A 502,840-nucleotide genomic window follows, 5' to 3' on the forward strand; every position below is an offset into this window, starting at 1 on the left:
CACACACACACACACACACACACACACACTTATATGAGATGCATCATTCTCCTTGACATGTTTTTCGCTGAGGCAAACTTGGTAATTGGGATGTAAATGCTCATATAGGTGTATTTTTCTTAAAATAAAGTCATGAAAATCAATCTGAAGTAGAAATGAAATGAAACACATGCACTACTAGACAAATACAAGCATGCATTTACATGATGATAATGGTGATGATGATGATGAGGCCTGAAATTTTCACCAGTACATTTCTTTTCCCAAAAAAAGTTAGATGTTGCATCTCAACCACTTCCCAGCCACGATTTCCCCTGAATGCTAACCCCATTACGCTCCATTACACACAATGTGAACAGAAATACATTCTCAGACTAACTACACAGCTGTCGTCAGATGAGTCGCTGCAACAGTTACACGTGTTGCTACATGTAGAGTAGAGTAAGCGTTATGGATGTCGTCACATAAGCAGGTGTAGTGTTGTGTGGGTTCATAATGTGTTATATAAAGGTATGGGGCCTTTTTGTGTCTGTTTTATGGTGAGTTAACTGTACATCTTTCAGGGATCTTTTACATTTTTTTTAGTGCTACTGTTTTGTGTACGAGAGTTCCACGTTGGCAAAGTTTCTCCACGAGCATCCTTTGCGGCAGTATTCCAGAGGAAAACAACAAGAGTTGAGTGCTGCATGAAATGTTCTCCTAAAAATTTTAATATATATGTTTTTTTTATATTCAGGGCTTTTTCTTCACTTGGCCTTGGGTGAAAATCTTTTGTCACGTAGAATTAGCTTGTTTTTTCTTCGTAGTCTTTAAGTAAAAAGTGCCTTTATTGGATTTAGCATCAGTTCCTCACTGTCTGTGCGTTGGATAGTCCTTGCTGTCTTATGGTTGGCTTTGGTTGCATAACACGCACTTTGCTGTTTCACCAGGATCTGCTCAACAAGTGAAGTCTTCAAAGTTGCCCTGGCCTGGATGGTGAGGTAGCATGTTCCCAGGATAGGTCGAGGGTGTATGCAGATTCTCGCAAGGGGCCTGGAAGAAAATGGGAAGAGAGGCCAACTTAAAAGGTGGAAAACAACAAGCAGAAATACAGATATAGATACAACTGAGAGGTCAATGGGGAAAGAGCAGTGGCGTCTCCAGAAAAAAAATTCATAGGGGGGCCAGTGAACATTTTGAGGTGGCTCACAAAACTGGCCAGAATTTGGCCTGTAGGTGTTTATTGCATTGCTCTTCCATACTTTTGCAATAAAGCAACATTAAAGAGTTTTGAACACTTTAAGCTGTTCCTTTAAAAGTGGGTTTCAGTGATTGTTGAAGTAGAGACTTTAACAACTTCACACTGGACAGCCCCTGCTGAGCAGAAACCCGACTAAGCATTTTTGTGGGATGGGTAGGTGACCTAGGGGGAGTTCTGTGCCTGCTTTATTGCTGTTAACTCTTTACTCTGCTGATAGCTAATATAAAGGCTAGCAATTAACTTTTTTAGCTTTCTGATCGTCATTAAAAAGCACACAAAGAAGAAAATGAAGAAGTTTGCTCTTTTGTTGGCATCATGACAGATCATAGAAGTAAAGTAAGAAACTACTGTCTTTGGAGACAAAACAAGTGGGGCGGCTAACGACCTTTTAAGGGTGGCCATGCCTCCCTCCGGTACCCCCTTTGGCTGCCACTGATAAAGAGTGTGCAAATGTGGAGAAAGTATCGTAAACATGCTGTTAGAAACACAACGACTTGATGCTGGTCAGAGAAGGGAGAGGTAATAGATTTCTGAGCTGAAAAATAATGAAAAAGAAGATGGTCAGAAGCGGAGGAGGAGCAAATCATTTTCACTGAAAGTGAACTGGTTTCATTTATGCTCTGATGTAAGTAAGCTGACACACCTTCCAGAGCTTTAATTCCGGCTTGTTCCTGCTGATGCTGCCCTGCTGCTTTGATTAAATTCAAGCCACTTTCTACTCTCCTGCACCCTCCCTCTCAGTCCTTTTATCCCAATAGTTTTTTTCCTGTTCCTTTTCCTGTAGCATCTCTAAATTTGCTTTTCTCCATCTCAGTCTGTTCTCTCTCACGTTTGCTCCTCTCTACCCTGGCTGGCGGCAACTTGAGTCCAGTCAGAACAAAGAACAGACGAGTTTGCTCCTGTCAGAGCAATGCAGCCTGGCACAGTCAAAGTACTTAGCAGCATCCTACTTACATGGTGTTTCACATCATCCAGGCTCAGCACAGCCCCCCGATCGTTGTTGCTGCGGCCTTTGTGTTTCTTCTTCATGCATCTGCACAGCTTGTACTTGATCACCTGAAAATAGACAAGGAGAATCTGACTTATGCAGCTCCTGGAGAACATCCAAATTCTTTACTTTTTTGGGGTGGTGGTTTCATAACTCGAGCCCACGTATATGAATTAGGCAAGCTGAAATGTAAAAATACGTTTCTCTCTCTGTCGAGCCTACGCTTAGAAAAAGGAGCTGCTTTACCATCTGTCCAAAAAACAGACTTATATCGCTGATCAAAAACACACAAAAAACTCATTCTTGCTTGTAAGAAGCTGAGGAAGCATGTTGGACAGAAACATTCCGATTAATAGAAACCTAAAACATTCAAAATGTAAATGCTGCTTTTAATCAAATATGCGTGCTAAGCACAAATAGGCAGCAGGGTTGAGAGGGGGAATAAGGTACTTGTGGTTTGCCATAACGCACTTAACATTATAGTTGTGTTGAAAATGACTTTTTTTGCATGTAGGAATTAAAAAAAGGGGAAATTGTACCTCATATAAATAGTCAAAGAGCTCAAGAACAGTGAGGATGCTCGCACCAATGAAGAGACCCATTTGACCTCCAATATCACCTGGAACAGAAGTTTAAAAGATGTTTTTTATTCACATTAGGTCACGTCTCCTGGTAAGAGATGAAACAGAAAAAACACAAATCATTTAAAATTCTGCAGTAGAAATAATGCAGCTTTGTGTCTCCAGGGGCCCAAACAACTATTATAAACATGCAAGTGCTTGCACTACTGTCACTTTGGATACAAAGCATCTGTCACGCCGCATATCGCATATATTTTCTTCCAGAAAACAAGCAAAACTTGACAGATGTTTCCTTACCCAGAAGGCCTGCCAATTCATAGGCTTTCTTTTGTTCAATGGTTTCATAGTTGAGCGCTTCAAAGTAGATATCCAGAACCAGAATGTTATCACTGCAAACAAAGAGCAGAATGCATGTCTTAAGGCGCATATTCAAACGTCTCAGCTAGCATGTTGCACACACGCTTCTACCAGAACGTCCTCGGGCAGAAAACAACCACGGGTGACACCGCCACTTTCTGCAGATACCAGAGCAGATGCGTCAAGCTCAGCAAATAACCTGCCATGGTTAACTAATGTTCCCTCAATACCTCGTCACACAGGAACACAAAGGAAATGATGACAGCTGTTTGACTTCAATGGAGAAAAAACATCACACGGTTTAGGAGCCCAGGGCGAGCCAGTGAAATGATTTCATTTTTTTGAATTTAGTCTTTTTGGGAAGAGTCAGACATCATGGATTCGAGATTCATATCACAACTTGAATTTGTAGTTATGTTTGTATTTTTAAATACGAGTGAAGAGAAGCAATGATCTGCCAGATATAAAGACATCATTGAGGACTGCATTTAAAAGACAAAATGCAAAGTCTACATGACAACGATAAAGCAACACCAAAGGTTTAAGCTATTGCTTTCTAACTGGTTTCAGTGGTTCTTGAGCAACTTCTCATTTGACAGTTCTCCCTACACTTGTTTGAGGGAACTGAAGGAGGCTACAAAATCACAAACTGGCTTTGTTGCTACTGGACTAAGTGATAATATTTTATTTGTCCAACAGTGTGGATCTTTTTTCTTTGGGGCCTATTTAGTATCAGCTGGCTTGTGTTTAAGCTGATTGTTAGCACTAGCAACAGCAGGCTGCAGCAGGGCTGTTTACGATATTTGTAATTCTGATTTCAACCAGTAGGGGGGTGAGGGAGAAAAGCGGTAAACTTATTCAGTGTTGCTTTAATTAAAAAAAAGACGATTAAATAATAAAACAAAAATATCTTTAGAGTTTAAAACATGCATTATACTCCTCTGATTTTAAAAGCACATAATCTCAAAATTCAGAAAACTTTGTATAAAGTATTGATCACTATACGAGCAATTTCCTTTTTAGCAGAGCTGCTGGTGATAGCTCGCTCTGTTGCTAGCTTCTATTGAAAATACTCATAGAAATCTGGGTAAATAATTGTAATGCAGTGTTGAAGTTAATAAAACAGCAACATTTTTAGATTAAACCTCCCACTGTCCTAATGGGTGTGACCCCGCAAGGAAAGTTGACCATTGAGCAGGACTGATGGTTTATCCCTTGGGTCCATGTGAAAGGGGTGAGGAGTGAGTACCACCTCACCCCTGCCACATGGACCCAAGGGACAAACCATCAACCATGCTCAATGGTCAACTTTCCTTGTGGGGTCACACCCATTAGGACAGTGGGAGGGTTAAAATTGTTCTGTGGCCCAATCCCAATTACTCGCACTTCCACATTTTCACCCCTCTATGAGTGCGTAGGGTGCCCCAATTCCCAAGTGCAGAAGTTGACAACCTCTCTGCCTTTTTTGCACCCTTGATCCACATTTTGCCCAAATCCGTTTCAATGCAGGCTTCGCAAAGTGTATTACCCACAATCCATTTCTGTGTGAGAATGACAATTTGAGAATAAGATGAATAAACACCAAACAACAGAAATACAAAAGATGGAAAAAGGAAGCCATAGAGATGAGGGGACGTGGATACGGAACCATGAACAGAGACAATGTGATTTACACATTGGATCATGCATGGGACTGTGTCATCAGTGAAGGGAGTGCAGGCAGCAGAGGGCAACAACCAGGGGCACAGAAAGGATTTTCAAACTGGGGGGGGGGGGATGGGGACAAAGCTTCAATGTACCCTCCCCCAAACACATATACACACACACACACGCACGCACGTACACATACACAAACTATTACAAGAGCCTTAACTAGAGCTCAGTCAGTTTGTGGAATTTCATCCAATGGGTTACGTAAAAACTAACACTATTATATACGTGTTTGAAACCATTGTGCAGTGGAACACTGGCAGCAAAGCTCTACCTGATCAACACTATCCAAGTCAGTCATTTGTTGTTCTCCCAATCGATTACCAACCAAATCCTCATGCTTTATGCAAAACATTAAATGATTTTCAGCATACAAATCTTTACAGAAAACATAAAAGCCCTAAAAAACTGCACATAAAATATATTTAAAAAACAATATTCACTTATAGGGTTGGCCATCATTTGATTAAGATTCCAATTCCAATTCCTTGTTTCAATTCCGGTTCCTATCGATTGCCGATTCCGATTCTTTCAAGACATGACATGTTTTACATGAACCAGGTAACCACAGGTCCTACTTGATGAAATAATCTTAACTTCAACATGAATTTTAATTCTATGAACAATAACATCGCCTTTGTTTAGACAGAAACATGTTCTGGAGAAAAAAAGAAAAAGACTTGCAGCACAACCAGTGTGTTTGTTTCTGACCACAACCAAAGTCTGGACGAAGCCTCTGGGATGAGAGGCTAAATGTCTCCAACACATCCAGAAACGTCCAGCTGTTTTCAGCTAAAACTCTCAGGATGATCATATCCAGGATGACTGAGAACTACACCTCCATGCTGCAGCAGCATTCAGTCAGAACAGAAAGTGAAACTTAAATGTAGCTGCTGTCAGTGACAGATTTTAAACATTAAAACTCTCAACAGAAATGGTTCAGAAAGGAAATTAAAATGTTCACAACTTTGTGTGTGATTTATTATTATTATTATTATTATTTACTGTGGCAGAAGCTGGTGTGGTCCACCACAGAGAAAGCTGCTCTAGCATGATGACTTTAATTATTCTACAGGTTATTGTTCAGCCTTCTGATGCTCATGCTCACACACAGGAGTGTTGGTGAGCGGCTGCATCTGACTGCTGATGCTCCGTGTGTGTTTTTATTTCTGCAGTGAGACAAACTCACCTCATACCGTCCAGAGTTTGTTCTTTAAAGCTTCTATTAAATCCACCGTGTTGACATATTTTAACAAGCTTCCTCTACGCTGCAGGAGTTAAAGTTTACATCACGGAGTAAAAGTTCGGCAGACATGTTTGTTTATGCCTGGGTGGGAGGAGGGGGGACTCGGTGCTGCACACAGACAGCTGGTGTGATCAGCTCTGAAAAGCGTTGATCACAATGTAATATAGTGATATATATTAGGTATTAGAGGGATGAAACAATATGCTGTTCAGCCGGGCCCAGTTTATATATTTGGTAGTACCATGGTGCCACCTAGTGGGGAGATGGTGAAATGGAGTGTGTGGCAGAAGTGAGGGACAAAATAAAGAACGTGTGGACTGAACATGTCGGTGGTTCTCGGTGTCTTCACTGTTATGGATATATTAACAGTTTAGCATCAGTCAAAGTTATTGCACACAATTTGCATATCACGTTCATTTTTCACGGAGATCGGCCGCGGATTCCTCTTACGGTCGGCATTCTAGGAATCGAAAAAAAAACTTTGAACAATTCCGTGAAAAACTAACAGTTGGAATCGGTTCCAATCGAGCAGTGATTCCCAAACTTTCCAGCCTGACCAACAGATGTTCCTTCGTATTTTTACGTTATTTAGAAATTTTCATAATATTTGGAAAGTTTTAATTTTTTTAATAAATATATAAATCTTTTTTTTAAATTTTATATTTAACTTTTTTTATGATTATGTGGCACACTTTGACTTCCATGTATAACGCATCGGCATCTGCCTCTTTTTTACGGCTTTTTTTTTTGGCTTTATTTTTTACATTGTCGCTACGTCTATCATGTTAGCGGTGTTTTTACCATCATTTCTACATCCATCACGTCTCAAAGAAGGTTAAACAAACATCAAACCCAACGTTTGGAGCTTGTAAGCTCCACACACCTCTCGTGCAGCACCAGCTGTCTGATGCTGCAGAAGCGTCAATCTTCCCGGCTGGATGAGTGAATTTCTTCATCAGAGTCAATATTCCGCTTCATAATAAAAGTCAGTCATTACCAGACAAAGTGATCAGTCAACAAAGACCAGATCTGCCGGCAGTTATACGTTTTATCTAATATTTGTGCTCTTCATGTTGCTCGTATCTCCTCCTCTCCCCGACTGGGAGCCTCTCGGCGGGAGGCGTTTTTCAAACTCTAAAAACTCCAAAACATTGCTCAGCCTGAAGGTTACACACCTCCACTATCTTCTGATGTAAAGTATTAACTTCATGAGGGATCATATTTGTAGAAGATACTTTTTAAAGTCAGCAATGAGGATTTGGCGCTTTTAATGAGTAAGTCCCAACACTGACAACAATGTACTAAATCTATAACCAACATGCATAAACAGACAGATCGGTCCCACCTACTTACACTGTTGTTTTTTTTTTAATACGCAGAAATCGTTGCTTGCCTTTTTCACTTCATCCTGCGTCCTAGCAGCAACCACTTTTGCACCTCTGGAGTTGGTGTTTGTTTACGTCATGCTGCATTCAACGTAATTGGAAAAAGGAGCCTCAAGCGCTTAACATCCGATTTTGTTTTCTTTCTGGACTTAGTGCGGGGGACGGATCGGGGTCGATCTGAATCTGGGGGGGACAGATCCCCCCATCCCCCACCCTAACTGCGCGCCTGGTGACAACGTCTTCTGCTTCCCGCAGATAAACTGAGAGGGAAGTGTCACCACTATCGGCGTCAGCTCTGAGAAAGTTTGCAGCCACAAACGAAATTGTCAGCAAGGTAAAAAGAAACTTTTGTGTTTTAAATAAGAACCAACAATGCAATTTCCACCCTTCCCATCAAGAAAAAGAAACATTTGGAATGTTTATGGAAAATCAAATCTTCAATATTAGAACCAACTTTGTATCATTTCCTCTTTTACCCAAAATGAAAAACGTTCATTTAAAGATGATTATTGATATTTATCCATGCTCTGAATGTTTTAGGATTTAATGTGGACAGCAATGAATGTACATTTAGTCAAATAATTGTTTGTGTGAAAGATGTTAGTAAATATATATAAAAAAGTGGCAACAATGACCATCATCCCAGCAAGTGTCACAGTCTATGACACAACGCTCACTGTCCCAATATGGCAGTTATTTGCACACTGGTGTACTACACACTCGAAGCCTTACTGCACACTTTCTCCAAGTGAACTTCACAACGGACTTTAGGATGCAGTGCAAGTCAGAATGGGCTAAAGTCAGCAGTAATCCACTTTGGTCTCAGCTCTGTTAACAATAGCTGTTAGCTTTTCAGAACTATTCTCTGTTTCTCTAAACTGAGGTTGTTCAAAGAGCTCAATACAACAGCAGGACATAAATTCTTCAAAACACTTCAAAGATCTGAACGTTTTCTTTAGGTGTTTCTTTCATAACGGCTGTAATCTTCCAACACCTTTCAAAGTGGAGGGGAAATGATGCTTTAATTATAATATGAAATTTCTGATGCTAGACGTCATAAAACCATCAGCCTCTACTTGTGAAAGCTTCATGCCATAAGCCTTTTAAAGGCTGCTGGAACATGTCTATGTGCCTTGGTTGATTACCCACAATCCTCTACTCTCTGGAAGCTGAGATCGCTGCAGGTGGATGTGCAGTGATGCCACAAGACTGAACAAGATCCGTGTGCAGTACCGTGTTGTAAAACTGACAGTGTTGCATGGATTCAATCTTGGTGACTCTGATGCAAAAGTAATATGATGAAATATTTAGGATCTGTTCAAAACCACAATTAAAAAATAAATAAATAAAAATTGAGGTTTGAGTTCAGATGGCTACAAAACTGCTCTCTGCAGCAGTTCAGTCCTGAGCCAATTTTAGGCTCTTTAATGTAGGATAGACACTGAGTGACACAACAAAATATTAAAATTAGTCTAGATGATTGGGATTACCGAGAATATTTGATGTTTTCAAAAATTTCACTTGAAAAGAATTAAACCTTCTAGCTAAAACACATAAAAACGTTAATAATGATCATTTATGACTGTTACAAATGCTTTTCAACTGTAAGCCAAGTGCAAAAACTTCTTACAGATCTTAAATAATTATTTTTTAGATCTTTTCCAGTTGTTCACAGTCTGCAGCACCTTCTCCCACATTTTCACCAACAACACTTGAGCCAACACAACCCTCACTCTCTCACAACATCGTTATAAACGCCTGACGCGTCTCTACTGTTTCAAAAGGAGACAGTACAGATTACAGCTGTCAAACTATTTCTCCTCCGGTATTTTCTTAACCCACGGTTCTTATTCTGGTCCCATTTTTAGAGCAGCCATCAATTTGTGGCACTTGTTTTTTTTTACTGTGATCGTAGCAGGTGAAGGTTTTTAACCTGTTTTCTACCAAAACACTTTGTGCTGCATAAGCACTTTTCCCATTTTAGGACCAGAGTCAGGAAAATGGATTAATGACTCTATGATAATAATAAAGCAAACTTCTTAGATGATACATATTATATAAAACCCACTTATTGCATAATTTTGTGCTGCCAGGTGGATTTCTACTGTTTCTATTGAGCCTTTGCAAGTGACGTCACACCACTCATGGGAACGCCTCTTTCGCCTAGACGGACATCAAAACAAACTATTTACATCCCTTAAAATTCTGTTAAGCTGGTTTAAAAGAAGCTAATTTGTAGCCATCTTTTGCTTTTATTTTGTTGATTTCACGGTAAAGTGGTACTAGATTACACTGTGGTTGGCTGCGCTAGCAGACAAAGGGGTAAACCCAACTTGTCTTTATTTCGGATAACTCTGATTGTGACAGAAGACGGCGATGGACAGCAGTTGTCTCGTGGCCAGCCTGTATCTGTTCCGGTAAAGCAAACACTTTACTGGGTAAGATTAACTTTGATATATTTCATGAGAAAAACAGAGTGATTGTGATGGGCCTAAAATCAATCAATCAATCAAAGATACTTTATTAATCCCAGAGGGAAATTAGAGTTTCAGTACACACAATTCAGAGATCAGACATACATGTGCAAGACGCATGACAAGAATTGGTGACTGTGGTCATTCGCAACCCTGAGCTGCACTACCTTAATAGAGATAAGAGGGTAACACGAGGATTGGTTCAGGTGGAGGGAAAAAATGAGGCACTTCAGAGCTACTCTGCAGCAGGAGAGCAGCTTTGCTCAGCAAAAAAAAAAAAAAAAAAAAAAAAAAAAACTCAGACAGAGATTTGCAACAGACTTTAGACAACACAACATAAGTCTCCACTAGGAGGGTTGGTGGGTTGGGACTATCCCAGCTTCATCTCCTGCAGCCACGATGAAGCAGCACATGTCACCTCAGTGTGGAGTGGGGGTGGGAGGGGGGGCATTTAGGGTTGGAGGGTTGCAGTGATCCTGGACGCTTCAGAGGCCTTCCCGATGTCCTGCCCAGGCTGGGAAAGGAGGAAGAGCTGAGTTGCCATAGCGACGGCACATTCCACATATCTTCTGAGGGGGGAGTTTTCGTTGGAGCCTTGCAGGCTCAAGGGCGTCAGATTCCGATTAGAAATTTTTGGGGGCCAGACAGAGATAATTTCCTCTCTGTCTTACAGTCTGCTTGTCCTCACCTCTCCGAATCCCAATAGTAATGGACATTAATCTATCCCGATCTGTGCTGATTCGTCCACTCTCTCCTCGATGGCATCTATCTTTTGTGCCAAAGAATGAATCTCCCCCAAAGTCCCAAGCTTACGATTCATCTCGACAATTATTTGAGTCTGTGAATTCACAGCGCGGTGCAAACCATCTCTGAGCACCGGGATCAGGCCAATATTCCTCGACAGCTTGTTAATTTTCCGATAAGCCAGGTAGCCTCCAAGGCCAATGAGCAGGAAACCTGACACCAACACCACGAATATCCACACATCTTCAGAGTCCTCCACCGACAGCTGAGTTGAACAAATCAAGTTCCACTGTTTCCAGGAGTCCATGATGTGTCCAACTGGGTCTGTACTGGCAGAGCATCCAGGAGCCCCTTCTCCTGTTCTCATAGTTGAAAAATTTTTATCAATCGCATTGAGAGACCAGCTAACGAGATCCATTTAAATGTATTTCAGTTTCCAGTTTCCAGAAAAATGACGAAGCAGCCATGCACCCAGCACCCAGAGACAGACAATGGCCTTGAGGATAAGATATGGAGGGGAGGAGGAAAAGAAGTGTCTGCACCCGCCAAGAGCCAGAAGAGAATGTTTATATGACTTATTTAGTATTAATAATCCTATATGTCATGATGGTGGATGAGTGTTTCTGTTGACAATAGTGAATTTCTAGATATTAACAATAATGTTCAAAGCTACATGTGTGAAAACAATGTTATTATTTACCATGAGGAACTTTGTCATATTTTGTCCCCTGATCTTAGAGTAGAAGCTGGTCCCAGTGACATTTCTACTGGTTTGGATCCCGACCTTTGTTGGCTTTTAAATCAGCTCCAGTGTAAAATGAAACACTGTTTATCACATGTTATAAATGTTGCAGCGTGAATTTTGGCAATGCCAGCGATTTAATCCTATAAGCGAACACAGGAGCAGAAAGAAGGTCAGAGTCTGTTTCTGAGCTAGCAAGCTGAAACCATTTTACTGTCAAATCAACTAAATAAAAGCGATAAAAGGCTACAAACTGGCTTGTTTTGACTCCCTTCACTGGTGATTCTACGGGTGTAAACAGTCTTTTTGCCGTCCATAATGGCGAAGGGGACGGTCACATGAGTGGTGTGACGTCACGTGCAAAGGGTCAATAGGACCGGTAGAACTTCCGTGTCATCCTGGATTAGAAAACAACAATCCGAGCTAGCGAGTTAGCATCAGGAAGATTTATTCTGGTAAGCAATCAGTTAAATATTTCCCAATGTTATATCAATAAATACACACAGCGGTAAAGCTGGCAGCACGTTATTTTACTCATCTGTAGATTACTGAATTATATTGGGGCAATATGGTGGAGTTAATCAGCTGAGAACTTAACTGAAAGCCACCTAAACTGTACCGATTTTGGTTCTGAAGACGAACAGAAACCTCCCCGGTGTCCTAATCGGGCCGTGGGGTTTCTGAGTGAAACGGTCCAAAGCATGTCTGCACCTCCGGTTCTGATATCCAGCTGCAGGGAACGGAATTCGGTTGAACGTCTCCGGTAATCCAATATCCGTTCTTGTCGCCGTATCCCAGAGAGAAAAAAAAAATCTGACCGACTAGCAGAGGCTTCAGAAGCTGCATATGACTGGTGACACATTGTTCTCTGCTATAACGCTAACGCAGAAACACCGGAGTCTCAGGCGTTGTTTACTATCGCTGTTTCAGCAGAGCGCCTTGTGAAGCGTCACCAGCTGCCCAGGGCTTAGACCGGAAGTTAGTTTCTGTTTTTCCTGCGCCAGTAAAAAAAAAAAAATCAGATTTTCTTTAAATTCCAGCCATGAAAATCCAAAAACCTTTTTCATCTGAGGTTTTAATACTTCTTTACACGTGCCATTCAAAGGAATTTTGCCTCTGGCCGATATCATTAATGGTAAAGAAAAGCTGCTCTGAATGAAACCTACAACCCACCAGAGCCTTTATGTTGCTCTTTAAAGAGTTAGAAAACATAAATCACTGCAAAGTCTTCCTATTAATGTCTTTAATAAAATTCAACTCAATTCTTCAGTGTCAAATTTAACATTTTAATTCTTACTTAAAAAGAAAATTATGCTTTCTGCAGAGGCACGGGGGGAAAATAGATTTATGAAGATGTGGGTTTGGTGTAAGATCTGTATCAGTATTACAGAACGTGTATTTGCCGTGTAAGCCCCAGCATGTCAGCTCTCCATGATCTCTGTGGGGTTGTTTCTTAGCATCGTGCTCTCTGATACCACTTGGTATTTTCTTATCAAATACGCCTGATGTGTGAAGGTCCCTCTTTTTTGAAGTGTCCCTCTGATGCATTCACTGATGCTTCCTGCATGACTCGGAGCTCGCTGGATCAGAGCTGCTTTCAAACAACAGACTCCACTGTTTGTCCAACAAAGCTTCCTTCTCTGCATGTTCCTCATCAGAAAGTCAGATCCTTCAGTTTCACAGCAGCAAACATGGTGCAGCTTTAGATATGAAAACACTTCAACTAACGCTCATTTCTGGGAAACATAGCCACTTGAGATATGAACTACGCAGACACGTCTAACCGCGGGGAATTAATAAACTTTCTGAAGGGAGAAGTGCCAGTTTTCTTTTTTACAGCACCCAGGCTACATATGGTGTAATTATCTTGTCCTCAACAGCTCTGCTGGGTGTGATGAATAAAAGATTCAACCATTACGGCACCCTCTTCACATTTCCTTCAACCACTTTTGATCTTTCTCAGTATATTTGGTTAAGAAGCACTTTATACTCGAACGATTAATCAAGTTACTCCGATCTTCTCATTCCATTTCCTGATTTTGATGAAAATGTCATGCTTTAAGAAAGTCAAGTCAGGTAAGTTAATTAAAAGGATAATTAACCCCATAACATATCTGATAACACAAACAGAGAGATAATGTTTGATCCTTTTGGTGGCAAGAACGATACAAAATGTAATCATTTTAACAGACTTGTGGTTACATCTTTTATTTTCACGGCAAAAAATAGAGGATGCACAAACTTGGTTGGAGATACGTGTGTCTGTTCTTTAATGATGTTTAATCCATACATTTGCAGTGGACTCTAGTAGGAATTAATGCCTTGTAAGTCGTACTTGGGGGATGGAGGGGACTGGTGCACCATTTCCAAGAACTAGAAATGAGCCACAACACAGCTGAGCTTCAGAATGAAAGTTTTGGCGTCTTACTTCCTGATTTTTGGATATCTTGCCCCAAATTGGATAACAGCAGCATGACTCTACCACTGACTCACAACGTTGATGTTTAATCTCGATAAATAACAAAAACCCACGAAAAGTTCTGCTTAGTGCTGGGGTTGATAATGCTAATGGTTAGCTTCTACTAGCTGAGATGTTCTTCTACTAGCTGAGCCTTCCCCGTCGTGAGTCAAGATGGGTGAGTCCATGAATGTTAACTCATTCACTGCCAATGACCACTAAAGTCATCATTTGCATTCTTTTACTGTGTGGGCATCGGAATTCAATTCAATTCAATTCAAGTTTATTTATATAGCGCCAAATCACGACAAGAGTCGTCTCAAGGTACTTCACATAATAAACATTCCAATTCAGGTCAGTTCATTAAGCCAATCAGAAATAATGTTTCCTATAGAAGGAACCCAGCAAACTGCATCAAGTCACTGACTAGTGTCAGTGACTTTACAGCAATCCTCATACTAAGCAAGCATAAAGCGACAGTGGAGAGGAAAACTCCCTTTTAACAGGAAGAAACCTCCAGAGAATCCTGGCTCAGTATAAGCAGCCATCCTACACGACTCACTGGGGGACTGGCGGAACGAGCCCCCGCACCGTGAGAACAAACATCTTAGCCCTAAAGCCGATCTTCATCTGCATATGTCACACATCACGTGACCAGGAAGCAGAAAATCCATGTGTTAGGAGATCGTTTTGGGCCGCTGCTGTAAAAAAGTGATGCGCAAACCGGAAAAGCTTCTACCGATCACCATTCAACAACGGATTATGAAAGAATGGATAACGCTTGAAAGCGCAGATTTTTCCTGATGTAAGAGGTCAGTCTCCGCTTTGTTTTGGTTGTTTTGGCGTCGTCATCATCCTAGCGTGCAACGTTCTGTGACTCTTAAAATAACAGTAAAAACGGTGAGAAACGCTGGCAGCGAAGGGCTTTACCGATCAGGAAATGGTTGGCAGTGAATGAGTTAAGTGGCAGTGTGATGTAGATCTGTCAGGATTTTCTAATTCTAGAGTTTCACACTATTTTCTAACAGAAAGCTAAATCAGGAGATAGGTGTAGGAGGACCATTTTCATGGTCAAATGTGGAAACAAATTTCCCACGCTAGTGTGACAACTAATAAACTTTAACTTAATTAATAATAGCTAACCATTAGTATTAGCAACTCCACCAAACAGAAAAACGCCTCCAGACTTGTGTTATTTGTGGAGATAAAACATCGTCGCAAGTCAGTGGAAAAGTCGCGTTGCTGTTATCCAATCCGATGCGGGATGTCCAGTTATCAGGAAATAAGACTGCTGTCTGCTGCCACTCTATGCTGCAGCAGACTTGTTGGTGCTGATCCAAGCATTTCTGGGCATTTTTTACCCAGAGTTTGGCTTGTGAGGGATTCATTTGAACCAGAGACCACTGCAAATGTATTGATTAAACAAGTTTTCCACACCTTAACATTTAATTTTCTAAATATCTAGCAGCATGCACACTTTTTGCAGTTCTCTTGCACTTTCATGCTCATGTGAACTAAATTTAGCTTGGTTAGAGATGGTTTCCAGACACTCATCAGGACTTTGTGATTATTTTAATAAGAAATTTTCCACACAAAACATATTTAGAGGTGGAAAACCTTGCAAGTCATGCATAAACATTGGAACATCTCACTCATGAACACGGTTTGCAACACAAAGTATCTTTTTTCTAACCCTAGAAGTTTTAATCTAAGACAGAGTGGAGATAAACCCACCAAAAGCAACCTTTGAATAAATATAATACATAAAAGTACTACTTACGCTATGTACTGCTCCGTCTTGTTATACTTCTTTGCCAGATACTTGGCTGACGCTTTGCTGGGTATCTTGACAAAAGACAGCTCTTTACCATATCGAGTCATGTTGCACGGCGTCTCGCACACGCAGTAATCATTGTCTTTCTCGACGAGAAAGTCTGAAAAATGAAGATGACAGAGAGGATGAAAGAGAGGAAAAGAGTATAATTTATCTTCATTGCAGGATGACTAACAAAATGCCAGTTGAGTGAGAGGCGTCAAAGTGAAGGCACTATGAAGAGCGACCTCAGGGACCTTTATAAGAAATATGAAAAAAGATATAAGACTCATGCTGACAGAGTCAGAGGGACAGCGGCCGCCGGAGGCAAACGCATGAGACAGTGTCACATAAGAGCGACAGAAAACAACCGACAGACATGAAAGGCTCTCTCAGATGGAGAGACGGGGGTGTGTGAGCAAAGAAGAGCATTATTGCTACCTTCATGCTGAAGGAACACTATTATCTGTTATCAGTTTGGATCAGGAGTTTTGAACAGCGGGACAAACACACCAACAGTGTCTACACACACACAAACATCACACTGGTTTATCTCCTTACCCAAGGCAGGATCTGCACACTCCTTGTACTGCTCCGGGGTGCAGTATGGGGCATCTCCTGAGAGCAGGCAGCAGAAAGAGAAAAGGTTCAGAGTGGAATAAAAGAGAAGAAAAGCAAAAATAAACAAAGAAAAAGTTGGCAAAATCTGGATTTGAAAGATTTTCTGTGTCACAGAGTCATTTCTCCTCATAATTTTGTTCTAGTCTCATAAACGACTTCATTCATCACTGCCTGAAATTTCTGTCAACCTCTTGTCCATTTGTCTCCCTCTGACAGTTGAGCCTTCTTTTCTAATCTATCAAGACAGAGTTGGATAAAGACCTGCCATGATCGAGGAGGAAATTAATCCCTTGCTGCAATAATTCATAATCGTTTCTTTAAAAGACTCTCCAGTCACAGAGGGATTGAGAGAGGAACATCCAGGGGACGCAGGATTTTAGCTGTGTGATTCACTGTAATCAGCTGGAAACAAGGAAGCATGTAATCCACATGTCACACAGACAGATTATCAGGTTGATTGAGGACTGTGATGTTTAAGGCAGGCAGGTAAGTGGGAGTCAACCAAGTCCAAATCCAAATGTTTCCTCTGCGCCTATTCCCTTTTCAATTTACCATCCGAGATCCCACAAAGTGATTAAATGTAGAAGGTAGAAAGCAAACGCCAGCTTTAATCACTGCACAAACACAAAGTGAAAAAGGGCGAGTTTCCGATCCACTAGAGTGCAAAAGTATCGGATTTTCTGAAGTCGCTGCCAAAAGGCTGTTTGTTCCTCGAGCGGGATTGTGACCACCACTTCACGTGAATGGATTTCCAATGAGACAGCAATAACAGCCACTTCAGCACTTCACCACTACGTGAATGCTGATAAGGTGTGTCTGCATGCGAGGGGTGAGATACCGGGCATGTGGACCATCCTGCAGTTGCAGTTCTCCACCAGGTATCGGGTCTCGCAGTCGATCCTGCAGGCCGTGATGCTGTAGCTACTGAAGAAGTCTGAGTTAATCGGCGTGGACTTGCAGTCTCCCCATGGCGGCGGCAGGTACGTCAGCTGAAAGAGAGCCAGAAACCCCTTTAGCCTCAAAATAGCCCATTCTGTGCTGCTGTAATTTGACCTTGTACTTTCTGTCAGGAAGATGACAAACTTATTAGTCCATCTGTATTACATTTACATTACACGGGCCATTTACTGTATTAGACACAGAGGCTGAATCACATTCACAGTGAATGCATCTGTGCAGCGGTGGTCATTGTTGGAGCTTTTCTCCTACGCTCTCCTATTTCTAGTCTCCCGCTGTGCTTTCATCGTACTGCCCACTCCACGCAGAAGCTCAATGGTACCAGCTGTGTAGTAGAAGTGTGTTGTTGTAGGAGTTTCTATCGTCACAGTTGCACTGCAGAACAAAACCCCACAGGCATCAATGTTTTAACCAACAAGTTTACAATTTGTGTCACTTTTTGTGGAACCTCGTTGAATAAAAGATGTACTTCTAAAGTCGAACAAACCAAAGACGTGGATGGTAAAACACAGAAACACCCACGACTCCGGTTTGATTTTAATCTAGATCTTTTCATCTTTGAAGGTCTTTTGGTCTGCAGATGCTGGTGAATGCATTCCTGAGCAGGCTGCTGTGATCCTAATAGGTTTAAACAAAAAATATGGACTTCTGAAACGTTCTTGAAGACATTTTGATTTGCATCTAATGTTTAAGTTTAATAGCTCTGTTTTTCCATTTCAATAGATAAAGCTCTACTTGATTTTTAGATGCTTTGTTTAGATTTCATGTTTTCATAAAATATTTTAATTAAGTTGGTGCATTTCTGTTATTTTGTGTATGAGCTGGATTCAGCATTAGGTCTTTATTGTATAAGTGATGTGCAACAAAGCATTATAGTAAAACATTAAGTGAGTAAATGATCATGCAATATTTCTGAAAAGTTAAAATATTGTCTAAAAGTTAGAAAGCCAGTGACTAATAAATTATTTAGTTGGTCTTATTGCATCAAAAATGTGACATCTTAACACAAAATAATTTAAAGGCCAACTTTACTCATATTTTAACACAGTTGAAGTGGCGGCGAGACAACACTGACACAAACAATGGACCAACAACACATTGAGATGCAGACAGGGTTTCATACACAAAGGGAAACCTTCAGGGAGGCGGGTGACAGGTGTGTGGGGAGTAATCAGAAGGGATCAGGTGAGACCAATTAACTGAGTGGGGAAAACTGACTACAAATGAGTGAACTCCTAGAACCTGAAAACAAGACACCAGAAGAAAAACACCAACAGGGATGGGATTACTACATCAGAAAACTCTACAGGGGAACCCGATAATAAAAGTACAGCTTTTAAAAACGACTTAAAAGTATAAATATACAAAAAAGCTACTCAATTACAGTAACGTGAGTAAATGTAATTTGTTACTTTCCACCTCTGAGGTGAACAACTGAACAAAATAGAAAGGAGAACTCATAACTATGGGGCCTTTTGTACAGCCGCCCCCAAATGTATGCTCACAACAAAAGGTAACTTCTTTAATAAAGTCACTGTGATTGTCCTTTTTCTTCGTCCGGGAGGGCAGGCAATACCACCAGCCTCGCCACAGGTCGGGTGAAGGTCCTGTCTCCCACCTTGACGTCAGCAGACCTGATGTGCCCATCGGGACTGGGGTGGACCTTGGAGATGCGACCCAGGAGCCAGGAAGCGCGGGGTAGCTGAGGATCTATGATCATCACCACCGAACCTTTGGTGACGTCCGCAGGGGATGACTGCCATTTCGGGCGAAGCTGTAGGCTCGGAAGGTACAGTCGGATGAATCGAGACCAGAAGTGGTCAGCCAGCACCTGAGAGTGTTTCCATCTGCGGCGACTCAGGAGCTCTTCTTTAGGGTAAGCGACTTGAGGAAGCGCCCCATCAGGCCGCCCCATTAGAAAACAGTTGGGGGTCACTGGATCAGGATCACTGATGTCGGACGGGACATAACCTAGTGGTTTGGAGTTTAAGATGCCCTCCACCTCCACACGGACCGTACGGAGGACCTCCTCTTGTAGGGGTTGAGATCCGACTGTAGTGTAGAGCGCCGTCTTGACAGATCTAATCTCCTGCTCCCACACTCCCCCAAAATGAGGAGCCGCTGGTGGATTTAAGTGGAAGTCGATCTTCTGGGGAGCCAGGAGCTTCTGCAGGTCAGCGGTCATGGCCGTGAAAGCTACTTGGAGTTCCCTTTCTCCTCCACGGAAGTTGGTTCCCTGGTCTGAGTACAACTCAGCTGGGGTCCCTCTCCTGGCAACAAACTGACAAAGTGCCATTAGGAAGGCATCTGTGTCGATGGAGGTCAGGACATCAAGGTGAACCGCTCTGATAGTAAGGCACTTAAAATGATGCCCCACCTTTTCTCCACACGGCGCCCGATTTTGACCTCAAAGGGTCCATAACAGTCCATACCTGTCGCATAAAAGGCAGGTTTGTAAAGGCGAAGGATCGCCACTGGCAGGTGGGCCATCTTGGGAACCGCTGGTCGGGCTTTCCATCTGCAACACTCAAGACAGGTCCTCTGGAAACGCCTAACCGCTTCCCGGCCTCTCAGGATCCAATGAGTGCGCCGAATCTCCACGAAAACTCTCTCTGGCCCTGGAGGATGCAGACGACTGTCAACATCCTGAATGAGCAAGCTGGTGACCGGATGTGTCGGATCCAAAACTAAGGGGTGCGAGTTGGTAAATGCAAGATCTTCAGAGCGGCGGAGAAGTCCCCCTACATGGATAACCTCATCATCATGGTCAAACTCAGGGGACAGTGCGAGGAGACGACTACTGCGATGGACAGACTTCCCCTGCTTAAGAAGCCGATACTCCTCAGGAAAGCTCTCCCTTTGAGCTTCTCTCAAAACGTGCTTCTCCGCTTGAATATAGTCCTGAGCTGATGAAGTTCCCCCGCCTCCGGCCGCCCCATGCAACTGCGTAATAACCACCTCCAGCAGCTCTGCCCAGGTGTCATATCCACTGAAGTTTGAGGTGGTGGGGTCAAAGGTGGTAGAAACTCCACAAAAGGTCTCTTTGCGGAGCTCAGATGAGCCTGGTGGCTCAGCCAGGGTGCCGCCCGGCTCTGGAGGCCACTGCTCTGGACTTAGGAACAGGAAAGGATGCCCTTGACTCCATCTGTTGGGTCTGGCCAGTTCCAAAAGGGTATTCCCATGGGTTATATCATCCGCGGGGTTCTGGGCTGAATCCACATAGCGCCAGGTATGCGCTTGAGTTACTTCCTGGATCTCAGCCACGCGGGTGCCGATGAAGACCTTGAAGTGGCATGACTCGGACCTCAACCAGATGAGTACAGTGGTGGAGTCAGTCCACAGCACTATTCTCTCCATGTCCAGGGTGAGCTCATTTCTATGGAGACGGGAGAGGTGCGCTCCAGAGAGGGCACCACACAGTTCGAGTCTGGGTATGAAGAGAATGTGTTTAGGGGCAACACAGGAGCGGGCCATCAGGAAGACCAGATGGGAGCTGCCATCACCCGTCACTGTTCTCATATAGGCCACTGCACCATAAGCCTGTTCCGATGCATCACAGAAGATGTGAATCTCTCTCTCACTGACTGACTCCGTGATGTGCTTTGGGAGATAAGGGCGAGGAAGCAGGACTTGTGCAAGGAACGACAACTCCTCCTCCCAGGTTTCCCACTGCTGTAGCAGTTCTGGCGGAAGCTGCGGGTCATCCCACCCCCTCTGTTGATCCCAAGGGCACCTCACCAGCATCTTCACTTGGGTAGTGTACGGTAGGATGAAGCCAAGTTGGTCGTACTGGCTTGCGAGAACCTTATAACTGTTCCGCATAGTGGGGGTGCCATAACTGACTTTGCGGTGCTTGTACCCCAAAGTGTCCATGGGGAAGTGCCAGCTAAGGCCCAGAGTTGGCTCGGAGGTGTCTGATTTGTCTTGAGTGAGCCAAAGTCCTGCACTTGCGGATCTGAGGTGGCCAATGGTGCTGGGTTCATTACTGGCCCACTGGCGAAGGACAAATCCAGCAGAAGACAGGAGGGCTCTTAGCCGGTCCACTAGGTCCCAAGCTTCAGGGGTTGGTACACTCTGAAAGAGGTTATCAACATAGAAACACTGTCCCACAGAGTGACGTATTAGATCATCTCTGTCAGTATGATCCCTGACGTGGCGCTGCAGAGCGAAGGTTGCACAGCATGGACTGCAGGTTGTACCGAAGGGGAGGACCTGCCATTCATAGACAGCCACAGGTGCCTCAGGGTGCAGATCCCGCCACACAAACCGCAGAAGGGAACGGTCTTCAGGAAGGAGGCGAATCTGGTGGAACATACCCTTTATGTCACCAGTAATGGCTACGGCATGCTCACGAAAGCGAAGGAGGACATCAAGGAGCAAGGCGCTCAGGGTCGGCCCAGGTAGAAGATGGTCGTTGAGGGCTTGGCCTTGGAACTGGAACGAACAGTTGAACACAAGGTGATCTTTGCCTTTGTGACTAACAAGGTGGTGAGGGATGCACCAAGACTCATCTGCTGGAGCAACCTTAGAGGGGGCCACCTTAACCACCGAACCAGCCTGGACCAACTTCTCTATTTCCGCGCCGTAGATCTTAGCCCGCTCTGGATCTTTCTGGAGCCTTCTCTCCACACTTCTCAAACTGGGAACGACTACGTTAGGGCTAGCTTTAAGGTGTGGCATGTTCTGGTGGCAAAGGAGGGGGGTGGCATAGCGGTGGATGCCCTCAACATCCACACGAACTGTCTTCTGCTCCTGCAGGTTAACTACATAGTTATCTTCTCTTGACCGAGTAACCACTTTGCCTTCTGGTACTGGGACGACATCTACCTGCCATAACTTCTCCACATGTTTGAGTAACTCACTCATCTGAGGAGGGATGGCAGTAGGCACTGTTGTGACAGCGAAAAGGAACCGATAAGGCTGGAGGGGCCCTGTAGTGTCCACCCTAACCTGGTGCGCATAGCAGCGGGACCACCCGGTGGACCGAGATGAACAGCTTCAGTTGGAGTGATGAGCTGTGGGTGGTCACTGCCAATGAGAAGGAGGGGTTTGGCCTTCTTAAAGGCCTGGAGAGGCAGACCTCTGAGGTGTCTGTACTTCCGCTGCAAGGACTCCACAGGATAGTTGCGCTCGGCTAGGTCGATACGGGCAGCGGTGAAGGCGTTGCGGACCTTGTACCTCAGCTTAGGTTTGCCACCCGCAGAGATCTCGAATGAGACACATGAGCCATGCAGAGTTTGCACATCTTGTCTGATAGTGCGCAATGGAAGGGTCTCTCGAATGCCTTGAAGGTCAAGGATCTAGGCAGCGGTGGGCAGCAGCATAGTCCTCTCTGACCCATCATCCAAAACTGCGTGAGTGCTCAAGGTCTTGCCATTATGGTGAAGAATGACTGGGACAACCTTTAACAGAACTTGGCTCCTCTCTGTAGGACATTCGAGGTACAGGACGCCTGTAGGATTCTCACTTTTTCGTGGGGGAGCAGATGCTGGGCCTAGGGTCTGTAATGGCTTGGAATTAACGTTGTGAAGGACCTGCCAATGACAACCCTGACACAGGCTGCAGGGTTTCTTGAGGGTGCACTGGGCTGCCTGATGGGAGCGAGCGCAACACCAGCACCTCTTGTTGGTCTTTATTCAGTGTGTGAGCTGTTCTCGATTCAGCTTAACAATCTCTGGACACTGACTCAGGTGATGATCACGGTTATCACAGAAGGCGCAGTAGGGCTGCTGCGTAGCTTTGTTTGGAGTGGTACCTACTGAACTAGGCGAGGTCTCTGCACCGTGAAGAACCGCAACAGGGCGCCTACTTGGTCTGACATCACGTTTCTCCTTGGTGATCATTGGAGTGGGTGAACCGTCATAGCCCTGACACCAGGATTTGTACTTTAACCAGGTAGACAGGTCGTCCAGAGTGTATGCCTGACCAGAATGGCTGTACATGCACCGACGGAAATCAGCTCTTTGTTCTGGAGGGAGTTTACCCAGGAGTCGAGCCACATGGGTGCCACACTGGAGTTCGACCTCCCCATCCGTGCCCAAAGTCTTCAGCATGCCCACGAGCGACTGGATGTGGAGAGAGAATCGCTCGAAGGCGACTGCATCCCCTGGGCGGATGTCAGGTGAGTCCATGACAGCAGCAATACTCCGCAGGGCGAGCTGATGGGGCTGTCCAAGCTGGTCATTAAGAGCATGCATGGTGTCACTGAAGGGCGTGGCGGAATGGAGATAAGTGTCCGCTATCAACTTCGCTTCCTCTAAGTGGAGGTGATCTAACAAGACCTGGTACTTGAAGAGCTCTGAACTCTCCGAGGGCAGTAAGTTCTCTAGCGCCATCTTCAGTCGGGCAAATTCTCCTGGATCACGACGTGTGAGCTTGGGAATGCTTGGACGAGGCCCCCTGTAGTTCATATCCGGGGCCGCAGCCAAGCCAAAGGGTCTATGCATCTGGGAGGCGGAGAAAGGAGTGGATGGGGACGGAGTCGGAGCTGGCAGTGGTTGCAATGGAGGGAGGTGTCCACTTGGAGGCGGCGCTGGAGGGTAGGTGGGCCATAGCAGAGGAGACGTGAACCTCGGCTTAGATTCAGGTGGGGGAATGATCCGGCCCTCCTGTGCAGTCATAGACACCCTCTTGAGAGCCTGAAGCTCTTTCATCATCGTGTCGATGCGGTCTGTGACTGGGCTTTGACTGGGGACAGGTTCCTCCGTGAACGCAACCGGAGGAGGTGGTAGAGGCTAGTCCTCTTTCTCCTCAGTAGGGGGTGGCTGGAGATGAACAGCAGGGTTTCTGGTTGGTGGATTGAGCTGCAGACTCTCCGCACGGTCCAACAGCTGCAGCAAACTAGCATGAAGTGCCTGGAAATCAGCCAGCTCAGCTTTCATCTGGTCATGTGATTGCTGTAACAGGAACCTTTCATGTTGTATATCCTCCAACTCTGCTCTCATTGTTGTGATTTTGCTATATGAGCGGTTTTCAGAGGGGTCAGACAGCGGTTGGTGGGAAGAACGGGTGTCACCTCCTATCTCACTTTCCTCCCGGTAACCTGCACCAAGCCAGGGGAAGTCAGTCTCATAAGCTTCATGACGTAGGGGACGACGTACATTACGCCGTGGGCGCGCACCAAGAGCTGAGAAGTTCTGAATGTCATCCATCTTGTTAGGGTAGAAGCAGCTTACATCCGGCTCGAAGGACCACTAGTGTTGGGTAGATAACACGGAAGGGGAGGATTGTAAGGTGTTGATTCCGGTTTGCAGCTGCCACTCCCCGGAGTGTCGGCCAGAACACTACTCTAGGCCCGGATGGCGATTCAGGAAGAAGACACTGAAGACACTCAGGATGGTTTAAATGCTTGTATTGCCTCCACACAGTCAAAGGTAACAGGCTTGTCGGAGGAGCAGGTGTTACATACAAGTTTAGGTAGAGGTGTGTGTGTGTGTGTGTGTGTGTGTGTTGCTTTTGCTCAGTAACGCACACTTCTCACGAAATGACCACTTCTCTGCTGGTAAGCGGGAGCGAACACACATATAGATCTCACCCACGTATCCACCTGTCCAAAAACCTCATCCATCCAAAGTGGTGGGGTGACCTCTACAGGTCACTCTAAGCAACTACAGGTGAACAACTGAACAGAATAGAAAGGAGAACTCACAACTATGTACAGTAACAAAACTTTCACCATTTATAAAGGTTGTCGTTTGACACATTTACCTCTTCACTCATTGCCACTGATGAAAGGAAGCCTGATGTGCTTGTCATTTTGCTGAAGTTTGCACTCCCCAGGACTTTTTGACCCTAATGGGCATCCGTTGGTAAGGTCTTACTCCAACATAAAAATACAGCTTGCTTGCAACGATTTAGGTATCTACTGCCCCCATCACAAGGAAAAATACACACTATCACTTTCAAGATAACCAACAAACGTTTAAAGGTAAAAATAAACCGATCTAAAAGAGATAAGAAAACAATGAGGATGTGTCTTGACCACTAAATAGAATAGATGTAGGACTTTGAACTAATATGGTCAAGATAGTGAAAATAAAAAAAATAATTTCATCCAAAAGAACTAAAATTGATTCTAAACAAAAACATGGAAATATATATTTCTCTTCCAGACCAAAGGAACATTCCACTGGAGTCAAAGTGAGTTTTCTCCATAGGAAAATGGTTTCTAATTTGCATCTGATATTACAACATCAAAGATATTCATTTCCATTTAATCAGAATTTAAAAAAAGAGGCAAAATCGAAGCATCAAATAAAGCAAAATGCGATAAGAAAAAGCCCATGAGTGTTTCCGTCTCATTGGCTCAAAATGTGCATCACCGAGTGCTCACACAGCAATAAATTAAAGGCCACCATTGTGATTTAAGAACCTGCATTTTACAATTTGTACCAGCAAGGAAGAAGCTGCCACGAGTGCAGCAAACTGGATTTGGTTATTAATAACCCAAGGCTGTGTTCAGCATGCACATAAAGTATTCACACAAACACATGCATTAAAGAGCGCTTAACAAAAGGAGATAGCCTCAAGTAAAACTTTATCAGAACACTGTAATGAGTCCCCGACGTTTCCCAAAGTCAAACAGAATTTAAAAACCATAACGGCTGCACAAAACGTGATAATCAAAGGGTCCATCACCATGTCAGCTGAAATGCTTACAGTTTTCATGCCAAGAATTCTGCAATGTTAGTTTACTTGCATTTTTTTACATTTGCTGGTCTCTTAGACTCAAACATCTAGAGAGAATGTAGCAGAAGCAGAAGGATTTAGCTCTGTTGGTCAGTCTAGCCTCACCAGAACAGACCAGTTTTGTGTCATGCCAATCACAGCGCTCTATCGTTTTGATGGGTGGGATGATGCGACTAAGCAAAACAACAAAGATGGAGGTGGCTCATTTGAAACGGCTTTGGCATCAACTTTGGATTATTTAGACTAGCTGGGATTTTCTTTGAGTCAAGGGCAGATAGAGATACTTCAGTTATTTATTTAGAAAAATGATGCGTTTTCATCCAGTGTATGGTGGACTCCCCCGCTGACTGACATCTGTGTATCGGTGAGTATGTCACATTGCCTTTATGTCCAATTACATGCAGAGACTGTTTGAAAGACAACAGTAGACTCCTCCCCTCGACTGAGCTCTCTTTATTGGGTCGTGACCAGACTATATATAGGCATATAAATATTGGCTAGTGGTCTCTAGTATAAATAAATGCATTGTGAGTCAATCTGTGGGAAAAAGCTTTTGTGCTCCTGTATCAGGAAGCAGAAGTTACCTTGAGGAGAAGGGAGCAGAAAATGGCAGAATTATGAAACTTACTCTTTAATATTCGCAATGTATCAACATCTCACCTCTGGCTAACAGCAATGGTACTCTTCCACTGCCTCCATTCACTCTGTAACTGTGATGTTTTATCTCCACAATTAACACAAGCCCATTGTGAAGTTGCTAATGCTTGTGGTTAGCTTCTACTAGTTGAGAAGAGCTCTGCTCTCTCCTTGATGTTAAATCAACAACAGCCTTCTTCATCGTGAACCAAGATGGGTGAGTCCATGAATGCTAATTATGTAAATCTGTGTGGCTCTTTTAGACCTGAGTGTTTTCTCGTCTATTTTCTTTTGGCGGCTAATGCAGGAAATAGGGGTAGAAGACTATTTTCATGTTCAGCCTACACATGAAACTCAGAGTGACCAATTGTACTTAAAAAAACGTAAAATAGTTTCTGTGTGAACTTGCATGAGTACAGTTTACTTATAAAGTACTCATCACAAAAAGAAAATCAAATTAATTCTCAATATTTCTAGAGCTCTACAACTATTTGTTTAAATCATACTCTGAATCAACATTTGTTTCCGGTGTAGCATTATGAATATTCTAATTGTCTGCCCTTAACAGCTGCCCCTCTACACAGTAACAACGTGTAGGAATCGCCAAGGTCAGGTGCTGGTTTCTGAATGTTTACATTCCAGGAGAAGAGACAGAAGAAGAGAAGAAGAACGCTTTTAATTAATCAAAGTACTTTTTATAAAGCTAATCGAAACATATGTTGATCAATAATAATCAGGTGAATGATCTTTGAAATAAAGATGTCATGAGTTATGTGTTTAATGAATAAACAGGACTGCACCAGACAGACTGATCTACATTAACATGAAAACGCATGACACATTGTTCTCAGCCAATCAGAACTTTCGTCTGTCGTAGGGCAGAATCTGGGTTGTTTAATGAAGTTGTCCAATCCGGTTTACTAAGATTTATAAACAACTAGGGGATATAAAACAAGGCAACACCATTTTATTCTCAGTTCCATTTTAACCTCAGCTCTGTTCAATCTGAGTTCCTAAGGAGTTCCATCGTCTAAGAAAAGTGCAGGCTGGCCAGCTGCACTTTCCTACTTTAAGCTGAGAACTGTCAAGCTGGAGATTTCCGTCGTTTGAACAACAAGACGACGTTCCTTCAAAATAAGAGCTGAACTCGCTGACGCCTGCTGCTACTACTGGGAGTCGATCCGCAGACGGGCTTTGTCGTGCTGTGACCGCTGTTCTACCAGCTCCAGTACATCTGAAGGTCCGAGGACCTGGCATTTCCTGATCTAACACGGGAGGCTCCAGACGGTACGTAGTCACGGCAAAATGGCTGCTCATGTCATCAGCTTCTGAAGTCTCGTGATTTGTAGTCATAACAACCCGATCCGCCTACGTCAGCCTAGAGATTCTGGACACACACACACACACACACACACACACACACACACACACACACACACACACACACACACACACACACACACACACACACACACACACACACACACACCAAAACGATAACATTCTAATCCATATGCATCCATCACAGAGTTAGTCCTGGTAGATTGTAAGAATTTATAATTATAGAAATTAAAGATTCTTAAATGATCCCAACTCTCTCTTTTCTTGTCTCTCAGTCAATACAAAGTGTTTAAGTAAACTCCCTGATGATAAAAACAACCGCTTCTGATTATAATATCTAGATCTAATTACAGTGTATAAATATACGATCAATATTTCACTACACCGGGTAGCTTAACGTCGGCCAGTGTCAACATAGTCTGACATGGTAGATCTGAAGACATGTTTTAGTGTGCAATTAGCAGTTTAATGACCATGAGGAGGGAAACTAATCCTGGTAAGATGCTGGCTTCAGTTCTCTGCTCATTAACTGATAAATACAGCAAATAAACAATAAAAAGAAGTCGGTGGAGGGTAAAAAGAACAGGAGGTACTGACAGAGGAAACCTTTTTAGGTTTTTAGCTTTTTATATTAAACGGGTGCATATTGCAAATCTTTCTTTTTATGGGATCGGGGGGTGAGCGATGGTTTGGCTGGATGAAAAGTCCCTGACAGCTTTACACTACAGGACTGCTGAAGCAGAGGGTTGAATGAGGACGAGCAAACTGCATTAGATTAATGAAGAGTGAGGCTGCCAGGCAAGGGAATAAATAAACACAGAGAAAAAGGAGAATGATATTAAAGAGAAAAACTGTATTAGCAGAATTATAATGATTGCTGAAGGGAGAGAGCAAAACAACAAAAACAAAGCATACTTTCCTGCAGACATGACATTAGCAGCATGCAAAATCCTGCTGCAGCTTGCAGACTTTAGGAAGGAACAGACTGACAGCGAGGATGTGGATGGACTGAAATCATGCCCAAATCCTACTTTTCCTCCTTCTATTCATTATGAATGAATCTGTAGCATATTAGGGACCAGAAGTAACGATTTGTTTTGCTGCAAACTAGCCCTCGCACCTACAGAATTACCCACTACTAAGAGGAGCAGCCTACGTCCATTTTTATTTCACTGAACAAGACCAACACCAACTAGCTGACTGGGCTAAGTCTGTTTTTATTTACGCTTAAGCCCTGTAGGGATTACTCTTAAAAACTGCACAAGGATCTAAGGTCTCTAAGGTGCACACACACATGAAGAATCCTTTGAAGCACATTCTGGAATTGGTGGCTTAATTAATGTTTCCTCAGACAACCAAACAGCCTCATTTAACCTGCCTCATGTAAAAAAGGGGATTAGAAAAGCAACTCCTTGATGTTGCATGTTTTTTTTCTTCAGAGAGGGAAAAACAAGTTCATTTGCAGGCAAATATATTTTTACCGTCTGCATGAAAAAAATGCAGCTTTGATGCTAGAAAACAGAACATAATGCCAGCTGACCTTGTGGGCTGCCTTTTTCTACTCCCTGGTGTTTGAAAAAGGCCTTGAGCTTCATCTCCTAGGTAGCTCAGTCAAAGAGTCTGGCAGATGACATCTTTGTTTTTGCACATCTCATAACTCTTACACAAACGGAAGAATGCTTAGAATGTGCTGAAATACTGCACAGCTGAAGCAAACAAACCAGTTTTTGAGAGTGAATGAGTCAGTTTTAAGGTCTCCATAGTAGATTTCAGTGTATTTATGCAACAGGAGGGATTTGAGGGAACAGCATTTGACAAAAGAGGTTGAAATGCGCTTTGAGAACAAATATATTGTTCCTTTGTTTCACAGCAGAAGGAAAAACTAAATGTTCAGGATGAGTTCGGTCTCTGAAGACGCTGAAAGACACCTTTTCCTGCCGCCACGCATGTCTTCAACCTGCTTTCAGCACATTCAATGTTGAGGAAGAATGTAAAGAAATCTGTTTAAGGTCACTTTCAGGTTCTATCACTTCTCTGCTCTATCCTTCCTGTGAAGGAAGTCACGGTGACTTACGGCTCCAAAACCCGTTTCTATCATTAAAATCTTCTTTACCAGGTGGGAGGTGTTTAATGACTTCTTGAGATCACTTGTTCTGTACCGTCACATAAGCTGCTTTCAGACATGCACTGCTTTCCATTAATTGGAGAGCAACAGAACGTGTCACAGTAACTGAATTACCCCCAGACCCCCTTCCCGGTAATTCAGACATGCCACATTAACGGGCAGACAGCCTCATAGAAGAGGGTTAATTTGGCCTCTCATGAGCTGTTCAGAGAAATCCAACAGATCTTGGTATTAAAGAAAAAACAGGGCTGTCTAAACGTTTCTCCTTCTGGGTTTTACATAAAAGAATAATCTGCAGCACCTGCTTCTGTTTTAGTCAAACAAATGGGAGCAAACAGAAGGATTAAGTTGAAGATAAAGCTTCTGCTTTCTGTCTTTGCAACATTTCCATCTGGTTACCCACATTTTGTAGTTTGAACACAACATTCAGTGAATTTCTTTGCTTGTTTTTGAGTCGTAGCCAAGGGACAAACTCCGCCTGCCAAAAGCGATGCTAACGCAGAAACGACAAAACATGCAGTTCCCCCCTCCACCACTAGGTGCTGGATCCAGAAAGCAACATCCATTAGCTTTTGGTTAGCTACAGATTGATGGGTCTCAATCATCTGCCCCAACTCTCAAAGCCCCACTCTCAGCTCCACCCCTTTGCCCATTTTTAAATATCTGGGAGTGATGAAATGTGTGACACGGCTAAGATGGCGGTGGTGGGAACCGCCCACTGGGCATCAGTTCAGCTCTTCAGAAATCTACAGGTGATGTCACAGAGGCTCCAGTAATCTTATACACAGTCTTTGGTTTTAACAGCAAAAATACAATAGAAAACAATAATTTTTAACTTGTAAACTAACTGAGTTTACAAATTCTTATCCGAAGCCTGCGCAGTGGCGCAGTGGTTAGAGCTGTTGCCTTGCAGCAAGAAAGTCCTGGGTTCGCTTCCCGGCCTGGGATTTTCCTGCATGGAGCTTGCATGTTCTCCCTGTGCATGCGTGGGTTTTCTCCGGGTACTCCGGCTTCCTCTCACAGTCCAAAAACAGGACTGTTAGGTTAACTGGTCTGTCTAAATTGTCCTTAGGTGAGAGTGTGTGTGTGTGTGTGATTGTTTGTCCTGTGTGTCTCCGTGTTGCCCTGTGATGGACTGGCTCTCTGTCCAGGGTGTACCCCACCTAATTACCCGTTGACCGCTGGAGATGGGCACCAGCCCTCCCCGCAACCCTACATGGACAAGCGGGTTCAGAAAATGGATGGATGGACAAGTTCTTATCCAATAAACAGCAGAGATTATGAATAAAACAACCTCAGGTGAGATAGAGCTAGTTTTTCTTTTAGATTTTGGTTATTAAAGTTGATGTATAATGCTAAACTCACCTTTTTATCCTTTAATGCTGCCATTTGAATCTCTACTGTCATTATAAACTCTCCAAACGTTGAATTAAATAAATAAATAAATAATTACCCTAATCTGTTTTCAGACTGTGTTTGGTTTCAGGAATTATGTTTCTAAAACAGGACGTTTCAAAAAGAAATTGCCATAGAACCCGGCCCCAGGAAAAGAGTGGTGTCTCCCCTCCAAGCCCTTCCTAGATATCCGAGCTTCTCAGCTTAAAGCAGCCAACTGGGGGGGGTGGGGGTGGGGGGGACTGAGGTTGCTTTGTGTGAGCTTTGTGTGAGAGGGATTTAGTGTAAGGAACTTCATAATGAGGTTTTATATAGACCCAGGTGTCTCAGACTCCGGTCCTCGAGGTTCACTATTAAGCATGCTTTACTTGTTTCCCTGCTTCAATACACCTGGTTTTATTTGCAGGTGATTAACAGGCTGAACAGGTAATTCAGCCATTGAATCAAGTGTGTTGGAACAGGGAAACAACAGGTAGAGGACCTTGAGGACCGAAGCCAGAGACCCCAGGTCTAGACAATAAAACTATAACAACCTTATTTTAACTGCCATGTGTATCATGTCATTGTTTGTTTTAGATTTGTTAGAAGTTTCTGTGAATTTTTCTGAGTTTTTTGCCTTAATGGTCATATGCAGAACCATTTGTATTCGCTGTTTCGAGGGGGACATTTGTACTGATGCACGCCATGCTTAGAGAAACAATTAAGAAGGGTAAGCTCTGTTTTGTTTGCAAGACAAGAAGTTTCTTTCAACTTGTAAGATCCTCACAAGAAGATTCAGTCCCTGTCAGTTGTATGCAGTCAGCGAGGTATGTTTATAAGCTGTATTTTACTTCCTCTGTATTATTTTATATCGTCATCTCTGATCTGAGAGTTTATTTCCTTTTATGCTTATGTACACTGTTTAGTTCGACGGTGGAGTTTGATTAAAGTGCTGTGAAGAATTAAACCCATCAGTAACTGAAGAACTAAGGTTTCGTGTATTTCTGGAGGGAGTGACACTTATTATAATGAGAAAGTCTTACTATGGATCCTTTGAAGTAAATAGACTCAGGCACATGCTTATAAATGTTATTATATCAAATGTTTGAAAAGATGATGGATGACTGGTCTTTTCTAGTCTTTCCTCTCCCAAATCCTTCTGGAAATGAGATCTTCACAGGTGTACAGAGGAACAGGTGTTATCCACTCAGCCATATGTTGTCCCTTTCTCTGTAGGCCGCATTGGTCCTGGAGGAAATCAGCCCAAATGCAGGGCTGCTGCTGTACTCAAAAGTGATAATGGTAGTTGTTTGTGGTGAATGTGGAAGCATTTTTGAGTGAAACGTGGGAACAAAAATGTGTGCAGCACTCTCCGGGGATTCAGAGTTACAAAGTTTGACAACCGTTGTGGACAAAACAATATCCTTTCGTATCCATTTGGGCCAGAGGGGCTGCAGCTCCTGCAAAAAGTTACAGCATGAATCTGCCCCAGCAGGGGGTTTATGATTCATTTAAGAATTAAGGCCTGTGTCTGTAAGGCCTGACTCGAGCTGAGCTGAACCGGAGCGAGAGTTCGGGATGTAGCGTGTTTTTAAACCCAAGCGCGGAGTGACTGACGCCGGGCAGACTGACACGCAGTTTGATCTAGGAGTCAACCGTTTAATGAATGGAGAGCACGGCGGCTCCAAAAGGTAACAAGCTGGCTTACTTTAAGTTGGCAGGGTGAGTAGCACGGGCTGATCTGGTCAGAACGGGCTGAGTGATCGGGTTGGATCTGGTCGGAACTCGGAGCACAGTTCGGTTAGAACGATGACTGAGTGGTTTGGCATTGAGCTGTACTTCCTTATGTAGATGTGGTGGGTGATGTGGGCCGGAAGACTGGCGCTGGGAATGCTGGGTAGTGGAGTTCGGTTGGCCTGAGTGGGTGTGTGTCGAGGGTTGTGAAGGGGGCAGTGTGACAGGACCCCCCACCTGAGGGACAGCCATAGAAGTCCCAGGGCGGTGGGCTCAGAAGTCCGAGATGAGCGAGGGGTCCATGATTGCACTCGTTGGCTCCCAGGAGCATTCCTCCGGGCCGTAATCCACCCAGTCCACTAGGTACTGCCAACCCCTGCCACGGCGACGGGTGTCCAGCAGGCGCCGCACAGTGAAAAGCCCATCTTCACCAATCCCTCGAGGTGGAGGCTCGGGATCCGGAGGAGGAGCGAGGAGAGAGGTCCATACTGGTCTTAGCTGGGACACGTGGAAGACGGCATGGACCTTGAGAGGCTTGGGCAGGCGGATACGATATGCCACTGGGTTAATGACCCTCTCCACAGGGTAGGGTCCCAAAAATTGTGGGGCGAGCTTCCGGGAGCCAGAGGGCAGGCGCATGCTCCGCGTAGACACCCATACCTTGTCGCCAGGTTGAAGCGTTGGCCCAGTCCGGTGGCGGCGTTTATGCTGGCGAGAGTATTCGGTGTTTGCTCGCTTGATGGCCGCCCGAGCACGGACCCAGGTGAGGCGGCAATGCCGGATCAGGGTCTGGGCAGCGGGGACCTCCGTCTCTGGTTGCTGGTGGTGTAAAAGAGGGGGCTGGTATCCGTAACCAACTCAAATGGGGAGAGACCAGTGGCCGAGGAGACGTTGAGATTGTAGGACATCTCTGCCCACAAGAGGTATTTGGGCCAAGTGGTTGGTTGGGAGGAGACAAAGCAGCGGAGGTACCGACCAAGTTGCTGATTTGCGCGCTCAGTCTGCCCATTAGTTTGGGGGTGGTAGCCAGAGGAGAGACTACTACTGGCACCAACCAGCCGACAGAAAGCCCTCCAGAATCTTGACATGAACTGGAGTCCCCGATCCGAGACAATGTCCTGGGGAAACCCATGGAGGCGCACGGCCTGCTCCAGGAGGATCTCGGCCGTCTGCTTGGCTGTGGGCAGGCCAGGAAGAGCCGCTAGGTGGACCGCTTTCGTGAATCTGTCCACGATGGTTAGGATGGTCTCGAGCTGGTTGACAGGAGGTACCCTGTGACAAAGTCTAGGCCGATGTGGGACCATGGTCGGTGTGGAATTGGGAGAGGGTGTAGATCTCCAGTCGGGGGCTGGTTTGGGGTCTTGGAGCGGGCGCAAGTGGGACAGGCGGCCACATATTCTTGGACATCTTTGGCCATAGAGGGCCACCATAGCGCACGTCGTAGGAACTGGAGGGTTCGGGTTTCACCTTGGTGACCAGCAAAGCGGGAGGCATGCCCCCAGGCCAGGGCTTCAGAGCGGCAGGTGGAAGGCACATAAAGCCGGTCGGAGGGCGCGTTGGCACGTGCGGGACTGGCTGGCAAGGCAGCCCGGATGGCATCCTCCACTGGCCAGTGGAGAGCTGTGATGAACTTCTGGGCTGGTAGAATGGGTGGCGGTTCCCTGATGGGTGCAGATTGGGTGTAACGGTGGGAAAGGGTGTCAGCCTTCAGATTCTTTGAACTAGGATGGTAGGCCAGGTGGAAGTGGAATGATTCAAAGAACAGTGCCCAGCAGGCTTGACGGGGATTGAGTTGTCGAGCGTTCTGGATGTGGATGAGGTTCTGGTGGTCCGTTCAAATGGTAAATGGGTTCGGCGTACCCAACAACCACTGCCGCCATTCCTCCAAGGCCCATTCAATGGCCAGGAGCTCCCTGTCGCCTACCCCATAATTACTTTGGGTTGGAGAGAATTTACGGGAAAAGTAGGCACAGGGATGAAGCTTAGAGTCGGGACCACGTTGGGACAGGACCACCCCTGCCCCCACCTCAGAAGCGTCCACCTCCACTACGAAAGGTTTTGTTGGATCCGGATGTACGAGGATGGGAGCAGTGGTGAAGCGGTGGACCAGGGTGTGGAAAGCCTGTGTGGCCTCAGGAGTTAGACGGAATGGGCGGGTCTGGTTGGACGATCTGGTTAGGGCAGTGAAAGGAGCTGCGATGGAGCTGAAACCGCGTATAAAGCGGCAATTGAAATTCGAGAATCCCAGGAAGCTCTGAAGCTGTTTCAGGGAAGTGGGTATCGGCCACTGGGCCACAGCCTGGACTTTCTGGGGGTCCATTGAGAAACCATGAGATGAGATGACAAACCCCAGAAAGGAGATGGTCTCCTGGTGAAAGGCACACTTCTCTAACTTACATTAGAGCCGGTTCTCCAACAACCGGGAAAGGACTGCTTGGACGTGTGTGACGTGCTCCTCCAGGGTTTGGGAATAAATCAATATATCATCGAGATAAACGAAAACCCATCTGCCCAACATGTCCCTCAGGACATCCGTGATCAGGCGTTGGAAAACTGCGGGGCTGTTGCATAGGCCAAAAGGCAACACTAAGTATTCCCAGTGGCCTGTCGGGGTGATAAAGGTGGTCTTCCACTCATCACCTTGCTTTATCCTGACTAGGACTGGGATACTAAGTCCAGGGTGGTGGTCATCAAGGGCAAGGGGTGACGATCTCGGACCGTGATCCTATTTAAACCCTGATAATCAATGCAGGGTTGAAGACCCCCTTCCTTCTTCTTGACGAAGAAAAACCCTGCGGCTCCTGGCGAGGTGGAAGGGCGGATGAACCCATGTTGAAGAGCGTCAGCGATATAGGCATCCATGGCCTGAGTCTCTGCTGGGGACAGGGAGTACAAGCGGCCCCATGGTGGAACAGAACCGGGCAGGAGTTTTATCTCCAGGTCATAAGGGCGATGAGGAGGCAAGATGGTGGTAGGACTCTTCGAAAAAACCTGAGCCAGGTCATGGTAACAGGAGGGGAACTGTGAACTATCGACGTCCACAGGAACCGGGTGGCCAGGCTCTGAGTCGAGTTGAGGAGGTTGATGAGAATGGCAGGCAGCACCCCAGGTAAGCACCCAACCAGACAACCAGGAGACCTGGGGATTATGGCGCAGGAACCAGGAGTGACACAGGATCGGGGGTGGTGGGGGGGGGGGGGGGGGGGCAATGAGGAACCGGAGAGTCTTGGAGTGGGGGAGTATGTCCATGCAGAGATTAACCGTCTCTTGGCGGATTGGATATGGTCTGAGGGGGGTTCCATCCACGGAGGTGACAGGAATGGTCCGGCGGAGGGAGGACAGGGGAATGTGAAGTCGAGAGGCTAGATCTTGATCCATGAAGCAGTGGGCTGCTCCGGAGTCCAGGAGCGCCTCCAGCTCGACGGGTCCCTGGGGAAGATGAAGAGTGACTGGGAGCAGGGTGCGGGTTGAGGGGGCTCCGGTTACTCCAAGTAGGACCCCTCTGCTGCTGCCTACTTGGATTCTGTGTTTCCCGGCCGGAGGAGACAGGTGATACGCCGATGGCCAGGAGCACCACAATAGGCGCACGGCCCCTCCCTATAGCGTCTCTCTCTCTCTCTTCTGGGTTCAGGTGTCCCAGCTGCATGGGTTCATCAGGGGACAAGCTGACTGGGCGAGGACGGGCTGGTGCTGAGGTTGTTGTTACAGGCGGTTCAGCGGATTGATGGGTAAAAAGACACAGGTCCATCTGAAGAGCGAGGTCGGCCACCTCGTCCAGGGTCTCTGGGGTCTCCCTCCCTATCACCCCGTCTCGGATACGAGGGGAGAGCCCTTCAAGGTAGACTGCTTTCAGAGCATCATCCCCCATTGCAGTTTGGCAGCCGTAGTTCGGAATCAGGATGTGTACTGGGCTACAGTCTGACTCCCCTGTCGGAGCTGAAGGAGTTGGGCCTCCGTCGATATCTCGTCGCTGGGGGGAACGAAAGTCCTCCTCAGTTCGGCCATAAAAACGTCATAGTTATTGCAGGCCTCTGATTTCTTGTTGTACAGGGCTGCAGCCCACTCCTGAGCTCGGCCGATGAGGAGGGAGGTGAGTAGAGCCATGCGGGAGCGGGCTGTAGCATAGCGGTGGGGCTGACACTCGAAAGTCATGGCAGTGTTGCTAACATTCCCTCAGGGGAGCCGTGCGTCCCGTCCCACTTCTCCGGGAGGCTGAGAATCGGTAGCTCCCATTCTCTGGAGGTCTGCTGCTGCTGGTGCACAGCGGAAAGCTGGAGAACTACTGTGGCTATGGAATCCATCTTGTCAGCTAGGCATCCCACAGTAACTCCCATCTGGACCACCTGCGATCACAGGGACTCAAACTCTGCTGGGTCAATACTCGACTCAGTCATCCTGTAAGGCCTGACTCGAGCTGAGCTGAACCAGAGCGAGAGTTCGGGATGTAGCGTGTTTTTAAACCCAAGCGCGGAGTGACTGACGCCAGGCAGACTGACACGCGGTTTGATCTAGGAATCAACCGTATTATGACTGGAGAGCACGGCGGCTCCAAAAGGTAACAAGCTGACTTACTTTGAGTCGGCAGGGTGAGTAGCACAGGCTGATCTGGTCAGAACGGGCTGAGTGATAGGGTTGGATCTGGTCGGAACTCAGAGCACAGTTCGGTTAGAATGAAGACCGAGTGGTTTGGCGTTGAGCTGTACTTCCTTATGTAGATGTGGCGGGTGACGTGGGCCGGAAGACTGGCGCTGGGAATGCTGGGTAGTGGAGTTCGGTTGGCCTGAGTGAGTGTGTGGTCCTCCCCCGGAGGATGTCGAGGGTTGTGAAGGGGGCAGCGTGACAGTGTCACCCCTGTGCTTTAGTTTTAACCCTTAAAATGCTGCCGTATGTTTAAATAAGCCATTATCTCAACATATGCATGAAAGTCAGAAGTTAAAACACACCCATGCATATACACACACTTCTACTATAATCGGAAACAACATCAAAGGCAGAGACATTGTTGATGATGTGTGCAGGGATAGAGCTTCTCGTCAAGCTGTGTAACCACAGACTTCACAAAACTACTTCTTTGATGCTCCCAAAAAATAAGTAATCTTATAAATACTCTCAGGGGGAATTTAATTTTACACATCTAAACTGTGTACCAGTTCTGAGGAGTGTTACATTATTTGTGGGCAAAGTTGCGTAAAGTGTTGCAGAGAAAATGATGCATGCCTCTGGGTATGGGGACGTTAGCTATTTTGAGGCAACATCAGTTGGGATCAGCGTTTGAGGGCTGGAGTCAAACAAGTGTACAAGGCTGCAGTAGTTCTCTAATCCTCCCTGCTCAAGGCTAAAGCAAATTAGAGTTTCTGAAGCCTTCCAATGTTGTTTTTTTCTTACATAAATTAAGAAAATATTTTTCAATCAAGTTGAAGATTAGATAGAATCCACAGAGGTATAAAATATGAAACTTGTATACCAACAACTGAATAAATACATTTTCAGTTTAAATAAGGTGAATCCTTCCATGAATGGGTTTCTCAGATTTGCCTTTTTTAATCCACGACTTTTGATTTGATCAGAAATGTGACTCTTATAAAAAAGCATAAATTTTTTTTCTTATAACTCACTAGTTTTGTATTTTTTGTCTTCTGTAATAAACCTTTTTTGCAATTTGCTGTTATAATTCAAATGTTCTTGTGCTATATGTTGATATATCTGATGCAGATCCATTAAAATAGGCCACTACCTGAAATTTCAGTAGATTATGATGTAACTGTTGTTCTGCAGTTGTGAGGTAAGTGATGGCATCTCTCAGCTGCTTAAATACACCTGACCGGCTGATGATCGGATGATCTGCAGCTTGGCCACCTCCAGACACTCCCACCTGCAGAAGGAAACTAAAAAAAAACACAGAGAATGGCAGGGGAGAACCCAGACCGTGACAGTACCCCATCCTAAGGGACGCCACCCAGCGTCCAAGCAGAGGAGGAGGAGGCACAAGAGGAGGCAGCCCGGGCCGCCTCGAAATCCCTAATGAGGGAGGGATCCTCGATCCAGGACCCCGGGACCCATTGCCGGTGCTCAGGCCCATAACCCTCCCATTCAACCAAGTGCTGGCGGCCCCGGCCACAATGCCGAACATCCAGGAGGCATCGAACCCGGTAGCCAAGACCCCCATCAGCGAGCTGGACAGGAGGCGGAGGATCAGGTGGAGGGCAGAGGCGACTGGAAGAGACAGGTTTCAGCAGGGACACATGGAACACGGGATGTACCTTTATGTGAGGTGGCAGATCCAGGCGGACAGAGGAAGGGTTAATGACAAAGGAAATGGTGTACGGGCGGATGAATCTGGGGGAGAGCTTTTTACAGTGATCCTTGAACCTGATGTCCCTGGTTGACAACCAGACGCGCTGTCCAGGTTCATAGTCCGGTGCAGGCCGCCAATGCCGATCGGCAAGGAGCCAGTTGCGGTCTGCAGTCCTCTGGAGAGCACGTTGTGTGGACGACCACAGGCAGGGTTGAAAACCAATGGAAGACTCGAACGGGGACAACCCGTTAGCAGAGGATACATGGGCTTTGTGGGCATATTCGAACCAGGATAACTGGGAACTTCAATTGGAGGGGTTAGATAAGCATAGGCAGCGGAGCATAGCTTCCAACTCCTGATTCATCCTGTTACACTGTCCGTTTGATTGAGGGTGGAATCCGGAGCTAAGGGCGACCTTGGCCCCGAGGCAGGTGGCGAAATCCAAACTCCTCCCTCCAAACTCGGGAGATGAACTGGGGGCCTCGGTCGGAGAGTATCTCTGCGGGGATGCCATGCAATCTGAAAACGTGCTTTATCAGCAAGGTTGCTGACTCGGCGGCAGAGGGGAGGACCTTTAAAGGTATGAGGTGATAGGCCTTGGAGAACTTGTCTACTACAGTCACGAATACAGAAAACCCACGAGAGGGGGGAAGACCGGTAACAAAATCCATTGCTATATGGGACCACGGTCTGGACGGGACAGGTGATGGATTTAATAAGCCATGGGGTGGTTGATTACTACATTTATTTCTGGCACATGTCTGGCAAGCAACTATGTATTCCTTCACCTCTTTGAACTTGTTGGGCCACCAAAACGACCGTCGGATGAGTGCCACAGTTCGGCTAACTCCGGGGTGAACAGAAAATGTTGCCGTATGGGCCCAATGGGTGACCTTGTTCCTGACAGAGGAGGGAACGAACAGAGTGTTGTGAGGTACCTTGTCTGGGCTGGGAGCAGTCTTCAGGGCCTTGAGTACTTGGTCCCGAATTTCCCAGGTGATGGCTCCAAGGACACAGTCTGAAGGAATGATTGTATCTGGTTCCGGATCTGGGTTACAGAGTACTGTCGGGACAGGGCATCGGGTCTTGCATTCTTGGTGCCAGGTCTGTAAGAGATAATGAAATGAAACCAGGAGGAAAACAGAGACCACCTGGACTGTCGCAGATTTAATCTCTTGGCTTCCTTTAGACAGGCAAGGTTTTTGTGATCTGTCCATATCACAATGGGGTGCTCAGCTCCCTCCAACCAGTGTCTCCACTCCTCCTAGGTGAGTGTTATTGCCAGAAGTTCCTGATCCCCGACGTTGTTGTTTCTCTTGGCTGGAGAGAGGTGTCGCGAGAAGGCACAGGGATGGAGACGGTGGTCTGTGGGAGAGATTTGAGACAGAACAGCCCCTACTCCTGTGTCGGAGGCATCACGTTAGGATGGGTGAGCACAGGAGCTTTAACAAATCTCTCTTTTAACGCAGAAAAAGCCCTGGTGGCTTCAGGGTTCCAGGAAAAGGGTACCTTGACAGAGGTCAACTGAGTTAGGGGCGTGGCAATTTGACTGTACCCTTTGATAAAGCGTCTGTAAAAATCTGCAAATCCGAGAAACCTTTGCAACTGTTTGCGTGTCGTGGGTGTGGGCCAGTCCTGGACTGCTTGTACCTTTTCAGGATCGGGTCCCAGTCTACCACTCTCAATAACAAACCCCAAGAACTTGACGGACGGAACGTGGAACTCACACTTCTCCGCCTTGACGTAGAGACGATTCTCCAGCAGGCATTGGAGGATGGCAAGGACGTGTCCTGAATGTTCCTCGGGGGTCCTCGAAAAAATCAAAATATCATCCAGATAAATGGTGACAAACTTATTCAGATAATCACTCAAAATGAAGTTTACCAGGGAATGTAAAGCCGCTGGGGCATTTGTGAGACCAAAAGGCATTACCAAATACTCTAAATGTCCAACAGGGATCTTGAAAGCCATCTTCCATTCGTCTCCTACCCTTATCCGTGCCAGGTGGTAAGCGTTCCGAAGATGCAGTTTTGTGAAAATGGTTGCATCCTGTATGGGTTCGAATGTAGATGATAATAAGGGTAACGGGTACTTATTTCGTACTGCTATCTGGTTTAGCCCTCGGTAGTCAATGCATGGCTGGAGAGAACCTTCCTTCTTGGACACAAAGAAAAAACCCACCCCAGGGGAGATGTAGAGGGTCGGATAATGCCAGAAACCAGGGACTCCGAGATGTATTTCTCCATGCATTCACGTTTGGGCTTGGAGATGCTGTAAAGACGACTAGAGGGAAGAGATGCTGCAGGAAGCAGGTCAATAGCACAATCATATGGTCTGTGTGGAGGTAAGGAGGATGCCTTGTCTTTGGAAAATACCTGTTGAAGGTTGTGGTATGCGATGGGAACTCCAGTGAGGTTAGGAGGTGATATTTCCGGGGATCGAAGCTCGGAACTGAGACGGGCTGAGCCTAGGCAGGTGGTGTGACATTTATTGCTCCACATCTCGACCTTGTTGGACAACCAGTTGATGTGGGGGTTGTGGTTCTTGAGCCAAGGATGTCCCAGGATGACCGGAGACTGAGGAGATGGGAACACAAAAAATGTTAACTCTTCCTGATGGTTACCTGAAATCAGGAGTCGAACAGGAGCAGTCTTGTGGGTGATGGGGGTTAGTGAACTGCCATCCAAAGACGAAACCCTATGGGCTCGGAGCTACTGATGGGCCTTGGGGTTTAACTGGCTGGGACAATCAGAAACAAAATGGCCAGATAATCCACAATATAAACAAAGACCAGCTCTCAGTCTTTTATTTCTCTCCTCTTGGCTTAGTTTTGTCTGGCCGATCTGCATGGGTTCGCTTGGGAGTGAAGCTGGGGCTGACTAAGGTAAACTGGACTGGTGGTGGTTATGAAAAGGAGCAAATGAGTTATTACCTTTGTGTCGAGCCTGGAGTCTCCTCTCAATCCTGTTACATCACGTTATCAGTCCCTCTAGATCTGGGGATTCCTGACAAAAAGCCAGCTGATCCTGGAGTTGTACATTGAAGGCCCGTGAGAAGGCTCCCTTAAGGGAGGCATTAGAGAGCTGAAGTGGCTGCTAAGGTCTGGAACTCTATGGCGAAATCAGCCACCGACTGTTTACCCTGGCGTAAACTCCAGATCTGTCTTGCGAGCTCTGAAGCGGACTCGGAACTATCAAATGTCAAGTTAAACTCAGACAGGAAATCACTTAATGAGCTCGTGAGGAAGCTAGAGGTACGGCTCTTTGCCTCCTCCCACCTGAGTGCCTTGCCGCGCAGTAGCCCAACAATATAGGAGATCTTGGCTGCGTCGGTTGCGAAGGATTCAGGAGACCGTTGAAAAGCCAAATGGCACTGGAGGAGAAAGCCCCTACAAACATTTCGGTTGCTGTTGAACGTCTCAGGTGGAGGTGACGTGGCGACCCGGAAGTTGGGCGGACCGGATGGTGCAGGAGAAACAGGTCCGGGCGGACTCAGGGTTGGAGAAACAGTGGGTTCTGGAGAGGTTAGTCTGTCGTTGAGTTGTTTTACCAAAATGCCCAGCTGAAACAAGGTTTGGTTAGTTGATCCGAGAGGGATTGGAGTGTGGCACTGTGCTGAGACAAGGTTGCAGCGATGACGGGAGGAACTGATTCGGTACTGAGGTTAGAAGATTGGCTGGATGATTCTGTCATGTTGTGAGGTAAGTGACTAACCCACGACATACAGAATCAGTTCTCAGACAAGGGCGAAAGTTTTAAACAATTATTTATTAAGGGAGAAACTAAAAGAGCAACAAAATTTGCTGAGTTCTTCCGACAGAGATCTGGTGCGGGAATGGTCTTGGTGGCGTAATGGCTCGAGTGAGGGACGGTGGTCCGGTCTGGGTTGGAGGGACTTACAGGGAGTAGGAATCCAGGGTTGGAGGGACTTACAGGGAGTAGGAATCCAGGGTTGGAGGTTGAGGGAGCTGAGTCGTGCGGTAGTACGGATCCAGGTTGGTCTTGGTGGGGCAGCAGGAGGTGGATGGTCAGGGACGGGCTGAGAGATGAGCAGTGTGTAGAGATAATCCAAAGTTCAGTCGGTCAGAGATGGGAGTAGAGGGTTTTCCAGGTAGAGTAATCATCCAGCGAAGTGATGGCATCTCTCAGCTGCTTAAATACACCTGACCGGCTGATGAGCGAATGATCTGCAGCTTGGCCACCTCCAGACACACCCACCTGCTGAAGGAAACTAAAAAAAAAACACTCAGAGAATGGCAGGGGAGAACCCAGACCGTGATACTGGAACAGTAAAATGTTTTTTTTTTACATATTATCCCTTCAGAACAAACTCCCCAGCAGGATTTTTACTTATTTATAATCTTTTTAATATTTTTTATTTTCTCGCTGTTGTTGTTTCCAATCATCTCAGGCTTTGTCAATCAGTCAGTATTGTGCAACCTCAAATGTGAAACATTTCGGTGAATAGTCACTTTAGTAACATTACTGTTAATTTGATGTTCTTTAACAGTTTCATGCATCTCTATTTGATAGGGGGACACCATCCGGGGTCATGGTGCATTGTGGGTAATGCTTTCAAACATTTAAGGAGACTTTTTTTTCTGACCCAAAAGAATTTGAAAAATGCATACATTTTTACACATGTTTAGCAAAAGTTTTGCAATCGATGCAATTTATCATCTGCACTGATAAATAAAAAAACAGGATGATAAACAACTGCTAAATTACAAGTTTTTAGTGAATAGAAATGTGTTTTGATGAAGTAAACAATTCATCCATCCATCTATTGTCTGAACCCACTTGTCCATTTAGGGTCGCGGGGGGCTAGTGCCTATCTCCAGCGGTCAATGGGCAATCAGGCGGGGTACATCCTGGACAGAGTGCCAGTCCATCGCAGGGCAACTCAGAGACACACAGGACAAACAATCACACACACACACGCTCACACCTAAGGACAATTTAGACAGACCAATCAACCTAACAGTCATGTTTTTGGACTGTGGGAGGAAGCCAGTGTACCCGGAGAGAACCCACGCATGCACAGGGAGAACATGCAAACTCCATGCAGAAAGATTCCAGGCCGGGAAGCGAACCCAGGACCTTCTTGCTGCAAGACAACAGCTCTAACCATTGCGCCACTGCGCAGCCCGAATTAAACAATTATTTTTTACAATGTAATGAAAAAGCTTGCTTAAATGACTTCTTTCATTAGAAAAATGCACAACACTTCTAACATTTTATTTTATCTCTTCCAAGACATACCCGTTGTTCCTGACAGGAAACGAAGGTCTGAAACCCCGGTGCCACTCCGAATCCCAGCTGGTCAATGAAAGGCGGCTCATCCTGGGTGTGGATCTGAACTTTAATCCCTGCTTCGAATGATGTTTCATCTGTGGAGAGTAAAAGGTTAGCATGGTTACAACCAAGGGATGATGATTTGTATGCACACGTTGGCCTACACCGTCTAATCAGAAGCAGTCATTACAAACTTGACAGAGCCGGAGCTTTGCAGAGTGTGTTTGAGTCGGGGAGTGTAAAACAAACTGGGAACCAAGAGCGACAAAGTCTTATTTTACGCTCTGATCGCCTATCCATCAAAAATCCATACGCTAGACTCTCCATGAATGACAAACTCATTGGTGGTGTTTGGGGAGTTAATAACGCCTTTAATCAGGAGTGAAAAGATAAAGCTGATGGGCTTTCAAAATAGATTATTGAACGGGAATACTTCCCCCACAGAAGCTGTTTTCACGGTAAGGGAAATGATAGCAAATGTATAAATAAATAAACATAAAATGACGAGGGAAAAAGGAAAATTAATACAGCTGAGAGCTTCCTTCCATACACGACTTTGATGTATGGATATTAAATCAAGCAGAGGGGCCTCTCAAATTCTTCGTAGAGAGGAAAACCTCAATCACACACAGATTCAGACATATACGAACATATTTCTATCACAAGTGCGGTGACCTAAAACTGCCTTTTGTGGTGATGGCAGGTTGGAGTCTAGAAAATTTGCTCCTCTGAAATGAGCTAGGATGTCTGTTTTCTGCCCACTCGCCTCCCCTCTCTCTAGCTGTCACTTGCTATGATCGTCTAAGAATACGGCTTTCTCACTGTTTTCTCACTGATCTCAGAGATGTGGCTGGAATTTTACTAGAAAGCCTCAACAAAGTGAGACAGATTTGAACTGTAATGCGTTGCTCTGGAGAGATGGGGTATCAAACCGTTTTGTGCTGCTGCCAAAACAAATGCTCCAGACTTAGAGCTGCACATATACAGTAAATATAACAGGAAGTGACTCAACCTTCCACTTAGAAAAGTACATGTAATCCTTAAAGGGATATGTCACCCTTAAGTAAAAGTTTGTCTATTGCCGTATTCCCCAGAGTTAGGTAAGTGAGACTGCTGTGTTGTATCCATGCGCCATGCAGCGGCGGCTTACAGTGGTGCTTTGTTTTAACGTAGTCCCAAGTCTAAATCGGCTCCTGAAAATTCTTCATGTCATTTCTTACTTTACATTTGCAGTTAACATGATTATTGAGCTCACCAGTAACAATTGGTATCATCATTGAGTAATTTTAATCATTTTGCACACAAAATGCTAATTCCTGCTCTTTACTTCCTGTCTTTACTTCCTGTCTCCCCATTCTGTTCAGTCCTGTGTCCATGTTAATTGCTCCCACCTGCCTCTCGTCTCCCAATCACCCAAGGTCCCAGCTCCTCCTATATTTAAAACCTGTTAGTCCCGTTTGTCTGGTTGGCTCATTGTTTCATTGTCCTGCGTGCTCTCCTCATTAAAGACACTTACTCGTTCCAGTTTGTCTGCCTCCCTGCTTCCCTCACCCGCATGTGGATCCTTGTATCTGCCTCACTCACCGCCACGTTGTGACACATTGCTTATGCTAAGCTAAAGTAGACAGACTGCTACAAGATCAGGAGAATTACTGTGCTGGTTACAAAATGCTTTTTTCTCATACAAAAATAGACAAAATTTCACTTAGGGGTAGAACAGCCATTTAAATCAAGGCCATCTGTTGTGTTTAGAAAATCTGAATATCGACAAAAAGATAAAAGAATTCCAGATATGTAAATATTACACAGGGAATTTCTCATCAGCAAAACCAATAAAACCACAGATAGTTAACAATAAATGTACAACCTTGAGGCTTAAAAATCCAATAAAACGTCCCAGCAAACCAAACACACATTTTTTTGCTCCTGTTTCTGTTGTGTTTTCCATTAGTTCATCTCCAAAACATCTAACAGGAGCTGTCCTTCTTATGGAATCATTCTTTCTGCAGCTAAAACAATCCCACACAAAAAATAAGGAAATTTGTGTTTGGTTGATTTCTTTGTTGCAACAACACCTCTTGCCCATAAACCTTTTGGCTTCGGAAAGACTAATTAACCTCCTTTACTGCAAGGTATTACTTGTAGGCATTGTGCATTTGAGTTACTTGAAGTGCATCAACTTATAAGGATGTGGACAGATCATGTTAGACACGAGTCTCTGCTGACTATCATGTTTGCATGTTTGATTATTAGTTAAAAAAGAGGAAAAGCTTCAAGTGGAATGAAGATTAGTCACAGCACGATAGAATACATGTGTGTACATGAGAGGGGCACAAGAGGAGTGGTGTTGATATGGGGAGTAGAAGTAGAAAGTAGAGGGGACTTGAAGTCCTTAGGGACTATGGTCCAAAGCAAAAGAGGCTGGAATGGGTGGAGAAAAATGTCAGCTGTGGTGTGTGATTAAATTAACTTAGCAAGAATGAAGGGAAAAGTGTTGAAGACAGTAGTGAGACCAGCCGTGGAGTCTGGTTTAGAGACGGTGTCCATGAAGAAAAGACAAAAAGCAGAACTAGCGGCTGCAGAGCTTAAAATGTTGAGGTTCTCTTTGGGAGTGACAAGGGTAGGATCAGGAATAAGTCCATCAGAAGGACAACACATTTTAGATGTTTTGGAGGTGAAGTCAGAGAGGACAGACTGAGACGGTTTGAACATGTCCAGAGGACATACAATGATTGCACAGGTAGAAGGATGCTGAGTTTTGGAGCTACCAGAAAGGAAGTGGAATGGTAAAACAAAATGGAGATCTTTGAGCAAACAGTAGAAGAGGACATGCAGTTAGCTGGTGTGAGGGTAGAGGATGTGGATAATAGGTCTAAATGACGACAGATGATTCGCTGTGGAGATAGCAAATCATCTGTCGTCTGTCTGCCACAAGAGATTGGGTCCACTTCCTCTTGCTGCCCATCAGCCTGGTCACATGTAACAGCGTGGTGGTGGTGGTCACTCTAGGAACGTACAGCATGACAAGCAACCAAGAAAATTGGTAAAACAAAGAAATAATCAACAAAACATTAATGTTTGTACTTTTTGTGCTAAGAACAGTTGGCAAATAATGGGAAAAAAATCAATTTAGACACATTTTATGCATTTTACATCTAAATGATTGTAAATAATAAATGACCCGCACTTGTATAACACCTTTCTGGGACAGAGGACTCCAAAGCACTTTACACTAAAGTGAATCATTCACTGATTCACACACACACATTCACACGCTCGTGATGGGCTACACTGTAGCCACAGCTGCCCTGGGGCTCACGGACAGAGGCATGGCTGCTGTAACCAAACACTCCAAGTGTCTTGCCCAACGACACGTCTTACATGAGCGGAGCCTAGGTTCAAACCAGCAACCCACCGGTTTCAGGGCAAACACGCAAGTCACTGTTGCCCCCATAAGGTTAAAAATATAAAACAATCTTAGAGGTCAAATTTACTTTACAAGCAAAAATAACATCAAATATTTTTTTGTAACTGTTGGCACCTGAACATTTAGAACTAAATTAATCTTTTGTTTTCTTTTCATTGAGTTACAAGAACATACCTGAGGCAATGTTCAGTTGCACAATTGCAGAATATTCCATGTCTGAAAAGGAAGACTATCACTGCCTCTGGAATCCACACATGTTCAGATTTCTAAATATGCTTTTAAAAAAACGACATAACTTAAAAAATACTTGAGTCTTGAAGCTGCTGAATATTTGGCATTTTAGGGGGATCTCTTGTATTTGCATTTTGTAATTCTTCTCTAAGACTGCTGAATGACATGTTAGTTTCCTTCAGGCGGTTCTTCACTTGAAAGTGAGATTTTCTTCACCATCAAAAAGTATTCAGTGATTTCCCACATCAGTTATTTTCTCTAGATGTTCATGTCTCTTTATGTTGCTTAGCTAACTGGTATTTTATTTGTTTTATTTCGCCATTCTCATCTTGCTGCAGGTGAATTTGTTTGGCTTGTTCAGCGTAAGGATGACCCGTTTCACCTGCATTGAGATGTTTTATGACCTCATGTTGTTGGTTCACAGCAGAAATTAGCTTCAAACCTTCTCTTCACAGGAGATCTGTCCTCTCTGATAGTCCGTCTCTTTTTATTTGGCTTGGGTTCGCAGGTTTTCCGATTCCCTCAGAGTGATCCAGCTAGTATTTTCTCCATAAAGTCCCAAAGGTGCTCAGTAAGATTTAGGTCAGGGCTCTGGAAGATTATTCTAAGACTTTGATATTCTCTGGAGTTGGATATATTTTTTAAACAAGCAACTCACCCTGTTGAGCAATTCCCTTCTATAACTTAAATCATTTTTGGGGGTAGCTTTATGTTCATCTGTGAGCATCATTCATCACAATACCATTAATGCAGGTTTGTCTCCAGTTTTTGTGGGAGGAAACCTCTGCTTCATCCTTATTCTGGACCAAATATAGGGAAAAACAGAGCATTATGCTAATATATGGGAAAAGATTCAGAAGGAAAAAAAAACCCTCCAAAATGCAACAAAGCAATCTTTCTTGCCTATTGTCTCCTTCAGGAGCTGGAGAGGTCAGAAAACACTGGAGATGGCAACACTCCAGGGTCAGCAGTGACCAGAAATGCAGCAAACAAACAAACAAACAAACAAACAAACAAACAAACAAACAGCTCTTCAGAAAAAAACAGAAAATACCAGAAAAAGCTGCAGCTTGTGTGGTGTTGAACCGGTATCTCCATTTGTTAGAAACAAAATGAATATTTTGCTACTAAAATAATAAAAACCCACTTCTTATAACTAAATATAGCATGAAATAAACAAAGTACAGCAATTTCTTGAGGTTATTTGCAGCAGTTCCAAACTCTTTTCCTAGAGCATTTTTCCATCTGCGCCTGATGACGAGTACTCCAGCCGTCTCCTTGTCGAATGCGGTTTGCCCAATGTGCCGACTGGCTCCCGGTGTACTGAACCTTTGCAAGTAAAGCCTGTCTTTTGACCTTGATTCTGCCTCAGACTTGTGCAGCAGACTCTTGTTGGCAGCTTCTGCTCTGATCGTTCCAGCGCTCGGCTACATTTAGCATTCGGGGGAGTTTGTGTTTGCAAATGTGGATGCACACCAAGATAAAGGAAATGAGGTTCATGATTCATCAACGTGGAACATTACAGACATACTGCACATGCTAAACAGAACATGATTTCTTGGTGAAAGGAGAAATTCAAGGTGATTAAAGTGGCTCATTATTTAGGTTGAAGCATCAAGCCAGATTAGAGGTAATAAATGTTTATTGAACTAAATCACCGGCCAACAGATAATATAAAAATGCAAGAAATCACATCCAATTTTATATCAAAATCAATCTAATTAAAGCTCTCATTCACTAATTTTTTTCTATTAATTAGCAGTAGTTTCTAGTAAAAATGAATGCCTTGTGAGTCATTCTCTGTGGAAAAAAGCTCTGGCGTTTCTGTTTCAGGAAGTACAAGTTGGCTAGAGGAGAGGTGAGCAAAAAAAACGGCAGAATTTAGAGTCTTACTTGTTAACATTCAGGATATTCGGCCTTCTTGCCTCTGATTGGCTAACAGAAACCCAACTCTTCCACTGCCTCCGTTTGCTTTGCAACCTTGATGTTTTATCCCCACATGCCTCAACAGGAGCAGTGCTGGAAATCTTTAACTGCAGTTGCTTTACTGAGCTGCTTAATGAGTGTAAGGGGTTGCCATAATCTGGTAGTGCAGACTGAAGAGCGTGTGTGTGTGTGTGTGTTGGTTTGTCAACAGTTGTTTTCACTTAGTCGAATCCTGCCGTTGCAACCTCAAGCTGCTGCCTGGCACCGCCCATAAGCCTGAAGGAGTTCGGCCATGTTGTGGAGTTGCTAATGCTAACAGTTAGCGTCTACTAGCCAAAACGCATTCTGCTCTCTCCTGGAAGCAAAAATCAATGCAGCCTTCTGCGTTCGTGAGCCAAGATGGGTAAATTAATTTACAGCGTGACATAAATGTGAGAGGCTTTTTCTGACCTGAATGTTTTCCCGTCTATTTTCTATCAGCGGCTAAAGCAGGAAAAAGGAGTAGAAGACCATTTTCACGTTCAGCATGACCGATCGCATATCAAAAATTATAATTAACAAACGGCAAATATATCAAATGTTTCATCATTTATAAAATCTAAGTAGCTATAAAACAAAATAAATACTAATGGTGTTTATAATGAGCATATCTGCAACATCTTAACCTTTCCCTACTCATTGTGTTAACACCCTTAGTTGATTAATAACCTTGAATAAGAGGTGTTTAATATTAACATAATTAAATCACAGGAGCATTGAGTAGTTGTGGCTTGTACTGAAATAGTGTGGCTTTCTGAACTGTGTCCTTTGTTCGATAATGACCCCAAGTGCAGTCTTTTTGTGACATTAATTTCTCTCAGCCTATAAAATATTGATACGAACACACCACCACATCTTCCGCTGCATTAAAATCAAAGATTCAGGGCCGCCTGAAGTAGCTTTGGGAGACTCTGCAGATGAGGGGTTTGACCCTGAATGGAAAAGCCTTTAGTCGCCATCGATCCAGTTTCTGCACAACTGTTCTGCGACTCTTATTTTTTTATTCATGGAGCGTTAAAGCTTAACTGACAAGTAATACAGTTACATCAAACCAAACCTTATTTGATCAGTCTCCATGGAGATTAATCAGCAACATCATAGGGATGCAGTGTTAATGACACAGTCTATCTGATTTATTCACAATTTCTGAATGAAAACTGCGTTCTTGCAACATGCTGTAATCTCTGCAAATGAAAAAAAAACTCGTTTAGACATGTCTGGTCTACGGCGTGCACCCGTTCACTGCAGTAAATGGATTTAAGGCTTCACAATTACATCAAAAGAGTTCCCAGTGGGTGCCGTCTGGTCTGATCAAGTTTCTGTCTCGAGGATTGAAGGGGAATTCAAGGGATGGCTTTCATTTCTTTAAAACAGCTGGCTGCTTTGGTGATTTGTTTATCAAAATCCAAACAACCCTTTTAAACTCAAGTCATCTCTGAAGGGAAAACAGAAAAAAAAATCTTGAGATGAAAAATGTATTGTGTGAGCTCACCAGTTTCTCCCCACACGGGCAGGTATTCATCCTGCTGGATATCTAACATCAGCTCCAGCCCGTTGCCCATCCCACCCTTCGTCGTCACCTTCAGGGGCTGTCCGTCCAAGCCTGAATTAAAGGTGTAGCACTTCCCGTAGCGTGTAAATATCTGAAACACACACACAAAAAAAAGCAGTCTTAGTGACAACTTGTCAGAATTGTTCAGCAGAGATCCCAGTTTCTGTCCCTGGAATAAAATGTGTTTTCAGGTGAGTGAGTTTAAATAAAAAGCGACTGCTGCAACCTGCTCAGGATCTGCTGCCAATCACTAACCCCTGAGATGTTAGGGCGGGAATTCTGTTCACTAAGCGGGCCCTTGGTTCTGCCCCGTGTGGTTTACAGTAAACATGGTGTTACTGTTGGTTAGCAGAGGACAACCTCCATCTGACAAATTACACACAAGACAGGAATCACGGCTGGGAATAAAACCATGCATAAGCCAATTACTTTCTCATTCTGTGACAAAATGAAGAAAAAAAACATGACAACATTTTTAACTATTTTGAAACAGAAAAAATGTCACTAAACCTCCCTGGCTTCTGTGAAGGTGTGGAACACTCATGCAATTAGGACATTTGCCATGGTCTCTAGTAAGAAAGAATGCCTTGCGAGTTGTTCTCAGGGGGAAAAAGCACAGAAGCACTTGAACCATCATGGAGACTTCAGTTGGAGGAGAGTGGCAGAACACGACAGGATTTGGAGTCCTGTTTCCTGATATTCGAACATTTCACCTCTGATTTGCTCTTCCACTGCCCCTAAACGCTTTGCAATGTGGATGTTTATTCTCCACAAATAACACAAGTCTGGAGGAGCTTCTGCTGTGTGGTGGAGGTGCTAATGCCAACAGTTAGTTTCTACTAGTTTAGATGTTCTCTGTTATTTCCTGGATGAAAAACAACAGCCTTCTCACTGAAATAATCATGTTTTTTCAGTGTTCCAGACCTTTAAATGTTCTATTTTTCTGCTATCCTCTTCAAAATGTAACAAACACACTATGATGTTGACGTTTAATTTAAATCAACCAATACAAGGTTTACAATCAAACAAAACAAACATTAATTAGCAAATCAATCAATCAATCAAACTTTATTTCAGACAAGGGATATGTCCATAACAAGAATAAAAAAATAAAAAAATAAAAGTCACATTAACTACCAATTACCATGCTTGAATTCATGTTTCCAGGGAGATTGTCCTACTAGCATATAATCTCGATTTCTAGAAAAGGAGGGCAGTTATGAAAATATGCCAGATGGCCAAATGTATGTCCAACACATCCTAATAGAGGAAAATATGTTGATAAAATAAAAGATGCTATTGCTGAGGTTAGAAAACATTCACAGTGGAAAAAAAATGAATACACAAATTTTCTGAGTAAGAAATTGGCATGTAGTTTGAAATTCACCCCAGACAAGTAGAAATAACACGGAAGCCCAGAAATAGAGGCCCTGTCTTTGTTTTTCCAGGATTTGCGTTCATGTTTATGTATGTCTTCATTCATTAGAATAAAGATCTAGATTTTAGATTTTTCTTTCTTTATGTTTTACATACAGAAAGCCTACATACAGAAATCCACTATAACAGACCATATGAATAAAAACTGACTTTTTTCATCTGAATATCGACTTTTCCAGTTAAATTTAAAGCATCTTGAGAAATAATTTCTACTCATTTTTAACAAAACAGCACATTTCTAAATGCAACATGGAGTCTAATGAACATGTTGCAGTCAGATCTAATAATTCGAGCTGCATAATACACGTCTGCATCCTTTAGGTAAAGACTAATGGAAGCTTAATCAAATCATAAACATCACAAAATGAAAAAGCAAGGCAGAGATCAACAATACCCCCCCCCCCCCCTTTGCCATCGAGTCACGTGATTTGGCGCTCTGTATTAAAGCATCCTAGCTCCCAATTAACTTAGTATTAACCTTCAACATGTTGACATTCTTGTTCAGATGGTAACAGGAAGTAGGGGCAGTTTGCCAAGAGTATGCAACAAAAGCAAGAATGTAATAAATGAGGAAAGCCCTTCTTTACATCTCCCGTTTCTCTATTAATCTCAAATCCATAACTTATTAAAAAAATGTTCAGCTTTAAATACACTAAATCACAGCTAACAAACCAAACACTTTTTCTGTTAGGAAATGCCGAAGCCATCCTACTTCAGGATGCATTGTGAGGAGGACCTCGGTGAAGAACAAGAGGGCGGTTATTACGTGGTTGACTTATGATGAGTCAGACATTAGCGCTACATGACTCAAATGCCACAACACCAGATGCACAGAGAAGGAAGAAAAATAAAATCACAGCTATGTTTCATAAAAATAAATGTAACAATAATATGAATGCTTTTCAGTGAAGAGTGTAGAACAGAGCAGATGAAGCACATGGAATGGCTGTACAGGAGCTTTAAGACAAATTGGAGAAAAGCAACAAAATCCCACCTGAGGATCCAACGCAGCACAACATGTGACCTTTTCAAGTGTAAAAGTGGCAAAACAGAGTCAAATACAGAGTCTGCAATGCTGGCTTGTGTGCAGAATATAAACATCAATAAAATGCCCCTGAAATCCATCTTCTCTCTCGAAGCGAGCTCTTTCGTAATCAGATCATTTTGTCATTTCTCCTTGGAATATAAAGGCAGAACATGTAGTCTAATATCACTACATGCATTTGTTCCACAAATAAAAGATAAAATCTGCAGAAAACAAAATCTTTCCTTTAATATCTTTACAGGCAGAGCACTCTTTCCAAAACACTACACATTTGGTAGGGTGACATCTTTGCAGGAATAAGCAGTGTTGAGGTGTAACTGAATGCATTTTCTGCTATTATGTATTTAGAATATTAACAAGGAACTGTATTCCTTTGCTGTTCTTAAACACGGTATTTAGAATACATTTACTTTCGTATTACCATTGAAATACCTGTGTATTCTCCACTGATTATGGTGACTGTGATTGGACCGCTACGGATGTCAGTCAGCAGGGCAAACCGCCATTGCATCGTCAATTGACACTTAGATAAATAAAGTAACAAAAATAATTAAATTGTTTTATTTATTTTTTCCCAGTCAGTTTGTAATGTTTAGCATTAACACGCCCTCAGTTTTCCTGTGGGAGTAGCTACCAACACATATTATGACATTTAATAAACTTAAATGCTGTTTGTTAGGAGAACTATTTAGAATACAGTACCAGGATTAAGCAAACAGAATAAGTTACAAAATAAATTTTAAAGTTCAGTATTCTGTAACTAAATACATTTACAAAGTATTCTCCCCAACACTGGTAATTTGTCATTAAAATCACAAAAAAACTGAATTTTCTTTCATCTGCAGATACACTTGAGCAAAGCCAGAGGCCCTTGTAAGAAGAAAAGCATTTTGCAGATAAGCATCAACAAAACAAGATTGTTGCAACTGATGGCACATATGTGTGTACAGGAGTCTGAATCAGTGTGTTTGTGCAGAAAGTGGACTGTATCTGTCTGTATGTGTGTGTAGTGTAGTGTGCGTGTATGTGTTTGTAATGTGGTGATTGACTACAGGTGGCCTGGAGTCAGAGTTGCTGTGGTAACCAGGAGATTGTGCTGTCTGCAACAGTGGGTGCAGGTGTTGACCTTGTGGAGTCAGGATCCTCAGTTTGTTGTCTGAGGTTTTCTCTTCTTTTAAAGCTTGTATTCACGTTTACATACACTTGCAGTGGCCTCTGGTACAAACCAATGCCTTGTGAGTTGATTTATGTGGAAAAAAAGCTCTGGTGCTCTTGTTTCAGCAAGTAGACATTAGACAGAGGAGTGTGGGGGTTTGGAGTGTTAATATTGTCTCCTGATATTTGGACATCTCACCTCTGATTGGCTACACAACAGTGTGACTCGACCACTGACTCCATTTGCTCTGCAATGTTGACGTTTTATCTCTGCAACTAACACGAGCCAGAAATAGTTCTGCCAAACTGTATGCTAAAGTTGTGCTTCTGCTAGTCGAGACGCACTCTGCTCTCTCCTGGATGTTAAAGGGCCTGTATCATACTATTTTACACTTTCCAGATCAATGCTAGACACAATATATGATAAAATATTACAATTGGCACCATTTTGATGTAATATTTTATGTAATTTTTGTGAGTCAATGACTGCAAAATAAGATGCTTGGAAATGATCAAACCCCGCCTCCCCATGTGAATTCCACAATAATACACAGCTGTAGACCTGCAGAATGCAGACACATGCCGACACGTTCCACTCTGCACTTAGCACTGATGATTACGCAGAAAACATGAACATTTAGAGATCCATGTAAAAAAATAGAGAAAGAACATTTATTAAATAGTTAAAGTGGTCAGAAAGGTTTGGAAGTTGTTGTTGCTAAAATTATTGTTTATATAAATTAGCTAGAAATTAGAAGCACATATTTGTTGAACCTAAACAATTCTTTTAAAAGCGATAAATACTGCAATGCTTTCAGTTTCTGTAAAAGATAACTCCAGGCCTTTCCTCTGCATTTAAAAAAAAACTGTGGTATCATGTAAAACTATTTAAAACAGGAAATACATATTTTAAATGTAGCTCAACTGAAATAGGAAGAAAATAAATTCAGGGAAAGACTTAGCTCTTTCTTGTTCTTGCATGTGTAAAAAAAAAAAAGAAATCTTTCCCTTGGATAAATAATTCACAGACAGACAGCCTGAGTCTGTTGAGATGGCTCTCGGCTACTCTTCACATGACAATGTGACAAGGATGAACAAGCTGTTCCCTGAAAGTTGCCAAGGAGTCACTTTCCGTCTTCTCGACTGATTTTAAGATCAGTGCCGCGCGTAAACAAACAATAAAGTAAGACGCATGAATAGAGGTATTTGAATTGTACTCAGATTGAAAGAAAAAAAATTGTTGGTATTCTCAAAGTGTCGCAGCGTACCGTCTGTCAATTACTTATTCTGTGATTTTCTTGTGCAAGAAGCTAGTCTTGAACAACATATAAAAGATGCCGAAACAGCCTAAATTCCACCTCAAAGTCTGATTGCTGATCAAAAAAGAAATATCTTTTCTTTTCAAGCGATTCAATATGGCAGAGAATTCCAAGAGCTGCTCACGACTGTTAAAACATTCGATGACATCAATTTCCATGGCAACCAATCAAACTCATCCACTCACAAGGACCAGTGCTATGAAAGCTACCAAATGGAGTCTAATGTGAGTTAAAAAAAATTATCTAGGCACATTATGTCATTTATCAGTTCCAAAAGGACTCTGCAGAGAGCAGATGTAGTTTAAATGTGCAAACAGAGAGATCTGTACATGTATGCTTTTATAACCAGGGGGAACATAAAGTGACAAACAATAATCCCTTCAGATTTAAACGTGAAATGTTTAGAAGCTATTTTGTGAATTAATTTTGACCACCAACAAGCTGAACCAAAATTACCATCTCACTAAACAACAACGATCATTATTATTGCTCAAAATAGCTTAATAGGCACCATGAGGACAAATAAACAATACAAACACTATAAACACTGTAATTACACTATAGATATTGAACGGTAAATGGACTGTATTTGATATAGCACCTTTGAGAGTCCTGGAACCAAGGTGCTGTACAACACAATAAGCCATTCACCCATTCACACACACATTCACACCCTGGTGTTGATGAGCTACATTGTAGCTACAGCTGCCCTGGGGCACACTGACAGAGGCAAGTCTGATGTACATAGGCGCCACCGGTCCCTCTGACCAACACCAGCAGACAATGGGGGTTAAGTGTCTTGTCCAAGGACACAACAGCGACAGATTGAGCGCGGCTTGAACCTGCAACCTTCTGATTACGGGGCGAGCACTAAACTCCTGTGCCACCGGCGCCTCAGAGTGAGAAACTGCAGAATTAATTGCACAAATTAACTTATTTTCAAGAAAACAAATAAGGTTGTAAAAGAAAACTCAACACCACTTCAATCTGAACGTTTTATTCTGACCTTGACGAAGGTCAAAATGTGCCGACTTAATAATAAAGTTGTTCTCTAACAACCACAAGTACTGCTGAGAAAGCTATGAATGAGTACGACAGTCCCGAGTAAGATTTAGTTGTTGTTTGAAAATGTTTCAACTAGAGAAACTAGGGCAGGACGATATGGAAAAAAAGCAAATCAATAAAAGAAATTCATATTGATATGCAGTTAAACTGTGCCGTTTTGCTCAAGGTTATGCTGTGTTAAACTGTCCATGTCTACTCCCTTATGGTTTATTCCAAACCAACAATTTAGCAAGTAATTCAGGTGTTTCATTCAGCAGGTTTACATGAATTTTTCATGAGAGCACCAAACCAAGATTTAATGTATAACCTGATTCAACAGAACACCTGCAAAAAGTTAATAAAGCTGAATTGTGAATCGGGAGTTCAGGGACTTTTTAATGACAAAAAACAAAAGCAACGAAGAATTGTTGCTGAAAAGTGCTGTAATTTAAATACCAATTCATGTTAAACACCAGCTGCTGTTAGCATAGTATTGATGTTGTAAATGGTGCAGGAAGTAACATGAAAATGTCATTAACTAAGACAAACAGGCCACATTTGTTTAACTGCATAAAACTAAACTGTTTTGGTGTGCTGCCATCGCTCACATCAGCATCTTTCCAGACACAGCAGGCATCTGTTCCCAGCAAAACCTCCTAAAACAACAACTGCACCTGACAAAAGGCAGAAAAAAAAACCTCACGAATGGAGAAGATCAAAACACAAGGGAAAGCAAAATGAACAATGTGCATGCATAAACACAGCCATGACTCCAAATGAATGCTAATGCATCTGTATTTGCTGGATGAGTAAAGACACTTTTGTCACAACCAGTTCACAGCTTGCAAACAGCTTCTTTAATATATTCGTACAGTTTTGCATGTAAAAAAGCAACACATTAACACCACCAGCATCAGCAACTCTCTTCAATTTTGTTAATTTGGCAAAAAAAAGAGCAAAAAATCTGCATGTTCGTATAAAAGAAGTTGTTGCCAGTGGCGGGAAGAATTAGGATGGATTTTTGTCTCTGCATGTTATTGATGAATGCACAGAAAGCTCTTATGGAATTCTCTTCCTCTTTCAGTGAGGCTGGCACCATCCCTCCTCCGGTTCAAGTCGCTACTTAAGGCTCACTTTTACGACCAGGCATTTTTAAATCCCTGACTTTTATTATTTTACTATGTGTCTTTTTATTGACCGTGATTATCTGCTTTGTTGTGTATTTTATTGTTGACCGTGTATTGTTTTATATTGTGTTTTTACTTTTTATTCTGTACAGCACTTTGGTCGGCTGCCATGCCATTTTTAAATGTGCTTTATAAATAAAGTTGGTGTAGTATGGTATGGTATGTAGCCCTCCCAGTAAGCTTAAAATATACTGAGGGGAGAGTTATCAGTCAATGTGGAGCAGGAGGCTGATGGGATGTTCTTAGATTGACTTCTTGCCCAAATCCGATGTCTGCAACCTGCAAAAAGTGAGAGCCGCCTGGCGAGGTTCAGGCATGTGTGTGGTTAAAGAAAGGGGAGGGTAAAAAAGGACAGAGCAATAAAATAGAGGAAAGCGCGTGTTGATGAAGCCGGTGAACCATAACTGAGCTGCAGAGAGACACCAACATAAGGTGTGTGTGTTGCTACTGGGGGTCTTGTGCAAATAAGTCAATAGATCCTGAAACTTATTGTAAGTGGACAGGCTCGCCATCGTCCACACCTCACCTCCTAAGTGTGACTGATTCCAGCGGCCTGACTCATGCAGACAGCTTGTCTTGCCTGCCTGGAAGCCGTAGAGGGAATCATCGATTATCTATGCAGGACCACACATCCCCAACACCACAGACGTTGGCATCGTGTTTATCTCTGAAATAGGTTGCTGTGGCATGGTCACTCCTTGAAATTCTCAGCACAACACAAACCAAACTGCTTTGACAAGGAGATATGTCCTGGGATCCCTTCAGGTTGTAGATGTGGTTCTTTTAAATTCAGAAGGGAATAAAGAACACAAAAACATGATTCATCTTTGTGGTCGGATGACACACAGACTGCCTGAAGCACAACATGGTCATTTAGTCACGTTTGCTGTAAATGACAGAGAAACTGGATTTCCAAACATCAAGTTTCAAACACACACAGAATAAGGGGGAGATTTCTCCTCGTTTGGATTGTTCCAGCAATAATGAAGTGCAATCAATGAGGCCACATTCTAACTAATTGCACTCGATCATGCTTTCACTGAATGTTGCAAAGGCATCGCTAAATGAATCAAAAGTCTTCATTAAAGGCAGATTGGTCTCTTGTGAGCAGGGAACTGTACAGAGATTGATCCTGGAATGATGGACGACTGAGAAGGGACCATTTAGAATACAGAAGGTCGCTGGACTCTGCAATCAGCACCAATGAAACATCACTTTTCCTACAACAGGTGATCAAATTATAAAGCATCTTTTGGCAACCTGACAAATAAAGGATAAAATGTCACCTTTGACTGTAACAGTAATTTAAAGAAAAGTAATTTTATTTTAATGAGCGCAGTATAATCACAGCATGATGGGACACAGCATCACAATAAGAGATTTTAAACTATGTGAGGTGCAGAACGCGCCTGTGCGTCGCCGAGGGTGATAAAATGATCTCCAAAACGGAATGAGCCTGCTCGTGAGTTATGCTGCTGAGCTCCATCTCAACACTGCATCAGCCTGTTGGGAAACAACGCGCAACAGAATTTCAAAAAGAACTTTGGGAACACTCACGGTGCTGAAATTACGCGGCCCGCACAGCTCCCCCTGATACCGACAGTACAGCAGCATCTCTTCCAGCTGATGTCCCAGCCGGTCCAGCAGCTGCCTCATGGATGGTTGCGACTCCCGAGGAGGAGGGAGAAAGTGTTTGAAGTCCAAAATCCGAGACAGCGACGTCCAGGGTGGCTCAGTCCCTGCGCTCTCGGTGGCGCCGCCGTCACCACGCAGAGTGTTGAGCGCGTCTCTCGCAGCTGGGGAGACCTGCCAGTCCATCCCGAACAGTTCCAGCCACCTCCCCGCGCTGAATATGTCCGTCTTCTTCATGCGCCGTGGCAGCAGCAGGTTCTGGTTACAGATGGTTACAGTGGGGAAAACGAGGCGCTTGGCGTATACCATGTGCGCCTTGGTGTACACGGGCGAGGAGAGCAGGTAGCGCACTCTGTTAGAGGACCAGGTGAACAGCAGAGCCAGCGCCGCCAGGAACGCCAGCATCCACGCGACTCTCCGGGGGTAGGAACCGCTGAGGAAGATGTGCCTCAGGCCGTGCAATGTGGTGTGTTTCAAGAAGAGCTTCCCGGCTTCAGCGAGGGATCCAGGGTACGGCTTGGATCCGGAGGACTGGCACATTTTGGGGGAACGCTGGTGCGCGCTTCCAACATCGGTGCCGCTGTGGTTCAGAGTGAATAATTCCAAAAGTCGTCTTTGCGCTCGGGAGGCTGCTGCTTCTCAGAGACTTTGAAGCGCGCACAGCTCCTATCTGGTCCTCTCCAGCACCGAGAAGCAGCTCCAGGCGCTGATGGGGGAGTATTTTGTGAGCCGCGCAGCGCTCCCTCAGCGTGTCCGGGAGGGGGAAGTGAAGTTAGTCACAATGATTTAGTGCGCTAATGTGCAGCAACAGGAGTCAGGGGGATCGTTTCATCTAAATTATAAGCAGTTGCGCTGTGAAAATGTGAATATTTTCCAAAAAGGTAACGGATTTTAGTGAAATCACACACTTGTATTTCCGCACACGTCCTTTCTTGTCCTGAATTCCCATTTTCCTATTTTTTTCCTCTCCACCTGTTCCTTCTGTCCTTCTCTCCACAGACAGACATGCACTTCTTCTCTGGAATATCATTAGAGCTGTTTGGTGAACAAAAGCTCTTGGCTCAGGAGATGCGGATCATTTATCTTTCTTTTCAACCCCATCACACACAGAAATACCTGTGGGTGACACACACACACACACACACACACACACACACACACACACACACACACACACACACACACACACACACACACACGCTAACAAGCCCCCTCAAGAATTAAAACGTACACAAATGCTGTAAATTCTAATTTATTTTAATTTCCCTGCCACATGTTGCAGATCTGAATCCAACAAACTGACAGATTTTCTCTGATGCATTTTTCCACGCTCACATGCACACCAAGAATGACTTTCAAGAACTGACTGATGAGTTTCAGTCAAATGTGTAATGTCAGAAGGAAAACCAGAAAGGTCAAGCTGCTGGGAAGTTAATGTAAGTCATGTTAGTTACCTATGAAGCATCACCCGGAATTCCAACAAACCAAACTCACATTTATTTATTAGACCCTGTAGAGAGTGGGGCCTGTGAAAACCACTGGGGTGGCATACCAAACTGGTCACACTCTGGTGGAGTAGCTGTGCATTATTGCTCATTCATTATTTTTTTTCATTAAAAAATAATAGAGAAATGTTACTTTTATTTCAAATATCTAAGAAAAAAGACACAATTTCACACAGTTATTTCAGTTAACATTTCAAATTTTATTGTTTTAAAATTTTAAAGCTTAATGGAGGATACCCTCCCTATTGTGCTCCACACACTACTAGAACATCTGGAGCATAAAAACACACGTGCAGAGCTTCTCTTTGTGGACTACAGTTGGGTTTTGAACAATGTTCGTTCGTACAGTTTGCATTTCACACTAAGCCTCAGCAGTACCCCATTAAACATTATCGTGGACTTCCTAACAAATTGCACACAGCATGTTGGAGTGGATTTTTACAGCTCCTCCTTTGTTGTCATCAACACTGGGGCTCCCTAGGGTTGTGTGTTGAGTCCCCTTCTCTGTTCATGACTGTTCCACCTTTTTCCCCTCTAACCTCATTGTCATGTTTGCCAACGACACAACAGTGCTCTAAACTATCACCAATGCAAACGAGATATTATAGTAATGAGGTGCAACATCTGGCATCACTCTGTGACAACAATAACTTGGTATTAAACATTGAGAAGACAAAGGACATTGTGAACTGCAGGAGGAGTCTGAACACACACAGACATCTATTTACTGACCTGGAGGAGGTGGAGGGGGTGAGCAGTTTGAAATGTTTGCTGCTCCTAACATAATTGTTGCTTTTAGGTGTTATGGCCACCGCCTATGTGGTTGGATTACCCCTGCAGTCTCCTGATTCAGCACCACGGACAGCTCTCCCTCATGCTCTTTTCATATCAGCACCTGGGACAGCGCCACAGCAGAGGAGCTCCTCCCATCGCAGCTGCTTTGAGTGAGCTGATGACGAGTCTCACTTTTAAAAGCAAGCCTGCTGACTTGTGGTTGGGGGAGGCGATAAGATAAACAGCCAGGACACCAAGCTGTACTGTAGATCCTCTTCTTCTCTTAGCTTGCTAACTTTGCTCAGTGGTTTAGCGGTAGAAGAATGTGCCCTGAGAATGGGAGACTATGGGTTCAAATCCATGGTTAGGTCATACCAAAGACATCAAAATGACACACAATGCATCCCTGCTTAAAACTCATTATGGGTTAGATTGCAGGGTTAAACCTCCAAATAGTTCCCGAGTGCAACCGTGTCTGCAGCTCACCGCTCTCCCAGTATGTGTGTGACAACTAATGGGGCTTTAATCTTTGTGGTATGTTCTTGGTAACTAGTGTGTGTTGTGTGCTTTAGAGAAGCTTGTGAATTCAAGTCTTTCTTTTCACAAACCAATTTTCCAGAGGGGACCGTGGCCACCACTTTGGAGCACCACTGCCCGTGGAGTCCTGATTTGGCTCCAATGCGAGAATCCAGCTCCAGGTTTTCTGACAGAGACATTAGTGAGACAAAGCAGCAGCAAAAGCAATCATTTTTATTTATTTTTGGGTCAAGTGGTGGTTCATGCTTGGTTGGTCGTTATCAGTTTCATGAATAAGGAGCTCCCATGAGTTACGTTTTAGCTTATGACTCTGCCTGCTGCTCACTGCATGACTAAGTTAAAGAGCTTAGAGGGAAAACTGTATGAATGAAAGAAAAGAGAGATAGTGTGAAAAAGGAACACTTAGCAAATCGATATTTCATGTCCTGTCACTCCATATTCTAAAGGATAGATCCACTCTCCTCAAACACGGTTAATTGACAGAGATCCATGAAGGTACTGACTGAAAAGTCAGACAAGACAGACAAAGAAAGAAATAGAAGTAAAGCTAAAGCCAAAATGTTTGTTCAGTTAAAGACATATTCAAAAGGTGGACCCCCCCACACTCCCCAAAAATAAAAATATTCCTCACTAGTTCAACCAGGCCAACATCTCCATCTAAAAATTGCAAACTGACAACAGAAATATCACATTTTCACATAGTTTTCAACTATTTGACAGCGTTGATGGACAGATGGAGCTGACACCCTTAACATTGTGTCAGCTTGAAGTGATGCTATTTTCTGATACAGACATGTCACATTTGCCACGTGCATTTTTTTGCCCTAAAATAAAAAAAAGAATAAGTAATATTTACATATATGTACATGTTTGGTAATACTCATTTCAAATAATATTGCATTTTCAGCAAACATACAATAAAAAAGAGTCAAAAAACAACTATTTGTAACATACTTCATCTCAGTTTGACACAAGACGTTGTTTATTATCTAGTGATACTAAATTTAAAAAATGTGATTTTAGAATGGGTTATCTGATCAAGTTCAAACATTTTCTACGAGCCACGCCTGAGTAGTGAAGTCACGGGAATTGTCACTAATTGTTTAATTAATTTTCTTGATGCCTACTTCTTACTCTTACTCGACTAAGTCTTAAAGCAATAATCTGTACTTAATCCACTACATATTCTACAAAAATGTAAAGTACTTTTATTTAGGTGTAGTCTGCCCCCACCACATCCCACCCCTGGTCTGATGGAGACTGGCTGCATACTCCCTCATCTGGGCCGGACCACAGTTCCAAAGGTAACAGTATATTTATCCGCATTTTGCCCCTCCTCCCCGGCTGCACGCATATTCAGTTTAATACTTTAACTTGTTTTACTTTTAAGTACATTTGAAAATGAATGCTTTAATACTCCAGTCAAATCTTTTTTAAGGGTATGTTTTACCCTTTTATTTGTAAGAAAAAAATGGTGGTAAAATAAGCAAAATGATCAAGTACATTTTGAAATTACATTTAACTAAATGAAAAACCCAAGAAGCTTATAATAACCTTACATTAGAGTATTTTTGGTTTATAAAAACGAAGCACAGTAAACAAAGAGTGGAACAAATAAAAGCTGAAATGATGCTGATCTGGCCCCGAGGCACAAACCTTGCTATTATTATCTCATCCAGCAGGAATAATGACTGCAAACATAATAGTTGCATAAGGCAAAACTAGATTATACCTAACATTTATGTTCATGAGAAAACCGACGTAAAAGTGGTTAATTAAATCAGCCAATCAGGAGAGTTTCTGGGTCTGTCTGTTAATGGTTCTGCTTTTCCGTGCTGCTATTCATTAAGCTGCCGCGGCTCTCCTAACTACGCCTTAAGGGATAATGAAGTCTTCCATCGAGGTTATTGTTCATATTTGAATGAGTGGATGCGTCACGGAGACCGGTTCCTCATCCACCGACCTTCCCTGGCGTTTCAGTCAGACAACGCCATCACATGCATGTGTTACCAGTAACACCTGGAAATTAAGATGTATTTGACTCAACGAGGCCATGTACAGATGGCGTTATAGCTGTAAAAAGAAAAAAAAACATGGCCTTGTAAAGGTTAAGTCGTTTTGTTTGGCTCGTAACAGGCATCTGTGATGGGTGACGGATCAGAATTCACCGGAGATGGATCCTGACGCCTGTGGCATTACCCCCCCCCCCCCCCCCCCAACCACCTCATCTAGAGGAAGACATATCGGAGGAGAGGCTCTGAAGAACAAGCTAATCTGTCTGGGTGAAGGGATAATGATGTACTCAGCTGACAGACAAACACAGTCCCACAACAAGTGTAGCAACAAGAATAACAAATGAATGCAGCTCTGAAAACCACAGTTAAAGAGTTTCACTAATGAACCTATTATAATAGCAAGCACAGATATTTGTTAGGGGACCTTGGGCACATATCTTTGCTCTATTATTAGCAAAGCAGCTGTGACAATAATGAATATCGTGTTCTATTGTTTGGTGTCTAGAAAGGAAAAGAGTTTTGTTTCTTTACAGCAATTAGATAACAAGAACAGAAATAAAAGTAAGGTTCATTTATATAGAAGAAAATGCAGAATTTCATTGGAAAAATTATTAAAAGATGACTTTCCATTGGGAGATTAAGAGAATGGCTTGTCTTTGCAATTCTTCAAAGGACTTTTAGTTCCTTTATCATAAGGTTGATGAATTATGAAAAAAAATGATTCAGTTAAACTGTAATCTGGGAAAACAGTTACTGGGTCATGTCAGTGATTTAACAAACCTTAATACAAACTGTTGCAACAGTCAATTTGTCTGTCAGCAGCACTACAATCAAACACAAGACTGTGCAATTTCATGATTGTTTCCTGTCCAGAAATGTCAGTTTCCACTGCAAAAATAACGTGGTGAGTTTCCATCACATCTCATAAAACATCCCAGAATGTTAGCTGCTTGATCGCGAGGGGCTAATGTGAATGATCTACACATCAGTGTTTTTAGGGCAGATTTCTGCCCTGACAGTTAATCTAAATGAGCAAACCTCAGCTTCAATCAGCCAGGCCAACGGTGTGATGGATGTTGAAGAGCCAAGTAACGATAAACGAAGAGAGACAGACAAAAGGACATTTCTTGGAGTTTTATCTGATCTGTCACTTCAGCAAATCAAAGAGGATTACATTTGGTTAGTACTCAGCTCATACTGGTACTTTGATACACTGACTCCTAATGCAAAGACCCTATTTAGTTTGGTGATAAATGTATCCTAATTTGTATCACATTAAAGGTGTGGAACACTGAAAAATAATTTCTTATTTCTGATTATAATGAGTCACTGAGCTTTTCATGCAGGCTGAACATGGATATAGTCTATCTCCTGCTTTAGTTTCTGATAGAAAATAGATTTGAAAATCCTGACAGATCTACGTCACACTGTCACTTAATATCCATGGACTCACCCATCTTGACTCACGACGGGGAATACTGTTGTTGGTTTAACGTCCAGGAAACAGCAGAGAACATCTCAACTAGCAGAAGCTAAATATTAGCATAAGCAATGTTGCAGAGGAAACTGAGTCAGTGGTAGGGTCACATTGCTGTTATTCAGTCAGAGGGGAGATGTCCAAATATCAGGAAATAACACTCCAACTTCTGTTTTCTGAAGCTCAGCTGTTATGTGGTTCGCTGCTAGTTTCTGGAAATGGTGCGCCAGTGTTTTTCTTCCCCAGAGTACGACTTACAAGGCATTCATTCCTACTAGAGACCACTGCAAATGTATTGATTAAATGAACACACCTTTAACAACAGGCCAATGATATAGCTGATGTGGGCAACACCAGGTAAATGTTCTTTGCAAGTGTATAGATGGGGGTTTAGTGCATAAAAATGTAGGCCTATGCATGAAAAAAAAATCTTTTTGCATCTGTTTTAAAATCTACACAATACAAAAGACACAATCTCCTTTAAATAATTCATTGAGACATTTTTTTTAATGCTGAAATGGTCTGAGAATGAGGGAACAGTGGCAGCATAAAGTAATAAATCACAGCCTAACTGAGTGCCCTATCAAAATAAACAGTTGAACACAGAGAACTATTAATCATGTCCCAACTCTGTGCGGCTAATTTCTTAAGATAAACTGCCTGTTAAACGAGAATGAGCAACGTGTTTGTGGAAAACCTATGAACGAGTTTACTCATGGATTTTATCAGATAAAGAACTCTAAGGTCCACTGTGGAACTTTTCGTATGATCAGATGGTAGAAAATGTTTTTCTACTATAGAATGACTTTTACAGATGATGCATTTCCTCTTCACAGTAGTGTTTCAAATACAACCTTTTAAGTGCTTTCTACTTTTACACAGCTGCAGATTACTTGCTTAACAAGGAAGGATAAAGCAGACGGTGTGCAGTTTACAGACAGAAAATCCGGCACATTATACTTTTAAATGTTTTCGAATGGTAATATCAAACAGTGCACAAATGCACGCACACTCCCATGCACTTTAAGTGTGAACTTACCAAATACCAACACAAGGACTGCAGGCATCCAGATTTATTTTGTTTCCAGAAACCGCAAATATTTTAGAATTGCTTACATGTAATTTCCTTATGCATAACATGCCTTATTGAAGTACTTCCCTTTGATTAAAAAAAAAACTTCGTCTTCGTCTTCGTCTTCCTCCGCTTATCCGGGTCCGGGTCGCGGGGGCAGCATCCCAATTAGGGAGCTCCAGGCCGTCCTCTCCCCGGCCTTGTCCACCAGCTCCTCAGGCAGGACCCAAAGGCGTTCCCGGACCAGATTGGAGATGTAACCTCTCCAACGTGTCCTGGGTCGACCCGGGGGTCTTCTGCCGGCAGGACATGCCCGAAACACCTCCCCGGGGAGGCGTCCAGGAGGCATCCTGACCAGATGCCCAAACCACCTCAACTGGCTCCTTTCGATCCGGAGGAGCAGCGGTTCTACTCCGAGTCCCTCCCGAATGTCCGAGCTCCTCACCCTATCTCTAAGGCTGAGCCCGGCCACCCTACGGAGGAAACTCATTTCGGCCGCTTGTATCCGCGATCTCGTTCTTTCGGTCATTACCCAAAGCTCATGACCATTGGTGAGGATTGGGACGTAGATCGACCGGTAAATCGAGAGCCTGGCTTTCTGGCTCAGCTCCCTCTTCCCCACGACAGATCGGCTCAGCGTCCGCATCACTGCAGACGCTGAACCAATCCGCCTGTCGATCTCCCGATCCCTCCTACCCTCACTCGTGAACAAGACCCCGAGATACTTAAACTCCTCCACTTGAGGTAGGACCTCTCCCCCGACCCGGAGGTGGCAAGCCACCCTTTTCCGGTCGAGAACCATGGTCTCAGATTTGGAGGTGCTGATGTGGAAAAAAAAACTTACTGTAGATTTCTCATATGACTTTCATATTTATTGGCAATTAACTCCAGCATAACTATCAAGATTTAAACAACTCTAATTATTCTTCATCTTTTAAAGGTGCAGATCACTTGCTTAATAGTAGGAATGAAAGCCTTGCAGGTAAAACTCTGGGCACAATAAAGCCCACAAACACCTGGCTCAGCAGGGCCAAGGCTGTGATGTCACAGCTTCAAACAGGAGGATTTGGACTCTTATTTACTGATATTTATACATCTAGCCTCGGATTGGATAAAAGCAACACGGCTCTACCACTAACCGGAAATGGATGCTTCATCTCCATGAATTACAAGTCTGGAGAAGCTTCAGCTGTGTGTTCGAGTTGGTTAAGCTTCTGTTGAAAAGAGACATTTGCTGCTGATTCTGGACGCTAAACCAACAACAGCCCTCCCAGTTGTAAGTCATAATGGGTGAGTCCAATTCACAGTGTGATGTAGATCTGTCAGGCTTTTCAAATCCTAGAGTTTCACCATCTATTTTCAATCAGACGCTAATGCAGGAGATACAGGTGCTGGCCAGTAAATTAGAATATCATCAAAAGGTTGAAAATATTTCAGTAATTCCATTCAAAACGTGAAACTTGTACATTATATTCATGCAATGCACACAGACCAATGTATTTCCAATGTTCATTACATTTAAATTTGATATTCATAAGTGACAACTAATGAAAACTCCAAATTTGGTATCTCAAAAAATTAGAATATTCTGAAAAGGCTGAATATAGAAGACACCTGCTGCCACTCTAATCAGCTGATTTACTCAAAACACCTGCAAAGGCCTTTAAAAGGTCCCTCAGTCTTGTTTTGAAGGCACCACAATCATGGGGAAGACTTCTGACTTAACAGCTGTCCAAAAGACAATCAGTGACACCTTGCACAAGGAGGGCAAGACACAAAAGGTGATTGCTAAAGAAGCTGGCTGTTCGCAGAGCTCTGTGTCCAAGCACATTAACAGACAGGCGAAGGGACGGAAAAAATGTGGTAGAAAAAAGTGTACAAGCTCTAGGGATAACCGCACCCTGCAGAGAATTGTGACGACAAACCCATTCAAAAATGTGGGGGAGATCCACAAAGAGTGGACTGCAGCTGGAGTCAGCGCTTCAAGAACCACCACGAGGAGACTCATGAAAGACATGGGATTCAGGTGTCGCATTCCGTGTGTCAAGCCACTCCTGAACAAGAAACAGCGCAAGAAGCGTCTCGCCTGGGCCAAGGACAAAAAGGACTGGACTGATGCTGAGTGGTCCAAAGTTATGTTTTCTGATGAAAGCAAGTTCTGCATTTCCTTTGGAAATCAAGGACCCAGAGTCTGGAGGAAGAGCGGAGAAGCACAGAATCCACGTTGCATGAGGTCCAGTGTAAAGTTTCCACCGTCAGTGATGGTGTGGGGTGCCATGTCATCTGCCGGTGTTGGCCCACTCTGTTTCCTGAGGTCCAGGGTCAATGCAGCCGTCTACCAAGAAGTTTTAAAGCACTTCATGCTTCCTGCTGCTGACCAACTTTATGGGGATGCAGACTTCACCTTTCAACAGGACTTGGCACCTGCACACAGTGCCAAAACCACCAGCACCTGGTTCAAGGACCATGGTATCCCTGTCCTTGATTGGCCAGCAAACTCGCCTGACCTTAACCCCATAGAAAATCTATGGGGTATTGTGAAGCGGAGGATGCAATACGCTAGACCCAACAATGCAGAGGAGCTGAAGACGACTATCAGAGCAACCTGGGCTCTCATAACACCTGAGCAGTGCCACAGACTGATCGAGTCCATGCCACGCCGCATTACTGCAGTTATTGAGGCAAAAGGAGCCCCGACTAAGTATTGAGTGCTATACATGCACATTCTTTTCATGTTCATTCTTTTCAGTTGGCCAACATTAGAGAAACAAACATTTTTTCATTGGCCTTTAGAATATTCTAATTTTCTGAGATACCAGATTTGATGTTTTCATTGGTTGTCACCTATAAATATCAAAATTAAACGTAATAAACATCGGAAATACATTGGTCTGTGTGCATTGCATGAATATAATGTACAAGTTTCACGTTTTGAATGGAATTACTGAAATATTTTCAACCTTTTGATGATATTCTAATTTACTGGCCAGCACCTGTAGATGTAGGAGACTATTTTCATGTTCAGCCTGCATTAAAAACTCAGTGACTGATTATAATCAGAAATAATCATTAAAAAATGATTGTCAGTGAACTACACCTTTAAACATTTTCATTGGCTTTTAACATGCATCAAACCCTCTTAACCGGGCTAAGAAAACCCATCTACTTCAGGGTACAATTGTAAAATTTAAAGGTGCAGTGTCTAACAATAAAGACATTTTTCTATAGTGAAATAAAAATAGAAATAAATGAATGAAAAAAATTACTGTGTGCAACATAAACATCAACAATATTTCTGAATTCCAGAAAAAAACTACCTAGCCACATATTTTCCTGAATATTCATCTGGCTTTACCACAGTAGTCTGACGGTTACTGCATCTCCGGACCCAGACGATTTCCAGCCATGTTCCTGAGGATTTCTCATTTATCTAAAAATGGAGGGAGGGGATGAATATGAATAGAAACACAATGTGTGGGTAATGAGGGGTAAATAAAGCCCTGGAAACGCACAGAATGAGCTGATGGCAAGCATGATGTTTGTTTGTAAGGACACTTGGGTGTAGAGGCATTCAGCCCTTAATCAAACTGTCACTCTTGGTTCAGATGAGATGAAGGACGCCAGCTTGAACCTTGATGTGCACATCTCTAAGCTGTATGCAGAATGATGTCACCATCTTTCCTCTTAACATGCCTCCTAGCATCTATTCCCTGTGTGCACTTTGCTTTGCCATCACTCTATCATCCCCTCTCTGTTTCCTTTATGTTTTCATTATCACACCGTTCTCTCTCACACACCTTCATTCTTTTCTCCACACGTCTCCCATCCTGTCCTGTGATCTCTGTGTTTTCTTTGCATCTCTTGACTGCAGCTGTCTGTTCTTTCCCCCACAGGGGTTGTGTGGCGCCAAGACGCCCCATGAGGCAGCAGGCAAAAATTTAAAAAAGGAGAGTGGAGGCTGTGGAAAGAAAGCATAAGCATGCAGCACCAGTCAGGGTCCAGCGGCTGCAGGAGGGGGCTGACTCTAGAGCAGATAGTGATATAGTGAGACAATTTGGAGGATAATTGTGGACATAATCTGCCGTAAGGGACGTATGTGACAAAGGTCACGTCTACAATAGCGTCAAAGCTGCTAAGCTTTAAAAATTATTGGGATACTGTGTCAGTGCCAGTCTGCTGTAAAAACAACGTGGAAGATGGTAATTAGGAGAAACAGCTCCTGTAGTGAAGCCAAATCGTGGATTTGGTGTCATGCTGTCAATGAGCCTGGAATATTTATGGAAATGTTTGTAGCCGATTCATCACTAAAGTCTGTCATAGTAAATTGTGCTCCAACTTTTACTACTACTACTACTATATTATTATTGTTATTATGATGATTATTATTATTATTATTATAGTAATATAAGTGGAGAGCACTATTGAAGGTTAACATATCTTTGAAAATGTGTGTACAAATAAAACATTATTAAACATAATTTACAATATTATGAAAAGTACATGTACATATCAATAACATTGAACTGAAATTATCAATTCATTTCTAAACACTTGAGAGAGACGGGATGCTTTATCATTTTATTAAAGGGTGCTAAAGGAGTGGTCGACTTGTTTAATAAACACATTTTCAGTGGTCTTTAGTAGGAATGAATGCCTTGTAAGTCATTCTTGGGGAGGAGTACACCGGTGCACTGTTTCTCAGACCTATAAGTTTTCCACATCACAGCTGAGTTCAGACTGCAGGTTTAGGAGTCTTATTTCCTGATATTTGGACATCTATCCTTGGATTGGATAACAGCAACGTGACTCTACCACTGACTTGCAACATGGATGTTTTATCTCCATAAATATCAAGTCTGGAGGAGCTTCTGCTGTGTGGTGGTGTTGCTAATGAAAACGGTTAGCTTAACTAGCCAAAATGTATGCTGTTGATTCCCGGACATTAAAACAACAGCCTTCCCTGATGTGAGTCAAGATCAGTGAATGCGTGAAAACAATTCACAGTGTGACAAAGATCTGTGAGGAGTTTCTAATCCTAGAGTTTCACCGTCTATTTTCTATCAGAAGCTAATGCCAGAGATAGGTGTAGGAGACTATTTACATGTTCAGCTTGCATGAAAACCTCAGAATGATCCATAATAAAAAACTGAAAAAAAAAGTAAATAATACTTTTTCAGTCAACCACTCTTTTAATACTAAGCATTCTAACAATGTCTTTCTTATTTAGGTAGAATATTTAATATCACCCGTATATAAAGTAATGTTTAACTAAAAAAAACACCAATCAAAGGTAGTTTGATGAACATTTCACAATAAATGAAGCTAAAAAAAGTTGATTGTAGCTTACCGGAAACCCAAGCTCTGTTTGCGCCACATGTCTGCACTCTGGACAAAAAACACACTGATGTCATCCCACGAGCGTGACGGGACCACCGTGTTTGGTGTTGAACTGTGATGCATCATGCACAAACCAGCGGAAGGATTCAGGAGTCATACTGTATAAGGACCATGGTTGAATTGAGCAGATTTATGTTCACAGCCCAGGGGACAATAAGAGTGTCCCTGCCTGCACCAGGAAACACAGGATGACACAACTAATTCATCTTGGCAGGATCGTGACAGCCGGGCTGGGGAGACTTTGGGAGAGGGGAAACGGTTCTGATGAATGACTTTCAGAGTATGGCTGCTAGCTACAGCAAAGTCTCCCCATCCCAAAAGGCCTGATGGCTCCACTTTGCTGCTCAGAGAGAAATGAATGAAAGGCTCTTGGTAAAATAAATGGTCCCTTTTCCAGTCTGACATTTATTAATGATTTCTTCTTGTAAAACTAAATCTATCTTCTTGTTTTATTAGGTATGGAGGGGAATGTTTTACGCCGGCGCTCAGATTTTTTTCTTCAGCTCCCATGAGTTCACCTGTTAATGACGTTTTAAAGAATATCTTATTTCCCCTACCGTTTCAAGATTTCATGTAATTGTTAAAAATACTGCCTCATCAGACCGATTTAAAGACAATAAAGCTGCTCAAAGAAAATAACAATAGTGTGACAATTACGCTTAAAATCAAACGATTGATTTTCATCGCACACGGTCTCTCTCAGCAGCAAGACCTTTATGTAATGGAGCTAATATCTCTCCCAACAGCAGCTTTATGACTGTAGCTGGGCACTGACTGGTATTCAGATTAAGTGCAGGGTAATGGAAGACATAAACAGAACTTGTTTTATTTCTCTCTTGTAAGTCATGGGAGATAATGAAATCAAGTGTGGTGGCCTTTCAGATACACAACAGTAATAGCCATTTGTCCAGATCTGCCGTGACCTCAAACGGCTAAATCAGCAAGCTTACGAGATACTGAACAGATGCTTTCAGAGCAGGGTGACTGTTTCACCTGCAACGTAAAGTATGCTTGTTTTTATTTTGATACAAAAGCAGATTGGGATTCACATTTTTCTAGGATAAAATGATTATTAAACCAGTTTATTATCTTTTTCACCTATTTTAGAAAAGGCTTTATGAAACCAACTCTGGGGACTTTATGCAAATCTTAAATTAACGTAGGCTGGCAAGCCATCCTATATGTTAATAAATAGTCTGGCGACAACTCACTAACAGCTTAGGTATAGACTTAGAAAAACATACGGCAGCTGTTTACCTTAAAGGCGTAGAACACTAATAAAACATTTAAAAAATTCAGCCACTCTGAGGTTTTCATGCAAGCTGAACATGAAAATAGTCTCCTACACCTATCTCCTGCATCAGCTTCTGATAGAAAATAGACTGTGAAACTCTAGGATTTGAAAATCCTCACAGATCTATGTCACACTGTCACTTAACATTCATGGGCTCACCCATTTTGACTCACGACAAGGAAGGCTGTTGTTGTATTAGCATCCAGAAAACAGCAGAGAATATCTCGACTAGTAGAAGCTAACTGTTAGCAGCTTCACCACAGCATAACTCCTCCAAGCCCATGCTATTTGTGTGGATTAAACATCAATGTTGGAAGTCAGTGGTAGAGTCACATTGATGCTTTCCAATCTGAGGCAAGATGTCCAAATATCAGGAAAGTTTGACTGATAAATGGCCAGAAAAACTACCGGTAGGCACCTCATGCTAGAAAACAATCCGAGCACGCTGAAAGGTAGAATATTAAACTGCCAGTGCAGCGCTAGGACCAATCACAGCAATAATGTCACATGTTCATAGCAATGGAAGTCAGTCGGTGGGGCAGTCCACCGCACACCATGGAAGAAGTGGTGGCTTTCAAGCAGATCACAGAATACCTCTCACAAAACTGTCTACTTGACCCTTACCAATCTGGGTTCAAAAAGGGCCACTCCACTGAAACTGCTCTGTTAGCAGTGACGGAATCCTTAAAAGAAGCTAGAGCGACTGCCAAATCGTCAGTGCTTATCCTGCTCGAATTATCGGGTGCATTTGACACTGTCAACCATGGTTTCCTTTTGTCCACACTCTCTAGCATGGGCATCACAGAGAAAGCACATGCCTGGTTTGAATTGTACCTCACAGGACAATCATTCAGTGTATCTTGGCTTGGACAATCCTCTACCGTGCACCATCTTGCTACAGGAGTCCCCCTGGGCTCTGTACTAGGACCTCTTCTCTTTGCCATATACACCACCTCACTGGGTGAGATCATTCGATCACATGGCTTCTCCTACCACTGCTATGCAGACGACACCCAGCTCTGTCTGTCATTTCCACCGGACAACCACACTGTCTCTGCACAAATGTTAAACTGTCTCTCTGACATATCAAAATGGATGAAATCCCACCATCTCCAACTCAACCTCTCTAAAACTGAACTACTTGTCATCCCAGCAAAACCATCCATACAGCACAATATCTCAATCAAAAATGACTTCCTATCTCTGGCTCCTTCAAAGGCAATTCGAAATCTGGGTGTTGTGATTGATGAACACCTGGCCTTTAAAGATCATGTTGCCTCTGTTGCTCATTCATGCTGCTTTACGCTGTATAACATACAAAAGATCAGACCATACCTAACACAACATGCCACCCAGCTCCTGGTGCAATCTACTGTCATCTCCCGCCTCGATTACTGCAATGCCCTTCTAACTGGTCTTCCAGGCTGTACTATGAGGCCTCTTCAAATGGTCCAGAACGCAACGGCGCATCTGGTCTTCAATCAGCCAAAAAGAGCACACGTCACCCCTCTGTTCTTTGAGCTCCACTGGCTACCGCTAGCTGCACACATCAAATTCAAATAGCTAACACTAGCATACAAAGTCCGAGATGGTACGGCTCCCATCTACCTGAATCCTCTTGCAAAGGCTTACGTCTCGGCCCGGCCGCTCCGGTCATCACAGGATCGTCGGCTAGCAGTGCCTACACCACGCTCAGGACAATCCAGACTCTTCTCATGCATCGTTCCACAAATGTAGAATGACCTATCAAGCACTACCAGAACAGGGGCTTCCTTTTCAATTTTCAAGAAACTCCTGAAGACCCTGCTCTTCAGAGAGCATCTTCTAAACTAGCATCCTCCCTGCACCCGCCCCCCCTCTCTACTGTCCACTCCTTGTTCCCTCCTCTCCATGATTGATGTCAAGTTGTTGTTGTTATTGTTGTTGTTAGCCTCAAGGGCAACATGCCGATTATCACTTGCAAGTCGCTTTGGACAAAAGCGTCTGCTAAATACATAAACATAAACATAAGTAGAAGAAACCCAAGTCTACTTTACGCAAAAGCCATTTTAATCGAAGGCATTTTGAGCCAGCACCATCTTTGTTGTTATGCTCTGTCGCAGCTCTGCCGACAATGTAAAAACTAACAGCTCTGTGGTAACAGTCCAAGGCCTGCCCAGCATCTCTCTAAAACATAGATCACTGTGACTGGCATGGCATAAACTTAGCCAAACCAATAGTATGCTTTGTCTATTTCTATGTTAAGAGTCGTGCTGAAATTTAAAGCTGTGGTTGACTTAAAAAAACTATTTTTAAATATTATTTATGATTATAATTGGCCACTCTGAGATTCTCATGCAGGCTGAACATGAAAATAGTCTCCTACACCTATCTCCTGCACTTGCATGTGATAGAAAATAGATGGTGAAATGCTAGGATTTGCTAATACTCACACTGTGATGTCACACTGTGAATTTGCATTCATGGCATTGCACATCTTGGCTCATGCCCACCCACAGAAAGGCCTTTATACATTTTTTTTGCAGCGAGAAGACAAAGCAGAGACTGTTTTGGTGATAGTGACTTTCCATCATGGCTGAACGTGTTCTGTTAGCCAATCAGAAATGAGGTGTGTGCATATCATTAAAAATAATGAGTAATCCTGAAGTTTTTAGCCCATGTCTGTGTCTCAGACATATTTATAACATCATAGTTTTTTTCTAATGACTCATAAGATGTTAATGTACAAAAAAGAACACTACGTATGAACTGAATAAACAAGTCAACCACACCTTTAAAATTGCTACTTGTACTATTCACGAGAACAGCTTACAAAGACCAAGCTTACAAGTTTCTGTTTATAGAAGAGTTGGAAAAGCAGAAATAAAATCATTCCTGAAATGTTTTTCATGAAAATAAATACTTTTTGCAACAAACACACTTTAAAACCTTGTTAAAGTGCTGGCCAGGGGTAAATATGTTTGTGTGTGTTACATTTCATCTCAAGGAGATGTCAGACATGCACTGAATGGAGGACTGGAGGAGATGTGTTGATCTTTCTTCAGCTGTCTGAAGAACTGAAATGCTGACTCAAATAAACAAAGAGAAAGTTCAAACAGACAGCACTAAGCTAAATGCTGGATTGAACCATAATGGGATCTTTCACTCAGATTTATTTATTTTTTTATATGCAGTATTAATTCTCTGAAAAAACATTTACTGAAAGCAACGTGATGGGTGATCCCTTCACTGAGAGTGCCTATATATGTATAAAAGGAGTCAGCACACACATTAATTACTGCAGTGATTTATTTACTTTCTACTTCTTAATAACTTCTGCTCTGAACCTGGCGGAGCAATTATACCCCAATACAAACCTGTGAATGAATAAGGAGGTGTGGGGGTTTAATAGACGGGGCATGTCTTCCTGCCGGTGTCGGTAATTCTCTCTCCGTGTGCTTCTTAAGCTGCTGTTATTGGTGTTAAGATTTGCAACAGCTGTGGGTATTAGGTTGTGGGTCTGAATAATGCAATCAGCCCTGCTCTTGTGCTGCCCAAAGGTGAACGCTCTAGAGCTGCAGACAACTGCTCCTCAGATAAAGCAGTGATACACTGATTTCTCAGTCTGAACAGGATCTACTAACATCGGCTCAGGATGGTTTGTTTGGAGATTTGATTGTTACAGTTTAGAGCAGGTGCCTGCTGCTGTTCAAGGTGTTACAAAGGAACTGAGAAGGTGTGTGTGTGCTTGCATGAAAAGAGAGAAAGAATGATTTCATCGGGACATAATCTAAAAGCTACATTTTCCAGAAGTGCGCGGCCTGATTTGAACTTTGATCAAACCTTTATTCAGTATAAAAACTGCTAGTTTTCACTACAGCATATCTATATATAGCGAAACATGTCTTGTTTGTACTATAGGTGTCACAGGAAATGTTGGGGGGGGGGGGGGGGGGGGGGGGGGGGGGACTGGGAAATTGCAAAGGCCCAGTCCTCTCAGCCGTTGTGGCTCCAGATAAAATCTGCCCTTTCGGGACTTTTCTAAGACCATTTCAGCAGTGAGTGGCATCTCTGACCAGTGTCAAAAGACATCTATGGACATTAATAACATAAAAAAAATAATTATTCCTAATATATGCTGTAATTTAACCCATTCAGGGAACAGGGAGAGCAGCCGTGATGTAAAAAGAAGCATTAAACGACCAACATGGTTTTAACAGTGCTCTGTGAGACCACAAAACAACATAAATTGCAGCATTGTGGATGATTTCTGCTGCGTTTTTTAGTGTTGGAAATTTAGAAACAGCGATTTTAAAGTGGCATCAACTCTGCTTATTCTTATTTTTCTTCTATTCTGCTTCACCAGCAACTCTTTCATTTTTACAAATGCCAGTTAGCTACATCTGCTGATGTAATCTCTCACTGAGTTATAAATATCTAATATATCTAAAATATTCCCACACAGGAGATTTCAACCACCCCCGAGGTGGAAAGGGAGCCATCCCAGGTTGCCCCAGGTTCTGCTTCTGTTGTGTGCATGCGTTCAGTTTCACTTTTGTCTTTGTCTGTGCGGTGGCGCTATAGTTTTTTGTTTTTTATAGGTGGCGTTAGAGACATTTTACAGTGGGCCAACAAGGATTAATAGTCAAACCGGTTAATCCCTGCAACCCTAGTGGAAACACGCCACAGCCACCGTTTGTTCGTCCCACTGGGTGGAGTTCAGCACTGCGGACAGCGGCTGTGTCTGCTACACTTTGCTCCTTTCTGTTCAGCACCACGGTCAGTGGTACACTAAGTATGAGCTTCCACCCTTCTTCCTTGGTGTGGCTGGGGCAGCTTGTCCGAGTTGCCCTTTTGACACCCTGCCAGTTGCCGAGTGCTCAGATCAATGTCGTTTTCTCCAGATATCTCCATGTCGAAATATTAGTGATCTTAGAAAACTTGATTGTCAGTGCTTTAGAAAACTTGTGAAGTTTGTTTTAAATTTGTTTGATTGTAGTGTTCCCTTTGTGTATTTTACATTAGTGCAATTCTTGTTGATAAGTGCTACCGTGCAGAACACCACTTGCTTTAGGTTAATTTAACCATTTAGTTTAACTAAAGGGATACTATGCAATGTTTTAATATTTTACATAATTTTCTTGAGCCAGTTAGTGTAAAAAAATGACCCTTTACTGCCAAGCGTGCCTTTAAGATTTCCAGTGTTTTCTCTTTTCAGTGTTATTTCAGCTAGTTATTTGAAGGCCATCTAGCCTAAAAGTATTTTGTGTTAAATATCTATTTTATATTAATATTTGTAATTAAAAACACATTTTCTGGGGAGATCTTAAAGAGTATTTTAAGGATGTACAAATAGGGTCAATCATCCCCCACAGCCCCCCTGTGAATCTGTCCCTGGTTCCAGTACACATTTTACTCTGCTGCTTCTGTGTTTGTATTTAGCTTGATTATGCATAAGTGAGGTGATTTTTAGTTTATTTCAAGAACAACTTTGGCACTAAAAACACATTATGGCAGCACCAGTAAACAGTATATTGCTTTCCATTTGCAAAAGAAGACAATATCTGCTGAAGAAGGCGTGCACACAGCAGATGCAGTCATCTAAGAAAACATGAAGAAAGTGAAGAAGAAACCCAGTTCAGCAACACAAGTACTCTGGTCTTAAGGTGTTTTCTGCTTGCACACACAAACTACACACAGAAACAATTTAAATATCTATTTGCCTGTGCACTGGCAACAGGATTAGAATGGATGACACTCAGCAGTAGAAAATTATTTTTTTCTCAAAATTGATTAGCAAATCTGCCTCCAGCTCCACAAACACATCAGCCCACACAGATACATGTTGACTCGGAGAGGGCAGTTCAAAGAGAAAACTGGAGAAAAACATTCAGAGTCCAGTGCCCTTAAGAGAACACAACCTTTTCTCCTCACAGAGCCTCTGACATTCCTTCTGTCATCTGGAGCAAAACCATTTTTGGCAGTTGTGGTATTAAGAACAGGAATCAGTCCTTTTGGAGGCCATCAGGGCCCTCTCATCAGCCTAATTAGCTCCTCCTAAGTGGCTAATAGCCCTCTATGGGGCAATTGTCATATGTCTTTTTTCATTCATAATTGCTCCAACACTGCTGCGGTTTCTCTCATTTTAACATCGTTAGGAGTCATTCATCTTCGTCTGTGAGTGAAATGAAAGTTATATCCTATCATTTATGTCACTTTATTGAATAATTAGCAATTTGATACAAAGTGATGGCTTATAATAAATAGAAGTAGCGATGTATCAGTCTAATTTATAAGGCTCCAGCTTGAATACCATCAGAGTGTGCTGGTACCTTTAGTCGGCTGCATCCCCAGAAGCAGGGAGAGGAGTTTAATTGAAATGGTTGCATCTGAAAATGCATGATTAAGAGACATCCCAGTGACAGAGCACCACAGTGTCTCTTCTACTCATGGACTTTGTGGGTTCAGATGAGAAAAAGAGACCTGAGAATAAAAGAGGGGTACATCTCTGCCAAGGCTGTCGACACTGATCAGATCTCGGCTCGTGTTTGATTTGTAATATTTATTTTCTTAATCCCCAAAACACACAAAAGGAGCTTAAATCCAAGAGGAAAACTGTTCCTTTCAGAAATGAAAATGACTGTGTTTGTGCTGGCAGTGCTCCAGCTGCTACGTGGAGCTTTAAACGAAGAGTGGTCACTGGAGACAAGCAGCTCTGATGCTGTACGGCCGTGGGAATCAATGAGTTTTTTAAAGAGGAGATTAAGCCCATTTCTGAGGGATTACTTGTAAACAACAAGGATAAAAAGAACAGCATGCAGCCTCTCGGTGCCAGAAACTCCACGAGAGGGAGTTTAACTTCAGAAACTATTGAGTAACACTGCCCCCTTGTGATCACTCTTTGATATTGTGGCTGTTCCGAGGAGATGAAACAGCAGTCGACTCACTTTGATGCATTAGATGCAATGAGGTGTGCAGAAAAAAAAAATAAAATAAAAAGATTTAAAACTAGAATAATTTTTGAAGCTCTCTGCACAAACATGCTCAACTCTCACACTCTCAACTCCTCTCGTACGAACAGGAAATAATGATTTTGAGGAACAGAAAATCACAGCAGTCTGAATTTGAGTGACAGTATGAATAATTAATATTGCCACGCTGTCACCTCTGACAGGGGTGGAAGCTTATCGGCAGAGCATGCTTTTAATGACCTCTTTCAGACAGGACCCATTCTTGTGTTGCTCATATCTTTAACCCAAAATGGGAAACCCACTGTTTCTGTTAATTTTCCTCTTGCTTGATAAAACACAGCAGGGAAGAAGAAACAATCTCACTCAAGTATGTGCAAACCGCAGACTTTGATTAGGTGGAGCACATAAGTCTGCAGATGCATGAAGCTTTCACCAGCATGCATTGAGTATTGCACTACCACAACAGCAAAAACGTAAAAGAAGTACATTTAAGTCCTACATTGGAAGGCAAATAAACACCCAGGTTATTTATGTAGGATGGAGCGACGGTGCACACACACACATCTGAAACACACACTGATATCTTTATTGATTCAACTTTCGCTTTTTCTTTTACTAACTTCTAATTCACCCTAGCGTGAGCTTGGGGATAATTATGTTACACTGCTGGAGCTCCACTGGTTGCTTAAAATCACTGCTGAACCATAACCATAAGACTGACAGTTCAGAGCCAGATGGTGAGCCCAGTGCTTGCATTGCATTTTTACATTTTGGAAATGATCCCCCTCGTTTTTCCTCTGCCTATCTGTCAGTCTGGTAGAGACTGCACACAGACTGAAGTTCTTGAGGAGACAAGAGAAGGGTGTAATCAGAGCTGCTGGGTGATCCCATTGACAATGCTGAGTTTGGGAGAAAGTCAAGCTGCATCTAATGGGCATGGAGCTGAAACTGGAAGCGGGGATTTGGATCGCTGCTCCAAGGGAGGGCTCACATTCTGCTCCAGGTCAGAAATGCTGCAATCTGAACCGACTCTATCCAAGCTTCTCTTATTGACCCAGCTCTCAGCTACAGATTATTGCAGCATGTGCATGTATGCAAAGACACTTTAGTTTCAAATATACAAAAGGGTGAGGGGGGGAGAGATTGTGGAGCGACCAAAAAAAAAAAATAAAAAAAATAAAAATAAGCCTCAGGGACTGATAGAGACGGAAAGTAATCAATCTGTTCACCTCTTCTTCTTTAAACATCAGCAGAGGGGTTCGGCCGAGTTGCGGTGCCTCCTTGGGAGGTATAATAAACAGGCAGTAGCAGGAGTACACGACCCACTGGTGTTGCCAATTGCCACATTATGCAAAATAAATGCACTCTATTGATTTGTTGTCCAGGAGGAAAATAAAACAGGAATACATTAATAGATGCAAAGTGCCTCGACCTGCTTTTAGCCAAGGACATAGTGAATGTGTAGTATGCTAATCTCTGTTCATGCACGAGTCACTTACAAATGTTAAACATCTTTTTTATACAGTTTCTCCCAGACTGCATCATCTGTGTTTGTTCATGCTGAGTTCCGGAAATAACGTTTGACAGATCGAAACGGGGCAAATTTATGTTTTCAATCAATATTAGGCTTAGAGTATGACTTGCTTGTTTACTTCCATATCTGACTTATGCAGCACTCACAGTAATCAGAGAGTGCAATTAAAAATGTCCACCATCATTTAACTCATTCAATAAAAAAATGCATGCAAGCCAGTTGATAAAGGTTTGGTTTCAAAAAGTCAGTGCAACACTTTTCTGTCAACTACAAGATGAACCTAAAGACAAGATCAGGCACAATTCTGCATCATAAACGGAGTCCTGTTTAATCAACAGTCACAGACGCTGCTCAGATCTGCTGTAAAAAATGGTCTTAATGTGATGACTGATAAGATGGTGATGATGGCTCATTAGACCGGACAACTGAAAATCCTTTGGCTGAAGATGAAAACATTTAAAGGGAACATTGCATGACTCCTTTCATTTTAAGTTAAGTTTCTTAACTTAATAGTTCTATGATAGATGAAAACCATGTTCATAAAGTTTTTGCACTAAATCCTTCTTACATAAAGCAATTTCAGCTGTTTTATTCTTGGCAGTGACAGTACCTTCAAGAATGAGCCATTTCAGGGCTCTGTCACTTTAAGAAAAGCAGCTAGAGCTGGCAACGCCCACCCATCCGTCACTCAGGCTGCTCTAAGCTGAGAAGCTCTGAGGAGGGGCTCCTCCATTCCTCCATCAGCAACTCTCTCTTGCATGTGAGAAGTGGTTCTTTGCTAACTTCCCCATGTTGGTGACATCACAAATAGGGAAGCTCGTCTTAGGCACATAATTCATTTCACAATTGACATTCATTCAACCAGCCACTGACAGAAAACAGATGGTCAGCTTTTTTCATGTTTAAAGTGCTAGTGAGGGTGTAGAGACAGCACAAAAGGACGCAAAAGGTGAGTTTTGCATTAAGCAAAAATACTGTAAAAGGTGTGTATTATAGGCCTTTTTATAGAAATACAAATATAAAAGTATTTGCATTAAAAAAATTGCATTTGTGTGGCTTGCGAGGGCTTTTAGCTTGATGGTTTTGGTTCATGTATTGAAACATTTAGACATCCCTGATCTAAAGAAGAGAAAACTACCACAACAAGCTTTGTGCTTGTAAAACAAAAGAAGAAGAGTAACAAATAAACAAGCAAAAGACCAGTAAATAAATCAACAAATCTCTCTTGATCAGGGTGCAGGCTTTCTTGTTTACATTCATTGCAAATATCCAGGTAAAAAACCTAAGAAGTGCTTATTTTTATTAAATCAGAACAAATTAGTATCCATGACCAACTTAAATCTACCATTAATTTGGAACACAAGGGTTACAGCATGTGCTTTGAATGTGATGGGACTTGTTGGGACTATTCGATTTACAGATTTTAAGAAAGGCCCCAAATGTGGTATAAATACAACTAGAGACACACAGTAGTTACACAGCACAAGGACACCCCCCCCCCAACAACAACAACAACAACAACAAAAAGGAACTCACCAAATAAAAACAGCCAGATATATTCTCAAAGCATCACTTTTAACCAGAAATGCATTTAAATGCTTCCAAGGCAGCATAAAATAAATAATTTCAAGACACACACACACAAACACACACACACACACAAACACACACACACACACACACACACACGCACGCACGCACGCACGCACGCACGCACACACACACACACACCCACACACGCACACACACACACCACTCAGAGGAGCTGAAGTAACGATCAATGATTATATCTGTAGGAGGCTGTAATGTAGAAGTGTTCAGGCTAAACTGACAATAGCTATAATTAATCCTATTAGACCTGACAGGGAAATGATTGCCTGTCATTTCTGTTGGTCGGACCACTAATCGCTGCTCGCATTTCTATCAGAAAACAGTAAACAAAACTCAAACACTGTGGAAAACATTTAACATGCTGTACACATCTTCTGAGTGTGTTAAACAAAAATATCAGACACTTTGTTTACCTTTTATCATAGAATCAGATTCAGATAAATTAAAAACCTTCACAATGTAAAATATAAAATATACAAATAACATTCTCTAATAATTTTTTAATTTAGACTCTTTTATATGTTGGACCATCCTGAGTGATCAAAGTCAAACTCAAGGTGAGAAAATCTGATGATGAGAATGAGCCTTAAACTGCACCACAGCCATAAAGCCTGCTTTTAAGAGAAATCATGTCAGAGGTCCCATCCCATAATAATAAAGTGTCCCACTCCAGTGAAGTCACTGAACTCTTTTACTCATTTTTTATCAAGATGACAGCTGGCTCTGACTCACTGAAGGGACACTGACCTTAAACGCCTCTCTTTTTTCCATTCGTCACCCAGTGGGAACCTTTTAAAGCTTTGGTTGAATAAAAGTCAAGTTAAAGAATTTCCCTTTTTTTGACAGCAAAACGTGCCAAATATTAATAAAGTTTTAAGGGAATAACAGCTCTGCATGATTATTTATTTGGTTGAAGCAGACTCATTTCACTACAGAAACTCAGACTTCTATTATAAGAACTTTTGTGAGACACATCCTCATGTATTAAGATTAAAAGTAAGGAAAAGTAAGATTACATCTTTACCTTCTATTCATCCACCTTCACCTGCTCATCTTTATCAGGTAAAGCCAGTTTTTTGCTTTCAAGTGTGAGAAAACAGTTAACAGCCTTTTAGTTTAAACAGCAAGTCACCCTCAAATCAACTTTTTTTGCTAATAAACTATATAAACTAGTGTCTAATTGTGCTGTAGACAAGTGTAGTCAATAGTTTGGCAATTTAGTGCATTTTAGTTAACCCTCTCAGCCTCAAAATAAGTTTTGATAAAAGGACGAACAACTAAGTCCATCAGGGGTACTTCTGAGTTAAAAAATGTTCATGAAATACGTATGTGGAGAAACCAGGTAGGTAGGTTTTAACGTTGCCAATCTGCAACGCCTGCCTCCAGAGGGTTAAAATTTAAATGTTCTGCCTAAAACAGTCAGTGTTGTTGCACCATCTTCAGGTAAAAACTCTGCGCTGCATGTGAATTAGGGCTGCACAATATATCGCGAATATATCCTTATCGAGATGCCAGCATGCACAATGTGCATATCACAAAGAACAGATAAATATCGCAATGAATGGTCAGCTCAAATGTTTGCTACACATAATGCATTCTGTCAATGAAACGGAAGCATGATGTTTTTTAACAAATCAAACCGAGCTCTTCGCCCATTTGGCCAATTAGGTGGGTTCTCATAGGTTAGATGTCCGCCCCAGAGGCGGACGACACTTCATTCTGATGGTTAGGAAACACCTAAGTTAGCTTAGTTCTGCTCTTTTTGCTGATTCTGCTTTTCCCGGGATCCACTGATTGCCTTTTCTTGTTCATTTTCTTTTTCCCTTTCCTCACATCTTTTGCTTTTCTCATTTTTATGATTTTTTGTAAATTTTTCTCTGTTTTTGATTATTTTTGTTCCTGAGTTAAAGGGACTATATGGAAGTTTGACAGTCAAAACATGTATAGAAATAATACATTTCTTCTTAATACATTCTCCTGCAATGCCCTGGTCCTGTAGAATGAGCCCTGGCATTTTTACTGAGATTGCCAGTTTTTCTGTAAAATCAAAAAGAGAGATGCTCCGGTCGAGCAGGCTGCTTCATGCGTGTTCATGCTCAGGCATCGCTCGTAGCATTTGCTATCTGTAGCTTTAGCAGCAGAGAGAGAGGCAGTGTCAACTCAGCAACTTTGTCACTGTTCCTAACGCCTAGTGATGAACCTAGCTGCATTTCTGAGGACCCTTAGCTACTTTCTTCTAGATATTTCCTGCAAATTAGCAACAAAATAGCCATTTTTGCTCCAAACCGTTCTTTGGATTGACGTTGTTTCAGCTGTCACCAAGGATATAAATGTTACAGATACAAAGAACAGTGCTTTAGCTCACTTAGTAAGATGTCTGACTCTCCTGTAGGAGACCTGGGTTCGCTTCCGGGTGTGAACATAGTTTGTTATTTGGAGTTTCTTTTTTACATTAATGATAATTTTTTTACAGTAATAAGATGCCCAAACTTTTATTTGAGACTCGCCGAAAGGCATTGAATTCACGGATAAAAAAGATGTGGGTTCAACTTTCATTTTGGAACAATTTTTCAAGCAAGGTAAGTGAATGATCTGAGCATGCAGGAGGACTGACCCATCATAAACCTTTGTCTGCTGTGCTGAAGAGACAGGTACAGAACAAAATTATTTAATTAATTAGCTGCATGTTATCCAGTCCTCTGTCCTCCGGGCCACACACACACACACACACACACACAGACACACACACACACACACACACACACACACACACACACACACACACACACACACACACACACACACACACACACACACACACACACACACACACAGACACACACAGACACTGCACGTTCGGCCGGCCAACGAGAAGGTGCAGCTGCGGAGACAGAGGCACATTATTTTTATTAATTTGCTGTGTTCTTCTGTCCTCCGGGCCACACACACACACAAACACACACAAACACACACACACACACACACACACACACACACACACACACACACACACACACACACACACACGGGACTGTCTCAGCTGTTATTTTCGGTAAGGAGTGAGCACATACAGCATGCGCGCCTCGTGCACGAGCCTACTTTTGAAGCTGCCATTACGCTTTTGGCCTGAGGGGGCAATCGCGAGCATAAAAATTCAAAAGTCCGAAAAGTCCCTTTAAGTTTTTATTTATCGCAAGTAATATCATCATCGCACTATTAATCACTGTTATCGCATATTGCGGGTTTTTCTAATATCGTGCAGCCCTAATGTGAATTTAAATCTACCATCACTATTGGCTAAGAGGTACACTGTGATGTTAGCTGGTACATTATGATGTCACACTGTTGTTGTGATCCTGTGTGTGTGTGGATTTGTAAGCGGCTCCAGTAAATCTGGGAGAGTTTTACCTGTGCATATTATTTACAAATAATATGCACCTAACAGTTATTTCAGTTGATGCTTAAAATTTTTAGACTGTCCACAAAAACGGTTAGGATTTATAATTTTCTTTATGGTGTGTGTACAAAATTATTTTTAGCTTTAAAATTATTCCTAGATTAAAGGAGAAGAATTTGTTTCATTAAAGGCGGTAATAGGGTGGCCAAAAAATTTCTAGGGGTGGCCATGGTCTCCCCCCGACCACCCCGTGTGGGCACCACTGTCTATGAATCCAATGACTCCTAAGATTTAGTGATTTCATTAAAAAACTGTGAACAAATCTTGTTTATTTTACATTCCAAGAAGCATTTTCTTCACCCAATAAAATAAATTTATATAAAAGGTAAGTATCAAAAATACTAATTTTTCTAAATTTATTAATATAAAACTTAAAAAAAAAAATGATTAAAAGTGAACTATTTCAAGAAAATGCATCATATTGTTGGTGAATTCTTTGAAACAGCAAGTGGGTGTGTGCACATTCACACCAATGCAACAGCAACCCAAGCACAAACATTAGCAGTCTGCCCATATCTGTCCACGAAAGGTCAGAGAGATCGACAGACCAACAGCTGGATATTGCCACGCTTCTTGGCAATTCAGTATTTCACTCAGGTGCTGCCGTTTGGGTGCAGTCAGAGAAACGCAAAGGGCAGCAGTCACATAAAAACACAAAAACAAAAATCAAGTAGGAAGGTCTTTGAGCAAGCAGCAGCTTTGAGCCTCCTGAGCAACATGATTACCAGTTAAATTCAATAGCAGCCCCTTTCAGTTATGCTGTTTATGCTAGCTCTTTTACATTTATAATAAAATTTGTTTTATGCTGAAACATCAACTTAAAGAAAAACATTTTTATTTACAGGTTTGGATTGTCGGCTTCCTTCTACATTAGTAGTGGATGACGGTTACAGTTTTGGGTGTGAGTTTAACTCCATGACCTAATAACCATCAGTCAAAATGATCTAGTCCCTCAAATGCAAAATAATTACCTTACACTGATAAATCACAAATTAAATAAATGCATCATTTTCTGTGGGGTTTTAGGTGTCATTTACCTCTCTGAAGTCATTAGGCCCACACTCCTTGCCAGCGTAGTTGCACTCCAGCAGCATGTCTTCCATGCGATGCCGGGTTCGGCTGAAGAACTCATCCAGGCTAAAGCGTGAGCCCAGCGGACGATCCGGCTCTGGCGCCACCTGAAACCCGGGTGCCATGCCTTCCTCGAAGCCCAACAGGGCGCTCGTAAAAATCAGGTCGCTGTAGCTCATCTGAGACTTCCGGATAAAGTTGTAATTGCATATGGTGATGGCAGGAAAGATCTTCATGTTGGCAACCCTCTCATCCAGCATGGTGATGTGGTCATACTGGAAATAGTAATTAACCCTGTCGTACACCTGGTACAGGAAAGCGAACAGTGCGAGGTTGAAGACCACCGCCCACAAACCTTGGCGAACTCCAAACTTCTTGTCCTCTACAAACACATGGTTGGCTCCATGGAGCGAGCAACCACCAAAGAAAGTGGCCAGGTCATCCACATCACTCCCGATGTCCTCCTCCTCGCTGTCATTGTCCACCTGACTGGATTTGTCCAGGCAGTCCTGTGAGCCCCCTTCACCGTAGTCCTTCTGCATACGCTTGTAATAGTCATCAAAGCCATCTTTACAGTATCCTCTGCAGGGTTCATCATCCGTCGAGAAGGAGATGGTGCACATGATCCGGAGAGGCATGGTGGTGAGTAGTAAAATGGGCGAGATGAGAAAGAAACAAGGCTGAGTCCTGAAAAAGTCAAAAAAGGACTAAAGATCTTCTACTAATGGTTGAAGTCAGATACAGAACACAAAAACACGAATGTATAGAGCCAATCAAACCCAATTGCCCCTAAACAAAGCCAAAAGGTCCTCTAAAAACAAGAAGCTTGGACTGAAAGGCCGACTTTGCACCAATCACATGCACAGTGATGCCCTGCCTTGGTTTGTCCTTGTGAGATGCGGTTAGATCCATCCCTTCAAGTTATTTTGAAATGAGCAAGAAAGAAACCAAAGGAGGGGGGAGAATGAGGAAGAAAGTGAGGCCATGAGGGTGCGGGACACAGGATCCTCCCACAGGACCCGGCTAAAGATCAGAGTTTCACTATTTACAAAAACAAAGGGCTTGACACAGAGCACCGGAGCTGGAATTTAGAGCTGCGAAAGCACTAAACAAAATGCTGATTTTACAGTTCAGACCGTCCTCCTCTTTCCTTAAATGAAACGATCTCAGCACGACTGTGTAATCAAATTCTTTTGGTTTTACCGATCCCACCACTGGAACGTCTGAGTAGATAAAGTAAAACAGCGGTGTCACTGTGAGGTCTTCTCTTTTAACGAGCTTTAGGAAAGTTGAGGAAAAGAGAGTGCTGAGGTCATGTGTGATGGCTAATCAAGACATAAGCTATTAGGGAGCAGACACCACGTTGAAAGGTCGAGAAATTTAATCAGGACTTCCATCCGCTCTGCGTTATTAGAATGTAATAGCTCGTTTGACCAACAAATATGACTGGAATTACATAACCCTGACAGAGCTGAGAGCAATTCTGTGGAAAGCAGATTAAGTGAAAGCAAATACGTACAAGCAGTGGAGAAGAAAACATCTTAAACAAACCCTCTCATGATTGAATGTGGAGATAAATGCAGATTCCCAGAGGTGATGCTAGCTGGGATGTGAAAAGGTAATACATGAGTCTGATCCATCTGTATTGATCTGAGCTCCATTAAACAGGCTGAGATTATTTTCAGAAATACGGTGGGGCCAGAAAATGAAACGTTAGACGCTTCAGGGATGACAGGAGTCTTTACAATGAAAACCTGATGATAGCATAGGAGACCTTCAAGGAGCCGCATTAGATGTGTAAAACCAATACAAAACACGTTATCTGGACTGATGCTTTTTGTTAATCTGTTAAACTGTAGCTTGCCTTGAAGCAAAAGAGGTGAATATGTGAGAGGATGAGAAAGGCAGCAGACTTGGTCAATATGTGTTTAGCTGCAGCTGTGAAGACCGAACAAACACGCTTGGCCTTAATCAAACTTGATCTTGGTTCTCGCTCTACACCCGGGTGGCCAGCGGTTCTTGAATATGTATTAGTGATCAGCAGATAGCCTTCGGCTTCCATCCCGACCTAACAAGAAGGTCACGGAGCTCCCTGGGCTGCAGCCCCAAGCCCTCGGAGAGGCGCAGCTGCATGAATATTCACACACATTATTACAAGTTGCACAACTGTGACAATTACGAAACTCCTGGGGAGGAGATTTAATTGTGCACGGCAGATCAGTGACCCACCTAACCCTGGTTTAATTATTCTGTCACCTGTGTGTTAAAAAAAATGAAAAAGCATATGTCCTGTTACATTCAACTCAGTCATGTTCCGATGGATGCACACTTTAATCCACAAGGGGGCGACAGCAGCACATCTAATCCTGTAGCTTTTCCTCTGGGTGGAACACATGATCAGTGGAAATTGTAAATATTAAAAAAAAAAGGTGGAAAAAATGGTTAAAAAATGGGGTGACACAACTTAACTTGATGGATTTGTTAAAGAGGAGAACTGATAAAGCGAAGAAAAAGTTAAACAATTATAAATAAAAGCAATGAGACTGTAAATTATTAGTTTAAGCAGAAGCAAAATGACCAAATCTTTCAGATTTAAGCTTGAAAAAAGTAAAAAGTAGTATAAAAAGATGCAATATTTGATTACTTATAATTCAAAAGAAGGAATAAAACCCTCCCACGCTCTTTTGTTTCATCAGGTTTGAGCGTGTTTACAGAAAAAATAAAATATTCACACAGAAAAAGGAGGGAAATAACTAGTTTTAGACCCTTTCTTAGTATCGGGTCAAAAGGTGGCAGTGCTGCGTTACGGCGTGAGTGTCATGGGTCACAGCCACGGCTCGCACCCCTGGGGCTGAGATTTCAACAAGGCCGCGCGTTTTGCCATGGTCAGAGAAAAGCGCAGGGCAGATGAGACAGAAGGGTTTAACGCTCCCTTTCAAGTCCCTCTCACCAGCTCCGCTCACAGCCAGGATCGACCTGGCGTTGCCATGGATACATCCTGGCCGTCAGCAAGAGAGGATGCACAAAGCCCATTACTCAGAGCGTGCATACAGTCACACACACACACACACACACACACACACACACACACACACACACACACACACACACACTAAGAAAACACAGGAAACTACACACACATGTAGATGAGACTGGACGCATGCTGCTTTCTGATAATTTATGCTTCTCTTACAAACCTGACTTGAGTTTGGATTTAAAAACAACTGTCGTAAAAACACAAACTGTGCATATCAGAACAACGAGCTCTCTCTCTCTCACACACACACACACACACACACACACACACACACACACACACACACACACACACACACACACACACACACACTAAGAAAACACAGGAAACTACACACACATGTAGATGAGACTGGACGCATGCTGCTTTCTGATAATTTATGCTTCTCTTACAAACCTGACTTGAGTTTGGATTTAAAAACAACTGTCGTAAAAACACAAACTGTGCATATCAGAACAACGAGCTCTCTCACACACACACACACACACACACACACACACACACACACACACACACACACACACACACACACACACACACACACACACACACACACACACACACACACACACACACACACACACAGGCGATGATATTAATTGCTCTGAGGCGACGTTCAGTCACTAGTCTTGCATTCATGTTCTCGGGTCAGTGTGGGATCCGGTGGATTCTGCCTGCGCCGGAGAAACAAAGCGTGAGTAAACAAGAACTGATCCCATCTGTTCCCAGAAGATGCTGAGGCAGAACGAGGCAGAGGCCAGCAGAAATGAAACTGTTCTTCAAACACAATATTCTGTTTCCACTGTTTGACAGAAGCCATGGCTGCCTGAGTGTGGAACGCAGAAGCTCCCCCGCTGAGAATAAACAGCGTGGCAGTAACAATGCCCCCAGATCTCTTTTTTAAGTGAGCTGTTGTTGCCTAACAACACATTTCTCATTTAAACCATTGCAGAGGTGACGAACAACTGCATGACCTGCACCACAATAAAGATGATGTAACTGGATGGAGTTTGTCTCGTAACAAAGAGCAACTAAGTGAAGTCATGTTTGGATAAATCCCAGGAGACCAGCTCTTTATTGTCAAAAAAGAAAAGTTTCTATATCTCAGAAACCATCGGATTGACAAAAATCGACTTTGGATAAAACAAAATACCAAGAGGAAGCTGGTTAGTGGGCAGCAGGCGGTCTTGAAGATTTATTTCATTGTGATGCAGACCGACGCCAAAGACGATCTCAAATATTTGTTTATATGCAGGCTGAGCTGCAGGAGGCGAGAAGGATGCTGAATCTCAAGTGGTGCTGATATTTATGACATGCTTGAAATTCACACTATGTGGTAGCAGGTATATGATGGTAACCTGCAGCTGACAAGCTGGAGAAAATGAAAGAAACAAGCTTGAACACAAAGAAATAAAGCACAGTGGTTAAGGTCAGCGTAATTAGTGCTGCATGAAATCTGGGAATAGATGCCAGAAAGGATTCCAGCAGAGGCAGACAGCTGGAATCAGCGGAGACTTAACACGGCTGGTTTTTAAATCAATAAAATCTTTAGAAACATTTGTTTGTCCAAACCGGAGTCAAGAGCAGGAGAAGCTCCGGTTTTCGCTGGCATTGATGGACACGCAAACAGAGTCGGGTCACAGACCAATAATAGCGGGTCTGTGGCTGAGTGTCTTTTCTGCTGCATTACACAGAAACATGGGCTCCTCTCTGAATGTGATTATCACTCAGACTCACCCATTCCCTCCACACCCAGGGCCCACATTCGTCCCACTTCCATATTTCACACCACAATCACAATCTGCCTTTACATGTTCTGTCTGAGGTTGATTTGCTCCGACCTGAACTCTCAGCTTCCTCCTGCCTTCTCTTCTTTGAGCATTACAAAGAAGAATGGAACACGAGTCGAGACGGAAGCAGTTATGAAGGAGAATTGTTAAAATATGCAACTAGTGGCATTTTCACAAAGCTAATTCATCAGGAGGAAGCCAACGTCTCCATCCCAGAAATCCAAACAGCATCAGTGGTTATTGAGCCTGTATGCAAGACCTTCAGCAGCAGCAGCAGTTTATACTTGGCTTTAAACATATCAATAAACTCTACATGCTCCCATTTAATCCGTTTATCCTGACGCCTTCAACAGGAAACGTGACTCGTCCGTTTGATGGGTTTGATAATCATCTGATGTGCAGATTTATAACACAAACTTGCCTTACTTTGAAAGTCAAGGATCTTTTCTTTCAGTCAGACACTATCTGTTATTTTCTCTGTCTGACACCAATGCAATCAAGTGTCAGGAATTATGTGACAGCCGTGACCTTTGCACTATTCTTCTTTGTCTGTTTTCAGCTGATGCTGTGTCATTGCCAAAATCCACCAAAAGTTAGTTTATAGGTTTAGTAAGATGTTCCATCGCTGAACAAATATCATCACAGACTTTCATTAAAATCTTAAGGTTGAGTCTTTTTTTTTCTCCAAAGTTAAAATATTAAACACTCCAAAGCACAGAATATATACTTTTTCCTGCTTTTGCATCTTTTATTCTCATTCATTTGTACCCCATAGATTTCCACTGTTATATGATAATTAGAATGATTGAATAACACCAAAACATCAAGGGTTTGGATCCAAAAAGATCTGAAATGAATCATTTTTATTTACATTTTTGCTGTGCCACCCATTATAAACATGTTTATTTGTTCACATGGGATAACGCAAACGTGCAGAAAAGGGGTGACAAGGGCAGAGTTATGTGCCCACCCTGTAATCAGAGAGTTAAAGGTTTAGGTTGCAGGTTCGCTTCCCGCTCAGTCTGTCACAGTTGTCATGTCCTTGGGCAAGACAAGTTCTTGGTGGTCGGAGGTGGTGCTAATTGGGAAGCAGACTTGCTTCAGTCAGAGCGTCCCAGAGCAGCTGTGGCTACATTCTAGTTCATTGCCACCAGTGTGAATGGGTGAATGACTTTAATTGTATGGTGATCGCAGGGTTTGGGTTATGATCGCAGGACTATAGAAGGTGCGATATAGGCCATCTAACAAATCTACAGATGAGCCTGGACAGTAGATGTACAGGCGTTAAATGGAAGCTTGTTGTAGTTATATTATGGCTCGTCTGTATAAATCTGCTGTAGTCTCTACAATGAATGCATACTTAGTGAGTCATTGGGGAAATAAATGTGGAAATAAATGCTGTGGTGTTGTAGTTTTAGGAAGTTAGCCGGAGGAATTGGGAGCAGAAAACGGCAGCATTTGGGGTCTTACTCATTAATAGTCATGATTTGGACATCTCACCCCTGATTGGCTAACAGCAACGTATCTCTTCCACCGCCTCCGCCCTCTCTGCAATGTTTAATTTCCTCAAATAACACAACCCTGCGGGAATTCTGCCATGTAGTGGAGTTGCTAATGCTAATGGTTAGCATTAGTGATGGGATTTATGGCTCTTTCATGGGAGCCGTTCATTAGTCGGTCGTTTACCTCAAAGAGCTGTTCAAAAGACTGGCTCCTTTGAATGAAGTGAAGCCAATAGAGCGGGGGTGGGGATCAAGCGCAACGTCTTCCTACGGTGACGTGAGGGCGCACGAGGTTGGTTAGCGTTCCTCCCAAGATATATGTATATAAACATGTGTTTCTATGGTTCCTCCTACGTCTGTCACAGCGGTGGGTGGGGTTTGAGCGGGTGAGTTTGACCGACTTCCGGGGAGGTTTGTTAAAATGAACGGCTCTCTACAGGGACAAGACTGATTCGTTCGTGAACGTCACATCACTAGTTAGAATCCACTAGCATAGATTAGGGCTGGGCGATATAGCGTCAAATCTACATTGCGATATAATCTGAAGCACGTGCGTTAACAATTTTTATTGCAATATATTTTCCCCTCTGTTTATATATGTCAAAATGACATGCTTTTAAAAATCTTCATATGGCAAATATATTGCAGAAAATAAAGATGTCCAAAAAGTGTAGAATGCTCCTTCTCCTCCGCCCTCTCCATGCTTGCAGTCACTGCCATTCTGTTGTCCCAATGATGGCGTGGGTGTACGCACATTTTAGTGATGTCATGTGTTACCACAATATCGCGATAGAGCCAAAAACTTTCATTACATCAATTTTCATTATAGAGCCAAAACTTTCATTTGTAATTTCTCGGCTTGACTACTGCAGCTCTCTCTACGCAGGGTTGTGTCAGTCAACACTGCGTCGCCTACAGGTTGTGCAGAACAGCGCTGCCAGGTTCCTGACTGGGACCAGGAAACGGGACCACATCAGTCCAGTTCTGGCCTCCCTGCACTGGCTTCCGATTTCCTATCGCTCACAATTCAAAATACTCATCTTTGTTTATCATTTCTTCCAGGGTGGTGCTCCCCCCTATCTGGCCACACTCCTGAACAGACATTCCCCATCACGCGCTCTGCGCTCCTCTGACCAAGGCCTGCTCGCTGTCCCTCGGTCTAGGTGTCGTACCCGCGGGGACCGGGCTTTCTCAGTCCTAGCACCGTTACTCTGGAACCAGTTGCCACCCTCAGTTAGGCTGTCCCCTTCTCTGCCAGTCTTTAAGAATCACCTAAAAACACACCTCCTCCGCTTGGCGTTTCCAGAACATGTTTGATTATGGCCCTCTATTATGTTGAATCCATTCCACAGTTTTCATTGGTACACTCAATCCATCCACTCAATCCAATTGTGTTTCACACATTTGTATTTTACCGGAATGTTTCATCTATCTTGTTATTTCCATTTTGTATTTTGTAATTTGTATTTTGTAATTTGAATTTCTTTTATTGTTGATTTATTCAGTATAATTACTTACAACTGTACCATGTTCAGCGCTTTGGGCTTCCTGACAGGGTTGCGGAAGGCGCTTTATAAATAAAGCTTTGATTGATTGATTGATTGATTGATTGATTGATTGATTACCCAATTTTATATCGTTTCTACCTTATATCGTTTACATTGCCCACCCCTTGCCTAGAAGTGCTTTGCTCTCTCATGGATGTTAAACCAACAACGGCCTTCCCTGTGAGCCACGATGGGTGAGTCCATGAATGCTAAAATTACAGTGTGACGTAGATCTGTAGCTTTTTCTGAGAGTTTCCCTGTTTAATTTCCTTTGGTTGATAATGCAGCTGATTGGCATATATGTGTCTTTTCTTATGCTTTTAAAAACTATTTTTAAGGTCATTGGACAGCTTGTAGAGAAATAACTTCATTTCTAACCCATTAAAAGTTGAAAATAAATAATTTAAAGAAATAGATTCCAGTTCATATACACGTGCATTCATAAGTAGCTTTAAAATAGAAATGAATAAAAAATGTATTCAGCAAAACTCCTATGATAAACTTGTTCTCCTCTTAAAAACACTTCAAATCCCATCTTTTGTGTCATTCCTCAGAGACTGTTTTACTTTTTTTTAATATGTCAGTCAACAGATTTTCAGTACTGTCTGGGACCAAGAGCGCAACGGTGAAACATTCAGCATCTGTTCTGAATCCTAATTAGCTAATATTAACACATATCTGTCAATCAGAGGCTGATGATGTTGTCTTCTTCTCCACACGATGAAGCGTCCTTGGCTTGGTGACACATGATTATCGTAATGTGTGATCAAAATGAATTTGGCTTTGCACGTCAGAAAAAAAAGAGTACATTTGGAGAACATGTGTGTTCTTACAAGGTTTCAGAGCTGAAGGGAATCTGAGATTCCTAAAAACAACTATCTAAGGGTTCAAATATTTTTGTGATTTCTGCTTGTGCTCTGTTCTTTCACAGAGAAAACTTTGTGTGACTTTTTCTGTTTTAGAAATCCAGAAAAGTGATTATCTGACCCTGTTCCCCTCTGCTTTTAAAAATCTTCATATGGCAAATACATTGCAGAAAATAAAGATGTCCAAAAAGTGTAGAATGCTCCTCCTCCTCCGCCCTCTCCATAAATAAATTTATTGTAAGCAATATATATATATATATATATATATATATATATATATATATATATATATATATGTTCTTTTTAAAAACTATTTTAAAAAGCAACATATATGTTGCCCAATGCAATTTAACTTGAGAGGCAATCAGCATTAGCCAATAGCGTTAGACATCTGCTCGCAAACACATGCCAATCACAAAGTGGTGCACGTGTTTGTGGAAGTACCTAAACTTATGCAGAGTTAGCAATTTCTTATAGACAAGTAAGTCTTCGACAAAAAAAATCCTGCAGGCTTGTGGTATTTGTGGAGATAAAACAACACTACAAAGCAAACTGCGTCATTGGAATCGTGTTGGTGATGCCTAAATATCATGAAATAAGACTCCAAATCCTGACGTCTTCTGTCACTTTCTCTTTCGGCTGACTTCTACTTCCTCAAACAGAAGCATATGAGCTTTTTCCCCAGAGAATGACTAACAGCTCATTTCTCCCTAGAGAACAGTGCAAATGTATTAATAATATTAATAAACTTGATCTTAAAAATGATAATTAATTAACAGTTTATCTCAACACCAAAGCATGTACAGTAATGTTGACATTCTCCTGTCAGAGCTGCATGTAAAGAGTGAAATGAGCCATTTTTACTTCCTCCAATCAAACATCTCTATCTACATGTGTGACAGCTTTTCCATGTCTGCTGCAAAATAACCGAAAACCATTTAGACCAAAAAAAACAAACAAACACTTACTCATGTTTCACTGCTGCTCTTTACTGGATGACAGACTGTCAGCTGAGGCCAGATTCACATGTCTCCTCACAGCTAATCACACAGGAACATACGAGTGGAGGTACCTGCTGTGTTCGAATTCACGTATAGAGAGAGAGAGAGAGAGAGAGAGAGAGAGAGAGAGAGAGAGAGAGAGAGAGAGAGAGAGAGAGAGAGAGAGAGAGAGAGAGAGAGAGAGAGAGAGAGAGAGAGAGAGAGAGAGAGAGAGAGAGAGAGAGAGAGAGAGAGAGAGAGAGAGAGAGAGAGAGAGAGAGAGAGAGAGAGAGAGAGAGAGAGAGAGTGTGTGTGTGTTGGGGGTGGGGTGGGTGGGGTGGGGAGAGGTGGAAAGGCCTAGAGGGAGCCCATTCACTGGGAGAGGCCGAGGTTGGGAGCTAGACATCTGAGTCTGAATCTATTTGTCATGTCAGATAATTTGACAAGAGCTCCAAGGGGTTGCTCATAACTAGATTATTTAGAGTTCCCCGATTTATTTACAATAGTAAGTGAGCCAACACTCACAGGAAGCTGACAAGCTCACCAAGATCTGGAACAAGACGGGGATCTGCTCATTTGTTAACTGGATTTTAATGAATCATTAATAATATAATATAATCTTAAATAAATAAAATATGTCAGGGACACAAATGATTTACCTAACTGGGAAGCATAAAATGGAGTTTCTCACCTTAAACCCCCCCCCCCCAGATAAAATCATGCAGATTATTTCTCCCATCCATCCATCCATCCATCCATCCATCCATCCATCCGTCCGTCCGTCCGTCCGTCCGTCCGTCCGTCCGTCCGTCCATCCGTCCATCTGTCCATCCATCCATCCATCCATCCATCCATCCATCCATCCATCCATCCATCCATCCATCCATCCATCCATCCATCCATCCATCCATGTGATCACAAATTAGTCTTCTACACTATTGCATGTCTAAAAGTCGCATTCCCTGCAAAACGTGAATCAATTTCCATCCCTCAGTGGAGGTGGAAGGTTTAAGTCACACTTTAGTCAGCAAAATCTCTGTCGTAATGAAGCTGTCCATGTGGCAGTTTGCTTTTTCAAATGTCATCACCAGGCAATACTTAAACCAAAAACAGCAATGTGAAACAGAAATGTGTTGACAAAATGACAAGGTGGCGTTCCTTTTTATTTAATTTTTTTCTCACTTTAATATTTTGTGTGAACATACTAGACATTGCCCTGCGATGGTCTGGCACTCTGTCCAGGGTGTACCCCGCCTGATTGTCCATTGACCGCTGGAGATAGGCACCAGCTCCCCCCGCGACCCTACGTGGACAAGCGGGTTCAGAAAATGGATGGATGGATACTAGAAATAATGAAATCTGAGGCCAGGGACAAAATAAACAGCAGAAGGATGACACAGGGAGATGGAAGTGCTCCGATATTACATATAAAACATGATCGAGTCATTACAATAGCGCTTTCCCACAGTGGAGCAGTGGAAATATTCCCAACCAGTTTTTTACAACTGGAAATAAAAACATATTAATATACATGACTTTCGTTTCAGGGTTTCCTTTCCTCTACGGTCCTGATAAATGTTGTTTCTCAGCTGAAAAAAACAAATGTGGGTTTCTTTCTTTGCTATTGCTGTTCATGTCACGTTTATCCAGTCATGTTACAACTCACCAGCATGTAAATATGTGTGTGCAAGGATGAATGACTGGTTGTGTTGTAAAGCGCCTTGGGGGGTTGCAGAAACTGAGAAGGCACTACATCAAATGCAGGCCATTTACCATATAAACACACACACACACACACACACACACACACACACACACACACACACACACACACTCGCACTCAGACACACACACGCACGCACGCACGCACACACACACACACACACACACACACACACACACACACACATTGTAAATAGTGTTGCAAAAGTGAAAATTGAGTGTTGAGCATGCATTTCCTCATTATTTAAGAATCTAGAGGTTATTAAATATGCAAAGAAGTTGCATCTCATAAATTAAAGATTTATGACACACACCGCCTAAATGAACGTGGATAAGAAAAGGAAGAATACATAATCTGGCCACATATACGAAGCTCTGTGTATTTATTGTTTACTTGTCTCCATAAAATTATAACATATTCTGCTAAATACTGAATTAATCTGATGAGGCTGATCATTTCACATTTGCAAACGACTGGGCTGAATGATCTGACCAAATGAAAGAATTTCTGAGTTGTTTTCATCCCCTTCAGCAGCCTCACTACCAGGTTCTCAAAGCAGAAGGAAAGCACTTGAAAAAAATCTATTGAGCCTCAAGGACTTGAGATAAAATGTCTAAATCTTAAAAATGAAAGATAAAGAAACCTTTGGCAGCATCAAAAGAGCCTTCATTTGTCTAGCATACCTCTCGCTCCCAGACTTGAAGAAGGTGAAGGTTAGTGTCTGAGAGTGGATCTGCAGGTCTCTTGTCTTTAAAGGACCATTATGAGACGAGAAAGGTTTCAGGTCCAAGCATCTAAGAAAAAGATCTGAAGATTTGGTGATCTACTGACCTACAAATCTAGACAGACAGTAGATGAAGCTAAATGATTTTGCTCTTCACGTTGGTCTAGCCACGGTCCATTGGAACCTCCGCAGCCCTGGCCAGTCTGGGCCAATCACAGCGCTCTGTCAGTTTGGTGGGTGAGATGTTACTGGATGTCTCTACAACTGAACAAAACTAAGATGATGATGGATTGTTTGAAACAGTTTTGGTTCCTCTCAATAAATAACATTAACATTCTCACAAACCACATATTTATCTTAAGTCAAAACAAATGTTAGGGCCAATAAATACGTTTATTTTAGCAAATTTCAAATGGCCTATGTTTGCAAAGTGCAAAGGCCATTTGCTGCTACACTTGTTTGTCCCCCAGTTGGAGAATGCTCAGACTCAAAGGGTTAAGCCTGATTTACTTCTCCATCTGCGTCGGAGTGGGGACACACAACGCCATTACGCATAAGCTCAAGGGCTCTCCAACGGCCTCACAGAGGGTGACGGAGACATGCCCAAAATTTTAAATACTCATTAAATGTGACGGAAACCTCAAGCTTGTGATTGGTCAGGACGCCACTTCCTGTCAATTAGTCACAAGCACCACTGTTAAAAGGTAAAAAGATTGAACAGATTGAAGAACGCATCACAGAAAAAGTTCATAAATATGAAGGTTTATTCACCCGTAACTGAAGGAGTACAGAATCAGACCTGCCAACCTTGTCAAAATTTTTGAGTACCACTTGTGCGGCGTTTTTTCGCGGACTGTTGCAACTCCATTGCTTTTCACACTGTAATCTCCCCATATACTGGATGGAAAATTTTACACACACACACACACACACACACACACACACACAGACGCACGCACGCACGCACGCACACACACACACACACACACACACACACACACACACACACAGACACACACACACACACACACACACACACACACACACACACACACACACACACATACACACAGAGTTTACCTTATCAGAACAGCAGCGAGTGGTGAAACGGAGAGAGGAGCAGCGGGCAGGATGAAGCAGGGAGGAGGGGGGCGGGGGTGTTACGCTATAGGCTAGGCAGGATAGACTTTCTACGATGATTGGCTTAAACTTCTTCACCACGCCACTGAGTCGTGTTGTCAGACATGAGTACCACACGTCCATATTTGCCACAGAACTCAACTCACGTGTCCGCAGCTTTGTGCGTAGTTTAGAGGGGTGAGTCGTACCCGCGTAAATACATGCCAAATTGCGTACTGGCTACGCAAAATGCGTACAGTTTGGCAGGTCTGCAGAATACTCCTAAATATTGACTAACTAAAATGAAATTAGTTGTCATTTTGCACCAACAATGTTTAAGCTTATGTATGTTTGATAGGAGAAATGTAATGCTGGCAACCAAAAATAAATGAGTTTTTTATGAAAGGGGGACGAAGCATATATTGGTATCTGTATATTTCTTCATCAGAAATTAAGAGTTAGACAATATCGCTAAATCAGACATTGCTAAAAAAGGTCAATATCGGCTATACCTAAATTTGAGGTAAACATGTTGGATGCATAAGCCTTATGTTTTTTAAAAGAATGAAGATGCAAAGCAATGCACAGCTACAGGCTAAACTCTTCCAGAGTTATCACTGACACTTAATTTGGTGAGCCACCCCAAAATTTTCCCTGGCTCCAAAATGTTCTGGGGGTGCCCCTGCCTGTAGCTTGTTCTGATAATGGGAAGAGAGTGTTTAGGGACGGCTGCCACACCAAAATGAGGATTTTCCCATAATGTTTTGAAAATAGAAGCAATCTTTGATTCTTAATTTTTACCTCTTTTGCCCTATGATGACTTGTGGTTGGCCAAAAGATTAGAGAGCCATCAACTAGTAAAGATTAGGATCAGGAGAAGTTCTGACAAGCGCTCACTGTACAAGATTTCGCATTTCACATCCCAAATAAGGGTCTGGCAGCTGATTAGAGAAGGCAAAATCAATACAGCTTTTTCGTTCCCATGCTCGGATTGAGCACGAGGCACTAAAAGAGGGTCAATGATTTAGCGCATTTCCCACTGAAAGAAATTAATAAACATGAGGCTGCAGGCTTGTGCTGTGGCGTGTTTCGTGTTTGCATCAGAAAGGTGAAGATGATGAGGAAAGTTAATTCAGCTCACTTGAGAAATTGAAGGTCACGTCTATTTGGTTAGGGTGCAGTAATCTTTTTCTTCATCTCATTCCAGGCCTTTCCTGGGCAATATTTGTAAATATCTTCATTAACTTGGGTGATGTCAGAGGAAAAAAAAATCCAACATTAGACTTTACTAAACCCAGTTTCTCAGTTTCACATTTCTGCTTCTAACTTTTTGAGAAAAACAGATAAAAAAATAAATATTTAGGGATTTAAGGGAAGGGAAAATAAATACATATACATATGAATTAGAAACAGCAGAACATGCATGGTGGAACAGGAAGCTGTTATTAAACAATGTCCCGGGGAGGTGCAGTGACAGCATTAAGTAGTTTGGTATTATAGCACCATGCCCTATTTACACACCAGATGGTATTCACATCAGAGGCTGAGGAATTCCAACTTAGGGAAGGGAAGTATCTCCTGCTATCTGCCTGATAAGGATAGCAGTACCAGCAACTCTGATATTTTATACTTCTGCCTCTTTAGTAAGCTCCTTACGCTGTGTTCTCTTCCACTTAATAATGGGTCTAAGAGCCTGAAACTGGTCACATGTTACTGATGTTGCTTATTTAAGGATTACATAGTTTTTCATTTACTCAACCAAACTCTGCATGAATTTAAACAAGTGTCTGCTTGGGTTTATCTATATAAGGAAACAGAATGACTGCAGTCATCCAAATCCAACCTTAAAGGTACGATGCCTTCGTCTGCTTTGATAAATATGTGAGGCTGCTACCTGACTGGGTGAAATAAAATCATGGAGGAGGAAAGGAACATGCTGCATAGGGAGTCTCGCTTCATTAGAACTTAATGCTGAGAAAGCAGGTTGTAATGGAGAAGCTGGACGAGGCCACATGAAATATAAAATCGACCAAATAAATCCATCCATCCATCCACTTACCCACCCAACTATTCATCCATCCATCCATCCATCCACCCATGCATCCATCCACTTACCCACCCAACTATTCATCCATCCATCCATCCATCCATCCATCCACCCATGCATCCATCCACTTACCCTCCAAACTATTCATCCATCCATTCATCCATCCACCCATGCATCCATCCACTTACCCACCCAACTATTCATCCATCCATCCATCCATCCAATCATCCATCCATCCATCCATCCATCCATCCACGTACCCACCCAACTATTCATTCATCCATCCATCCATCCATCCATCCATCCATCCATTCATCCATCCATCCATCCATCCATCCATCCACCCACCCACCCATGCATCCATCCACCCAACTATTCATCCATTGATCCATCCGTCCGTCTGTCCATCCATCCATCCATCCATCCATCCATCCACCCAACTATTCATCTATCCATCCCCACATTAACAGCTTATTTAGATCTTCTTCTCCCCAGCTATCTCCTCCAGTTCATCCAGAGGACATCTAAGGCAAATCCATCAAATAGAAGGCAACCATAAAAAAATCCTCAGCCCATGATCAAGTCATGTCATTTAAGGAGGAGTATGATGTCATCTCCCTATTCATGAACGGGAACAGACTCGTTGGTAAACCAACAATTTCACCTTTGAACTACAACTCCCCCATCACTAGCTGCATCACTACAGATGTTGCTCCAATCCAACCATCAGTCTCTCGCTTGACTTTACCCTCATTCATAAGCATGCCCCACAGAGACTTGCCCTCCTCCACCTGGGGCAGCGGCTCACTCCCAACCTGCTGCTGGCTAGACATAATTTTCCCGGTTGAGAACCACCATCCTCAAATATGGAGGAGCTGGATCTCATCCCAGCTGCTTCACACTCGGCTGAAAACTGTTCCACGGCCTGTTGGAGGTCTCGGCTCGATGAGTCCAAAAGAACCACATAATCCACAAAAAGTACTGATGCAATCTGACGTGATGCAACCTCCCACAAAAACAAAAGACCCCCCCCCACACACACACACACACACACCACCACCACCACCCCCACCTCACTCTCTGGTGACACCTATATTAATGTCGATGGGTGACACCCAGAAATTCTCTTTCTTTGATGCTTTATTAGACGATTCAGTTTGTTGCATACTTTGAAACATCTACCAGATATTTAGGCAAGTTGTAGTTCTGTTCTGCTAAAGGTGTTCACTATATAAGCCAAGCGAGCATGAAGACTCAGGTTCCCTCCCACACTTCTCCCTGAGCTGCTGATTGCTACTAGGACATTCTGATGACTACATGCATATATCAGCTTAAATACAAATACAACACAATAAAAGCAAATCGTTGGTCCTTTTTCTAAGATAATGTATTGCAGTTCCCTTTTTCAGAGCTGTTGTCTTTTCTGATAACAGAAACCAGAATCTGTGTTAAAACAGAATTGTTTTGATTTAAAATCCAGAACGAGAGCACACAGGCAGAATGAGACACAAACAGATAAGAGCTGACAGTAGGCTGAAAGAAAACACTTTATCAATATGTAACAAAAAGATTTCTAAAAATAAAGACATATATTATGTATTTCTGCATTTTCTGTCATACTGCGAAGCTCTAATGATCATATAATCTAATCTGTTTAATATAAAGTCAAGGCTGAGCATGAAAAATAAACAGCTGGACATATTTGCACATTAATCTTAACCCTTCACAACATTTCGGGAGCAAAGTTGTACCGACCGAGTATGCTGTTCAAAACAATGATGCATAGCAATGTCATAAAAGAAACCATCATGGAAAACTTGATTTTAGTTTTAAGCCCTGTTTTTAAAGCTGGAAGTCGTGCTCTTTAACCGAAACAAGCAGGGGCGAAAAAGGATGAGAAATCCCTGCTTTTTTCTTTTATTGTTGGAGCAGCTCTTGACTTATTTTCTTATACTTTTTCAGAATTTTGTTGTCAGTTTATATCAGATATGGTCTCACATCCAGGAAAGACACAGTCACCTGAAAAAGCAAACAGGAGCTAAAATAAAAAAGCACTTTTCTGCATCGAGTGTAAATGTTTTGCATCAGCTATCCCACCTTTTATGTTTATTCCAAGAATACAACTTTTTGCATTTAATGCTCAGTGCTAAATCACTAAAGACCACAAATGACTGCAAATGAAAGCAAATTCTTAATTTGTATTATGGCTACTAATCAGCAAACAACTCTAAAAGCACAACTTCTTCCGCTCGACCTAAGAGTGGTGGCGTGAGAGGAAGTAAAAGCCGGTGATTAAACACAAACAGAGTAATTGATATTCCTCACAGGACCCCGAGGCTCTGCCAAAAGAGAGATGGGGTAAGATGGAGAAGAGGAGAAAAGCGGAAATGTATTACTCAATGTCAGTAATGACCATAAACATATAAATCACGGGGAACTCAGGCTGTTACTGGGAAAATGAATCAGGCACTGCTATGGGGGTGGGGGGGTGGGGGGGGCATGAGGGATGCAGGCAGGGATGTGAGGAAATGAGGGGAAACACACACAGGCCTAAATAACACTGCACTGCCGGATGCTGCTGTTAAACCACAGCTCACTCATAGTAACTAATATTTTCCATGTTTCTTTCATGTAACACCCTAAAGTCATTATTCCCTTCAGTAGAAACCCACTTTCCATTAAACTGCATAGAAACCGTGCCATTGCAATACAGAGCAATCAGTGTGCCGGACACTGCACCGCCCAAAGACGTCAGTGGACCAATCAATTGATCAACAAGGACTCAATCATCATTACCTGGCTGAGAAAACAATCAATGTCCACTATGATCAGAGTGACTTTCCTAACAGGGGAAAACATTCTGTTGTTATTAATGTAAATAAAAATTAGGGTTGTTCAGTAGCTGCGTTTTTACTGATATCTGATACAGTCCCCTTTATTTCCGATGTGGATATAAACTGATACTAAGATAAAAGATAAACAAAATTATTTTAGGTAACTATTACATACGTGTCTTATACTATTCATATGCACACTTTAAATAACTGTGCTAAATATGACAACTACTTCAATTTAATTTTGGCCAAACAAACAAAAATTTCTCAAAAATGGCACCTTGGATCTGTCAGAGTTTGACATTTTGAGTGAGAGGAGAAGTAGCTAAAACGTTTGATGTAGAATACATTTATAGTATGTAAAAGTTGTGTCATCAAAAGAGTAAAAACTAATGATTTCTGACATTACATATTTCTCACCTGCTCCCATGTAAATACAACAAGTCTAATAACAAACGGATGCACAAAATGAGCTTCACAAACAACTATAGTACAATAAATACACTAGTAATGTTGCCCAAACAACAGCCTTACCCACTGTCAGCCAAGATGGCCGAATCCATGAATGTTAACTGACAGTGTGACAGATCTGTTAGGCCTTTCTGAACCAAGTGTTTTCTAATTTCTATCAGAAGCTAGTGCAGGAATAGGTGTAGACGACTATCTTCACAATCAGCATGCATGTTAAACTCAGAGTAACCAATCATTTTCCAAAATAATAAAGACTGGTTCGTCAATTAACCAACTTTTTATAAAATCCAGGTTCAGTCTCTTTATTATCTTCCATAGGTTCAGAAGATTATCCCGGACAAGCCCCCATTTATGCTATGACTCAGCTGTTTAGCCCGCAATATAAAGTGGAGACTGAACACTGATTCTGGAGTATTTTTTGATTTAAAAAAAGCCTCTAAACTTTTATTATTAAAAATAGGCAGGAGCTCTTGAGGTGATCTCTATAATCTGTTCTAAGGCTGCACCAAGCAAGCTTTTATGCTGCACCCAAAGGTGCTAGACAAAAAGAGAGGCAGAGGGGCACATGCAGAGATTTGCCAACCAGCCAATCATCCAGTTGCACTGGCACAGCAATGGGGCAGGGGGCCGTAACATCCAAAATTGGCTAATGATTTCGTAAAACCCCTATAGAAATGAAAACTGCTCGTTTTTCTACAAATTGTTATTCCAAATGTTTATTTCAAGGTAAGAACTAAACATGATTGTGACCTTGATCTTGCAAAATTTCATTGATGACTGAAAAAGTCAATATTGTTGTCTTTTCACTATCTGACAATTAACACATAATTCTCTCTTTTTCTTACATTTTTCTTCTCTTTAACTAAATTTTGTACACACCACTCACATGGGAATAATGCTATGCCAACACAATCCCAAGAGATTCCCATTGGTAGAAGCAGAATGTTGCCTATCCTGGTTCTGGTTGTGCTGAAGGCTACTGCCTCTCCTCTCCACTGTGGCCCAGTGTTTGCTGGATTCCAGCACCAACTGAAGAAAGAATCGGACTCCTGATGGGTCTACAAGCAGCAAATATGTAGCTTAGCAAAACAACACAGAGATCTCTGGTAACGCAGAAAAAGAGAAAAGCCCCAGAGGGACAAGCTGCCACGGACTAAAAATAATAGCAAGACAGAAAAAATATGCTTCCGGCTTGAAGGTCTTTTTTTATGTTGACAGTTTAGATGACAAGTGTCCGACAGCAAGCTTCTGCAGCAGTTATCCGTGAGAGTTTCCAAATGCATGAAGCAAAACCGTGTTCATCTTAACAAGACAGCCGTGTCAAAGTGCTCACCACACATGCTCTACATTGCAATAAGTGCTGCAAATTAGCTGCATACATAGCATCAGACCTGATGCTTCAGGATAACACCATAGTGTGTGTGTGTATATTATATATATACATTGCTATTATTATTTTGTTTGTTTTAAAAAGATTCTTAAGAGGCTCGTTTTTTTCAATGATATTTCAAGCAATCTGCCTAAACTGCAACAACTACTTACCCAGTTTTATGTTTTCTACAAAGCTGTAGAGTTAAGTTTTACTTTATTTTAGTTTAAAATGAAACAAACTCAGAATTAACTCCTGCTCTCCACTTGTTTAACTGTAATTATACATTTACGTATTAGCATGAAGCTAAGTAAATCAATACAAATGTAAGAAATTGCATTTTATTAAAAAACCTGATGAAATGTCCCCTAGCAAATTAGGCTAATGGTCAACATCCCAGCACTTTTCAAAAACAAAGATGCTGACAGCTTCTTTTTTTTTTTTTTTTTTTACCGTGTCCTGTCTGGCTGTGAAGCAAGCAGAATTGATGTCTGAATGCTGGTGACAAGCCTTACAGATTTATTCTCAGGTGGAGCATCAAAGCGTTTGCTTTTAATGTCACGCCTGATACTTAAAACTTTATTGTTATTGTTGTTGAATGCTTTGTAATTCCGACCAGACACGGAGACAGAGGTGAAAGAGAAAGGAAGAGAAAAGGTGGAGAGAGAGGAGGGGGGGGGGGGGGGTCCACAAAAATAAACAATGAACAAGAGTCTGCTTCTAGACCTGCAGAAAAAGACAAAAAAAAGGACACAAAAAAGGGACACAACAACAATACAACAAGATCTACCTATCACTGCGTCAACTTGATGAAAAAAAAAAAACAAAAAAAAAAAACAATATATATATATATATAATCAACATTGCTTAACTGAAGAATCACGATAATAAATCACAGTGCATTAAGTGCCCCCCATAGTCTTAAGACATGTGTTGAACGTGCCCAAGCCCATACTTTTGAGAGCACCATGTGAGCACCTGTGTGTGTACACGCGCTTGTTTATTTAAGGTTTCTCTATAGGAGTGTCCAACAGAGAGTGTGAGGGACCACAGATCCGCCCCCCCCAAAGATGCGCAGGAGACGGGGGGGGCTCCAAGTCCCAGAGATCCAGGCGTTGCCCCAGAATGCAGGAACCCCAAGGAGACTGCAACCAGAAAGGCCCCGCCCCCCTCGAGAGGCACAGAGGATCGCCCCGGGGGGCCACAACCAGCAGCCGGCAGAGTCCCTGGAGATATCAGCGGCAAGCCCACAGGCCCGCCCGCAGCCTCCCACCCCCTAGCCGGCCGAGCCCGGGACCCAGCGACCCGGGACCCAGGGGTGACCACCCCCGCCGGGGACCCAGCAGAGCCCAGGGACCCAGACCCCACCAGGCAGCCACCGGGATCTATCAGGCAGATGCCAAAATCTTAAACCCCCAGACCCGGTTGCCACGAACACTCAGGCAGACCATGGCACAAGCCCCCACACCAGGTGTGGCAGGGGGAGGGGGGACAAAGATCTATATCATCAAGAGAAGTTCCAGGAGAGGGGAGGACCCAAAGGCCCCACCTGACATATACAGTCATACACAAACACAGTCACACACTCCCTCCCTCATGCTCACACATGCACATACAACCCAAGACTTACAAAAATGCACGCTGGACACTCACTCATGCTCCCCATACACACCCTATTAACTCTGGTCCCGGTACTGCTGCACATGGGGTACAACCATCACCGGTAACCAGAGTTTGACCCTTTCTGCTGGGGTGCTGATGAGCAGGCTCCCCCGCCCAACGCTGAGCACAACAACCCACCACCCCAGACCCCAACCAGACGGCCAGATCTCCCTCCTAGCCTCCAGCCCCAGGAAGCCTAGCAACAACAGAGGTGGCTAAGACCCCTAGTCTCCCTCCACCTGCTCCAATATAGTGTTGTGTGATCATGAGGTGTATTCCATGGCTGTGGTGAGTCACCACAGCTGACAGCTTCAACAGTGTGTGTGAAAGGTTGAACAGGCAAGTATTTCAAACATGTATTAAAACGTGGAATTTTGGTTCTTTATACTACAATTTTTTTAATACTTTCACAGGAAACTTTTTCAAATAATCACAATTTTTATTTGGGAAGCAATGTTGCATCTAAAATTAGCCACAAGTCTGTGGTGAAAATTTCTTTGTAGACCTAGAAACCCATTTGAAAAGCAACATAACTGGATACAACATGTACATATGTACCAATAAAAACATAAACAACATGCCACATTTATGGACAGGATTTCTAGGCACAGCCAAGTTGTTGAGATGATCCGTTTGGTGATCTAAGGATCAGGTCTCTGCTTTTTGGAGATGATGTCCTGAATGAACTCAGCATGCACTTTCAGTGGGCAAATGTTAATGCCCCGTTGTTCAACTGAACATCTTAGAAACTCTTTTATTCCTGCTGCAGTGTGGTTTTATAATGACCACTATCTGGGTGACAGTGGCACAGGAGTTAAGTGCTCGCCCCGGAAGGTTGCAGGTTCGAGGTCCACTCAGTCTGTCACTGTCATTGTGTACTTCGGCAAGACACTTAACCCACCTTGCCCACTGGTAGTGGTAAGAGGGACCAGTGGTGCCTGTGTATGACAGCCTCGCCTCTTTCAGTGAGCACCAGGGCAGCTGTGGCTACAATGTAGCTCATCACCACCAAGGTGTGAATGTGTGTGTGAATGGCTAATTGTGTTGTAAAGCGCCTTGGGGGGTTCCAGGACTCTAGAAGGTGCTATATCAAATACAAATACGGGCCATGTGTGATCTTATATTCAAAGTTGATGTTGTTCTTGTAATGTTGTAGATCTATGGTTGTGGTCTATAGCAGAGTCAAGTGAATGTGAATTTTTTGTCTGTATGTGTGTGATTGTTTTTTACATGCCCATGGCAACTCAATTTCCCCCTTGGGGATTAATAAAGGTAAATTAATCAATCAATGCTTCATCAGAACGTGATCTCCGGCTTTAACAGGAGCAGGTCGCAGCCGAGTGTGAAGCAGCTAGGATGAGAATCAGAGAGAATTGGTGCCGCGTCTGCAGTGATGCAGGCGTTGTACCGGTCTGTTGTGGTGAAGAGAGAGCTCTCGATTTACCGGCCAATCTACGTTCCAACCCTCATCTATGGTCACAAGCTTTGGGTAGTGACCGAAAGAATGAAATCAAGGATACAAGCAGCCAAAATTAGTTTTCTCCGCCAGGTGGCTGGGCGTTCCCTTAAGCCTGATTTATGCTTCTCCGTCTGCGTCAGTGCGGAGACACGCAACGCCATTATCTGTCCTTGCGTAGGGATCCAGCAGGCACGCAAGTACGTATGGAGTCGAGCCCACTTTTTTAAACATCCGTCGAACGAGACAAATTACGCAAGCTTGTGATTGGTCAGGACGCCGCTGTTGTTTACAGCGCCGCCATTGCAAAGAGAGCCGAGGATAACTAGCGGCAGACACGGAGGAGCTTGAAGAATACCTCACGAAAAAACTCTAAAAATATGAACGTTTAATTCTCCCGTGACTGGAGGAGTGAAAAGATGCGCAGTAAGCATTTTATTTGTGGACGGAAATGACGGGAAACGTGGGTTTAGAGGTGGGGAGCGCATGAAGAGGTGGGAGAATGAGAGACAAATATGTCAGTGTTAAAAGTCTCTTATATACACAAAAAACACAATATAAACACACTATCTTGGACCGATACATGACATGATACCACAGAACAGCGCTACGCCCTCTGTTGTCCTGTCGGGCAATTGCTTTGCAACACTCTCCAGGAGACGGAGAAGTATGAGAGCAAAACGCTTCCGTCAATCCGTGCGTGTCTGTCCCTTGCGGAGCTGAAGGAGAAGCATAAACCAGGCTTTTGAGATAGGGTGAGAAGCTCGGTCATCCAGGAGGGAACGGAGTAGATCAGCTGCTTCTCCACGTTAAGAGGAGCCAGTTGAAGTGGCTCAGGCATCTGGATGCCTGCTGGATGGCTCCCTGGTGAGGTTTTATGGGCATGTCCAACTAGGCAGAAACCTAAAAGAAGATCCAGGACACCCTGGAGGGAGGACTATGTCTCTCGGCTGGCTAGGGAACACCCTGGGATTCCCCCAGAGAAGCTTGACCAAGTGGCTGGGGAGAGGGAATTCTGGGCCCCTCTGCTTAGGCTAATGCCCCCGCCATGGACGCAATTTTTTTGGGGGGGTGGGGGGTTGGGGGGACGTGCCCCCCCCCCCCCCCCCCCCACACACACACACACACTTTTTCCAAAGTCAAGTTTTGACCCCTGCACTTTTTACCATCCAAAAACAATATTACACTATGTTAAACTGACACTGGTTGAGCTCTAGGACCAAGCAGAAAACAACTGTTTGTGTTGAAGCCTGTTTCCCATTAGAGCATACTGTAAAGATACAAAAATTACATCCATGGCCCCCGAGACTTGTCTCTGGATAAGCGGAAGAAAATGGATTGATGGGATTGGACGCATTATTGTTTTTGTCTATTTGACTCCAAATTCATAACATTTAGACAGTTTTCATTGCAACATACGCTTCCACGAAGACACATTCCTCCTACAGACCCTTTTCCTGCCAGAATTCACTCATCTACAGCTGCTGCCAGCAGGACAAATGCATTACCTACTGGAAACCTTTGGCTCAGTCTGAGACACAAAATCCGACAGACCTTCCACTTGATTTCTTGCTCAATCTTTGATTAGAATATTTCCTCACATTTCCCAAACTTTTTTCAGTTTTTCTGTAAATGTAAAAGTGAACAAGTGAAAAAGACAAAACTTTTTAATGAATGTTGTTACAGATCATTTCTCACAACAGTTTCCTATGTACAGTTTAGATTCAGACTTTATGTTCATGCTCTGTTGTTGTCTCAGACGTGCGCCTAATTTGATTGGACTGGCTTTTTCGAACACATTTCTCTTACTAAACCTCAGCCAGAGGCCACAATCATTATCGAAGCACAAAAACAAAGAAAAAAGAAAAGTCTGGCACAAATATTGGAAAAGCCACATCAGTTTGTTGTTTGTTTGTCCAGCAAGGGAGTGCCGACTTTCAATAAGGACTTCTGGTACATCAGACCAGTATTTTAGTTTTGCCTCAGAGGAGCAAAGCTGATTTTTCAGATTCTATAAGCAAAAATCTGCTTTCTGTTCCACAGGGAAAAGGGCAGGTTTAAATAAAAACATGGCTCAGATTGTTAAATCTGTATCAGTCCTTTTTAAATGCTGGAGCTGAAATTCAATGTGGCCTTAATTCATTGGACTTGACAGCAAATCGGACTTGAGCTTTAATTTTCCCACCAAGCCTGTAAGAAAATTTCAGCAGGATGGCACATTCAATTCAAATTCAAAGATACTTTATTAATCCCAGAGGGAAATTAGAGTTTCAGTACACGCAATTCTGAGATCAGACATACATACATAGGCATAGACACAAGACAAGAATTGGTGACTGTGGTCATTCGCAACCCGAGTCGCGCTACCTTAATAGAGATCCGAGGGTTTACATGAGGATTGGGTCAGGTGGAGGAAAAAAAGGCACTTCAGAGTTACCCTCCACAGGGAGGGCAGCTTTGCTATGCAAAAAACACCTCAGACAGAAATGCAACAGACTTCAGACATTACACAACATAAGTGTCCACTAGGTGGGGTGGTAGGGTTGGGACTCTCCTCACATCAGTGCATGCAGCCGCGATAAGCGGCGCTCTTCACCTCCGTTTGGACAGGGGAAGGAGATATTTGGGTTAGAAGGCACAGTGACTCCTGGAAACGATTCAACGGCCTTCACCGGTCGCAGTCCCGCCCAGGCTGGGATAGGGAGACAGAGTTGCCATGGTGACGGCAGCATTCCACATTTATTTGAGGGGGGATATTCACTTCAGCCTCACAGGCTCAAGGGCACCAGATTCAGATAAGAATTGTTTTGGGGCCAGACAGAGATAATTTCCTCTCTGTCATAAAGTTTCGTTGGTCCTCAACCCCTCTAAATCCAATAATGGCGTAGATTATTTCCTTCAGGGATTAACATGGGTTTTTCTTTCTTCTGAGGAAAGCACTTCAGAGGAAATCTGTTCTTTAGTTAGCTCCGCTATCTCATTTTAACTTTTATTCAGTTGTTTTGTTCTTTCCATTTCCTAACACACCTTCTCCCTCTACCTGTCCTCCCTCACACACTAATCTAAAACACACCCCAGGGATGCAGCAGCTCTCCTATGTGATAGAGAACCGGCCATTCACAGGTGTTTTTTTTTCTGCAGAAATTGTGTTTAGATCAGGTTTTCCCTCCATCTCTTGCAGTGGCTGTTTTTAATAGAAACCCCCTGTGGCCTAACTTCCTCATGTGCTGTCATGTGGAGTTGTGCATCAGAGCTGCAGCTGCATCAATATGTCTCCATTTAGACCTCTCTGAGCCTATAAGCTCTGCAGCTAACCCATCACAGTGTCTTACCTTCCTAAACACAGTTACTCATGCACCTGAATGTTCCTGTGCTTGCAAACAAATCAGCAAACAAATGCTCACTCACAAAAGTAAAGAAACATTCCATCGCTAAAGTAATTTAGGCATTCCATCGACCTCCAAAGTTTGAAATAAGAACTTTTCATTCTAAGCATAACTGAACCGAAATTTACAGCAAAGAAAACCACACAAATCTGCAAATTCCTATGGTTGCAGGTTCGAGGCCTCACTGCTCCGCTCCGAGACTGTGACAAGAGCGGAAATGTTGAAGAAAGACTGACTGAAATGTACTTTTCCAAAAACAAGCATGTGTGTGGTGTTCCTGAGAGCAAGATAAGGTAAATCCATTTAGAAACTGCAAGAAACATGTGAGAATGAGAAAAATGTTGTTCATTTTCCAACTAAAACTGGAATAAGAAGCAGGAGGCTGCACTGAGAGAACTGGTGACAAGCTTGTTGTTTATAAGGAAACTGAATCATCCATGGATTCTGTGAGCAAACACAACATTTTCCTATGGCTCAAAAACCCAAAAAGGGAGTAACTGGAGGGTTGTAGGTTCAAGACCCATCTGTTGTAGTCGTTGTGTCCTTGGGCAAGACACTTAACCCACCTTGCCTGCTGGTGGTATTCGGCAGCCTTGCCGCCGTCAGTTGCTGTGTGCTCTTTTGGTGAACATGACATTCAGTGTATAGATTACAATAAAATATTAAATTATCACAAAATTGTGACACAGAAAAGTTCCTCAAAAGACAAAAGTGGAACAACCCTTATTGTCTTTACCCCTGGAAACATCTGTCCTATGATCTAACTGTACCCACTAAACAAAAGTGGTTGCAGAAATTTAAAGACACCTAGAGTAACATGGGTGTCCTAGGACAAACGGAGAACAGGTAACACAGGGGAAACATTCACACTCAGAAATATCCATTGGATATTTGAACCAGCAACCTTAATAACTCAAGAACAGCCCAAAACAACCCACCAATGTGCAGCCTAAAGTGAAACCCTTCTATGTTTGCAGGCACTTTATTAAAGTAATGAAATGTGCAGTGTGTCATCAGTGTTCAGAGACATTTACGTAACAGTAATCATCATTTATATTCCTCACTGGATACATTTTCTAGAACTGCGCTTTTGGGAACAAAGCAAACAAACAAACAAACAAACAAACATATAATGAAACACACAACACAACTGGTGACTCGCCCACTGATTACTTTCTTGCACAAATAAAAATTAATTTTGAGTCACGTTAAATGTCTTTGAGCCAATGAGCAGGTTCATTAATGAGCATGGTTGTAAACAATGAGATATTTTCAATAAAAATAACTTTTCAGAGTAACACAATGCCTGGCAGTTGCTTAAGTGTCTATCCTGTTGCACATTGGCCTTGTTTTGCAGTTAAGTTGTTAAAAATCTGCTTCCAAGTGAAGCTCTGGAGCACCTCTGGAAGCAAATGCTGTTGTACCTTAGTTGTGCTGTAATGATGGCAGCTACGTTAGCTGGGGACAGATCCTCCAGATTGCTTTAGAAAGGTATGGAAATGAGCCTCCGTGCTACATAACTCACTCTTTCTTTGATGTGCGATACCACAAACAGGTCTGCTAGTGTTTTATTATAGCTGGCACACAGGAACGGTGCTGATGGGAGGGAGTGATGAAGGAATAGCTCTGACTAAGTCGTTTTCTGTTGGCTGCTGAGCACACTGTGGCCTGTTTGATGTGCATTATGCATTTCAAATTTCTTTTATGAATTTTTAGAATAAATATTTGTGACAGACTTCATAAATCCTGTAATATGGGAGGGCAGCCTGCGGGTGTTAATACTAAGTTTTAGGGATGAAATACGTTTATCAATCACTGAAAACTTGGTAAAAGTGCTGTTTTTGCAGCAGAAACCTTTGGAACAAAAGAAAAAAAAGCTCCATCTTTCATTTTTATAAACAACGACTTTTATTTCACCCCTGGATACCTGCTATTGTCAGAGCGTACATTCAAGGCTGCGTAACTCTGAAGAGACGGATTTACTCCAGAGAGGTCAATTAAGCAGAAAGGAGTGACAGCCTTTTTGCACCCTCCACTTCTCCTGAGAAGCTTCATGTTGCAAGACCTTGTTGACCAATAGCTCAGCCACCTATGACTGCCTCGACATGCTGCAGTGTAATAAATATTTTGAGGAAAATAGAAAGGGGTAATAAGTGCTGCTCCATCGTATGCCCTTGGAATCAAAACCTTCTTCGTAGAAAGAAGTGGGGTGTGGAATTAGGTCATAAAACATGGGCCTTAATTCTAATTAGGGCTAACCTATGAGCAGAAAACATCTTTTTGTTGGCTTTTTAAGTTTGATTTCATTTCATTTGCAGTGGTCTCTAGCAGGAATGAAGATCCTGTAAATTGTTTTTAGGGGGAACAAATTTATCGGTGCACCATTTCCTGGAATAAAAATGTGCTCGCATCACAGCTGGGCTTCAGACGGCAGGCTTTAGAGTCTTATTTCCTGACATTTGGACATCTCACCCCCAAATTGGATAATAGCAGCTTGGCTCTACCACTGACTTGCAACGTTGAAGTTTAATCTCCAGAAATGACTCAGGCCTGGAGGCCTTTTTGCTGTGTGGTGAAGTTGCCTTTACTAGCTGAGACGTCTGCAGCTTATTTTGGGATGTTGAACCAACAACAGCATTCCCCGTCATGAGTCAAGATGGGTGAGTCCATGAATGTTAAGTGACAATGTCACATAGATCTGTCAGGCTTTTGAAATCCTAGAGTTTCACCATGTATTTTCTATCAGAAGCTAATGCAGCAGATAGGTGTAGGAGACTATTTTTATGTTCAGCATGCATGAAAAACTCAGAGCGATCAATTCTAATGAGAAATAATTATAAAGAATGGGTTTTCAGTGAACCACACCTTTAAAACGTACCTTAGAACATAACCTAATTCTTGTGTGTGTACAACAACCTCAGGAGCCTTCCGATGAGCTGGAGGAAGACTCAAATCCTTTTCCTTTTATAAGCTCCTTTAAGCCCTAAACCTATGTGTGAAAAGGGTTTAGAGGCCTGTCAAGCTTGTAGACTGAAAGCCACTGCACCAAATTAGCTCTCCAAATAGGGACAATTCATTACCCTGGTCACTGTGTCTTTTAACAACAGATTTTCAACATGGTCAAGCACGCAGTGCTACAAAAAAATATTAGGATTTAAGCAAAAAGTGTTGGTTGAAAAGTCAGATTTTCAGGGATAAATGTATAAGTAACTTGTATAAACATAAACAAAACCGACCTTATAAAAACTCCAAACATCTAGCAGAACAGCAAAACCGCTTATAACACACCTACAGCTATGCAGTTTTAACATTCATCTGCAAAAGCAGGAACCTCTTTTCTGTATTTGGCAGCAGAGATCAGTTTCTCTAATTAAAAATGCTACATTTAAAAAAACAACTTTCTTTTTTCCAGCTGAAACCTGTTAGACACGTTCCATTTCTCTCTCTCTCCCTGTCCTGGGTTCCCCGTGTGTTTTTTGTACAACTCATTAGGTTGTGTGTGCGTGCATTAACATTTATAAATGCTGTTCCTGTGGAACACGAGAAGCATCTGAGGAGCGGGAGCTGCTGTGACACCAGATAAAAATGAAGCAGAGTATGATGGAAGAAGGAGTGGCGATGGAGCTCAGTTCTGCGGGTGGCTCGTGTTGCACGGGGATACGGGGAAGGCACCAAACACTCAGCTGAAGGCTGACACCAACTCTGTCACATAGTACTTTATAGGAAGGTGATGCACACACTAGATTTATCTCTGTAAACTGCTGTGGTTTTCTCATTTTTCCCTGATCTGAGATTTGTCACATTAATCAAGTTGTTGGCCCATTTCAGATTTTGTAGCTAATACCAGACAATACGAAAGCAAATGTTAATTAGAATGCTTGAGCATACTGTTGGATGATTTGAAATTTAGCAATGGAATAGATTTATAGGAAGAAGATATCACCTAGTTACATCAGTATGAGCGAATGGTGTTCCTCATGAGCCAAACCTTGGACCACTCGTGTTTAGTCCAAACACAGAAAGGCTCAGCTACATAGAAGATAAGATAATTAGCCTGTGTCTAGATATTATTATTATTATTATTATTATTATTATTATTATTATTATTAGGTCATTCTAGGGTTTCCCAATTTCAGGAATTATGCATGAATTTTTAGAAGTCTGTAAATGTGATTACCCTTACCCTTTTCTGTGACATATTCTGGGCAGTAAATCAATTTTATTTTGCTAAGCCATACCCCCAGCCCTTAGAACCACATGCAATTTGAATCGAGCGCTGCTCAGCATTAGCCAGTAGCGTTAGACATCCGCTTACATATAGATGTAAATCACAGAGAATGCACAAATGTTTGAGGACGTACATAGACTAATGCATAGTTGGTGACATTTATTTTGGACAAGTAAGTCTTTGAAAAAAGAAGAAAAAAAATTTAGTTATATATATATATATATATATATATATATATATATATATATATATATATATATATATATATATATATATATATATATATACACACACCGTAAATCCTCTAATACAGGCCGGTATTCAATTAAAGGCCGAGTCTCCAATTTTGGCCGGTGCCGGAGTCAGCGGAGGTAAATAATGCCCGGTCTCTTATTGTGGCCGAATGGAATGTGGTAACAAGCAAGTACGAGCGTCCCAGCGGCAGGGTTATAGTCCCCAAATCAACCAGCAGGAGGCAGTAGAGGTTCACGGAGACCTTTATTAGGCTTATTCTTCAACGCTTTGTAACGCCACAGACACGATCCTCTCTCACGCTCCTACCACACAGAGTCACGGTGTCAGTTAACCATGCTAATTCAACCCACTCCACAGAACACACATCACCTTCCCTGTGGCTTACATAACACTCACACAACATGCAAATCAGCACATAGGAACTAGCAGAACGATAGGAAACACATATAACACAATACCCAGAATGCACCTGGCTTACAACCCCAGCCAGGTCATTACACTATCAAGTTCAAAGAGAACGTGCTGATTATGCTGCAGAACACTCTGGAGAGCAGCAGTAGGGGGTGTATGAACTACAGTAATCCCTCGTTTATCGCGGTAGATGCGTTACAGACCTGGCCGCGATAGGTGAAAATCCGCGAAGTAGGGACTCCCAGCATGCCCCTCGCGGGGATTCCCTCCACGTCGCACCTACGTCACAAACCGCGGCTATAAACGGAAGTCACCTTTCCAGCTCACCACTCAGTCATCGTTTCTTCAGATTCATGATCAGAGTTTCCAACCTAGCGATCAATCCAACGAACTATCAGCTCATAGTAAGTTATCTTACTTACTTCTGGAAAGCCCAGCATTTCCGTGTCACTTCGTTGACGCTCGAATGCTCGGGGGTTTCCCAGATCAGCCGGCGTTTCACCGACGCTATCACTTCCGCGTCTGTGAAACCACGCTCCCTATTGAATTATCGTATGATCACATTCTCTTTTTGGGGGTAAAACTCAAGAAAATTTGAGGGGGGGGCAACGCGTTGTGCCAGACCGTAGGTACTGACACGCGATCGTTCATGTCGGTTCATTTCCTTTAATGTTTTCTGTCTTTTATTTGCGCCTGATGTGTATCGCTGCTGTGGAGCGGGGCGCATCAACTTGTCCTCCAACGCACAGATCACTGATGCGGCCGGCAAGCAGGGAGCGCTCCGCTGTTTTCGCGGTCGTAGATCTGCCTCCTGAGCACGGCCACAGTAACAATCAGGTGTCGCCACCTCAAAAACTAATTTAACACGCGATCGTTCATGTCAGTTCATTTCCTTTAATGTTTTCTGTCTTTTATTTGCGCCTGATGTGTTTCGCTGCATGCTGTGGAGCGGGGCGCTGCGCGCATCACCTTGTCCTCCGACGCACTGATCACTGATACGGCCGCCAAACAGCAAGCGCTCTGCTGTTTTTGCGGTCGGTAGATCTTTTAGAACTGCAGTTCAAAGGTAACTCATGAGGTGAATATATATGAACCCAGGTAGCAGTTTTTCTTTAGGATTGAGAGGAGATGCAGGAAGATAATAAACAGACAGGACAGAAAAATAGTCAAATAAAAACAAGTTAGTTTTTGTACCTGCTTTTGCAACAAACAGACACCATTGAAGGTCATCAGAAGTGAGGAACAGAAAATGAAATAATTATTTTAATGTTTAGAGCAGCAGGAACTCCGAGAGGCTGCAGGCGCATCAGTGAGTTTGCAGCCGCTGCGCAGGGGGAGGGGGGAGATGGCTGAAGCAGGAACTACCGTTGTTAAAAGAAATGTGTTTAACTTTGAAAATATGAGGCGCACTTCTAATTGTCAAAAACTCCAGCGAACCATTAGTTCATTTTGCTCAAATAGAAATAGAAGCCTGCCTCTAATACTGGCCCTCCTTCCAATAAAGGCCTGGAGCTTGATGAGCTTGAGTCAAATACAGGGCCGGGCCTGTATTAGAGGATTTACGGTATATATATATATATATATATATATATATATATATATATATATATATATATATATATAGATAGATAGATAGATAGATAGATAGATAGATAGATAGATAGCATACCATTAGAATAATAATTGTAAAATAGTGTGCTTTACTTCTGATGGCTGGCTTGGAAATAAAAAAAGGTAATCTAACAGTATAGCAGAGGATCTTTTTCTTCCGGGAATATCGTCTGGACCATCGGTCTGCCTAACTGTCAGTCATTCTGGTGAAGCTTTCACACAAGTCCATCATTGTACTTGCTCGTTCCTGGGTAAGTTTTCACTTCTGGTAATGTGTACAGCGATACCCTTCATTCCTCGCTGTTCTCGCCAAGTTCTTTTAAAAATGGCTGAGAGTCGCAAGAGAAAAAGTGTCTTCGAAAACTACGATAAGAAGAGAAGGGCTGCCGAAGTGAGAAATAAGACCAGAGTGTTTTTAGGAGACCCTTTTCAATGATAGCGTTTTTTGAAAGCAAAGGTTGGGCTCCCCACAGACGCCTCTGTTGCCGATTTGCTGCTCAACAGTTAAGCTAAAGTTCGGCTTGCTATTTGGAGAAATTAATTTCAGATTACTGCTAGAAGAAGTGTTGCAAGGACTTGCAACAAGGCCTCCTTGTAAACAGAGCGCAAATTTTTCAAAATGTGGAGAGCGTGGCTCTTTCCTGAAATTCAATAACATTCTTTTCCATACTTTTAAAGAGAAAACTTTTTTGCTAATAATATTAATAATAATAATATTTTATAATAATTATATGACATACATTTTTAGAAGTTATTGTCCTTCAGAATTGACAGAGACAATAATGTGAACTTTAAAATCTGCTTCATGCAAAAAATGGTAAGGATTTTCTTTATGCTGAACCTAAAGCTGAGCTTTGTGTTTTTATGTGACATGAAGGGAAAGGAAGGGAGGATGAAAGGAGAATCTACACCTGCCAAGGTGTGTGTGTGTGTGTTTGTGTGAGTGATATCTGTCTGGATTAAGTCCAGTGTGTCTCTGCAATTTGTAAAGCGGTGCAGAGGAAAGCAAAGAAATGAGCAGCTGCAGCATCCAGTCACGCGGCAGCACACCAGCTCCAGTTTGGTTGGTGACTGAGCTCTGTCTCCCAGTCAGCCATGATTGAAGGCTACCCTGGTAGCTCAGCTGCTAAAGGTCATTGTACTCATCAGCTGCCCACTGCCTCAGAGTCTGACGGAGTGCAGTCTAAAGATCAAATGTCGGGCCAGCTGTTTCAGCCTCCACGAGCCTCATGGTTCCCATAGTGGTAAAAATACTACGTGGAAAGGCTTTTCCCTGTTTTTCTTGCTTGCAAGGTTTTAAAGTGTTGATGCATCATGTGAATGACTGAAGTAGTTAGTAAAAGCAATCAGTGCAGCTGACAGAAATGTATTGTGGAAAAAAAGGTTTTCTCTGCTGGTAGAAAAACGATTATTCTACAAAGATCCCACTAACAGCTCCGGTGCTGCTTCTACACTCATTTGTAAGTACAATAGGTTTAATTTAAACTGTCCAATAGGGGACACTTTAGTGGACAGAAAACCAAAGTGTCTCCAAAATTGTTTATTCCTTAATCTAAATGAAAAGGGTGTGAGTGTGTAGAGGAAAGAGAGAGAGAGAGACAGGAGAAGGCAAAGAAAAGCAAATGCCAACAGGTCAGTGGTGGAAAGCCTCAGGCTGAGAGCCACAGACGCAAAGCTCATTAAAAACAGACAGACTTCTCAGAGCAAGGGGACAAAATGGAGCGAGACAAACCCAATGGCAGTGGTCTTTTCTGTGAGGCAGAGGGATAGAAGAGGAAACACACAAAACAACAACAATGAAGGGATGCGTTGCAGAGATGTGACGGCGGAAGGAAACAGTAGGATGGATGTAATTCCCTTGCTCTTGACAATGCCAAAAAATTGACAAGAGAGACGAGCAAGGAAAGAAAATCTTGAAGAAAAACTAAGCAGCATGCCCCCTGAAGATATGAATCAAAGTGATTCATGGAGTTTTTCTGTCTACAGTCACTCAGTTGTCAAGTGCAACAACAGAAAAAAACTATGCCAACATTCAAATTCTAGTGCTCCTCCTGTCTTTATATCAAAGAATGATGAAATTATTCCTTTAATCTGCAGGAAAACGAAAATGGCTTTCAACCACTCATAATTCCTTCAGATAGCAAATACCCAACATGGGTTACTGATACTCCTGGTTCTTTTCATTGTTGCATTTGTTTTGATTTGATTCTTAGAACTGTGTGAGGACATCTTTACACCACCATGGCTGCAACACGAGATGCAGCCTGACAGATATGCAGGTGCGTTTGTCAGACCTGCATATAGGCTGAAGGTTAAGATGCTGATTTGAGTGGGCAGATAAATCCTTGCCCTTTGGTCTGCTGCATCTTTATTGATCGCAACACACTTTGAGTCACAATTGTTTAAATAAACTTCCTTAGCTCGGCTGGAAGTTACGGTGAAGTCTGAAGATAACACAAACTCACAAAAATTGCACATCCATGTCCCAGGGGGCTCCTTGTGTAACATCAGCGTGTTGAAACAAAGTGCCTGAATATAGAAGATGGGGTGAATTTCCAGACACATCATCACTAATTGCATGTTTCATTTATTATTCTGTTGTGGTGCTTAAATGCTGCTACAAACAGTTCAGACAATGATTTTTATGGACGTGGGGATGTGTTTTAATAACAGAGATTCTCTAGATGAGATGGATATGAGATGTTTCTGGTAAACGTGAAATTAGAAGAAATAGAAAATTTGGACAAAGAGTAAATAAGACGTTTGTTTCTTGTATTCTTTGCTTTTATGATTTTCTACACCGGCCCCCCAGGCCCAGGTTTGAACCCCTCCTCTAGAGAATCTGGGAAAATTTTAAATCCCAAAAGACAAACAATTTGAACTTAATTTTTTTTCACTTGTAGAGGATAGCATACAGATATAGTAAACATAGATATACATTTGTATCTAAACATAGATATAAACCCGGTAGACTGACTTTATTCAAGTGATGTAATGTGCCGGGGTGAGTGCTCCTCTCATTTTTGTTCCATCTTTGAGCTGCTGTGTTTCAGGAGAGGGAGGCTCCAACTGTAGCTCATTAACAATCAGCGGATCCAGCTATAAGAGGAGGAGGAGAACACATCTCGACGCCGGATGATTAACTACAACTCGGTAGTTCCAGCCCTTTGTGTCTCCAGGTCAACTCTAGTGATTTTTGGATTTTAGAACCCTTGTGGATATACTTGTGCTTACCTGTTCCCAGGATTTTTGGATCGTTTGTGGACCTTACCTTGACTCCTCAGGATCTCCTTGGACTTCTGAAGCTTCTGGAGCTCCTCTGGTTTTCTTGTGGCTCTTCTGATTGACTACTTGGACATTTCCACGATCCCGCTGGATTACTCACCTGTGCCCCATAAATCTCCTGGACACAGCATTCACCATTCTCCTCTCCTCCCTGCCGGCCCACTCTCCTGCTCTCCTAGCGCCCCCTCTCCTGGACACCCCCTCTTGGATTCACCCCGGCACTCCACCTACCCTCCCCAATTCCTCAGCCCCCATCTTCCCGTAAGTCTTTACTCTGCACCTTCCTAGTTTAGACTTACCTCCCTGGACTCACCTGTTCCTCTGCTGTCACCCCCCTCAGATGCTGCGGCTCCGTTGCAATCCCCACTGGACCTTATCCAGTGCGCCCTCAGTTCCCGAATTTGTTTTAAATAAAATTCTCACATTTTTCTAATTGACTCCTGAGTGTCATGGGAAACCCTTAGGTGAAGGGTGAGACAAAGAACGGTTCAGAGGATATTTCATGGATGTAAATTGAAAGAGTCGGAGGGTTACCGGGGACCCACCCTGGAGCCAGGCCTGGGGTTGGGGCCACTGAGCGAGCGCCTTGTGGCCAGGCTTTCGCCCATGGGGCCCAGCCCGAACCGGATACATGGGCTCATCCAACTGTGGACCCACCACCCGCAGGAGGAACATGAAGGGTCTGGTGCAGTGTGGATCAGGTGGCAGACCAAGGCGGGAGCCTTGGTTGTCTGATCCCCAGACAAGGAAACAGGTTTTTAGGACATGGAACGTCACCTCGCTGGCGGGGGAGGGAGCAGTAGCTTGTGGCAGAGGTTGAGCGGTACCGACTAGATATAGTTGGACTCACCTCGACACATAGCATTGGCTCTGGAACCCAAGTCCTTGAGAGGGGTTGGGCACCCTTTGCTGGAGTTGCTCCGGGTGAGAGGCGGAGGGCTGGGTTTGGCTTTTTGTTAGCCCCAAGACTCTCTGCCTGTGTGTTGGGGTTTACCCCGGGGAACGAAAGGGTGGCTTCCCTGCGCCTTCGGGTCGGGGAACGGGTCCTATCTGTTGTTTGTGCTTATAGGCCAAATATCAGTTCAGAGTACCCACCCTTTTTGGAGTCCCTGGGACGAGTGCTAGATAGTGCTCCATCAGGGGACTCCATTGTCCTGCTTGGGGACTTCAATGCTCACGTGGGTAATGACAGCTTGACCTGGAGGGGTGTGATTGGGAGGAATGGCCTGCCTGATCTGAACTCGAGTGGTGTTTTGTTATTGGACTTCTGTGCAAGCCGCTATTTGGCCATAACGAACACCATGTTCAAACATAAGGATGCCCATCGGTACACTTGGTACCAGGGCAGCCTAGGTCATAGGTCGATGATAGACTTTGTAGTTGTATCATCTGACCTGCGGCCGTATGTTTTGGACAACCGAGTGAAGAGAGGAGCGGAGCTGTCAACTGATCACCACCTGGTGGTGAGTTGGATCAGATGGCAGGGGAAGATGCTGCGTAGACCTGGCACACCCAAATGCATAGTGAGGGTCTGCTGGGAACGCCTGGCAGAAGAACCTGTCAAAATGGTCTTCAACTCCCACCTCCGGCAGAACTTTGACCACATACCAAGAGCAGTAGGGGACATTGACTCCGAGTGGGCCTTGTTCCACTCTGTGATTGTTGAGGCAGCTGTTGCTAGCTGTGGTCGCAAGGTTGCCGGTGCCAGTCGTGGTGGGAACCCCCATACCCGCTGGTGGACACCAGAGGTTCGGGGAGCCGTCAGGCTGAAGAAGGAGGCCTACAGGGCGTGGCTGGTCTGTGGGTCTCCGGAGGCAGCAGACAGGTACCGGATAGCAAAGCGGGGTGCAGCAGTGGCAGTTGCCAAGGCAAAATCTCGGGCGTGGGAGGAGTTTGGTGAGACCATGGAGAAAGACTATCGATCGGCTCCAAAGAGGTTCTGGCAAACTATCCGGCGCCTCAGGAGAGGAAGAGAGCAACTCGCTCACACTGTTTACAGTGGGGATGGGGAGCTGCTGACGTCAACTGGGGCAATAGTCAGACGGTGGAAGGAATACTTTGAGGAGCTCCTCAATCCCACCTACACACATTCCAAAGAGGAACCAGAGTCGGGAGACCTGGGGATGGACTGTCCAATCTCGGGGGCAGAAGTTGCTGAGGTAGTCAAACAACTACACAGCGGCGGAGCCCTGGTGGCGGATGAGATTCGTCCTGGGTATCTCAAGGCAAGATCGTGTGTTTATATTGTGTTTTTTGTGTATATAAGAGACTTTTAACACGGACATATTTGTCTCTCATTCTCCCACCGCTTCATGCGCTCCCCACCTCTAAACCCACGTTTCCTGTCATTTCCGTCCACAAATAAAACGCTTACTGCACATCTTTTCACTCCTCCAGTCACGGGAGAATTAAACGTTCATGTTTTTAGAGTTTTTTCGCGAGGTATTCTTCAAGCTTCTCCGTGTCCGCCGCTAGTTATCCTCGGCTCTCTTTGCAATGGCGGCGCTGTAAACAACAGCGGCGTCCTGACCAATCACAAGCTTGCGTAATCCGTTTCGTTCGACGGATGTTTAAAAAAGTGGGCTCGACTCCGTACATACTTGCGTGCCTGCCGGAGCCCAACGCAAGGACGGATAATGGCGTTGCGTGTCTCCGCACTGACGCAGACGGAGAAGCATAAATCAGGCTTTAGAGATAGGGTGAGGAGCTCGGACATTCGGGAGGGGCTCAGAGTAGAACCGCTGCTCCTCTGGATCGAAATGAGTCAGTTGAGGTGGTTTGGGCATCTGGTCAGGATGCCTCCTGGACGCCTCCCTGGGGAGGTGTTTCGGGCACGTCCTGCCGGCAGGAGGCCCCCGGGTCGACCCAGGACACGTTGGAGAGGTTACATCTCCAATCTGGTCCGGGAATGCCTTGGGGTCCTGCCGGAGGAGCTGGTGGAGGTGGCCGGGGAGAGGACGGTCTGGAGCTCCCTAGTTGGGATGCTGCCCCCGCGACCCGGACCCGGATAAGCGGAGGAAGACGACGATGACGACTCGTGAGTGGTGAATTCTGCATGTCTTGGGTTAAACTCGTCCCCAAAACCATGTCAAGTGATACAGGATGAATAAATCTCAGTGTTTCAAAAAGTGTTTTACATTTTTGTATGGACATTTTCACTTTTTTTTATGTTTGCTGATGCTGTGACAAATCCATCCATCAATCAATCCATCCCTCCCTCCACCCATCCACCAATAATCCATCAATGCATCCATCTGCACATCCACCCAGGCATCTATCGATCAATTCATCCTTCCCTCCACACATCCATCAATAATCCATCCATCAATCCATCTATCTGCACATCCATCCTGGCATCCCTCTATTCATCCACACATCCATCCATGCATGCATCCATCCATTCATGCATTCATCCATGCACATGCATTTATCCATCCATTCATACACCCATTCACCCATCCATCTGCACATCCATCCAAGCATCTATTTAGGCATCCTTTCATCCATCCATCCATCTGCACATCCTTCCAAGCATCTATCTAGCCATCCATCTATCCATGCATCCATCCATCTGCACAACCAATCACGTATCCATTCACACATCCTTCCATGCACACATCCATCCATCCATTTATCAATCCATCATTTATCCACCCATCCCACCATGCACGCATCTGCATGCATGCATGCATCCATCCATCCATCCATCCATCCATCCATCCATTTATTCAGGCATCCATCCATCCATGCATCCATCCATCCAGAATGGTTTAATTGAATGTTGTTGTTTTTTTTTGTGGTTGGAGGCTAGGTTTCAACATTCCATTTAACTTATTACCTTAATAAAAACAATGCTGCACATCTCTAATATTATTGACAAAACTACTCCTGTATACATGGCTGCTGTGAAAGCTGATCCGTCACAATTATGTTCACAACATTCTTTGTGATTATATTTTATACTTTACATTAGGAATGATTGAGCACACAGAGATCAGTACAACGTATAAATCTAACATTAAATACGTCAATAAATCAAACCAATCCATTAGGAAAATGACAGTAATCAAAGTGCACCTGGCAAAGAACAACATGCAAATATCTATAAATAAATCTGTCAGCTGATGATAAAACAGAGGGAAACCTGTGGTCTATATTATGGAAAACACCTTCAGACGCAGTTGGTAATGTTATTCCTGTCCCAGAAAATTTACATTATATTTGACAAGAAGAGACAGTCACAAGACTCCTGTGTGCTGGTGTGCTGAGGGTCACAGTGAACATGACATCCTTCAACACAAACACCAACATCAGGATTTCAGAGAAGGAGAAATGAAGAATGAAATGGACTTAAGATGTTACGCCCGACAGAGAGATGACACTAATTCAAAAATTTCCACAGCGATAAAAAAAGCCATGCAAGCTTAAAACATCACATGTATCCTCAACATATCTTCATTACTGCTCACCGCTTTTCTCACCGAGTAATTACCCAGTGGAAGCATATTGATGTTGCTTACTTTAATTCACTGTTTCAAAAGAGCTAATACACCATCTGAATAATGGAGGTCTTAGTTAGTTGCATATGTGATGGAAATGATTTAACACCATTACAATAATAATAATACCTTTACATATTGCTCATATAAGCACATTAATTTCACATACAACATATGTGACACATATTATTTTATTCCATCATTAATCTAGGCATCATTTGAACTTGTGTTTAGAGCATTTGCTGCAAATTGACAGTAAACAGACATCTGTTGCAAAAATGCATCACGTTCCAAGATATGTCTAAAAATGATGTTTGCTGATAAATTGACTAGTCATGGTAATAATGCTCTGTTTTCATGCAAGCAGCATCTGCCACTGCTCTCCCTGGCAAATCAAAACAGAGGATGCAGACTGGCCTCTCTCTCTTTTTCCCTCCTTATTTTCCAAAGGCAAAAGGGGCTTAGATGAAGGACGAGGTGGAGAAGATGTTATTTTATTCCTGAAACAGCAACCTGGCACTTCATAAGTATGTGGATCTTTTTCCAGATTAACTGGTTCAGCAAATCTGCAATGTTCTTAATAATCAGGCAGTTTGAGCTTCCATGCCAGGCAGACACAATATAAATGGGGATTGTGTGTGCTGCAGCAAAAGTAGAACGATTAACACCAAAATGAGCAAGATTATTTAATCACAGATTAATCTAATTAGATGGCTCTTTTTTAAAACAATTTTGAGCACAGCTGGAAAAGGGGAGGAGCAGAGCAGATGCAGAGTTTTAACAACAGTTCGACAGCAATCAATGTCACAGAACAGCAGCAAAAACTCTGAGACCTGAAATGGTAAATTAACATAATATAACATTAAACATCAGCAGCATACAAGTAAGTGTATAACTCGACACCTATAAGGCTCCATTTGTTTCTCCTGCTGTGAACAATAAAATGATCACAAAAATGTAGAAACTTTTATTTTACTGTCAAACTCCAGCCTTTAGATATGTCTGTTGCATAAAACTTTTTTTTTTCTGTCGTTGAGAACTAAAAAGCTAAATAGATGAAGGGAAATTATTGAAAAAGACATTCACTATTAGATCTACTAATGACACGTTGGCATCCTCACAGACGTTGTGATTGGAGGACAAACTCTTTAATGACTTTCTTAGAACTTTGTTACACGTTTCTGATTCAGATCAACAGAGAATTATAGAAAATGTCTAGACGCCATTGAGCTAGAAGGGCTATAATAGTCCATTTGCTAAGGGAAAGTCCTTCATTATATGATAAATTGACCAAATTAGTGCCACTCCTATATGTCCTGTTATGGAAAAACGCCACATTTGCCAATCTGCAAAGAGAAGTTAATTTCACATTTGTGATTTTTAATTCATCTATGCAGAGAACATAAATGCAAAAATAAAATTAAAGCTGCAAGCAGCGTCGTTCGGCCCTCGCAGCTCCGCGCCGCTCCGGCCTGGCCGGCAGCCCGGGGCACCAGGGCACGTCCGCAGAACACAAACGTCGACCACCCCAACACCAGAAACTGCTAACGGCCACCTTGTCCGCAACTCACCCTGACTCAGCATCCCCTTTGAGCCCACCATTATATTTTATGTCTCACCACTAGGGAATCCTCTATCTTTACCACACTGGTGGTGTGATGACAGTGACCAACTTTAATGCTATTCTGACCATGTTTTTTAAAGTTATCGAAGGATAACGTTATCTAGGTGGCGCTGTGACCAACTACAGAAAAGTCCCATTGAGGTCAGCTTTGGTGACATTATATAACATTCACCAACCGTTTGTGCCTCATTGGCTAAAGGGCATGATTGTTCATTGCCATATTCAGTTTCGGGCAAATCGGAGGCCGTTTGTGGAAGTTACAGTCAAATGTAAGGTCATGGCGTCACGCCAGCATTCACCATGGCATCAAAGCCCCTCCCTTTCTGGAAAGCTATCAGATCTGAATGGTCTTTAAAACATCATGAAGACACTGTATGACCTGAGTGTCATTTTCATTAAATTAGAGGGGACAAATATGGGCATTTCACCATAAAACAATAGACTTCCTGTTGTCAGGGGGCGGGGCTTAGGTGATGTCAGCTGTCCACATTGTCGTTGTCTTGAGATGTGGTCAGTGATCACACAGACAAAGTTTGAATTAGATCTGATCATGCACATGGGAGTTATTAAGTCAAGTAATGTCATGGCGAAAGGTCAAAGTTTGAGGCTTAGCCACGACCACACCTTTATACTTATTTAAAATCCGACGGTTGAATTTTTTCCCCTTTGACTTAAAAGTACATAGCATAAGTTTGAAGGTGATCGGTGTAAAGGGCAACGGGCCATCAATGTCCAAACAACGTGTGCGAAAACCACTAAATCGAGTACTTGGACCAAAATGGCCGACCTCCTGTGCGAAATTGCGCTTGGCTCCAAGAGACTTTTTTGTAGGGCCAGAGACCCTACATGAGTGTACCAATTTTCGTAATCCTCAGTCAAACCTTGTCTTGGGGCTGACAGTTTTAATGGTCCTAGGGGGCGCTATTTCAGAATATAGGCCACGCCCACAAATCTCAGATGCCCATTTCTATTGGGGGTCAGACTAGGATCACTCACCAGACATTTTGTGGCGATGTCACGATAATTGAAGAAATGAGAGGCAAACGTATTGCCATGGCGTGATGGCGAATTTCGCCATGCTCCCAAAGCCCCGCCTTTTTTCAAAACCTGCCAGTACTGTAGACCAAGTGACCTCAACTTGTCAGCTGCTATTTACCAGAGATTCCAGGTGATTGGGTAAAAGGAGTCCAATAGGGAGCTGTGAAAAAAAGAGTGGCGTGGCGAAAGGTCAAAGTTTGAGGCTTAGCCACGCCCACACCTTTATACTTATTTAAAATCCGACGGTTGAAATTTTTCCTCTATGTCTTAAGAGTATATAGCAGAAGCTCGAAGGCGATTGGTGAAAAGGGCGACGGAGCATCACTCTCCAAACAACGTGTGTGAAAACCACTAAATCGCGCACTTGGACCAAAATGGCTGACTTCCTGTGCGACTTTGCACTTGGCTCCAAGAGACTTTTTTGTAGGTCCTGAGACACCACATTAGTGTACCAAATTTCGTAATCCTCAGTCAAAGCATGGCTTGGGGCTGACAGTTTTAATGGTCCTAGGGGGCGCTAATACAGAAAATAGGCCACGCCCACAAACTTAAGCTGACCTTTTCTATTGGGGGTCAGACTAGGATCACTCACAACAATGGTCGAGGTGATATCACGATAAATGAAGAAATGAGAGGCAAACGTATTTCCATGGCGTGATGGCGAATTTCGCCATGCTCCCAAAGCCCCGCCTTTTTGCAAAACCTTCCAGTACTGGAGACCAAGTGACCTCAACTTGCCTGCTGCTATTTACCAGAGATTCTTGGTGATTGGGTAAAAGGAGTCCAATAAGGAGCTGTGAAAAAAAGAGTGGCGTGGCAAAAGGTCAAAGTTTGAGGCTTAGCCACGCCCACACCTTTATACTTATTTAAAATCCGACGGTTGAATTTTTTCCTCTATGTCTTAAGACTATATAGCAGAAGTTTGAAAGTGATTGGTGAAAAGGGCGACGGAGTATCACTCTCCAAACAACGTGTGTGAAAACCACTAAATCGCGCACTTGGACCAAAATGGCCGACTTCCTGTGCGACTTTGCACTTGGCTTCAAGAGACTTTTTTGTAGGTCCTGAGACACCACATTAGTGTACCAAATTTCGTAATCCTCAGTCAAAGCATGGCTTGGGGCTGACAGTTTTAATGGTCCTAGGGGGCGCTATTTCAGAAAATAGGCCACGCCCACCAGATGTTCACATCAGATCTTTTGGGGGGCCGGACTAGGATCACTCACAAGAAGTTTCGTGACGATATCTTTGGAAATGACGAAATGGGAGGCAAACGTAAGGCCAAGGCGGTACGCCTGAATTCGCCGCGCCGCCACAGCCCCGCCCTCTGCCGAAAACTCCCATAAAGTGACGCCAAGCAACCCCCACTTGTCTTGAGTTACCAGCTACAAATTTGTGGTGATTAAGTGAAATGGGGCAATTTGGGACCTTTCACAGTAAAACTTGATCTTTTTGGTCCTGAGGGGGCGGGGCTTGTGTGATGTCATCATCCGACCTTTCAATTTACTTTGTGGGTGGATGACGAATGACCACAGAAAGTTTGGTAACTCTATTCCATTCAGTTATGAAGTTATAGCAATTTAAATATTTTTGGCGAGTAGTCAAACTTCGAGGCCTGGCTCCGCCCCTTCAACATATACGAAAACTCAGAATCCTTATCTCATTTTGTTCGCCCATCCCTTCTGAGCAATTTTACACAATTTTTGAGACGATCGTGCGAAAAATGATCGAGCAATCCAATCAGAAACGGACCCTAAAAACGGCAAAAACGGCAAAAAATCGCCATTTCAACCCAAAATGGCCGACTTCCTGTTTGATATTGACCATGGTTGCAAGAGACTTTTCTGTGCGGACTGTTGAGTACTACAAGTGTACCAAATTTCATAACTGTACGATAAACTAAGCTTTATGGAGAGGGTTTTTTTTCACTTTGTAGGGGGCGCTGTTCAGCCATTTTCTTTGCGATTTTTTTGGGACCTTTAAAATATCAAATTTTTCACCAGGCCTGACAAGTGTGCAAAATATTGTGAGTTTTGGGGTATGTTAAGGTCCCCAAAAAGCTGTTCAAAGGGGGCACGGAATAACAAAAAATAATAATAATTAAAGCTGCAAGCAGCGTCGTTCGGCCCTCGCAGCTCCGCGCCGCTCCGGCCTGGCCGACAGCCCGGGGCACCAGGGCACGTCTGGCAGAACAGAAACGTCAACCGCCCCGACACTAGAAACCGCAAATGGCCTCCTAGTCCGCACCTCACCCTTACTCAGCATCCCCTCTGAGCTCACCATTAAATTGAATTGTAAGGGTGCGGCGTTACGCCAGAATTCGCCATGGCATCAAAGCCCTTCCCTTTCTGGAAAGCTATCAGATCTGAATGGTCAATACAGCATCATGAAGACAGTGCATGACCTTGGTGTCTTGTTGACTAAATTAGAGGGGACAAATATGGGCATTTCAGCATAAAAAAATAGACTTCCTGTGGTCAGGGGGCGGGGCTTAGGTGATGTCAGCTGTCCACATTGTCATTTTTTACAGATATGGTCAATGATCACACAGACAAAGTTTGAAAAAGATCTGATCTTGCACATGGGAGTTATTAAGTCAAGTAAAGTAATGGCGAAAGGTCAAAGTTTGAGACTTAGCCACGCCCACACCTTTCAACTTTTGAAAAATGCGACGGTTGAATTTTTTCCCCTACGTCTTAAGAGTATATAGTAGAAGTTTGAAAGTGATTGGTGAAAAGGGCGACGGAGCATCACTCTCCAAACAACGTGTGCGAAAACCACTAAATCGCGTACTTGGACCAAAATGGCTGACTTCCTGTGCGACTTTACGCTTGGCTCCAAGAGACTTTTTTGTAGGTCCTGAGACCCCACATTAGTGTACCAAATTTCGTAATCTTCAGTCAAAGCATGGCTTGGGGCTATTAGTTTAAATGGTCCTAGGGGGCGCTATTTAAGAAAATAGGCCACGCCCACAAATTTCAGCTATGTTTGTCTCTTGGGGGTCAAACAAGGATCACTTACAAGAAGTTTCGTAGCGCTATCACAATAACTGAAGAAATGAGAGGCAAACGTATTTCCATGGCGTGATGGTGATTTTCGCCATGCTGCCAAAGCCCCGCCTTTACTCGAAACCTGCCAGTACTGGATACCAAGTGACCTCAAGTTGTCTACTGCTATTTGCCAGAGATTATTGGTGATTGGGTAAAAGGAGTCCAATAGGAAGCTGTGAAAAAAAGAGTGGCGTGGCGAAAGGTCAAAGTTTGAGGCTTAGCCACGCCCACACCTTTCAACTTTTGAAAAATCCGACGGTTGAATTTTTTCCCCGATGACTTAAGAGCATATGGCAGAAGTTTGAAGGAGATTGGTGAAAAGGACGACGGAGCATCACTCTCCAAACAACGTGTGCGAAAACCACTAAATTGCGTACTTGGACCAAAATGGCCGACTTCCTGTGCGACTTTGCGCTTGGCTCCAAGAGACTTTTTTGTAGGTCCTGAGACAACACATTAGGTTACCAAATTTCGTAATCCTCAGTCAAAGCATGGCTTGGGGCTGTTAGTTTTAATAGTCCTAGGGGGCGCTATTTCAGAAAATAGGCCCCGCCCACAAACTGCATCTCTCAATTTCTATTGGGGGTCAGACTAGGATCACTCACCAGAAGTTTCGTAGCGATGTCACGATAACTGAAGAAATGAGAGGCAAACGTATTTCCATGGCGTGATGGCGAATTTCGCCATGCTCTCAAAGCCCCACCTTTTTTCAAAACCTAACAGGACTGGATACCAAGTGACCTCAAGTTGTCTACTCGTATTTGCCAGAGATTCCTGGTAATTGGGTAAAAGGAGTCCAATAGGGAGCTGTGAAAAAAAGAGTGGCGTGGCGACAGGTCAAAGTTTGAGGCTTAGCCACGCCCACACCTTTCAACTTTTGAAAAATCCGACGGTTGAATTTTTTCCCCTATGTCTTAACAGTATAAAGCAGAAGTTTGAAGGAGATCGGTGAAAAGGGCGACGGAGCATCACTCTCCAAACAACGTGTGCGAAAACCACTAAATCGCGTACTTGGACCAAAATGGCCGACTTCCTGTGCGACTTTGCACTTGGCTCCAAGAGACTTTTTTGTAGGTCCTGAGACACCACATTAGTGTACCAAATTTCGTAATCCTCAGTCAAAGCATGGCTTGGGGCTGACAGTTTTAATGGTCCTAGGGGGCGCTATTTCAGAAAATTGGCCACGCCCACCGGATGTTCACGTCAGATTTTTTGGGGGGCCAGACTAGGATCACTCACAAGAAGTTTCGTGACGACATCTTTAGAAATAAAGAAATGGGAGGCAAACGTAAGGCCACGGCAGTACGCCTTACTTCGCCGCGCCGCCACAGCCCCGCCCTCTGCCGAAAACTCCCATAAAGTGACGCCAAGCAACCCCCACTTGCCTTGAGTTACCAGCTCCAAATTTGTGGTGATTAAGTGAAATGGGGCAATTTGGGACCTTTCACAGTAAAACTTGACCTTTTTGGTCCTGAGGGGGCGGGGCTTGTGTGATGTCATCAACCGACCATTCAATTTACTTTGTGGGTCAATGACAAATTACCACAGAAAGTTTGGTAACTCTATTCCGTTCAATTATGAAGTTATAGCAATTTAAATTTTTTTGGCGAGTAGTCAAACTTTGAGGCCTGGCTCCGCCCCTTCAACATATACGAAAACTCAGAATCCTTATCTCATTTTGTTCGCCCATCCCTTCTGAGCAATTTTACACAATTTTTGAGACGATCGTGCGAAAAATGATCGAGCAATCCAATCAGAGACGGACCCTAAAAACGGCAAAAAAGGCAAAAAATCGCCATTTCAACCCAAAATGGCCGACTTCCTGTTTGATATTGACCATGGTTGCAAGAGACTTTTCTGTGCGGACTGTTGAGTACTACAAGTATACCAAATTTCATAACTGTACGATAAACTAAGCTTTATGGAGAGGGGTTTTTTTCACTTTGTAGGGGGCGCTGTTCAGCCATTTTCTTTGCGATTTTTTTGGGACCTTTAAAATATCAAATTTTTCACCAGGCCTGACAAGTGTGCAAAATATTGTGAGTTTTGGGGTATGTTAAGGTCCCCAAAAAGCTGTTCAAAGGGGGCACGGAATAACAAAAAATAATTAAAGCTGCAAGCAGCGTCGTTCGGCCCTCGCAGCTCCGCGCCGCTCCGGCCTGGCCGGCAGCCCGGGGCACCAGGGCACGTCCGCAGAACACAAACGTCGACCACCCCAACACCAGAAACTGCTAACGGCCACCTTGTCCGCAACTCACCCTGACTCAGCATCCCCTTTGAGCCCACCATTATATTTTATGTCTCACCACTAGGGAATCCTCTATCTTTACCACACTGGTGGTGTGATGACAGTGACCAACTTTAATGCTATTCTGACCATGTTTTTTAAAGTTATCGAAGGATAACGTTATCTAGGTGGCGCTGTGACCAACTACAGAAAAGTCCCATTGAGGTCAGCTTTGGTGACATTATATAACATTCACCAACCGTTTGTGCCTCATTGGCTAAAGGGCATGATTGTTCATTGCCATATTCAGTTTCGGGCAAATCGGAGGCCGTTTGTGGAAGTTACAGTCAAATGTAAGGTCATGGCGTCACGCCAGCATTCACCATGGCATCAAAGCCCCTCCCTTTCTGGAAAGCTATCAGATCTGAATGGTCTTTAAAACATCATGAAGACACTGTATGACCTGAGTGTCATTTTCATTAAATTAGAGGGGACAAATATGGGCATTTCACCATAAAACAATAGACTTCCTGTTGTCAGGGGGCGGGGCTTAGGTGATGTCAGCTGTCCACATTGTCGTTGTCTTGAGATGTGGTCAGTGATCACACAGACAAAGTTTGAATTAGATCTGATCATGCACATGGGAGTTATTAAGTCAAGTAATGTCATGGCGAAAGGTCAAAGTTTGAGGCTTAGCCACGCCCACACCTTTATACTTATTTAAAATCCGACGGTTGAATTTTTTCCCCTTTGACTTAAAAGTACATAGCATAAGTTTGAAGGTGATCGGTGTAAAGGGCAACGGGCCATCAATGTCCAAACAACGTGTGCGAAAACCACTAAATCGAGTACTTGGACCAAAATGGCCGACCTCCTGTGCGAAATTGCGCTTGGCTCCAAGAGACTTTTTTGTAGGGCCAGAGACCCTACATGAGTGTACCAATTTTCGTAATCCTCAGTCAAACCTTGTCTTGGGGCTGACAGTTTTAATGGTCCTAGGGGGCGCTATTTCAGAATATAGGCCACGCCCACAAATCTCAGATGCCCATTTCTATTGGGGGTCAGACTAGGATCACTCACCAGACATTTTGTGGCGATGTCACGATAATTGAAGAAATGAGAGGCAAACGTATTGCCATGGCGTGATGGCGAATTTCGCCATGCTCCCAAAGCCCCGCCTTTTTTCAAAACCTGCCAGTACTGTAGACCAAGTGACCTCAACTTGTCAGCTGCTATTTACCAGAGATTCCAGGTGATTGGGTAAAAGGAGTCCAATAGGGAGCTGTGAAAAAAAGAGTGGCGTGGCGAAAGGTCAAAGTTTGAGGCTTAGCCACGCCCACACCTTTATACTTATTTAAAATCCGACGGTTGAATTTTTTCCTCTATGTCTTAAGAGTATATAGCAGAAGCTCGAAGGCGATTGGTGAAAAGGGCGACGGAGCATCACTCTCCAAACAACGTGTGTGAAAACCACTAAATCGCGCACTTGGACCAAAATGGCCGACTTCCTGTGCGACTTTGCACTTGGCTCCAAGAGACTTTTTTGTAGGTCCTGAGACACCACATTAGTGTACCAAATTTCGTAATCCTCAGTCAAAGCATGGCTTGGGGCTGACAGTTTTAATGGTCCTAGGGGGCGCTAATACAGAAAATAGGCCACGCCCACAAACTTAAGCTGACCTTTTCTATTGGGGGTCAGACTAGGATCACTCACAACAATGGTCGAGGTGATATCACGATAAATGAAGAAATGAGAGGCAAACGTATTTCCATGGCGTGATGGCGAATTTCGCCATGCTCCCAAAGCCCCGCCTTTTTGCAAAACCTTCCAGTACTGGAGACCAAGTGACCTCAACTTGCCTGCTGCTATTTACCAGAGATTCCTGGTGATTGGGTAAAAGGAGTCCAATAAGGAGCTGTGAAAAAAAGAGTGGCGTAGCGAAAGGTCAAAGTTTGAGGCTTAGCCACGCCCACACCTTTATACTTATTTAAAATCCGACGGTTGAATTTTTTCCTCTATGTCTTAAGACTATATAGCAGAAGTTTGAAAGTGATTGGTGAAAAGGGCGACGGAGTATCACTCTCCAAACAACGTGTGTGAAAACCACTAAATCGCGCACTTGGACCAAAATGGCCGACTTCCTGTGCGACTTTGCACTTGGCTTCAAGAGACTTTTTTGTAGGTCCTGAGACACCACATTAGTGTACCAAATTTCGTAATCCTCAGTCAAAGCATGGCTTGGGGCTGACAGTTTTAATGGTCCTAGGGGGCGCTATTTCAGAAAATAGGCCACGCCCACCAGATGTTCACATCAGATCTTTTGGGGGGCCGGACTAGGATCACTCACAAGAAGTTTCGTGACGATATCTTTGGAAATGACGAAATGGGAGGCAAACGTAAGGCCAAGGCGGTACGCCTGAATTCGCCGCGCCGCCACAGCCCCGCCCTCTGCCGAAAACTCCCATAAAGTGACGCCAAGCAACCCCCACTTGTCTTGAGTTACCAGCTACAAATTTGTGGTGATTAAGTGAAATGGGGCAATTTGGGACCTTTCACAGTAAAACTTGATCTTTTTGGTCCTGAGGGGGCGGGGCTTGTGTGATGTCATCATCCGACCTTTCAGTTTACTTTGTGGGTGGATGACGAATGACCACAGAAAGTTTGGTAACTCTATTCCATTCAGTTATGAAGTTATAGCAATTTAAATATTTTTGGCGAGTAGTCAAACTTCGAGGCCTGGCTCCGCCCCTTCAACATATACGAAAACTCAGAATCCTTATCTCATTTTGTTCGCCCATCCCTTCTGAGCAATTTTACACAATTTTTGAGACGATCGTGCGAAAAATGATCGAGCAATCCAATCAGAAACGGACCCTAAAAACGGCAAAAACGGCAAAAAATCGCCATTTCAACCCAAAATGGCCGACTTCCTGTTTGATATTGACCATGGTTGCAAGAGACTTTTCTGTGCGGACTGTTGGTTACTACAAGTGTACCAAATTTCATAACTGTACGATAAACTAAGCTTTATGGAGAGGGTTTTTTTTCACTTTGTAGGGGGCGCTGTTCAGCCATTTTCTTTGCGATTTTTTTGGGACCTTTAAAATATCAAATTTTTCACCAGGCCTGACAAGTGTGCAAAATATTGTGAGTTTTGGGGTATGTTAAGGTCCCCAAAAAGCTGTTCAAAGGGGGCACGGAATAACAAAAAATAATAATAATCAGAGCAAAAACAAGAGGCCTTCGCAGCGCTTTCGCTGCTCGGGCCTAATAATAATCAGAGCAAAAACAAGAGGCCTTCGCAGCGCTTTCGCTGCTCGGGCCTAATCAGAGCAAAAACAAGAGGCCTTCGCAGCGCTTTCGCTGCTCGGGCCTAATAAAAATAAAAAACATTATGTCATCACACATTTTCATATTTTGACGCCTTGGGTGTGAGAATGTGTTGTACTTTCAGATAACACATTAGTTCCAAAGGAGGTGAGATATTGATTGTGATCTAAAAAAATATCACAAATCTATTTGAGTAAGCCCTTTAAATGTGTTCCTCCTCCTCCTCCTCAATCAACCAATCATAGAGAATATAGAAACTATTAGTTTGAAGGGTATTTTTTTTCTTTTACACTAGAAAATGTATTTTTACAATATCCCTTTGTTTTGATAAGGCTGCCGGGTGTCAGCAATGCTCATCCTTTCCACCAATAGATGATTTCATATCAGGGACAACATTGGTCTTCATACTTTTTTCGAGTGGCTGCCCTCCAAACGCCGAATTCGATGCCCATGCTGTAAAACACAGAGGATAAGTTCCTTCATTCCCAGAGCTGTGCTTCTTCTTAACTCTTAGTGCAGATGGGGAGTGTGTGCATTACTTGTACTGTGCGTGCATGTAGTTACATGTATGCATGTGTATTTGTATGTGCGTATGTGCGAGGTAGTGTGTGTGTGTGTGTGTGTGTGTGTGTGTGTGTGTGTGTGTGTGTGTGTGTGTGTGTGTGTGTGTGTGTGTGTGTGTGTGTGTGAGCAAAAAGGTTTACTCATTGTTGGTCATTCACATGTAAGGGTATGACGTGAATGCGTATAGGTTTTATGGGTTTTATGAATATGTAAATTGATTGAGTTTTTAGAACTTGGAGATTTTAGTGTCTGCTGCTACACAGTGCCGTTTCAAATTGCCCTTCGGGGACTAATAAAGTTGTCTTGAGTCTTGAGTCTCAGAATAAAGAAAAATACACACTTTTGCTGATTTGCACACCTTGGATTTAGCTGCAGAGGGACAGTTGATCAGTAACTTAACAGCACTTTAAACATGTTAAGAATTGCGAGGATAAACTTTTTATCCTCACAACTTTTAAAGCTCACTTAATAAAATCAAACAAAAATCAGTGTTGATCCACAGTCGCTGCTGACTCACGTCTCAAAACTAGACATATAAAGACGTTAAAGAAAACTAATGAGTCATTCCATCCTGTCTAAATAGTCAATTAGAGTTAGTTGTGTCAATATCTGTAGCAGTGATGAATGTGCGTGATCGGTTACCTTATCAGGCAGCAAAAAGGCTGAAGGTCAATTGGAAATCTTTGGTTTAACAAAACATTTGCTTAGTTTGTTTAGTTCCATCTCAGGAACTAAGAGAGAGCTTTAATCCTTCTTTCCATTCCTCTTTAAAAGTCTCCATGATTTTAACACAGAACTTAGACGGAAAACTGAAATGAATGCAAAGGGCTTGTATTATAATAAATCTCCAAACCATTAAGCAAAATGAATGCTGCCACAGTGAGCCAGGAGCCCTTTACGTTTAAACAATTAAAACAATATGAGTGAAAATTATCCCATAAATGAAAGATGACCAGTTTTCTTCAGTAAATTGCTTTACCAAAGTCATTCAGTTTATCATAAGGAAAGATGTTGCAGCAAATCAATCAGTGCTGCTCACTGGCTTTTAAATTAAAACTGGTTTTATTCTGGATTTTATTCAGGCATGGCACCAAGGAATGTGCATTCACTTTTGTTAAAAGTCAACAAGAAGATAATTTTACATTAATCAGAAAGTGACACAAAAAAGCATAACTCAGCTATAGGAGGTGCAAAAAAACTGCTTTTAATCTAGCTGAGAGGCTTTGTGAGATGAATTATGGCCTAATCAGTATCGACTGAACTGTAAAACTCCTGTAATGGGTAGTGATAAACTACAGTTTGCGTTGTTTTTTTTAATACTCTGTCAAACAAAGATTTCAAACAAAAAAAACTTTTTAAACTGCTTATGAATGATGGTATTTTCGAAGTAAAACCATTTAGCTCATCATTTGAATCTAAATTATTTAGTTTCCTGAGTAAACGTTTTGGTTTTGACATCACAAGCCTTATTTGTCCAGAAGCTTTGGTTGCTAAGCTCACACCTCTGAAATCAAGTGTTTTACAGGTAGCAGATCTGTATTGAATGTATGTTAAAACATGTTCAGCTTTAGCGTGGTGAAGTCCACCTATTTCCTCTTCGAGCCAATAACATTTAGAGAAGCCTTCAGACGGTTCAACTCTGATAAATTCAGCTGCATTTAATCCAGTAATCACCCCTCCCAGTAAATGTGGTCCTCAGTTTCTCTGTATCGTGCTCACATTCTAATGTTACAAGCGTTCTGTAGCTTTTTTAGAATTGATTTTATGTTCATCTCCCAGCCATAGATGTACCCAGTCCTTTTTGAGCATTGTGGAAGTACCACACTAAGATCGGCAGCCAGGAAGTCGCTTTTATGACAGTCCCCGACCTCTCCCTGCAAAGGAGCATCCAAAATCCCTTTTAAACTAACCATCCTCTTTACTAGAACAACTTACAACAAACAAACTCAGTAATTTACACTATATACAAGGAGTGCCCAACCTGGTCCAGGAGGGCCGGCGTCCAGCATGTTTTGGTTTTAACTCTGTTTCAACACACCTGATTTCAATCAGCAGGTGATTAACAGGCTTCTGCAGAGCCTGATGAGCTGCTGCACAGGTGATTCAGCCACTGAATCAAGTGTGTTGGAGCAGAGGAACCACTAAAACGTGCTGGATACCTGCCCTCCAAGACCAGGACTGGGCACCCCTGCTATATACACAATAACCATCACCAGACCAGGCAGGTATTTATATTTAGCTACACAGTGGCACTACTTACAATCCTAAAAAAAACATATTACACCCTCTAAACATGGAAAACAAACCAAACAAGGGAAAATCATCCCGGACGAACCCCCAATATGATACCCTTTGAGTTTGGGAGGACTAACAGCTGCTGACTAAAACATATATACAATCAGTGTAAGTAGAAGGTCTGTTGTAGGATCTTTGAAAAGAAAAGCTGCTCTTTGAAAACAAACAGAGGATAAAGTCAATGTGTAAACAGTATTTCACTGCTAATTATAAATGATACTCTCATAAGACTATACTACAAAAGAAAGTTGGACTAATTAACAACAAACTAAACAAACAGCTGTCCAAGCAATAAGCCACTACAGCCACGCTATAGAAACGTCCCCAAACCCAAGTCTAAAACTACTATAAAGAACTAAAACCTGCACTACTATAAAGAACTAAAACCTGCCATGGGAATATTTCCACCAAAGTTATCATTAGCTTAAAGAAAGAGCAACATACACCAAGGGAGAGAATAGCTAGACTAAAAACTCTGAGTCTATCTGCCTCTCTGTTCTCCCCCATTCTTCTGATGATGATGCTTAAATCGTTGCAGCTGTTGATGAGATGATTTGGAACAGTTGCTATGACTCCTCCGTATGCCTTTCTCCATGGTGTTGAATAAGGGAAGCACTGGCAGAAGCTGTCCATGGAGCGGAACAACCATTAGTAGGTAGGATAGAAGGGTTTTAGGCATTTTTCACCCAGGGTGTAATGTCCAGAAATGGTCATTTTTCACCTACAGACTGACCTACATGCCATTGGTCAGCTGTAGACATGAATCTGCCTCTGTGCGTCTGTTAATCTTCCAAGTTGCAGGAAAAGATTCGACACTGCGTGTTTACACTCAGATTGTCAAGACTTCAACATCATGTTCCCTTCTCAAGATCCTTCTGTGCCAAACCTGTCTGCTTATCTAGGCCGGACTGGACTGTTATAAGAGTGACTGTTTTCGGCTCATATGAGTTAATCATTCGTGAAATGGAATAATAATAATGTCTTGACTAATCTGTGCTTAAACCAATAAGGTTGATTAACCTGTGCTTGAATTACTGAAGTTTGAAATGAATGTATTACAATGAAAGATTTATATATATGATCATCAGTAATGTTTGATATGGCAAGGCAATCATCACCTACACTTAGACACAAGGTTCATTAGAAATAAATTAAACTTAAGTTAAACGTCATGACACAGAGATATTTCCTTACCCCAACTCAGAGCATCCTGTATCTGAAAGAAGGCGTGATGTTCTGAGGTTTTCTTGTTAACACCCCTTAACATGGCACGTTCCGATTGGACAAGAAATCCTAATATGAGAATATTAAAACGGAGCTCACTTGACGGTGAGGCAGTTCTAGAGAAAGCTAAGGAACGGCCGTCCGGAGCGAACCCTCTTCAACCCAGAGCACTTTAGACAAGCTGTCAAAAAACCCTGCTACACGCTGAAGCTGGCACAGCAAACGGTTCCTGCAGAACAAAGCTGATACTGTTCCGACTCCCTAGTCCTTCTAGATGCAAACGATTTCATCTATCTGTTGAGACTCGGAAACGTCTCTGGACTGGAGAGTCGGTGCTGCGGTTATTCTACAAACCTCGGTGCCCCGAGGTCATCCGACCTTCCTGACCTCTGGATCGGCAAAGAGGGTCTTCCAAAAGGGTGAGGTAGACACAACCTGAATCGCGTCTGATGTGGGTTTGATAAGAATCAATTTCCTAGTTAATGCAAACCAAATCATCCTTTTTACACCCAGAACTCATTTCTTCTAGATACGAAGGTTCTGATAACCTCACATTCACACATAGTCACCATACACCACAATCCCATCCTCCTAGATCCATCCATCACAGTAGTCTTAGATAACTTGTCATGTTTTTAACAGTTTGGAAAATAAATTCTTACTTTTTATAAACGTGACTCTCTTCTTGAATTAATAAGAAGTGTCATACAATCCATGAATAAACAAAGAATTCTAAATCTTCTGGTTAAACATTCAAAGGCCAATCAGACTGGATTTCCATATTTATATGGAAATTCACATCACATTGGTCAAAGTGTAGGGTAGTATATTAAGCTTTAAAAGCACCCAAATACATACAATAATTACTACGTTACGAGGGTCATAACCCATATGGGCAAACTGTGTAGTTCCCAACAGGTTTTGTCTGCACTTTCCATGGTGGTCCCACATGGATTTGCGCACATAGATTTTAATAAGCCCGTGTATGAGTCAAACCATCTGGGTCCCTCTGAAATCCCATGTAGTCAGTTAAAATCTATGAGGGCAAACCCCTGTGGGACCATCTTGGAAACCACAGACCAACCCTGATGGTATCCATACTGTTGGCCCAAATATATCCATACGCGGCCCATCTATGCATGCTGGCTGGTGTTGTGGGGTTCGTGTATTAGTCTGCTGATGGGTGTTTTAAATATTAAACCAATACAAACCTAGACAGACTCAAAACAGCCTCTTTGAATGAGAAAAATAACTGTTTACTTTTATGTATGGTTTCTTTTCAAATTGCTGAATTGTTTCACAGAATGTAACTACTGACAACTACAACTATTAACACTTTCACATAACAGCCAATTGACATAAAACAATTGGGCATATTTCCTTTTGTGGTTGAACTCAGGCAAGTATTGTAACTTATAAGCACCATAAAGAGCCTAAAGGCTGTAACCAAACCCAAATGGTGATGGTGCTACTCAGATTCAAGAAATCACTAAAGCTGTCACAGTTCGTCCTATGGGGGTATGAATGTCCCGGCCCAATTTCACAGCAGTCCATTCCATTGGTATTCAATCAAGAGCTCAAATGCGCTTCATGGGGAAAAGAAAAGCTGGGCCGATCATCAAGGTAATTAAGATTCATCAGCTGGGACTTGCAAAATCTGCACCGAACTTCACTGCAATCCATAGCAGCTCAGACATTTCAGCCTGGTCTGGCCAACATTCCACTGGGAAAACTCGCAGACACCCCTCCTTGAATGAAATTTGGGAAAGCCCCTGGTTATAGAACCTGTCTATCACAGGTGTGTCTTTGACATTGGGAAATGTTACGTGTGTCTATACAACGTTGGCCGGAGAGGTAACCATGGCAACTGAGTTTCTTGTTTGAAGATGGGAGCAATCAATACATAGAGGGGAAACAACCCCACTGTTTTTCCTTTAATCTGAGCTGACAGATGACAAATCTGAGTGTGGTAAACCTTTTGATGTATGTCAAGCTGCTCTGAGTCCAGGGTGTGTGACTGATATTGTTTTGGTTCAAAGCTGAAATGTTTGGGTCTTTTAATCATACCAACACTACTAGTACTACTCACTCCAAAAGTCAACAACAAATGCTGATGGTATTTGGTCAAATCTTCTTTGTATTGAAAAATATTTCAAGTGTTTCAGAAATTACTTTCAGACAATACAACAAATAGGGATCAGTGATGTATTACTCTTATCTGAAATGTACATTTACCACTTTACTATAGTCTTGGATGAAGTTTGTTTACAGTGCAAGTCCATAAAGACATAATTTTATCAAAGAAACCAGCCAAAACAAAAAAGTTAGTCAAGATATGGATGGTTTTTGCAGATCCTTGGTAAGGTCTCTTCAGGTGCATTTTAGAAAAGTAATGAGCTCCCCAATGAACGGCATGGCATAAAAGCTCAAAAAAAGCTTTGAGCATGCAGAAAACATCTGTAGTGAGATGGCGGTGGTTCATTATTATTATGGTAATGCTGTACCAGGGTCCTGAGTGGAACGTGGTGGCAGAGTTACCATAAATGCACATGGAGGCAACTGGACAGAGTTGTGCCAGAACAGGGCGCAAATGCACTGGTTGATGTGCGGCATGAATGTGCTGCTGACAGAGTCTGATGAGGGCACAGGAAAACAACTCATGCAAAAAGCTTCCTGATTTTTCCAACAAAGAGCACAATGGCATCATGACCAATTTCATATTTTCTAATCATGTCCCAATAAGTCACGCAAGTCACTGAGGGAGTTACTTCTCAAGACGTTTTAAAGTAGTTGAAGAAAAGAACCATTTGTTTAAAGAGATGCAGCTGGTGAACTGAGTGAATAGTTACAATTCGGAGAATTATTTGAGCAACTTTGCTGTTATACAACTACAAATTTCACAAATTGGCAGCCTAGACGTCTAGACAAACCGTAGTGGTTGCAAAAATATTTTGTTCTGCAGGTCGGTCCAGCCACACTCAATTGTAGCCTCAGCAGGTCTACCATTGGCTCAGCTAAGTGTAAGCCCAGACAATCAGCGTGTTCTAAGTTTGTAGAGAGACATGAGGCACCATTACAGCAGTTTTTTTTTTCAAATGACGGCAGCTGTGACATAGAAAAACTACAAAGATGGTGACGGCTCAGGAATGGGGCTTGTTTGAAACGGCTTTGGACGATTTAGACTTAGAGGTACTTCGTCTTTAACAGTGTGGGGCAAACTGCCTCATTGACTGGTTCTCATAGCGATGACAATGTCACGCGGCTCTGGCTGGTCCTAGTGCTGTTCAAATTGCATGCAAAAACTGTTTGAAAGACAAACATAGATTCCCCTCCTACAACTGAGCTCTGTCTATGAGTCATGGCTATCTTATATATTTACATATATAGGCTAACCAGTCTCAGTAATTGTGCAAAGCAATTGTATATCAATGTTGAAAGCAACATTTGAGCAAATTTCAGAACTCGCTATTGTCTTGTAGATTATCTGGATTTATGCAGGTTTTAAACACAATACAGAGTGAAGACGACACAAGCCAGGCCATCCCTCAGAGCCACCCACTCAGACCCTGCCAGTTTAGTGACTGAAGCCACTGTAATCTACTGCTGAGTCCCCGTGTCCAGCAGTATTAATGTAGTATCAGTGATCTATGAGCAGCCGGAGCAGGCAGGTCAGTGAACAGCACGTCAGAATGCGGCCATAACAGCAAGGCTATATGACAGATTGGCTGTCTGTCAGCATCAACTACTGATAAAAATATCACACAGACCTAAGCACGGATGGGGTAGAGTGACACCTTGACAACTGGACTGCCTGGATGCAATACAAATACATAATAGATCATATACTGAAGTGAAAAAAGCCTCGTCAGAATTGGTAGATGAACAAAGCTTCTTGGACAAAAATATAACAAAATTTTTCTGGAAAAATACACATTACTGATGTTCTCAAATTGTGCTATTAGCCACAAAAGCAATAACCTACCTCAGGCTTTTGAGTGTTGTCTGTAAATAATGGCCTATAATTTGTCCTTTGATGTAAAATGTCATGTCTGATCCTCTGAGAGAGCTGCTTTGACCTCTGATGGCTCATCTCTCTAATCTAACTTGTATACTGCAGATGAAAGGAGATAAAAAAAAGAAGCACTGCCGCTTCTGATCACTTCATGCTAAAAGTTACAAATTCATGCCATGAATAACTTAACCAGACCCACACTGCATCCTTCTGCAGATTATTTTAACTGTTATAAATAATGCATAAGGCTGGTTGGATACCATTGATACAAAATATATTCATGCATGAATTTCAATAGAGAAGACAAGATCGTGAGGCTATGGTGAACAAGGGAAATATAAATGACTGAATATGTTGAAATTTTCATCAGATTATATATTTATCTTACAATAAGTTCTGTGAAATACAGTCGTCCTGTCCCTCCAAGAATCTTTGCATCCCTTTTTTTCCTGGTAAAGAATGCAGCGGTGGGTAGAGCTTGTTTAATGACATGCGCAGCTCAGAAGTTCACCAAAGCTATCAATGGTAAATACACGAGTACTCATACACAGGATGATTACATTTTTTAGATACCTGGTCTGAAATACTATATGTCTGTTGTCTGAATTTCTCAGACCATTTCTCTTTGACCTATACATCTACAAACACCAGCTACGTCATAAAAAACATCCTGTGTGTGATCTCAAGACTAAAGCTTTTGATCATTAAATGTTAACTTGTATTTTTTTTTAAAGTGGCCACGGTGGTCTGGCTTTTATAGATGAATCATAAATGTTATACTATTATCGAGGCAACACAGGAGCTGTTATTGTTTCTTTCTGGCTGGCCTTTACAAACAAATACGATCATCTGTCCTCATCGACAACTTCCTTTTATAAGGTCAACCAAAGCTCAGCTTCAAGCGCCACCTCACACGAATACATTCTGAATACAAATGAGAGCCGCTCAGCTGAGCAACATAATGTAACGTTTTATATCTGAACATCACGAGGACTGGAACTCATGACGACTTAATAAAACACTTTTAAAGGAACTGTCTACTGTTAAAGCTTCAATAGAAAATATGGAAAACAAATTAGCTCAAACCTATTTTTTTCATGCATCTTAACATTCTAACATTGTAAAGCTATACATAGTAGCGGAGATTAAAAAAAAAGAAAAAAAATTAATAAAGTGGTTCTCTCACATTTGTCTAAAAGTCTCTGCCAATTACACGTTATGAACCGAAAGAAACTATTGGACCATCTGGTAGTTGTTCTGCACTTCCCTGGGTCCTCCATTCACTACACACTCACGTATTATGCAACAGAACACCACCTGTGTGAGAGGTTCAATAATACCAGAGATGGAGAAACAGCAGCTTTAACTTTAGGAGAAGCAAAAAAAAGTTCCAAAAAGAAATATGCAGTTTGAAGTCACAGACAACAAAAGGCATTTGGATTTAGAAAACAGCGACTGGTGTTTAGCGCGCTCTTGCTTCCTCCGGCATCTCACCTACTTTGGCGTCGCAAGTGTGTAGTTCCGGCAGAAGTGTCTCAGGGAAAGTACCCGGGGGGAGGGCTAAGAGTTCTGTGACCGTGTTTGCATTCAAAACCTAGCTTGTTCTGTAGATTCGCTAAAGCAACTTTATCTTAAAATAATAATGATAGTTTCTACTCAACCTGCCGGGTGGGGTGGGGGGTGGGGGTGGGGGTGGGGGGTGGGGTTATTGTGCTAGGAAAAGTGCATGAAAAATTAATGATAATTTTTTTCTTTTTTATTAGGAAGATTTATGGACAAATGTATTCCTAAGTCATTGCTACTGCGCCCACCTGGGTCACCTGAGTGGAAGAAACACCAAGTCATCAAGATGTTCAACAAATTACAGCAGCAGGATTCTAAATGAATGGAGCAAGGACACACACTGTGTGTGAGACCCAGACAAAAAGAGAAGGTATGTTCTGCCCTCTGGGCAACTCTTGATTATTAAATTCTGGAGTCCTTCTCTGACTTTCTCCTTGCCTTCTGTCTTTTGCATGTTTGAAATTCTACTGAACTGTTAGAATAGTTTGGCCAGTTTGTCAGGCCCACTTCCATCAACACCGCTCCTGTTAGTCAGACTGTTTTCATATTTTATTGGAAAAATTTACAAGTTGGGGCTTGCAATGTAGTTTTGAGACAAATGAAAATGTTCTGCTAAACAGATCTTGCTGCCTCTACTTTCCAGCCACCAGATGCTTCTTGTATTAAAGCAGAGATGTACGTACGTATGCAATATCATACAATAAAGGAGAGGAAACTTAAGTGTTAGTAAGAGAAAGAATTCACATAATTTATTTTAAAAAATTACAAGATTGTATTCAAAATAGAAATTATTTCAAAACATGTTTTACAAACTATTGACTCAAACCTAATGTACAGTTTTATCTTTAAGCATCAGCTGCATTAAAATGTCTTGGATTTAATGTTTTTGCTGTAGTCATTTTCTTTTTAAGACAACCAATTTTTTAGGGTTCAGAAAAAATAAACTTCAGGGTAACACCTCCCCCCTTAACTCAGTTCAGCTTAAACATAATGGGATTGTACCCAATGGTTTTAAAGTTTAAAGTGTTCTCCATCCACACTAATTTATTCAACTTATGATAGGGTATTAAAATAAAAATTAATTTTAGTGTTCACACTGCTTTCAGGAGCAGTTGGTGTGGAGGAATGTGTAACCATAGTGTTTCCAGGAGTTCTGGGGAATTTTTGGGAAGGAGGAAGGTGATCGGAAGATGGATCGGTCCTTTCGGCAGCTGTGTCTCCATACAAAATTGGACCTTTGAGGACTTTGTTTCTGCAATAACGTCACTGATCAGCGCCAAGAGGAATCCACGGACATCAGTAATATTAAAAGTTTTATTCTGTCACAGTACCCCGTAGTTTAACCCATTCAGGGGTACGGCTAAGTCGCTGTGTGATGTAAAACAAGGCGCTCCAAGAGCAGAAGAAGCACCTTTTTCTACGGCGCTCCGTAGGAAACCACAACCCGAATTATGGGGTTGTGGGGGGTTATTTCTTTGTGTTGGGAGTTTATAAACAGGGATTTTGAAGCTTCATCAACGCTGCTTATTTTCTTTTCCTTTCGCTCAGCTTCAACAGAAACTCTCCCTCTACCCAATTTTCCAAATGCCAGTTGTTTGGCGATGACTGCTGATGTAATTTACTTATGAGTTACAACCAATGTGTATCAGTTAACCACAAGTCCCGGTCAACGACTCGACTTTCCAAGTGCACACCCAAGTTCAGATACGTCGCTGGTTCCTGAAATGGCCTGGAAAATGGTTGTTTTGGGTCAGCCCGGTGAAACTGAGACATGCGCACGCACTACGGTCCAGTAAAATCACTCAAATGTAACAGACCTTTACAGTAGGACTAACCTTATAAATGACTGATTCATAGTTAAAAGTGCAGGTGTTAAGCTGGAAAGATAAACCAGTAATTAGAAATTGTAGTTAATTAAATCTGATGATCTGTTTATTACCATGTAGTGAACTTGCTTTAGTCTATGAATGGAGTTTAACTGTCTTTTAAACACTAAATGCCTATAAAGTGTCTGTTAACAGATCAATAAGCTATATAAATGTATTCTTTGTCCAAAGGACTGCTCTGCATATGTTGCCACATAAAAATGAATGTGTGGTGTTTGAAAGTGATTTTATGCATGAAACAAATGGATAAGTCTACAGACAAAACAAAGTACTTTGTTCAGTGGTAATTAGGGGACTTTTGTAGACTTTGATTTGGCCTTATCTAAAAGAAAATGCTATTATCTTTCTCGTTTGTTTCTGTTTTCCTCTGTTGTTCATCTTTCTTTCCTCTGTGTAGGTTTACCTGTTCATTTATCTGCCTTCTTTCCCTCCCAGCAACATCAGAGCGGAGCCAGAGGCTGTACATCCGAAACCATCTGTCACCAACAGGCTGGCTGCACTGAGGGCTTTTAGTTTAGCTTGTGTCTCTTTGTGTGTCCGTGTGTAAGGCTGCCTCTGCTTTCAGTTACAAAAACCAAAGATAACTTGTTAGTATTTGTGTTCGTAAATGCACTTCCCTGATAGCGCAGAAACGGGAATCTGCTGCTACACAGAGATGAACTGTACAACACAAAGTACGAGAGAAGCTATGTGTGTGTGTGTGTGTGTTTTCATGTTTTATTCATGTTGCAGAACATAAATCTGTTATAACTGCCAACGTGGGGTTCAACGGTTTAGGTGTAAGGTTAGTTAAGTGGTGGACAAGGCTCTAGGAAATGGATGTTAGTAAATAGTGTCCAGGTGGAAATATGAGCATGCATGCATGTGTGTGTGTGTGTCTGTAGAAGACACATAGATTGTTAATGTGGAGGGAGACTGATGTGAAAACAAATGGAACATCTTTGTCTGTTCACTGCATAAACAGTGCTGAAAGAGCAGCTAATTATGGCTCTGCTCTGTGTTTGTGTGTCTGTGTGTGTGTGTGTGTGTGTGTGTGTGTGTGTGTGTAGTGAGTTTATAAAAAAATATATATATATTCATTTGCCCATGCTTGATATGAATGTTTCTGAATTCACCTCACAGACATCAGAATCATATTTTCTCACCATTTGTTTGTCACTTTGGAAGCGTTATGGTAACCAGTGCAACAAAAAACAAATAATCAATGTTAAACTGAACCTTCTCCCTTAAGCTTTATTCATAAAGCAAAGTTAAAACAATTTCATTTGACCTAAACGCACCAAATTATAGAGCTTTATCTTCAACCCCCCGATTTAGTGAACTATGAATACAGATTTAATTCTGTCTACTGACTAAGAAGTGAATTTAATCAATAAGCATGTAATATTCTGTAAAATATTCAGTTTTGCAGCAACTCCATTTTGCTCCAACAGCAAAACAAGGCCTACAAAACAAATCTAAGTGACTAATGTCTAATAGAGGAACTCAATAAGCAATGATTGTGACACAAAACCATAGCTTTTTAGATCCAACAGTACTTAGTGTGAAGAAACAAAATAAGGCTTTTACAAAGGTAACTGCCTGCAGGAACATTACCATGACAACAAATCTCAGGTCAGCGGTGATCTTGCCTGTTCACGAGGCAAAGTAACATTAAAATAGATGCTACATCAGTTCCAGAGTTCATTTCTGGATTCACCAACACACACACACACACACACACACACACACACACACACACACACACACACACACACACACACGCACGCACGCACGCGCGCACACACACACACACACACACACACACACATGCATTTAAGACTCATGTATCTTCAGGAGGCTCGTACAGCAGATCATCAGGTTACTGTCTCTGAGCAACCTGGTTTCCTCGGTAGATGGTTTGATAAAGTCTGACTTGTCAAAAAGGTCCTCTTTGATAGCTGGTTGTAGCGCCTGGCTGCAAAGAAGAAGTCAGGGAGAGCGAGGAAGAAAATACAGATCCACTAAGCTGGGCTGATATGTGAACAAGTGCAAAAATGTGATTTCCTGTGATAAGAGACTACATGTGGCTCCATTTGCCAGATAAAGCTGTGTGTGTTTTCCTGCTTTCCTTCCACGACTCTCTCTTTTTTCCCAGGGAATCTGATCATTTTCTTATATAAACAAAATAAAAAGTTTTATGGAAGAGTCGCCTCTAAAGATTGGGAAATCAATGCATAAATTACGAGGAAATCTAGATTAATGAACAGACTGAAGAAAAAGGGAATGTTTATCGGGTTCCAGCTAAATAGCCCACATGAATCTCGCTAAACTGAATCCATCTTGGAAATAAATGTGACTGATGTGGCTCAGTGAAGTGGTAACCATCCAGCAGCACCATCCTCTCCTCCCCAGATCGCTCACACTCGCTACTCCAAACGTGTCTCTTTCTCCTTCATTCAAAGTCGCTGCCAAGACTGTTTCATAGCAAATGTTGTTTAGCCAACATCCTCGATCAAAACACCTGATCCACACAGCTGCCACACACTCAAGGATTTTCATATACAAGAGGAGCCAAATGTCCTGCGGCCGTTTAGGATAAATCATGGTGGCGCTTCACTTAAAATAAGTGCAGAAATGTGAAGGTGAATGAGGGAATGAGTGGTGTAACAACACTAGAGATGATAAAACACTTGGCTTGCAATGATGTGCATTGTTGCAGAATTTGGGACTCTAATTTAGTGTTTTGGTCACTATTTTTGGTGTATTTAACAACGTGAACACAAAAAAACCACACTTGCTAAGGATTGAACACCTTAACTTTTTTCATTCCATGCAAGTTTTTTTTTTTTAAACAAGCAGGCTGATGAGCTCATGTGGAAGCAGCTGACAGTTTTGCTGAGTCCAGACTTTTTGTTTACCCAACACGGGCTTTGAGAGGGCTTGTTAGGGTTTGGAAGGAGCGTTCTCCCTCTTGATGAAAGAAATTTCCCTTGTGAAACTGCTGGTGTGTTGGAAATGTGACATTTATACGTATAAACACCTTGAATGCTAAACAACACTTTGATAGACACAGACATATCACTGTGACCCTAAAACATCAGGATGAAAGACTGTTTTAGAAAGAAGAATGTGCTCATGAGCATCTTTTTTTTCCTGAGGAAAATTTAAGCTTTCCAGTAAAGTAGCTGATTTAGAAGGTTTTGAAGCATGCCAACATTGAGTGATTGTTTGGAGAAATAACTGAACTATTCACTAGCTTTTTAAAGATTTTATAGACAAATATCCTCTCGTGACAAGCCATACTACACATGTGAACAGATAGTTTGGACATGACCCACAGGGAGAACTCACTCTTTGGGGGGAATCTACCATTGTCTTTGACACCATCTCAGCACGCTATGGGACAACAAACAATGTGAGATGTACTCAACGCAACATATGTAAGTCAACTGGGCAGCCCGCCATAAACTGTCAAGAAGCCTTAATACAACATTTTTTTTTAGTAAAGGACTTAAGCAGGGGTAGACAAGCCATCTGGCATACCGGGAATCACTACCCCTAACTGCACCGAAGGCCAGGTAAACGAACAAATGCAGGGGCTGAATTTTCGTCCCAGTCCACCCCTGGACTTAAGTACCTCTATCTGTTCTTGACTCAAAGAAAAGTCCAAGTCTAATTAATCTAACGTTGATGCCAAGGTCCTTTCAAATGAGTAATCACCATCTTAGTTGTTTCCACTGTAGTCGCGATTGGTCAGCCAAACTGGAAGAGCTCTGTGTGTGGCTTAACACCTTACTGCTTAGGCCAATGGTTGGCCAGCTGAGGCCCTAATGGAGTATAGCTAGACTGACAAGCAAAAAATCACTTTGCTTTAGCAATTGTCAGTATAGATTTCTAGCTACAAATATCCTGAAACATTGTAGCCTAGAATCGTAGCAGTTGCAAAAACATTTTGCTCCATTGGAGCTTCAGCAGGCCTACCTTTTCACTTCCGCTTCCGGTCGGTAACAAGATGGCGCCTGTGCTTGGCTTAGCCGCAGTCACCGGCCACTTTTTCAAACTTTTCTCCACTAACCTCCTCTTCTCCACCTTGCTCCTGTCTGTGATCCTCTTCAGTAGTGTCCCTGCTACCATCTCCTATGATCGCCAGACTCTTTTGTCCTTCCGTTCATTCACGATCGCCCAAGATGCACCGAGGACGTACCTCCCTGTTTGTTTATCTGAGTGGCGCACTGGCCTTCAGCCAAACGACGATTCCAACCAGGGCGCCTCCAGCGATGTTTATCCGGTCCCAGGAAAATGTTGGAGGAAAAGAGGTAAACGAGCAGGAATCCAGGTGAGAGTAAGACTTCTCTTAAACCACGGTTTATCTAGTAAACATTGGCGTGATCTTCTAGCTTCTTGTCCTTTGTTTGGCGACATGAGAGCCACTTCTGCATTCCCGCCAAGCTGCGTTGCGGCGCCGTTTCTCCATCCAAGTTTTTTAAGGTCGGTTTATCCTCATTCCTCAGTGGTTTCTCCTCCTGTTCCCTCCATAAGTGGTTTTTATAAACACCGTGGATCTAACCCTGCTAATTCACGTCCACTAACTCTAGCTGTTTCTGTATTTTCTGATTCCTCCTCCTCATTCAGCATGGCTCTATTAAATATCCGCTCTGTTAACAATAAGTCCTTCCTGCTCATTGATTTAATTCTCTCTAAAAACCTGAATTTTCTGTTTCTGACTGAAGTTTAGCAGCAAACATCTGATTTTTCTGGTCTGATTGAACTTTGCCCGAGTGGTTCTTCTTTTCTTAGCCAGCCCCGGGGTTCTGGTCATGGTGGAGGCCTAGCTGTTGTTTTCAGAGACCATCTTCCATGTAGCTCTACAACCTCTGGTCACTTTGCTTCCTTTGAACTGCAGCTGACTAAAGTCGGGCGTAAGGACCCGTCCTACTGTGCTGTGGTCTATCGTCCACCTGGTCCAAAGAGTTCTTTCCTTCAGGAGTTTAGTGACTTTCTATCCTCCACTGTGAAGCTGTGCAGACTGGTGATTGTTGGTGACTTTAAGATTCACGGTGATGAACCCTCTGATCACTTTGCCATGAATTTCTCCAGCCTTATGGACTCCTTCAGCTTTACCCAGCATGTTTCTGGCCCCACACACACCAGGGGGGCACACTCTAGACCTTGTTTTACCCTGAGTCTAAATGCTGACAGTGTTTGTCCTGAGGACGTTTATATTTCAGATCACCATTGCATTTTCTTTAACTTGTCAGTTTCTGCATCCCCACCTCCTGCTCGCCGTATGGTTAGTTCTCGTTTTCTTAATGAGAGCACAGCTAGCAATTTTTCTGCTGCTTTTGACACACCCTGTTCTTCTGCTAACGACCCAGATTCCTTAACTTCTCAGTTACTGCCTCTCCATTCTGGACAACATGTGTCCTGTCAGAACCAGATCAGTTCCTGCAGTGAACCCTACTCCCTGGGTAACTGACAGCCTTCGCAGCCTAAAGTGCCAATGCAGAAAAATTGAGTGCTTGTGGATGAAAACCCATCTCCACGTCCATCTGCTGCACCTAAAGGATCTTCTGACATCCTTTAAGTCTGCAGTCAGAGACGCTAGGGTTTCCTATTTCTCCAACCTGGTGTCCCAAAGCAAAGGGAACCCCAAGGTGCTGTTTAACACCATCAGCAGCATCGTCTCTCCTGCCTCTCCTACAGATCCTCAGTGGTTGTAGTCCTGTAGTCCAAACATCAATACGTTTTGGAGAAAATATGTTTGAATTTCCAAAGGAAATGTAAAATATAAGCAAATGATAAACAGTGACCCTCAAAAGCTCTCGATGTTGATGAAATGAGGCAAAATTAAATATAAGAACTTTATTGAAAGACACCAAACAATATTTTGAATCAAAGAATGTATTTAGATAACAACTAAGGAAATATACAGAATGAACTCCACATTAATACTAACAGATATGGCTTCACACATAAGAACTGTTCTATTTTTTGTCAGTCCGATGTTGGTTTTATGCAGTTTCACATTCTTTACAAAACAAAGATAATATGGTGTTTTATTAACAAATTACAATTGTAGCCCTGGCTATATAAAAAGGTCAGTTATTTAAATAGTTAATTTGTATTCATGGTTAATTGCAAATGTTTAATGTGTTCAAGAATGTTTACAAATGCCTGTAAGGTATGTGATGTGTGTCAGTTAATGCACAGTTTTTGTATTTTGAGGTTTATGTCATTATTTGCGATATGGTATTGATATGTACTACAATTCCAGTGAACCCTGAAGTAGTCTCAGATAGAGGGGCGGGAGTAAGGGGGGAGCCGTGTGCACTGGGCAAGAAGCAAGAGAGAGACGAGAGCTGAACAGTGTGGAGTGAACGCAGAGTTCATAGAAGGGCGACAGAAGTATTTTCGTGTTGACGGATGTTAACTGGAGTGGAAAACTGTTGTACCCTACTGTGAGTGGAGTTGTGTGATACTGTGAGGAGGAGACGGACGTCTTGCTGGCATGTCGGAGAGGTCCCCTTTGCTGGTGTGCTGAAGTTATGTGTTCACGTGGGAGCATGCGGAGACGACGACTGAGTGCTGCTGCCGCGGCCTGCTGGTAGCCTTGACTCAGTTTTCCCCGGCTGTCCCCTTAAACTGCCAGGAGGTGTGAGTACTGTGTGCACGTTTTTTTTTTTTTTTACTGCTTGGTAACAAGTGAAGCGACCATATTGTTTTAGGTCCCAACGCACCCGAGCCACGACCCAGGCCTGCAACGAGGGGTTGGCTAAGACTGTAGTATTTGAGGTGTGTGTGTGTTGGTGAGAGTGCGTGTGGGCCCATAATATTATTCGATTACTTTGTTTATATTGAAGTAGATACCATACTATTGTTCAACAAACTTAATTGATTTTTCTTTTTTTTTTTTTTTTGCCGTGTTAATTGTTCACTAAAGTGGAGTTAACTTTTAATTGACCTGATTGTGTGTGATTTCTTTTTCCTATATAGTGTGGTTTTATTGCATATTTTATACCATAAGCATCATAAAGGGAGTATCAATAGGAAAGTAACAACAGGAACCCAGGGCCCCTCTCAATAGAAGTGGGACGGGTGTTACACAATTATAAAGAAAACATTTAGGTGTTAACAAACAAGAATTTATTAACAAAACTGTTGATGTCTTTCCAAAACATATGTGTGAAAGCCGAGTAGATTTGCAGTAATGTGACATCATCAGCGGGCGCAGGACCCCGAGCCAATCCTGCACCCGAGCAGATCCTGTACCGACACTGGTTAGTTCGAAACTGGCTTTAAACATCAAAAACAATAAAAGAGATGTATAAAATGTGAACCCAATGCTTCAAAAAGCAAGTCACATTTTCGTCTGACAAAAAAATCATAATAGTTATGCTGGCAATCTGGTCCAGACATTTGGAGAATATCACCTGGGGCTGAATATCTCAAAAACTAAAGAAATGTGCTGTGGGGCAATCAGTGAGGCAGACACATCCCTGTTCAAACCCCTCAGCATACAGGGTCAGCCTGTGGAGCAGGTTCAGTCATTCAGGTATCTGGGAACAGAAATTGATGACCACCTGTCTTTTGCAAATCACAGCAACGGTGTCTACAAGAAAGCGCTGCAAAGACTCCACCTGCTAAGGAAGCTAAGAGCACTCAATGTGAACAAGGACATCCTTGTATACAAATCACTGATTGAATCCATTCTAACTTTCAATATTACAGCTTGGTATAACTTTCTTACAGTTAAAAACAAAACACAACTCTCTCGCATTGTTAAATTAGGCAGCAAAATTACAGGTTCACCTCAGATCCCACTTTCTGTTCTTCACGAGCGAGCAGTGCAAGGAAGGCTACCCTGATCAGTGCAGACTCAACCCATCCATTGAACCCACATTTTCAGTTACTTCCATCAGGAAGGAGGTACAGAGTTCCATTCGCCAAGAAAGGTGTCTATAAGAAATCATTTGTTCCCACTGCAATTACAATTTTGAATTCTTAAAGTTTTAGTTTTTTTATGATGATAACATTCTAATACCTTTTAATTGTCTTTTATATATTTTTGTGAATGCGATATGGATTGTATTGTAAGGTGAGCCATTTCAAAGGCAAATTTCTGCCTCAATTCGAGGTGGACAATAAAGTTTGTCTGTCTGTCTGTCTGTCTGTCCGTCCGTCCGTCCGTCCGTCCGTCCATCTATCTATCTATCTATCTATCTATCTATCTATCTATCTATCTATCTATCTATCTATCTATCTATCTATCTATCTATCTATCTATCTATCTATCTATCTATCTATCTATCTATCTATCTATCTATCATCTATCTATCTATCTATCTATCTATCTATCTATCTATCTATCTATCTATCTATCTATCTATCTCTTGTTGACATTTAAGATCTTGGTCAACAAAACAAAGCTGTGGACAAACTGCTGCAGATATTGACGTCTACAATAATTTTTTCCCCCCATTTTTCTCTGGTTATTTTGATTTGAACTCAAAGGCTCAAAATCTCTTGCACCATTGCAACAAATTATCATGAAACAGGACAACAACAAACAATAATGTGTCAATAATTAAATGGATACAAACAAACAATATTATACCCAGACACAATTTTTGGCATCTTTAAGGGTAATTAAAATTTACTGGTTGGGGAAGAAACACACACACACACACACACACACACACACACACACACACACACACACACACACACACACACACACACACACACACACACACACACAAATGATTGATAAAAAAAGATTGTCTAAAAGTGGCCAACAGTGAGTTGCGACCTGAATTCTAGAGGATCTTTGCAGAGAGCTGCTTTTGGAAAACAAATACCAATTCAGATATGAAAGAATAAAAAAAATCTAACTATGAATAAATTAAAACAAATACAAGCTACACAACAAATGCAGCTAATGAGGAGTGAAGTATTACATCCCACCCTATGTGATATCATTACATTTATGTTTTTTATCACTTGATGCAAAACTGGCCAATTTTAAAATTATCTCAGGAAATTCAACTGTACATGCTGAAATTAAAGGTGTTTCATTAATTCTCACTAAAACTATATTGTGCTCATACAGCTGTTTCCTTGTTTAGAATAATAACTTTGTCAGTAGCAGGAGGGATATGCCACTGACAAACTTTGTAAGTATCACATAGTGATAAGTGGGAACTGTTCAGCATTATGGGCTGTTGTAAGCAGAATGTACTTTTTCAAGCTGGGTATTTTTTTAACGAAATTGCAAGTGTTAAGAAAAGTAGTCTTTGTCTTCAATAAAACAATTTAGTCTAAAGATGGACTTGTGTAGTTGGTAATGTCAGCCAACACAAAAAAATTCTAGATAGAATGTACTTATTTACTTTACAGTCCAAATTGAAGCACATATTTATACTTAAAAGTTTATATTTTCAACCAAGGAGGCTGTTTGTACATTTAAAAAGGTCACAAATCCTGTTAGGAGACAAAAACAGCATCTCTCTTGGACCTGACACACTCTAAATACCATGAAAACAAGTAGATATGTGTAATTCGTACCCCACCTCTTGCAATATATGCTCTAGTTTGTGAGACCTTTAGGAAATTGAAACTAAATGCTGTAGCGAGGGCATGAAATTAAAGCAGAACAACACAAACGTTTATGCTAATTACGGGCAATTATTAGCAGACATGTCTCCATCTCTGCAGGGAAAAGAGATGTTATACACAACATTGTCGAGACAGGATCAACAAAAAAGTGACCCTGCCTGTGGGAAGAGGAGTGGGTGCCTGGATGTACAATACAATTATTGTAAAGTCTTCTGACATTTATCTCAATGCCTTAAAGTCTGAGTTCAGGGTGAGAAAAATAATTAAAACACTCGGTAAGGACCATTCAGAGAAATATCTGCAGAGGCTAAATGAATCCTGATCTAAGCAGGGCGAGGTCTCCGATCTTTATACTGGCCAGCAGGAACGCCAAAATGTCCTTAATAAAAAAATAAAACATGATTGCAGTTATCAAGTATAGAGCTCTGGTGTCATGGTCTGCGTCCCCCTCATGTGTTTTCCAGCCCCCCTCTAGGTTCCTCTTATGTGTCTCCTTGTGTTCCTCATGTGCCTCCTTGTGTTCCCCAGCCCTACTCCAGTTTCTCCCCTTGGGTTTCTGTGCTCCGTTAGGTCTCCAACCCCTCCAGATGTCCCTCTTGGACCCCCCTCATGTGTACCTAAGCTTCCTGTGCCCCTTCTTGTCTCCAGCTCCCACCAGGTTTTCCAGGTTCACTTATTCTTTAGTTTTCTTTGTATACATACATTATCTAGCTAATTTTTCCCTGTAGTTTCATAGGCTCAGGTTTTCTTCTAGGTTCCTTCCTTGGTCTTTCCACACCGGTTTATTGGTTCTCCCTTCCTCATTATCATTAGTTATTAGTCTTGTTCTTCCAGTCTTTAGGTTTGGTTATTATTCAAAGGTCATGTTTTATTTCCCCTCCTCAGCTTAGTTTCCTCTCCCTGATTAGTAAATTGATTTCACCAGGTTTCTCTCTCCCCACGCACCTGCAGCTCATCTCCCAATCATCCTGCCCCTGTCCCAGATCCACAGCAGCAGCCGAGGAACTGACACAGGGCGCCCAGGGCAGGGAGGGCAGAGCCCCCCCCCCCCCCACCACCACCACCACCACCACCACCCAGGCACACCTGGAAAGCACCCAGGCTGCCACAGCTGACCACCGCCACCGGGACAGAGGGCTCCCACAGAGGAAGCACTGGAAAAAGGTTAAATTAAGGTTAAAATATAAAATCCAAAGAGCTAAAATAAAATTTGTAATATGAAAAGTTATACAGATATTAAAATAATGTTGATCATAAATCAAGGTAAAAAACTGTTTAAAAAGCACGTATAAAGAAGGAATATATTAAATAAATAAAATAAATAGATAAAATAAATAAATAAACTAAGTAATTAAATAATTTAAAAAGTGATGGTATTCAGTTAAAAGCTAAGCTAAAAAGATGAGTCTTGAGCCTGTTTCTAAAAACCTGAATGTTCTTAGCAGCCCTGAGGTCCCCTGGCAGCTCGTTCCCGAGGCGAGGACCGTAGTACTGGAAAGACGCCTTGCCATGAATGTGTCCTAACTTTAGGGATGACAAGGAGACGGCTGCCAGAGGAGCGCAGAGACCGCGTGGGTTCACACGGTAAAAGCAGTTCTGAAAGATAAGAAGGCCCAAGACACTTAAGACACTTAAAAACCGTTAAAAATATTTTGAAATCAATCCTGAAACATACAGGGAGCCAATGCAGTGATTCTAAAACTGGAGTGATGTGCTCCCGCCTCCCGGTGTTCGTCAGGACATGTGCTGCTGAGTTTTGTAATACTCGTAAACCTGAAATCCTCTTTTTAGGAAGACCATGAAGCAGGGCATTGCAGTAGTCTATTCTACTGGTGATAAAAGCATGCATCAGCGTCTCCGTATTGGCCCGAGAGATGGCGATGTTCTTCAGATGATAAAAACCTATTTTGGTGATATTTTTAATATGATGGATAAAAGTCAGCTCAGAGTCAAAGATGACACCCGGGTTCTTCACTTGTGAAGATGGATTAAGAGACATTGATTGCAATTTTGGTAAAAGCTTCTCTCTCTGGGCCTCTGGACCGATAACAAAAACTTCGGTTTTGTCCTGGTTGAGCTGGAGAAAGTTTTCTGCCATCCAGGATTTGATGTCAAAAATGCAATTAAAAAGTGTGTGCATTGGCCGTGTATCATCAGGAGACACAGAGATGTTCAGCTGTGTATCATCAGCGTAACTGTGGAAATTTTAGGTCTCTAGGTTTCTGGCTTTATGCCCTTCTAGGATTTTTAGCTTGTGCCCTTGTGCCCTTCTAGGATTTATTTTTTGGCTTTGTGCCCTTCCAGGATTTTAGGCTTCTAGTCCTTCTAGGTTTTATTTAGTATTCGTCATTTTTAATAAAGAATGTTTCCTTTACATCCTCTCCTGCTTCGTGTCGTTCTGGGTATCTGCGCATTGGGTCCAACTCCTCCAACCCACAGCGCAACATCTAGTTGGTTCAGTTCAAACATAATGATCCATTTAATGGCTTCACAAATGCTTGAGTCTTAGGAAAAAGACATTAGCTGGTATTTATGTTCAATGGTAGAAAAAGCTGATTTTACAAAAATGCATCTGAATGACCAACAATCTGTATTAAACAGGAATGGCCATATTATGAGATCCCTCAATAGGTAAAATACTGGTACCAGTAGAGATGAATGAACTCCATAAATAAGGCTCTTAAACCATAATGCCACAGGATCCTTATATCTGAGCAAGTCTGTGTAGAGTTGGGGGTGAACTGTGATCTGTCAAAATGACAGTCTTCAGATCTTTTATTTGCCGTTTTAAAAATCTGGTAAAATATGGAAAATATCCAGTTAACGTGAATCCTGCATGTCACAATTTTAATAAAATCTGTTAATTGACTTATTTCATGATAAAATACAATCATTAGTAAACAGCAAGAGCTAATTTAGTAACAGTGGCACTTTTTTTTTTTATAAATGAAGACACAAACTCATCTGATAAAGCAAACTGAAACTCTGTGGTCTTCTTGAAGTCCTCCGAGAGAGAATACTCTAATTATTTATACAGATCTGTCTCATGAGCGCTGTGTTCCGAGCTTCACTTGAGTGACATTCAAAGACCCTGCAACCTAGGGGGCACTTATCAGGTTTATTTCAAATTTTTTCTCCTGCCAGTTATTGCTCTAATGAGAAAGAGAATTGGAAACAGCCAAAGTAGAAAACTCCAGGTCCAACTCTTGAAATTGTTAATCGGTGCATGACTCCTCATTACGAGCAGTCAACCCTGTCTTTTCTATGGTTATTGCTTTTACTCATACCCGTAATGTATCCTCAAGGCGCAGTTTGTTTCATCTCCTCTCCGGTATATTTGGATGTAACTTTACCCCCTGCAAGAAAGACATTGATATGTCTGCTTTTCCAAAGCTAAGTGGCTGAACAAAATGTGCTAAATGAAAAATAGAATGATCCCAATTCAGCAATAATATGCAACGTGAGAAGCACCACAACGTAAACAAGAGTTAAAACTTGATGGCATGTATCAGATGTAACGTCCTTTCACGGTCGTCTTGTCTGAAGGTATAAAATCCCGTGAAGAAACAGAAGTTGTGTGACAGATGAGACGTAAACATTCAGCCAGCTTGGAAGGCTCTGATAGGCTCAAACTGTATTAATCTGGAGGGGCTGCTGCCACTTTGGTGGCTGAGCAGAACAAAGTGAGAAGGCTTAAGGCTGATTCATGCTTCTCCGTCTGCATCAGAGCGGAGACACGCAACACCATTATCCTTCCTTGCGTAGGGCCCCGGCAAGCACGCAAGTACATACGGAGTCGATCCCACTTTTTTAAACATCCGTCAAACGAGATGGAGAATGCAAGCTTATGATTGGTCAGGGCACCGCTGTCGTCTACACCGCCGACATTGCACCCTCAAAAACACAAACAGAGCCGAGGATAACTAGCGGCAGACACGGAGAAGCTTGAAGAATACCTCACGAAAAAAACACTAAAATAAAAACTTTAATTCCCCCGTGACTGGATGAGTGAAAAGATACGCAGCAAGTGTTTTTTTTTTTGTGGATGGAAATGACAGGAGATGTGGGTTTAGAGGTTGCGAGTGCATGAAGAGGTGGAGGAGAATGAGAGACAAATTTGTCCCTGTTAAAAAGTCTCTTTTATACAAAAACAATATAAACAGACTATCTTGGACCGGATACATGACAGGATACCAAAGAACAGCGCTACGCCCTCTGTTGTCCTGCCGGGGATTTGCTTTGCAACACTCCTCAGGAAACGGAGAAGTATGAGAGCAAAACGCTTCATCAATCCGTGCATGTCTGTCCCTTGAGGAGCTGATGGAGAAGCATGAATCAGCCTTTAATCTAATCAAACAGTAAACTCCCCTGGGAGTGCCTGCTCCAGTTTCTCTCCTCGGACCACCGGCCGGCTTCTCCTCCTCCGCCGTCGCTTCGCCGCAGACGGCGCCACCGAACTTCAGCCTCGGCGATCCTCTCCACCCTCTCGAAGCGAGATGAGAGGTTGGACCGGGAGACGCTGCCAGATCGCTCCTGCTACGTGGGCACCAGACTGGCTGTGTGCTTCCCTGGGGTTGACCCACTGCGTGGGGAAGATGTCGGGCTCCACCGCAACCCCATGTCCCAGGACAGAGCCGCGAGCTCGCCGCTGCCCCGGCTCGGCGCACCAGCTTGGGCCTGCCCCCAGTCAGACCAGCAGTCCCGTCTCCGGTCCAGTCAGCGTCTCCATCATCAGCAGGCAGAGGAACCATGCCTACAGCCCAGCTGACAGAGCTCGCCGGTCTCCAGGAGTTCCAGCTGGACACCCTATCCTCCGTGAATCACCAGGAGAAGGTGTCGGTCCAGTCAGCAGCTCCCTCGTCTCCAGGCCAAAGGATCGAGCCCGCAGTCCCCCCAGCAGAGCTTGCCGGTCTCCGAGCTGAGCTGGCCCAACTCCATCAGAGCCTCATTCTCCAGGAGCTCCAGCTGGACACTCTATCCTCCCTGCTCTCCCAGTTTCCGGCGCCACCAGTTCAGTCCGCTCCAGTCCCAGCAGTGACCCTAGAGGCTCTTCCCCCGGGCCGGCCAGTCCAGAAGTCGGCATCCCCTCCTGCAGCGGCTCCGCCTCCACTCCAGACGTCGACGGTTCCGGTCCAGAAGCCGACGGTCCAGAAGCCAATGCCCCCGGACAAGAAGTCAACGCCCCGGACCAGAAGTCGATGGTCCAGAAGCCGACGGTCCAGAAGTCGACGGTCCAGAAGCCGGCGGTCCAGAAGCCGACGGTCCAGAAGCAGACGCTCCCGGACCAGAAGTCGACACCCCCAGACCAGAAGTCGACGCCCCCAGACCAGAAGTCGATGGTCCAGAAGTCGACGGACCAGAAATCGACGCCCCCGGACCAGAAGTCGACGCCCCCGGACCAGAAGTCGATGCCTCCGGACCAGAAGTCGATGGAGATCAATGCCCCCAGTCCTGAAGTTGACGCCCCTTCCAGTCCTGTGGTCGACGCCCTTTCCAGTCCTGAGTCGACGCTCTCTCCAGTCCAGAGGTCGACGCTCTCCCCAGTCCAGAGGCCGACACTCTCCCCAGTCCAGAGGTTGACGCTCTCTCCAGTCCAGAGGTCGGCACTCTCTCCAGTCCAGAGGTCGACACTCTCTCCAGTCCAGAGGTCGACGCTCTCTCCAGTCCAGAGGTCGATGCTCTCTCCAGTCCAGAGGTCGACACTCTTTCCAGTCCAGTGGTCGACGCTCTCTTCGGTCCAGAGGTCGACACTCTTTCCAGTCCAGAGGTCGACGCTCCTTTGTATCCAGAGGTCGACGCTCCTTCGTGTCCAGAGTTCGACGCTCCTTCGTGTCCAGAGGTCGACGTTCCTTCGTGTCCAGAGGTCGACGCTACTTCGTGTCCAGAGGTCGATGCTCCTTTGTGTCCAGAGGTCGACGCTCCCTCGTGTCCAGAGGTCGACGCTCCCTCGTGTCCAGAGGTCGACGCTCCCTCGTGTCCATAGGTCGACGCTCCTTCGCGTCCAGAGGTCGACTTCCCCTTCAGTCCAGAGGTTGACGTCCCCTCCAGTTCAGAGGTCGATGTTCCCTCCAGTCCAGAGGTCGACGTTCCCTCCAGTCCGAGGTCGACACCATCTCCAGTCCCATGGTCGACGCCGTCTCCAGTTCATTGGTCGACGCCGTCTCCAGTCCAGTGATCGACGCCGTCTCCAGTCCAGTGGTCGACACCGCCTCCAGTCCAGTGGCCGACGCCGTCTCCTGTCCCGTGGTCAATGTCGTCTCCAGTCCAGTGGTCGACGCCGTCTCCAGTCCCGTGGTCGACGCCGTCTCCAGTCCCGTGGTCGACGCCGTCTCCAGTCCCGTGATCGACGCCGTCTCCAGGCCCATGGTCGTCGCCATCTCCAGTCCAGTGCTCGACGCCGTCTCCAGTCCCGTGGTCGACGCCGCCGTCTCCAGTCCAGTGGTCGATGCCGCCGTCTCCAGCCCTGAGGTCGTCGCCGCCTCCTCCAGTCCAGAAGTCAAGGACGTGTCCTCCAGCGTCTCTGCCTCCGGTCACCGCCAGTCCTGCCCTCACCAGGCGCGGGCCCCCAAGAGCCCGTCGTCACCTCCTCCTCTGCCCCAGGCACAGGCCCCAAAGAGCCCATCGTCGCCTCCTCCTCTGCCCCAGGTACAGGCCCCCAAGAGCCCGTCGTCGCCTCCTCCTCTGCCACAGACGCAGGCCCCCAAAAGCCCGTAGTCGCCGCCTCATCTGCCACAGACGCAGGCCCCCAAGAGCCCGTCGTCGCCACCTCCTCTGCCCCAGGCGCAGGCCCCCAGGAGCCCGTTGTCGCCTCCTCTGCCCCAGGCGCAGGCCCCGGACTCTACTGGTCCCTGCCTCCCCTCCTCCCGCCCTGCTCTGTGTTCCTGTGGGCGTCCGGAATCCGCCCTTTGTGTGTGTGGGGGTGGGGTGGGGGTGGGGGTGGGGGGGCTGTCACGCCCTGTCCTGTCTCCCCATTGTCTTCAGTCCTGTCCCCATGTTAATTGCTCCCACCTGCCTCTCGTTTCCCAATCACCCAAGCTCCCAGCCCTCTTGTATTTAAACCCCTTCAGTTCTGTGTCTCTTGTTGGATCATTGTTTCTATGTTAGCGTGTTCTCCATTAAAACCTTTTATCGTTCCTGTGTGCCTGCTTACCTGACCCACATTTGGATCCTTGCATCCGCTTCATTCACCGCCACGCGCTGACACATCACTGCCCATCTGTTTAATTGTTTGTTGAACTTCCGATAATTAACATTGAGCACCGACCTTGGGGTTTCATGAACAATCTGGTGAAAACTGGGGGAATCTTACCTCAGGGGCACAACTCTCAATTAAAGCCCCACATTTGTATTCAGCACAACGATTTCTCTCATTGTAATGGAAGAAAGAAATTGAGTGAGGGGAAAAAAAATACCCAAACAAACACAAATGTATGTGCCAAGAAACTCTGTGAAGCACAGCCAGAAGAGATCTTGTTCCTAAAAAAATCTGTCTTCTTCCTTTGAGTGTCTTCCGCTAAAATAATGAGGGTCCCAGTGAAGACTTGCCTACAAAACACGGCATCCTGGGAAATCCACCCACCCAAGGGGGACCTGCAGGTCAATTCACTTGCAGAGCACAGCCACCCTGAGGGGATCCAGCAGAGGTGAGCCAGGCACACAGAGATGCATGTCTTTAAACAACTGCCTGCAGGGGGACATGGTATCAAAAACAAGCCAAGCTGAGATGGAAGTGGAACAGGCACCCAACAGATGGGCAGGGGAAACTCACGCTGCATAATATTTCAAGTGAGCATCTGTGCAAACACACACAAATACAGTACCTGCACATCCAGAGAGCTAATAATATGATAAAAATCTAACCACACAGATCCCAAAGTTTAAAGTTCTACCTCACACTGAAACGTACCAAGTTTCACACGCAGGCTGAATGTGAAAATAGTCTATTTCCAAACAGATGGAAAAACACTCGGGTCGGACAAACTCACACAGATTTCCCTCACACTGTAAATTTGCATTCATGGACTCACATTGGTTTGCAACCATAACCAGCTGTGTTAATTTAACCAGTGGCGGTTTTACCATTAGGCATAGGTCGGCAGCTGCCTGGGGCCCCCTTGTGTTGGGGGGCCCCCAAGCCCTGACTGTCGGCATCCCTCTATTAATGCCACAATATTCTTATTACCAACCTGTCGCCGACAACGGGATTGGACATGCGCAATTCTCCTTACCATAATTCCTGAACCGTTCAAGATATCTGTAAAATTCCAAAAGTACCGAAAAGATGAAAAATGGGGCTTTTCGTGTATATACAAGCCACCGGGATTCCCTGTCTTGAGCGCAACGAATCACAACACAGATTCAGAGATGTGCTGAGTTTGCCATCCAAAATGCTCCGTTATATAACTTTTGAATGGCTGATCAGATTTTAAAAATTCCAACAGTTCCTAAAAGTATATAGAAGCAGCTTTCCAACGATTTATGGACATCCTGCTGTACAGCCTGATTGAAACGGAGCACAGCGTCGCGGTGAAAGCGGATAATGGAAGGGGGAAGCTAATTAGCATAAAAAGCCAGCATGAAATTATGGAAATGCCTCAAAGACAATCAACACAATCTATTAAGTGTCCCAGAAGGCTTATATCTGAAGACAGTGACCACGAAGAAGGACAGATCTCCAGTGAACCAGGGTATGAATGTTTGTACAGTCTGTTTTATTTATTTATTTATTTATTTATTTATTTATTTATTTATTTTGAACAACCCTCAGCTATTCGCTAATTGTAAGATTCAGCTTCATTCCAGCATTATTTATATTTTTACAATAAGTGATTATTTTTGCTAAAACAAAAGTTTTTGGTATAGCAGTGCACGGTGTGCAAGAGAAGCATCCCATGGCAGTGTGAGGTGCGCTCTGCCTGCAGCTGGAGAGAAACTGCTTCAAGGCCTACCACATCAAATAAAAACGTCTGAAAGTTTACAAAAATAAATTATCTTAAAACTGCTAAAAAAGATACCAAGGTTCACACTTTTTTAAGAATAGATGCATTACACTCCTCCTTGAACCGTCACCTTATCGTGGTGGAGGAGTTTGAGTGCCCTAATGATCCTAGGAGCTATGTTGTCTGGGGCACTTAGTGCCCCTGGTAGGGTCTCCCATGACAAATTGGTCTTAGGTGAAGGGTGAGACAAAGAACGGTTCGAAGGATCTTTCATGGCGGTTAAAACGAAGAGTCGGAGTACCCGGCCCGGAGGGTTACCGGGGTCCCACCCTGGAGCCAGGCCTGGGGTTGGGGCCCGGGCTTTCGCCCATGGGGCCCGGCCGGGCCCAGCCCGAACCGGATACATGGGCTCGTCCAACTGTGGACCCACCACCCGCAGGAGGAACATGAAGGGTCCGGTGCAATGTGAATCGGGTGGCAGACCAAGGCGGGAGCCTTGGCGGTCCAATCCCCGGACAAGAAAACTAGTTTTTGGGACATGTAACGTCACCTCGCTGGCGGGGAAGGAGCCGGAGCTTGTGGCAGAGGTTGAGCGGTACCGGCTAGATATAGTCGGACTCACCTCGACACATAGCATTGGCTCTGGAACCCGAGACCTGGAGAGGGGTTGGACACTCTACTTTGCTGGAGTTGCTCCGGGTGAGAGGCGGAGGGCTGGGGTTGGCTTTTTGTTAGCCCCGAGACTCTCTGCCTGTGTGTTGGGGTTTACCCCGGGGGACAAGAGGGTAGCTTCCTTGCGCCTTCGGGTCGGGGAACGGGTCCTGACTGTTGTTTGTGCTTATGGGCCAAATATCAGTTCAGAGTACCCACCCTTTTTGGAGTCCCTGGGACGAGTGCTAGATAGTGCTCCATCAGGGGACTCCATTGTCCTGCTGGGGGACTTCAATGCTCACGTGGGCAATGACAGCTTGACCTGGAGGGGTGTGATTGGGAGGAACGGCCCACCTGATCAGAACTCGAGCGGTGTTTTGTTATTGGACTTCTGTGCAAGCCGCAGTTTGGCCATAACGAACACCATGTTCGAACATAAGGATGCCCACCGGTACACTTGGTACCAGGGCAGCCTAGGTCACAGGTCGATGATAGATTTTGTAGTCGTATCATCTGACCTGCGGCCGTATGTTTTGGACACCCGAGTGAAGAGAGGGGCGGAGCTGTCAACTGATCACCACCTGGTGGTGAGTTGGATCAGATGGCAAGGGAACATGCCGCGTAGACCTGGCAGACCCAAACGCATAGTGAGGGTCTGCTGGGAACGCCTGGCAGAAGAACCTGTTTTCAACTCCCACCTCCGGCAGAGCTTTGACCACGTCCCGAGAGCAGTGGGGGACATTGAGTCCGAGTGGGCCTTGTTCCACTCTGCGATTGTCGAGGCGGCTGTTGCTAGCTGTGGTCGTAAGGTGGCCGGTGCCAGTCGTGGTGGCAACCCCCGTACCCGCTGGTGGACACCAGAGGTTCGGGGAGCCGTCAGGCTGAAGAAGGAGGCCTACAGGGCGTGGCTGGTCTGTGGGTCTCCGGAGGCAGCAGACAGGTACCGGATAGCCAAGCGGGGTGCAGCAGTGGCAGTTGCCGAGGCAAAATCTCGGGCGTGGGAGGAGTTTGGTGAGGCCATGGAGAAAGACTATCGATCGGCTCCAAAGAGGTTCTGGCAAACTGTCCGGCGCCTCAGGAGAGGAAGGCAGCAACTCGCTCACACTGTTTACAGTGGGGATGGGGAGCTGCTGACGTCAACTGAGGCTATAGTCGGACGGTGGAAGGAATACTTTGAGGAGCTCCTCAATCCCACCAATGCGCATTCCGAGGAGGAACCAGAGCTGGGAGGCCTGGGGATGGACTGTCCGATCTCGGGGGCAGAAGTTGCTGAGGTAGTCAAACAACTACACAGCGGCGGAGCCCTGGGGGTGGATGAGATTCGTCCTGGGTATCTCAAGGCTATGGATGTTGTAGGGCTGTCATGGTTGACACGTCTCTACAACATTGCGTGGTCATCGGGGGCAGTTCCTAGGGAGTGGCAGACCGGGGTGGTGGTCCCCATCTTTAAGAAGGGTGACCTGAGGGTGTGTTCCAACTATAGGGGGATCACACTCCTCAGCCTCCCTGGAAAGGTCTACTCCAAGGTACTGGAGAGGAGGGTCCGATCGATAGTTGAATCTCAGATAGAGGAGGAGCAATGTGGTTTTCGTCCTGGCCGTGGAACTGTGGACCAGCTCTATACCCTTGCAAGGGTGATGGAGGGGGCATGGGAGTTTGCCCAACCAATCCACATGTGCTTTGTGGATTTGGAGAAGGCTTATGACCGTGTCCCCAGGGGCACCCTGTGGGGGACGCTCCAGGAGTATGGGGTGGGTGGCTTTTTGTTAAGGGCCATTCAGTCCCTTTACCAGAGGAGCGTGAGTTTGGTCCGCATAGCCGGTAGTAAGTCGGACCTGTTCCCAGTGAGGGTTGGACTCCGCCAGGGCTGCCCTTTGTCACCGGTTCTGTTCATCACTTTTATGGACAGAATTTCTAGACGCAGCCGTGGTGTGGAGTGTGTCGAGTTTGGTGGCAGGAGAATCTCGTCTCTGCTTTTTGCGGATGATGTGGTCCTCCTAGCTTCATCCAGCTCTGACCTTCAGCTCTTGCTGGGTAGGTTCGCGGCCGAATGTGAAGCGGCTGGGATGAGGATCAGCACCTCCAAATCTGAGACCATGGTTCTCGACCGGAAAAGGGTGGCTTGCCACCTCCGGGTCGGGGGAGAGGTCCTACCTCAAGTGGAGGAGTTTAAGTATCTCGGGGTCTTGTTCACGAGTGAGGGTAGGAGGGATCGGAAGATCGACAGGCGGATTGGTTCGGCGTCTGCAGTGATGCGGACGCTGAGCCGATCTGTCGTGGGGAAGAGGGAGCTGAGCCAGAAAGCCAGGCTCTCGATTTACCGGTCGATCTACGTCCCAATCCTCACCTATGGTCATGAGCTTTGGGTAATGACCGAAAGAACGAGATCGCGGATACAAGCGGCCGAAATGAGTTTCCTCCGTAGGGTGGCCGGGCTCAGCCTTAGAGATAGGGTGAGGAGCTCGGACATTCGGGAGGGACTCGGAGTAGAACCGCTGCTCCTCCGGATCGAAAGGAGCCAGTTGAGGTGGTTTGGGCATCTGGTCAGGATGCCTCCTGGACGCCTCCCCGGGGAGGTGTTTCGGGCATGTCCTGCCGGCAGAAGGCCCCCGGGTCGACCCAGGACACGTTGGAGAGGTTACATCTCCAATCTGGTCCGGGAACGCCTTGGGGTCCTGCCGGAGGAGCTGGTGGACAAGGCCGGGGAGAGGACGGCCTGGAGCTCCCTAGTTGGGATGCTGCCCCCGCGACCCGGACCCGGATAAGCGGAGGAAGACGAGACGAGACGAGAGACGATGCATTACAGTACAAAGTTTAAATTGTTCATTCCGAATTGTTTGCCCAAGTCATTTTGAAGTTCCTGTTCAGTAATAAATGTAAAAAATTCAATCCATTTTTTGCTTTTTTCACTTTGAAGCTGATTTAAAGGCTTTATTAGAAATACATTCTAAATACAAACCATACACTGAAAGCAGAGGTTGTTCTGAAAAAAGGAGTTACACACACTTTGCACTTTTTATTGCAATTTTATAGCCATAAGAAAAAATACAAGGTGGCCCTGTTATAATTATGGTCATAAGAGGGTTATTAAGATGGCGATGCACAAACAGGAAGTGATTGGTAGTCATTCCACTCCAATCCAGTTGGTGGTGGTAATGCACCAAATTGTTGTTTGCCAAGTGCCATAAGGCCACAAATAAGAAGAATAAGAGAGTCGGGAGCATTCGTAACAAACTCAAAGCGATAGTCAAAACATTAAGCATGAAATGGAGTTATCCTAGTGGCTCCAATAAGAGAAAGAAGCAGCTTGCTTTAAAAAAGCTTTCTGAAAGTGACGTCGTTTTTCAATGTAAACATCAAAGGAAGCGGAAAAGGAAAGACAATGGAAAATGTTTAAAGGGAGGAAAACATGGACCAGAATGGAAAATACAAAAAAAATAACAAAGGCAAAAGCACAGGAGCACTGACAGGGAAAAAAACAGAGCAAATATTGAAAGCACTCAAAGGGAGGGAAATACAGGGAAAAAGAGGAGGACTAATTAAAAAGGGAAAACAACTCATTTTGGAAGAGGAGAGAGTTTCTCAAATCCAGTTAAAAAGTTAGATTGTCAAAAATTTTGTGTAAAGGGTCCCATGTCTGTGTTCGCCTTTGGCCCCCAAATTGCTAAATCCGCCACTGCATTTAACTACCAGGAGAGAGCAGAGCACATGTCGGCCAGTAGAAGCTAACCGTTAGCATTAACAACAGGTTTGGTTTTGTCTTATTTAGGGAAATAAAACTTCAATGTCATTTTCTTTTACCCAAGAACATTGGTGGTGCCAGGGGGGCACTAAAGTTACCCCTGGATTAGTCATTGAACCCCCATAGCACCCCCAAGTAAATAGATTTATTTTTAACAATTAAATTTTAATTTAACGTGTGGATGTGATAATATTTAACATACAAAAGCCTTCAGTAAATTATCATATAGATAGTAAAAACTTAAACCAAAACAGGAAATTGATGTTAACCTTTGACCTCATTTTCCACCTGCGAACGAGTGAAAGGTAGAGCTAGTGGTAAAATGGATTGGTTTTTGTTGCCCAAATTACCACGGGTTCAGTCAGAAACAAATTAATCTTTGGAAGTGATCTCAGACCCACAAAATCTATGGACCTGGATGAAGAGAGTCAACCCTCAACCGCTGCAGCAGTCGAGGGTTTTGCCGCTGGAAATGCCAACACTAACATTAGCTAACCTTGCAACACTATAGATGGTTTTCTGCGTGGCTGTATGTGTTTATGATTTCATGGAGAAGTCAGTGATTGTTCATATGTTTATGATGTATATTAATGATTGTTTCAGGTGTTGTTGAGGTTTTGTGCACGCATGTGTATCTGCTAGTGCTGAAGGTGTTTTAGAGAACAATAGGTATGCATGACCATTTCCTTCATAGCACCCTCAAAAAAAAAGACTAGCTCTTTAATAGCACCTGCAGAAAAAAATTTCTGGAGTTGCCACTGCCCAAGAAAGCAAACAAAGGCAATGAGTCAAGTTGCTGTTATCCAATCAAAGGTGACATGTTTGCATATCATGAATATAAATGACTTGCATCCCTGCCCCCCCCCCCCCCCCCCAATTCTTTGGCTTCCTGAAACAAGACCCCCAGAGCGTTTTTCCCCACAGAGAAAGACTCACTAGAGATTCATTCATACTAGAAACCACAGCTGATTTATTGAAATAACAAGTTTAGACTCACTTTAAATCTTTCCTTATATAGCATTATGAAATGCCTGCTCCAATTTTATTGGTCTAGAGCAGTACGCCCTCCGTACGTAGGAGGGCGCTGTTGCTATAAAAGGGGAGCTCTTCCGGTAAGGAAGTAGGTTCGGGAAACAGCTGGTCCCATTATTCCGCTGCGTTTTGGTGTTGCCAGCCCGTGTCCTCAGGCTGCGTTTATGGTGCGATCGGCTCTGCGTCAACTGTGCTTGGGCATTTGTGTCAGTGTTGGGTGTGACATCATCGCTTGCCTATTGAATCCTCGTTGCTTCTGGGCAGAGAGTTCCCTTCTGCTCAGGCGTTACTAGCAGGAGGACCGATTGCTCCGTGGTCCGGCCGGAGGCACCTCTGTTTTGTTTCGTTTCCTTTTCTACATTTTAAATCAGCTGGTTGAAGGAAGTTTCCCTGGATCGTGGCTGGAGTCCAGGAGGAAGAACAGCTGATTAATATTGTACAGATTTTATACAGTTTTTAATCTTTTCTTTGTGCAGGCTGAGGCAGGAGGTGTGGGGTGTGGCCTCGGAGGGGGTGGCCCCGTGTGCGAGTGTGGTGGTGCTGGGTTTTCTCATGTTGGTATGAATGCTCACTGCCAGGGGTGAATCCTTTATACTTTCTTTATTATTTTTGTTGTGTTGGGGCTTCTCTGCCCCACGTTACCTGCCTCCATCACTAGCCTCAGTCCTGCTTGTTAACACACTTTTGTTTGGTTTAAATTTATAGTTCAACTGTATTTAGTTAACCCCCATTTTGGATTTGATGAATTAATTTAAATGAGTTAAATTAATTTTCTTTTTCTCAATACATTTCATTGGTTCAGTTTCTTTTGGGGCATTAATTTTAGTATTTTGTATGGTAGTTTACATTGCCAGTTCTTAAAATGTATTTTAAACAGTTATTTTCAATAAAATAAAATAAATGAATTGTAACTTCTGAAACCACGTCTGCCGTCTCAATTAAGTGGAACAAATTTACATGCTTTAATTCCTTGGGTGAAATTCCCAAGGTGACGTTGTTAACAAAATTGCACTCACGCAGGTACAATTGCCATACTTGGCGTCAACAGGTCATAGACCACTCCCGTATTGCCACACTTATACTTTCCTTAAAACCAGTCAAAGAAAGCAGATTCAACCATTTTGTCAAAACCATAAAGCTAATCTGTTTTCCCATTTTTTTATTGTTACAGTCTTCTCCAGCTCCTGTCTCATTCTTTCAATGCCTTTTACAAAATCATTCATAATATGTTGAGTTAAAGCGCACATGCTCAGTTTATTGTAAACATATGGCAATTACGTAGATTTGATTCATGCTTTTAAATGTAAAAAACCCTTTGGAGATGTTGTTGACGATGTTCACTAACTCTGCAAATATCAGTGAAACATCAGCTCCACATTCCCACAGTTCTGTGTCACAGAACACTCATTAAGTATGACCTCCTACTGTAAACATACTTACGAACCAGGCAAAGAGCTAAATGTGTTCACATTAATTACAACCAACATCAATTCAAAATATCTGCAAATTTAATCTTGATGCCACTGTGAGCATTATTGATAACTGTAATCATGAAGTCACTTATAAAACCAGTGAACAAAAGTAATCGCCCCCTCTTGCTGACCTCCCCTCTCTCAGTATTTACAGCATCATCATGTATGACGGCACTTTTTCTGCTGAAATGTCAGTTAGTACCTGGCTGATGTGAAGTTTTGTGATATTCAAAATGACACAAGACGTAGTAGGTCCTTAATCAATTTTAGCAGAAAAGCAATCTCTTCAAGGTGACCTCCTTTGCTTTGCACTGAGTGACAGTAATGAGCATTTTAAAGCCAGACCTGAGACAGGTAACCCTCTTTCTTCTCGTGAGCCGTTTATCCATCACCAGCGCCTTCATCTTGATACAACCAAAAAGCAAGGGGGGATTAACATAGAAACAAACCAAACTTATGCATTAAGCTCCAAAATGCCACACAAAGGATCTTGGTTAGCTTTTAGCAGTTTCCATTTTTCCTTTCATCAACAGTTGACAAGAGAAACATCATAGCTCATACGCTTGAATGAGCCTGAGTTTGTGCATCGTGTGAACACACACACGGAGTGAATCTGCTGTCATGAAGAATAATTGTCATTAGTTAACCAAGAAATAACCTAATCACAATGAGCTGCCTTCAAGCCTGTTTTGATAAATACCACAGCTGTGCTAAACCGCCGAAGTGACACCAATGAAATAATCATTGGAGGCTCTTTCCCAGATAGCAGACAAACATGACCTGGTATCTTTGGGATCCATTTGTCTTTCCTCCCTCTCTCTTGCTCACTGCTGAATCTTTATCGAATAAATGTTAAGATGACCTAGGCACAGATGACACATTGGAGTCTACGGCACAAGCCCTTAATTGAAGCCTATTTATCACTTAGGATAGCTGAATTGCCAAAGAGGAGAATGAGAAGGAGAGTAGGTGGAGAGATGGAGGCCAAAGAAAGACTGAAGCAGGAGTAGACTGTGTAACAGGTTTAATTCCTCTGATAGCAAGTGTGAAGTTCATTAATCCATTAAGTTAATGAGGACACATTACAGTTATTATTGGAGATGCATTCATGACTTAAACAATTGAAATATCTTAAATCTGGAAGTGGTTGGGATATATATATATATATATATATATATATATATATATATATATATATATATTACTTTTAGATTAATTTTTTTAAATAGATGAAATCACATGACCAAAAGATGTAACGGCTGAGAAGGACCGAGTTGTGTTAACGGAGAGATACAGTTGTACAGTAAACATGTTCTACATTTACACTGACTGTTTCTACCTGGGGGAGGGGGGTGATATGTGTCTGCATGTGAGCACATACGTATTCTACCAGGGTTCGCTTCGCCACATCGACCTGGGGTGTAATTAATCAGGCAGGTCAGGTAGGACATCAGTCACTGCTGTCTTTGACATGGTCATGAAAGAGCCACAAACACACACAGAAGCACACACACACGCGTGCGTGCACACACATGCATGCACGCACACACGCACACACACACACACACACACACACACACACACACACACACACACACACACACACACACACACATTAGTCTATCTTTCTATCATAGTGAGGACCCTCCATTGACTTCCATTCATGTTTATGATTCCACTATCTAAAGATGATCTATTCCTAACCCTAACCTTAACTAAAACTTTATTCACACCATACATCTAACTGGTATAGTAAGCTTCTGGTAAGCTTCTACAAAAAAGTGAGGACCACAAAAATGTCCTCACTTATAAAAAATGTCCTCCCTCCGTCGGTTAAAGCCTCATGATGGTCCTCAGTAGGTAGTAAGTCCAAGAACACACACACACACACCGTATCTTAACTCATTCACTGCCAATGACGACTAAAGTCGTCATTTGCATTTTTTTTACTGTTTGAGCATTGGAACGAGCCCCCGCACTGAGAGAACTAACATCTCTGCCCTGAGGCCGATCTTCATCTGCATACGTCACAGATCACATGATCAGGAAGCAACACATCCATGTGTTTGGAGATTGTTTTGGGCCGTTCCTGTAAAAAAAGTGAGGCGCGAACCGGAAAAGCGTCTGCCGATCACAATTCGACAACGCATCATGAAAGAATGGATAATGCTCGAAACACGCGGCTTCTTCCTGATGTAAGAGGTGAGTCTCCGCTTTGTTTTGGTTGTTTTGGCGTCGACACCATGCTAGCGCGCAACGTTCTGTGACTCTTTAAAAAACAGTAAAAACGGTGAGAAACGCTGGCAGCGAAGGCCGTTAGTGATCAGGAAACGGCTGGCAGTGAATGAGTTAAGCCGGGCGTACACTGCAACTTTTTCACTTTTGTGGGCCGATTTTCCACTCACGCGAGAATCCACGAGATCAGGGTGAGTTTTGCGCCGAGCATCGTGTAGTGTACAGGGGGTTATGAGAGGCGATTAACACCACGTGACCAGCTACCGATCAGCAATCGTGAGCTCGCACAGACTTCTGGCGTGTTTAATATTTTGCTCGTCCCTCGTGAGGGTATCGCACTGCTGAAGCGGCGCTGCGAGCAGCTGCGACCCAAAAAGTATCAGAACCGCTCACGGCGCATGCGCAATCCTGCATCAACACCGCTCGCCCGCTATTTCCCTAATAACACATGTTGTTCGTTTTTATTTCTACACGTTTTTTACTCACAAAGATTGTCAAGAAAGCGTGTTTGTCGTGTTCATGTCAAATTAAACTGATCACAAAACACAGATTTAGTTTCTTTATTTCGTTTTCCTCATCCAACCCCTATAAATCCCTGTGTGTCCTCCTGCAGCACTCCCGAAGGACAAAAACTGCTATTTTTAGCACATTTTTAGGGCCGACAGATCGCATCCGAGAACTGGGTCGTACAGTGTGAGCACATGACTCGTGAGATCTGCTCTGCGAGGAAGTCGTACAGTTTGAGCTGAAGCTGAGTGCTACGAGTGAAAAAGTCGCACAGTGTACGCCCGGCTTTAGACATATTCACCAGTACCTCCCAGTAGGTTTCTAAAAACAGAACAACAGAAGGACTGTTAGCCTCTGGGACAACCAGCAGAGTCAGGGAGGGGCTGCTTGTCTAACAAGCATTAGTTGTACTGGTGAGAATTGAAGGACTCTCTGGCTTAAAACGCACATTTCAGTCTTAGTTGATGTTGAGAAAACGCATTTTTCTTTGTACAGTGATCATTAGAGATCGACCAATGTGAGTTTTCTACTGCCAATACCAATGCCAATATGTAGAGGTCATGGTGGGCCGATATGTGCTGCCAACGTCAACAACAGCAGTGGATGCACAACATTTATCAACCTGAGTCAGTTTTTTAACGCTGAATTTAACCAACTCTTGAATCTCAATTTTGAGCACTGCTCATTATAATCATCAAAATTTTAAACAAAGTTAAACAAATCAAAATTCTGACCAAGTACTAAATGTATAATATCTAGATAAAAGAAATGTCAGTTGCAAATAATGTTTAGGAGCATTTATGAAGCAGATTTTTTTCCAGGAATATAAATATACTTTAAAATGCAGCTGTACGGGGCTGTTTGTGGATGTGCTCGGCTTTAAAGGAAGACTAGGCAGCTTTCACTTGCTTTTAGCACCCTCTAGTGTCTGTTTGTAGAACCAAAACAGAAACCCATTTCTTGCTGTACGGTCGTTTTTTAACACCTTAATCTAGGAGCTGAATGTCTCTCCAGCCTTCATTAGTGTCTACAGGAGTTATTCATCACTAAATGAAACACATCAGCTGTGTTCAAGCTCTAAGTGATCTACAGGTATAGTGATTTGGCGCTATATAAATAAACTTGAATTGACTTGAATTAAATAATGCAGAAAACATGCTGGAACTAGACTGCAGTGCCAGGTGTGTCAGCTCCATTGTTTCTAATTCCTCCAAAACAGGTGGCAGCCCACCACTCTGAAGTTGCAAATGGGGTATTCTAGCCACAAGGGATGATAGGGGATGAGTGGCCTTTCATTATCCTGTAAAGGGTCATTTTAGCACATACTGGCTCATGAAAATGTTGCAAAGTATCCCTTTAAATTGGCTCCACAAAAGAGGTACACCGGCCGATGACGACATTTAAAAATGGTAAATACCAGCCCCATATTTTTATCTAGTGATTAGTCTAGTGATTGTACATGACCAACATGTATCCTATGATCAGTATTCAAAATCATCTCTAACTTTTTTTCTCAATAGTCAAACTGTAATAAAAACCATAAACAATATCTCTTTGTTTCTCTATAAAAGTAAGTTGGGGAGAAGGTATCATGAAACAGTGGAGGTGTCTTTGAATTTCCAACACTGACAATGCAACAATCTCTGTTTGTCCCGTTTTGATTCAGTGACATTCATTCCTTCAACCACATGATCGAATTATCTGACACCTGGATCTGGTCAACCCACAGGTGACGATGACCCAAATAGGTGAATGTGACACACACGGGAATCCAACTGTCTATAGCCCCTCTCTTATCTCATCTCTCATCTCACTGATATGCTTTGATTAAGCTTCAGTGTTGTGTGAAAACACTGAAGTGGAATGGGGGCTTCAAGTTGATTTACAGCTGATGGGCCTCTGAGCTGATAACGGATGCACTCCCAGGGCTGAATTTAAGTATAAGGCCTGTGGGGGTTGGAGTGGAGGCAGAGGGTGGGCAATGAATGCTGGACAGCACTTCAACCAGCAGTGTGGCTGTCTTTATTTAATTCCACGTTGACAGTTTGGAGTGTGTATGCACACACTCACATCATGTAGAGCTATCTAGCATGTGTGAGTTAATAGAAGGAAACAGAGCTGATAAAACAACCCTGACACATGAAAAAAGGCTCAATGACTTGTGGCTTGAAACTCTGTCATGAGGTCAGCAGTGGAAAAGTGTTTCAGATAAGAGGTGAAAAAAGATCTACAGTTTAATTTATTTGTAATTATTTATAGATACAAGCAGATTGCAAATGGATCAATAGGGTACTTCTATTATATTGCAGTTTTAGGATTACATCTATTTGCATAAGTTTAAATCATCCTAACTAATTAGTTAACAAAAACAGCTCTGCATCTTTTGCATGGTCCTAGAGGTTGCATGGCCAGCCAACATGTGTTCAGGGGAGCTGGAGAAGAAGTTGGTTTCCTTTGAGGAGTCCTGTGGGGGGAACCAAGGCTCATATCAGGGGGTACAAGACCCCTTGAAATGGCCAGCTAGGTTCCTGTGTAATTGGTGTTGAAACTTGATTTGCATTGCTAGTTGTTAGTCTGGCTCATTTCCGGTGAGAGGTGGACTTGGCCAAGGCTGCCCTTTGTCACCAATTCTGCTTATAACTTTTATGGGCAGGATTTTAGGCGGTGTTGATTTGATCTCTTTTGGTGGCCTAATGATATAGTCTTTGCTTTTTGCAGCTGATGTGGTCTTGTTGGTTTCCTTAGACTGTGATCTCCAACATTAGAGCAGCACTAAGTCTGAGACCATGGTCTTGAGCCAGAAAATAATAGAATGCCTTCTCCAGGTCAGCAACAAGGTCCCGCTCCAAGAGTTGTCCACAGTGATGTGGGTGTTGTACCAATTTGTCATAGTGAAGAGTGAGCTGAGACAGAAGATAAAGCTCTTGATTTACTGGTCGATCTACGTTCCAGCCCTCACTTATGGTCACGAAAGAATGACATTGCAGATACAAGCAGCCGAAGTGAGTTTTCTCCACAGGGTGTCTGGGCTATCCCTTGGAGAGGGTGAGGGGCTCGGTCCTTTGGGAGGGGCTCGGAGTAGACCCTCTGCTCCTCCACATTGAGAGGAGCCAGTTGAGGTAAGCATTTAGTTAGAATGCCTCCTGGATGCCTCCTTGGTGAGGTTTTCCGGGCACATCCAACCGGGAGTAGACCAAACGGAAGACCCAGGACACGCTGGAGAGATTATGCCTCTCGGCTGGCCAGGGAACACTTTGGAATTTCCTAGGAGGAGTTGGCTCAAGTGGCTGGAGAGAAGGGAAGTCTTAGCCCCTCTGCTTAGGCTGCTGCCCCCATGACCTGCCCCCAGATAAATGGAGATGGATGGATGGAAGGAGTTTGAAAACTAATCTCACTTTCAAAAATAACATATAGCCTTTGTGTAGGAAGAATGGATCTTATTTATTTGTTTTTCAGATCACAATTCTTCTTCTGGTGCCGTTCCTGGTGGTATGTGCTTTAAAAACAGAAATTCATTTTCATATTGTTTAACACTGAATCCCAATGTGTTGAACTGATCTCATATTGAATTGCACTGTATAATAATTAAGTACTTAATCATATCTAGTCACTTTTTGGCAATCATTATGTTTAGGGAATCGGATCATTGGCATTGCATCGAGACTTGTACCGCTGCAGACCCTGCATTGCACAACCATAGTAAGGAGACTTTAGGAAGAAAAATACAATGAAACTGATGTAATTTATTAACCAACCCACTAAAGGCAGCTTTGTATGACATCTGGAATGTTATTACAGTTTACAATTACAAATTTCCTAAAAAAAGTAAAATTAAATTAAAGGCCCAACAGTCACTTTTCCCTGCCATTCTAGAAGGATTAACTCTCATTGAAAAGCTTTACAAATGAACAAGGATGTAATAAAAGAAGTGCCAAATTTATGTTTTCTCCCTTTCTGTCAATATATTTGAATCCAAGCCTCCTAAACTCAACATGACAACTTTAAAGTATGTTAAAGTCCAAAAAGTCAAATTCTATTAGCTCAAGCAGTAAAATAGAGTAGAGAAGAAGATAGAGTTCATTCAGCAGCAAAAGAAGCTGGTGAACTAAAAACAATCCATCAGAAGTGTTATAAACAAAAGCAAAGACCTTTACAATCACTAAACATTTTAATGTTTAACATTGGAGAAAAAAGATCTCAACTGAGGCAATATTTACTGATTTCCTAAACAGTGTTTGTAAGTCTTGATTTGAACTTTGCAGTAAAGGGCAACCGAGATTACAAAAAATTATTATTTTAAATTAACCTTCAAATGCAACATTTCCTATTTGTATCCTCCAAAAGCATTTAGAAAACACAGTGAAGAGGATTCTATAATGAAGCTGAAGCTTCATGGAGTCAAGATGTAAAGAACAAAATTAGAGAGGACAGAGTCAAGTGCCTACATCCATCCATCCAACCAATTTCATCCGCTTACCCGGAGTCAGACCGCGGGGGCAGTAGCCTAACCCCAAAATTCCACTATCTCCGCTCCGCCCCCGTCCTCCACTGCCGCTCGCTTCCAAACTCAAATTATACTGTACCCGCTCTACAACGGCTCTGCTCCAGTGTGGAGACCTGAGGTGCGCAAACAGGCATGTGCGGGATTTTCGAGATCTTGCGATACAGTACGAGCAATAAACGCGGAAGTTAGATCCAAACACCCGTTGTGTGGGAGAAGCATCGAAATGAACTGTTTAATCTTCCTATCATTTGTGTTGAGAGATCAGCAGTGTTTGGATCAACAAAGTGTGACTACCGTAAATCCTCTAATACAGGCCCGGGCCTGTATTTGACTTAAGCTCATCAAGCTCCAGGCCTTTATTAGAAGGAGGGCCAGTATTAGAGGCAGGCCTCTATTTCTATTTGAGCAAAATGAACTAATGGTTCGCTGGAGTTTTTGACAGTTAAAATTGCGCCCACATTTTCAAAGTTAAACACATTACTTTTAACAACGGTAGTTCCTGCTTCAGCCCTCTCCCCCCTCCCCCTGCGCAGCGGCTGCAAACTCACTGAAGCGCCTGCAGCCTCTCGGAGTTCCTGCTGCTCTAAACATTAAAATAATTATTTCATTTTCTGTTCCTCACTTCTGATGACCTTCAATGGTGTCTGTTTGTTGCAACAGCAGGTACAAAAACTAACTTGTTTTTATTTGACTATTTTTCTGTCCTGCCTGTTTATTATCTTCCTGCATCTCCTCTCAATTCTAAAGAAAAACTGCTACCTGGGTTCATATATTTTCACCTCATGAGTTACCTTTGAACTGCAGTTCTAAAAGATCTACCGACCGCTAAAACAGCGGAGCGCTTGCTGTTTGGCGGCTGTATCAGTGATCAGTGCGTCGGAGGACAAGGTGATGCGCGCAGCGCCCCGCTCCACAGCATGCAGCGAAACACATCAGGCGCAAATAAAAGACAGAAAACATTAAAGGAAATGAACTGACATGAACGATCGCGTGTTAAATTAGTTTTTGAGGTGGCGACACCTGATTGTTACTGTGGCCGTGCTCAGGAGGCAGATCTACCGACCGCGAAAACAGCTGAGCGCTCCCTGCTGTGATCTGTGCGTCGGAGGACAAGGTGAAGCGCCCCGCTCCACAGCAGCGATACACATCAGGCGCAACTAAAAGACAGAAAACATTAAAGGAAATGAACCGACATGAACGATCGCGTGTCAGTACCTACGGTCCGGCACAGCGCGTTGCTGATCACAGAGAATGTGATCATACAATAATTCAATAGGGAGCGTGGTTTCACAGACGCGGAAGTGATAGCGTCGGTGCTCTAGGAAACCCCCGAGCGTTCGAGCGTCAACGAAGTGACACGGAAATGCCGGGCTTTCCAGAAGTAAGTAAGATAACTTACCATGAGCTGATAGTTCGTTGGATTGATCGGTAGGTTGGAAACTCTGATCGTGAATCTGAAGAAACGATGACTGAGTGGTGAGCTGGAAAGGCGACTTCCGTTTATAGCCGCGGTTTGTGACATGGGTGCGACGTGAAGGGAATCCCCGCGAGGGGCATGCTGGGAGTCCCTACTTCGCGGATTTTCACCTATCGCAGCCAGGTCTGGAACGCATCTACCGCGATAAACGAGGGATTACTGTAGTTCATACACCCCCTACTGCTGCTCCCCCAGAGTGTTCTGCAGCATAATCAGCACGTTCTCTTTGAACTTGATAGTGTAATGACCTGGCTGGGGTTGTAAGCCAGGTGCATTCTGGGTATTGTGTTATATGTGTTTCCTATCGTTCTGCTAGTTCCTATGTGCTGATTTGCGTGTTGTGTGAGTGTTATGTAAGCCACAGGGAAGGTGATGTGTGTTCTGTGGAGTGGGTTGAATTAGCATGGTTAACTGACACCGTGACTCTGTGTGGTAGGAGCGTGATAGAGGATCGTGTCTGTAGCGTTACAAAGCATTGAAGAAAAAGCCTAAAAAAGGTCTGCGTGAACTTCTACTGCCTCTTGCTGGTTGATTTGGGGACTACAACCCTGCCGCTGGGACGCTCGTACTTGCTTGTTACCACATTCCATCCGGCCACAATAAGAGACCGGCCATTATTGGCCTCCGCTGACTCCGACACCGGCCAGAATTGGAGACCCGGCCTTGGATTTACGGTACTTTGATAGTGATAACTGTATTTATGGCTTATTTTTGTGCATTTAAAGTTCAACCGCCATTGGTAGATGTTAAAAGTTGTTAAACCTGTGCATATGAAACAAAAAAAACGCTTTTTGTTATCGATTTATTGTGAAATAACGGAAGTTGTGCTTGCTCCCTTTCCTGTTGGGCGGTTGTGATTTCTGTCCATTGACTGCGGAGGTGCTCCGGCGTCCGGCAAAAATAGAATCTATCCTATTTTTGCCAGATGGCTGAATGGCAGGCGGCGCACTGCGCCGCACGGCCGCAGTAGTGGAACAGCTCTGATTGACTACAACAGGACCGTTTTTGCTGCGGAGTTCGTGCCGGAGCTGAGCGCAAGAGAGGTAAGGCGAGAGGCCCAGTCTTCCCTCTCCCTAGCCACTTGGGCCAGCTCCTCTGGGGGAATCTCAAGGCGTTCCCTAGCCAGGTGAGAGACATAGTCCCTCCACAGTGTCCCGGGTCTACCTTTAGGTTGGACGTGCCCAGAAAACCTCACCAGGGTGGCATCCAGGAGGCATCCTGACAAGATGCTCAAGCCATCTCAACTGGGTCCTCTCAACGTGGAGGAGCAGCGGGTCTACTCCGAGCCCCTCCCGAATGACTGAGCTTCTCACCCTATCTCTAAGGGAGAGTCCAGCCACTCTTCGGAGAAAACTCATTTCGGCCGCTTGCATCCGCAATCTCATTCTTTTGGTCACTACCCAAAGCTCATGACCATAGGTGAGGGTAGGAACGTAGATCAACCAGTAAATCGAGAGCTTCGCCTTCTGACTCAGCTCTCTCTTCACCACGACAGACCGGTACAATGCCCGCATCACTGCAGATGCACCCTCCAGGATCCCCCTAAGGGTATAGAGCTGGTCCAGTGCTCCACTGTCAGGAAGAAAACCACATTGCTCCTCCTGAATCTGAGGTTCAACAATCCGATGGACCCTCCTCTCCAGAACCCCTGAATAGACCTCACCAGGAAGGCTCAGGAGTGTGATCCCCCAGTAGTTGGAACACACCCTGCGGTCCCCCTTTTTAAATAAGGGGACCACCACCCTGGTCTGCCAGTCCAGTGGGACTGCTCCTGATGCCCACGCGATATTGCAGAGCCGGGTCAGCCAACACAGCCTCACAACATCCACAGCCTTAAGGAACTTCGGGCGGGTCTCATCCACCCCTGGAGCCTTGCCACAGAGGAGCTTTTTAACCACCTCAGTGACCTCAGCAACAGAGATTTGAGAGGCCAACCCAAAGTCCCTAGACTCTGCTTCCTCACTGGAAGACGAGTCAGTTGGATTGAGGAGGTCTTCGAAATATTCTGCCCAGCGATCCACAACGTCCTGAGTAGAGGTCAGCAGCACACCATCCCCACTGTAGATAGTGATGGTAGCACACTGCCCAGAATCTCCTTGAAGCCGTACGGAAGTCTTGCTCCATGGTCTCACTGAACTCCTCCCATGCCCGGGTTTTTGCCTTGGCGACCACCCGAGCCGCATTCTGCTTGGACTGCCGGTACCCGTCAGCTGCCTCTGCAGTCCCACAGGCAAAAAGACCTGATAGGACTCTTTCTTCAGCTTGACAGCATCCCTAACCAACGGTGTCAACCAGCGGGTTCGGGGGTTGCCACCACGACAGGCACCGATGATCCTGCGACCACAGCTCCGGTCGGCTGCCTCAACAATGGAGGCACGGAACAGGGTCCATTCAGACTCAATGTCCCCTGCCTCCCCCGGAACATTTTGGAAATTCTTTCGGAGGTGGGAATTGAAGCTTCTTCTGACAGGAGACTTTGCCAGACGTTCCCAGCAGACCTTTGCGATACGTTTGGGCCTGCCTGGTCTGGACGGCATCCTCCCGCACCGTCTGAGCCAACTCAGCACCAGGTAGTGGTCAGTTGACAGCTCCGCCCCTCTCTTCATCCGAGTGTCCAAGATGAAACAACAACAAAGTTGATCATCAAGCTGCAGCCTAAGGTATCCTGGTGCCAAGAGCACATATGGGCACCTTTATGTCTGAACATGGTGTTCATTATGGACAATCCATGACTGGCACAGAAGTCCAATACCAAAACACCACTCAAGTTCAGATCGGGGGGGCGTTCCTCCCAACCACACCTCTCCAGGTCTCACTGTCGTTGCCCATGTGAGCGTTAAAGTCTCCCAGCAGAACGAGGGAGTCACCAGAAGGAGCATTTTCCAGCATTCCCTCCAAGGTCACCAAAAAGGGTGGGTAGACTAAACTGTAGTTTGGTGCATAAGCACAGACCACAGTCAGAACCCATCCCCTCACATGTAGGTGGGGCGAGGCTACCCTCTCATTCACTGGGGTAAACCCCAACGTACAGACACCAAGATGGGGGGCAACTAGTATGCCCACCCCTGCTCGGCGCCTCTCAGTGGGAGCAACTCCAGAGTGGTAGAAAGTCCAACCCCTCTCAAGGAAACTGGTTCCAGAGCCAGAGCCATGCGTTGAGGCAGACTCTTCTTCCAGCTCTCGGAGAGTACAGACTCTTTTGTCTCCTCTTTCTCCCTTCTTATCCCAAGGCTCTTTGTCCTGTCTGTGCACGGCGCTTTCTGCATTTTTTCTAGAAACTGGAAATTATAAAAATGGATGTGGTCAGATGGTCTCTCAATGCGATTGACAAATTTTTTTCAACGATGAGAACGGGAGAAGGGGCTCCCGAATGCCCCTCTGGGACAGAGCCAGCTGGGTATATCATGGACTCCTGGAAACAGTGGAACCTGATATGCCTCCCTCCACTGTCTGTAGAGGATTCTGAAGATGTTTGGATATTTGTCATTTTGGTGTCGGGATTCCTGCTGTTTGGTCTGAGCGGTTACCTGGCTTACCAGAAAATTAATGAGCTTTCGAGGAATATTGGCTCAATCCCGGAGCTTAGGGATGGGATGCATCGTGCTGTGAACACACAAACTCATAATTGTCGAGATGAGTTGAAAGCTTGGAACTTTGGCTGAGATTCAGGCTCTGGCACAAAAGGTGGATACCATCAAGGAGCGAGTGGACGAATCAGCATGGATTGGGATTGATTAATTATGCCATTATTGGATCTAGAGGGGTTGTAGAACAACAGAACATTAAGGCAGAGAGGAAAGTATCTCTGTCTGACCCCAGAACAATTTTTATCTGAATCTGGTGCCCTTGAAGCCTGTGAGGCTGAAGTGATAACTCCCCCCTCAGAAGAAATATGGAATGTTGTCATTGCTATGGTAACTCTTCTCCCTATCCCAGCCTGGGTGGGACTGTGACCGGTGAAGGCTGTGGAACTGTATCTAGGAGTCACTGTGCTCTCTAACCCATTATCTCCCTCCCCTGTCCAAACAGAGGTGACGAGTGCTGCCCCATGCGGCTGCACGCACTGAAGTAAGGAGAGTCCCAGCCCTACCTCCCCACCTAGTGAACACTTTTGTTGTGCAATGTCTGAAGTCTGTGTGCATGTCTGTCTGAGGTGTTTTTTTGCATAGCAAAGCTGCCCTCTCTGTGGGGGGTAACTCTGAAGTGCCTTTTATTCCCTCCCCCTGACTCTATCCTCATATAAACCCTCTTGATTTATTACGGTAGCGTGACTCGGGTTGCGACTGATCACAGTCACCAATTGTTGTCATGTGTCTATGTATGTATGTTTGATCCCAGAATTGTATGTACTGAAACTCTAATTTCCCTCTGGGACCAATAAACTATTTTTGAATTGAATTTGAACTGAATTGAATTGAAGAAAGTTTACAAAAATATTGTGTAATAAAAAAACATCAAATTTACAGCAAGGCCTTAAAACTACCCGTAAAAACCATGAGAAGTTTTTGGTAAACTGTTGTTTTTTCTCATCTGTGAGTGACAACAAGAAAAGGTAAAGACACAAAACAATTGCAGTGTGTTTTGCCACTGGACTAAATGTGTGTGTGTGTGTGTGTGTGTGTGTGTGTGTGTGTGTGTGTGTGTGTGTGTGTGTGTGTGTGTGTGTGTGTGTGTGTGTGTATATACGTGTGTGAAAGATATGAAAGGAGGTAGAAATCATCAGACACACTGAGGGAGAAGAAGCACACAACAGCCCAGAGCCGGCCCAGCACCTAGACATATGGCTGTGGTGGAGCTAATGCTCAGCAGCAGGCCACAGCAAGGTGTTACAGAGTGGCTGAAGGCATAAAAGCAAACCAGCTCCAAGTGAAAGGTGCCACTGGGATTTAGGTGTTGTTTATGAGGTTGTTTTACAACATTAGTGGTGGGATAAAACATTAAGCAACATGAGGGCATTCACAGAAATCAAAACTCAACAGTTCTTAGTCTGAATGTTTTTGTAAAATTAAAGACCTTTTTGCTTTATTTGCAAAGTTCATCATGGCAACTTTTCTCAATGAGACAAGGAGATTCACCATCCACTGGGAAAACTGCTAATCTTCTGCAGAAGAGGGAGGCAACATGGAAATGTACATCAAAGTGTTGATGGGACTTTAGAATGAGTCGGCTCAGATATTTCAAGTTCATCTGTAATTTCCATGTTGACTAACATGAGTTTGAAGTGATAAAGCCTGGCGGCGTGGCTTGTAGTTTCAACGTGAGCTGTAAAAATCAATTTGTCACAAAGTGAACTAAGATTTAATCTATGAAGTGTCGATTTTGAATTTAAATGGAAAAAAATAGGTTCAGATTTCTCTTGTACAGTTTATAAAATCATAAAAAGGCCTCAAAGTAAAGTAATAAATTAAAGCGGCCCTACACTTCACTTATTTCAATGCATTTGTTGTGTTCTCTAGAATGAATGAATGCCTTGTGGGTCGTTTCCTGTGGGTACAAAAAGCTCTGGCGCTTCTGTTTCAGGAAATAAAGTCTAATTGGAGAAGTGTGTGTGTGTGTGTGTGTGTGTGTGTGTCGGGGGGGGGGGGGAGAGAAAGCGGCAGGATTTGGAGTTTTACCTATTAATATTCGAGTAATCACCTCTCATCTGATTGGCAAACAGCAACACAACTTTACCACTAACTCCGATTGCTTTGCAACGTTGATGCGTTTATCTCCACAAATAACACAATCCTGAACGAGTTCTGCCATTTTGTGGAGTTGCTAATGCTAACGCTTAGCTTTTACCAGCCGAGATATGCTCTGCTCTCTCCTGGCAGCTAAATCAACAACAGCCTTCCCCATTCGTGAGCCAGGATGAGTCCATGAATGCTAATTTCACAGTGTGATGTAGATCTGTGCGGCTTTTTCTTCTTGGAAATTGGTTGCGGGAGGTGAACTGTAATTGTCAATTGTTTTATACTTGGGGAGGGGGGCTGGGATGGGAATATGGGATCTATGGGGCCATTTGAATCTGTGAAGCAGTTTGAGTAGCATTTTTTGTATGAAAAGTGCTATATAAATAAAGTTGATTTGATTTGATTTTTGATTTCTTCTGACCTGGGTGTTTCCCTGTCTGTTTCCTTTTGGCGGCTAAGGCAGGAAATATGGGTAGATGACTATTTTCACATTTTGCATGCACGTGAAAATCATTGCAATGATGGTATCGCCAAAAAGAACAAGTAACACATGGTTTCTTAGTCAGCTTCCACTCCAACAAAACAAGCATGTTTTGTTCAATAAAATAAAGGTTTGCAATAAATTATTAGAAGTTGGCTTCAGTATGATTTGTGATATGTGTAAATCATTCCCATTCATTTTTCCTTCCACTTACTGATGGCTGTGATTGTGTTGTTCATGTAGCCATAAAGCACTTCTACCTTTAAATCCTTTGACTGTGTCGTCTTCTGAGGCATTCGGTAACATAAATCCAACCTCTAATAGAAGTGTGCTCAACTCGAAGAGCTGGAAACATGTTGGTAAGAGTGCAGGGCCTTTAACGCCCAGATTTGCTGGTCTTCTTAGTGAGTTAATAAAGACCTTCCTTGGAGGTTTTCTCAAGCAGAGCCACTGCACTTTGACATATTACTCCTCCACTAACAGAGTTTGGGCATAAGATTGGTGTTTCACAATAAGCCAGTGGTGGATTGTCGACAGACTTACTGCAGGGGAACAGGGAACCATTTCTTATATTACACAGGTGCAACTGGGTGTTTTCTTTCTCATGGTGATATCTAAGTGAGGTTTGTAATTAGACATGGCAGTTAGAGATTCACATTATTTCATTGTGCAGTTTGTAAAATTGGGGTTTGGCCTGAGACTGAGCATCCTCTGCACAAGGAAAGGAAGGGGTCTGTCTGAGTAGTTTGTTTGATAGAGGAGATTAATTTATGAAAACACAGTTATTAGCTGATAGTAATGAATAAATATGATAGAACTGGGTAATCTGTTTGGATGCATTTTGTTTGGCGTCTGTTCTCATGCCCAGCTCATTCTAAGGAAAGGCCCTCTGGAATACATTAACGTCTCATAGAGATGATGCGAGACTCTCACCACCAAGGATAAACAAACATCAGACCACAGACCAACATCAGACACGTCCAAACAAGACACACAACATCAATACTAACACGCAAACACAAACTCTGTCTCTGCAGCCGTAGACAGACACGATGTCCTTCACGTAGGACCTCAGCAGGTGGAGTGCCACACACACACACACACACACACACACACACACACACACACACGCACACACGCACGCACGCACGCACGCACACACACACACACACACACACACACACACACACACACACACACACACACCACTCCTCACGTCTGCCAAGTAAACCCTCTGCAGCATCCTGTCGGGTCCCAGCCCATCTGATATCCATTGTGTCTGTCTTTCAACTTTCTTCTCGTTTTTTTCAATCCATCTGTATTAGGGATGCAAGCAATTAATCGATTATCAATTAATTGTCGATAAGAAATTACTCGATTAAAATAAATTAATTGCAATTAATTGCGTTTTAAACATGTAACTCCCCGCCAGTCCGCATGGGGGCGCGCTTGACACCAGACGTACTTGACGCACATGCGTGATAACGAGAGAGGAAGGCTCCGACGACGACAACAACAGAGGAGAAAGAGTACGCAGAGGATGAGGAGGACAAAACGGAGTGCAGTATGGAGCCACTTCACGCTGGTCAATGACAACGATGCCAAATGCACAATATGTGGAAGTATTCTGAAGTACAACAAATCTACAACTTCGTTGAACTACCACCTAAGTACGTCACATTCAGCCGTGCTACAAACTGCGAGTGGCACTCAGCCTACAATCGCCATGGCATTGGGAAGAAGGGTATGTGACTCCACAAAAGCAGAGGGCATTACCCAGCGAATATGTAACATGGTTACTACAGACATGCTGCTGATAAATGTCGTTGAAGGACAGGGATTTCAAGAACTGATAAAATACGTTGAGCCAGGGTACAATATCCCTTCTAGAACAACTATAACCACTCGCTTGGAAGCAAGTTACGCGAAGAAGAAGACCGAATTGAGAACGCAACTTGCAACTGCGAATGTGGCCCTCACGACAGACTGTTGGACTTCCTTGACTACGGAAAGCTACATCACAGTGACATGCCACTACATTGAACCGGACTGGCGGGTAAAGTCAGCAGTCCTACTCACAGAGAGTATAACGGTGAGGCATACGGCAGACAATTTAGCCGACAAGCTAAACCAGGCTGTGGAAACATGGGGACTCACGGGGTGTGTAGTTGCATGTGTGCACGACAATGCACGGAATATCGTCTCAGCAAACAGTCCCACACGAGTCAACTGGCACTCAGTTCCATGTTTCGCCCACACGCTGCAGTTGGCCATTAACGACGGATTCACCACCTACATTAACCGAGTCATTATAGCTGCTAGCAGACTCGTGCAACACTTCAATCATAGTAGCCTAGCAAACATAGCGCTCAAAGCTAAACAACAACAAATGCAGCTGCCGTCTCATAAACTCATCCAATCCTGCAAAACCAGGTGGAATTCAGTCAGTGAAATGTTTAACAGACTAACGGAGCAGAGGTGGGCCGTGTCTGCTGTACTGTCTGACCGCACAGTAACCAAACTCTCAGATGCGAGGACGCTGGAATTGAGAGATGAATACTGGCAGTTGATGGAGGATGTGGCGCCAGTGCTGGAAACGCTCAAGTGTGCAACGACCGTCATGTCTGCTGAGACTGAGGTGTCCGTATCAGACACGTATCCCATCACCTTCAGCCTGATCAACGTGCATCTCAAGACAGACGAGGAAGACACCAGCAAAGTGGGGGAATTCAAATCCAGAGTGTGCACTTCACTGAGTGAAAGGATGAAGGTAAGTTAAAAGTTAAATTTAATGATTGCAGATATTTTTTAACTGTATGCATTGCATACAAAGCACATTGTTTGACAATGGTAGTTTTTAACTCCAATCTGATCTAATAATTAAGATCAGGCAATAAATAAACACCTAATCAATTTAAAAAAATTAAAAACAAACATTTAGGCAAGGCATATAGCACACTTACAGCACAATAACAGCAGTTATTCAAGGTGCTTTAAATTATTAAATTTGCAAAAAAAAAAACAATTTGACAGCAATATAAAAACGGCAGACAAGGCAAAGAAAAAAGTACGATATTAGCTTGTTGCAGCAAGTTGAAAAGAAACTAAATGATGAATGATGTGCTATGACATAATTCAAAAGCAATTCTAAAAAGTTGAGTTTTGATTTAAGGCAGCTCAGTATTTCAGCAGCTTTACAATATTCAGGGAGTGAAGAGGCACTTTAGATATAATTATTTGTTTTCTTCACAGATTGCTTCTGATGACCTGATGTCAACACCACCAATGATAGCAACCATGCTGGATCCTAGGCACAAGCACCTGGGATTTCTGACCCCACCAAGGAGGGATATTTGGACATTTTGACTGTGACTGGCTAACAGCAACGTGACTCAACCGCTGACTCCATTTGCTTTGCAAAGCCACAAGCCTGGAGGAGTGTGGTGGAGTTGCTAATGCAAACATTTTTTTAAAATACTAAGAATTGGCTTATTCTAGCTGAGACATTCTCAGCTGTTTCTTGGATGCTAAACCAACAGCCTTCCCTCAACGTGACTCAAGATGGGTGAGCCCATGAATGTTAAGTGACGTAGATCAGTCAGGCTGTTTTCTATCAGAAGCTAATGCAGGAGATATGATTATGAGACTATTTTCATGTACAGCCTGCATTAAACACCCATTATAATCAAAATAAATAAAAATATGTTTTTCCGCTCCTTTAAACAACAGACAAGCAGCATTAAATCATCTTGACAAAACAGCTCTATATCAGAACCATAGTCGTCGTCGTCGTCTTCCTCCGCTTATCCGTGTACGGGTCACGGGGGCAGCATCCCAACTAGGGAGCTCCAGACTGTCCTCCCCCCGGCCTTCTCCACCAGCTCCTCCGGCAGGACCCTAACCCCCAAATTCCACTACCTCCGCTCCGCTCTGGTCCGCCCCCGCCTTCCGCAGCCGCTCGCTTACGAAATCAATTTTTACTGCTACCCGCTCTACAATGGCTCCGCTCCGGTGCGGAGACCTGAGGTGGGCAAACAAGCATGCGCGGGATTTTAGAGATCTTGCGATACAGTCCGAGCAATAAACGCGGAAGTTAGATCCAAACACCCGTTGTGTGGGAGAAGCATCGGCATGAACTGTTTAATCTGCCCATCATTTGTGTTGAGAGATCAGCAGTGTTTGGATCAACAAAGGGCGACTACTTTGATAGTAGAAACTGTATTTATGGCTTACTTTTGTGCATTTAAACTTCAGCCGCTATTGATAGTTGTTAAAAGTTGTTAAACCTGTGCATATGAAACAAAAAACGCCTTTTGTTTATCGATTTATTGTGAAAAACGGAAGTTGTGCTTGCTCCTTTTCCTGTTGGGCAGTTGTGATTTCTGTCCATTTACTGCGGAGGTGCTCCGGCGTCCGGCGAAAATAAGATCGATTCTATTTTTGCCGGACGCCGGAACAGAGGGCGGCGCACGGCGCCGCACTGCCGGAGCACGGCTGCAGTAGTGGAATTGCTCTGATTGACTACAATGGGACCGATTTTGCTCCGGCGTTCGTGTCGGAGCGGAGCGGAGGTAGTGGAATTTCGGGGTAAGGCGTTCCCGGACCAGATTGGAGATGTAACCCCTCCAACGTGTCCTGGGTTGACCCGGGGGCCTCCTGCTGGCAGGACATGCCCGAAACACCTCCCCATGGAGGTGTCCAGGAGGCGTCTTGACCAGATGCCCAAACCACCTCAACTGACTCCTTTCGATCTGAAGGAGCAGCGGTTCTACTCCGAGTCCCTCCCGAATGTCTGAGCTCCTCACCCTATCTCTAAGGCTGAGCTCGGCCACCCTACAGAGGAAACTCATTTCGGCCACTTGTATCCGCAATCTTGTGATTTCGGTCATTACCCAAAGCTCATGACCATAGGTGAGGATTGAGACGTAGATCGACCGGTAAATCGAGAGCCTAGCTTTTTGGCTCAGCTCCCTCTTCACCACGACAGATCGGCTCAGCGTCCGCATCACTGCAGACGCCGAACCAATCCGTCTGTCGATCTCCCGATCCCTCCTACCCTCACTCGTGAACAAGACCCCGAGATACTTAAACTCCTCCACTTGAGGTAGGACCTCTCCCCCGACCCGGAGTTGGCAAGCCACCCTTTTCCGGTCGAGAACCATGGTCTCAGATTTGGAGGTGCTGATCCTCATCCCAGCCGCTTCACACTCGGCCATGAACCTACCCAGCAAGAGCTGAAGGTCAGAGCTGGATAAAGCTAGGAGGACCACATCATCCGCAAAAAGCAGAGACGAGATTCTCCTGCCACCAAACTCGACACACTCGACACCACGGCTGCGCCTAGAAATTTTGTCCATAAAGGTAATGAACAGAACCTGTGACAAAGAGCAGCCCTGGCGGAGTCCAACCCTCACTGGGAACAGGTCCGACTTACTACCGGCTATGCGGATCAAACTCACGCTCCTCTGGTAAAGGGACTGAATGGCCCTCAACAGAAAGCCACCCACCCCATACTCCTGGAGCGTCCCCCACAGGGTGCCCCTGGGGACACGGTCATAAGCCTTCTCCAAATCCACAAAACACATGTGGATTGGTTGGGCAAACTCCCATGCCCCCTCCATCATCCTTGCAATGGTATAGAGCTGGTCCACAGTTCAATGGCCAGGACGAAAACCACATTGCTCCTCCTCAATCTGAGATTCAACTATCGATCGGACCCTCCTCTCCAGTACCTTGTAGTAGACCTTTCCAGGGAGGCTGAGGAGTGTGATCCCCCTATAGTTGGAACACACCCTCAGGCCACCCTTCTTAAAGATGAGGACCACCACCCCGGTCTGCCACTCCACAGGAACTGCCCCCGATGACCACACAATGTTGCAGAGACATGTCAACCACAACAGCCCTATAACATCATAGCCTTGAGATACTCAGGACGAATATCATCCGCACCCGGTGCTCCGCCGCTGTGTAGTTGTTTGACTACCTCAGCAATTTCTGCCCCCGAGATTGGACAGTCCATCCCCAGGTCTCCCGGCTCTGGTTCCTCCTCGGAATGCGCATAGGTGGGATTGAGGAGGTCCTCAAAGTATTCCTTCCACCATCCGACTATAGCCCCAGTTGACGTCAGCAGCTCCCCATCCTCACTGTAAACAGTGTGAGCGAGTTGCTGCCATCCTCTCCTGAGGCGCCGGACAGTTTGCCAGAACCTCTTTGGAGTCGATCGATAGTCTTTCTCCATGGCCTCGCCAAACTCCTCCCACGCCCGAGATTTTGCCTCGGCAACTGCCACTGCTGCTCCCCACTTGGCTATCCGGTACCTGTCTACTGCCTCCGGAGACCCACAGACCAGCCACGCCCTGTAGGCCACCTTCTTCAGCCTGACGGCTCCCCGAACCTCTAGTGTCCACCAGCGGGTACGGCGGTTGCCACCACAACTGGCACCGGCCACCTTGCGACCACAGCTAGCAACAGCCGCCTCAACAATCGCAGAGTGGAACAAGGCCCACTCTGAGTCAATGTCCCCCACTGCTCTCGGGATGGTTAAAGCTCTGCCGGAGGTGGGAGTTGAAGACCGTCTTGACAGGTTCTTCTGCCAGGCGTTCCCAGCAGACCCTCACTATGCGTTTGGGTCTGCCAGTTGTACGCGGCATCTTCCCCTGCCATCTGATCCAACTCACTCAGAACCACTCTGCTATTATTAGCTGTAGTTTCAGATGAGGGTTTTAGATCATCCGACCACCTCTGGTGCAGGTGGAGATCTACAGAGCTTAAAATCAAGGAGCAAGGGGAGCGAAATGTTCGTGTGATCGATAAATCGCGACGCTGCTCCTGCACTGCAGAGCAAGAGCAGTGCACAGGTTGTTTGTTGTTTGGACATTTGGGTCGTAGGTTTTATCTGATTCAAGACAGAAATGTCAACTTGTTGTGGCTTGTTTCCAGTCAGCTCAGTGGAGTGTGAAAAATAAAAGGTCTGGACTCAGGCAAATATGTTCCTAGGGCTGTAGCGAAGCCTCGACGAAGTCGACGGCTCGATTCAAAAAATTTGTCGACGTCAGATCCGGAAGTCGACGCACTGCGCCCACTTGTTGCATCCCCAGGAGTTTGTAAATAGAGGAGGAATCTGCCTGTTTTTCCTCTAGTTCGCCCTCTTCTCCACCTTCACTAACATCTCCGCCAAATACCGAAGACCCGGAACAACGTCCGTCCACTACTAGATTATTTTCCTGTTTTGCCCCTTCGTCTCCCGGCAACGGACAACAACTTCCGGGGTCAGATGTGCGCTGCTCCGTCTCTGTCGCAGATGTAGAAAATCACCGGGAGCGCTTCTCCCTTCATTAAGGAGCTTCTTTCAGACATGAGGAGAGCTGTTTTGGTGGTAGCAGTCTCTCCTCCGTGCCGGTCTGTTTGCTGCTGGGTGTTTTTGGTTTATTTAAACTTGGTAACTTGAACTTAACGTTGGTAAAGCTACTGTTAGCATCTTCGCTAACAGCTTCTTGCGTTGGGATAAGCTGTTACGTTTTGGTTTAGAGTTCATCTTTTTTGTGGTGTAGATCTCCCTTTTATTACATTTAGAGTGTTGTGGGTTTTCGGTTTAGTTAAAAATGTAAGACCACTCGCCTCACGCACATAAGTGACCAAAACAAAGCAGCATGGAGACACTCCATCTTCTACCACCTCTCAGGCAGCAGCCTGCACTCCCAGGTTCTACACGTCACCAGAAAACCAACACATTAAACGCAGTGTTATACAAAATGGAAGGCCTGTAGTGTTTATTCTCTTACAGTAAGAATTTATCAATTTTTTTGAGGAATTTATTTGAGATTTTCTGGTTTTTGTTAATTGTGCAATAGAAAAATAATCATTAGATTAATTTTCTAAATAGTCATTAGAATAGTCGACTATTCGATAAAATAATCGTCAGAATAATCGTTTTAAAAATAATCGTTTACCCCCAGCCCTAGATGTTCCTGTAGCTTAGAAATCACTGATAGTCTGGTGTTGGGTTTCAAACAGCTAAAATAACACATTATGCAAAATTCACCTTTTGTATCCTTTTCATACCTGTCAAGTCTCCAGTTTTAGCCAGACAACACCCGTATTACCCATTTTTTTCCACCCTCTTTCAATATTAGTATTTCCTAGAAAATCCCTGAGGAGATAAACTCTTAACACTGTCTCTGTAAACACTCTAGCATGAAAATAATCCCTCCACATGTTTTCTGTCAGTTTTTGTTTCTGATAGCAGTTCCTGTTTGAAATTAAAACAGAACCACATTTTATGATCAAGAGAGACTTGCCACTAGAGGAGCAGCAACTCTACTCAGAGCCCCTCCCAGATATCAGAACTTCTCAGCTAATAGCAGCCTGAGTGGGTGATGTGTGGGCGTGGCTAGCACCAACTTGTTTTCTTAAAAAGAACAGAGTTCTGAAACATTCTGGAAAGTACTGAAAATGTCAAGAATAAATATGGTGAAATCACTTAATGGATTTAGAGCAAAGAACTTCATTAACATGTTTGTTATTGACCATAGAACAATGACTTGAGAAAAAATAAACTAAGTTAATGAGGTTTACTTTTCACTAAACTCTATTTTTTTGTCCCTATTTCCCCACTCAACCGCCTTGTGCACTTTTACTCCATAACTTCCTTGACACTGTGTTTTATCACCATCTCTTCCCCATGCATCTAATCCACCACTCCTTTCTCTCTCTCTTTCTCCATCTAATGTCTTTCAATCCAGTTTTTCTACAACAGTGAATGAGAGATAGGGGTCAGCTTGTTGATGCTCATGTCAGTCAAGTCTTATCAGCTCACTGCAGCTCTGGAAAGACAAATAGTTTTGCTCTCCCTCCTTGAAACCATTTTTGATAGCTACACATATAAGAGGTGAAAGATCAGCTCAAATCAGCATTGGTTAACACCATCTCAGTCAGAACATTAGTTTCTACCGATCATCTTTCCAGAGTCCTAACTTTTTACACAAGTGCAACTTCTGAAAGATCTCATAGAAGCAGAAATTCCAGTGGTTCACAGCCGTTTTCTTTAAAGCAAAGCTCAAAATGTTGTCTTGAAATATTCTTTGGTCAAAAGGGTTCAATGCTCTGTTCCGAAAGATTTGGATATAATCTGTGCCAGGGATTTATTTTCTCTAATTATGCTGCCACCAGCAGTCGGCCGCTAAAAGCCCTCCGGTAAAAGATTTCAAGAATCTTATGTGAGTCACTTTCTACCAGCTGTTTGTGCGTTTACACCTGTACATGGATTTATCCTGTTGAAGAGCTTCATACTGTGTTGTTCAACTTCCTCAGTGCGGAGCTGTTTTCAAAGAGGCATCTTTTTAGAGTAAATGCATATGTTTTGAACCTTTTCACAGCAAGAAACAAGTTCTACACAAAGACGGGGCTGCTGTTAAAGCACTCACACAAGAATTATTGTACTTGTGTGGGTGTAATCCCTGTGAATGTGTTCTGTGTAGTGACAGCTGGTCCACCCATATATGCATTTTAGAGCAAACTGCTCTGCTTCAAAGTATAAACGGCATCCTTGTCAGCTGAAAATTATTGGATCAGGACAGATTCTCCGTTGGATTTAGGTTAAATTCAGATATCTGTCACCACAGCACTTCTCTACTGTCTTCTCATTACGTTGGCACTTTAGTTCACACGAGTAATATGTCAAACCAACCAATGGGCTTTTTCAGAATCAAAGCCATTAACTCTAAAACAGGGGAACACATTAGGAAACCTGGTCCGTCTCTGAGATACAACAATTAGTGGCAAATTACAAACTGGATTCCCCAATAAGTTCCCAAAATATCAAAATGAAGGGCCTTGTTCTCTTGTCACTTGACTTCTTTTTTAAACATAAACCTGGCTGTTAAGTTTCTAAGACATGTGAAACAAATTTTGATGGAGTGGATAAAATTGGACTATATGACATATAATAGAAAGTGGAATAAAGCACTCTGCACATCATCCACTCATGGGTTGGTGCTCTACAGCTGACGGACAGCCAGAATCAAAAACAGGAGGGCTGGAGCACTCAGGTGAATCCATAGATTTTTATTGGGTGTAAAAAAGGAAATAAACTAACGTTAATGACACCGTGTGTTTTTGTCTCAGCATTTATTAGAGATACCTCTGACAAAGACACACAAGGTGTCGAAACGTTAGTTTCTTTCCTTTTTTGCACCTAAAAAAAAACCTTTGACCTCACCTGTGTATTCCAGCCCTCCTGCCTTTAAAATACAGTTTGTGACTAAACTGCACTTAAGAATTTGCACTAGAGCTTTTCATTTTGGACTCGGTTATATTTTAAACTGCTTTTAGAGTGATTCCAACTGAAAATGTACATAATTTCCTCAAACATTGTGGCTCCAACTAGTTGGACGATGAAAACGGTTTTCATCATCTACAGTAAAGCCTCGACTCTCCTCTCCAGACAGCTGACACCCGTTCACACCTTAACACCCGAGACCAAAACAACTCACATGCAACAACAACCTAAAAGACGAACAATGGGTGAGTCAGTGATTCATGCAATATGGTAAATATCCTAAATGTGACTAAAAGTCCAAAATCTTCCATCTAAACTCTAAACTGGAGATGCTGTTTTGATAAGAGTTGTTCAATGTCTGTTGACTTGTGTAGGATCACCAGTCAGCATGGGCCAAACCACACAAGCACTCAACACAATTAATTTGGTTTCTGTACCAATACCAATGTTTACCTGAGATAAAAAAGTGGCATTTCAGTGTTGCTGTGGATGGAGATGGTTCTTAAATGCAGCTGTTAATAAATAAAACAATACTTGGTCAAGCACACTATGTTAATATCAAAAACACTGAACAGGGCTGAGGACCAATCCCTTATAATCTCCTTTGACTCACCTCTCAAAAATGTCACCAGGAATACTTTTGACATTTTGGTGAGACTGACGATCTGCATTTTCCAGTCACAGAGGTCAAGTATATTTTTAAATTATTCAAAATCTCTCCACCCAGCTAGATATTGAACTGTGTCACAATCTTTTAACAGCGAACAAAACCTCCTCTGCATGTGGCTGATGGTCCCAGAGTCCCAGTGACCTGGAGAGTCAAGCAGGATCAAATGATCCCACTGCTGCGGTGCAGCTGTTATGACAGTGATGTGATTGTGATATTTTCAAGCCTAAACCCTTTTATCCCATTTTACCCCTAGCCAGCTATTTTTCATCAAAAGACTCCCTTGTTCTTTGTATCTCCTTAAAAAATCACTCTTTTGATCCCCAACTTTCCTCACTGTTGCCTTTACGAAATCCCTTCAGAGATCCCAAACAAACTGTATTGGAATTTTTCAGTCATCAGAGAGGTGACGAATGGGTCCAATTTTCCTAGTTGAAGCCACCTGGTCAGCTGATTTGTTGCTCGGTCTGGTAATGGTGCATCATGACCTTTAGACCCAGGGATCATGGGAAGAAGGAATATGAGAAAAGACAAGAGGAATATATTTGACAAAGACAGAATCAGACATTTTCTCTATACATTGTAAACTATAAAATTTTGTTCCTACCAAAAATACTATGACTCATCCAAACATAAAGACAAAAACCCTGTTTTCCATGCCAAACCTCACTCAAGACTCATTTCCAATAGCATCCCTGCTGACTACATCACAGCATTAACACTTTATTTTCCACGGCTTTGAAAGCATCCCCTCAAAAAGCAGATTTTCATCAATTATGAAAAGGACTAGAATCCAGTGAACCAGCGACAAATGAGGCAAGACTTATTCTGAACTGGAAACAGATAAGCTCAATTTTAAAGAGAGATAGTGAAAGAGCCAAGTGGAGAGAGAGGAGAAGAGAATGAGGAATTGGCCACCTGTAGATCACTATTACTGCTACTGTACTAACAGAGAGGAGACTTATTAGCTTGTCAGTGTGACTGATTGAACAGCCTTCTTAGGAGCTCATACCCATCATGAACCAAAGAGAAAAAAAATCTGCTCTGGCTACAGCTAAAAAGTTTAGTTTGTTTTCCGGTCTGACGGAGGGTGTGGTGAACGTATTTTCCTTTCCTTTCCTTTCCTGTTAGGATCATATTCTGTGAACTCCTGGCTCTGGATCACAGTGCTAGGAATAAGCACTTCAATGGGAAAAATGAAAAAGCACACCACAACATCTGGATGCTATTAATGACACAAAGAAAAATTGTTATTCACAGGAAAGCTAAACAGGAACACTTTGTTTACGCAAGGTTGGAAGAGCAATTTTTCATGAACAGAAAAACGCCCGAGGAGAAGCAGAGACGTGCACGTAGGGAGGAAGAAAGGGAAGGAAGAGGATGTATGGGAAGGAGAAAAGCAGCAAAAAGGAAAACATGATGGGATTTATTCATGACTTAAACAGAGACAAAGCAACTGGAATATTTAAGGTTTCAAATAACCAATACATTATGAATAGGGTTCTTGGAAAAACAGGTCCTAGTTTGGAGAAGCGCCAGACAAAAGGTTTTTGTGCACTTCCTGCAAACACAAAATATGTTGAATTTGTGTGTCTTTACTTTGGTGCCAACTAAAAACCAGAAAGTATCTTTCTTCCAGTTTAGCATGAGGCTCAAATGATTTAGCAAACTGTAAATTGATCATGTATTTCTCTTGAACTTAATCAAGTTAAGGCAGGAGAGAGTAAAACAAACAGGTAATCCGGAAAACCGTGTCCCAAGGGTCGTGTCGTAAAAGATATAACAGAATAAGCATTTTAATCTATCTATGGAATCAGTGCCACTTTCTTTTATTTTCCCTGCCCACTGATGTCTCTTGTCTTTGTTACTTTTTGTCTTTAGGCCTGGGGAAATGACTCAAAAGTCCATTGATCTTTGGCAGAGCAAACTCTGTCTTTCAAAGTGTGAATAGTTTTAAAGATTAAGAGCAATAACAACAAGTCAATAATCCACTAACGTGTGCCAGATTGTGTCTGAGTAACTAAAGACAAGACTACTGGGCTTTTGGTTGGTTCTTGAAGAAATTCCACCACTCATCCAAGATACTCTCTCAGTTTATGAGATGATTAGAGGTGAGTTGCTATAAGTGCTTTTAGACAACAAAGGCCTCCTTTGGATAAAACATGAAACAACATATGATTCTAATTTAACTATTCTACTCTTTTCTTCATAACAAACTTGAGAGCTTCTTAGTCTTGAGATATAATGTTGAGTATATGTACACACACACACACACACACACACACACACACACACACACACTAGGGGTTGTATGAACTAGTCGACTAGTCGACTTCACGGCTCTGTAGTGACTTTTTATGCCTGTCATCGACTAGTCGCTGTCACGTGATAATGACTGACAAGATGCAGTCCTCGGAAAAGACAGCAGGTGATGAGCACCTGCGTCGGGAGGCGGAGGCGACGCGCTGTGCCAGAGCGTCAGTACTGACACCGGCGGTAAAACAGACATTTAACCAAACTGTGACCTTTTCCCTCTTGCAATTTAACTTTCCCGTCACCCCCATCCTAATTTTAACCAGATTGCGCATGCAAAGCTCTGATCGTTGACGCGCTCCAGACATCTGCATCCTGAGCACCACCAAATCAGGTGTCACCACCTCAAAAACAAATTAAACACGCGATCGTTCATGTCGGCTCATTTCCTTTAATGTTTTCTGTCTGTTATTTGTGCCTGATGCGTTTCGCTGCTGCGGAGCGAGGCGCATCACCTGTTCTGTTCTCCGGTGACGCACCCCCAAAATTTCACTATCTCTGCTCCGCTCTGGCACGAACTCCGCAGCAAAAACGGTCCCGTTGCAGTCAGCCGGCGAGCAGCGGCACTCCGCTGTTTTTGCGGTCGGTAGATCTTTTAGAACTGCAGTTCAAAGGTAACTCATAAGGTGAATATATATGAAGTCAGGTAGCAGTTTTTCTTTAGGATTGAGAGGAGATGCAGGAAGATAATAAACAGACAGGACAGAAAAATAGTCAAATAAAAACAAGTTAGTTTTTGTACCTGGTGGTTGCAACAAACAGACACCATTGAAGGTAATCAGAAGTGAGGAACAGAAAATGAAATAATTATTTTAATGTTTAGAGCAGCAGGAACTCTGAGAGGCTGCAGGCGCATCAGTGAGTTTGCGGCTGCTGCGCAGGGGGAGGGGAAGAGGGCTGAAGTAGGATGCAGAAACTACCATTGTTAAAAGAAATGTGTTAACTTAGAAAATGTGGGTGCAATTTTTATTGTCAAAAACTCCAGCGAACCTACCGACCCCCCCCCCCCCCCATGCCCCTTCAGGTGTATGATGTCATCAACGACTAGTCGAAGTCGACTCGGTTTTCATTACTTCACTGTTGACTTTAAAAAAAATTAAGTCATGCAACCCCTAACACACACACACACACACACACACACACACACACACACACACACACACGCACACACACACACACACACACACACACACACACACACACACACACACACACACATATATATATATATATAAATAAATATATGTATATATTTATAGTTAGTTCTGACCGAGTGATTTGATTGGTCAAGAGACTTTCCAAGAGTGCTGATATTGGACTATAACAACACTGGGACTGTTTACAAACAGTATCACTCCGCTGTGCGCAGGTGTTCTCAGTTAATCATTAACGTTACTTCCGTTAACTCTTGGATTTTGACCGACTTCGCACAGCAAAGATGAACATATTTCCTCAGATAACATTCGATCTACAATATGAATGGTCATCAGACTGACACTGAAGGGAAAGAAAGCGGACCGAATACATCAGCGCAAACCAGGTGTGCTGACATGTCAACAGCAGATCTCGACGAATTATAGAGGAACAAAAAGGAAGTCAACACTGTGAGGCAGACAGCCTGGGCTCTGAACTGCGTTCAGACTTGGCTCAATCTCAAAAATATCCAAGTGAACTTTCAGCAAGTTAAGAAGACTGAACACCGTGTTAAGGGAGTTTTATGGATCCATCCGGACAGCTAAAGGGGAGCTCTACAGCATCAGCAGCTACCTCGGACTTCGGGCGGGATTGGAGCCGCCAGTGAGCCGCTCATGGAATTTAATGCAGGTCCCAGAGTTTATACCAGCTAGCAATGTTTTCAAAAGAGTCACACGGATACATTCAGATAATCGTAATATCAGTGCCTATATTCAGCAATAACGCACAACCTCGAGTGTGATATTGCTTGAATATATTGGTAACTATCGATTATCAGCCATCACAGCGATATTAATATCAGATATTGTTATTGGCCGAAAATGTAATATCGGTGCATCCCTATATTAACACAATAAATTTAAAGGTGTATAGCGATTAAATGATTGTTTGTACTAAAGATGCATCACTTTGATGTTTTACTAGTTGGATTTGACCCTGACTTCAAATGCAACATTAGTTTTTTTTTTTTCACATTTTAAGCCTGAAACATCCTATAGTGACATTCCAGCTTTTATAGTTTGACTTTTGAAGACGGGACAATTTTCCTAAAGGGTACGTTTTTCAGACAGCTTGCAGCAAGATGTTGGAAGTAAAATAAAGAAATAGCCCAAAGCTTATGATTATAAAAACACTAGTAATAAGAATGCAAGTCAAAGAAATGGGTCATTTATTTATGTCAGAAAATACTTTATCAGGATCAAAGCTTTAAATAAAAGATACTTTAATGGGATAATTGTTTTGTCAGCAGAGTTAATTTGACTTGCAGAATCAATGCAGAGGTGCACTGAACCAATTACTAAAGCACCCAGAGGAAGAACAACGTGCTAAAATTGCTTTATGTGGGTTTTCTTTTCATTTGTCACCCGTCTGCATGGCCATCTGGCCATTTGAAGTTCAGCTGGATATCCTTCCTAGTTCCAGCACTCTGTACCTCCTCCTTCTTTGCATCCCGCTTTCAAGTTTTAATAAGATAACTTTCTCCAATTTCCCCCACTTGCCACATTTATTTATTATATTTTCCTCTTCTGCTTAATCTCTGCCATTGGGACATGAGTTCAGTCTGTCAGGTGAGACTTAGTGGAGTGAGGGAGGGAGGGGATAGACTCAGTGATCCCTGTCTGGTGCCATCTTCTGTGCTTTAATGAAGACCAATCTGTGAACACACTGTGGTCTCATACCCTGAGGAGATCATTGCTGGTCTACGGCGCAGCAGAACCCATAATGAGCGAAAAACTTTACTCAAGGAAGGTTTCCTGATGACTTTGACTGATCTTGTAAAGGACAGATGATCAGATTTGAATTTTTCTAAAATCAGACACAATGATTGGTGAAGATTGTAACTTTCCTTTAAAGATAATTTGCTTGTTTTAGCTGTTTGAGGTCATTTCATGTTTGATCCCTGTTTATAAGTCATAAAAATCCTTAATTATCAGCAGTTTTCTGTATAGATTTTTATGAAAAGACCATCACTGGAAGCTCCACAGCCCTGACCAGTCTGGTGGCTGGCCAATCATAGCACTCTGTCGGTTTGGTGGGTGGGACTTTACAGTGACTGAGCAAAACTAAGATGGCAATGAATCTGGACTATTAGAGTATGGAGTTAGGCTTTTCTTTGAGTCAAGAGCAGGTAGAGGTACTCAAAAAGGCAATGTGTAGTTTTTATCATTAATCTTTGGAAACATCCATCAAAATGTTGAAAATGAACTAAATGATGCCCAGTTGTGGAAAAATATTGGTGGCTTTGTTACATATAACCAAAACACTTGAGTCTAAAATACATGGGAGCGGGTCTAAGTCTCTGGGCGACGCCATATAAGATGCAATGTTTCCTTCTACGGGAGCCAGTGAGGACAAAACACATTTACTGATTTGAAACAAATAATTACAATCTTTCACCATTAATAAATGTTGTTTTACACATTTACCTCTACACTCATTTCCAGTGATGAAAGGGAGTCTGATGTTCTTGTCATTTTGCTGGAGATTGTGCTCTCAGGGATTTTTGACCCTAATGGCCATCTGTAGGTAAAATCTGCTTGCTTGCAATGATTTAGGTGTGTAATGCCTCTATCGCCATGGAAAATACATATCATCCTTTATTCAGAAAAAGGATGTATTTGCGTGTTCTTCGACAGTGTATGGTGGACTTCCCCATTGACTAACATGGATCTGTAGTCGTGAGTACGTCACAGTGTTTGTTGTCCAATAGCATGCAGAGACACAGAAAGACAACCATAGATCCCACCTCACGACGGAGAGCTGTCAACAGGTCTGTATATTTAAATGGCTACCATTTGATGCACTTTGTTGCATGGCAATGTTTTTTCTGTGTTAATTTTCTGATTCATTTGTTCCTGTTCTTTTTTATACACATTAGAAGAGCTTGTTTTTAACTTCTTGCTGTATCTGTGACACTCTGACGAAGGCGACAGCAGTAACAAACGTTTTCAGCAAGTAGGTAAGAACAAGCGTTTTTACTTTGTTGTAAACAAAAAGACTATGTTGTTCACGGTAATAACAATAAAGAAAATTGACGTCTGTCAGTAAAATACATCCGGACCTGAAATGAGATGGATTAATAAATATGGTGCTGGTAATTTGTTGAAGTCATTAACAAAAGATGGGTGTGCTCAGGAAAAAAAAGATGTGTAATTATTCATTAAATCCTGACATGTTAATTAAAGCTCATCTTTTGAGCAAATCCTGCAGAGTGTAATTAAAAGAAACATTTAATTTGCTACACGTATATAAAATAACATTAATTTGTCCTTGTGTTCACATTGGTCACAGTAGCAATTAGGGCTGAACGATCTATTGTTTTTGGACCGTGTTGCTGCCCCAAGAGAAATAAGGAGAAGAGCTTCGATGGGTGCAACTTTTTATTTGCGTCAGGCTGTAGATGCACACATCTCATTCCCAGAATCGCACCGAGCACCTGGTGCCAGTCATTCTGCAAACACTGTGAAAACTGAAAATACATAATTAACAAATTAAAGACATTCGCTGACAAACATCAGGAGCAGCGAACAGAAACAAAGAACAAATACCTTGCTCCTCTTGCCATGGGGGTCCAATCAAAGTAATGTCACGCAGACGCTTGGCATGGCAAGACCATAGACTAAATGTACAAAGCATTTGTTAGGGCGACACGTTCTTATTTAATACATTTTAATCAGAATACCCTCACTTACGTGGAAGTTTGGTCTTCTGCAACACCCCAAGCCAGGTGAAATGCCAATGCCATGTCCTCATCCGGGTTAACGCCCACTTATGTACCATTGAGTGAGTGGCGTTGACAATCCACCTGTTTGCAGCCATTTACAGACCGAAATTGCGATTTCAAACAGCACAATCACGTGACCGTCAAAGCTCCAGTTTCAGCGGTTTTGACTGATCCAGGATCAGTTGTGTAACTTTTTTTTTTACATCCGGGGTTTTCCCCCTTGTTATGGCGGCAGCAAACACCAGCATGGGGGAGGGGGGTGGGGTGTACCGTCCAGAGCCGAGCCCAACTCCACAGCTGACAGAGCTGCCAGTTCAGGTTATTTTGCTGTTTTATGCTCCCACACACAGCGCTGCTAGAGCCGATGCTAGAGCCGGGACAGAGAGAGAACGTAGTTGAGTAAGGGCTTGGTTTATGCTTCATCAGTGCGAGTGCAAAGCCGCGCACTTTAGTTGACTTGAAAGCTCAACTTCTCTTTTAAAAATGGTTTGAATGTTTCTGATGGCACACGTTAGTTCAAACAAGCTAAGGTGTCAGAATGCGTGCATCTCTCACGGAACTGGCGTTTTAGTGAGGAAAAACTACCAGACAGCTTCGAATAATGTACAGCCAGCCTGCCTGCCTTGGTAATGCAGGGAAAACTGTGTGCATTTTTTGTTATTTAATACATTTAAAAGCTATTTCTACCTACAGATTTCCTCCATGCATTTTTGGAGTAGAACATGTTTTTATAAAGCTCCTCTAGATAAAAATCAAAAGCACAAGTTGCTTCACAAACTTTAAAAAAATAAAAATAAAAGATAATAATGGGAGAAAGTATTAATAGCTTTAACTGTTTTTATTGTATGATTAAATAGTAAATGTTAATGTGAATGATTGGTTGTACTGATTAGAATCTAAACCATCTTTTCACTTAATCCACAGGATGGCTTGGCAGGCTAATGTTGGACCTTTGTTTGCAGAAAATCGTGAATTGAACCGAAATCGCAATTTCTGCTAGAAAAATTGCAATTCAATCTTTTCCTAAACTCGTTCAGCCCTAGTTGCAATGGGTAAGTAACCTGGGAGGTGAACTTTGAGAAGGTTTTCACTAAATAGTTTGTTTTGATCTAACTTAATACAGAGAATAGATCTTTGGTATTTTACTTATGTTATGATTACATATAGTAGTTTTATAGTAGTTTTTATTATTTGAGAATGAGATGAAAAAAAGACCAATAAAATGGTAATGAGTCAGAAGGCCAACCTTTTGGCTCATTACCTCATTCTAACAATGTTCCTTCATTACAACTATTCATTGTCTTCATGACATCAAGCTTTCTTTTTACACATTTGTCAAATGAGTAATTTTTACTTCAGGTGATAATTTCTATTACCTTACACAAAGGCTCTCCTCTAAAGCCTGAACATGCAACTGTTGGTGACACGAATTAGCAAAATAAATTGAGCACATTTTCAGCTTGAACTGAATCAAATTGCACCTAGTTGGACAGATGCTCTTGTTTAGAGCTGTCCAGCAAACGTTAACACAAATGTTGCTGTTTGAAATGTCTTTGGTTAAATGTTCATTGGGAATAAAAACAGGAATTTAATTTGCTTGTACAACTCTGTGAGAGAAGGTGAAGTAACAGAAAGCAAGGTGAGGTTAAAATAAATAAAAACAAGGTCAGTATGGAGAAAGAAACCGCTTGTTGAAAATGCAGAGATGACCACAACTACGATGAACACAGATGCATCAGTTTGACTTGTTTAGTTTTCTAAAAGAACGAGATGAAAAAAATCTCTCTTGCACTCAGTTAAAGGAAGCCGTTTGACATTTTGTTTTAAATGATCTACTCCAGAAGCCATTTAGGCACCAAATTGGTCCATTAAAAAAGAAACATAGGTAACACTTTACAATAAGGGTTCCTTTATGAACATTACTTAGTGCATTACTAAGCGTTAATAAACTATAAAATAAAGTATTAACAACAGCTTAATATTAATGTTAATATTAAGTAATGCAGTACTAAGCAGACATCCCCCCTGGCCCTTTGTCCTAATTTTAAGGGCACCTGATAGGTAATAAATGTAATTTAATGCTTAATGATGCACTAAGTAATGTTAATAAAAAGACCCATTGTATTAATGTTTATTAATGCACGAAGTAATGTTAATAAAGAGATCCTTATAGTACTAAAGTTTAATATTACTTAACAATGCACTAATTAGTGCATTAATGTTTATTAATGCTTTATAATACACTAAATAACATAAATAAAGGGACCCTTATTATGACTGTTATCAAAATAAAATCACTAAAATTGCAGTTTAGAAAAACAAAACTTTTTTTTATAAAATTCTACTCAGAGGAGCATGCTTTATAAGTGAAAACGACACACAAGGACATTCAATTTTCTATGAAAATAACATTTAGATTTTCATCAAAGAACCATTGATAAAAAGCACAATCACAACAAGCATGTCCTTCCATCTAGTAGACAGTGAAATGGTCCTCAAAAGCAACAGACAACTTTTCTTAGAAGCTCAGGGGACCAATTACTAAATAACATGCACACAAATTTAATGGAACCAAAACTTTTATCATTTAAGATCCGGATAGAAGAGGAATTGATAAATGTTCTTCCCATCTACTTTAATGGATGTTAATGGACACTTGTAAACAGTGATATTTCCTTCCATCTCCTTCTTCTGCTTTGAGGCAGAAGCCAGAGAGAATTAAATAACTTCATAAAGATAAAAAGATTAAATATACAACACAAAAGAACAACAAACAGATTTTATTAATTTAACTGCAATTCATAAATTGTTACATAGTTTTTTGACTCAAAAAAAGGGAACTCTGCTGCAAGTCATTTACATATAACAAAAAATATTTTAGTTCACTATCTTACTACAAGTAATTTTGTGGATCAGTTTGACTTAAAGTTGGTTTTGTGCTCTGCAGCAATTGTTCTCTTAAAGCTCTTATGGTGCAACTACGCAACAAGCTATGTTTGAAACATAAACACGGTCATGCAACACTCACCCCTCCCATCGCATATCTTTACTGAGACATTTGTCGTGCGTTCCAGTTGTCTCGAAATTTCCGAGCAGGAAATGACGCAACGGGCTCGTTTTGCATTCCAGCTTCTAACTCAGAAAAAATGGATGCCACCAGTGTTGTTGAGTACTAAACCAAAAAATTATATAACCAAGTATTCTCCACTTCTTAATAATAGTGACACATTCAACAGTTGCCACATATAACCAGAAAATCATTATAAATCAAATGTAAAAATAAATGCCAGGAAAAGTAAAAACCATAAACTCTGGTCAATTTTTGGTGGCAATGTTAAGTTTTTCAACAACATAACTATTGATACCAACAACTTACCGGTGCTGTTAAATAGCAAAAATAAACATAAAAATAAATGAGAAAAATATAAAAGTGGTAACTGTTTCTTGGTAGCACTGGGTACAGCCGTCTTTAAATTGGCTAACTTATCTTGGGAAAAAGACTTCTGACGACAACTGGAACGCACCATTCTGCCGAACCGGAAACCCACAATGCTGGAGAAAACGAGATAGTGCTAATCACCAGTCGCAGTTTTCTAGGTCTAACATCTTTTGTTGTCTTTGACTTCAATTGTTGTTTTTCTTTTTGGGATGCTGGTAGTTTGTCCTAAAGTTGATGTGGTAGCAGCCGGCTGTTTCTCCTTTGATATTACTGAGTGGAAATCCTCTCACTCCAGTGGTGTTCTGTTGCTAAACATGCAAGTGCGTAATGAGTGGAGGTCTCAGGGAAGTCCGGCAGTTTGACGAGAACCACTTTTTTTTTTATATTTCTGCAATATTATGCTATACTTTGTTAGATTGTTGTTAAGAAGCATGCAGAAATGTTTTTTTTTTGCAAATTTTTGTTTTCCAAATTTGCTATAGCAGCTTTAAAGAACACATTCACTGAGAAACCGTTTTTTATGTTTTTTTTTATCTGATTGGCCACTCCAAGTTTCACAAGCAGACTGAATGTGAAAACAGTCTTCTTGTGTTTGCAGAACAAACAGAGGCAGTGGAAGAATTGTGTTGCTGTTAGCCAAGCAGAGATGGGATGTCGAAATAACATGAATAATAACGAGTAAGATTCTGCCTTTTCAAAAATGAACGAATGAAAGCTTCAAATAACTGATCTACTGATGGGGTTTAGTTTCACTCATGGGGTTAGGGTTTAAAATTGGTATTGACATAAACCTCCTAAATGATTATCTAAAGTCTATTAAACAATTATTTTCACATATTATCTAAATCAAACAATAATCTGTGTAGCATATTAGTAGCATGAGACGACTCTCCAAAATCTCTTTGAACAACTTTGTGATCTTTATTCAGTGAGTGTGGGAAGGGCGCGTTTTCTCATGCTGACCTCTCAAGAGTTTGCTGACACAACCCTCAGAGGGTGAATACCAAATGTTCTCGCTGCAGGCAACGCTCTAAAGGTTCATGTCCTCCAAAGCCCATTTTCAACCTCCTCTACCCCCTGACTCCTTCCTCTGCTGCTCTCATTCGTCGTTAAAAAAGACAGTCAGGTGTGAACCCCTATATGTGACCTGCTTGTAAAAGAGGATCCTAACTGACGACTTGGCTGCTTTACTTAGTAGGTTTTAAGAAGCAGTCAATGAGTCTAAAGCCCGAAGCAGCAACATGAAGCCAGCGAGTCTCCTCGTGCTGATCCCTGCCTTGTGATGTTGGGTTTGTGGTGCGCAGAAGGAGGAAGTGACAGTGGGTGAGAGCCGATGAGGGGGGACATACACAGCATCCCTGCAGGGCTCAGGCTGCAGCTTTATCTTTGCCTTGGGTACAGCAATTCATCTGAGAGGATGTACTCCGGCAGCCGAATCAAATAAAAAACTAGATATTGGCTTTGGTTCTACAGATATGGCCGGGCCCGAGTACAAGCTCTCCTGTCTGAAAAGGTCAGCGGTGCAAATAGCGTAGATGGGGCAGCTCAGAGGACCACGAAAGGCCATGTCTGCATGGCAGTTTACCAGCGTTGCATGACATATTTGTTCGAGTGTTTCTTAGAAAGGTTGAGTGGGCATGAGTGTGTCTCATCTATTCCCAGCAGCGTGAAATTGCACCCTCTTTGTTTCAAAACATTACCGTCCTTTTGCTGTTATTATGGGAGGACTCAACTGAAGGTGTGACAAACAGAACAAAAGGTATGCTGCAGAACATCCACTTAGACTTGAGATGCTTTTAGATTTGTGTGCAGGGGGAAAGAAATCACAAAAGCAAAATAACACAGGATCAGATACACTTTGTTGTGTTTTTTCCCCAAATGTGTCCAAATCTGCTTAATGAGCCAAAACTTTCTCCTCACAGAGGTTGGGATATTTGATCAGTTGAATTCACATTTAAGGCCACATCGAATAACAACCCAACATTAATAGACACATTTGAGCAGAGAGTCTTTGCATCCTGAGAAGCACTCGTGCTTTGAAATACCAACACACACGATTGGCAAGGTGGTCTCTAGACACTACTGGTGTTTTATTTAGGGCATGAAACATTTTCTTAAATAGCTCAAACATACCAGGTGTGTTGACAACACTTCTGGTTCATATTAAAGATTATTAAAGATACCATGACGAACCCAGTATAAGCCCAGAGATAATAAAACAAGGCAGGTGAGAAGGGAGCGAAAGCCAAACAAGAGGTGAAAAGGAAATTTCTGAAAATGCGAAGATGACCCAGGACCCTGAAAGCATCTCCTTTGCATCTCAATCATGCACCTAGTTGAATATCAAAGCAGACTGTTTGATGGACATCCAGGACGAAACAGGAGAAGTGCAGGGATCTCTGCTGAAATAATGAGCCAGGAAAGAAGGAGAATAATTGCAGATACGACTCTTTTTAAAGATCAAGAGAGAGGAAGATTAGGAACCTCCCAGCAGTAACACTGGATCCATGCAAATGGGAACATTAGCAGTGCCAAACAATCTGTGAGCTGTGAAAAACAACTGCAAATGTAACTAAAACACTGCTTATTCTGCTCTGGAGGTATTTTAACAACGTTTTATGCTGTCAAACAAATGCAGTCTTTGTTCTCATAACCTTGAAACGCAGCAACAGCTTCACAGAATGCTACTGGGCAGCACTGCTGGATTAATTAAGCTCAGTGACTCGCTCTGAGGCATCTCCCTGGTAGCCGATCAGTTAATCGAGTGTGCTCGCTTGCTGTTACAGCCACAGATTTTCAAACCTGACTGTGGAGCTCAACAGTGACCACAAAGTTATTAAGCTCAACTCTTGTCTACCACCACTGCATTACTTCTGTTGGAGAATAAAAATGCACGCCAAGACCAACAGTCACCTCCCTGGGGAGCCTTTCGGCCAGGCTCATCTGAAGTTAAATACCAGCGGCTGGCTGTTGGAACGTGGATGCTGAGGTGAAAATCCACTTACATCAGTAATAACGGTGGTAAATTAGTGGTCTTATGAGAGAGAGATGTCATTTCAGTTCACTTTTTCTGCATTCAGTCATCCTTGCATAACCTCATTTTCCCTTTCATACAGTAAAAACCAGCCTCTTCATTTGTCGTCCTCAGATAAAAAAAAAACAGGGATGAATAAAAACGAGATTATCGGGCCAGTAAATATTCTCATGAATGGGATTTGATTTTACTCAACCCTCCTAAATTCTTCTCTGTTAATTAACATCAAATTCTTCCCCTTTTCCTTCCCATTACTATCTCACAGTCTCAGCCCCGTCCGGCCCGTGTGACACAAAAGGACATCATAAAAACGTCTTGAGTGTTCGCACCAGTGCGCTTGAAGATCAAATCAGGCCGTTCCATAAAGAAAAGGCACCAGGCTGTCTCTCTCATAGCGCGACAGCCCGATGCAATTATCAGTAGTGGTGATAATAGAACTCACAGGGAGGTGTAATGGCTTTTAGATTTGCTCCTTATCATGGTCATCATCGTCCCAGCCAGGGCTCCAGGCAGGCAGACTGCATTAGCGTATGTACATACACAATACACATTCCCTACTGGGAGAATATTGGTTCTTTCTCTTTTGGCATTTGTTATCTCATCCCAGGTGGCTTTTTAAAATTTTATTTTACTTTATTTTATTTTTTTTACAGCTGAGTTGCCACAAGCACACAAGAGTAGCTGCAGCCAAATGTGTCACACACAGCACACAAATCAACAAATTATCCCTCTTCACGTCGCTCTAATCCATACACTGTAGCAGCAGCGATATAATCATCCAGTTTGGATGCATTCGTCTGTGTGTTTGGTTGATAAACGCTGAAAACATGGAAAATAAATTGTTCTGTAGGCAGAAAAACACAGCAAACAGATCTGACCTTGGAGCAAAGTGGAGCATTAACACATTCTTACAATGGAGTAATTGTTTGGCTGTTTTTGCTTCGTTGGTGATATAATGTATTAGCTGTAATGGAAAAAAATAACAGGAGAGAAGCCATCTGTCAGGGTGGAAATCCTAATTCCTTATTTCTGAAGGATTATAGTTTGTGTTTGAGCTTTAATAGCAATTTGTTTAAATATGAAAGAAATGTTGGACATATTTATAGATACCACAAACAAAACATTTTATTTATTTAGTCAATGCTATATATATATATATATATATATATATATATATATATATATATATATATATATATATATATATATATTAATATATATATATATATATATATATATATATATATATATATATATATATATATATATATATAAATTACCTTTAATATTTTTTTCTTTTGTAATACACAAAAGGCGTTGCAACAAATGCAGGAAAATGTGTAACAAACATAATTACATGAATAATCTGCTATTAAAAGCCATGATGGACAACAAGCACAAAGAGAAAAATGAGCACAAAAAGGAAGAAAGTGGATAAACATGAAAAAATTAACTAGAATCAGTCGTAGGTATTATATGAGACAGAGTATCTGAAGTAGATTAAACTTTAGAAAGAGTGGTGGGAGTATGAAAACTGAAAATATTTAAATAAAGAAGTAAAGGGGGAAAAGTAGCAAATACAAGAGATGAAAAAAGGGATTAATGGTTCAGATTAGACAAAAAATTCAAGATGAGAAAAAGAGGACCAAAAAGGTGATTCACTGCTGGTGTTGAAATAACAATATAAGGCGAGAAGAAGAGTAAAAATGGTGCACAGGAAAACCAGCACAGACAATGTTTAAAATATGCTGAGCCCTTGTTTATTTGTTGGGAAGAAACTGTTTTTACTGTTGTGATTTTGAGTTTGACTGATTTTACACCACAAGCCCTACAGACTGCAGCACCATGTTTACATCCGTGCTCTGACTCACATGTCTAATGCATGTAATGGTCTACAGTCAGTAAAATTACCTGAAAGCCTGTTGTGCAGACACGCGGAGGAGCACTCACCGCATGTTTGTGCTAACGCGCTGCACCGACACCAAGGCTAATTAAGGTATATTCAGCATGAAAGAATGACGTGAGTTCGCCCTAGGCTCTTATTGATGGTGGGTTGTGTTTGAGAAAGCACTTTCTAAATTCAAATGAACTTTTGTTGGTTTTATCGTTTTTAGATTATTTCAAAAATTTTAAAGGTGCAGTTTGTAAGAATGACATCATGTGGTCAAATGTGGTTACTGCAGTCCATTTTAAAGCTAAAATATCACTTTCTCACTGTCGTTCCATGAGTTCCATGGCTGTATCCAGCTACAGATCAGCGCCAGAAGATCACAGATGACTGTCAGATATACTTGGCAATGAATGGACAGAACACTGATTTATTACTCAAGGACTGTCTCTCTGATGTGAACGGGTGGTTGGCAGCCAATTTCCTTAAACTTAATGAGTCAAAGACTGAGGCCATTCTTTTTGACACCAAAAACCTGTTTCACACATCTGTTGTTCTGATTCTTCCAAGTTTGGACCTCAAGAAGTGTGCTACCAGCCTTGGGGTGAAATTGGATGCAGTGTTTACAGTGGTCCTGCACATCAATGCGGTTGTGAGGTCTTGCTTCTTTCAACTTTGTTGTTTAGCTTGCCTAAAGCCGATTTTGAAAAGATCTCACTTGGAGTCTGTGATACATGCATTTATCACCTCTCACCTCGACTATGCAAACTCACTATTAGTCGGGACTCTATCTTTGGCCCTAGCTCTAGTCTGCTTCACCCAATATTAGAGTAGCTATGGCTTCTTAGGACTACAAGAAATAACCTTTGGGTTGCTCCTGTTTACTGGCTTCATTTTTTTAACATTCCTTCAAACATGAGTGAGACATTAGACTGTTCTTACATATTGTGCCTTTTAAAAAGCGGGGAAAAATGCAGTAAGAAATGTTTTTTCAGGGTCCTATTGAAGGACTTCCATTTTATATCTGAATACATTTAGAAAACAAAATTTAACACTTTTTTAGCTGTCACAACACAGTTAAAATAATCAATATGAATTTGTTTTAAAAAGTCCTGTTTTAGAGTGCTGAAGGCCAAACTTTTCAGAGTAATATGCTTCATTTAAATTTCATATGAAAACACCCAAGGACTTCTGAACAAGAAGCAAAAGAAATTAGATCCAAGACCAGATGACACATACTAGTTCAAAGATGAAAAAGTTGTAGATATATTAACGTTTTCCACTACTTGTCTCATTCTAGTCACTATCAACAAAAGGTTTCACACAAGCAGAGGGAAACAAGTCAAATGACATTTTCAATTGTATTTATTTAAATGTGACACATTTAATTCTGTTTATTAAAGGGGATGTACTATGGATTAATTTCTTTACTTATAATAGTTCTATGGTCGGTACAAAACATGTTAATGAAGTTATTTGCACATAATCCCTCTCACATAATGCTGTTTCAGCAGTTTTATTCAGTGCCTTCCAAAATGAGCCATTTCAGGATTCTGTTGCTTTAAGAAAATAAGCTGGCCCTGCCAACCCATGCCACTGCAAGCTGAGAAGCTGCAATGATTTGAAGGATTTGGTGGATTCGTAGTAGAGCCACTACTTCTCCAGCAGCAGCTCTCTATTGCACGTGAAAAGTGGTTCCATTCTGACTTCCCCATTTGTGACATCACAAACAGGGACTTGCAATGGATTTGAAGGATTTGGTGGATTCGTAGTAGAGCCACTGCTTCTCCAGCAGCAGCTCTCTATTGCACGTAAAAAGTGGTTCCATTCTGACTTCCCCATTTGTGACATCACAAACAGGGACTTTTTGAAATAGCTTGTTTTAGGCACATAATTCCTAAAATCAAACAATGACAAAAAACTGATGGATAGTATTTAAGTGTATACAGAGGCAGCAGAGACCCGCATGGCAGCAGAAAAAGAACCAAAGAGTTTTACATAATATGCTGCTTTTTATGCAAGAACAAAAGCTGACACACCAAAAAGAATCAGCTAAGAAAATGAGCAAAATTATCAAGAGGTATTAATGGATGTACGCATTTAAGAAAACTGGGTTACTGAAAGAGAATTTGCCCCAAGTTTCTTATGTGTGCAGTTGTAAACTACCAAGGTGAAAACTGATGTATCTGTTTAAATGATAGAGGAACTTACAGCCTCTCTCAGAAAAACACACACACTCCACAAATATGTCAAGAGGGGAGTCAAGAATCCCACTTTGCTCCCTAGAATCATCAGTACAGAAAACGGAACTAAAAGCATGATTTCTGTACCAAACTCACATATGAGAGGCTATAGGGGAGCTTTACAAGTGTAATCATGTAGGACGAAACCATATCACATTTATAAATGCCCCAAGAAGCTCTGCTAAATTGTGAAAAACAAAGCATGATCTAATTCCTTTTGAGCACCTTTTAGAAGTGACGCTCTCAACCCTACAGTCTGACTTTACTGTAGGTCTAAAAGAGCTGAAGCTGCACGGTCAGTAAATATCCAACCGGTGGAAAGCTCCAAGTCGTATCTCAGCTACAGAGGCTGGATTCTAATTACAGGAATATGGAGTAAATCTGGTCCCGGGTGGCTGCTGTTGCAAGGCTCTTGGCTCAAGAACCTAAAGAACAGGAAACTGTGGAAGGAGGTTAGCAATACATCTCTGCACAGATACAAAGGTTTGCTTTAAAGCTTCACCCGAGCTGCTATTGTTATTTTAGCAGTAAAAAGGGGACATGTTTGTGTTTTAAGTAAGAGTTTCCCAACCCAAGTCCTCAAGGCACACTGCCCTGCATGCTTTCCATGTTGACCTTTTAAACACCAGTGTTTCCCTGCTGCCACGTGCTAACTTAAATGAATGAGTGACTAACAGGCATCTGCAGCACTTGATTGCCTCCTGAGGATGCAATGTAAATCAGGTGTGCTGAAGCAGAGACATGAAAAACCTGCGGGTCATTGTGCCCTGACGACCAACATTGGGAAACACTGTTTTAGGTTAACCAAATCACTTTTACAGTGTTAAAGATGTGTCACCTCTGTCTCGGTTTGGTCCCATTTCTCATGTGCTCTTGTAATAATAACTGACCATTCCTATAATAGATAAACAAAACTACAGAAATCAAAAAGGTTCAACAACAATGGACCATACAAACCACCCTTCAAAGCACTCTTTTTCTATTCACTCCCCATCTGCCAGAGTTCATTAAAACACAGCATCAGTTTCCTTCAAGTTAATTAGTCAAATTCTAACTGCTCCATTTATTTTTAACAACCTTGTTTTTCTTCAACCAGATGAGCTGTTTAACGACCTATTATGGTTCCTTTGCTCAGAGTAAGGAAGTCATATTCCCCCCAAGTATGTTGAGTGAAGTATTGATGTGCATGCCTGGTGTGAGTGTGCTGGATCACATTTACACCACCAAGCACTAAATAGCAACAGCACACACCAATTTATAAATGGTGTACAATACTGTCCAACACCAAGCATCCACATTTAGCATGAACAGAACATTTTTAATCTTTCCCCTCATTTATTTATATTTTAAGATTCATTAACATTCATTCCATTTGTTTTGGCCACAATTAAACCTTATTTTCTTTTAACCTTCCTAAATGCTAAATACATAAACATAAACATAAACATCACTAAATCAAACAAATCAGCTGTGTTCATGCAGGAAACATACTGGAAGTAGACTGCAGAGCCAGGCATGTCAACAACATTTTTTGTTGAGATCAACAAGGACTGGGCCGGCACTCTGATGTTGAAAATGTGGTATTCTGGCTACAGAGGGTGGTGATGGTTTGAGTGACATTTCATTAACCTTGTAAAGGGTCTTTTTAGCACATACTGGCTCAAGAAAATAATTTAACAATATGAAAATATTGCTAAGTATCTCTTTAAAATATTCTTTATGGCCCATTTCAAAACCATCATATCACCAAATCCCTGGAAGAATTTAGGCATAACAACTATTTTTAGGGATCTGAAAATGGAGCATTTCATCCACGTTTGAATGTGGTTTTAAACTTTTATGAACACAGAAGCTTAAGAACAAGAAATCGAGACTTGACTCTTGTAAATGTTTCATGAGTGACTATTCTCCAGAGGATTGAGTGTAACTAGACCTGTCAATGTTAACACTTGTCAGGGATTATACATTTATAGCTATTATTTGATAGCTAATGACAGCGAAGCTAATATGAAGTCTGGAGAAGCATTTTTTTAATACTGAGTGTTAAATAAGAAGCTTAAAGCTGAATGAGGAGACATTGATTGAGGTAGTTTTTGGATTTCTCCACTCTGCTGCTCAGAGCCACAGAGGTGATTATGCACTGACAAAATCTTGATCTAAAGCGCCACAAGAGTATTTATTTTTCTGAAGCTCGAGTGTCTATTCAAATACGTAAATCAGTGTAGACCTGGAATAAAGACACCAGAGTAAATTTATTTTGCAGCCGAAACCATTTTTCCTTTCAGTCTTATTGAAATGAATTTTCATAATGATTGAAAAGGTAATTTCTTTGATTGCATCACTTCAAAAGCTATCATAGGTTTAAGATAAAGCGAGAATCATCTTGAAGTCCTTCTTGGGGCAAAAACACATGCTTTGAAATGGTGTGAGAGTGATGACATCCTTCCATCAATGATGACACTCTTATTACAAATGATAAAATATTTTCATCATCACATTCTTTAGCTTGTCTTTTCCCTGCATCGCACATCTTCCTGTGAACTTACAGGCTTAGCAGCATTTTAGCTCCTCAGAAGACCTCAGATTCATCATATTGCTCAAGGATACTTACACCACAGACTTTGAGGAAGTAAAAAACTTGTTTTAAATTACGAATCCAATGTTTAAAGGCACAGTGTTTAATGTTTTTACACCAATAATTGAACTGAATGGATTCATAAATTTAAAAAATCGCTTTAATTGTTTAACATAGTTTGCCCTTTTTACAGCTAAAGTTGGAAGGAAAAGTCCAGATGGCCATTTTAAGGTTTAGGTCTGTAAGGGTTAACACCAGTTCCCCTGGTGAACCGTAACTCACTGAGTGTTGCATCACTGATTTACAGGCATATGAATAAGGTAACAACAACAAAAAAAACTTTTTAATACCATATCAATATCAAACTGAAACCTATTGAATTGGATCAGTTCATGATAATTATAACCCTTGAGAATCTGAATCAAATTGATTCTTGAAATTTGAATCAATAATAGGGCTGTAGCGAAGCCTCGATGACGTCGACGGCTCGATTCTAAAAATTCGTTGACGTCAGATCCGGTAGTCGACGCACCGCGCCCACTTGTTGCATTCCCAGGAGTTTGTAAATAGAGGTGGAATCTGTCTGTTTTTCCTCTAGTTCGCCCTCTTCTCTACCTTCACTAACATCTCCACCAAATACCAAAGACCCGGAACAATGTCCATCCGCTACTAGATTCCTTTCCTGTTTTGGCCGCCTTCGTCTCCCGTCAATGGACAACAACTTCCAGGGTCAGATGCGCTGCTTCGTCTCTATCGCGGAAGTAGAAAATCAGCGGGAGCGTTTCTCCCTTCATTAAGGAGCTTCTTTCAGACATTAGGAGAGCTGTTTGGTGGTAGCAGTCTCTCCTCCGTGCTGGTCTGTTTGATGCTGGGTATTTTTGGTTTATTTAAACTTGGTAACTTGAACTTAACGTTGGTAAAGCTACTGTTAGCATTTTTGCTAACAGCTACTTGCATTTGGATAAGCTGTTACGTTTTGGTTTAGAGTTCATCTTTTTGTGGTGCAGATCTCCCTTTTGTTACATTTAGAGTGTTGTGGGATTTCAGTTTAGTTTAAAATATCACCTTGAGTTTGGTTTAACCACCCGGTTTAGAGTTTGGACCTTTGGAGATCCTTCACGCCAGCCTTCCTCCATTAGCTGGTGGCTAAGCGGTGGCCAGCGTTGTCTGCTCAATTTCCAATGCTGCTCCCTGAGATCCATGTAACACCAGACTCCACGGCTCACACCAGCCTTCCTCTGTGTGTGAATCACCAATTGCTATGCTCCTCAAGCGGCTGACAGAACTTGCATGCATCCTTCTGGACTGATAGGTTAATATAACAATTGCAATTACATAAACATAATATGCTTTATTTGGGTTAGGCTAGAGGGACTGACAAACTATTATACTCTCAAGCTCATGCTATTTATAAAGAATGTACCTGATTGCTGGAGTGAAAGCAGGAAGTTGTTGCCTTTTTGATGCATGTAGGCTACTGTAGATGCAATACCTACTCTGAACTGCATGGCGCTAAAGGGTCAAATGTTTTTACACACTAGGGCTTTAAATGTCCCTGATTCAGTTGAAACTGTTTCACTCAACTCTTAACTTTTATTGTATTGCCTGAATTTATCATTTTGCTAAAACTAAACAGCCAACAAAAGGTGGTTTGATTTATTTCCCAAAGCTCAGTTTGTGAACTGATGAAGCCATTTCTGTGAGATAATGACAGTCATTATAAAAATGAGCTGGTGAACTAATGGATGCTTATGAATGCAACATGTATTAAGTACATGTTATGTGTATAATTATTTTACTGACATACTGGACTCAAACTGATTATGCTGGGTAACATATTTTCTTTTTTCCCTTTTGGTCTTAATAAGATGGCTCTATTCTACTTTTGTCATATGCAATATTGGTGTAATATTGATTCAAGAAAACAAAGAAAATCAGAATAATTTAAGGAAACGAGGAGCAGGTTGATGAGAAAATGAACTGCAAGTTGTGCTCACCATTGTTTTTCTCTGCCTCATGGCTCACTGCCCCATTACCCAAATCATTCATTAAAACTCGTTTAACTCCCCCTTCCAAAAAATGGAGGGGTACTTTGGCACTAATGGGAAAGCAGATCGACTTGGACCAAAATGTAGGCAATAATTGTAATTCTGGTCCAGATTGTGGTGGTACATATTAATGGCTGTTTACTGCTCTCTTTTCATCCCTGCAAGGATGCTTCCAGGTGGGGCGGCGTGAGCCAGTGCCACTCCGTCAGCAAGCGCATAAGCAAAAACGATCATAAAAGTTTGAAAGAATCTCAACATGGACGGGAACGTTCTCACGCTGTCATTTTGATAGTGGATGATTTCATGTTATTTAGCAGACTGCACGGTTATTTCAGGATTTGTGGCAGTAACACAGATTGGACACAGTGCCGTGCACACATCTAGGTGGTGAGAACAGCACCTGCTCTTCTCTTTGACACAGAAACCCCTGCTTTCAGTTTGCAGTCAGTTGAGCATAATCTCCAGGATGAAGTCATGCACAGCTGTGTTAAATGAAAGCTTTTTATTTCCTTAGCACATGAAGTGAAGCTCTCTTGCCTGACTAAACCAGGCTTTGAACCAGAAAAGGGTGGTCTACAAACTTCTGAAGGAAAAAGACACTGCAAAACCCAGACAAGACATAAGCAGAACCATTAAAAAACAAGCAGAATTGAGAGGGAAAAAAAAGGTCCTCATTCTCTCAACACAGTCAAACACTTTTTCATAGTTTTCTTGACAAAGTGATTATTCTAGCTGTGACTCTGTGGTGCACCAGGAAGAACAGAGGTTTTCGTTTCCATGTGGTGAAGATGGAGTGTTGATGATGATGGGACAAGATGCTTACTACTTATCCAGGAAGTGTTACAAAATATTTTTGACAGAATTATCTTACTCCACACATGCCCAGTTTAAATGACAGCCATGGATTAAAGCTGGGGTCCATAGCATGACATCATAAATGACAGGAGGATGAGGTGTTACAATCTGAACGGCTATAGCTCCCGCCCCTAATCCCAGTGTTCCCCACAGTGTTCATGCAGAAAAACATCTGAAATTTTATGATGTCAGCACACCCCTGCTAACGCTACAATAGACTAAAACAATACTCCGATGTAGCGTAAGTTTGAATGCTACGCTAATCACTTAGCTCCAATACACAAAAAGACAAATCCCTTTTCATTCCCCTCCTCTTCTACACTTAGCTTGAAGTTTACTGACTGAAATTAAATCAATGCAGGGTTGGTGTGCTAAGCTGACTGAGATGTTACGCTGCAGTGCATGATGGGAACTGAGGCTTATTCTCGTTAATTGACAGCTCCCTCTTGTGAATACGTAATTTTATTGGTCAACGTATGATTTTTTTTGGCTGTAGAGGCCAGGGGTGGGACTTAGGGGAAATATAAATGATGAAAGATTACCTACTTCATATCATACAACAGGGTCAGATAGTCAAGTTTAGGCATTTTTAAAGTTAGTTTATAATTTTTAATCTATGTACACCAGCTTTAATAAGTGTTAATTGTTGGTGCCGCCTAAAGATTCATCATGCATCTGAGGCCCTTCGGATCAATATGACATAAATTTAAAGAGATGGGTAATTTGCAAAAAAATTATTTTTAAATCCAACGCCACAGGCATACTTATAACACATTTTGACAATCAAATAGAGAACTGTAGCTGCAGGAAACATTACGGGGTCCACTAAAAACATAGTTTTAAACGCTTTTGCTTTCACGATACAGAAGACGAGAATTGGATGGCAAAACGATGATCAAATAACAGTGCGATAAATAGAGAAGAGTGCAGAAAGTAAAAGAAAAAGCAGAAACTGTAAAAGATCACTCAAATACCATTTGTCAGAGTTCTTGCACAAGAACTCAACAATAGTCATTGTGAGTTGGATAAAAGACGTCATTTCTGAAACGTGCTGCAACACAAGCTATATTCATTATTATTAAAGCTTATATATAAAATCCCTTTTGTAAACTAGGAATTGGGAAATTGGGAATTTCAGCTACTAAGTATTGTGACATTATCAAGCAAAGCTATACTCAATTCAAATAAAAAACCAAGACAGAGATTTGTTTGGTTACTAACAACTACATCTGGAAGAGACGACCAGTGACTTTAGGTAAAAAAGGAAGAAAAAAAGAAACAATATTATTTTTGTTATTCCATAATAAGACAAAAAAAATCTGAACATACATCGACTGTGCTTCATGAAACTATGACAGAATGTGTGAATGATTAAAGTTACCAGTACCCCTGTATAAAACCCATAGGACACCACAGGGTCTGCAATAATTGTGTTCTCTGAAAATCCTTGAGGTTGTCAAATGTGGGTTCCATGAACAAGCAGGGAACAGAAACATAATTTAAATATGTTCAAGAAACATCTGTAATGTCTGAGCCTCAATAGTAAGGTCTATTCGGGGTTCTGGAGAGGAGGGTCCGTCAGATTGTCAAACCTCAGATTCAGGAGGAGCAATGTGGTTTTCCTCCTGGCCGTGGAACACTGGGCCAGATCTATACCCTTAGGGGGATCCAGGAGGGTGCATGGGAGTTCGCCCAACCAATCTACATGTGTTTTATGGATTTGGAGAAGGCGTTGGACTGCGTTCTTTGGAGGGCCCTGTGGGAGGTTCTCCGGGAGTATGGGGTACCAGGCCCTTTTATACAAGCTGTTAGGTCCCTATATGGCCAGTGTCAGAGCTTGGTCTGCATTGCCGGCAGTAAGTCGGGCTCGTTCCCAATACGATTTGGACTCTGGCAAGGCTGGCCTTTACCAACAATTCTGTTCACAACCTTTATGGACAGGATTTCTAGGCACAGCTAAGGTGTTGAGGGGATCCATTTTGGTGGTCTGAAGATAGGATCTCTGCTTTTTGTAGATTATGTGGTCGTGTTGGCTTTATCAGAATGTGACCTCCGGCCTTCATTGGAGTGGTCTGCAACCGAGTGGCTGGGATGAGAATCATCTCCTCTTAATCCAAGACCATGGTCCTAAGTCAGAAAAGGATAGAACGCCTTCTCTGGGTCAGGGATGAGGACCTGCCCCAAGTGGAGGAGAAAGTATTTTGAGGTCTTGTTCACAAGTGAGGGAAAGATGGAGCATGAGATGACACGGGCGTTGTACCGATCTGTTGTGATGAAGAAAGAACTGAGCTGGAAGACGAAGCTCTCGATTTCCATTCAATCTGCGTTCCTACCCTCACCTATGGCAGGGTATATACAGCAATCCTTAAGTAAAATTTACTACTTTTTAAAACTTTTTTTACTACCTTCAGAATATTTTTAAAACCATCACAACACTAAATTGCAAGTGTTAATCAGCGACCTATTTACACATATTTTAACATATATAACATACAAAAAGAATAGACTTAGAGACTCACTGATGTTGACAACATATTGCACATATTTATTTTACTTAGAAAATAAGCCAGGCACTTCTGTTCAGCGGTTCAGACAGTTGACTACGAGGCCTGAAATGATGCAGAACGACCACTGAATATGACGTCATCATTATGTGACCGGATATGCTAAAGTAGGGCTGCTCGATTAAGGTAAAAACAATAATCACGATTATTGTGACTGAAATTGAGATGTCGATTATTTAAGATGATTTTTCAATTAATGTAGATATTTTATTTTATTTTTTTATTCAGTCATAAAATTGCTCAGGGCTAGAGCTGTGGCGACGCATCGATGACGTCGACGGCTCGATTCTAAAAATTCGTCGACGTCAGATCCGGTAGTCAACGCACCGCGCCCACTTGTTGCATCCCCAGGAGTTTGTAAATGGAGGAGGAATCTGCCTGTTTTTCCTCTAGTTCGCCCTCTTCTCCGCCTTCACTAACATCTCCGCCAAATACCGAAGACCCGGAACAATGTCCGTCCACTTCTAGATTATTTTCCTGTTTTGCCCGCCTTCGTCTCCTGGCAACGGACAACAACTTCCGGGGTCAGATGTGCTACTTTGTCTCTACCGCAGATCTTGAACATCACCGGGAGCGTTTCTCCCTTCATTAAGGAGCTTCTTTCAGACATTAGGAGAGCTGTTTTGGTGGTAGCAGTCTCTCCTCCATGCTGGTCTGTTTGCTGCTGGGTATTTTTGGTTTATTTAAACTTGGTAACTTGAATTTAACGTTGGTAAAGCTACTGTTAGCATTTTCGCTAACAGCTTCTTGCGTTTGGATAAGCGGTTACGTTTTGGTTTAGAGTTCATCTTTTTTGTGGTGCAGATCTCCCTTTTATTACATTTAGAGTGTTGTGGGTTTTCGGTTTAGTTTAAAATATCACCTCGAGTTTGGTTTAGAGTTTGGACCTTTGGAGATCCTTATTTTGGTCCAGAACCCTGTAATCGTTGCCCAGTGGGACATCCCAGGTTATTTGTACTTTTGTTTTAATTTCCATCAGGCAGAATTAGTTTTATTATTCCCAACCTGTGGATGGAAATATTTATGTTTTTTTGTAGTTGTAAATAAACCTGATCATCATTTTAACTTTTAAATCCCGTTATTGTCCCTTCCTTTTTGCACACAAGCCAAACTCCCCAGGAAGGATCGTAACACCACTCGCCTCACGCTCATAAGTGACCAAATCAAAGCAGCATGGAGACACTCCGTCTCCAACCACCTCTCAGGCAGCAGCCTGCACTCCCAAGTTCTACAGTCACCAGAACATAACCAACCACAACACAATAAAAGCAGTGTTATACAAAATGGAAGGCCTGTAGTGTTTATTCTCTTACAGTAACAATTTATCCATTTTTTGGAAGAATTTATTTGAGATTTTTTGGTTTTTATTAATTGTGCAATAGAAAAATAATCGCTAGATTAATCATCTAAATAGTCATTAGAATAGTTGACTATTCGATAAAATAATCGTCAGAATAATCGTTTTAAAAATACTTGTTTACCCCCAGCCCTACTCAGGGCACAATCAGGGCAAAAATAAACAAGAAACAAGATGATCACTAAAATAACTCCTGATTCCCAGTATAAAAAGACCAATATACTTATAGCTCATAGTTTATAACCCAAGGGCTATAGACCTTGGTTTAACTCATTTAAGTCTAACCAGTACAGACCCAAATACCAATATCTTCCAAATACTGACAACAAGAATTATACAGTAGCATTTATAACAAATAAATGCAAATAAATTGATGTTCACAAAATGTTGCATAACATTTATTTAGTCGTGTCAAGGTGCTGTAGGAGCATGCACTAGCACCGTGTCCTCAGAGAGATTAGTTATCAGCGTGAGGAACTTATTTTTACCTTATTCATAAACTATGTATTTACAAGTCCATCAGTTAATGTAATAATTGTCTCAACCACAGCTGCACCCCCCACCCCCCAACCCGGTCTCACAGCAATCAGGGGCAAGCTGCACGTGTGTTTAGCACGCAGCACGCGCACATTTAGCCGTTTTTAGCGGCTCAGCAGCCCGCAGGTACGGTGTGTGTGTCACTCACTCTGGTTAATCCAACAGAGAGCCGGCTCTGAGAGCTGTTTCTGTAGCGACCGACACATCACTACATCATTCCCTTTCCTAATGTCCTGAAGAACGGTTGGGAGCGCAGATGGAGTGTTTAGCTAACCTGCAGGAAATGTCGACGACAGTTATCCAGAAAGTAGCTAAGGGTTACCAGAGATGTTTCTGAGGTGTTCGCTAGGTACTTTTAAGATTTAAAAAGTCAAGAAGGGGGTCTGAAAAGCTGTTGGAAATAGCGTCAAAGTCGCTAAGTTGGCAACACTGTGGGAGGAGCGCTTCATTTGCAACTCAGGGCAGCGCAAGCGGGAGGAGCAAATAATCGGCTTGTTTTGTTTTTATAATCGTTCAAAACATTTCGGAATATATTTCTATGTTGATGTTCATAATACGACACCTGATAGTCTGAAAAAAATAATACCTAATTTGGAAAAAATAATACCTCTGAGATCAAATTTAACGCTTTTAATGGCCTTAAATTTGACTATTTTTATTTATCACTTTTTAATACTTTTTAAAACCCCGCGGACACCCTGCTATGGTCACTAGCTTTGGTTAGTGACCTCAAGAATGAGATTGTAGTTTACAAGCGGCCGAAATGAGTTTTCTCCGCAGGGTGTCTGGGCTCTCACTTAGAGATAGGGTGATAAGCTCGGTCATCCTGGAGGGGCTCGGAGTAGACCTGCTGCGCCTCCACATTGAGAGGATCCAGTTGAGAAGGCTCGGGTATCTGATTAGGATGCTTCCTGGATGCCTCCCTGGTGAGGTTTTCCAAGCACGTCCAATCTGGAGGAAACTTAAAGGAAGACCCAGGATGCGCTGGAGTGACTATGTCTCTCACCTGGCCAGGGAACGCCTTGGGGTTCCCCCGGAAGAGGTGGCCCAAGTGGCTGGGGACAGGGAAGTCTGGGCTTCTCGACTTAGGTTGTTGCCTCTGTGACCCAACTCTGAAAAAGCGGAAGAGAATGGACGGACGGACGGACGGACGGACGGACGGACGGACGGACGGACGGACGGACGGACGGACAGACAGACAGACAGACAGACAGACAGACAGACAGACAGACAGACAGACAGACAGACAGATAGATAGATAGATAGATAGACAGATAGATAGATAGATAGATAGACAGATAGATAGATAGATAGATAGATAGATAGATAGATAGATAGATAGATAGATAGATAGATAGATAGATAGATAGATAGATAGATAGATAGATAGATAGATAGATAGATGGGAATGTCTTTAAATTAAATATTTTGTGCTCAAGAGCAGAACAATTGGAAAAAGATGGAGAACAAGAACATTGTACAAAAATGTTGTTCTTCAAATATAATATCTGGATGTTTTTACAAATCACAATAGTTTTCAGACATTTGACACAAACATTAAATGGTGATAGAATGTATTGGGAATCAGCAAGAAAATGAATCATCACTGATAATCACAAAATACAAAACAAATTAGACTTCTTTCAGAACTTGAAGAGCAACCAATACATCTTTAGCACTTTAATCAGTTGATGAAGGAGATAAACAATCTCAGCCCCCCCCCCCCCCCCCAAATAAATAATAAAATCACACATCAAATAGAATAAAACAGATCATCTCACTATCCACTCCTTTTATATTTTTATTTTTTTATTTCTTAAACATGTAATCAACTTCGATCTACAGAACAGGGTTAGAAAATAAATAAATAATAGTAATACATATTGCCCACAGTCCATGATCAGACAATCTCTTTCATGGAATTCTGAAAAAAATCATAAATAAGTCCTGAAAGGGGAAAACTCTGGATAGCAGCTTTAAAGTAACACTAAACAATTTTTAACACTTTAGGCTATTTCTTCAAAAGTCGATTTGAGTGACTGTGGGAGTATAAACTTTACCATCTTCACCCAGAAAAGCACTCTGCAATCCTCTGTTGACCAGAAACCAAACTTAACAGTTTTGTGGAACGGGTAGGTGCTCTAGAGGAGTTATTTACCTGCTTTACGGCTGTTAGCTGTTATGTTAGCAGTTAGCTTTTTCAGTTTGCCGATCGTCCACAAAACAACAAGAAGAAAAATAAGTTTGCTTTTCTATTTGTGTCATGACAGAGCCTGGAAGTAAGAGAGTAATGTCTTTGGAGGCAAAGTAAAGAGCTAAAACAAGAGTGGACATTGGCACGGCCTACCTTAGTCTGAGGGTGCTATGGAACTCTACAAAATCACGGATTGATGGTGACCTGGCTTTGTTGTTACGGTACTTGGGAGTAATAACATTTGTGTCCAACATTGTGGATTTTTTTTAACTTTGTGGTTCATTTTAGTATTAGTTGGCTCATGTTGGTGTTAGCCGGTCATTAGAGCTAGCTAAAGCGGGCTGCAGTAGGGTTGTTTACGACAGTTGTAACTCCACTTACAACCATTAGGGTGGAGGACCAGGAAACTGTTCAGTGTACTTTAATACCTTGTAATTTGCTGTTTCAATCTTTAAGTATTTTAACAATTTTTTTACTGATTCAGTTTTAATCTACTTTTGTCCTTTTTTTCCCATCTCTATTCCCTTTTTCACACTTTGACATGAAGTACACTATTTAGTTCTTTCATGTCTCATTCAAGAGTGAGGTATTGTTGACTTTCAAATGTTATTAGATGTAATGGATTTCTGATGACAAATGAATACTTTGCAGTTTCATTCATTAACGTGTAGGTGAACAAGTTCAAATCTAAAGTCAAAACCAACCACCTGCAAGAAATATCACTTCATAATACAAACCTACAGTTAACAGCTTCAGTGATCAGAGAAATGTAAAAGTTCAGCAAATGAAGATTTTTGCCCTTTTTGTATAAAAAATGAATCTGGTTACACTTAAAACCGTACAGCTCTACTTTCTCCTTCCATAAACAATAATCTCAGTAGTTATTATATCCAGCTGTTTGCTCTTTGAGTAAGTAGAAGCATAAACTTAGTGACAGAGTAATTTAACGGTGGCAGTATGTTATCTCAGTTTATTTCAGCTGTCAACTCCCAGCTACTGATTTGTAACCCAGCCCCAGTAAAAAAATAATAATAAAAAGGGGGTGGGGGGTGGGGGTATCAATGTAGCTGTCAGTCTGCGTTTAGGACAAATATATTTTCTCATATTGAAATAACTGCTGCAGTAGCTCCAGTAACAGCACTACATAAACACATCTTTCTGTAAATGCCACATTTATTTACTTACATATATGTATGCATGTGCAGCTCACTAATACACACACAATCAAAAGTAAAAGGCAGCAGCTGTATCAGATTAGTAAATTACAAACTGGCAACTTTTTCCTTGACTCCTGTTTAGCCTCAAAAGAGATTTAAAAAAGAGCAAGAACTTTGCTTTTGGGGAGATTTAACCAAGTTGCTTGTCAGCAGAAGCAGAATCTCTTAAAGTTGGATATTAAATCTGGAAATGGCCTGATGACTGCATGACCTGTTTGTATGCACACAGGCACAGATAACCACCCACACACGGTTTTTAATACTGAAAAGTTATATAAATTAGATGGACTGCATGAATATGCTGGCGGCACCTTTCTGCGGTCTGCACACAGTCAACTAGGCTGATGTAAAATGTGAACTCAGCAATCCTTAAAGTGATTTCTGGTGCTTTCAAATTTTCTCACCAACTTCCACCGTTGGTTAAATAAATCAATCACAAGAGAGCAGAGGGATAAAGAGTATAAGCTGGGGAAAACTGACTTGAAAAGATAATGACTGACAATTGTTTTCATCAAAGAACATAAGAAAATTAAAAGGCAGGGTGAAGTGCTGGAGCTGCAGAAGGTTAAAATGACTTATAGATTTGGATCAGGAACATGATATGGTGCATCAGAAAAAAATTCAAAAGTCACATCCAAGCAGCATACAGCATTGAGGATGAGTGATTGGAATTCTGTGTGCAGAGGCCGAACAACTGAAATCTCCTGGAAAGCATCAGGGTTTGTTTGTGTATCACTCCTTCAGCCCGCGTCCCGCCTCCTCAACCGGTTAGAGACTGAAGCCTGTCTTCACTGAGGACACACTTGACTTCAAAAGTGTCCCACATCATGGAAACATTTTTCCATCTCTACCCTGCAACTACTCGTTCATCATGAGCAGTGGCTCTAAACTCGTACAGTCCAATGCTCAAATAATAGGTTTTCTCATTTTCCTGAAAAAGCTCAATTTTTAAGTAACAGCAAAAATACTAAACTGATTGTAGAAATGTGTTTTATTTTTCCACACGGACCTGTTTGGTGGTGGAGCATCACATACTTAGGACTCTACCTGAAACTGAAACTTATAGAACACGTTTGCATGCATTTGTTTATTTTACAAACTTTGTTTTAAAATGTCTGAGGACTTGTTCTCATTTACAAACATGACCTGGATGGGATGACTCAGAGATACTGCCATGAATAAATAAAACAACCCCCAAAAAACACAATTACATCTGAGCATAATAAAAAAAGTGATCACAGAGCATGTAAGAACAAATAAAAACCCAATAAATAGGATAAAATGCAGATATTAGAACATTCTGAATCAGTAAATGGAGGATATTTGGAATGATACATGCATACAGGAATATAGACACATCTATGTAAGAAGAAATGACTATGAAAGTGTGTAAACAAGAGTTATCTATGTGGTCAGCAAGAGTAGCAACTCTTACCTAATCAGGTTTAAATGTTTTAATAGATGTTTAAAGGTGCATGAAGTAAGGATGTGAATCTTACTGTAACTCACGATTCAATTAGATTCCGATTCGATTCAGAATCGATTCTCTTAGTAACAAAGTGTCAACTTGAGTGTAGACTAGAATGTGTGTGTGTGTGTGTGTGTGTGTGTGTGTGTGTGTGTGTGTGTGTGTGTGTGTGTGTGTGTGTGTGTGTGTGTGTGTGTGTGTGTGTGTGTGTGTGTGTGTGTGTGTGGTCTGAAGAAGCAATGTGTCAGTATATGTGAAACGTCTTAAACTAATAGACAGATTTTATAACTTCCACAGGATAATAATGAAGGTAACTGTCATATTTTAGCAGATTGAAAAGTAGGAACAGACAGAAAAAAGCTGTGCAGCTAGCACCAGCTCCAGCGATGAGGCATTCAGTGACGGAGGTTTTTGGATTAATGTAAGAGAACAACTTTATTAATGGTTTCATAATTTAGCTTATTTTTAATCTCCACAATATATTTATAGGTATACTATGATAGAATGGTGTTAAGAGTCATAGAAAAAATGTTTTAAGCAAACATTTTTATTTTGCCATTGCAGCTTTAAATAAACTCAACATTTCATTTAGAGTGTAGAAGAAATGTGTAGGTTGATGCAGAAATTTGCTTCATCAATAAGGAAAGAACTTTTCCTGCCAATTGGTTATTTTTAGAAATGCAAAACATTGTAATCTTGTATCTTACTGAAACATGTCTTTGATCTTACTCTTTCCCAGATAAATGAGATCCCCATCTCATCAAAGCCTAATTTTCACAAGCTGGAATCTGTGACGCTTTAAACCAAAATTCTGAAAACATAGCAGTAAACAATGGCTGAGCCTTAGCTTCCAGGTTCTGGTGGGAGCACCGATGATAACAAAGACACATTGAGGTTGTGGGAGCTTGGAGTGACAGGTCTCTGTTCCCATTAGGAAAAAGAAAATCTAAAACATATTTTATTAATTCAGTCAAAACCTCTGTTTGACTGACTGATTCTCTGACTAACTGGGGCAGCTACAACATGTGATTGCTGTTGCTGCAATCACATCAAAAGGACATCATCAGAACACTTCTGAGAGCCAAGCCCCCACAATGGAGCTCTAAAATTGAGTCAACCATGGAAGTACCAAACATTGCAGTTCCACCCTCATCCGCTGGGGGCTGGTGTCAGAAGCGAGCAAATCCTCATTGACTCCCATGTTAAATATACCAATTTCACAGCAGAAATAAACATGTTTACAGCCTGGTATCAAAACATGTTTTTGGTTTAAATTATCTAGTTTACACTCATGACAACTCTGAGGGGGGTGAATTTTTTTCTCACTCTTCTGTTTAAGTGTATTAAAAGCCTAAAATTCTGTATAATTAATGAGCATCCTACACACGTGACCATAGAGCTAGCACCGGGGAAAGGCCTCAGTAGAGCCTCAGTCTGGCTTGGAAACTGCTCCGGGATTTTGAGTCTCCGTGTTTGTGTATTCTTTTTTGGATATTTTTAGTGCAATTGTTTGACAAAATGACTTGCTGTGGCATTAATTGCACCAATAGAGCCTCCAAGGAGTCTCCACTTCATTTTTATTTAGGTAAGTAAAATTATATTTATGTATTTTAGGTCACTGCTGAGCTGAGCTTAGATTTTAACATGTAGTGTTTAACCATGAAATTTAAATGTAATAGGGTAAAACCCAGTGCATTTAACATAATGCTGCACTTTAGAAAATGGGTTGAAATATAACATGTTGGTGGAGCTGGGCTCCGAATATCGGCTTGTGGAGCTCTCGGGAGACCGATGTTTTCCACCAGTTTCTCCCCTGGCTTCGCAGCTTCTGTTTGCTGTGCGGAATGCTGGTTGTTTCTCCCTGCAGCTCGGCGCATCTCTGTCTGATCGCGGCTCCTGACTGCTGCGCGGGCTGTCGGCTTGTGGAGCTCTGGGATGGAAACCTACCCGGTTCTCCCCAGCGGCAGCTCTGTGCATCTCAGACCGCAGCGGCGCTTGTCTGCTGTGCGGCTGCCGGCTTTTGGAGCTCTCGGAGACCTCTGTGTTCCACCCGGTTTTACCCAGCGGTCAGCCCGGCGTATCTCTGACTCAGAAGCTCTGGTGTTGTGCACAGTTAACTCCGGCTGTAGCTAGGTTGCTACCTCCGTTAGCGTAGTTCCCACCTCCGCGTTAGCTTTAGGGTAGCCAGGGTTAGCTTCAGGTTAGCTTGTAGCTAGTTCGACCGGGTGTCGTCAGTTGATCCCAGCCTTACAGCCCCACCCTCAGCTCCTCCTCTCTTCCCCTTTATGGAATTGTCTGGGCTTGACGGAACCTGTGACACCGTCAAAATGGCGGTGGTGGCCACCTCCCATTTGGCCTTGAAAAAGTGATATTGGAGCCTATGGAAACCCATTGTCCATATATTAATGTCGATGCTGAGAGCAGCAATCACAGATAGAAACATTTGGTTCTGTGACGTAGATCTGTCAGACTTTTTAAATCCTCGAGTCGCACCGTTTATTTTCTATCAGAAGCTAATGCAGGACATAGGTGTAGGAGACTATTTTCATGTTCAGCCTGCATTTAAAACTCAGAAAGGCCGATTATAATCAGAAATAATCATAAAAATGATTTTTTTTAGAGTTCCACACCTTTAAAATAATTGTGCCATAATATGATCGGTGCTTTTAAATTAGATAATATGCCTGATATTACTTTCAACCCTGCTGTCAAATGAATCTGTAATAATTATCAGGATAAGCTCAAATATGTTTAAGGCATAAAATGGCTTTATGCACACACCTGTCAACATGTTTGAGGTAATAATGAAATAATATTATTCGATATTAATGGTGAAGTAAAGGCTTTGCTTTTCTCTTCCATGAAAAGATCCCTACAGCCAATAAGTTGTAGTCTGTCTTTGAAACGCCACTGGACTGAAAAATAAGTCAAATAAAAGCTGACAGGGTATTTTTAAATCAAGAAATGAAGCAAGAATACACGGAGAGAGAAAAATAAAGGAGTCAATGGCTGGAAAGATAAAAAACACAACATCCCGACGGACAGAGTGCTGTTCCATCTGCTTTTTTTCACACTATCTTTCCCCTGACACGAAAGCACCAGATAACAGCTGTGTCCTGTCATCTGTGGGATGAAGAAACATCTCTTTGACCCGTCTGTCATTCATCCTCCCGGGTCTAATATTCAATAATACATTTAGGACAAGAGCTAAAGCAGAAAATCACAGTGAACAGCATGTGCTCTTACAAGCAGTCATCAATCAGCAGAGGTAATTATCAGAGGCAGTTTGAAATGCCAAAATCATTAATCACATTTCCCCTGAATGACTTCAAATGTGGTAGTCAGGAATAAAAATTTGCCAAATGTTACAATGAGCCCAGATAGACTGTAACAGGTTTCCCACAACGCATTACAAGAAGAACCAGAGAAGGAAAGAACAAAGTCCGACTCACTAATATGACTGGTTAGTAATTAGCTGACTAATAAAGCAGCATGCCACCTGTTAGCAACGTCTGAATAGTCATTCAATCTGTCTGCAGGATCTCCCTACATGCTCCTGTTTGTGCAGTGACGTGGAGTTTAGCTAGGGCTGTGAGAATCTCAGTGTGGAGAGTTCAAAGCCACCTGCATCACATTCAGCCGATGCACCTCGTTCATTTGTCTCCCTGCGGGTTGGTTCACACCTGCTATTGACGTGCACTCTGGTCACACCAATCATGAGTGCAGTTAGAAAAGCTCTGATGAAAAACAGGGAAGCATTATTGGATGTTTGATTTTGATTGATACTGAGTCCACTAGTAGCTTTTGCTGAACTTTATAAATTTGATAATTAGAAATAAGTGTGATAATGAGGTTATTAGAGGTGACATTTCATGTCAGACAGTGTCTCTTGGGAGACTGGACTAGGAGTGCACTGATGTGAAAGCTTTGGGCTTTGGGCCGATACCCATGTTATGGTCAACAACCAATATTTGCCGATACTATATGTATGTATGTTTTATAGACCCCAAATTTATAGCTTGTAGACCCCTGGGGTTCCAGGGGCCGCAGTTTTGGGACCACTGGTCTAAACTAGCTTGTCATACTTGTGTGAAGAAACTTTTATGTTTATGTTTATGTTGATTCATTTAGCAGACGCTTTTATCCAAAGCGACTTACAGTTTATAACCTATAGGGCATGTTGTGATCTGTGGGGGAAACCGGAGTACCCGGAGGAAACCCACGCATGCATGGGGAGAACACACAACTCCACGCAGAAAGGCCGCAGCCGAGTTTCGAACCTGCAACCTTCGTGCTGCGAGGCAACAGTGCTAACCACTGCGCCACCATGCAACCCTTTTAAAATACTTATTTTGTTCTTTTGTGTCAATCCCACCCCTGAAGAATTTACCATGAGCAGTTTTGGTACAAATGCGACTCACTTACTGGGATCTGATCACCCAAACCAAAGTACATTCTGTTTCAGCAGGAGGCACTTAAATGTTTCCAGGGATGGCACACCAAATGTTTTCTGTTTTTTTAATGCATTGCAATCATTTTGTCTTCTTCTCGATGGAAAATGGGGTACTTAGGGCTCAAAATCTCATTTATCAAAGTGCTTTTGCCAAAACAGGAACCAGCCCAGTCAGTAATAATTACCCAACAGTACAGAAGCATACAAAGAGCAATACAAACTTTTATGGCAGTCGTAAACAATGAAAATTAGAGACATGAAACAATAACATTTCATTGCAACAGTCATTGTTAATCAATACAAAGCAATAATTATCTATAAAACTGTAGCCTGATGTGCCAGTCACAAAGCCAAATGAAGCATTCAATCTCCGCTCTTTCCTTTAGCTATTGACCCAAAAGGTATGTGCCACCTTTAAAATATGCATTAGTGAAAATGATCAATGTGTTTATTTAGCTGGGAGGTGAGATCTGACCATGAGAGGTCACTTGAGACACATTTTAATGTGTGTCTATAAATCCCAACCTCTCTCCTTCTGCTCTTCACTCGACAATTCAGATCCAAACCAAACTGAAGCTTTCAGGTAAACTTTAATCAGTCTCACCCTTTCAGCCCCTCTTACCTACTCCACCCAACTCATTAGTAAAAGTCAATTTTGTTCAGAAGGAAAAAATCACGAGAAATAAATTGATTCTTCAACCCCTTTCTGCTCTGAATTTTGCTTTCATCCATGTTTTTTTTCCACTTTCACCCTCTGTTCCGTCACCCTCCTCACCCCACACCTCGGTAGCTTATCTTGTTTAAGAAAGTCTTTTTTTTAATGTAATTAAAACTTTGACCGTGAGGTCAGATGAAAGGTGCATCGCTGCACATTAATTCAGGTGATGTGATCAGCTTCCTCAATGACCCTTTGACAGGAAAGTGTCACCTGTTATCCTTCACTGTTGGAAATCCCAACGCAGGCAATGGAGGTAGGTTATTTTCAGTTCACCACATAATGAGATTTGGTGGGTTGTGATCCCCATCGAGTCGCTTTTCAGCTGATAGATTAATTTTCAGAAAATTATGGTTTAAACTCAAAGTCTAGTTGGATTTATTCCAAAAGAATCCACATTTCAATTAGAAATTTAGAGAATACTTTGAAGAAATGACACTGAATTAAAAGTTACGCTTGTCTGACCAGATTGTAAAAGAGCTACATTTGGTTGTCCCAATGAGCCTGGTGTGAGTTTTGGACAAAGCATTTAAAATATATTTCGAGTGAATAATTACAACATTTTTTATATTGAAATTGATTTCTGTCTCCCGATGAGAATAAAAGGCAAAAGTGTGTCAGGTTGAGCAAGCAGCCTCGTTAGACAAAAAGAAAGATTTTTTTTTCATTAGAAATTCATTTATTACTCAGCAAAAACCTAATTGATCCGTGTCTTTGAATTCTACAGTAATAGCAAATTGATTGATTTATCCTCAAGAGGAAATATGGTGGAAATTGCTCAGCCAAAAACGAACGGCAGAATCATCAGCTTTGAACTGATGAATGAGACTGGAATAAATATAACTAAGAGGGAGTTGGATAGAGGTGATCTGCGTCAAAAACAGTTTATAAGGAAGGAGACATTAAAGAATGTGTTTGGTGCTAGAAATTTGTAACAAAATTACAAAAGTTCTCCCAAACACCACAGTAATCAGGGGTCTCATTTATCAAACCTTGCGTAGAATCCTTACTAAAACCGTACTTAAGCTCAGCAAAAAAAATGTACTTACGCCAAGTAGATTTGTGATCTATCAAACATGGAGTAGGCACAGCTAGCGATGGGTACAGAATTCGGTACTTTTTAAGGTACCGACCGAATTCCATAGTACCGACTGAGCACTGATTCACATCATTTGAAACGGTGCCTCGTTTCGGTACCTGTCCTTCATAACGAGAACTTGCCTAGACAGCTGCGCATGCGCAAGAGCGTTATGTCGTTGGTCGCTGCGAGCGAGTTGTAAACAGAGCAGCATGGTAGAAAGAACGCACGCTAAAGCTTGGGTCCACTTCACTAAATGTAATGGGTAACTGGGTGATGATGAAACCAGCGACAACGATCTAAGTGAGACATCCTCATCTTAATCTGCTCTGGTAGGTAAATAAAATGTTTAAGATAACGTTAGCTTGATATGTTAGCTTTCGTTCCGCTAAAGATGCGTTCGCTTTCTCCTCGGAACTCCAAATTTCCAGCTCGAAGAACATGAACACGCTCTAAAGATTGGCTTCACTTTACTAAATGCGACGGGTGATTGGGTGAAGATGAAACCAGCAACAACGATCTAAGTGTGAGGCATCATCATTTTAATCTGCTCCAACAGCTAAATAAACTGTTTAAGATAACGTTAGCTTGATAAATTAGCTTCCATTGCCACCATTGTTATCAGCTAATGGGGCGTTCGCCTTCTCCTCAGAAATTCTAACTTCCCAGTAGGAAAAATCAAAAGAAAAAGGATGGCAAAAGGAATGAAGATACACAGTAAATTTAGTTCACAGTAAAGATGTTTGCTTCAGTTTAATTATCCGCTTATAAAACTACAAGGACAATGTTAAAATACAAACAGTTGTATGTTATTAATTGTGATATTTATCAAATATGGTTATATATTGAGAAAATATATATATTTAATTATAAAGAGAATTAAAATATTAAACAGTCAAAAGTATCTAAAATTGGTACCGTTAAGTACCGGTATCGATTCCTAGGTACCTAGAATTAGTACCGAATCGATTCAAATGTCAAAGGTAACCATCCCTACGCACAGCTGCACGCAATCTCTGCTTCATGAATCAGAAACTATCTAGAAAGGTTCTCAGCTGCTTTTTAGTCACTTCCCGCCCTCACCATGCCCACTTACTGCCATAAATAGTCAATGCAAAGTGCCTTGTGGATCTCATGCATATACATAAGCCGGCTTGTTGCAGCGCTCCACCAATGACGATGGCGACCGTAGATCAAGGCAGATCAAGGAAGCGCAATTTCACAGAAGCAGAAATCAGGTGCTTGTGGGTGAGGTGGAGAAATGAAAGGAAGTGCTTTTGCAAAACAAATAAGAGAAAATCCACGGAGTGGCACAGCGTTGCTGAAGCCGTCAATGTTTGTGAATTCTTCAGAGAGATCTGTGGCAGATATTAAAAAAATGGTCCAATCGGGATTCGATCCCGACTCCCAGGTGAAAGTCACGTGTGCTAACCAATCACCCAAACGGAGATCTCCCTTGTCCAAGTAGCCAGGGCGCATGATCTATCGAGTCACAGTGACAGGACACACACACTGTCACAGACGTATGACATTCTGTCTCAGTCTGTCCCCCTGCTGATATTCTGCATTCCATATTCTGCGCTTCAGGCTGTGTGTGTGTGTGTGTGTGTGTGTGCGCATGCACGTGTGTATGTATGTGGGGGGTCTTGTTCTGTGTGAAAACGAAGCAGTACAAGTGATAATGCTGCAGGATTTCATTATTTTATCCTTCTCAGCAGCAGCACTGCAGGTGATCTCCATGTCCAACATGTGTGTAAGCCAGGTCCTTAGTCAGCTTAAAGTTCCGCACATTTTTCCGCTAAGTTTTCTTTCATAAATCCCAAAGTTTGCATGGAAAGTTGCTTACGCAGTTTTCCGACCCCGTTTTGTGCGTAAGCAAGCTTGAAAAATGAAGCCCCAGGTGTGTAATGGCAAGAACATGGTGATATGATAGATATCACAATACAGGAGAGATGATACGATATAAAATTGCACCTGCAGTGTCTTTGAAAATAAGCCGGTGCTAAACTGATTCTTAAGGGTTCACAGAGGGAACAGAGGTCCAAGGTAAAAAGCCACAAATCTAACTTGACATAAAGCATATCTCTCCATTTTTTATCGTGATACTAAAAGCCAGATTATATTTTCAATTTTAAGGCTGACTTTAATTGCAAAATTCAGGTCAGATTCTTCAAAGACACAACAGTGTTTTTGCAAGATCTCGCTGTTCTGTCAGAATGAAGCGAAAAAACTGTTGCCACCTAGCAGTTGGATTTGAAGTGCAAACAAAAGAAATACACTAAATGGGAATGATAATGTAAATTCTCAGACAAGAATCAATCCATTACTTTTAAACATTGATTCAGTATGACAACACAAAATATCTCAATAGTTCAGAGTATGGATACTTTCTTACATCCATAGTAATAAGAACTTATCAAGCTTAAAGCAAGAAGCTTTTAAACAAAATATACAGATTGGTCAGACAGCAAAAATCCTATAAAATGAATTAATAAATGCCAGCTTTAATCAATCCGATTGGGACAATACATTTTAATGAACAAGACATTACAATACATGCATCCAATCTATATGAAAAATATTCATTTAGGCTTTGTTATTAACATTTGCTTCAGCATTCAAATGTCACTTTTTATTAATGCTGTTGTTTTTTAAAATAAGACTTTAAAATTCTTGCTTATATTTTAGGCTGTTCATGAAACGAGATCCAAGCACTGGAGAAGGGTTTCTCTATCGATTACGTCTCATTAGCGGCACTTTGCTGCACCACCACGGGTGGACACTAAGGGTCAATGAAGAGTTGAAATGGAGCCAGAAGCTCAACAGAAAGATCATGACAAGTATTCATTAGCTTGAGTTGCATTAAAAAAAGTTAGAATGGAAAAGATATGTATAAAAATTCAGCTGAACATTTCAATGCAAAACGTCAAATTATGCTGAGTTAAGTGTTCAAGGTAGTCTTTAAGTGGATGTGCTGAAATAAAACACATTTTAGTAGAAAATGGGTTTCAGAATCAAACATGGCTTCCAGTTGACTGGTTTATGTAAAGTTTAAAGGTGGATGAAAAATCAAACAGGATATTAAACTGGATATTAACTTGATGTAATAATCATTAGAGCTTTGAATATGATGAATTTTTATATGATTTGTAGAGAAGCTGACATTTGAAGGAACACACAAGCCGAGCACATAGACTTGTTGAGCTGCCAGGCAGCATCGTGTCTGGGGAAACCAGTGGGCAGCTGGAGAGAGAAGATACAGGGAAGCTCTTCAGTCTTTGGGAGGTTAAATGAACACAAAGCTGTGTCTACTGATAGTACTTCTATAGCTGCTGCTACTGTTGTGGGAGCTGTTATTCTGAGCCTTTGTGCCTCTCTGCAGCTCTTGACCATTATGTTCACTTTCATCCCAAGGTCTTTGTTGTTACCTGGGCTTCAGTCTCTGCTTATCTGGCTCCTCTTCTTCTCTTCCCTTCTTGTTCCTATTTTCCTCCATTCCCTCTTGCTCCATCTATCTTTCTCCTGCACTCCGTGCTAAAGCCCTAAGCATTGGTTGTGAGCCTCACAAAGTAGCGCCTGTTAGTCCTGCAGATTCAAGTCTGTGGCAGGAGTCTGCAGCTTGTTGACATATAATCTCCCGAAGCTTCCCAGGGAATGCAGTGAGTGTTTTCTGTAAACATTTATGTTTCTTTAAAATTAGTTCTCTACACTCCTGATTTCATTGTGCATATAAGAAAAATATAGTCAGAATTAGGGATGTAAGAAAATATTGATATGGCAATATATCATGATATTTTTCCAGCGATATTATATCCATAATCAAAAGCTGTATATTGAAAATATCGATATCGCAATATACCATGATATTTTTTCCTGCAACATTATATCGATATTCAAAAGCTGTGTATCTAATTTTTGGAAGAATTTACATGCAAACTTTTGTGTATTTTCTTTTCTTTTGGTGCAATTCAAACACCTACCGCTAGTTGGCAGCAGTGTGTAATGGTTTTGTTTCCACCATTGAAATGTAAATCCCTCTGTTATGGTTAAGATACCTCATGTTAAACATGTTAGAGGGACTATAAGGAAGTTTGACAGCCAAAACATGTATAGAAATAATACATTTCTTCTTCATACATTCTCCTGCAATGCCCTGGTCCTGTAGAATGAGTCCTGGCATTGTTACTGTGATTGCCTGTTTTTCTGTAAAATCACAGAAAAAGAGAGATGCTCGGGGCGAGCAGGCTGCTTCATGCGCGTTCACGCTCAGGCATAGCCCGTAGCATTTGCTATCCGTAGCTTTAGCAGCAGAGAGAGAGGCAGTGGCAACTAAAACCTAGTGACAAACCTAGCTACATTTCTGAGGACCCTTAAGCAGGGCGTACACTGTGCGACTTTTTCACTTTTTTGAGCCGATTTTCCACTCGTGCGAGAATCCACAAGATCGGGGCGAGTTTTCCACCGAGCGTCGTGTAGTGCACAGGGGGATACGAGAGGCGATTAACACCACGTGACCAGCTACCGATCAGCAATCGTGAGCTCGCACAAACTTCTGGCGTGTTTGAAATTTTGCTCGTCCCTCGTGAGGGAATCGCACTGTTGAAGTGGCACTGCGAGCAGCTGCGACCCAAAAAGTATCAGAACCGCTCACGGCGCATGCGCAATCATGCATCAACACCGCTCGCCCGCTATTTCCCTAATAACACACGTTCTTCGTTTTTATTTCTACACGTTTTTTTTACTCACAAAGATTGTCAAGAAAGCGTGTTTGTCGTGTTCATGTCAAACTAAACTGATCACAAATCACAGATTTACTTTCTTTATTTTGTTTTCCTAATCCAACCCCCATAAATCTCTGTGTGTCCTCCTGCAGCACTCCCGAAGGACAACAGGCAAAACAAGACAAAAAAGCTGACGTGTTGTGTAAAAACTGCTATTTTTTAGCATATTTTTAGGTCCGACGTGTTGCTACCAGACATACAGTGTGAGCAGTCAGGTCGCATCCGAGAACTGGGTTGTACAGTCTGAGCACATGACTCGTGAGATCTGCCCTGCGAGGAAGTCGTACAGTTTGAGCTGAAGCTGAGTGCTACGAGTGAAAAAGTCGCACAGTGTCCGCCCAGCTTTAGCTACTTTCTGTAGAACTTTCTTCTAGATATTTCCTGCAAATTAGCAACAAAATAGCCATTTTCGCTCCAAACCGTTCTTTGGATTGACGTTGTTTCAGCAGTCATCAAGGATATAAATGTTACAGATACACTGAATGTTACTGGTGTGTAGCTCACCTAGTAAGCTGTCTGACTCTCATGCAGAAAACCTGGGTTTGATTCCGGGTGTAAACATAATTTATTTGGAGTTTCTTTTATATATTAATGGTATATTTTTTACAGTAAAAAGATGCCCAAATTTTTATTTGAGACTCGCCGAAAGGCATTGAATTCACGGATAAAAAAGATGTGGGTTCAACCTTCATTTTGGAATAATTTTTCAAGCAAGGGAAGGGAATGATCTGAGCATGCAGGAGGACTGACCCATCATAAACCTTTGTCGGCTGTGCTGAAGAGACAGGTACAGAACCAAATTATTTAATTATTAGCTGTGTGTTCTCCTGTCCTCTATCCTCCGGGCCACACACACACAATGCACGTTCGGCCGGCCGACGAGAAAGTGCAGCTGCAGAGACAGAGGCACATTATTTTTATTAATTTGCTGTGTTCTTCTGTCGTCCGGGCCACACACACACACACGAGACTGTCTCAGCTGTTATTTTCGTTAAGCAGTGTGCACGTACAGCATGCGCACCTTGTGCACAAACCTACTATTGATGCTGCCGTTACGCTTTTGGCCTGAGGGGGCAATCGCGAGCATAAAAATTCAAAAGTCCAAAAAGTCTCTTTAAGTATCAGATTGGACTGTTTATTGAATTTTCCCACAAACGATTCAGTCTAAAAAATCTCTAATATGGTCTGGCTTTATGTATCACAATATATCGTGATATATTGTATCGTCTACGATCGTATACGTATCGTATCACCATAATTTCATCAATACACATCCCTAGTCAGCATTACAAGTAGTATTGTCTTTAGATTTAGGTGTTACAGTAACTATTTTCAGCTCCATTTTCGTTAATAATTAAATACGTAAACAAAACATTTCTAAATGTAAAGATGCACTTTTTTTAGACTAATACACTAATACAGACTAATACGGATAAACAATTTGTGCAATAAGATTAGGCTTAAAACATTTTTGTTTGATCGGGCCAATGGTTAAATTCTGATGTTGGCCCAGATCTGGACAAGTAGAGGATTAGAGAGAGGTGGAGTGTACAGTGGAGAATACAGTTGGTAAAGACGGCTTCTTGCCCTGCCTCCCACACACCTCCATCTAAAAGGCTAGATTATCCAGAGTTATCTCTGTAGTTATGCTGCTATAGGCTTAGACTGCTGGAGGACATGCTGACCACTTTCCACACTCTACTACTTTCTTCTACAATTTCTCTCTTAACTGCATTATTTCCTGCTATTTCAGCTGTTAACTTTTTTTTGTTTTTCTCCCCAGAAGAACTTACAATTGTGTTCTGCTGAGCTGTGGTGGCCTCGTGGAGGGGGGCATCGGCTAGCACACTGCTGCTAACCACTTAAACAGTCTCCCTCTCCTGATAATAACATTTTGCTTTCTTTGACATTGAATGTGCTACTACTAGTTTACCCATTGGATTAATTATAGATTCACTAAGATAAAGACAATAAAGTTGATCTCTTACTAAACAGAATATTTACTAAGAAATCACAATGTAGCCATAGCAACACTATTTGGTATATATGTTGTGTATGTGTATGTGTGTCTGTGTGTGTGGGTGGGTCTTGGTGTGTGTGTGTGTGTCTGCTCTGTCTTCTTGATCCTCAGTGAGTCATGGCGGATGGCTGCTTACCCCGGCTTTCCACAGGAGCCGTCAGCAGCACGTTACTGCAGCAGCACGTCATAGCTGCTGATAGGAACCGCTGTGGTCAACAGAACCTTTTCCACTGGAGCCGTCAGCAGCCGTCAGCAGCGCGAGTCGGCCGCGTCTCAGGAGCAGCATGTCGCGGCCTTTACGCGCCGGTTCTATTTTCTACGCGCGACGCCTCTGAAACGGGTCAAGTTTGACATTTTTGGGGAAGGAAAGACAGGAAATCGGACGCGGAAATGGAGAGAAGCTACAGAGATTTTCAGAATAAAGAATGTACTGCCTTCCGGTTGCTTTACTTTAAAAAAGGTTACTAACTGTGCGTCCCCGTGAGAAGTTATCACATAGCTAGCGGTCTCCTTTGTTTTTCAGGTCCGTATTGGCGATTATAAAACGGACAGAACATAAAACACAAACCATGTCGTAGTTTTCTCCTGTTTGTTGTTGTGTTTACTGACGAAGTCACTCGTGTGACTTCGTGCTCGGTCGGTGACAGCTGCTCCCCTGCTGCTTCACGTCTCGTGGGAAGGGCCAAGCAGCAGCTTACGCGAGCAAGACGTGCTGCTGACGGCTCCTGTGGAAACCCGGGGTTATACTCATCCTGGATCCTCTGGAGGTTTCTTCCTGTTAAAAGGGAGTTTTCCTCTCCACTGTTGCTGCATGCTAAGTGGGATTACTATTTCCTGATTGGAATATCTATTGACTATTCTTATGTGTGGGGGATGCTTCAGTGCCTGAGAACTAACTCTGTCTTCCTCTGCTGAGTCCTCAGGGCCTCTAAGATTGTCCAATGTCACGTAGTCTTCTGCCATGACCCCGTGACTTTGGAAAGGGGTGGAGCTGTAACGTCCAAAGGGTCAATTTTCACCTATGTATTGATCAACATAATAACCTTTCATCTACAGCATAAATCCACTTTCTATTTGGCCTTCCAGAACCAGAAGGTTCTGTTCAGCGCATGTTGACATTCCATGAAGATAAAACATTCAAACAAACATTCTCTCCAAGGTTCTACACTCTCTGTGAAAGCCAGACATCAACATTCTTCACTCTGATTAAAAAGGGAGCTTTTACAACTAATAAGTTAAATGATCATATGTGACGAATGAAGTTAAAGTCCCATTAGTTGTCACACACACTGATGTGTGTGCGAAATTTGTTCTCCGCATTTGACCCATCCCCTGGGGGAGCGGTGAGCTGCAGACACAGCCGCGCTCGGGAACCATTTGGTGGTTTAACCCCCCAATCCAACCCTTAATGCGAAGTGTCAAGCAGGGAGGCATTGGGTCCCATTTTTTCAAAGTCTTTGGTATGACCCGACCAGGAATCGAACCCTGATCTCCCAGTCTCAGGGCGGACACTCTACCACTAGGCCACTGAGCTGGTTAATAAGATGTTTAAATGAAATGTTTGAATAATATGTGCTTAAATCAATGAAATTGAAATGAATGTTGCTGTTACAATGATCCATTTACATCACAAAACAGTATGTGTGTGATTTAACAAGTTAATCATTATCTACACTCATACGCATCTTCATAAGATACAAATTAAGGTTAAGGTTCACCTCACATAACATTTAAAGATTCTTTATTCACAGAATTAAGAATCTTGTATCTGAAGGAAGGCGTGGCTTTCTGAGGGATGTTGGTAAATACCCAGAGACATGGCACATTCTGATTTGCCAGAATGGCCAGAAATCATAACAAAGTAGTTTATTAAAACAGGATTAACTTCCCGATTAATTCAGGTTCCACCTGAACCCCGATTTGGCCAAATCGGGAAAGAAGCCTCTTTTGAAACAATCTCCTTTTACCTTAAGTCTAAACCTGTCTGCAACGCTGCAAGTGATACAGACACAACAGCTATTTTCAGAGCTACTTCACACCAAGCCCCCAAAATGCGGTTCAAAAATTGACGCCAACCCGGAAGTACCAGACATTGCAGTTCCACCCTCATCCGCTGGGGGCTGATGTCAGAAGCGAGCAAATCCTCATTGACTCCCATGTTAAAAATACCAATTTCACAGCAGAAATAAACATGTTTACAGCCTGGTACCAAAACATGTTTTTGGTTTAAATTATCTAGTTTACACTCATGACAACTCTGAGGGGGGTGAATTTTTTTCTCACTCTTCTGTTTAAGTGTATTAAAAGCCTAAAATTCTGTATAATTAATGAGCATCCTACACACGTGACCACAAAGCTAGCTCCGAGGAAAGGACTCAGTAGAGCCTCGGTCTGGCTTGGAAACTGCTCCGGGATTTTGAGTCTCTGTGTGTGTGTATTCTTTTTTGGATATTTTTAGTGCAACTGTTGGACAAAATGACTTGCTGTGGCATTAATTGCACTAATAGAGCATCCAAGGAGTCTCCACTTCATTTTTTTCGGTAAGTAAAATTATATTTATGTATTTTAGGTCACTGCCGAGCTGAGCTTAGATTTTAACATGTAGTGTTTAACCATGAAATTTAAATGTAATAGGGTAAAACCCAGTGCATTTAACATAATGCTGCACTTTAGAAAATGGGTTGAAATATAACATGTTGGTGGAGCTGGGTTCCGACTATCAGCTTGTGGAGCTCTCGGGAGACCGATGTTTTCCACCCGTTCTCCCCTCCCCGCAGCTCGGCGCATCTCTGTCTGATCGCGGCTTCTGTCTGCTGGGCGGGCTGCTGGCTTGTGGAGCTCTAGGATGGAACCTTTCCACCCGGTTCTCCCCAGCGGCAGCTCTGCGCATCTCAGATCGCAGCAGCGCTTGTCTGCTGTGCGGCTGCCGGCTTGTGGAGCTCTCGGAGACCTCTGTGTTCCACCCGGTTTTACCCAGCGGTCAGCCCGGCGTATCTCTGACTCAGAAGCTCTGGTGTTGTGCACAGTTAACTCCGGTTGTAGCTAGGTTGCTACCTCCATTAGCTTAGCTCCCACCTCCGCATTAGCTTTGGGTTAGCTTCAGGTTAGCTTGTAGCTAGTTTGACCGGGTGTCGTCAGTTGATCCCAGCCTTACAGCCCCACCCTCAGCTCCACCTCTCTTCCCTTTTGTGGGATTGTCTGGGCTTGACGGAACCTGTGACACGCTCAAAATGGCGGTGGTGGCCACCTCCCATTTGGCCTCAAAAACGTGTTATTGGAGTCTATGGAAACCCATTGTCCAATATGTATATGTCGATGCTTCACAACTAATCAGTAGAGCTGAGGAAAATAATCATAATTGATGCATCGGGATGCAGACATAAACTATTCTGCATCGTAGTACGCCATAATCGATTATAGTGGAATGTAGTTTTTTTTTTTTTTTTTTTTTAAGGCGGCACCAGCGCAGCACCCAAATCTGTCAGAGTGAGTGTCCTCTGGGCTCCCATGTTAAAAATACCAATTTCACAGCAGAAATAAACATGTTTACAGCCTGGTACCAAAACATGTTTTTGGTTTAAATTATCTAGTTTACACTCATGACAACTCTGAGGGGGGTGAATTTGGGCCGTCAATTATGTTAATTGAGTGGGTTGTCACGCGGCGCGCTCCACTCACTCACACAGCAACTGAGAGAGGGGGAGAGAGAGAGAGAGAGAGAGAGAGAGAGAGAGAGAGAGAGAGAGAGAGAGAGAGAGAGAGAGAGAGAGAGAGAGGATCGGAGGACGCTCCTCCAAACTGATGCTCCAAACACGCATTATTATTTTCATAATTTAATTATTATTTCTCCTGGAAGCGCTCAGTCAGACCGAGTGTTGTGATGCCGGGAGATCCGGTCTTGGGTAGAGGGCGGGGTCAATGACAGCGGCAGCAGCAGCAGATTTTTTTTTTTTTTTTTGTTATTTCATTTTACAAATAATCTGCATCAAAACATAAATGTCTGTCTCTTTTATTTAGGGACACGGAGAAGTTAAAAGGAGAGAGAAATAGAAGATAGAAGTTCTTGTTCCATTTTATTCTTTTGTTTCATGATGATAAACTGATGTTAAATTCAGCTTAAAGAGAAGCTGGGAGGAAGCTTTGGTTCATTTTAGGTTACAGGAGGTCTTGTTTCCTATCTACTCCTCCAGAGACAGCATGGACATGATGGTTACAAGGTGAGGGTCCCACAGGACAGGTTAGTGGAAAAGTTTGTAGTTAGCTGGTTAGTGAAAGAGATCCATCAGCTGGGTAATTTAATCCTAATCCAGCCCACAGCCTTCTGCTGGTGTTATAATCAGCAAGAATAAAACACACATCTTAAATATTATTGGAGTGTAGAATTTGTTTTATGTTTTATTATTTTCTGCATCAAACAGAACTTGATTCATTCTCCAACATTTCAGAAATGAACCACTGTGTTCAAATAAAATAACAAACTAAGTCAAACATTTCATTTGGTGTTATTTCTGACACCCTTCAACTGCGGCACAAATATCTGACTCTAAAGCTGCTCAGAGACATTAAACACTCATATATGAACCAGTTATGTATTTTATTATTACATTATGTGTCCTGTAGGTTTTCAGTATTTCAGATTTTGTAAGTTTTTGCAAAGCGTGTTTTTTTCAGCCTGAGGCGTGGTGTTGAACGAGGAAACAGAATGTTTTACTTTGTTAAATCTTCTTAAATGTTTAAAATGTTTTGTCCTAACCTGTTGTGAATGGAGAGCTTTCGAGGGATGACAGGTTGTGTCAATTACGTTTTTGATAAAAAAATAAAAAATAAAAAATAAAAAGCAATTATCTGACATCTATTTATCGATGAAAAACAAATCAATATGAAATAATGGTGACGCATCGGGATATCGAATCGAATTGAATCGTTGACCCAATAATCGTAATCGAATCGGGAGACAAGCGAAGATTCCCACCTCTACTAATCTGCAGATCCCGGGTTGCATCTCATGGCCGGGGAAGCCAAACTCAGAGGAAGCTACTAATCTCTGACTATTGTGGATTAGACATCCGGTGACCTCACCACTCTGACCGCAACCCTCCAGACCACCAGGAGCAACTCATACAAGGGTATCATAAGCCTGCATACTGGTTCTGATGAGGTTTTTATCAGTAACTAACTCTGTAATTTAAAACAAACAACATATTCTTTTACACCCAGATTTCACAATTTCTCTCAGATACAAAGAACGGTTGCTACAACATCTAGCTTCCATCACAACACCTCACACCCACCACATCACATCTCATTATTGATATCTTGTCATGTATAAACTGTTAGTTTAGGAAAAAGAATGGAATTGATTTTATAAACTATATACTGACTGTCTGATTTAATACGAAGTGTGTTTATGGTCCCTAAAGAAGCAAAGAACCCTAGAATCTTCTGATTAAACATTCAAAGATCTATCAGGTTGATATTTCATTTTTTGTATGGAAGATCACTTCTTATTGGTCATAATAAATATGTATTAAATGCTACACTTGCTTAGTACGAGGATTGCTGTAAAGACTCTGATACTAGTCAGTGACTCGATGCAACCTGCTGGGTTCCTTATATAGGAAACTTTTCACTGATTGGCTTCATGAACTGACCTGTATTGGAATGTTTACTGTATGAAGTGTTGTGAGATGACTCTTGTCGTGATTTGGCGCTATATAAATAAATTTGAATAGAATTGACATTTTATATTTCTTGATAACAGATAATGATAAATGCCTACTTTTAAAGAGGTCCTTCACTCTTATTTCTAATACATTTGTAGTGGTCCGAGGAGCTTTGTCAATGCTTGACAATTGACAAAGCTCCTCGGATGAGAAGCGAAACGTCTTCAAGAAACCAAAGAAATCCAGTTGCCTTCATTTGAACCCTTTTGGATTCCTCGAGAATGGCATTTGTGATTTGACACCAACAGCTCCAACCCAGCAAGGTACTGGCCTTAAATGATCTGTTATGTGAGCATGACATTTTATCAATGGGACGATTTGTAATTCTTTGTCTCACTTGAGTCAGCGTTGGGTCAGTGTTAGTATTGCTATGATTTTCTTTTGAGCACTGCTTAGATTTTGTGATGTAACCCGACAGGCTGTTGGCATATGCAGTGGTGACCGTCTGTTTCTGGCCAGCCAGGCTCGCTACTGAAGCTGAAAGCAGATAAGTGTTAATCACAGTTTTGCTGCTACTCTGCTCAAGGCTTTAGAGATTGAAGCTAGGGGTAACAGACATTGCTTTCTTTTTTTTTCTTTCTTATATTCATATTTTCTATTGGGCTGAAGATTTTTTTCCACACCATTAGTGCTCTCTGCTGAGCTGGTCTACTAATATGGTGCAGCTTTGTGATGCACCAGCTGCCATAAACACCACTTTCTACACTAAATGTGAACACATCAGCAAATTAGAGGATCCAAATGATGTTAGTAGTGTGGATTTATAGGATATGAGGATGGTGAATGGAGGATGGAGGAGTGGGTAGTTAGATCAAGAGAAGTTCCACCTTTGAGATTCTATGAAGGACACATACGATCACGACAGAGAGCTGCTGATAGCATCGTCAAGAAATATGAACCTGCAGGTTTCCGAACTCACAGCAGCCAGTTTGCTGGCAGAAATTACATTTTTTTTATTTCATTTTACAAATAATCTGCATCAAAACATAAATGTAAATGTCAGAGATTTCCAGTCTATCATTTATTTTCTGTGGCAGCTACTACTTTTGATAAACCTCTATCAAACCAACATAATGAATAAAATTCATATTAAAACAAATTAGGATGATTTTCAAAACATTTCCAGCCTGTCTTTAAACCAAGAATAGTCCACATGGAAGGTAACTGCAATAAAAAGATGAAAGTATACAAGGAAAAGAATAAAGTTTTCTTGTCAACTTGATAAACATCTTGCCAAATTTAAAACAAGATGCATTGTTTCTTAATGTGATTGTCTTATCTTTTCTAAAACACTTTCCTGACAGCACGTAACACACTCTGTTGTCATCAAAAGTAAACAGAAATCAAACATTTCACTAAAACTGGAATTATAGAAAGTTTTAGATTTAACATCCTCTACTTTTTCTATTCTTACTTTAAACAAAAAGTTGAGCGTGAAATGAATGATAAATGACCAACAATTGTATAGCGCCTATCAGTCAGAGGACTCCAAAGCACTTTGCACTTAGTAGTGTATCATTCATCCATTCACACACTGGTGATGATGAGTTACGACGTAGCCACAGCTGCCCTGGGGCGCACTGACAGAGGCGAGGCTGCCGAGCACAGGCACCACATGTCCCTCCGACCACCACCAGCAGGCAAGGTGGGTTAAGTGTCTTGCCCAACGACACAACAGCAGAATTTTTTGCCAGAAGTGATCATACAACTCTCTGAAAAAGGAATATTAAAATGCAACAACAAAGGAAGCATATGAATAAGAATCTGTGAGGTGGATTTCGAAAGGTGTCGCGTTTAATGTACAAACATGCAAATAAATGCCAGCCAACTCAGCTCCTCTGTAGTGCTTACTTTATAGAGTATGGCTAAGTTAAATGTGTCCCAGCGTGCAGGCATACGTCATTCTCATCCATAAAGATTTAATAAGTCAATTTTATTGCTTAAATGCAGCAATGAAAAAACAAAAATCCTGATGTAACTGTAAAGAACCTTAATCACACAGCAAGAACTCAAAGAAAAGTTTCCATAATGGCAGTTTTTGTTCTACCCAACTTTTTAAAATCACAATCAAGAATTTACCAACATGCTAATAAGCCTTCTATGAATTCTGCAAAAAGACAATGAGCTTTCACACGAAGGCCAGCAAGAGTTCTTCTCTGCGAGCGTTCCTTGTCACATCATACACAACGTGGCTGTTTTGTGTTAAACCTTGAGGGTGCATGGATGAATCCCCCACTGATTTAACTGTGAATGTAGATGATGTATGCAGATCTTTAATTTTACAACAAATTGTATTTACTCTGTGGTGATTGTTCCACAGAGGTCAAACCATGTTAAATTTGTGTTGCAAACATGTTTGTGTAACTGTTGTTATTGCGTCCGCCGGCCCTGCAGAGGAAACGGAAGTATTGACACGCATGACTCACCACTTTGAACTGCTCTGCGCTACATTCACTGCCTCGGTAAGAGCAGGCCAGCAGCATGTCCTTGATGTCGTGGCCTGTCCGGTCGTAGAATTCTCGCATGTTGAAGGGTCGAGGCTTGTACGTGTCAAAGTCAGTCTTCTCCTTCAGGATCTGAAGGACGTTTTCTTCCACCAAATGTGGATCCCGTATCTCATACCTAGACAGATATGTACAAAGCAGAAATTGTGAGTTAAAATAAACAAATAACCTCTAGGTTCTTTGTTTTGGTTAAAACTGCAACTTTGTGTTTTTATAATTATACCTGTCTCCTCCCCCTTCCGATCGGCTCATGGGTCCCCGGATCACAGAAAAAATGAATATAAGTGAACGGGGCTATAAAACCTATTTTCTGATCTGTTTTACTTCATGCCCTGAATCGCACATATGTTGTACTTTAATATAGATAAGAAATAATTGTGTTTTTCAACTATGTTACTTAATTTGAGATGTATTAGCTAGTAAAAATGTGAATCAAAATGACTGCAAAACAGAATTCAAAAATATGATGTCACTGCAGCCTCTCTTTTCCCCCAGCGTAGCTGCTACTTACCACATGGCAAGATTTATTCTCCTCATTTAACACTACTTTTTTCATCCTGAAAGAAGGATTTGAAGCCCGCTAAACTCACAGCCAGTTTTCCTCTCTTCACTGTAGCGTGATGAATTGTCTATTTCTGACCTAAAAGGCCCTGCTCTGTTTTGCTCTGCTCAAAGCAAAACCAGAAGTTTCAGACACATTTCCCTTTTCTGATCCAATCAGAACCTTCCAGATCTGATGCGAGGCGTGGTTTTGTTGGTGTTTGGTAAATCTCCTCTTGTTGTCCTTTTTTGATTCGACCGTAAATCAAAAAAATCCAAATGATAAAACTTTGCCCACGTCATCTTAACTTCAGTTCAAAGCGTTCCAGAGAAGCTATCGGAGTGGCCAATCCGTAACTTTCCTCTTCAGCTGAAAGAACCTAACGACAAGCTGGATTTAATCTGTTGCATGTTCCACCTGCTGCAACGGTTCCTTTCAGAATAAAAGCTGAACCATCACAACCTCTTTTTGGGTCTCACTAGATGCCAATAAACTGTCGTGACCTGGGAGTATCTCAAGACTGGTCTGGTCGGCAACAGCTGCCTTGCTACCGGCTTTGGTTTCAGAGAAGGTCAAGGTGGACCTCGACATTCCTGATCTAATGGGGACTTCTGCAAAGGGTACGTAGACCGGCAGAATGGCGTCTCAATGTGTGTTATAATCTCCAACCTAAAGCTTAGAGCGAAAACACCATTTCACTCCCATCAGAACTAGTCGTTTCTCCAGATTTGCTGGTTCTGAACAACATTCCACACTACACCATCCATCTTGCCTCATTCCCACCCAGATCCATTCATCACACAGAGTGTTTAGTGTTTAAAGTTAGTCTAGTTTTAAATTGTTTAGTAATAAATCTTCTTAACTTTAAAACTTGACTCTCTTTCTTTTGTCTCTGAGTTAATACGAAGTGGTTACATAATCCCTGCAATAAAAAGTTTCAATCTTCTGGTTTAAATTATCCAAAGATCCATAAGATTGATTTCATATTTCCTATGGAATCTCACATTTTATGGTTCATTAAATAATATGTAAATTTAATCGTTACATCACCGTATCTGGTTCGATGACATCAATTTGGTGAGACAAGCATTTGTAGTTCATTATACATCTTTTCACACAAAATCTAAATTAACGTAGGCCACCTGACAAAACAAGCTCTTTCTTGGCATCAGAATGTGTCTTTAGAAATCACAGACGTCATATGTGAAACTCATGGCGCATATCAAACTGGAAATGAAAAATAACTTTCATCGGCTCATACACTCCCATTAATGTTGGGGGGCAGTTGAGAACCTGTGGTCCAGACCTCAGGCTCCCTATTTGGGATGTAAGAAAATATTGATACACTGAAATATTGTGATATTTCATGATATGATACTGAATCAGTATTTTAAGGCAGTGTGGGAATTTTCATAAAGAATTTATATGCAAACATTTTTCGTATTTCTTTTGTGTGTTGTAATTCAAACTCCGACTGCTAGGTGGCAGCAGCTTTTACCGCCTTCATTTTGACAAAATAAGATCTTGCATTTAGGAGCCTAAGTCACGCCCATCTACTTCCAGACCATGGGTTCGATTCTGGGCATAAGGCAAAGTGGATTAGCAAATAGCTTTTATAGCCCCATTGACTTGCATTCATTTTTTTGTTCTTCCGGGGACCCATGAGCCAACCTGAAAGGAAGGAGACGTATGCCAATTAAACACTAGCATTGTCTCCCCTCCACTCCATTTCTCTCCGCCCAGCCTGGACGTGTTCATTCCACACTGCCTTAGGAATGAGGACGTGATTGAGTACATGGGTGGACTTTAGTCTGTGATGTCATGATTTTGCATCTTGCTCTGCTCTGACAGTACTGTGTGTGTGTGTGTGTGTGTGTGTGTGTGTGTGTGTGTGTGTGTGTGTGTGTGTGTGTGTGTGTGTGTGTGTGTGTGCCTCCTCACAGAAGTGAGAGACAGAAAACGGCTTCAGTCAGAGCCTCATTAAAGTCACTCCACTAATTGAATCGTGCATGCGGGAAGCCCCCGTGGGCTGATTCTATCTGCCAGTCTGAGGTTCCCCCTAATGCTATGCTTGATTTTGAGCTGGCAAATCTGTCAGCAGTGGGTGTGTTGGACCAGTTCGGCTCAAGGCAGACCGCCTCAGGAAGAGGGCTGAAAAGACGCCCGGTTGCACGTGGGAAAATCCAAGGCCACCTAAATAAGAACACTCCCAACCTGTTCCAGGCGGAGTGGAGCAGATGCATAAGCACCTTTAGGCTCCCTATAACTGTGGATGCGTCTCAGAAATGTCTTTCTTGAGGTTTCCAGTTAAATTTGGTCTTAAATTTGCAAATATTGTCTGGCTTCAAGTATCGCAATATATTCTATCACCTCCCCTGTATTGTGATTAATATCGTTTTGCCAGATTCTTGCCAATACACATCCCTTATGTTTTGTTTTACTTCCAAGAAACTTTTCAACTATTTTGAAGCTTTTCTTTGTAAAAGTTATGTATAATTTTTATCTAACTTGGTCATTAAGTGGTTTCTTCATTAGTTTAAAGAGCAAATCACCCCCTACCAGAGTATTACTTTGCTCACACTTCCTGTTTGAAAAATTTAACAAGTGCTGTTGTCCGGCAGACCGAGAGGGCGGAGCTACTAACAAATACACACACACAGGCTCACAACGACATTGTGACATCATATGGTACCAGCTAACTTTCCAAGGTAACTCTTAGCCAATAGCGACGGCAGATCTAAATTCAAATGCAGTGCTGAGTTTTTACCTGACAACAGCACAACACTGACAGTTTTAGGCAGAAAATTAAAATTTTAACTAAAATGTACTAAAGTACTAAACTATTGACTACACGTGTCTGCAGCACGATTAGACACGTATTTATATATTTTATCCAAAAAAAAGTTGATTTGGGGTGACTTGCTCTTTAAGAAAGTAAAAGTTCTGCTGTTACCTTCAAGTGATGCTTTGTTTTTGGAAATAAGTCAAAACGCAGTCAAAGTACTATTCAATGCAAGTGAAACAGGCAAATGTCTCACATTGCACAAATGAAACTAATCCATTAGTTGAATAGCAGGAACAAAAGAAGGGAACAATCTGCAGGAAATAAATGCACCTGTGACATTTTGGCAACATAAAAGGGCCTAAAATCTGTGGAAAACAACAGCAGCTGCTAAATATTTCCTATAGTAGCAGTGACTGGCCTTTTATTATCATCCAAGTTTTTAAAAATAAGATTATGGAAGCAGTAAAGTTTCACTGGTATACGGAATCATTTAAAGTCCTCCTCGAATAGGTTGTAGAACAATTGTAGGATTCCAATGCATTTTTACAAAAATGCTAATAAGTGGGGTTTCATAAAAACACCTCATAATCCATATTAATACTTAATCCAAAGTGGGAAATCTTTCAAAGCCTAAGAACTACATAAATACACCCATCCATCTAGGATTTGAATTACAGGGATAGGGGGAGCCCAGCTCCCCTGGAAGCCCTCACCTTGAAATTGATCCAGTCAAGTTAGATATCTTAAAACAGAATTTTAACTAGTTCATTTTTACCTGATCGAGTTCATGTAGGCACATATAAAAAGTTTCTCTTGTTCTCATTTCCCCCCACAAAAACATAAATATAACTTACATTAAAGGTGCAATTTGTAAGAATTATACCTTAAAATAATCGCAAAACAATCTAATACATCAGTCATGCTGGAAGGAAAGTTATACTCAAACAGATTTCATTCTGAGCCAGTTAGAGTGTTGTCAGCTTTTCTTCTTTGAAAAAAAAAAAAAGAATGCAGGATGTAGTTACTATTTACTGTCTGTGTTTGCAAGGTTGCCATGTCTCGAATGAGACACTAACACTGCAGCGTAGGCGTTTGTAATTCAACACCAGCAGGCAAAAAGCTCCAGAGTTGTTTAAAGAACCAAAGCCAGGAAACAGAAGTGACCCTGGAGTTATATTTTGTACTCCTAAGAAGCCATGGCATTTTTACCAGGTGAAGAAGGCTAAAGGCTAACGTGGAGCTAATAATGCCTTGAATTAGGAGCAAATAGCCGACTCAGAAATTATCTCATAATTTTAAAATTACCAGCAACTCTATTTTACAGTGAAATGTATGTGTGAAGTGAACAATGAATCAGTCATGCCTTTTACTTCCTTTAATGAGTCGTTCAAAACCATAGGTGTGTCCGAATCCACAGGAAGGATGCTTATGAGTACGGGTCCTTGCCGGTCTAGCAAGGCCGGGTACTTGAAGACCGCTAAAACCGGAACCCAGCGGCTCTGAATTCGGACAGTCTAGCCTTCACCTCTACGGTGGCCCGTAGGTCCCGTCACAGCCGTGGCGGCAGCTACACTCAAAGGAAAAATGCTAAAGCTAGCGAAAATTGAGCAGGAATATTAAGGAGCTACAGCAGCTTCACTTCCATCAGCAGCGTTTGTTCACAAATGTTTTCAGGTACAGTAATTTTGTTTATTCTAGAAGCTTTCAGGACTTACATGTTAACTTTAGATGGTTTCATGTATGTTTTAAGCTACAGAATGAACTTGTTAAACATACACAACACATTTCTACAGAGTATTAACATGTAGGTAATTAATATAAACCAAATGCATTATAAATGTTGAATGCAGTAGGATGTTTTCTAATGTAAATTGGACCTTAGAACTTATTTTGCATCAAATGGGGTAAAACATTTTAAAAAACAGGCTTTTCAATAAAATAGCATTGAACTGTTTTCAGTGTGCATTTGTTTATTCAACTTAAGCCTAATATAGATTAGATCTGTCTTAAAAATGTAAATTCTCTGTAGTTTTTATTTAACTATTTATTCCCTGCTGCTTTTCTTTAAACTGAACAGAACCAGTGTACTGCAGGTTATATGTTTTGTTTTACATTTTTCTATTTAAAAAACTCTTATTTAATCTATTACAGGTCAGCATGCTCTGTGCTGCACATCTGCCTCTGTGCTGGTGAAGTAGTGGGTCTGGAGGATGAGCCTGAGGAAGATGTGTGTGGAGGAGGTCAGTGGTGCTCTGTCCTGAAGGAGGTACCAGCAGACTACTACTATTGTTAACAGGCAAGTCATTCACAGAAATGTAACAGCCATCGTCTGAGCCAGCCCAGCAGTCCCTGTAGATGGACAATGGCGTGTATGGCGCAGTATGGGGGGCAAAATTAAGACTACTGCCCAGCAGGTGGACAGTGAGAGGAAGCATCCCAAAGCTCTCTCTGCAGACCGTCCTGTATGATGTTCCCCTGGCCAGAAATGTCCAGCCACGGTCTGCTCCAGCCCTCCATCCACGTCTGGATCCTCCTGCAGCAGATCCAGCTGCACTGTTAAAGACTTCCTGCTCACTCAGTTTAAAAAAATGATCCAGGAAGAGTCACTCAGGTTAATCCTGCTTTAACCGTACAAAACTGGTCCATACTGGTTTTGATCTGTAAATAAGTAACATATTATAAATAATCTTGTCTCCTTACCATATTTTCATTTTCTGTTCATGTAACATGTTCAAAAACATCTAATAAAATTGGTGATAAAATCAATGACCAGAAAGAGTTATTAGTATTTGTTTTAATAAACGTGTTCAAATATCAAACAGCTAAATAACATTAACATGATGCCAGTAGAAGGCCTCTCTCCCAGGATGACCAACAGGTAAAGCCTCTCCTGACCCTGGACACCTGCAGTCCTAAACAGAGAAAATCAGAGACCACAGGTGACAAAAAGGCAATAAACACATTTTTACATCTATCCACATGAGAAGATAAAACTTTTATTCTTCACACAAACACGTTTTACTTCATTAAAACGGGTCAGCTGTGTAAATCCCTGAAGGTAAAACTACTTTTCTAAGAAGAACTTCTGTGGTTGTGTGTGTAAACAGCTTCACTCTTCACCTCTAAGCTTAATAAAAACGCTTCATTGCTCCGTTGTCCTTAAAACAAATGACAAGTTTAATTCGCTACACACACACACACTGGAATAACTGGGACCCACGATACAAACTCGTTCTGGCTGATTTCTGCCTAAAATATAATTTAAAAAACAAATATACAAACGAAAAATGTCTATAAACTGAACCGCTTTAAGCTTTTTAGGTTTCTACGGCTCGTTTTTAACAAACTTACGTTTAAAACTTCGTAGCTCTCCCCATTTTGTCTTCCTGCTGAAAATCCACAGCCGGCGCGCAAAGCATACTGGGATAGCCTTGTTCCGTGAGGATACAACAGACCCGTCCTCGAAATGTGGGCGGAGCGAGAACGCATTTAAGGATGCGAGAATGAGTATTCTTGGAATTCGGACAGTACTCGTCACTGCGCTGTGACGTCATCGCACTCTTACAAGCATCCTTCCCGTGGATTCGGACACACCCTATGACAGCAAGCTAACAGCAAGACGGCAAACCATACTTACTAGTATAGAAAGTGCTCCCTACCGTAAAACACCCAGGAGTGCTAACGCCAGATATGACACTGTTTTAGATAAATATCAACTTACTGTGTAGGACTTTCTTTGCTCATCATCTCTTCTGGTCCTCATCCGTAACTGGCAACAGCCTTCAAACTAAACTTTATAATTTAGCTATATTTTTGCTAAAAATTGACCGCAATAACAACAGATGACCACAGGATGTCATACAAATTGCACCTTGACTATATTTTTCTAAACTCAAATTGAGAGCCATTTCTGACCCCTCTCAGCTTTCAAACTACCATCAAACTCCAGCATCTGCTCAGTATTCATTTACAGATTCGAATTAACCTCAATTAACTAGACTGGCCTGTTGATGACCTTTCTGGAGCAACAGTCCACCAAGGCACAACCATCCAAATTATAGAGCTAAAATTAAACACGCCTAAAGAAAAAGAGATGTAAGTGTACTGAAAAAGGTTGCATATATTTGTCTATTTAAGTCTGGAGAAACTAGTGTTCATCTTCTTACATTTAGTTAGATTTTTCAGTCGGATATGTTTGTTTACACTTGCAAACAACAATGGCTCTATCCTCTAGCAGAGAATCTAAAAATAGAATCAAAGACAAAGGCTTCTGCTCTGACAGTAAATCTGTTAACACATTTGTTGACAGATTAGTTCTCTTTTTCTAACCATGTTTTAGTGGTTTTCGCTTCTAAAAGGTTAATCTCAGTGGTCTCTGCTCAAAAACTGTTTTTGCTTTTAAACAATAAAAATAATAAAAACTGATGTGTGAATAAAAAAAGAAATTTCATCTGCCAAAGTATTTTCAATTTGTGTCTCAAACAAATTACAAGGAGGTCAGTATATTTGTGGCTGTGAAGTTATTGCTAGCTGAGAAAGCCACCATGTGGGATGGAATTGTAGTGAATTGTGGAATGACGGCGTGTTTTTTTAAACACTGAATGGAGTTAATATTCCTGGATAAGAACTCTTGGACTATATGAAATGCTTACTCACACCCAACAATGTCAAACAGCTGGTATAACATCCAGAGTTCACATTTTAAGGAAACTGACAACAGCAGGTGATATGGTTGTGAAGATTAATAGTGATTAATAATGAATTATAAATTGCTTTAATCAGAGACCTCTGTCTCAGCAGTGGTCGCGGAGGACGCATTGCACCCTGTCACGGCGGTGGTCCCGGAGGACGCATCGCACCCTGTCTCGGCGGTGGTCCCGGAGGACGCATCGCACCCTGTCTCGGCGGTGGTCCCGGGGGACGCATCGCACCCTGTCTCGGCGGTGGTCCCGGGGGACACATCGCACCCTGTCTCGGCGGTGGTCCCGTAGGACACACCGCATCCGGTCCAGCCCTTCCAAGAGGCTCCGGTCCGGCCCTTCCAAGAGGCTCCGGTCCGGCCCTTCCAAGAGGCTCCTGTCCAGCCCTTCAAAGAGGCTCTGGTCCAGCCCTTCCACGAGGCTCCGGTCCAGCCCTTCCACGAGGCTCCAATCCAGCCCTTCCACGAGGCTCCGGTCCAGCTCGTCCACGCACAGGCTCCGGTCCAGCCGTCCACGCACAGGCTCCGGTCCAGCCCGTCCACGAGGCTCCGGTCCAAGGGTCGACGCCTCCAGTCCAAGGGTCAACGTCTCCTGTCTCGAAGTCGACTCCTCCTGTCTCGACGTCGACGCCTCCTGTCTCAAAGTCGATGCCTCCTGTCTCCAGCTCTGAAGAAGACGTTCCCGTCTCGAGCTCTGAAGAAGACATTCCCGTCTCGAGCTTTGAAGAAGATGTTCCCGTCTCGAGCTCTGAAGAAGACGTTCCCGTCTCGAGCTCTAAAGAAGACGTTCCCGTCTCCAGCTCTGAAGAAGACGTTCCCGTCTCCGGCTCTGAAGTAGACGTTCCCGTCTCCGGCTCTGAAGTAGACATACCCGTCTTTGGCTCTGAAGTAGACGTCACCCCGTTTCCAGTCCCCTCAGGTGTTCCAGTCCCCTCAAGTGTTCCAGTCCCCTCAAGTGTTCCAGCCCCCTCAAGTGTTCCAGCCCCCTCAAGTGTTCCAGCCCCCTCAAGTGTTCCTGTCTCAAGAGTCACAAGTGTTCCTGTCTCAAGTCTCCCAGTCACAAGTGTTCCTGTCTCAAGCCTCCCAGTCACAAGTGTTCCTGTCTCAAGTCTCCCAGTCACAAGTGTTCCTGTCTCAAGCCCCCAAGTCTCAAGTGTTCCAGTCCCCCAAGTCTCAAGTGTTCCAGTCCCCCAAGTCTCAAGTGTTCCAGTCTCAAGTCTCCCCACAAGTGTTCCAGTTACCCAAGCCTCAAGTCTCCCCACAAGTGTTTAAAAAACACAAATGTCCTCTATTAGTCACAGAAATGTCCTGTGTTTGATACAGCGCCATCAGTGGTATACAACCCCCCAAGGCACTTTACAACACAGTCATCCACCCAAGCACACATTCAGTCACACAGTGGTGGTAATGAGCTACATCGTAGCCACAGCTGCCCTGGGGCGCACCACCAGCGGGCAAGGAGGGTTAAGTGTCTTGCCCAAGGACGCAATGGCTGCAACAGATGGGGCTCGAGCCTGCAACTCTAGAGACAGTGCTGCAACAAAGGCAGAGAAGAGCTGCTACAGGAGCCCAGCTGTTCAAAAATGATGTCAGAGTACATAAAATGTATTTAATGAAGCCTTGATGCTTGAATCATATGGAAAAATCTTGCCACAGTAGGGATCATAACTGAACCGTATGCAGATGTATTGTTGGGCATAAGCACCATCTTTGTGTGTTGCCCTCATTCATTCAGCTTTACTTGGATTGACTTTTTCAAACACGACAAAATGATTCATGTGAGTTTAGCCTTCAGATGGGGCCAAACTGTGCAACATTCAGAAGGTAAGACAAAATGAGCGCATGCTTGCAAAGCAGAATAAGGCAAAATATTGTAAAAAAATAATCATATTTTTTGTTGATTACATAATTGGTGCTGGGGTGAAGATTGAAATCCAGTTATTTCCAAAGTCCCAGGACACATAAACAGAAACACATTGCACACGACCATTCTACAGTACTAAAGATGCAATGAACAAGATTAAGGTTCTTCAAAACAACTTAAGACCATAATGTGAGATGTTCACCTGCTGTTGTCCAAATATATGATGTTACCCAAGAAGCAAAACCAGAACACCAAAAAGCAATCAACATACCACAATCTTCCATCATTTGGTGCGGAGAGATTAATGTGTTTTTGGCAAGTAACTTCTGAGGAAAAACGTGCTTCCAAAAGCTCACAAAATCAAGTGCTCTGCAGGATTATTTTCAGCCTTGACATGTTGGTTTTCACTGAGGATGCTGATTAGCAGTTCACACACCACTTCAGATTAATTATGCCAACCGAGCAAACAGGCTGAGTTCATTTAAACTGAATCAAAGTGCCAAGATGTGAATTTTCAAAAACACATTCTGTGTTTATGAAATATTATGGTCACTATTCAGATATTAAACAATAATAGACCGAGTACACAAGACAGTTTATTAACAAGTGCATTCTACTGATGAACGGGGAGGAAGAAAGGGGAAAAGAGGACATTTAGTGATTTAGGGAAAAGTTTATAAATGTCTCAATGCAAATAAAATATGTGCAAAGTTTTAAACAACCATGAAATAAATTTATGTCTTCATAAAATTGATGAAAGTCGTTTCCATCTCACCTCATAAATTAAGGACAATTTAATTAAAGAACTTCAATTTTTTTATCTTCAAGATCTGGCCTTTGGAGATGATGTATTTGCATGATGAAGGCAATAGATTTCAGCATAAACTGTGTCATTAGCTCGTTGCCTCTGCAGACTTCAAATCAAACAAACATACAGAATGTAAAATATGTTTATTTTGAAGGATTTGGTCCAATGAACAGACACGATACAATGTTTGGCAGGCGTTAAAGCAGCATGAGAGTTATTTAATTGGCTATTTTGGCCAGAGATGTTCACACTGCTCATCGAATCCCATGCAACACTCAACAAGTTTTAAATTTTTCATTTAAAAATGTAGATTTCCAACATGAGCAATCAAAAAAAATTACCATTTAAATTTTCCTCCAAAGAAACTGATTTCAAACATGAGCATACATAGTAAAAAATATCACCATTAAAGGTGCAATTTGTAAGAAAGAAGTAAGAATCACATCCTGCATTTAAATTTGGTTACTGCGGTCCATTTTCTAAACAAAAATTTACTTTCTTTGGTCAGAAAATTCTAGATGACAAGCGAAGGCTAATAATACACAGAAAGTTGATAAGTAGATACGTTGTCATATCGGGTGTTAGCACTGTTGGGTGTTTTACGGTAGGGAGCACTTACTACAATTAATACGGTAGTATGCCTCTGATTGTTTGCTGTCTTGCTGTTACCTTGCTGCTATAGTTCTGAACGACTCATTAAAGTAATAAAATACCATCATAGACTGATTATTTACTTCACACCAGGGTCCAAGTTAACCGGATATTTTACGTATTTGACCAGGTTCTGTCAAAATGATGGACAAAAAAATGTCTAGCACAGCTTCAGCTTCACACATATATTTTACTGTGATATCAAGATGTTGACAATTTAAAACGTGGCTCGAGATATTTTTAGAGCCGACTTTTTGCTTCTAATTCATCATTAGCTCAACTTTAATTTCTAGCCTGCTTCATCTGACTGCAGTAAAACAAGAAGATGTTGTGTCTTTTTATGGGTACAAGAAATCATTCTGAGTCGCTCCTGTTTACAGGTCTCGGGTCTTCAAACAACTTTGAAGTGTTATGCCTGGTGGTGTCAAATTACAAATGCTGGCCTGCAACATTAGCTTGGCACAGACACTGCAACCCTGCAGGCTCATTGATTGTAAACAGTAAATATGTCCCTCTTTAGTTTTTGTGAAAGAAGAAAACCTGACAAGCTCCCAGCCGGCTGAGAATGAAATGTGTTTTAACATGATTTTGTGATCATTTCGTTGTAAAATTCTTACACATTGCTCCTTTAATCTATTGTTTTTAGTAGGTTAGTTTACAAATCTTATTTGTAATAATAAATTAAATCAGACGCTTTCATCAGGAGACACCAATTACTCAGTTCAACATAAATGATGCAGTTTATAATCAAATATATTATGTCCTAAAACAGAACCATCTACTCATTGAAAACGTTGCATCCTGACATAAAATTGCAGCTGTAAACTAATTTGAAACTCTCCCGCTCGCATTAGGACTACATCACTTCCCTGTCACGCCTTAATAAGAAGCTACAGCTTGTTGTGGTATATTCTGGAAATAATTGAATTGTATCCCGAGCTTCTGTCTTATAAGCACCACAAAGCTGCCAGGAGAGCACTTAAGAAGCCTTGCTCACATCCCCGAGTCAGGAGGATTTAGCTGAAGCGCACACAATCACAATAATATGGGTAGATTTTTAATATTGCCCTGCCAGTACTCCCTAAAGCAATCACTGCAAACTCTCTGTGTATGGGTGGGGGAGACTAAATTGGATTATGGGCCACAAGCACTTTAATTTTCTTGTGGGGACTAAAAGGAATGAAGCAGCATCTGCAACACTTCAGCACCTCATGAGAAAGTCGGGGTACACATAACAGCCACTGTTTTTCTAAGTCAACTGACAGTGAGACTAGTCACAAAAACGCACACTCGATTTTGTTAACAGCTCTGGCTGTGAGGCACAACCAGTGAACACATCCTGAGATCACTGCTAATTTGATTTGCACACTAACAATGATTGTGCCGTTTTTTATTTTTTATTTTGTGGTGTCCTTGAACATAAAACTCGCAGTAAATCTTGGCTGCTGAGTTTTGATAATGACATATTACTGAATCTGTGTCCGGCTGCGACCTGGTTATGTTGCCACTTTGGACAAGGTCATAGAAATGCAAATGAGGTTTTCTATGGAGAAAAACATGCCCAAACAAGCCTCTATGATGTTAATGGGCAATTACACAAACCAGAGATGCAAAACACAGCAAAACATGCTACCAATTTCTGCGATTATCGTATTTGATATCATTACTAACATTTGCTTCTGGTATCTGTCATTTTCTCTTGTCCCCATGTAGAAGAGAATCAGAATAAAGCCAAATGAACTCACATTAAAAATAAGCTTTTAAAGCAACTTTTTTCCATACGATCTGTCTTTCAAGTATTTTAACAGCAGCCACTCTCAGGTAAGGACCTATAATCTTGCTGAAACAGATAATGCAGAAAAGCCATCAAGCATTACATCTCATAGCATTTTACTCTTGGGTTTGCAAGCTCAGGAAACATGTTGGACCTGGGGACTAACGTAAGCAGAAGACTTGCCTGCGTGACTTTCCTGAGCTGATCTAGCACTTCATAGCAGGGCACCCCACATTACCAACACCACCTCCAAAATGACCTTTCTTTTGTTAATTATCCTATAATTGCCTTTGTGACATAATCAAAATAAAACTGAGCAATTTACTCGTAATGTTCTGCACTACCAAGTGTGACTTCAACCTGCAAATATTCAATGGAAAACTGATTGATTTTCCACCTCTACTGCTAAATTCAGGCGAGTTAAGGCAATACATCTAGGGGCTAAGCAATAAAGTTTATGGGGTTTAAGGTGGCCTGGAAAGGGAGAAAATTGCCTGATGTGTCCAACAGAGACACTGATGAGTACATACTCAAACCCGCATGACACTTGACCTGCTGTTTTTCATCCAGCAGCCCTGCAATTCTGAGATGTTAACCGTGGAAACGTTTCACTAGAACTGATTTTCATCTAAGACTTGGACACAAATGGTAAATGTCTTGTATTTGTATAGGGCCTTCTATGGTTTTACAGCCCCCCAAGGTGCTTCACAACACAACCGGTCATTCACCCACCCACACACACATTCACTTACTGGTCGTGATGAGCTGCAATTAGCCACAGCTGCACTAGGGGGCACTTGTGGAAGTGAGGCTGCCTAGCACAGGTGTCACCTATCCTCCTGAGCACCACCAGCAGGCAATGAGGGTTAAGTGTCTTGCCCAAGGACACAATGACAGCCAAAGACTGAGTGAGACTCAACCCCACAACTAGGGATGAGCGACTACACCACTATCTGTATCTGTATCTGTTCAACCATCTAAATTATCTGTATCTGTACTCGGAGTGCGCGAGGGGATCGGAGTAGATCTGCTGCTCCCCTGCATCGAGAGAAGCCAGTTGATCTGGCTCAGAAATCTGGTAAGGATGCCTCCTGGACACCTCCCTGGTGAGGTTTTCTGGGCACGTCCAACAGGAAGAGATTAAAGAGAAGACCCAGGACATGATGAAGGGACTATGTTTCTTGGCAGGCCAGGGAACGCCTTAAGATTCCTCCAGAGGAGCTGGTCCAAGTGGCTAGGGAAAAGGAAGCCTGGGCCTCTCTGCTTAGGCTGCTGCCCCCGAGACCTGACCCTGGATAAGAGCTTTAAAATGGATGGATGAATATAATTCTCTTTAATTACTATTATGGGTTAAGTGGAGCACTTTCACATTAGAGCTGTTTGATCAACTTTAAAGGATCACCTGAATTAGTTTCCTTGTTTTGTCCTATTTGGACAAATGATAAATGACCTGCACGAGTTTAGTGGCTTTCTGAGTCAGAGAACTCCAAAGAACATTACACTACAGAGAATCATTCATCCATCGCTAGTAGTTATGAGCTACATTGTAGCCACAGCTGCCCTGGGGCACACTGGCAGCCAGGATCGATCCTGGACAACCTGCTCTACCTCCTGAGCTTCTGCTGCCCCATCACAAACAAGTAAAGATGGTCTCCAAACTCTGCTCTGGACTAAAAGTGAACTATTGAGAAAAAAGCTGGCTCTCAGGTCATTTGCAAGCAAACCATGGAGCAAATCAAAAGAAATAGGTGTGCACAAAAACATTAGAAAATGTTAATGGTCAGACATGGAGTAATGAGAAGCTGCAGTCCTTTGATTGATTTATAAACTTTTTACACATGGCCAGAGAACTAGATATCGCTTGTGGTTATTATTTTGTCATTTGTGTTGTTCTGTTTTTAATAACTAGATATGAGAACAACCTCATCCCCCATCTGAAGTGTGCACCGCTCAGCTCATGTTAGGAATCTCCATAACATTCACCTTTTTCTTCCTTTACACCCTTTTCCATGACGTTAGAATTTCCCAGTCTTTTCATATATGCCCTGCTTTTGATCAGATGACAAATCAATCCGGTGAACGGTAATACTAAGCAATATCATCGGGTGAACCAAGCTGAAAAGGTCCACAGGAGCACCAATAACGGTCACATCAAATAAAATACCTTGAGGGTAATGGCAAATTTTCATGCACAGCTTGGATAATGCAGAGTTGTGAGGGCTTACTTTAGCTCCAACTGCTCCAAAGAATGAAGCCTCATATTTTCAGTGTGTTGGTCATTCACTGGAATGTTTCCCTCTCCATCTCTCTGAGCCATTTTACCTTATCTGTGACAGGTGGAAACTTTTCTCTTTTAGCTCTCACCACTCCTGCATCAACAGAGCTGAAATCGCTTTCAGATTCATGGTCTCCAATTCAGACGTCATTGCCGTCAATTCTTCTTGTTGATCAGTGCATCAGAAACAGACGTCAGCGTGGTTCCTTAACTGGAACTGTTGTAGAGCTACCAGATGACAAGAGCTTAAAATGTAGGCATCGGATCAAATTTATCATATCACTTAAACTGCAAACAGCACAAGAAACCTTTTGCAAAAGGTTTTAGCCTGCCAAGCTATCATATATTTGACAATATATATAATCCGGCCAGGACTCGTAGACAAGAGCTCAGTTGTAGGGCAGAATGAACGGTTGTCTTTCAAACCTCCTACATATGCTGTTGAGCAACAAACAACGTGACATACTACAGATGTCTGTCAGTGGGGCGGTCTGCCATGTGTTGTTGTAGTGGATGCAAATACATCCTTTTTCTAAATAAAATACTTTAGTACCTGTATTTTCTCTTGAATCAAAGAAAACCCAAAGTCTAAATAGTTCAGAGTTGGTGCCAAATGTAGCGTCATGAAGGGCGTCTAATTTGTGACCAAGGTCACATTTTCCCTGCTGGGTCAAGCTGGGTCAGACTGTGACTTTTAGTTCCACAGATTAACCCAGGAGCCCTGATGTCTGAAGAATATCATCCTTTATCTGCTGCTGTTCCGTCCCAGAAGAAGGACACTTCAAGTTTCACAATAATAATTGAAATAAGAATTTTAATAAACTGTTTGACTTTATTACTGTTATTACAATCATCATAAATAATCACTTGGTTCAGTATAAATGTATTTTTAATTACTGAAATGAATTATTATGCTTTGGGTATAATTATGATTATGGTTGATAATCGGTTATGGTGTTCAGTATCCAGCAGGTCAACTTCCACCTTATCCATCCAACACAGAGTCTATCCAAATTAAAGGTAATCTGCCATCACATGTCTTCCTCTCATGACCAAAGCTTTCTTGCTCTGAGAGGGCGGGTTCTGAGGAGTTTGTTAAAACTAACTTTCCAGATGCAAAACACCAGTTCGTGAATTAACCACCATCACTGAGGATATGGGAACGGCCGCCCCTAACCTCCACCTGCTGTTCTGTCACGCCGATAAGAATGGCTACGAGTAAACGCAACTGTAACCAGCTGACGCAAAAACTCCTTCAGAGTTATTGACTTTGAGACGCAAATAGTTCCACCAGTCGAGTGACCCAAGGAGACATCCAGGACCGATTTGGTCGCACTAGAGGTCCATCTACCAACCTCGTACCTGGAGGAAACCATCTCCACCTGACACTTCGGATCCAAAAGAGGGTCTTCTATACTGGGTGAGGTAGACATTCTGACAGATTGTGTTTGATGCTGTTCTCTCTAAGTAAACGACTCAGTTAGCCGCAAAACCATCATTTCCCACCCAGAACGCGCTTCTCTCTCTGAAAGAAACCTTCTAAGAACATCCACGCATCCAAAACTCTCATTTCATTTTAGCTTTCCATCCAGACACAGGTAAAGCTTTTAAACAAGTTTTAATATCAAAGCTGGTAAATTGTCATCCATGAATTGTCAATTTTAATTGTGATTTAAATTGTCGTTTCAAATCATCAAGTTTAAAATTGTTAGTAATAAATTCTTCATTTTTAAACTTTGCCTCATTCTTTGAAATGAAACACAGAAAGGTATAAATATTTCTGGTTATTGAAAAAGCAAAGATTCCTAACTTCTGATTCAAAAATAAACTTTTGCTATTAAATTAAATTATCTTAAATTAAACATTAATCTTTGGATTAAAAATAGACCAAGCAGGTCGGTGTATGAACTTCTATCATATATAAGTATCTTAGATATTTTTACATGATATAAGCTCATATGCTAATGTGCTTGATCATTCTCAGAATTAACAACTGATAGCAAACAGTGTTGATTCTAGTATGTCCAAACAAGCTGTCACCATCTTTGGTTTTTTTGCTCAGTTGCAGTAACACCCCACCCACCAAACCGATACAGTGCTGTGATTGGCCCAACAAACTGATAGAGCAGTGTGACTGGCAAAACACAACACTGTTTGGGCCTGCTAAGGCTCTAACCCAGAGTTTCTAGATTTGTTGTCAGAACAAAATCATTTTGCTTCCGTTACTGTTTGTCTAGATTTCAATGCTAGGTTATATGAGCTAACAGTAGCTGTTTTTAAAAGACACACTGTACCGGCAAATCAGCGTAATACTTCTGCCAAAGTGTGTCTAATGAAAGCACTGTGGCAACATGGCGATGCGGGAATTTTGCAACCTTCATTCTGCCAGGCTTGGGAGGAATATTGCCGCAACGTCGGGCATGTGAATGCATATTACCCCCTGGCGCAACAGAGGGAGGTGTCATGATCACTTGGAGAGTTACTGCCGAGCTCTAGCCGAGCAACTATATTGATAGACAGGCACATTTCTAAGAAAAATGTACAAACATGCCTTTAAGTATTCTTAAAATTTTATGATTAATTACAATACTTACATCAATACAATAACAGTAAGCCAGCTACAGTTACTTTAGACACAACAGCTTTTCAATTAATTAAAAAAAATTGTAAGTCGCTTTGGGTAAAAGCGTCTGCTAAGCACATAAACATAAACATAATTTAAAAAAATAACAATTTAGCATAAAAATCATTATTTGGGTTAGTCATCTCATTCACATTTAGAATTAGGCTAAATTATAACAAAAAAATCCACACTTCTTAATATACTGTGGAAGGCCACAGTGGGGTCCAAACTTGCTGTCAGGGTGGCACTGGCCTACCCTGGAACCCCCTGGACACACCCGTTTTCAGCAGAAATTAGTGGAAGTTCCAGGCAATTTCATAACCTTGTCAAAATAATCCTGTACTGAGAAATTGGTTAACAGAAATTTATGGAATACAAAAACAAACAAAAAAGTGTAACGTTTTATGTTAATGGAAAATGTGTTGTTTTATATCCCGTTTCTATATAAGCTGTGTTTTCTGCTTCACTGCGGTTTTCTCTTTAGTTCTGTATTCTGCAGCGTTTGAATATTATTTGTCTTATGTTTTCTGAGTTTGGGTTTTCTAGGGTTGTACCTTCCCGAATGCTGCTGTGTTTACTTAAAGTCAGTTTTCCAATGTGTTGCTTTTGTTCTTGTTGCATTTTGCACATCAATCCCACCATTCTTGTTGCTCTTTCTATTTCTCAGAGGAAACAGAAGCACCTGCCAACAAAGTAGAGCTTGGCATCTTTTATATGTCTCAAGCTTCACTTCTCTCCAAGAAGGCTAAAAAGTCCCCTAAAAGCCACAAGAACAGAGGGGACAAGAAACAATGGGAGAGATGAGTGTGTTAATCAGTGGGACAACTCTGTAGCTTAACAAACAGCACTAATTACACAGGGATAAAGACGTTCATCACACAGCTTACCAGGCACAAGCTAATTGCTTCTGCATGTAGTCCCCTCCCTCCACCTAAAGTCAGCTCATCAAAGTCACTCAGAGCAGCTACTTTTATTTTTCTATTTCTGCTTTCTTTTGCCCTTTAAATACAACAGACATGCATATTTTTAGAGAATCTGCAAGAACCTGCAGAAAAGGAATGCTATGTTGATGGCTGATCATTAGAATGGTTCAAATTATGGGGAGGTATGGGGAGCCCGGCTCCCCTGAAAGGGTGAAGGGCCCCCCCAAAAGCCCTAAAGAGACACACCCAGGGGAAGCCCGATTGGACGACCCCCCCCCCCCCCCCCCCCCCCCCCATGGAACCTTACCAGAGGTGATTGGATGAAGAACTCCACCACACCACACTCATGTAAATTCTATGGGTGAGCTAAGGGGAGCCCGGCTCCCTCAAAAGGGGGTTGCCCCCCCAACATTCCTGCTCTAACAAAACTTTAACAGGGGAGATCGGACAAACAATCCCCACCCCGTGGGAAGCCAGTGTGTCATTTGAGCCCTGAGACTGGACACCGCAAACAAAAATAAATCCATGTTAGATGTATGCCAGTTAAAATCCATACCATACTAGGCCTGAAAAAGGGGAATATAGCACTTTCCTGTTCAGATGTGTGTATAGAGGTCAATGGCAAACAACTTTCAGGGAGAAAACGGGGAATTGGATACATGTCAGTCAATGATGTACAGCATGCATAAATGCGCCTTGGACTGCAGAGCTGTGTAGATCGATATGCTAAAAATAAAGTGATACGTTCAAGATGTGCAGTAGATGTTTTCCTCTTTTATAGGTGCAATAGTCCTCTTTGGTCTGCATGTGCATTTATGGGAGTTTTAAAGCTGGAGCTTCATCTGCGCTCTGTGAACATGCTCAGAATGAGAATGGTGGCACAGAAAGAGAAAAGGGAAGATATTCAAACTCAAAAGTTTCAGCGTGAGGCAGTGAGATTGTCAGGGCTGCCAAAAGACTAAATGATCAAAGCACAGCAGAGAGCAACAAGTGTACAGGGATGGGATGGCAGTCGTGAATCGCTCACATCTCTCCACACTGTGTCGGCTGGGAATTTTAAAACCTACTGTAGCCAACTACTTAATCTAATATTGAGATGCATGAATTGCGTGAACAGATAAAACAGACAAGAACACCATTTCCTCGCTTTTCATCTCATGTTTATCAATAAAAATTGTAACTTTTTTCTATTAAGCACAGCTGTTGAAGACTTTATTACATTTGAGCCCCCCCCACCCCCCACCCCACCCCCACCCACCCACACCCACAAACACACACACATTAGGTCAAGCCAACATATGTCATGTTCAGAATGCACGTTGTCCACTAAGGTGGACATGTAATCAATTATTTATAACTTAAATGTTGAGGGGAAAAATCTGATTATATTTGTTTCATTCATACCTAAAGATGAACGGAAAAAATAGTTTAAAAAATCATGGGTGAAGACTTCCTAATTCATGCATGAAAGGGTTAAATCAAAGTATTCCGCACAGTTTAATGTGCAGCACTACTTTCACATTCAGAACTTGCAATGCCCCAACATTATTAAGTGTGATGCTCTAATTAACTCCCCCTCTCCTTTCAGTGACCACCTTTGATGTTTGACCCTCCATCTTCCTCTGTTACGTCACACAGAGGGCTGCGCTGTTCAGACATTTGAAAGCCTTAAAAGGTTTTTGAATGCTTTGTCCGTGTTGTTTTGCACATCTCCCTGTGGCCTAATGGTGACAATCAAGAGAGGCAGCTGTTAACACTACTTTGCACTCAGACGCAATTCAGACACCAGGTAAGCTCAGCTTGTTTCCCACATGACAACAGGACTCCGCTCCAGAATAACATGTTGTATAAGTGTAAAAAAGCAAAAGGGTGGGAACTTCTTAACTTTAGGTGGAGTTATTGTTTTTTTTTTTTTTTTTTTTTTGGGGGGGGGGGGGGTTGCAAGTTTTACCTTTTTGCAAGTTTTTGAAGATAATAAGATTTCATTGACATGTTTTAGCCTTGTTTAATGTGCAGATTGTGCAAGAGCACAGTTAAATCTGCTTAATTTCTTGCAAAACTTAAAAACCAGCTCAAATAGCCAGGGTGATTGGGAGTCTAAATCAGTGGTTCCCAAACGTTTCAGCTTCAGACCCTAAAAAATAGTAATGGTCAAGACATGTGACCCCAGATATATGATTGAGAATATAAGCATGGTTAAAAAGCTAAATAATTTAGGGCATAAGGAAAAATTGCTTCAGCTCATATTCATATATTACATATCATATATATATATATATATATATATATATATATATATATATATATATATATATATATATATAATACAAATGAAACTCGAAAAATTTAAACATGGTGAAAATGAAAGTTCATTTATTTTTATCAAATCAGCTTAAAAGGTGAATCTAATATATGAGATTGTCTCATTACACACACATCTATATATGACAAGCCTTTTTTATAATTGTGATGATTATGGCTATTTGAAAACCCCAAAATCTCAGACAATTATAATATTGTGAAAAGGTTCAACACTCTAATCCACTAATTAATCCAAAAAACCTGCAAAGGGTTCCTGAGCCTTTAGATGGTCTCACAGTCTAAAATGGATTACTGAAATTAACGTTTGTGCCACAATCGCATATTTAGAGTTTCTCTTCTATATTTGTGAGAATTTAGTTGAGAGTTTGTAATGATTATGCTTTAAATATTGATTCAGAAATTGCTTTTCAATTTTAGTTGTGTCTGGAAACCTCAAGACCTTCTGTGTAGATCTTGGTGACCCGCAGTGGGGCCCTGACAACCACTGGTCTAAATGCTGAATGTTGGTTGACAGAAACATGCTGTTAAAGTGGGAGTTGTTAGAGCATTAACATAAACACCAACAGGTGTCCCGGGTACACACCTGCCGTTGAGCAAAGCAAGCAGCTCCCCTGCGTGGTACAGGTCGTTGCGCGTCACCCGGCTGAAGCGGAAGGAGTTGAGGTTGCAGATGGTGATGGCGGGGAACACGATCATCGGAGCCGCCACCTCATCCAGCTTGGTGACGTGGGGGTACTCGAAGTAGAACTGGACCCGGTCCACGCACACCATCATCAGCACACCCACCGAGGCCAGGAAAAACACAATCCACAAGCTGCGCTTCACATACTTCCGCTCGTAGGTGAACATGTGCGAGATGCCGTGGAGCGTGGACCTGGTGGCGAAAACTTCAATGGGAGCCGGACGCTTGTAGTCCATGTCCTCCGAGTCCGCCTTCATGTCCATTATTACGAGTTTAGATGAAAGAGCAGAACAAACAGAACAGCTTTTATATAGATGCTTTATTTATGGGGGAGGTTAGCGGCTGCCAAGTTCACGCCCTTCGACGCATGTATTCCTCATGCAGTCCGTGTTGGATGTTGCGACACTGACACCCGGCCAAAAAAAGCTGAGGAATCAGAACATCATTTCCTAATAGTCCAGATGCTGCAGGGAGCACGGGTTATCTGATGCCTCAGTTTGGTTCACCGTGGAGCGCGCATGGACGGATGCCTCCAACACACTTCTGCAACACAGCCGAGTTGGTATCTGGTGGCACGCTCCACATCCAAACCGAACCCTTACGCAGGGTTTGGAAAATAACAACTCTTGGTCCAAACCTCAGCGGTGAAAACAGGAGAATTAGGAAGGAGACATGGCTCTCCCAGCGCTTCCTGTGAAAACCCAACACGTGCAGAATACCAAGCAGCCGCTGATCCCTGGCCTGTTAGCGTTTGAAAGGCGACGGTCGGCTCGTGCTCCCGGGTTTTCCTCCCGCAGCCCGGATCCACAGCTGCATCACAGGGGAGATGAGTCCGTCTGAGAGCTGCCGTGGTGCGCCTCTGCTCGGCTGCCTCTCACTCATTCCCTCCCCCGAACTGCCTTCACAACAATGCGGAGAGAAGAAGCACCCCGATTATATTTAGATTCCGCATTTACGTTCTTGTGAGGAGAAGAAAGTCTGCACAGGTTTCCTGGATGAAGGAAAAGGCTCCAGTCCGAAAGAGTCGGCGTTTAAAGGAAAACCACATCAGCTGCGGTGGCGGCGGCTTGCCTGGATCAACTACAGCTCGTCCCAAACAAGAGAGGAAGGATAGGACAGCATGTTTTACACTGGACCTACAGAACTATGACTAAAAATCGTGTCACTGCCTCCAGGTGACTCAGATGAGCTTCCGGGCAGCCCTGCTGTCAGCCTGCTCACATTAGAAAAAAAAATCTGCTTTATTAAGCTTTGTGCATGTTTACGTTGCTATTTTTTGCATGAAGGGCAAATTTAATTTCCAAAATAGTTTTAGTCAGTAAGCAACATTACACAAGTTATTACTTCAGATCTGGCATTGAAAAGGACAAACAACAAATCAGAAACACAAAAATAGATTTTTACATAATTAGAAATGCAATGCATGTTTACGTTTTCCCAGATAATGGCTAAATGCTGTCAAATAAAGTTTCCTATAAGAAAACCAGCGATTGCATCGAGTCACTAACTTGTTGTGTTGGTGTCTTTACAGCAACCCTCACATAAGGAAGCATGTAGCAACAGTGGAAAGAAAAACTCCCTTTTAAACAGCTGAAGTTGGATAGGATCCAAATTCTACAAGTAGCAGGCAGGTTGTAGGAAGTAAAGGCATACAAAACTAGAGTAAAATCAAATTTATAAAAGTAATCTTAAACAGGTAACGTGAAATCAAACAGATCTTGCGGATCTGGTGAAAAGAAAACAGAAATTAGGCCCATAAAAAGTTAACGACGGGTCTAGAACAGATGTGCAAAAAGTGACAAAAAAACATGCTTACCAAAATAAAACGGATAGTAAAGATAATTAACAGCCTAACAAAGTGATGTAGAAAATAACAGCACCACTTAAACATGTGAGCCACATACCAAAAACGGAACCCTCAATACAAAACCAACAGACTGCAAAACACATATAACCTCTTTACTTCATTTAGTTTAATTTTATAAAGGTTTTGTGTCATGGTTGTTTTGCTCTTTCACACCTGTTTTAGTTTTTTTCATGCAACTTCACTTGTTTGATGGAAACTAACGCTGAATAAACAAGACAAATGTTTTACCTTTGGTGTGAAGGCACTCTTAAAACTGTTGTTTCTTTTATATTTCAAAAATTTGTATGACTTTTAGTAAAAATAAAGTGTTTATGATATACATTTTTTATGGCAGAAGCTTGGACTTGAAAGAGCAGTGCATGTGCATGTATGTTAAAAACGAACTTCATTTAAAAACATGTTTGAATGATTATTTCTGATGATAATCAGTCACTAAGTTTTTCATGCAGGCATGAAAAAAAGTCTCCTACACCTAGCTCCTGCTTTACCTTCTGCTAGAAAATAGATGGGGAAACTCTAGGATTTGAAAAGCCTGACAGATCTACATCACACTGTCACTTCATGTTCACAGTCTCACTCTTCTTGTCTAACAAAGGGGAAGGCTGTTGTTGGTTTAAGCCTGGTTTATGCATCTCCGTCAGCTCCGCAAGGGACAGACACGCACGGATTGACGGAAGCGTTTTGCTCTTATACTTCTCCGTCTCCTGGAGAGTGTTGCAAAGCAATTGCCCGGCAGGACCACAGAGGGCGTAGCGCTTTTCTGTGGTATCCTGTCATGTATCGGTCCAAGATCGTGTGTTTATATTGTGTTTTTTTTTTTGTATATAAGAGACTTTTAACACGGACATATTTGTCTCTCATTCTCCCACCGCTTCATGCGCTCCCCACCTCTAAACCCACGTTTCCTGTCATTTCCGTCCACAAATAAAACGCTTGCTGCGCATCTTTTCACTCCTCCAGTCACAGGAGAATGAAACGTTCATATTTTTAGAGTTTTTTCGCGAGGTATTCTTCAAGCTTCTCCGTGTCTGCCGCTTGTTATCCTCGACTCTCTTTGCAATGGCGGTGCTGTAAACAACAGCGGCGTCCTGACTGATCACAAGCTTGCGTAATCCGTCTCGTTCGACGGATGTTTAAAAAAGTGGGCTCGACTCCATACGTACTTGCGTGCCTGCCGGAGCCCTACGCAACAACGGATAATGGTGTTGCGTGTCTCCGCACTGACGCAGACGGAGAAGCATAAATCAGGCTTTAGCATCCAGAAAACAGAGGAGAACATTTCAGCTAGTAGAAGCTAACCATTAGTAACTCACAGCATGGTAAAACTCCTTCAGGCTTGTGTTATTTGAGGAGACAAAACATCTACGTTGCAAAGTTAACAGCGTCAATGGTAGAGTGACATTGCTATAAGCCAATCAGAGGTGAGATGTCCAAATATCAGGAAGTAAGACTCTAAAAACCTGGTGTCTAGCTCAGCTCTAAGCTGGCTCATTTCTACTGCCAACAGGTGCATCAGAGCTTTTTTTCCCCCCGTAGAGAATGACTTACAAGGCAGTCCTTCCAGAGACCACTGCAAATGATTTAAAATATGAGTAAAGTTGACCTTTACCAAGGGCTGCATTCCACTTCTGCAGCAGTGCAAGCTGATTGTTTTGTAAAATTAACGATGAGTAGAACTTCTAAAAAAAATACAGTTCTGGTTAAGTCACTCTCATGCTTTCTTTATTCTTAAGACTGTGCAATGGGCTTATCGTAGGCTATATGTGAATATGCTTATAGCTCTTCAAAGCTAATGCAGAAAACTGAATAGTAAAATTTTGGTGACTTCAATTGTTTTTAGACAGTTTTTTAAACAAATTTTCACAGGTATTACATTATTTTCTTTGAAATATAAAACTGTAATTATTGGGTAATTCCTGTGACCCCCGGACATTATTGTAGCATCTCTGAAAAGAAGAACAAAAAGTTATTTTTAAACTTGTCACAGAGTTGTACTAATGCCACAGCCAGAAAGTATCACCTATTAACCAGTCGTTTGTGAGCTAATTATAGCCATACAGTGTGCAGCTACTGTACCAAACACATACAGCTTAACTCATTTTTGCATGCATGCCCTCACACGCACACATGCAGACAAGCTTTTACGGATCTGTTTTCTGCTCTGACCAATTCTTTGCAGCTGAATGGAACATTGAAATATGTCAGAGGCAGCTACCGAGCCAAAAGCAGGCAATAAGGCAGATGTGTCGCGAGGCAGCCAGTGCCAAATCTGTCATAGAAACCATATTGCCAAGAGCAAAGGAGAGCTCACCCATGAAATTGTTCATAACACGTCCATAATTGCTATTTGCCAGAGTATTGACTGTGAAAATGTGGCAGTATCGATTAAGACTCTATCCCTGTATTAATCACCAGTCCTGGTGCTTTATTTATGAGTCCTGGTTAGATGAGGTTAACTTCCACACATGTGGGTTTGATGTCACAGTAAATATCTCATTTGTAGGTGGGATATCTGGATAACAGCTGTTGTGTATTTACCCCAGATTAGCTATTATAAGGGACATGTGACAATACCAGTAGCATTTTTTTTTTACAAAGTTTTGCACTCACTTGTTTGGAAACCACAAGGAGAAACATAGAGAGTTTTAAAAAAGGCATTTTGCTTTTACTTACTGAATAGGTCTTTACTTTATCTGGTGCACTAGATGAAATCCCATAAAGTGGGCATTAAAATTTAAATACAAGTAGAAATTGTAATGCGCAGGCTTGCTAAACCTGTTAGAATCAGCAGAAATCTTGAACCTCAGGTTTGTCTTCTAGAAATGCAAAAGCTGCAAAGATTTGACTGAAATTGTAGAACTATTTTTACATAATTAAAGCCATAATGAAGTGAATTTACATGTTTGCATTTATGCTCAGAGATTACCTGTCCTAAAAAAAGGGAAGAAAAACATTTACATCTGGCTAACATCACTTGATATGACTGCTAAATAATGCACACAGTTTCAATCCCTGTCAGCATAAATTAATTTAAAAATACACACAGGGGTTTAGAATGGAGCACCTGGATTTAGTTTTAACTTCGTCCTCAATGAAAACAAGAAGTTTATCTCCATAAGCGTTTGTGAGATCGTCAATAATTAATCTGTTTACTCAATCCCCTTTCTTGACATGTATCTGCTCCTTTTTTTCAGCTCTGCCCATGAAAGCGGGCCTTTCCTTCGGCCAGCACTGTGCAGTTTGCCAACCATCTGAGAGTGTAGTTGGCAGGAGATGAGATTGCACTCTGGGGTCCCATTGACAAGTCTTCTTAAGTTATCATTGGGCAGCAGGACACAAAAGGGAGCAGGAGGTGCTTAACCCTGATGATTGGAGTCTCTTTCACATCCAGACCCAGAACCTGCTTCTTGCCTTGGAACTGGTCCAGGAGATGACATCATCAGAAGTGGACAGACAAGGTCTCTGTAGACAGATGGCCATTAGATCCGATAATGAGTTTCTGCAGGTGCACGCTCAGACAAATGCCTACTACCTTAGTGTGCAATGATCATCACCATTCAAAGACACTTTTATGCACAACAGGGGAGTCAGTCATTAGATTTTTTCTATTGTGATTCTTTAAGATGCAGCTGTCTTTGATGCCTTCTTTCTCAAAGGATGCAATGTGCCGTTTTCTTGGAGTAGATCTTCTAGATGTACTGGAATCATTACAATACCAGATGTTTTGTAAGCAAACCATTTCAGAACTCATTTTTACTCAAAAATAATAAAGCAGTGATTATTTGGATAGAAAACAACTCTTCTTTCTTTGATTCTCAAGTTTCACACACACACACACCTGTCAAACTCTGACGTCTATTTAGAGCTTTTCTTTAGCAGCCAAACCATTATATCTTGAGCCACTTTGATAACAACCTACAGGCTATTTATTTATCGACACACGGGTGCTGTCATCTCATCACTTGTTTATTGGCACCTTTTAGTTTTCTTGATTGCATCTGAACAGGGTTTATTCATCTGTGCCACCAGTTCGATATAGCGTCAAGTCTCTGCTGTAAGATTGATTCTCTGCCCCCAGAAAGAAAAGGTTTTGGAATTACCTTCGACAAACTTAGCACGCTGACAGCCACCCCACCCCCACCCCACCTGCTCAATCCCAGATGAGTATTGGAAGATGTTTGGAAAGATGGTAATATAGCGACCGATGTTGTGACATCAAATCAAGTCACAAAGCAAATCCAGTGAAATGTTGTGCCGTTAGAATATTCTGACTCCCGGGCAGATTCATTTTCAGAACCAATGTGAGGAAATCAAACATTTTCATTTTATGTTTTAGAATGTGAGATGAAAAAATATATATATATCACTGCTTTATATGGAAGATCATTACCATCAGTGTGGGGTAAAAAAACATGTAGAAACAGTATCTTGTAACAGCGTTGGTTTGACGTATTCTAAAGCTTGCTTTAAACTGTCTTGTAGACAACATATAAAAATAGTTTTCCTGATACAGTTTCTCAAAACGTGTTCAATATTTCATAATAATGACACCATGGTGAAACACCGGCATTTCGCGGGGATGTTTGGATCTCGTCTAGAAAAAACAGCGAGATATGACAGAGTCAAAGATCTTCTTTGTGCTTTTTTTGAAGAAGCAGTAACTTATAATTTATTCCTCCACACTTTGGTCAGATCATCTTCCACTTTGAAAACAATGGAGAAGACAGCCCTTATTTAGATTTCTTGTCCACCCAACTTAATGGTAGCTTTAGTTGAGGTGCCACTTTCAAAATAAAAATTGACTTCCTGCTCTTGCCTTTTCGCATTTAAAAACTTTCAAACATTGTAACGATAATAAAATTAAATGCATAGAAAATATGTCCCAATATTACTTTAGACATGTCCTTTTTTGTTGGAAATCTGTGGTTGCTTTGGTGTTATGTGCCGGTTATACAGTACTTAAGCAACCTCTCAGTATGAAGAGCTGTCAGTATGCTTCCTTGGCAACAAGGTGTGTGTGGTAGAGCCAACAGAGAACAGAGATGGTGAGTGTAGGTGCACTGTTGTTTGGCAGTGTTTCCACTTTATTGTGGTGGTGCTATAGCACCTAAAAGTTAAGCAACAACTGGAATAACTAGCTACTTCTTTCTGAGTAGAACGCCACGACATGTAATCGCCATTTTGTTATTCACACAAGATACGTAATGACGAGAATATTTCTTGCTGAAACAAGATTTATATCATTTTACAAAGAAAATCATACTTGTAAGGAAGATAATTAGTGCCACTGAAAAGAGGGAAACAAAAGAAAACTTAAAGAATTCAGACTTTTTTCAAAATTCTGACTTTTGAGAAAAAAAGTGAATTCTGAAATAAAAATTAGAAATTTTTCTTCAGCGTCCCTAATCCTCTTCTGTATTCTTGTGATTATGAGATATTTTTTGCCTTGGCCATACGCTTCCATAGCTTCATGAATTTTTATGACCAGAACAACTGGTGCTGACTCGTCACGTTGTTGAGTTATTTTTCAACGTCTGCAGCTGAATCCTCATTATAAGACTGCACAATAACTTCACCTTGTACACATTTCCTCCATTGTGCAGATTTTTTTATTTTTAAATGATACTTAAGAATAAGCTAATCCTAATGACTTTGTTTCATTAACAGTTAATTAAATATTCACATCCTGGCCTCACTCAAACGCCCTACAGCACTTTGCTCTGCTGTTTTTAAGAGAAGAGCTAAAGTAAATTGTATCGTGTCCTGCAATAATGAGATATGTGCTTTCACAAAGGGCACCTAGTCTGAATTTTGACTTAAAAGGAACATATTCATCCTGAAGTGATGATAAAAACAATTTTAATCAGCAATTACTTTCAGTTGCTGACAACAAAGAGTTCCCGTCTAGAAACAATTGAAATGTTCAAATTCTGAAAGGAACACGTTCACGAATACTGTTGTTTTTGTTAAAGTCAGACCTTAATTAAAATAAAAGAGCAAATAATTGATATAGACATTTAAAGATTTTCTTCTCCATGAATTAAAAAGCAGCTTGGTGACCTCATGAGGAAGAAAAAAGTAAATTTTTATCGTTGTGTGACAAAATTAAATACAAAACCAAGAGCTGAGTGAAGCTCGTCACTTTATTTTTTCACCAGCTTTAAGAGAGAATCCGTGTTTATTTTTAGTAAAACAAAATGAAATTGTGCGTGCACCTCCAAGGAAAGCAACAGATGAAAAGCAATTGGATTCTGCTCCCTGGAATGTGCAATTTCAGCGGATGTGCACCATTATGAGACCGTAGCATGGCAACATGTTAAATTAAACCTCATCCCGTAATACTCGCTTAATGGCAACAACAAGTTGTGCATCGTGTGATAGACGGATGCGTTTGTCTTCCTGCTGATGATCATGTTAAACATTTACCTTTGATTATGCAGGCATTTCATGACACGAGCACTTCATTTCCTTTTACTGTTCCAAATTACGGAGGTCCAAGTTAATTCTCTCCTCTCTAATATCCACTCATAATGCAATCTGTGGTCATGCATGAAAGTAATATTGCACAGACCAGTGAAGCTCTGAGATTGCATTCTCTCCCTCTTAGTGCTTCCCGTTGTCAGTGATAAAGAGAGATTGACAGAATACATGATAGATTCAGAAATCAGACATTTGTTCAGTATCAGAGTCGTGTTTATTGACTCAAACATCAAAAAGGCCCAATCTTTACCTTTTGCTATCTTTGAAGGTTTTCGTGTTGTGAAATAAAATGCGGTGGTATCGTGAGTGAGCTCAGTAATTTATGCACCGACACATTAGTCTGCAAATGAACAAGTTGGTGTTATCACAACACACTCAGGCAAACTGACTGACACTTTAAATTCTGCTAAGGATTATGAAGTTATTTTCTCTTCCTTCTCTTGCTGAAGACTCATATTGACAGCCAGTGAAAGGTACATAGTAAACATGTAACTCATTAAAAAAAGACATCACAAAGCAGTTCCTCACTGACTCAGAAATTGCTTTAAATCATTTCATTTTCCAGTTCCTAAACAGTTGATAATTTTATTTAATTAGCCTTTTTGTTTATTTAATTTCATTTTTGTTTTGGTATCTCTAATTAGGTTTTTATTTCAGTTTTATAATCCATCACTAGTTAGGATAATGCATTGAAGTTTGCAGTGTGGCAAGATGCGGAAACATGATTGATTCGTTTTTAATCATCAGTCCTTTTTCCTCAAGCACTCGAAGGAGATTTGGAGCAGAGACTCCTTTTCTGCTCCACTTGACCCAATCACTGCTGCAAACTCAGGGCTGGAAACCTGGAAACCAGGAAACACAGCAAACGCTGAAACCAAGGAAGAGAGACCCGGCGAGAGCTGTGGGTGAGAGCAGCAGCAGGATGAGGACAGAGATGGATGAGTGATGCTCTGCAGGATCAATCAGGCACACATCACCGCAGCAGATCATTTTTCCTCAGCCGCAAATTAGTGCCACCCCATCCTGCCCTGCTCACTTTAACCACATCACCCTGCCACTTTCGTGGCACCTTCTTTAGCCAAATAAATAGAGACCAGCAGGAGAATGGAGAAAAATGAGCTGGTTTAGACACTGGAGTAACAGAGATATGCAGATGTATTGATTGTTTTCATCTCAGGATAATTGCAATTAAAGTTTGCAAGCAGCCCAGTGGATCAGTTTCACTTCTGTCACCCTGCAGGAAGCATCGCAGCACTGATGGATACTTACACAGATCGCTGGCCTGTAGGAAAAAGTGAGACAAATAAAAAATCATTTTCCTGTCAACAAAAACACCACAGGAATAAATTAATCAAAGCAGAATAGTTAGTTGTCGTTAAGGAGGGTGTGAAAATAACACAAATACAATAAGATCCGCATGGCAGGCATCTCCAGTTAATCTTTTATAAAGATGTGACCTTACATGGAATGTGATGTGTTGTCTAATATGACATTTGTTTAATAGAAAATAAAAATACAGGAAATCATAGAGGGCATTAACCCTCTCAGGCTCAAAATAAGTTTTGATAAAAGGACGAACAACTAAGTCCTTCAGGGGTACTTCTGAGTTTAAAAATGTTCATGAAATACGTATGTGGAGTAACCAGGTAGGTAGGTTTTAACGTTGCAAATCTGCAACGCCTGCCTCCAGAGAGTAAAAAAATAAGACATTTTATTCCTCATGCAACACAGAGAGAGAAAGAGAGAGAAAGAGAGAGAGAAAGAGAAAGAGAGGCTTGATGGATGGATGTGTGTATCGATAGATGGATAGATGATGGATGGATGGATGGATGGATGGATGGATGGATGATGCATGGATGGATGGATGGATGGATGGATGGATGGATGGATGGATGGATGGATGGGTGGGTGGGTGGGTGGGTGGATGGGTTGGTTGATGGATGGGTGGATGGCTGAATGGATGGATGGGTTGGTGGATGGATGGATGAATGAAAGGATTGATGAATGGATGGTTTGTGGCACTAAACACCAGTGTGACACAGTTAGTGAATGATCAGGAATGATCAGAAAGACATAAATAAACAAATGAAACAAAAAAATTTAAATGGCAAACAAATAAATGAGACATGACTTCACATTTTCACCAGGTCAGCTGATTTTATATAATGTTAGGATATGCAGAGAGAGCCTGATGATAAAAGCACTTAACAGTCAAAGTAAATGTTCATGCAGACATATGCATTTATTTAAATGTTTAGTTTTAACTCAAACAACAGTTTTTCAAACATTGTTGGCATAATCAACTCTTACTCTACGATAACTCCGCAACTTTCTATCACCGGCCAGATCAATGCATCCCATTCATTTCTTTGGAAGCACAATTTCCTAACTGCGTGAGTAAGACATCTTCATGGGAACCAAATCGACTGTTCATTAATGAGAGGAAGCTATATCTAGAACCAACATCTTTAATTAACACATCCCCAGCACTTCCTGTCTTTGATCTCGCTGTTTGATTTATGCCTCTGCCAGAAAAAGGTTGGCGGATGGGTCCACGAGAAGTTCGGAGGGGATGAAGATGCTCTATGAGAAAATGATGAAAGCGAGGTACCCCTTGTTGTTGGAAGTCTCGCAGCATCAGGACCTTTTCCCTTTGTGTCAAGGGGCCAGCTCAATTACCAGACTGCATGGCTATCTCTTTAATAGCCCGATAAGGCAATAATCCACAATCCATACCATTTTAATGACTTTCTGTCTAATTAGGAGCTGCTTTACAAAAGATGGACACATCAGAGGCCTCCCCATTGTCCCCAAACCTCATTGTTGGAAATATCAGTTTGACCAGCAAGGGCTTAAGTACTGTTTAAAAGTATATTATAATGTTTAAAATAATAAGGTAATAAGATTTATTATTCAATGTCATGGAGGTCAGTATAAGAAACTTTTGTTTGTTTTATCTCTTCACCTGGGAATGTAGACGTACGTTTAAATGTTTTTATTTCATCCTTTAAAAAATCCATTTATTGTTTACATACATGAAGACTGGATGTAGAAATCTTACAGCAGACAAGTTAATCATCAGCATCATGTGAAAAATTATAAAATGGTGTGTGTGTGTGTGTGTGTGTGTGTGTGTGTGTGTGTGTGTGTGTGTGTGTGTGTGTGTGTGTGTGTGTGTGTGTGTGTGTGTGTGTGTGTGTGTGTGTGTGTGTGTGTGTGTTAGTGTGTGTGTGTGTGTGTGTGTGTATTTAATGGTCAGGTGTTTGTTAGTCTTTAGTCCCCTCTAGTGTTGGGCTGTGAAACTGATTGACTACTCAAATACACAGACTACAATGAAGAAAAATCTAAAATATCCATTAATCTGTTTTGTAAAGAGCACAAAATTAGTTTTATAATTAATTTAATTGCAGAGATCTAACATAAAAATACTGTTACTGTACCCCTAACTAAACATTTATGTTTAAAATTTCCACTCAAGAGGTCAATTGACAAATGTATTCATACTAGTTGTTTAATAAACAAATAGAAAAGCAAAATAAAATAAAAATCATAATTTTTCCTCCCCCCAAAATATTTTTGGAGCATATTTTTTTACAATATTTATTTGTGTAAAATAGAATAGTTCTGCACTGTAAAATCTAATTAGTAAACTTTACTAGAAAAAAGCATGAAAACTAGTTGCACTTAAGTAAGTATTTAGTCAAGCAAATTTTATTTGCACATTTTACAGTTTTTTTTCTTAGTAACTTGCATTTAAATACATTTAACTGTTACTATGCATCAGTTTACACATAATGACCTATTCCTGTGTATGTGTTATTTGAGGGTACTTTTCCAGACCCACAGCTGTAGGTTTTCCCATCCTCACACGACTGGTGGTTTAACCAGAATCACAGATAAGGTTATGACACATTTTACCAGGAACTTAAAATCTGTTACATCAGGTCTTTCATTTTAGGGAATTTTCTAATGATTTTAGACTGTATGGATTAATGCTGGAGGTCACGACTGTTCATAACATTTAACAGGATGATTATCGTAATAATTTACATGACTTTTACACTTTTGCTCGAATAATCTTTACAGCAAAGAAACATGTTGATTTCCCTGAAGCAGCCGTCCCGATCTGTGAGCATTAAAAGCCAGAATAAACTCATAAATGCCCTTCTTCACCCTTTGAGCTGCCATGACTCACGTTTTTTTTTTACTTCTAACACTTTGAGTGAGACATTCTTCATTCTTGACCTGTGCCAGAGGCGTGCTTCTGCTGACTGTGATAACAGTGTGTGAGACGAACCGCAGGTGCATTCTTAGATTTTGTCAGAATAAAAAAAAAAACTGCCACAAATTTCCACACCTGTTCAAGGTCAAGTTGGGGTATAAAAGACAGATGGACGAGTTCCTTCCTTGCAGAAACGGTTTGACGAAACGCAAACATGCTCAGGTTTCTGGTCTTGACAAGTCTCGCAGCTTTGGGTAAGAAAACGACTGCACACAAGCATCTATTACTGATCTGTGTTTACTTGTGTGTCACGTTTAGCTGACTTCCTGCCAGCCACCAGTGGTAATGCGTGCCTGTTACTGTGTTTTTTGAACCAGTGCTGGCTGATCTGCAGCCTGAGCCCAGGTTCCTAAAGGACAACATGGAGAGGGTTGTTGGAGGTGAGATTGCTAATCCCAACTCCTGGCCCTGGCAGGTACGAAACAGTAAACGTGAAGAAAACAAAAACAAATGAGACATGACCCTAACAGATTGACACATAAAACTCACTCCATTCTCTCCCCAGATCTCTCTCCAGTACAAATCTGGCAGCAATTTTTACCACACCTGTGGAGGAAGTCTGGTCCGTAGAGGTTGGGTCATGACAGCTGCTCACTGTGTGGATGGGTAACTTACTTATTAACTACAAAAAATCTTCTGCTCCTTTTTGATCATAGTTTTTCTTTTATTATTATTTCTGTGACTCAAAAGCCCGTTACAGTAATAATGTAATTTACTTCACTGGCTCATTTATATCTGCGACGAGTTTTGAATGTGTTCATTTAAAAATTAATTTAAAGTAATGAGTTCAGTCTAAGAAAACCTCTTAGTTGCACCCAGATAAAATCAGCTTCCTAATGACCTAAACTGTTCCTCGACTCTAGTAACTTTTAAATCAAAATGTTCACCTATTCATCAGATTTTGAATGAATTCTTCTTAAGCTGCACCTTCTGCACTGTACCTGCTCACCCTTTAAATTAGTATTTTTTCTGATTTAAGTCAATAACATTTTTTTGTATTTTATTTGTGCTGTCACGTTGTTTTTGTGTTTGTGCTATTCTCACTAATAGAAAGCACATTGAAGTGCCTCTGTGTATGAAATGTGCTATACAAATAAGGCTGCCTTTCTTAATTTGTACTTTATTCTTTGTCTAAAGCTACACCAATTAACTCACAACACTGTAACTGTCTTTGATTTCCTCTTAAACTACAGGAGCTCCAGGACATATCGTGTTATTCTTGGTGAACATGACCTCAATGTCAACAGTGGCAGGGAGCAGATCATTGCTGTCAGCCAGATTTACATTCACCCCCAGTGGGACTCCAACAGACTGTCTAATGGGTGAGGACATCCTCTTGGAGTCTTTTCTAAGTGTTGTGCTGATGTTTGTGTTTTAGAAAGGTTAACAGTGTTAGTTTGTCTAAACCTAAATCAAAGATGTTCTCTTTAGATGTTTAGCATTCATGACATTTACATTTATATTATAATCTCAGGTATGACATTGCCCTCCTGAGACTTTCATCTGATGCCTCCCTGAACTCCTACGTTCAACTGGCCTCTCTGCCTCCTTCCGGTCAGATTCTGCCTCACAATAACTTCTGTTACATCACCGGATGGGGACGCACCTCCAGTAAGACTTAGGGATGTCTAACCTGATTACAACTCTTTTCTTCAAAGCTAAATGCTTCGATTTCATGTCTCTTTGACCAGCTGGTGGCAGCCTGTCTGCTCAGCTCAAACAGGCCTACCTTCCTGTGGTGGACCACAAGACCTGCACCAGCAGCGGCTGGTGGGGCAGTACCGTGAAAACCACCATGGTGTGTGCTGGTGGCGCTGCCGAGGCCGGATGCAACGTGAGTCGTTTTAGAAGTCCATACTGTCCAGAAAGTTTTATTCTGCTCCAAAAATAGGACAACTTTTCTAATCTGTGCAGCAAACTTGAGTCTTGATTTGATTTCCTTTAGGGTGACTCTGGAGGCCCTCTGAACTGCCAGGTCAATGGTCAGTATTACGTGCACGGTATTGCCAGCTTTGTGTCTGGATTGGGATGCAACGCTCCCCAGAAGCCTACCGTCTTCACCCGTGTGTCTGCTTACATCGACTGGATGAATTCAGTTAGTGCATCTCGTTCATTATAACACTAAATAGATTACTTTGCATGTATTTTAAAAGTTTGCGGCTCTTTGAAGCCTAATCATTGTTTACTCATTCTTATTTTCAGATCCTGTAAAAGGTGTTGCAGCACACACCGGATGACAGGCAGATTTGATCATGTTTAAATCGACTAAACCCACTCACCCGTCTAGTCTCTTCAACAATAAACTTCATTTAACTTTGTGCAGAGTCCTATTTTTCTTCTAATCAAATCTTATTTTATTTTGTATCAAACCACCCTCCCCCAAAATGAAAAGTTCATAAATAGGATTTATTGATTTATTCCATGAAAATCAGGAAAAAACAAGTGTGTCCAAAGAAGAATGAAAGCTTAACACTCGTTTCTAGATGGACATTCTCAGAACAAAATGATTTTAGTTGGTGAAATCAGTGAGAGCATGTTGTCTCAAATAATGGTTAAATGTTGATAAAGTCTAAAACAGGCTAGAGGTGTACTTTTGAGTCCTGTCAAGCAAGCTGAGGACACCAATTTTTTTGTCAGCCTAGAGGGTTTTACTTTTTCTGCACCTCTTTCATGTGGAGTTCTGCAGAGCTCAGTTCTTGGTCCTTTGCTTTTCTCTCTTTAACTGTCTCCACTGGGCTTAAGCTTCAAAAAGCATAACTATGCTTTCCATCTGTATGCTGATGACATTCAGGTTTATGTCCCACTGAAGCGTGAGCATTCTTGTTCACTAAAATCTCTTCTACAATGCCCTGAAGAGATTAGAGTCTGGATGTCTGATACATTTCTTTATTTTGTTAGCACTTTGGTCAATTTTGCTGTTTTAAAGTGTGTCATAAATAAAGTTGGCTTGGCTTTTTCTGCTATTCATAACTCTCACAACAAACAAAAAGAAACATCAAGGCTTTTTTGCTGCAGAGAGATTATGACTCACAATAAAAAAACACAATAAATGAAAGGGTTAATCATGTTCAATGTGTTAAAATGTGTTTTTATAAGTGTGATTTGTTTGTTTCTTGGTGTTTGTTGAAATGGAGCCCAGCTTCAGAGGAAGCAGCTCTGTAGAGAGAACAGTGGGAGGTGAAAAAGTGCCTTATCACTCCTCGTGGCCTTGGCAGGTACAGTACTGCACAGTGGAGCAGAGACATAAGAGGTGCAAGATCTTATTTTAGTCCAAATGTGAAGGTGGCGAGAAAATCAACAAAACTGGAGAATATGGAAGCTTAATGTGTTTCAAAATGCATTTGATTGATTTGCACAATCTCAGTCTGACTTGATTTTTAAACTTATGCAGCTAAGAGCGAAGGATTTTAGGATATTTGAACATTTTTCACAGTCTCTTAGATATCACGGGCATCAGCAGCTAACATCTCAGAAGTAAAGGTTGAATGTGGAAATAGCTGCAGTGGTCAGAAATAATTCTAACAAGCTGTTAGCTTCCAATAATCACTTTATATTTAAATAACTTTATTACATGAAGTTTGTTTTTTCCCCTAAAAAATCCTAAGAAAAATTTAAAAGTCTCTGCCGCATGTTAAATGTAAAAAATAAAAAATAAACAATCAATCCCACTCCAGGTCTTTTCTCTGAGATTATTATGATGACTCCTTTCACCATTTCTGTGGAGAAATGCTAACAGACAAGATTTGGGTTTAGTACTACGACTAAGGTACTTTTCATTGGTAGATGCATTTCCTTTAGACTCCTTTGTGCAGCTAAAAGCTGTAGCTAAAAGCAGCTTCACTTTGGTTGGTTCTGACTCAGGGTTCTACCTGCTGACTGGTTCCTAAGGATCTCAGAGCCCTGCTGGGCGTAGATACCTGAAGGAGATCCAACATGTATTCTGGCCCCATGCCATTGAGTGCTTTATAAACTAGTAGAAGCACTTTGAAATCGATTCTGTAGTTTAATGGTAACCAGTGTAGGGATCTAAGAACAGGAGTGATGTGCTTGGTTCTCGTGGTTCTTGTTAAGACTCTAGCAGCAGCATGCTGTATAAGCTGCTATATCTTCACAGCTTTTTTGGGAAGACCAGTCAAAAGACCAATGCAATAGTCCAGGCTGCTAGAGATGAACGCATGAATGAGTTTCTCTAGGTCCTGAATAGACAAGAGACTTCTGAGTGTAGCTAATGGATGAAGATGATAAAAGCTGATCTTGTTAAAACCTTAATGTGACCAGTGAAGCTCAGGTCTGAATCAATTATGACACCAAGATTTCTAACCCGAGTCTTCGTTTTTATTCAACTGGCGCCAAGTTGAGCAATAGCTTCCACCTATCCTTCTTTTAATGGTCAATTTCACTGAAATTTTTTTAATGATGATTATTTCTGATTATATTCAGTCACTCTGAGTTTTTCATGCAGACTGAACATAAAAATAGTCTCCTACACCTATCTCCTACATTAACTTCTGATAGAAAACAGACGGTGAAACTCTAGGATCTGAAAAGCCTGACAGATCTACGTCACACTGTCACTTAACATTCGCCCATCTTGACTCGACGGGGAAGGCTGTTGTCGGTTTAGCGTCCAGGAAACAGATGGACGAACGGACTAATGGGCTCGACACACGGGAGGCGACAAATGACCGCGATCAGCGAAATTTGTCACCGTCACTTTTATTACCTGACACACGGGAGGCGACCCACGGCAGCGGCCAGCGGCAAAGCCGTCTACGCGTTCTGTTCCATGGCGAAATTGAAACTTTCGTTGTTTGGCTTGGCTGTGTCAGGTTGGAGGGAATTAAGGTTATTTAAGCGGTTCAGAGCTAAAAAAGTGGTAGATATGATGTTTCACAAGGTGCTGCTAGAGTTATGTGAAATCTTACTTCTGATTTTACTATATAAAACATAATAACAATCAACTTCTCCTCCATGTTCGCTCGGAGGTGAGCATCCTACCCGCTCATTGGTCAGTGAATGAAACCTCCGTTGATTGGTCCTCGTCCGAGCGACAGTGATGAAAAGTTCAACCAACTTTCTGGGATCGCATCGCTGGGTCGCCAGTGCACGACACGTGCACGGGCGCAAAATTTCACACGCACGTTTTTCGTGTTTCGCTTGGTAGGAGGGAGACCCGAGATTATCGCTTTGTCTCATTGAAAATGAATGGAGGAGAGGCGATGTCGCCTCCCAGGTGTGTCAAGCCCATAAGTGTTTGTTCCTCTGTTCATCTGTCAGATGTGGCATATTTTAGAAATGTAGGCCTATAAAACACTTTGTGTGTGTGTGTGTTTCTCATGAAAGCACAAAGCCCACCATTTTTTCTGTGAAAGGCTTTGTCAACCTGCTCCAGAGGAATCATGGTTGTTTTCTCTTGTAAGGCAGTAAAAAATTAGAAGCTATCATTCTTTTTCATCTTTTCGCTCATCTATTAAAACATTACAAATAAAAATGTGATGGCCCTCTGAATAAAACTTGGTGCATTCATGGGATGGACAGCTCTGGGTCTGGGGTGGGATGCAGTCTATGGTCTTCGGCCGCGTTTCAGCCGACATCACATGGATCACTAGTCAACATGAACACTGTCAGTGGTGAAAATCTGATCGAAATAAAGATTCAAAAAACTGATTAATGCTACATTTTCTGTTTTTTTCTTTTCTTTTTTAGTTCATCAGCAGTTCTCAAAAAGGAGAACCATTTGCATCAGATGCAGCTCTGCTTGTTTTCCTGCAACTCGTTTTCAGTCAAATCAACTAAACTGGCTTAGCGTAAAAATTACTGCTTGTTTTTATGAATTTTCTAACATGATGCCGTTTTTGGTAAAGCAGTCAACTCTTCATAGGATCTTCCAAATCATGACAGAGCCAGAAAATAGGGTGTGATGCAGTTGCATCAATTTAAGTTTAGAATGTTATGCAAATGCTCCAAAATCTCCTGTTTCATCAGCATATCAATGCTGTCGCCAGTCAGCAAGCTAGACTGTGACAGATTTAGGACACTACACATAAAATAAAGGAGGGGGTGATACAGTGAAGCAGACTTTGGTTTCTGACACGTCAGCTCTGAACGCTGGTATTCAGGCAGCCTTTGTTTTCTTTGTCTTTGCTGTTACTCCTGCTGTTTCTGAAATAAAAATGTTGTTCTCCTTAGCTTCAGAGTGAAATTAAAAGATCTGTCTAACCTTTTCTGTTGCCTGTTCATAGGTTAATGCAACACCAGAGGCAAAAGGCTGCATTAAGAGCTCTGGCGTTAATAGAGGGCAGAATGGAACTGTGGGAACTGGCCATGTGTTTCCATTTAGATAAGGCAAGAATGGAAAAAAGCACTCAAAGAACCTCGTGATGGGCGATATTCAATAAACGTTGCATGTCTAAAATGCTCCTGCAGAGTCTTCATTAACCCTTCTACTTTCATTTTTCATGGTTTTACTTCAGTAAATGACGAAATGTCACCAAATGTTACAGAATTTTTCTTTCTTCATTTTTCAAACAATCCGGCCTTACAAATGAAATAATCTCTAATATAAATGTTTAAAGTAGAGACTGTGGGAGCATTATATTGATCACATTTTGTAAGGCTTGCTTTTATATATTAGCTTTATTTACTTTCATTATAATTCATAAAATTGCTGTAAGGATAAAATAGTTTTAAGGGGAAAAAAATCCTCTGATCATGTTATGCAGATAACGTCACATCAAAATCGTGGTATTAAAAAGTACAGGTGAAACCTGAAAAAGTTGTATATCATGCAATATTTATTTCAGTTATTTAACTAATAAGGCCTTTATTTGTTATAATTGGGATATTATGGCTTAAAGCTTATGAAATCCCCAAATTCAAAATCTCAGAAAACTAGAAAATTGTGAAAAGGTTCAAAATTCTAGACTCAAAATGTCACATTATAATCAGCAAATTAATCTAGAACACCTACAAAGGGTTTTGAGCCTGTAGATGCTCTCTCAGTCTAGGTTTATTTACTGAAATGAATGAACTTTTGCACCACATCCCAATTTATTCTTCCAGTTTCATCTGTAATTGGTTAATTAATGCAAGTTACAGCAGTCTGCAAAGAGCTAAGCATGGACACCACAATTTTTTCTCAGGAATCATAGAGTAAGTGAAATTCAGACATATGCATTCAAATGAAAATGACTATTAAAAGAAATGGATGTGAAGATTTCATTCTTCTCCTGATGCATGAAGAGCTCCTACGACCTTAAACCAAATTCTGCTTAAGTATCTTTTGCTGCCCTGAACCTACACTCTGAGGATTTCAGCTCTCCAGAAGCTCATGAATACTTATCAGAGGCTTAAAGTTGAATATTTTTAGGTTGTTCTTCAAAGCGTTGAAATGTGATCTTAATCTATAATAATCAACAACGTTTCACCTGCAACATGAAAGGCAAGATCAGCACAGTCAAATCTCCTCGCCGGACCTGTTATCTCTGCACTCACCTCTGGGGCTGACAGGTGTGTGTTCATGACGTGGAACTTTAATGTGCATGCTTTTAAAAGCCCATTGATGTTGGTTAAGCACCAAGTTTTGATCCATTACTAATATTTAGACTTATTTTCTGCAGATGCACATTTCATTAACCAGCTAAACGTTAATGGTAGCAGGATTTTGTGCTTAGAATGTTTTTTTTCTCCAACAAATCAAACACTTCCTCTCTTCCTGTTTACTTTTCATACAAAGACTACTTTCATTTACATTGACTTTGCAAACTAAAAATCACTCAAATGTGGGTTTTAACAGGAAGATTGTACTTGTCAGAGCAACACTGATGTGCTTCATTGTTTGCAACTCGGTGAAAGTAGTTACATTTGGCCTTTTGCAAGACAGACTAGGAAAGGCAGTTTTATTTGAATATCACATTTTATACACAATTCAATGTGTTTTCCATTAGCAACAATAGCACGAACATTAAAGGGATACTTTGCAACTTTGTCATATTTCTAAATTATTTTCTTGAGCCAGTATGTGCTGAAATGACCCTAAACAGGATTAATGAACGTCAGTCAGACCCCATCGCCCTCTGTGGCCAAATTACCGCACTTGCAACTTCAGAGTGTTGGACTGCTCCCCTAATGGAACTGACATGCTGGAGCAGGAGTCTTCTTCCAGCACATTTCCTGCATGTTTTAGATAATGAACACAGCTCATTTGTTTATTTAGTGACGAACTGCAAAAAAAAAAAAAAAAGGTAAAGGGTGAGCAGTTACAGTGCATAAGGTGCAGTACAAGAAACCATCAATCAAAGGCTGATTAATAGGTGAACGTTTGATTAAATTTTTACTAGAGATGGTGCTCATTTGATGTCATAAGCAGTAATCTTTACGTCCTGGAACATTCCCCTGAGTGGGTTATGGACCTTTTATGGGGGGGGGGGGCATTTTTTTGAAAGGTACTGGAAATGATTACAGTCAGCTATTCCCTGAAATCAGCCCAGCTAGTGATAACTGTGAGATGAACACAGGTGGACTTGTGTTCCTGCTGGACACGACACACACACACCGCTATCAGCCGAAGCCCACCTGAGGGTATAAAAGGGTCGATTACAGGGATCTCAGAAGCAGAAAGTTTCAGGTGACCTCAGACATGCTCAGGTTTCTTCTTTTGACCTCTCTCGCAGCCCTGGGTAAGAACTGCATCGCTCTTATTGATTCTCCAGACACAACCCAAATGCTCCTACTATAGCATAAAGTTTTGACTTGTTTGTTTTTCCCAGTGCTGGCTGAGTTTCAGCCTGAGCCCAGGTTTCTGGAGGATGAGGAGAGAGTTGTGGGAGGAGAGGTGGCCAGACCAAACTCCTGGCCCTGGCAGGTATTTACAAACATGCAGATCCAGTAAAGCTCTTCTACATCAGGTGGTTTTGAAATTCTTTATTCCAGAGAGATTTTAAAGATTTATGCTCCTTTATTAGATTTCCCTTCAGTACCAATCTGGCTCCAGCTTCTACCACACCTGTGGAGGAACCCTGGTCAGACAAGGATGGGTGATGACTGCTGCTCACTGTGTGGACAGGTAGGAGTTTAGGTCATCACAGAAAATCTGCAATGCTCCAAATAATATGAAGATTTGTGTTTGACTGAAGTTAAATGGATGTATTTTAAAATCAAATAATTCATGTAGCTTCAATTGATGTTGAACATTCGTTTGTGGTTCAATTTGGAAACAACGCCTTTGTTTTCTGTTTGGCCACAGAACCATGACTTGGCGTGTTGTTCTTGGAGACCACAACATCAACTCCCATGAGGGCAGGGAGCAGTACATGAGCGTGAGCCGTGTGTACGTCCACCCCAACTGGAACCCCAACAACGTCGCTGCTGGGTTAGTTACAACATCACAAACACAATTTTAAAGTGTTTTGATGTTTCGGAGCATGCTAAGGTCATTTTGAAGTCAGAGTTTTATGGATCTGTTTTTTCCTGAGTAGTTTTACCATAAAAAAGTCATTTTTCCAGATTAACTTGTGGAAAAGAGCAGCTTTGCAGATTTGTTTTTGCTAAGTTTCACGTGCAGACTGAACGTGAAAACAGTCTTCCAACCTTTTTTCCTGCTTTAGCCGCAGAAAGAAAACATCCAGGGAAACGCTCGGCTCCAGGAGAGAGCTGAGCACATCTCAGCTAGTAGAAATTAACTGTTTGCAATAGCAACTTAACAACAAGGTGGAACACAGTCAGGATAGTGTTATTTGTGGAGATAAAACATCAACGTTGCAAGAAGAGTGAATGGAGGAAGTGGAAGAGTTGCGTTGTTACCAGCCAATCAGAGACGAGTTGTTTGTTGATTCCAGATTCTCTGCTTAATGAAATGGGAGCACAATAGAATTTTTTCCGCAGGAAAAAAAAAGAAAAACTCACAAGTCATTAGTTAATTTTATAAATCACTGCTAATTTATTTTGTGTATGACTTCTGTAATTATTTCTTGGCTTCTTAGCCTAAATGTGAATTTAAGAGCATTTAAGGACATCTCATATCACGTCTTTATTGAAATTCTTTGCTTTCTTTTCGTCTCAGGTACGATATTGCTCTGCTGCGTCTGTCTAACAATGCTGTCCTCAACAACTACGTCCAGCTCGGCAGCCTGCCTCCCACCAACCAGGTTCTGCCCCACAACCACAACTGCTACATCACCGGATGGGGACGCACCCAGAGTGAGTTGGGGATCATTCACAAGGTTAATAATGATCAGAAACACAAACGCTCTGAGTTCATAAATGACACATTTGTTGTTCTCATTTCTGCAGCTGGTGGTAACTTGTCTGCTCAACTGAAACAAGCCTACCTGCCTGTTGTTGACTACAACACCTGTGCCAGCTCCGGATGGTGGGGCAGCACTGTAAAGAACACCATGGTCTGCGCTGGTGGTGGAAGTGAGTCCGGCTGCCAGGTGAGCCACTTTTTTGATTTCATAAGAAAACCGGGAACTTTTGGGGTGAAGCAGCAGTTAGAACCAGATCCACCTCCACAATGATGGATCCGCTTCCTGCTGAGCTCTGGTCTGACCCCTTCATCTCAAGAAAGATTTTTTTCAGGGACTAACACAGAAAAACTTTCAGCATCAGCAGAGCCATAAGTCAGCTGCAATGATCCAAGCTGGAGCTTAAGCTGCACAAAGTGTCAAATTGTTGCAGACTCATGCTCTGCACTAAGCAGCTCTGAGCTGACTGAGATCAAAGGTAGATAAAAGAGAAAGAAGAATGAGACAGGTGCTTTGGAAGGTTCTTAGATTAAAGTCAGGGATTATAATTCAATCACCTATGTGTACGTATTTGAATGTACGCAGGGTGACTCTGGTGGCCCTCTCAACTGCAACGTCAATGGTCAGTGGGTCGTTCATGGTGTGACCAGCTTTGTGTCTTCCTCTGGCTGCAACGCCTACAGGAAGCCCACCGTCTTCACCCGTGTGTCTGCTTACATCAGCTGGATGAACAACGTCAGTAGAACAGATATGCCACATTTGAAAAAAAGACCTGCTTTCAACATTTTCACTCACCAATTACAACTTTCTATTTCAGATCATGGGTTGAGAAGAGAAATGGTCTCCATGGAAATAAAAGAAGACTCTGAATTCAGTTCTCCGTCCATCAGAATAAAGTGTTATTTACACAAAATTGATCTTTTGTCTTTATTTTTGGCAACATTTTGTGCTGGATGCAACAAGCAGTGGTGATTTGAATGTTTAAATTCTAGCTAGAGCTTGGAAACTGCTCAACTAAAGTGACACACTCAATGTAGGAAGGAAGCTCACTTTATGCAAGAGGATATCTGAGTGAGTTTTGCTGCAGGTTGATTGCATTAATCACAAATTACAATTCTGTTATGAATCACGAATTTCTGTATATTCAAATGCAAAATGTGATCACAATTGCTTTTCATGACAAATTCTCCAAAACTGCTGAAAGAAAACCAAATGGAGAAAACACAAAAATTACACAAAAAGGGGAAAAAATGCATGATTGTTTTTTCATTAGATATTGCAGGTTGTGGCTTTAGAAATACGGCACACGTACACAAATATGCATAGAGGTGTTAGACGAGTTTTATATTGTCTACACACCTCTCCTCTGATCTGATAATTAAATCTGAAAAGAAATCAGAAACATAATACAACTGGTCAGGAACGTAGGCAGGGGAAATCAAGCCCATATACATTACATGAGAGTGGGTTAAAACCACAGTGGCCATTATAATGAATCACATCCTACTGTGAATACCTGTCATGTTGTCTTGTTGTTAACACAGAAATTATGTAAATATAAGCTCAGTGGTGCAACTAATTTACATTTCGATTGGGCAAACTCGACTAAGAGCATGCCCATTTTCTTTTTACTCATTTGCTTTCCACAACTTCTCCATGCTGAGTCACTGAGAGCTGAAGCCCATCTGCTGACAGCATGCTAGTCCACTGCAAGTAAATAAAAGCCTATTATGCATGCTCATGTTCATTTTTAATATCCAAATATCACCTCCAAATTAATGAAGGGGGCAAATATGACTTTATTTCTTGAGTGATAATAGTTCTATGGTCTTTTCCAAACATGCTTTGATGTCAACAGTTTTATTCTTGACGTTTTCAGTGCCTTCCAGAATGAGCCGTTTCAGGACTCTTTAAGAAAACAAGCTGGAGCTGGCCACGCCCACCCATCCCCACTCAAGCTAAGCTGAAAATCTCCAATATCAGAGAGGTGCTCGGAGTAGAGCTCTCTCTTGCACATGAGATGTGGTTTATATCTCATTTGCTTGTTTGTAACATCACAAATGGGGACTTATTCAAACAGCTTGTTTTAGGCAAAAAGTTTGTGAAACCAAACAGTAACAAGAAATGGATGAATGTTCTTTTTCATGTTTGGAGTGGAGTATAGACCCACATGGCAGCCAGATAGTATGCAAAAGGTGAGATTTGCATATAATGTTCCCTTTAAAGGTTGAAGAAACCCGTTCAATCAATACATTTGCAGTAGTGTCTGGTAGGAATGAATGCACTGCATGCCACACCCAGGACTAAAAAGGCCCACAAGCGCTTGGATCAGCACAGGCAAATCTGCTGCAGCCAAGAAAAGCACAACACAGCAGGATTTGGAGTCTTATTTCCTTTTTTATTTTTTTTATTTTTTTTACTGTGTCCTGTCTGGCTGTGAAGCAAACAGAATTGATGTCTGAATGCTGGTAACAAGCCTTACAGATTTACTCTCAGGTGGAGCATCAAAGCGTTTGCTTTTAATGTCACGCCTGATACTTAAAACTTTATTGTTATTGTTGTTGAATGCTTTGTAATTCCGACCAGACACGGAGTCAGAGGTGAAAGAGAAAGGAAAAGGTGGGGAGAGAGGAGGAGGAGGAGGAGGGGGGGGGGGGGGGTTTCCACAAAAATAAACAATGAACAAGAGTCTGCTTCTAGACCTGCAGAAAAAGACAAAAAACAAAAGGACAAAAAAGGGACACAACAACAATACAACAAGATCTAGCTATCACTGCGTCAACTTGATGAAAAAAAAAAAATATATATATATATATAATCAACATTGCTTAACTGAAGAAACACGATAATAAATCACAGTGCATTAGGTGCCCACCATAGTCTTAAGACCTGTGTTTAACATGCCCAAGCCCATACTTTTGAGAGCACCATGTGAGCACCTGTGTGTGTACACGCGCTTGTTTATTTAAGGTTTCTCTATAGGAGCGTCCAACAGAGAGTGTGAGGGACCACAGCCCGCCCCCCAAAGATGCGCAGGAGACGGTGCGAGCTCCAAGTCCCAGAGATCCAGGCGCTGCCCCAGAACACAGGAACCCCAAGGAGACTGCAACCAGGAAGGCCCCCGCCCCCCTCGAGAGGCACAGAGGATCGCCCCGGGGGGCCACAACCAGCAGCCGGCAGAGTCCCGGGAGACATCAGCGGCAAGCCCACAGGCCCGCCCGCAGCCTCCCACCCCCTAGCCGGGCGAGCCCGGGACCCAGCGACCCGGGACCCAGGGGCGACCACCCCCGCCGGGGACCCAGCAGAGCCCAGGGACCCAGACCCCACCAGGCAGCCACCGGGATCTATCAGGCAGATGCCAAAATCTTAAACCCCCAGACCCGGTTGCCACGAACACTCAGGCAGACCATGGCACAAGCCCCCACACCAGGTGTGGCAGGGGGAGGGGGGACAAAGATCTATATCATCAAGAGAAGTTCCAGGAGAGGGGAGGAGTCAAAGGCCCCACCTGACATATACAGTCATACACAAACACAGTCACACACTCCCTCCCTCATGCTCACACATGCACATACAACCCAAGACTTACAAAAATGCACGCCGGACACCCACTCATGCTCCCCATACAGTCTTATTTCCTGATATTTGGACATCTTGCCTTGGATTGGATGACAGCAACACCACTGAGTTGCAACACTGATGTTGTCCCTCCACAAATAGGTGTAGGAGACTGCTTCAGCCTCCATGAAAATTTCCCCGTGACAGAATATAATCAGAAATATTAATTAAATTGTTTTTTCAGAATTCCACACCTTTAAGGGCAAATCAAAGAAAACCATGAGGACAGAATATCAGTAAAACCTTCTCAGAAACGAACTGTTGAACCACCATGCTAATCCATGACATGAATGAATATTTAGCTTTCACAAAAGTAATTAGAATATTTCCACGATGACACATTTTGTCACATCATACAAATCTGCCTTAAACCAGGAGTGAAGCAGCTGACATTCTGTCTGTCTCCTGGGCCTTAAGGTCAACAAGACCAAAGATGCAGCCCATGCAAACAAGTCCTGGGCGATAGAGGGACATTAGTATGAGTGGGACCAGTGGTTAAATGTCACATGAATGTGTGATAGAACAGCTGTGTAACGGCCAGTCGCTCATATTGAATCAACTCAATGAAGCCGCTGGATTTATAAATAGGGTGATTGCTAAATTGCTAACAAATGCAATGTGGCTAAATTCTCCAGAATGCTTGACTATACACAATCTGAGTCAAATTGTAATTTAATTGATTATTCAGCTTTTTTGTTGCAAAAAAAGCAGCTCAGATAACAAGGATAACTTGTGAAGTGTTTTGTGATTATCTAATCATCTCTGCACCACCATTTGAGATATCCACTCAAGAACACAAAACTAATTAAGGATTAATATAGAGTTAATTAGAACAGTCTTAATGAATAACAGCATTTTATCACCAGCTTCTCAGCTAGTGAAATTAAATCAAAAGGTCACATCTGAAAAATCTCAGGAGGAAGTCGTGACCAGTGCTTTACTAAGAAGCAGATCACTTGTTGAACCAATTATAGCTGAGTGACAATCTTATGATGAAACATGTTTACCTCGCAGGCTATAAGCACAAAATAATATTCTTTAACAGAATCTCACAGACAGCAGCTGTTGGTGTGATTTTATAAAAAACAAGTTTTGTGTTTGACACAGAAGTCTTCACAGGGGACATTCTGCCTCGCTAAATCTCTTTACAGACTTCTATTCGGATCATTAAATCATCACCAGCTTTAAAGCATGAAAATAAAACATGTTAGCTTTTCAACTGTTACACTTGTTGTGATCTTTCTTTCTTAGAATGAAACCAGAGGTCCCAATTATGTCATCAGAATTTCATTTTATTCTTTGGAAACAGCAACATCTTATTTACAAAACACACATTTGAATTGTTTGAACCCTCAGGAAAGAACATTATTATTTACATTTATACACATAGGATAGGATTTTTACGTGCATTATTTTGTCACATGGCTGAGCGTGTTAGTGCATTAATTATAACAATTCACAACATGCCCTATAGGTTATAAATTATAAGTCACTTTGGATAAAAGCGTCTGCTAAATAAATAAACATAAACAATTCGGGAGGGGCTCAGAGTAGATCTGCTGTTCCTCCACGTGGAGAGGAGCTAGTTGAGTTGGCTCGAGGATCTGGTGAGGTTTTCCAAGCTGGGAGGAGACTGAAAGGAAGACCCAGGACACGATGGAGGGACTAGGACTCTCAACTGGCCAGGGAACACCTTGGGATTGCCCTGGAAGAGCTGGCCCAAGTTGCTGGGGAGAGGGAAGTCTGGACCTCTCTGCTTAGGCTGCTGCCCCCACGACCCAACTCCGGATATGCGGCTGAAAATGGGTGGATGTATAAATGCCATCAAAACAATGGAGTAATAAAAAAATCTGTTATTTTGGTCCAAAGTGACATGAAATTAACTAACTACCACAATAGTGAATTTCAACATGAGTGTTCGACAATCTCAAGCAATCCTGTTTTAGATAAGATTTCTAACATTTCTTTGCTGTTTTTTCTTATCCAAAAACTGTTGGTAAGAACATAAATAGCTTCATTAATTTGAGAAAAAGACACCATCCTGTCATTTACCCAGAAGCCACTTCATCATTCATCGTGGCTTCGTGTTCTGGCCTCAGCTCAAATCACCCACAAACATAAATCAGATTAATGACAACCAATCTATTTAGCTCAGGATGTGGCCTTGTTGCAAAACTATAATTACTGCAGGAAAAAAGTAACTCCTCTTCAGAAAGCAGATTTCATGGGTAACCTGGTGACTTCTGTAAACACACAGTGACTGCCAAAGAATCAGTCAGTTTGCTATGATAACTTATAGAAAATGAAGCGAGCACCAGTCTGTCACTCATTAACCTAAAGGTTTAGGAAACGTACAAGTTTATCAGGTCCTTGCGGGTCTTCTCAGCATTAGGTCAGTCTTTTAATAAGCTCCCAAATGCTCCACAGAGATGTTTGTTTGATGGGTCCACAGCGCCACCTGATGGAATCATGAAAAACTGAAACCCACCAGACAGCTGGTGCCTGGTATTTATCCAAGTCTCAGCCATCATTAGCTGCATGGGCCAGGTCAGCAGAGAGAGAACATGCCAACGGTAATTAACCTCACATTCAACCAAAGCAATGCCAGAAAGGAGAGTTAGAGCTGTAATGGCCTCTCCAGCCACACATTCATATTTTCAAAGACATATTATTCAAAAAGGCTCTTGCCTGATAGCATCTAAAGCTGTTCAGTAATGAGCACCTCCCCCACAGCTTCGTTATTTCATTCTGTGTTTCAATTATGTTGCTGATGAAATCAACCAAAATCTAATTAAAGGTGGCAGAAAAGATAATAAATAAAACCAACATGAAAATGTTTATGTGTAACATAAAATATATGGTAAATGGCCTGTATTTGTATAGCGCCCTCTTAGGGCTCTGCATCCCCCCAAGGCGCTTCACAACGCAGTCAATCATTCACCCATTCACACACACAAGGTGGGTTTAGGGTCTTGCTCAAGGACACAACAGCAGCATTCACTGGCGGAAGCCGGTATGAAACCTGCAACCTTCCGATTACTGGACAACCTACTCTACCTCCTGAGCTACTGCTGTCTGATATATAGTGAAATATTTCTTAACAACTCCGGACACCGAACTAAACTTTTACAAAGGAAAACTGTGACACATATTTCTGGAATCATGAACATTTCTTCTCTTTTTCTTAGAATAAATGAAATAATTTTTGTAATCTAGATTTTTTATTGAAAAAAGTAAAATGTGATGGAAAAAGAAGATGTAGAGATGTATCTTTACTAGCTACAGTAGGATTGTAACAGAGCACATATCTGATGCCAGGTCAAGCTGCACTTTCTACTGACGCTGCTCCTGTGTGATCTGATAAACTCTGAACGTTGTATAAATACACGCTCTCATGCTTTGAAGGTAAACCTAAATACTCATGTCACAGTCCTGAGAAACATTTATTTATATAAAATTTTATAAAATAAAAAAACTTCAAGTTGAGACTACATGTTGTCCTTATTTAAAGATCGTTGAAGAAAATGGCAGCAGTGGTGGGATTTTTGCACTGAAGCTGACACAAAACTTGATGGCCACAGCAGGAAGAAGTTTCCTCTCCAAAAGAAAGGGTGGGGAGGGCACAAGCTAACGTTGGGTAGAACCATCGGAGCCAGACTAAAGGTTAAAGTCTGTCGACATGGTATACGTGCATCAAGTTCATCATCCATAAATCCATCTGCCGAGTTAACAGACTAAACACCTATTAAATATACAAATCTAACTCATTAATAGTGAACATTCTAACAATGTTCCTGGTGTATTTATGCAGCCAGATGCTTTTTCCAACATGCTTTTCTCATATAGTGCAACAGAATAACTTTGTGGTTTTAAATGCAATTTGAACAGAACATTGCTTTGCATGCATTGCTATATTTTATGTATGCATGCAAGTCCTGGCATGTTGCAGTTTGAAGCCTCGGTTTAAAGAATCACACCATGCCCTCGAATGTATCCAGCTTCTGGGCGTGCTCAGTTTCACCGGGCTGCTTTTTCCGCTGTTTCCAGTCTTGTTGATAATCCCGAAGCACCTTGACCACGTCCTCGTGTCCAAACTGAATGGCATCATCAACCGGAAGGTTTCCCCACCTGCATTTGATCACGAGAAAAACAAAACATCTGATTATGAAGAAAGAGTTGTAAAGTCCAGCTGCTTCAGATTCACATCATGGTAAACAATGTAAAAACTTTATAGAGTGGTGAAAGGAACAGAAAGTAAATGGATCATGTAGAAATTCACAAATCAGAAATAAAACAAAGAGTTCAGAGATTTCGTCAGATGTCAGCGTCACCTGTCTTGTACGAATGGATTCGCTTTGCAGGTTTCAGTGAGGAACTTTACTACATCAGTGTGACCTGAGGATAAACAAACAGAACAAAGTAAAGTTTTATATCAAGGACAGTTTACACAACCTTTCACTCAGAACACGGTTATCGCTTCACTACCAAAAAAAGAGACACTCAGCTAATTCATAAAACCTGATAACAAGAGGATAAATAAATGAAATATATATTTATAATTTAATCCCAAGAGATCACAGCTTTGTTTTTAACCCTTTGATGCATGAATTATGAAATCTTCAACCATGATTTTTGTAACATTTTTTTTCATTTGTCTTTAGGTGTGAATTAAACAAATTTCAACAAATATCATTTGTAAAATTTTATAATTTACAAATAATTTATTACATGTCCACCTCAGTGGACAGCATGCATTTTGAACATGAAATATGTTGGCTTGACTTACTGAAGTCCAAATGGTGGGGCTCAAATGCAATAAAGTCTTCAACAGCTGTACTTAATAGCAAAAACAAATAAATAACAATTTTGAGTACCTGTCCACTGTAGTGACCATTATGCATCAGAGGGTTAATCCATCACTGGATTGGTCTCTGTGGGAGTTTATGAACAAGTTCCGTTCTTGTTTGTATAAAATGCACCAATAAAAGCCAGCAGTTAATCCTTGGGAGCGAGTAATGACCAAAGTGCAAAAGAAATATTTTTCCAACTCCGAGGTGTGGAAAATTCTCTTAACAGATATCTAACGTGGGGAAAAATGGATTTCAGACAAAAAAATATCATTTGTGTCAGAAAACAATTAAATGTCTGAATACTGAAGTCTTTTTGGTGAGTGAAATAGATGGTTAAGCGTTACCATGGCAACAGCAGCACAACACAAATGAAAATGTCTGCGGACGAAATCTCTCTCGCATAATGCATTTTGCTGAAATGTGTTCAAGCGGACTATGTGTGTTATTTGGCAACATTTTCATAATTGTTGCAGTTTTGGTGCTTTTCTTTGAGGGTTTTGAGTTGTGGTGTCAGTAGATGCTGTTTTTAGATGGATGACTTTGGGAGATTAGTTTAGTTAAAAGAATACCAGACAGCTGACAGCCAGGTTTCCAAAAATAGCAGCTGACACAAGAGATGCAGTGAAGGAAAGAAAACTAGAAACAGATGGAGCTGACCCTCAGCTGCAGCAATGTGTAGTGCCGTTCTCGAGTCGTAGTCTTTCAGATCCATGTCCACAGAGGAAAGAGCAGACCTGCAGCAACATTTATTGCACTCAACATTTATGTTTAGCCATCGAAACATGAAAGAACACATGCAAAAAAATCATTTTGTTATCGCACTTTATTCATGGTTTTACTGAGAAATCAGAGAAAAACAATCAGAGCTTTGGATACCTTCTCAGAGCAGAGACGTCTCCACTGTAGGCAGCGAACATCAAGTTAAAAACAGATTGATTCTGCAAATATATTAAAGAGGAACAAATGCAGAGAGACAAGATACCAATAGGAAAAACAGAAGACAAGGAGCTCACCCTGTCATCTCTGTCCTGTCTGCGAGGGTCCTGCTTCTTCACAAAGTGCCTCAGGTTGTCGTAGTTGTGAAAATTAAACTGTGAGACGAGCTCCTAAAGATGAAGAAAAATAAAATGTCACGGGGTAAATTTTTGTGTAAACAAGCCTCTATCTTGTGAATCAGAGATCGACCGATGTGGGGTTTTCTATTGCCGATACAGATGCTGATATGTAGAGTTCACGGTCAGTAAATGGCCGATATGTGCTGCTGATCTTTTGGGCCCATTTCCATGCCTAATCTGCATGCTAAAATGTCACTAAAAACGACAGTGAATGCACAAACCCAGTTATTGAACACTGAATTTAACCAGCTGTTGCCTCTTAATTTTGTGCACTGACAGGTATTAAAATCAAATCAATAAACAAATTATTAAATATAAAAAATATAAATCTAAATAAAAGAAATGTAAGTATTGAAAGCATTTATCAGGCAGATTATTCAGGAACACATATATAAGTTTAAATCTAATTCGACAATGGCATCGTGCTGCTCACAGATGTGCCTGACTTTAAATAGGCTTTACTAAAGTGGTATATTGGCCAATGCAATATAAAAAAACTGGTACATTTCAGCCTGATATAGTGGTTGACTAACATTTTGCTTTATCCCTACTGGAAATGCATGCAAATTATCTGTAAAATGCTTGACCGTTGTTATTTTTGACTTTGATTATCAAGACCGGATCAGTTCAATCTTCAAAGTGGACGAGACACCATATTTCTTCTAGATAATAATGTAACAAAATTTTACGTTAAAGAAATGTCAAAACATTTAGAAATGTTCTTTTTTTTTTAGCTCTAAAAAAATCGGACAGATGAAGTTTTAGGCACAGATCAAGACAAGCCCCACAAACTTTGGTCACACGTCTTGCTCTTGCCTGACAGAAGTGTATTCCCCGGACACTATTCCCAACCCGGTCCAAAGGGGGAGACCAACACATCACTCCCATGACGTTGGGAATCACCAGTAGGATTGCACCAGAAACCCCAGATTTTGCAGGCAGCCCCACCTGAAAAAGGACAGGAACCTGAATGCACCACTATTTTTTTGCACCAACATTGCTCCCACTGTGTCTGGGTGATTGTGTCACTCACATGGAAAGCCATCTGACCAGAGAAGTCATACATGCCGCATGAATGCATTAGGCTCAAGGTGTTTCTCACAGCCTCAGCACTCAGGACTCGCTCGCCTGTGATTGGACAGATTCCTCCATTGGCTAGCGTGGCGGCCATGATACTTCCTGACTCACAGGTCACCTCAATGGAGCAAAGCTTAAAGAAGAAAAAAAAGAGTTACCTTGTTACTGAATCAATCTTTGTTTTGTCAATTACAAGACAAGATGATGAAATGCCTCTTTTATACCTGGAAGTAGAAGTCCAGGGCATCAATCATTTCAGCTCCTGATGGAAAACACTAAAGAATAAAATATAATAATGAGTAAATTATCCATCCCTGCGATGGACTGGCCCTCTGTCCAGGGTGTACCCTACCTAGATGCCCATTGACCACTGGAGATAGGCACCAGAACTCCTGAATAGACCTTACCAGGGAGGCTCAGGGGTGTGATCCCCAACACACTCTGCAGTCCCCCTTTGGGGGACCACCACCCCAGTCTGCCAGTCCAGTGGGACTGCCCCAAATGTCCATGTGATATTGCAGAACCACATCACACAGCACAGCCCTACTTCATCCAAAGCCTTAAAGAACTCTGGGGTGGACCTCATCTACTGCTGGAGCCTTGCCATCGAGGAGCTTTTTGACAACCTCGGTGACCTCAGCCCTAGAGATTGTAGAGTCCAACCCAAAGTCCCTGGACTCTGCTTCCTCACTGGAAGACATGCCAATGGGACTGAGGAGGTCTTTAAAGTAGTCCGCCCCCCAATCCACGACATCCCGAGTCAAGGTCAGCAGCACACTGTCCCCACTATAAACAGTGTTGGTAGCGCACTGCTTGACTGCAGAAACTTGGACATGAAGGTGTCAGCGTTGCCTTATAGCTGCTGCAACCAAAAACAACAATGATCTTTTTAACTGTGCAAAAAGAAAAGTGCTTTAACAGACCTTCTTCTCTTTCATGTAGTATCCTATGGCAAAATTTCTGTCCCCAGTTTCTTTTTCTGACTGAAACCTGAGACGGAGATGGAGATGAGGTCAATACTTTATTTTCAATAATGCATTGAGTCTGTGGAAATGTAGTTTGCCACTTTCAGTTTATAATCTGAAAAAATACATACAGTTTTCCAAGACGACATACTCACGTGGCATTGCTGAAACCTACGTATTCCTGGCCAGCCATCTTTTTTAAAAATTCCATAAACTGAAAAACAAATGATGGAGATAAACATGGTGCATTTTAAAATTATTGATTATGACTGAAGTTTGAATTGTATTACTCACATTGTCAAACTTCTCTGCTTTATTGGAATGAGGCTGAAAAATAGAAACATTTATTTGCTTGTGGCAAAGTAAATGTTGTAAATAAAAAAAGCATGGATATACAGTATTAGTGGTTTCATAATATAGTGTCCTGTTACCAGAGGAAGGACAAGCTGTGATGTCTTGAGCTTAGATAATAATTCACAGACCTAAACTAAATTGAGGAAATTTATATCTGTTGGTTTCTGTTTCCTTTCTCAAAGCTATGAAAAAGAACCACATTTAGTCAACACATCAAATGTAAAAACAAAATAAATGCATCACTAAAATAACAAATGTTCAATAAATCAGGTGTGTTAAACACAAAAAAGGCTAAATGTTGTTCTTCAAGACCAAAACTGCTAAATTATTGCAATAATTACTAACATATACTCCAAAGTACAAATATCACTTGTGACTTTTCCTAAAAAGAGAGAGTGGTTTATTATTTGTGCTGACTCCCCTTTAGTCAAATCTATCTGTTTACCTTGATAAGAGAGCTGATCAGTATGGCGCCAGCGTTCACCATGGGGTTGTGTGGCTTATCTGGGAAAGAGAAGTTAGACAAACACAAACTGAGTCAGAAATAGTTTTGGGGAAAATCTTTGGGAACCCAAAGCAATGATGTGAAAAACACCAAATTTAGTGACAATGAATAACATTAAAAATACAAATAAATAAAAATGTAATTAAAGTGGCAGTGTGTAGTTTCCTGAGAGCAGTACATACATACATATCCAGGTAGTTTTACACCATAACGTCATGACTGTCCCTAGTTTAAAAAAAACACGACAGTGGAAAACATACCACCTCAGACTTTGGTGGTCCTTCAGATAATTCCATCGAGAGAATGCAATGCTGACGCTAGTTTTGTGGCGCTGTAGTTTCCGGATCTTCTCGGGGTCCTGCGCCTGCCGATGATGTAATCATAGTACGGCAATACCAATCCGCCAAAATATGTTGCATCTCTTTATTGACGTCATCGACAGGCACAGGACCCTGAGCCAGCCAGGAGGAAACATGACGTCTAACATAGCACCCCCCAAAGACGTCAGACCCACGCTTTATGTACTTAATTCCAAATTTTTATGGTTATATGGCTCAAAGCTGCCAACATATTTCAATGACTGGACATCATTTTATTCATTTTCAACAACATTTCTATGGATATTTCCAGAGATTAGGGGTAAAAATACACATTGTCACTTTAAGTAATATAAAAAATACAATTAAGCACTGTTAATACTTGAACATTAAAATGAAGGCTGGTGAGTCCTGAGAGGCAGTGGCGCCCCTAAAGGGGTGGCCAAGGCCCCCCTGGGAAAAATGCTGGCCCCCTCAGAAAAGACTTCCCCCACTTGAAAAAAATCTTATTTAAATTCACTCAATCCTTAAATTCATCTTATTTAATAAATGTTAAATGAAATAAACAAACTAATAAATCAATAAAACAATTTTATATGTGTTGCTGCTCTTCACCATTTTCAAAAATAAGTATATCAATAGTTTTTTGTGGATGTTTTTGTTAAGACGACAACAGGCAAATTAAACAGTTGCTAAATGTTTAAAACAATAAATGTTGAAATTAAAATAATCCAGATAACTGAAATGTTATTTTTCTGAGGTTTTTTTTTTCATTTCTCAACTTTGAGGTAAATGTGATGGATGAAAAGGATTTTCAATGAATAAAATGAAGTAGCAATGCAATGCAAAATACTCCCAGAGTTACCACAGGGAACAAGTTGATGTGCCACCCTAAAACTTTCACTGCCCCCCCCCCCCCCCCCGCACTTACAGAGAGACTTTAAATCACCTTCAGCCAGGTTGTATTGATGACTTTACAATTTGTGTCTCTCATTCAGCAGTCCAGCTGACAGTGTGATTAATGGAGGATTTTAAACTGAGACTAGGTGGTGATGGAGCCTTACACACCTTCTTCATCAAGTGAGAGCATGTTGAACTTGAGTCCACTGGGCTCCATGCCGACAAAATTGTGAACGTCTTCGGTTCCACTCTCGTGGACAGAGATGGCATACTGCAGTGGCTTCACGCATGATTGCAGGCAGAATGGCTGCTTTGTGTCACCAACGGAGTGCCTGAAGATGAGGTGAAATTATTTCAACACATGCCATTGAAATAAACATTGGAATTTTGACCAAAAATGTCAAGCAAACATAAATCCTACCTTTGGCCATCCACTGTACATAAAGACACGCCCCACAGTTCTGGGCTAAATTTGGCCAGCTGAGGTATGTAGTCTGCAACCTGAAACCATATTTCACATGAAAAAGCCAAATTATACATTATTTTGTATTTGGAAATGATTTAACAGAAATATTGGGAGTTATTCTTCCCATGAGATAAGATAAAACTCAAAATTTAGTCTAGCCTCTGCCATACAGACATGGACAAAACTGAGACAGCTGGAGCAGTTTACTCTTGAGGAGTGGGCCAAAATACTTGCTGAGAGGTGGAGAAGTCTCATTGACAGTTACAGGAATTGTTTGATTGCAGTGATTGCCTTAAAAGGTTGTGCAAAAAATAATAATAAAGTTAGGGGTACCATCATTTTGCCGAGGCCTATGAGGTTATTTTTTTAAACAGCTCACTGGTTAAATTTCAGAGTTTTTATTTAGTATTACTTTTAATAATAATAATAATAATAATAATAATAATAATAATAATAATAATAATAATATTAATAATAACGCATTGAACATAAATGGCGCTTTTCAATACACCTAAAGACGCTTTCACACACTCTCACATTCACACACTGCTAGTGATGGTAAGCTACTTGTAGCCACAGCCGCCCTGGGGAGGTCTGACAGAGGTGAGGCTGCTATTTGGTGCCGTTGGCCCCTCTGGCCACCACTAACACAGGCAAGTTTGGTGAAGTGTCATGCCCAAGAACACAACAGCAGGTTACCCCTGGTGGGAGCTGGAATCGAACCCATGACCCTCCGATCATGAGGCAACCCGCTCTACCACCTGAGCTACTGCTGCCCCGAGATTCAAGATTCAAGTTGTGAGACTCAAGTTATTTCTGTGACCATTGTGGGTTTTTCTTTCATTGACCAAAGGGTACCAGCGATTTTATCCATGCCTGTGTGTATTCGTTCATGGTATTTATAAGGTTTCAGCATATATTTAGACAAAAGCATATCTGTAAATAACACAAGTGGACATGAATACATATTGAATATGTTACAAAATCCTTTTTAAAAATCTAAATGATCAAAAACAGTTAACTCAAAAACAAATGACTACCTTTCCATCTCTTTGTTTTTGCACAGTTTTGTAGATTTCGTCTATTTTTTGGGCAAAAGAATCAAACTCAGGGATGATAAATTTCTTTCTGAAGGCCTGGATCAGTAGAACAACATTACCACCGAAGCACCTGAAAGGTAAACAGTAGCACATAGTTACTCATAAAGTTTATAGACAACAAATAAATAAAGTAAAAATATATAAAATGAGAAAAGACAGTGGTCCTAGATCTATTTATACTGGCTAATTTATTGACAGAAAAAAACAATAATTAATTCATCTTTAACGAATTGCTTGTTTATTTCTGTGTTAAGTTTTATAATATCTGTTCTTTTGTTTGTTCTCTGTCCAAAAAAGTTATAAAAAATAGACAAAATCATTTGGCGGTTTGATGAAATTAGATCTAATCCCACCATAAACCACAGAATCAAAATAACACCAGATAACAATCGGAAAGAAAAACTCAAGTAAACATTTCTAAAACATCATCAGATTGTATTACAAAAATAAAAAAATAAACTCATGTGCCCTTTCCTTATAGATCTTACTTTTATAAAAAAAACAGCAGAGGCAATTATGTTTCATGTCTCATGCAATAGTCCTGTATTAACATAGATTGTTGATAGAAGGTCAGGCTAAAAATAGCTAAGCTATGTCCGTCACCACTAATAAGCCTGATGCTTAATGGAAACAAAACTCAGACGTTCGGCGCTGTGCCGAGAGTTCAAGCCGAGTGTCATCGTAGATGCAGACTCCTACTTTATTTAGATGGCTTCCACATCAGAGTCTGGCACGCATTTAGTATTTAAAGGTTGACCATTTCACCTTAAATATCCCACCTTTCAAACGGCATTGACCCTTTAGAGAAACATCCTAAAATATACTTAAAAAAAGAGTTGTGTTATCGCTCCTTCCGCAGAGCAGCAGCCCTGGTGGTTAGCTGGAAAGCCTGGCATTTAACCAAAATTCAATCTAAAAGTAGAAAATCATCCTATTACCAAAAGATCCTGCAGCGTTTGGTTTGTGCTGATCAAGCAGGGAGCAGGCTTAACCAGCAATGTAAAGCCCATTTCTAACTATTATCACATAAATGGAGGCAGCAGGCGCTCAGGTGGGATGCAGTGGCGTGTTCAGACCTGTTAAAATGGGGTGGTCCATTTGGGGCACTCGTTTATGCATGGTTGGCACCAGTGGTTATGCTTTTTTCTTTTTTTCTTGTTTTTTATTTGTGTGTGTGTGTGTGGGGGGGGGGGGGGTCACTTCTCACAGGGTCATTGTTTACTTTTTTATTCATTCTTTGCCTTCTACTGAATTTGTGAGTTTCACCACTTTTCCCCTTCTTTTTTAAAGTAGCAATGTGTAGTTTTTACCATTAATCTCTAGAAATATCCATTGAAATGGTGAAAATAAACCAATTGATGCCCACTTGTTGAAAAATATAGACAACTTCGTAACACAACCATATATTACCTGGAGTGGAATGCCCACTCCAGTCGCTTTATTTCAGTCATCTGACCCTGTGCCTCAGAATTCAGATTAAATATTTTTTTGATCATAATAGTAAAGGAACTATAACAGAAGAAGTTTTTCAATGTGTGTAGGGAGGGGAGGACGCACTATTTGACTGGCCAATCACAGAGCGTGAAGACAGTCAGTTACCCAATGAGGATTTTCCTTCAGCACGATTACAGATATTTACGAGTTTTACTCGTTTCATGCTCGTATTCGTCAAAAATGCTTTATGCTCATCCCTACTGTTTAGCAACATTCTTCTTGGTGCATTGCTGCCACCTACTGATTTGGGGTTTATAACCCCAAGCCTTTTGTGGATAATGTACAGTAAATTTAAATGGGAATCAGTGGAGTGGCCAATCAAATTTAAAGGGTGGCATGTGTTACCCCAGGCTCCTCCCTTGACATGCCCCAGGTGGTATTGTGGGTTGTTCATCTGACCCCTGACTTCTCCTTTTCTCGTGAGTTTTAGGAAAAACTGTCAAGTGCTTCATCAGAAATATAGAAAAGTGCTCAAAAAGCATCTAACACAATTGCGATTGTATAATCTTAAAAGTTTTGTACATAACCATTATTTACAATAGTTGATAAGCAAAACGAGACGTTTTCTGGCAAGATATGGAAGCACATCAGTGAATTTGTGTGTAAAATGTGTTTAATAATTGTGTCTTTATTCATGCTCTTGGCCTTGACATGTCAAAAAGCCAATCAAGCTGCACCGATTGTGTAGATTGTTGATGTTTGACAGAACTCTGATGGTGTCTCACCTGTGAAAAAGGTCTCTGTCCATCATGACTTCAGCAACAGACTCCTTCACAGCCTGTCGCAGCTTCTCCGTGCTCTCCTTCAGACGGGGGTCAGATGGCTGCAGGCCTGTTTTTTTAAGGGCCTGCAAATATTAAATTAGGGTCAGCCAAACTAAAATAGTTTAGGGGATTTTTCTAGACAACAGAGTTGCTGAAGAAGAGCTCTGCTTACAGCAGTAAAGTATGAGATTGGCACTTGTTCTTTTCCATCAGTGATGGTGTAGAAAAGCATGTCTTCCACTCCAGATCTGGGGCATAGGTTTCTGTTGATGGCAAGGTTATTTTTGTTATTTGTTAGAGGTCTTTACTGTTACAATCCAACGAGCCATTTTATAGTATAGCATTTAAAAAGATCATTTCTGAAATATCTGGAATCTGAGAAGAAAAAAAAAGTAGGAACTCTGAAACTAAAATAACTTTTTAACTTGTTATGGGATTAATGTCACATATCTTTGTTTCCCTCTTTAGAAAAAAAATTTGACGAGATATTTTTGGTCATGTTTGAAAAACAAAACAAAACGTAATTTTGTTTCTATTGTACATTTAGGAAAAAAATGAAACTAAACTTTTGCAATAACAATATTAATTTGCATTTATATGGGATGTTTACACTGCTGGAAATAAATGTAAAAAACGCAAATAGATCTAAAATTGTTACAGCTACTTTTAGTGTTATACTGTGTAATTATTACATGAAAATTTTGAAAAACTGCTTAAATCTAGACTGGCAAGTCATCCTATATATGTGAATATTAGAGATGTGTATTGTTTATGTTTATGTTTATGTTTATGTTTATGTATTTAGCAGACGCTTTTGTCCAAAGCGACTTACAAGTGATAATCGGCATGTTGCCCTTGAGGCTAACAACAACAATAACAACAACAACTTGACACTAATCATGGAGAGGAGGGAACAAAGGAGTGGACGGTAGAGAGGGGGGACGAGTGCAGGGAGGGTGCTAGTTTAGAAGATGCTCTTTGAAGAGCAGGGTCTTCAGGAGTTTTTTGAAAATTGAAAAGGAAGCCGCTGTTCTGGTAGTGCTTGGTAGGTCATTCCACATTTGTGGAACTATGCATGAGAAGAGTCTGGATTGTCCTGAGCGCGGTGTAGACAATGCTAGCCGACGATCCTGTGATGACCGGAGCAGCCGGGCAGAGATGTAAGCATTTGCAAGAGGATTCAGGTAGATGGGAGCCATACCATCTCGGACATTGTATGCTATTGTTAGCAACGGTAACCAGTGGAGCTCAATGTGGGGTGATGTGTGCTATTTTTGGCTGATTGAAGAACAGATGCGCCGCTGCGTTCTGGACCATTTGAAGAGGTCTCACAGTACAGGCTGGAAGACCAGTTAGAAGGGCATTGCAGTAATCGAGGCGGGAGATGACAGTAGATTGCACCAGGAGCTGGGTGGCATGTTGTGTTAGGTATGGTCTGATCTTTCGTATGTTATTCAGCGCATAGCGGCATGAACGAGCAACAGAGGTAACATGATCTTTAAAGGTCAGGTGTTCATCAATCACAACACCCAGATTTCGAACTGCCTTTGAAGGAGCCAGAGTTTGGAAGCCATTTTGTATTGAGATATTGTGCTGCATGGATGGTTTTGCTGGGATGACAAGTTATTCAGTTTTAGAGAGGTTGAGTTGGAGATGGCGGGATTTCATCCATTTTGATATGTCAGAGAGACAGTTTGATATTCGTGCAGAGACAGTGTGGTCGTCCGGTGGAAATGACAGATAGAGCTGGGTGTCGTCTGCATAGCAGTGGTAGGAGAAGCCATGTGATCGAATGATCTCACCCAGTGAGGTGGTGTATATGACAAAGAGAAGAGGTCCTAGTGCAGAGCCCTGGGGGACTCCTGTGGCAAGATGGTGCACGGTAGAGGATTGTTCAAGCCAAGATACACTGAATGATCATCCTGTGAGGTACAATTCAAACCAGGCGTGTGCTTTCTCTGTGATGCCCATGGTAGAGATTAGTGTATGTATTGTATTGATGAAATACTGGCGATACGATACATATCACGACACAGGGGAGACGATTTATTGCAATTCATTCAGCCAGACCATAGTAGCGATTTTTTTAGACTGAATGTATTTGTAAAAAAAAATCAATAAACAGTCCAAACTGATTCATAACATGTTAATGATGAGGTGTCTGAACCATAATATAGGGATTTACATTACAATGCTGGAAGCAAAACCCATTGAACACTGTTGCCAACTAGCAGTCTGCGTTTGAATTGCACCAAAGGAAAAAAAATACACAAAAGTTTGCACGTAAAATGTTCCCAAAATTCAATAAATGGCTTTTGAATGTTGATATAATATTGTAGAAAAAATACCACAGTATATTGCCATATAGACATTCAGTTACATTCCTAGTGAATATAATGTGATTTAAAATTATTTTGCTTTGGTAAATGACAGCCTAGATTCTAGGCTAGCTTAAACCTACATTTTTGTTATATTTACAAATCATTTGTTTTACATTATTTTTAGTTAAATCTATCAAGAGCAACTGGAAGGTCCAAAGTGCTACTTGTTTAAGAGCCCTGGTTTAAACACACGCGCACACGCACACACATTAAAAAGGACAACATTAAGATGAATGACATATATTTTTTGAGGTCTAAAAATATCTGTATTTGTATGATTAGTTAATATTTTAGAATGATTTTCATATTTTTTTCTCATACATTTTCTTATAACATGTTCTGTCTCTGTCGCTCGCTTATTTTATTCCATTTACAAAAGTAAATAAACACCCACCATGCAAGTATTTATCACAGACGCACTTACGTTTTTGGATAAGAGCGATCCTTGTGTGAAAACGTCCGTCGCTGCGACACCTTTGTATTTAAACATGTTGAATTAATTACAAAAATCTTCCAGATGGCGCTTTGATTTTTGGCAAAAACACGAACAAAGTTTGAGAAACGCCTAGTTACAAGTCCATGCATGACGGCAGAACCGGATAGCGACAGTAACAAAGTATCAAAGAATAACAATACTAATTTTAGCAGACCTACACAACAGGTTCAGGTACTCAGTGAAAGTTGGAGATAGAACCTGACGCGGCACGAGCGGCGGCGGCGCGCGCGCGCGCTGAAGTCCAGTTCAGTTTGCTGCCTTCAGGTGTCGTCTGAATTGTTACAACTTTCGCTCTAGTTGCAATGCCCACGTAAAAGTATATTTTTAATTGTGCAATTTTAATCAAAAAGCCTTAATAATATGCGTAAACAATAGATAAATAAATACAACAGCTGTGATTCATTGATTCATATTTTTTATGAGGAGTAAAACAATGTTTCTGACTGACAGATGCAGCAGCTGGAATTTCAAACAATCTCTTACAGATTAGTTATCTGGACAGTATCCACAAATTATATTAGTTTAAACTTTGAATGAACTTTTAGAAAACATAAAATTTTCATTTCAAAGAGGAGTCATTAAAATCATATCAAACACAAACAAAATAATATACGCATCATGGTTTAGGATCCAAATGCAGTGAGGTGGAGCGACAGGTTTCAAAAATGAAAGTTCCTAATTAAAGGAGACACCATGAGGAAACAACAACGAGTGAAGGACTGAGCTGCATTTATAAAGACAGGGAGGTAATGAGGCAACAGGAAATGTGTGATGATGACAGAGGGGTCTACAGGTGTGATTCATTGGCTAAGGAATGTAAGGAAATACAGAAACACTGGTGCTAGTGTACAGCAGGCCTCGCCTCTGTCAGTGTGCCCCAAGGCAGCTGTGGCTACATTGTAGCTCATCATCACCAGGTTGTGAATGTGTGTGTGTGAATATGTGGATGGCTGATTGTGTTGTGAAGCACCTTGGGGGGGTTGTAGAACCCCAAGAAGATGCTGTGGGATAATCAATTCTGAGCCTGGAGGGCTGGTATCCAGCACATTTTAATTACTTTGTTTCAACACACCTGATTTCAATCAGCAGGTGATTAGCATGTTTCTGCAGAGCCTGAGGAGCTGCTGCACAGGTGATTCAACCACTGAAAGTGTGTTGGAGCAGAGAAACCACAAAACATGTTGGATACTGGCCTTCCATGACTTGAATATCCTTATGCTATATAAATACAGTCCGTTTACCATGTGGGACACACAGCTCCAATTGAAATGTAGCTTTATGTAATATGGCAAGGTTATTTGTTTTTTTATTTACAAGGTTTGAACACTTTTATTGTTTAGCAGCTTAATATAAATGAATATGGATTGTAAGACCGATGATGACATGATGTTTACAAGGTTTATTTTGGTTTTGAAACCAAACTATAGTCACAGTGTGAGTTTCTCTAAATAATCCAAACATTACAGATTTCAATAACATCATTTAATTACAGTATTTCATAAAACTTTGATTGAAAACCTTCCTGTTTTACAGGCAACAGAAATACTTTAATATTAGTTTAACCGATTTCATAAATTAAGTTTTCTTTTTTTTTTTATTTTAATGGGGAAAATAATACTGTGCACCTACAAATATATAGTGCATGTTTCTGTAGCGGAAATCCACATTTTTTTATTCTCAATTCACCTTATCGGGATCCACACGGAGAAGAACAATAACATTTTCACACAAAGGTTTCTTTCACACTTAGCAGAAAAAAGGGGGAATTTGAAACTGGCCTACAATCATATAAATTCCAAGATACCATTTTCGAATGTCTGGCTAACTCCTACATTTTCTCCCAGGAACGTGAATTTTACCAAGTGACTTGTTTTTCCCTCCTTAAGCTATCGAGAAGCCGGACATTATCAGGACTTGGTCTTTCTTACCTCAACCTGCCAAGAACTCTCTCCCCAAGGCCTGGTGCTCGTAAAAACTTCTCAGGGGTCATTCTGGAAGGTTCCAGGATTTAGTCTTTATCAAAACCATGGTATTTTTCTGTTTATCCACAATCAAAAGGTGTTTTAGTTTGCTTCACCATTAAAATTCAAGGTGATCCAAGTAAATGTTTAAACTTTTATCAGTTACAAACCTAAACTGCTTGTGTTGTGTTTTTTCTTTCATGTTAAACTTCTGCCATTGTTTCACCAGTTCAAAATCATGCTAAAGTGATACAGTCAAGCTTAAGACCTGAAGTTAGTAATTTTCTGTTTAAAGTAATACTTTTTGAGGCCCTATTTGGAATAACTTAGTTAAAATTGTGAGCATGAATCTCTCATGGTTGAAGACTGGGTTATTTGAAAGAGCCACAGTGCCATCAAGTGGTTAATGAGTGAAATACATGTAGGTGTGACCAAGAAAGTTTATAAAACCAGAGTTCAGACCTCGTGGTGGGGGAGAAAAAGAGAAAAGGGTGCCTTAAGTACAAGTCCCTGCGGGCTGTTTCCATCTGGCCTAGCAGAACCCGGCGCTTTACAGTTGTGAAGTAATTAGCTCTCAAAAGTTACGGTAAAACTTAGAAGCAACTCAGTTAGTTTTGTTTTGACTTCCTACGTGAAACCGGAAGTCTGCGTGTTCGGTCGAGTTCTCACATTAAGAGTTAAACCCAATTTCGAACAGTTTCTCTGATTCGATCTCATTTGGATAATTCAAACTTGCGGTCTGAATTCCATGTTTGGGTGCAGCTGGAGGAACCTAAGGGTCAAGCCACAATCGAGGAGAGCCACACATTCCCTTGCTTGACCGACCAGGGACCGAAGCCAGCACCATTTAATCCAAAAAAGGCCCCGGCACGAGCCAGGACCCCAGGCTGTGGCAGTCGCTGGCTACCCTTCCAGCGAAGGAAAAAGGTCTGTGAAGCATCTCATCTGGCTGGCTTTTGTGCTAAGCCCGATTAGTGAATTCAGATTAGTCCATTTCTTTTAAGGCGTGTTTTATTTCGATCCCAAATTCACGTTTAGCCCTCAAGATCCCCTTTCTTCTTCTGCCATAACGAGCCACACGAACACACTCAAACACACACACACACACACACACACACACACACACACACGCACGCACGCACACACACACGCACACACACACGTTGTTCTCCTTTCAGAAATTGTTCCTAATAGTTACTATAATCCTATGTGTCACCAAATTTCCACTTTATTACAAATCAGTTATTCCATATCACTGCCATAAAGCTTTGGGTTAACAATTGTTTTAATTCCATGCATGAAACAATAAGCTGTGTTTGGTCCTTTTGTCCATGCCTTAACTGATGTTTGTAATAAACTCACACAACCCAAATAATGCCTGATCATTGTCTACCAATTCTCGGGAATAATCGGCACATTCTGTCAAGAATTCATCCTTTAGATTAATTTGTGGTGTTAACTCTGAGACTGATTACATTGTGAAGATATAGATATTAAATCCAATGGTACAGTTCCGAAAACTGGCGGTGCCACGATTAATTAATATAAGATTAAAAACAAGCTAAATCTACGCCACATTTGAAATATAGATATAAATCTATATTTATCGCTACATTTCTTTCATTCAAATGTACACTGCAGACATTAAAGCATTGGTAGTTTGCGTGTGTACAAAAAAAAGCAATGTCAAATCTTTGCATGGCCACTGAAGATAAGTTTTATTAAGATCAGGCTCTGTAATGCATTAAAGTGACACAAAATGACAAAAGAAGGTTTAACACATTGAATAGGTTTCTTCAAAGCCATTTCATGTTAAACGCTCTTGGAAGGACGTGGCAGCACCAGCTTCAGCGCAAAATCAACCATACATGAAGGTAAGTAGGAGATGGGGATCCAGAGCAGCTTGGCATCCCAGCCAGCGCTGTACCGAGCCCGTGGGTGGGCAGCTGTCAGAGCATGCTCCATGCAGCTGGTCACTTTGGTGAGGTCTGAGTCACAGATAACGGTCATGATCAAACGCTGGAGCTTAATGACTGAAAGAAAAGTCACATATTGTTAGTGCACGCTGAGTCATTTCTTCTCTTTACAGCCAATAAAATTCAGGTGTAGAATAAAATTCCAGATACACAGTCAGACGTTACATATAATTAGAAAAGAAAGCGAGATAACATTGAAGTCTATTATCCTTACATTTATCCAGGTACTTCTCTCCATAGCTGGCTTTTACTTCAGGGCTGAGCTGGTTCCACAGACGATGCAGCTCACTCTCGAGGGAATCAAGATTGGTCACGGCGGTCTTGAAAAATCCCGGCTCAATGATGCATACTTTGATACCAAAATAGTGTATATCTCTCCTGAAAATGAAAAAAAAAAGGTGCAGTAGTTAAGAGTAGTAGTTATACTTGTTCCTTTTCAGATCTGGCTGCTGAGCTTCATACATAAATATATTATTTCTGTGTTTGTTCCTAACATGCATCGTGCATGCCACTGACTTTGGTAGTTTTAGCCAACAAAGCCTTTACTTCACCTTCTGGCTGTATGAAGAGGTGTTAAAAGTTTTCGAGATGCTTTCCTAAAGTATACTCTTGTTCTAGGACTCAATTCAAAAGTAATCAGGCCATTCACATGTTGTCATAGGCAGATCAGAAGGTCAGATCAATCAGATTTATTGCCATGTAGGTGAAAGGTTCGTCTACTAGAAATTTGTTTCAGTGGCAAGGTGCAAACATACATTCAAGTCAATGTCAGGTCAGGCAGTAGGATACATCAAATAATCAGAAAAGAAACATAGCCACGAAACAATCATAAGTGTAGGAATGTGGGTGACTGGGGCATTTCTGTGTGTTTCTCAGCATCAGTGATGCTGAAAAAACTAAAACCCCAGTTATTTATGTCCACGAGCAAATGCTAAAAATGGAGAATTAGCAAATCTCTACTTTGGTCGGTTTTTGAAAGAAAACATTTTGTGCCGTACATCTTCACTGTGTATGGATGACAGGCCAAACTGCAGAAAAATATTGTTTTGAGCGCTGCATGTTGTAACGTCCAGCAATGGTCAGTTTTTAGGTACAGTTTGACCATTCAACATTTGGTCAAAATGGAGACACGAGACTACATGTGTTCCCTCTAAATCGGCCTGCCTTCATCCCATCAGCTGGAGCCCAGAGCCTCTCTGCAGCTCTGAACACATGATAATGTATTGTCAACAATGATGTTCTCTCCTCAAGGTCCAAGTTTCCCTTATCGTCCTACAGTATTTTTCATGCCTTTGAATAAGGAACATTTGGATTAGCTGCTAAATCAAAGAATGATTTCTTAAATTAAATATGAACTTTTTAAACTTATAAGTTAAATAATCATTAAATAAACATTTGTTTATTTCTACTTATGATAATTATAATGAAATGCTTTCATTAATCTGTGCTTGAGTGACTGAAGTTTGAAATGAATGTTATGTTATGATTACATTTAAAGGTTTATATATGTTTCAGCATGTTGATATGACAAGGTCATCACCGTTTGCACTCACACAAGGACAAAGTAAAGTTAACACAAGTTAACACAAGGACAAAGTAAAGTTAACACAAGTTAACACAAGGACAAAGTAAAGTTAACACAAGTTAACACAAGGACAAAGTAAAGTTAACACAAGTTAACAAAAGGACAAAGTAAAGTTAAGTAAAACATGTGAGCTAAATAAAATTTACTCCACCGTCAACAGCAATAATAGGATGAGTTGCCCTTTTTGGGGCAGTTTTTGTATTTAGCCATGTTTTATTGTGTCTCACCTGAGGCAATCAGAGAAACACTCCACTGCAAACTTGGAGATGCAATATCCACCACCATTAGCCCCTACCCTCCCCAGCACTGAGGCCACATTTACAATCCGTCCACGGGCCTTTTTGATGAGAGGCAGGAAGGTCGTTGTCATGCCGATCACGCCATCCATGTTCACTTTCAGCGTGCTATGATAATCCTCCACTCTCATCCACTCTGAAGGGCCCATGGGTAGTGAACGTCCAGCATTGTTCACTATACCCCAAAGTCCTGTAAGGAGAATAACAAAGAGAGTTTTGAGTGCTAGATATAATTAACTGATGTCCTATGTAATTAATCGCCATTTCTCACCTTTATCACCGACCTCCTTCTTGGTCCACTCCATGGCTTTCTGGATGCTATCCAGACTGGTCACGTTCAGCGGGACGGTTTTCAAACGAGGACTTGTCGCTCTTTTCAGATCATCGGCTCCCTTTTCTGTGAGGCAGCCGGCCAGAACGTGAAAACCTCTGCGGTCCAGATTCTTACACAGAAGGTTTCCAAACCCCGTGTCACAGCCAGTTACAAAAACGTACTTATCAGAAAAGTCCTCGATCTCCAGGCTGTCTCTGTACAGCCACACAAGAATCCACAACACTGCAAAGGTGGCAGCGATGTAATACCAGGCATTTTCCCTGCAAAAGACCTGATTGTTAGATACAGTATACAGCTAAAGCTCCTACGTTCCAAATGAAGCTTAAACTAGTGCTCAGCTGAGATATTTCTTACCCTAAAAGATCATAAATAAACTGTGTGTCCATCTTGGTTTCAGGTGTGTGTTTTTGGTTGTCTGGTTGCTGAAAAAACATTCTGTCAAACATAAAAATGAAAGTAATGTTAGAAATTTTACCAGATTCCTGTTCCTATTCACCCGTATTCATTTGCACATTCTTGACAGCTACTGAACACAATAACTTGATTCACAATATCTCGAGTTAAAGAGATTCTTGCAGTAAAGAACTGCTTTGGCTTCTGTGGGCACATGAGAAATCTTTGGATAATACGCTTAAGAAAAGAAAGAAAGGCATTTGTAAAGGAGCGAGACCCAAGGGGATTACGCTATTTTAGGGTACAATTTTAATACCCATGGTAGAGCTGCTTAGCTCATTGCTGCAAACTAATTAGTTTGGCTTGTAGTAAGTCAAACAGCATCGGAAACCTGTCATGTGGTGCTTGATTGGCTAGAATTGTTACTTAAAGTAACACAAAACAGTTTTTAACACTTTAAGCTATTCCTTTAAAAGTGGTTTTAGTGACTGTGTAAACTTTACCATCTTCACCCCGAACAGCACTCTGCAGCCCTCTGCAGACCAGAAACCACATTTAACAGTTTTGTGGAGCGGGTAATTGCTCTATGGGGGTGCACTTTACCTGCTTTATGGCTGTTAGTAGTTTTGCTAGCAGTAGCATTTTCAGTTAGCCGATTGGCTATAAAAACCACAAGAAGAAGTAAAAGTTGTAGTTTGCTTTTTTGTTAGCATCATAGCAGAGTCTGGATGTAACAGTAAGAGAGTAATGTCTTTGGAGGCGAAGCAAAGAGCTAAAACCAGAGTGGACATCGTCGCAGCCTACAGTTGTTTGAGGGAACGAAAGGAGGCTAGGAAATCACAGACTGATGGTGACCTGGCTTTGTTGCTACTGGACTATAATATTTTAGTAAATTTAAGTAGATCTTTTACTTTGTGTTTTATTTTAATATTAGTTAGTTTATGTTAGTGTTAGCTTGTTGCAGGCTACAGCAGGGTTGTCTACGACAGTTGTGATTATACTTTCAACCAGTAGAACGGTGGGGCAGAAAACTGCTTAGGGTTACTTTAAAGTCAAACACTGGGAATTGAAGCAGAAATCACAAATTTTTAACTAAACAATATATATATATATATATATACCGGTATATATATATATATATATATATATATATATATATATATATATATATATATATATATATATATATACCGGTATATATATATATATATATATATATATATATATATATATATATATATAATTTTCTTGAAATTTCATATCCTCAGAAATTACATAAAAAGTGAAAGCAACAATCACAAAATTACTTGTTTTTACTGGTTTACAGATGGAAGAATAAAAAGCCTATAATAGTTTGACATTTTCAGTTATGCATATTAATTTAGGTTTTCTTACTGCAGTGGATGAAAAAAGTGGCATCAGCTTGAACATAACAGAAGATAGTGGCCATCTTCTCAAAACCTACATTTTTTTCCAGAAATATTAATCTGATATTATAGCTACATTTCAGATCTTTAGGCAACCACTGTACACCAAAAACATAAAACTATTGCAAAATATCTTTTTATATATTCACAAATACATTTAGGGCATCAAGGATAAAATATCAACTCCACTTATTGAAAAAAAGCTTTCAAACAGCAAAAAATAAATAAAAATAGAAGTTTGGACTTATTTAAACATAATATTTAATTTAAACTGTTTTACAGGATAGCAACAAAGATTAGTATATTTAGTGTAACTGAGTTAATTCATGTTCAATCTTGTTTTCAATAGAATTTTTTTATGTTGCTGGAAATTTATAAAATAACGCAATGCTTTCATAAAAATTTAACCCAAGTAAAATTTAGATGAATTGTTTTTTGGGTGGATTTAGAGGGCTCTTGGTTTTCTTTCTTGTAACTTTTCATATTTGTGCCATTTAGCGACATTGGACTTAAAATCATAAACAAACACAGCCATCAAAAAAAAAAAAAAAAAAAAAAAAAAAACAAGATGACATTACCTTCTTCCTCTTGGTGAAAAGAAGCAGACCTTCACGCTGTTGGCGTTCCTCCCTCGGTAGTTACTGTTCAGATTTGGCCCACAGTGGCTGGTCAAAGAGAAACTTTATCCCTGTAGTTTATCCCTCAGGACAGGTCTGCTATTAGTAATCCTCAATCCACAACCATTTCATTAGTGTGTGTGTGTGTGTGTGTGTGTGTGTGTGTGTGTGTGTGTGTGTGTGGACGAAAGGGGGACAAGTCCCCAAAAGAACATTGTTTTGCAAGTCTTGGGTTTCAGAGAACGTTTGTACCAAGTTCAAACTCACAGCAATCTGAAATTATACAACTTCTGGTTGGTTGCAAAAGGTAAACACAAGTTTAAATAACTATTTTAGAGTCTGTGTTTCTTACTTTATACAGAAACATATCATTGGAAAAACCATTTAAAGCTCATTATAATAATCATTTTACTAACCTTACATAAAAGGTTGTTTTTCTGAGCCAGTCTGCATTTAAATCAGCAGAAAACTAGTCTTTATACATTGGATTGATATCATGCATTTATATTTTTTATGAACCCTCCCAAAATGTAGAAAATAATAATTATTCTAAATGCTTTACAGCTACAGTTACAGGAAGGCAGCGTATTAACTTAATCTTGGTAAATGTTGTAAAATTTGTGCATACGTCCAATTTAAAATGATTCCTTTTGTTGTAGCTTAGGAGGTTAATTAGTTACCCAACATGTCTGTAACTATGTGAATGAACTCTGCAGATTTTATTGTCAAGTAACTTTTCTTCACGTCACACATTCCAGGGGTTGTCTAATCTTTCCAACAAGGCAAACATTTATCCAGCCATTGTATTCACATGGTTATGTAAGGACGTTTGCTGCAAAACTTTGTCCAGAAATAGTGGAACACTTTTACTTTCGTAACAAGTCCAATTAAGTGTTTGTCAAATATAAATGTGCTCAATTCTCAAACCAATCAATGTTATGTTGTATTATTGCTAACATAAATCATTGATGGTTTATTTATTAACAGTAAACATATGCCTGACCTTAATGTGACTAGATTTCTTTATAAACTATCGTTTCTAAGTTAATAGAATATTGTAAAGAAAAAAAATTAAAAGTTCCATTTTTATTAAAATCATCCAAAACTACATGGCAGCAACAAAAACAGCCAACTTCTGCAAAAACGTGTTTAGATATGTTAGCTACGGTGCAAAAAGAAAATCCAGAGGTACCTCAGACAGTGAGTGGTAGTAATTTGTCTGTGACGCCTTAGAGTTTTCATAAGTTAACCTTATTTTCTCCACTTATTAAAGGTATATTCAGCATTTACCCAAAAATAAATAACTATTACAGAGAAACATCCTGACAAAACCTGCTGAAAGTATTCTTGTTTTTCCTCAGACATCATCGTGTGCTCATCCTCCTGATGACGAACCAAACACCTGGTCAGTGAAACGTGTTTAAACTACAACAAACTACTGTGAGAAACCCACTTTGGTCCTCTCAGAGCAGCAGGCAGAGTTTTAATAAGCTCCACCAGTCTGGACTCTTGTTTTATTCCAGTATAGTTGTCCCAAACATATGGAGAGGTTTACGAAGCAGCAGACTGAAGCTGGCCCTTGTGTACATACTCCAGAGCTGTGGCAATCGTTCTCATGTCCATTTCAATACTGCGAGCCCAGTTCTCAACATCCCCAATTTCCTGTTTGAAAGAGAATGCACAGGACAAAGTTAGTACCTGGCACCTTGTTCAACTGATAATTTAAAGAAACAACAGATGTTTTTTAAAATGTTAAGCTAGAGCTTTAACATATGATTGTTGGGTTATGTACCCAAATACAAGTGGCTGAGGGCCACATAAAACAAATTCCTATTTTTAAGTGGTGGTGGGAAGGTGGGATGCTGTTTGAAAAAGTTCTGAGAGATGACTGAACCAGTGATATGGCAGGTATGTAGTGGTCCTTCTGCAACATTATAACAGAGTGAAGGGTCCGGTCCGGGGACCAGGAAGAGGAGGCTCGCGGGCCACCTATTGAGTTCCACTAAGTTAGAAACTTGACCAGTTTCATATTTGACACCCATCTGCAGCACTCTACTGACCAAAAACTGCACTAGATTATTTTTTTTGGAGTGGGTAGGTGTTCTAGGGCTTGCTCTTTATCTGCTTCACGACTGTTAGCTGTAATGCTAGTGGTTAGCATTTTCAGTTTGCCAAGCATCAACAACATGCACAAGAGTTAGAAAAAGAAGTTTGCTTTTTCTGTTGGCATCATGGCGGAGCCTTGAAGTAAAAGTAAAAGAGTAATATCTTTGGAGGTGAAGCAAAGAGCTAAAAACAGAGTGAACCTGCATTAGTTTTAAGAAGCTAAAGGAGGCTACAAAATCACTGAGAGATGGTGACCTGGCTTTGTTGCTGCTGGACTTGAAAGTAATAATTTTTTTCTCCAAAAATCTTTTTACTTCGGGGTTTAATTTCATCAGCTGGCTCATGTTAGTGTTAGCTCGATGTTAGTGCCGCTAGCAGGGTTGTTTATGACAGTTGTAATTCCACTATGAACCAGAAGGGCAGAAGAGCAGGAAACTGCTCAGTGTTACTTTAACATTCACATGTAAAAAGATAATTTGCAGCTACTTTCAAGGGAAATGTGAGCTGACCCCACTTCCATAAAACAGATCTGCTCTTTGCCAACTCACTAAATCAAAAGTACTGTGAGCCCTGATAAACAGGCATTATATTTCACCTCACGAGGGAAAACCAAAAAACACAGTAAGCTACTTTCTTCTTTAAAACAGCACTTCAGATTATATACCCCACCTTTAAAGCCTGATTGAAACCCTCCACCATGCTGATCCACTGAGCAGTTTGCTTGGAGAACTGGCTCGCCTGTACCTGCAGTGTCTTCACTTCATGGTCCAGTTTGCGTTGGTTTACGTATGCCTGAGCGACACTTAGATAAAGCAGAACACAAGTATGGGCTTGAATGCATTTTCAATTAATTAAGTATTGCATTAGTTATTGTAGAGCATGGGTGTCCTCAAGGGCCCCAATCAAGCATGTTTTAGTTGTTTCCCTGTGCCAAACACTCTTGATTCAATGGTTGAATCAACTGTTCAGACTGTGAATTAGATGCCGGTTTAAATCAGGTGTGTTGAAGCAGGGAAACATGTAAAACATGCTGGGTGGTGGCCCTCGAGGACTGAAGTTTGGGACCCTGTTTCACAAAGGGGTAAATTTCCTTTGGTAGATAAGTGACTTCAAAGAAATACCTAACTACTGAAATTCTGACCATGTCATGAAAAGATTTTACTTCTAACCTTTTACCTAAATCTAGAGAACCGCAATGGTCTTTCCATCCCTCTCTTGCTATTAAAGCTGATTGCCTCATCTTTCACAACAATCGCAATATTACCTGTGTTTTATATTTTGTTATCCTGCTAGGAATAAACTGCAACAAGCAATGTATGCAAAATATTACCCAAAGCTTGTTTCAGTTTAATTAGAGAAGATGTCCATACAAGAGTACAGTTAACACAGTGTCCTACAAACACTTAAAATATCCAGGCATGAATTCTACCATCTGATCAAATTAAACCCTTTTCAAAAGGGCATGCAAGTTGCATGTAATAACATTTTCTAAAATCATGTTTTAATACTAAATTAGTGCAATATTTTAGCAAACATTGCAAATTATAGACCAGTAAGCTTTTTCACTTTAATTTGTTTATAATTCTGAATAAAACAACACATGGCTATATTTATTTTCACAATATTTTCCTACTATTTTTGCTTTATAAACACAACCCAAACAAAACAATATACTGTGGCAAGCCTAACTATTTTAGTATAATAATTTGAACTTAAAATAAAGATACTTATGTAAAAAGCAACATAACCCTTAAAATACTCATATAAAACTTAAAAAGCAGAGTGACTATTACGTCACACGTTTATGGCTGTTTCATTTGCCAGAGAGAAATGTTTTTATGTCATACCCAACGTTGAGATGGTCTACTAGAGCTTCGGTCAGACAGGTGGCTGCTGCTATTGCTTCACGTCTGCGTTTCTCTAAGCAAGAAGAAACAAGAAAAGCGTAAGCACCTTAATTAGGGGTTTGTTTTTAGCATTAGCAGCATTAGCGTTAGCTAACGGTGAGGTCCTGTTTACTCACCCTGCAGCTCCTTCCGCTCGTTTTGCTTCGCCTGGTGTTCCTTTAGCAACCGAGACAGCATATTTTTTCCTTTGTCGGGGTAAATGATATCAACGTAGTTATCTGATAAACCTTTTATTAATCTGACAAAGGTATCAGCTGACCAGCAAGGGAGTCACGAGACCAAGCGCGAGGAAGTCAAATGTGGCTGTGACTTCAAAGTGCGCCATCTATCGTCACAGTTTTCATGGCTCATTGTTTTCTAACAACTAAATCAATGTTTGGAAAGCTATTGAATTCTAAAATATTGTGCAGAAACTTAAGTATTTGAATTTTTATTGTTTTATTTGTAAAAAAAATCATAAAAATTAACAAAGTACCGTTAGAGTCGTCTAAACAACAATGTTCGAATAACCAAACTAACACACACAACGTTGCAGTAGTATTGTAAAAATCTGTTTTTTTATAAGTATTGCATGAGGATGCATTGCAGAGACAACCAGAAAGAGGAAACGAGCAATAATAAGGAATTATGTGTGCTCTCAATAACATTTCTGCATCACTGAACTATCAAAACGGATGTTTTTGACAAAGAGGGGCATATTTGCCAAATAAAATATTAACAAAAATAATACTTGTATTTGGTCTTTCCATTCCGATCAAACTGCCAAACTAACTGTATCTTACTTACTTCTTTCAATTCATATAAAATATTTTCAAATCAATATTTTGTTTTGTGGTAAACTTTATTGTGAAAATCGTGAACCGGAAGCGCTGCTTCTCTTTAAGCTAGCGGAATTAGTGTGGCCAAATCTGCTTCCTAATTGTCAACATTCTGGATTTAGACGCTTGGTCCTTTATTTCCCCTGCTTGCCAGGTATCGACATTGTATTTTATTTTGAATACTAACTTCTTATTAAACAATTGTATTGATTCAAATAGTCGTCTGAGTTCTGTTAGCATTACTTACACGAGTTAATGGATACTTAACTCAGCCCCGTTGCTCGTTCTGAACCTACCTCGACGGACAAAGTTGCACCAAGCTAAGTATCTTGTCTGTTGATAAGAAGGTGTATTATTATAGTTTTGAATCTTATTTAAACTATTCTTAAATGATTTTCTTAGGCTTACAAAAGGCTAGTGCTTGTCTAAACGCTCACTGGCTAACAAGCTATAAACATGACTGATAAGGCTAAAACAGCCACACTTAACGCAAATAGCCTCATTAATTTTATGATGGTAAATTGGCTTAGTTTATTAGTCGGCGGGACGAAAGTTCTAAACCACAATGTACACGCTGGTGTACCCGGTACGTGTTACGAATGCACCGAAATGTTAAAAGTTTCGCTGCTCACTGTAAATGGATACACCTTGAGATGGCGGGTGAGGTATTAACACATATTGAGAAGGTCTTCAAAAAGTCTTGAAAAGGTATTCAATTTAACTTTAAGATTCCTGCATATGCCCTGTAATAGGTTTCATTGTTTTGAAGAATATACTTTCAGTGTAGATGGGTTGAATGAAACCCTTTTAGCTCAATTGATAATGAGATTTTCAGTTATGGAGAGTACTCATGTTCTAGGAATAGCAGAGATTAGCCCACAGGTATTGTGGAGCTATCATAATGCTCATTTTCCTCAAGATGGAAGTGCCACATATCCATGTGGGTGGAGTACTTGATTCTGCAGATGTGAAATAAGTATTTATGCAAACACAATATTTAAAATTCCCTGAAATTTGAATATTGTTTCCATTTTTTATGATGAATCTGCCTCATGTGCACATTTTTTATGATGAATCTGCCTCATGTGCACATTTTTTCTTAAAACATCCTCCTCAACATCTTTTGGGCCATTGCACCATATCATATCTTCTTGTATTAGACTTACAACCCGTTTCATCAAGTTAACAGCATTGTTTTTTTCCTTATTTACAGGTTGTTTCTTGGTAGCTAAACTACAATCCAGTGTTATGGCTGAACCATGAAAGCCCAATTGCAAGTCACTGGTGAGTTTTCATCAATGCAGCGTGTAAAACACATTTTCTATGACAATGTTGTAACTTTTCTTTTTGCATCAGATAGTTCGATTTCAGCAATTGAAGTCGATCAATCCATGTATGACTTGACCCATCGTGGTCATTGTCTTTGGTTGAAAAATGCATTGTCTCATAAGTGATTGGGAAAAGTACACCGCTCATACACTGATTTAAAATCTCAGTCATCCACATAGGACCTTTTAAAAAACAATAAACTTGTGATTAAGAATTAAAAAAAGAAATAATGGAACAAAACAATCAGAGATCCCAAAATAATAATAATCATGAAAAAAATTAAGCTCACAATTTAAATTAGATTAGAAATGGATTATCTGTCAGAATTAGATTTAAATATGCAATACGTAAGAATTCCACAGTAAAATAATCACTAAACAGTCCAACGTCTATGGAAGGTTACAGTGAAACAGATTTTATTCTCAGTCGGCTGAGTGGAGGTCTTAGATGGGCATTGTTTACAATCTTTCCTGCCTCCATTCTTCCTTGTTCCAGAGCCAGTCATATTTGGCCACTTTCACATCTGAGTGAGATTTTGTTCACACAGCCTTCTCAGGAACGCAGATCTCCCAGAGCATGTGAGCGGGGCAAAAGACGAGCAAAGTCTGTGGTGTTCTCTTTAAATTAGGAAACAGAAGCGGCCGTCAACAGACTCCATGAAGCAGACAGGTTCGTACTGTCTCAATGAGCAGTGGTGCTGCAAGCCAGAAAGCAGGTTCGAAAAAGTGGTCGGCCGAGCACAGAAAACGTACCGATAACCTAGGTGTGAACACAATTAACCTTCCAGGGCTGGGCTGGGCCGACCCAGCTGTGAATGCGCTATTTGAACCCACAAGGTTGCCAAGTCTGCGCCCGCAAATACGTCGTCCACATATGCCATTAGACACTGACGGCCATAGAGTAGAGGTGCATATCCTTTTTAAATTGTTCTTTCATGTGCTTGAAATCCTTTAATGATTGTAGATTGTGTTTTTAAGTAGGGCTGCTCGATTTTGGCAAAAAAATAATAATCACATTTATTTTGATTGAAATTGAGATCTTGATTATTTGACACAATCTTTAGTTAGTGTTGATAACACAAAGTTGTTTAACACTAACAGTGGCTTTTAAGCAGCTTTAAGATTTCAGACCAATCTTAATATTAAATGTGTTGTTGTTCATGCTGTTTATGTCCTTTTTCAAGTGCTGTCAGCTAAGCTGAAGGAAAACAAAAAGATCTGGTTTGGTCCCAGTCCATACGTGGAGGTAGCGGTGGATGGCCAGTCAAAGAGAACTGAGAAGTGCAACAACACACACAGTCCCAAATGGAAGCAGGCCCTCACAGTGTGAGCTCAGCTGTTGTTCATCTAGTTGCTGTAATTTGTTTACATCTTTCCCTGAGCTTCTGAGGTCCTCACCATCTCACCTGTCATTATTCCTCTGCAGAATTGTGACTCCCGTCAGCAAGCTGGTTTTCCGTGTTTGGAGCTATCAGACTTTAAAAGCTGACATCCTTTTGGGGATGGCTACTTTGGACATTAGTAAGACTCTCAGAGCCAATGATCTGAAATGTGAGTTTACACAAACGTGTCTTTAGTTGTGCTTATTCTTTTCCCACGTCTAACCTTATTTTCCACCCTGTTATTTTCAGGATGTGTTTGTGTCTAACGGTAGATTTTTACCTACACATGAGCACAGAGCTGATATTTGAGTGTGTTATAGATCATCCCCACTGATTATTATATATTTTATCAGGTTGAATGCTTTTATAATCTCAGCATCAGTTTTAATATACGATATTTATATGTTTTGTTTTGTCCCCTCCATAGTGTGTGAGGTGGTGCAGACGCTGCAGCTGAGCTCTGACAGAGACCCTCAGGATGTTGTTGGTGACCTGTCTGTCTGTCTGGACGGCATGCAGATAGACCCAGAAGCCTTTGATTTGGCAGAGAGAGAACAGAGTAAGAAAACACAAGTTAATTTATCAGTTTTTTATTTTTTATGTCTTCTGTTAGATTTGTTTTTAACACGTTATCAGGTTAGCATCCCACCAATTGTGCTGCAGTACGTTACTAGTGTTGTCGTTACACCTTTTATCCACTAGAGGGCACAAGATGTATGCATGTAGCTGTAAAATATTCATCATTCACATTTTATATCACAGGTTAAATTTCCTGTTAGTGAAATCTTGTATTCACTTAAAAACAATTTTTGTTGAAATCTCTGGTGTTCATTTAATGTTTTTAAATAACAAAAAACACGTCCATTCTGACAGAAATTGCACATTTAACCTCATAAGTGATGCAGTTTTTTTCTCTTTTGTTCCTAGCCTCTGTTCTAAATGGAAACACAAAACAAAATGGCAGCAGCAACAGGTCTCATGAATTTTTAATTTTGTATTTAAACCCAAAATTTAAATGGAATAAGAAAGCCTTCTAACTTTTTTACATCCTGGATTATTTTGAGAGTGGAAAAAAATAATTTTTGTTCTTTTAGATCAAGTAGGGACACGTCTCCATCCAGTGACTCAGACGAGTGGGTCATTGTTCCCAGTGGTCTTGCTGTCCCTAGTACAGACTCTAACTCCCCATCTCCAGGGGGCTCTAATGCTTCACGTCTTCCCAGACCTTTACCTTCCACGCCATGTAAACCCGCATCCTCACCCAGTAAGAAACACGAGATAATGGATGTACCTTTGCATGTGCAGACGTTTGCCACACACTCAGCTCTGCAGATTCGCTCAGTTTGAACTCTTCTGTATTATTGTCTTTTCTGCTGCCAGCCTCCTCCAGCAGTTCTTCTCCTAGCGAGCTAAGTGAAGCTCCAGCATCAGATGGTTCCTCTCAAGCTTCAGCAAGCGGATGCTCTGACCCGCCGGATGAATCAGGAACTCGAGCTGCAGTAGCAGTTTCCTCACAACAACCAAGTGGTCCCAAACCAGGCAGCGCCATCACTGCTGCTCCAGCTGCAACAACGCCCAGAGTCACTCCTGTTAACAACGGCCCCCTGCCACCAGGGTAAAGAACACGTCACCAATTTTCTAACTTATACTTTACTGAATCATGAATCTACATTTATACTTCACCTGTTTACTTTTCTGTGTGTAGTGTCTTATGGGCTGTGAATGAGTCAATAAACACAGAGGCAGTGAGGCAGACGCTGCATTGTACCACTTTAGCCAGCAGCGATGGCTGATTCAAATGTAGTACAGACTTTTAACCTGAAGATGGCGCCACATTAACAGTTTTAGCCAGAATGTTTTTATTTTAAAGCTGTTATGGCAAATCTGCAAACCAACAAACAGGGTCATAGCGCAATCACCCCTCCTCTCAGGTATCTTCTGCTGGAACATGAAACCTGTAATGTTGATGGAAACAAGATGGCGCTAAACACCAGTCGCAGTTTTCTAGGTACAGACATCTTTTGTTGTCCGTGACTTCAAATGATGTATTTGTTTCTGGGACTCTGGTAGTTTGTCCTAAAGGTGAAGTTGTAGCAGCCGGCTGTTTCTCCTTCTCTGATGTTATTTAGCACAGAACCTCTCACACCAGTGGTGTTCTGTACGCGACAGCGTAACGAATGGAGGACCCAGGGAAGTGCAGCGGTACGGCCGGACCGACAACCAGATGGTCCAACAATTGCTTTTGGTCTGAATCGTGTTATTGGCGGAGGTTTTTCAGACAAATGCAAGAGAATCACATTATTATTTATTTTTAATCTCCACAACATGTTTATTATGTTAGAATGTTGTTAAGGTGCAAGAAAAATGTTTTAAACTAATTTGTTTTACAAATATGCCTTTGTAGCTTTAAATAAGATGCACTAAAATGCCAAAGTAATGATCACACATATCTACAGCACTATTAATCACACGTTTATAAAGTTAATCAGCAAAACACAAAGTTGGTTTTGGGGTGACTTGTTCTTTAATCTTTCAGTTTTGCTGCTAAATGATGCAGAAAATAGTTTTTCTTAATTCACTACAACCATTTTGTTATGATTTACATTGTTTATGCAGATGGGAGCAAAGAGTGGACCAGAGTGGACGGGTGTATTATGTGGACCACATAGAGAAGAGGACAACATGGGACCGGCCTGAGCCGCTACCATCAGGGTACCAAAAAGCAAAATCCGCATTTACAAATTCATACATGTAAACATTCACAGCCACATTTCATTTACTTTAAGCACTCGTATGTTTTTATACACATTATCTTTTTGTTCTGGAGGTGGGAGCGGAGGGTGGACCCGATGGGTCGAGTGTATTATGTTGACCACATAACACGAACTACGACGTGGCAGCGGCCCACGCAGGAGTCGGTGCGGAACTATGAGGAATGGCAGCACCAGCGCAGCCAGCTCCAGGGAGCGATGCAGCAGTTTAACCAGAGGTTCATTTATGGGGTAAGAGACGCTACCTCATCTATTTCACCTGAGGGGTTTACCTGTGACTTATTGCACGGATCATAGTGCTGAGCTCACTTTTTTGTGTTGACTTTTAGTCCTGGTTTACATTGATAGTATTTCTTTAGTTATTTATTTTTGATTTAAATGACCCTTTAGTTATTTTACGCTCCTAATTGTGTGTTAAAACAAAACTTTGACCAGTAGAAGTTTCAAAATGTGCTGTTTGGAAGTGGAACTGTGTAAGAAACTGTATTTTAAACTAGGCTTCTATTTATCCTCATGAGACCCCGATTTGTATTTGATGTTATTTAAAACGATATTCCACCCAAAATAAAAATTTTGTCTGTTGACATGTGTCCCAGTGTTAGAAAAGTGGGGAAAAAACAATTTGTAACCAGCCCAGTCATTCTCCTGACCTGACTGTACTCCTTTAGCTTTAGCTTAGCATTAAACTCAGTAAGTGAATGGGTCCAACTAGCATTATGAGTAAAAACATCCTTAAAACCACTTAGTAGTGATCCCAATTCTGCATGGCAACCTAAATAATCAGACTGACTTCAAGTGAAAATAATTAGTAACGTAAAGGAATCACAGGCGCTATTTTAGACTTGGGACTACTTTATGAAAAGCACAGTTGTAAGCCTCCGCTGGCAGCCCCAAAGACACCTCCTTCTGTAAACACAGATGCCCATGTTTTTAGTAGGGATGCACGATCAGGTTTTTTGCTGCCGATCACCGATACCGATCACGTGGATTGGCCAGAAATTTTCTACAACATTATAATGAGTGGTACAAACTACATAATCTGGGAATAAAGGAAATGTAACCTAATCTAAAATGGTCTTATTTAGGGTTGTCATGGTGTGAAAATTTAACCTCACGGTTATTGTGACCAAAATTACCACGTTTTTCGGTGTTATCGCAGTATTTTTTTTAAACGTGCGACATTTTCACACAATAATTTACACAATTAAATAAACCCTGTATGTCAGGAAATATTGGCCTTAGTTTGTATCTAAATTTAGCCTAAAATGTGTTATTTTGTAATTATGTTGTTTATTTGTTTACATTTTTCCCTTTAGTCTTCAAAATACCAATATTTGCCCATAACTTTTTATTTTTTGTCTGTTTGATGTCATCATTTTAAAAATATTAGATCAGATGATACTCAGTACTCAAGTAGCCTTCTAATCAGATACTTTTTTACCCTTACTTGAGTAATAAACCCTATATCAGGAAAATATTGTCCTCGGTTTGTGTCCTTCCAGTGAGCTTTGCAGATTTGGGAAAATGTCACCAGGCAGTCATCATTGTTAAATTCATAATTATTCTCAGAGAGAGACCAACTCTTATCTGCCCCTGGGAGCCCCGTAATGCATAGCGTCATTTCAACATGGGGGTGTCTGCGACACGGTTTGTATGCAGGTAGCGGCACTGCGGCTGCTTTATATAGCGACTCGTTGCATTCTCCCTCAACCCAAATCCTCGGATCACGCATTTTAGCTAAAACGCTAACGTTAGCTTGCCTTGCGTTGACTGTAGAGTTGTGGGCGATGGTCACACAGATGTGTCATGAGATCTGAAGCGCTGCTGCCTTTCACAGACACTTTTTCTGCACATGCTGCAAACAGGATAGCCGTCTTCTATCAACTATCCCTCGGCATTCTTTTAAATATCCAAAATATGCCCGTACTTCCCATTTTGTCTTCTTTGAGGGATAAAAAATGTCCTCCTGCGCGCTGCCGTCTCCTCCTTTGGCCATTATTTCAGCTTTGGTTGTAAACAACAAAGTGCGCATGTGCCGCCGGCAACTTCAGCAGATGATACGGTGGCTGGTAAGGGTCACCGCGCCTACACCGCAGTCACGGTAAACCCACCGAGATAATATATATATTTTTAAAACAAGACGGTTATTATTATTGTCAACTTTTTTTTTTTACCGGGGTTTACCGCTACACCGGTTACCGTGACAACCCTACCTGATCAGTCTGCTTTGATCTATTTTGAAAACTCCGATCAAAACCGATAGGGGCGCTATCGGCCGATTGGGATGAAATGCCGATCCATCAGTGCATCCCTAGTTGTTAGTGAACCAGCGTAAAACGCACACACAGGTCATCAAGCAGATTTAGGATCACAACTGAGTGGTTTTAAGGATGTTTTTACTCACAGTGCTAGGTGGACCCATTCACTTACTGTGTTTAATGCTAAGCTAAAGCTAAAGGAGTACAGTCGGGTCAGGAGAATGACTGGGCTGGTTAAAAATGGCCTTTTCCAACTTATGTAACTCTGATGGGGCGACGGTGGCACAGGAGTTAAGTGCTCGCCTCGCAATCGGAAGGTTGCAGGTTCGAGACCCGCTCAGTCTGTCGCTGTCGTTGTGTCCTTGGGCAAGACACTTAACCCACATTGCCTGCTGGTGGTGGTCGGAGGGACCGGTGGCGCCAGTGCTCGGCAGCCTCACCTCTGTCAGTGCGCCCCAGGGCAGCTGTGGCTACATTGTAGCTCATCCCCACCAGTGTGTGAATGTGTGTGTGAATGGGTGAATGACTGATTGTGTTGTAAAGCGCCTTGGGGGGTTCCAGGACTCTAGAAGGCGCTATATCAAATACAGGCCATTTAAAAAATCTGTTGAGACTACTTTTCAATTTTGTGCGGAATATCCCTTTAAAAGACAAAATATTTCTATTTATTATAGATTAGTCAACTCTCATAAACGTGAATAAAATATTACTTAAATAAAACAATTAGACACGTTGACAAATGTTTAAAAAACAGAAATCAAAAGAAACGATTTTAAACTTAAAAGTCAATATCAAGTGTCTCTAAATAATGAAAAAGTTCTAATTTGAAGGGAATAAAATATTATTGTGCAAAATTACAAAGTCCACATATGTGGGCACAGGGTCTTAGGAGGTTAAATTAGCAGACATAAATATATTTGGATGGATTTTTTTAAAGTCATATAGTGAGGAAAAAGTAAATGGTGTCTAAATGGAACTGGGTTATAAATAATATGATAAATTAGAATATTCTGGTTTATGTGTTACCTTGTGTCTCGTCTCCTCTCCTGTTCAGCTCCAGGACCAGTTTGCAGCCACGGCAACTAAAGAGTTTGACCCACTGGGACCTCTACCACACGGTTGGGGTAAAGCAAACTCTTAAGACAACTGTTGTTTCCAAAAGATACAATGAGAATATGAGATGTTAAGGTGAATGGCTGCAGATTGGTAAATCTGTTGTGTTCTGCTGCAGAGAAGAGAACAGACATCAATGGAAGAGTTTATTTTGTTCATCATCCGACTCGGACGACACAGTGGGAGGACCCGAGGACACAAGGGTGAGTGGAGCGACCGCCTCTGTGTCACGGGTCTGCAGCATCAGCTGATGCACCCGTATATTTATTAACGGTTAAATGGAATTAAATAAAAACGTATAAAAAAAGTGCAATAAGTGATAGTATGGATTAATTTTCCTAAATAAGGAGGCAGTTGGTACACAATAAAGAGACTGTTTTTTCCCTTGACGTTTAAAATGAAATATATTGTGAAAGTCATAAAATATTTTCAGGAGTTAACAAATTCAACTACCTGCTGTGATTCTGTAGTGTTTCAAGGATAATCCTGAGTTTAGTTCTCATTTATTCCTAAATCGGATTAATTACGTGTCTCCCATGTTTGTTTCGTTTGCATTGCCCAGGCTGCTGAATGATAAGCCCCTGCCTGACGGCTGGGAGATGCGGTTCACTGTGGATGGGATTCCTTATTTTGTCGACCACAACAGGAGAACGACGACCTACATCGACCCCCGCACTGGGAAATCCTCACTGTAAGATGTTGACATGTCTAAGTTAAACGCAGCCTTTAGAGAAAGAGACCTGGCTGCAGCCTTTAGCCTTTGTCCAGGAGTTGTGTTTTGGGCATATTTATATTACAAGAAGCATTTAACTGAGCAAACCATGTTTTTTTCCCCCCATTTTTAATTTTCCTTCCAGTGAGAACGGCCCACAGATCACCTACGTCAGGGACTTTAAAGCCAAAGTGCAATACTTCAGGTTCTGGTGTCACGTATGTACTTTTTAAATCTCTCAATCTCAAAAACGTTTCTGATTCAAATGGATACTATGAAACTTTTTCATATTTTTAAACCATTTTCTTGAGCCAGTATGTGTTTAAATGACCCTTAACAGGGTTAATGAAATGTCACTCAGACCCCCACCGCCCTCTGTGGCCAGAATATCACACATGCAATGTCAGAGTGCCGGTTTAGTCCCTGTTGAACTTAGTAAAGTGGAGTTGACATACCTGGCGCTGCAGTCTGCTTCCAGCACGTTTCCTGCATGTTTTAGATCATGAGCACAGCTGATTTGTTTAATTTAGTAAAGAATCACTCCTTTAGACATTAATGGAGGCTGGGGAGACATTTCAGCTGTTGGATTAAGGTGTTAAAAAGATGAACGTATAGCGAGAAGATAAGTTTCACTTTTGCTTTCACAAACGGACACTAGGGGGTGCTAAAAGCAAGCCAAAACTGCACAGTGTCCCTTTAAATCTCATTATTTTGTGCTAATTTAACCTCGTGCATTATAATATTTAAGAAAGGATATGTGAAATATTTTCCACCAAGTATTTGTATATTTTTTGTAGCAATTGTCGATGCCTCAGCACATCAAGATTACGGTCTCAAGAAAAACGTTGTTCGAGGATTCGTTTCAGCAGGTAAACTTTTTCTTAGTTTTTTTTTCTTTAACACCGACATTTTCTATTTTTACGTAGCAAATGTAATTCTTTGTTTGCCTTCAAAGATCATGAGTTTCCACCCCCAAGATCTACGGCGGCGGTTGTGGATTATATTTCCTGGAGAGGAGGGTCTGGATTACGGAGGTGTAGCCAGGTAATCGTCTTCTATGACTCGTAAGGCGTGGGAAAGTTTCACTTCCAGATGCTCTTTTTTTTTTGACTACACCCAAATCTTATTGAATTTATAACAGCACACATATTCCATCACCTGACTCAGACGCGTGCGACGACTCACCTGTTTAACCCTCCGTCCTTATCTTCTCAGAGAGTGGTTTTTCCTGCTTTCACACGAAGTGCTGAATCCCATGTACTGTTTGTTTGAGTATGCTGGAAAAGACAACTACTGCCTCCAGATCAACCCAGCCTCTTACATCAACCCCGATCACCTCAAGTACTTCAAGTTCATCGGCCGCTTCATTGCTATGGTACCCCCTTTTATTTGCAAACGCTCGAATAATTTAAATTTGACACGCTGGTTTGGTGTGACGGGATGATCGCGCTCATCTAACATGTTCAGGGTTTTTTAAAGTTTGTTTGTTTCACCAGACTTTTTTTGAAACCAATCCTGTTGAATTACTTTAGTATTTTTACTGTTTTATCTCATTTCTTTCTTTCACACACCTGGATTTTTTCTCTCTAGGCCTTGTTTCACGGAAAATTCATCGACACGGGTTTCTCGCTGCCTTTCTACAAACGCATCCTGAACAAACTGCTGGCTCTTAAAGATTTGGAGTCCATAGATCCAGAGTTTTATAATTCTCTCATTTGGATCAAGTAGGTGGCTCATGAGAGCATGTAACGGGAGGTAAACTTGGGCAACAACAGTTTGAAGATGCATTTGATTTGGTGCGAGTTTGTTTATTTTAAATAGTCCTGGGTTTTCTTGAAAAATAGAATGTAAACAAAAAAGAACTAAACATTAATTATCTCAGTTTGTGGGTTTTGAAGCACGTTGATGCTAACGGTTATTTATTTGTTGGCTTGTAGGGATAATAATATAGAAGAGTGTGGCCTGGAGATGTTTTTCTCTGTTGACAAGGAGATCCTGGGTGAGGTCACCACCCATGAGCTGAAACCAGATGGAGGAAACATCCAAGTAACCGAGGAAAATAAAGAGGAATACATCAGGTACAGCTGGATCACGTCTGCTGCATCTTACCTCTATAATGTAACATTTATGGAACTGGACTGTCCTTATGTCCAGGCTGGTGGCAGAGTGGAGGCTGTCTAGAGGTGTGGAGGAGCAGACACAAGCCTTCTTTGAGGGTTTCAACGAAGTTCTTCCACAGCAGTACCTTCAGTACTTTGATGCTAAAGAACTAGAGGTAAATCTCATGTCTGCATCTTTTCAAATGTAGATGGTCAGGCTACTTTAGATATCAATAACCTGATTATGTTTCATGTTTCTTCTTTTTAGGTGATGCTTTGTGGGATGCAGGAGATCGACCTTGGCGACTGGCAGAGAAACACGATCTATAGACATTACACTCGGGGTAGCAAGCAGATTCTTTGGTTTTGGCAGGTTTGTACTGATAACATCGATACTTTATTTCTACTGGTTGGATTTTAATGACAGAGCATTGTCAGTAGATCATCTACAGCTGATTAACCTTTGGAGACTACCCAGATCTAGAAGACCTTCTCAGTTAGTTGATGTCAGCAAAAAAAAATGGGAACATCTTTTTTCAGGTTTACAAATATTAAGATAAAATATACTGTGTGTAGCTGAGGGTCAACTCCAACCACTGTTGCGGCAGTTTCTGAAAAAGAGTAACTAGTTACAATCTGAGAACAAGTTCTTGTAGGAATTTATTCAGCACTCTTTTAGGAAAGCTACCACTTTCACTCTGATTTCTTACCACCTGGTCCTTTGCTCTGACTTAAGTGGAGTGTTCAAAAATACTATGACAGCCAAAAACTGCGTTTTAGGGTATTTAATAGATGTTAGGCTCTGATATGAAAAGTTCTAATTCTGTCAAGCAAAGAATACAAAAGCTCTGTAGTTGCTGCTGGCGTTCCCAGCAGACACCTGTTGCCCCCTCCTTTTGTAGTCTTTCGGTCCCTGGAGGCGGTTCCAACTAGACCCAGCTGAATTCACCCTAAACATTTATCTAAAGCCCTTTTTACAAGACACACCATGCCGGCAAATTGGTGTAATATTACCGCAATGGTATGTATAAACGCTCGACGCAGGCATGGCGTTGCGCAAATTTTGCGGCATTCGTTCCACCTCGCTTGGTAGTAATATTGCGGTAATGGTCTGTTGTATGCGCCCTGACGCAACAGGGGCAGATGCCATTATGATGTAGGGAGTTATTGCTGAGCTCCGGCTGGCAAATTTATTGAAAATGAAAGTAAACACAGGCAATAAGGTTTGCTTTTTTAACAAAATCAGCTGAGATGGCAAACTGGAGCGCTGCAGCGCTCCATGAGCCTCTCTGTTAGAGCTGAAGCTCAGATCACCAGAGACTGCACAGGGACTGATGGGGACAGACACCTTTAGGGGCTGCTTGTTAAAAAAAAACGATTACAGCTTCAATCGCAATAAAAAGCAAGTTATGTCGAAGATAAACGGAAGTCTGCAGCAGCGCAGAGACCGCCCCCATAGCCCCTTTATGCCGCCATCACCTAATCTTTTATAAAAGTGCCATGATTGCGCCACATTACCACCACGGTCTGATCTTATAAACGACCTTTATTCTACCCAGGGAGGCGCGGTAAATCCCATTTTGCAAACGCTATTCCATTCCATTTATTTGATAAAGTACATTTAAAAACAGCATGTGAGCTGACCAAAGTGCTGTACAGGGGTAAAAACATATAAGGTTAAAAGAATAATATAAAAGAATAAAACAGCTAGAGCATAGCACAAAGAACCAAACAAGAGAAGTCAATAAAATCGGTAAAAGAACAGTGTAGCTAAACCATCGATAAAATAGCTAGGCAGTAAAAGCAAGGAAATAAAAGTAAGTCTTTAAGTGAGACTTAAAAACCCGGGAGATCATTCCAGAGTTTCGGATCGCAGACAGAAAAAGCTCGTTCACCACGGGTTTTGCAGCGTAGACGGGGAATCTGTAGTAGGTGTAGGTCACCTGAACGGAGAGTCCTGCCTGGCACATAAGGAGTGAGTAACTCGGATAAGTAAGGTGGTGCTAAGCCATTCAGCACCTTAAAAGCAAACAATAAAATTTTAAAACGTATACGGTAGTGTACAGGAAGCCAGTGAAGTCTTGCTAAAATTGGAGTGATGTGCTGCCGACAGCCAGTATTGGTCAGAAATCTTGCTGTCGCATTTTGTATCAGCTGAAGGTGAGATAATGCGGCTTTTGAAATGCCAAACAGAATTGCATTGGAGTAATCCAACCTTGAGGTGATGAACGCTATTGTCCTGTAAAAACCGCTAGTGTGAAACAACTCCAAATAGGTCACACAAGGAGCTGTAACAGATGTGCCTACATTCATCAAAACCACAGCTAAATGTGTGCATTCTTAGTGGATTGTGAGCATGCATGCAAAGAGATAATGAGGCTGCAACTGGTGTTTAATAAACTTCTTTCCAGATCCAGCTTATTTATCCCAGGGTCTTGAGTCAGAAAGGGTGTTGGGTAATTTTATCAATCCAAGATTACCTTAGGGAAAGTTTAAAGCACAGGGGGTTATAGTAATCAATCAATCAACACCAATACCAATCATAAACAATCAATTTAGACTTTGCAAAGTGGAGAGGAAAAATACACACCAAACAAGGGTCTCAGTTCACTCTCATCAGACCTTCCGAAAGCATTTATTAAGCACACACAAAGATTAACGCACACACATTTTGACATTCCTTAAGCCCCCTTCAGACAGGCCATGAAAAACGGAAATGTTCAGGACTCTGTCCGTAAGACCTTTGTGTCTGAATACAAACATCCGGATAACGTTTTCTGTAATTAAAGAGGACGATGCCCCCTAGTAACAGGTCCGGACTTGTTACGGACAAGGTGGCTGCTTCAGACTGGTGAGGTCGAGTTCTGGACAGGGAGGAGGGGGAGACCGGGGGACGATGTGCGCTCGTAGATAGCTCGCTCCTGTAGCATGTGGCGAACCAAACCCCCGGACATCTGGAACTTTTCCCTGCTGTGTGAAGGCAGCCGAAAGGACAAGTTCCGGTACAAGTGTTGTGACTGAAAACACAGTTCTGGTTTAAAACCGGACTGAATTGTCCACACATATTCCAGAATGTCAATCTGAAAAGGGCTTTAGACTCTCAGGCGGGAAAGCTGTAAAGGGAGTCTAAACTTTCTCCAGGTTAGGGCTGCACGATATTAGGAAAACCTACGATATTTGATAACAGTGCTTAATATTGCGATGAAGCTACGTTTAATAAGGTACCAGATGTTAACAGTCAAGACGTTAATATTAGTTCAGTAATAATAATATCAGTTTTATCCAACAAAAGGGTAGAATACCAGCTCCAGGTTGAAAAGCCTGACAGATCTACGTCACACCTTCACTTAACATTCATGGGCTCACCCATCTTGACTTGTGACAGGAAAGGCTTAGCGTCCAGGAAGCAACAGAGAATGTCTCGACAAGTAGAAGCTAACCATTAGCATTAGCATCTCCACCACACAGTAGAACTCCTTCAGGCTTGTGTTATTTGTGGAGATAAAACATCAGTATTGCAAGTCAGTGGTAGAGTCACATCGCGATTATCCGTAAACAGATCTCAGTCGTGGGGCGGAGTCTATGGTTGTCCTTCAAACTGTCTCTGCATGCTGCTGGACAACAAACAAAGTGATGTACTCACCTCTAAGGATTTCCGTCAACGGGGCAGTCTGCCATACTCCATTGAAGAAGATCCAAATATATCCTTTTTGCAAATTAACAAGTACCTCTATTTGCTCTTGACTCCTAGAAAAGCCAAAGTCCAAATAGTCCAAAGTTGATGCCAAAGCCAACGCCATCATTACTTTTTAACTCAGTTGCCGATAGACCACTGTGATTGGGCCTGCGTTTCAGTCTGCTTAGGCTTCTATGGAGTGAGGTTTGACCAACATGCAGAGCAAAATAATTTTTCTTCTGCTACGGTACATCTAGATGCCTAGGCTAGTGAGTTGCTGCGCTTTTGCAACATCAACTGAAATATCTACATACGAGGATCTTGGTTTAAAACTTAATTTGGCCCCAGATTCATTTTTACATTAAACTACATCATGTCCACATTTCATTAATTGTTGTTCTTATCAATAATCTGTTTACAGTTTGTGAAGGAGATGGACAATGAGAAGAGAATGAGACTTCTGCAGTTTGTCACAGGAACCTGTCGTCTTCCTGTGGGCGGCTTTGCTGATCTGATGGGTATGAGAGTAGAATGACGCTTTCACACCTGCATACATTGTTTTATGATTCATTCATTCACTTCTTCTTTGTTTCTGATGTATATACAGGAAGCAACGGCCCTCAGAAGTTTTGCATCGAGAAAGTAGGCAAAGAAAACTGGCTTCCACGAAGCCACACCTGGTAAGAGTTTTTTTTAATAGTTTTGTATAACAAAATATCCTTCAGCTGCAGGTATGACACGATATTAAATCCTGTCTGACATATAAATGAATTCCAAGCCTTTTCAGTCATCTCCTTAAGATTAGATATAAAAGATATCTGTGAAACGTCATCATGTCTTTTGTCTTTAGCTTTAATCGCCTGGACCTCCCTCCATATAAGAGCTACGAGCAGCTGAAGGAGAAGCTCATGTTTGCCATAGAAGAGACGGAAGGATTTGGACAGGAGTGATGCAGCCGCCGTGTCCGTTTTAGACAGAAAGCACTTTCCAGTTTAGAGATGATTAGAATTTAGTTTTCTCGTCTCTCGTCTCGTCTTCCTCCGCTTATCCGGGTCCGGGTCGCGGGGGCAGCATCCCAACTAGGGAGCTCCAGGCCGTCCTCTCCCCGGCCTTGTCCACCAGCTCCTCCGGCAGGACCCCAAGGCGTTCCCGGACCAGATTGGAGATGTAACTTCTCCAACGTGTCCTGGGTCGACCCGGGGGCCTTCTGCCGGCAGGACATGCCCGAAACACCTCCCCAGGGAGGCGTCCAGGAGGCATCCTGACCAGATGCCCAAACCACCTCAACTGGCTCCTTTCGATCCGGAGGAGCAGCGGTTCTACTCCGAGTCCCTCCCGAATGTCCGAGCTCCTCACCCTATCTCTAAGGCTGAGCCCGGCCACCCTACGGAGGAAACTCATTTCGGCCGCTTGTATCCGCGATCTCGTTCTTTCGGTCATTACCCAAAGCTCATGACCATAGGTGAGGATTGGGACGTAGATCGACCGGTAAATCGAGAGCCTGGCTTTCTGGCTCAGCTCCCTCTTCCCCACGACAGATCGGCTCAGCGTCCGCATCACTGCAGATGCCGAACCAATCCGCCTGTCGATCTCCCGATCCCTCCTACCCTCACTCGTGAACAAGACCCCGAGATACTTAAACTCCTCCACTTGAGGTAGGACCTCTCCCCCGACCTGGAGGTGGCAAGCCACCCTTTTCCGGTCGAGAACCATGGTCTCAGATTTGGAGGTGCTGATCCTCATCCCAGCCGCTTCACATTCGGCCGCGAACCTACCCAGCAAGAGCTGAAGGTCAGAGCTGGATGAAGCTAGGAGGACCACATCATCCGCAAAAAGCAGAGACGAGATTCTCCTCCCACCAAACTCGACACACTCCACACCACGGCTGCGTCTAGAAATTCTGTCCATAAAAGTGATGAACAGAACCGGTGACAAAGGGCAGCCCTGGCGGAGTCCAACCCTCACTGGGAACAGGTCCGACTTACTACCGGCTATGCGGACCAAACTCACGCTCCTCTGGTAAAGGGACTGAATGGCCCTTAACAGAAAGCCACCCACCCCATACTCCTGGAGCGTCCCCCACAGGGTGCCCCTGGGGACACGGTCATAAGCCTTCTCCAAATCCACAAAGCACATGTGGATTGGTTGGGCAAACTCCCATGCCCCCTCCATCACCCTTGCAAGGGTATAGAGCTGGTCCACAGTTCCACGGCCAGGACGAAAACCACATTGCTCCTCCTCTATCTGAGATTCAACTATCGATCGGACCCTCCTCTCCAGTACCTTGGAGTAGACCTTTCCAGGGAGGCTGAGGAGTGTGATCCCCCTATAGTTGGAACACACCCTCAGGTCACCCTTCTTAAAGATGGGGACCACCACCCCGGTCTGCCACTCCCTAGGAACTGCCCCCGATGACCACGCAATGTTGTAGAGACGTGTCAACCATGACAGCCCTACAACATCCATAGCCTTGAGATACCCAGGACGAACCTCATCCGCCCCCGGGGCTCCGCCGCTGTGTAGTTGTTTGACTACCTCAGCAACTTCTGCCCCCGAGATCGGACAGTCCATCCCCAGGCCTCCCAGCTCTGGTTCCTCCTCGGAATGCGCATTGGTGGGATTGAGGAGCTCCTCAAAGTATTCCTTCCACCGTCCGACTATAGCCTCAGTTGACGTCAGCAGCTCCCCATCCCCACTGTAAACAGTGTGAGCGAGTTGCTGCCTTCCTCTCCTGAGGCGCCGGACAGTTTGCCAGAACCTCTTTGGAGCCGATCGATAGTCTTTCTCCATGGCCTCACCAAACTCCTCCCACGCCCGAGATTTTGCCTCGGCAACTGCCACTGCTGCACCCCGCTTGGCTATCCGGTACCTGTCTGCTGCCTCCGGAGACCCACAGACCAGCCACGCCCTGTAGGCCTCCTTCTTCAGCCTGACGGCTCCCCGAACCTCTGGTGTCCACCAGCGGGTACGGGGGTTGCCACCACGACTGGCACCGGCCACCTTACGGCCACAGCTAGCAACAGCCGCCTCGACAATCGCAGAGTGGAACAAGGCCCACTCGGACTCAATGTCCCCCACTGCTCTCGGGACGTGGTCAAAGCTCTGCCGGAGGTGGGAGTTGAAGACCGTCTTGACAGGTTCTTCTGCCAGGCGTTCCCAGCAGACCCTCACTATGCGTTTGGGTCTGCCAGGTCTACGCGGCATGTTCCCTTGCCATCTGATCCAACTCACCACCAGGTGGTGATCAGTTGACAGCTCCGCCCCTCTCTTCACTCGGGTGTCCAAAACATACGGTCGCAGGTCAGATGATACGACTACAAAATCTATCATCGACCTGTGACCTAGGCTGCCCTGGTACCAAGTGTACCGGTGGGCATCCTTATGTTCGAACATGGTGTTCGTTATGGCCAAACTGCGGCTTGCACAGAAGTCCAATAACAAAACACCGCTCGAGTTCTGATCAGGTGGGCCGTTCCTCCCAATCACACCCCTCCAGGTCAAGCTGTCATTGCCCACGTGAGCATTGAAGTCCCCCAGCAGGACAATGGAGTCCCCTGATGGAGTACTATCTAGCACTCGTCCCAGGGACTCCAAAAAGGGTGGGTACTCTGAACTGATATTTGGCCCATAAGCACAAACAACAGTCAGGACCCGTTCCCCGACCCGAAGGCGCAAGGAAGCTACCCTCTTGTCCCCCGGGGTAAACCCCAACACACAGGCAGAGAGTCTCGGGGCTAACAAAAAGCCAACCCCAGCCCTCCGCCTCTCACCCGGAGCAACTCCAGCAAAGTAGAGTGTCCAACCCCTCTCCAGGTCTCGGGTTCCAGAGCCAATGCAATGTGTCGAGGTGAGTCCGACTATATCAAGCCGGTACCGCTCAACCTCTGCCACAAGCTCCGGCTCCTTCCCCGCCAGCGAGGTGACGTTCCATGTCCCAAAAACTAGTTTCCTTGTCCGGGGATTGGACCGCCAAGGCTCCCGCCTTGGTCTGCCACCCGATCCACACTGCACCGGACCCTTCATGTTCCTCCTGCGGGTGGTGGGTCCACAGTTGGACGAGCCCATGTATCCGGTTCGGGCTGGGCCCGGCCGGGCCCCATGGGCGAAAGCCCGGCCACCAGGCGCTCGCTCACGGGCCCCAACCCCAGGCCTGGCTCCAGGGTGGGACCCCGGTAACCCTCCGGGCCGGGTACTCCGACTCTTCGTTTTCACCGCCATGAAAGATCCTTCGAACCGTTCTTTGTCTCACCCTTCACCTAAGACCAATTTGTCATGGGAGACCCTACCAGGGGCACTAAGTGCCCCAGACAACATAGCTCCTAGGATCATTAGGGCACTCAAACTCCTCCACCACGATAAGGTGACGGTTCAAGGAGAATTTAGTTTTAAATAATATATTTTTTAAAAAGTATTCATTACTTCACACCAGACCTGTGATTAATCCACCCCAGCCTCCTTTCACCTGAAGGATTTGTTCCTGACTAATCCACCTGATTTCACTTTACTGCGCTCCGCCCATCCAGACGGTGAAGACGCCTTTCTCGCCGTCATGTCTGCACTTGCAGCTTGTTTTCTGAACGTGCAACATTTCTGAAAAGCCAGCTTTTCTGTGCAGCACTGATATGAGCGAGGATGACAGAAATGTCGTTTTCTGACTTAAAATGTAAAAATCAACATTAACAGTAACACAAAACCTCTTTTCTGATTTTTGGGGTCTTTCTTCTTTTTTTTTTTTTTTTTTTTTTTTGATATTTGATATTTTTCTAATGACTGACTACTGTAGCACATACGCAGATTTTCTTTTAAGTTGACTCTTAACTTCTTTTTTTTTGCAATAATATTTAGTCTTCTTCTGTCAGGATAGGTTTTTATTGAGTTGAGACGGTAAACTAGTTTGCACTGAGCACTGAGGCTGTTGTGGTTGTTGTTGAGGGGATATTTTTATGTGCAATCGTTTTTTAAACACTTATGCCAACGATGGAATCAAACATGGCTTTGTTTGATTAGTTCATCATAACTAGACTTAGTGTTTGGTATTCATTGCAGCTTGATGTGAAAGCGAGAAATTTGCCATTATTTGAATCGTATTGGATGAGATTGCATATCAGCGTATTAGACCATCATCTTCCTGTCAGTCCCAGACAGATTGTGAATGTTTAGATCAAAAGCTGTTACTGGTGACGTGGGACCTTGTGCTGTAAAAGGTCACGGCCTCGTCCCACTGAATGGTAGTCAGTTCTGTGCCGGTTGTAAAGAGACGTGTCATAAGAGCTCAATAGTTGATTAGTCTGCAGCTTGCACACGTCTCTAAATCCACAATTAGTCTTTAAACTTTCATCTAATGCTGTTTATGTAAATACATCTAAATATAAAATACTATGAGCTCTGAAAACACTTTGATTACCCAGATATAGATCCACTCTGATGAACCCTAGTTTTATAGGGTGTGAGCAGATTTTCTGGATTTTCTGTTGTCTTACAGCCCCTTTGGTGTAATCATGGAGGCTGATCGACATGTAGAAACATGCAAGTGAGTATTTTAGTATTACAAATTTCATTGTAACCCAAATTCGATTGTGCATTTGCTGTTTTTTTTAGCTATAATTCTTTGATAAGTGAAATGTAGTGGGTGAATTTTATTTATTAAGATCTTGAGTTTCTTGTATCAGTGACCTGGATTCTTTGGCGATAAATAAAATTAAAATGTGGAATGTGTGTTTTCATTTCAGTTTAAACTTTATTACCTTTAAGTCAGTTCTTTTAAACAAAATGTTCTAAATGAGCATGACGAAAAGACATTTGTGTTCTTGCCTGGTAAAAGAGAAAAATTCATCTTTAATTATCCATAATTTTCTTACATTTTGTGTCCAGTAACCCATATTTGCTTTTACTTTTTCTGGTCTTAAGCCCTTTAGACTTACTTAATTAAATTTATTTTGTGGCTTTGGCAATGTTTTCTGCAGCATAATCTGAAAAATATCAACACTTGACAGAAATTTAAGAAAAAGTCAAGAAATTCTCAAAGATGGATGTCATGAATGTAATTTTATCTGCTATGAAATATTTTGTCAAAATATTTTAGCTCCTCCACTTGTCTAGTTTGCTCATTTTAAAGCTTAATAGGGACTTGACAAAGAAGCAAAGTCCAAAGAGGTGACAAGTGTGCATATATTTATTTAAAGTTACAATTATAAGATTTTGAGTCAAGTACAAGCTAAATACATATAAAAACTTAAATGATTGGAGGTTTAAATTAAAGCTGCAAGCAGCGTTGTTCGGCCCTCGCCGCTCCGGCCTGGCCAGTCCAGGGCATATCCGGTGGAACAGAAACGTCGACCACCCCAACACCAAAAACCACGAACAGTCTCCTCGTCCGCACCTCACCCTGATTCAGCATCCCCTCTGAGCACACCATTAAACTCCACGTCTCACTTCTACGGCATACTCTTATCTTTACCACACAGGTGGAGTGATGACACAGACCAACTTGAATGCTAATCTGACCACGTTTTTTGAAGTCATTGAAGGTTAAATTTATCTAGGGGGCGCTGTGACCAACCACAGAAAAATCCCATTGAGGTCAGCTTTGGTTGACGAAGATGGTTTACTGTTATTTTGGCATCAATCAGACGTTGTGTGAGTTATCTAGAGCAAGTGAGCTGAAAGGTGCGAAGCTACAGGGATTTGAACCAACAACCACATCAATGTGTTTGGTGCAGTCCTGTGATGTCACAAGCCAAGTATAATGCCATTCTGACCTTGTCTTTAGAAGTTAATAAAGTTTGAACCCATCTAGGGGCGCTGTGACTTTACAACTAAATCCCATTGAGGTCATCAGAGATGGTTTTCTGTTAATTTGGCATCAATCAAACATTGCATTGGTCATCTAGAGACAAAATTGAATGCCATGAATGTTAAAGGTTGAGAGATATAAGCAATTGACTCAGAATTTATTTAATTTACTTCCCACCAGACATTTCCCAGTCAAGAGCAGAGGGTCCTGTGATATTCTTCTGGTGTTTTTTTCCCACACACAAACATATTTTAACCTGATATTTGTGGCTTTGCAAAATAAATTGAATGCAAAAATTTCTGAAATGCTGTGTGTGGTTGTATTTTGTCTATGTACAGTAAAAACTGATGTACATTTGCATTAACGTTTTTCAACATGGTGTAGGTGGCAAACTGTATCTACCATACAAAACTGGGAATAGTATGCAAGTATGTTGGACTGTACGTGGCCCCTCTTTAAATATTGTGGCCCCTTGATGGCCCCACCCTCAGAAAAATCCTAGATCCGCCACTGCCTGGAATGCGTGATACGGTGCATAACGCGAATACGGAGCGTTTTCATTGTGACACCATCTGCATGTCCTGCATTAATTTGTGTCCTCCGCCCTGCTGTCCGTCATGGCGGGTCCTGGTCCTGACCTGATGAGAACTATTCTGTATACAGTCAATACTATTTTACAGCAGGAAAAATATAAAGCAGCTTTGGCAGTTGTGAAGGGGTTCAGGAACGGAGTCGTGTGAGTGAAAAATAAGTTAGCTACGTTTGCTTAGCTTGTGCTCTTTTAGCCGATCAGTCAGAACCATTGAACTTGACCTTTGGTTCTAGTTATGCATGACGCTGGGATGCCATAACGTTAGTGATTATTACCATTTAAAGTAGCAGAATGGTATTTTGCATGCAACATTTGACCATTAATGTAATAAGAAAGTTTAGTCTCAAAAACAATTCAAGCTCTGAACACTAAACAGCTAAAACTCCCCTTTATAACAATATGTGTCGTCTTTTGCCTTTACGTCATTAGTTTCCTTCTCTGGGCAGAGGTTTAGCCTTTTGTGTTGGTACTTTTGTTTGTTTTTGAAACCTTAACCAGTCAGGGTCTGCTAATAAGCCAACTGTTTATTGTTTTAATGGTTTGTATGTGATTGAATAAATAAATAATGTCTTTTCTTTGAAGATATGGGGCCAAAATCAGAGCACCACATGCCTTGGTTATGACATTTTTATTTAGAAGTGGAAGGTAAGACATTTTGCACCCACCCCAATAAATAAATAACGCAGTATAACAAATCAAGGCTTTGTTTGTTTTTTTGTTGATAGTCTGAAAGACAAACTCAGAGCCATTCTGAAAGCCACATACACCCACTCAAGGAACCTGGCGTGCTTTGTGTTCATATACAAAGGTCTCCAAGCCTTACAGCAGAAGATCCAAGGGAAGAGCTTACAGTCGCACACGTTCCTGGCTGCCTGTGTTGGAGGATGGTTAGTGTTTGGAGACAACAACAACATTAATAGCCAGGTACGAAAAACAACAAATTATAGCCCCATTATTTGATTCTTTTTGACACACATTAATAAAGTTTAGTTTTTGCCCTTTTTGATAACACAAGACGAACATACCAAAGATAAACACATCATAGCCCTCCATTGTCTGCTTCACTGTCTGAAGAGGTTAAACAGTCCATGAACGAGGAAGTCAGTCCTACGTGATGTTCCTTCAACAGCTAAACTTTCTGGCACTTCTCTTATTTACCTGAAAAATGTTTTACCTCATCACTTGTTCTTTACTCAACACCAGACCTCTTGTGGTATGTACGAATGGATTTATTTATTTTTTTTTTTGCTGTTTTCCTGGGATCACTCCTGTACTTATATTTGAACAAGTATAAAAATCCTTTAGACATTATTGTCTTGACCAGATTGGTGATACATTACTGATTATTGCTGCTTTCATCCAAAAATTCTATCAATGACTTTGCTTTGAAGGGGACATATTGCAAAATCACCTTTTGTATTATGTTAGACCGACTTATCGGGCCAATATTTGACATTTTTATATATCTGTATCAGCTGATAAACCTCCTTACTAAATTCAATTTAGTTGGGCACATAGGCAGCCCGGTACTGCCTATTCACATTAATGAATGCTCTAAAAATGATTTGCCAAAACAAATTGTATTTACCAGTTTAGAATATTTAATAATTGGTCAGTTTACTGATTTATTGATTAGCTTTACTGTAGTTAGATGTCTGCTTTTAACACCGAGCAGTGCACAAAATTAACATTTAACTGTTGGTTAAATTCAGTGTTCAGAAGATTCAGCTTCTGAGATTTTGTGCATCCTCTGACATTACCTGTTACATTTGAGCATAAAGTTAGGGTGGGAAATGTCTGAATTTTTGTCATGAAAATTGGCCCAAAAAATCAGCAGCACAAACCGGCCATCGGCTGACCGTGACCTTTACAAATCGGAATCAGTATCAGCAATAGAAAAATCAATATTGATCAACCTCTAGCTCCAAAAAACAAAACAAAACAAAAAGTAGCAATTTTCTGTCAGTGTTTGGTCTTAGGAATGATTTGCCGTAAAGAAGTCGTTTGATTTAGAAATCAAAATAGAACCCCTCTCATGTGCAAGAGAGAGTTACTGCTAGAGTAGCAGCAGCTCTACTTTGAGTCTCTCCCGGATATCAGAGCTTCTCAGCTAATAGCAGCATGAGTGGGGGATTGGTGGACGTGGTCAGCTCCAGCAAGTTTAACTAAAGTGAATGAGCCCTGAAACTGCTCAATCTGGAAGGAAATTCTGAAATTGCAAACACCTTTAACGTTTTATAATCTTGTGTTTTATTTGCTTATTTGTTAATAATGATTGATATTGTTATTTTTTTCTAATACTATTTCGTTTTTTGTTCAGCATATTTCTTGCAGTTCCTTTAAAAACCACGCCTCTTGTTTGTGACAAAAAAGCGCACTCCCATCATTTTTTTGCTAGACTGTTTGACATTTTCCTTGGTTTACCAGGATTTTTCTACTTTAGAGCAGAGGGAACATCTTCCACATGTAGGTGGATTCATTTGTTTTCTGATCAACATTTGATGAACTTTCTTTCATTTTCCCACTTAGATCAACATGTACCTGCTGTCCCGGATCCTGTTTGCTTTGTCGCGGCTGGCTGTAGAAAAAGGACTCATCCCTGCACCCAAACAGGACCCTTTCCCGCTCTTTGCCACTCTGGTTTGGGGAATTGTCTTGTGGCTGTTTGAGTATTATCCTCACACTCTTCAGCCTTCTCTCCAGTCCTCCATGAATTACCTCTACCATGACAGCAATGTGTGGCACGACATCTCAGACTTTCTGGTTTATAATAAGCCAAGGACTGCCTCACCAAAATGAAGACTTAGTATTTGGTTTTCTTTATTGATTTTCTCTTTATGATGGAATTGGTGCACTACTACAATGTTTTATAATGACTTTTGTTGCACTTTAGCTTTTAATCACCCTTTTGTACATTTTTATTGGTGTAACTTTCTGCTTTTTGTTAAAATTGGGAAATTTTCATTAGAGAACATTAACATGAATTTGGTCAGCCACTGCTTTGAACCATTATAGTAGAAATAATCATTAGAAAAAAGGATTAAATAAAAAAATGCAAGATTTATATAGTATGCATTAAAAAAATGGTTTTCACACCAAAAAATAAATAAATAAAAGTATCAGGCACAAGATTCAAGTTACTGATAAAAATCATTCCATAAAAAAAATTATATCTAAGTTTTGTCTTGAAAACGATGAATGAAACCCTGACGTTCTCATTTTCTGGTGATATTTTTAGACTATAACTAATGACTAACCTTTACTCTAATCGTGTGATTCTTTGGGCTACAACAAATCTTTTTTTATGAGTTAATCCTCTTAAAGACAAGGAACTCCACAGGTGAAAGAAGCAAAGGGTGTGCATATCATGGGTTTAGTTAATTTATTTGGAGTGCCTGAAGGTGTGTCATAATTGCTTATAACAAATAAAGTTCTGGTTCAGAAAAGCCTGCTTCTGGTTTGTCTTGAAAAGCCTGAGTCTTTTTTATGCAACTGTACCAACCACTGGTGTGAAACGGTAACCTGGCTAGCCACCCTATCCACGACCCATAGATCTCAGTCGTGGGGTGGAATCTACGGTTGACTTTTAAACTGTTTCCACATGCTATTGGACAATGAACATCGTGAAGTACTCCCCGCTAAGTCATCGGGGCATACAGAAGACGCAAATACATCCTTTTTCTAAATAAAGGCCTTAAGTAACTATCTGCTTTCAACTCCCAAGAAAAGTCAAAGTCTAAATAGGCCAAAGATGCTAAAGCTATTTAAAACTAGCCGTCGCCATTTTAGATTTTCTGCTCCGTCGCATCATCCCACCTACCAAACTGGTACACTTGACTAGATCTACATCCATCCATTGTACACTTATCCGGGGTTGAGCCGGGTCAAAGGGGCAGCCAGACCGACATGGAGAGCAAAATCGTTTTCTGCTGCTGTTTGTCTAAATTTCTAGGCTTGTGAAATGGATTTTTCTGGACCAATTGAATTCAAGTTTATTTATATAGCGCCAAATCACGACAAGAGTCGTCTCAAGGCACTTCACATAATAAACATTCCAATTCAGGTCAGTTCATTGAGCCAATCAGAAATAATGTTTCCTATATAAGGAACCCAGCAAATTGCATCAAGTCACTGACTAGTGTCAGTGACTATACAGCAATCCTCATACTAAGCAAGCATATAGTGACAGTGGAGAGGAAAACTCCCTTTTAACAGGAAGAAACCTCCAGAGGATCCTGGCTCGGTATAAGCAGCCATCCACCGCGACTCACTGGAGATCGAGAAGACAGAGCAGGCAGACAAACACACACACACACACACACACACACACACACACACACAAAGACAAAGTAATGTGTCTATAGTTATATTGTGATGTCCTAGTAAATATTCTATTTGGTGAGAGATAAACTTTATTGTATTTGTCCTAGTGGATCTATAATTAAACGAATAAACTAGCAGTAGCACATCCGTCAAGGAAAGCAAAAAGTTATTATCAGGAGAGGGAGAATGTTTTAGTGGTTAGCAGCAGTGTGGTAGACAATGACACCCTCCACGAGGCCGCCACGGCTCAGCAGAACATTGTTGTAGCTTATCCTGGGGAGAAAAACACTTAGAGATAAAATAAAGTTAACAGCTGAAATTGCAGGAAATAATACAGTTAAAGAGCAGATTGTAGAAGAAAGCAGTAGAGTGTGAAAAGTGGTCAGTGTATCCTCCAGCAGTCTAAGCCTGTAGCAGCATAACTACAGAGATAACTGGATAATCTATCCTATTTAGATGGAGGCATGCTGGAGGCAGGGCAAGGGAGAGCCGTCTTTGCCGACTGTACACTCCACCTCCCTCTACTCCCCCACTTGTCCTGATTTAGGCTAACATCAGATTTTAACCATAGGCCCTATCAACTAAAAATGTTTTAAGCCTATTCTTAAAAGTGGACAAGGTGTCTGCCTCACGGACTAAGGCTGGGAGCTGGTTCCACAAGAGAGGAGCCTGATAACTAAAATATCTGCCTCCCATCCTAATTTTAGATATTCTGGGAACCACCAGTAGACCTGCAGTCTGAGAGCGAAGTGCTCGGTTAGGTACGTATGGAACAATCAGATCACTGATGTATGATGGAGCTTGATTATTAAGAGCTTTATATGTGAGAAGAAGGATCTTAAAATCTATTCTCAATTTAACAGGTAGCCAATGTAGGGAAGCTAAGACAGGAGAGATATGATCTCTCTTTTTAATTCTCATCAGAACTCTAGCTGCAGCATTTTGGACAAGCTGAAGACTTTTAGCTACATTCTATGGACTTCCTGAGAGTAATGAATTACAGTAATCCAGTCTTGATGTAATAAATGCATGAACTAGTTTTTCAGCATCACTCCTGGAAAGGATGCTTCTAATCTTAGCAATATTCCGAAGGTGGAAAAAGGAAATCCTACAAACCTGTTTAACCTGGGATTTGAATGACATGTCCTGATCAAAGATAACACCAAGGTTCCTTACTTTGTTCTCGGAGATTAATGTAATGCCTTTCAGGTCAGGTGATTGACTAAGCAATTTCCTTTTCTGGATTTCTGGTCCAAAGATGAGAACTTCCGTCTTGTCTTGATTTAAAAGCAAGAAGTTAAGAGTCATCCAATTTTTTTTTCCTCAAGACAAGCCTGTAATCTACCTAACTGATTAGGTTCATCAGGGTAAATGGATAAATATAACTGAGTATTGTCAGTGTAATAGTGGAAATGTATCCCATGCTGTCTAATGATTTTACCAATTGGGAGCATATATATATTAAAAAGAATTGGTCCAAGCACTGAACCCTGTGGTACTCCACAAGTAACCCTGGAGTATGAAGACGATTTGTCATGTACATTTACAAAATGAAATCTGTCAGACAGGTAGGATTTAAACCAGCCTAACGCTGTTCCTTTGATCCCTACAACATGTTCTAGTCTTTCTAAAAGAACATCGTGATCAACTGTGTCAAAGGCAGCACTGAGATCTAACAAGACTAGAACAGACACAAGATTCTTATCTGAGGCCATGAGAATATCATTTGTAACTCTCACTAACACAGTTTCAGTGCTGTGATACTCTCTAAAACCAGACTGAAATTCCTCAAACAGAGCATTAGTGTTTAAATGCTCACATACTTGGATGGCCACTATTTTCTCCAGGACTTTGGATAAAAATGGAAGGTTAGATATTGGTCTATAATTCATTGGGTCATCTGGAGCCATTTACTAAGGATAGATTGATTATATCTAGAATGGGGGCAGTAACCAAAGGAAAGGCTTCTTTAAATAATTTGGTTGGGATTGGATCCAAAATGCAAGTTGAAGGTTTAGATGAAGCTAATATTTTTGATAACTCTGAAAGCTCAACTGAATCAAAACGGTTCAAGCACAGATGAGGTTCTAGAGTCACCTCTGATGCTGCCTCACTTACTGAGGAAGAAGAAATCGCATTAGGGAGGATGTTAAAAATTTTGTTTCTAATAGAATTAATTTTACTTGTAAAAAATCCCATGAACTCATTGCTGCTGAGGGCTAAGGGAATAGATGGCTCAGAGCTATGATTCTGTGTAAGTTTAGCAACTGTACTGAAAATAAATTTAGGATTATGCTTATTCTCCTCAATTAATGCTGAGAAATAAGTAGTTCTAGTTTGTCGAAGCTTATTTTTATAAAGCACAAGACTATTTTTCCAGGATAGGTAGGCCTCCTCTTGGTGCGTAGAGCGCCATGTTCTCTCCAATTTTCTAGAGTTTTGTTTTAAGGCTCGTAAATGAGAATTAAACCAGGGAGCCAACTTCCTGTCCCTAATTACCTTCTTTTTTAAAGAGGCAACATCATCTAATGCCCCACGTAAAGAGGAATTAACATGATGAACTAAGGCATCAATTTGTGAGGGGCTAGAACTGAAAATATTGCCCTCTGCTACGTTCCGCTGAGATGCTGAGGACAGTAAAGATGGAACAGTTGATTTAAAAGATGCAACAGTGTTGTCAGATAGAGACCGACTATAGTGAAATTTACTTTGATGTCTCGAGAACTCAGTTATAAAAAACTCAAAGGTTATCAGAAAGTGGTCCGAGAGGACTGGATTATGTGGAAACATCGTTATTTCTTCACACTCTGCCATAAGTCAGCACAAGGTCTAATGTATGATGGCAGGAGTGGGTGGAGCTATGTATTCTTTGAGTAAAACCAATTGAGTCTAAGATATTACTAAAGGCTACATTGAGGCTATCATTTTCAATGTCCACATGAATATTAAAATCCCCCACTATAATGACCTTATCAGTATTTAGCACCAAATCAGATAAAAAATCAGAGATCTGATCCAAAAACTCAGAGTAAGGGCCTGGTGGACGATATAAAACTACAAACAAGAGTGGTTTTACAGTTTTGCAATCTGGATTAGGAAAACTAAGAATAAGATGTTCGAACAAACTGTAGCTATTAATTGGTAAGGGACTGATTAATAAGTCAGAATGAATAATGGTTGCTACTCCTCCTCCTCGCCCTGTACTTCAAGCAATATGATGATTTAAATAATTTGAATGTAGAAAATAATTGTAGTAATAACAGTGAGTGGATGTATGCAGACAAATGTTATTTTTATCTGGAGAATAAATCTAATGTGTTTTAAATTTGCTGTATTTAAATATAGTCTGGTTTTATCATTTTTACTTTTTGGTATTTTTTTAAATATTAGGGCACAAGTTATTTAATTGGGATTAAATAACTAAGTGGTTATCGGCCCACTGTGGTTAGCTAAAGCTTAACTGTTGGCTAAAAATGGTTAGTGGCGAACTAATAAGTGTAGTGACTGATTGGAAAATGTCTTAATCCTCTACGGGAGAAATTCATCCTTTGTTTGAAATAAACTAAAACAATTTCACAATAACTGAAAAACATCCTATGCTTACTAGATTAAAGTAAAACATTCAGATTTAAATGATCTAACCTGACATCTGTGTTTGAATTCAGTAATCACCAGACAGCTGACGTCAGGACAGCAGATAAATAATGAATCATTAAAAGTAATTACAGTTTAGTCTATAAAGAACCAGTGTTGCATGGACATAAAATATATTAACTGTTGAGTTGTCTCCCTGGAAACCGCAACGATGCACATCATAGAGATGGAGCACATACGTCATCATTTCTGGCATGGAACATGTGTTGGTTTTTATTCAGAAATTAATGCAATTTAAGAGTTAAACCAATTCACATAGTGTCTACTGTACAAGCCTGTGGGGGCAGTGCTGTGATCTGGGATTGCTGCATTTGGTTAAGTCTAAGTTCAGCAACAGGATGTGCTCCAAGAATGAGGTCAGCTGACTACCTGAATATACTGAATGACCAGGTTATTCCATCTTTCCTGATGGCACGGGCATATTCCAAGATGACAATGCCAGGATTCATCAGGCTCAGATAGTGAAAGAGTGGTTCTGGGAGCACGGATTGGCCGCCCCTGAGTCCAGACTTTAATGCCATTGAGAATCTTTGGGATGTGCTGGAGGAGGCTTTGTGCAGCGGTCAGACTCTACCATCATCAGTGCAAGATCTTGGTGAAACATTAATGCAACACTGGATGGAAATAAACCTTGTGACACTGCAGAAGCTTACTGAACCAACGCCACAGCGAATTTGTGCCATAGACAATGTATAGTTTTTACCATTAATCTCTGGAAACATCCATCAAAATTTTGTTGAAAAAGAATTAAATGATGCCCAGTTGTTGAAAAATATTGGCGGCTTTGTAACATATAACCATAAAAATCAGATCTAAAATACATGAAGTGGGTCCAAGACTTTGGGCAATGCCATCTTAGATGCCATGCTTCCTTTCTCCCGTGAGGACAAGACACACTAACTGATGTGTAACAAATGGTCACAAAACTTTCATTATTCATAAATATTGTTGTTTTACACATTTACCTCTTCGCTCATTGCCAGTGATGAAAGCGAGTCTGATGTGTTTGTTATTTTGTTGGAGGTTGGCCTGCCAGGGATTTTTGACCCTAAGGGCCATCCATTGGTAAGGTCTCACTCGAACACAAAAATACTGCTTGCTTGCTTGCAATGATTTAGGTAAGAACTGCCCCCCTATGGCCAGGGTAAATACATATCATCACTTTAAAGGTGATCCAACAAAATATTGGCATATGTGACTTTTAATTTTTGGTCGCGCCCTGAATTTTCCAATAAGCTAAATCGCAAAATTTCAGTAATTTGTTTGATAACGAGTTAAGAGATCTTTTCAGTGATCATCATTTATAGCTCTTAAGGCTCGTTTTGTAAAATAAACAAAGGGTTTGTGTCAAAACACTGCCACAGTGAATGTGTGCCGTAATCAAAGCTAAAGGTGGTCCAGTGTATTTGTGTGTGCTTTAAGATTGGCTTTGCAATTCTTGTATGCCCTCATAAGGTGATACAGGGACACCAGTCATCAAAAGAACTTGTCATGACTCCAAGAAAACACTCAGTCACCAAAAATGCATCCCTCCCACTTCAGATAGATGTCACACCAGCAGCAGAAGGGAGCAGCTGTTGCACTTATCTAGTAAATATGTGGAAGTGCGTCAGTCTGTGCAAACACCAGCCCAACACAAACTCCCACGTTTCCATCGGGTGAAATCATGAAGAAGATTTCATTAATCCATGTGTGGGAGTTTCAAAATGTGTTGAAAAAGAAATGAAAACAATTTTTTTCCTAAAGTATTTTTGCACACAATGACCTTGACATGATTTGCAGTGTTGTGCAAAAGTCTTAAACAACTTTGAAATTTCAGTCAATTCTGATGCTGAACATGACGACAGCAGGCAAATGTGGGGTTCAGTTATCCGAAAAAATTCAGCAAAGTCCAGAAAACAAACTCAAGAGATGCATCATCCTTTTATGCCGGATGTAACAAATCAAGTTGTTTTCTTCTTCAACAAGCTCTGGAATGATTAAGAAACAACAAAAAACAAACAAACATTTTAACTCATTTTATTTATCTACAATAAAATGGATAGCTGGATACTAAAAATCTTGGAAGTTCAACACTTTCACTCATCATCTTGACTTCTTTTCATTCAGTAGGGTTGAGGGGTCCGGAGGTCATCATGCATGAAGCGAGGCCACCTCTGGACAGGCCACCAGACCACCACAGAGACACACAGAGACAAGAAAACAGTCACACACTCACTCAATGACACCTAGCGGAAATATAGAGGCCCCAGTTAGCCCAACAGGAATGTTTCTGATCTGTCAAAGAAAACCTGTATATGCATGAACAGAGCATGTTACGTTCACTCAGAAAGGCGGTTGCCAGGATTTGAACCTATGACCTTTGTAGCGTGAGGTATCAATGCTACTAAGTGCACCACCCTGCAGCCCAAAGTTCATCAGCTCAGTGGCCTAGCGGTATGAGTGTCCATCCTGGGACTGGGAAATTGGAGTTCAAATCCTGGTTGGGTCATATCAAAGACAGGAACCCAATGCCTCCCTGCTTGATGCTCAGCTTCAAAGGGGTTGGATTGGGGGGATTAAACCACCCAATAGTTCCCCAGTGTGGCCCCACAGGGATTGGTCAAATGTGGAGGACCAATTTCATCACACACCAATGTGTGTGAAATAACTGGTGGGACTTAATCTTGAATCCCATTTTCAGTTTGCTTCACCTGATATTTGGAGTTTCTCGTGACTTTTAAAGGGTGCAACAAATAACTTCTGGGTCACTCCGCTTTACTGGTTTCAGTTTTGTAAACCATTGTGGGGCTTTTGGCCTGCCAGTATCGAAAAACTGATCGGCAACCTCACAAAATCATTGAGTGTAAACAGTATCTATAATATAAATAATAATAAAGCATAACTGAACAAATTTACAGCAGTTTAAGTGAAACAGTTGTATGTTATTGACTCAGCCTATGTAGATTAAATATAGAGGCACCATAATAGGTAAGATTAGTGTAACAAAATTCTGTAAAGATGCTTTTCAGCTGTTTTAAGGGTCCTTCAATGGGAAAAGATTTTAAAAATTCTATAAAGTAAAAGAAAAGCATAAATTGGGGAACAATTTAGCATCTGATTAGCTTAACTAGTATGCCGTTTATCTGCTGCCTCTAGATAAGAATACTTAATAATTTGTTTCTTTATGCAGTAATTAAATATACATTTATTTGGTGGAAATAACTAAATGTAAAGAAAACATTTAGGGGGAAAAACAGCTGAAATCCTGTTTGCTGATCACTCCATGTAGCTACAGTAGCAACAGTTCACACACAAAGAAACTGGCAACACAACTCAATGTTCTTTTATTGAAGAGGGTCTGATTGCTCATCACATTTGTACACTTTGTGCATGACGCTGTACAAATGTCGCAGGACCGGCAAAGAGGGCTGTGCCATGTTCTTGCATGTGTTTGGTTGCTCATAACTCCAGGGCCTTGGAAACAATTGAGGATAGCAAACCTGTTCACCACCTGTAGGAACACCTGCGGAGGGAGGGGCTGAGGAGGTATATAAAGGAGGATGTGGACTGCAGGAGCACATCACGTTGTTTTGAGATTGTTTTGAGACGCACTGACACACATGGAAGGTGAGGTTTGTTTCAGGGATGCTCGTTCTTTGATGCTTGATGTGCTGTTTCTAAAATCTCCTTTTTTCCTCCTTGCAGATTTGCATATTCAATACGTTAACCTGGAACAAGCTGAAAACCATGAGAGACACAGAACAGACGGCTTCAGCAGCACTGAGGCCCTGGTGGTCCGGAGAGGAGACCCGTTCAGGATCAGCGTCCAGCTCAAGGGCCGACCCTTCAACCCCAGGATGGATTCTCTGAGGATCAAAGTCACGCTTGGTAATCCACTTTTTAATTTGCAGATTTTTTTTTTTTTGGATCAGTGATGATTTACAGCAAGATTTTCTGTGCATCAATACAAACCAACGATTGCTTTCTTCCTCAGGCCGGCTGTATGTAACAATGCCAGTCACCTTCTCCAGGAAGGCTCCTTCCTCTGGCTGGAATGCCTTTATGGACCCTAACGACCTGGACCTCCAGAACCCCTCCATCTTCATCTGCCCTCCTGCCTTCGCCTCAGTGGGCTGCTACAAATTCCAGCTGTGTGTGTTCACACAGCAGGGCCAGAGGAGGTGTGCAGTGGGAGATTTCATCCTGCTCTGTAACCCCTGGTGTTCTGGTGAGTGTGAGCCTGTGGGTCACCGCAAACATCTGATGTTGAAGCTAGTCAATCAGTCAACGCCTGGAGGTTTAGTTGAGGTGTGTCACATTATGACTCAGAATCTAAAACGTTAATGGTTCACTCTCACCTTACACCTTGTCTGATTGTTTTCTCACCTTTTTATAATCAGAATACAGTTTTATTTGGAGCCTCAGATGCATTTTTACATATTTTGAATAATATTTCCTCTACAGATTACAATTAAATAATGACTTGTGAATAAGATTAAGTGTAGAAAGGACACTTTTCTAACATTTTTAAAGAAAAAAACTAGTTTGAGCTGTATTTGCTGATTTATGCAGCATTTTTTCTTTCAGACTTAGTTTCTCAGTCTCACACAGACACACTGATGAACACGAGTTAGCTAATGTCTGCGTTGCCATCTCGCCTGAGGGAACTTTGTCACGTCAACCTGCAGAAACAGCTGCTCCAATTAACCCTGTGTATTTTTCAACTTACATCGGATTATTCAAATTTACACATGAATAAAAGTCAGAATAAATGTTTCCTGTCTTTCAGAGGATGCAGTTTACATTCCATTTGAGGACCAGAGGGAAGAATACATCCTGAGGGATTCTGGATTGCTGTTCATGGGAACCCCGGCGAACCTCGTGTCGAGACCGTGGTCCTTCGATCAGGTATAAAAAACACTTTTTCTGAACTTATTTACCAGATAAAAGTCACATTTTCTTCATTTAAATAATTCTGCGTGTGTTTGTTTTCCCTTTCCTTGTAAAGTATGAGCCTGTTGTTTTGGAGGCATGTCTGGATCTGCTTCAAGTCAGCCCACAGCACCAGAAGAGCAACAGAATGGATTACCTGAACCGGAGCAATCCCGTTTACATCAGCCGGGTCGTCTCAGCCATGGTGAGTCTAGAAACACTCCCATAAACCTATTTTGTGGGAATGAATCCCTCTCCACACACCGTCTTCCCTCCCTCAGTGTCGTTAGGATCAGAACGTTTTATCCAAACAAGGTGCGGCTTGAATTTAGATTCTGGATTCTGTCAATCATAAAGATAATCACACGCACACACACCCCTTGGCAGGTTCTCAACACAAGTAAAACATCACACTACAGAACTCTGCAATTATAGCTGTCAATCAGGGTATATTTAACCTGCCAGGGTGAATCAAACGAAACTAAATGTTCCACTCTAACTTGATTTGTCATCGGAAAGTGTCGGTTTGGTTGACAAGTTTTTTTTTTCTTCTCTAGATCAACAGCGAAGATGATCATGGAGTATTGAAAGGGAACTGGTCCAACGACTTCAAAGAAGGGGTTGATCCCTCCAAGTGGACAGGAAGTGGGGACATCCTGAGAAAGTGGGTGCAGTCTGGGAACAGCCCAGTCAAGTATGGACAGTGCTGGGTGTTTGCAGCGGTCATGTGCACAGGTAATTAGTGATAATGAAACTTTTTCTTTATATTTTTACTTCTCACAAGTAACACTTCAGCAATCATCATCCAGTCCTGGCTTCCAGGACACCACGTTCAGATATGTGCACATCACGTAACTGATGACACCTCTGTTTTTATTACTGTACGTCTTTCAGTCATGAGAGTCCTTGGCATTCCTTGTCGCGTCGTCACAAACTTTAACTCCACTCACGACACCAACGCCAACCTGGTTATTGAAGAGTACTACACAGAAACAGGGCAGAAGCTGAACTACAGCAAAGACAGCATTTGGTCAGTACTGAACTAAATCTTGACAATAATAATGTTAATTAGTATTTTTTAAACTAAAACGATCACTTTGGACCTTCTCAACAGGAACTTTCATGTCTGGGTTGAGTGCTGGATGACTCGCAAGGATCTGGGATCAGATATGGATGGCTGGCAGGTTCTTGACCCGACCCCCCAACAGAGGAGTAATGGTGTGTTTGAGAAACATTTCAGATACTTTGTGTTTGATGAATTTAAATTTGAACTTTTTCAAATTACCCCTTTCCTTCTACTCCTTCCAGGAGTGTTCTGCTGTGGCCCGGCTCCAGTCAAAGCAGTCAAGAGTCAGTGCATCGACCGCAAGTACGACATTCCTTTTGTCTACGCCGAGGTGAACGCTGATGTTCACACCATCATCATGGACCAGGGTCAGGTGGTCGGCTTCAGCAAAGACACCGAGAGAGTCGGGTCCCTGATCTGCACCAAAGCTATTGGCTTCCCAAGACTGCACAACATCACAGGAGACTATAAATACATCAAAAGTACGAAACATAAGCTGCATCTACACATTTCCATCTTGACCGTTTTAACAAAGTATCCTAACATGCATTTTATTTAAATTGCAGGTGATTCATCTACAATTTCATCAAGGAGCTCCACCATCTCAAACAGCTCCACACTAAGCAGAGGTAAATGGTGATTTTAATTTAGGTGTTCAAGCTCAGAATCCCTTGATGAAACATGTCTCATTAAAACTACTTCTCTTTATGTTTAGCCTCATCCGCAGGGGTGGAAGTCTTCCTGTTCCTGGATAAATCTCCAGTCGTTGGAGAGCCGATTCGCTTCATGGTGAAAATTAAAAACCGGCAGAAGGTGACCAAGAGGTTGAAAGTGCACCTGAATGCTCAGGCCAAAGAGTACAACCGCAGCCCCTCTGACACCTTCTGGGAAAACCACGGCATTATGCAGCTAGCACCCATGGAAGGTATGGGTTCCTCAGCATCCCCGTGATTCTTCCAACGTGTTACATTTATATTTGAAGTAACACTCGATAGGTTTCATGTTTCTCCCTCCTACTGGTGAAAGTGGATTTACAACTGTCGTAAACGACTCCGAAGCAGCCTGCTGTAGCTAGCGCTAACAAGGAGCTAACGCGAACATGAGCCAACTGATCCCAAGTCATGAATTCAAAAGATCCACTCTGTTGGACGGATAAAATATTATTACTAATAAACAGTAGCAACAAAGCCAGGTCACCATCACTCTGTAATCTCATAGCCTTCAGCTCCCTCAGACAAGTGTAGGCCGTGCCGATGTTAACTCTGGTTTTATCTCTTCGCTTTACCTCCAAAGACATTATTCTCTTACTTTTACTTCCAGGTTCCTCCAGGATGCTAACAAAGAATGCATACTTCTTCTTGTGCTTTTTATTGATGTTTGGTGAACTGAAACAGCTAATTCCTATCCTTTACCGACACAGTAAACTGCTAATGTTATAAGCAGGTGGAAAGCTCCCACTAGTGAACCTACCTGAACCACAAAACTCTTAAGTGCAGTTTTTGGTCAGCAGAGCGCTGCAGTCATGTCCAATGGAAAGTTGCTCAAATTTCTGGCTTAAGAACCACTTAAACTAGTTTAAAAGCTATAGTTTAAACTAAAAATGCTTAATTTTTTTTAATCTAATAGATATATTCAATTTCTTCCTTTTAGTCAAAGTGCTGCAGCAGCAGATCCTTCCATCCCAGTATGAGAAGGTGGTGGGAGACAATCTAATCAACCTGGCGGTTGTCCTGGAGGACATGGCAACTCATGAGCACTTCCTCAGCTCAGAGGAGTTCAACATCACTGGACCAAGGATCATCATCCAGGTAGTCACGTCACTTCCTTTAAACTGGATCAAGTTGCAGGAAATTGTGGGAATATTCTGGGTTTGCTTATGTTTTTATTTGACTTCAGGTTGTAGGCGAAGACTCAGTTGTGGTGAACAAAGCTCAAACTGCTGTTGTGACTTTCATCAACCCGTTCTCTCACCCAGTCAGTGGATTGCTGACGGTAGCTGGGGCTGGATTAATACATGGAGAGACTCAGTTCAGGTAGGAGTTTGAATTTTATCAACACAGCTAACATATCTAATAGGAGTGTCCCTGAACGCCTCATTACAAAACAGCATGTCTGTAATGGAGGAATGGTGCTGCATGAAACCGGTCATGGTACTTTTTTACTGAGAGTGATTCAAATGCGAAGATTTAAAGCTTTCTGAAGCATTTGACTGATGTTCTGAATGTTTTTTTTTTTTACAGGATGGGCTCGCTACATCCAGGTGGAAAAGTCTCACAGCGCATCACATTCACCCCCAGCAGGGTCGGAGCGAGGATGCTGCATGCCAGTCTGTCGCTCTCCAACGTCAGCTTCACAATCCGAGGCTTTAGGATGATCTACGCCAACAGTGTTTAGCTCCAACCTATCAATATATTTATTTATTTGCATATTTATTTTTTCCATTTATTTGTCTGCTAATTGTAAATAACATTCATAACGAAATATCTGCACTAATATTTAAAAATTTAAAAGTCTTAAGATTTTCTGAGATTTGTCTTTTTTTAAATGTATTTATTTAAAAATAAAACAAAAGATGTGACGCACCTGTGTTAATTTATTTATTTTTCTTACACTCATAAACTATTGCAGCGGGATGTCCACAGTTGTGTTTATCTGTTAGTTATCAATAAACAGAGCTAAATAGCAGCTAAATGGAATCAATCAGCATTGTTAACACCAAGGAGCTGTAGGCTGCACAAGTAAACAAAAGGACCGTAAAGTTACAGGGTCGGGTCGCGGGGGCAGCAGCCTAAGGCCTAAGACGAGGTTCAGACTTCCCTCTCCCCAGCCACTTGGGTCAGCTCCTCTGGGGGAATCCCAAGGCGTTCCCTGTCCAGGTGAGAGACATAGTCCCTCCAGTGTGTCCTGGGTCTTCCTTTAGGTCTCCTCCCAGTTGGATGTGTCCAGAAAACCTCACCAGGGAGACGTCCAGGAGGCATCCTGACCAGATGCCCGAGCCACCTCAACTGGCTCCTCTTGATGTGGAGGAGCAGCGGGTTTACTCAGAGCCCCTCCCGAATGACCAAGCTTCTCACCCAATCTCTAAGGGACAGTCCAGCCACTCTTCAGAGAAAACTCATTTCGGCCGCTTGTATCCGTGATCTCGTTCTTTCGGTCACTATCCAAAGCTCATGACCATAGGTGAGGGTAGGAACGTAGATTGACCGGTAAATCGAGAGCTTCACCTTCTGACTCAGCTCTCTCTTCACCACGACAGACCGGTACAACGCCCGCATCACTGCAGATGCAGCACCAATCCGCCTATCAATCTCACGCTCTAGTTTTCCCTCACTCGTGAACAAGACCCCGAGAAACTTAAACTCCTCCACTTGGGGCAGGACCTCATCCCTGACCCGGGGAAGGCATTCTACCCTTTTCCAAATCAAAGCATGTTTTATTTAAAGTTTTTTTTACTGTAAAACTTGCAGACCCATCCTAAAAATGCAATGTGCATTTATTGTTTCAGTTAAAATGTTGCCCTGAAGAGGGAGTACTTTTCTGAAAATTAAACACGCCATCTCGGTTAAAACCTCTTCATATTAACAAATTGAACTCCAGGATCTTTTCTTCCCTCAATCCCTGTCATTTATGATGAAACCAGACTCAAAACGTCCCCAAAATGCATTTAATTTATTTTTATTCATTAACCATCTGTCAAAACTCGAGGACAACAAAAGCATTATATACAAATCATAGCTAAGCTGACAGGCGGTGCAGTCGGCACATGCACAAACACCAGTTCACCTATATTACAAACAAGTTAATGGAAAATTAAACAGGGACAGAAAAATAATCAATGTACAACCCAGAAATAAAAAGTGAAGATTCAAGCATGGATCTAAAATCTGCAAGGCTACGTTATATGAAACATTTTCTTTGGTCTTTACAGATGATTTGTTGTTATTTTCATGCTAAACAGTCCCTCCAGCTCATTGCCGTGAGAAACTGAACCTTTAATAAATTGCTTTCACCATCATGACAGAGTATAGACCATTTTAATAGCCTCTAACTGTAAGATGTTATGGGACATTGTTCTAGGGGACTAAAAGGTCTCGTATTTACACATCTTCTTTCTAATTTTAATGTAAAACAACAAAACAAACCGTACTAGCCCTTTGAAGAGTTTAAACATCTAAAAAACAAACTGAGCAGAGCTGGACAAGCTGTAGAAAATAAACCAGAGATGCTCGCTGAGCTCATTAAACAGGAAATCAGGATTTTCTGGTTTTGCATTCAGTGCAACAGTTAGAAAAAAAAGCTGAGCTGAGTAGAAATTGGTTGTTTCTTTATACGTAGACTTAATACTTGCAGTACTAACCGTAGTTCCCTGGGTTTAGTTATGAGTTGGTCCCTTATTTTACTTTGGATGTGAGCACGTCTGGCTTCATGCTTGTATGTCCTCTTGGGAGCGTCTCACAGTTCCATTATCCTGGTGTCCAACTGTCTGCTTGGATGCTCACTAAAAGCATCTAAGTTGAGTTTTTAGTGCAGATCTAAACAGCTATCGCCCTCTAGAGGTAGTCCAGCTCCAGTGCATGGGTCAAAGCCTCCAGATCAGCCCGACAGGACACCCTCCAGAATGGCATGTTCTTCTAGTTAAACACAGCGTAAAAGAAAGTATCATTAATGCAAACCTGAGGCAAGTGTGTTTGTGCACTTTCTGTGGCAGAGTGGAAGTGGAATATGCAGCGGTTTTGCAGAGAACATCTGGAAAACGTTAGCTTGAACCGTAAATTTTAAAGAAGAAGACGAAGAAGACGAAGACGAAGACGTAAATTTTAAAATAATAAAAATACATGGATAGCTGCCAAATCAGGACAACATTATATCATTCAATAAAGACACAGAAACAGAAGCTGCAGAAATGGGGGTTAATTATTGTTATTTGTGGCCCTTTTTCAGCAGTTAATCACGTAAAATAAAGTTATACCAACCTTCTTGGCTACGGTCTCCTCTTCGGCTCCGTCTCCGATCACCACGTAGACTGCTCTACGGCCAAACCTCTGAGAAACACGCTCAAAACAGCTCTCCTTTCCTTTGAAGGCAAAAGGAAATGTGGATATTTAGCTAATACGCAAAAATATGGGAATCAGAACAACGGATTTGTAAACTGAAACAATGAAAATGAGAATAGGGAAGCTCGGTGGATCGAACTAAAACTTTTTCCTCACCGATTTTGGTGGCGCTGTAAATGTTCTCTATTGGGAAAGCTGAGCCGAGTCCATACAGTAAGACCTTTGAGAGGGCCGGGATGAGCTGGGTGGTGGTCACCAACACGTTCACGCAGTTTGGCCTGGGTCAGCAAAAATGACACGTTAGAAGAAACAGATTTAATTGAAGAGGCGTAATTTGAGAAAAACATAAATAGCAAGCAGCTGAGATGTAAAGTTATTGAGTTTGTTGTAAAGTGAAGTGACCTGGAGTTAATGAGAGCCAGAGCTTTGAGGGCTTGAGTCAGCCACAGGTCAGTCAGGATCTCCATCTCTCTCCTCAGCTGTAACCATTCTTCTCTCTTGGGACTCACTAGCAAGCCTGAAATTAGAAGTGGTTTAAAGTTTTCAAGTTTTTATACAAGTATAACTCTTAAGAATAAAATTTAATTATAAAGGAAAAACGTGTAAAAGATAAACAAAGTTGGTAAACCTTTATTGTTAACTGATTTTTTTTGTTCAGCAGAAACTGCAAATAAAGTAGTCAGTTACAGCAGATTTCTGTCCCAGCCCTTCAAACAGAAAATGAACTTTTAGACCAGTTTTAAGTAATATATATTTTTTTATTTTAGGCTAGAGCTTTAACACAGATCAAAGTGATTGTTGAGTTAGAAACTTGGCCAGTTTCATATGTGACACCACTCTACACCACTCTGCTGACCTAAAACCACACTAGGTAGTTTTGATGAATGGGTAGGTGTCCTACGGGCTGCACTAGTTTGAGGGAGCTAAAGGACGCTACGAAATCACAGACCGATGGTGACCTGGATTTGTTGTTACTGAACTTTTAAGTAATAGTTTTTTGTCCAACAGTGTGGTACTTTTTACTTTGTGGTTTATTTTAGTATTAGTTGGCTCATGTTAGTTATATCGTTGTTAGCACTAGCTACAGCAGGCTGCAGCAGGGTTGTTTACGACAGTTGTAATTCCACTTTCATCCAGCAGGGCAGAGGAGCAGAAAACTGCTCAGTGTTACTTTAAAAGGAACTCCAGCTATGAGGACGTGTATGCCCTAATAAGCCATAAGTTTTCTTTTGTACCAAACTATGTTGTTAGAAACACAAAATATTGCTGTTTATTCATAAATCTATAATATTTAGTACATTGTTTGACATACGTAGGATGCCATGTTTTCTGCACGCAATGCACTCTGGGGGGATGACGTGTATTGGTTGCTCTTGGAAGAATAGCTATTGACGCTAGTGTTTGTTTACGCGCTCACCGTATTAATAATTAAGTCAAATGCCATATTGTGCTGCTTTTGGATGCAATTTACAGTCAAAGGGCAACAAAGGGAGTGATGTGAGTTTGCACAGCTTTCCCACTGGCAAGTAGAGGAGAAAGTAGTGGGAAGATGCCTGTGGATGGACACAACTTCCCAAAGATCTGCAGCTGTGTTCCCAACATTTCTCTCCTGATGCGTTTGAGGCTTATAGTTGACCACATCTACTTAAAGAGCTCAGTGAAGCGGCTGGGTACAAGAGAAGGTGGAAACTAAATGCTTTACCGACCATTTTCCCACACAAGGAGCCTAAACGCCCTCGGAGAGACAAGAGACGCTGGACGCTCTCCTGGACCGACAACCCTCTCCTGCAGCTGCCGCTTCTGTCACATTCAGTGAACCATCGGACACGCCACTCGTCACGGATGAAGCTGAACATTCACCTCTCCCGTCAGTAAAACAAGCAGTAAGTGTAGCAATACAGTGTTCTCCAAATATATATCAGCAAAAATGATTCAAGTCATTTCTCTGAATATCCTAATCATCTGTGAAGCACAAGGCAGCTCTGGATGCTAAAATTCTCCAAAATCATTCATAATTGAATACGTTTGATCCCACGATAGCTTTAGTTTTGTAACCTGGGTTCCTTTTAAGGTGTTTAAGGTGAGATTCTAAACTGTTCTGAGTACTTTCAAAACACCAAATTCAGATTTCACATCTCAAGAACAGTTTTTATTCTTCTTTCATCTCTTTTTGTTAAAGCCACTTGTGTAAATTAGAATGTTTCGAACTGAAAAACCCAACATAATAAGATGTCTAGATAGATCCAGATTGTAGGACATTTTTGTTAGTTTGTAATTTTACTTTGTTTAGTGTCTCTAAAGAGAAAATACAATTTGAAATTATGCAAAGGTGCTTTCACATTGGTAACATGATATCAGCTGCAAACCACAGTTAAGATGATTATTATGGGGCACGGCTTCTGGAAAAAGTACAGCACCTAAAAAAAGCAGTTGACTATTAATTTTCTGGAGGTTGACACAATGTTGATTTTAAACATACAGTGATGATAGCAATTTGTCATGCGTTAACTTTTCAAATCTTAATTGGAGACAGCTGCTTTTGACACTGTCTGCGGTTCCTGACTCAACATTGGTGTTAGTTCTACTCTTGGCTTGCTTGTGCAGCTACACTCACTGATTATAGAGCAATTTGTTGTTCCTGATTTGTATTATCGCTGCCAAGAAACTACATTTTTCCATTTATTACATTTTTCACAAAAAAGTTATCGCAAAGTCCAGAAAATCTGAGTTGAAATTATTCTCCCTGGAACTTACCACCAACATTATTTTTGTATGTATTGTAGATCTCCTTGACTCTGCGGTATCGGAAAGCCAGTTTCCTCATCCAGTCTACCCCTCCATGGACTCCGGATCCCAGGCACAAAGAACCTGCTCCTGCTGGGCTCTGGAAGCCGTCTGACCCAAAGTTGTAGGTGCTGCAGGATTGAAATATGCAAGAAACACACGGGCTTTAGTTTCTAAAAGATGAAGCTGTTATTTACATTTTCTGCCTTAAATTAGGTATACTATGACTTTTTTCTAAGTTATAATGTTTAATACCAAATATGTGTCTGGTGTTTTTTGCACTAAATTCCTCTCATATCTTAGCAGATTTATTCTTCAGTTTCAGTACCTTCCAGAATTAGCCGTTTCTGCACTGACTACAACCACCCACCCTCATCTCAAGCTGCTATTAGCTGAGAAGCTCTGATATCTGGGAGGGGCTTAGAGAATAGCCAATGCTCCTCCAGTAGCAGCCCTGTTACATGTGAGAGGTGGTGTTCTGCTTCTTTCTCCGTTTATGATGTCACAAACAGGGACTTTTGATAACTGCATGTTTAGGCACATACTTTCTAAAATTAAACTGACATAAAATGGTAGTAGAGACCCACATGGCAGAGCAAAAGTATGCAAAAGGTGAGTTTTGCACAGTATGTCCCCTTTAATATATATATATATATATATATATATATATATATATATATATATATGAGGTGACGGTGGAACAGGAGTTAAGTGCTCGGCCCGTAATCAGAAGGTTGAGGTTCGAGCCCCGCTCAGTTTGTTTCTGTCAATGTGTCCTTGGGCAACACACTTAACCCCCTTTGCCTGCTGGCATTGGTTGGAGGGACTAATGATACCAGTGCTTGGCAGCCTTGCGTCTGTCGGTGCACCCCAGGGCAGCTGTGGCTACATCGTAGCTCATCCCCACCAGCGTGTGAATGTGTGAATGACTGAATGTGATTGTGAAGAAACTTAGGGGTTGGGGTTCCAGGACTCTAGAAGCCGCCATTTATCATATATGGATAATGAGGGATTGGTAAAACACAAGTGGTGAAGTTTCACTCCTTCTCAGATCCCTGAATCTCTCAAACAAGTTTGTGAGAGAAAAAACCTAAACTGAAGGGAATGGAAAGATTGGAGGGAATGAGAAAAGATATTTTTGATGGGAAATAAAGACGCTGGATAATCCTCTGACATACTAGACGCTGGTGGAAGTAGAGAAAATATAAGTCGTGCACAAGCTTGCATGCTCGATCACATTCGGATGCACGCAAATGCGCTCGCTCTCTCATTTAATCTCTTAGCAGATTTCCTCCCCGTGCACTAAAACTCAGAGGGCAAGTCTGGTTCACGGGCCACAAAAGGAACTGTCAGAGTCATTCAGAGGAAGACTTATATAGTAACAGTAGAGGCTTTACCTCAGGTCCTGTCCATTGTCATCTGATGCCACGTCATCAATGTGGACCTGGTCACATTCCTGACAAATGAGAAAGAAAGCAGATACATCAAGAGATCTGTCCATGAAGCCCTTTGGGGGGGGGGGGGGGATACCAGGGGAAGATACCACAACCGAGGGTTAAAAAAAGGTAAAAATGAAAGAGAAGGAGGGACACAAAACATCAAGGCACCAACAATAACCGAAGGTCTAGTGTAAACATTACAGAACTAAATATACTCTTTATACTCTTCCAATATTTACTCAGAAAAATCTTTTTTTAAACAATAACCTGTTGTCTTTAAAAGTCACAGATGGGGCAGACGGGGGTTATTTTTCTCTTCAACAACCAGAAAAGCAAGAAATAAAACCGCACTGCTGATGCAGCATGTAGTTGTAGCTGAAACACCTCCAGCAACATCAAGATAAGTTAGAAAATAACCAAACTTTAGAACTGATGAATACAAAATTAAATTGTCAAAAATAATAAACTGAGAAGAAGAACAGCACAGAAAATTAAAGAATAACCAAGCCTCTAAACCATGTGTGTCAGACACAAGGCCGCGGAGCATCTTTATGTGGCCCGCGAGATACATATAAAAAATATATTAAAACTGACCCGCTGGCCGATTTTACTGCAAAGACTACAACTCCCATGATGCTTTGCGGCATTAGCACGGAGCCAAAGCACCCTCCTTTGTGTTTTTTCCAGCATCTGCTGCCGGTGTCTGCAGCTCTGCTGTCTCGGACAAACTAAACACTCCTCTCACTCAGCGCCGAGTTTACTCAGCTATTTGCCGACGTTGAAGCCCAGAAATGGAGATTCTAGCCGCTCAGTAATGTGTTCACGACTGAAAGAGAAAGTTTTCCAACTAACTTCCAGACAGAGCTGATATAACTCTAGCGAGCAGCGACACGCTCAAATCAGCATGACTCTGTGGTTGCTGTTATTTTTCCTCCCCGACACACAACAACGTGGTCAAGCTGCTCAGACGCTCTCCATGTTCAGCGGCACAAACCTATGTGAGCACCTGTTGTCATCTAATGTTGTCATTATTATGAAGATGAACAAAACAACAGGAGTCTCCTCCTCAGCTCATCAACCCCATGATGCAGGTATCTGGCTGGAACAGGTGAGCATCACAGTAAACCAGTGGAGCAAACTGAGCTTTAAATATTTAGGTTTTATGCTCTTTTTCTGCTCCAAAACATGAAAGTTAATAGGAGAGATATTGCATTTTCATTTAAGATAAAATTATATTTTTATTTTGTTGTTGGCTGGTGAGAAAATATTTAACCTACAGTAAACAGGAACTGGAAAGGCTGCAGATAGATGAATAGGGAAAGCTAGATGTCACAGCAGCAATGCCACTTATTACAGGAGAAAAGAGAATAAAAAAGAAAAATGAATAAAGAAAACATAAATCCTGACTAGATTGAAAATGCTGATTATACCACAAGTAATGAATACCACTGATGCATTTTATTTATAATTGACTTGCTCGTGTGTAACTGGTTATTCCACATTCAGTGTTAATGCAAAAATAAGTTTGTTTCCAAATTAAAATGTTCAAAATTGCATATATGTTGATAAAGAAAATGTGCAAATTTGCCGTCACTTTTTCAAAAAATATTAAGTTTGGCCCGCAACTTCGTCCCAGATTTTCATTACGGCCCAGTGTGAATTTGAGTTCGACACCCCTGCCCTATACCTTTATCTTTAATGTGAAAAAAAGCTCAAACATTAACATTCAAATAAAGCAACACACACACACACACACACACACACACACACACACACACACACACACACACACACACACACACACACACACACACACACACACACACACACACACACACACACACACACACTTTTTTAAGTGACGCACGAAGAACTGGGACAGATGGGCTCACCGATCACATTTCAGTCACCCAGACAGAGACGCTACCTCATCTCCTAACATTACTGCAGAACCAGGTTCCCACCGGCTCATCACCACATCCAACTCAGGTGGGATTGGCTCCATCAGAGTTACAACCGCTGACCAATAAATGCACATGATCGCTTTTGTTACCAGACAGACAATCAAACTGAGAAATGCAGTAAATAAAAATCAATGCAACTCCACTGAATTATTTTGGTAAAAGTCCTCATATCCGTCCAAATTCAACAAAAAGCTTTATTAGTAATGCAAAACATTGTCACATTTTGTTATCACAGGTGTGGCATCTGTGTTATTTTTTTTTTACAGACTTACAGAGAAGATAACTGAGGCTGAAGATCTGACAGCAGGAGTTGTCAGTGAGTGGCAATAACAAAAGATGACATTAACATAGTTTGCAAATACAGTGGTGTGAAAAACTATTTGCCCCCTTCCTGATTTCTTATTCTTTTGCATGTTTGTCACACAAAATGTTTCTGATCATCAAACACATTTAACCATTAGTCAAAGATAACACAAGTAAACACAAATTGCAGTTTCGAAATGATGCTTTTTATTATTTAGGGAGAGAACAAAATCCAAACCTACATTGCCCTGTGTGAAAAATTAATTGCCCCCTGAACCTAATAACTGGTTGGGCCTCCCTTAGCAGCAATAACTGCAATCAAGCATTTGTGATAACTTGCTATGAGTGTTTTGCAGCGCTCTGGAGGAATTTTGGCCCACTCATCTTTGCAGAATTGTTGTAATTCAGCTTTATTTGAGGGTTTTCTAGCATGAACCGACTTTTTAAGGTCATGCCATAGCATCTCAATAGGATTCAGGTCAGGACTTTGACTAGGCCACTCCAAAGTCTTCATTTTGTTCTTCAGCCATTCAGAGGTGGATTTGCTGGTGTGTTTTGGGTCATTGTCCTGCTGCAGCACCCAAGATCGCTTCAGCTTTAGTTGACGAACAGATGGCCGGACATTCTCCTTCAGGATGTTTTGGTAGACAGTAGAATTCATGGTTCCATTTATCACAGCAAGCCTTCCAGTTCCTGAAGCAGCAAAACAACCCCAGACCATCACACTACCACCACCATATTTTACTGTTGGTATGATGTTCTTTGTCTGAAATGCTGTGTTGCTTCTACGCCAGATGTAACGGGACATTTGCCTTCCAAAAAGTTCAACTTTTGTCTCATCAGTCCACAAGGTATTTTCCCAAAAGTCTTGGCAATCATTGAGATGTTTCTTAGCAAAACTGAGACGAGCCCTAATGTTCTTTTTGCTTAACAGTGGTTTGCGTCTTGGAAATCTGCCATGCAGGCCATTTTTGCCCAGTCTCTTTTTTTATGGTGGAGTTGTGAACACTGACCTTAATTGAGGCAAGTGAGGCCTGCAGTTCTTTAGAAGTTGTCCTGGGGTCTTTTGTGACCTCTCGGATGAGTTGTCTCTGCACTCTTGGGGTAATTTTGGTCGGCCACCCACTCCTGGGAAGGTTCACCACAGTTTCATGTTGTCTAATGAGCTTTGAAAGCAAAGCGTCTGGACTTCTTTGAGTTGCTTGAAGACGTTTCACCTCTCATCCGAGAGGCTTCTTCAGTTCTAAGGTCAAATGGTGGAGAGTCCCAGATTTAAACCCAGTGGGAGTTTCCCCCAGAAGAGGGAACAAAAGACCCCCTGATGATCTTCTACATAAACACATGAGCCAAGGTGTGAGGGTGGGTGTTGGTCCTATTCAGCCAGAGTTTCGGGTGAGCTCATTGTGAAGCCTGGCCCCACCCTATCATGTGAATTCCTGAGGTCATGTGGCCCAGGATATGCGTGGGCGTTGAGGCATCTGGGAAGAGATCTCAAAACTGGATTATAGATGGCAGACAGTTGGTGTCGTAAACCACCGCCTTTGTTCAAAGATGGTTGCTCACAGTGGACATAAATGGCTTCCTTTACTCCTCTTTCAAACCATCTGTCCTCTCTGTCCAAAATGTGAACGTTGGCATCCTCGAAAGAGTGACCTTTGTCCTTTAGATGCAAATGAACTGCTGAGTCCTGTCCCATGGAGGTGGCTCTTCAATGTTGTGCCATGCGCTTGTGAAGTGGCTGTTTGGTTTCTCTGATGTAGAGGTCTGGGCATTCCTCGCTGCACTGTACAGCATACACCACATTGTTCAGTTTGTGTTTAGGAGTTTTGTCTTTCGGGTGAACCAGTTTCTGTCTGAGTGTGTTGCTGGGTCTGAAGTACAATGGTATGTTGTGTTTGGAGAAAACCCTCCTGAGTTTCTCTGATACACCGGCTACATGGGGGATGACAAGGTTGTTGCGTCTGTCTTTCTTATCCTCCCTCGCTGGTGTCTGGTCTTCTTTTCTGTGCAGCTTTGCTGACTTTATAAACGCCCAATTAGGATAGCCACATGTTTTAAGTGATTCCTTTATATGTGTGTTCCTTCTTTTTCCCTTCCGGCTTAGAGGGAACATGTTCTGCCTGGTGGTGTAAGGTCTTGATTACTCCAAGTTTTTGTTCCAGAGGGTGATGTGAGTCGAAGAGGAGGTACTGGTCCGTGTGTGTGGGCTTCCGGTACACTTCAATGTTGAGGTTGCCATTTTCTTCAAAGTGCACAGTGCAGTTTCTGTTCCATGTTGTTGCCACTTGTGGATAATGGCTCTCACTGTGGTTCGCTGGAGTCCCTTTAGAAATGGCTTTATAACCTTTACCAGACTGCTATATCTCAGTTACTTTTGTTCTCATTTGTTCTTGAATTTCTTTGGATCTTGGCATGATGTCTAGCTTTTGGTCTACTTCTCTGTGTCAGGCAGCTCATATTTAAGTGATTTCTTGATTGAAATAGGTGTGGCAGTAATCGGGCTTGGGGGTGGCTACAGAAATTGAACTCAGGTGTGAAACACCACAGTTGTGTTATTTTTTAACAAGGGGGGGCAATTACTTTTTCACACAGGGCAATGTAAGTTTGGATTTTGTTCTCTCCCTAAATAATAAAAAGAATCATTTCAAAACTGCATTTTGTGTTTACTTGTGTTATCTTTGACTAATGGTTAAATGTGTTTGATGATCAGAAACATTTTGTGTGACAAACATGCAAAAGAACAAGAAATCAGGAAGGGGGCAAATAGTTTTTCACACCACTGTAGCTTTGTTGGCTCCTTTCCCTCTTCTTGGCTGCTCCTCCTCCTGTTGGGACTAATTTTTCCTATTGGATGCTCGGACACACACCTATAATTACAGCACAAAGGGTCCTTGTTCTCCTTCGTAGTGTTCCACTTTAATCTTTCTTCTTTTGTCAGAACAAGACGGAGGAATGCGGGATGAAAAACACACTGAGTTCAGTCACCATCAGGTACTAAAACTGCTTTTTTTCCTTTGAGTCATCACTTTTAGAGGTTGCATCAACGCCGGTATTAGATTAGGTGCACTTATAGTAAGCACATTAGATCTAACTGTGGAGCACTTATTCTTGCAAAAAATCCTTTTAATATTATTGCTGCTCTGTCACTCCAGGCAGTGGCGCCCCCAGAAATGTTCATAGGGGGCCCAGTATAGGTTTTTGGGTGGCTCATTAAATTAGACCCCCTGATAAATGGGAGATGTTGGCCTGTAGCTGCACATTTCATTGCTCCTTCATTCTTTTTCATTAAAAAGCTAAAGGCCAAACTGTCCTGTATGTACCCTGAAGGCAACCTGCCTGCATATGATGTAATCTGATAGAGAGATCCCTCAGCCACATGCTTTGGTCGGAGGACTGTCTTTGACACTATTTCGAGCTCTTAACCTCAGATTTAAACTAAATTCTGTTGTAGCTCTTTTTGAGTCATTGAAAATCAACTAAATCTTAATGCTAGCAAAATATTTATTTTTTTATTATTTGCCCTGGTTCTGCTCCGCCGTGCTATTTCACTCTAATGGAAAGACACCTCTCCTCACTCACACAGTGGCTGCAGGATGTCATGTCTTGTCTAAAGCTAGAAAAGTAAAAATGTTCACAAACAACCAACTGGCACATTTGAAGATACATCAGGTCCATTCTTAGCAAGCATTTCCAGTAGTGGTGCACCGATATGAAATTTTTGGGCCGATACCGATATCCGATATTAAGATCATTGTCATGGCCGATAACTGATATTTGCCGATTCCCATAAACTGGCAATAAGGCTTCTAAAATCGGCAGATTTTGTATAGAATGAAAATGATTAAAGATGAATTTACGTTATTATGTACACAAAACTCACACATTTATGGTTCTGAGATGATTTCATTCACTGTTCACATAACTAAACAATTACCACCCCCCCCCCCACCCCCACCCCGAAACAGGCAAACAAATGGAGACAAGACGGAAAAAATATTGGTTGTTGATATCGGCCCGGTTTAATTTGTCAAACCGATACCAATAAATTAAAAAATGACTAACATACCGATGCCAATATTTTGTCCATCCCTAATTTCCAGCTTTGTGAAAAAATGCTAGACCTGGGTCTTGGTTTTGCATGAAGGTGCCATCCTTGTAGTGAAGGGGTGGGTAGAATATCTTTTTGTTTGTTTATAAGTTACATTTTTTTTTGTTGATTCTGTCCAAACGTTTTCTTAATGTACAAAACATTTTTGAGTTAAAACAAACAATAGGCCCGATCATCCAAAGGAACACAAGCATAAGAAATAACATTTCAAGTTTTTGTTATTGTTTCATTGTTTTTTAAAACTGTTTAAACATTTTTTATTTCAACAAAAATATCCCGAAAGACCATTGAGGATTTATACTTTTTTGATGGTGAGCCTCAGTGACATAAATATTTATTAAAATTGTTTTTTATGAAAGAAATCATTTATCAAAATTTTATTCGTCATTGGCTTTAACATGTATGTCTCCATTAAAGAAGATGAATATATGGTTTGTGTGAACATAAATGTGACCTATTAAGGGGGTGGTCTTCCCTGGAGGGAGGGGCCAGTGGGGTGGCCAATAACTTTCCAGGGGTGGCCATGCCCCCCAGGCCACCCATTGGGCCCCTGACTCCATGAGGGGAAACTGTTTCAAAGCTGCTCTAGAAAGAAATCACAGTGGATAGATGAGGGGATTTCTACCAATACAAGTAAAAAACAAACAAACCAAAATGTCAAACATCTGGATAAGCTGTGTCAGAGGAGGCTTCCTGGTTACGCCAACTCAGAGCTGCAATTTTTTCCAGCTTACTGGAAAAAGCCTCACAGTTATTGAAAAGTAGATATTTACTATTCCCAGCTTAATGACTGCTATAAGAAATAAACAGATAACAAACCAGCCAGCATGTTTAAGAACTCACCTCCAGGTCGTTGAAGAAGAGTCTCGAGTCGGCCAGATTGAAGATCATTTCTTCCATCCACAAACCCAGAGACACTGCCTTTGAAGAGTCCTGGTGAACAGCAAAAATGGGGGACATTTAATACTATTGATATTTCATCCGTCTATGAAGCAACGCTCAAATCAAAGTGGCACTCTGAAAACAACAATTAGTCTCCTGGTGGATTAGTGTGTCGTGTGTGTTTGTGAACCTCTGATTTTCACCTTTTGGTCAGTTTCTTTAGTATTTTACTGAACGATGTTTCTTACCACAGACATTTTTGACCCCAGACAAGTTCAGCTAAGACGCTGATTATTGAAACCACTGACAAAACAGGGCAGCGGGTTGAATCAAAAGTAAAAAATATGAGTTCAGACTTAATACGTTTGGTATTCACAATAATAATAATAATCAGTTAAACCGAAGTCTTGAACATCATTCCTCCTGTCTGCATGTCATTGCAGCTGTCTGCTTTTTTATTTATTTTTTGTAACAGCTTCCTGCTCATCAGCCTGACTGACATAACTAGGTTTCAGTAGGAGGTTAAGTGTGAATGTGTTGCTGTCAGTCAAACTCGCTGCCACATTTTTTATCTTTATTATCGATTTTCTGGCTGCGTTCAGTCTGGCGAGAGTTCCCGTCTCTCCTCGGCTGAAACCTTTCCAGGTTCCACTCAGTTAATTTGAATTGATTTGATTTACAACTGAGTGTCAGATTAAAGTCTGCAGAAACGTTTGGAACAGTATTAGCGGTTCGGTCGTTGGAGAGTTTAAACGACTGCAGTTCTGCTCAATTCCAACACGTCTTTTGGAATCGTGTTGTTATTTTTGTTTCACCCATTTAATGGACCAACTGACAAATAAACTAAAACAGCTAGAGGCGTCCATCTAGCTTTGAACTCAGTTACAAATGCATGCATTGAAGAGTCTATATTGAAGTCATTGAAAATCAACTAAATCTTAATGCTAGCAAAATATTTATTTTTTTATTATTTGCCCTGGTTCTGCTCCGCCGTGCTATTTCACTCTAATGGAAAGACACCTCTCCTCACTCACACAGTGGCTGCAGGATGTCATGTCTTGTCTAAAGCTAGAAAAGTAAAAATGTTCACAAACAACCAACTGGCACATTTGAAGATACATCAGGTCCATTCTTAGCAAGACATTAAAAACCTGCTGTTGTTTTAACTGGCTGCACTCCAGCAGATCTGCAGCAAGAGGAAGTCGCCCTCAGTTGATACCTCAAGAGCAGGTACGGCGTTAGCCAGATTCAGCATCTTGAGTATTACCACCTTGATTACTTTATTTACTTTTCACCCTGCAAACAGGCTGGTTTTCTATTACAAACAGCTCCAGTTAATGCCAAAAATGACATTTTAAAATGAAACCTTTGAATCATAACGTAGGCTGCCAGGCTGCAAAACAGCACGGGCATGTTGTCGTTTGAGATGACAAAAGTAGGTGTGCGTGCAGGTATGTGTGGTGCATTGTTTTAAAGCAGCACTGGCAGCAAGACAGTCAAAGGAGAGAAGTGTCAGCCAAGGGTGAACGTCTTATTAATGCATCTGAAATGACAAGCAGGGGCTTTTTCTTGGCTCACAGCGAGAAAAAAAGGGCTTGATGACTCAAGAAGGGCAATTAAAACACATCCCTTTTCTAAAATAGGAGGTAATTGGAGACAAAGGGCAAAGGTTCAATAGGATCAATGAAGGGTGATGGGAAATATGTATAAAGGATGTCGTCTTTCTCTTCAGGCGAGAGCTGATACCACACACAGAGGCAAACAAAGCCCTTTTTTATTTTAACATGAAATATCACACCTCACCTTTACTCTTCTGATTTACTTTATATGAAATGCAGCTGGAGGAAGAAAATTCACATAGTGGACCTGCTGCCGAGCTGCATGACAAATGAGAAAAGTGATGAGATGATATTGGAGGAGTGGGTCTAATCCTCGTGTTCACCGTGTTATACAGTTTTTACCTTGTAGATCCAAGAATTCGTTAATATTAAAAGTTGTTGGTGGAGTGAATGAACCCTAACCCCTAACCCTAACTAGGACCTAGCCCCAACTAGCCAATCACTTCCCCTACTTACGAAAGCGCGTGCATCCCACAACCACAAAGAAACCCTTGCCATTTCTTGTTCTGGAGCGACTCAAAGCTGGGATGATGGACCCTTGCCCTGACAGCATGACTCTGGTCCTAGACCCTGGCCCTAACCCTGAGGCCCACACGCCCAGCTCCATGCCTATATTCTGCCCTCCCCCCTTCCCAGGTTTTCAAGATTGGACCTGATCTTGCTTGAGTGCGCCTACCTTTGGTTTCCATGCAAACTCTGCTGAGTCATCGAAGGGCAGGAGGATTCCATTGAGTTACAATTTCACAGGCCTAACCCTAAAATGGGCCTGTATTTAAAAGGCTTATGTTTATGAAGTGCCTTATAGGGTTCTACAACCCCCCAAGGTGCTTTACAACAAACACACACACATGGATGGTGATGAGCTTCATTGTAGCCAACAGAACAGAAGCAATGTTGCCAAACACTGGTGCCACAGGTCCCTCCAACTGCCACCAGCAAAATAAATCGGTTGCCATTATTAAATGCGGGGAAACAAAAAACAAAAGTTGCTAGCTTGTGAGCCCTCTTATTGCACTGGACTGTAAATCTGTTATTCTGTTGTCATTCGTTTAATTCCTAAGCTGCATGTCTAAGTTTTGATGTCAGCGTCTGTCCAGCTGAGTGGTGGGAAGCATTTTTGGCACATGAGTCACTTTTCAACAAACCCACAAGGCCCAACTCTCATCTTCTGTATTTTTTTTTTCTCCGTGGCAGACAAAAAAGAGAAATGGAAGGGAAAAGAAAAAAGAAACAACAGCAAGCAAAACTTTCCAGGGGCCGAGCCGACCAGCGAAGCTGCTCCCAAACTCCCATCGGCCTTGTGTCAACCCACGGAGGGATCGTGAGAATTCAAAACACGGCGCCTTGGCCAGAGCACAAGAAGTGCACCACTGTCTGCTGCTTGTCAGCTGCCTGTCTCGTATGTAATGTTCCTGCGGGCTGTCAGTCACGCTGCAGGTTGCCGGGGCAGCCAAACAACCAGGGTGCTTTATGAAAAGAAACACGAGCATAGGAGGCAAAACATGGCCAGCGTGTGAAAATGTTCGAAGATGTGACCCAAAGGTCATGGACTTTAACTTTTATTCAAGCAGATAGATGACTGCAAAGACAAAAGACTTATTTAACTGTAGGACCCGTGTTTACTGCAAGGTTTTGCATGCGCAAGCTGCTTTGATGAAAACACCATTTATGCTAAACAACAAGGTCAAACATCATTTAATCATACCTTTCCAAATCGTGAGGAGAAAGTCCCCGTGAGGAGCGAATGGAAAATAATGATGGTTTCATCCAGATCCCAGATAAACACGCGCTGTGGAGACATAACAGACGTGTGATGTTAACCATATGACAGTTTATGTGTATGAGGAGGGAAGAAGATAAATACCGTAGAGAAATGCTGATAATTTTTCAGCGTTGTGTGAGAGAGCGTGTTTACCTCAATATCAGAGTCCAGCGGAGGAGCTGGGTCAAGAATCTTTTTCCTTCCTCTCAACTTGCCATCGGATCCCCTTCGTGCTGGGATCACCTCCTCTTTACCTGGTGTTGGTGGGCTCGGAGGCGGGTGGTAATCCCCTAACAACAAACACGCAGATCTCTGTGAGAAAGTTTTACTCGAAACTCTCATACATGTTTTTTTGCCACAGGAAAAAATAAATAAACTGATTTAAATCAATAAACCTTATGATGAAGAACAAAAACCAATCAGCTTTAGACTAGAAAAATGGCTAAAGGAATACCCGTTTGTGCCTCTGGGCTGTGACTGGGCATCATGATGGGGTGCTCGGGGTGCTGATACGTTAACGGAGCTGTGATTGTTGCAGGACTGATGTTGCTGCTGGTTAGGTAGGGGCTGTTGTAGTGATGCGAGTTATAATATGGGGAGTACTGACTCTGGCTGTAGCTGGAATATGCAGAAAACTCCTGAAAAGACCGACAACAATGTCAGGAATCATATCTTTGGTTTTAAAGTGGAACATATGTCTAAAATTCCCCATGAAGGTTGTTGTTATAAATTTGAGGTTATGCTACTCACTTGTTGGGTGGAGTTGAACGGGGTTGAACTCGAGATTGCGTGTGTCCCTTGAAAAATTCCAGGAGAAATCCCACCGCCTAGGAAAGAACACAAAAAGGAAATGGGTCAAAAAGGTTTTCAAACTTGCAAGTTGAAAGGGATAAAAGTCACAAACCGGCTGCGTTTTTGACTATCTCATCTGCATCTGATCCGCCCTGTGAAGCCACGTGGAGGAGGAAGCAGTGAAACTCTGCTTATTTCCTCGGTTGACAGCTCAGAGCTGCAGGAGCTTAGAGTGGGATTTATGACCGACATGACAATACAGGTGGGAAAGTCTGCTGCTCCTGCAGCTCCTGCTGTGGGAATCTTCTAACACGATCAAGCTAAGGCAGGAATGTCTTCCTCCAAGCCACCCCCTCACCTGAAACCTACTGTCAGCTCTATTTGTTTATCTGATTAAGGAAATTTCCCTGTAAGCCTGTCATCTCCATCCACCACAGCATTGTCACTTTATTTGTGTTGTTTCTGTTTAGCCATTACTTTTGTCTTGCAGAAAAAAGGTTAAAAGGTCAAATCTCAATTTTGGGAGTGTGCATGTTCCTCCAAAGTTTCCTTTTGCGGTCCAAAAGCATGCACATTGGGTTATTTGATGGTTTTAAGAGTGGTGGCATGAAGAGTTGAATCAGGGTTTACTTTGCGATGGACCCAGGCTTTTACATGCCTGCTGGGATAGAAGCTGGCCTCTCGGTGACCCTGAAGCAGGTACAGAGAATTAGAAAGTGTTTTTTTACCAGTTAGGTAGAAGTTCTTAGAAAAAGTTATTTGCATGAATGTTGGAAACAAGCCAAAGAGGAACAAATACGTTTGTAACGGTAATAAAAATAGTGCATTGTGTGCAGCTTCTAATTCCAGGTAAAAACAAAAAAATCCCAGAAGGGTTGAGTTTCATTAACAGAAATGTTAAAGCTTCCAGACGGACGGTTCGTTAATGACGTCGTCCAATAAATCTCCTCTATGAGGCTTAATTTTCTCTCAGCTCACATGCAACCAAGTTTAACGTCGTGGTTTTCTGCAACAGCAGGGGGTGAAAGCACAATTAAATAATTAATTTAAGGATGTTTTTGTCTAAAAAAAGAAAGAGACTAAAACATCACGCAGTGTTTCTTACTGGAACAAATAGGAAACACTAAGAAACACAGATGCGTTCCTCTGAATCTGGAGTGAAAAACTTTAAACATGTCTGAAGTGATCACATCAGAGATTTGTGACCAGAAGTGGTCAAAGTTCACAGTTCTGAACCCAGATGAATCTTCCTCCAGAACATGGTGCGTTCCTCGCTGCAAACAGAGATGTCCCACTGACAGATCCTGACATTTTCATACAAGTTTCCTTGATCAACTAGCTGACATCCAGCAACAATTACAGGACTGTCATAAACTCTCTTAAAGCAGCTTTGGTTTCAGCACATCCTGTCAAATGCAATGAGAGCTGCTTTTACATACTGATTTAATTTGGCCACGTGCAAAAGAACACAAAATCTCTTTAGCCTATGCTTTAGCCACTTTGGGATTTTGCTACACATTCAATGCAACAAGATAAGCAAACAGTAGTCGAATAACTGGTCTGCTTTATGATAGTTGGCTTTCCTTTTGTTTACTGGCTTAAAAACGTCTCGGAACTAAGATTTTAGAAACTCTTTTTGCAGGTTTCTATTAAATCTATTGATCTTTTCACCTCTGGTTTCCTATTTCCTCTCATTTTTTATTCTTCATGCCACAACAGATGACAAAAAACCTCTCCAGAAAAAAACAACGACCTTCAGAATGACCAAAAAACACCATTTGGTTTAAGTTCTGCACACAGTGCACAGTGAGGTTTTTGAAGACTTTTGTGGTGTGCGCGTGTGTTTCTGCGTGTCTCCCCTCATATGTGTTCATGCATATTGTGTGCACTGCAGTGTAATAGATGACATAGAAACATCCTTAAATCCTTCAAATATTTGAACGTTGTGGCTATTTATTACCCTTTGAAGTTTGCATTCAGCGATTTATGCAGAAGCGTGTTCAAACAAATTAATTTTGTTTGGGAACACTGTCTCTCAGACTCTAATTACTCTGTTAAAACCTCTTTGTAGGTCCGACAGCGGCGCTCCAACAAAGCGCGGTCTCGTGGAGCTTTGCAGTTTGTCAAAGGGTTCCATCAAAAGCCAGTTTACATGAATATTTACATTCCTTTGTAATGTCTCACATCTGAATATTCTCTTAAAGTGGAAAACAAAAATTGTCCTCAAGAGAATGAAAAAAGAAACACAGATTAGGAATCAGAGTGCATCTGGGAAAGGGCTAAATGTGACGTACACAGTAAATGTCACAACGCTTTTAAGGGGTTTTGCCCAGAATACTTCCATCAAACAGCTGTTTATAAAGCCAGAAATGTTATCAAAGTCCAAATTTAAATGGAGAATAGAAGAACTGGGTTTAAAGCTGTCATTCACTCATTTCGATACATTTGCTGTGGTCTATGAATGAATGAATGCCTTGTGAGTGGTTTTTTGAGGCAAAAAGCTCTGGCGCTCCTGCTTCAGGAAGTAGAAATTAGCTGGAGGGGAGCAGAAAACATCAGGATTTTGAGTCATACTCATTAATATTCTTAATAATCAGACATCTAATCTCTGATTGGCTAACAGCAACGCAACTCTACCACTGACTCAGCTTGATGTTTTATCTCCACAAATAACACAAGCCTGAAGGAGTTCTGCTGTGTGGTGGAGTTGTTAATGCTAACAGTTAGCTTCTACTAGCCAAGACATGTTCTGCTCTCTACTGGAAGCTACATCAACAACAGTCTTTTTTGTCACAAGCTAAGATGGGTGATTTCATGAATGTAAATGTTACAGTGTGACGTGGTTCTGTCTTTTTCTAATCCGAGGGTTTCCTCATCTCTTTTCTATCGGTGGCTAATGGAGGAAGTATGGGTAGAAGACTATTTTCACAATCAGCCTGCATGTGAAACAGAGGCCAATCATATTTAAAAAACAACAAGTAAAAAAGTTTCTCAGTGAACCTGCTCTTTAAAGAGCAAGTCACCCCCTACCAGAGTCTTACTACACTCCCACTTGCTGTTTGAAAAATGCAACAAACGCTGGTGCCTGGCAGACCGAAAGGGCGGAGCTGCTAACAAATACACACACACACACACACACACACACACACACACACACACACACACACACACACACACACACACACACACACACACACACACACACACACACACACACACACACACACACACACACACACACACACACACACACACACACAGGTTCACAACGACATTGTGACATCATAATGTACCAGCTAATATCATAGTATACATCTTAGCCAGTAACAATGGCCGATTTAAATTCAAATGCGTTGCAGAGTTTTTACCTGAAGACGGTACAACACTGACAGCTTTAAGCAGAATATTTTAATTTGAACCAAGATGCACTAAAGTGCCAAATTATTGACTACGCGTGTCTACAGCACAATTAGACACTCAGTTACATAGTTTATCAGCTAAAATAAGTTGATATGGGGGTGACTTGCTCTTTAATCTCTGAAATAAGCAGGTGAACAAAGTTGTTTCATGCATTGGAGCGCTTAAATGGCATCACTTGACCACAAGCACATCTGTAATAAAAGCTCAGAATGTCATTTTAGTTTAACCAATTGTATTAATAGATAATCAATAAACAGATTGTTTGGTTCACAGTTGCAGAAATCTGAAATAAAAATCAAATTTTTTTTGTGTGTAATACTGAAGAAGAAAGTTTATTTATCCAATCTTCCATTAGGACATAGATGAATATAAAATGAACATTTACACCAAGGACAACGTTTTGTTTCTAAAAACCTGAATTTAAAAACACAATAAGTGCCCACACTCTCTCTGTTTGTAAGCTGAGTCTCTCCTGTGTTTCACACACACACACAGTGGAAGTGGACCAAGCCGCGCCTGCAACATCAAACCTGCTCACCCCTCCGTAAAACGCTCCTTAACCTCTCCCCTGTCACACACAAGGTCAATTTCACGCCGGTTTCAAAGCCATAAAGTCTTACTGAGCGAGTCATGCTTTGGGCGTCGGACGACTGAGGAATGCGTTCAGCACCGTCACTCGCACTCAATCACAGAAACACACCAACATATGGAAAGCTGCCCCCCCCCCCCCCCCCTAAAAGAATTACAAATTTTCACCTATGCATCCATTTATCAGAAAACCTCTCTTCTAAATTCTTGTTGCAACCTAAATAGTCTAATTTCATTCCTTTCCCCTGCTTTATTCTCTCCCTCTATGTCCACGTTTCCTATTTTTTTCTTCTTCTGAGAAACAGAAACAAGCGACTGCATGCTGCGTTGTTGGTCTGAGTGGAGAAAGGGCCTGACCCTGAGAAAAAAGGGGAGGAGGGGGTGAAGAGATTTTTGACGCCAGGAGCCCAGACCGCAGCTAATGGAGAACAGGTGTGGCGACAAGTAGAGGAGATACGAGGGGGACAGCAGCGGGCACGGATGCTCCTGCAGCTAAAGATGCTTCACAGCAGCTCTGTCTGTTGTTTGTTCCTAAACAGAGTCCATACAGTGTTTTTGTTTCTTTTTTCCGACTAACCGTGTGGGTGAGGGTAGCTGTAGAGGCTTTGACTTGGAGGTGTGCTGCTGAAGTTGGAGTATCCCAGTAGTCCCGTCTGTCCCGGAGAGTGACTCAGGCCATCTTCTGTCTTAATGTCTGGGAGAAAAACAGCAGAATATTCTTTTGGCCTTCAACATAACCAGTTTTCAGAGCGCCTTCCTCTTTTTATTTACCCAATTAAACTAGTAAAACAAAAGCTACAGTTTGTGTTTGGGGAACTCCAGTTGGCCCCTGGTTTTATGTATCACTAATCTGTAAAAACATATTCTTCATTATATTTTACACGACATGTCACAGATCGTGTTACCCGACACGCTCCTCTTTGTTCCCACTTTTGCTGTTAAAAAAATAGAAGCTACACCAAATAACAAAAGTAATCGAATTGTACTTGCAAGTCACTTTGCAAACATGTTATGCTTTTCAGCGGTTTATTTTGCTGATGTGTCACTAGTGTTTGTACTTACTATAAGACGGCACGCTGTAGCCCTGTGTGTGGTGAGTGTAGTGCGTGTATGGTCCTGCAGGCTGGAGGGCCGGGCTGTACTGAGTCTGTCCATAAGTAGCCATGACACCGATCTTAGAGAAGAAGGACGAAAAATGAGGAAACTTCTTTGTGACTTCTTCTCTTTAGCTGCTGGAACGCGGCATCTGTTTTGCAAACGTTGGAATTTAAAATGAGAAAGAACAGGAACATCGGATGTTTGCTTCCTCAAATATTAAAGAAATACAATATCTAACTACTGACATGCACATTTTCTCTCGATTAGAACAAGCTAACTCGCTAATTTGTCTTTATAATTAAGAAAAAAAATGTGTTTGTGTTGTATGATTAAAAACAATAAAAGTGTTGCAAAAACTTTCTAAAAATGCCAGATGAGTTTGAAACGGTCCTGTAAGACAGAAAAAGTTGAAAAAAAGATAATTTTTTAGAATCATTACTAATTTGTGTGTGTGTGTGTGTGTGTGTGTCTCTGTGTGTGTGTGTGTGTGTGTGTGTGTGTGTGTGTGTGTGTGTGTGTCTCTGTGTGTGTGTGTGTGTGTGTGTGTGTGTGTGTGTGTGTGTGTGTGTGTGTGTGTGTGTGTGTGTGTGTGTGTGTGTGTGTGTGTGTGTGTGTGTGTGTGTGTGTGTGTGTAAGAGAAAGAGAGTGTGTGGGACTTCAATTTTAGCCTCGTTATTTCATTTTACTGATATTTTTCTACCTCTTACGTGAGCTGTCTTTAGTGAGCATAAAGTAAATTTCATTGTACACCTGTGCAATGACAATAAACTATCTTGAATCTTAAAAATAAGTCTAAGCCATGAAAATACGTCAGCACTTGTTTTAAGAAGGGTCATTATGCAAAGAGTTTGCAGAACTTGAAAATTAGTTGCTTGCTGTTAATTTCTAAATTGTCAATTTGTTCTCTCACCTGCTCCTTCTGAGAGAGCCTTCTTTATCCTGTCACACTTCTGCCAGTCAGGTTCCTCTAAAACCCTCAAGTCTCCTGCAGAAAAAATAAAAACCAGAGCGCAGACATGAAGTACACATTTGGTGATTGATTGTAGTCTTATCAAACTCTTTGAAAATAACAAATGAATTGAAATTAAAAAGATAAATTATGTTTCCAAAGAAATCTTTATTGACTCACACACGTCTGCCACTTCTACGGTGTCTGTACACAGAGGGAGTATATCAGGTAAAAACAGGCTGAACGCACCTCAGAGGGAAATGTCAACCTCAGAGTGACAGCGCTGTGTGGGCTGTTCACAAGTCTCCATGTTTTGGTTGACATAACGAGATGAATGAAAAGGGCAAGATGAGACAGGAGAGCCTGCATTCGTTTTTTATTTATTTCCATGTACAAATTTTCTTATATGTCTATTGATTGTTTGACACATTAGAAGCTGTTGGAAGGTGTAACCACACCTGTAGCCTCAGTGGAAGTAATGACCCATCCAAGGTGGAGGTGTGCTGCTGAAGTTGGAGTATCCCAGTAGTATACACTCCTCTATGCTTTTGGGCAGAATTCTTTAACAATGACTTGAAAATTTTTGCTGCAAATTGTCCAATCACATCAGAAATGTAATGAAGTATAATAAATAAAGCATAATTTGTTAATGTATTTTCCAGCTTGTTTTTAATTTTCTCTATTTTATCTTTATTATATCCATCTATTTTCCTTGCATCTCTATTTGTTCCCGTCTCTCTCTCTCTCTCTCTGGATTTGCCTCAGGGCCAAACTTCCTGACCTCCGACCTCACTGATGACATGACAACAGAGACAGATGACACTCATGAAATATTGAGCTGAAACGGTTTTACTGACACATTGGTAACAAGCTGAGAAACATGAAAATTTACAAAGAGGAATCATCAAATCACAATTTGTATGTTCAAGATCTAAAGGATTGCTTTAGTCAGAATTTCGATAATTTTTAAATCTGAATTCTAAAGACATGTTGGTTTTAACTTTGTTATTTTGTCTCAGGAAATAGTTTTAGCTTTGTTTTAAGGGCTGACAATCATGATTTAATCTTCATTTCAGACAGGATCAGAAGGTCAGGAACATGACTCTAAAGCTAGAATAATGTAAAGGGATGTTTTTTACTTTTACTCCATGACTTTCATTGTCATTCAGAATCACACACAACGCGTGACAGCCAAGGCACTTCCTGGTTGAGGGCGAGGCCTGGGAGGAGGGTGTCCAAGGCCATGGGAACTACAGGACACCGGAGGGAGGACGAGCGGAGCACAGCAGAGATGTGGTGAGCCAAGGTCTGAAACTGAAGCTAAAACAAACCCAGCAGGGCCACGGGGGGCCACGAGGCCATAAAGCCAGTCCCAGCAGCTTCACCTGGCTTCCAGGGTTCTGCTAGACTGCTGCTTCTTTCACGGATATCAAATTCAGGCCTTTGTGCTGCATATTGTCCTTAAAGTTAAGATGCAATTTGACACAGTTAAAGGGAATAATGACTAACCCACAGGGTGATGAAAACCTGACGGACAGAAAACACTTAATTAAGAGGCCTGCGCACTCATAAAGACACTGACCCCTGACAGCTGAAGACAGACGACTATAAGACAAATTTGTTGCTAGCCATTCATTTATAGGGAAGAATCGAGTTATTCTCTAGTTAATCCGGGCTGCCCAATAACCAGGTGGACTGATGGTGACCATGATGATTCAATTAACTGTAAAGTAAAATAAAACCAAAGACAAGTTTGTGATTGAGACATTCGTTTCTAAGTCCTTGGTGCTGTTTCAAGTCACTTCTATCTACTTCCTCCTTCTAGGGAGTGAAACTACAAGGAAAGAAAGCAACATTTTTTGGCAGCATTTAAATTTGTAGCATTAAAATCCACCAGAGAGCGATCAGTTTATCAGTTATTTTGGTTTGTGTGTGTGTGTGTGCGTGCGTGCGTGCGTGCGTGCGTGTGTGTGTGTGTGTGTGTGTGTGTGTGTGTGCTTTGTCCTCTCAAACCTCAGTCAGTCATGGCGGATGGCTGGTCCTAACTGAGCCAGGTTCTGCTGAGGTTTCTTCTTGTTAAAGGAGGGTTTTCCTCTCCATTGTCTCTGTGTGACTTTACAGCAACCCCCATACTAAGTGTGTTTACATGCCCATCAGAAAACCAAACTGTTGCCCTATGCATGTAAACGCGTGAGTCTTGCTGAAGGCGAACTGGTTCTTATCATGCTGAAGAACCCAATTGGGGTAGAAAACCGACTGCATCTTCTTGTAAACGGTTCAGTCAAGCTCATGCTGGTGACTTCCAGAAGTGACGAGACTGCAGAAGTGGTTTTCTGATATCATCGCCACAAAGTAACACGTGTAACACCATCAAACAGTACGTACCAAATAAACTGTGCTGCAGCGTTGTTGTTGTCCATTCCTTCAGCCATTGTGCATATGATAAATGGTCTGGATTTGTATAGAGCCTTCTTAGACATTCACCCATTCACAACCTGGTGGGGATTACCTATGATGTAGCCACAGGCCTGCTGAGTACAGGCGCCACCGGTACCCCCGACCACTGGGATTGAACCTGCAACCTTCCGATTACTGATCAGCCAGCTCTAGCTCCTGAGCGACTGCTGTCCCTATCCTGTTTACTCTTTATGTTGCTATAAGCTAACTGGAAGAACACTGATGCAAAAGGGTGCATGTCGCTTCCTATTGTACCAAAATGCACAAACTTCATTTGATACTTTAGTTTCTTAACCTACACGTAAACTAGGATAAAGACTCCCAGTTTATTACTTTAGATTGACCCAAATCAACTTAAGCCGGGCGGACACTGAGTGACTTTTTCACTTTTTTGAGCCGATTTTCCACTCGTGCAAGAATCCACAAGATCGGGGCGAGTTTTGCGCCGAGCGTCGTGTAGTGTACAGGGGGTTACGAGAGGCGATTAACACCACGTGACCAGCGACCGATCAGCAATCATGAGCTCGCACGGACTTCTGGAGTGTTTATTATTTTGCTCGTTCCTCGTGAGGGTTGAAGCGGCGCAGCAAGCGGCTGCGACCCAAAAAGTACCAGAACCGCTCACGGCGCATGCACAATCGTGCCTCAACACCGCCCGCCTGCTATTTCCATAATAACACACGTTGTTCGTTTTTATTTCTACATGTTTTTTTTACACACAGTGACAAAGATTGTCAAGAAAGCGTGCTTGTCGTGTTCGTGGCAAATTAAACTGATCACAAAACACAGATTTACTTTCTTTATTTCATTTTCCTCATCCAACCCCCATAAATCCCTGTGTGTCCTCCTGCAGCACTCCCGAAGGACAACAGGCAAAACAAGACAAAAAAGCTGACGTGTTGTGTAAAAACTGCTATTTTTAGCATATTTTTTTAGGTCCGACGTCGTGTTGCTACCAGACGTACAGTGTGAGCAGTCAGGTCGCATCCGAGAACTGGGTCGTACAGTGAGCACATGACTCGTGAGATCTGCCCTGCAGTTGTACAGTTTGAGCTGAAGCTGAGTGCTACGAGTGAAAAAGTCGCACAGTGTCCGCCCAGCTTAAGATGCACATGCAAATGCACTGACTGACACAACAAGTCAGTGACTCAACACAATCTGCTGGGTTTTGTTAGCTAGGAAACTTTTAACTAATGTGAATAATGACCGGAACTCGGTGCACTGATAAGAAGTTCATTTGGATTATTTATTTTGTAAAGTGACGACTCCTGTTGTGAACTGGTGCTACATAAATAAACTGAACTGAAATGTGTCTCACAGAAGTTGTGTGTGATTCCAAAAACTGATGTTTATTGGAGGCCAGCAGCTAGCCCAACACGTCAAGCTAGTCTTCTGCATGTTTAACATGGATCAGTAATCATCTTGTCCGATGCCTTTCTGAACGTGCACACGTGTGTTTGCAGCGTCAGCACGTGAGCTGTTTCTCAGTCCGCTGCGGTGGCAGCCGGATGGTCTGACCTTTCACTGAAACAGCATGGCTCTAAATCAGCAGCCTGAAAAAGGTGCCTCACTGCTCTGTTATCACGCCATATGGGACCCCACCTGGAGCCCTCGACTTGGACAGTCTCCCTAAGCGCCTGGGGGAATTTAGGGTGGAGGGGTTCTCAGTTGCTGATAAAAGACGTGGAACAAGGGGCCACTATCTGGGTCTGTGTGACACTGTCATGGTTTTCTGGATAGGAAAATGGTGCCATCTGCCAACTACAATCCTCTTTATTCATCTTTGATGAACAGACCAGCGAGGCATGCTGGAGGAATCACCAAAAGTAAAATAAGTGGCTATTTGTGATTAAGTTCTGTTTGATCACAAACACTATGCTTTGTAAAATTAATATATACAGATTTATTACCGCAAAAAAAATCTGAATGAAACGTTTTCCAGATAGTTTCCTTCAAATATTGAGGTTTTATTTACATAAACCATGTCCTCCAACTAAAACAGATGCTGCATTCCAGTAACTAGTTTACATTTTAATTGGCAGTAATATATAACATGATAAGTGATTTATCAATTAATAATTTTAAGTGAGTTTAGATGTGATGTAGTATATTTAGTGTAGAGTTCATTTGAGTACGTCACCATGTTTTTGTCCTAAAGCTGTTTTCTATAGATGCAGAATGTGGGACAAATACTGCAGGTTTATTTTGATTATCTGCTATTATTTGTCTTATTGTTGGAATTTATATAACAAATAGAAAAATAGATAAATCACATAAATGTCAGATTAGGGCAAACCAATAAGGCATTTTATTACAATTATATATAATGTTAGATTAATATTTTCACATGCATTAATCTTTCACATCCAGAAATAGGGGGTTTCCTTTTACTTTTGCATGTTTCCTTAATTTAGGATGAGAAGAGGTAATAATATTGTAAAACTAACAGTACCGATACAAAGATAAAATTAAAGTAAGGTAATACATTTTTGTTCAAACGTATCCATGATGTTAAGATTTTTTATTAATGTAGTTTTTATTGGTGTTTATTTAAATGAAATTAAAAATGTCCATTAAAAAGGGTTTATAGCTGTTGATTATTTGAATAAAATAATATTAATGATGACGACAAAATGAATGATAAAGAGTGTGTTTTCGTGGCCTTATTTCCCTTTTCTGTCCAGCTTGTTTTTGTAGTTAGAATTACATAAAAAATGAATGCATAATCACCAAGAAATGTACACTGAAAAAAAAGAAAACCCGACACACCTACTTTTTTTTCTATTTGCTAAAATAATAAAACAAAAGAATAGAGGTGTTACTATGCTTCATTCACCTGCTGACTAAATGACCCGCATCAGTAGATAAACAATCCAGGTTTGTACAACCACAGCCATTATACAACATTTACAATCGCAGCCAAATCACTGGGCAAATCGAACAACCAGGTTAAGAAACACACACACACACACACACACACACACACACACACACACACACACACACACACACACACACACACACACACACACACACACACACACACACAACGGAGTCTAATAAACCCGAGGCAGCGGTGAACCTGTTGTAGTCTCCGTCTGTAACTTTACCTCCAGACTTGATGGGCTTTGCTTTACACTCGAGTAACTCCCGCAACAAGCCAGCCGCTCCTCGCCTCAGTAATCAAAACCACCTCATACGTTAGTGTGGATTTTTACCTTCCTGTTTCTAAAGGTCACAGTTTTTGATCAGTTCCTTCCAAAAAATAAAAAAAATAAATAAAAAACAACACTCCATCATTTTCTCTACTTTCTAATTCTTTATTTCGTCTCTTCCACATGTGAGTTTGCTCCCCAAGTCCAAGGACTTTGTGATCCTTTAATTCTACCAACTAGAGGGACCACCTACCCCAAGGCCCAGACCCCGTCTCTCCTCGAATCAGTGCCCCAGGACGGTGGGTCAGGGAGAGGGACAGCTGGCAGACCTCCCAGCAGTCTGGAGGGGCGGGTGTGTAGTTGAAGGACTTGGTTGACCCCAGTCAGATGGTGGTCTAGCTCCCAGGTAAAAAAAAAAAAAAAAAACATCTGGTCCAGAAATGGAAAGGGTGGTCGCACAGACCCTCGCACTTTCAGAAGCAACACACGCTTGACTGCATGAGCTCTCCTGCCTTCTCTAATGAACTCACGCACGCACGCACGCACGCACGCACGCACGCACGCACGCACGCACGCACGCACGCACGCACGCACGCACGCACACACACACACACACACACACACACACACACACACACACACACACACACACACACACACACACACACACACACACACACACACACACACACACACACACTGCTTTATTAGTCATTAGGATGAAAAGGTTTGCCCTCAATCAGTCTCTTCTGCACGTGATGGCAACAGGCCGTTCTAGTTGCTAACAGCTGGCCAGACAGAGCCAACTAGTAGGTGAGGCTCGCAGACAGAGAAGTGTCTGGTTCATTTTACTGATAAATCTTGTAAAAGCTTGAGTGAAAAGCAAAAAAATAATAATAATTGATACTGCATGCAACGATAGGAATAATGTTGAAAACACAGCTTAGATACTGGAAAAGTAAAGCTAATTTCTGATTTTCTTCTTTCAAACATGTTTTAGCTAAAAAGAAAAATGAAAGAAGACATGGCCAGTGATTTCTTTTTTTGCAATGTGTGTGGTTGTATCCTTCTCAAGATGAGATAAGGAGAGACAGAGTGAGACAGCTGCTGTCTGCTGACAGGACAGGGTTTATTACACACTCACAGACCTACATACACCACCACTGGGCCTCCCCAAGAGCTCCCCGGGGACTTCGGGAAATTGAAAAAAGAGGGCGGAATGGAGGGGAGAGGCTTCTTTGAGTGGAGTCTGATAACTTTAGAGGGTGTCAAATTGTTTGAAAGCCAACCAGCGAATCCAACAAACTCTGAAGCCAATAACAAGAAAGTGTGGTTGCACATACCTGCGATGTCCGACAGCACAAAGAATGTATCAAATGTAGGCAGACTAATAACTCAATATTGTACAGGGTTGAGCATGAACTTCGTATTTGAAAAATGTTTTGCTTCACAAGATGCTTCTGCAATTTTAAAATGTTTGCATACTTTGACTTTTCCGTTTGTGCGGACTGCCACACATCCCAAATTATCGTCAGGACCCAATTATTGAAATTTAGAAAAAAGTGGTGAATTTGTAATTATTTTGCTATACAACTGGAAAAAATGAAAAAGTAAAAAAAAAAAAAGTACACAGTGGCTTGCACGTTTAATTGTGTGACGTCATTCCCGTCTCTGTCTGAATTAACCATGCAGCATATGATTGCGCAATTTCTCTGCTTGTCAAAGACCAGCCAAACTGGTCAGTTGGTGTAATTGTCTCCCCAAGTCACTTATTATTCACTGTGTGCAAAGTGTTGGAATACAGTCAAATAAATATGTCTGGTGAGGCAGGCAAACAAGGCAGATCACAATGACCGCACCTGAATTTAGACAAATTTGCTTAGCACACAATGTTGGCCAAAACAAAGAGAAAGCTGTTAACTCAGACTTCCATATCTGGGGATCATATAATCAACCGAGACGATGTACAAAACGCCTCTGCTCCATGATGGAATCCTGTCACTCAAGCGCAGCAAATTAAACATTTTTCAAGTTGTTCTGTTTAGCCCGAAAGTTCTCAACGTCAAGTAAGGGCAACCATTTGACTCCCAGCCAGAAAGAGTTTGGAGGATGACAAAAGGACGAGCAAAAGCTTGGAGGCATCAAGAACCAGGGCAGCTGTGGGGGAATAGAATAAAACTGGTGGAGATAAAGTCAGGAAGAACAGAACTTCCTAGGAAAATATTTATCATTCCAGGAACATTTGGCCACGGAGTGGTTTAGAATTAATTTGTGTTTTCTTAAGAGGGGGTGCCTTGCGCTACAGGATGGGGAATTCTCCACAACCCCGGACTTTCTGGGCTGCTGCTTATTCACAATTTATTAGAGCTGGTAATAAGAACCATGAAGGCTGAGGGGGAGATTGGCTCAGAGGGTCTTGGGTCAGCCTTAGAGAGGGGATCCAAGAACGGGGCCTATGTGTTATTAGGAGACGAACCACAGCGTTAAATCAAACACACCTTCGGTATGTGCTCCGCTGCCTGCCTGCCTCCACCAGAGCCCTGGATGTTATTTGTGAGGTTTAAAACACGGGAGACTTAGTGGGATTTACAACCCAATGGATATCTGAATATGATATCTGAAATAAGAACCTCCATTTGGCTGGCCAGAGGCCTTGGAAACTCATAATTGACACGGTTAAAAAGAGCACGAATAGAATTTAACTTACCATATTTTCCTATTCATTTGTGCTTTTGTCCAATTAATGGCATAAAATGTAAAAAACCACATGCTTCAAGCTAATTTATTGTCATCTTTACTCATAAACAAAAATGACAGGACCTCATTAATTATTTGTTTTCCAAATGTCCAGCCGAGAGAAATGACTGAATGTGGATTAAATGGTTCTAAAAAGGACAGAGAGTGACTTTCTACTCTGAAGGCATGAAGGGGTCCTTGGAAAAAAAATGAATACCAGCTTTGAAAAAAATGCTTAGTGTGGCTCCCCCATAATTTTCTTTAATGACGGTCTCTGCGTGCAGCTGGGGGTGTCAGTGATTTGGCTGTAATCTTCTGTAGTTAGGCCTGAGCAGAAAGTGCTGCACTGATTCAAGTAACACCAAGAAAAACAAAGGGGCTCCATTAGAATAGGCAGCCCTTGACACTGTCTCCATTCACGTCTTTATATAACTCAGTTCCTGACAAATGATCTCTTTACTGATGCCAATGTGTGAACTTTTTCCTTCTACAAACAACTCTTTATTAAACTGAATAAATTAACTTTTAAATAAATGTAGAATTTATTTTCATTTGAAAAATCATCTTGAATTATTATTATTATTATCATCATCATCAATATTATTATTAGCCTAACTGCAATAAAAAAAAACTTTATATACACACACACACACACACACACACACACACACACACACACACACACACACACACACACACACATTTCATTTAAATACTATTTTAAAAACTAAATGTGTCCAGGTATCTTTTTATTCAAATATTAAATGAAAATCAAAATATTTTTAAAATATTGCCTTTCAAAGAAAGGATTACCGTAAACATACATGCATTTTAAAAGCTGGTGCTTTTTTACGCGTCTAAGTCAAATAAGTAGTCACAATTATTTCAATAAATATGAAAATAAGTGGCCTTGTTAAAGCTAAAGATGAGTATTATTAGGATCTTGATAGGAGTGTTGACTTAAGTCATCAAACAGAAATAAATGTAAAGACTGACAGAATAAAGTTTGTTTCTTTTAAAGGAAATGAAATAAAATAAACCAAACAGTCCAAGATAATTAAAGACACTTTCCACTCACCATTATCTACAATTATTCGAACGCAGGAAGAATCCGGTTATCACTCAGATCTCCGCCTCCGCAGATTTTACCGACGGTCTCGAAGAAAATCAGCGCCGAGCTGAGAGCTCCTGCACCGGCGCGGGGGTCAAACGAGCGCCGCTGTGGGTGGCGGAGGCTTCGGGTGAGACTCTCACCTGCCTCACCTCTGCTCCCCGGCTGCTTTAGGAGGAGTGTTTGCTTTACCGGCGGCGGGGAAGTGATGTTAAGTAAATGAGCGAAGATTTCTGGTTCCTCCTCCTCCTCCTGCTGCTGTTTGTCGAAGAGGCGCGCGCGCTGCGCAGCACGCGGCCGTGTGTGCGCGCGCGTGCTCTCCTTTTCCTTTTATCCCTACCGCTATGGTCAGAAAGCCTGAGCAGCAGAGGTGCCTCTCTTCTCTATCTCCCGATCAAATCTTTGTTTGGTGAAGAGCTCTTCTCCCCGGTGTTTACACAGCGATCCTCTGACTGTTTACCAAGACTTTCTGCTGCAGTGTGCACCCAAACATGAAGCTTGTTCAGATTGTGGTAAAATACCTCCAGGCTATTGACTGGTTTATCAAGAGTTTATCTTTGCAACTTTGCAACTCCCTCCTCTGGCTTCATTCCTAGGAGACTTACTGTAACCTGGTGACATTTTACAATTTAAATTTGAGATATTTCCCTGTTCGTGTCCTTTGAAAATTAATACTGTAGATTAAACAAAGAAGGGTGGTTGATGAAACATAAAAATACCACACCATAAATAAATAGTTCTGTTTTAGATCGAATTTAAATAAACTACCTATTGGTTAATGATAAACGGAATCTATTAATATTGCATCTTCTAGAGTCCCTGAACCCCCAAGACACTTTTCAACACAAGCCTAAAATGTTTCTAAGTCTTTTGGCGGAATAAATACCAGCTGCATGAGGTAAAGTAAACCTTTTATATACGTAAATATGTTTAAAGTGGAGGAAATGTTTCTTTTGCCATTATTTCTGAAATTACCAGAGGTGTCAAGTATTCACATTCATCTTTCTTAAATTTGTTCTGTGTTGGTTATCCAGTTCCATTATTTGGTTCTTTTCTGCACACAGTGATAAAGATTTATATAAGATTTAAAGGCCTATCACAAGCTTTGGGTAGTGACTGAAACAACGATAATGCGGCGGATACAAGCGGCCAAAATGAGTTTTCTCCGCAGGGTGGCTGGGCTCTCCCTTAGAGATAGGGTGAGAAGCCCGATCATCCGGGAGGGGCTCGGATTAGATCCGCTGCTCCTCCACATCGAGAGGAGCCAGTTGAGGTGGCTCGGGCGTCTAGTTAGGATGCCTCCTGGACGCCTCCCTGGTGAGGTTTTCCAGGCAGGTCCAACCGCAAGAAGACGTCGTCGTCTTCCTCCGCTTATCCGGGTCCGGGTCGCGGGGGCAGCATCCCAACTAGGGAGCTCCAGGCCGTCCTCTCCCCGGCCTTGTCCACCAGCTCCTCCGGCAGGACCCCAAGGCGTTCCCGGACCAGATTGGAGATGTAACCTCTCCAACGTGTCCTGGGTCGACCCGGGGGCCTTCTGCCGGCAGGACATGCCCGAAACACCTCCCCGGGGAGGCGTCCAGGAGGCATCCTGACCAGATGCCCAAACCACCTCAACTGGCTCCTTTCGATCCGGAGGAGCAGCGGTTCTACTCCGAGTCCCTCCCGAATGTCCGAGCTCCTCACCCTATCTCTAAGGCTGAGCCCGGCCACCCTACGGAGGAAACTCATTTCGGCCGCTTGTATCCGCGATCTCGTTCTTTCGGTCATTACCCAAAGCTCATGACCATAGGTGAGGATTGGGACGTAGATCGACCGGTAAATCGAGAGCCTGGCTTTCTGGCTCAGCTCCCTGTTCCCCACGACAGATCGGCTCAGCGTCTGCATCACTGCAGACGCCGAACCAATCCGCCTGTCGATCTCCCGATCCCTCCTACCCTCACTCGTGAACAAGACCCCGAGATACTTAAACTCCTCCACTTGAGGTAGGACCTCTCCCCCGACCCGGAGGTGGCAAGCCACCCTTTTCCGGTCGAGAACCATGGTCTCAGATTTGGAGGTGCTGATCCTCATCCCAGCCGCTTCACATTCGGCCGCGAACCTACCCAGCAAGAGCTGAAGGTCAGAGCTGGATGAAGCTAGGAGGACCACATCATCCGCAAAAAGCAGAGACGAGATTCTCCTGCCACCAAACTCGACACACTCCACACCACGGCTGCGTCTAGAAATTCTGTCCATAAAAGTGATGAACAGAACCGGTGACAAAGGGCAGCCCTGGCGGAGTCCAACCCTCACTGGGAACAGGTCCGACTTACTACCGGCTATGCGGACCAAACTCACGCTCCTCTGGTAAAGGGACTGAATGGCCCTTAACAGAAAACCACCCACCCCATACTCCTGGAGCGTCCCCCACAGGGTGCCCCTGGGGACACGGTCATAAGCCTTCTCCAAATCCACAAAGCACATGTGGATTGGTTGGGCAAACTCCCATGCCCCCTCCATCACCCTTGCAAGGGTATAGAGCTGGTCCACAGTTCCACGGCCAGGACGAAAACCACATTGCTCCTCCTCTATCTGAGATTCAACTATCGATCGGACCCTCCTCTCCAGTACCTTGGAGTAGACCTTTCCAGGGAGGCTGAGGAGTGTGATCCCCCTATAGTTGGAACACACCCTCAGGTCACCCTTCTTAAAGATGGGGACCACCACCCCGGTCTGCCACTCCCTAGGAACTGCCCCCGATGACCACGCAATGTTGTAGAGACGTGTCAACCATGACAGCCCTACAACATCCATAGCTTTGAGATACCCAGGACGAACCTCATCCGCCCCCGGGGCTCCGCCGCTGTGTAGTTGTTTGACTACCTCAGCAACTTCTGCCCCCGAGATCGGACAGTCCATCCCCAGGCCTCCCAGCTCTGGTTCCTCCTCGGAATGCGCATTGGTGGGATTGAGGAGCTCCTCAAAGTATTCCTTCCACCGTCCGACTATAGCCTCAGTTGACGTCAGCAGCTCCCCATCCCCACTGTAAACAGTGTGAGCGAGTTGCTGCCTTCCTCTCCTGAGTCACCGGACAGTTTGCCAGAACCTCTTTGGAGCCGATCGATAGTCTTTCTCCATGGCCTCACCAAACTCCTCCCACGCCCGAGATTTTGCCTCGGCAACTGCCACTGCTGCACCCCGCTTGGCTATCCGGTACCTGTCTGCTGCCTGCGGAGACCCACAGACCAGCCACGCCCTGTAGGCCTCCTTCTTCAGCCTGACGGCTCCCCGAACCTCTGGTGTCCACCAGCGGGTACGGGGGTTGCCACCACGACTGGCACCGGCCACCTTACGACCACAGCTAGCAACAGCCGCCTCGACAATCGCAGAGTGGAACAAGGCCCACTCAGACTCAATGTCCCCCACTGCTCTCGGGACGTGGTCAAAGCTCTGCCGGAGGTGGGAGTTGAAGACCGTCTTGACAGGTTCTTCTGCCAGGCGTTCCCAGCAGACCCTCACTATGCGTTTGGGTCTGCCAGGTCTACGCGGCATGTTCCCTTGCCATCTGATCCAACTCACCACCAGGTGGTGATCAGTTGACAGCTCCGCCCCTCTCTTCACTCGGGTGTCCAAAACATATGGCCGCAGGCCAGATGATACGACTACAAAATCTATCATCGACCTGTGACCTAGGCTGCCCTGGTACCAAGTGTACCGGTGGGCATCCTTATGTTCGAACATGGTGTTCGTTGTGGCCAAACTGCGGCTTGCACAGAAGTCCAATAACAAAACACCGCTCGAGTTCAGATTAGGTGGGCCGTTCCTCCCAATCACACCCCTCCAGGTCAAGCTGTCATTGCCCACGTGAGCATTGAAGTCCCCCAGCAGGACAATGGAGTCCCCTGATGGAGCACTATCTAGCACTCGTCCCAGGGACTCCAAAAAGGGTGGGTACTCTGAACTGCTATTTGGCCCATAAGCACAAACAACAGTCAGGACCCGTTCCCCGACCCGAAGGCGCAAGGAAGCTACCCTCTTGTCCCCCGGGGTAAACCCCAACACACAGGCAGAGAGTCTCGGGGCTAACAAAAAGCCAAACCCAGCCCTCCGCCTCTCACCCGGAGCAACTCCAGCAAAGTAGAGTGTCAAACCCCTCTCCAGGTCTCGGGTTCCAGAGCCAATGCAATGTGTCGAGGTGAGTCCGACTATATTTAGCCGGTACCACTCAACCTCTGCCACAAGCTCTGGCTCCTTCCCCGCCAGCGAGGTGACGTTCCATGTCCCAAAAACTAGTTTTCTTGTCCGGGGATTGGACCGCCAAGGCTCCCGCCTTGGTCTTCCACCCGATTCGCATTGCACCGGACCCTTCATGTTCCTCCTGCGGGTGATGGGTCCACAGTTGGACGAGCCCATGTATCCGGTTCGGGCTGGGCCCGGCCAGGCCCCATGGGCGAAAGCCCGGCCACCAGGCGCTCGCTCACGGGCCCCAACCCCAGGCCTGGCTCCAGGGTGGGACCCCGGTAACCCTCCGGGCCGGGTACTCCGACTCTTCGTTTTAACCGCCATGAAAGATCCTTCGATGCCTGGAGTCTTCACCTCCGGCCAGCAACGCTAACCCTGCAAGAAGACCTAAATGAAAACCCAGGACACGCTGAGGGATCATGTCTCTCAGCTGGCCAGGGAACGCCTTAGAATTCCCCTGGAGGAGCTGGCCCAAGTGGCCGGGAAGAGGGAAGTCTGGGCTCAGACTGCAGCCCTTGTGACCCGACCCCTGATAAGCTGCCGAAAATGGATGGATTAAAGATTTATATAAATCTTTATTACTCTTTGTGCAGAAAAGAACCAAATAATGTATTCGCAGTCATTACTTAGATTGAAGCATAGATACTGGGTTTCAAAAGACTTTTGTAGAAGTTGAAGTCAAGAATTTTTACTCAAGTAAACATGTGAAAGTACTGGTTTCAAAACTATATAAATTATAAATGTAACATAAATGGTTGATAGGTCTATCAAAGAGGCAGTAGCATCAGACACATAATTGGCTTTACATCAAAGATAAACAGATAGATACGATGAATGACTGTTCTCATATGTACAAGCAGTCAAAACAGACTTAAAACAATGTTTAAGGACTCAGAAGCAGGTGCATTGATCAGAAACTACTGCTGCATTGAATTATTGAAGGTAGATGATGGAAGGTTGTGAGCTTTAGTGATTTTTGCAGCTCATTCTAGTCTTTGGAAGCAGCAAACAAACAAAAGGAGGTGCGAGCTTTGGGAATACCATACCGTGGTGGAGAAAGTCAGTGGACAGTTTGATGATACAATCATTAACACTAGATTTACCGGGCCCACGCATATTTGCGCAAAATCAGGCTCCAGGCCCCCCTGGCTTGCTCAAATGTCCTTCTTTTGTTTTGCTGATGAGCCACTAAACTGGGGGGCGTTTACAATTGCAAGCCAGGTAAAACCAGTTTTTCCACTTTTTTGCTGCCACCACTATGCTTCACTGTAGGGATGGTATTGGCCTGGTGATGAGCAGTGCCTTATTTTCTCCAAACATAAAGCCTTGCATTCACTCCAAATAGTTCATTTTTTGTCTCATCAGACCAGAGGATTTAGTTTCTCCTGGTCTGAGAGCCCATAAGGTACCTTTTAGCAAACTCCTGACAGGCTTTCATGTGCCTTTTACATAAGAGTGGCTTCCGCCTGGGCTCTCTACCATACAGGCCTGATTGGTAGGTTGCTACCAGGTTGCTACAGAGATGGATGTCCTTCTGGAAGGTTTTCCTCTCTCCACAGAGCAATTCTGGAGCTCTGACAAAGTGACCATCGGGGTCTTGGTCACCTTCCTGACCAAGACCCTTCTCCCCCGTTCACTCAGCTTTGAACGCCGGACAGGTCTCGTTGGTTCTGCAAGGGCAACATGATTTGCACTTGTAAACCAGGGTAAACCTGGGGGAAGGATTTTTGTATCACTGAATGTGTATAAAAGCAGAGGTCTCGATGAGGGAAAGTCATTTCTTCTTGGCATTTCTCAGAATGCACAGCACGAAGACTTCTGGATCACAGCCACACAGGAGGAACCTCAACGTGCAAAAGGCTCTGGCCGTGCTTCAAGAAATGGACGAAGCAGACTCTCATGGAGGAGAGGTTTCAGTTTTTCTCCAGGTCACTGATACCTCATCTGATGAATCAGAGCAAATGCAAATGTGGCAATGTGTAATGGTACATTTCAGTTGATGGGCCATCAGCGCAACAAAAGATAAGCTCAGCAGAAGCAGGCTTGCAGGAGGAATGCATTTACCAGTAAATCCAGTGTTAAGAGTGCAATATTCACAAAATTTTGATAAGGTTTTTTTCTAGATTGTACATTTCAAAGGTGATTGCAATTAATAAATCACTTTTGCACCAAATGTGACACATTCAAATAAAGGCATAGCAGCAATGTCATTTAAATGTGCAGCAATAGGTTACTGGATCCTGTTCATGTTTCAAATAATACAACTCTGCATTGTAATGTTCACTAATGCAAGTGTATCCCTAACTGAAATTAATGCAGGCTATAATGCTTGCATTTTAATTTTAACCCACTCATTTAACACTCTTTAAACGGAAGCATACAGCTGCCACCTATCTAAAAAATAATAAGTTTGAGAGATATAATTTTATAACAATATAACTTTATTGTTCCAACAAAAATAACTTTTATGTTTGTACAATATATTATCATGTTCTTACAATTTACTATAATGTTTTTACAATAAAATTTTCACGCGCATACAATATACAGATTTATCCCGTTCGTGCAACATAATATCACGTTCTTGCAATATCAATAATATATTGTACGAGTGTGAAAATTATCTTGTTAGTACAATAAAATTAAGATGTCATTATGTGACATTGCACTAAATTTATTTCCGTGTGGGTGTCAGCTCTACGCTTCCGTACTTTTAAGCAGTAGAAAAAACTCATTAGAAATGTGCATTTCTTTGATAAATGAGTGGTTGTTGATGGTATACTTGACCATAAGTGCAGCGCACCAGTCTAAAGACCAAAGGTGACAGATCATTTGCTGCTGTGGCCGCCAGACTCTGTAACTCTCTCGCCCTGAGCCTGAGATCAGTGGACTCCTTTAAAAAGCTGCTGAAAACTCACTTGTTCAAGCTGGCTTTGGTGTGACCTTCATCACCCTCTCCTTGTTCTGCTCTCCCTACCTATTCCACCTTCCTCAGCATCCATTGATTCCCCTCGTTCCTATTTACTCTTTCTCTTTCTTTACATTTTTAAATCACAATTGTCTATTTTTTGCTCATTTTAAATATGTTTTTAACAGTTTTCTAAATTCTTTTGTATGTTTTACATTTTTTGTTTTTGTGAAGCACCTTGTGATTTTTATCTTGAGAGGCGCTATAGAAAAGATCATTTCTTCTTCTTCTTGTCGTGAGCTGGGGTGAGTACTCTCTCTCTCTCTCAACGATCTCTAAGTGTCTTCACAGCAGAGGGAGCGGCAGCTGCACGCCATCGGCTTATTAGCGGGTCGGGGAAGCGGCAGCTGCAACACATCAGCTGATTCGACGGGACTGCTTCAAAAGGAGATGGTGAACACAGCTCGAAGCCGGATGACTACTACGACTTGGTAGTACTAGTCTTCGTTTCTCGCTCTCATGATTTTCTCGTGTTTAAGTCTCAGTGTGTTTTTGCTCACGTGTGTTTTTGGATCATGTGTAACCCGTGTGTTTTTGAACTCACCAACCTCAGGCTCTTCACTCACCTGGAACTGCTCACCTGACCTCCATAGGACTTCTGGACTATGTTTTCCAGCCACGTTCACCAGTCTCCTCCCGGACCGTCCCGCTCTCACCATCCTCCTCCCGACCGACCCGCTCTCACCCTCCGAACCTGCGCTCCCTCTCCAGCTCAGGAGATCATTCCACCAGGATCGTCCCCGGCTCACTTCCTCCCTCCTAAAACCTCTGACCAAGTCATCTCTTGTAAGTCCCTTCTCAATATTCCTCCCCGAACTGTTAGCTCTTGGATTCACCTCTGGTTTGCTCTCCCTCAGACCCGGTTCCCGTTTCCACCGTCCAGATCCACTGACGTTTTCAGCGCGCCCTCAGTTTCATCCTTTAAAATAAATTCTGTTTTACTTATCTGCCTTGTGTGTGTAGTGGTGATTCTGCATGTCTTGGGTTAGACTAATTCCCAGAACCATGACAGAATCATCCGGCCAGACCACTAACCCCACAGGTCCCACTCTCGCCGATCTCACCCACAGACTCTCTCAGCAGGAACACACTCTCCCTTTAATCATGGAACAACTCTTTGCAGCTAACCTCCGTTTTCAGCAACTAGAGACCCTGGTTTGGCAGTTACATGATGGTTTATCTCAGCATCAACCACCCCCCGCAGCGGTACCTTTGTCCTCACTCCCAGCTGCAGCTGTTTCACCCGGACCAGAAGCCGCTAGTCCTGTGGAAGTTTTCCACTTCCGTCCTGCAGCCTCTCCGCCAACAATCACTTTTAGTGGGGATTTTGATGACTGCCACAGTTTCCTGCTTCAATGCTGACTGGCTTTCGAGAGATTGCCTGGAGTCTTCACCTCCGGCCAGCAACGCTAACCCTGCTAGCTCCCGGTGTTCTCTCCCTTGCACGTTATTTTTTAACTCAGAGCAGATTCGACTCGAGGCTCTCGTGGACTCGGGCTGTGAGCAGTCCATGCTGGATCCTAGACTGGTGGATAGGTGGAAGATACCCACCACTCGGCTACCCTCGCCGCTCTCGGTGTCCTCACTCGACGGACAGAGCCTCTCCACAATCACTCATCGCACCATTCCCCTCCGCATTAAAGTTTCAGGTAACCACACTGAATCCCTGGCATTTTTATGTTTTCCCCTCTCCCCAGTCCTCAGTGGTTCTCGGACACTCCTGGCTGGTTCTCCACAATCCGCAGATTGATTGGCGACGTAACAAGATCGATGGTTGGAGCAAAGAATGTTTTGAACGCTGCCTCCGCTTGGCCTCGCCTGCACCCTCCGGTCCCTCGACTTCTCAGGCGGAGAAGATCGACCTCTCAGCTGTCCCCTCGGTCTACCACTAAAGTCAGTAAAGACCAAGCCTCGTCCTTGCCTCCACACAGTCATTTTGATTGTTGTATCGATTTGTTATCAGGAGCTCCCCTCCCGTCCAGTCGGTTGTACCATCTCTCCAAGCCGGAGCAGGACAGTATGGAGAAGTACATCCAGGAGTCCCTGGCCGCTGGTACCATTCGCCCGTCCTCTTCACCCCTGAGAGCTGGGGGTTTTTTCGTCCCAAAGGAGGGGATGCGCCGACCCTGCATTGACTACAGGGGACTAAACCAGACCACGGTAAAAAACAAATATCCCTTGCCACTACTCACCTCCACCTTTGAGCCCATCCAGGGTTTCCACCATCCAGATCCACTGACGTTTTCAGCGCACCCTCGGTTTCATCCTTTAAAATAAATTCTGTTTTACTTATCTGCCTTGTGTGTGTAGTGGTGATTCTGCATGTCTTGGGTTAGACTAATTCCCAGAACCATTAAACTTCTTATTTATAAGCCACCAAGATAAAAATCTCAAAGTTAAAGTGTGTGTTGTCCACCTGAGCAGAAACATGCATCTCCTTGAAAAGCACACAAAAATCAAGCTCCATATTTGTTTTCATGCCTAATTTAATAGAAAGACACTTAAAAATAATCAAAAAAAGTCATGCAAGAAGGTGTTAAATATAAGAAATAGAAAGTGTCCCCTAGTTCCTGGTTACATTAGTGGAAAATGTAACAAGTCATTGGGGATTATGAAAACAGGTTGTCTCAGCAGCACCTGCAGTACAGGGAAGCGATATTTTACAGTCTGAGAGTAACCGACATTTCCTGGAAAGATCCCCTTAAATTGAGAAAACATGGTGCAGGTGTTTCATCCTCAGAATGTGTGAGTATGTGCGTGATCAATATGTGAGCCTTTGTCTTTGAGTGTTTTCTGTAACTTGAGGAAGACTGGGCTGGAACTGAGAGCCGTGACTCAGGAAGAAACAGGTTCCTCTGAGCAGGGACAACAGGATGCGCTCGCTGACTTCGTCCCCTAAGTGGCAGACATGGATATGTGAGGCCACCTGAGGTGAGGGATTCATGCTACTTTACATCCGAGCTGACGTTCACATCCTGGACCTTTTCAGAAACAAAGAAAGAACCTAAGAAATGCAAAGAAGCAAGTTTTTCTGGGTTTCCTGGATTTTTATTTTGGATTATGATTACAAATTGACCCAAAAAATGTGAGAACCAGCTTTTGGTTTTACACAATTTTTCTTCCTAAACAAATTATATAAAGCACAGAAACATCATTAGTTCACTTTTAAAAATACAATTAAAAGAAAATCTAAATTGTGGTTTTAAAAGAGGGACCCGGTTTATTTAGATTCAGGGCAAAAATCCCAATTTTTGTCTGTTATTTTCCTCTTTCTTACATCATCCTCATTTACCAAGAACTACTTCTTTTTTTGCTTATTTTACTTACAGTCCTTTCATTAATCCTTTAAAGTATGAGCCTTAACCTGCTGCATCTGGTACATAGACTTTAGAAGGAAAGACATTTACAGCCTACACGCTATATATTGCAGTTTTTTCTTCAATAGCATTCTTGGGCAATTGAAGATGGAGAAGCTCATAGATTTACCTTAAATTATGTTTTTTTTCTAATAAATTGAGTGTGTGTCTGTGTATGTGTGTTTTTTTTTAAAGAAAATAGGCCACTGCCGTTATTAGGTCTAACTGCAGCCTTTGATACGATTGACCATGACATTTTGCTTGATTGGTTGGAGTGGTGGGTAGGGATCACAGGGTCAGTATTTGAATGGTTTTTGTCGTACTTCCATGGTAGGAAGTTTTGTGTGAAAATGGGGGAAGTTCTTTCCTCCTGGGAGGCTCTGCGTTGGGGGGTTCTGCAGGGCTGAACTCTTGGTCCACTCTTATTTGCCATTTATTTGCTTCTGCTAGGGTCCATCTTCCATGGTCATGGTGTTGAGTTTCATCTTTATGCTGATGACTGCCAGATCCACTCACCAATATGTCCTGGGAATGGTGCCTCTGTTACGACTCTGGTTAACTGTGTTAATTAATTCAAGTCCTCGTTAGCTGCTAACTATCTGCACGTTAATGATGAGCATAAAACGGAGCCCATCGTCTATCACCTGAGTTCTAGGTCTGACCTTGGTGCTATATCTGACCTGGAAATTCTCTCACCATGTCAGGAACCAGTTGTCACTAGCCTTGGGGTTAGGATTGACTCTGGATTAAAACTTGACGCCCATATCAGCCTGGTAGTGTGCTCCTGCTTTTTTCATTTGTGTCGCCTAGCTAAAATTAAGCTGTTGCTGTCAAGGACCCACTTGGAACGAGTACTCCAAACCTTTCTGATATCAAGTCTGGATTACTGTAACTCTCTGTACGCTGGGTTGGGTCTGACTGCTCTTCGACATCTGCAACTGGTTCAGAACAGTGCGGCCAGGTTTCTGACGGGGTCCAGGAAATGGGACCATATTAGTCCTGTGATGAAAGTGTGATGTAGATTTGACATTTCTGCATTCCTGTGGCAGCCTGCCCCCAATTTTATTTGTACCTTAAACACTTCCACCAATGACAATCCACACAAACACACACTTAGTGCCTTAGGAGTGAGCACACTCAGCGGCATTTGGCAAGGGGATTTTTCAGCCTCATCCCGAGAGCCGGTGCCCACTTCCAATTTTAAACTGCACTTAGACACAGAGGGCTGTGGGGGCGAGTGGGGTTGTGTGGTTGCATCAGCTGGCATGGGCCAGTCGATGCCTGCACTGCCTGCTCACCACAGCCATGGAATACACCTCATCAACATGCACTAACACTGTATTGGAGCATGCGGAGGAAGACTAAGGGTCTTAGCACACCTCTGTTGTCGCTTGGCTTCCCGGGGTTGGAGGCTAGGAGGGGGAAATGGCCATCATGTTGGGGTCTGGGGTGGTGGGATGCTTTGCTCAGCGTAGCGGCGGGGGTGCCTGCTCATCATCACGACCAGCAGAAAGGCGTGAATTCTGGGAACCGTTGATTGTTGTACCGAATGTGCAGCAGTACCGGGACCAGAGGGAATAGGATAGGATGTGTATGGGGAGCGTGAGTGGGTGTCTGGCATTCATTTTTGTAAGTCTTAGGTTGTATGTGCATGTGTGAGCATGAGGGAGGGAGTATGTGACTGTGTTTGTGTATGGCTGTATATGTCAGGTGGGGCCTTGGACTCCTCCCCTCTCCTCAGACTTCTTGTGCTACTACACATCTTCGCCTACCCTCCCCCTGCCAAATTTTGTGTGGAGTGTGGAGCCTTGGTCTGCCTGAGTGTTCGCGGCTCCCGGGTCAGGGGGTTTAAGATTTTTGGAGTCTGCTCGATCGATCCCGGTGGCTGCCTGGTGGGATCTGAGTCCCTGGGCTCTGTTGGGTCCCTGGAGGGGCTGGTCGCCCCTGGGTCCCGGGTCACTGGGTTCCGGGCTCGGCCGGCTTGGGGGTGGGAGGCTGCGGCCGGGCCTGTGGGCTTGCAGCTGATATCTCCCGGGACTCTGCCGGCTGCTGGTTGTGGCCCCCCGGGGCAATCCTCTGCGCCTCTTGAGAGGGGGCTGGGGCTTTTCTGGTTGCAGTCTCCCTGGGGTCCCTGCTCTCTGGGACAGCTCCTGGATATCTGGGAATTGGAGCTCCCTCTGTCTCCTACACATTTTGGGGGGCAGATCTGTGGCTCCTCACACTTTCTATTGGACGCTCTTATAGAGAAACCTTACATAAACAAGCGCGTGTACACACATTCAGGTGCTCACATGGTGCTCTCATAAGTATGGACTTGGGCACGTTCAACACATGTCTCAAGGCTGTGGTTGGCACAAATGCACTGTGATTTATTATGTGATCGTTCAGTAAAACAATGTTGATTTTATATTTCCCCATCAGGTTGACACAGTGATAGCTTGCTCTAGTTGTATTGTTGTGTCCCCCCCCTTTTTTTGGTTTGTTTTTCTCTTTCTGCAGGTCTAGAAGCAGACTCTTGTTCATCATTTATTGTATATTTTTTGTGGAGCCACCCCCCCCCCCCCACCACCCCCCCACCCCCCCCGTCTCTTCCTTTCTCTTTCACCTCTGTCTCCGTGTCTGGCCAAAATTATAAAGAATTCAAAAAACAATAATAATAAAGTTTTAAGTATCAGGCGTGACATTAAAGCAGAAGCTTTGATGCTCCACCTGAGAGTAAATCTGTAAGGCTTGTTACCAGCATTCAGACATCAATTCTGTTTGCTTCACAGCCAGACAGAACACGGGAAAATAAATAAATAAATAAATGAATAAAAAAAGGACAGTGTGACGTAGATCTGTCAGGATTTTTCACATCCTACAGTTTCCTGCTTTAGCTTCTATCAGTTGTTATTTAGCTTCAATCAGAAGCTAAAGCAGGAGATAGGTGTAGGAGACTGTTTTCATGTTCAGCCTGCATGAAAACTCAAAGTGACCGATTATAATCAGAAATAATCCTAAAGAAATTGGTTTTCAATGTTCCACACCTTTAATTACAACACAACAGCTGACCTGCTGGTTACCATGATAAACAACAAAACACTTTAATTTGTACCTTTCATCAATGACGAAAAAATATTCACGACCAGGATTTTTACTAATATGCCATATTTTTTGGTACAGCTACAAACAAACAAAATCAAAACAATAGTAGGAGTCGAGACATGATGAGCAAACTTTGTTTTAGGTAGTGGAGCAGACATGTTTTTTTGTCAACAGAAGAATGTGTGATGGAGAGATGAAGGCTTCCATTGTCTCTGTCTTCCTGCACTGACCTTAGCTGTGTGTCTGACAATTTGCTGACACAAAGTTACTGTCTTTGTGTGTTGTTATTATTCCTAAACAAACTGTCTGACTTAGCAAAACTGTGCCAGCAGAAACTGTTAAATGATAAAAATAATCTGTTTGACCTGTAATCCTGATGCGTGTGAAGCCTTGGAATTTGGTTTCAGCATTCAGCACATATTAAGATTTTTGTAAAAACAAGTAAAACAAAAATATAATAAAGAGGTTCTGTAAAAGTAAAGTATGGATTATGCTACAATTCTAATGGTTTATACCATAGAAAAAGACCATATCAACACTAAAAGGAGCCTTTTACCCTGCGGGATTACATCCAACTCAACATTCATGAAATTATTCCTGCTAACATTTGACTTACAAATGAAGGAGTTACTCATTCTATACAACCCTTTCCCTACATTATGTGATCTTTATAAGACAACTGTCTAGTTCTGTCATTTATTCCTCGTTGAGATACTAATGTCTGCTTTTTTCACAGGGAAATATTTGTCGTTAAAAGCAAAGCAAAAGAACCTCAAAAACAAATGGTTTGTTAAGATGTTCTTTAACTGTACTTTTCTGTTACCAATAAAAGCTGCAGCGCTGTTTAACAAGATTATGCTTCCACACTAGGGCGGTAAAAGCAAAGTTTGACAAGTTTGTCCACAACCCCAACAGCTCTTCAGTTTTCCTTCCTTCTGGTAACCATGAATGCCACTACATATGACTCACATCACTGTTGTATTCCTCAAAGCATCCAGTGGCCCCTGATGTCCTGTGTGCAAGCATCTGGATTCCTTCTGTTTTCCATTAATTCATTTAACTTTTTCCTTTGGAGACCAAACTGTACTTTGAGAATGAATCCTTGGGTTTCTCGCTAACGTGCTTTCTGGTTGAGGTTTATTCTCTAATCAGCCCAGTAGGTTAAAGACCTTTTTGTGCTCGTTTTTCTGGTGTGTCTGATATTATGAACGCATCCATTTTAGTCGGCTCTATCAAAAGCCTTATGTTTCTGGAGAGGACAGTAAACTAACTTTACCCACTCCTTGAAAAGCTTCTGTTATTCTAACAATGTTTTCAGCACCTTTACAGAAAATACTGTCATTTATAAGCAAGGGAAAGACATTTCTGAAAGAGTAATTGTTCCATAGCTGAGTGTGCAGATACCATTTATTACAGAAGCTGAAGCTATAATTACCAAAATATGATCTGTCCTTTTTTATCAGTTAGGATGACATTATTTGTGTGCATTCTGTCCTCTGCACTTAGTTCTTTAAATTATTGTAGTCGTTTATGTTTAAGAATGAATTTGTAGCACACATCATTGTGTACTTTAAAATCTGGTTTTTTTTTTGGCCTTCTTTAAAGACCGGGTTCATATGATCAGCCACTCTGAGTTTCACATGCAGGCTGAAGGTGAAAATAGTCATCTACCGCCAAAGGAAACGAGGAAAATCTCAGATTAGAAAAACCCACACAGATGTATGTAACACTGTAATATTTGGATCTATGGACTCACCCAAGGCTGTGTTGTTTTAGAGTCCAAAAGAAAGCAGAGAAAGTCTCAGCCAATACTGTAGAAGCTAACCATTAGCACTAGCAACTCTAGAACACAGCAGAACTCCTCCAGACTTGTGTTATTGTGGAGGTGAAACATCAACATAACAAGTCAGTGGTAGAGTCGTGTTGCTGTTATTTAATCTGGGTCAGGATGGATAAACAAGACTCCAAAACCTGCCATCTGAAGCTCAGCTCTGATGTGTGCAATTTTTAGGTCCAAGAAATGACCCCCCCCGCCACCCCACCCACCCAGAGTACGACTTACCCGGTGGCCGCGGAACATCACTGCTTCAAATAGAATCCATTATAGCCCATGGACTGTTTCAAACCAGCGGCAATGTGGCAATTTCCAGGCGTGTCCTAGAGCGGCACGCCAAGATAGGATCGAGTTCTATTTTTGCCGCCAGCCGCTTCTGGGATGCATCAATTTCAGCAGCTTACATAGGGCTAGACAGGAAATAGCATGCTGTTTCAGTGTAAAATCCCTGGTAATTTTCAAAATAAAAGTACTGCAGTGATGCAGTTTCACATATATGAAGCTTACGTGTGACTTAATGGTTTATTTACTCACAGCATCGTTCCAGAAGTGCAGCGGTGTGTTCTTTATGACTTTATGTCCTGGCAGTGGAGAGGAACATCATATATGAAATCAAACAGTGATATCAAACATGGTTTCCTTCTTTTTGGTTTAATGGCGGATTGCATAAACAAACCGTGACCTAAGGTCTCAAGGGATGGCGTGATCTTGCGAGTCTAGTGAATAGCACAGCGAGGAAGTTGTACCGCGACCGAGACTCTCCCAGTGTGAAAAGGACCGCTTTGGAGTTCACAAGTAAACCTGTCCGCTGCCGTTTCCTGCCGCTTCCTGCCGCTGATGCTTCCAGTGTGAAACCGGGTTTACAAGGCACTCATTCCTTCAAGAGACCACTGCAAGTACAAGTCAACTACACCTTTAAAGCCCGGTTCACACCGTGTCCTTTTCGGCTATCTTTTGTTGTGAACAGAGTCCTGATGAAAAATGGTGAATGTGAGGGTGATTTGCAGGTCAGTGGCCGTACAGTGTGACCAGCCCACAACAACTTATTGAACACTCTCATCACCAATTCCGGCCACCAAAAATCTTCAGGCAGTGTCAGAAAAACCTACAACTCCTGTCTGCAACCGACCAATGAAAAAACACCCAGGGGGGTGACAAGAAAAACTTGTGAGGAAAGTTAAAATCAAGAGTAGCACTATCAGTGTTTGTGTAGAGCTGTCTAATGACAGAAGAGTTAACGTTAGTGTTTTTTTCTTTTTCATCGTTGCCAACTTTGGTATCTGTTGGCTTCTCGATGACATATTCTGTTGATGTCGGCGTGCCCTTCTAGAGCGAGACGTTGTGGAGTTTCACCCAGTGAAATTTTGGGCCATGCATCATGGCACCTCTCTTTAGCTTGCACAGTGTGACATGAAGCATTCCTTTTCGATAGCTAAATGCACAGTGTGTACCAGGTTTAAGAGACCTTTGGGTTTCACTGCAACATATAAAATGAATCTATCATGGGAGAAATATTTATGGAAATAGAATAAAGAAAACAGAAAAATGGGACGAATTCTGCATTGATACCCTCCCTAGCCAGTGCTCACTTGCCCTTGCACCCTCCCCACACACCCAGCACTTTCTCTCGAGTACCCCCCCCCCCCCATGACTCAGGAATGTGGGAATGATTGCCTTAATTTTATACAGCACACAGCTTCCTTTGGTTCAATTTTCACCAACACCATAAAAATGAAGCAGTTTTAAGGTCAGCAAGAACCCATCTGGTTTTGCCATTGTCGGGGCTTTAATGACCAGGTAATAAAAGTTCAATTTGACAGAAATTACAACAGATGTTTCGGGCAGCAGACTTCACTCATAGTCGGTTCCACAGCGGGAAGAAACCTCAGCCCCCAGAAGCTGCCCACTCGTCTGATATGCTGTGTAAAAGGTTCATATCTGTATGGGAAACAGCAAAGTATGTAAAGGCCTTGTGGTGTATTCACTCTGTTGGTATAAAATATTAATCTGACCTTTCTGCATTTGCATTTCACTTATAGATGGAGATGATGCAGAAATTTGACTTCAAATCACTTGAATCTCAGATGAACGTCAGTCTGGAGCATTTAAACATATTTAGTTTTAAATGTTTTTTTTCTCTTCTTTTTGAACATATTAAATTTCACAGAAAGGATGAGAAGTCTGTTTCACAGCTCAACATAGCACGTCACCATTGCAGTTCCTGTCATTCAATCTGGAGGTCTTCAGCATGCTTTGTGTTTATTTAACCTGTAGGTATAAATCTCTCCATTTTGCCAGCCTCCAGGTTCACTGCTGAAGCGTGGGAAAGTCAGGTCGTATGTAGCCTTTCTCAACAAATTCAGTAGTACGAGGCACAAACACCAGAGGAATGTCTCGATGGAAATTTCAAATTGAACATCCTCAGGGCAGGTATTCGATCGACTCTTCTGTATGTTTTTCCCATGAGTACAAGTATAATTGCTGCTGTGTCATCTTGTGAGAAAACTGCTTACAGTTTTGCTTTATGCATCACGGGGTGAAAAAGTCAAATCTGGATCAACGAGGTGTCACGTTCATCAGCAACAGCCGTCAATAGCAGGAAATCCTTTAATGCAAAATGTGCAACCTCCATTAAACCTACAAGTTCTTTTGAGTTTTTCAGCTTTTCCTGAAACACTGTTCATGCTGAAACAACAGCTCAAGCGACTGACACTTGTTCTCTCTCCTCCTGATTTATAAATCCCCCGTGAACACAAATAAAGCGAAAACCTCAAGCGACCGCTCGTATGATGGGTGATCTCCGGAGAGAATTCCACTGCTCTTTTTGCTTTTCTAAAACCTCCATTCACAACTGGAGCAGACACACAAAACACACTTTTGAGTCTTGCATTTCCTGCAGACAAGCTCTGAGGTGGGATACGTTCAGAGTCACAAGTTCCCACAGAGAAAACATCAGACCTGAGAACCAGGCTTCAGCAGCATTGGGAAAGTTTTGCACCTAAGTCTAACTGTGTGAATCTCTTTGTCTGAGAAAAACAAGTCATGCCGAGAGTATTGTGTTACTGTTTGGATCATGTGAGGGTACAGGAACAGTTTGAAATATTTCCATCTGAAAAACAAAGCCTATTGTTTAACTGATGATTTTTTCCCCTACTGACTTAGGTGTTTTGGGTGTTGACAGATATCTGACATATTAGTGAGGGATGATACAGCTCCTCTGAAGGCATTAACTCTGGGTAATGGTTTTTGTGAGAACCACTGAAAATCCTTGTGTCAATTACACTATAAATACACTTTATAAATACTATGATCATGATAATTCTTTGGCTTTTATTATGTTTAAAGACCAGAAGTTTTCTGCCACAGCAAATAAAACAAACATGTTTGTAAATGTTCATTTTCAAGACCCGTTATTACGGTTCTTAGAAGGAAGACAGCTTTTTCTGAGAAGAATCATGTCTTTAGTTTGAGTTTTCATTTTAGTTGTGCTCTGCAGGTGAAATGTTTTCAGACAATTTCTCCATCCATCTATCAGCAGCAGCCCAAGCAGAGGCCCAGACTTCCGTCTCCCCAGCCACTTGGACCAGCTCCTCCAGGGGAATCCCATGGCGTTCCCTGGCAAGCTAAGGAACATAGTCCCTCCAGTGTGTCCTGGGTCTTCCTTTAGGTTTTCTCATGGTTGGACATGCCCGGTAAACCTCACCACGGAGGCGTCCAGGAGGAATCCTAACCAGATGCCCAAGCCACCTCAGTTGGCTCCTCTCGGTGTGGAGGTGCAGCGGATCTATTTCTAGTCCCTCCCGGATGATCAAGCTTCACACCCTAGAGACCTGTGGAGAAAACTCATTTCGGACACTTTTTTCTGTGATCTCGTTCTTTCGGTCACTACCCAAAGCTCATGGTCACAGGTGAGTGAGAGCGTAGGTCGACCTGTAATTTGAGAGCTTTGCCTTCTGGCTCAGCTCTTTTCACCAAGACAAACCGGTACAATGCCCACATCACCGCAGATGCAGCACCAATCTGTCTGTTGCTCTTGTGCTCCATCTTTCCCTCACTTGTCAACAAGACCTTGAGATATTTAAACTCTTCCACTCGAGGCAAGACCTTGTTCCTGACCTAGAGAAGGCATTCTACCCTTTTCTGACTCAAGGCCATGGTCTTGGATTTAGAGGAGCTGATTTTCATCCCAGCTGCTTCACACTTGGCTGTGAACCGCTCCAGCAAAATAGCTGGAGATCAAGGTCTGATGAAGACAACAGAACCACATCATCTGCAAAAAACAGAGACTTGATCCTTATGCCACCAAAACGGATCCCCTCAGCACGTTGGCTGCATCTGAAAATCTTGTCCATAAAAGTTACTTCATTTTATTTTAAATTCTTATTCCTTTTTTCCCACTCTATACAAAAATTTCCACACGCTCAAAAAGAAGCCACCTTTGGAAGTGTTTCACTGATGCAATAAAGGAGAAAAACAGAAAATTCCAGTTTACAGAAAGGACTATTGTGTAGTAAATGAATAAATCAAGGGCTACATGGTGGTGCAGTTTTTAGCACTGTTGCCTCGCAGCACGAAGGTTGCAGGTTCGAAACTCGGCTGTGGCCTTTCTGCGTGGAGTTGCGTGTTCTCCCCATGCATGCGTGGGTTCCTCCGGGTACTCCGGTTTCCCCCACAAATCACAACATGCCCTATAGGTTATAAATTGTAAAGCGCTTTGGATAAAAGTGTCATACTGACACATTTTTCACAAAGGCTTTAAATCCTGACTGACGTGTGCCATATTCTGCATCTCTTTTCAAATTCTAGATACCAGAAATTTGAATGAGCCGGTCAAGCATGAGTCAGCATCAGAGAGAGCTTAAAACAATAGGAAATGCGCAGAGCATGCTTGCTGTTCTCCCTGCATCAACTTATATGTTCTTAGAGATTGAAACACCAAAAGGGGCTCCAAATGATTAAATCAGAAACATCTCTCAAGCTTTACGTGTTTCTAGATGGTGCTCATATTTATAACTTGTTTCAGTACAAATTAAAACATATTCCAAAAACCTGCAATAAATAAACAACAAAGAATTTTTTTAATGAAATCTGTACAGCTTAATTAAAGCTGCTTCATAAATGAAGACAACAAGTCTGCACCACTTTTGCTTTGAAATGTTCAGTGGTGCTCACAATTGCACTCTGACTGGAACAGGGTCCCATTAACACGCCCAAGCCTGTCTCTCGCTGTTGAAGGTGCAGGCCAGAACCAAAGCTCTGTGAGACAGGATGTGTGAAGTCACGGATCTGGATAAAACAATATGTCTCCTAGAGCAAACAGGAAACTAACTGACCTCTGATGAGATTCAGAAGTGATTCTTGGAGATAAAGGAGAAAGTGAACAGCCTGGATTAGGTGCAATCCCACAGAAAGAGTCATCCTTTTCAAGTACCCATAGCCTTATTCCTCCATAAAGTAGCAGAGTCTGCTGCTGATTTTTCAGAAAATTATTCCACAATTGAGTCTTTGTTAGACTCTGAATGGAGACGTGTTTTGTTTGAGCTTGATCCACATAGGAGTTTGATGGAGTGACTGACAACACTACTGAGAGAAACAAGACCAGTGGTAAACCTCAAATATGATGCTCATTGTTTGGAATCAAGATTATTAAGTTCTCATTTTCCAGTGGATTAGGCAACAAAAATGTTCTCTTCTTTGTAGCTCTGCTGATCAGTTTGGCATTTTAGGGTTATCAAAGTAGAACATGGTTTAAATATTTTACCATTAAGGACAAAACCAAACAAAACAGGTACTCAGGTGTCAGTTTTGCAAGTTGAGTCCCATTTTTGTTCTAAGCTCACCATAATTGAAATTCAGCCTTCAGTTTGTTTTGGACAGATTACAACATTGGCTAATACACAATATGATCCTTCTTAAAGGGATACTTAGCAACTTTTCATATTTTTAAATTATTTTCTTGAGCCAGTATGTGCTAAAAAAAGACCTTTTACAACGTTAATGAAAGGCCAGCCAGCCCTTATCGCCCTCTGTGGCCAGAATATTGCACTTGCAACTTCAGACAGGTGGGCCGCTGCTGTCTGCTTCCAGCACATTTCCTGCATCTCCTTTGTTTTTTGTTGTTGCTTAATACACAGCGTAGCAACATTTTTACCTTTAATTGCTGACAGCTTCTGAGTCACACCATCGCCATCTTCAGAGCCTTGCCGGCAAAAACACAGGAAGGAAAAAAAATCAATGATGTCGTGCCTTGGTCTGTCTGAGTCCTCGCTGGAAGTATTTTGGCATCTGTTGGGTCACTTCCAGTGGCTGCCTGGTGTGGTCAACTTTCAATCAATCAATCAACTTTTATTTATACAGCACTTTATCCTACAATACATGCAACTCAAAGTGCTTAACAAATTAAAAAGGCTCCGCACACCCACATTCCCTCCCATCCCCAGAATTTTAAAAACAGTTTGACAATAAAAACCCCTTCACAACACTCATCCTCCGGCACACACACACACACACACACACACACACACACACACACACACACACACACACACACACACACACACACACACACACACACACACACACACACACACACACTGTACATGCCCCTTTCCTCATGGTAAAAAACATCATTGACTGAGATCAGATGAGCCAGACGAGCTAAGATAAGGATAAGGAAACACCATCAGGGGAGCCATCCGCCCCGGCAGCAGCAAATCCACAGCAGCAGCCGAGGCACTGACTTAGGGCAGGGAGGGCAAAGACCACCACCTCCACCCAGGCACACCTGGAAAGCACGCAGGCCACCACAGCCGACCACCGCCGCCGGGGCAGAGGACTCCCACAGAGGAAGCACTGGAAAAAGGTTAAGTTAAGGTTAAAATATAAAATCCAAAGAGCTAAAATGAGAATTGTAATATAAAAAGTTATATAGATATTAAAATAATGTTGATCATAAATCATGGTAAAAAAACTGTTTAAAAAGCACGTATAAAGAAAGAATACATTAAATGAATAAAAAAATTGATAAATAAATGACCTAAGTAATTAAATAATTTAAAATGTGATAGTATTCAGTTAAAAGCTAAGCTAAAAAGATGAGTCTTGAGCCTGTTTCTAAAAACATGAACGTTCTCAGCAGCCCTGAGGTCTCCTGGCAGCTCGTTCCAAATGCGAGGACCGTAGTACTGGAAAGACGCCTTGCCGTGAATATGTGTCCTGACTTTAGGGATGACAAGGAGACGGCTGCCAGAGGAGCGCAGAGACCGCGTGGGTTCATACGGTAAAAGCAGTTCTGAAAGATAAGAAGGCCCAAGACCATTAAGACACTTAAAAACCGTTAAAAGTATTTTTGAAATCGATCCTGAAACATACGGGGAGCCAATGCAGTGATTCTAAAACAGGAGTAATGTGCGTTCCTGGTCTTCAGGTTCTGTCGGGTCCCCGCCGGGGTTGGGCACCCTTGGGTTCCGGGCCGCTGAGTTCAGACTGCTCTGGGGTGGGCGGCTGCATGTGGGCCTAGGGGCTTGCCTTTGTTATCTTCCAGGGCTCTGGCCAGTCCCAGGGCTTGTTGCGCCCTCGGGGAAATCCTCTGTTCCTCTCGGGAGGGGGCTTGGGGCTTCTCTGGCATCTGTCTCCCTGGGGTCTCCATGCTCCGGGGAGACCCATGGATCTCTGAGGCTTGGAACTCCTCCATCTTCCGCACGTCCTTGGGAGCAGATCTGTGGCCATCCACACTCATTATTTGACACTCCTATAGTAAGACCTTACGTACACAAGCACATGTACACACACACATGGGCTCACATGGTGCTCTCACAAGTATAGACTTGGGCATTTTCAACACATGACCTAAGGCTGTGGTTGGCACTTAATGCACTATGAATTTGACCATGTGCTTTTCAGTAAAAATTGTTACTGTTATATATCCTCATGATGTGGGTGCAGAGATATTTTGGTTTTGTTGTATTTTTGTGTAACCCCCTTTCTTTCCCTCTTTCTGCAGGTCTAGAAGCACATTCTTGTTCATCATTTTGGTTTGTTTTTGGTGAACCCCCCCCTTCCTTTTCTCTCCCTCTTTCTCTTTCACTTCTGTCCGTTGGAATTTAAAACCACTGAAAATACTTCTAATAAAGTTTTGGTATCAGGCGTGGCGTTATAGCAGAAGCTATGATGCTCCTCCTGTGAGAGAAAAACTGGATGGCTTGTCTTCAGCATTCAGACATCAATTCTGATAGCTTCACAGCCAGACAGAGCATGGTAAAATAAAATAAAAAATAAAGAGGGGGGGGCAATACACTTTCAAATACCTCTGAGACAGAGTGTGTCATTGATGAAATCCGTTGAAGACTCCATGATGTCAAGAGGGCTGATTAAATACCTTCATCGTCATCAACAGAAAAAGGATTCTAGTTGTTTTGCCTGCTTGGTGAATTTCACTTTTTTCTAATTTTCATGTTTTGTTTTGGTAACCGCTACTAAGTCAATAAAAGATGTGAAGATGGAGCATGACGGAAAGAGATGACTTCTTTATCTTAGATCATCTTACACACCGCATTGGTAATGCAATCAAATTTGATCTGCTTGCAAAAGCTTGTGTTAAAACGGTGCAAACTTACTCTGCTGTTGTGCCAACCGTAAAGACAGAATCAACTGGTAAATACTTCCTTGTTCCACCAGCAGCAAGTCAGTAAACTCATTGGAGTTTCACCAACTTCACACTTATTTCTGATTTCAACAGAAAACACAGCAGACTAATGTAATGTGCACATTTGTGACCTAAGAGGTAACGCTGCTTCCCATGATGTGCTGGATATCCATTGGCTCCAGGAAGTGAGCTCTCATGACCTGTATATGCATGTCTGTGATATTGCTGCATTCTTTTAAAGATAAGTAAAACTTGTATTCACTGTCGGCAAAAGGACGAAGTTTCTGTGTTTAAACAATAACATGATCAGAGAGAACGAGTACTGTTAAAGTACTGCCAACTTTTAAGGTGTGGGAAACAGTTTTTAATTCTTATTTCTGATCATAATCGGTCACTCTGAGTTTTTCATGCAGGCTTAACATGAAAATAGTCTCCTACACCTATCTCCTGCCTTAGCTTCTGGGAGTAAATAGACGCTGAAACTCTAGGATTTGAAAAGCCTGATAGATCTATGTCACACTGTCACTGAACATCCATGGGCTCACCCATCTTTACTCACAATGGGGAAGGCTGCGGTTGGTTTAGCGTCCAGGAAACCGCAGACGTTTCCACTAACAGAAGCTAACTGTTAGCATTAGCAACTCCACCACACAGTAGAACTCCTTTAGGCTTGTGCTAATTGTGGAGACAAAACATCAACGTTGCAGAGTGAAGAAAATCAGTTAGAGTCATGTTGCTGTTATCCAATCCGAGGCAAGATGTCCAAATATCAGGAAATAAAACTCCAAATCCTCTTGTTAGCTACTTTCTTCTCCAGCTGAATTCTGTGTGCTGACACGTGCACTTCTGGGCTTTTTCTCCCAAGGGTATGACTCGCAAGACATTCATTCCTACCAGAGACCACTGCTAATGTAATGATTAAGTGAGTCATTGTTCAACACCTTTACGTTTTAAGGCCCTAGTTTGACTTATTGAGTTTTTAAGAGTTTATAGTAGAAGAAATCTTTTTTCATATTTTATTAGCAAAGCTGCTTACTTAAATTTATTTTTAATCAAAGTCTTAAAGGCAGAAATTACATGATTAACAGTAATCCAACAAATTGTAGAGAGAGTAAGTTGCAAATTCATTTAATTTCAAACGTTGTTGCAAGATGAAACAAGACTAAACATTGTTCTATCGTTTAATTTATTTGTCATCTCCAGCCAAATAAATTTTAATTACATAAGAAATAAGGAAATGGCTGGCAGTTGCTGCATGGGGATTTTCTGCACACAGTTTTGCATCAAGTGGGTTCATCCCTGTTACTCCAGCTTTCTTCCATACATGTTTGTCAGTGGTCGTCCGTGTCATTAGTTTCTATGCCGTCCTGTAATGGATCAGTGAAACTGTCGGGGGTCGTCCAATGACAGGCTCCGGCTCCCTGATTAGGAACAAGCAGATGAAGGGAATAAAGGAGAAGGACTAAAGGAGAAGAAGCTGTTTAGAGTGATCCAAGCTGTGCACACACCATATCTATGAAGTACATCAAATCTAAAGTTTTCCAGAAATGAAACAAACTTCATTCTAAAACAACAGATGACATTTGTCCTCATGGGAGAAACTATCAATGGTTCAATTTGTTGTATTTACCCTCGCACTGGAATGCATTTAATGTTCGGAAAAAACTAGACTCTATAGGTGTTTAGATTTTAGTCTCAGGGTTGCTTCTTTCGTTTACGGAACGTCACCTTTTCACCTTTTCTGCATGAAGAAATCAAGCTCATAAAACATAGAAGTTACGAGGGAGAAAACCACCATGAGAAGACGAGACACTAGTTGGACTCCCAGCATTACCTGCCCCAGGTGACGGGGGCTGAAACTCCCTCAGGGTTGTTTTGTCTTTTTCTCTCATTGTAAAAAAAGAGGTGGAAGGGAGGGGTGAGGGAAGGAGGCCACAGTTGACCTTTCAGATTATCAGTTCACTGCCTTGGGTGAATGAGTGGGAGAGAAGGAAGGAGTAAAGGAGAAGAGAGGTGGGGACAGGTTGGGGTGAAGGTAAAGAAGCTGCGTGTTCATTTCCTTTCTGCTCTGCTTCAGGCAGTGGATTTTCACCAAAGCCTCACCTAGTTGCACATTGTCTTGTCAGTGCAAAGTGTGTGAAAACTCCACCCACAACAGGCTGAAGGCACAGGGAGAGAAAGCACAGTGAACGCTGAGACGCTCCACACAAAGTCCTGAATGGCCAACAGAGAATGAGTTACAACCTCATGAAAACTAATGATCAATGCATCACTTTACATCAGAGCGTGCCAGCATGACATCACGCACGTAGAAAGATGGATCTATGGTTAGATGACCAGTTTATTATAGTATTGTGTTGTTTACAAGACCAAACAACACAACAAAAAAGTCTTCAACGGCAGAAAAGACAAAAACAGTTCAAACAATAAATAAAATACCTTTATAAAATATACTTCTCCTTACATGAATACATTTTTATGAGTTACTTTTTGAAAAACTAAAATAAACTTTTGTACTCAATATTTTTGCATTTCCACATCAACAAGTTGCTACAAGAAGAGGTGAGATGCTCAGCTTGAGAGCTTATACACTCTAAAAATGAAATGTTGAATTTACTTTTTAAAGCTGCTACAGTGAATCACAGAACAAGCTATTTAAATGAAATGAATTGAATAGATTATTTATAAAGTCTCTTCTCACCCACCCAGTCAAGGAGGCCCAAGGTGCTGTGCATTGTGCAGATACATAAAAACACTGTAAAAGCAGAGCTGAGGACCTAGAACTGCAAAAACATTATCACCCCTAGACTCACTCCAAGAAGGACGAGACCCCAACAGATGACGTGCTCAGTGAATGTCTCAGACAATGGCGAATAGAGGAGGAGACCCTGGAAATATCATTGTGGGAGGACAACCCCCTACATGGGATGTACCACAGACAGATAACTAAAGTAGGTGATATCAAGAAATCCAACCAACAGCTAGAAAGAAATGGTCTGAAGGACAGCACAGAGGCACTCATGATGGCTGCACATGAACAGGCCCTGAACACCAGAGCAACAGAGGCCAATATCTACCAAACCAGACAAGACCCAAGGTGTAGGCTATGCAAATAGACCCCTGAGACAATTCACCACATAACTGCAGGGTGTAAGATGCTGGCAGGGAAAGCAAACATGGAACGCCACAACCAAGTGGTTGGCATCGTGTACAGGAACGTCTGTGCAGAGTATGGACTGGAAGTCCCAAGGTCAAATGGGTAACACCCCCTTAGGTGGTTGAGATCAAGAGAGCCAAGCTCCTGTGGGACTTCCACATCCAGACTGACAAAAAGATGACGGTGAACCAACCAGACATTGTGGTGGTGTACAAACTACAGAGGACATTGTGGTTGATGTGGCAATACCAAGTGATGCAACATCAGGAAAAAGGAACAGGAGAAACCAGAGAAGTACCAGGGTCTCAAAGAAGAACTTGAGAAAGCCTGGAGTGAAGACATCGGTGGTGGTCATGGTCATCGGGACAGTAACCGCCAAACTGGAGGAGTGGCTAAAGCAGATCCCAGGAAAAACATCAGACATCTCAGTTCCTGCAGTTCTAGGAAACTGGTTAGTGACCAAGATCCAGTTTCATGAAGTAACGTTTTACAGCTACTTTAATGTGGAATTAAAAACTAAATTAAACATTGATAAGAAGAGTATAACAAATAGCAGACAAATAAAATACAGTCAAATAAAAATGATTAATTTTCGTTTTAGAATAATAACAATTGTTACCATTGAAACCAAGTACTTTGTGCATGTTCAAAATGGAGCACGGAGAAGCCTAAACCTATTCCATTTGTTTTCCCAACAATTTTCTCTACTTAACAGCAAAGTCCTTTTTATTCACAGCTTGTGACACCATGAGCAAAATCAAAATCAGACAAAATCAAATTTTCATTACCTCTCTTTCACATCTCAGCCATCAATAACCAAACTTAACCATGGTTAACTGGTTTCACTAGTGAACGAGACCAAATTCTTGCTTTGCAAAATTTGGTCTAGGGACGCTCGTTTGGAACCTCTCCGGCTCCTTGCAACATTCTGGTGGGCCAATCACAGAATAAATTATATATTTATTTAGTCTGGCTTGCCTCACTAGGGTTCACTAGCTGCTCAAATGCAAAGAGTCATATATTTTGTTATGTTAAAATTACTCGTTATATTAAAGCAACTAGGTTTAATGAAGCCAGTTGACATAACTTTTTTGAGTAAATTCAATATTTAATTTTTAGAGTGTAAATGTTCAGTTGAGAAAATAGCATCTGCATTAAGATTTGTTCACCCAATGCTGAAACAAACAAACAGAAACAAAAAATGCATGAATAAATAACAAAAGGCAGCTAAAAATCAAAAGTGCACACCCTAATAAAAACAACAGCAGAGAAGTATTTAAACTTTACATTGCGGCACATAATGCACACAGATGTGATCTGCTGACTGTCTGATGAGTGGCTTCAATTAAACAATTTAACTCCTTAATCATTTAGTCTAATAAACAATTCCAGCAGCAAAAACCTGAATATGTTGCTGTGCTTTCTTTGTTCTGGTAAAACAAATGTATTGTGTATGTATCTAAATATGGGAATGTGACAAATGTATGGTTTAAAACTAAACGTTGGCTCAGGGCAGTTTGTCATCATGTCATTTCAAAGCTTCAGTCCCTTGCATCATTTTGTCATTTTGGGAAAAGAAAAACACATGAAAGCTAAACCCACATTTGCTACAGCGATGTCCCAAGATTAGCAAGGAAGCTGGTTAGTGACCAGGATCCAGTTTCATAAATTAACGTTTTACAGCAGTTCTTATTGTTGACAAGACCTAGATGTGTTGAATAAAGAGCATTTACACAAGTGTGTAAAGAGTGGCAAACATCTGGATTATTATAGAAAATTACAGTTGCTAACTCTTGATTTGTTCCACTTTTCTTGTGTATAGGCTCTGCTGCTTGTCAAATAAATTAATAAAAGAAAGCATTAGAAAGCGGTTCTTACTGGATCCATCTAAGTCCTGGGTTCTGTGATGTGCTTCCACTGAGCGGTGAGGCCGATGTGTTTATGGTCATGTCTGCGAGCAGCCGACAGGCACTGGAACACCACATACAACCAGCCATAATTAGAACAAGATTGTTTGACTTACTGCATTACCCTGTTATTACTCAAACTGAAGGACGCAAAGCTCAGCTTTAATAAGTCTGTGTGAAACTGAGCAAAATTTCAAGCAATCAGAATCAGATGAGCGTTTGCGTTCAAGGCTGCAAAAGCTTTGGTGCTGCCGCTGATGGATGAATGACACAGATCCAGTTTTCTCAAACAATAGGTGACAAAGTTTAAAGCTCTCTATGTTAACAAAGTGAAAGATCTCATGTGTTCAATCCCAGATTGAGTACACAAATTATTAATGATCCCAAGGGTCTGTCACCAATATTCCAATGGTTTATCAATAATTCACATAAGTGATCTAGAAAGGGCCCGGTGGTGGTCGATTTAATTATGTTGGCTGTTAAAAGCCACCATTCTTTCTGTTACAGTAATCACCTTATTGATGAACCTCCAGGGTGCAAAGTGAGCCAGCTGTCCTGAGACACACCATGGATTCTGACCGTCACTCTTCACAGGCTTTACCCAGTCTAAATGAACCACCATTAAAATGTGGAGATGGAAAAGGAAAGTAAAGAAAGCAAAAATGCATTGAAGAATAATCCATTTCCTAATCCAGAGGCCATTAAAGTTCCTTCTGACTAAACTCACTAAACATTATACTGGTACACCTGGAAGCACTGATTTGGTGAAGTGTGCCATGTATCATTATCAACAGGTAGATTATACACTTTTTTCACATTTAAAAAATCCTCTCCATTAACATTGAGATTAGATTCTAATTATTATTATTATTATTATTTTTGTTTTACTTAATTCCGCAAATTAAGACTAGTAATGATAACCAAACACCCCCTTTTGGAAGAAATGGGGGTTGAAGTTACAGAGATTTTGACAGATTTTAACACATTAGTGAGAAATGTGAGTACAGTGAATGAGCTGAAAATAAACCTGATTTGCTGAATCAAGTGTTAAATATTTTTGGAGAACATGTGCTTCTTTTGCAGTGGAGGGCTTTGATGCCGGGACTTTTAGGATCTATGAAAAGTGATGGCTGTAGGGGTGTGTGCTTGCAGGTGTGAATGGTGCTGCACTGTTCTGTGGAGCTGAATAAATTTCAAGATGCATTTTGTGGTCTGATGTTATCAATATCAGTATATATAATAACAGTGCATGTTGATTATTTTATGCTGGATTTTTATAATTTTTTTCAAAAAATGAACAAAATATCAATTGAGACACATTAAGCAGCTACCTGTTAAACTTCATAAAAGGGACACGTTTTAGCCTAGAAATCTAGACAAACCCTTTGCTCTGCAGGTCGGTCTCGCCACGCTCCGTCGTGGCTTCAGCAGGTTTACCATTGGCTCAGCTAAGTGAAGGCCAGTCACAGCGCTCTATGTTGGATCAGTCAACTTGGTAGCCTCCTGGTTTTAGCTCTTTGCTTCACCTCCAGAGACATTTCTCTCATACTTTTAGTTCCTTGCTCCAAAATGTTGCCAACCAGAGAGCAAACTTCTTTTTTCTTTTTCTTATGCTTTTTAATGATGATCAGCAAACTAAAAATGCTAACCGCTCGTGTTACCGCTAACAGTCGTTAAGCAGGTAAAGAGCATCTCCTAGGATGCCTACCTGCTCGGCTTTTGGTCAGTGGGACTGCAGAGTGGTGTCAAATATGAAACAAGTCAAGTTTGTAATTCAACAATCACTGATTGGGTTTTAAAAAACTACCTGGTGTTACTTAAAGACTTGGGTTTTTCTTTGTTGGTGTAAGGCGGATTTCCTCGTTGACGGATTTCGATCACTATCAATACATCACATTGTTTGTTGATCTGATTGGTCTTAGCGCTGTCCAATTCTACACAGAGATAGCTTGAAAGGCAGCTGAAGATCCTGCTCCATGATTGAACCCTATCCATGCATCGTGGCCAGACTATATAGGGAGCCTAAGTCTCCTCCCTTTCCGGTCAGCCCACGGGTCCCAGGAAGAACAAAAAAATGAATGCCAGTCAACGGGGCTAAATCAACTGTTTTCTAATCTGCTTTGCCTTAGTCTCCGGATCGCACATATATTGTACTGCTATTTCAATGAAAACTAATTATGGGTGTCTCGACCATGCCTGTCACATACTTTGAGATTTATCCACTTGTAAAAGTTGGTAATTAGCATGACTACATATTAGACATTGCTCCTCCTCTATCTGAGATTCAACTATCGATCGGACCCTCCTCTCCAGTACCTTGGAGTAGACCTTTCCAGGGAGGCTGAGGAGTGTGATACCCCTATAGTTGGAACACACCCTCAGGTCACACTTCTTAAAGATGGGGACCACCACCCCGGTCTGCCACTCCCTAGGAACTGCCCCCGATGACCACGCAATGTTGTAGAGACGTGTCAACCATGACAGCCCTACAACATCCATAGCCTTGAGATACCCAGGACGAACCTCATCCGCCCCCGGGGCTCCGCCGCTGTGTAGTTGTTTGACTACCTCAGCAACTTCTGCCCCCGAGATCGGACAGTCCATCCCCAGGCCTCCCAGCTCTGGTTCCTCCTCGGAATGCGCATTGGTGGGATTGAGGAGCTCCTCAAAGTATTCCTTCCACCGTCCGACTATAGCCTCAGTTGACGTCAGCAGTTCCCCATCCCCACTGTAAACAGTGTGAGCGAGTTGCTGCCTTCCTCTCCTGAGGCGCCGGACAGTTTGCCAGAACCTCTTTGGAGCCGATCGATAGTCTTTCTCCATGGCCTCACCAAACTCCTCCCACGCCCGAGATTTTGCCTCGGCAACTGCCACTGCTGCACCCCGCTTGGCTATCCGGTACCTGTCTGCTGCCTCCGGAGACCCACAGACCAGCCACGCCCTGTAGGCCTCCTTCTTCAGCCTGACGGCTCCCCGAACCTCTGGTGTCCACCAGCGGGTACGGGGGTTGCCACCACGACTGGCACCGGCCACCTTACGACCACAGCTAGCAACAGCCGCCTCGACAATCGCAGAGTGGAACAAGGCCCACTCGGACTCAATGTCCCCCACTGCTCTCGGGACGTGTTCAAAGCTCTGCCGGAGGTGGGAGTTGAAGACCGTCTTGACAGGTTCTTCTGCCAGGCGTTCCCAGCAGACCCTCACTATGCGTTTGGGTCTGCCAGGTCTATGCGGCATGTTCCCTTGCCATCTGATCCAACTCACCACCAGGTGGTGATCAGTTGACAGCTCCGCCCCTCTCTTCACTCGGGTGTCCAAAACATACGGCCGCAGGTCAGATGATACGACTACAAAATCTATCATCGACCTGTGACCTAGGCTGCCCTGGTACCAAGTGTACCGGTGGGCATCCTTATGTTCGAACATGGAGTTCGTTATGGCCAAACTGTGGCTTGCACAGAAGTCCAATAACAAAACACCACTCGAGTTCAGATTAGGTGGGCCGTTCCTCCCAATCACACCCCTCCAGGTCAAGCTGTCATTGCCCACGTGAGCATTGAAGTCCCCCAGCAGCACAATGAAGTCCCCTGATGGAGCACTATCTAGCACTCGTCCCAGGGACTCCAAAAAGGGTGGGTACTCTGAACTGATATTTGGCCCATAAGCACAAACAACAGTCAGGACCCGTTCCCCGACCCGAAGGCGCAAGGAAGCTACCCTCTTGTCCCCCGGGGTAAACCCCAACGCACAGGCAGAGAGTCTCGGGGCTAACAAAAAGCCAACCCCAGCCCTCCGCCTCTCACCCGGAGCAACTCCAGCAAAGTAGAGTGTCCAACCCCTCTCCAGGTCTCGGACGCAGCCGTGGTGTGGAGTGTGTCGAGTTTGGTGGCAGGAGAATCTCGTCTCTGGTTTTTGCGGATGATGTGGTCCTCCTAGCTTCATCCAGCTCTGACCTTCAGCTCTTGCTGGGTAGGTTCACGGCCGAATGTGAAGCGGCTGGGATGAGGATCAGCACCTCCAAATCTGAGACCATGGTTCTCGACCGGAAAAGGGTGGCTTGCCACCTCCGGGTCGGGGGAGAGGTCCTACCTCAAGTGGAGGAGTTTAAGTATCTCGGGGTCTTGTTCACGAGTGAGGGTAGGAGGGATCGGGAGATCGACAGGCGGATTGGTTCGGCGTCTGCAGTGATGCGGACGCTGAGCCGATCTGTCGTGGGGAAGAGGGAGCTGAGCCAGAAAGCCAGGCTCTCGATTTACCGGTCGATCTACGTCCCAATCCTCACCTATGGTCATGAGCTTTGGGTAATGACCGAAAGAACGAGATCATGGATACAAGCGGCCGAAATGAGTTTCCTCCGTAGGGTGGCCGGGCTCAGCCTTAGAGATAGGGTGAGGAGCTCGGACATTCGGGAGGGACTCGGAGTAGAACCGCTGCTCCTCCGGATCGAAAGGAGCCAGTTGAGGTGGTTTGGGCATCTGGTCAGGATGCCTCCTGGACGCCTCCCCGGGGAGGTGTTTCGGGCATGTCCTGCCGGCAGAAGGCCCCCGGGTCGACCCAGGACACGTTGGAGAGGTTACATCTCCAATCTGGTCCGGGAACGCCTTGGGGTCCTGCCGGAGGAGCTGGTGGACAAGGCCGGGGAGAGGACGGCCTGGAGCTCCCTAGTTGGGATGCTGCCCCCGCGACCCGGACCCGGATAAGCGGAGGAAGACGACAACGACGACATATTAGACATTAGCACATCGCATAAATGACATTACCACAGAATTTTCTCTCCCCTAGCATAGCTGCTACTTACCACATGGCCAGATTTATGGTGGTTTTGTCATCCTGAAGAAAGGATTTTAAGTCCGCTAAACTTACAGCCTTTTTCCCTCTGTTTGTTCTCCGTGTCAGGTTTGATGACGTCACTTCCGTGATGCACATTTGTAGTCCTGGACTTATTTTCACACAAAACCCAAAATAATGTTTCTCCCTGTTTGAAAATAAGGAAGTTCTTGGTTTCAAAATGCATCTTTAAAATTCACAGACATCATATGTGAAATCCATGGCACATAACAAGCAGAATTGGAAAATAGCATTTTTAGCCCCACTGGCTGGCATTCATTTTTTTTCGTTCTTCTGGAGACCCATGGTACGGAAGTAGATGGGCGTGACTTAGGCTCCCTATATTCACTTATATGGGGATGGCTCGCCAGGCTAGACTAATTTTGTTTTGTGCTTTTAATGAAACTAATTTGGCACTACTTCCTCTGAAATTCTTTTCCAATTAAATGTATTATGACTTGTTCTTGAGTAGGTTAAAATATTTAAGACACAAGGATCAGGGCTGCACATGTTCAGTCATAACAAGTAGTCAGAGGTGGTAAAAATATAAACTGAAGTATGCATACTAAAGGAAACACAAAACCAGTCTGTTCACTGCTTTGGAGCATTTGGAGCTAAATTGCATTTTCTATGTGATAGGTCATAGTAGCTGTTGCACGTTCTTTTATGGTCGTCCACGTTTTTCTGGTGAAAATATATTGAGGTTATGTTCCAAAACACCCGACCAAATCTTTGAGCCAAGCTGTCATCTTTTGATTAACAAATTGCCCATATGTTAAGCCTCACTGAGGAACAGCTCTCAGCTCGGTGAGCTTTGCACTTTCTATCAAGAGTGAATCTCTAAACAGCTGCTGCTTCGCTTTCTCTCTGTGATGTAGCAAAGAAACCCGAGATGTGCTATTGATCAGACTTCCAGGTTGTTAGGTAGCAGCTTGATGTCTCCATATTCACTTTATGACCCTGTCCTAGAAGAAAGAGGGGGTGTGATGAATGATCGATAAAACTATACCACATAAATCTTCCCAGTAGGTTTTCATCATTTTGACAAAGCTCGAGTGTTTAAATGTCAAACTTTCACACCAAGACCTCGTTTAATTATCTTGCTGATGTAACTTTTATGTTTTGTGCTTAATTGCATTTAATTTGCAAACTGAAACTGCTGAGGTTTGCTTCACTGCGACACTGCGATGTGGCCCGTTTGAGAAAAACCAGGCAAGTGTGATTTCTTGTTTTATACGTATTTAATAAATTTCTGGCTTGCTTTACTCAACATAATTTTGCTGCTCTGTACTGGCGCTGAAAGCAGGTTCAACTCGGCCTAATCCTGGCTCAATAATGGAATTGAAAGCGGGTGAAGTGAGACTGGTTTGGAGTACGGGGGGATGTTGAAGAACAATATCTGAACACCGTTTTGCAAAAACAGCTCTGAAGCTAAGAAAACATGGGAGCTGAGGAGAAACAGCTGTGTGCACCAAGGCCTGGCATCATCATGATAACAGCACAGGCAGTTAATAAATATAATAATAATAATCCCGCTGAGTTATGACTGAAAGGCCTCTGATGAGACAACATGATCATGGGCTTGCCCTTGATGCCACGCCCACCACAGATGAAGAAAAAAAGCCATGTTTGTCAGAGACTGTGAGTTGTAGCTGGCTGTAGTCTGTGGTGTGAACACCAGCGTAACCACAGAGGGTGAAAACTGGCAGAACAACATCATCTTTAACTCACGGTACCATGCAAGTTTAGACTTTATCATGTTATTGTTGGAGCAGAGCCACGGGCTGGACTGATTCTGGACCAAACACATCGGTATTTATGAGCGGGGATAATTGTATGTGCATGAGTGTGTGAGTGTGTGTGTGTGTGTGTTCCGAGCCAGGGAAACCCCAAACCACCCAGTTTGTCATCTTGTCCTATTCCTCACTCATTTCTGCCTTTCCTGTCATCTGTCTCTTTCTCCCCTTTCGCTCTTTCTGCCATCTGGCCTCAGTCAAAAGATCGCCTCGCTGGTGCGGCACATCAGAGTAAATAGGACTCGCTTTATTCCACCGAATCTCACTCCAAAAAGTGCCCTGACAGCTTCAACAATAAAGAGCTGGAGGGAAGCAATAAAAAAGCTGTTCCCTTCGTAAAAATGAAACCAGGAGTTGATCTTCATGCGGAAAATAATAACTTTGAATTGCATTTAGAGAATATTCAACTACGGGTGCAACTGCAAGTGTCATGCAAATGTCAACAAGTGCTTTAGTGAAACAAAGATGGTTTTGTTTTTTGAACCCAATAGTTGCATAGAAACAAGTGTTGGTTCCATATTTGGATGTTTACAAGTCACCAAGGAAACAAAGTAAATCCTGCACGTTGGTTTGGCAAAAAATAAAAAACTTTTTCCCTTAATTATTTTCTAACCATAACCATGTCATGCTTGGATTTAACCATGAATGATTAATGCGTTTAGCATCATGGATTTCTTCTAGAATAACCCCTCAAAATTCCTCCTCCCACCCTGTAGGAGGTGCTAGTTTTTAATGATGAATCTTAAAATGTAAGACATATGCACCAAAATGGGTTAAAAATCCTAAATTACAAACAAATACTGCTTTCAAATGAGAGAAAATGATTGGATCATTGAAAGGATTTCCCCCATAAATCTCACTTACTGTGTTTCTCCTTTTTGTTTCGCCTCAGCTGCTAAGTTTAGCTTCACATTCACAGGTTCATGGGAGCATGAATGGTCATCATCACAAGTAAGTCTGATATAATCAAACAGCAGCCAAACCTTTGGTGGAGGCAAAAGAGCGATCTGTAAAAGAAAATGAGAACAGTGAGGAAGACGTGGGGGCAATATTTGACCAGGAAGATAAAACTACTATGGTCACTCATGCCATCTATACATTCTACATTTTTATACACACTCTACAGAAAAAAAAAACTATCTGATGAAGACAAAATAATTGTCACACATTATTATTATTATTATTATTATTTTAAGTCACAATATGATACAGATGTTTAAGAGTAAGCAAATACCGATAATCTTCAGCAAGTGGAGAGTGAAGACAGTTTTAGGTGAAACTGGTCACAGTTGGGCGACCGGCACTGAACAGAAGATTTCATCAAAACAAATGTGTGTCTGCTCCAGCGTTGCAATGCAAATGTGGAACTTGTGGAACACAGTTTTCCTCTAGTTGAACTTTAACCTTGGTGAGAAATCATTCGGCACTTTCCACAGCGACAAATCATCACAGCATGGTGCAAGCCACAAAAAAGCACTGGGTTACACAGATCAGGAGTCCCTGATTGCAGACTGGGGGCGGAGCCAAATCTTTGACTACGTTTGACTTCACCAAACAGCTTGAACAGCAGAGTACATTATTTATTTTGTCTTACTAGCACCCCTTTCAACTGCAGTTGTACAACATGGAAGCTTCTTTTTAGACTAACTTTGGGTTTTGTGCTCAAACCAAGCATGCGTCCACTTTCGGCAAGAACAAAGAATAAATAAATACGATGCGGGCAAGGTCGAATAACAAGGGCCCAGGTGGGATTCAATCCCCAGACTCCCGGGTGAGAGTCACACGCTCTAACCAGATCAGCCAAAGGGACATCTCTGTGGCCAAGTAGCCAGGGTGCACGATCAATTAATAATTGATAACTAACACATGTAAAGGTACCACTTTCCAATAATGCTCCCTTAATTGTTAAATAGTGCCCTTTAAGTATTGATTAACTATTAGATCAACTATTAACAAGTGCTTAGCTATATTGTGTAATGCATTGCTAAGCAGACACCACTGGCCCTTTGTACCAACCCTAAGAACACTAAAATATTTAACAATAATGGTAACATTAATAAAGGGACTCTTTGTTTTTTAATGCTTAATAATGCACTAAGTAATGTTACTAAAGGAACCTTTATTATGAAGTGTTACCCATGTAATTTATGATTAGATATTTTAGGTGATTTTTGCTAACTTTGATTTCTAAAATGCATTTTGACCAAACATCTTCAGCTTTATCAAGTTTACTTTGTTACAAAAATATAAAAATCTATTCAGTGATATGATGCTAAAAAATACATAAATTAAGGGAGAAAATGTTTTGTCTTCCAAACGTAAGAGTTCTTTAATAAAACGGCATCTGAGGATCACACAGTCTCTCTGGGATGAACTTGTGGCGTGCGCTGACATGAACGTTTGCATTTACCAGGCCTTTTCGGGCTAAAACATTACTTCAGGGCTCTTAGCTGTTCCTTAGATCTTATCTCAGTCTAGCCTGGGGTGTGCTTGTTAGGATGTCCACTCCTGTAGCCTCACACCTCTTTTAGGTGTGCTACTCACGATCAACCAGAAAAGGGGCCATCAAATGGTTTTCCTCTTGACTATTTTTGAACACAAGCTATTTGGATTGCTCACATTTGCTAATGTTAAGTCAGTCAAGTATGTTTGAAGTGTAAGTTTCTAATGCAATTATAAATTTTTTGAGTCTTGTTTCTGTGAAGCAAATATTAACACAGTCTAAAGTGTTGTGTATTGTTGCTCATCTCAGGTTTCATTTCCTTGATTTTGTTTTATTGAGCCGTAAAACATTCAACCATAAAACTGAAAGAGGGTGGTGTCTTTAAAACACGAATGTGGGTCACCTGTCGCTGATCCCACTCAGGTCCAGGATCTACACCCACGTTTATACTGTTGATGATGATGTGATTGGATGTAGTGTGACTCTTTTACTGGAAATCCCCCTAACGGACTCTTTTCAAAGCACCAGACGCTGGTGTGCATCTGCATAGCTGCACGGTTTGTGTATATCATCACTGACATGCAAATCCACTTCATGCAAAAAAAAAAAAAAAAAAAGCATAGATACCTACTTCTGCATGCAATGCTTGCTACTTCCTTCTTCCCTGAGGAGCTTTTGATTGACAGCGCCTGCCCAAACTAGGGATTATGGTGGAAAACGGTGCATGGGGGAGAGGGTGGATCCAAAAGAGGGGTGACAAGGTTTAAGGCCAGGGTGAGAGAGAGAAGGGAAGAGGGCAGAGGATTAGGCCCGCCGAGCTTCATTAACCTGAATGTTTACACAAGCTGATCTCTTGCAATGAGACCCCCTTCCTTCCCACAAGTGTCCCCTTCAAAAAAAAAGGTACCCCCTTCCTCCATCTCCTTAATTGTACCAAAACAGCAAAGTTTAAAGTGGGAAAATGTTAGAAAATACATCCTTTTTGATAAGAGCAAATGCTCTGGCGTTGCTGTAGTAAATCAAACGGTTATCATTAGTTTGATTTTAGTAAAACTGCAGAAACCCTCGTTTCAAACTAATTCAACATACGATTATAAGTTTATTTAAACATTTTAATTAATCCTTTGATGCATAATGGTCACTACAGTGGACAGGTACTCAAAATTGTTATTTATTTGTTTTTGCTATTAAGCACAGCTGTTGAAGACTTGATTGCATTTGCGCCCCTCCATTTGGACTTTGGTAAGCCAAGCCAACATATTTCATGTTCAGAATGCATGCTGTCCACTGAGGTGGACATGTAATAAATTATTTGTAAATTATAAAATTTTGCTAAAAATATTTGTTGAAATTTGTTTCATTCACACCTAAAGACGAATGAAGAAAACTGTTAGAAAAATCATGGTTGAAGATTTCATAATTCATGCATCAAAGCGTTAAATGAAAGAAACGTTCAAACCACAAAAAGGTCCGATAATGGTTTTCTCCTCTGACCTCTTCACCTGCTGCTTTTAAACAATTTAAATGCTTTAAATTCCTTTTTTTCTTGTCTTGGAATTTTAATGCAATTCCTGTTTAGTTTGGTTAGACTTACCTAAACTATTTCCATCAAATTCATAATGGTCAATTTTACAGATCAAACCAGGAGAAAGAAGCTTGTCACAGCTCAAAAAAGTGTTGATCTTGTTGGACACATTCCCAAAAATTGGTCCTCCCCTCCACAACTGATCATAGTGGCAGGTAATAATTAATGAAAAGAGTTGTTCAATTTTGGGTTGCCATAAACTATTCACCATTTTTTGGGGGCAATTAGTGGACTAATTGTGTCGTGTATAAAGTACAACTTGCTGCATCAGGACGCAGCTGCTCTGAGCTGAATCGCTCGATCATCTCTTTGAAACCTTGATCGGCAACCATGGACAGGGGTCTTCAAACATTGCCTCTATCAGAACGTTAGCTTGCTGAGGTGGGCATATTGTTTGCTTTGTAACAAACGCAACGTGCTTCCCTTTAAGGTGTCCATGCATCATCGTTGTGCTCCCATGAAAGGAGAGTTCCACTTTGGAGATTTTTCAACGTACATGCTTCTCTTTGTAAAATGCTCCCAAGCTTTTGAGCTATGTTGCCGGCTCGTCATGATATCTTGGCACAATGGCTCACCCGGATGGCCACTAAGGTGCATGCGACTCAAGCAGAAAGGCAGAAAGCAGCAGAAGTTGATGCAGCGGGCAAGATATATATACATACATATATATATATATATATATATATGTATGTATATATATATATATATATATATATATATATATATATATATATATATATATATATATATATATATATATATGCATATATATATATATATATATATATATATATATATATATATATATATATATATATATATATATATATATATATATATATATCAATGCTTCATAAAAGAGATCCATTATTTAATTTATTGTGGACAATTTTGTTTGTCAACGTCGTCATAACTAATTGATTAATCGTGCCTGCACCAGTTAAATTTGTCATTTGTCCACAAAACTGGGTGGTTAACATGTCCATCACCATGACAAACTTTTTGTAGGTGAAGAAAAGATAACAAAATACAAAAATAATCTTGGTTTTTGATTGTTTAATGTAATTTACTCCCTAACGGCTACTGCTCTCTGTACTCTGGTTCCATTAGAGAAGAATCAATCTCAAGTAATTTTATAAGGTATTACAGCATAAAACTACAAAAAAAAAAGTAAGAGCCACTAAATGAGTGCCAATCATCAGGCAGACTTCAAACACACCAACTAGTGCTTTTGTTGCTTCTCTCCAAGGACCCATTGAGCTGTCTAGAGCCGTGCTGGAGCTCTAAAGACAACACGGGGGCCTGTTTGCTTCTCAGATTAAAGAGGCTGACTGAGATAGCCACCTGAAAGCAGAGTCAGGAGGACAAGCTCCAGAGGTTTCCCCCCAAAAGAGCAGTCAGCAGAACTGCCTGGATTGTTTAGCATCTCCTGTGAAAGGTTGTTTTCTCTCTCAACTGAGGTGGAAAAGTAAATTAATGCTCACTCTGCGTCTGGCTCTGGTCCCTGACAAACAGAACGGTGTGCTGACAGCCATAAGATTGCCTCTTTTAAAAAAGCTGTAACTAAAGGGACACGGCTCGAGCTTGAGTAAACAGAAAAAAGTCCAGAACTTTTACTGACAAGCAAGTCGTGGCATGTATTTTAAATTTGCTATGACATCAAACGGGCTGGCAGATCTACTGGATGTTATTCTGCAAACGGCACTTTTTTTGGACGACATCTGCCATGTGGGTCTAATTTTTCACTCTGAATGATTGTGGGTGCTGTGGAGGTTCACTGTGGGTCCACGCCTGTTTGACAAGATGCTGATTCCACACACACACACACACACACACACACACACACACACACACACACACACACACACACACACACACACACACACACACACACACACACAAACAAAAAAAGAGGGAGAAGCTTGAGACAGAGAGAAAGAGACAGAAAGGCAACAAGAGAGCCAAATCAAGACTGCTGCGGACCAGCCGTCCACACAGCCTCTGACAGGAAGGAGAGTGTGGGGGGAAGAGGGGCGGATGAGATATTAGAGTTTGGAGGAAAAGAGAGAAAGGTTTTTCAGGAGACATCTGGCTTTGATTATGAGGGCCAGCATGGACAAGCCAGTCTCTACTGCTTGTTTTGACTGGACTTTTCAGGGGAAGTCAATGCTTTGAGCCATGGGGACAATGAATTAGTGAGGATTAGACAATTTTTAAATAAATTAGATCAATTTCCTACAATACACTGCTAAAATATTTAAAAGATCCATTGCTCTACCTGGCTCAAAAATTACTTATTGTTCTGAACAAATGATTGAGGTAAAACCTCTAAAAAAAATGTGAAAAACTGGAATTCAGCCTTATCTGTCACTTACTTTCAGACATATTGAGTGTGAGAGAAACCTCATGGCGCAGCGTCCTGCACCGCTGAATATGAATAAACCATCAAGTGCAGAGATCCAAGCCAAGTAAAACTCAGCACACAGGCATCACAGCAGAACAAGAATGAAATTTTTCACTTGCAAGTTTGGCCAAACTTTTCTGTTCCTTCCTGCATTTCCAGAAACTCGCGCTCACAAAGTCAATTGCCCATCAACAAAACAGAACGCTTAGAAAAAAAACCTCATGATTTCCCCTCCCTGCCCTGTTTTTGGTTCAACTTTGACTGACATGCGTTCTTGCAGAGGATGATACTTTAGATTGGACTGAATGAAAATGGAGGCCAGCAAGGCTGGTTGGAAACTGGAGCTGTTGGTATTCGATGAGGCTGTGATGATGATTGGATGTGATGTTTGCTTCTAATGCAAGAGCAGATGTATAAATGTTAGTGGGGTCTGGACCTTGGTTTCTGCCACTGTTGGGTTAAGAAAAATGCAACATGTCTTTGAGGGACAGCGAAATAATTTAAAAAATCACAACTTCCTAAAGGACAATTTAAATATGTGTCGTCTGTTTGGTTAATGCATTCAGTTCATCATCTAAAAGTCTTGTGATTATCTATCTATCTATCTATCTATCTATCTATCTATCTATCTATCTATCTATCTATCTATCTATCATCTATCTATCTATCTATCTATCTATCTATATATATATATATATATATATATATATATATATATATATATATATACATATATAGCAGGCGGGGTACAACCTGAACAGATTGCTCGTCCATCGCATCCACTAACACATTTATATATATCAAAGTTATTCATTTGCACATTTATGACTCTGATTTGTCAAGTTGACTTTAAGGTCTTGAACCTTTGACCATTACTCTTTGCCAGCCACAGCAACACAATGCGATCAGTGAAACATTATCCTGAAAACGGGAAGCTAGCTGGGAAGTGGAGACCAGGAGTAACGGGAGGATGTTCTCTCTGCTTACCAAACAGAAACCCAAGAACGTCTTTTCCAATGGTGAGGAAAAAGGTGTTAAAGGAAGTATCTATATTCTGACACTTGTATCACATCTTTAGGATCCTTTGTTGGCCTGAACATGTATTTAAATTATTGCACAACGAAGAAGGAGAACTATGTTAGAACGCAATTCTGACATTTCTTGGCGCTAGAAGGATATCTCAAACAACTCATGGAGGAAGCACAAAACAGAACTGTTTTTATTTTTTCCCCAGTGAAACCACTAATTATAATATGTTGCCAAGTGAGCACACTAGTGGGAAAAGAAAGCAGAAGAAAATTACATCAGTGTGTTTTATTATTATGTCTAGAAACTGGGAGGTCTGACAATCTAAATGTTCCGTAGTTGTCATTAATAAAATTTAAAAGGCAATAACACACAAATTTAGTTATTATTAGCTCACATGTGTTGTTAATGGAATAAAATGTGTTCAGTCCACCAAAACCACTGATTTGTGTTTGGCCTGGTAGGTGTTTAAGCTGCAATGGCAAATTTGGAGAACAATAACATTTTTTGTGCCTCTTAAAGTGACAATGTGTAATTTTTATTATTAACCTCTGGAAATATCCATGAAATGTTGTTGAAAATGAATTAAATGATGCCCAGTTGTTGAAAAATATTAGCTAATTCGTAACATATAACCATGAAAATCAGGTCCAAAATACATGGGAGCGGGTCTAAGTCTCTGGGTGACGCCATATTATATGCCATGTTTCCTTCTACGGGAGCCCATGAGGACAAAGTACATTTACTGATTTGTAACAAACGGTTACAAAATGTTCACCATTCATAAACATTGTTGTTTTACACATTTACCTCTTCACTCGTTGCCAGTGATGAAAGGAGGTGTGATGCACTTGTCATTTTGCTGAAGTTTGCACTCCCCAAGGCTTTTAGACGCTAATAGACATCCGCTGGTAAGGTCTTACTCCAACTCAAAAACACTGCTTGCTTGCAGTGATTTAGGTATCTACAGTGAATGTCCCGGGCCAGAGGGGTGCCAACATCACAATGTGCGCAGCAATATCCACTGATGGACTGCTGTTACACAGACCAGTAATTGGTTCATACAACACTGGACGGCTCCTTGCGTTCCTGCTTGATCTCTATGGAAGGGTTGTGCTAGGTGAGGAAAGGGATATGGACAGACGGAATCAGCTAACATATATAATTGTATGGGACAATGTGGCATTTCACCACTCCCATGCAGTCACAGAGTGGTTTGTGGTCCATCCCAGAATGAAGTCACTTTTCCTCCCACCTTACACTCCATTCCTCAACCCCATATAGGAATTCTTTGCCTCATGGTGGTGGAAGGTGTACGGCCATCATCCACATGATCAAATGTCCCTGGCTGGACGCCTGGACATATCAGCAATAGATTGCCAGGGATGGATCAGGCATGCCAGAAGATTCTTTCCTAGGTGTATTGCCCTAGATGTCATAAGATGTGATGTGGATGAGAACCTGTGGCCAAATGGAGAAGACCGAGTAGATTAGCATATTGAATCTGTATCAGTGGATGTTGTGTTTACAAAGTCTTGTGTTTTGGAAGTACTTGGTGCAAAAACAAATACCATTAAAAATAAATGAACAACATGAAATATTGACTAATTCTGCATCATGTCGATTAATTCCAGTAACATCTATTGGAAGTATGAACAGAGATGTGTTCTTGTTTTACACAAGAAAATATAATGCTACATGTTGTTAGTGTTTTTTTTCAGGTCTTTGTTTTGTGGGTGACAACGTGTGTTTGTCGGCTGTCAACCTTTGCTAGTGTTCTGGAGGAATGTGTTTATTTGAGACCTGAATGAAGTGTTTTGGTGGTTGCAATGCATTTTGAATGTGAAACAAACTGTTTTGCCAAGCTGAAACTCAGGAGAACTGTGAAGTGTCTAGCAAAAGTGACATTAGTATTGAGAAATGGGTCCTAACATCTGTAAAAAAACAAAAAAAAAAACTGTAACGCTACAATTATTGGTGGGGACATGTCCCCAGCATCCCCAGTTAAAAGGACTCCTGTGCCCACTGCCTGTATGAATGGCTCATGATGACCCATCCAAACTCTCGTTCTCAGAGGAGCAGCCGAACAGGCAGCTAGCTGAACTCCCTGGTGCCATGAAGGGAATGTCCCGTTCTGTTTGCAAATCCCGTTTAAGGAGTTGTTTCATGTGTTCTGTTTAGAATCTGGTTGTCTTTTTGTTGGGTTAGGTGACAGAGTTATTGTCTGGGAAGCTACATCTCAACTCTGTCAGTTGCACGAGAATGTGTGTGTGTGTGTGTGTGTGTGTGTGTGTGTGTGTGTGTGTGTGTGTGTGTGTGTGTGTGTGTGTGTGTGTGTGTGTGTGTGTGTGTGAGTTAGATTTGTATTCTGTAGGTTTATTCAGTGAAGCGGTTTCCCCAGATTGTTGGTGGTGCTGAGATCTTGTGATTTTAAATCTAGAAAGCTAAAAACCACCACATGCATGCACGAAGCATGTGGGGGGAGGTTTGGTTTAAATCGGAGTTGGTTCTGGACATTTTGGCTAAAGCATCGGAGCTGTCTGCTTGTGTAAACTCGTGTTGTACCATTTTCTCCAATCATCACGATTGTGACTTTAGGGCGGGGCTTTAAAAAAGGGCTCGTACATTTGGTTTATTTTTTTAAATGCAGCTTGTTTAAATGACTTTCTTCAAAAAGGAACGATGCAACTTTAAGCAGAATTTCACAATCGCAGTCCCTCTGACAGCCATTCTCCACATTTTGCATTCTCTCTGCTCTACTTATTTGAATCAGTGGTTGACTAACAAGCACCTACGGTACCTGAGGACACACTGAACAGGAAACTATTGACTCAACTGTGTTGGAGCATGAAAACAACTGAGGCGTGCAGTACTATGGCCCTGCAGGGTCAGGACATGACACCACGGCCCTCAAGGACTTCGTATCAGCTGCATGTGTAACATTTAGTTGGTTTTAGTATTTATTTGTCATTTTGAGGCATCATATATTCAGAAAGGCAGAAAATAAACACTAGAGTGCAAAAACAGGCTACTGCAGGGGAGACCTGTGGCTGTCTGTCATTAACTCAACAACCCATAAATCACACAGAAGCACCATCATAAGAGGGGTATTGGCCATTAGCCATGCAGGTGAACCTTTAAATCAGCTTTAATTGGGCTGCTGAGTTGGAAGATGTGGGAAATGGAGTCTGTGAACTTTATTGCACTTTTTAAAAGGACTTTATGTTGAAGACAGAGTCGGAATAAAGTGTGAATAGTTACTGTAGTACAGATAATTAACCTGTGAGGAAACTGCTTCATCTTAAGAACAATTTCTAGTTTCGCTTGTCAAGCCAACCTAAATTAGCACATCATTTTTGTCATTTTCTCTATTTTCTTTATCGAAATGTAAATTAAATTCAAGCTCTATCTGCCCATCTGCACACTGATGGTAATGAGGTAGATTTTTCATGTCATATGAGTGGATTCTAATTTAACTTTTGACTTTTTAAATCTCAAGTCATATTCTGAGAACTGATTTATCAAAACCAACACCCGCTCAGAACAGGAGCCCTAGGTCCTTGCCATTTGCTATAAATATTTCTCTCAACTCAACACTGGAACTTTATTGACAGCTTTTAAAAATATTTACTGCCCTACTTCCCTTCCCTGTGGGCACTGAGTCTGTAATCTTCTGACCCGTTCATTAGATCATTTGTCAAATCCCTGAGCTTATCTCCTCCCTTTTCTTTCATTTTTTTTTCTTCCTTTTTGCCATTATGTGGCGCTTTCACTTTCTGGAAGGAGTTTGTTCATTCCTGTGAGAGACGGAGTGCAATAGACCTTGGAAACCACCTCCCTCCATGTCTTTCCTTCCCTTTTTGAAAACAGAATTTACAGCTGATTAGCCTCCTCTGTAAAGACGGGCCCCAATTCACAGAAGGAACACTGCATTTATGCAAGGCCAGACGCAAAGACCCTTATAAAAAACATGTGTTCTTCTAAAGACCCCTCAGAGAGAATAAAAAGTCTGCAGATGGCTCCCTTTCAGCACATCATTAAAGAAACTGCTGTTGCTCTAGCAAACACACATTACATTTGGACTGAAGGAGCATCAACTCATGGAGATCTAGGATTTCAGAAATATTGTACCATTTTGGAAATAGTTTGCCATTTTGCTCCACTTGGCTCAGTGATCATCAAACCTAGAAAAAAAAAAAAAAGATAAAATCTACCGATACCTCTCCAAGCACATTTTAAACATAGACTGGAATCAGACTGCAAATAAAAACGCCCTGTAGAGACATTTTACCATTCAAAACTAATAATATGAAGTTAATCATTTATAAGGTGTGGAACACTGAGAAAACATGAGCCCTGGGATGCAATATTTCATGAGAAACTAAATATTAATAAATGAATTAAATTGAAAGTTTACTAAAGCTTATTGAGAAAGTTGCTGAGGTCGGTCAACACGGGGCATTTGTTTTTTCAGTGAAATTTTAACTGTCAGCTTCAAAATTGGTTAACAACAATCTTTGACCAAAGGAACACTAAGACACAAGATGAATGGCTTTGCAATGTGTTTTTGCCTAAAGCCAATGTTTTTAGTCTTATGGAGGTTCTGTTGACAACATAATCATTGTAGTGTAGAAAGGCCCATTTCTCCATTGATATTACTGAGTGGAGAACCTGTCACATCACACAATGGTTGCTGGAATGTTATTGGTGAAGGTTTTTAGACAAATACGAGAGAACCATTCCATAATATATTTATACTAGGGCTGGGACTTGATTAAAAATATTAATCTAATTAATTACAGGCTTTGTAATTAATTAATCTCGATTAATCGCATTTTAATCGTTCAGGAAAATGCACTCTCAAAGTAAAACTTTTAATTAAAATTATGAGACAGAGAATCAAACATTAGACATGGTTATTACTGTAAAATAAAGCTTTTAATAAAAAAATGCATTTTAGTTATTCACATGTCACTGTGTGATATGAAACAAAACCCAAATCAACTAAAATTTATAATTACAAATAGAAAACACCTGCAAATGGTTCCTGAGCCTTTAAATAGTCTCTCTGTCTAGTTGAATGACTGAAATAAATTTGACTTTGCACCAGATTCTAATTTTCCCAGTTTCACTTGTTTGTATAATTGGGAGATTTTATTAGCATTTCTGCTCATAATGTAGTAAAAACACATAAATAATAATCCTTCAAAATGACAGTAGAACAGGCACAGATATGATCTAGTACTTAAATGTACTAACTTTTAACACCAGAGCAGGCATGGCATATTCTGAGAATGATCAGGAACACTAACTAGTTCCAGTTGGATGACTGGAGGATGATGGGAAGATAAAAGATCATGGCGAGGAAATAATGATCTGACGAACAGGTGAGCGGACCTTCCTTACATGGGAAGTTCTGCTGTCACGTTAATAAGGGGATGCTGCCGAACCGCAGATTCACGCCTGCAGCAGCGAATCTGGTGTGATCTCCAGCCTGAACACAACTTCCTCGTTCCTCGCTGCCCCTGATAGTAATGCATGTGATGTTTAGACAGAGACTCGTCTCAGAAACATATAACTCCCCGACAGAATTGTTTAGAAAATCATCAGAAAAGTTTCAGAGTATTTCTGTTTTAACTTAAACTTCTGTTTTCAACTTTAAGACACGTTGTTTGTGATTGTTTAGAGTAGTGAGAACACGGAGCGTTCTCCCAGCGGCAGCCAGGTGCCTCTCGTTTATCTGCCTACTTTCATAAACTACTGTTAGGGCACAGAATTATTGTCTGGTGCTTTCAGCGCTGCACAGATGTTATGTAAATGTTAAAAATATAGCTTACCACAACTTTTGTAAAGTTTCCGGTGCCACCGGGCGGGCAGCCGCAGCAGAGATGATCTCTGAAAAATGTCCGCGACACGGACTCCGTTGTTGTCTGGAAGTTTTTATTTTCCAAGTTAAGAAAAGAGGCGGTTGTGTTTCCTAAATCCTGCATCAGTCCAAGCAAGGCAACTTCTTTCTGTTTTTATTTCGTTTTAATAACCATTAGCCACTGTGCATTGTTGTGTGCGTCAGTGATATTCAGTCTACGAGGAAAACGTGCAATGACAAAGGTTCCGCCGTGCTTGAAATGCAAGCTGCGATTAAATGCGTTAATTTTTTTTAACGCGTTATTTTTTTCTAATTAATTAATCGTAATTAACGCGTTAAAGTCCCGGCCCTAATTTATACCTATACTATATTAAAATGTTAAGAGTTATTTTGTTTTTGCAGCTTTAACTGCTTTTTCTAGTTGTCTATGATTACTTCATTCACCCTTGTATGATCAGCAAACTTGGAGATTTGTGCTGAATTTGACTGAGCTGTCAAATGTCAGCAGAAAATCTCTTAATGGACTGAGTACACATCCTTGAGGAGCCTCCAAGTTGGACGCCCAAAATCCAGTTACAGAGATGAAAGCAGAAACGATTTTTCTACAAGCTACAGTTGGATGATTTTTCAAAGGATGAGTAAAACCCAACAACTAGAATGTTTTTCCAGGTACGTTAAAACCACATGCAAAGTAGATTATGTCATACATGAATCAGCTGACACAAACAGAAAACTATATTCACCTGATAGATCAGCATGAGCAATTTAGACAAAGGTGTGTCATCATCTGACAACAACTCTTTTCTACACAGCTGATTAACTCCGATTGAATTATACCACCAAGAATGTTTTGCTCCTAGACTTTCCTCATAATTGGGGTACATTTTGCTACATGCTTTCTTTTGTACCAAGCTAAAGATTTCAGAGGTTATTTGCAGCTAGACATAAACACCGGGCATTTCGTTTTGAATTGCAAATATCTTCTAATCGAATAAACAATATCATTTTTTTAAATGTCAAAACTGCATTTTCCCCATGCATGTGGTGCTGTGCACTTTACAGAAATGAAAAATAAAACAGATGTTAAAGTATCTCCTCTTTTCAACCACTAAGTTAAGCTAAGCTGACCCATAACTTTACTGTATGTAGGGGTTTGATCACTTTGCCATGAATTTCTCCAGCCTTATGGACTCCTTCAGCTTTACCCAGTATGTTTTTGGCCCCACACCCACCAGGGGGCACACTCTAGACCTTGTTTTTACCCTGAGTCTAAATGCTGATAGTGTTTGTCCTGAGAACGTTTACATTTCAGATCACCATTGCATTTTCTTTAACTTGTCAGTTTCTGCTTCCCCACCTCCTGCTCGCCATATGGTTAGTTCTCGTTTTCTTAATGAGAGCACAGCTAGCAATTTTTCTGCTGCTTTTGATCCACCCTGTTCTTCTGATAACGACCCATATTCCTTAACTTCTCAGTTTAACGAGCACTGCCTCTCCATTCTGGACAATATCTGTCCTGTCAGAACCAGATCAGTTCCTGCAGTGAACCCTACTCCCTGGTTTACTGACAGCCTTCGCAGCTTAAAGCGCCAATGCAGAAAAATTGAGCGCTTGTGGAAGAAAACCCATCTCCACGCCCATCTGCTGCACCTAAAGGATCTTCTGACATCCTTTACGTCTGCAGTCAGAGACACTAGGGTTTCCTATTTTTCCAACCTGGTGTCCCAGAGCAAAGGGAACCCCAAGGTGCTGTTTAACACCATCAGCAGTATCGTCTCTCCTGCCTCTCCTACAGCCTCCATCCACTCTGTTGCAGACTGTGAGAACTTTCTGTCTTTCTTTGTGGACAAAGTCAATAAGGTCAGATCGAGCATCTCTCCTTCAGCCTTATCGCTGCCTCTCCCGACTCCAACCAGGCCCATCATTCTAGATAGCTTTGCTCCTGTTTCTTTGCCTGAGTTAACCAAACTAGTTAACTCTATGAAGATCTCTGCATGCCCCCTCGACATCTTACCCTCATCTTTGTTTAATAGTGCTTTTCTGTCCATCTGTCCCAGCGTGGTCTCCATTATTAATGCTTCTCTGGTTTCTGGTCAGGTCCCTGGTTACTTTAAGAACGCTGTAATCCACCCGCTTCTTAAAAAACCGAGTCTTGACCCCTCTCTCCATAGCAGCTTCAGACCCATCTCTAAACTTCCGTTCATCTCCAAGATCTTGGAAAAGGTTGTGGCTAAACAACTCACAGCTGCTCTTGATGAACATAACAACTATGATAGCTTCCAGTCAGGTTTTCGTAGAGCTCATTCTACTGAAACAGCTCTTCTTAGGGTCTCTAATGACCTTCTGACTCACAGTGATGCAGGGGACTGTTCTGTTCTGGTCCTGCTGGACCTGATTGCAGCCTTTGACACTGTTGACCATCACCTGCTTCTGGAGAGGCTGAGAAACTGGGTAGGCCTATCAGGATCTGCTCTGGAGTGGTTCTCCTCTTATCTTGTTATCCTTTTATCTGGTTCATCCAACTACTGGGGCAGCAGTGGCTCAGGTGGTAGAGCGGGTTGCCTCATGATCGGAGGGTCATGGGTTTGATTCCAGCTCCCGCCAGGAGTATCCTGCTGTTGTGTCCTTGGGCAAGACACTTCACCCAACTTGCCTGTGTTAGTGGTGGTCAGAGGGGCCGACGGCGCCAAATGGCAGCCTCGCCTCTGTCAGACCTCCCCAGGGAGGATGTGGCTACAAGTAGCTTACCATCACTAGCAGTGTGTGCATGTGAGAGTGTGTGAAAGCGTCTTTGGGTGTCTAGAAAAGCGCTATTTATGTTCAATGCATTATTATTATTATTATCTTTCTGAGCGCTCCTTTTCTGTGGCCGTCTCCAAGTTTAGGTCCTCCACCACCTCTCTTACCCATGGTGTCCCACAAGGTTATGAGTTGGGGTCTCTGCTCTTCCTCCTCTCTCTGCTTCCTCTTCAGCACATCCTGAGCTCCTTCAAAGGAATCTCCTACCATCTTTATGCAGATGACATCCAACTGTGCATCTCCTTTAAGCCCCATGAGAAGTCTAAGCTGCAGCTGTTACACACCTGCTTAGACTCTATCAAAACCTGGATGGCTGGGAGCTTTCTACAGCTGAATGAAGATAAGACTGAGATCCTCATCTGTGCCCCAGACAAGCTGGTTCCCAAAGTCAGAGACTCTCTTGGTCAGCTTGCTTCTCACACCAGACCTTCCGTCAGGAATCTTGGTGTGACCTTTGACCCAGCTCTCACTCTGGATTCTCATGTCAGTTCTCTTGTTCGCTCTTCCTCCTTCCAACTCAGGAACATTGCCAAGCTGAGTCCCATTCTGTCCCGCTCTGAACTTGAGACAGTTCTCCACACCTTCATCTCCTCACGCTTAGACTACTGTAACTCTCTTTTCACGTGTCTTAGCAAAACCTCCCTGAACCTTCTACAGGTGGTTCTGAATGCCTGTGCTCGGCTTCTGACCAAGTCCTCTAAACACACCCACATCACCCCGCTTCTCCTCCAGCTTCATTGGCTGCCAGTCAACTTCAGGGTTCATTTCAAAATCCTGGTTCTGGTCTATAGGGCCTTACATGGACAAGCACCATCTTACATTGGTGATCTTCTTAGTCCCTACACCCCTAGCAGGTCCCTGAGGTCCAGTGATCAAAGCCTACTGGTTGAGCAGCGCACCAGGCTAAAGACCAAAGGTGACAGATCATTTGCTGCTGTGGACCCCAGACTCTGAAACTCTCTCCTCTGAGCCTGAGATCAGTGGACTCAGTGGACTCCTTTAAAAAGCAGCTGAAAACTCTCTTATTCAAAGTGGCTTTTGTATGACCTTCATCGCCACTCTCTCTTTATTCTGCTCTCCCCACCTATTCCCCCTTCCTCAGGATCCACTAATTTCCCTCTGTCCTATTCACTCTCTCTCTTTCTTAACATTTTTTATCACAATTGTCTATTTCTGCTCATTTTAAATATATTTTTAACCATTTTCTAAATTCTTTTTTATATTTTTACATTTTTTGTTTTTGTGAAGCGCCTCGTGATTTTTATCTTGAGTTGAGCTATAGAAATAATATTTTCTTCTTCTTCTTCTTCTTCTTCTTCTTCTTCTTCTTCTTCTTCTTCTTCTTCAATTCTCAAAAATAAGAAATGTTCATTAAAACAAACAATCTTATTTATTAATTGTGAAAAAAAATCTAAATAACCACACTGGTTTTGCTCTTGTTTATTTCTTTTGAAGATTTCAACAATGGGTTGATCCTAGCACAGTGGTATTTATCCACACTTGACTGTAATGTGAGTGCATGAGGGAGAGGAAGTTAATGAGAGCAGAAATGTTTGGAAGTGTGAGTAAAAAAATGTTTTAAAGAGGTGAGAGTGATTTGTTTTATTGCTAAAGACGTGAATGAAGAGGCAGCAGCTGGCACGGACATTCAGACCCCAAACCGTTGCCTGCCAGGCCTCGGCTGCTACGTGTGCTCCTTCACCACATACCCACAGAGTACACAAGGCGGCCGCAGGTATGTCCTCAGCACTCCAGGCCACACAAGTCACAGCCAGGGGGCTGTCAGAACCTTTCGGGTGCCCCATCAAACTAATGGATTGTGACTGCATGGTCCCACAGCACAAGCAATTGTTCCATTCACAAACCTGCCATTGATGTGTGCAGACTTTCTTTACCTACTCAGCTACTGAAGAGGGACTCCCGTCGTATGATTGTGTGTTTTTACAGGCTGTGAACGCGAGGACCTCAGCCAAGTGTGCTGGTAGCGAGTTTGTGTCTGTCGGCGTTGAGTGTATCTTACCACAGTGGAAAAGATAATCACAAAACCAGTTGGATGATGGTAAAATCCACCCAGGTGGATGGGCGCTGGTGAGCGAGCTTCGGTTTGGCTGCTCCTCACAAAGGTTCTAGAGCACCGTCAAGTCTGTGGTGAACAAAATGTTGAGCTGTGCACTTTTGGGTAGCTGGTGGATCAAATGTGCCACACAGCAGGCAGGCTGGTGCAACAAGAAAAAAATGTTAGTCAATCTTGTGCTGGAAAAGACATGGGAACATTCAAACGGCATTACTTCTTTATGCTCATGAAACTGGGCAAAAATCAACTGCTTACTCATCTATGACATTTTAAAGGTGTGGAACAATGAAAACCCATTTTTTAATTGCTATTTCTGATTACAATCAGTCACTGAGATTTTCATCAGTTTAAACATGAAAATAGTCTCCCACACCTATCTCATGCATTAGCTTCAGATAGAAAATAGAATTTGAAAAGTCTGACATATCTACTGTCACTTAACATTCATGGACTCACCCATCTTGACTTGCGACAGAGAATGCTGTTGGTGTTTTAGTGTCCAGGAAACAGCAGAGAACATTTAGCAGCGGCTAGCTAGCAGACGCTAACATTACCAACTTCACACAGCAGTAGCTCCTCCAAGCTTGTGCTATTTGTGGAGATAAAACTTCGACGTTGCAAGTCAGCGGCAGAGTCATCTTGCTGTTTTCCAATCTGAGGATAGATGTCTAAATATCAGGAAGTAAGACTCGTCTGAAGCTCAGCTGTGATGTGGCTCACTGCTAGTTCCTGGAAATGATGCACTGGTATATTTGAGTACAGATTACAAGGAGACCACTGCAAATGCATTGATTAAATGGGTGTTCCACACCTTTAAATCCTAGAATTGGAAAAACTAATTGTCATTTTCACTCTGATTGTTTGAGGATAACAAACCAAAGATTTAGCTTTGTTTCTCCAGCGACGCCAGGCCACATGGGGCAAATTTCCAAATGATGAATTAAAAAAAGGGGGTAACATAAGGTGAAAACTTCAGTGAGTTATTATGAGTAATTTGACACAAACCAAGAGAAGAGAAAAAAATTAGTTGTGGGCACCGTTTTCAACTGACATAATTTCAACGATGTGAGTTTCAACATAAACAGAAAAGGAATGAGAGAATAATTGTGGTGTGTGTGTATGTGTGTGTGTGTGTGTGTGTGTGTGTGTGTGTGTGTGTGTGTGTGTGTGTGTGTGTGTGTGTGTGTGTGTGTGTGTGTGTGTGTGTGTGTGTGTGTGTGTGTGTGTGTGTGTGTGCGTATGTGTTACTCTCTGACAGCCTAGAGTTGTTACATTTCTTATTCTTATACTTTTGTGCGGTGTGAGATATAAAGTCAGAGTTGAGAAAACATAGCAGAAACTTCTTCAGGCTCTTGGAGTTACTCTCTGACAGCCTAGAGTTCTTACATTTCTTATTCTTATACTTTTGTGCGGTGTGAGATATAAAGTCAGAGTTGAGAAAACATAGCAGAAACTTCTTCAGGCTCTTGGAGAGTACAGACACTTTTTTCCTCCCCTCCTCCCTATCTTATCTCAAGGCTCTTTGTCTGTCTTTGGGTGTACGCCTCTTCTGCATTTTTTCTGGAAACTGGAAATTATTAAAAATGGACCTGGCCAGTTGGTCTCTCAACGCAATTGACTAAATTTTTTCAAAGATGAGAACGGGAGAAGGGGCTCCCGGATGCCCCTCTGGGACAGAGCCAGCTGGGCATATCATGGACTCCTGGAAACAGTGGAACCTGATCTGCCTCTCTCAACTGTCTGTAGAAGATTCTGAAGACGTGTGGATATTCGTGGTGTTGGTGTCAGGTTTCCTGCTGTTTGGCCTGAGCGGTTACCTGACTTACCGGAAAATTAATGAGCTTTCGAGGACAATTGGCTCAATCATGGAGCTCAGGGTTGGATTACACCGCGCTGTGAATGCCCAAACTCTTATAATTGTCGAGATGAGTCGTAAGCTTGGAACTCTGGCTGAGATTCAGGCTCTGGCACAGAAGGTGGATTTGATCAAGGAGAAAGTGGACTGGACAGCACGGTTGGGAATAGATAAATTCACGCCATTATTGGATTCAGAGGGGTTGGAGATCAACAGAACTTTAAGACAGAGAGAAAATTATCTCTGTCTGGCCCCAAAACAATTTCTTATCTGAATCTGGTGCCCTTGAGCCTGTGAGGCTGAAGTGATTACTCCCCCTCAGAAGAAATGTGGAATGCTGCCGTCGCCTTGGCAACTCTGTCTCCCTATCCCAGCCTGGGCGGGACTGTGACCAGTGAAGGAGGCCGTTGAATCGTTTCCAGGAGTCACTGTGCTCTGTAACCCAATTACCTCCCTCCCCTGTCCAAATGGAGGTGAAGAGCGCTGCTTATCGCGGCTGCATGCACTGATGTGTGGAGAGTCCCCAACCCTACCTCCCCACCTAGTGGACACTTATGCTGTGTAATGTCTGAAGTCTGTTGCATTTCTGTCTGAGGTGTTTGTTGCATAGCAAAGCTGCCCTCCCTGTGGAGGGTGACTCTGAAGTGCCTTTTTTTCCCCTCCACCTGACCCAGTCCTCATATAAACCCACTGATTACTATTAAGGTAGCGCGACTCAGGGTTGCGAATGACCACAGTCACCTATTCTTGTCATGTGTCTATGTCTATGTATATATGTCTGATCTCTGAATTGTTTGTACTGAAACTCTAATTTCCCTCTGGGATTAATAAAGTATCTTGATTTTTTGTATCTTGATTAATTGAATTGAGAAAAAAACGGAGCACATGACTTACAGTGAAGTATGAGATCATTTCTTCAACTTAAATCTAATTTAAACGAAATAAAAAGTTTGTCAACTGATTCTTTCCCTAAGTCTGAGTGAGTCGTTCTCTCCTCTCTGAAATTTACCCTGCAGAGAGATTTCAGAGATGAAGGCATTTCATTTTGTTCATCCACAGAGCTTTAGCTTGCTCGGCTGCAGGGCTAAAAGGGCTGAAAGGCCTAGCTCTATTAACTACCACCAATGTAAACAGAGCAATTCCTCCCCAATTAGAAACGCTAAATGCATTAGACTCGGTGCGATACCAGGGCTTTTCCATGCAATTAATGCTGCCTGAGTCTCCTGCTAGCTGCTTTAAGCGTCTGGGATGGCTAAGATGTATATGGTTTCAGTTCAAGGCCTGTCACTGGATGTTTGATTGGGCAGGTTGGACTCATCATGAAAGTATAAACATGAGGTTGGACGGTAGTTGGGGTTTTCTTCAGGTCAGCCATGGAAAAATCAACCCATTAAACTGACCTCTAACACAGCTCAGTGGGTAGCACCTGGGTCTGACAGGGAGGAGGAATTGGGGATATTTGAATTTATACATTCAGCAATAAATTGTCCTTTATTGTCCAACAGTTATTGTGTGCCTTTGGTGGGTTGGTTTGCATTATCAGCCCTGGGTGCTGTACTTCCTCAAAGATAGTTTGCTAACAGAGCTTCCACTCCACTGCCTCTAATGAAAATCCATACTAAACATTTAGCTCTGTGTGAGAAAGGGGGGAAATTCAATAAGACACATAACACAATTTATAAATTACAGGAAGAACCAATCGAACTAACTGCCAAAACGGGGAGACGTTTCTGCATTCATGTTTGTTAATTTTGCTGCATTTCGGGGAGCTAACACAGAATGCCTGAGCGAGTTGTGCAGAAAGAGATTGAAACCTGTTTTCTCCGTCAAAATGAAGTCCAGCTTTGTTTTTTACTCACTCTTTTCTTACACACAGATTATCAGTCATGCCGCCAGAGATGTCTCCACTTAGGTATTCCCCAAACTAATGGTCGCTCTTGGACAGCACCATCGATAGTAAACTAATCTGTAGCCTGCGAGGCACAGGAAACAGATCTCATTAGCAGTCATTGAACTATCTTCCAAGGAAACTTTCATCTTTAGACCACTCGGACAAAAGGGCTGAAAGCCAGACTAATGTCACTTACTAGTTTTGACTTTAATGGCTGACTGAAAACATCTAATAGATGGATGAGCTGTAAAAGAGTGAAGTAATTCATGTGTTTTTTTTTCTTCTTCTCTTTGTGTGTTTACTGAGGTGCAGGATACTGAAGAGTATGTGACTGCAAGCAAGCAAAAAAATTTGTCATTGCTTTAATTCCTTCACATTATAGATAAAGTCCCACTTCTGAAACAAGTACCTCATTCTGCTGTTCTTATTATGTATATATATATATATATATATATATATATATATATATATATATATATATATATATATATATATACACACAGTACAGGCCAAATGTTTGGACATATATATATATATATATATATATATATATATATATATATATATATATATAATACTTATTGCAAGTGCCAAAAATAACTAGTTTTTGGAGCAACGCTGCCCTCTAACGGTCTAAGGAGGACACTGCTCCTAGTTTTAAAAATTCAAGTTTCTGTTCTGCCGCTAGATGGCGACCTCAGAATAGCTTGCACCTGGGGAGCTCAGCTTTTCCCTTGTTTGTTTACTTTCTTCCGGTCACCAGTTAGTTACGTACTTGGCAACTAATCGCTTCAGTTACACTTAAAATCTGTTTTCAAGATGGGATGTGATGGCGGAACGATTCCCAAAAGGCATGAGTTGGTTAAAGGCCCCAAAAAAGTCGAGAAGGTGCGTATTATCTGTTTTCCCTGAGCGGTTAAAGACGACAGCTGCCACATATTTGCTAAAGCTAACATGCTAAGGTAGCTATTATATGCTTGTAACTTACTAAAAAAGTTGCTAGCTTTTTATTTTTACTACTCTTACAAACGTGTAGGTTTTTCCACTTTACTTTAATAAGAGAGTATTTAATTGTCAGAAATAGATGAAGCTACGTTAGCTTTCAAATTTCAGCCGTCTAACCCTTCCAATATGTGCAGGCTAAGTATGAGGCAACTGATTCACCATTTGGCTAAGACATACCTTCCGATTTGTCCAGGTTGATAAGAATGCTGAACTAGCTGCCAAGTGGAAGCACTGTGGCTTGAGCCAGGAGAAACTCCGGCGCCCAATCGTTGCCTGTGAGCTGGGCAGGTAAAGAGGTTTTGTGTATTTATTTTTTTTTACTTTTTAATTATTGTGTTTATCCCCTTTTGCTAAATTCTGGGCAGAGATTATGCACATTTGTCAGAGGCTGTTCTTATTCTTAACCTATTTCTAAGTCACCCAGGACGAGCTACATTTAATGTGCAGTGTTTGATGGTTCATCATGTCAGAATGTGTTATATGTGCCTTAGTGAACTATTGATTACTCCACCTTTTCATGTCATGCTTTAGGCTTTACAACAAAGATGCTATTATTGAGTACCTCCTGGATAAATCTGCTGAGAGACCCAACGCCGAGGCTGTAACACACATCCGCGGTATCAAGGTATTGTATTTATATTGCTTTGATATGAAATTGGATGTGTGTACTTGTAGTACATGTATATTTCTGTGAATTTTCCTTTTTCTCCATGACAGGAAGTGCATTAATCAGTGTGTTTGCAGGACATTAAAGAGCTCAACTTGACTGATAACCCTGAATGGGAGGGAGAGAGGAGAAACGCAAAAGGAGACAGATATGAGGACATCCACTGTGGCATGTTCATTTGTCCTGTTGTTGGTTTGGAAATGAATGGAAAGCACAGGTAAACAACTTCAATAAATAGTCCTAAATCGTATTACACATATTAAACTGTACTGTTGTATTAACTGGCCCTAAACCAGGTTTTCTTAGAAATACATTCTGACTTGTCCACATTGCCTGCTGAAAGGACGCTGTGTGACTGTAGCAGTGGAGTTAAGTGCCTGTGGCCTCATTTATCAAGCTTGCTTATGCACTAAATGGGGTTGGAAAACTGCGTAAGCAACTTTCCACGCAAACTTTGGCATTTATGAAAGAAAACTTAGCGGAAAAATGTGCACAACTTTAAGCTGACTAAGGACCTCGCTTACACACATGTTGGACATGGAGAGCATCTGCAGTGCTGCTGTTGAGAAGGTTACATTTATGAAATCCTGCAGCATTGTCACTTGTACTGCTTCGTTTTCACACAGAACTAGACCCCCCCCCCCCCACACACACACACACACACACACAGCCTGAAGCGCAGAATACGGAATGCAGAATATCAGCAGGGGGACAGATTGAGACAGAATGTCATGCGTCTGTGACAGGGTGTGTGTCCTGTCACTGTGACTCGATTGATCATGCTCCCTGGCTACTTATACAGGGGAGATCTCCATATGGGTGACTGGTTAGCACACGACTTTCACCCGGGAGTCTGGGGATCGAATCCTGATTGGACCTTTTTTTTTTATATCCGCCACAGATCTCTCTGAAGAATTCACAACATTGACAGCTTCAGCAACGCTGTGCCACTCAGTGGATTTTCTCTTATTTGTTTTGCAAAAGCACTTCCTTTCATTTCTCCACCTCACCCACCGGCACCTGAATTTCTGCTTCTGTGAAATTGTGCTTCCTTGCTTTGCCTTGATCTATGGTTGCCATGTCTTTGGCGGAGCGCTGCAACAGCCTGCTTATGTATATGCATGAGATCCACAAGGCACTTTTGCATTGACTATTTATGGCAGTAAGTGGGCGTGGTGAGGGCCGGATGTGACTAAAATGCAGCTGAGAAACATTCTCGTTAGTCACCGATTTATGAAGCGGAGATTGCGTGCGTCTGTGCGTACTCCATGTTTGATAGATCACAAACCTACTTGGCATAAGTAAAAAATTTTTGCTGAGCTTAAGTACGGTTTTAGTAAGGATTCTATGCAATGTTTGATAAATGAGACCCCTGCACTGTAACAGGAGGGTTGCAAGTTTGAGCCCTGTCTCTCTGCACTCTGTTGCAGTCGTTGTGTTTTTGGGCAAGACACTTAACCCTCCTTGCCTGCTGATGGTGGTCGGAGGGACCGGTGGCATCAGTGTTCACCAGCCTCGCCCCTTGTCAGTGCGCCCCAGAGCATCTGTGGCTACAATGTAGCTCATCACTACCAGCTGGATGTAAATGTTTGTCTGCATGGGTGAATGATTGTGTTATAAAGTGTCTGTTATAAAGTAACTCAGTATTATAAAAGTTAATAATTACAACAAAAATATTTTGTTACATTTTTCATAAAAATATGCAAGTAAAATGAGATCCCCTCTTAATGAAACTTACTTATTTATCTATAAATTACTGCAATACTAAAACACGAATGACTAAATAGACTGGAACATAATAAAATGTCCGATTGTTTATTATAAAACTGAAAAAGTGAAATAAAACGTCACTTAACAGGAGGAAATACAAACAAGAAACATTACGCTGATCTAAACTATTCAAACATCACGGTATGATATTTAACAAACCCCCAATCAAATCAAATTTGTAATTGCAATTAGAAAAACCTGTAAAGCAGGGCTATTCAAGTCCGGGCCTCGAGGGCCAGTCTCCAGCTTAGTGATTTCTCTGGTCTAACACACTAGATTGAGTGGTTGAGTCACTTGTGCAGCAGCTCATCAGGCTCCGCAGAAGCCTGTTAATCACCTGCTGATTGAAATCAGATGTGTTGAAGCAGGGTTAAACTAAAACATGTCGGATACCGGCCCTCGAGGCCCGGAATTGAATAGCCCTGTTGTAAAGGATTCCTGAGCCTTTAAATGGTCTCTCGGTCTAAGTTGAATTATTGAAGTAAATGTAATTTTGCATCGTATTTTAATTTTTCCACTTTCACATAATTGTGTGTTTTCATTAGCATTTCTTTAGCTCATAATCTATTAATGGTATATCTGCAAATAAAAATCCTCAAAAATGACCAGAAAAGGCACAAATCTGATGAAGAACTTAAATTTACTAACTAAACACAGAAAAGCTGAAGCTGCGTGGTAAAGTAAATTCTAGTAACACCCGATGGCCTACGACGTCTTAGACTGATACAATTAGCGTTACAGCAGGATTAAGGAAATGATCAGGAACAGGTTTCAGTTAGATTTTCAAGGAAGATAGAAGATCGTGATGAGGAAATAATTAACTGATGTGTGAGCAGTGAACTGGTGAGCGGACCTTCGGGAAATCCCGCTGTCACGCCAAGAAGGGTACAGCTGCAGATTCACGCCTGCAGCAGCGAATCTGCTGGTCTCTGGGTCTGCAGCCGTAGACCATTCTTCACGTCTTCCTCGTTCATCACTGGCTGTGATGCGCTTGGATGTGAACATCTGCCCCTTTAGCTAACACACTGCGCTGCTGAATTATAGTAACACACATTTCCTTATCAGTAACAGAAACGGCGTTATGACAAAATAAGACGGTAGTTAATTAGATTACTCGTCATTAAAAAACTGATTTTGGTTTAAAGGCCGTTATTCCCATCGCTGTTTATTATTAATTACATATTTGAAGTAATGTTTTGAGGTTTGGGGAAACATACATATGTACCAGTTTGGCTTCTGAAGTTTAGGTTTATTTCATTGGCCTGATAAATAAATGTCATCATTTCTTTTTGCAGGTTCTGTTACTTGCAGACCTGTGGCTGTGTGTTTTCAGAGAGGGCCCTGAAGGAGGTCAAGACGGAAATCTGCCATAAAGTAAGCTATCATATTCTCAGTTTTTCTTCATGTTGTCGGCCAAAAACTAATAGTTTTAGTAGTTTTAACATACAGTTTTTATCTTTTTGTTATTATGGCATGTCCCAAGTGCTGTTTATAAGAAAACAAATGGCTAACAGGGGGCACAGGTTTTCATGTACTTCCACGATGATTACTTAACCTACCTGAATAACCACTTGTATGAGTAATTCAAATAGTAGTTCTTCTCTTTAATCATTTTCAGACCAGTTGCATACGCATGAGAATGTCTTGGAAGGAAAACCTATTTTAGGTTCTGACCTCTTCGTTTTTGTGGTTTTTAGGGTGATCGGTTTCCCATGTACAAACTATCCTTAGCATTTGGGCAACAGTCTTCCATCTTGTCTTTGATTGAGTGGGATTGTGGGATCATTGCTGCATTCTTTCTTTATAGCTTCTCAGAAAAAACAACAACAAAACATTTCACTGGAATTCTCTTGTTGGAAATAATTTGAGTTTTTATTGAGTTATCACATAGGATTCAGCATCTCTACCCGCTTCCATTTTGGATTTCTAACCATTAAGTATTAAAAGAAATAGACGAGGTAAAAATAACTGTGGTATTTTTTAACAATAACAAATTACAAGTGGTTTTAAATAGATCCTTATGGGAACACCACTTGTACAGGAGGAAAATGTACTGAGCATGCTTTAGCTGGAATCTGTTTCTTGTTTTGGTCCATTTTGTTTTTGCAGCGTATATTTGCTTTTCTAACTATTTGTATTGTAAAACAGCCATGGGCATTGCACTAACAGGACAATAAAAAAGTAAATGCTCAACTCTTTAGATGTTTAATTATCTACATAACATAAACAATATAAATAACAGTACTTCAGTTTCATAAATAGATAAACATGTCTTGATTTATCATTTGGCTTTTGTGTAATTTTATTGTTTTAACCGTTTTTAACTTAGACCTGTTATTTGTCTGTTTTTATTTTTGTGGTGTTGTGTCCGGCGCCTTGGGCTCCCGCAGTAGAAGGCGCTATATAAAGAAAATTTGATTGTTTAAAAGGGAAAGTGCAGTCATCCAGCTGTTCTCAGCTCTATTTTCTCTTAATCATGTTTTGTAAAAATATAACCAGTAAGCAAGAGCAAACAGCCTTCCACAGATAGTTTAGGACACGAGCAGTGATTTCATGCTCCAGCAGTGCTGTTATAGGAGAGGATGTTTCTTGAGGTTACTTGTTTGGCCAGCAGCCACGATGCCTCTATAGGAACAGTTGCCTGTTTCAGCACTTTGTTCCTGTGCCACTGTTCCAGACAGTCCAGTGCTTCCGGATAGCTATTACTCTCAAACTTGTTGGCAAACATGTCGTTTCTGTTGATGATCCATGGGAGGTCTTTCAGTCCGAAGATACAGATGTTTCGTACATAATGGCCTGGAAAATGACAAAAACAAGTGAGGACATGGACTTTAATATTAAAGACCAGGTTCAGTCATTTTATCAATACATTTGCAGTGGTCTCTAGTATGAATGAATGCCTTGTGAGTCGATCTCTGGAGAAAAAAGCTCTGGTGCTTCTGTTTCAAGAACTAGAAGTGAGTCGGAACAGAAGGGAGCAGAGCACGTCAGGTTTTGGAGTTTTATTTCCTGGTGTTCAGACATCTCTCCCTTGATTGGCTATCGGCAATGCAACTCCACCACTGACTCTGTTTGTTTTGCAACTACACAAATAACACAAGCCTGAAGGAGTTCTGCAGTGTTGTGAACTTGCTAATGCTAATGGTTAGCTTCTACTATCCAAGACACACTCTGCTGTCTCCTGGAAGCTAAGTCAACAACAGCCTCCCTGTCATGAGCCAAGATGGGTGAGTCCATGAATGCAAATTTTCAGTGTGACGTAGAATCAACTGGCATTTTTAATCCAAGTGCTTCCCTGTCTTTTTTTTTTGATGAGCAGCTAATTCAGGAAATAGGGGTATAAGACTATTTTTGCGTTTAGCCTGCATGTTTAAGTCAAAGTAACCGATCATATTACAATAAGTAAAACATTTATTTTCCCTGAACTTGGCCTTTAATCTGGAGTTTGTTCTTTATGTTTTACACTTTTTTGTTTTTCAGTCGGTTTGCGTACACATTCAATAAGACACCAACTGTACAAGCATGTATCAACAAAACCTGTTAGTAAAGCTATTTCAGTTTGTCTGTTATTGGTTTAAAAATCCTGACATCGTACCAGACCACATGCAACCATTCCAAACATGTTTTCACAAATCACCCAACATCCTGCCTTGGTGCAGCGCACCAAAGACGAGTCATAACAGAAGAATTATGCAGTACAAGTTAGAGTTAAAGTTGCAGCACACTGTGACGATGCTTTGAACATTTCTGTTTTTGCTTTGATGAAAATAAACCTGCAAACGTGCCATCTGCTATGAGATGTAGATGTACTCACTTTGGTTTCTTGATTCACGAAGTAACTACTCGGGTGTCCTAGTTGGAGCTGTGACTTCAAATATTTGTGATGCTTTATAGAAATATTTACATACCTAGATTTAAAACCCTGCAGCTGTGGCATGTTTATTGCCTTATAGTTTTCATATCAGTTTAATTAAGCTTTCTTAAAAAAGTCAAAGTAACATTCATGCAGCTCAGTGGTGCCATTGAAGACTCTTTGGGCTAAAGAGAACAGCTCAAGCCAAAAAGTATTGAGCAGAATGTTTCAGTCATACACATCTAAATCTTGTTCATATGATTAAATATAACATTGTGATTGAGTGTCTGAACACTGTTAAAACACATTTTCTACCTCTGCAACCATCGTGTTTTGTTCCTTCTTGGTCCCCCCACTTGATTGCGCGGATAGCTCCTTCCCAACCTCCGTCAGCATGGCTCCCTGGGGCTTCTTCGTGTAATCAGACAAAATTGTGATTAATACAAGGTATTACAAAAATCCTGAAGTTTGCTTTTTCTGTTTAGACTTGAGTTGTTTTCAAGGTCAGACCTTTACGTCATGATTGTGTTGGGTCTGTTTTCCATTAATCAAACCATCGGTCCATCCCTGTTTCCCTCTGATGGTAAATGGCTAATTAAAGCCATTTCTAAGACCAGTGTTTCCCTTACATAGGCGTAGCCGTGGTGGCCCGCCACGGCTGAAATCCCAGCGCCACGCTTACAAGATCCAAAATTTTATTTTATTTTTTTTTTTGCGCTGTTTCCCGAAGAAGCAGCGGGAACTACTCTGTTGTTGCTTGTGATCACAGCCGGCAGGCAGCAAGGAGGAGGAGGCAGGGCAGGGCGGTTACAGCTAGGGATGAGCGTGCGGATAAAGCATTTTTGACGAATACGATCATGAAACGAATAAAACTCGTAAATATCTGTAATCGTGCTGAAGGAAAATCCTCATTGGGTAACTGACTGTCTTCACACTCTGTGATTGGCCAGTCACGTAGAGCGCCCGCCCCTCCCTACACACAACAAACTGCAGCCGGGAGTTCAGTCCGGCCCATGCATCCATGCAAGCACTTTCTTGGTTTAATATTTAAATTGACTTTTGTCGTAACGTACGTGGTGCATTTGACAAGACAGAGCTGAAAACAGCTCGTGCATGCGTCGGTCACTGCCTCCGCTGCGGTCTGTTTAAAAAAAATTTTTTTTTTAACTTTCTCTCTCTCTCTCACTCACTCACTCACTCACTCACTCACTCACACACACACACACACACACACACACACACACACACACACACACACACACACACACACACCTTAATCAACATTGTTTTGTTTAACTGTGTGTGGGAAAAATGCCAACAACCTTAGGAAAAAATCTGTTTAATCAAATTAAAATAAAAAGTTGTGTCTGGTTCTAGTATTTCATATTTCCTAGTTCCTACTGCATGAGATCAGATGCATTAATTCATGCACTTAAATATTAATGTTCTGATTTTATTGAAAACCTTGTTCTGTAATAGTTTCTTTACTATTGTGACCAAAAATATTTAATCTCAATTCTGAGGCTGTTCTGTAAATAGTTTTCAAATAAACAATACACATAGCAACTTCTGATCATTCCATATCAATTTCAGATTTAAAATAATGAATTGATGTAAACCACACCCACTAATTTCCCAATAATAATAAATAAGAGGTGCATTCATCTGTGTATGTCCTTTGATCGGCATTAGTGATATTTTCAGCACCAGAACAATGAAGCAAAGAAACAGATTCCCGAGTTTGTTAGTAATTTTATTTATTAGGTGCATCTGATCTGTTCTATTTTTCTCTGAAATGAGATCCAATCAGTGCTTCTATGGGTTGTCTCCACTCTGCACTAGAAACATTTACTTTATTATAATGTTCACTGTAATGCATCTTGATGTTCTTAACAAATAAATTAAATCAAAGATATTGATCAATAATGCCAAATATGTAAATTTGTGTTTCAGTCATTTTTATACTGGCTTAAAAATACTTCATTAAGTCCACTAAGCAGGGGGTGTAGAACGTTTTTAATATGATCTTGGGCCAAAATAAAGGGGGCAGAAAGTCAAATAAAGGGGGCAGAAGGAGATGTTTTTCCAGACGCCAAGAAAAATTAAATGCCAAATCCCCCTGCAAAGTGTGTCACTGAGAGTTTAAAACAGAAATTATTCTTGTGCAAATATTGGTAGATTCACCTTTAATACTAGTTATTAAAATGCAGCAGTTGCTGGATTAGTGCAGTTCAGAGTGGAGTGCATCAAATAAAACAATATTAACATAAAGGTGAGACATGTTATAATTTCAACCCCCCGGACCACCACCAGCTGGAAAAATTCCTAGGGGAAACACTGTAAGACATTATCTGAACTGTGCTTTTTCTAGATCTAATTATCTAAATGCATAAAGGTCCCAGTTTATCAGCCAGGCAATCTGTGGTACTTGGCTCCTTTTCACTGTTTTGCTCCACAATACATGCTGTGTAGATTAGCAAATTTTAGGTCAATTTGAGCTATCTTGCTTAGTTATTTTTTTAAACTATCAATTATTAGTTGAACTTAGTCATCTTATTTAGTTTAGACAGCCAGATCAGGGGTTTTGTTTTTCCAGATAAATGCTAATAAATACAAGGAGAGTGCAAAATTATCTTACAAGGAAAGTGCATTCACATGACCGCAATCAAAATCACTCTGCCTTGCAACACTTTAATTCGTGCACTTGTGGTTTAGCCACTTTAGTTTGGAACAATCCTTTTATATGGGCAGCAGTAATGTACCCTCTGTTAATTGCCTCCTATATATTTATGAAAAAAAAACATGCTGATACATTTTTTGTGGCATTCAATAGACTTTTTACTCAAAAACGCTAATATAAATGGTGCACTTTAAAGCTCACACTAAATCTTCTATTCTGTTTGATTTGTTTAACTTTGCTGCTTGTTTCTTTTCCTCTAACTTGAGTATTTCCTTATTGTTTTGCAGGTTTGTATTTCTACGTGTGGTTTTGTGTTGATTTTTAAAAAGACTTTACCTTTTATGTGGTTGAGTGTCACCCAGTAATGTTCGTCTGGACTGAAAGTGTCTTTGGACCACTCCAAAAGGTCTTGGGCCTTTGGGCTGTCCAGAACAAAGTCCACAAAAGCCCTTGTGAGGGCATAGTAAGCCGTTCCAAAATAAATTTGTAGATTGTGAGGGGGAGGAGCTTTCTTCTGCCCTAGCATTCTCTGAGCGATGTTTAAAACCACGTTCTCGTGGTAGTGGCTTTGTGTCCTGTACCTCATGGACTCTGGCTGTTTCACCCCAGGCGTCATGTTTTTGTCCCTCCACTCTTTGCTCTGCATGTATTGCACCAACTCCAGGTTGCTCATAACGGGGAAATCCTGCCCACACAGATTCACCACTTTCCTCCAGTTTATTTTAGACTTTACGAGGTCCTTCATGCAGTTCAGATCAGCTTGCAGGCGAGAAAACCCAGCATAGGTCACCGTCTCACTGCGGCTGGAGAGGAACACGTTATGAAAACACTCGACGAGCCTCCGTATGGCCACCTTGTACTCCTGTGGAGCTTTTGCATCTATGTGAATGCAGTAGACATTTTGTGGCATGTAAATGCCTCGCAGCATGCGAACAAAAAGTTCTAGGTCCTTGTGAACAGTCACTATGAAAGCTAAAGGGTAAGTCTCTTCATCTTGACTTAGAGGTCTTGTGATGAAGTGCAAGTCTCTTATCATTTCTGAACACTGGAGATGACTGTTGAGGATGTATCTTCCAACCTGAAGAGAGAAAAACCTTTTGTTAAATGTTTTGATTTTTATAACATTGTTAACAGATCCCAATTTTTATATATTTTTGTCCTTTCATTTTAAACCTCACTTATCTAAAACCCAGTTACACACATGTCGTGTGCTGGTATTGAACATTTTATGATTTCAAGCAAATTGATTAAACATGGCACTGATTGTTGGACTAAGAAGTTTTCATTAAGCCACAAACAATTCCTTTAATTAAAGCAGCAATCTGGAGCGTCCCCCCTTTCAGGAATTCGGTACGAGTTTTTTAGAAATCCATAAAAGTGATGGTCTTGCCCTGCACTATGTAATGTAGGCAATTCAGCAATTTATGGTAACGCGTAACAATAAGGGTCTCTTTATTAACATTACTTAGTTAAAGTCTCATTACTCATCAAACACTGGTGAAATTCATCTCTGCATTTGATTCATCCCCACGGGGAGTGGTGAGCTGCAGCTGTGGCTACGCTCAGGAACTGTTTGGCGGTTTAGTGATTAAGCATTAATAAACTATTAAATAAAGCATAATAACTGCTAAATATTAATGTTGATTTTAAGTAATGTATTAGTATGCAGACCCCCCCCCCCCCCCCCTTTTCCCCACACACACCCCGGCCCTTTGTCCTAACCTTAAGAACACTTAATAGTTAACAATTTAGGGAATGTTAATAAAGGGATTCTTTATTTGTTAATGCTTAATAATGTACTAATTAACATTGATAAAGGGGCCTCTGCATTAGCCAATAGCGTTAGACATCCGCCTACGTACAAATGTCAATCACAGAGCAGAAATATGTGAACTGAATACATACCTGGTGATTGCTCTGGCACCACTCTACTCTCTCAGGCAGAAAAGGGCGACATTCAGAGGCAAACTGTCTGCAGCTTGTAGGGTGTAGAGTCTTTTCCTCTGCTGGCATTTTAGTCCTCAAATAAATGACCGAACACATAATAATACTAATGCCCAGGCAGAACAGGAAAATACATTTTGTACTTTCAAGCTGGCACATAATAATCCCACTTCTTTGTAGTACGATGGCACCGCCACGGCTTAAGGTCCTGCAATAAAGATATCCAGTTTAGTTTTTTTTGCAGAAGTTTCACAAACCCACAAGGAATACCAAATGGGGTTAAACAAGTAGGTTATATCAGTTTTTACTTGCCTGCACTACAAGTGAAATCTATGAATAACTTCTCTGACATGTGACTCGATAATTGATTCTGGTTGCTCGTTATGTTAAAGCTGTGTTGTTGCTGTGGACTGGATTGTTTTGGGGGGAAGTACAATCAGTTTCCCTTTGGGATTAATAAAGTATGTTTGAATTGAATTGCATTTTAAAAACTCCTAAAAATACACAATGAAGAACGTTACTTTAGCAGACCTGCTCTACTTTATCGTCATGCACTAGAAAACCCACAGCTAAGCCGAAATAGATGACGGCAATGAAACGTGTCAGCACTGGGTACAAGAAGGAAATGGAAACAAATAGAGGTTTTTGTTGGTTACAACCACAGAGCCATCTTCCTTTACAGCAAAACTCTTATTGGTTTAATCCCTGACTACCAAATTCTTGAAAGAAAACAGCAACTTAAGAGGACTTAGTTACTCATAAACTTCTGTTATTCAGTTATTTGTGCAAGCTGACTAAATTGTGGACATTCTAAGCAATCTTAATGTTCAGATGAGTTGGTTTGTTAAAAGTTACTGTTGAACAATAATAAAAACAAGTTTGAAATTATGACACGTCTCACCTTTATGTTAATATTGTTTTATTTGATGCACTCCACTTTGAACTGCACTGATCCAGCAACTGCTGCATTTTAATAACTAGTATTAAAGGTGAGTACACCAATATTTGCACAAGAATAATTTCTGTTTTAAACTCTCAGTGACACACTTTGCAGGGGGATTTGACATTTAATTTTTATTGGCGTCTGGAAAAATATCTCCTTTGGCCCACTTTATTTGACTTTCTGCCCCCTTTATTTTGGCCCAAGATCATATTAAAAACATTCTACACCCCTGCTTAGTAGACTTAATGAAGTATTTTTAAGCCAGTATAAAAATGACTGAAACACAAATTTACATATTTGGCATTATTGACCAATATCTTTGATTTAATTTATTTGTTAAGAACATCAAGATGCATTACAGTGAACATTATAATAAAGTAAATGTTTCTAGTGCAGAGAGGAGACAACCCATAGAAGCACTGATTTGATCTCATTTCAGAGAAAAATAGAACAGATCAGATGCACCTAATAAATAAAATTACTAACAAACTCAGGAATCTGTTTCTTTGCTTCATTGTTCTGGTGCTGAAAATATCACTAATGCAGATCAAAGGAGATACACAGATGAATGCACCTCTTATTTATTATATGGAAATTAGTGGGTGTGGTTTACATCAGTGCATGAATTAATACATCTGATCTCATGCAGTAGGAACTAGGAAATATGAAATACTAGAACCAGACACAACTTTTAATTTTAATTTTAATTTGATTAAACGTTTTTGGCATGTGTCCCACACACAGTTAAACAGAACAACGTTAAGGTGTGTGTGTGTGTGTGTGTGTGTGTGTGTGTGTGTGTGTGTGTGTGTGTGTGTGTGTGTGTGTGTGTGTGTGTGTGTGTGTGCGTGCGTGCGTGCGTGCGTGCGTGCGTGCGTGCGTGTGAGTGAGAGAGTGAGAGTGGTAAAAAACCGGAGCGGAGGCAGTGACCGACTCAGTACGAGCTGTTTTCAGCTCTGTCTTGTCAAATGCACCACGTACGTTACAAAAAAAGTAACTTTAAATATTAAACCAAAAAAGAGGCGAGCTGAAGAAAACTAAGGGAGTACTGAAGGAACGTGAGAGACAGTGAGGCAAGCACAGAGAGATCCGTTACTGTCTATGTGTGTGTGCGTGTGGGCTGAGCTGAGCCTCCTCTTTCGCTCGTTGGCCTCTTCGATACGGTCTTCCCAAGGTACTGCTGCAGAGTTTTCTGTGTAGGGAGTGGCGGGCGTTCTATGTGACTGGCCAATCACAGAGCGTGAAGGCAGTCAGTTACCCAATGAGGATTTTTCTTCAGCACGATTACAGAAATTTACGACTTTTACTCGTTTCATGATCATATTCGTCAAAAATACTTTATCCGTAGTACCGGATACTTGTCTGAAACAAGTATCCGGCTCATCCCTAGCTGTAACCACCCTGCCCTGCCTTTCCCCCCTTGCTGTCTGCCGGCTGTGATCACAAGCAACAACAGAGTAGTTCCCGCTGCTTCTTCGGGAAACAGCGCAAAAAATAATACGTTTTTTTAAATCTATAAAACGGGATCTTGTAGGCGTGGCGCTGGGATTTCAGCCGTGGCGGGCCGCCACGGCTACGTCTATTTAAAGGAAAACACTGATCTTTGCTGGCTCCTCTCAATGAGGAGGAGCAGCGGCTGTACTCCGTGTCCCTCCCAAATGTCCAAACTCCTCACCCTGTCTCTATGGCTGATCCCGGCCACCTTCCAGAGGAAACTTATATAGGCTGCTTGTGGCTACGATCTTGTTCTTTCTGACAATATTACACCTTTGAATTATTTGAATTTATTTGAAAGGAGATGGTAGAAGCATAAGTTTATAACATTTTTAAACCCGCTTACAAACCATGTTGCAAACCTTGATGCAAACTTCCAGTGTTTTGTTTGTTAGTCTCATAAGCTGTATTTATAATACAGATTTGTCTCCAACTGAGCAAAATTTAAATTATTGATATACTACTTTTTCAAAACACCTCAAAAAGTATAGGGAATTCTTACTTCTAGCACCTTTTAACTTCTGCGGTTGTTTTTTTTAGATTAAATTGCTGTATAATTGGGATGATGATTTAATCCACTAAAGTTTGACTCTATTAGTTACCTCAGTCAGTGACTAAATTATGCAACACTTTCATCTGATCAGCCCTGTGCCTGAAAAAGGACATGAACTAATCCTTTTCTTTGTGGAATCATTGAGATTTTGGTCCTTTCTCAGAAGACTCCCAGCCACATGTCACCTAAACATTGTCATTTGAGTTTCATGCAACACCAAAGAAGCAGATGCCCAGGGGAGCTGAATGCTATGGAAATGTGTACCTTTACAGCCTTCCCATCAGATTCTTTTCCCCAATGATCCAATCGTAGAACAAACACAACTGTCTACCACACTAAGAAATGCCTGTTTTTCCAGTTTTTTAGAGGATACTTTAGAATTTTTTGTCAAAATTACATCCTCAATTCAGTCTAAAATGGTCATGTGTCCAAATCCAATATCTAAACCAACAAACGTTCTAATACACGGCTAGGTATTTTAAGAGATGATGTTAAAGGCAAGGTTAATAGCTTACCTTTCAAGCACTTGAGTCTGCAGTTTATGAATCAGTAAAATAATCCAGACTTTTAAAAAGCTAAACGTCTCTGAGCTGTGTTGCTAAAATCTATCAGAAGCCATGTTCGTTAACTGGATCAGCAGCAACAGTGAGAGAACCGCAGCTGGTGCAAATGTGTCTGAGCTGGTTGTGCTGCAAGGTTTGCTCTGTGGTTTCCTAGCAGGGACGACTTCTCTGCGCTTTAGTTTCCATCAGTCATACATATCTCCTTATGAGTGTGTCTCTCTGTGTGTGTGTGTGTGTGTGTGTGTGTGTGTGTGTGTGTGTGTGTGTGTGTGTGTGCGCGCGCGCGCGCGTTAATCTCTAGTTAGACTCAAAGCTGATTAAGTCACTCCCTCTCCACATCCCCATGAGACCAGGTCCATCCCTGCCTGGTTACCAGCGGTTACACCCAGTCATACAGATACATGCTTACACATCATACAGACACCCCTCAAGCTCTTTTATCCTAACTTCTTTCCTCTCACCATACAGTTGCCCACTTCCTTGTATGATACATCTTTCTTTCTTTTTTTCGTGTCTTTTTAGTTGTTTTTACTTCACAACACTTTACTATAAGTTACTTATGCCTTTTTTTTCTCCAAACTTTATTGTTTTCCGGGTCTTTTTTCACATCAGAGGTGTACATGCTGACTTTTCCCACAGATAAGCACTTTTATCTCCATCCATCCAGCTCTATACCCTTGCAAGGGTGATGGAGGGGGCATGGGAGTTTGCCCAACCAATCCACATGTGTTTTGTGGATTTGGAGAAGGCTTATGACCGTGTCCCCAGGGGCACCCTGTGGGGGACGCTCCAGGAGTATGGGGTGGGTGGCTTTCTGTTAAGGGCCATTCAGTCCCTTTACCAGAGGAGCGTGAGTTTGGTCCGCATAGCCGGTAGTAAGTCGGACCTGTTCCCAGTGAGGGTTGGACTCCGCCAGGGCTGCCCTTTGTCACCGGTTCTGTTCATCACTTTTATGGACAGAATTTCTAGACGCAGCCGTGGTGTGGAGTGTGTCGAGTTTGGTGGCAGGAGAATCTCGTCTCTGCTTTTTGCGGATGATGTGGTCCTCCTAGCTTCATCCAGCTCTGACCTTCAGCTCTTGCTGGGTAGGTTCGCGGCCGAATGTGAAGCGGCTGGGATGAGGATCAGCACCTCCAAATCTGAGACCATGGTTCTCGACCGGAAAAGGGTGGCTTGCCACCTCCGGGTCGGGGGAGAGGTCCTACCTCAAGTGGAGGAGTTTAAGTATCTCGGGGTCTTGTTCACGAGTGAGGGTAGGAGGGATCGGGAGATCGACAGGCGGATTGGTTCGGCGTCTGCAGTGATGCGGACGCTGAGCCGATCTGTCGTGGGGAAGAGGGAGCTGAGCCAGAAAGCCAGGCTCTCGATTTACCGGTCGATCTACGTCCCAATCCTCACCTATGGTCATGAGCTTTGGGTAATGACCGAAAGAACGAGATCGCGGATACAAGCGGCCGAAATGAGTTTCCTCCGTAGGGTGGCCGGGCTCAGCCTTAGAGATAGGGTGAGGAGCTCGGACATTCGGGAGGGACTCGGAGTAGAACCGCTGCTCCTCCGGATCGAAAGGAGCCAGTTGAGGTGGTTTGGGCATCTGGTCAGGATGCCTCCTGGACGCCTCCCCGGGGAGGTGTTTCGGGCATGTCCTGCCGGCAGAAGGCCCCCGGGTCGACCCAGGACACGTTGGAGAGGTTACATCTCCAATCTGGTCCGGGAACGCCTTGGGGTCCTGCCGGAGGAGCTGGTGGACAAGGCCGGGGAGAGGACGGCCTGGAGCTCCCTAGTTGGGATGCTGCCCCCGCGACCCGGACCCGGATAAGCGGAGGAAGACGAGACGAGACGATCTCCATCTTCCTGTTGAACCTCTGGTGAAGTGTCATGCTCACCATTAGCCTGTGTTGTTTTCTGGTAACGGCACCGGCAATTACTGACTCCAGAGCTGGAGTGACAGAGTTTGTTTGCTGCTTGGTCAGCTTCTGAGATTATCCCTCTTGTGTTGAAAAGAGCACATGGCTGGAGTTCACACCCACTGGGAGTTAGGACCACACAATGGATCTCTTGCTGGTTGCTCTGGTTTAATATTTGTGTTTGTGCATGGGTGTTATTTAACTTTTTTATGCTACTTGTGTTATTCTTGCAGTTCACAAAGATAAGGCAGCTTTTACAATTTTTCTGCTGTTTGTCATACCCGAAGCTTTTAGCTAAATTGTTGCACTAAAAAAAGGCTATTGTTACAGATCATTGCTTAAATTTGATTAAAATATCATGTCTTACTCCTAAAGGGAAATAAAAGTGTTTCATTTTATTGTTAACCAAAGAAAATTCAGCCTTGCAGATAAGGAGGCAGTGAGATCATGCATTTCATTCTAAAGACACATAGACATAGAAAATGTGCTCAGGAAGTTATTGTTTTAAGCAGGAATGGCCTTTTGGTCCATTTCTTTCTCCAGCAGAGCTGAAGAACCCTGGCATTTCTGTGCAGTGGATGTTCAGTTGTGTCCATTGTGTTTAATTTGATTCTATTTGATGTGTGCATAGCTAATCAAATTTCCCCACTTTCACTCCAGAGCCTCTCCAAAGTATCCGGGAAATATGAAAATAGTGTCATATATTTCCCATTTGCCTATTCAATCTACCTAATCTCTACCACAGGTCTCTCATAAACAATATTCAGTCAGGACAAACAAAGCGTCACTTTGCAAGCCAAAGTAGAACTACTGCTGCCTGTCTGTTGAGCTCCTGAAAGAGATAGCAGACAGAAAAGCATCCAAATCATGTCATGAAATCTCAAGGAAATATTTTTGTCTCTTATTTTGTGAAATTGAAAGAAAAATCAACAGCGTTGCAGGTAGTAGTCAGTGTTGTTTTCATCAGCGATGACTATGACTAAATTATTTCGTTGACACCCTTTTTTCTCAGAACGAAAACAAGATGCTGTCAAGCTAAAATTAGCTTTTTGGTAACTAAAACATGACGAGACATGCGAGAGTTTCGTTGATGAAACAAGACGAAAATTATGCTCGAATTTGCAAATTTCTGCCTGTCTTACAAAAGCTATAAAAAATTGTAACGCCACTCTGTCACAGGAACGCACATCGCTCAACACAGCTGCTTATTGTGAAAGTAAACGGTGGAAATACGAGCGATTATGAGGCTACTTTTAAATATATTTGTAATATTAACACATTTCTTATCCATGTGCTTCCTGAAAACGTCATGTTTTTGGGCTGATGAGTAAAAGAAAATAGCTTATTTTTAACACGTTTTAACTGAAAATATTTAAGACAAATGCTTTAAAGTCAGTTTGTCAAGATAATTTTTTCTGCTCCCTGGTTCCTAATAATGGGTCATCTAAATGTTTAAATGCTGCTGTGGATTCAGATGTTGGACACAACCTAATGCTTTTAACTGCTGATACTCAAGTGCAGCAATGAGTTATTTATATAAATTCTGTGGGCTCATGATAACTAACAACACTGCAAGGCTGTGGAAAAACATTATTGCATTTAAGTAGGTGGACTTTGAAAGAATAAGGGGTAGGGGTCAGCATTAGGGCTGCACAATATATCGCAAATATATCGTTATCGCGATATCAGCATGCGCAAAATTCATATCGCAAAGAACAGATAAATATCGCATTGAATGGTCAGCTCAAATGTTTGCTACCCATAATGCATTCTGTCAATCAAACAAAAGCATTATGATTTTTTAACAAATCAAATAGAGCTCTTCACCCATTTGGCCCAGTGGGTGGGTTCTCAAAGGTTAGATGCCTGCCCCCGAGGCGGACGGCACTTAATTTCGATGGTTAGCAAACACCCGAGTTAGCTTTGTTCTGCCCTCTCTGATGACTCTGCTTTTCTCGGGATCCACTGATTGCCTTTTCTTGTTCGTTTTCTTTTTCCTTTTCCACTTTTGCTTTTCTCATTTTCATGAATTTTTCGTCATTTGTTTATTCCTTTGTTTTTTTTATTATTTTTGTTCCTGAGTTAAGTTTATATTTACTGCAGGTAATATCATCATCTCGATAGTAATCACTGTTATCCCATATTGCAGGTTTTCCTTAATATTGTGCAGCCCTAGTCAGCATTATACATTTACACTTCGGTGAAGTCCGCATCGATGCGGACAAAGGGTAATAAATTTCACTACTTAAAACCTAGGATTTTTTTTTTCAGATAACTTAAAAGAGCCAGATCATGCTATTTTAAATCTTTGAGAGCATAGGTGCAATACATGATCAAATATTACCAATGGCACTATTGAGATGTCACTTTATATTTAATATGAGTTCTTTTCATCAGCCTGAATTTATAGTCAGAAATGAAACTTTCTGTTTGAGTGAAGGCCAAAATGCACTAAATTAAATATAGATTGAATTCAACTTCTTATATCTAAGCATCTGTTACTGCAGCACAAAAGACTTAATCTGGTTTTTTAACACAAAATGGCTCATCGGGACATACTTTGCTTGGTAAAACTAAATCCCAAAGCCTGTGTCCCAGTGTCGGAACCATCGACATACATATATGACAATGGGTTTCCATAGACTCCAATAATAAGTTTTTGTACTAAAATGGGAGGTGGCCACCACCGCCATTTTGACCGTGTCACAGGTTCCGTCAAGCCCAGACAATTCCATAAAAGGGAAGGGAGGTGGAGCTGAGGGTGGGGCTGTAAGGCTGGGATAAACTGATGACACCCAGTCGAACTAGCTACAAGCTAACCTGAAGCAAACCCAAAGCTAATGCGGAGGTGGGAGCTAAGCTAATGGAGGTAGCAACCTAGCTACAACTGGAGTTAACTGTGCACAACACCAGAGCTTCTGAGTCAGAGATACGCCGGGCTGACCGTTGGGTAAAACCAGGTGGAACACAGAGGTCTCCGAGAGCTCCACAAGCCGGCAGCCGCACAGCAGACAAGCGCCGCTGCGATCTGAGATGCGCAGAGCTGCCGGCGGGGGGAACCGGGTGGAAAGGTTTCCATCCCAGAGCTCCACAAGCCGTCAGCCCGCGCAGCAGTCAGGAGCCGCGATCAGACAGAAATGCGCTGAGCTGCGGGGAGGGGAGAACCGGGTGGAAAACATCGGTCTCCCGAGAGCTCCACAAGCCGATATTTGGAGCCCAGCTCCACCAACATGTTATATTTCAACCCATTTTCTAAAGTGCAGCATTATGTTAAATGCACTGGGTTTTACCCTATTACATTTCAATTTCATGGTTAAACACTACATGTTAAAATCTAAGCTCAGCTCGGCAGTGACCTAAAATACATACATATAATTTTACTTACCAAAAAAAAATGAAGTGGAGACTCCTTGGATGCTCTATTAGTGCAATTAATGCCACGTCAAGTCATTTTGTCCAACAATTGCACAAAAAATATCCCAAAAAGAATACACACACACAAAGACTCAAAATCCCGGAGCAGTTTCCAAGCCAGACCGAGGCTCTACTGAGGCCTTTCCATGGAGCTAGCTCTGTGGTCACGTGGGTCTGAGGCGGCGGTCGCGTGGGTCGGATGCTCATTAATTATACAGAATTTTAGGCTTTTAATACACTTAAACAGAAGAGTGAGAAAAAAATTCACCCCCCTCAGAGTTGTCATGAGTGTAAACTAGATAATTTAAACCAAAAACATGTTTTGGTACCAGGCTGTAAACATGTTTATTTCTGCTGTGAAATTGGTATTTTTAACATGGGAGTCAATGAGGATTTGCTCGCTTCTGACACCAGCCCCCAGCGGATGAGGGTGGAACTGCAATGTCTGGTACTTCCGGGTTGAGACCAATTTCTGAGCCGCATTGTGGGGGCTTGGTCGGAACATATTTTAGAGATGATGTAAAAGTAAAAACTACAGAAGTTTTACAACTTTTCTCATCAAAGCCAAACAATGTAGCCTACCTCCTCCGTCCTTCTAGCCTGGCCTGCCAGACTCCTCCTCTGTTTAATTCTGCACAGAGAAATGGTCTGGGAACTCTCGTATTCAAATAACCCCACCCTGTGAGAATTCTAACCGAGCCAATCAGCGCTGAGTATCGTATGTCACACACCATAACGCCGAGTTTGTCATGAACATGGCGACTGAAGCGGATTTTGTTACGATATGTATCACGATAGAGTAGGGCTGGGCGATATGGCCTAAAATTAATATCACAATATATTGAGGATTTCACCTCGATAACGATAAATGGATGATAACTACAGGTATGCGCAGAAACAAAAGTTGTCCATTAGATGGGGCTGTCACACGTATTACGTTGAGTTACATTTTTACGTGACTCAAGATGGTACAGCTTTATAAATGGATACGAACGTTGCCAGCTTACACACATCTTTTCATTTTTTATTTATCAAATTTATTGGCATGGGGAAAATTATCTCGATAAGAGTCAGAAATTTCGACAATGATAAATTTTCGATTTATTGCCCAGAAGATGATGTGATATGTATCACGATAAAGGGAAGATCACTATAGAGGGAAGACGATATGATTCGTATCACGATATGAGGAGAGACAATATGATATATCACAATATATTGTGATACATTCAGCCAGATGATATTAGCAATTGTTTAGACTTAAATTATTGTAGAAAAATTTAAGAAACAGTCCAAACTGATGCGTAACATGTTTAACACGAGGTTTCTGAACCATGATGGATTTACATTTTAGTGGTGGAAACAAAACCCGGTACACACTGCTGCCAACTAGTCGTTGTTGAATTACACCAAAGTAAAGAAAATACACAAATGTTTTCATGTAAATTCTTCCAAAAATTTGATACACTGCTTTTGAATGTCAATATAATATTGCAGGAATAAATATCGTAATATTCTGGCTTATAGATATTTTCTTACTTCCCTGCTAGAGTCTCCTTAAATGCCTTCATTACCCGATTATACTTTTTCTTATCTTCAAATGCTCAAGTTTGTTTTACTGGGTGGAAACAACTTTTTCCCCATTGATATGTTGCTATTTTGGAGTTTTGTTCCCTGCATGTAAGTATGCCAGATAGATGATTATGATGAAAACTAAGCTTGAACTAGTAATTTCGACATGTTAATTGGTATCATTTTTCTTTTAGGAGCCTTTCCCTCACTGCTTTTCTGTTTTCACATAGAATCCTATTTTCTTATTGCAGTGTGGAGATCCTTTCAAAGAAGACGACGTTGTTGTGCTCAATGGCACAAAGGAAGAGATTGATAAGCTGAGAGAGAAGATGGAGGAGAGGCGAGCCAAGACTAAAACTAAGGTTGACTCAACAAACTACGAAATGATGATTTTACATTTATAAGGGTTTGTGGCATATATGTAGTGTTTTGTAACAAGAATGTTTCATTTCTTCTTTTTTTTTTCTTTTTTTTTAGAAATCCAAGAAGAGCAAGGCAGTTGAAACTGTGTCCACACCAGCAGAGTCAATAGGTTGGTCTTAAATAATAATGACAAGTGGTTTTAGAGCTGACATAAGCAAAATTATGCAGCTGAATAAAAACCATGAAATGTCCTCGATTTGAATAATGCTTTGAATACTCTGTGGGTTTGCAGCTTAGCCATGACTTCAAGGCTGGCAGAGATGATCATGTAACTAGTTTAGGCTAGAAACTAAAACTTATAAAATGATATATTTCATTGATAATCACACATTTTTAAAGGTTTGATAACAGTTTTCTTATCTCATCACAACCCTCTTAATCATAAGTATAACTGAATTGAGTCACAAGGAGCCAAAACTGTTGGTAGAATGGGTGTGTCATTTTAGGTACCTCATGATCTGATTTCAATTCAGAGTCCTATGATTTAATTATTTAACGATTATCATAATGACCATTATTTTTTATGCATTTTATTCTGATGTCATAGCTTTTTTCATACTTACAAAATAAACAAAGTAAACACGGGGAGTCCATTTTGTAAACAAAATCATCTGAGACAGCAAACTGGAGCGATGCAGAGCTCCAGAGCTGCTGGCCTTTAGATTTGAACCTTAGATCACTAGATTGTTCACGTGGGCCTGTGAAGGACAGACACTTCTGGAGCGATTCATGAAAAACAAATAGCTTTTAAACCGGCACACCCCTAGTTGGTACTCTTCCGTTACAGAAAGAAAATCTCATAATCATCTATTAAATAACTAAGTTAAAATGATAAAATAAAAGTCAACTAGTGAAAACCAAAGTTCTTCTGAACAAAAATGATGACTAAACTGTTGTTGCACAGTGTTTGAAACAACCGAACGACTTTTGTAACCCTGGCTTTTCATCAGATGTGTAAACGGAGCGTAACGTTAGCGATGTCCAATACACGGCACACAAGGCATTATTGTTAAGACTTTTCTTTACACCGGGTGGGTGTGAGGCGGTGCACCTCAGACATGTCCCAGAGGAGTAATGTCGCAGCTTTCTGATGAATTTGTGCCAGGTCTATTTTCTATGCTCTATGCTTCTATAACATGTCAAGTGATTTCCCACGGCTTAATTATAAACAAAAATATGCCAGCAATAACAGAACGTCCTTGGTGGAGGTAAAAAGAACCAAAGACCTTTTGGATACATGCTGCCATCTTTTCCTTACGTGGTATCACATAAGCTGGCAAAATCATGCTCGATCTTGCAATTAACCTGTGAATCTGTGATCTCGCAGGACCAGCTGCATGAAACGTTTCCAGGTGCTTCACTTCTTAAATACTATCGGTAGGAAGGGGGTGAGGTCGCAGTGAAAACACACCTGTTACATTACGCGCTGCTTACTCATCTGGTGGAAAACCGGGGTAACTCTCAATCAGAATACTACAGCTTTTGTGAAATATTGGATTTATCATAGTAGAGTAGCTGGTGGACAATGGTGGCTTATGAGTTAGAAGTTTGGGCTGTAACCGGTGGGTTGCTAGTTCAAACTCAGGCTCTGTTCATGTCAACTAGTGTGTCCTTTGGAAAGGTACTCACCCTTCTTGCCTGCTGGTGGTAGTGAGAAGGTGCCTCGGGGCAGTTCTAGCTACAGTGTAGCTCATCAACCTCACCAAATGAAGGATTATAATGTAAAGCACTCTGGAGTCATTGGACTTGATTAAGCACTATACATGTTCAGGCCATTTACCATTTCAACTGCGAAACAAGTCCAAGCTGTAAGACCAGTTGGTGTTTACATGTGTTTCTACATAAATAGAAACATTTTAAAGCAAGTAATTTTGAGAAAATGATATTTATATTTCTGTAAATTCACTTATATCCCTATTGTGGCTTCTCCCTGCTAAATTGGGATGCACTAGTCTTTGAAAAAAGCCTGACTAAATGATAATCTCTGTATTTGAACCGATTTGTTTGACCCCCCACAGAAGATGCTCAGTCTTCACCAGCAGGTGGAGCTGGGAAGTCTCTGCAGAATGGAGGCGAATGCAGCCAGTCAGGTAGATAATCATGTTTAGTTCTCAGAAATCAAGTTTGGGAGTGGTGCCATCTTGCCACTCCATTAGTTAAACAGTGGGAAGTTTGAAATGTAGTTGCAGTGATGGTGTTAAACTTTTTCTTTTAAACTTGGTTTAATTGATCTCTAAATGTCTCTTGGTTTATATCTTTGATAAATTACCACAAAATAGTCAAGTTTCATACTTTTTAAAGAGCATTTTTTACTTTTTTAGAAAATGATCCGTTACTCTGAGTTCTTCATGCTAGCTGAACGTAGACATAGCCTTCTACCACTATTTCCTGCATTAGCTTCTGTTAAAAATAATTGACAAAGCTCCTCTGATGAGAAGCGAAACATCTTCAAGAAACCAAAGAAGTCCAGTTGCTTTCATTTGAACCTTTTTGGATTACCATGACCTGGATGATGCCTTCACCAACAATTTGAATCTTTGTCCTGTTTCAAAACTTTGAAAATCATAGTTTGATCTCTGACATTCATTGTGTTGCTCTTTCTGTCTTGTATTTTTCTCACCCAGCTGTGGCTGGACCATCTGGCTCCTCTCAAGACACCAATGCCTCCACAGTCTCTGCTACCAAGAGGTCCATCCAGGACATGCAGGGGAAGTCTGAAGTCTTTAAATCCCTGTTCACCACACACAGCTCAGCCAAACGCTCCAAAGACCAGATATCCAACTGGGTCACCCACACCCCTTATCACTTCTAGCAGCTGTTCTTTTTTTTAGATGGCTTCAGAAAATGTAACCACTGCAAAAGTCACCAGTTTGTGGACTCGTTCCCTGTTGTCCAGCCTCCAGTAGCTCGGTGTTTACATGCTGTGAACATTTAGCTCCCTAAACAGCTGACTCTGTTTTGTTACCCCCGTGTAACACCCCCCCCCCCCACACACACACACACACACACCTCTGCAGCTGTTGTCAGTGAGACTTTATTACTGATGCTGAGATTTATCATCTCTGCTCTGCTGCCCCCTAGTGTCCACGGTTACTCCTTTCTATGTTTAAAGTTTTACTCTTCATTTAACTAGAGGACAAGGCTAAATGTGTGAGTAGCAGTCCCTGTTGGATTATAATCAATGTTCATGAGTGAACTAATAAAGGTTTCTCTTAATATATCTTTGATATGTTAAAACATTTTGCTCTTTTTTCTTCTTTTTATAAAGCTTGTTTAACTTTTGGCTGTTCTTTGCGTCCTTTCTAAAAGGAAGAGCCAAAAGTAACCTCAAGAATATAAAAACTTCTAGTATTGCAAAAAATAAACAAATGAGCACACAGCAAAGAAAAGGAGCTTTTATGTGACGGGAGGACGCCAAATGTCCTTTTAACTCAGACTGTATTCAATTTTGAGCATCACAGGCTTCGGTATTTTCTTTTTCTCTCAAACAATGGGTCTCTGTCTATTTGTGTCTCTGGGCCTTTTGTGGAAAATTGTTTGATGTGAAAAGTAACAATCTGTTACACAGTATACGTTCTTCTCCGGGCACCAGCTTCTTCTGTGCGTGATTTAGTACATTTTGTTGTTGCTGTTTGCAATTTAGCTGACTGTTGCATGTGACAAATAATACGATTTTATTCAGTTGCCTTTGTCTTTCAGTCATTTCCTGGTTTTGTCGAATACACAGTGCGTCCTCTGAGCCACTGACTTAGGTCACAGATGCAAAGCAGAGCTACCTGCAATGACAACAACATGTTGTTTCTTTCATGAGAGAATCCATGTAATTAAACCAACTAAAGCTCCTTTGGCTCATGTTTTTTCTAAGTGGCAGACATTATGTCCACTGTGCATTCAAAGGGTTCCTGGAGTCATTTGAAATGTTAGAAATGTTCAGAAATAGAAGGTGACAAAGAAAGGCAAACATGTTGGTGAAATGTAATAGACTGAGTAAGTTACAAATATTGTAAAGCAGATTAAAAACACTGAACAAAATCCAGTTACCAAGCTGTGATCATGAGTAGGAGTGGGATTGGGCCCTTTGCTGAACTGACATGTGGAAGATTATTCCACAGATTAAGCAGCTCAAATGTTTAACAGCTTGTCATTATTCCTTTTTTAATTATTTAACTTATTTCTGTATGGCTAACTAAAGGATTACAAAATGCTTGTAAAAAGAAAAATAGTCTTTATAGGAATTTTATTAAACTACGAACTAAGGAAGCTGAAATCAGATATAAAGATTACAAAAATAAATTAACTGAAATAACAAGAACTAGTAAAAATATATATTACAGAAAAATCCTAAATGAAAATAATAACTTAAAAGGTGTCTGGGATATACTAAACAAATTAAGGAGTGGTGGGACAAAGAAAATACTATACCCTGAATAGTTCACTGATAATCAAAGTGATATTTTTGATAAAATAAAAGTAGTTAATAGAATGAATGAATATTTTGTGAATGTAGGCCCAGAGCTAGCAGCAAATATACCAAGCCAAAAAAGACAGACAATAAGTGAACCATTGATAAAAACAAACTATACCCCGACTCAATCTTCCTCTCAGCAGTGGATGAGTTGGAAGTTAAATCAGTTCTTGATAAATGTAACAACAAAGTCTCCACTATTTTGACGGTATTGATATGGTGTTGGTTAAAAGAGTTATTGATGGTATTCTAAAACCTTTAACTTATCCTTCCAAACTGGTTTATTTCCTCAGAAAATGAAAGTAGCTAAAGTAATACCAATTTTTAAGCAAGGGAATAAACATCTATTTAACAACTACAGGTCAGTATCACTTCTTCCTCAATTTTCAAAAATCCTGGAAAAACTAATAGACTAGAAAACTTTCTTAAATAAACACGAGATACTAAACCATAGTCGGTATGGATTCAGAGAAAAGAGGACAACAGCATTTGCAATAATGGAAGCAACCGATGAAATAATTAATACACTAGATAAAGGTAAATATGCTATTGGAGTATTTATAGATTTTAGGAAAGCTTTTGATACAATAAATCACTCAATTCTCATAAACAACCTTCAATAGTACGGCATTCGGGGAATAGCACTGGACTGGATCACCAATTATTTATCTAAGAGACAACAATTTGTGAAAATGGATGATGTCACTTCTGAAAGTATGGGGATTGCCTGTGGTGTTCCCCAGGGGTCAGTATTAGGACCTGCTCTATTTAATATATACATAAATGTCAATGTTCTAGTCTGCAAAACTCTGAAGATGATCTTATTTGCTGATGATACAAATTTGTTCTTTGCTGGAAATGATCTCAATGAAATAATTAATATTATTAATAAATAATTAAGTAAACTAAAAAAAGGATGAATAATGATAAATTATCATTGAATATAGGAAAAACAAAGTTAATGATGTTTGGCAATTGTAAAAACAAAACAGAAGTATGTATAAAGATTGACGATGGAAAATTTGAGAATGTTTATGAAATCAAATTTTTGGATAATAAACTCAGTTGGTAGCCCCACATTAGACACATAAAAACCAAAGCAGCAAAAAACATTGCGATTATAAATAAAATGAAGCAACTGTTGGACTGTAAATCACTCCATATTCTGTATTGCTCGTTAGTTCTGCCAATTCACAATTACTGTATAGAGCTTTGGGGAAACAATTATAAAAAAGCTCTACACTCTCAGTATTGCAAAAGAGGGTAATACGTGTCATTCATAAAGATGGGTATCTGGATCATACAAATTCTTTGTTTTTACAGTCAAAATACATTAAACTTCAAGACCTGGTTCATTATCAAACAGCTCAAATCATGTTTAAACCTTAAACCTGATCTGTCTGAACCTTAAAACTTCAACCAGAGTGATGAGGGATATCATTTACGAAAGAATAAACATTTTAAAATGCCTAGGGTAAGAACCACTAAAAGGGGTTTCTGTGTATCAGTATGTTTATGTTTATGTATTTAGCAGACACTTTTGTCCAAAGCGACTTACAAGTGAAAATCAGCATGTTGCCCTTGAGGCTAACAATAACAACAACTTGACATCAATCATGGAGAGGAGGGAACAAAGGAGTGGATGGTTGAGAGGGGGGATATGTGGTGTGAAACTGTGGAATGGGCTGCAGGAAATACACAGTGTCCAAATATAAACAAATTTAAATCACTGTGTAAAAAAATGATAATGGATATGAAAATTAGGTTCTCTGAGGTTATGGAAACTATGATATTGTCATTATTATTTTGCTGTTGTTCATGTTATTATTGTCATTGTTATTATTATTATTATTACATCACTAGTACCATAAAATGTTAATGCAAATGCTCTCATTAGTAGCTGCATATATATGCATGTATGTATGTATATATGTATGTATGTAGGTATAGATGGTAACTTGTAAAGTAAATTAGTAATGTGAGACAAGGGGGTGGGATTGAATAAGTACTTGCCTCTTCTTACTCCCTTTGGACAAAGACTTCTTTTTTATTGGTATATCTTTTCTACTATGTTCATTGATTAAAAAAAATATTTTGTCTTATGTTCAAATAAACGTTGCAATCAACCAATCAACAACAAATGCTGTAACATATCTGCTCTTTAGTTTGGATCTAATGTCTTCAGGTCAGCTGGTTTGACCTCTGTGTTCTAGATTAGAGTGTGATAGGAGTAGTGGATCTGGGGGATGAAGTTAGACCAGTCGTTCCCAACCTGGGGTCTGTGACCCCCCCTAATTGTGATGGTACACAAAGTAGATGGGCGTGGCCTAATAGTGATTCAGCAGAGATTTGTTTACTGCATCATTTTGGAGTTCCTAAATTAATAAACGAGGGGTTAAGGAACTTTTAAACTTTTATTAAAACCTTTTTCATATCAACAAAATAAATATGAGCTGGCTGCACAAGTCAATAGTGTGATGCCCAGCAGGAACATAAATCTGTTATTACATTCGATTGTCAATTGACACAGAAACGGGATGGAACTGAGCGAGAAGGCAATTTTTTTTGGGATTTAACTTTTCTCTATCTTGTACCTTCATTATCATCATCATCATCTGTGTGTCTGGGATAGATGGGGGCAGAAGACCCAGCAGTGAAGGCTTCACGGTGAAGCCCTGACTGTCCCTGTCTTCTGCCAGGTCCTCCAGCTGGACCCTAAGGTATTCCTAGACCTGCCAAAGAAGTATTGCCTCCTGGGTTGGCCAGGTGGCCTTCTGCTGGCAACATCGTCATCATTTTCATCTTCATCACAATGCACAGTCAATGAAATGGGGGGAATTAAGCCCATCCTGCAAATAAAAAAGAAAACACTTTACCGTGGTTTGTTTTTGACAGACGTAGCAGAGATGTAGTAAGACAATATCACCACAAGGTTGCAGCAGATGCATGTTTTCATCGCACCCGTTTGAAATGAGTCATTTATTTAACATCATGTTTCCTTAACCCGTTTAAGTGACGAATATCCCACCAACAAACACGTGCTGCTTATTTAACAAGGTGGTTTAAAGAGTAATACGGGACTCCACATCATTCATCTGTACGGGCATTATTTAACTGTAAACTAATCTAAAGCAAAAATAATCTTACAAAAATTGTATCGACTTAATTTGTTCTCTGAGTTGTGAACCAAATTAAATGAATAAATTGACCTGCATTCATGTGGATTTGGTTGAAACGTGTGGATTAGTTGAATAAAACAATAAAAACAACAAAAATCGGTTTAGATTGATCAAGGACAGAATTAAATACCACAAATGGAAGTATATGTTTTAAACCCAAACCTGGTAATGTTGCAAGGTCTTCTCAACAAGTGCAAATACATATAAACTACAGCTGCTGTTTTTCTATTAGGCCCTGATTTTAATTTAAATTAACTCATAAACGCAGATAAACGGGGTTTATTTAATCATGTTTACAAGTTAAATCTGACTTTGTCAGACATTTGGTTTGACTTCTTACCTGTGCAGCCTTAGTTCTCTGATATAAACATCATAATATTCATTATTATTTATTTCGTGGACGGTGTCAGAAATAAAATGTAAGATTCTTGTTTTTTTTTTTAATTTTTTAATTCTAACTCATTTCCAAAAGCAGTTCATTCTAAAACGTTTCGGAGATATCAGATAACAGGATGCAATCTCCACCTTAAAAAGCTTCTTGCTTTTCAGAGCAGGTCAGCCTGAGGCCGTTTCATAGGGGTGGGGGTGGGGGTGGGGGTAAAAATGACCTCATCTGAAAAAAATAAAATAAAATAACAACCCATTTTACTTTTTTATTTCACTGATTTCAGATGTATTTATTTAAACTTCATGTTAAAAACTTTGGTCCGTTCAGCTCATTCAGTTGAGTTAGTCAACTATTAAAACAATCTTTTTATTAGGCAGATTACTATAATATTTTTCAGATTAAATTAAGTCAGAGTTCATGCGCACAAACAAAACTAAACAAACGTTAATTTTAGATTTAAAAAAGACGTAATTGCTCGTTTGTTTTCCATTCAAGGTGTTATAGAGTCGCGCATGCGCGTTTTAGGACGACCAGGTAAATCCTACAATAGACTCCCCGCGGATTGAGTCATTCGCTGCGTCTTGGTGGAGCCTTGCAGATGTCTGTGCTGGAGAGGATAGACTGGAGGGTGAGCTGGTGTTTATTTTATGGATTATTTACGTGTTTAAGAGAGTAAAACCTTGGGATTAGCCAGACTAAAGCTTTTATTGTCAAGAAAATGGCTGTAAATGAGCTTTTTACGTCAGAATCAGACATTTATTTGATTTTTTCCTTTCATTGGCCTAGTTATTAACGCATTTATGTTCTAGAATGTGACATTTTCTTATTTATTTTCTGCGCCGCGTCTAAATTGGTCTTTTTTTAATCACAACGTTCGTTCATTTTAAATTCTCAGTATAATTTAGTCCCAGACCAGCTTCACGTTGCTGAACTTTTAACTCGTGTGACTTTTTATGATTTCTTCCCCTGACATCAGATGAGTGGGTTAATTAGGATCGTTCAGAAGATTAAGGCCAGACGTGACTAAATGCACTTATTCAGGCCCTGCTCAGTGTTTGTTTCAGCGCAGGAGGATCTGTAATCATTGCGCATTTCGCTTCTGCTTGGCATCACAAATCAAGGAGCAGGAAAATAAAAGATAACCCCTTTGATCCACGTCCTGTGGCCATCAGAGGCTGCAGGGGCGTCATAAACATCTAAATTTTGAGCCTATAAACAATCAATATAAAACGCAATAAAACAATGGAATGTGTGTTGCCATCACACAAAAAACGTTGTTCTTTTTTTTTGCATCTCAACAACATCAAAATGTCTCAATAATTTTGTTTATGAATGATAAAGCTCCTCTCTGATGTAAATGAAGTTACAAAAGCTTGTTTGTTGAGATTCTTGGAGCTTTTAAAAGTTCTTATGACTGAAGCTGCTCAGCCCTCGGGCTTGTTGCGGTTTGAAACGACCACTTAACGACCACTGATGTTGAAATGACACCGGCCTTTTTTCGAGCTCCTGTTCGGTTTCGAACTACAAACACATTGTCTCCAGAAAAGGAAATTCAAAATAGATTTATTTGTTTATTTAAATCTGAAAGTAGTAAAATGAGTCAGTAGGTCTATTTAATCAGCTGAAATTGTGTAGCCTACATAAAATAATAGATAGATAGATAGATAGATAGATAGATAGATAGATACTCTTTATTGACAGACTCTTAGGTCCAGATATATATATATATATATATATATATATATATATATATATATATATATATATATATATATATATATATATATATAACAACAATACATTAAAAACAATTAATGAAACAAAATAGGTAAAAAATAGAACAAATAAAAAATAAAAGACTAAAATAAAATAAGAAACAAAATCAATTAAAAAAACTTACTATTAAGATGTTCCACACAATAATAATAATAATAATAATAATAATAATAATAATAATAATAATAATAATAATAATAATAGTAATAATAATAATAATACATTGAACCAACCATGATTCAAAAATTAAGCGTAAATGTATAAAAACGAAAATATACAGTAGGCCAATAAATACTTAACTAAAGCTCGTTTCTAGTAAACATTTGCTGAAATTAAAATGCTGCAGTTCATTTTCTAACAGACAACAGTTGGAATGCCTCTATTGGAAATATTTCATTGCATATTAGTCAATGATCAAGCGACACAAAATAATTTCTGAGATTTTAGCTTTCTTAAAAAAATAATAAATTATAATTTGGGAAAGTTCCTAAATGAACCCACAGAGTCAAAGTCCCAAACAAATTAGGTTGTGAAAGGTTAAAGAGGCCAACTTTAGTGCACACAAAGTGCTTCTTTTCCTTACGTCGCACTAAACCTCCGCGCAGACGGACGGGATTCTAGTTGGACCGCTGCCCCGCCAATCAGCGGCTGCGTTCTATTTTTCGCCGCCATTGGCATCTTTCGGCTATAGGTAACGCCCACTCCGACAGGCTGTGGAGATATATAACAGAGTTCATTCTCATCTCTGGACCAATAGGATTGAACCTCGCTGTTTTGTTCATAAGAGGGAGTGAAGATTCTTATGCAGCAGTTTTGCCCACTTTCAACACAACTCCGGCGCGCGCTGACTGGAGAGAGAGAGAGAGAGAGAGAGAGAGAGAGAGAGAGAGAGAGAGAGAGAGAGAGAGAGAGAGAGAGAGAGAGAGGAATATTTGCTTGACAACGACACTTTTTTCCTCCGAGAGTCCGTGGAAACTCACGGGCCAGCCTGTGCGCTGTCCGCTCGTCAGGCACTCGGTCACGTTGCCGCTGAGCTCTCACCTCAAAACTTTTTACGCGCTCCAGCTGGAGAACAAGCGACTTCACGATCTCCATTTGTGCGCACCTGGATTAACTCAAGGCTACGCTTCTTCTCCTTTGTTGTTTTTTATTCTTTTATTCTTTTGCTCAGTTTTGCAACGGAGAAAGCCAATCAACAATGTTGTGGAAATTAGCCGACAACGTGAAATATGAAGATGACTGTGAGGTAAGTGGTTCAAATGCAGGAAGGACAAAAAAGTAAAAAAAAAAAAAAAAAAAAAAAAAAAAAGTTAGATTTGAAGTGACAATGGTTTACAAGAAGAGAATCTAAACAGGATTTCAGGAAAGTCTGCAAATCACAAAAAGGGAAAGACAACACCATTAGGTCACGTAAAAAGTTTTTAGCATAAAAAAGAATAGACATGCTGAGCTGCAAAAAAGAGATGAATTAAAGTGTGTAAATATTTTTGAAAAAAGTCATGATGATAATAATAATAATAATAATAATAACAATAATAATAACTTTAATTATTATAATTTTTATATGTTTAAAGTTCTGCTTTCGATTTTTTTAATTAAAATCTCTAATTTCTGTCATCCAATCATTTGTTTTTATTCACTTGCGTTTACCTGACACCTAAATTCTCTGAAGCGACAACTGTCACCAGAACACCTGCCATCTGTTCGGCATGTCTCTCAGCTGCCTTATCTCCTCCGTCCCTCAGGAAAGACATGACGGCAACAGCAATGGCAATCCCCGGCTACCCCCTCTGCCAGCGGTCAGCCAGCACCTGTACAGCCCGTCTCCGGCCCTCTCTCACTCGGCTGGCTCGGACTTCCAGCCTCCCTACTTCCCTCCACCGTACCAGCCCATCTCCTACCCTCAGTCCAGCGACCCTTACTCGCACCTCGGCGACCCATTCAACATCAACTCCATACACCAGTCGCCCTCATCGAACCAGCAGCAGCCGTGGCCCGGCCGGCAAGGCCAGGACGGGCTCGGGAGGAGCGGACTGGCGAGTCAGATCTTGGGCCTAGAGGGAGGATCGTCGGGGATGAGGAGGGAAGGGTTCCGCCGTCCGGAGCTGCTGGCCTCGCACGCGCACGCCCTGGAGTCCTCGGGTATAGGTGACAATATGGGGATGCACGACATGGGCCACGGAATGGACGAGGTTCAGGTAGGCGGATGTGACGCAAATAAACACGTCAGCAAGAAAGTCAATAACAACAGTTTTATAACAAATTACAAAAACTGTTTAGAGCTGTCAGTTATTGCTGCTTTTATGCTTTTACACACACACACACACACACACACACACACACACACACACACACACACACACACACACACACACACACACACACACACACACACACACACACACACGCCGCGTAAATGAAATATGTGCGTGTTTGTCATATAATTAATTAATGTTCTTTTTTTAAATCAGCATGTAGACGACCACAGTATTATAATGGCAGACCAGACCGTCATCAAAAAAGGTGAGTTTTGCTTTGTTTTTAGCTTTCAGTGCTACAAACTAAAAATATATATTTTAAAGCTATGTGGTCCTGTTGGGAAATGCTGCATGTTTTGCACATGCCTTTGTACAGCCATGCAGTGATTACTAAGAGGAACTGGAAATTTACTTCAAAGACT

At 41.9% G+C, this 502,840-nt stretch overlaps 13 protein-coding genes and 1 long non-coding RNA gene across 27 annotated transcripts in view; 8 read left to right on the forward strand and 6 right to left on the reverse strand.

The window, feature by feature from the left end:
• Positions 1 to 751: 751 nt before the first annotated feature.
• asic1b (acid-sensing (proton-gated) ion channel 1b) lies at positions 752 to 280,634 on the reverse strand. Of its 3 annotated transcripts, XM_015959216.3 has the most exons (11): positions 280,135 to 280,634; positions 258,209 to 258,404; positions 51,919 to 52,069; positions 44,771 to 44,898; positions 17,198 to 17,348; positions 16,300 to 16,356; positions 15,706 to 15,859; positions 3,107 to 3,198; positions 2,768 to 2,847; positions 2,195 to 2,296; positions 752 to 1,032 (listed from the first exon to the last, which is right to left on the reverse strand). In XM_015959216.3, the coding sequence occupies exons 1-11, from the start codon at positions 280,494 to 280,496 to the stop codon at positions 937 to 939; spliced, it is 1,569 nt and encodes a 522-aa protein (XP_015814702.1). In that variant the 5' UTR covers positions 280,497 to 280,634; the 3' UTR covers positions 752 to 936. The 3 variants fall into 3 exon arrangements, with proteins under 3 accessions (XP_015814702.1, XP_054607909.1, XP_015814701.1); XM_054751934.2 differs by lacking the exons at positions 258,209 to 258,404; positions 280,135 to 280,634 and adding an exon at positions 89,458 to 90,273; XM_015959215.3 differs by lacking the exons at positions 258,209 to 258,404; positions 280,135 to 280,634 and adding an exon at positions 60,723 to 61,473.
• Positions 280,635 to 292,943: 12,309 nt separating this feature from the next.
• LOC107385386 (elastase-1) lies at positions 292,944 to 295,180 on the forward strand. Its single transcript, XM_015959225.3, has 8 exons — positions 292,944 to 293,056; positions 293,180 to 293,277; positions 293,368 to 293,468; positions 294,056 to 294,184; positions 294,337 to 294,473; positions 294,554 to 294,696; positions 294,808 to 294,957; positions 295,065 to 295,180. Exons 1-8 carry the CDS (start codon positions 293,017 to 293,019, stop codon positions 295,071 to 295,073), a joined length of 807 nt encoding a protein of 268 aa, XP_015814711.1. The 5' UTR covers positions 292,944 to 293,016; the 3' UTR covers positions 295,074 to 295,180.
• A 6,224-nt stretch (positions 295,181 to 301,404) lies between these two features.
• Positions 301,405 to 304,019, forward strand: LOC107385387 (elastase-1). Its single transcript, XM_015959226.3, has 8 exons — positions 301,405 to 301,540; positions 301,631 to 301,725; positions 301,826 to 301,926; positions 302,107 to 302,232; positions 302,923 to 303,059; positions 303,153 to 303,295; positions 303,692 to 303,841; positions 303,924 to 304,019. Exons 1-8 carry the CDS (start codon positions 301,501 to 301,503, stop codon positions 303,933 to 303,935), a joined length of 804 nt encoding a protein of 267 aa, XP_015814712.1. The 5' UTR covers positions 301,405 to 301,500; the 3' UTR covers positions 303,936 to 304,019.
• Positions 304,020 to 310,154: 6,135 nt separating this feature from the next.
• On the reverse strand, positions 310,155 to 323,738 carry gls2b (glutaminase 2b (liver, mitochondrial)). Of its 2 annotated transcripts, none has more exons than XM_015959214.3 (18): positions 323,437 to 323,738; positions 320,804 to 320,894; positions 320,593 to 320,714; positions 318,314 to 318,443; positions 317,229 to 317,308; positions 316,976 to 317,139; positions 315,531 to 315,589; positions 315,026 to 315,058; positions 314,887 to 314,945; positions 314,690 to 314,756; positions 313,991 to 314,041; positions 313,723 to 313,899; positions 313,506 to 313,637; positions 312,588 to 312,680; positions 312,451 to 312,512; positions 312,232 to 312,308; positions 311,056 to 311,119; positions 310,155 to 310,852 (listed from the first exon to the last, which is right to left on the reverse strand). In XM_015959214.3, exons 1-18 carry the CDS (start codon positions 323,595 to 323,597, stop codon positions 310,696 to 310,698), a joined length of 1,779 nt encoding a protein of 592 aa, XP_015814700.3. In that variant the 5' UTR covers positions 323,598 to 323,738; the 3' UTR covers positions 310,155 to 310,695. The 2 variants fall into 2 exon arrangements, 1 of the variants encoding a protein (XP_015814700.3); XR_001572967.3 differs by having other exon boundaries at positions 310,697 to 310,852; positions 312,451 to 312,474.
• A 3,422-nt stretch (positions 323,739 to 327,160) lies between these two features.
• On the reverse strand, positions 327,161 to 332,197 carry rdh5 (retinol dehydrogenase 5 (11-cis/9-cis)). Its single transcript, XM_015959222.3, has 6 exons — positions 332,059 to 332,197; positions 330,015 to 330,095; positions 329,598 to 329,920; positions 329,258 to 329,516; positions 327,660 to 327,823; positions 327,161 to 327,502 (listed from the first exon to the last, which is right to left on the reverse strand). The coding sequence occupies exons 2-6, from the start codon at positions 330,092 to 330,094 to the stop codon at positions 327,282 to 327,284; spliced, it is 1,047 nt and encodes a 348-aa protein (XP_015814708.3). The 5' UTR covers position 330,095; positions 332,059 to 332,197; the 3' UTR covers positions 327,161 to 327,281.
• A 971-nt stretch (positions 332,198 to 333,168) lies between these two features.
• bloc1s1 (biogenesis of lysosomal organelles complex-1, subunit 1) lies at positions 333,169 to 336,417 on the reverse strand. Its single transcript, XM_015959228.3, has 4 exons — positions 336,227 to 336,417; positions 336,051 to 336,123; positions 334,873 to 335,005; positions 333,169 to 333,759 (listed from the first exon to the last, which is right to left on the reverse strand). The coding sequence occupies exons 1-4, from the start codon at positions 336,285 to 336,287 to the stop codon at positions 333,649 to 333,651; spliced, it is 378 nt and encodes a 125-aa protein (XP_015814714.1). The 5' UTR covers positions 336,288 to 336,417; the 3' UTR covers positions 333,169 to 333,648.
• Positions 336,028 to 356,832, forward strand: itcha (itchy E3 ubiquitin protein ligase a). Of its 3 annotated transcripts, XR_011520121.1 has the most exons (25): positions 336,966 to 337,082; positions 338,142 to 338,212; positions 339,441 to 339,582; positions 339,683 to 339,807; positions 340,066 to 340,197; positions 340,566 to 340,611; positions 340,733 to 340,902; positions 341,019 to 341,253; positions 342,255 to 342,350; positions 342,466 to 342,640; positions 345,722 to 345,791; positions 345,899 to 345,983; positions 346,343 to 346,471; positions 346,638 to 346,710; positions 347,290 to 347,361; positions 347,448 to 347,536; positions 347,708 to 347,867; positions 348,083 to 348,216; positions 348,430 to 348,570; positions 348,647 to 348,767; positions 348,860 to 348,964; positions 352,689 to 352,785; positions 352,875 to 352,947; positions 353,118 to 353,271; positions 356,642 to 356,832. XR_011520121.1 is itself a non-coding variant. In XM_070549368.1 (24 exons), the coding sequence occupies exons 2-24, from the start codon at positions 338,188 to 338,190 to the stop codon at positions 353,215 to 353,217; spliced, it is 2,595 nt and encodes an 864-aa protein (XP_070405469.1). In that variant the 5' UTR covers positions 336,028 to 336,148; positions 338,142 to 338,187; the 3' UTR covers positions 353,218 to 353,284. The 3 variants fall into 3 exon arrangements, 2 of the variants coding, with proteins under 2 accessions (XP_070405469.1, XP_015814698.3); XM_070549368.1 differs by lacking the exons at positions 336,966 to 337,082; positions 356,642 to 356,832 and adding an exon at positions 336,028 to 336,148 and having other exon boundaries at positions 353,118 to 353,284; XM_015959212.3 differs by lacking the exon at positions 356,642 to 356,832 and having other exon boundaries at positions 353,118 to 353,284.
• Positions 356,833 to 359,608: 2,776 nt separating this feature from the next.
• Positions 359,609 to 363,098, forward strand: pxmp4 (peroxisomal membrane protein 4). The gene is made up of 4 exons (XM_015959227.3): positions 359,609 to 359,796; positions 360,235 to 360,297; positions 360,378 to 360,576; positions 362,182 to 363,098. The coding sequence occupies exons 1-4, from the start codon at positions 359,678 to 359,680 to the stop codon at positions 362,449 to 362,451; spliced, it is 651 nt and encodes a 216-aa protein (XP_015814713.3). The 5' UTR covers positions 359,609 to 359,677; the 3' UTR covers positions 362,452 to 363,098.
• An 8,015-nt stretch (positions 363,099 to 371,113) lies between these two features.
• On the forward strand, positions 371,114 to 376,187 carry tgm5l (transglutaminase 5, like). 2 transcript variants are annotated; one of them, XM_015959213.3, is made up of 14 exons: positions 371,120 to 371,238; positions 371,317 to 371,499; positions 371,606 to 371,839; positions 372,401 to 372,519; positions 372,620 to 372,748; positions 373,101 to 373,278; positions 373,438 to 373,573; positions 373,658 to 373,761; positions 373,852 to 374,091; positions 374,176 to 374,238; positions 374,325 to 374,534; positions 375,260 to 375,417; positions 375,506 to 375,642; positions 375,850 to 376,187. In XM_015959213.3, exons 1-14 carry the CDS (start codon positions 371,232 to 371,234, stop codon positions 376,001 to 376,003), a joined length of 2,052 nt encoding a protein of 683 aa, XP_015814699.3. In that variant the 5' UTR covers positions 371,120 to 371,231; the 3' UTR covers positions 376,004 to 376,187. The 2 variants fall into 2 exon arrangements, with proteins under 2 accessions (XP_054607912.2, XP_015814699.3); XM_054751937.2 differs by having other exon boundaries at positions 371,114 to 371,499.
• Positions 376,188 to 377,493: 1,306 nt separating this feature from the next.
• eya2 (EYA transcriptional coactivator and phosphatase 2) lies at positions 377,494 to 409,993 on the reverse strand. 2 transcript variants are annotated; one of them, XM_015959218.3, is made up of 15 exons: positions 409,798 to 409,993; positions 400,333 to 400,407; positions 399,387 to 399,498; positions 398,902 to 399,018; positions 394,275 to 394,351; positions 393,979 to 394,162; positions 393,678 to 393,814; positions 393,468 to 393,551; positions 390,105 to 390,194; positions 382,845 to 382,903; positions 381,418 to 381,578; positions 379,066 to 379,180; positions 378,820 to 378,941; positions 378,583 to 378,683; positions 377,494 to 378,240 (listed from the first exon to the last, which is right to left on the reverse strand). In XM_015959218.3, exons 3-15 carry the CDS (start codon positions 399,487 to 399,489, stop codon positions 378,160 to 378,162), a joined length of 1,431 nt encoding a protein of 476 aa, XP_015814704.1. In that variant the 5' UTR covers positions 399,490 to 399,498; positions 400,333 to 400,407; positions 409,798 to 409,993; the 3' UTR covers positions 377,494 to 378,159. The 2 variants fall into 2 exon arrangements, with proteins under 2 accessions (XP_015814704.1, XP_015814703.1); XM_015959217.3 differs by having other exon boundaries at positions 399,387 to 399,570.
• Positions 409,994 to 417,667: 7,674 nt separating this feature from the next.
• On the forward strand, positions 417,668 to 419,264 carry LOC139068934 (uncharacterized). The gene is made up of 3 exons (XR_011520181.1): positions 417,668 to 417,805; positions 418,717 to 418,912; positions 418,983 to 419,264. It is a non-coding gene; the product is annotated as an uncharacterized lncRNA (long non-coding RNA).
• A 49,011-nt stretch (positions 419,265 to 468,275) lies between these two features.
• Positions 468,276 to 493,935, forward strand: rtf2 (replication termination factor 2). 2 transcript variants are annotated; one of them, XM_015959223.3, is made up of 9 exons: positions 468,276 to 468,455; positions 468,766 to 468,860; positions 469,104 to 469,197; positions 469,317 to 469,456; positions 472,305 to 472,383; positions 490,181 to 490,291; positions 490,407 to 490,461; positions 492,371 to 492,442; positions 492,977 to 493,935. In XM_015959223.3, exons 1-9 carry the CDS (start codon positions 468,387 to 468,389, stop codon positions 493,162 to 493,164), a joined length of 903 nt encoding a protein of 300 aa, XP_015814709.3. In that variant the 5' UTR covers positions 468,276 to 468,386; the 3' UTR covers positions 493,165 to 493,935. The 2 variants fall into 2 exon arrangements, with proteins under 2 accessions (XP_015814709.3, XP_015814710.3); XM_015959224.3 differs by lacking the exon at positions 492,371 to 492,442.
• gcnt7 (glucosaminyl (N-acetyl) transferase family member 7) lies at positions 473,331 to 483,129 on the reverse strand. 2 transcript variants are annotated; one of them, XM_015959220.3, is made up of 5 exons: positions 482,992 to 483,129; positions 479,448 to 479,694; positions 477,879 to 478,620; positions 475,178 to 475,273; positions 473,331 to 473,805 (listed from the first exon to the last, which is right to left on the reverse strand). In XM_015959220.3, the coding sequence occupies exons 2-5, from the start codon at positions 479,643 to 479,645 to the stop codon at positions 473,561 to 473,563; spliced, it is 1,281 nt and encodes a 426-aa protein (XP_015814706.3). In that variant the 5' UTR covers positions 479,646 to 479,694; positions 482,992 to 483,129; the 3' UTR covers positions 473,331 to 473,560. The 2 variants fall into 2 exon arrangements, with proteins under 2 accessions (XP_015814706.3, XP_070405470.1); XM_070549369.1 differs by lacking the exon at positions 482,992 to 483,129 and having other exon boundaries at positions 479,448 to 479,793.
• Positions 493,936 to 498,942: 5,007 nt separating the features above from the next.
• tfap2c (transcription factor AP-2 gamma (activating enhancer binding protein 2 gamma)) overlaps positions 498,943 to 502,840 on the forward strand; it is an 18,080-nt gene continuing 14,182 nt past the window's right edge. For 2 of the 5 annotated variants that reach the window (XM_054751939.2, XM_054751940.2), the window contains exons 1-4: positions 498,945 to 499,012; positions 501,332 to 501,406; positions 501,906 to 502,358; positions 502,632 to 502,683. In XM_054751939.2, coding sequence (XP_054607914.2) covers positions 498,983 to 499,012; positions 501,332 to 501,406; positions 501,906 to 502,358; positions 502,632 to 502,683 — 610 coding nt within the window. In that variant the 5' untranslated portion in view covers positions 498,945 to 498,982. Of the gene's footprint in view, positions 499,013 to 500,408; positions 501,407 to 501,905; positions 502,359 to 502,631; positions 502,684 to 502,840 lie in introns of those variants that run through there. The other 3 variants (XM_054751941.2, XM_054751942.2, XM_070549370.1) reach the window with 2 other exon arrangements.

The sequence above is a fragment of the Nothobranchius furzeri genome, chromosome 3, assembly GCF_043380555.1.
Source record: "Nothobranchius furzeri strain GRZ-AD chromosome 3, NfurGRZ-RIMD1, whole genome shotgun sequence".
Classification (NCBI taxonomy): Eukaryota; Metazoa; Chordata; class Actinopteri; order Cyprinodontiformes; family Nothobranchiidae; genus Nothobranchius; species Nothobranchius furzeri.

Coding starts and splice junctions, on each gene's coding strand:
- asic1b (XM_054751934.2), bottom strand. CDS start 90,129: ATGCCTCTCCGGATCATGTGCACCATCTCCTTCTCGACGGATGATGAA. Junction 44,899..51,918: donor GCCCGTGTGGGGAGAAACTG/GTGAGCTCACAC, acceptor TACTCTCCACAG/ATGAAACATCATTCGAAGCA. Junction 17,349..44,770: donor TTTCCTGTCAGGAACAACGG/GTATGTCTTGGA, acceptor GCTCTCTTTCAG/CTGACGTACCTGCCGCCGCC.
- LOC107385386 (XM_015959225.3), top strand. CDS start 293,017: ATGCTCAGGTTTCTGGTCTTGACAAGTCTCGCAGCTTTGG. Junction 293,278..293,367: donor CCAACTCCTGGCCCTGGCAG/GTACGAAACAGT, acceptor TTCTCTCCCCAG/ATCTCTCTCCAGTACAAATC. Junction 293,469..294,055: donor GCTGCTCACTGTGTGGATGG/GTAACTTACTTA, acceptor CTTAAACTACAG/GAGCTCCAGGACATATCGTG.
- LOC107385387 (XM_015959226.3), top strand. CDS start 301,501: ATGCTCAGGTTTCTTCTTTTGACCTCTCTCGCAGCCCTGG. Junction 301,541..301,630: donor GACCTCTCTCGCAGCCCTGG/GTAAGAACTGCA, acceptor TGTTTTTCCCAG/TGCTGGCTGAGTTTCAGCCT. Junction 303,060..303,152: donor CGGATGGGGACGCACCCAGA/GTGAGTTGGGGA, acceptor TCATTTCTGCAG/CTGGTGGTAACTTGTCTGCT.
- gls2b (XM_015959214.3), bottom strand. CDS start 323,597: ATGCATGGACTTGTAACTAGGCGTTTCTCAAACTTTGTTCGTGTTTTT. Junction 315,059..315,530: donor TGATCAGCTCTCTTATCAAG/GTAAACAGATAG, acceptor TCTATTTTTCAG/CCTCATTCCAATAAAGCAGA. Junction 313,638..313,722: donor CTGGTCAGATGGCTTTCCAT/GTGAGTGACACA, acceptor GTCCTTTTTCAG/GTGGGGCTGCCTGCAAAATC.
- rdh5 (XM_015959222.3), bottom strand. CDS start 330,094: ATGTTTTTTCAGCAACCAGACAACCAAAAACACACACCTGAAACCAAG. Junction 329,517..329,597: donor GAAGGAGGTCGGTGATAAAG/GTGAGAAATGGC, acceptor TTCTCCTTACAG/GACTTTGGGGTATAGTGAAC. Junction 327,824..329,257: donor TGTTTCTCTGATTGCCTCAG/GTGAGACACAAT, acceptor TTTCATTTTCAG/GAGAGATATACACTATTTTG.
- bloc1s1 (XM_015959228.3), bottom strand. CDS start 336,287: ATGCTGTCTCGGTTGCTAAAGGAACACCAGGCGAAGCAAAACGAGCGG. Junction 336,124..336,226: donor CGAGCGGAAGGAGCTGCAGG/GTGAGTAAACAG, acceptor CTTCTTGCTTAG/AGAAACGCAGACGTGAAGCA. Junction 335,006..336,050: donor GTAGACCATCTCAACGTTGG/GTATGACATAAA, acceptor GCTTTATCTAAG/TGTCGCTCAGGCATACGTAA.
- itcha (XM_070549368.1), top strand. CDS start 338,188: ATGAAAGCCCAATTGCAAGTCACTG. Junction 352,786..352,874: donor CGGCTTTGCTGATCTGATGG/GTATGAGAGTAG, acceptor ATGTATATACAG/GAAGCAACGGCCCTCAGAAG. Junction 352,948..353,117: donor CTTCCACGAAGCCACACCTG/GTAAGAGTTTTT, acceptor TTTTGTCTTTAG/CTTTAATCGCCTGGACCTCC.
- pxmp4 (XM_015959227.3), top strand. CDS start 359,678: ATGGCGGGTCCTGGTCCTGACCTGATGAGAACTATTCTGTATACAGTC. Junction 359,797..360,234: donor GGGTTCAGGAACGGAGTCGT/GTGAGTGAAAAA, acceptor TTTTCTTTGAAG/ATATGGGGCCAAAATCAGAG. Junction 360,298..360,377: donor TTTTTATTTAGAAGTGGAAG/GTAAGACATTTT, acceptor TTTTGTTGATAG/TCTGAAAGACAAACTCAGAG.
- tgm5l (XM_054751937.2), top strand. CDS start 371,232: ATGGAAGGTGAGGTTTGTTTCAGGGATGCTCGTTCTTTGATGCTTGAT. Junction 371,500..371,605: donor GAGGATCAAAGTCACGCTTG/GTAATCCACTTT, acceptor TTTCTTCCTCAG/GCCGGCTGTATGTAACAATG. Junction 373,574..373,657: donor TACAGCAAAGACAGCATTTG/GTCAGTACTGAA, acceptor CCTTCTCAACAG/GAACTTTCATGTCTGGGTTG.
- eya2 (XM_015959218.3), bottom strand. CDS start 399,489: ATGGCTACTTATGGACAGACTCAGTACAGCCCGGCCCTCCAGCCTGCA. Junction 394,163..394,274: donor CGTTCAACTCCACCCAACAA/GTGAGTAGCATA, acceptor CGGTCTTTTCAG/GAGTTTTCTGCATATTCCAG. Junction 393,815..393,978: donor CAGCCCAGAGGCACAAACGG/GTATTCCTTTAG, acceptor GTTTGTTGTTAG/GGGATTACCACCCGCCTCCG.
- rtf2 (XM_015959223.3), top strand. CDS start 468,387: ATGGGATGTGATGGCGGAACGATTCCCAAAAGGCATGAGTTGGTTAAA. Junction 472,384..490,180: donor AGACGGAAATCTGCCATAAA/GTAAGCTATCAT, acceptor TTCTTATTGCAG/TGTGGAGATCCTTTCAAAGA. Junction 490,462..492,370: donor CACACCAGCAGAGTCAATAG/GTTGGTCTTAAA, acceptor GACCCCCCACAG/AAGATGCTCAGTCTTCACCA.
- gcnt7 (XM_015959220.3), bottom strand. CDS start 479,645: ATGTGCCAGCTTGAAAGTACAAAATGTATTTTCCTGTTCTGCCTGGGC. Junction 475,274..477,878: donor GACACTCAACCACATAAAAG/GTAAAGTCTTTT, acceptor GATTACACGAAG/AAGCCCCAGGGAGCCATGCT. Junction 473,806..475,177: donor AAAACACGATGGTTGCAGAG/GTAGAAAATGTG, acceptor GTCATTTTCCAG/GCCATTATGTACGAAACATC.